Raw genomic sequence first — 515354 nt, 5'->3', positions numbered from 1 at the left:
TTCACTCCCTATCCCTGAGTGGGAGTGAGCTTGTGAGGTGAAGCCAAAGCAGAGAGCCTCTGTCCCGCATGCTGGAACAGGTACCTGTCTGTGTGTGGCCTTTCCCCACATCTGGGGGAGTTGCATCTTTCCATACCCACTCTCCTCATTTCATCTTTCTCAGCAGCTATCTTGGCTGCCAGGGATACGGTAGAGATTTCCAGGAGACCTCATGCTTACCCATTCACCACAATACCTTACATATGGATGGTTCCCAAGGCATCTACTGGGCATTCCCAGCTCTCTCCCTGCGCCTCTTGGGCTTATGAATGGTGCTGCTCTAGCTGCGTATGGTGGTGCATGCCTTTAATCCCAACATCAAAGAGGTAGACGCAGCCTGAGTGGGAGGTCAGCCTGATCTACAACTTCCAGGCTACACAAGACCCTGTCTCAAAAATAAAATAAAATAAAATAAAATAAAATAAAATAAAATAAAATAAAATAAAATAAAATAAATTCTTCCTCCCACACCCTCGAAAAAAAGGTTTTGCCCTGCCCTGTCCCAGTCATCTGGCTGTTTGCCTATCTCTACCCTAGAAGAGACTCCAGTCACACACAAAAACAAGTCACCCCCTCCAAGCTTCTGCTCTTCCTCCCCATCAGGGAAGCAGACCTTGATGCAAGGGATACAGGAGACCAGGAAGCCAGCAGAGCCACGAGTTCAGGAGAAGTCTGTGGTTAAATGACTATCCTGGTCAGAGCTCTCTGCAAGCTTGAGAGTCACTAGGTGGGGCCTCAGCACAGCTGGGGTCTGTTGCATCCCTTTCCTGCCTCAGTGGTGGCGGTGGCTCTGGTCCTGAGAATAGGTCTTGACAGTCAGGAAGTGGGCAGTACTGATGGCCCCGTGGCCGTTGTCTTTGTCAGAGATCCAGGCCTGTTCTCTGGCCTCTCACGCATGGATGGCATTGGCTACATCGGTAAACACCAGCCTGCTGGGCCTCTGCAGCGGGCCCTGGGAAGGGAGAGTGCTCTGTGGGGAGACAGGCAGGAACATCAGGAACCTTGACCAAAGGCAGCCTCTGGTCCAGTCACTTCCATCCTCACTTCCTGGTGCCTGCTTTTGATTGGCACCGGCTGTGCCTCGCGTCTAAGAGTGCCCATCCACCAAGCTCAGTCTAGAAATATGACCTGGCTCAGAAGACCTCCCTCCCCCAAGCTATTTCCAGCTTGCCCTGTCACCTTGGCAGCACTTCCTATGGGCTTAGTATTGGATTAATTATGCATGTATTTTTTTTTTCTGTCAGCAGGAAGATCTGGTCCTCTTCCCCACAAGGACAGGGGCAAACACAAGGATGGATCAAGGACAGGCCCAGACCCTGCATGGAACCACATGGAGGACTTGGGAGAATGATAGCGAGTGGTTTGGTTGCTCAGTGGCTCTGACCGAATGGGGCCTGGGTGCTCACCCCTTTGCTTATAGGAGGTGTGTTTGGCTTGGGCCTCCATTTCCCTGGATTGTCGGGGACGAGGGTTCATCTGCCAACTCAGCAGCGCCTCTGCTGAAGAGCCTGATTCCACTCACAACCCACTCAGGACCGTGGGTCCTCGTGGAGTAGAGCGATGAAGGGTATTCAACCCATCGATCCTGCCTTTAAGTTTTGTTTGTCTTTCTGCTTTCCCGGCTAGTACCCAAGGGCTCATGGGGCAACCATTAGGATTTCCATCTGCAGATGAGAAAACTGGGCTCCGAGATTCTAACTGGGCCTCCACAATCTACAGGCTGTCAGAGCTGAGCCAGGCTGGAGCCCGCAAAGCCCGGCTTTGCACAGTGAGTCTATGAGAGCCACAGAAGAACCTAGCAGTTTCCGAACAAACCCAAAGAGACTCGTGTGCTCAGAAGTGTCACCTCATCACCTGGCAGGTGCCAGCAAGATGCGTGGAAAGGATGGAGGGTGGGTTGCAGGAGAAAAGGCAGCTCCGGGCTGAGTGGGAAAACTGGCCAGTGCCCACCTTGCCCTGTGTGGCCTGCAGGGAGGCGGCAGCCTGCATGGAGGCTGCGTCTCGCCCATGTTCCAGTAGCTCCTGCTCCAGCTCATCTTGTTCCTCCGTGGGGTCAAAGTTGTACATAGGCATGAGCTGGTGGCGCAGCTTCTCCAGCCTGGGGTAGGACAGAGGCAGTTTGAGGGTAGGGAAGAGCCTCCCTCCCTCCCTCAGTTCTGGTGGCCAAGAGAGCCACACACCAAGTTTAAGGTGCCTAAGTCTTCTCTTAGGCTTCACTGGCAGACATCTTTGAACCTACAGTACCAATCTGTCTCTCAGAGGGGTAGCCTTAGAATAAGCAAGTAGCTATTCCTGGGTCTGGTGGGACCATCGTCCATAGAATCCACAGGGGCTACCTGGGCCAAGATCCTACTGCGATGCCCGGAGGTGGACGCAGAGATGAATGGAAGCACAGGTGGGGAGCCAGTGGAAGTCAACTTAGGACATCAGGATATCCGGGTGGCCACAGTTCCTACCCTTCTTTCCCCTCCCCCAAAACATCAGGGTTATACTTGTTTTCTCAGAATCTTCCTGCCTGCCTGCCTGTGTGTGAAAGCGGCCATCCCCAATCCTGAATGGGCCTTGATTCCTGCCCCGCTCCCATGCCCTTCCCCAGGGAGAGGAGCCTTAGTGCTGGGGCCTGTTTCTTCTTTCCCACTCACATCCCCTGGATCCCAGCCCAACCCTTCCCATAGGCTGTAGCCTCAGGGCCATCTGGGGAATTACCTCTTCTTCTTCCTGATGTATAAAACCTGCAAGAGAAGGAACAACATCAGACAGTGATGGAAGAAGGTCCCCATCAATCCAGCATTGCCCCCCATGGTGGGGGAGCCTGAGAGGATGAAAAGTGGGAAGCTGTGGGTCCCCATGTCCTCAGGGTCAGTCCCATCCCATACAGACATCTTACATTGTCCCCATTCCTCAATAAAGTCTTGCTCAGCAGCCCAGTTTTGCCTAGAATTCCCTATGTCGTCCAGGCTGGCCTTGACCTCTCCCCATCCTCCTACTGGCCTGCACAACCCCACCCGGCTCTTTTGATATCTTTTGATGCCAACAGACCTCAGACTGAGTCTGGAGATTCAGAGATGGGAGCCAGGCATAGGAAAACTAGTTAGGCCTGTCTGGAATTGGCTGTTTCCGGCTGTCCAAAGCCTGACTGACTGCCCAGTCAGCACCTGCCTGAGACTCCTCAGTGCTGAAGGGGAAAGAAAATAGTTCAACGCATCCCTTCCCTCCATTCTCACCAAAGCCATCGGCAGTAGGCAGACAGCAGCACAGAGAGAGGCTCTAGGCAATGCTCTCAGCATCACTGAGCCCCAGGGTCACCCTTCAGAGCCCTGCACCCCTGTCCCCCAGGGTATCCCTCAGAGCCCTGCACCCCTGTCCCCCAGGGTATCCCTCAGAGCCCTGAACCCCTGACCTCCAAAATCATCCCTCAGAGCCCTGAACCCCTGAGCCCCAGGATCACCTCTCAGAGCCCTGCACCCCTGTCCCCCAGGGTCATCCCTCAGAGCCGTGCACCCCTGTCCTCCAGGGTCACCCCTCAGAGCCCTGATGCTAGAGGAACCTAAGAAGGTCCCTGGGACCTTCCACCCCTTGTCCAGACACAAAAGTAAAAAGATCACAACTAGATAATACCTAGAACCCACAGGCAGAGGCAGGAAGCCTTGGCACCAGGGAGGAAGTGGGTGATATTTGGAGCCCATGCCTGCACAGGGACTCCGGGGATTACTGCCACCATCTGCTCTTCCCCAACCTGGCAATTTTTTTTAAAAAAATAATTTATTTTTACTTTATGCATATTGGTATGTTTTTGCCTGCACGTATGTCTATGTGAGGTGGTCAGATCTTGGAGTTAACAGACAGTTGTGAGCTGCCATGTGGATGCTGGGAATTGAACCAGGGTCTTCTGGAAGAGCAGTCAGTACCCCTAACCACTGAGCAATCTCTCCAGCCCCAAATTTGCAATTTCTAACTATCAAGAATATGGACAGCCTGGCTGGGTGGTGGTGGCCCATGCCTTTAATCTCAGCACTCAGGAGACAAAGGCAGATCTCTGAGTTTGAGGCCAGCCTGGTCTATACAGTGAATTCCAAGACAGCCAGGGTTGCATAGTGAGACCCTGCCTCAAACAAGCAAACAAACAAGTAAGCAAGAAACAACAAAAAGAACCTGGCAGCTTCTGCCTAGGGGAAACCCACATCCCTGAGTTTGTGCTAAGCCCCTGTGGCTTCACAGTCTCTGTAGCCCACTCATAGCTTTCATCTGTTTAATTCCCAATCTGGCTCAGACCTTTCCCCATGTGATCTCACACAGAAAAAAGCTCAAGTGTTTCTAGCTCATCTGCCTGCTCCGGGGAGTGACTGCTTGCTGTCCTATGGGTAGAAACAACAGCAACCCAGGTCTCTGGGTCATCCCTAGCCCCGTCCCACCCTTAGCTCCAGCTACAGCACCCTAAGCGTGCTCCTTGGCCTCGTGACTCTTGCTCCAAATGTCCTCCCTCCCCTGTGCCCTGTGACTCAGGATAATCTACAGGAAAAGCCAGACAAAAACCCAGCGTACATGCCTTTGCCCTGTGGCCCTTCCACCCCCATCTGAGGACATCCTTCCTCTTCCTTGCCAAATCTCCCTGCCCCTCACCATCCTCCCCATGTCTCCCAGGGAGTTTTCCTGCTCCGCTCCTGCCTGCACCAAGGTTTCTTCACCTCCTGTGTGAGGCATGAGGCTGGCACCGGCCCCTCCATGCACCCATGACATGGCTCAAGGCTGGCACAAGGGAGAAAGAAGAGGGACTTGGAGGACATTTCTAGAAGTCCTCTCTTCTCCTCTGCGCCCTCCGCTATCTTTGTCCCACCACCTTCTGCATCTCTACTTCTTTGGTGGATAGGTCATCCACTCTGACCTGAATGTCCCTTAGGGACAAAGCAAGGCAGCCTTATCCAATTCCCAGGCCAAAATCCTTTGTTCAGAATCAAGACAGAGTCATTTGCCCCTGAGGCTAGGGTATCTCAGCTTGTTTTAGCCACCACATAGGTGCCAAGGGCAAGCACGAGCTTTCTACTTTCCTCCTGCCCCAGGAAAACTCTCCTCCCTGGCCTCTCTCTGCCTGTCACATACCCTAGTCCTACTTGCTGGCCAGCAGTTGTTCCCTGGCAGCTGTCCCAAGCCTGCAGAGCCCATATGGCAACCCTAGTTTAACACCGGCTCTAGCCAGGCCATGGATCCCTGCCCTGCTTTTTGTTGTTGTTGTTGTTTGGTTGGTTGGTTGGTTTTGTGTGTCTCTCTGTATGTGCTGCTTGTTCGTTTCCTTGCTTGCTTCTAGTCCAGTGCTTAAGATTGAATTTAGGACTTTGTGCCTGCCATGCATGCACCTGGCTACTGATCTGTATCACCAGTCCCGCCCCCCACCCCACCCCGCCCCCATCCAGCCCTGTTTGTCAGATCCACATGCTCCTGAGCTCAAAGCTGCCATCATTGCTTGTAAAGGACAATGGGCAGAGTGCCATTGCTACCAGCCCCTCGGAGGGGCTTCGGGGGCACCTCAGTTTCCTTAGTCTTAACTTTACAATCTCTAGTGGTTCTTTGGTGACATTCTCTGTGTCTGTGACTGTTGAAGGATACTAACAGGGTTCTTTGGGCTCACCTCTGTTCTGATGGCTGCCTGCCCCTGCCCTTTCTCACGACAGTGAGTTCAGGCTCCTACCTGGAGCTCTAAAGTTTCTTCCCAGCTGTCTCTGATAAAAAATAAACCCTTGCCTATTAATTCATTGTTCATCAGAAACACAAGTCAGGACCTCTTCTCTCCCAGCCCTGTCGTGCCCTAAGGGTAAAGGAAGACAGTCAATAACTGCCAAGTGAATGTGTAAATTAACAGCTAACAGCCTCCCACCCAGACTCTGCATCCCACATAATAGCCCAACTATCTCTGGCCTCTGCTGCTATTGAAACTCCCACACTCCTCTGCTTCACTGCCCTGCTTGCTGCTCACAGAAAACCCCCTACCTGCTTCAAACATCTTCCTCTCAAGACCCTGTGTCTGGACCCCTCCCCAACTCCAGTCTTATAAGCCCCAGTCCCAAAGCGCCATGTGCCATTCATGTGTCATTGCTGGTTCTTCCAAATTAGAACTGCTCATCTGGGTCCCCAGTAAATAAATCTTAGGTGTGGGTGGGAGGGAATTGAATTATCATTAATAGACATTCTAATTAGCTTGTCTATAAGTCTAAACACTAGTCACCCTCCCACAAAGGACAGCCTTCCAGACCTTCGTCAGCTTGCCCCGGCTCTCACCATGGCCACAGCCAGGCCAATCACTGTGATGATCCCAAAAGACAGAAGCATGGTGCCCACACCAGCTGCACCACCTGCCACATCAGGGATTCTGGTGTCATTGAAGCTTGTGGTTTCTGGGCTGAGGGTGGCGGTTTCGGTGGTAGAGCCTTCAGCGGTGGTGGCGGGCTCCAAGTCAGGCTCAGTGGTGGGCAGGTGGCTGCTGAACCAGCTCTGAGTAGCTGGAACCCTGGAGTTCATGCTGACACTGGGAGACTGCCAGGGCTCAGTCAACTTGCCCACCGACTTCTGACGTTAGGAGTGTCCAGGGCTGTCGTTCCCGCCACCGTGATGACCACTGGCACAGCCGAACCCTTACCAGGAGACCCCTGCCTCTCTCGGTTCTAGAAAGGCAAGAATAAAAGCAGAGGTTACAGCTAGGGGCATATCTGTGAGATCAAGTCCCTCTAGAATCTGAAGGCACTGAGGACATAAAGGTTTCAAGGCAGAGCTAAGTCAAGTTTATGGGGTATTAGGACACGGGCTTCTGTAGGGACATAGGGACAGGAAAGCAAAGCCCTGTCACCCCTGTACGATGACTATAGTGATTATAATTGGAAGATGGGAGAAGATGCAGGAGGCCTGGAAAAAGTCCACCAATTATCTCTGTAATTGCTACTTCTTCTACTCCTACCTCCTCACTCTCTGCACCCCACATCCCTCATTCTGCTTGGGAAACACTTGCCTAGGACTCAGACAGACCTGATATAACCTCAGGCAAGTCACCCCTCTTCTCTGTGTCTAGTTTTTCTCAAAGTGGGAAATATTATGAACAACCCCATGGTGTTGTAGGGTTAATGGTATATCAGAATGCACCAGTCCCCAGTGGGGGGTGGAGGGAAGAACTTAGATGAGCACAGAAGGCATCCAATAGACGTTCCAAATCTCCATCACTACCACCAACAACCCAGGAGGAGTTGGACACAGCAGTCCCTGGTCCTAGTCAGCTGTGAGACCCACGCTATGATTGGGACTAGGATGGGGCTGGTGTAGAGACACCAAGAGGCAGGAAGGGTAGACGGAGCTAGATCTTCTGGCAAGGAAGTTGGCAGGGGTGATCCTTGGGCTACCTCCTTTACTCGTAGATGTAAAGCACGGAGTTACATCTTCAGAGGCACTGATGAAATACTCACTTTGAAACACCTATTTCCCTCCGGAGGATGGAAGATCACCCAGCCTCTGTGGGTCTTGGGTAAAGCAGGGTGGGAATGAGTCCTAGCAGTGCTGCAGAGGGGCAGACCTAGAAAGAGAAAGAATTTCTAGCCTATGGCTTCATATGTGTTTCTCTGTGCGTCTCATAGGTGTACACGGGATGCCTCCTCTTGCAGGTGTGCACAAACGTATGAGCGGTGTGCACATATCGTTCATGGTCCCTTAGGAAGGAGCAAAGCTGGCAGAGGGTCATGCATGGAGTAGACGCATTCCTTTCTGTCCTCTCCAGCTTGGCTCAGCAAGAAGTCTCAGGTTCTCTTCTGGACTCTGTCACTGATCCCAGCCATGACCTTGGACCAGACCCTTAACTTGCTCTGAGTCTGTTTATTACTGGCAAAAAAGGAGAGAAGCCACCCTGCCGAGTATTTTATTGGCTTGTCTCGGGGGTCCAAAGGGGAAGGGAAGAACACCGGGATAAAAGTGGTGGGCACCGCGACCTCCAAGAAGCTATCAGGTCTCTTAGTCCTCCCTATATCAATCCCCACGCCCGCCTCCACGACCCTGTGGTTTCTCCATTCTTGCTCAGAAGCAGCCGATCTCAGCACTTACTTAATCCTCTCCGGTGCGCCGAGCTCAGTCTGAGAAGCTAAGGGTGGTAGCGACCTGCAGGAGGCGTGGGCGGGGGAACACCCAGGCCCTGGCGTTGGGGGCGACAGGTCCGACTCAAGGTCCGCCTTGCGTGCGCGCAGGATCAGCTAGTATTAGCCTGCGCTGGCTGACAACATGAGCTGGGGTGGGCTGGGCCGGGACCACGGAGGGGGTGGGGCTGGGATGAGCAGCCTCGGGGGATCCCCAGGAGCCGGAGTGCCTTGCCTACTGCCCCCGCCCCCCCGCGCCTCCGGACCCTGATTGGCTGCTTCGCCTAAAGCTCGGCCAGCATTGGTTCACTCGCCTGTCGCTCGGATATAGCTCTGCTCCCAGCGGGAGCTTGGACCTGAAACCGGACAGCTAAAAGAGATTCTCTCTGAGAATACCTCTGACCCCTGATGGCCTGCCGGAAGTTAGGCAGTGGACCGTAGGTAGCCAGGCCCTTTCTGGGCCAGAATTCTGACTCCTGGACACCTCCACCCGCACCGGGGCAGACTTGTAAGCCGCAAAAATCATAGGTACAGAGATTTGGTGAGAGCACCACCAGACCTGAAGTATTTGAAACCTAAAATGAATTCAGTTTGATTTTCTATTGAATTTATGACCTTGAAAAGCAAGCTGCTTCTCTTCTTTTGTCTCAGTTTCCTGCTTATATAGGAACTCTGGCGTTTTGGAACAAGGGCGGTTTTTGGTAAGTGACTCCAACTATGGGGCTAGAAATGGAGACTTCAGTCCAGAGATGTTGAGATGGAATTATCTGCGTGATAGCCCACCTATTCCTCTCATAATAGCTTTCATCCACAGCAAAATTCATCTCAGGACAGAAGTACCGATTTCCTATACCCAAGAGCTGTATCCCCAACCATTTAAAACTACCCTCACCCCATCCCCTAAACAGACTGTGTGTAGCCCAGGATGGCCCGATACTTACTATGTTGCCCAGGTTAGTCTTGAACCAAGGCAATCCTCCACCTCCTAGGTGCTTGAGTTTTAATTTTTAATTAATTAGCTTCATGTGTGAGGATGTTTTGTCTGCACACATATCTGTACACTACATATGTGTCTGGTGTTCAAGGAAGCCAGAAGAGGGCATTGGATCCTCTGGTACTGGAGTTACAGATTGCTGTTAGCCTCCTTGTGGGTGCTCAGAATTGAACCTGGGTCCTCTGGAAAAGCAGCCAGTGCTCTTAACCACTGAGGCATTTCTCCAGACTCCCTTGTACTGGGACGTATAGGTGTGCACCAGCACACCCAACTCCCAGCCCCTCTCCCTTTTTACTCAAGTATTTTATTTTTTACTTTTTTGAAGCAGGGTTTCATGTAGCCCAGTCTGGCCTTGAAAGATGAGTTTCTGGTTTCCCTGCCTCCACCTGCTGAAAACTGGGATTTATAAGTATTACCAAACCCCGTTTGTGGGCATCAAACTCAGAGTTGTGTGAATGTTAAGTGGGCACATCAGTTGAGTTACCCCGTGAACTATTTATTTTTGAATATTTTATTTTATTTCTTAAAATTATAGGTATGTATGTTTGGATGGGTATGTGTACATGGGTGCTTGGAATTGAAACCCAGTTCTCTGCAAGAGCAATACGTGCTCCTAACTGCTGAGCCATCTCTTCAAGGTCCTTTTCCACCTTTTAAATTTTGAGACAGATTTTTACTAAATTGCCTAGGATGGCTTTGAATGTATGATCCTCCTGCGTCAGCTTCTCCAGGAGCTGTGATTACGTGCCTGCACAACCAGGTCTTGCTATGAATATTACAAAAGATACAACTAAAGCCTAGAAGGGCTGGGCATTTAAACAAAGTTAAACAACGAGCTGCCAACAGAATCAGGATATAAATCTAGTTCTCCAGTATTCGCTGTTTTGCTATCTGCTCCAAATTCTATGTGCGTGTGAGGTCAGAAGGGTCCTTAGATACTGGGTCCCTTTCCGAAAACAGAGACTGCCCCCAAACACTGAAACCCAGCCACACACTGCTAGACCTAGCTTACAAGCAGTTAGAACAACGCACCCACCTCCCGCCCCCCAAAATCTGGCTCGCAAGCCCAGCACACGTGGGTGACACCCTCGCGGTTTGTTTTTTGCCCACACTCCGCCCCAGCTGGATATGTAAACGTTTGCTTCAAGCAATCACCGCAGGCTGGAGCCATATCTCTGTTGAGACCTTAATGAAGACTAGTGGTTCTGGAACCCAGCAGAGCATCTCTCACATCCCTGTACTTCCCCTGAGGGGGGCTGCAGATGCTGGCCAGTTGAGCCTCCTCAGCATTCCACAGTCTTCAAAGGGGAATCCGGCCACTTTAGGAACCCTAGACCAAGGAGACGCGGCTCACCGGAGCCCTTTCTCAACAGCACCGAGGCGGAAGCAAGGCGCCGAGGGAGTGCACTACAGGTTACGCACATCCGGGGGGGGGGGCTGACCCTGGGTCTATTTTCTGGTACTCGTGTGTGGGCCGGGTGAGAGTGCATGCCCTCTGGCAGGTATGCACCAGAGCGGGAGATCCGGATGGGAATGCAAGGCCGCAACGTTGATTTTGAGACAGGGATGGCCCTCTCCCTCGTTTTCAGGGGTGGAGAGAGGGCGCGCTTATTTGAGTCGTTGATAATGTGTTTGCGGATCTGGGATGGAGGCTGTGTCGAGGCTTGGAGATTTGGTTCCTTCCGGAGCTGGGTACTGGTGGACCCAGTTGCGTCAGGGATCTAGCAGAGCCGGATTTGTGTTCTGCCCGAGGTATTTTATACCTGAGTTACCGTGGGCGAGTTGCTTCCCTCTTCAGGAGCCCTGTCTGAGAGGATGTGGCAGTTAACAGCTTCTCAGCAAATCTCAGTTTGGACCTTACTTAGTTTGGAAGTAGAGGGGACCACAGATTTTAAGTTTTCAGATAACTTGTTTATGCTAACTTAAGCGTAACATTGTTCATTATGGGTTAAAATAGAGGCAACATTTCAGCTTCTAAACAATACGGAATGTCACAAGCAAAGCTTCCCGAGCACGGCAGTCTCTTGCCATCTGTTAGTGAGTCCCAAGGGTCTTCCAGGCCCCTGATAGTCGTTGGTCAAGGCACCGCTCTCCAGAAAGCTAGTGTTATTTATTTCTCCCACATTAGGAGCAAACTGGAAGTCAGAAACAACGGCTCGACTGCACTCACTCACACTGGGGTCTGACATAAGTCTAACCTACTCCCAAACCTACACCTTGACTGTTAACAGGGACAGAACCCTGCCAGTTCAATTTACCTATGCTAAAAATAACAAAACGTTACTGGCCAAGACAAGAAGGAATCAGATAGCTGGCTGGGGATATGAATATAGTCCAGGAGGCGACAGACTAAAAAGCACACCCTTTCCTGGCACATTTTGAGTCTTTTTCCACATCCTTCTTTAGGGTAGCAGAAACATCTGAGAAACAAAACAGTAGAGAACTGGAACCCATGACTGATTCTTCACCCAGCCCAGCCCAGGGATCACCCTGAGCCCCTACCTCAGTGCAGATAGCACAAGAGAGACTCAGGCGCTTGGAAGCCTTTCTCCAAGAATGAAGCTCTGGGGACAAATACTTTGGACCCTTCTATCTGTTCCCCGAGGAAGGAGGGGCTGGGCCTTCAACTCATGGAAGACTTATTCATCTCTGGCTGGGCCGTTGAGTGCCACAGGGATGGTTAATCACTGGACACGGGTCTTTGAGGAAAGAGGTATCCCAGAGGCCCGGGAATCCAGTGAGTACATCGTGGCTCATGTCCTCGGAGCCAAAACAGTTAAGTGTAATGTAAGGGAGGACAGGGAGAGGGAGGAGGGAACTCTCTGGGGAACAGATAGTGAAAGGGGGGTTGTTTTATTTTTTTTATTTTTTTTTGGTTTTAATTTTTGCCTCAATCAGGCTGCTTAATTGAGACGGGTGGGATTTTGCTGAACGTATGTTTCAGGCAGACATGTATTCATTCATCCAACAAACTACTGCAGTGTGTTCCAGGTACTGCGGGGTTCCAGGATGATTAAGTGGCTAGTGTTGAGTTGACAGACATTGTCCATACAAACCTGGGTGTGTGTCCCTAGACCACGGGAGCCAGCTACTCACATTCACCATGGGAACAGTTTCAGAGCCTGAAACCAGCACTTTGGACCAAGCCACTGACCCCTCAACAACTGGAATGCATCCAGGAGCTATGTGGCCGTAGATTACAGAGGTAAGCACCCATGGACCGATCCGAGGACTCTACAGAGATCCATCCTTCACCAGTTCCACCAAATTATGGCCAGGGAGGAGTAAAGTGTCTAAGGACGAGGGATCTGTTGGGGTCAGGAGGTAGGAGAAGAGGGACTGGTGTTGTAAATTGAAAGAAGGGAAAGCCTAGTCTGATTGTCCTAGGGTACTGCAGTCAGGACCCTGCTGAATAGCCTTAGCTACATTAGTCCTCAGTTGAGCTCTGGACTTATTCATCCTGGTCCTGGTCCTGATGACTCCCTGGATCCTCCTCCTGCAGGATGCCGGTGCAGTATATCCTTGGGGAGTGGGACTTTCAGGGGCTCAGTCTGAAGATGGTACCCCCAGTGTTCATCCCTCGGCCAGAGACAGAAGTGAGTATCTCACTAGGACAGGATGAAGATGAGAAAAAGGTTCAAGGCACCCATCTTGCTCCAGACTTCCTCCAGGGGGCGCTCGGGCCCCATGGCTGCCATTCACAGCACCTTTCACACATAAGTCTTCTTGCTGGCTAGGTTGACTGAGCCATGATTGAGGATCCTTCTTGCCCCCTCCCTTTGACTCTCTTTAAATTCCAAGCCTCCGCCCCAGCCTCAGTGACCAGAAGTGACAGAGAATGGTTCAGGTAGTGCTCAACTTACTGTGCTCATTAGGAGCTATCCTATGGGCCCGTGGCACACTCAACCCATGGGAAATAAGTGGCCTTCAGCAACTTAGAGGGCATGGGGGAAATAGGAGGGGCTCTGCTGGAGGCCTGGCATAAGCAGTGTGGCCTTACAGGTGATTGCTGTCTACTCTGGACTCAGATAATGGACTGTCAGGCCATGCTGTCTGTGACTCGGTGGTCTGGTCAGGTCATTGCTTGTGTCAGTCCCTCAGATGACTAGAACTGGTGGTTGTGTGGCCCATGCGTGCTGCCCCTTGGGGACACACCCTGATCTTTGAGAGATGTTTTTCTGTTTTTCTGTTTTTCTTGGATTTCCCCTGACTTTGTTGATGGCAGAGCTGAAAGCTGGAAAGTAGACTCTGGGGTGAAGTGGGGTTGCATGAGGGGATGCTGAGAAAAATCAGAGGGCACTAGACTCTGAAAAGATTGATTTCTGGAAAGATATCCTGGCTCCTAAACATTCGTGGGAAAAGTCTGTCCCCTTCCACCTTTACTGGGCGTGGCCTTTGAGCTGCCTGCATTTCATCCTTTTAATCTCCATCCCTTGATCGTGAACCCTCTGATCGTGAACCCTCTCAGTGAAGCACTGAGAGATGGCTCAGTGCTTAAGAGCACTGACTTCTCTACCAAAGGACCCAGGTTCAATTCTCAGAACCCACACAGTGGTTTACGACCATTTCTAACTACAGTCCCATAGGATCCAATGCCCTCTTTGGCCTTTCTAGGTACTGCATGCACATACATACAGGCAAGATACTATATACACATTAAAAAAAACAAAACCAAAAAACCAAATCTGTTGATCACCTGGTTTACCCCCTTACCATGTGGCAGGCCTGGGAGAAGTCACAGGGTTGTCAAGGAAGGGGACCCACAGGCAGCTCCTGAACTTTCTGACTCTATCCTATTTAGAACTGGCATGACCTAGGCCAAGGACAGATACTCCAAGCATGATGTGGCCTGTCATCTTCAGGCTTTTAGGGGATTGCCCGGTGGCTTCTTCCAAATATGTGACCACTGGCCAGAAGATCACTTGCCATCCTCGGATACTGTTAAGGTTCAGAACATTGAGGGACAGCTATCATGGTGGCCTTTGCATCCCCTTGGAACTGACCTGGTGTCTGCTGTGTGTTTTTGGATTCTGAGTGTGGGGTGTGAGCTTTCAGCTCCTGTGTGACCCACCCACTTGAAGTGGGCCTGGGCCAGGAAGGCAGCTTTGCTGCCGGAGGAGGGAGGAGGGAGGATGCTGTGGTTGGCTGGGAGGCCAGGTCTGCCTCACTGTACAGACATTTCTGAGAACTCATCAGGTTTGCCCCCAGGGGAAGCCACATCAGACAGGAGTGCTTTACTAAGAAATCAAGAGGACGTGGCCTGTGGTAGGGAGTGGAGAGAAGGGACGCAGGGGAGTGGGGTCACAGAGTCTGGAGTTTCTGTCCATCAAAGGGCGGTTTTTGATGGTGGGTGTGAAAGTCTGAAGTGCAGAATCGCAAGTGGCTTGTGGCCTGATGAGTTTGGTTTTCCCTAGGAGGTGAGAGGTTGGTGAGGCCTCCGGTGTGGCGGTATATACAGTGGGAAGCCTGAGGTCCGGGTCGGAGCCATTCCATCTCCATCTGGTGCTGTGTGACTGTGTGGCCTGGGAGAGGCTCAGTGCTGTAACTGTTTTAGGGAGTCAGCCCAGCAGGGATAGAATCCTAGCACAGGGTGTGCATGCCCTTGTATCCTGCTGAGGCTGCAGGGCCACCTCTGTAGGAACTGTGCAGTCCTATTTGGAGCAGTGGCCCCAGGGAAAGCCACCAACTGCCCATTCCCTGTCTCTGTCCTATATTTCTCTCCTGTCATACCATGTTTTTAATTCTTGCTGGATTCAGTTGGAACAGATGACCTGGGTCTGTGGCTAGCTGGGCTCAGAGCCAACAGCTTTAGGTAGAGGAAAGGTCTTCACTGCATAAGAAAGAACTTTCTAGACTTCCTGGATGTGGTCTCAACATAGCTAGTTCCCACACAGTCACCAGATGGTCCTCCAATGAAGTGAGCTTTCCATGGTCTGTGGTAAAAGGAAAGAAAGAAGCCACTGTCTGTCAGCCTCACACCCTGCCCCAGCTGGCCATTTACATAGATGGTGTGTGTGTGTGTCTGAGGTCAGGGATGCCTCTGTGAGGTGGCTAGCCAGTGTGGGCTGGCTGAGGGGTCATCCTCCAGCCAGAGTGGGCCATTTGTGGCCAGGAAACCCGTAGAAACTTACACCCCTAACACAGGCTGTCATTTTTCTGCCTTTCAGCCTGCTGCCTGTCCCACAGCCTCTCAGTCACAGCCCTAGATTACAAGTTCTTCACTGATCATAAGCCCAGCTTGCTGCACACATCCAAGTGTTTCTCCACTCCTGGCACAGGACTGAACCAAGTTTTCTCTCCCGTGGCACTAGCTCTTCAGTACCAAAGGGACCTGACACAGGGAGGGCTGGTCCAGCTCTTCAGCTTCTGTCTGCCTGGGACTTGTTTCCTTTGGTGTGAATGAGCATCGCCACTGAGATTGGGGCCCTAGAAGGACGAATGCTTTTTGGGGACTCAACTTTCAAAGGAAAGCAGGCTTGGGTGACCTGGTACTATTTGCTCCCCTAGACCTGGCTGACGGGTCAACCCCAAGATCTTCTCATGATTTAATGTGGCAAGAGAGGCAAACCTAGATCTTCATACGGGTTAGAGATCCTTGGGTTATAGAGAGGCAACTGGTCTGACAGAAATGAAGATGCTCTGAAGAGACAGATGTGTCCCTCATTCCATCACACTATTGAAACGGGACCCCAAAGAAGTAGGAATGTCCAGAGAAATCGCATGCACTAGTAAGAGGGAGAGCGTGTCTCCCACCGAGAGAGACACCACAGTTCTCACCTGAGAGCATGAGAAGACTAAAACCCAGATGTCAGAGGGTCAGTGTGGGCAGGCCCATGCCATAGCCTGGACCGCTCCGATGCGCACATCCTTGCTTGATCTCACTTCAGGACTCTGAAGACAGGCGTGAAGGGTTTGCGGATCTCTCTGTCCTTCCTCTCAGTGTGGCCATGTTGAATAAATCTCCTTTCTTCCATCTCCCACCACCCCCATCTACTTTTAACCTGGCTCTTTTTGTTGGCTTATTGAGGATGGGTGTCTAAGTCTGATTTGGGGCACAGTTTGTAACCTCCAGGTCTGATAACAGACACCTCACAGGGGCTCACTTCTTCAAAGTGGATCTCACCTGCCGCTTTCCTCCCAGTTTCCTGAGCCTTGAAAGGGCCTCTGCTCATGTCCAGGGGGTTGTCTTTGAGAAGAGACCACGCTGCCCTCTCCCTGCTACATGCTTGGGTCCCCTACTGTTCTCTGGGTAAAAACATTTCAGCTGTGGGGCAGCAGCCACCTTCAGCCTTCACTCCCAGCTCCCCCAGTGCCGATGACCATGTACAGCCTGTGTGGGCAGTGGACCTCAAGCTCTCTGCATTCATGCTGATGGTGTTTAAAGTGTTCCCTTTGGATGTCCTGGGTACCATCCAGACAGGCTCTTACCACATGGTGCCCCATTACCATGTTCAGTTTGTGCCACAGCCACCTGCAAGACTTGGGCAGGGCTGTGTCCCTGCCCTACTAAGAATTGCTTGTCCTTTGGGCCTAGGAATCTCCTGGGAAATTTTCACCCTCAGCTCTGTGAGAAAGCTGAGGACACACCAGCCACCTCTGGTTTATTTCTATTTTCCCCCCATGGTACTGGGGTGCTACCCAGGGCCTCACACATCTAGGCAGTGCTCTACATCTGAATATAGTCTCAACTCCAAGCCCGGTTCTTGACCACTGTGAACCACAGTTCAGGCACCAGGTAGGGCCATGACCCTTGAGTGTTAGTGTCTATATGAGCCAGTGCTGAGGAACCAACAGGTTAATATAGGCTCTAGAAGCAGGGCCAGACCTAGGGAGACTGGGTGTCAAATAGGGCTCCCAGCATTTCTGTGAGTATAAAATGGGAAGATGTCTGGAAGGCACCGGTGGGGTGTATTGTGCATGTAGTTGCCGATGATAGATCAGGTCTGTGCTTCTGATTACTGCTTACTATGTTTCTAAGAGGAGTACTCAGTTGTGCAAACGTGTAAACTGAGGCACGGAGGGACAGAATGACCCACCCAGGGTCCCTGCTGATGTGAAGATCGTTTGGCTTTGACTCTCCCCCACCTGTCCTCAGTAGGAGCCCAACTGCTTGGACTTCCTTGTAGAGGCTCCTCAGGAGCTAAGATGATCAGCACCTGGTCTGATCGACCCTCTTCCTTCCAGGAACTGGTTGAATGGGTTTTAGAGGAAGTGGCCCAGAGGCCCCATGCAGTGAGAGCCCAGGATGGTCCCCTCATTCTGGAGGTGGGCTGTGGATCAGGAGCCATTACTCTCAGCCTGCTGAGCCAGCTCCCCAAGGTAGGCTGTCTCTGCATCCCTCTACCATGCCTTGAGCCATTGAGATGGTCCCTTCTGGTATTCTGTCCCCCACATCCCTCTGTAAGAAGCATCGAGGGAAAGTGGCCATATAAGGAAGTTGTGCCCAGCCCAGCCTGGTCACAGCCTCTAACTTCCATCCCTCTCCGTCTGGCTAGAGTCTAACCACAGGAAAACTTTGTTATGTATTCCTTTCCAAGAGGGAGCTAGGGGAAGATTGTAGACAGGCATCTCCCAGAAATCCACCTCTCTTCCTTTGTTCTTGGGGCAGAGTCGAGTTGTTGCTGTGGATAAGGAAGAAGCTGCTGTTAGTCTGACCCATGAGAATGCTCAGAGGTACGTGGGCTGGACTGTCCAGAAGGCCAGCACTGGGGAGGTAGACTCTGGGACATGGACTTGACCTTTATTCTAGTACAAACCTACTAGTGTTTGACTTCACTCTCGAGGGAGAGACACAGTGAGGAAGCCTGACAGTGCAGTGGTCCCATGGGTTTGTGAGTGTGGACTGTGAGCCGTGGTTATGCTGATCCAAGAAGGGCTCCCTTTCCCTCCTGGTCCTTGTAGCCAAGGTTTGCATCCTATGCTCAGCACCATCTCCCCATCTCCAGGCTTCAGCTGCAGGACAGGATCCGGATCATCTGCCTTGATATAACCTCAGGTACATCCCCTGTACATCTTGGGGTGGGGTGCTGCTGGTGGTGAGACACTGCAGAAATGGGGTAAGGTAAGGGTTTCCCAATTATCAAACCTGTGGCTCATCTCACACCAGCCCTGCTGAGCCTGCTGCGGGCTGACAAGGTGCTGGTGTCTCCTTGGCTGACCCGACCCATGAAGGGACTAGCCATGGAGTCCAGCCTTTTTCTTCTTCTCCACTCTCCTCTCCTCTCCTCTCCTTTCTCCTTTCTCCTTTCTCCTTTCTTCTTTCTCCTTTCTTTTCTTGTCTGTCTTTCTTTTTATTTCATTTTTTTGTTTGTTTGTTTGTTTTTCAAGGCAGGGTTTCTCTGTGTAGCCCTGGCTGTCCTGGAACTCACTCTGTAGACCAGGCTGGCCTCGAACTCAGAAATCCACCTGCCTCTGCCTCCCAAGTGCTGGGATTAAAGGCGTGCGCCACCACTGCTCAACCACAAGCAATAAGGGATCTTCTGGGTCCCCTATGCCTGATAAATTTGACTAGGATTTATTTCCTGGGAAGAGGTAAACATGTTCAAAGCAAAGCAGTTGAGAGCCAAGTATGATGGCAGTGAGGATTCCTGTGAACTCAGGGTCTGTCTGGGGAACATGGTGACTTCTAGACCAGCATAGGATATAAATCAAATCATCCCGAAAAAAATCAAAATAAACAACAACAAGAAAGAAACTTTAGGACCAAAATGCACTTGTGGCCTCCTGCCCACATGGCCTGGATGAGGTGGTCCAGCAGCGCCCGGTCAGTGCAGGTCCAGCAGCATCCAGTCTGTGCAGGTTTTGCAGTGTCTTCAGGTTTCCAGCTCCAATTCTGTTTCTTTTGTTATCCATGGCGCCCCCAAGCGTTGTATGAGTGTTAGACACCTGCCTTAGAATCTGGTACAAGCGGGATCCAAAAGCAGCCATAAGGGGTTGTCTGAGGGCAGCAAGCCTGCCCTCCCTGTACATCCAGACTGTATTGGTTATAAAGCAGAGAATGGTAAGGCCAGGGGGCTGCAGAGCTGAGGAACCCTGCCTTTGCCTTTGCAATCAAGGAGGGCTCACTGGAGGTGGCACTTGAATTTGGCTTAATGAGGAGGCCTTGACAGGGAGGCGAGAGAACATGGACATTCTAGGTGAACAGCTACATGTCCAAACATGTCCACTCCGGCCAGCCTGCTAACTCCGGCTACTAATCCTCGAGTCTGGCTTATTAGGTCTAAAGAGAGATTTGAAGAGAGGGACTACCTAAGGGATAAGGTGGCAAGCGGAGCTGTCACCTTTCACACACTATGCATGTATCTTCCTCTTTGCCCACAGAGGGGTGCTGCACACACCTTTTGCCCTGGAGTCCCATGGACTTGGTGGTCAGCAACCCTCCCTACATCTTCCGCAAGGACATGGAACAGCTGGCTCCAGAGATCTACAGGTACAGGGTGGATGGGACAGCAGAGAGGCTCTAGCAGGATTGGTTGGGGTGGAGGCCCTTCTATCAGGAGAAGATGGTGCAGTATGGGACAGCAGAGTTGAGGAGCCTGCAGCCTTCCTGGGGAAGGTGTTACCTTTGTGCCCTGACCTCTGGAGGCCCCTAGCCTCTCAGAACCTCCGTTTCCCACTTTGAAAGAAGAGTGAGTGGTAGCGCTTGCGGGACCGTGGTGAGGACTTAGTGTTGGGCACAGTGAGGTCGATAGAAGGTGCTCACAGGGATGTGTCATTTTACACAAGACCAAGGCCTAGAGAGGGAAGACGCCCTGTTAAAGGCCCCACCAAGGCTCGGTGGGAAAGCCAGCACTGAAGCCTCCTCGGGCTGTGGAAAAGCCATCCTGTGTTCACATGGACAGAAAACCCAATGTAACCACCCCGTCTCTACCTAAGTGTAGGTGATCCGGGGTGGAGCTGGCTCCTCGTTCCCGGGCTCAGTCAGGATCAGCTTTAAATACCCTCAGATCGAGAACAGGAGCTGCCTTGTTGTGAGAGAGCCTCACTCTCTCCACTTTGTCAGTGGAGTCTCAGTTGGACTCCATCCAGCCCTGCTCTGTGGGGTGCTGTCTGCATGAGAGATGAGGGATCCAAAAGCTGCCGTCACATAGGAACCACTTGCTGAGGGACCCTCAGCTTACCTCTCAGAGGGCCCGTTGTAAAGGCCTGCCTGGCTTCTCAACACCTGACACACCCTACCCCAGCTGCACGCACACCTTCCACTGTTTTCCCATTCAGTTACGAAGATCTGGTGGCCCTGGATGGTGGTGACGAAGGCATGGACATCATCACCCACATCTTGACCTTGGCACCCCAGCTCTTGAATGCCTCTGGGTATGGAGACCAGCCTCCTCCCCCTCCATTGTGTAATCGACAAGCCTTGGCAGTCATTGTGCCCATGCCTCTTGCAGACCAGACAACCTGGAAGTACAGGTCCTGGCCCTGCCTCGTTGAGCTGACCCATTTCTTCTTCATGTAGAAGCATCTTCTTAGAAGTGGACCCAAGACACCCAGAGCTTGTCAGCAGTTGGCTTCAGAGCCATCCTGACCTGCACCTTAGTCTTGTGGGAGTCCGTGAAGACTTCTGTGGGAGGTAAGACCATTCTCGTAGCCGAATCACTTCTGTGTGCTCTCCCAGCCCCCACCAGGTCACGTGAGCATTCCTCAGAGCTTAGATACTCATCCTGTCTCCTCAGGCCCCGGTTCCTGCATGTCCAGAAGTCTGCACCATAGTGTGGCTACTCTGTGAACACCCGGCCAGGATTCTAGCCTGCTGGGTGGCTGGCTTACCCTGCGGGGAGTGCCGCCCAGGGGAAGGTGAACAGCGGTGTCCTGGGCCCCTAGCACGGCCATGGTCCTGTGATTCTCCATGATGGATGTTTCTAGGAGACTTGGAAACAAGGATGGAGTGTTCTTCCTGGGGCAGCAAAGAACAGAGATCCAAGAGCTGGGTTTCCAGCCTGCCCTGCCCCCTCTGTGTAGCAGGCTACTTGGTGTTCCTCTTGGTGAAATTGCTATAAAGATGTTGGGAAGGATGGCTAGTAAAGTTTTGAGAGAGCAATAAATGGTGAACCAGTATTTTGTTATTAACATTTATGGGCCCTCATTCCCCATGCAGGACTAGGCCTGAGAGCCTCTCCCTTCTGCAGCAAGTCAAGCTGACTGTGTGGTGTAAGGATACCAGGTGATAGGGATAGGGGATGGGGAGGCTCAGTCCTGGCCTTGGACACTGTAGGGCCTGCACAGAATAGCCCGCTCTGGTTAGTGTCATCCGAATGCTCCCACCTGGGAATGCCTACATTCTCTCCCTTGACTGGGCCTATGTAGGACTGTGAAAGGCAGCCTGGTTCCTGGTTGAGCTAAAGTTGGAAACCCCAGTGACCCTGAGGAACAGCAGGCATTTTGCCTGGTTCTCAGACTCTAGGCTCCAGACAGGAGGCCACAGCCCTCCATAGATTTGTGACTAGCAGTCATGTAAGGGCAACACCCCCAAACCCCTCCACAGAAGGCTCAAGACAGATCTCCATTTTAATAAGATACTTAAAGGCCTGAAGGCTTAGCCAATAAACTCCCCTTTTCCAGACACTTCTCCCTGCAAAAGGTATTTAACCTCAGGCCCGCCCTGAGAAGTGGGGTACGGTTTTACTCATCCACTTTCCGCCATGACAATAAACGCCTTCAAACCATGGACTGCCTCTTTTCACGGGGATGCGCCATGGGGAGCCATAGAGAAGCCTATGGAGCTGCATCTAATCTCCCAGACAAGCCTCTCTGTGCTCCCAGCCACAGTGACCACCAAGCCCAAGCTGAGCCAGCCACCCACAAGCCAAGAACTCTTTCCTCCCTGCAGGACCCAGCCAGGACTCTCCCCTCTTTTCCCCTTCAGCCCTGGGCTAGATCCATCCTAAGGGCCCCCACCCTGTTCTCAGCTCTTCCGCAGCATCCAGTGGTGCCTGGGTGCCCAAGAGCCTGAGAACCACACAACCCCAGCCTCCGTGCAGGCCTGGGGACCCACGAGCCACCTCCTCCTGTCCCTGGGACCTCAGACTGCACTCCCCTGTCCCCAGAGTGGTGTCCTACAGCTTCCCATAGCCCAACACCTGCTTTTGGGTAGCAGAGCAGACTTGGGACATCACAAACCCTGCAGGCCTAGGCTGAACGTGGAGGCCATATCTGAGGCTGAGGATGAGACTGAGGGTCTGTGACACGTCATCTTAGGGTTGTCTACCTACATTCATGTAAGCTTAGGTTTGAGGCAGCGGGGTAGAAGAAAAACCCACAGGACTTTGCTTTTACCGACCATCCTTTCCAAATGTGAACATTCAAATTTGGAGTCCGACTAACCCATGTATGTCTCCCTGGTTGGTGCACCCAACCAAGTCTGGGCACTGAATTGTGACCTTCACTCCAGCTCTGGGTAGATCCCCCAGCTTCCAGGAGACCCAAAGACCAGCCTGTCATCAGCTGCAATGGGAAGCCCGTCCAGATGGTGAGTGTGGACACAAGACTGATTCTGGGTGGTTCATAGGTGTGTTGGAGACTAAAGCAAGTCCATTCCACTTGGCTCTCCCCCCTGCCTCAGCATTTGCAAGAGCCTGACCTAAGGTACAACAGCCAGAGGCAGTGTGCTCTGATAGGCAACAGCTCTGCCGGAGCCAAGACAGCTGAGCTCCAGGGCGGAGTCCTGGCAGTTGGACCTCAAGAATCCATCTTCTGTGAGAAGTGAATGCTTCAAGCGTCCAGGGTCAGTGCAGGAAATAAGCTCATTCCATTCTGTTCTAGATCAGCAAAGTAGAACATGCTGGTGTCTGGATGCCCACAGAGGGGCCAAGGCTACCGTAAGGCCTGCCTAAAGTCCCACGATACTAGGTTGAGAAAGGAAGCTAGGTTCTTACCTTCTGGGAGTCTAGTTCTGGGCTCATGTAGTATGAGTGATGTCTGCTGCTGTGGTTGAGGGGTGTATCTGTGCCGTCAGAGATTACACTGAAGGTCTCAGAGCCCCAGGATATGGCCCTAGTGACCTACCCTATGTCCAACCCTAGATATGTGGCCCTTAAGCTGCCTCTGGTTTCCTTTGAATGAAGGAACCTGGTCTCTTGCTCATGACTGTTCCAGAAAGAACCTAGGAGGGTAAAGTCGGGTGCAACTAGAGTAAGGCTCCTCACCTCCTGAGCCTCCGCTGCCATTTAAACTTTGCTTGCCCAAGCCTGTATGAATATTGCCTCCTCTCTCTTGCCTTTGCCCTTTGGCTCTGGCTTTCTTCAGACGTCTCAGGCTGCTGCCCTGACCTCTCAGCAGTCTGTCACCCTCTATCCCTCACAGCGTGGTTACACTCAGTGCTGATTCCCTGTGGGTTTTCCCTCCTGGCCTCAGGCCTGTTTCTGAGGTAAGGCCATGGTCTGACACCCAAGAGAGAACAATGGTGGGGAGTGACAGTGGAGGAGCAGTTGGGGTCACTGGAGCAGGAGCCACCCTTGGGACAACTTCCTTCCCAGAAAAATGTGGGGCTTGACTCCCCTGGGATAAAAGTCCAAGCCAAGTAGAGTGGCCAGGCGGGCCTCCAGACTGTAGCTACCCGCTCCATTTGGCTAGACATTGCATAGCCACACTGGAGCCTTACCAACCCAGGTTTAGATTCGAGTCTGTCCCTTACCAGGGTGTGACCTTGGATAGACAACTTTGTTGTATTCAGCTTTGGACTCCAAACCTTCAGAACTGTAGAGGGCGGTGGTGAGATCTTCCTGGTGCATTGTGGGTGTTTCTGTTACCTTGAGGACAGACCAACAGGGAAGGTCCTGTAACCTGCTGGCTCAGCTCAGCACCAACATGAGGCAGGCTGAGATACTTCACTCAGCAAGGGAAAGATGGCAGGATTTCAGTCCTGAGCTCTGGTGATTGCCCTCTGGGGAAGGAGCTGCCAGGAGCAGCCTCCTCCTCCCCTCACTGGTTCTCCTTATTAGGGCCTGAGTACCTGAGGCCCAAGCCATGGCAGCCAGTGACTCCACTCTGGGAAAGCCAGGCTTCATACCGTCTTCCTCTTTCTCCTGATATTAGCCAGAAGCTCGGCACAAGTCTAGGAATCCTTCAAAGGCAGGAGGATTCAGTGCTCACCGCACCTTCCGGGCTCCATCCCTCCAGCAGGTAGAGAAATTGTCATCTTGCCTCACAGTTGGATGCTTTTTGTAGCTCCCTATGAGGTATTCTGTGGGGATTATTCAGCTACCTTATTAAAATGTGTCCCCAGCCTCAAATACACCCTTTTTAGCATGTCCATTTCTATGGACCCTGGGCATCTTCCCAGTCTCTGTTCTAAACCTTAACTGGATTCCCCAGGACCTAAGTATGGTCTCTGTGTCTTGCAGTGCTGTCTGAAGAGGCAAGGTGAAGACAGCTCTGGAAAAGGCCCCAGGATGCCCCCTCCCTGGCCCCATAAGTAAGGTGCTGTCAGGACAGAGGGTTCTACCACTTGCAAATCTGTGAACTGCCGGGCTGAAGTGGGAAGCCCTTTAATCCCTGTAGCCTGTCCTGTCCTCTCCCTATCCACCTTCAAATTCTTTCCTCCCCTGGACCTCTGCTACCCTGCAATACCCTCTCAGGAACAACTTCCCCCAGCCCTAGCAGGGCATCCATCCGGAGTAAGACTTTTGCCCACCAAAGCTAATTCATGCCGTACCTGCTAAATTCTAACATACCTGCTGTGACTCTCTTTCTCCTACCCATATCTCTGTCAGTGCCCCACCTAAATATCTGTCCCCTGAATTCAGAAATCTCCTGATCTCAGTCTGGGAACTCCTGTAAGACTGGCACATTCAGGTTCAGTAAATGTCTATCAATAAACTGACAGGATATCCATTTTCTAGACGTGAGGCTAGAACTTCCTGAGTGGCCCCCCCATCTGACCTAACAACCACACTCACATATTCCAGTCAGCAGAGAGAGGAAACTGTGAGGTCTGGCCTCCTGCCTGAGCCAGGCAGCTGTTCAAGCTGAGGCCTAATCTCTTTGAGGGCTCCAGTGCACCTGATCCCCATCCCGCGATCATGCCAGGAGAACAGGCTGTACTTGGCGGCGGCAGGAGCAGGCGCCAGATTTCCTGGAGCTCTTGGCCTTAAACAGCCCCTAGTCAAGGTGGTGACTAGGATGGTGGCCTGATCTCCCTTTATGAACCCTGCTCTGAACAAGACCCTGGGCTTGAGACTAACAAAGCAACCCTGGAGGTAATATAATGACAACCAAAGACACTGATGTCTTCATCCCCCAACCCAGAACTATTACCTTATATAGCACAAAGGACTTTGCAGATATGAGAAAAAGATAGTGTGTGTGGGGGTATGGGTGCGCATACTTATACACGGGGACCAGAGGTCTTAATCACCACCTGCTTGCCTGCTTGCTCCAGCCTAATGATTTATTTATTATTATATGTAAGTACACTGTAGCTGTCTTCAGACACACCAGAAGAGGACATCAGATCTCATTACAGATGGTGGTGAGCCACCATGTGGTTACTGGGATTTGAACTCAGGACCTCTGGAAGAGCAGTCAGTGTTCTTAACCACTGAGCCATCTCTCCAGTCCCCACCACCTTGTGTTTTGAGGCAGAGCCTTTCACTGACTTGGCCCTCACCAGTTACACAAGCCCCCAGGGCTCCTGCCTCCACGCAGCGCTGCGCCAGGGTTGCAGGTACATGCAGCCATGCCTAGCTTCCTGTGTGGGTGCTGGGGATCCTAGCTCATCCTCATGCTTGTCTTAGAGGCAGGCAATTCACCAGCTAATCCTTCTTCCCAGACTTGTAACTAAAGGTCTTGAGAAGGGGAAATTGTCCTGAGTTGCTCATAGCATGCAACGTGATCACAGGTGTCTGCAGGAGGGAGACAGTGGTGCAAGGAAACAGAAGTCAGTGTAGTGTGATTGTGGAGGTCAGTGTGTGTGAGCACAGGAGGAAGGAGCTGCGAGCCAAGGAATGCAAACTTCCCTGGGGCCTCAGGAAAGAATGTAGTCCTGCCCACACCTTCGTTTAAGCACTCTGTAATCAGTCGGTGTGGCGGTGTGTATTGTTTTTAAACATGCTATGATTTATATAACTTTATTTTATGTGCATTGGTGTGTGTGGGGGTGTCAGATCCCTTGAAACTGGAGTTACAGACAGGGGTGAGCTGCCATGTGGGTGCTGGGAATTGAACCCGGGTCCTCTGGAAGAACAGATGGTGCTCTTAAGCACTGAACCATCTCTTCAGCCCCGTGTGTATTGTTTTAAGTTTTAAAATCTGTGGTTATCTTTTACAGCAACTGCAGGGAACTAATACAGATGCTGATGCTCTTAGCCACTTTGTATTTTTTCTTTTTAATTTTTTTTTAAATTACACTCGTGTGTGTGTGTGTGTGTGTGTGTGTGTGCGCGCGCGTGCGCGCACGCGCGCATGCATCCATGCCACAACATGTTCAGAGATGTCAGCTTCTACTCTGTGGGATTAAACTCAGCTCCTCGGGCTTAGCCTTAAGTCTGTTTACTTAGAGTCGTCCTGGCGAGCCTGTCACTGTGTTCTTGTGAAAGCACTTGGGAGGCAGAGGCAGGTGGATTTCTGAGTTCAAGGCCAGCCTGGTCTACAAAGTGATTTCCAGGACAGCCAGGGCTATACAGAGAAACCCTGTCTCGAGAAGAAAAAAAAAAGAAAGAAAGAAAAGAAAATATGAAAATCCCTTACAAGGAGGGAATATTAGTTTGGCTCAGATTTTCAGCTCAGGGTCGGGTGTGTTACAGGCAGAGACATGGAGGAAAGCATCTCACCTCAAGGTGGCCAAGGATGAAAAGAGAGAAAAGGGTCCGTGGACAGTGCACACATGGCTAATCTAGGTTGTCAACTTGACACCCTGGGAGGAGGAACCCACAAGTGAAGAATCACACATGGCTAATCTAGGTTGTCAACTTGACACCCTGGGAGGAGGAACCCACAAGTGAAGAATCGTCTCCATCAGATTGGCCCACATTCCTATCTATGGGATATTTTCTTAATTGCTAATCGATGTCGGAGGGCCTGTCCACTGTGGGAAGTACCATCCCTAGGCAGGTTGACCTGGGATGCATTAGAATGGTAACTGAGTGTGAGCCTGAGAACAAACCAGTAAGCAATGTTCCACCGTGGTCTGTGTGCCAGTGTCTGTCTCAGGATTCTTACATGAACCTCTGCCCTGGCTTTCCCCAGGGATAGACTGTATCTGTAAGCTGAAACAAACTTTTCCTTTACAGTTGGAATTTTGATCAGTGTTTTATGTGAGGTCTACCTGGGTCCTGGTCCTGGTCCTGGTCCTGGCTTCTCATGGAGTCATGTGGTTGGCCTAGCACCACTGGAGTGTGAGGAAGGCACACTCTCTCCATATGTGCATGTCATTACTGTGAACTGGGCACAACAGCCTGAGATGAAGCAGGAAGCCTGACAACACCTCCATGCAGTGGATAGTTGGACTCTTTCCATTCACCCCAGCAGTCTTCGGCTTGGGGAGGACCCAGTCACCACTCTATCCTGGAATTGATAGACGGCATCCTGTTCCTGTCAGTTTCTCTTGGGTGGTTCTGTCCCTGAGGATCTTAGAGCATCCTGGCTCTCAAAGCTGGAGTAGCCAACTGGTACCTTTGGATCTTGTTCCTGGCCAGTCTGAGGCAGACACTACACTCAGGATGAGGACTAAGGGGCTGTGTGGAAGTTATCCCTCTTGGTCAAGGTGTGGCTGTCCTGAAGCCACAGTCTTAAACCAGGTGTCATATGAAGAGCGTCTGGAACTCCAGTGGCCGTTCTAGGTTTAAGAGAAGCTGAGGACAGAGTTCAGATCCCTGGGATAAAGAGGGCAGGTTGGACACAAATCCCCTTGATATACGTTGAATGAAGCCTTGGGGACTTGTTGGTACTAAAAAGAGTAAACTATAACAAGACTTGTATCTAATTCCAGATCTCCCCTCTTCCTAAGCAGAAGTCTACACAGCTGACTGGAAGAGTCTGAGGCTGCCATTGAAGCCCATCTGACCATCAGAGACTCAGGGATTGGCATAGCTATGTCCTGAGCCATCTTTTGCAGAACTCAGTGCTAAGAGCCACCTATTGGGCCGGGCCATGCCTTTAATCCCATTTTGAGGCCAGCCTGGTCTCCAGAGTGAGTTCCAGGACAGCCAGGGCTACACAGAGAAAACCTGTCTCGAAAAAACAAAATAAATAAATAATTAATTAAATAATTAATAATATTAGTAAGAGCCACCTGTCGGAACAGGAACAGAAGTTGCCAGAGCTGTCCCACATGGCTTCCCGCAAGCCTTCCCACAGCAGCTGCCTTAATCCTGCCATATGAAATTCAGAGAGTCAGGATCTCAGTCTCTGAAGCCAGGCTCCAGAGGGATGGCTAAACTCAAGGGTCTTACTTGAGTTCCATAGCACTTGACTCCTGGTTCAGTACTTTCTGCCTCCATTGTTTTCAAAGTCCTGTAGCCAATAGGAGGCTATCCTATGTTTATCTATACCACTTTGAGGGGGCGGTCAAAAGATCCTTTCTTTCACAGGGGTCACCTAAGTCCATTGGAAGACATAGATATTTATATTATAGTTCATAACAGTAGCAAAATTATAGTTATGAAATAGCAGTGAAAATAAATTTATGGTTGGGGTCACCATAACATGAGGAACTGTATTAAGGGGTCACAGCATTAGAAAGGTTGAGAACCACTGATGGAACTCTTATCTAGGAATTTTGATGCATAAAACCCTCTGGGCTAGGTTCATGAATCAGCACGGGGCACATTAGCTCAAATGTAGCACCAGGTATCTGGATTCCCACATCAGGGTCCTATCTGAAGCCCTGACAGTAGTGAGGAGAGCAGAACTCCTTCAGTAGACTAAGTGAGCGCTCCCACTCTGGAAGGGACTAGCTGTGTACCCTGAGCCCCGTTTTCTGGGTCTTGTGAGGTACTCTGTCTTAGTTAAGGTTTCAGTTGCTGTGCTAAAACACCATAATCAAACATAACTTGGGGAGGAAAGGGTTTATTTCAGCTTACAGATTCACTTCTTCATAGTCCATCCCTGAAGAAAGGGTGTTACAGGATATTTGAACCTGTTTCTAGTTAGGGTGTGGTTCAGCCCTTAACACTCACTTTTAATCCCTCTGGCTGGAATACAGACACACCCTTAGTACTCACTTTTAATCCCAAAAAAGCAAGGTAAAATTACTTTGTAGAAGGAAACACCCATGTTTGAAAGTGACTTCTAATTGAGTGGCAGACAAAGTGACAGATCTGAGAAAGATCTGACAGAAGAGGATATGCCCAACTCTCATGAGAAGAGAGAGGAAAGGAAGCTACTTGAGGGAGAGACTTACAGCCCAGGAAGGAGAGAATACAGTCCAGGATACAGGAGAGTGCATGGAGAGGGAGAGTAGAGCAGCCCAGAGAGGGAGAAGGAGGCAGTGTTACCAGAGAGTTTTACAGAGACAGGTTGAAGAAAGAACAAGGTAGACACAGGTGGAGATAGAACGAGCCAGAGAATGAGAAGGAGCCAGAAGATTAGAACAGATTGCTAGAGTTAGTTTGAGGCCAAGAAGAGCCATTCAAGAGAAAGCAGAGCGAGAAGTCGGCCTGGAGAGGAGCTTTGGAGCCAGAGGAGTTGAACCAGCCAGCCAGAGTTCAGCAACAGCTAGAAAGGATGAGCTTATTCTGCAGCAAGTCTCAGAGGCTGAAAACATTCTAGGCCTAGATAAGCTTGTACAGAGGCTAGACGCTTCTCAGACTAGGCCTAGGTTAGCAGACGGAGGCCGTAAGCCTCAGAGGCGACAATCACATCAGAAGAATAAAAGTTACTTTTACAGAAGGGCAGGTCAGGAATTCAAACAGGCCAGGCCCCTGGAGGCAGGAGCTGTCGCAAAGGAGTGGAATCTAAAATGACTGCTGGGCCTTATAACCAGGAATGTGAAGTAGAACGATTCTAAATCTTTTGGGCCTCATTTCTCCAGATAACTGCCTACCAGTCCTGTAGGTGGTCAGTAAAGGCTAATTTAGTTCAGAAAGCAAGACCAACAAAAGGAGGTTCCTTTGGTCTTGCTAGGAGTTTAAACTGAGCTAACTTTCTCTAGGGCCCAGCTGAGATGGCTTAAAGCACCCCTGGCCTTTGGAAAGCAGGTGGCTGATTTTCCAGGGCCTGGGTCTCCCTAGGGATTCTGCTTCTCAGAGCAGAGGCAGCCACTGGAGTGTCCTGATTTTGTCAGTTCTGCAGCCCTTCTCTAGGGGCAGCATCTGGAAGAGCCAGGGAGGCCAGATGTCCCCATTCTCAGTCTGGGTAACAGGTGCCATTGTTGGGGCTCAGTGTTGCCTACAGAGGTGCAGGTGAAGTTAAGGCCCAGCAGGACGGGAGACAGGACAGTTCTTTTAGAGATCCCAATAGCCCATCTTTCCTTCACCCACTAAAAGCTCCCACCCTGCGGCTTGCTTTCCAGAAACAGTCTCACCTGTTGAAGAGGCAGTTAAGTCCCTGGGTCCTTCCTGAAGTCAATGAAAAGCTGAGTTCTGTGAGTCTACAGAGCAGATTCAGGCTAGTGATGCCTGAGCCTTTTGCCTGTCCTTCTTAGTGTCTAGTCAAGTGTCGAGCTTAGTGTCCAGTGTCCAGCTAGGCACTGGACCCCAAACAGCTGATTTGTATTACTAGCTCTCAATCTCAGGGAACCCTACCTGCATTGGAACTGAGAACACCCCAGGTTAGGTTGCACAGCAACCTGGGAGGGAGGATGAGGCTGCTCTGGCGCCCATCTAACCACCAGAAACCCTGAGATGGGCATAAATAGATCTTGGGATGCACACTACAGAGCTCAATGCTAAGGTCCGCCCGTCAGAGCAGAGGTTGCTGGGGCTGTATCTGCAGAGCTTTTCAGAAATGCAGCAGCTCGGTGAGCTCCTCTCCTGGGACATGTGTCACTCAGAGCCAGGACCTCAGCCTCCCAGGTCCCACTGGGTGTCAGGCTCCAGAAAGATAGCTTATGTCCAAGCAGAAGGGCTAGAAAACGAAGAACTTGAATGGTGCACACTGGGGCAAGAACATTGGATTATCTCCCCCCCCCATGTACATTAGTGTCTTACTTGCATGTATCCTTATGTGAGAACGTTAGATCCCCTGGGACTGGAATTGAAGACAGTTGTGAGCTGGCACATGGGGGCTGGGGATTGAACTCAGGACCTCTGGAAGAGCCATCTCTCCAGCCCCACGTTGGATTATCTTAATCAGACTTTATGCTGTCCTGTAAGGTGGAAACTGTGACACCCTCGTTTTACAAATAAGAAACCAGAACACAGTCTGAAGATATGGCAGGCAGCAGGGAGAACCTGGGCAAATGCTGAGGGGTCAGAAGGCACGTGAGCATGCAGGCGTGTGTGGTGCCAAGTGAGGAGGAACAGCCTGGCTGGGTTCTAAGTGCATGTGCAACTGGGGACCAGGGGCTAATTCACTTATTGCATATTTTTGTATATTAGGGGTGTTTTTGTACGTCTATGCATTTAGTGCATGCCTGGTATACACAGAGGCCAGATCCCCTAGGACTGGAGTTGCAGAGGGTTGTTAGCTGCCATGTTGGGGGTGGGGGTGGGAATTGAACCTGGATCCTCTGGAAGAGCAGCCAGTATGCTTAACCACTGAGCCATGTCTCCAGCCCTGGATGAGGGGGGCGGTGCTAGCAGCAGGGTTTTTGAGCTGAGTTAACAGAGTCATATAGGCACTGAAGTTGCTCCTTCATGGTCACAGGAAAGGGGGGCTCAGGCAAGTGGCTGCAACTGTCCAATCTCTGGAGTTGGCTAAGGCTACAGTGGAGGAAAAGGCATTGTGATCAGCTGACTCACAAATATTACTGAAGAGCTGAGTGAGGCTGGGGGTGGGATGGTCAGGACCATGATATATGGCCTAAGACCCTGACTGGGAATCTGGAGACAGTGAGTCTAAGAGTAGAGGATGTTCTCAGAACATCCCAGAGGAAGTACTGGATACCCAGAGAGTCTAGATGTGACCATATGGGAAGGTGCTCTCAGGCCTTGGGACTGGCGACAAGAGTATGACAAGGCATCTGCCATGTATAAGCAGCAAGGAGCACCACATATGAGCAGTGAGGAGCACCATGTATAAGCAGTGAGGAGCACCATGTATGAGCAGTGAGGAGCACCATGTATGAGCAGTGAGGAACACCATGTATGAGCAGTGAGGAGCACCATGTATGAGCAGTGAGGAGCACCATGTATGAGCAGTGAGGAACACCATGTATGAGCAGTGAGGAACACCATGTATGAGCAGTGAGGAACACCATGTATGAGCAGTAAGGAACACCACAAGCCCTCTGCCATACATCAAACATCAGCACATCAGGGATGCCTGCCAGGCCTACTTTCAGGGTAGAGTGAGGCCAGTCCTGTCCAAAGTCATACAACAGGTGCCCATGCTGGGGTTTGTACCTAGCCCCTTAACGTCTGGACAGAAGATAAGGTGAACAGGCCCCAGAAACCATCTGCATCCCAGGCCTTACCTCACAGAGGGTTTGGCAGCTGGGTAGAGGCCCAGAGCCAACTTAAGTCTTGGCAAAGGAGAAAATGGCCAAACCAAACAGCACCAGACTCCGGTGAGCTTCCTCTTGGCTGCCCTTGGGTGGCCAGCTTTCATACCCCACTACAGAGGAACCAGAAAAGGAGCCCTGGGTGTGGGGAGGAGGCAGGGCAAGTCCTTGCTACTGAACCAGGATTCCTGTACTCTGGGTGTGAGGTGGGGCTGGCAGACATCACGCTCTACTAGTTCTCAGCTGGCAGGTAAGTTAAGGACGTAAGTCCCCATCTCACTGTGAGGAGGAAGCATTTCAGGTCCCCAGGCCTGGAAGGTTCTAGGAGGAGACACTGGATGAATGTGTCTAAAATCCCCTTTGCAGTCATTCCACGGAGGAAGACATTTTTCTTTTCTTTTCTTTTTCTTCTTTTTAAAAGACAAGAGTCTCACTATGTAGCCCTGACTGGCCTGGAACCTGCTATGTAGACCAGACTGGCTTCAAATTCAGCCAAGACCCACCTGCCTCTGATTCCTGTTGCTGGGACTAAAGGCTTGGACCCCATGCCTGGTAAATTTTCCTTCCGTTCACTCCAGGCCCTCATAGCTCAACAGCTTGTCCTTCAAACTGAGTTTCAAGGGGAATTAAATACATATTTTAAAAATGTAAAAGCAACTCGGGAGGCAGAGGCAGGAGGATTTCTGAGTTTGAGGCCAGCCTGGTCTACAAAGTGAGTTCCAGGACAGCCAGGGGTATACAGAGAAACCCTGTCTGGAAAAGCCCCCCCCCCAAATGTAAAAGCAGCATTTTAATAACATAATGTTTAAAAGTTGAATTTTTTTCTTTGCATAAAATCTAGCAAAGAGCGCCAGTGTCTACACCAGAGACTAGCATGGGGTGGCTTTTAAAAAAAATTATTTAAAGATATATTTATTTTTATTTTATATGTACAAGTATTTCACCTGTGCATATGTCTGTGCACCGCAGGTATGCAGGACTGTGGAGCCCAGCAGAGGGGCTTCAGGTCCCCTGGAAGTAGAGTTATAGGCAGCTGGATATGGGCGCTGGTCCCTCTGCAAGCAGTGGAATTAAGACTGTCTGAGATAGGTGCTGGGAACTACACCTGGGTCATCTGGAAGAGCAGAAATGCTCTCAACTGCTGAGCCTTCTCGCCATCTCTTCAGCTCTAGGGATCAGAATCTTATGCTGGCCTACACTTCCATGTTCTTTCAGTGTTTGCTTTTCATAACACAGGACCAAGGGACAGAGCTGGCAGATCAGTGGTTGTGAGCAGTGGCAATGCCTCTGTAGCCCACCTGACAGGCTGTAGGGGCAGGAGGAGGAGACTCACTTCAAGCCCAGGTCATGGGGAGGACTCTGATGTGTTATAACGGCGGGTTACACTTGTTTGAGTCTGTGGTGTTTAGACATCATTATTATTGGTTATTTATGGGGGCGGGGGGGTCTACGTGCTACGGTAGAATACAGTTTTGTGGAGCACATTCTCTCCTTCCACATATACATGAGTTCCAGGGGTTGAACCCAGGTCATTGGAGGCTTGCACAAGTGCCTTATGCACTGAGCGGTATCACTGGTCTTAAAATCATTCATTTATTTTGTTGATTCTTTTAGTTAGCATACAAAGTAATGAGCTTTCATTGTTAGATTTTCATATATGCATGTATATGTGTGTGTATGTATACATATATATATGTATATATATATATAGATAGATAGATAGATAGATAATCTTTTTCTTTCTGGGGCAGGGTTTTTCTGTGCAGCCTTGGCTATTCTGGAACTCACTCTGTAGCTGGGACTCAGATCTGCCTGCTTCTGTCCCCTAAGGGCTGGGATGAAAGCCGTGGGTTGCACACCTGGCTACTTTGTTTCTTGTTTGTATCCACTCTCCACTGCTCTCCCACTCCCCCCCCCCCTTGTTTGTTCTTCCTCCCAAATGGGCCCCTTCTGCTTTCCTGTCATATCCAGATAAGTATGTGGACACCGACTCTGCACATGAGAGGAAACACTTGATATTTTTTCTTGCCCCTCACTACCCATTCCTCCCCTCACATAGTCCCTCTTCCGTTTACTTCTGTGCCCTATGCATGTCTATACATGTATTCTGCTTATGAGAAGAAACATGGGATAATTGTCTTTCTGAGCCTGGCTTATGTCACTTAGTGTGATGACATGCCCCCCCCCATCCTGCCCATTTCCCTATGATGTTTATTTTTCAAAATGATTCATTTTTGCTATTTTTATGTGAATTGGTGTTTTGTCTGCATGCCTGTCTGTGTGAGGGTGTTAGATCCCCAGGAACTGGAGTTACAGACACTTGGTAATTACCATGTGGGTGCTGGGAATTGAACTCCGGTACAGCAGCCAGGGCTCTTAATCACTGAGCCATCTCTCCAGCCCCTACAGTGTTTATTTTTAATTATGAAAAAAGAAAAGGAGAGGTAAGAGGGGGGAAAAAGAGAAGGGAGAAGAGAGAAAGAAGAGAAAGGAAAAAAGAAGAGACAGCAAGATGAGAGTAAAAGTGCTCACTGCCAAGCCGGCTGATCAGGGTCACTGGGGAGGGAGGAAAATGCAAATTGTCTTATGACTCTTTACACTCAAACCATGGCATTCACAGGGCGCGCGCACGCACGCGCACACGTGTGTGTGTACACACACACACACACACGTAAATGTTAATTTTACGTAAGAAAGGAAGGAGAGAGGAAGGAGGAAGGGACTTGTGGGCAGGGCATGAGGGCATTTTCTGTATTGGCTGTTCCGTTCCTGAAGCTTCCAGCCCCTCAACTGTCCTGTCCTGGGGACACCTCCACCCAGCTTCTGTCACAGCCACTGAATCTGGGCCACCTACTTCTGAAAGGTCCCTGGTGTCCTCATCCCAGACCTGGCTGCACAATGCATGTGCCAGGTGCATAATCTCTGGTTTGAGGCAGGAAAAAGAAGAGCCAAGCAGTGGGCGTGGCCAAGGGGCTTCCCCAGGCTTTATGGTGCCTTTAAGGTGGGCAGGCTGGGGAACCCAGGGCCCCACAAAGCCTCAAGTCTCTCTGGTTCTGGGTACCTTCATTTCTGGGAACTGACTGTGCTTTGGAAAGAGAGAAATGAGAAGCAAAACCCTTTTGGGCCCCAGCATTAACCCCCCCCCCCCCGTCTTCTTCCGCTGAGTCACAGTTAAGAGCCAAGCACCTCAGCCTCCCTAGCCACCCGGGTGGGGCAGGACTCAGGGTTAGGTGAGGACACAGCATCTGAGACAAGCTCTCCTTGCCAGCATCCTCGGCGAGTGGTAGAGGGCAGCTACCCTCTGGGGCAGTTAAGGTCTGAGACCACCTCCCTAAGCTTAGGCGAGGCTTTATGTCCTGCCCCTCCTATTTCCTCCTGGCTTTGTTCACCCCACGAGCTTTTATTAAGTGCCATCTGTATGCTGGAGCTAGGAAGGTGGGATGGTTCAGTGGTCCTTGGGGTCCGTGTCTTTAGGGAGCTCATGGATGCAGTAGATAGACAAGGACTTATCCTAATTGGCCCCCAGTGAAGAATTCTTGGTTTTTAGGCTTTTTGTCAGCAATGGAGATCCACACAGGTTTTGTCCTCCAGAGAGAGCCGGCCATATTATACATGCCTGTACAGAGAGCTATACGCATGCCTCTTTACAGGAATGCACATGTACATGCATATGCATGGGTGTGGGACTTGAACACTGGCAGGTATTTATGATCATAGGTGTCTATACACACCCTCCCTTGGGTGGAGGAGCGCTAAGCTCTGGAAACTGGGTCAGATCTCTCTGTATGAGTGTGTGCGCGTGTGTGTGTATTGTATGTGTGTACATGTGTATGAGTATGTGTACTGTGTGAGTGCATGTGTGTATATGCATGTGAGAGCATGTGTGTATTGTATGTGTGTATGTGTGTGAGTATATGTACATGTGTGTGTGTGAGCATGAGTGTGTGTGTGTGTGTGTGTGTGTGTGTGTGTGTGTGTGTGTGTGCATTATTATCCTGTCTCAGAGGCCCAACCATTACTTCTGAGTCATGGCCGCCTGTGGAAACTCCAGCATCTCACCCCCATTTCATAGGAAAAAAGGCTGAAACTCTGAGGGTCTCCCTGCTTGGCTTGCTTACTGTCACCCAGTGTTTGGGGAATAGATCTGGGAAGGAGATTACTGAACTTTTGGCCTGGTAGTTGGACCCTGACACCATATCTTTACTAAGACTGGCCTGGCCTCCTGGCCTCCATACTCTTTATTCTGAATGAACCAGCCCCCCACTTCTGCTGAAATGGTCCCCACCGTCCCTCATGGAACTTTCCCATGACTCTAGCCTTCTTCCTTCCAGTTTTTGTCCCCTTCATGTCCACCGACTAAGGCTAAAACTGGCTCCTGTAAAATTTCCCATCCTTTATATTAAGAGTTGTGTTGGCCGGGCATGGTGGCGCACGCCTTTAATCCCAGCACTTGGGAGGCAGAGGCAGGCGGATTTCTGAGTTCGAGGCCAGCCTGGTCTACAGAGTGAGTTCCAGGACAGCCAGAGCTACACAGAGAAACCCTGTCTCGAAAAGCCAAAAAAAAAAAAAAAAAAAAAAAAAAAAAGAGTTGTGTTGGCCTGGGTTAGCTATCTTTAGCTATCTCAGTGAGTGAAATGCTTGCCGTGCAAGAATGAGGACTAGACCCACATAAAAACCAAGCTTGCCTGTGTCCCCTTATCATCCCAGTGGCTGTGGGGGTGGAGACAGGAGGAGCCCAGGGACTCACTGGTCTGCCACTCTAGCCTACATCAGGGGTTCCAGGCCAGTGAAAGACAATGGTTTCAAAAGAGAAGAGTGTCTAAGAAACGACTTCCAACGTTGACTTCTGCATGAATTCTACATGCATGTACACACACACACATATACACTCACACACACACACTCACACACACACTTGTTCACCTGTGCACACACTCACATACACACACACTCACATACACACATACATGCACTGTGAAAGCTGAGTTTGTATCCACCTTGTAAGCAAATGAGTTAGCCTACCATGTTCTCAAAGATTCTGGCAGAACACACAAAACTCCTGGTTTAGAAACAAAGCCCAGATCATCTCTACTTTACTGGGAACAAGGGCTGTCAGTGCCTCAGCTGAGCTGGCAAAGGCACAGAACTGGGAAGGAAGGAACCGTGTGTGGCATGTAGCCTTCCCACATCCTGCTGGGGCTCCTCAGCATCACTTCCAAAAAAGCTACTTGCATTAGGGTCCTTGCGGCGGTGTATGCACTTCTTGGGAGATGCGGGCAACTGAGCCTCAGTCCTCTAAAGGCCATTAATGTTTGCCAAGTATGACTATTCGATTCCCAGCACAGTATAAAACCATGCATGGTGACATATGCCTATAATCCCAATGCCAGGGAGGCGGGGGCAGGAGAATCAGAAGTTTAAGGCCCTGTCTCAAAAAATAAAAATAAATAAATATTGATCCTATGTTTAAGATATTTAATTTTTGGTATTTTTCACTTCACTTAACTTTTTTTTTATAGTCTTTGGTATACTGTGCTATTTTAACCTTGGGGACCATACTGTCAAAACAATAATTACATGCAAATGTTATAATAAGTGACCTTGTAAATGACTATAATAACATGATCATCTTTTCTATAAGAAATACAAGAAGATGCCTTTAATCCCAGCACTTGAGAGGCAGAGGCAGGTGGATTTCCGAGTTCGAGGCCAGCCTGGTCTACAGAGTGAGTTCCAGGACAGCCAGGGCTATACAGAGAATGCCTTAGGAGTTAAGGTTATCTCTGTTTTCTTACTTAACCATCAGAGAGCACCTAGTCACAAATAATTATCATAAGCTTCGTCTCCTGACTTTCAGACTGAATGTCTGAATTATAAATTACAAATCTACCCATCTGCCGGCAGATACTTTAATTGCTATGGAAATATGTTTGTTAAGAGGCTAACACATATTTTACTAGCAGTGTGCAGTTTATGGGTTTTCAATGTTTAGATTTGTACATCAGGACCTCTCTTTGTCCCTTTTGCCCAGAGTGATGTTCACATCAGGGCCCGTGCTCCAGGGGGAGGGAAGTGCATCCTCTTGCTGCAACGGGAGCCATGTCTGCCTGGGCCTCTGATGGAGGGGAAGCTGGAGAGGTGGGATGGGGCCCAGAGAGAAGACCTCAAAGGAAAGTGAAGTGATCAGATGTACAGTGTATTCAGCACTCACCTCTGTGGTCCATTGCTGAGTGATGATGCCCTGACTTCATTTTACAGAGGGGGAACTGAGTCTCAAGGACGCCCATGACTTACTGAGATCACAACACTGGTGACAGGGCTCTGGAACTACGTCAGCTGGGCATGAGCCTTCCCCACAAACCTAGCAAGGCCATCTGCTCTGCCACCCGAATTGAGTGGGTCACAGGTTCTCCACAGCAGCAGGCTTTTTCTGGCCAAGGCCAGCCTACCCTACAAGGACAGGAACTGAGGTTCCAGGTGACAGAGAAACATAACACTCCTGCTTATTGTCAGTTGCATTCAGATCCCCTGATGGATGACTGGCCTCTCCAAGGTGAGCACACAGTGAGGGACCGTCCCGGGCCACCTGAACTGCTATTCCACAAGGCTTTAAGGATGGATCTCCTTCCCTTCTCATAGACCACCTCATAGCCGTCCCCAGACACTGCCCTGGCCTTCGATCCCAGAACCGGCCTTGGGAGGGGGCAGTGATTTTCTGTGACACATGTGAGTGGGTAGGTGACAAGCTGTGAACAGTGCTCAGAGAGGGCCAAGTGGTGACCCGCAGAAGTGAGTGGAGAGGCAAGTCTCTGCTCACAACTGAAAACCGAGACACCAGTAGGCAGGTGTGATCTCAAGGCTGCACGGCTGAGTGCTAGGTCAGCTCCAGACGACACCACACTGAGGCTGGGGCTGCGCTAGGGTGTGGGGATCCGAAGCCAGGGACAACACTACCGCGGAGGCTGCCTGCTCAACAGGAAGTCCCCTCATCAAGGCTGGCACGGCTCACCTCGCCTCGCACCCACACTCTCTTACACCCCTCTTCCCTCTGAGCTGGAAGTGCGCTCATATTTAATACACACACCTCCTTCACCTGTGCACGTGGACCTCTTTTTTGCTGTCCACACCCCATTTCTAGTTATTCCCTCTGCCCCAGGCTGGACACTAGATACCCTAGAAGTCACACCAGACCCGGGTCTCCTCTAGGAGAGGCCTTAGTGTGATGATGGAGTTGAAGGTGACACCTTCAGTCAAGGAGGGCTTCCTGGAGGCGGGGGCCTAAGCTGAACCTTTTATATTCTATCTCTTCCTTTGGTCCCTGGATGTCCTCTGAGCCTCTCCCTTGAATGGCCATCAGGTTCCAAGAAGTGTCCCCTGTCTCTGCATTGCTGGTTCCAAGAACAGCAGCTCCTGGCAGAGCTTGCCTGGCACTCTTTCTTAGAACTCACTTAGGTTTCCAGAGCCTCAGGACAGGAAGAGCTGGAGGTGGAGGATGGACAGGGATACGTCCCCTACAGAGAAGGCCCTTCATGAATGGGACAATAGGAGGTGGTCCCAGATGGCCAGGCAAGAAAGGCAAATACACTGAGGCTGGGCACAGGGGCCAATGACACAAATGGCCTACCTCCCTGTCAGCCATGACCGGTCAGCCTATCTCCCGGTCAGCCATGTGGACAGTCCAGTGAGTTCTTCTAACACATAGAGAAAAAGGATTCCCTGGGCCTGTCGCTTCCACTCCTCATTCTGCTAGCCCGGTACCTAGAGCTCCTTCCCACAGAGAACCGGATGAGACCTTCATCAGAACACATCCAGAGGCACAGGCCAGGGGACAGTAAGGCTGGTTCTCAGTGATGAAGGGAACGAGAGCCCACATTCTGGGGCCTTGAGAGAATGTGACACCCACACTATGAATTCTGCGGTGATGTCACTTGGCTTGCCTAGACCCGGACAAGTCATCCCTCTGAGGTCGGTCCCCTGAGGTCCCCAGCATGCCAGGTGGGTGATGGAGCTGGGGCCGGGTGGCGGGCGGGAGACAGACCTCGATGCATGAGCAGAGAAAGAGTCCATATGCTCTCAAGGTCAGCTGGACCTCTCCTCCTCTGGGTGTCTTCTACCCACTCCACCTCTGAGCTGGCACCGAGCCTGCCTGCTCGCCTGGGACCTGCCCGAGCGAGCACATTGAGCAAGCAGTTCCTCAGAAGCGTGGAAAGCTATTTGGTTTAAAATTAACTCCCCCGCGCACCCTCCCACCCGCCCTCCTCAGAGTTCTTGGAAGAGGCGCTCTGCTCTTCCTGGGAAGAGGTCTCTAGCCACAGCTGCTCTGAATCTGGCAAAAACACCTCACCCAGGGTGGGGGTAGAGCTGCCTACACTAGGCCTTCTCTGCCCTCCATGAGCACCCACAGGTAACCTGCTGGTACCCAGGAGAGAGACTAGGGATGGTCAAGTTGTTGGATGGGGGTGCTGTTGTATCCAAAGCCCACACCTCCCAACCCTGAGACTAACTGACTGGCTGTCTCCAAGTGAAAAGGTACAGGGCTTGCAGACCTAGCCTGGGCACCTCTCGGGTAAGACCCCCCCCCTGCCCCTGGCAAATGGATCCCACAGACAGTGAACTCAGAGAGTGTCATCGAGAATGTGTGTCTCCAGAAGATAAGAACGGCCAGCTCAGAGTCACCCGGCTATGTCTGTCAAAGCTGAGCCTACCCAGTCCATGCCAGGCTGATGATGGCAGGATCCCAGGGGCCAGGCACCCAAGTGCCAGGGTTAACGGTACACCCTTCCAGGAGGTCTCACCCTATCTCAGACAACCTAGGGGACCATCTTCATCTGAATAGGCCTTCCTGTCTCTGAGCTTTGAGGAAAAGTTTCCTGAGAACCTGTCTCCTCTATGGCTCCTCTTCCCAAACTGTCCCTTGGAAGGAGCTGAAGAAAGCATAAGAATGTTGGCCAAGGGGAAAGGTCAGCACCGCGGGCACTCAAGCATGTGCGCACACGCACACACACACACACACACACACACACACACACACATACACACGCATGCACTGACACACACACACACACACACACGCATGCACTCTAATGTGCTCAATGAGGAGAGTTCAATGCTTCTCAGAAAGAGGCTGAGAGCTGTGGGGCACTTAGAACATAGCCTTGACTAAGACAGGAACCAAATCTGTATCTCTGGTGGAAAGGGAGCCCATGTCTGGTGACAGGAAAAGTCTGGTCTGGTTTGTTGGTGTCAGAGCTGGGGAAATCCCCAGAGCAGGGTTCTGCCCTTGGAAAACATTTGCTAGATGTCATGCCCCCTTCAACCACACCGTCAGAATATCTTTGGGGACAGTAAGTTCCTGTGTGGGTGGAGCAGTCCTGGAGGGCTGCCTGGAGGAGCTGTAGTAGGCCCACATTTCCCCAGCCTTCAAAGCCTATCCGCTGCACCCCGGGCTCTGCTTGCTTCAGCTAGTCTTGGGTTTGGAGACCACTGTCTTTCCGCTGAGCAGACAGCCTTGGCTCCCTTCTGCCCTCAGCCTGCTGCATCTCTCGCTCCTAGATGAGTATCGGCTTCTGAGTACTTGGCTCTCCCCCAGAGCCAGGCCCAGGCAATCTCCACTCACCCTCTGGTCTGCAGTCTGGCCAGAATGAACCCTCCAGGGACCACCTCTAGCTCGTGTCCCAGACATGGATCCCTATCCTGCTGCCCTACAGTGACCACTGGGGTGCCCCCAGTTGGCTGACTGTGCAGCCCCACTAAGCCAAAGAGGAGTGGGGAGGTCAAGTATGAGTCTGCTTTAGATTAAAACTGGTCTAACAGGTCAGTGTGAAAAGGTTGCTCTGGCCTGCCCAAGCTTTCCTTTCTAAATGCAGACAGCCTCAGTGAGGTGGAGGGTAGGGGGAGGTGCCCTATGCACCCCTGTGCACCCCAGATCTTCCTGCCTGCTGGGCTTGCTCTCAGGAGCCAGACCCCTGGCCCTTCACTCCACCCCAGACACAGGATAGGAGGTTTCCTTCTGACAGGGAAGACAGCCAGTCATGGCTTTAGCTTCATTCGGATGCCTTGGTCTAGCAGGATCTGCTCAGACAGCAAGTTAAATGCTGGACTTAGGTTCTGGGGCCCTTGGGACCAAGGGGATGTTATTTTAACTCAGCGATCTTGAATGACACATCCTAGCAAGACTCTGGCCAGTTCGACCTGCTGACAAGAGACGGCTTAGTGGCATCTGCCCCCAAACCATTCCAGGGGCCTTTGTGAGTCCAGAGAGGGACACCATGTAGGGCCACTCTTCAAATTTTACCTTCCTGTGGCTGGGCAGAATCTTCCAGGGCCAGCATGCCCTTTAGAGAGCCCTGCTGAACACCTCTATCCTCTGGCCTCTGACTCTTGGCAGACTAAGGTTTTGGCGGGTGAGTCTTCAGAGACAGGGTAGAGCAGTGGTTACTCGAATAAAGTCTAGAGACAAGGCTAATGACCCCAAGCTAGTCTTTGTCTCTCGCTAAGCCAGTGGTTCTCAACTTCCTTAAAGCTGTGACCCTTTAATACAGTTCCTCATGTTATGGTGACCCCCTCAACCATAAAATAACTTTTTTTTTTTTTTCTGAGACAGGGTTTCTCTGTATAGCCCTGGCTGTCCTGGAACTCACTTTGTAGACCAGGCTGGCCTCAAACTCAGAAATCTGCCTGCCTCTGCCTCCCGAGTGCTGGGATTAAAGGCATGCGTTACCATGCCTGGCATAAAATGACTTTTGTTGTTTCATAGCTGTAATTTTGCTAGTTTTGAGTTGTAATGTAAATATCTGTGTTTTCTGATGGTTTTAGGTGACCTTTGTGAAAGGGTTGTTCAATTCCTGAAAGGGGTCACGACCCACAGGTTGAGAACCACTTGTTCTAAGCCCTAACCAGCTGAAAACAGGGACAACCTCTATTAGTGTGCAGGGCTGAAGTGAGAATTACTGGGAGTGAACCACACCCAAAGTTATCATCCTTGCCTCCAGTTTCCTATGGCACCCCACCCCACTCAGTTCCACACCTGTGAACCTTCTCATTGGCCACAGGCTTTGAAGCCCTCATGGAGCCATGGATAAAGAATCCTTTAGAAATGGGAGCATCAGAACTCAGCACAGCCCCACTAGAGTCTGTGATGCTCCACCAGTCAGAACAAAAATCAGCCATGGCCCCCTCTGCCCTCCCCACTCCATCCTGGATTCTAGGTCTGTCTCTGCCTTAAAGTCATTGTCCCGGTGGTCCCTGTGTTTGGGACAGCGCTTCCCCACGGCCTCTATACGACCAACCCCTGCTCTCTCTTCTGAATGCCAGGTTCACCACCACCCCACTCAACACCTTCCGGGACCCTTTGCTGCAGGGTAATCCCACACCTAAACCGGTTCACTCTCCCTGCCTTTGCTTTCTTCACCTACTCAAGACGTGGCTATCGGTTAACTTGTTCACCATCTTTCTTGCAGTAGCCACAAGCCCCAGGAGAATAGGGCCATATTTATCTTGTTCTCTCCTGTGTCCCCAGGGCCTTGATGGGAATCTGGCTCAGTTAGTAGCCAAAGAGCACATGTGTGAAGGGACTCAGTTGGCAAAGGGTTATGATTAATTCCTGTTTGGATTTTGTGTGGGGGTCCAGTATGCCCACTTCATGGCTCACCCTCCCTCCCTAGCTAGTGACAGCACACGGTTGTCCTTTTTAGTAGCCCAGGACCATCCAGGGGTGGTTACACCTGGCAGCTGGCTTCTCTTCTTCCGTTAGGCTTGAGTCTGGGGTCCAATGGACATGTTTTCTGGTCTCCCTATCCTAGGCGGGCATTTTGATTCCTCTCCTATAAAGACTGAGATGTCAGTATCTGGCAGCCCTTTCTCAGGAAAGCGCTAGACTCTGGTTTGAGACGAGTCAGGGATGGCCCATGGCCAGGCCTGCGGCTCCAGAGCTTTCAGTGATCAGAGATGAGGTGGATACAAAAATTGTCCAAGCAGCTACCCAGTTGCCTATCCCCATCTCCTGGGTCAGCCCAGGACAGAGGGTCAGTTAGGGTGAGTGCTGCTCTGTGCTCCGCTATCTGAGCTAGCCCCTGCACCTGGTATTTGAACATAGGGTAGTATCTGGACCCCAGCCGCAGGGAGCAGAGTCCTCACTGAGTGCCTTGTGTGAAGAGTGGGGTTTTCTGTACTTTCTTTAGTTTCAGTAGCTGAGTCGTGGCAGCAGATGCAGAGAGCCAGTCTCTGCCCCCTATGTGCCCACGACTTTCCTACTAAATGACTCAAGAGCTGGGGGGTTGGGTATGTGTGGGGAAACAGTAGGGATTACCTCACACCTTTTAGGAACCACACAAAGGCTGAGATCAAAGCTGAAGAAAGGCCCCACCAAGGCCATGGTGACACTTGGATGAGGTACACTAGGGGGCCCCACAGGCAGCAAAGGTTTTACCAGCTGCCACCAGCAGTGGGGACAGTGTCAGGCTGAGGAGATAGGCTTGAACACTCCTCACAGCTTCTAAAAATACCATCCTTCCTTCATCTACCTCCTTACTCTAACCCAATGCCATTCCTTACAAAAAAAAGTAGAATTACTTTTCGTGCATACATTTGTGTGCATGTAGGTGCACAGAGACCTGGAAGACCCATTTGTTCCTCCCTGGACACCTGGGAACACCGATTCTCTGTAAGAATAGCAATAGCGCTCTTAACTGAGCCGTCTTTCTAGCCCCTACAATGTCATTCCTAGTCTTTGTCACCACTGTCTTTGTCCCCAGTCCAGGGCCTTCCTGACTCTGGTTGTTTATTTTTTTAGTCTCTTCCTTATCAAGATGCCATTCCTTACAGCTTCCGTCTCTCAGGCCACTATTATTGGCCTCTTTTAACTTGCGACTTGGTCTGAGGACTAGGAACCCATCCTGAATTGTTTCTAAAAAGGCTAGGAGCACAGTTTGGAGGAACTTTGCTGTGACACCCTCATACTTAAGCAGGATCCCAGCAGCCTACATATTCCCGAGTCAGACCTTCAACCCTGGACAAGGTTTTCATTTTCCTTGTATTTCTGATGTTCAAGATCTCGACTAAGAGAAGAGTCCTCTTGACTCCAAACGGCCTGAGCCAGACTTTTCTTTTGTTTTGTTTTGTTTTTCGAGACAGGGTTTCTCTGTGTAGTCCTGGCTGTCCTGGAACTCACTCTGTAGACCAGGCTGGCCTCGAACTCAGAAATCCACCTGCCTCTGCCTCCCGAGTGCTGGGATTAAAGGCGTGCACCATCAATGCCCGGCCTGAGCCAGACTTTTGACACTGCCAGACCTGACCCTACCAGCTCATTGGTCACTATTCCTGACTCAACTGATCTACCCACTGCCCAGGAAGAGGCCTGTCAGGTCCATGTCTGGGATCCTCATGGCACTTCAGTACACTTTTATCCACTGTACTTTCTCCTTGCAAGGCTGGCCTGAGTTCTGTGGCTCCTCTTGGCAAGTTACTGCCCTCCGTGCCCACTTGTACTTTGAATGGACCCTTCCTTTTGGGCTTGGAGATCCTCTGCTGCCTGCTCCCCACATATCCACAGTGCAACGGATAGCACCCCAGTAGGCATGCCAATGGGCGTTCACCCCTTGTCTCTCATCTCCCAAGGGGAACAAGGACGAAGACCCCTACCCCCCACCCCGCAGCCCTCTGGCAAAGCCTATGGAGTCATTGAAGCTTTGGCTTTTCCAGATGTGACGTGGATCGAGACACTAGAATCAAAGAGGTCAAACCACGCGAAACTCCAGACACCCCACTGAAGGCTTCATAAGTGGAAGGCATAATTTTATTATCATTACAGAAAAAAAAAATCAGTGGAAGAAAAACTCCCAAACTGGTTCTTGTGTTCTAATACTTGTTTTCTAAGGTCTTGTTAGATGTGTATGTATTTCTCCCTCTCTCACGTGCAGGCAACTTCCTAGGCAGGAAACGGACACAAGGGAGCTGCATCTGCGACCGTTGGACTAGCATCCACTTCCCGACCCAGCACACGCCCCTCGGCGGGGGGTGAGGTGGGGCGCAACATAGAGAAGCCAGCTCTATGAAGCCATGGTGCTGCCCTGTGAGAAGAGTGGGAGCCCTTGTGTTTCTGGCTCCTGTCTGTCTGGCCACCCAGCCTCCCAAAAGAGGCTTGGGAGTAGAGTGGGCACATCCATATGTAGGTGGATGGGCCCAGGACATTCAGGACTACTTTGGGCCCAACAATGTTTCGGGATGGGGGTCTCCACAGGGAAGAACCAGACCTGGGGGGTCTCTGGACCACCCAGAGCATAGGGCAGAGAAGTGGGATGGCTCACGCCATCATTCCACCCCCAACCCCTGCAAGGAAAATAAATAAATAAATACTGTATAACTGTGTAGTCCCCTAGCCAAGCCTGCGTCCCTGTAAGGGGCCTTGGCATGATCAACCTCTGGCTGATATTCTCCCAGAAACAGGCTCACTATTCTATATATACATGGGTAGGGGGCCTGCCCTACTCAGCAGACTGAGAAACCAGGGCTGGGAGAATAGACACAGTTCAGGTGGCAAGGGCAGGCAAGTGAGTGGAGACCTAGGTCCAGCCTCCGTGGAGAGACGAGGTCCTGCCCGTCTCGCTCTGATACACGGCTCACCACAAAGAGCCATACGGTACCTAGAGGCGTTGACCTCAGAGTTGTGTGACAACCCCTCCTCCACCTGCCTTGTTCTTGCTGGCATTCTCTGGTCCAGCTGTTACATGCATGCAGGCACCAGGATGACTGAAGAAGGGACAGCAGAACCCCAAGTCCAGCTGGGGCCTGTGTCCCCTCCAGGACGTGACTGTGTGAGGCAGAGCTGGGTGCCTGGCCCAGTCAGAGTTGGAAGGGGTACTGTCGGAGGTAGTCGGCCATACGCCGGGGCAGGGGTAGGCAGTCCACGTCGGCCACCAGACGGTTGATGACTAGCCGACACAAATGTTGTAAGCTGCGGGCGCTGCTCCTGCGCACAAAGGGCTGCACCAGTTTCAGGTGCACCGCAGTAGCCACGGGGATAGGCAGCACCGAGTCACTAGGTGCATCTTGCTTAGACATAGGCAGGGCTGGGGTGGGAGCAGGATCCGGGCTGTCGCTCCGGGTGTCAGCCGCACAGGAGGCCACATAGTGCTGCACAAGGCTGACCACGTCTGGGAAGGCCAGGATTCGAGGTCTTGACAAGCAGTTAGAGTCCAGCCGGAAGCTAGAATCGGCATACTCGATCCGCACGTTGGTGGGGCCACGGGTGGTTTTGACTGACAGCGTGAACAGGTAGCTGGGGTGGGTGCTGTCTCGAACTAGGAATGTACCCTCCGGCATCTTCTGTAGGTGCTGCCGGGCCTCGCTGGCTGTAATGGAACCCCAGTACCACCCTAGGCAAGTAGAGAAGAGAACTAGTTAGAGTGGAAGTTACCTAAGGGCACCAACCCGGGGTGGGTCAGGATGAAGTGTCCTTTTACATTTCTCTGGCGATGTGTATCTATACCATCAGTCTTAGGGGCAAGACCATGCTTCCCAAATCAGATTCCAAATCCAAAGCGCTAAGCTCTGCCACAGACTTCCCAGGACAAGGTCTGTGTCTCCCCCGAGACTCACCAGATTCCCGAAGGTAGGAGAACGTCTTGGCTATGCACAGCAGATCCCCCTCAGGGTCTAGCACCTTCGGTTCATTCTCTGCCTGGACAGGGGTCTCCTCTGTCACTTCCTCTGGGAATGCCCCAGTGGGTAAGGGCTGCATGGCTGGCCCGGGCAGCTCCAGGGACTGGGCCCACAGAGGCCGCCGCCCAATTTGCTCCACAGCCAGCAAAGGACAAGATCTAGAGTGGGCAGATAGGCAACAGAGGTCTCGAGTGTTCTCCACTTTTAGAAAAGTCCCGTCCCGTGACTGCTTTCTCCAAATACACAGATTTTTTTTTTTTTTTTTAAAAGCAGGGTCTCACAATGTAGCCTTGGCTGACCTGGAACTTGTTATACAGACCAGGCTGTATAACAAGTTCACAGTCACAGAGATCCACCCGCCTCCGTCTCCCAAATGTCACCCACACCCAGCTCCTAGATATAAATCTTTCTTATGCTTTTGTAGTGCTGTGAAATGAACTGAGGCTCGCACATGCTAAGTAAGAGTTCCACCACTGAGCCACATACACTCCCACTTCACAGAACCGATTCTAAAACATTCTTTTCTATTCCCCTACCCTTATATACTACTCTTTATACACCTATATACAAATTAACCGGCAACCTGTATCGCCCAAATCACCCACCATTCCCCACAAGCCCTTTCAACATTCCTACCACAAGAATGGGGAACCTGTCAGTCCAAAAACTGTCTCACAGTTGTGTCCTTCCCGGCTGAGGTAGCCTTTAAATGCCACTCTACCTGGTGGAGTCACAGAATGAACTAAGGTGGGGTTCTCAGGGAGACCTCAAGATTAGCGTAGAAAGCCTAAGGTTACATAGTAGCTCCCTGTCAATAGGAATATCTGTTGGGGGTAGGGGACCACAGTGCCGCTCTGGCTAAGACGTAAAACAAGCTCCTACCCACTCCAGCCAGATTCACATCCTGGGCTCTGCTCCTCCCAGCTGAGGGAAGGCAGTGTCCTCTAAAGGCATTGATGAATTTTATCTCTCATAAATAGGAGCGCCTACCAAAGGGCAGGTTACTCAGCCCGCATTCCAGACTCCACCCTATGGAGGCACCCTATGAGTGCCTCGGCCCTGTTGTTGTAGGATTTTTATGAAAAATTTGCTCCTCTCTGGGTTGCAATTTCTCCGCCTTCCAGATGATGGCCTACTTGCCCTGAGGGGTTTGGGCTGGGGTTAGGGTAATTCTTCCTAGCAGAAGCCCACCCAGCTGGTGACCCAGGGGCCCTGCATCTGGTGGGAAAAAATAGTTGGCTCTCTCTAATTTCTAATAAAATATGTCCCCAGGCCTCAGTTTTGTGTCTAGTCCCCTGTTGGATCTTAAGATCTCCAAATAATGAAACCCTAGGTTCAGCCCACACTGGCTGGGGAAGGCAACACTGTATCTCAGGTATTGCCGGTAAACAAGGGGTGGGGTTAGGAGCTGCTAGCAGTCGGCAAGGACAGACGCCAGACTTAACAGTGGAAGTAGTGTTTAGAAAGTCATAGTCCTGTGACCACTCAGGAGAGGGGTGACAGGCTCTGGCACCTATAGCCTGCCAAGGGTTTTTCCCACACCCGCTCTTGACCCAGCTATGAGAGCCATGGAATCCCACTTAGTGAGTTACAGGCAGAATTCTGAGGCGACAGGCTTGTTGGGGCCCATAGCTTGATCCAGGCTAGGGAGTCATTTCACGGCCTCTGTGGCAGATACAACCAGACAGCTTGGTTGGGTCACTTCCATAGGTCCCACATGTGTGTATAGTAGGCACCTCTGGGGCTAGTATGGTATCTAGGTATAGAATGACGATGCTAATCCCCAAAGGTTGCTGGGAGGGACTAAATATGTAGGGAGGGGTGTGTCTGCCACTGTGTCATCACGGTGGGGGTGAGGACTGGTGTGTTCCAAGAACCTGTGTGTGCATGTCTTGGAGTCTAGCCATGAAGTTCCACCTGAGAACACATGCCAATAAGATGAGCCGAGCCAAGAGAGGCTGGGATACATGTGTTTGTTAAACAATTTGTTTCCCCAATACCCCAACACTGCTCCTGAGGTTCCCAGGGGCCTTCAGTTAAGGCAAAGTCAAAGAGGCTCTGGGGACCCAGAATGGAGAAGTGGGGGCACCCAAGAAAGGAAGGCAGGGTGCATGGATCTGCTGAAGAGTCTGAAGATTCAGAGAATGAAAGAACATGGTAGGAACTACTAGGGAACACAGTCTTCCCGACAGCTGTCCTCTTCCAGGGACTCAGAGCTGCTTAGAGCAAGGGCATTTCAGCCTGGCCCCACCTTCCACCCTTCCTCACTTGGCACCATTCCCATGTCAGTTATAACAATTACTACTGGATCACAGCTCTCCCTGGATTTGTCACACACACACACACACACACACACACACACACACACACACATACACACACACACATCTTTCTTCTTGGGCTCTCCTGAATTCCTGACCGATCAGTGTTTGAAGGGGACGCTGAAAGCTAGGGTAAACAGGTGTTCCAAGTACACTCTGCTGAAGCCAAGACTTTGTTTTATCAAAGCCCCACTTTCACCATGGTCCCATATTCTATGTCAACGGGAAACCTTGGAGAAGGCAGGCTGAAGTCTTTATCACACTGAGACATCAATCTGAACTAAGAGACAGTGTGGGGTGCTCCTAAGGGGTGTTGTTTATTAGGTGCCGGCCTGGGGAGAGTCAAAGACCTCAGGCTGGCTTCCCAAGAACCTAATCGTTGACCTGGGACGGAGGAATGAACTTCTGAACACAGAGGGATCTAAGGGCTGGCTCAAGGTCACCGATAGGTATGGAGCCAGAAGGCTAGGTAAACTATGAGCTCAAATAGAGTCTAGACTTGTGAGCCCCGTCCTGGAGAACCTCTTACAGTTGGCGCTAGTGAAATCTCAGGAATGGGGGCTCCTCCCACCGTTCGCGGGCTCCGTTTCCCTATCCATACGATAGTGTGTGTGGGTATCCTAGGCACACCACTCGAAGTCCTTTAGCCCTCCATCACCCCCAGCCGGTCAAGCCCTCCCAAATCCCGCAGCTAACTCGAGGCCTGTGATCTTCCATACCTCCCGCATGGAGCCTAGGTAGGGAAAAAAAACTGAGCTTACCCCTGTACGCAGAGGACCATGTCCCAGAGACAACGGCGGCTAGAGAGTCGGAGTTCGGCGGGATGGAAGGAGAAAGGAGCCAGTGGGTGCCAGGGGTGCGAAGGTCAGGGTCCCGGGGCACACGGGCGGCGAGCAGGGACTGAAAGGCTGTGGTGCGAACAGCTTGGAAGGACGAGGGGGGACGGGCTGGGCCGGTGGGGCGGGGCCAGGCGCCTCCTAATCTTTTGTCCGCTGCGTCCCAGCCCTTCCCGGAAGCCTCATCTTCCTAGAACCGCGGGCTTTGCGGCGGCCCGGAGGGGAACGGGGGTGCAGGCGTCTAGTGCTTTGGACCGAGAAAGGAAACACCTTTGACAGATTTCCAAGAACTTTCCAGGAAAACTGGGCGGGAGCTCCTAGAGTTGACCAATCGTATCACTGGACGTGAGACGAGCATCTAGACCGACCTATTGAAGTGCATGGACCCTGGACTGACGTGCCCGAGTGGGGCGGGACCTAGAGACTAGTAGGCAAAAGACTGGGCTGGGAACAAGAAGGAATGTGGATGCAACTGGAGACCAGATTGTCTTCCCTCTACTTCTTTGGGGATGGGTGCGTTTATCCCCCCTTAGAACTACAGCGCGGGGGCAGGGTCCGGTCGGTCCTCTTAGCCAGCCGCTTCTAGTGTATCGGACGTTGTCTCCAGCGGACGTGGTCTCGCTTATTGCAGGACACTGTGTGAGAAGGTGGGTGGTGTGCTGTGAGATCTGGAGAAAGACTTAGGGAGAGGCCAGGAGCCCTGAAGAGGGCGGAAGAACTAAGGAGGTCCACTGTGGTCACTACAGCTAAAAGAGTTCAGGTTACATCTAATCTTTTGTAATCAAATGATCTCATCCCATTTTGCCTAATCTCTGAGTGGACCGCCAGTTGGGGAAATTACCCTCTTGAGTCAGCAAACAGAGATAGTCAGCTCCCAGACTGCCCTGTCGTTGGCTTGTTTGTTTTTGTTTTAAAATTGAATTCAGACTACCTTGGAGCTCAGTTTGTAGACCAGGCTGGCCCCAAACTTCTGAGTACAGGTTTACAATGTGAATTTATAGGCTAAGTCACCATATCCGGTTTACCAAGGAGCTGTAGGGTGTATGTGATCTCCCTCCAAATCCACGGTTCAGGATATGGGGCGATAAGATCTGGAGAACCAGTACACCCACTCCTTCCACACACGTCACACCACCCACGTTCCTCAGAAAGGGTAGCTATAAGATTCTTGGCAGCAATGACAGGCTTCTGGCAGTGTCTAGAATCTGAGTAGAGTGACTGGGCTTTCCCCAGCACAGGCTAGGCTCTGGGTGCCCCACCCAAGATAGAGAGCTAAAGATAAAACCCTGTGAAAAGGAAGGAGTTCTTAGGGAAGATAAGAGATTACTCCAAGGGACTCAGTTCCCCGTAGGTGCCCTGGGGGTGGGGGAAGTTAGGCTCAGTGTAACCCAAGCAGGGCCCCCAGAATACAGCAAGAAGCCAGTTTCTTGGACTATGGGTAGGATGGAGTAGGAGTACACTGAGAACATGGGATCCCTGTATGTATGCATACTAACTCTTCAGTAGAAGCTGTCTGTTGCCGCTTTGGTATGAAGATGGGGGGGGGGATTTCACAGGTGTCATGCAACAACAGAGCTGTGGTTTTCTTTTTTCTTTTTTCTTTTTATTTACTTACTCTTTCCTTTCCTTTCCTTTTTTTTTTTTCTTTTTTCTGAGACAGGGTTTATCTTTGTAGCCTTGGCTGTCCTGGAACTCACTATGTAGACCAGGCTGGCCTCAAACTCATAGAGATCTGCCTGCCTCTGCTTCCTGAGTGCTGGGATTAAAGATGTGTGCCACCACTGCCTGGCATGATTTCCTTTTTATTTTATTTATTTTTATTTTTTTTTAAGATTTATTTATTTATTATATGTAAGTACACTGTAGCTGTCTTCAGACACACCAGAAGAGGGCGTCAGATCTCATTTCAGGTGGTTGTGAGCCACCATGTGGTTGCTGGGATTTGAACTCTGGACCTTCGGAAGAGCAGTCGGGTGCTCTTACCCACTGAGCCATCTCACCAGCCCGATTTCCTTTTTAAAATTGTGTGTGTGTGTGTGTGTGTGTGTGTGTGTGTGTGTGGTGTGTGTGTGCGCGCGTGTGCACGCACGCATGTGTTTTCCTGTGTTTGTAGCCACAGTATTCATACAGAGTCAGAGGATAACCTGAGGGAGTTGAGGGAACCACTTCTCCCAGTCCACTCTGTGGGTCCCAGGGCCCAAAGTCAGGTTGCCAGGTTAGTGGCAAGCACCTTGATCTGCGGATCTCTTCCACTGGACCCCAGAGCTGTGATTTTGAACTTGGATCTACCCCTTTCAAGTGTGCCTACTGAACACTTACCGTGTGCCAGACACTCAGCAAATCCTAGCTTCACCTTGCCGTCACAGCTACCACGGATAATGCTCCCTTTAATGTAATGTAACGTAATGCTGTACATGAGGAAACTAAGACACGGCTTCCAGTGTGCCTTGGGGAGAGAGGTGTTTGGTTCTCCAGTAGTCTTTTGTGAAGTTGACAGTGTTAGACATCCCACCTACGACATGCTGGGAACCATGATGTGCCCTGTTCTGCCCAAACTACCTGTCCACTTGCTTCATTCAAGTTTTGAGAATGCCTCTGGCCATTTCCTTACTACCGGCTCTAGTTCCTGACTACGCCCCTTGAATGGACCCCTCCCTGACTGCTGGGCTCACACTGCCACCCAGTGGCGATCCTTCCTAAGACCTCACTAGCCGACCAGCGCATTCCATCTCAGGCACTGCATGAATTACTGTAGCTGCAGGACACTCCTGCCCCGTTCCCAGAATAACGATGGATCACAAGAATGCACAGCAATCTAGATAGCCTTGGTATATGGCTTCTATCCTTTCATCATGAGCAGGTTGCCTTTCATCAAAAGGCAGATGTGGTGGGGAGGAGGGATTTCCCTCCATCAGCACTTTACTGCATCATCTATTTGGTCACCCTAAGCTACTTCAAAGGCCTCAGGCCCTGTTCCTTTGGACATCCAACTATTACTGTTACTGTGACTATTACGAAGGGCTAAGTGCCAGAGTCTGCTGTCATGAACCCAACTTGCCCAAACCCAGCATACTATGTTCTGAATCTCTACAACAGTGTGAAGGGGACATGATTCCAGATGGTTGCTACAGCATAAGCATTGAGAGGAAACTACATATTCTGATTTTCCTGGGTCAAATGAACAGCTGGAAAAACCTCTGCTTATAATTGGTATGGGAACTATGTGTGTTTGTATAATCACAGACATTTACATTTATAATTTGATGATGATGATATGTGTGTGTGCATGAGTGTGCACACAGGCATGCATGGCACAGTGTGAGTGTGAATGCAGAGGTTAGAGGGTGACTTTATAGAGTCTATTCTTTCTTTCCTTCTTTGCATAGATCCTAAGGGTTGAACCTAGGTAGGTTCCTGGGTTTATGTAGGACATGAGCATTTGCTCACTGAGCCATCTCTCCAGCCTGGAAGGGCATTTTTTAAAAAATGGGACTACTTGCTTTTTATACTTCAGTATGGTTTGAACACTTGCCACAAGCAAATTTGACCTCTTTGAATATAATTTTTTTTAAACTACATGCAGTGTATGGTGGCTCACACCTGTAATTATAACACTGGAGAGGTTGAGGCAGGAAGGTCAGGCATTGAAGGCTATCCTTGTCTACTCAGTGAGTTTGAGGTTAGCCTGGGTTTAAATAATCTGTGTTGCCCAGGGACAGGTCCATACAGCGTTGTTCTTGATTCTGGTTGTAACCTAAAGGAAAACTCACATAATGTCTGGAGCCATTGATGTCCTACAGGTAAAGGAAGAGGATAGTCCCAAATTCCTTGCCACAGGAACCCACTTAGATGGCACCAACCTTGACTTTCACATGGAGCAGTACATCTACAGAAGGAAAAGTGACACTCTCTACATCATAAATCTGAAGAGGACCTGGGAGAGGCTGGTGCTTGCAGCTCAGGCTATGGTTGCTATCAAGAACCTCGTGATGACAGCGTCATCTCCTCTAGGAACACCAGCCAGTGAGCCAGCCGGAAGTTTGCTGCTGTCACAGGCACCCTCCCTCTGCTGGATGCTTCATGCCTGAGACCTTCATTAACCAGATCCAAGCAAGCTTCAAGGTGTCAAGGCTTCTAGTGGTGACTGATCCCAGGGCTGACCACCAGCCCCTCAGAGAGGCCTCTCAAGTCAACCTGACCACCATGGCTCTGTGTAACAGACTCTCCTCGGTGCCACGTGGACATTGCTATCCCATGCAACAACAAGGGAGCTCACTCAGTGGATCTGATGTGGTGGATGCTGGCCTGGGAAGTTCTTCACATCTATGCCATTATCTCTCAGGAGCGCCTGTGGGAATTTATACCAGATGGCCACTTCTACAGAGACCCAGAGGAGGTTGAGAAGGAGGAACAGGCAGCTGCTGAGAAAGCTGTGGTCAAGGAGGAATTCCAGAGTGAATGGACTGCCCCAGTTCCTGAGTTCATTGCTGTTCAGCCTGAGGTGGCCGACTGCTCCGAGGGTGCACAGGTACCCTCTGTGCCCATCCAGCAGTTTCCCACAGAAGACTGGAGTGCGCAGCCAGCCACTGAGGACTGGCCAGTGGCTCCCACAGCGCAGGCCACTGAGTGGGTTGGAGCCAACACTGCGTGGTTCTGAGCTGCTCTGCAGAACACCGGAGCAAAGAAGGGAAGAGGTAGAAGGAAAATAAAGTTCCTAAAAGCTGGTAAATCAATCAATTAATTAAACAATCAAACTTAGAAACGCAATTATAGAATTTTAGAGTAATTAAAATATAAGCTCATTTTAAATTTTATTTTATTTTATTTTATCTTTAATTATGTGTATGTGTTTGTGTGTGGGTGGCCAGAGGTGTAGGCTCCTTTAGAGCTGACGTCACAGGTGGTTGTAACCCACCTGATGTAGGTAGTGGGAATGAACTTGGATCCTCTGGTAAAAACAATATGTGCTCTTAACAGCTGAGCCATGTATGTATGTATGTATGTATGTATGTATGTATGTATGTATGTATCGGGGCACATACAATCCAGCCCCAGCCTCTACTCTCAGTCACCTAACTTTCCGTTCCTTGTGGAGTCATGCACCGAGAGAATGAGACCTTGCTGAGCCTTGGGTTCGCCAGCTTTAAGCTGGTTGCAGCGCCTGCCCTGGCCTCCTGGAAACACCACTTCCAGATTGTATGCCTTCCTTCAATCTCTTAGATCTTGGGTCTGATTAATAGGTGGGATTATGATTCCACCTGACCCTAGATACAGCTAGGCATAAATGTGTGTGAATACATGTGCCTGTATGTATCTGTCTGTGTATGTGACTATCCGTGTGTCTCTTGTGTGCACTGTGTGAGTGCATGTATGAGAGTATGCTTGCACATGTGGATTAGTAGAGCCAAGAAAGAAACTCCATGGGAGGAGGTCATTCCTTGACCTCCAACTTTAAGCCCAACCATGAGGTTGCACTCTGGGATTGAGATGAGGGGTGGTTCTCTTTTATTAGTTGCTGACTTCAAGCAGGTCACATGACTCACCTCTCTGGGCTTGTTTTTCTTCTGTGTTTTCAGTGTGTGTCTAAAGGGATGGTCATATCTTCCTTCCTCTGTCTCAGTGAGGTGTTCAGGTAGAGCATTTCCTGGTCTGCAGGAAGTGCTTCCTAGTGACCATCTGAGGCTCTTATCTAGGGATCACTGCTTCACTGATTGTTGCTAGCTTGAAGGTTGTCTGGAGAAGACAGTTAGTTACCAATTTCTAAGGAGACAAGCTACCCATGAATAATTGCAAGTACTCTTCCCGAGTGATTATCAGGAACTTAGATGCAGTTGTACAGGTAGAAGGGCACCAATTTTCTGCTGGCCACTGACAGTTGCAGAGTGCAGCCCAGGAATCTTTGTGTGTGTTGTGGTGGAAGGCCAGACACAGCCTCCTTTGGGTGGGACAGAGGGCCGGGTGGCTGCAGTTCTAAATATAATCTGTAGATGGCAGCAGAGACCTGCTCAGAGGGCTTGCCTCTGGCGCCGCCTGTTGTGTAGACTTGTGGGAAAGTTGGCTCAAAATATCTATGATAGGCTAAAAGGTGAAGGTCTAAGTGCAGAAGGGAAAAATTTAAAGCGAATAGAGGAATTGGATGGAAGAAATGGATTTTAATATTAAGTTAAGACTGATTGATTGAGCCGGGCGTGGTGGCGCACGCCTTTAATCCCAGCACTAGGGAGGCAGAGGCAGGCGGATTTCTGAGTTCGAGGCCAGCCTGGTCTACAGAGTGAGTTCCAGGACAGCCAGGGCTACACAGAGAAACCCTGTCTCAAAACAAACAAACAAACAAACAAAAAATCCCAAAACAAAACAAAGAACAAAACAAAAACCACCACAACAAAAACAAAACAAAAAAGATTGATTGATTTTTCGAGACAGAGTTTCTCTATGTAGCAGTTCTGGCTGTCCTGGAACTCTCTTTGCAGACCAGGCTGGCTTGGACTCACTGAGGTCCGCCTTTTTCTGCTTTCAGAGCGCTGGGATTAAAGGCATAGGCCACTATGCCCGGCTAATTTTATATTTTAAAAACATAGCCTCACGATGTAACCTAGGTTAGCCTCATAATCCTCCGGCCTAAGCCTTCCTCGCGCTGCAATTACAGGTGTTCATCACCATGGCCAGAACTTGAACTTTTATTAGTTGAGATTCTTAGCACCTAAAGCTCAAATCAAAAGTTGATGCAGCTGAACAAATGGGAAATCAAGATTTCTGATTCAAGAGCGAGCGTCCCAGGTGTGTTCAACTTACGGCTACGGGCTGTAAGTGGTCCAGGAAAGTATGAATGTGGCCCTATTCATTTATTTGGAATGACAAGTGAATTGCTAAGTCAAAAGGTTGGTCAGGAAGTGCATAGAAAGGAAAGCTAGCCAGTTGTTAGACAGATGCCCTAAACCACCAGGAAATGAGTGGCGAATTAGACAACAACACGCCAATTCCCAGGGCAGGCTGACTAAACATTCAGAAGTTGAATTCTGAAACACTTAGCTACCTAGAAAATTTGGGAGTCTAAAACGCCCCCTGGCAGCTAGCAAAAAGAACACTTCACTCTCAAGAGCCTGCAAGAGAAACAAAGTGTCTTGCGCTGTAACTTTTCTAGAACACAGATAAAATCCGAGGAGGCTGGTACAACAGTTGAAGGAGTTCCTAGCGGTGTCCCAGGGCGCTGCGAAAGTTACAGCGAACTTGACGAGGCCACGCCCCATTTTGTCTCGACTCAGAGGCGGAGTCTGCCAGGGGCTCTGCCCTGGCCTGCCCAACCCGGACTAGCCTGGCCCTTTAAGGTTGACCTAGCGGGGCCCCAAGTCTGGATGACGCGACGAGAAGCGGGGGTGGGGGGTCACGTGGGACGCGGGCGGCGAGACTCTGGGTCCAGGGCTCTGGTCCTCAGCGGACTCCAGGGATCACTATCTCTTGCCCCCTCTCGCCTGCACCATGATTTTCGTCTAGTGCTTTGCCACCCAGTGCGCCTTCGCCTGGTACGCCTTTCTTGGGTCCCTGTATGGCTGGTTCTCAAGACCTTGTTGCTATACAGCGCCGGACTCCTTCCTAACTCGACACGTGCCTGGGCTGAGGGATCACCTCTCCCCTGCTGTACGTAAGTACTCTCAGGCAGTTTCCAGCTTGTCTTGGGCCAGGAGCCCAGTCAATCTAGTTCTGGAGAAACCAAAGCTGGGGTGTGTCCAAAAAGTCCCGGTGGGGAGTGACTCTTTCCCTTTCCTTCAGGTGCCTCTGGACGCGCCAGGCTGGGGCTACCTCCGAGCGCCCCGTGGGGGCCATGGATGGCGAGACAGCAGGGGAGAAGGGGAGTCTTGTGCCCCCGCCAGGTGCACTCGGCGGGTCCGCCTTGGGCGGTGCTCCGGCCCCAGGTGTGCGACGGGAACCCAAGAAGTACGCGGTGACTGATGACTACCAGTTGTCCAAGCAAGTGCTGGGTCTGGGTGTGAACGGCAAGGTACTGGAGTGCTACCATCGGCGCTCTGGCCAGAAGTGTGCCTTGAAGGTTAGTGACCCATCTCTCTGAGGGCTGGGGTGACCTGGAGGGTCCAACAGCAGAAACCTGTGGGTGTATCTGTGTCCCGGGTCTCTATTAAACATCTACACATGGCATCTTGTTTTATTTTCAAACTCTTCCTCTAGCGTCAGACTCATGGTCCTCTTAGCCTCACATATACGGAAACAGGCTGACCTACCTAAACTGAGGGTGTGTCCCAAAAAGCGAGGGGAGGAGTCAATGTGAGTAGAGCTGTTGTACCCGGAAGGCAGGAGGGTGTGGCTGTGTGCTCTGGTTCTGGTTTGGGCTTTGTGTTTAGGCCCAAAGGATGCTCTTAAATTCTTAGTTATCCCCTGCAGGTAGCTCCTGCTATGGAGCCCTCTGCTTGAGGGCTGAGCTCCCCAGGCTCAGTGCAAGGTTGCGTCCTCCTCGTGGCCCCTGTCCGCTTGAGGTGGGACCATGAGCCTCTTAGGGTGTTTTTTGACTACTGGGCTCTTGATGCGTTGGTGGCCCCTTGTGGAAAGGGGCAAGCTTTGCTCATAAGCTGACCCACCCTGGACAGATGTTGGAGAACCACTTATCACATCATAGTCAAGGTTCCCTAGAGGCATGGCACAGTGATGTGGCTGGGGTGGGGGAGTGGCTTGGAGTAGTTGATCTCACTACTAGAATCTGGTTCAGGCACGTGGCTCCAGTCCAAGAACCCCTACTCCTACCTGTGTCCTCACCCCACCCCTATCTCAGAACTCCAGAATCCCTTGAATTTTTGTCACTGGGAACCGGACTCTTTGGAGGCCTGCATGGTGGAGAATTGAGTGACCCCTGGAAGTTAGTGAAATCCTGTTTTACAGGAGCCAGGGTACAGAGACCTATAGCTGTGGCTGTAATCTCTACTTTGTGGGCATGCCAGCCCTGTGACCTTGGGCGATCCCCAACTTTGTTCAGGGACAGAACGGGAGTTGATGTGGACTCAAAATGAGATAATGCGTGCCGAGTACTTGATATGGACCTGGAAGAGGCCTAGAGTGGCTTCAGCACTTGCTTCAGGCATGGGATTCACAGGAATTTGACTGAGGACCTGGGCCCTGTGCTTTGTCTTTCTCTGGTGTATCAGGCTGTGGTCTCCTGAACAGGACCCTAGAGGGGATCATGAAGGTGAGTCGAGGGCAGGGTAAGGACTGACCTGAGGGCCAGGCCGAGGTTCTGTATTCATTAACCCAGCAGTAGAATAGAGCTTTGGGGTCCCAGGCAGGGGTTTTTCTGAGTCCTTCAGTGAGAAGGTGGCTTTTCTAATGGCAGATAGGTATGAGCAGGTGAAAAATGAGCCTTTATCGTCTCCCTGATCTCCAGTTATCCTTCTGCTTGAACTAAGAGGCAGCCTGGGAGAGGGTGAGTGGGTGACTGAGGCCAGAGAACTTCTTCTGAGGTTTGAGGCTTTGACCCTGACCCTCTGGGGTTCAGATATTGTGAGCAAGGAGGGGTGGGTGACAACCCGTAGTCTGTAGCCCAGGCCTTTCCAGCTTTGAGCAGGGCTGGGCCTACACCTCCCACATAGATGAAGTGTCTAATGACTGGAGGAGCTAGTGACACCTCCCCCTTAGATGAAGTGTCTAATGACTGGAGGAGCCAGTGACTGCAGCAGCTTCCACTCTGGCTCCTCCTCCTTTAAAGGCTCCACCTCCCCCCCCCCCTCCTGGTCTGGAAACAATGGCAGTTCTGAAGTAGTTTCATCTCAGTACTTCTTTTTTTTTTTTTTTTGGCTTTTCGAGACAGGGTTTCTCTGTATAGCCTTGGCTGTCCTGGAACTCACTCTGTAGGCCAGGCTGGCCTTGAACTCAGAAGTCCGCTTGCCTCTGCCTCCGGAGTGCTGGGATTAAAGGCGTGGGCCACCACACCCGGCATCTCTGTACCTCTTGAGAGTATGGGTCAGCAAGGCTCGAAGACTCTAGGATCTGGCCCTAAATTGAGCCTCAAGGGAGACAGAGATTAGATGTGGCTCTTACTCTTAATTCTTTCCGATCTTGGCTCCCACCTTCCAGAAGGGGCCAGCTCAACCTCTGGCTGTGTGTATGTATTCTTTTAGTGGCTTGGCCTTGGGGAAGGAACTGACTGACACCTTCTCATTTAACATTTTCTGTCCTTTGCCCAGGAGAGCAAGGATGGATGGGAGGGATCAACACAGTGACAGACCAGGACCCAGGGAGCTCAGCCATTCCTCTCCTCAGCTGCTCTAGCTCAGCCTAGGAGCTCACGGGCTCTGTGCCTCCCTAGATCATAGCTCAGATAATTAGTCTAGCTTGACTTCATCTTGTAGGCTGAACTCATTCAGGCCATTGCTTTTTCATGCTCATCTTTGGGCTTTGTTGCTCAAGAGGTTAGCTAGTACCCAGCAGGAAGCCTAAAGACAGCGGGCATCCATGAAACAGGAAGACTGTGGTCATTGTCCCTGTAGCTACTGCCATTCAGTGGGGCCCTAAAGGAACAGGCCTGCCTGCCCCCTTCCCCTTCCTCTCAACCTCTGACCACTGCTCTTTCTGGTTTGACCTCAAGCACAGCAAGGTCTCTCTCCCCAGGCCTACTTCTGTGACCATCGGAGCTTTCTATGGCTCCCCAAGCCCTTTCGCTGAACCGTTAGAACTGGAAGGTGGGGTGTCTCAGGGAGAGTATGGGGACATGCAGGCTTCAGACTCCTCCTGCAGACATCGTGTGTTCCTTCCTAGGCCTAACTGATTAAAAGCAAATGTGACCAGGGCACTAAGTACCTTTAAGTAAACACATGGAAGGCCCTGGGAAGACCTGGGAGGAGTCCTGCTCTGGCCTCCCAGGGCCTCCTCTTCTACTCTTTTTAAAGAGATCGGAATGGCTGGTGGGGTGGGATATCTTTCAGAAAGGGTCTCTACAGTGAGCATCCCCCTCGCAATCTCACGATCAGGGAGTGACTGGGCAGCCTCATCTTTAACAGTTCTCTTTCCGTGGGAGCTGATGGCTGAGGTAGGCTAGGCTGCTCTCATTGTGTGCTGTGTAGGACCACAGCAATGTTGTCCCGAAGCACATGCCACAGAGAATCTATTTCCCCTAATAGATTGGAAATAACACCCTCCAGACCGGAGAGCTTGCTTGGCCTTACCAGGGTCTTAGATTTGACTCTATACACTTTGAGCCTCTGAGTGTGGCATACAAGGCTTGGGCAGTTCAGTCCTTTGGTCTTTGCATCCATAGGTGGCCATTTTTCTTCTGTAATGGTGCCATTCCCACCTATCGAGGCTCAATTCCACTGCCACCTCTTCCAGGAAGCTTTCCCGAGTTTGAGATTTTTGGAGCAATGGAATCTTCTTGGCCCCTAAAGCTATACTGTTATTGAATCAAAGCTCCCTTGGAACTCCTAGGTCCAGAGCTTGGCATATAGCAGTGGCTCCTAAGTGCTCACTGTCATAACCAAGCTCAGCCCTTCAGAGTTTTGGAAGGAGTTTTTCCAGTCTCTGTTAACCACAGGGAAGGCTATTTCCCAGCCTAAAGGCCTGGAACTTCACAAAGGAATCCAGCAGTGTCACCTTCCCAGATAGAGGTGCTGTGGGAGGTCTGTAGAGGAAGGAGGTGTCCTTCTGTAAGGCCCTTTCTGTCACCTATCTGCCATTGGGCCACACCTGTGAGCAGAGAGGCTCTCTCCACTCAGAATGGCAGGGAGAAGCCAGAATGAGTCAAAGGCTGAGAGGAGTGTGTGTGTGTGTGTGTGTGTGTGTGAGAGAGAGAGAGAGAGAGAGAGAGAGAGAGGGAGGGAGGGAGAGGGAGAGGGAAGAGGGGGGAGATGGGGGAAGGGAGAGGTCACCCCACCCTCTAGCCCTATGGGCAGAGATGGCCTGTTGGGGCTAGTGCTGTAGAGCTGGATTTGAGGCTAGGTGGGGCTGCCAGGCAGGGCAGGCTTTCTCTCACTTTGCAGCCACCCCTCCCCCCACTACCGTTTCCATGCTAGTCAGATCAGCCCCGGCTCCTTGTTACTTCCTCAACAAGTCAGAAACCCAAGGGTGGGCCAGTGGCCCTGCACAGCAGAGTCCCTGGAAAGGCAAGGGTTTCACTGACCAAAGACTCAACACTTAGGAAAAAAAAAATACCGGAGGAGCTTTGTGGAGGTTCCTGAACTGCCAGCGCCCATCGGTTTGGCTAAACAGGTTTCAGAAAAGCATCCGACCTGCAAAGTGTAAAAGAAGGTTTAGATCGGGCTTGAATGTCCTGAGACTGTAATACCAGGGGCTTCTCAAAATTTTTTTCCCACTTTGCTGGAGAAAGTTTGACACTTCTCTGGGTCTATAGACATATAAAATAGTATACAGCCCATACATTTGCTGGTAGTAAAATCATAAGACATTTATTTTAAAATAATTCTTTGTCATAGCTACAGTATGACTAGTTATCAAAGATGAAAGCAAGATTTCATATTAATGAAATAAACGTGCCTGTTTATTTTTTGATGTAAAGGGATTTTGGCTGTTTTTTTGTTTGTTTTTTTGTTTTTGTTTTTGTTTTTTGAGACAGGGTTTCTCTGTATAGCCCTGGCTGTCCTGGAACTCACTCTGTAGACCAGGCTGGCCTCGAACTCAGAAGTCCACCTGCCTCTGCCTCCCGAGTGCTGGGATTAAAGGCGTGCGCCACCACGCCCGGTTTAGCTGCATATTTGATGCCATAGGACTTAGAGCGTTTTCCAGAGTTGGTCAATATTGTGATTTTATAGTTGTTAAGGCTTTTTTGCATAAATGTTACAAAATGCTGTTGAGGGTTATAGCACATGCCTTTAATCCTAGCTCTTGGGAGGCTGAGGCAAGTGGATCTCTGCGAGTTTTAGGCCAGCTGGGATGCACTGTGAGATCCTGTTTCTAACAAAGAAAAGTGGGCTGGCCACAGAGCTGAGCACTCGTTAGCACTGGTTTTACAGAAGTGTCAGAGTTCCGTTCCCAGCACCCACGCGGTGGTTTACAACGGTCTATAACTCCAGTTCTAAGGTATCCAATGCCTTCCTCTGGGCTCTGTGGGCATTGTATACACACACACACACACACACACACACACACACACACACACACACACACACACGGTGCACAAAGGTCCTGAGTTCAAATCCCAGCAACCACATGGTGGCTCACAACCATCTGTAATGAGATCTGACGCCCTCTTCTGGAATATCTTAAGACAGCTACAGTGTACTTACATATAATAAATAAATAAATAAATCTTTTTTTTTTTTTTTTTGGTTTTTCGAGACAGGGTTCCTCTGTATAGCCCTGGCTGTCCTGGTACTCACTTTGTAGACCAGGCTGGCCTTGAACTCAGAAATCCACCTGTCTCTGCCTCCCAAGTGCTGGGGTTAAAGGTGTGCGCCACCACACCCGGCAAATAAATCTTAAAAAAAAAAAAGAAAAGAAAAGAAGAGAAATGGAAGAAGTATATCTGTGGCCTTTTCAGAAATTATTAGAAATTCTGTCCTAATCTCAAGCCAAAATCCATTTTAATGATTTTTTTTTTTAAAGAAAAATATAACTCAAGTCAACTGCTCAAAGAGCAATTTTAAAAGTCAAATATTCTAGCCGGGCGTGGTGGCGCACGCCTTTAATCCCCGCACTCGGGAGGCAGAGGCAGGCGGATTTCTGAGTTCGAGGCCAGCCTGGTCTACAAAGTGAGTTCCAGGACAGCCAGGGCTATACAGAGAAACCCTGTCTCAAAAAACAAAACAAAACAAAAAGTCAAATATTCTAACAATGTGATCCAAAGATTTTTTTTTTTTTTTGGTTTTTTTGGTTTTTCAAAATGTTTGGTGGTTTTATATTTAGAAACCTCATATTATTGCCAAAGTTTTGACAACTCCCACTTTCAGTTAGGCAACTCCATACAGGGTCTAACCCCATACAGGGTCTAACCCCATACAGGGTCTAACCCCATGCAGGGTCTAACCCCACGCAGGGTCTAACCCCATACAGGGTCTAACCCCATACAGGGTCTAACCCCATGCAGGGTCTAACCCCATGCAGGGTCTAACCCCACTGTTTAAGAGGCTGTGCTTTATAGTGTGCTCGCTTGAAAAGCAGGCTGCCGGCTGGAGAGATGGCTCAGTGGTTAAGAGCATTGACTGCTCTTCCAGAGGTCCAGAGTTCAAATCCCAGCAACCACATGGTGGCTCACAACCATCTGTAATGAGATCTGCTGTCCTCTTCTGGTGTGTCTGAAGACAGCTACAGTGTACTCATACATAATTAATAAATAAATCTTTAAAAAAAAAAGAAAAGAAAAGTGGTTTGTCAATATACCTTTGAGCTCCCCTCTGCTCTGCTGGTCTTCCAAAATCATCTCCCCACGGCCCCCTGGGTCATCTAGGAGCTAATGCCAGTATTCTTTGGTATTGTAAATTAAAAAGTTTTTTAAAAAAATATTTATTCTCCGGGCGGTAGTGGCGCACGCCTTTAATCCCAGCACTTGGGAGGCAGAGGCAAGCAGATTTCTGAGTTCGAGGCCAGCCTGGTCTACAAAGTGAGTTCCAGGACAGCCAGGGCTATACAGAGAAACCCTGTCTCGAAAAACAAACACACAAAAAAAAACAAAAACAAAACAAAAAAAAAATATTTATTCATTTGTACACACACACACTTGGGTGTGTGCATGTGTTGGCCTGCATGTGGAGGTCAGGGGTCAATATGTAGGAGCCAGTTCTCACCTTCTTTCATGTGGAGTCAGGATTGAAGTCAGATTGTCGGAGTGGCGGCTTACCTGCTGAGCCATGTATGTGCATACTTGTGTATCTGTATGTGGGTCACTACATGTGAGTGCCAATAACCACAGAGACCAAAAGAGAGACCCCTTAGTCCCTCGGGGCTGAAGTTACAGGCAGTTGTGAGCTGGGTTTGCTGAGAAGTAAACTCAAGTCCTCTGGAAAAGCAGTAAGTGCTCTAACCACTGGGCAATCTCTCTCATCCCTGGTTCTGTAGATTCTAACATGCCCGTGAATAGCTGACAGTGTTCTCAAAAAGTCTGTCTGGCAGGCCCTGTTTCCAATGTACAGCATGCACTGTTTTAATAAGTTCCTATCATTTTCCTTTTATGAATGAGGACATTTAGGTTCAGAGAGACCATAGACTTGCCAAAAGGACATATCTAGTAGATGGCAGGGCTTGGGTAAAGCCTAAGAAATTTGATACCCGTCTTGGCACAACTCCTACATTGTGTAAGTCCTTGAAGAAAGGGAAAGTCTCTGAGACTTGACTCTAGAAGGATGCTGACTTTGCCCTCTATAATTTTATAGGGAATTTTTGCAGGGTCCTGTTTAGCCCTGTGAATTCTCAGATGTAATTGGATGAGGTCAGTACACAGAGGTTACGACCCAGTGGCGCTCCTTGGGCTGTATATAGCTTGTCTCAGGCCTCATGAAACTGAGCCCAGGGTACCAAAGACACAAAGTCTGGCTTTTGAGTGGGCAAGAACTGTCTGCACTGGGGAACAGAGGTGGGGAGGTTTCAATATGCATGGCCCAGGGAGTGGCACTGTTAGGGTATGTAGCCTTGTTGGAGTAGGTGTGGCCTTGTTGAAGGAAGTGTGTCACTGTGGGGGTGAGCTTTGAGACCCTTCTCCCAGCGGCCTGGAAGCTAGTCTTCTATTTGCCTTCAGAACAAGAGGTAGAACTCTCAGTTTCTCCAGTGCCATGCCTACCTGGACACTGCCATGCTTCCCACCATGATGGTAATGGACTGAACCTCTGAACCTATAAGCCAGCCCCAATTAAATGTTGTCCTTTATAAGAGTTGTCTTGGTCATGGTGTCTCTTCCACAGCAATGGAAACCCTTACTAAGACAAAGTGGGGAGGGGGAGTGGGTGGGGGCTTTCTGGAAGGTGTTGTCCTCTTTAATCCAGACCTCTGGTCTGAGAAGGAAGTACAGTGACAGAGAATGGTCTGGCGCGTGTGATGTCTGGTTTAGATCCTTAGCACTTGCTGTGGGGTACCGCTTCCTCACTACAGATCAGATCCTGGCAGGATGTGGCTGGTTTCAGTGCGGCCAGTGTCACAGGCTTGGGAAACAGAGGAGGGACTGAAGGGTGTTGGGGGGAGGGGGTAACTGGCGAAGCATCATTGATGGGAGTGCAGAAGAGATGTCTGAGTCAGGGTCTGGTCTCCATGACAACAGGTGTCTATTTAGCTTTGAATTTGGGGCAGTAGTTTTTCCTCTTTGCATTATCATGGAAACTGGAAAACCCCTGGTTGGCTCTGTGGTTCTTCACCCTCCTGTGCCCTCAACCTTGAGGCTGTCAGCCGATGTTGGAGTGTGCCGGCCATTGCGCAAGAGGTAAGGATGGTAGCAGTTATCTCTGTGGTCGAACCTGGGTTTGTGTGTATGTCAGTGAGCAGGATTCAGTCTTGGTGGTTGTATCCATCTTTGCATTCGTAAGGAGACAGCGAAGGCTAGAACGTACTCTCAGAGGTCGGGGCTCTCGTACAACTTTTTGGTGGTACATTATTGGCCCATAGAAGGACTCTAGAGTTCCTTCTACCTCTGGAGGAACCAGCCCTCCTGGGGTGGAGAGAATGGGTTGCAGGAAGCTGGGGTTGCCTAGCTCCTCCCACCCTCTTGCTCTTTTGGAACTAAGTAGATTAGATTGCTGGGTTTCAACTGTGACAGAAACCCTGCAGGGTGGGAACCACAGGCTTTTCCTTGAGCAGGAGTACAGCGCACCTGTGTTGGGAACCAGGACACCCTGACAGCCTTTCCAGCCAGCGCAGGACGGACGGAAGTGCTGAGAGGATTGCTTTTGCTTTCAGTACAGGGTTGGGGTTAACCTTGCACTGTCTGTAGACCAGGCCTTTGTCTTTGCCGCTTCTCTGAGGTGCAGTTTCTTTGCCTCTGTCCCTCCCCTTCCCCCTTTCCCACCCATTCCTCCTGCTGTGGTTCATCCTTCCACTCTAAGGCCTTGCCCCTGCTTGTTTCAAGCGTTTCTGGCTGGGGCTGGAGCTGGGGCTGGGACGGGCTCCCTCTGCTGCAGCCCACAGGCTGAGGGCAGGGCCAGCTTCATTCTAGTCAGCCTACAGCTCCCCCATTCTCAGGGGAGGGTGGGGGTGGGGCAAGGGCAAAGAGCATGTGGCTGTACCCACCTCACTCCCAATGTCCCCTCCTGCTGTCAGCTCTGACCAGGTGCTGGCAGAACAGTTGGAGTCAGGCGGACTTGGGCGCTTGGGCTGTAACCTGAGGCGTCCCTGTGGAGAGTGGGAAGCCGACTTTAGCTGCAGTCTCTCCTTATTGGACCTCTTTATGGCCCAATGGTCGGAGATGGTGGTTTGGACAACAGTGTGGTTAGGCACATTATGACTCCTAAGGTTACCTGGCCAAAGTCAGGGAAGGAAAGGACTGGGGTCCTACCAGAGCCTCAAAGTTAGCAGAGGAGCCTGGGAGAGATTGGGTGGACTAAGGGTATGAGGTGCAACCTGATTCTGTTTCTGTAGGGTGGGGCAGAATGTGAGATGCCCCTACACTATTTGGCATGATCCCCAAGACTTTTTAGACTGTATTTAATTACTCCAGTAATCTCAGAGGCTATTTCCAGACTCTGAGTGGCCGGGGCCTGATCAGCTACACCCATTGCTCCATTCCCAAGGGGTTCAACTTCTGCTGAGGACCGAGAACTTGTTCTACAGGTTTCCCCACCATGAACAGCCTTCTTCTCAAGATGTGTCTCCTTGGTCTCGGGTAGGCAGTTAACCAGTAGCTGGATGAGAGCGCCACTTGCTGCTTAAACACAGTCAGTCAGCAGAGTCGTCGGAGAATGGTTACCACTCCCCTGTCATGGCTGCAGTCACAGAGGTTCAGAAAGGCCGAGTAACTCACCCATGTTCACAGAGCAGAGTTATGTCCACAGCTGGGCTGGAGCCCAGGCTTGGCAGGTGGCCAATTCCTGGCCCTCTGCCACCCTTCCCTGTGTGCCACAGTCAGCCCATCTGTAAAACGAGGGGCTGGGTGCTTTGCTTGGCAAAAGGTCTTCCTTCAGATTGGAACACTTAGGGTGGGCTGGGATCATGAGCAGTGCCAGGGAAGTGGGCAGGAGGGAGTCCTACTCTCTGTTGGGGTTGCCCTTGCAAGCAGTTGAGCTGCACGATAGAGCCTGGCCAGAGGATGCTCCAGGGAGCTTGTCCCCTAGCCACTCTGAATGCTGTTGCCTGGGAAACGTCAGCTGGTGATGCTATCAGCAGGGTCTGTAGTCAGCTAGGGACAGGAAGCTCTGGGGTTATGACTCAGGTTTGGAGACTCCTCTACATTCTCTCCCAGGGCTCAGTTAAATCTTTGAGTCAGGCTGATCCAGTGCCAGGGAGCATCCCCAGAAGGCCCAAGAGAGCAGAAATGATTCACTGTAGCCCATTTCCTTCACGAGGGTGACCCTGGGCAGTGCCAGGTCACCATCCTGGTTCCCAAGAGGATGAGGTCTCTCCCCTTCTCCTGTTCATGGCCATGACTCCATGGCATGGCTGTTGGAGACAGGACATTTCTTCTAGAAGCTGGGTAGGTATTGGGGACTTGGGCATACTCTGGATGGGCAGACACAGGACTAGAGAGGGCCTGGGAGTTGAGGAGGGGGTCATGGTGTGCAGGACGCTGGCAGCCTGGACATGTCATTAGTGCTTCTGGAGGGATCTGAATGCAGAGATGGCTGCCTACACTCATGCAAACCTATATGGGGAGCTGTAGGGACGTGGATGAAGCTAAGGGAAGAGGGAAAGATGCTGAGCTGAGCGGTTACAGACTTCAGAAACTGCAGGGCTGGAGGATGGGGTCAGAAGGTCACTTGCAGTGCCTGTCATGGGATCTAGGCCATCTTCCCTGCCACCATTTCTTTTTAAAAAATTATTTGTTTTATTTATGTGCACGGATGTTTTGTCTGCTTGTGTGTCTGTGTATCCATCCCATGCATGCCTGGTGCCCTCAGAAGCCCTGGGAGTGGAGTTACCGACAGTTGTGAGATGCCTGATATAGGTTTTGGGAATTGCACCCAGGTCCTCTGGAAAAGCAGCCAGTGCTTGAAACTCCTGAGCTGTGTCTCCAGCCTCCCCAGCCCCACTTCTTATACTTCCATCATTTCTGTGACATCCAGAATAAGAGAGGCTGTCGGTCCTTCTTCTGGGAGTTACAGAAGTACTGGCTCCCTTTTCTCTGCAGCTGACTAGACGCTGAGTCAGCATGTGTCCTCGGTGCGTGGCCCTGCTTGTCCAGGTCACCCATGCTTAGATGGGGTAGCCACTGTCCCCTTGAGCCCTATGCCAGCTATGTGGACGTCACTACACTACAGCACAACTGACCAATTGAGGCACATATTTATGGCCAGGCAAAGATCTGTTTGTGAAGGCAGACCACCAAAAGAGGGACATTATTTCTGAGATCAAAACAAAACACTGTATTTTCTAAAGTCTCTGTTCTTAGGATGAAAACGTTCTCTTTTTTTTATACCGTTGTAGAATAAATAGTACTGGGGTAGTGTCTGACAAAGTACATGGGTTTTTGTTGTTGTTGTTGTTGTTTTGTTTTGTATAGTTTAAACACACACACACACGAATTCAGGGCTGACCACTTTGCATTGGAGCAGATGTAAGTTGTGTGTATTCTCTGTCTAAGGGTAAGGGTGGGACCCTGTGAAGTTTCTTCCTGCTGATTAGTGTTTAAGTTTATTTTTTATTTTTTTTTAAGATTTATTTATTTTTATTTATATGAGTACACTGTAGCTGTCTTCAGACACACCAGAAGAGGGCATCAGATCCCCATTACAGATAATTGTGAGACACTATGTGGTTGCTGGGAATTGAACTCAGAACATCTGGAAGAACAGTTGGTGCTCTTAACTGCTGAACCATCTCTCCAGCCCTTATTTTTATTTCTTGTTTAGTTTTATGTGTATTAGTGTTATGTATATGTGTATTTATCTGCATGTATGTCTATGCATGACTTGGGTGCCTGGTGGCCACTAAGCCCAGAAGAGAGCGTTATCTTACTGGGAATCAGACTCCCTGCGTCTGGAAGAACAGAGAGAGAGAGACAGAGAGAGAGAGAGAGAGAGAGAGAGAGAGAGAGAGAGAGAGAGAGAGAGAGATTGGTTTTCCTCTGTGAACATAGAGGTAGACATTAGGCAGCCCTCTGTGTGTGCGCTTGTAGGACTCCCAGTCTCCCTTGTCCCTATAAGGATCTGAGACCATTTTCTGACCTGTTGGATTGCTCCCGGGGTGCACCTAGCTTTTTTTAAGTTCCGGGAAACAGGGAGGAGGTTGTGAGTTTATCTCAGGGCAAGGCCTAGAGGAAGCCAGGACTGTCAAGCAAACTTGGAAAGCCATTTCCACCCCTGGAACAGTAGGCCCCCAGTACATTCAGTGTGTGCTCATGTGAACTCTGTCTGCTCTCTGTCCATCCTTGAGACCTCCTGGAGAATGAGTACTGTCGTTGTCTGTACTTTTCAGAGCTGTAGGATGGCCTGCCAGTGGTGTGTAGGGAGATGAACTAACCTTCAGTGTTTAGGTATGTCCCTCCTGAACCTTCGTAGCCACAGCTGCTCTTCCCCAGATGACCTGAAGCACTGGAACCCCGGTTCACCCCAACTAGCACTCATGTGCCCTCTCTTGCCTCTTGCCTATGAGACCTGTTCTGTTCTCTTCTCCTGGCAACATTTCTTCCTTTTCCCCAGATTTCCCCAAATCCCACCAGATTTGGCCCTTTTGTCTTTATTTCTCGATTGTCTGGAGCTGGCAAAAAAGGAGACAAACTGAGACCATCAAAATGTAATACACTGGAGGAATCTGTTCTGAGACTTGCTGACATCCAAAAGCGCCTTGGCTCTGCCATCAGCTGCGCATCTTGGGGAGGTTGGGGTTTGGCGCTGTAGCTGTTCCTTTCTTCCCAGAACTCTGATGAGTCGTGGTCAGAGAGATCCCAACCTGCCAGGAATCCTGGCCTTGATCTAGAAGGGGAGCTGTCACAGGGGAGCCCTCTGTGCTCCTGGGTTCCCTTGCAGTGGGGAGTCTTCCCCACCTTGCCTGCTCTGGCTCCTGAAAGAAGGTAAAAGAGGGGGAACTGAGCGAATCCCCTCATCAAATGCTGCAGTGACTCATGAATAGACGCACTCTCCCCCAACCCTTGAGGACAGAGTGTCTGTGACAGTATTCCCTGCCAAGGTTTTGGACTGATACCAAGGTAGGGCCAGGGAATGTTTGTGGCATCTGGGAATGGACAGGCCTTGGTAGGGAAGAGAGCCGAATCTGGATCCCAGGGACTTCTCAGACTTGGAGATGGCCTTTTACAAATCACATGACCTAGGGAAGCTACAAAACTGATAAGCCACAGTCTCCTCAGCTGAGCATTATGGGTAACAGTGCAACTGTCAAAGGGCAAGAGCTAAAGGGTATAATGTACCTAGGACAGGGCATGGGATCTGCAAACATCTGCCACAGTTAACACATCTACTTAGCTTGGTCTGGACTCAGAAGTATAGAGCCTAAGTCTAGGAAGGGCTGGCTAGGCCTCCTCTCCCAGTTTATCTTTCCCTCATTGATGTTGTAGGAAGATTACCCACTCATCTTCACAGCTATAGAAAGAAGCTCTCTCTCTCTCTCTCTCTCTCTCTCTCTCTCTCTCTCTCTCTCTCTCTCTCTCTGTATGTATGTGTGTATGTACTTAGAATCCAACAGCTCTGGGTTCAAGTGTTGATTCATCATCTGGCTGTGTGACTTTGGGAAAGTCACTTAACCTCACAGAGAGACATCTTCTCCAGATATGGTGCACAAAGTGTGAGATGTATCAGCACAAGTATGGGCTGTGCACCAGGAAAGAACAGTTACTTTGAAAGGGGGGTGCTCACACTGACCCCAGACTGTCCTTCGCTAGACATCCATCTTGGGCCTGGACATTTGGGGGTCACTGGTATCATCTGAGCTGACCTCCCTGGAACTTTGCATCTGAAGAGGAGAAGGTAAATGACCAGGGTATGACAGAGGACAAGCTGTGGTCAGAACTTAATGAAGCAGGACCTGATCTGGAGCAAGGCCAACTAATCCATAGCTGCAAAATTGGTTCCATTAGCTCTCTTAATGAGCTACAAAAGCTGGGAAAATGAGTGCGAGAGAGTAATGGCACATGTCCGAGGCTCTAATTTGAAACTGTGGCTAAGAAGTTAGATTTGACATCATTACCAGCTCTTTAAATAGCACGGGTACTCTTGAGGATACGGCCTCCTCAGGGAGTGTGTGTGTGTGGGGAACAGGGGAGTTGTGACGACTTCTGTTTCATTAGGTCCATGCTAAAAGAATCTCTTGTCAAGCCAGTGGGATGGCTCAGCAGGCAAAATGCTTGCCACCAAGTCTGCTGATCTTCATTTGATCCCCAGTACCCACTTGATGGAAGGAGAGACTCGACTTCAGCAAGGTGTCCCCTGACCTCCCCCACATCCCTACTATGGCACACACGATCCTACCAGTATACATGTGCACAGAAAATAAAACTAAACAACTGTTTAAGAATATTTAAAAGGTGGTGGCGCACGCCTTTAATCCTAGCACTTGGGAGGCAGAGGCAGGCGGGTTTCTGAGTTCGAGGCCAGCTTGGTCTACAAAGTGAGTGCCAGGACAGCCAGGGCTACACAGAAGAAACCCTGTCTCAAAACAAACAAACAAACAAACAAAAAAGAATATTTAAAAGGAAGAGACTCTTGTCTCTGTGCCCTAAACTGACCTGCATGATGCTTGCCCCCAGATTTGAGACTGAGACTGTGGCTCATGCTCTCAGTAGGCAAAAAACAGGCAGCAGGGCACACTGGCAGGTGAAGGACAAGGGCAGGGCTGTTAATAGCCCTTCCAGAATGCCAGGCACGGGGGGGAGGGGTGGGTGGGTGGGGTCCTCATAAATAGGTTGGAATCAAGTGTGGTGGCATATACCTGTGGTGTCAACACTTGGGAGGGTGAAGAAGGAAAATCCTGAGTTTGAAGCCAGCCTGGGCTTCATCTTATAAAACAAGCAAAAAGGGCTGAAAAAATGAATTCTAGTATTCCAGTGGTGTCTTTTTATAAAGACAATGAAGTAGTTCCTGTGGGGGTCACAGTCTCCAATCCCTGTAGAATTGGGAGCCAGATGGGACCTGGGAGAAGCTGAGTTGGAAACTTGTCGAAGAGAAAGTGTGGCAGGGCTTGTTAAGGTCACACACACAGAATTAGATTTCATTACGGCATTTTCTTTTTCTTTTTTTTTTTAAGGTTTATTTATATATTATATGTAAGTACACTGTAGCTGTCTTCAGACACATCAGAAGAGGGCATCAGATCTCATTACAGATGGTTGTGAGCCACCATGTGGTTGCTGGGATTTGAGCTCAGAACCTTTGAAAGAGCAGTCAGTGCTCTTAACCGCTGAGCCATCTCTCCAGCCCCTCATTACGGCATTTTCAAACGTACTTTGTCTTTATTGCTTCTCCTTGTCCCTCCTTTCCTACATTCTCCTCTTCCTCCTCCATCCCCAGGAGCCCCCTTTCGGCGTCCATGTCACGTGTGTTCACATGTATTACCCTCAGAAACCTCTTCTGTCCCTTCTGCCCGCTCCCATGGCCCCCTTTCTAATTTTTGGGCTTTTGTTTATCTGTAGCCTCCTCTGTGAGAATATGGGCTCCCTACAGGGAAAACGGTATGAGTCAAAAGCTTTATTTTCCTATAACATTGTTCAGTCCTTTTGCACCGGTGCTTGGCTCTAGGCATGCACCTGTCTCCTCTGCAGTGAGAAGTGTTTCAGCTTCCTGTCTGCCCTGGCCTGAGGCAGGATGAGACCTCTCCTGTGGGTGAGGAGGTGTTGGAGGGAGTATCCAGTCCTTGGCACTCCTGTCTGACCTCCTGCATAGAAAAGAGCTGGAATCTAAGGACATAAAGGGTCTGGCTAGCTTGTGTGCCAGGCAGGTACAACGAGCTACATCCTCTTTATAGGAGAATCCATATTAAATATGTCCATTTGTACCTTCCTATATCTTTATCAAAATTACTGTGGAAGGTCTTGCTATAATGTTTGACTTGACTTTCGTGGGAGGTTAATACCAATTCCCTTTTGGAGTTTGGTCTCTTGTAAAAAACAGGAATGTGTACCTGGTTTGTTTCTTTGCCAAAACTTCCAGGAAGCTCAGAATTAAAATCTGTCTTTGTTTATACTTACAAACTTAAATGGGTTTCTGGTAATTTTTTAATTTCATTTTATAGACAATTAGAGGGCTTTTGTTTGTTTGTTTTATTTTATCTTTCCTCCCCTTGGCTTCTTTCAGGATGCTGAAATCTTGTGGTCAGTGGGCAAGGTATTTGGAGATAATGGGGTTTGGAGTGCTTCATGGGTAACTGGAAAAAAGAGACTCCGGGCTTGTGCCTGTGGAGTTGTGTGTTAGCAAGACACCTAGAGCGTCATCTTCTTGACTGTTCCTGTCTCGATGATGGGAAAGATTAAAAGTCAGCCCACTTCCCCTGGAACAAGCGGGTGTTCCACCCTGAGCCAGAGAGCTGCCGTGCCTGGGTGACAGGTGAACTGGCTGGGGCATGTGGAGGTTGTGGATTTGTTAGCAGGGGTGTCCAAGGAAACTGCCTGTCCAGACAGATAGTCAGGATGCCTTCTCTGTGTGAGAGAGATGGAGACAGTGTGCTCACTTTGATCTGAGAGAAGTCCAGATCCAGAGTAAGTTGAATCCAGGGACACAGGATGTGAGGGTGTGTGTGTGCCTGCAGATAAGTGGCCCTTGTTGGGCTACAGGAGACTGGGAAAGAACATTTAGGACTGGTTTCCAAGGCTGTGTTTTTTGTTGCTGACATCTCAGCTTTGTGCGGTGATAACCCTGGGAAGACAGAACACATTTCCAGGCCATGGGTAATGGAAGGGTAACAGTTGTCCTGCAATGGAGATAGGACCTCAGTGGGAAAAGACATCTCAATGGAACTTTATCTAGGCTCTGTCTGTCTTGGGCAAGCCTGTCATAGGTTGAGTTGTGGCGGGAAGACCACCATTCTTTTTTGAAAACCTCCTTGTGGCCAATTCTCTGCCAGTCACTTTGGAGAAATTGATTGGAAGAAGTAGTGGACTGATGGGTGAATATCGCTCTGGGAGTTTAACGTCAACAAAGTAGAGACTGGAGATGCACGCATTCCCAAACGTGCAGCTCCCACCGGCATCCTGTACTTTCTGTTCGCCTTGCGTATACCTCCACACGTGCACTTTGGCATGTATGCGCACATATTTCTACACGTGTGTATTTATCTCCATGTGCTTGTACACCTATTCACACATTTACTTAGTGTTCAGTCTCCTGAGTCTTGTGCAAGCTGTGGCTTTCCAACTTGTGGTCGCCCCTCCCTCTCACTTCCCCTTTGATGCTCTCTCAAAACTCAGTTCTCCTCTTGCAGTCTCCACAGTGAGACTGGAGGCCCCAGGGCAGTGACTTCATCTTCCTGAGTCTCCCTCTCCTTAATCTGCAGATGGAGGCTAATGGTTCCCACCCCGATTGCCTCACAGGGTGGCACCAAGCATTCCCATGAGATAAAGGAAGGCAGAGTGCTTTCTAAATTGCAAGTTGTTTTGCAAACAAACAGATGCTGCTGTTGTGTTCTTAGCCCTGGAACTGAAGAACCAATCCACCCTGACTTAAGCTTTATTTGGGTGGGAGAGGGCAGAATTCTGAGGTGCTGTGAGGGGGTGGAGTTAGCTTTTCTGAGGCCTAGTTCCACCTGGGGATGCCAGAAGGGCACCAGTAAGTCCTTGGCTTGCTAGGGTCTGGCCATCTGGCTGCCAGTGCTGAGAGCAGGGGAGACAATTTAGCAAAGGTGGGGGAGGGGAGAAAGCAAGGTGGAAACCATTGCCTCTAAGGTGTAGGCCAGAAAAGTTGCAAACTCAGTGCTTTGCTGGACTTCAGTGGGGTCCAGACTTCAACGGCAGCCAAGAGCCCCCATTCCTCAGAAGGAAGCCAAGTAGTACATGTATGCGTGTGCACGGAGGTCCTTCTATGTGTAGCTGTTTGCACCTGTTGGGTATCACCTGCAGTGGTGGAGCTGCCCAGGTGTGTCATGCCTGACCCTCCAGCTGTGATGGACCCCTGGGGAACCCAGGAGACATAGGACTGATGTGAAGCAAGGTTATTGTGTTCCTCCCACAGCTGTGACTGGGCACACTGTTGCCCATTCTGAATAGACCTGAGTGGGCTCAGGGGTGTGGCTACGAGGTTTTCCCTCCATGGGTGGTGCTGTGGCAGTGGCTACAACAGGTACTTTGCAAGTAGGCCCTGACCAAAGGCTCCCTTTGTTTCTAAGACTTACAGTCTTACAGTTTTACACTGTGGAGACGGAGGCCCAGAGAGACAAGGACATACTAAGGATAGAGACGGGGCTTCTGTTCCTGGGCCTACGCTCATTCTCATGTTTGGGAGCACCCCCCTGCCTTTTTTTCCCCCCAAGACAGAGTTTCTCTGTGTAGCCCTGTTTGTCCTGGAACTTACTCTGTAGACCAGGGTGACCTTGAACTTGAAATCTGCCTGCCTCTGCCTTCCGAGTGCTGGGACAATAGGTGTGTGCCACCACTGCCTGGCTTGGGGACACCTTTTAAGAAGAATCATGTAGAATCACGCACCTGCATGAATAAAGTCAACTTGTGGTGGGGACTTGAGTAAGCTCTCATGGGTCCCTGGAAGAGGAAGTAGACGCTAGTTTGCCAGGGAGAATGGAGAAGGGATGTACAGAAAGTTTAGCCAGGATGTCACACCCGACCTCTTGTTCTTATCTTGTTCTCATAACGCATCACATCGTGAGAGTCTCCTTCTTTCATAGATGTAGTCACCTAATTTGCAAGTAATATCAGAGACAGGGTGGGGCTCTGCGGCAGGCTCTGTGCCCCAGGACTGGCAACCAGAGGTGATCAAACAGATGGACCCTGCTCTGTGGGCTCACTGGAAAGCTCAACCAACTCTGCGTTTTGAGAAGTTCCATTTTGTGCGAAGGGGCTAAACTCTAATTCTAGGAAGAAAACCATAAAATCCACTTGAGCAAACATCCTATGGCAACCCACCCTTAGCAACAGCCAGTCAAGCTACAACAGCAGAGTCAAGGTATATATAGATAACCTAAGACATGCTGCAGAAAATAGATAACCTACCCATCCTGTTTGTCAGGTGGTTTTCCCACTATGTTTAGTTCTTACAGATTACACCAGAAATGCAGTTTTTTTGTTGTTGGTGGTGTTTTGGGTTTTGGTTTTGGTTTTTTTGAGGCAGGGTTTCTCTGTATAGCCCTGGCTGTCTCCGTAGACCAGGCTGGCCTTGAACTCAGAAATCCACCTGCCTCTGCCTCCCAAGTGCTGGGATTAAAGGCATGTGCCACCACTGCCCAGCCTAGAAATGCAGTTTTGATATATTAACTTGCTGATCCATATGGAAATTCCCTAAGCTTGATGTAGCTACAATAAATAACCTGCACTCCAGACTTGAGGCTCTCACTTCTGATCCGCTGTGATGGTGACTGTGAGTCCTTGCTCACGAGCTCGCAATAAAGACCCTATGTGTTTGCATTGGAATTGGCTCCATTGTAGTCTTTGGGGGGGGGGGTTCCCTGTGAGTTGGGTATAACATCTTGGTGTAGTGGCCAGGAACCCAAGATTCCCTGGACTCCTAACTGAAGGGTCGGAAGGCCGACTGGTGAGGAAACATCTCATTGTTGATCTTTGTGTCAGTGCCTTGTCTGTCAGATTTGTGTCTGTATGCCTTGGCTGTCCAGTTTTTCTTGATTATTCATGGTAGGAGACTACTAAAGAGGATGTGGAACCCCGATATAACAGACATACTGGAAGGTTGTAGCCACGGGGGCTTGAATGACAGTTCAGAGCCTGGCATAGGGGACGGAGTACCCCTGGTGTTAATTTCTGGGATGAACAGAGGAAAAACATGGAGCCCTGCTACATGGCTCATGGCCACCCATCATCCAGTCTTCATTTTCTCCTCCATACAAGCAGAGGGATCTGCTGGTTAGCCTTTACAAGCCCCTGTGGCTTTTGAGTGTGGCATTTTACTATTCTGTGACTGAGACAGACAAAATGAGAAAGACTGTTTCCCCACCCCAATCGACTTGGTCTTTGGGCATTTTAAGGAGGACAAGGTCCATGGACACAATTTGTCAATGAAGGTTAGAAAAAGGAAGATGAGTGGCTAGAGAGATGGCTTAGTGGTTAAGAGCACTGACTGCTCTTTCAAAGGTCCTGAGTTCAATTCCCAGCAACTACATGGTAGCTCACAGCCATCTGTAATGGGATTTGGTGCCCTCTTCTGGTGTGTCTAAAGACAGCTACAGTGCACCCATATAAATAAAATAAATACATCTTTTAGAAAGAAAGAAAGGAAGGAAGGAAGGAAGGAAGGAAGGAAGGAAGGAAGGAAGGAAGGAAGAGGGAAGATGGAGACTTTTTGTAAATCTGAATGGCTTGCTTATAACATAGATGGCCCCCGGAGGGTACCTGCCAACTAGATATAATCTAGGAAGTCCACAGAGAGGTCTTTGCACATTGGACAGACCACCCTGACCAAGTGCCCTGTATTGTGGTCTGGGAGGGCTTTGTTACTAACCCTCCACCTTGGGTTAAGCTTAGTTACTAACCCTCCACCTTCGGTTAAATCCTTCTTACCAGCAGGACCTGGATCCACTGTATTGGCCATGACAGAATGCTCTCAGTGACAGTGGCCACTCCTTCCCCTGTTTTATAGGGTGGAACAGACGAAGATCTCATTTCCCCCCTCCCTATCAACCCCCTTCCCAGCCAGTAAGGACCCTACCATAAAAGAAGGATCTGGAGAACTGTCATGTGATCAGGGACCAGTTACTTCCCTTTTTAGTGCTTCAGTTTCTTATCTTAAAAAAAAATAACGATAATTATGTCCTCTTTGCCTAATATTTGTATCATGTTCAGAACAAAGCCAGGCGCACTGGAAGCACGGTATCTGTGTATATTTGTTTAAGGAGTGATCAAAGGGACAAGCTAATTGTAGGCTGTGAGCATTTCAGCAGAGGAGGTAGAAAGGACTCTGACGCAGGAGCTTTCTGGGGAGCTGGGAATGTGTTCCATCTTGATGGGGGTGTGGCTCCCAGGGTGTGTGGGATTGTCTAAACTCATTGAACCAGACCCGTGAGACCTGTACACCTTAGTGACTGTAAATTATACTCAATAAATAAACAAACTACATGGGCAGAAAGAGAAAGAATAAAGGGCAAAAGGAAACTGTTGGAGTCCTTTCTAGGAAAGATGGTCTGGAGGGGTCATGGAAGGAGGTAACTTTAAGGGGAATCTTGGAGGAGGGGGAGGATATGGGGAGGAGGAGAGGAGGAAGAGGGAGGAGGAGGGAGAAGGATGGAGGAGGAGGCGGACGCTCTAGCTATGGGGAAAGACAATGAGGAAACGTAGGTTTTATGAGATTTGGAGGCTGACAATGTAGCTCCAGGTGGTAGGGCTCTTGACCCCTGACACTTCATAAACCAGGTGTGGTGGCGCATGCTTATAATCCCAACTCTCAAGAGGCCGAGGCAGGAGAGTGAGGACTTCAAGGTCATTCTTGGCTATAGCATAAGTTCAAAACCAGCCTGGGCTCTATGAGACCTTAGCTCAAAAAACCCCCCAGAAATAACAAACAAACAAACAAACAAACAGATTTGTGGGGCTAGAGAGGTGTTTCAGTGAGCAAGTAAACACTTCCTGGGCGAGCATGGGCACCTAAGTTGGGTAACTACGGGGCTCACATAGAAGGTGGAAGTGGCAGAGTTTGTCTGCAATCCCAGCACTGGGTGTGGCTCAGATGGCAGATCCTAGGGACTCATTGGCCAGCCAATGGCTGAACCAGGGAACACCAGGTTCAGTGAGAGACCCTGTCTCCAAATAAATAGACAGACAGACAGACAGATAATAGATAGGTAGGTAGATAGATAGATAGATAGGAAGATAGGGCTGGAAAGATGGCAGCTCACAACTGTCTGGAATTCCACAGCTGCAGGGGATTTGAAACCTTCTTCTAGCTTCCATGGGTACTGGGCCCACATTTGGTGCACACATACATGTGTGCAAGCAAACACTTGTATGCATAAAATAAAAAGTAATTTTTTTTTGTTTTTTTTTTGTTTTTTTGAGACAGGATTTCTCTGTGTAGCCCCGGCTGTCCTGGAACTCACTCTGTAGACCAGGCTGGCCTCAAACTCAGAAATCTGCCTGCCTCTGCCTCCCGAGTGCTGGGATTAAAGGCGTGTACCACCACGCCTGGCGTATTTTTTTTTTTTAAATGATGGAGAGGAATAGAGAAAGACACCCATTGTTGACTTGTGGGCTTCACATGTTCACGAACAGGCATGTGCACCCACACATCCACATCCATTTACATACAGCACACACATACAGGTTTGAGGCTATGCCGTGGGACAAGTCAAGGTGACAGAAGAGACAGTCTAGGAGACTTCTTGGCAGCAGGGCCTGAGTGGGTCTATGTTCAGGGCTCTGACCCTTGTGGTCTCACCTGTAGAGAGAGCAAAGGAAGCATCCATTGATTTTCTGGGAACAGCACTGTCCCACGCCTGTGCCTACTCTCAGGGCCTTGGTACTAAAGGACTAGTTAGTCTACTTGGGAAGTAGGGTAGGGCCACCACAGCTTCGTCCCAGAGCTGCCCGCCCCGCAGCACTCCCCTCCCTCCTCTGTGTCAGCACAGCTCTGAGCCTCTGTGAATCCTCTGTGCTACCCTCTCCCCTCCCCCATCTCTCTCCTCCTTCAGCCTCTGCCATGTTTCCTTCAAGGACAAGCCAGGGAAGCCCAGTTCACCTGCCTAGCTTTTGCTCTGCACCTGGCTGCTAAAATGGAGGGAGGGGCTGCTGTTGAGAAATAGCAAGTGCAGCCTTCCAGGCCTGGACAAATGATTTAGGGCCCAGGGATGCAGATCATGAGGTGGGTGAAGAAGACATGTTTGGGTGTGGGGACAGGGAAGTGGGGCATTTTCTTACCTAGAGGGCCTGTGGAAAAGAGATCTGTGTCTACAGATGGAGATGAGAAAGGGCAGCTGACCCTCCTGGATGCATTTCAGCTGTGAGCTTGGGGTTTCTGAGAAGAAAAAGGGAGGACTTAGGTGGGAATGGATGTCAGAGGAAGGCAGAGGGAGGAGGGGTCTAGAGCCAGTTTGGGAGGCCTGACCAGAGACACATCAGCTTGGGGAGGAGGGATGTGAGGAGCAAGAGGCAGAGGAGAGGGAAGGTTGGAAGGTAGATCACACCCCCACTCTGGTCTGAGATTAAGGCCATTAGCGCTGACAGCAGGAAGCAGGTGCTCCAGCGGGGACCCCATGTTCCTTGGCCCACAGCAGTCCCAGGCATACCTGCCCTAGCCAGAGTAACAGTATATGGATCTCAGCACTGACAGAGGGGCATAGTAAACCCTGCCTGCCTGTGTGTCTGTACAGGCACCGCCTGTGTTCCCCGGGCTGGAGCAGATTGGAGGAACAGCCAAAGGGCAGAAGGAACATCTACATTCCTCTCCCTTCCCTGGGACATAGCCCTATCTTTATCTGAAGAGCTTGGTCCCATAGCTGTCTTAATTGGGCCCTGTATAAGCCGGGCGGTGGTGGCACACGCCTTTAATCCCAGCACTTGGGAGGCAGACGCAGGCAGATTTCTGAGTTCGAGGCCAGCCTGGTCTACAAAGTGAGTTCCAGGACAGCCAGGGCTATACAGAGAAACCCTGTCTCGAAAAACCAAAAAAAAAAAAAAAAAAAAAAAAAAAGGGCTGGCTCCCCCCCCCCCCCCCCATCTTGTATGGGGAAAACTGAGTCTGGTATATCCTGGGTTCCTACAGGTGCTAAGCAGGGCAGAGATGATCAGATCGTGGATGCATAGCCTTCCTCAAATAAGAAATAAAATATAGCTGGTCCTCGAATGGGCCAGCCTGCTGAGGGTGGCTTGTCACTATTGTCCCCATTCTGGGCAGTCTCCCCTCTCATGCTGACTTCTTTCATAACCCCCCAACCCCCTCCCCCCAATCCCCTCCCCCCAACCCCCTCCCCCCAATCCCCTCCCCCCAACCCCCTGCCCCCAACCCCCTCCCCCCAATCCCCTCCCCCCAATCCCCTCCCCCCAACCCCCTCCATGGCTCTCACTCCTGGGCTTTGCTCATTTCCTATGGCAGCCTTAGGGAAGGCAGCCATAGCCCAAGGCTGTTAACCCGAGTGAGATTCCTGACACCCGCCTACCTCATGCACTTTACTGAGGTGAGGGTGTGAGGGTGACTCTGTTATTACTCCATTTTACTGGGTTGTGGGCTGTGGCTTGGAGTTGTACATACTTTCTTAAGGTCACAGGAAGTCACTGAAGGAATTCAACCCCAAACCTACACCAAACTCCACCAAGCTGTTATTTTCCTCAATTAAGGTCCTCCCTGGCCTGAGTTTCAAGCTCTGTGTTAGATCCTGGGGTCTGTAGGCCTGGGATGAGGGTGAGGTCATCTTGAGGTGGATCCATCTCTCTGGCATTGTCCCTTCCTTTCTACAGAGGTCTCAGGGATGCTGCGGAGTTCTGTTGAAAGCTGGAGGTCATGGCCAAACAACTAATTTTATTTTATTTATTTATTTAATTAAGAGAGAGAGAGAGAGAGAGAGAGACTGAGTGTAGGACAGCTTGCAGGATTTGGTTCTCTCCTTCTACCTTGTAGGTTCCAGGGATCAAATTTAGGTCACCAGGCAGGGCAGCAGGAACCTTTTACCCACCGAACCGTCTCACCAGCTCCAAGCAACTTCTTTTAGAAGTTCTTTTCTTGGGAGTGACGGTTTTATTTCTGCCCCCACTCCTGGAGAATGTGATGTCTTAATTACCTTTGCTCCTGCAGGAGTACAGCTGAGTCTCCCTCCGCCGCTCAGGGCCAGGTCCCAGAGGAAAGACTTACGGACACAGGCCCCACCACCTCTTCAGGCAGCCTCTGTATGGGTTCCAACAACTTCTCTGTATTCTGGGCTTCTCCTTTTTCCTTTCTTTACCACTCCCACTTTCCCACAGAGAGACATTACGAGAAACAAGGAGTCACCAAGGGCCTGGCATATGCAGATCCCAATCAGCCTGGATAACTGGGTAACCTGTCATCAAGGATAAAAATGAGGCTCAAAAGATATGTGGTTCCTGGCCTGGCACCCCAATGACGCATGTGATTCGCCACAAACCTTGCGCAAGCTCCACTTCATTTCTTTCCCCTGAAAAGAGAAATGGGGACTTTTCTGACCTCTGACCCCCTAGCCTGTTACCCATCTTCCAGGGCCATCTAGACTTACTGGCTAAGCTGCTTGTGCCCAGGGCTGACCCCCCTCAAGTCCAAAGGCTCACTGGACCATAAGGCAGGAAAAACAGGATTTGAATTTTCACTTTGCTCCTCATAGTCTGGTATTTGGGCAGGTCGAGGGTCTCTTCGAGCAAAGTGAGGGGAGCAAGTGTGTGCCTGACGCCCTTGATGCCTCCCTTCACAGCTGCTGTATGACAGCCCCAAGGCCCGGCAGGAGGTGGACCACCACTGGCAGGCGTCGGGTGGCCCCCACATCGTGCGCATCCTGGACGTGTATGAGAATATGCACCACGGCAAGCGCTGTCTCCTCATCGTCATGGAATGGTAGGCGGGCAGGCGGGCGCCCTGCCTCTGAACCCCTACTGGTGGTGTCCTTTTGCCCTGGGATCACTGCTATCCAGGGAGTTCCTTCTTCAGACAGCAGCCCTGACCATCACTTCAGCCCTAGAGGAGTAGACAGTCACCGGGCTTGCATCCGTATAGCTGGCCACCAGGACTTCTCCACCAGGGCAGGAAAAATAACTACCACAGCTCTCTGTTTCCTTCCTGAACGGGACTTCCACTCTGCAAGGAATTATCAGAAAAAGCCACCAAGCCCTGACTGTGTGGGCAGGGAACTTTGGGGAAGAGTGGGATACACACAGCCCTTCGCCTTTCTCTTTTCTATTAGATGCTGTTGATGAGTCCTGTGGCCAGGAGTCATTAGCCTTCTCCACCTTGGGCTTCTGCCACCAGCCCTGGGGTTCAACCTTAGCCTTCCTCAGACCCTATGCCCCCTGTCTGGGTTCTTTTTGTCTGCCTTTCAAGTTTCTTCTTCCTCCGTAGGTTAGCTAGCTGTTCAGATTTGGGGCTCAGTCTTGGCTCTGCCACCCACCAGCTGTGGGACTGTGGGCACCCACTAATCTCTCTGAATCTCAGTTAACTCGCATGTTAAGTGTGGAGGAAGGTTGTAATGAGGCACTCACCCCGAGCATGCCTCTGCTCCAAGCTCTCCCTGTATATCACACAGCCAATCTTCATGACGAGTTGGAGGTTGGTGTTAATATTCTCCTTTAACAAAAGAGGTAGTGGAGGGAAGGAAGCAGACCAGGGTTATGTAGCAATGTACACGAAGGGTGGATGGAGCCCAGAGCGTAGCCCACAGGGAGCACTCAGAGAGCAGTGGGGCCTTGAAGATGTCAACTGACGTCTCATTGTGCATCTGGGGAAATACCCTTCGATGGGGGGTGGGGGGGCCGGTGTTCAAGGTCTCAGAGCCGGCACCACGGGGGAGCATAGGAGTTTCTGGGCAAGGATCCAGGCTCCCCACCTTTTCTTAGTTCTGAAAGTTCAAATCAACCCACTCAAGCTGACAGCCATCTGCCACGTTCTTCACGGCACAGGGACCCAGGCCTCTGATCTAGGGCAGAGTGAGTGAGTTGGGGATACTCAGCCCGGCCCCCTTTCTGCTTGTCTTGCAGCATGGAGGGTGGTGAGCTGTTCAGCAGGATTCAGGAGCGCGGTGACCAGGCTTTCACTGAGAGAGGTTAGTGTGGACCCTGGGACAGTAGGGAATTAGGGCGGAAAGGCCACGCTGGAGTTGCTGTGACATACTAGCCAAGGCCTGCCCCTCACTGCACCTCAAGATTCACTTAACTCCAAAGAGGGAGATGGAATGTCACATCCCCTCAAGGGGGTTTGGTTTTTGAATCTGTGACATTGAAGATGGACCCTCTGTGGTCTTGAGACGGGGAACTCAAGCTCTTGGCGCTGACCCACTGTGGAACTGATATGAGGCAGTGTAAGGCCCGAGGGAAGAACCCTCAGGACATCCTTGGAAGAAACTGGAATGTCTGGACGGGGATCTAGGATAGAAGACCTGAGTTGCAGGACTGCCATCTAGTGCTGGCCTGCAGAGACCATGCTTAAGAGAGATTAGAGGCTGGGTCCCCCTCAGGTCACCTGACTTGTAACTGACACTCCTCTAACTCCTCTATCTGTGCCTGCAGAGGCTGCAGAGATAATGCGGGACATTGGCACTGCCATCCAGTTCTTGCACAGTCGGAACATTGCCCACCGAGATGTCAAGGTGAGCTGACCAAACTCAGCCTGGGAGGGGGGCAAGGAAGGAGGAGGAAGGAGTTACTCAGCCGCAGCCCCTGCTGCCCTCCCCTCGTACTCCCCCTGCCCCCCTCACTCCCTGAATTGAAGCTAACTTCCTTGCCTCAGCTTCTCAGCTAAGACTGCTCTTCTCTCCTCCCATAGCACAACACACTCATTCTGCTCTCGCCAGATGGACGTCCTTGTTTTCTTCAAACACTGGGCAATCCCAATAGTAATGAGAGTAACTGCCTACTTCCAGCCAGTGGGCCCCGACAAGCATCTCTTAATTCTCACCTGGCACGGTGGGATAGGGGCCATTTACCCATTTCATAGACAAGCAAACTGAGGCTCTTGGAGAAACTGTCTTGCCTTAGGCTGTGAAGTTGCTGCTTTGGGTTCCCTTCATTTGTTCACTTGCTCAGTAAGAAGTTTTATAACTATCTATCTCTGTGCCAGACCTTAGAGAGGGGCTGCCTTATACCATCAGGTCGTCTGTGCAGTTAGAGATATAATTTAAACAAATTTGACCACCAGACAACAGCATTTAAATAGAACAAAACCATTTGCTGGCTATTGGAGGAATGAACCTAGGCAGACCTAGGGCTGAGCCTGCTTGCCTTCCTGGTGGATGAATTTGAAAGATTCTGCTCCAAAATTTCTTTCCTGGGAAAGCTGGGGTTTCCTAGGCAGCCCTACGTTCATATAACCATATGCATGCACACACATAAGCATTTGTGTGTGCACCACTATTAGCACAGAATCTGTTTGTTCCTCCTCGCCTTTATGCACGAGGCTTACTTCCTCTTAAGCCCAGGCGGAGGAGAGCAGAGAGACGAGCTGACATGCTCCTCTGGCTGAGGGCTACCAGCCCGTGCAGTTACCCTTTGATTCAGGGTACACACGCAGCCAAGGCAGACCCACCCTCTAAATCCGTGCTTTATTTTAGCCCCTGAGTTCTCTTCTTCCTATGGGAAGAGAAGCCGTCTTTGAGCAGAGTATGCTAAACAGATTCTCTATTTATTCCCATCCAAGGTCGGATCGTCTCAAACAGAACCTACAAAACAGCTCCCACTGCATCCAAACTGGAGCACTATTCTTCCACCCAAGTTTTGCTTGGGCATCCTGGTCCTGCTCTTTGGCATGGACCTAGATCCTACCTGTTCACTGAAAGCCAGCTTTTAGGGCTGCCTCCTCCCTGGAACCCTGCTGTCTATCCCCATCTGCCAGCCCCATCTGTGCTTTGCAGCAAGGAAGATTTCTTCTGTGTAGCTCCTGGGGTCTGAGTTGGGGGCACGTGCTTCCCTGAACAGCCTCAAGTGGGCCTGGTCTGCTGACTTTGTGGGCTTGGTGATATTGGCTCATGAGCATCTGCTTTCTACTCCAGCATCTTTCTGGCTTTTCATGGTATTCACCCCAACTCAGGGACAGAAGTTTCTGCCCAGGGGCTTTCTATGGCACCTGATCATTCATGGTCTTGTCTGAGCACCTGCCTCACTTTTCTCTCTGTGGATGAAGGTATCAGTTCCATGTTGTTAGTGATCGAGCTCCAGAGCTTTCCATAAAACAGAGCTGGCTTATCATATATAGGGATGGAGGCAGGGAATCTGGAGGAGGGGACTCTGTCCATTCCTGGTACCTTCCTCTATACCAATGCTTTCTTTCTCTTCTGGATACAGCCTGAAAACCTACTCTATACATCCAAGGAGAAGGATGCTGTACTTAAACTCACCGATTTTGGCTTTGCCAAGGAAACCACCCAAAATGCCCTCCAGACACCCTGTTACACTCCCTATTATGTGGGTGAGTCTTTTGCATGTGGCTTGTATCCCATTGCTGTAGAATGCTACAGGATGGTTAGCCAGAGGGTTGTGGAAACCAAAGAGTTAAAGCCTGGTGAAGAGGGAGGAGGGAGCAGAGGGAGGAGGGAGCACTCTTGTCTTCATGGAGGCGGGTGATGGGGGGGGGGGGCCCGGAGGCTGCAAAAATATTCTTCCAAACTTCAGCTTCTGCTTTTGAAAATAGATCCAGGAAAATTCTGGCTGTGGCCTGTGAGCTGAATGACGTCACAGCAGCTCTAAATATATACGTGATAAAAGGCTGCCATCAGCTCGGGACGGAGCCCAGCTTCGGTTGTTTTTCTCCGGTTTTCATCTTCATATTCAGAAAGTGGGCAGGCCTTTTCTCCTACATTAGAGGGATGCAGGGTACTAGTAGCTGCCTTGTGGGAAAGGGTCCCTTGAGCCAGGAATTAGGTGGGGCTAGGGGCATCCACATACTTAATGATGCCTGGGAAAGCTCCTGGCAGGCTCCAGTACATCCTAAGGCCCCTGTAACAAGTGTCCCTGCTTTGAGAGTTGGGCAATGACTGACACTTTTGTCCCTTTTGGGAGAGCAATTAAGGGGTACAAAGCTTCAGAAATGGTCCCCCCCCCCCTGTTTATCTGAGAGTATTCTGCAATACTTTCATGATAAGTCCGGCCTGCTGAGCTCAATGCACTGACTGGAAGACTAAGGCCAATGGGTGGGTATCCAAGCTGACTGGAACACAGAACCCTGTGATCCAGGCTGTGCGTTCAGGGAGACACAACGCTGAGAGACAAAACACAGAACACGGTTGGCAGACTGTGATCCTCTTCAATGGCGAGCCCTCTCCAAACTTGGGGCTGGCCTTCTCCCTTCCTCTCTCTTACCAAGTTGAGACTGGCAGAGGGGCTGGAAGTAGCTAGGGGTTTGTCTGAAAGCAGCTTTTTTTTTTTTTCTTTCTGGTAGCTGTCTCTCCTCCCCCAACTTCACACACATGCTGCCTTCCCAGAAGGTGCCAGACACTAGTCTGCTCTGCCCTATCTCCCAGCCTGGGTACCTGTTCCTCACCTTACCCAGGCTTAAGATTTCTTCCTAGTCCCCAAGACCCTTGGGGCTAAGAGATTTCCTATGCCCTCTGCTTTGGTAGCTCCTGAGGTCCTGGGTCCAGAGAAGTATGACAAGTCGTGTGATATGTGGTCCCTGGGCGTCATCATGTACATCCTGTGAGTACCACTCCCCACCCCCACCCCCACCCCCGCAACCCTGCCTCAACCTTCTGCTTCTACCTTTCCATGAGCTATTTCAGCTTCTCACTCCCTGTGTCCCTAGGGAGGGACTTTTTTTATGCGTCATCCCTTGGCCAGATTGTCTTTTGTTTCCTGTGTTGTTAGACACAGGCCTTGAAACTGCCTGCGGGCTTCCTCATGTCAAGGCTGATGGCATTCCTGGGATATGTTCAAGAGTCCACAGGGCTGGTATTATTGCTGTGGTGTCAGGAAGCCTATCTCCCTAGTGAAAAGGAGAAAATGGGTCTGTCTGACCCTTGTGTGCTCAACCCTTGTACCAAACGACCGACCTCTTTTCTTTGCCAGTTTGTGTGGATTCCCACCCTTCTACTCCAACACTGGCCAGGCCATCTCTCCAGGAATGAAAAGAAGGATTCGCTTGGGCCAGTATGGCTTCCCTAACCCTGAATGGTTTGATGTCTCTGAGGATGGTGAGTAAGCTTCTCTACTCAACCTGGCCCCTTCAACCTTCATTCTGGGAGATATCATTTTTGGTTGTTTTATAAAATGGCGGTGGAAGGGGGTGGTGGACCCTGCCAAGGTGTCTCCCTGAACAATCAAGCTATGTGGGGAAGGGGCAGGGGTGGAGAGAGAGAGAGAGAGAGAGAGAGAGAGGATGGAGAGAGAGAAGCCAAACAGAGCAAGGTACATACCTGGCAGGTAGCTATTGCTGGGTAAATGTTGGGTGGAGCCTAGAGGAAATGCTAACCCCTTTGGCAGCCAAACTGACTTGTGTTCAAATCCTAGCTATTCAAACCTAGCCAAGTCATCTGAACCTTTCTTTTTTTTTTTTTTTTTTTTTTTTGGTTTTTCGAGACAGGGTTTCTCTGTGTAGCCCTGGCTGTCCTGGCACTCACTTTGTAGACCAGGCTGGCCTTGAACTCAGAAATCTGCCTGCCTCTGCCTCCCAAGTGCTGGGATTAAAGGCGTGCGCCACCACGCCCGGCCATCTGAACCTTTCAAAGTCTCAGTATCTATATCTGTCAAGTGGGTTCAACATTTGTCTCCCCAGCCAGGAGGCAGAGAGGCAGGAGGATATCTCTGTGAGTTCAAGGCCTTCCTGCTCCACAGAGCTAGTTCTAGGACAGCCAAGGATACACAAAGAAACCCCGTCTTGAAAAACAAGCAAACAAACAAACAAACAACATAAGACCCCATAAATATCGCCTTCCCAGGACCCCTTCCTTGTTTTGTTCATATTTTCCCTCCCAGGTAGCTCAAACAATTCGGCCTTGTATTATCTATTGTTGCTTAACAAATTATCACTGAGGACTTAGTGACCTTCAACGAGAAACACCTGTTAGCTCACCACTTCTAATCATGAATAATGTAGGTGCACGGATAGTCCTGTCTGACAGAGCTTGTGACTCATATGGGGGAGTTGAGGGACTGCAACTCACTGACTCCTCTTTTCTGGGTCCCCAAGCCAAGGAGCTCATCCGCCTGCTCCTGAAGACAGATCCCACAGAGAGGCTAACGATCATGCAGTTTATGAACCATCCTTGGATCAATGTGAGCGTGGTCTTGGCCTGGAGTAGGGCTGGCAGGATGGAAGGGGATAGTCCTGGAGGCCTGGGTGCAGGGCTGGGCTGGGACCTTGTACAATGATGTATGGTAACACCCCCACCTGTGTCCTGGCTTTGCCGCTGTCCCAATCTAGCTCCTTCACCTCTCTGAGCCACCATTTCCCCACCTGAGAATGGGAGCAGGGTATGTGGTGGAGGTAGCCTATGCTGTTCCACACAGTTCTAGGCAGTAATCCGTGGGCTTGTGATTCCTTCTAGCAATCCATGGTGGTCCCACAGACCCCACTCTACACAGCCCGAGTGCTCCAGGAAGACAAAGATCACTGGGATGACGTCAAGGCGAGTAGATTCTGTCTCAGTCTCTATACATTCCAGGATGGCATCTTTAGATCTAGAGTGTAGCTCCTCCCCTGTACCTGGAGGATGTCAGTGACTGCCCCAGTGATCCAGCCAAGGAATACCACTGGGCACTTGGCTGCTGAACTTTCCCATTTAGGTTAATGCTTGTGGGTCAATCTTTAGTGAGGGAACTTTAGACTAGGGACTCAATGAAAGGATCTGGGGCCCAAGCATTGGTTGTAAACACTCTTATGACCGATAGCATTCAAGAGAGGAACCATCGTTGTTTCAGACATAGTGAGGGTCAGGTGGATCCCTATGAAATAGCATGGAAGAGCGATTGGGTTTCAAGCTGCAGACCCTTGGAGATCCAGAGAAGTGCCACTGTCTTCAGGCCTCGAGGTTCTATACAAATGTCACTGGTTCAGTTCTCTGTCCAAGTAGCCTTGATGATCCAGGGACACATCCCTTTTCTTTTGTCATTATGAATAAACTCAGTGTCCAACACACACACACACACACACACGTTGTAGAGAGGATTATGTGCCCAGGGCCAAGCACATACTGGGTACTGGAGCAGTGCACACTGATGCTCCTGTTAGTTCTATTATTATTAAGGGGCTTCCTAGGCATGGGAGTGATGGCTTTTAAGGTCCATCCATACTGACCTTTTCTTTCTGTTATGCTAATGGTATGCAGGAAGAGATGACCAGTGCCCTGGCCACTATGCGGGTAGACTATGACCAGGTGAAGATCAAGGACCTGAAGACCTCTAACAACCGGCTCCTCAACAAGAGGAGGAAAAAGCAGGCAGGCAGCTCCTCAGCCTCACAAGGATGCAACAACCAGTAACTCATGGTGCCTTGGAGAAGCCAGGCTGACAGACTGTAATGTCCTGAGGCTCTGGCCAGGAGAGGGCTGGAGTCGTTCTTATAACAAAAGGATAATTTTGTTGTCTTATGTGTCACATTGAACTTGGGGATAAAGAGCTTGGCCCAAGAATCCCAGCCTAAATCTCAGGCTCTAGCAAGCTGCAGGCCCTCAGGGATGGGAGCCCTCTGCTACAGCTGGAGCAACTTTGCACACCAGCTTGACTGAGGCCACAGCTCTGTTCTGCCTCAGGACACAGCCTTACTTCTAGGCCACTGGGTGTTGTGGCGGATCTACCCTTTTTCTTTAAAGGATGTATCCTGCTGTGTGGGCAGATGGGTCTGGCCTTGAGGAAGGTATTGGGCCATTGGTTGCTATGGTGACCAGAGGCCATGTTGCTGTCTGAGAATACTGAACACAGGAGGAAGGAGGGACAATCAAGGGTCTACCTTCTTGGGGAGGTCTGTCTCTCTCACACTGGATGTCCCCCCCCCCCCCCCCCCCCGCTTTCTCCTCTGGTCTGCTAGAGGCTGCAGAGTCCTGATTGCTTGCTTTCCTGGTTGGTCCAGCCCTGCCTTACTGTAGCAAGAGCCCATGTAACACTCAGAGAGCCACTAGAGTCCCTGGGCCGAGCATCCTCTCCATTCCCCCCTGATCCAAAAGGTAACTTCTCATCTCAACTGAAGGTGTGGATATGTATGTTGGGGGTGGGTATCCTTAACCTTTTTCCAGTTTGGAAACCTCACTGTGACAAAAGCCCCCACCTCTTCCTGCTCACCAGATCTCAGGTAGGAAAGCCCGTCTCTGCTGACCGCACGGGCAACCTTGGGACTTACTTTTGTGAAAGGTCGCGCTTGGCTCCCTGTTTGTTATCTAGGTACTCAGGATCAGACCTGGCTGGTGAAGGGCTGCTGAGCCGTGCTTACAAGGTCTGGTCCTGGCTTTTGCAGAGTTGGAGTAGAGAGGGTTTTCCTTGGCTGATCCCAGTCTTAGCCAGCTCTGCCCTGTCCTGCCCAGGGCAGCATCCAGGTGCTGAGTGGTTGATTGGTGACCTGACAAGTGCCCGGCATCCAGCCTACTTCCTAGATCCTAGATCCTGGCCCTTCTCACTGGCTGGGAAACCTTAGATCTTATCCATTACAATGCTGCTGGGTTTTATATTCTGATATCAATAAACACATTTTTAACATTTTTCAATGATTCCTGGGTTTCATTTTGTCTACCTAGTTGGTCAAAGTCCTCAAAGGACAACCCTACAACCCCTGCTGGTGACTTTAGCCTGCCGGGAGAGGGTGCCTCTGGCTTGGTAAACACGCTAGGCAGACTCCAACACCTCTGTCTCATTCATTGTAGAAAGGTCAGAAGGACCGAGAGATGGCAGCTGCCGCATGCCTCCAGCTCTGTGCCGCCCCTGGGCACTGTGTGTGTGACACCCACCCCCGGCCCTGTGTGTGCCAGCGTCTGCCCACAGTGGCCACCCCCAGCTGCGTGCCAGCCTGCTGAAGGGCGGGCAGAGCGCCTGCTGCAGTGCCGAGCTATTTTCAGAAGCTGCCAGGTTTCATTTGGCAGTGTGAATATCGGCGAGGGGAGGGGTAGTATGCTAGAAGACTATCTTTTCATTACTCCAGCAAGAGAGCACCCTCACCCCCTTGGGAGCCCCGAGGGCAGCCTCAAGGGGCCCTCACTGTGCCATTTCTCCTCCCAGCTTCCATCCTGAAACCTCCCAGTTTTCCAAGAGCTCATCTGACTCAAGCAGACCTTGCTCCTCCTCACCTGCCCCTCTTCCCTCAGGGCACGGGGTAGGGGGTGGCGGTGGGGGCAGGGCACATCGAAGTTCAGAGGCAAGCACTCCAGAGAGATTCTGCTGCTTCCTAGCTTGGTGACCTTGGACATGTCCCTCAGCTTTTCTGACTGAATACTGCAGATGAAGGTGCCTACCTCGTAGTGGTGGGGGATCAGAGTAGGTGTCATTTGTGCAATACTTAAAAAAACAAAAGATTTATTTATTTTATGTATATGTGTTGAGTACACTGTAGATGTTTACAGACATACCAGAAGAGGGCATCAGATCTCATTACAAATGGTTGGGAGCCACCATGTGGTTGCTGGGAATTGAACTCAGGACCTCTGGAAGAGCAGCCAGTGCTTTTAATCACTGAGCCATCTCCAGCCCTGTGCAGTGTTTTTAAGAGAGTGCCTGGGTATAAGGCACAAGCCTAGCCCGCTTTAGCTACTTTGGCATTCCAATCCATTTAGGTGGGGAGAACCTAGCGTGGTCTGAGGATGAGGGAAGTCCGGTTCAGGCCCACTTCTACCTCTGGGACTGTGCATTTGGAAAACCAGATCTTTGATACTGTGGAATTTCACTTCCAAGAACTTGCTCTTCAGTGTAGCAACATGTGGGCTTTGGGGGCCTTTATTGCAGCTCTGGACTTCAGAGGAGGGCAGTTAGTGACTTTGAGGGTCTCCAAGTACGTACGGTTCAGGTCAGCATTCCTAGTGTGCTCTCTAAGACTGGGCATGCAGGGAGACACAAATAGCACATAAGGTCTAGACGGGTTCTCTCACTTTGGCTGTCGAGTTCCCACTATGCCCAAGTTTTGTGTTAGGTACAGAGTAGGTGTCAGTAACAGCTTCAGGCGGGGGTTCTCACCTCAAGGAGTTTACATTCATGGGAGAGAGGGCAGAGGGTGGCTAAGAGGGACTGGACATCCACTGCGTATCAAGCACTCCCCTGAAAGTACTACACTACACAAATGTATATAATTGAATCCTGGCCTTCATGTGGTCCAGGAAGAAAATTCATGGGCGGTTTAAATCAAAGAGAGTTTAGGGGACAGGAAGGGTTTCTGATAGATTCAGGGTTTAAGAGCAGAATAGCTGGGACCAGATACTGCCTGCCAGCTCCATCTGTTTCTCCTTGGGACTGGCCTTGATTCTCTGCTGTACCCACTTTTTCCACAGGTAAGACCATCACTGTAGTAGTTTTGGAATGGGTGTTACAGATCTAGTGACTTCCTGTTGGGCCTGAGGGAGGATTGTTTAGTCAGTCACACTTGGCCAGCCATGCTTGCCCTCTTTTGTGGCTCTTAGAGAAGAGGTACTATAGGGCCAGTTAAGTCAAAGAAGACGAGGAAGCTTATTCCTCTATCTCCTCTGTCTCTTTGGCCACTTCCACGATCCCATGAAAACATCTGACTCAGTGATAAACCCAACTCAGTGCTTGACCCTCTGACTTCTGGCATTAGAAGAAGTTCCCACAAGCCAGGACCGGGAGATTGGAAACCAGGGTCTCAGTGTAGCTACCTGTGAAATGGACAATGGAAAACCACAATCTGATGGTAGGTATTAGATGAGCTAAGACATGAACCAGCCATATAGTCTCACGAGCTAATCAAAACACAGGCGTTTATTATACATAGTTCACGTGGTGGCTTCTTTAGGAGCTTTTAGTGATGAGGTGTGTATGTGACAGAGAGATATGGCATGTGTATGTGTGTGAGAGAGGTGCATCTGTGTGTGATAGATCTTTTTCTCTTTCTGTGTGTGTGTGTGTGAAAGAGAGAGACATGCATGTGTATGTGATCTCTCTCTCTCTCTCTCTCTCTCTCTCTCTCTCTCTCTCTCTCTCTCTCTCTCTCTCTGCAGGAGCTGGGGAGTGGGGGGAGCTCTGACTCTGTCCTCAGAACCTGAGGCTGGCTGGCTTCCAGCAGGCTGGCTCATTGCTATTCTATACCAGCTCCTCTCCGCCCTCGCCCTCGCCTCAGCCCCTCCACTGCAGCGTCAGAACTGAGCCTCCAAATGCAGCTTGCTTCAGCCTCTGCAGGGGTCTCAATGTTTTCTGGCCTCTTGAAATTGCCTCTGGAAGGCACGAGGGTGCAGTGGGAACTGTGTAGCTGTCCCTAGACATGGTTGTCTTAGCTTGAGCCTCTGTAGCTCTCGTGGATTCTCACAGCAGCCTTCCAGCCCAGAAGTATAAAATTCCTCCGTTTGTCCCTTTGAGTAGCCGGCCTGCTCACACGTTGGAATCAAAATCAGCAGGCAGGAAGCCCACCTCATATCCAATATGTAGGATGGGGTCTACACTTAACTGGACCTGAACTTAGCCCTTGGTCAAGACTGTACTCGTTTTTGAGGTTTCCTATCAGTAAAATAAGATGTTGATTCAGCAGAACAAGATTATTCCAGCAGCCTGGCAGATGCGTTGCCACCAGTTGATAGACAGGGAGAATGTTTTGTGGTCTCAGGTAAGCCATGAGCTTTGCTAGGTCTTAGTTTCTTATCTATTAAATAGGAGAAACCCTCCCACAAGGGTGGAGGAAGGCTGTGGGTAGTTGAACCCCCCAAAAGACGTGGTCACCACTATTGGTTGCTAGCTGAGTCCAACTGCCTGGCATTCTGATAATTCTCGTTCTCTATTTCCTCTGTCCCCTCCCAGCCAAATATAGCTGCTAACTCAAGGGGACCAGTTTCTTGAGGCTCAGGATGCTAGTGAACACAGAGGTGAGGCCTCGATAAGCATTTTGTTCATACCTACTATGTGTCAGAACTTAAAAGAGGGTGCAGCCACATATGATGAGCAGTTTCTGCTTGCAGAGTGCCTACTGTGTGCTGGACTTTATCTGGGTCACTTAATTTAGTTCTCATATTCCTGCTCAATAGATGGAGAAACTGAGTCCCATGCTCTTAGCTTCTGTATCCTCTCCCCGCCCGCTTGCTGCAGGAGGCAGTGAAAGGAAACGCTATTTCTGGTCTTGGTTGTAGACAATCACAGAAGGCCTCTGAGATGTAGTAACATTGGGATCTCAAAGGGTAAGCCAGATTTAGATGGAGAAATTAGGCAAAGGGCACTGCAGCTAGCAGATGCAGGGTGTGGCAAGGCTTTCTGTGAGAACAGGGAACACGTCCATTGAACAGCTGAGAGGCAGCCATGGAGAGAAGCCTCTCATTCCTTCATCTGCCTGTAGGGAGTTTGAAGGGCACTCTTGTGTCTGCCACGTTTCCCACCCTTACTCCTCACCTCTGTCTCTCCTAGAGATACACCCGTCTTTGATGCCAGTTTGTCAAACAAACCACCCACCTCCTCTTGCTGCTGTGGCATTTCCAGTGCCCTCCAGAGCTGGCTGTCAGAGCTGGAACCGGGTCTCGGCTATGTTGGACTCGCTGAACTCCCAGCATTTGGTTGGAGGAGTCCTAGCTCCTTGCCTCACGCCTCCGCTGCTGCCAGCAGAGCTATTTTATATACTGGGATTTCTCTTGAGATTTAAATTGAGCGTGAAAATATGTGCTCTAAAAAAAGTTTATGGACCACTGAACTAGACGTTATCAAAATACATCTTCAAATCCTTCAAGGCAAGCACTACGAGCCCCCATTTACACATGGAGAAACAAAGACGCAGGGTAGTTCTAAGGTCCATAGCTGGAGAGGACAGGAGTGCGGGGCTCTGATAGGGCAAAATGACCTCCAGGTTATCCTTTCTTCTACTGCGCCGACCCTTAGAGGGTCCAGATTTTTGCAGGGATAAGAAGAGAACAGCCTGTACTCTGACAAAGAGACCGGAGATGGCTAGGTAACCATGGCCATCTTGTGGGAGGGTCTCACTTTGGGGAGAGATAGTTGGGGTGAAGAGGAGTAATGGACATGAGGAGAAAGCAGGGAAGATATTGGTGAGTCTGCTTTATTCTGCAAAGGTGGTCTCTGCATCAGGGACTGTAAAGTGTCCACAGCAAACCAGAGTCAGTTGGCTCTCACGTCTGGCAGAGAGATTCTTTGTTCAAGAGTGAGGCATGTTTCTCAGCTCCTCCACAAAGCAGCCTTTCATCCCAGTGTATGTACATATCCCGGTCCAGCCTCCCTTTCCGGTGGTAGGACTTTGGCTTATAGGCTATTCTCCTTGACTTAAGTTCTAGAAGAACAGGATAAAGAGTCTTGGACCACAAAGAAGGCCAATCCATTGAGGAGAAACAGTTTTCAGCACAAGTTTTATATGCCAGATATATCTCACACGGCCTCCCTTATGTTTCTGTTCTTCCAATAGCTTCCAAAGCAGAAGTTAAGCCCATATTGCAGGCAAAGCCCCTGCAACCTGAGCAGCTTGGTCATGACCAGGCGCATGGATCTCCACTGTCTCCTCCCAAAGAAGTCTGTCTCTAACCCAAGACGGTTGATGCTCTGTTCCCTTCCCAGATCCGTCCTAGCTGAGGTGTCAATCATCTGTCCTTCCCCCTCCCCTGATCGTTGTTACTCCTGGTTACCAGGAAAAGGTGATTTTCTGTGTCTCTGGACGAACGTTTAAAGTCAAGACCTTTATCTGCAAATGAGAACCCTAGTCATACAACCTGGGGTTCCTTTTTGACCCTGCTTCGAGACTGATTACTCCCTCTGGTCACTCTGGCCCATTTCTCAGTAGGTTATATGGGTACCAGTGCCTGCCCTTATACTACAAGACTAGAAAAGGTAAAACACAGCATTCTGTAGAACGCTCAGCTTGTCACAGGACCAGAAAAAAAAATACACCTTGCATGTGTGTCTGTGTGGGGCCTGATGGCATTCAAAAACGTTGAGTCATGGGTTAGAGCCTCTGAACGGAGGCAGTCTTTCAGAGGGAGGGGCTGCATCGGAGCTCCTGTCTGATGGAGCTACCCACATCTTTTGGGCCTCTCTATGAAGGCTCCTTGCCAGGCCTAGTAGGCTGTGTAAAGAGGCTGCCAAGGCTGCTAGGGAGACAAGAAAAGCAGGGGAGGCTATGCTAGGGAGATCCAGAGACCCTCTCTTTACATAGTTGTAAAGAGAGCGCCCAGAAGCCTGCAAGACACAGGCCTGCACACCGCATCGGTTGGGTAATAGAATGGACTGGTTCTAGATGCCTACAATGGACAGGCTTCCCGTGCTCTGGCTGGAGCAGGTTAAACAGATGGGACTCCACGTCCAAACTTGGAGCCCACAGCTGAGGAGTCAGGTCACAGATAGGGGCAGAAGGGTCAGAGAAGGCTGAGTAGGGGACATTCAGCTAGGGACAAATGACCAAAAGCTGGAGAGATGGCTCAGTGGTTAAAAACACTGACTGCTCTTCCACAGGTCCTGAGTTCAATTCTCAGTAACCACATGGCGGCTCACAAGATCTGATGCCCTCTTCTGGTGTGTGTCTGAAGACAGCTATAATGTATAGTATATAAATAAATTAAAACAAAAAAAAAGATAGAGCCGGGCAGTGGTGGCGCATGCCTTTAATCCCAGCACTTGGGAGGCAGAGGCAGGCAGATTTCTGAGTTCGAGGCCAGCCTGGTCTACAAAGTGAGTTCCAGGACAGCCAGGGCTATACGGGGAAACCCTGTCTTGAAAAACCAAAAAAGATAGAGTGTGCTGATCTAGTATGTCAGAGAAAGAGGGGCAGGTTCCTCTTGGTGAGCTCCCAGTTATATGGATGCCTGGTAGGGAGATGCTCAGCTTAGAATAAGGAAGTTCTCAGTCATAGTCATACATCAAAATCTCAACCAGGTGGAGTCAAGTGCCTACTTCCCCTAGCTTGTGATCAGGACTCCCTGACTGTACACCGTCAGCTGTAGGGATGCTGAAAGCCACAGTCTGTCTATAACGTCTATAACGGAGGCCCTTTTCTGGGTAATGATCTGGCCAGCTCCTACAGGATATCCTAGGATGTGTTCCTGGCATCTAGGCCATTGGAGATCGTGGGAAGAGAATGGCAGCTTTGCTTGATCTCAGGGCTTGAGGTAGGTTTAGAAGAAAGAGGGGACTTGGCAAAGATCCTAATTCGGGGCAAAGGCTTACGAACCTGACTATAAGAGGTTGGGAGTGTTGTCAGGGGACCACGAAATGTTGCCACAGATCAGCCACTCCACCTACACCTGCCTTTCAGGGCCTGATTTTAGAAGGTTTTTGTCCTGTGGCTCTGACAGTCCAGGCGGCTTTCCTCCCGAGAGCCAGCTTCAAGGAGTAAACATTCCCATATGACATTGCCTGGAGGAGGTAAGGGCACTGTGAATTCAGAGGAGTTTAGGAGGTTTTATGGGTGTGATGGTTTGTCTTGGTTATCAGCTATGGGATTTAGTATCACCATGGAAACATGGGCAGGCCTGATGGGAGATTCTAGATTAGTTAATTGGGGTGGGAAGACATACTATAAATGCGAGCAGCAGTGTTCCATGGCTGTGCTGCTATACTGAATAAAAGGAGGAAAGTGAGTCAACAACCAGCGTTAATCCCTTCTGCTTCATGATTGTGGCCAGTCCTGCTAACACGCCTTCCAGCCGCAAGGGAAGGCAGCCCCCAGCTGTGAGATGGCATCAACTTTTGTCACAGCACCGAGAAAAGTAACAAATGCGATGGACGATGCTATTCCACTGTTGGGTGTGGGGACTTTAGGTCCACAGCCAACCCTAGGGGTCTGTCTTGCTAGTGGTTGCCAATGACATGAGCAGCCTTTGCATTCTTCACCATTCAAGAAGCCCCTGGGATTCTCTGTATCTAGACATGAGTTAAAAAAAAAGGTACAGGCTGTGCCCTGCACTGGTAAGGGGAAAGAGAGAACTTCTCTTCCCAAAGTATGTTCTACGGCTTTTCAGATCTGTTCTCATTCAGTCCTAGATGGGGCACTTCCTACTCAAGGTGCTGCAGAATTTCCAAGTCCAGCTCTTTGAAGACTGGCTCTTGCCAGGAAATGCTGGAGCTCTTGGGACCAGCTGTTACATGCACTCCATTTGTCTGTTTGCTTTGTTTCAAGCTCTGTGTAGCCCTGAATGTCTTGGAACTCCATCTGTAGACCAGGTTAGCCTTGAACTCAGAGATCAACCTGCCTCTGGCTCCTGAATGCTGGGATTAAAGGAGTGTGCTGCCACCACCTGGTAGTTATGTGTACTCTTAGACAAGCCGCTTTTCTTTGGGCTCTCTTTTTTATTGCCTGTAAATGGCCATGAGGATGCTCCCAGGGTTCTTGGGAGAATTCAATATGAAAACACATGAGAAAAATAAAAAAAACAAAACAAAACCAAAACAACCCACAGTTTTAATTTCAATTGAAAGTCTACACTTGATCTTAGCCAAAAGGCCGAGAAGCGATCATTGAAAGTCTAATAATGGAGATTACTCCTGGATGGGGGATAGTTAGGAGACAGCTCTAAAGGGTGGAGAGGGTAAAAGAAGATTAGATGAAAGTAGCAACTGAAAAAACAGGAGGGCCAGGGCATTTAAGAGTCTGAAGGTCCTGGCAGAGGACTCTATTGTAAAGACACTGAAGTGGTCCAAGGATCTATGGGCACACATTGTAGTGAGGCCAGTAGGCATCCTGGACCATTGATAAATGGAGTCCTGATTCTCTGTGATAAGGCTTTTTCCCCCCGCCCCGAGACAGGGTTTCTCTGTGTAACCCTGGCTGTCCTGGAACTCACTTTGTAGACCAGGCTGGCCTCGAACTCAGAAATCCATCTGCCTCTGCCTCTGCCTCTGCCACTGCCACTGCCTCTGCCTCTGCCTCTGCCTCTGCCTCTGCCTCTGCCTCTGCCTCTGCCTCTGCCTCTGCCTCTGCCTCTGCCTCTGCCTCTGCCTCTGCCTCTGCCTCTGCCTCTGCCTCTGCCTCTACCTCTGCCTCCCAAGTGCTGGGATTAAAGGCGTGTGCCACCACGCCTGGTTGGTTTTGTTTGTTTGTTTGTTTGTTTGTTTGTTTTTAAGATCTATTTATTTATTTTATGTATGTGAGTACACTGTTACTATCTTCAGACACACCAGGAGAGGGCATCACATCGGATCCCATTACAAATGGTTGTGAGCCACCATATGGTTGCTGGGAATTAAATTCAGGATCTCTAAAATAGCAGTCAGTGCTCTTAACCACTGAGCCATCTCTCCAGTCCAAGTCCTGATTCTCAAAGGCCACATCTGGGCTTATGAACTTGACTCACCTTCAGGTCTTTTGTATCAGGAATGTGGTCAGACTCCCATCCCTGCCCACAAGATGGACTGGCAGACAGGGTGACAAAGCCTTTCAAGCAAAAGACAAGTTCTAAGAGTTTCCATTTCCATGTCTGCAGCTGCATGTCTCCTCGTGCTCTGGCAGCCCTGGCTCATCTCATCAAGTGCCGATCAAACATGTGCCATGTATTTCCAGGCCTCGTTTTTCCTGTTCCTTAAGATCACATCTAAGAAGGAGCTACAGGATGTACATGTCCTGGTTCTCATGGGGGCATTTCACTGTTTGGGTATGTTTTGCTCAGTGTTTTCATTTTTAATTTTTTTTTTCTTTTTTTGGTTTTTTGAGACAGGGTTTCTCTGTGTAGTCTTGGCTGTCCTGAAACTTACTCTGTAGACCAGGTTGGCCTTGAACTCAGAAAATCCACCTGCCTCTGCCTCCCAAGTGCTGGGATTAAAGGCGTGCGCCACCACCGCCCAGCCATTCTATATAAATTTTATCTTAAAATACTGAGCAAAGCTGGGTGATGGTGGCGCACGCCTTTAATCCCAGCACTTGGGAGGCAGAGACAGGTTCATTGAGTTCAAGGCCAGCCTGGTCTACAGAGTGAGTTCCAGGACAGCCAGGGGGGTACACAGAGAATCCCTGTCTTGAAAAACCAAAACCCAAACCTAACCCAACCAAGCACCCCCCCCAAACAAACAAAAAGACATAAAATGAAATTTGAAGTGAAAATGTAGATATTTTTAACCTAACTCATCATATGACCGGGTAACCAGCTTACCAACCAGAATCTAGAACATCTTCATCATATCAGTTTCTAATGACTTCTTTTCCCACACCCAGCAAATAGGGTCTGATTTCTATTATCATAGACAGGATTTGCCTATTTTAGGAGTTCATACGAAGGGACTTTTACAGCATGCACGTGCATAGCCCTTTGTATTTGGCTTCTTCTGGAGATTTATTCTCACGACATTAGTAGCTCTTTCCCTTGTATTGTTCCTAGTAGTTTTAGTTTTTGGATGCTATTTTAAGTGAAATTTAAGAATGTTTTAATTTCCCAGTAGCTTATTGCTGGTTTATGGAGGTATAATTGTTTTTCTTACATTGCATTCTTTTTTTTTTTTTTTCCAGACAGGGTTTCTCTGTGTAGCCCTGGCTATCCTGGAACTCACTCTGTAGACCAGGCTGGCCTCGAACTCAGAAATCTGCCTGCCTCTGCCTCCTGAATGCTGGGATTAAAGGCATGCACCACCACACCTGGCTCCTTACATTGCATTCTATGATATTACTAAATGTATTTATTAGCCGGGCGTGGTGGCACACGCCTTTAATCCCAGCACTCGGGAGGCAGAGACAGGTGAATTTCTGAGTTCAAGGCCAGCCTGGTCTACAGAGTGAGTTCCAGGACAGCCAGGACTATGCAGAGAAATCATGTCTTGAAAAACCGAAAAAGAAATAAAACCCATAAGTGTGTTTATTTTCTCTTCTATTCTCCACATATAATTATGTTATCTGTGACTAACGACAGCTTTATTTCTTCTTTTCCAATCTTTCCTTCCTCTTCATTCCTTTTCTCTTTTGTGCAGTAGGGCCTTGTAGCCCAGGCTGGCCTTAAACTCACAATCTTCTTGTGTCCACCTCCTGTGTACTGGTATTAGAGGTATGTACTATCTTGGAATTTCCTTTCCAGTCTGTAGGCTCTGTTTTCCTTGCCTTGTTGACTTGGTGGTGACTTTAATTCAACACAATATGCAGGCTTGGATTTAAGTTTTGAGACATCATTATTCTATGCAGTGGTTCACACTTAATTCCTCTGGCTGCCCAGGAAGCATCTTAGGGGACAATAAGAAGAAAGCAGAGGAGAGCAAGGAGGCTGGGGAGTCCAAGAGAAAGAGGGCGATGGTTTGGCTTGAGAGAGTGGAAGAATTGGATGAGTTTGGAGTTGGAGTCATAGACCTCACTGTGGATGAGTGGGGAGAGGGAAAGGGTACCACGGATAACCACTGAAGCCATTGGGAGAGGTGGAACTGCTTCCTTCTTGATCTGGAGGCTGGGATGGCAGCTTTGTTACTTTCTTTTCAAGATACTATTAGACACCCTCTTGGTCTTTGGAAGGGAGCTGTAATAATTAAGTTTAAAACACCAGGAGATAGTATAACTTAGATGTGGGTCAAAGCTCTGAAGGCAGACAGGAGAGGAGAGAAGCAGAGAAGAGTGAAGATGAAAAGAGCCTCTGGCATTTTGAGTGTGAGACTGGCTTCAGTAGATTTATGTATTTCAATCGGTGATCCCCAGTTGGGAAAACTGCTTGGGACAGATTAGGAAGTGTGATGTGACCTTGTTGGAGGAAATGTGTCACCGGGGCTAGGCCCTGAAGTTTCAAAAGTCCATAGCATTCCCAGTTAGCTTTTTCTTTGCTTCATGCTTGTAGATCAAGATGCTCCTGCTCCAGCGCCATGCCCGCTTGCCTGCTGCCATGTTTCCCACCATGACAGTCATTGCCTCTCACCTTCTGGAACCTAATAAACTCTTCCTTCTATAAGTTGACTGAGGTCAGGGTGTGTGACCAAAGTAACAGGAAAGAAACTAAGACAGAGCCCCAATTCTGAAATAGAGATTGAAGAGAGATATATTTACTGCCCTTTTGTGACCACAGACAAAAATGAAACTTCAACAAGGAAATGTGGATTTTGGCTCACAGTTCAGGGGATACGGCCCACCATGGCAGGGGTAGCGGGAAGCTGTTCTTTCATCCTACGGAGGATCAGCAAGCAGAGAAGAGGGAAGACTATCTCAGCTGACACTCTCACAGACACAACAAAGGTTGTGTTTCACTAATGCTCTAGATGTGCCTCATAATCCACTCAGGTCGACACTCAAATTAACCATCACAGGAGATGGGAAGGTATCAGAAAAGTAAGTGCACAGTCAGGTAGAAGGAAACCCAGAGAGAACAACTGTCTTTAATATCAGTGGGGATCGATTCCAAGATGTGTGCATGCGTTAAAATCTGTAGATGCTCCAGTCTCTTATATAATATGACATAGTATTTGCATATAACCTATGCATACTCTCATGAGTACTTCAAATCATCTCTAGATCAGTTTTAATACTTAGTACAAAGTAACTGCTGTGCTAATAGCTGTTAGACTGTTTTGTTTAGGGAATAATGACGAGAAAAATTTTGTGTTCTGTACAGATGTAATTTTTAAAAATCTATTTTCCAATGTTGGTTTAAGCCACTAATGTGGAAATCCACTGCAACTGAGGGCTTGACTATATAGTTTATTATATAGTCTAAAATGCAAGTGTTCCCAGAAAGGGCTGGTTAATGTGTAAGATGCTGCCGAGTAGGAAAAGTAGGGCAAGGACAGAGAAGCAATTGTGAGAGAGAACTGGAGTTACAAACATTCTCTTTAGAGTCCAGGAGGGCATTTCTGTGGAGCAATAGAGCTAGAGGCCTCTCTGGGTGATGTGAGTGGTACTGATGTGGAGGTAGAGTTATGCAGCACACCATGGGTGGTGGTGGTGATGGGGGTGATGGTGGTTCCTGAGGAAGCATTGAAGAGCTCTTGGTGATCAAAGGCCTCACTTATCACATAGAAAAAATAGGCCCAGTATCCTTCAAGGCGGGACTTGGGGCTGGCAGGTAGTGGAGATCAACCACATTAGAGAGGATAAAGCAAGTGTAGGAATCCCTTCTCTGTGTCTCTACCACAAGACCCTCATTGTGACAGTCGGTCCTGTTCGTTTCCAGCAGAGGTGAGCTCCAAGGAAGGTGGAAGGTGGGCTCCAGAGTTGTTCAATGCCACACTCTGTCTCTGTGTGTTAGTGACCTGAGAAAGTTACCATGCTTTATATAGTTGACTTTAAGATGGAAACTGTGCATACTCATTGGGAAATTGCAGAAAAATGAAGGATTATCTTTTGATGTATTTTACTCTAGTTGGTACCCATATACATTTGTTCTTACATAAGTTTTATTATTTGTCATTGAATGTTGCATAACACATATTTTCCATGTTTACATATGGCTTTCATAGTAAGATTGCATGGTGTAATGCCTCTTGTTCAAGCAACTCTATGGATGATCATTTGGGCCATATCTAATATTTATAAACAGCATCACATCGAATATCTATAGAAATAGAACTTACTCTTGATCCATTTCCACAAAACTAAAAATTGTAGGTTTTTTTGGTACTTAACAGCCATATTGTTGGTGGGAGATCAACTATAGCCACCCCCTTTGGAATACCCAGTTCAACACTCCCAACTGTCTACACATTTGTCATTTAATTCTTTAAGAGGGGTCGCATCATAGCTTCAATTTGCCTTTTTTTTTTGGGGGTGGTTAAAAAAAGATACTCATTTCCCCATCTGTTCATTTACTGATTCTATTTCTCTCTACGGGAGCAAGGAGCTCCCAAGGAGTGATTCACATTGGTATCTTTCTTATCAAGGTCTCTGAATGTCTTTCCCCGAGCCCTGCCTGAAGTGTCCTCACCTACTGAAGTAAATCAAGTCAAATGATTGTACCCTTCTGTTTGCTCCCCACCTCTGGCCACTCTCCATTGTCATATTCTTCCTGCTGAAGGCCCCATGACAGCCTTCCATGGACTCTCCTCTAGATGACCATTGGCTTTTTTGTTTTGTTTTGTTTGTTTGTTTGTTTTTTGTTTTTTGAGACAGGGTTTCTCTGTATAGCCCTGGCTGTCCTGGAACTCACTCTGTAGACCAGGCTGGCCTCGAACTCAGAAATCTGCCTGCCTCTGCCTCCCAAGTGCTGGGATTAAAGGCGAGTGCCACCACTGCCCAGGTATCATTGGCTTTCTCTGTAGTCATTTTCCATGGACCTCAGAGAAACATCAGGAAATGCTTCTTAACCAATTTACCACTCTAGTCTCTACAACTGACTGCTCAGAATTCTTTAGTCTGTCTCCACCTACTGCAACTTCCCCAAAGAAATCCAGGCTTTGGTTTAACTTGTAGACCTCTATTTTTCCTTCCCTCCACATCTTGCTTTGTGAGACACTTTTCTTAGGGTGACACTATTTATTCATGGACTATGTCAAGTCAAATATTATCTGAGACATAGGCTCCTCAGCCAAGTTTTTCTGGATTTTCTACCAGTCCACCGAGCCTCTAGCGTGCCTGAGTGTCTGAAGCATTTGCAGTATGTAGAGATCGCTTAAAAAGTCACCAGGACTCCAATAAGTAGTTTTTCCTCCTTCCATTCAACTTCCAAATAAGTTGCAATAGAAAGTCTAGGTAGTCTAGGAAGTCTTCTTCTTCTTCTTCTTCTTCTTCTTCTTCTTCTTCTTCTTCTTCTTCTTCTTCTTCTTTCTCCTCCTCTTCCTTCTTCTCCTCATCACCATCATCAAATAGAACTATGAACTGACCTCAGAATTATTTTTCCTGTCTCTCCCCAGTCTTAAGTACTCTGAGGGGGGCTTCATAAGCCACAGTTACTGGAAGCACATGTATGGGAGGGGACATTGGGAATGAGGGGGGATGCTGCCCTTCTCACAGAGGATCCCCCAAGAAGAAATGCTAAACCTTGTCTGCAATTATAATTTTGTCACTTTGTGGATGTTATTGTCTGAGCTATGCATTGATCATCTTAAGGCCCAAAGTATGTAGGACTTATCTACCCTGTGCTTTTAGGCAGGCGAAAAAGACTCATTTAGCAAGCACACCCACTCCAGCCAAATCTGAGATTCTGCTCTGTTTTGAGGGCTTCATTTCTCTATTGATGACGGCCTAGTTATGCAAGCAGAACTCATGGGAATAGGTTAGGAAGCTTCTACGAGGGTGCAGGAAATGAGGACACTGTTGTCCTTGCACTAGAATGGGGGGGCACCCAAATGAGAAGTGGCCTAACTCACAATTGTGTCAAGAGCTTCCCAAGCCTTTATTGGATGCTAGTCACCCAAGGCACAGGGGAACGACATGGTTTTCATTTGTCAGGGATTCATGGACAAAGCCAGATTACCGATTCTGCTGCTCCGCTGGCTGCTGCTTTCTAGAGGAATCTGAGCCCTCACAGGGCTTGGAGCCCACCTGCTAATGCCTGGATTCCAGAGCTGTGGGTGCACACACATCATTGCACCATGGAGAGTCAGAAAAAGATCTCTCTAAAAATAACCACCGGGGAATATTTAATTTGATAGCAAGACTGTGACTAATCCATGAAACAGAGAGTCTGTGTGACAAGACACAGTACAATAATGGGGCGAAAATCATGTTTGACCTTTAAGCAAGTGAAAAATGAAACATATCTATGTCTCAGCCGCTGAGGACCCTGTGGTTGTAGGGAGAGTGACTATGAGCAGGGGATTTGATGGTCATAGAGAACGAATGACATTTATAGATCTCGAGGGTGTTGTATCATGAAAATAGAATGGGGAAATCAATACTTTGGGTGTTAAATAGAGAGAGGAGGCTAGTGCTCAGCCAAGTGCTGGTAGCTGTGGATAGCCCAGCTGAGCAGGAGGGCCCAAACCAGTTCTCTCAGTCTGGCTTGGTAGGAAGACAGGTGCTACAAATTCGAGGAGATGCAGTATTTCTGGGTCGAACACAGGGGAGAGGAGTAAGATTCCAGTGTTGAATGAACTTTTACCCTGTGCCATGCTCTGTGGTGAGAATTTTATCAGCATTATCTGCATCTCTGGTATTGAAGGTATTATGACTTTCACTTGCTGGAGGTAACTGGGTTCAGAGAGGTCCAATTGCATGCCTAGGGTCACACAGCCTGAAAGTGTCCAGAGTTGAATGTGAGTCTAGTTTGGAGTCTAGAGCCTTAGCTCTATTCTTTCTTGCCAAGTTACCTGAAATATGAAGCAAGGTTAGAAGTGGGCTACAGTGACTGGGGCAGGGGGCAGGAGGATGAGTGCAGGAAAGGTTTTTAGCAAGGCCATTCCATAATGAGTTCTCAGAGGATCCTGGCATAGCACGTTGGTAGACCGATATTACTTCTCTGATTGTTTTATAATTTATGACTGTGCATAATAAATTCTGATCCGTCACCCTCGATGCTAATTGAAGAATCATCTCTATTTCTCTAGTTTCTCTTCTTTAGTGGCAACAGGGTGAATATTATTTCTTTTGCTCTCTGGGTCAGGACCTTGCATTTTCTAAGCACATATTCAAGATCTATTATCATGTAACAGTCTTTCAACTTTGCATTTTTTGTTTGTTTGTTTGTTTCCACTCTCTAAAGAATGTTTCTCAAGGAAAGAATTAGCAATGGTCCCTGGCTTTCAGGATCAGTTGTTTCCCAGTATGCTCAGCGATTCTTTCCACAGATCCTTAGCACATGCAGAGTTGTAGGAAGACAAATGGCTAATTCTGCAACTGAAGCTGTGAGTCCCTGGACCTTTCTGCAGCTCTGTAGATGAGGCTGTGTAGGAAGGTATGCTGCCCTTTCCTTTTGAGCCTGGGATATGAGAGCTGGAGACTGTGCAGGTGGGCTCGCTCGAGGATAAAGGAGGGATTGATTGGCTCAGGGAAGAGAGAGAAACCTGGGTGAACAGAGGCCCTAGGTGATTTTATATAGTCTTTCTTGGGTGCTCAGAAAATTAGGAACTGTGCAAAGTAAGCTCTGTGCTCAGTACTCAAATGGATGGACCCATTCCTAGAATCTACCTGAATGCAATCAGGACTTCTAAAAGGGTCCTGTCTTACTCATGTCACAGAAGGGCTTGTTAGGGCCTGACAATGGCTAAAACACAACGTCACAAGACCTCCCAGGGTCCTAAGATCTGGCTTCACCTCTTATTCCAGACATATCTGTTCCCACTCTGCACTTGCCTGCTTTCAGATGACATCCTAGGTACATTAAGCAACTTTTTTATTAGACCGACCGACCTTCCTGGTGCTCCTTCTGTCTAGAACGCTTTCTCTTTTATTTGGCTGATCCTTGTGCCTCATTAGGCTCCAATTTAAATACCGTTCCTCCAGGAAGTCTTCCCTGACTTGCAAAGTTCATCAGGTCCCTGACTGATACACCTTCCTTCCTACATTAGTCTTATGTCTCTGATTAGAGATTTGCTTATGGGATAACTGGTTTAATTTCTCTTTCCCACGAAAGATCATGAACCATATGATGAAAAAGACCATGAACATCTTCTGTCTCAACCCTCACCCATAATAGGTTCTCAATACATTTTTAGTGAAGGAATGCTGCAAAAATTTCACATCCAAAGTGAAAAGTCAAGGAACCCAAGTTCCCTTCTTAGTCCCAGCTTCATAGCAATTCAGATGCTGGGTAGATAGGGCTGCACCAAGCAAAAGAGGCTTTGTTTTGCACTTCAGTGAGTTGGTGAATGCATTGCAATTGGTTGCTTTTTATGTATAGAGAAATTACCTCTGTCCTGATTTGCAATATCTGTGCTATTTTGGGCTGTTTTTCTCTTTTGGGTCTATTTGTATTAGAGCAATAATTTTACCATTTGGCTACACAGAGGCTCAATTAATATTACAGATATGGTCCCATAAAATTCACGGCTTGACATTAGAACGTTTTGTTGCTAATTACTCTCCAAGGTTTTTAATTTCAATCCCTCCTTGGTGACTTAGTATAGAAATTCAAGGGCAAAGTTATTTCCCCCAAGAGGAAGGAGAACTAAGCAATGCCAAGTTTCTATCTGTTTGCCCTTCCTTCTGGGGGTATCTCACTTTGTAGTCTCTTTCTGCTCATTTCCTTATCCACAGAACAACAAGCAAATGAAGGCTTTATTGAAACAGAGAAGATATACGTTTCTGAGATAAAATGAGAGCCTTCTTTGACTAATGTATCTATCTATCCAATAGCTAGCGATCTTTACTGAGTGCCTACTATGCGTGACATCCTCTTGTCAGGCAGTGAGGGTGAAACAGTTAAGGGCATCATGTTACTGTCTCCAAGTAGCTCAGTGTTTGGTGCACCAAGAAGCACTCTAGATTGCCAGGCACATTTGGATGTGTCTTGGGGGTGTTCCTCATGGTGGGACCAGATAATTACAGCCCACACCGAAATGCCCTATCCACCCCTCAGGGATGAAGTCGGAAGAACGTTGGCTCTTCCTCACTTGAAGATACCGGCTAACTGCAAAGAAGCTGAATTTTAATAATATTTTGAATGGGTTGATTAAATAGGAACAGATGGTTAAAGTTTGTCATTTTAGGAAAAATAATGAAATATTGCACTGCTTATTCTGCTTCTCTTTCACACTCTTCTCCATTCCCTCCCCACCACATAGATCTTCATTGCAAAAAAAACTCAAGGCAAAATGCTAATGATGCTTTTTTTAGTCACTGTAGGTCTCCTTACCCAAAAGGACCCCGATTTGGGTGGCTATCTCTGTGTGGCTGGGTTAGCCCTTTGTTCCTAGGCTGCCTCAGAGGAAGCTTTTTACAAGGTGTCGGTTTTGGTGGGAAAATGGCTACCTTAGGTGTTTTTTTTCCCCTCCATTAGGAAAACTAGCTCTGCACGTAGTTTAGCAACCAGAGGAGGCTCGCACCCTGAGGGTAGCAGCAAAGCAGAGGTTAATTGAGTCTCTCTAGTTCTTTGCTCCAGGGCTTTGTGTAGGTAGAAGCTCTGACTACAGGTTCCTCCTGGTCAAGGGAAGGCAGGGTGACGCTGCTTCTGTTTCCTGCCTTCTATTTGGGTTTGCCTCTATGCCAAACACATTTCTTTGAAGTTTTCTTACCACTCTGTTGAGACAGTGCAGCATAAGAGATCAACTGCCGGGAGGGCGGAATGAGTGCTGCTTTTCACTGCTACCAGCAGCTCTTGGGAGAATGAGCATCGTGTGCCACATACCCACAGCTTGCCGACTTCAGTAGGGAGAGCCTCCAGAATGCTCCTGGATAAACATCATCTTTGTGGCCACACATTGTTTTATATGAGCTGAGTCATCAGGCTGGCTGGCTCCTTAAATGCTGCTGTCTGAATCTTCAGGCAGAAGGAAATGACAAGGCTTGGAGTCCAAGCTGACAGAACTTTATAGAGGGTCAGTCTCATCTGCCAAAGGTGATGACGGATTTGCCATTAAGGAGTTTGCTCATGATGAAAGGATTATTGATCGATGGAGGAAATATGATGCTTTTCTGCATTTCTTATACATTATTTAGGAAATGTTTCATTATAGCTACTTTTAATAGCCACCAGTATTAAGGGGTTTCCTGCTGAAAATCTGATTCCTTCTTCAGTCATCAAGTTGCAATTTATCATTTAATGAGGTAAAGCCAAAAGGAAGGGTGGCAGGATGGGTCAAAACTGTTTGCAGACTTTCTTGCTTCTTAAATTATTCTACCATGTTTATCTTTTATAAAGCTGTTCAGTAAGATGTCTCTCAATTAAAATTGATCTTTTTATAATGGGTAAATTTTTTCTGAGCTTTGTGATTGCTGGTTCTCTTTTTCAGCCTAATTTTATTATGGTTTCAGTAGACGTTTAGGGAGAGTACTCACTGGAGAGTATATGTGAAATTTTCATTAGGTGTCAGGTGCAATGTTAGCCTCTGTGTGTGGGGTAAACTAAATGAAATCCTTGCCACTGAAGAATAAAATGCATTGCTGTCAATGTGCCAAGCAGACACATTCCATCTTTTAGAGTAAGGTGGAGGAGTAAGTGGTGGAGGGAAGAGAGTCCCTGATGGCAGAGAAAAACTTTCTTTCATGGAGGGGCAGCTGGGAAGTCTTCTTGAAGAAAGTGGTCCTGAGACAATCCTTGGAGGGTGAGAATGACCCACAAGTTCCAAGTGAGAAAGGTTTTGTGGGTTGTGGATATTGCTCACAAAAGCCCATCAGATCAAGACATGGGGGGATGCCAATATTTGGAATTCAGATAGCCCTGGAGGGTTCTAGGAGAGCTTGTTAGGTGATAAGCTTAGAAATTAGATCTTGAGGGGCCGAGAATCAAATAAATTACACTGACATCAAAGGACCTGGGGTGCACAGTTCTCTTTTGAAGTCAGATGGAGAGAAGTGGAAGAGGAGTCGGTGAGGCTACTGACAAGTGGGTCTTCCTGGGGTGGTAGGAACCTGCGGAGCAGGACAGGGTGGAAATGGGAGACAGAGGCTTCCAAAGCAAGAGCAAGAGCCCGGCTGGGTACCACTGGCAGGGATACAAAAAACTGGGTAACAAGGAGGAGGGTCAGCGAGGATTCGGAGTTTTCAGATGCAAGCTGGAAATCAGCTCGCTCCCGGAAGTGTTGTGTGTTGGGGGTTGACAAGTGGACTAAGAGCCTGAGGAAGGGAAGGCTTGGATCACATGCTATGGGGACAGAAGAACAGGTTCACAGTCCCGCTGAGGTCTGACTCTCCACAACAGATGCTGTGTCCTTTCGTGTTATTCCAAGAAAACGATCTAAATTTAGTGCAAACAGCTAAATCAAACGAGTCCAGACCATAACCAAATGTCTCCTTCATCCTCCTTGGCCCCCTTTCTTCTCTTGTCACTTGTTGGAATTAGTGTTCTCTGACCTCAGAGCTGAGATGGGCAGCAGAACAGTGGATTGTCTCTGTTGGGAAATGGTCCTAAACATTGGGAAAAGCAGACCTTAGGCTCTGTAACCGCCATCATGTATACCAGCCAAGGGATGGAAGTAGTGGATGAAATGAGAATTTCATGGGTGTTCAGAAATCCTGTGTTGCTTGGCTGTGCTGGCTGGTCAGAGCTCTCTGGAGAGAGCTTCATGGGAACGTGACTCCATTCTGTGGAACGCCCTTCATGACTACCATCGGACTGAGGTCCATGACCCTGGAAGAATTAGCTAAATAAACCAGGGCATCTCTGTTGTCTTGCTTTTGGTTCCTGATCCCCCTTCTACTCTCATAGTATATCTGATTATTGAGAAATTCAATTGTTCACAGAACAGACGCTTTCTGGGGAGGACTGGCAGCCTTCATAGGTAGATGAAAGAGTCCATAGACCATGAGGTGGTGGCGATAGTCCAGGTGAGGATGAGGACGGTCAGGATACTTTGGAGAAGGAATCCACAAAGTCTGGCAATTATTAAGATATTTATTTTTATTTTTATTTATTTATTTATTTTTTTTGGTTTTTCGAGACAGGGTTTCTCTGTATAGCCCTGGCTGTCCTGGAACTCACTTTGTAAACCAGGCTGGCCTTGAACTCAGAAATCCACCTGCCTCTGCCTCCCGAGTGCTGGAGATATTTATTTTTAAATAAAAAAATTAAAAAGATGTCTATATGTAGCCCAGGCTGGCCTCCCCAGGCTGGATTCTTTTGCCTCACCTTTCACAGTGGTATAATTACAAGCGAGTGTCAGTTGCATCAGAATAGTCTTATTTTAGCCTTGCTTTTCAGTTAATGGCCATGAACTCACTGTTGAGTTGGGTGGAGTCTGAGAGGCCAGAAGGATGACTTTAGCCTAAAGCTTGCCTATGGGCCTATACGCTGACAGTCCTATGGGGGAAAGATTAGAGTTCTTGGACACAAATGGATACCTGAAATATCAGTCAAAAGAAGAGGCTGGAGAAAATGGTGTTGGCTACTGCTCTCCCAGGAGACCCCCCCGCCCCCACTCTCTCTCCACACACACACTTTAGAATAAAGTACAATAAAAATGTCACCATGTTGACTGCAGTACTAGTTTAGGCTTCCTGGATCTTGGACTAGAGATGCTGAGATGGGCTTTGAAGAATAAGACATCCAAGAGTGATAGCGAGGTATGGCACCAAGGTTTTGAACTTGCAGTGCTGGTGACAAGAGATGTTTGGATATATGCTGGATCTAAATATAGAGTCCAGAAGCGCCCAGTCTTTGCTCAGTAGTTGACAGTAGCGGGTCATAAGGCAATGCTGGTAGCTATCAGAGCGAATGAATTCTTAGGAGATGGAGGAAGAAAGTTCTAGGAGGGAGTCAGACCTCAGGATGGCTGGAGGTGAAGACCTATGTCCCACAGAGGCGGTGGCATAGGTCTGGGGTACACAACTAGATATAATTGGGAAAGGAAAGACTTCTTGACCATGAAGGCCGCTAAGCTTGTTCAGGCCACACACACACACACACCACAGCAGCCAAGTCAACAAAAGAACTCAGGAGGTGTTAGAAGCCTTGGCCTATATCCGGCATCCTAGGAGCCCAAGAACCCCCTGCACATCACTCAGTTCCTTTGAAGCGATGATCCCATTCTGCCAGCTTCTCCCTCCCGTTACTCCCCGAGCCCCGGGATGGCAGAAGAGGACCTTTCAGAGGATGTGGCTGTGATAGCACTGTGACAACGAGATGAGTTTAATAACGATGCCCCCATTTTTACTGGTTCTTCTCTCTCTGACAAGGGGGGGAGCGGCCATCTCGGTACGCCTGGCACGAGACACCGTGGCCTTCCTCACGCAGGACCACGACCCCGTTCTGCGGTAGCTGCAGCCAAAGGCTCTGGGTGGGCGGAGGGAGTTGGCCTCCCGGGCCGGGCTATCCAATCGCCTCTCGCAGATTTCCCTCCGCTGGCCCGCAGCGGCGTCTCGTGGATTCGCGCGCGGGCTCGGGCGGGCGGCGCGAGCCCGGGTATTGCGAGCCCCCGCGCGCCAGGGAGCGGCGCATGCGCGGGCGTCCCGCGAGCCCGCTGAGGCGATCCGAGCCGCGGCGGCGCCGGGAAGCCAGCGACGGAGCTGTGAGGGACCGAACGGCGGCGCGGGGACGGTGGCGACGGACAGGTGGTGAGCCCTCGCCCGCGTCGCCAGGGGCTCCTCGGCCGCCCGTGGAGTCTCGCGGTCGGTCAGGACGTGGCATCCGGCGGTGGCGGTGGCATCCCGGACGGCCTGTGAGGGATGCGCCGCCTACTGCCCCGCGCCGCCTGACCGCCCCCGCCTTGCCTCGCGGTGCGCCACAGCCGGGCCCGCGGCCGCCCCTGCGGCCGTCCCCTGCGCGCTGTCACCCAGCCGCCGCGCCCGCGGGGCTGCGCCCGGCCCGGCCATGTGGACCCCCACGGAGGAGGAGAAATACGGCGTAGGTAGGTGAGGCTGGGGCCTGGCAGCGGCGGGGGCTCGGGGGCACGTGCCCGAGTCCCGGTCCCCGCCTCGGTTGCTGCTGCCCCGGCTCCTCCGCCCCTGCCCGCACACTGTGCGGCCTCGGCGCGGGGCGGGTGCGGTACCAGCGCGGGGATGGGCCCGGGGCTCTGGGTGCGGGAGGGCGGCAGGGGGCGCTGGCGGTGCGGCCTCAGCAGGTGCGGCGGGCGGGCGGGCGGGCGAGCGGGAGGGGCCGCAAGGCCGGGGCAGTTGCGGGAGATTTGTGATGTGAGGCGCTGGACAGTTTACCCGCGAAGATGCATCTTGAGACACTGCTTTTTCCAGCAGTCAAAACCTCGATTTTAATGAATTTCTGCACCAAAGTTGATGAGCCCGATGGTTGTTTATTTTCCGATTGGAAGCTTACAAAAAAGGATGCAAAACGTTGACCTCATTCGCTCAGTCTAAAATGATGCAGATCTTTGTTTTGCTTTAAGGGTTAGAAATAGTTCCTCTACTACTGTGGGAATTGTTTTGGACATACATCATTGTTGAAGTTTAGTGCATTTTGCTGACATTTTTGTTTTTGTTTTTGTTTTGTTTGTTTGTTTTTTAAACAAATCTGTTTTCAAATGAGAACGATACTCCTTAGTTTCTTCTTAAACTGTTAGGTGAAACTCCCGAAGGTTGACGATTTCTTTTAATATTCCATTTCTTTAAAAAGTATATTCAATTTTTAAGGGACTGAGTGTTTTGCCTTAACAATGTTAGTATTTCGTGGCCAGCCACTTTACATCATTGTAAATAACCTATTGGATTTGGTTACAAATATTTAAAATGTGGAGTATGCAGGGTTTTTTGTTTTCTTAGCTTGTAATGGAAAATTTTAGAAAATTTATAGGAAGTATATTGCCTAAAGGCAAATTATTATTTCAATCAATGCAACAGTTCTATCAGTATTTCCTTCATAATTGATTATAAAGAAACTTTGTAAACTGCAGTGGTTTTGTAAAGTGCAATCGTTTTGTAATACTATCAGGCAAGGTATGTAAAAATACTGTTTATAGCAGAGGGGCCCTCTATCTTCTGAAAACTAACATTCTAAAGTTTGTAATTAGCTATGTATGCTACAGAGGACCTGGTAAAAAAGACCCCAAGTTCTAGAGTCTTTTGAAAAGGAATTAGGAAATGGTGCACAGGCCAGGATTCACCCCTAGGGACTCTTTTACCTTTTCTATTTAAAGCATTCCTTGAATACTAAGTTGCTACCGTGAAATGAGGAGTTGATGGTTCTTCTGCTATCAGAACTACTTAATTAGAATAACAAGCACTCAGTGTGAAAGTGGTCAGCTGTCCAGTGGTACTTGATACATTTTTTCCTTCTGGGGAGGAGCTCTCAAGTAATGCTGGTAGTGGGATTCAGAGTGCTGGCTTCTTTTTTTACTGGTGCTTTGGGAAAATTATGTAAATAATTTTCTTAACGTGTAAATGAGGGCTCGTGTTAACATATCTTACAGGGTTGTGAAAACCAAACAAGTACACACTAAGTAGTTTGTAAATGTTAATCTCCCCATTAATACTTAGACAGTGATAACACTATATAACGGCGTGTTAGTTCTGAGACTGGTAATTCAAGGCAATCAGATGGAATGAGATTAGCTTTAGAAAAAATTGTCATTCCCCTTAGAGGAGCATAGGATTGCAGACACCATAGATCTTAAATGCCTGTTGTTATTCTGACAACAGTTTCTTTGTAGCTATGGTCTGGTATAATTTTGATGCTTTTTTTCTTTTCTTTTTTATAAAAAGCAACTACTGGATATTTCTCCAACAGTTTTTTCCAACTGTCATTTCCTACTATGGTCTAAAAGTTTTTGTTAAATTGCTTAAAACTCCGGACTTTGTCCCCTCCATAAACTTAGGGGCCGCACTCCTAGGTGTTTTCTTAAAATCTAATTCAATCTGTAAGATATGTTCAATATTGTACTTAATAATGATAAAAAGGCAATGAAAATGATTTTTTAAATAGTTCCATTTGTTTGATTTCAGGCTAAGGACTAGCTTGAAAGTTTAACTATTACTACTGTTTCTATAAGAAAATGTTTTGAGTTCAGCTTTCTAAAAGTAAACATTCATTTATTTGTTGGTGTGGAGAATGGGTGTACCCATACTATGACATGCAGGTGAAGGTCATAAAACACCTTGAGGAGTTTGGTTTTTTCCCCTTTACCGTGTGTGTTTGGGGGATTGAACTCAGGTCATCAGACTTGCTGGCAGGTGACTTAGCCCACTGAGCCATCTCACTGAATTTAACAGAGATTTAACTTCTAAAGGTCTATGGTAGAGCCTAGTGTGGTTCATATCGCCTTGAATTCAGGAGATCCAAGGATCAGGATTTTGAGGAGGCATCAGAAGGAGGGAAGAAAGAAAGAAAGGATGAAAGAAGGAAAGAAAGGGAAAAAAGATCTGTAGTACTGAGGAGTCTGAGGTGGGAAAGATCCACTGTCTACAAAATTTGAGTCAATTCACTGGTCACTAGAGTAGCCTGAAGATAGTGGCTTCATAGGTTATTTTATGACCCTTCAGTCACAAGAGGGAAGCTCAGTTTTTGAAACCTCTGAGAGAACCAATACCTCTTTTTGAGGCAAATCCAGAACTTTAATTTGTTCTTAAAAACAAGGATATAATCTACAATTTATAACCATTGGTTTAATATTTGCAGAGAATGTTAACATTTAAAATTTTACTTGAGCATTAAGGCAGGAGGAGTAAAGTGACAGATCTGAAGTATTTGACTAGTAAGTGCTGAATTGAAAATTGAAGCCAAGATTTCAGAATTCTAAGCTACAGATTCTTCTTTTTTACAAAAATTTTATTATTGTTCTCTGTGTGTGTGTGTGTTATATGTGTGTCTGAGGTCCCATGGTGATAGGAAACAACTTTTGCCAGTTGGTTCTTCCTTTCCACCATGGATTCTATGGACCAAACTCAGGTTAGCCTTGGGCAACAAATGTCATTTTTATCTGCTAAGTTACCTTGCCAGCTCTACAGATTCTTTCATTACATCCTTTGCCTTTGAATGGAATTTGTCAGTAAGTCTAACTTGAAAGTTGAGATGTAGATCTAGAGCAGTGGTCCTCAACCTTCTTCATGCTGTGACCCTTTAATACAGTTTATGACTCCGCTATAAAATGATTTTTGTTGCTACTTCATAACTGTAATTTTGCTACTGTTATGAATCATATTGTAAATATGTGTATTTTCTGATAGTCTTAGGAAACCACTGTGAAAGGGTTGTTCTACCCCAAAAGGGTTCATAACCCGTAGGCTGAGAACCACTGCTCTAGAGTCTTCATTTTAAACTAGGTAAATATATTTAAGGAATTTTCTCCACCTTGGGTATTGTATAAGGTGACATAATATTACTGTTGCATTTATGAATATAATGATTTATTTTTATAATGGGTACAGGGCATGAGTTCAGAAAGCAAATTTTTAATAATGCCTTGAAGATGATATTAAGTGCTACTTTATTGTTGTGATGATGATGGTGGTGGTGGTGATGATTATGACAACGACAAGGTTTCACTTCTTAGCTGGCCTAGAGCTCACTATGTAGACCAGGCTGGCCTAAAACTCGAAGAGATTTGTCTGTCTTGCTGGGATTAAAGTTGTGTGCCACCATGTCCAGCCTATTGTTCTTTTTTAGAAAGACATTTAGGATAGAGGAAAGAAATTGAGTCAGTAAACATTCATTGAGTAGCTTTTTTAAGCCAAAGAGAGTTGTCTTGACTCTTATTTTCTAAAGCAAACAGGAACTAATCTGCATGGAATTATCAATTAAATTTTGTGTTTGTGTGTGGTATATGTAATATATGTGCATATGTGTAAATGGTGGTTAACCCTTTGGAGTCTATTGCATTCTGTCTTATATTTTGAGATAGTCTCTCTTGTTGAGCTTGGAACTCAAGGATTTAATTAGATTGGCTAACTGGCCAGAGAGTATCCAGAGATCTCCATCTTCATCCCTGACTCCAGCACGGGTGTTACAGATCTGTGCCACTGTGTCTGGCTTTTGTGTGGGTGTTAAGGATCTGAACTCATATTTACAGGCTTGTGGGACAAACATTTTATTGATTGTGTCTCCCCTTTGTATGGATGGGTGTTTTGCTGCATTGTTCAGGTTATTCTCCAATTTTTGGGCTCCCCTGTAGTTGGGCAGCAAGTGTGCATGAGCTACCATAGTCAGCTTCATATCTTAATAGAAAATTTAACATATAATAATATTTAGTAGACTTCATATTTACAGATCATTTAATCATGCACTATTAGACAGTACGTTAGTATATTGTAAACATGGTAATGTTTTCAATGTAACTTCATTTAAAATTTTTATTTATATGTCTGTTTTTTGTGTCTGCCAAGTTTGTTCCAGTGTTCACAGAGGGCAGAAGAAGGTGTCAGAACCTCTAGAGCTGGAACTTGGGCATTTGTGAGCTGCTAGACATGGGTGTGGGAATCTGAACTCCAGGTCCTTTGGAAAATAGCACATCTCTTAATTTCTGAGCCATCTTTTCAAGTCCAGATGTAGCATCTTTAGACACATCCTAAAGCATGAGGGTCTGAAAAGAACAGCCATTGAGGTTGGAAATTCCTCATATTCACACTCTGTGTCTACAGTGGTGTTGAACATTAACTTTCAATAGCTTCTGAATCTTCTGAAATTTGTATCTTTATTTTTGATAGTAAGAATGTTTAAAATTATTCCTACTATGTAAACAGCAGTTGGTCTGCTATATTAGGGATTTATTTCCAATGGTATGATTTTACCGTAGTGAACAAGCCTATTTATGATTGTGCTCTCAAGTCTCTTGTATACTTCCCTCCAGACAAATTATGTGTAGAGAAGCAATATTTTGTAAAGTTTTTGCACATAGTCTCTGAAGACATTTTTTAATTTTTAAAACATACATAAACACGTCACCACTTATTTTAGCAGTGGTCCAGGTACTTGTTATATTACACATTAGGATACTTTAGTGAGGATAATGACTTTGTTGGGAAATGAGTCTTTCAGAAACTTCCCATTTTCCTGTTTGTCTACAGTGCTATAAAATCTCAACCTCCTACTTCCACATACTATCCTCCTCTTCTCTCAGTACTCATTTATGTGTTTTTGCTAGTGAGTGAGAACTCACATTTGTGGTAAAATTACAGCACGATAAACATAGATGTAGTACTGCATCTTTACCAGTTGTGTATTTGACCTTCTCAAGTGGAGCCCATATTATTACTGCACAGCTGTAATAATAACAACAAGGGTATTCTCCCTCCCACCCCCAAGACAGGGTTTCTCTGTATAGCCTTGGAAGTCCTGTAACTTGCTCTATAGACCAGGCTGGTCTTAAGCCTACAGAGATCTGCCTGGCTCTGTCTTCCAAGTGCTGGGATTGAAGGTGTGCACCACCAGTGCCCGGTTAGAATATCGTTATTGCTAACTAGAATTGATGACTTCGTGTACATTCCTATACATCTTTGTTTTTCCCTCCATATAAATTTCTTGGATTATACCTTTCACCAGGTCAATTTAAAATTAAAAAATATGTGTATGGGTATTCCAACTTCATATTTCTGTGTATTATGTGCATGCCTGCTGTCCAGGGAGGCCATAAGAGGATATCAGATCCCTTGGGACTGGAATTAGAGATGAATGTGAGCTGCCATGTGAGGGTAGCTAGTGCTCTTAAACCATTGAGCTATCTCCAGCAACACTAGTGCAGTTTTTGGCCTTTAACAGATCATAGAGAAAATACAGCTTAAGGTTCTGTAGTTTGACCTCTAGAAAGGAGCCACGCGTGGAAGGAAAGAACCAACCCTGCAAGTTGTCCTCTGACTTCTCACACATGTTATAGCACACATGTGCTCAGACACACTTGTGCTCAGACACACTTGTGCACAGAATAAATAAGAATGTAATAAAAAATTTGAACATATTGGTGGTAACTTACTGTTGTTTGTAACTCATAGTTATACCAAACAACCACAAACAACAACAACAACAACAACAACAACAACAGTGTTTCCTTGTGGTTTGAGAGAGAGTTTAGTGACTAAGAGTACTGGTTGCTCTTCTAGAGGACCCAGGTTTAATTCCCAGCACTCACATGGTGGCTAACAACAATCTATAACTTACGTTCCAGGGATGCTGACTTCCTCAGGCAGTTTATATGTGCATCATAGTAACACACAGGCAGGCAAAAATACCCATACACATGAAATAAAAACTAAATCTGAAAAACTATTTATAACCTTTGTTTGTTTTATTATATCTATCTATCTATCTATCTATCTATCTATCTATCTATCTATCTATCTATCTATCTTTGGTTTTTGAGAAAGGGTTTCTCTGTGGCCTTGGCTGGCCTGGAACTCACTATTTAGGTTAGGCTGGCCTCAAACTCACAGATCTGCTTATCTCTACTGAGTGCTGGGATTAAAGGCATGCACCACCTACCTATTTTATGAACTGTTTGTTTGTTTGTTTTTTGAGACAGGGTTTCTCTGTGTAGCCCTTGCTGTCCTGGAACTCACTCTGTAGACCAGAATGACCTCAAACTCAGAGATCTGCCTGCCTCTGCCTCCCAAGTGCTGGGATTAAAGGCGTGCACCACCACTACCTGGCTTTTATAAACTCTTAAAAGTAGGGATTGTGCCACAGTTAACTCAATGTTCTTGAAAGGTAGAGCTCACTGTCAGGATATGGAATGGTTCATGCCTGTACTTGAGAATTAAATTGAACACTTTGTTGGTGTGGCATTATATTTGATTTTTGGTGACTTTTGAGACACTGTTCCATATTGTTCATATTGAACTTATAACCAGCTTAACTCTAGGACTCACTTCATTTGAACCAAAATCAAAATAAATTCCGAGTTTATACATAATCTCAAGCAAAGATGTTAAATGTTCTTTTAAAATAATTATTTCATCTCATTTAAGTTACTGTATTTGGCTTATCAGTTCAACCTCTCAAATACTTTTGAAGCTTAAGTTTGTGATTTTACATATCTTTCCTTGATCATTTATCTATACAAGTAATAAGATTTTGTTATGCAAGTGGCTTGTCTTTTTTCAGATAGCTAATAAAAGTATTAAAAAGACAATATTTAATTTTCAATAAATACTAGAGGGAGGTATTTAGTATATAAAATTGTATTATGGGTGTGTTATATTTTGAATGCAAATTATCTGGATGAATAGTTCATGACAGTACCATCTTTGTGAACCTGATTGTGTTTGAGATTAGGGCAGGTTCCAGATCGTGGTCTGTGGAAGAAAAATGTCGTTACAGTGTGTGTCAAAGAAATGTCAGTATTGAAAAGAGGTTAGGCCCATTTTCATCTTCATACATAGGAGGAATTGTAATCTAAAATTTTATTGTCTTTTGTTTCTGATATTCTTTCCAAATCCCAAATTACTATAGTTTGGACTTGGAATATTCCTGTTTTCAAGGCCTATGTGTTAAAAGATGGCCCCTAGCTTGGGCTATTGGGAAATGGTAAATGCAAGACTTTGTAAGAGTCCTCTGGCTATTGGGGGTGTATCCTTGAAAAGAATAGTGGGAATTTAGTTGCTGCTTTCTTTGTTTCTTGTTTCCTGGTTTGGGTGAATTTGCTGTGCTGTGTGCTCCTGCTTCTTGAGAGCACTGGTTTCATCGGCCCAAACATGGGCTGAAAGTTTCAAGATTGTGATTAAAATAAAATCTTTTCTGTTTAGAATATATACATACATACATACATACATGTGTGTATATATATATATATATATATATATGTATATATATATATATATGTATACTTTTTATTCTTTGTGAATTTCACATCATGCATCCCAATCCCACTCATCTCTCCATTTCTTCATATTCTCCCTCTGCCCTTGTAACATGCCTCCTAAAAGAAAACAAAAACAAGAACAAAATCTCACCATGGAAGCTCTGATATGTCATGGTGTATCACATAGTACCCCCCCCCCCCTTTGCCCAAACGGCTTTACTTGCAAATGCTCATTGCAGTAAATCAATGGTCTTGTTTAAGCCCTGTGGCTTCTGCTACACTGTCAATACTGGATTCTCACCAGCACTCTTCTTGGATATCCTGCTGTTGTCCTGCATCATGGAGATCCTGCAGCTTTGGTTCTGCAGGATTAGCCCCTTCATGAGCTCCAGCAGTTCATGGATGGGGGAGATGTTAGGGTGGACCAACTCAAAGTCCTTGAGGTGGGGAAAGAGGTGGAGTAGCTGAGTTGGTCAGCCTACAGGCTCTCCTGTGCCTGTGCCATTAGAGTTAGCTTTCCAGCACTGCTCTGGTGAGGGACAGGGCCAGCTCACTCTAGTGCCCCAGCTGCCAAGGGGTGGGGCTAGCTCTCCCACCTGCCTCTTGCCATCTGTACTGTACTGGCCTTTGGTGGTAACATGGGCCATGGACATCAACACAGATGGGCCAGGACATCACCTTGACATCAGTGTTAAGTGCAGTGCAGGCAGTGTGGGGTATTCACATCAGGCTGTTCTTTAACACTCTTGTGTCTCCAGTTCCCTCTCATCATAGTGCATAGACTGTTATAGGATGAGGGCCTCTGGATGTCTTCTGCCCTGCCTATGCCTAGAAGCTAATATATCTCTGATATTTGTTGATTATAATATACCTATGTTCTTGATATACTCCTATTCAGAAAGACCTTAATTTTTCACCTTTTTGGTTTGTTCAGGTTATAATATGACTAGGATTCTATGGCTACCATTTCCTGCTTGGGGAATGCCAGCTGAACAAGCTCAGATGTCATCTCTTTGCCCTTCTGATGTAAATAAGTGCTGCTTCCGATATGTCCTTACTCATTTATCATATGCTTAGTTGCATTTCTTTGCCACAGGTGACTTAGAAGCTTTTGGATAGGAACTTTCTTAATGTTTTTTATTATCTATTTACTTACTTATTTATTCAATATTGGGGCTGTTTTTTGAAGGCAGTCTGTGAGTCTAATATGGTTTTTAGGTATGTGACATTGTGAATATGTGTTTGTGCTTGACCGTTTTCTTTCTTGAGCCCGTTAGGGATTTCCTGCTTATGGCTGAGTTCAAATGACTAATTTTGGGTAGGAGCCTAAGGATTCTAGTAGCAATTCATCTTACCTTGAATTGCAATTATTGCAGCAGTGATTAGGAAATCATAAATCAGGTAACTGTAATATAATTTGACTTTCCTCATTACTTTTTTGTCCAGCATCTTTAGGGAATTCTATGTTTTGTATGAGTGGCTTTTCCACCTTTAAAAGCACAACAAAGATATTTTGTCTATTTTGGTTGAAGTTTCTCCAAAACTTAATGTATTTTAGTTTACTCTTAAATACTTTAGCATGTTGAATTCATTTGATGTTTATTTTTCTGTATTCATTTTTCTTATTATATGAGATACATTAATTATAGAAATATTAAATATGGAAAAACAGACAAAAAGAAATTAAACATTTTTTTACACAGATATAACTCTAGCTGACATAATGACGTATCTTTCTAGTCTTTAAAAAAAAGTATGTGTAAATATTCATTTAAAATAACTTTAGGACCATACTGTTTTACACACCCACAATTAATTTGAAGTCAAAGCACTACTTGTGGAGCTAGTCTTTTCTTCCACCACAATCTCTTGCTTAATCAGTCTTTCCTTTGGAGAAAGAGTTTGCTGAACTTGAAGTTTATCAGGTCAGGTAGGCTGGCTGGCTAGTGATATATGAGTTCTGTCTATTTCTGTCCCTGTCTCCCAAAGCTGTGATTGCACTTGCTCCACGCTCAGCTTCTTACATGTATCTGAGTATCCAAACTCAGGGCTTGTGCTTGAGTGGCAGGCACTTTACTAACTGAGTCATCTTTCTAGCCTTCTGTTTTCTTCTTGACTTTTTTTTTTTTTTTTTAAAGAGCCATTCTTCATTTAGTAGCGTGTCATTTAATCTCTGTGAGATTGTGAATGTTCCATTTCTCTTGTCATTGATTCTAGTTTTATTTTATTATGGTCAGATAGAATATAAGAAGGTTTTTTTTTTTTGTATTTGTTAAGACTTGCTTTGTATTCTATTATATGGTCTATTTTAGAGAAATTTCTATGTGATGATAGAAAGCTTATGAGATGTCTGGTAGGTCTATTTGACCTATGATATCACTTAACTCAGATTTTTTTAATCAGGCAGACCTGTCTAATTATTAGAATGATGTATTAACATCACTTATTATTATGTTAAGATTAATCTGTGACTTTATATCTAGTAGTAGTAGTTTTATGAAATTGGGTTCATCAATATTCACTGCATATATGTTTGAAATTGACCTCTTGATAGATTGTTGTCTGAATTAGTATAAAGTGATCTTTTAGAAAAATACCTTTCTAGTTTTTTTTTCTAATTTTAATTTGAAATATTTTGTCAGATACTAGAATTGCTATACCTACTTACTTTTGTAAGTGCTATTTGTTTAGATATTATTTTTTCCATTTACCCCCAGGCTGTTTGACTTTGCCAGTGAGGTATATTTCTTGCAGACAACACTTAGATGGATCTCTGTTTGTTTATAAATTTTATTTCACCATATGGGCCAGGCAGGTCTTGAACTGGAGATCCACTTCCCTATCCATCCCAAGTGCTTGGATTAAAGGGGTGTGTTAATGGAACCTGTTTTTTAAAAATCTATTCTGTTTGTGCCTTTTGGTTGCAGAGTTAGGAACATTAACATTTAGGGTTTCTATTGAAAGGTATGCATTCATTCCTGTGATCTTGTTTTAGGACTATTTACTACTTTCCTTATCTTCATTGCCTTATTTATGACTCTAGCACATCCCTTCTGCTCCCCATAGTATCATGACTGTGTTTACCTTTCTCTTTTGTGTATAGGATTCCTTTAGTGTCTTCTGTAATGCTAGCTTAGTTGTCATGAATTTTTTTTTTAGTTTGTAATTATTATGCAAAAGTTTTTCCTATCTCTTTTGGTGATGAAGAATAGCTTCACTGGATATAGTAATCTGGGTTGACAGTTACTGTCTGTCATTCAGAGGTTAAAATGTGTCCTCTTATGCCCTTTTGGCTTTTGGGTTTCTTTGAGAAATGTGCTGATACTTTGAAGGTTCACTTTGATATCTTTGTTGGTGTGTCTGTCTCTCTTGCAGTTTTCATTCAGTAAACTTCATTTGATGGCTAATACTGTTTGTTGTTTTAACACTATTACTATTAACAGAATTACTTTGGAGATAAAACTCTGGGCTGTGTTTGAGGGAGTTTGTAGGTTGAGTAACTGGAGGTAGGAAGACATACTCTTGATTGTGTGTAGTGCCATTTCATGGACTGGGTTCTTAGACCAAATAAAAAGAGGAAAATGTGGTGGATTTCAGCTTTGATGTGTCTCTGCTTCTTGACTGCAGATACAATGTACCAGTTGCCTTGTGATCATGATTTTCCTGAAGTGGTGGGCCATACTCTCAAACTGTAAACCTGAGTGACTTCTTCCTTAAGTTTGTATTCTTGTTTTATTTGTTGGTACAATAAAATTCTCCAAGAGAAAACTTAGTGGAGAAAGGGTTTATTGTAGCGTACAATCTATTATTTTGAAAAAGTCAAGTAGCAGAAATTTACCTCACATTTCCTGTCAAGAACAGGAGAAATGACTATACACACATGCTACCTGCTTGCTTATGCTTAATTCAATTTCTCCATTCAGAAACAGTTCATGACTCCCTGCCTAGGGAAGAATGCCACTCATAGTGTGCTGGATCTTCCCACATCAAACTAATTAAGACAATCCACCACAGACATCCCCACAGCAATGCAGGCAGCCTCTCAGATTGTCTGACCAGGTAGTTCTACACTGTGTCAAATTGACATATTGCCTGCAGCTGGTTGTGTCAGATATGCTGTCAAAACAATTAGAAAAGTGACTTGTAGTGTTTTAGCAGTAATATAGCATGGGAGATTATTTTCTAGTCTCATTTAGTATTCTAAATGCCTCTTAGGTCTGGATATATATTTCTTTCCCTAAGTTTGGAAAGTTTACTGCAAATGATTTTATTCAGTGTGTTTTTATGCATTCTCCTTCAATATCTATGAGTTATAGATTTGGCTTTTTAAATAGTGTCCTGTAGATCTCACATGTTTGGTTCATACTTTGTTACTAATTTTAATATTTGCTGGTATTTGAATGCTGTAGCTCTTCTTACTTGTCCCAAGCCCTGATATTTGATACTGTTTTCCACTTGATCTATTCTCTTGGAAGGTTTTTGTCTTACTGAACTTTTAAAACACATCAGTAAGACTTTTCTAATGTTTCTGTCTCTTTGTTGAAATCCACGTTCATATCTTGTATTTGTGTAGATACTTTTTTGTTTCCTGTAATTCTTAGTAAATAAAAATATTTTATATTTACTTGCTTTTATGTGTAGTATTAAAATAATTAAATAAGTCCCAAGAGCATGTTCCTGCTACCTGTTCCAATGGTTTACATTCCTGAATGAAAGTACACACACAGCCTTTATATTTTGATATGCTTAAAACAGCTTAATGGCTGGGATACTTCCTAATGTCCACGTAGCCAATCCGCCTTCTTCCAATAATCCTGACTTATCATTTACTACATTCTATATTCTACCTTGGCTACCCTGGACCCAGGTGGGTAGCCTTCTGGGGCAGCACAATTCTGGCTCCTACATGGACGCTACATGCCTTCCTGTCCTATACCTTCTCAGGTATGGTGTCTCCCTTTCTTCCTACTCCCAGCATGGCAGATCTCTTCCTTCTCCTTCTCCTCCTCCTCCCCCTCCTCCTCCTCCCCCCCTCCTCCTCCTCCTTCTCCTCCTCTTCCTCCTCCTCGTTCTTCCCCTCCTTCTCTTCCTCCTCCTCCTCTTCTCCTCCTCTTCCTCCTTCAGTTCCAAGCCTAGGAATCCTAAGTCCTATCTCAGTTTTCCCTGCGCATCCATTGGCTGTCAGCATCTTTATTTACTAATCAGAATCAGCTTGGGGCAGGGTCCTTCAGTGTCTTATGTGTGGACTTGTGGACTTTTAACAGTATTAGGTCAAACCCACTACACTTGTGGGTGTGTATATGTTTGTGGATATGCATCTGCTATGGTGTATATGTGGAAGACTGTTTAAGGGAGTTGGTTCTCCCTTTCTACCGTGAACATTCCAGGGATCAAACTTATCCCTTGTCAGGCTTGATGGCAAGCACCTTTCCCTGCTGACCTGTCTATTTCACCTAAATTATAAAAAAGTTTGTTTTATTTTTAAAGTAAGTTTGTGTATATATGTGTGTGTATATTTGTGTGTATATGTGTATATGTGTGTATGTACATGTGTGTACATGTATGTATGTACATTGTGTATGTATGTTGCATGCATGTATGTATGTACATGTGTGTATGTGTGTATGTGTGTGTGTGTGTATGCATGTATGTGTGTGTAATGCCCACAAATGCTAGAGGATCCTACTGGAGCTAGAGGTGAATGTGAGCTGCCTGAAATGGGTACTGGAAGCCACACTTGAGTCCAACTATAAGAGTAGTATGTGCTCTTAACCACTGAACCATCTCTCTAGTCTCCAATTATGGGAATTTTATATTCCTTCTGCTGTCTTCAGTGACCCACTGGCCATTCAAGAGTATATTGTTAAATCTTCAAATATTAGATTATTTTCTGTAATTTCTCTTACTATTGGTTTCTTGTTTTCTTCAATTACCTGAATAAACACTCATTATTTTGAACCTTTTAAATTTGTTAAGACATGCTTTAAAGGAGTGCAGAGATGATTTGTTCACTTGTTGCTCTTGCAGAGGTCCTGGGTTTGGTTCTTTCACAACTCTCTATAACTCCATTTTTAGGGGATCTGATGCCTTTTTCTGGTCTCTGGGCACTGCATATATGTGGTTCACACACATGCATTGCAGATGAAACACTCATACAAAACACACACACACACACACACACACACACACTTTTTTTTTCTTACTTTAACTTTTTTTTAATGAAAAAAAAAAAAGAAACCCAGAAATTTCCTCCCTTTCCTTCCTTTCTTTTTTTTTTGATTTTTTGATTATTATTATTTATTTATTTTATTACATATTTTCCTCAATTACATTTCCAATGCTATCCCAAAAGTCCCCCATACCCCCCCACACTTCCCTACCCACCCATTCCCATTCTTTTCGCCCTGGCATTCCCCTGTATTGGGGCATATAAAATTTGCAAGTCCAATGGGCCTCTCTTTCCAGTGATGGCTGACTAGGCCATCTTCTGCTACATATGCAGCTAGAGACAAGAGCTCCGGGGTACTGGTTAGTTCATCATGTTGTTCCAACTATAGGGTTGCAGTTCCCTTTAGCTCCTTGGGTACTTTCTCTAGCTTCTCCATTGGGAGCCCTGTGATACATCCAATAGCTGACAGTGAGCATCCACTTCTGTGTTTGTTTGGCCCCGGCATAGTTTCACAAGAGAGAGCTATATCTGGGTCCTTTCAGCAAAATCTTGCTAGTGTATGCAATGGTGTCAGCGTTTGGAAGCTGATTATGGGATGGATCCCTGGATATGGCAGTCTCTAGATGGTCCATCCTTTCATCACAGCTCCAAACTTTGTCTCTGTAACTCCTTCCATGGGTGTTTTGTTCCCAATTCTAAGAAGGGGCACAGTGTCCACACTTTGGTCTTCATTCTTCTTGAGTTTCATGCGTTTAGCAAATTGTATCTTATATCTTGGGTATCCTAAGTTTTGGGCTAATATCCACTTATCAGTGAATACATATTGTGTGAGTTCCTTTGTGTTACCTCACTCAAGATGATGCCCTCCAGGTCCATCCATTTGGCTAGGAATTTCATAAATTCATTTTTTTAATAGCTGAGTAGTACTCCATTGTGTAAATGTACCATATTTTCTGTATCCATTCCTCTGTTGAGGGGCATCTGGGTTCTTTCCAGCTTCTGGCTATTATAAATAAGGCTGCTATGAACATAGTGGAGCATGTGTCCTTCTTACCGGTTGGGACATCTTCTGGATATATGCCCAGGAGAGGTATTGCTGGATCCTCCGGTAGTACTATGTCCAATTTTCTGAGGAACCGCCAGACTGATTTCCAGAGTGGTTGTACAAGCTTGCAATCCCACCAACAATGGAGGAGTGTTCCTCTTTCTCCACATCCTCGCCAGCATCTGCTGTCACCTGAATTTTTGATCTTAGCCATTCTGACTGGTGTGAGGTGGAATCTCAGGGTTGTTTTGATTTGCATTTCCCTGATGATTAAGGATGTTGAACATTTTTTCAGGTGCTTCTCAGCCATTCGGTATTCCTCAGGTGAGAATTCTTTGTTCAGTTCTGAGCCCCATTTTTTAATGGGTTATTTGATTTTCTGGAGTCCACCTTCTTGAGTTCTTTATATATATATTGGATATTAGTCCCTTATCTACACACACACTTTTAAGACTAGGCATTGTAGCATGCTTAGTAAGATTAACCCAGCATCCCAAGATAGAGGAGGCAGATATCTGTGAGTTAAAGGCCAGCTTTATGGACTAGAATGAAGACTATTTTTAAAGAAGATACTATGGACTTCTGATAAGTGTATTTTGTACATAGTGGGTGCCTTTTTTTTTCTTTCTTCGAGACAGGGTTTCTCTGTGTAGCCCTGGCTGTCCTGGAACTCACTCTGTAGACCAGGCTGGCCTCGAACTCAGAAATCCACCTAAAGGCATGTGCCACCACTGCCCAGCCATAGTGGGTGTCTTTACCAGTTGTCTTAGTTACTTTTCTATTGCTGTTAAGAGACACTATTACCGGTGGATTTCTGTGTTTGAGGCCAGCCTGGTCTACAGAGTGAGTTCCAGGACAGCCAGCCAGGGCTACACAGAGAAACCCTGTCTCGAAAACCAAACCAAACCAAACCAACCAACCAAAAAAACACTATCACCAAGACACTATCACCAAGACAACTCTTATAAAAGAAAGCATTTAATTGGTGTCTTGCTTACAATTTTAGAGGGTTTATCCATGATCATCATGGCAGGAAGCAGACAGACATTGCAGTGGAGCAGTAGCTGAAAGCTTTACATCCTGATGTGCAGGCAGAAGGCGGAGAGAGAGGAAGACATAGGATCTCCCTCTCTTCCCCTCCCTCTCCATTCTCTCTCTCACTCCTTGCTCACTCATACTGGGTTTATCATGGGCTTTGGAACCTCAAAGTCCACTCCCAGGGACCCAACTTCTACAACAAGGCTATACTTTTAATCCTTCCAAAATAGTTCCACCAACTGAGGAGCAAACATTCAAATGTTTATATGAGCCTTTGAGGAGCATTCTCATTCAAACTGTCACACCAGTAATACATGGTTCTTGGTGGTACCAGTTAGTTGGGTCTTGTTTTTAATGTAGCCATCTAATCTTCATTGGTAAATTGAGGCCATTTATATTAAGGGTTATTATTGAAAGATATTTACTAATTTTTATAATTTTGTTGGCTTGCTTTTTGGTTTTCTTTCTCCCCTCATTAGTACTAGGAGTTTATTGGTTGACCGTGTTGGACATAATAGATTCCTTCCTCTTTATCTCTCATTAAGTTTATTCTTTCCTTCATGCTGTGATTGAAACTGGCTTTCCTTCTCTGTGCATAGCTTTTCCTTTAAGAATCTTGCAGTGCTAACTTGTTAGTCTTGAACTGCCTTACTGCTGTTTGTGAGAGTACTTTATTTCTCCATCAGTTCTAAGTGATAACTTTGCTGGTTATACTAATCTTGGATGGCAATTTTTAGGACTTGTGAGGCTTGACTGTGATGTGTGCTTTTAATCCCAGCACTCAGAAGGCAGAGGCAGAGGCAGGTCTACAGAGTGAGTTCCCGGACAGCCAGGGAACAGAAAGAAACCCTGTCTGAAAAAACAAACAAACAAACAAACAAACAATCAAACAAAATAAATTCTCCCCTCCCAAAAAAGAAAGGAAGAAATAAAGAAAGAAGAGCCCCATATGATATTGAGAGAAGGAACACATAGGGATCCTCCTGTCTCTGCCTCCCAAGTGCTGTTAAAGGTGTGCAGAGCCACTACATGACTTCTTTTTCTTTTTTTTTATTTCATAAAACATGTGGTATTTCAAAGAGCACATATTTTGTAGAAATTAAACATACAACTTTGAGTTCAATCATTTCTATACATCACATATGAACAAATATAATACCAGGAAGATATGGACTTGGAAAAAAGGAACATATGTATATATGTATGTATATATATACACACACATACATAATTTCTTTAAAATTTTCTTAATTCAAAATGATAAATATGTACTAAAACTTTTCACCATTCATTTTCATATGAAAACATAAGTATCAAATTTAGTTACAGATCAGTATCATACAAAAATACACAGGGTAAGAATTAGTACAGCACATATCGGAAATTGAAAATATATCTATATACAAAAACATGCTCCTCAAACATTGATATATTATTACAATGAGGTATACTTAGGAGTGAACTTCCAGTATAATACTGATCTCTTGGTGGGTCAATCAATGGAATTTATAAAAATGTTCCCCTATAGATATCAAATGCCAAACCCCTTTTGTAGCATCTATTGGAATCTAGTCACTCTTGTAAAAAGGAGGAGTGGCTCTGGAAACTTGTAGTAAACCTAACTTCAATACCCTGCAAAGTTTCCCAACTGTCCTGAACATTCATGGCCAGGATGGAGCATTCACTGAGGTTAGAGGAAAGAAAGAAATCACCTAGCAGCGTCCAATGTCTGGGCTTTCCAAGGTATCTCTAGAACTCAATGACTTGCTCCTATTCAGATCCAAACTTAACAAGGGACCATTATGAAGGTAAGCATTCTTTTGTTGTTGTTGTTATTGTTTTTTTGAGACAGGGTTTCTCTGTGTAGCCCTGGCTGTCCTGTGTTTCCCAAGTGCTGAGATTAAAGGTGTGCACCACCACTGCCCGGCGGTAAAGCATTCTTAATGTCAACACAATAGCTTTTTTTTTTTTTTTAAAAAGATTTATTTATTTATTTATTTATTATATGTAAGTACACTGTAGCTGTCCTCAGATACTCCAGAAGAGGGCATCAGATTTCATTACAGATGGTTGTGAGCCACCATGTGGTTGCTGGGATTTGAACTTGGGACCTTCGGAATAGCAGTTGGTGCTCTTAACCACTGAGCCATCTTGCCAGCCCAATAGCTTTTTTTCAAGTTAACATGTGACTGAATATTTTAGAAACATTTAGCACACAGCAGATTGTTTGATTTTCTCTAGCAGTTGCTGTTGTCTTTCATACAGTTTCTTCCTTTCCACCAGGAGCTTGAACTCATCAGCCTGCAGAGTGTGGATGTACTCAGTGGCTTTTTTCAGGATGACCACATTGGCAACCTTCTTATTGTGCGCCAGTTCAGGCACAAGGTCCTTAAGGTTCAGGAAACTGGAACGCATAATGTCACGGCGTTGGCGCTCCGTTCTGTTGTGGTTGCGGCGTTGGCACTCCGTCCTGTTGTGGTTGCGGTGGTGCTCGATGTCCTCCAAGTCTGAGTTGTTCTGGGATCCCAATCTCTGAGCCTTTGGCCAGAGGACGCGTTTGAGGGGCCCTAGCGAAGCGTGGCTCCTGGGCTTCTTCTGAGGCCGCGGGTCCTCCCTGTCCAAGTAGGGCAACGGTGGAGCGGCATAGTTGTGTTGCTCTCGAATGAGGTCGCAGTGCTTGAGGATCAGCTCACTGGACTGCGTGCATCCGGGACTCAGCGCTGCGTTCTCCGAATGCGCTGCGGTGGGGAGCCTGGTGACACTTTTGGAGAACTGTGTCTCCTCCAGCATGTCCGCATAGATTTCCTTTCCGCCTTCCTCTACAGAACCTGAGTTGCTCAGGAAGTCCTCTAGGGAACTGCTGAGCCCTTGGTGGTCACCAAGGCTTATCGCTTCGCCGGTGCTGGTGGGGATGGTGGGTACAGGCATAGGCTCCCGCTTATTCTCTGGGAAAAAGACCACAGCAGGGTCCACATAATCCGAGTCCAGATGGGAGACCTCTGTGAGCCAGGCTGTCTTCCCACACCCCATACCTGCTGTCTCACTGAGCGCGCAGACAGCACAGCTGGCGGTGGCGGCTGCTGCTCTGGGGGCCAAGGTGCCTGTGCCGAGGGCCAGGGACCCGTAGCCTCTTGGCAGCTTCTCACTCACCACACTCTCTGGCTTCTCACGGGTGCAGTCCTGAAGGATGATTGGGTTGCTAGTGCAGCTGCGGAGTCCTCCCAGTCCGAGAACTTCCTCCTCGGCGGGATTACTCCATAAGTCGACCTCAGGCAGCAGCGTTTCTGTTGTCCAGGGCTCACCAGCGTTCACGGGCTCCAGGCTGTGCTCTGCCAAGGCACATCCAGGTGACAATTGTGGGGTGAGCAACAATTCAGACTTCTTCCGGGTGTCCTCCCCTGGAGGTGTAGAGTTGTGACCACCAAAGTAGATGTCATCTTCTTCCAGGTAGAAGCAGGGTTTCAGCAAGTCAAATTCCAGGTCTGAGTTCTTGCAGACCATTCCAGGCATGGTGGATGTATCCATTCTTCTCCACAGTCTGTAGTCCAGTTAACCCAACAGTGGTCAGCTGAGAATGGGAAGTCCAAGAATCTAGTAGTTACTCAGTCCCATGAGGCTAGTTGTTTCAGCTGGTCTTCTTTAGAAGTCGGTTCCAACGGATGTGCTGGCTAGTAAGTACAAGCAGGCAAAAAAGAAGTGAATCTTCCTTCTTCCAATGTCCTAATGTAGGCCTCCAGCAGAAGTGTGGCCCAGATTAAAGGTGTGTACCACCACACCCAGATCTGGGACTTGCTTTGTTCCATGCTGACCTTGAATTTAGAGAGCTTCTTGCCCCAGTCTCCTGGGATTAAAGGTGTATACTACCTTGTCTGAGCCTAAGCTTTTCATGGCCACTGTACCTCAAGAACTCCATGCCAAGATCCAGGTCAGAAACTTGTGTCTTCCAGCCTCAAGATCTGGATCATAGGTGAGCCCTCCAATTATGGATTGTGATTCATTCCAGATATAGTCAAGTTGACAACCAGGAATAGCCATTACAAGGAAACAAATTCCTGTGATCCAGATCTTGAGGCTGGGAGATAGAAGTTTCCGACCTGGACCTTGGCATGGAGGTCTTGAAGCATAGTCCTTTTCTTTTTGATAAGATTTCGCTATATTTCCCAAACTAGCTTGAACTCAGCAATCTTCCTGTCTATGTTATCAGACTTAGAGTCACAGTTTGCACCAACAGCTTCCTATTTTTAATATAACAATCAGAGTAGCCAGATTAATGGCGACAAGCAGAAAAAGAGGAATTATTCAATGTGGCCACATTGGGAAGAGAGACAGAGAACTCCAGTGATCTATCTTTTGTGTTCTGACACAGGTGTAGGTGTCAGAAGAGGCCCAGTGTTTTATGGATATTTGAGTAGTTCCTGTAAAGATGCTGTCCCACCCACCACTGACCCATCATTTTCTCTTCTGTAAAGTGGTCTGGCAGCAAGTTGTAAATCTCTTTCAGGTACTTGGCTTCCCAAGGGCTGAGATTAAAGGCAAGTGTCACTATGCCCAGTGTGACTTCATTTCAATTCTGATAACTCTCTCCCTTGTCTCGGAAAGCATGAACTATTTGATAGTTTGATCTTTTTTTTTTCATGTTGATATGACAAGGTTTGTCTCCTCTGGTGCGATTTGACCTCATATTGGGGGAAATAAATTACAGATGTTAAGAAAAGAAACCAATGCCAATAAATCCTTTACAGCCAATTTAAAAAAAGCAAACAAACAACTGTGTCAGGCAATCCTTAAGTCTAGTCTGCTTGTCTTGTGGATACTGCAAACATATTGTTAAGTTTCTTTGTCAGAAGTTGCACTTCTGTGGAATGTTAATAATAAATCTTTATTAAACATGACTGTCAGGATGATCAAGTACTTTTTCAGAATTAGTGTGTTCAGAAGTTATAAAGCTTTGTGATAACAACCAACAAAAATAAACCTGATTTGAAAATGAAGTATTTGCTTATAGATTTACCAATGTTCAATATCTCTTAATTATCAAAAGGTACTGCTTGGAGTTCCCAGTCTTAGGGCCTGTCTGATTGCCTTTGTTGAAGTGAAGAGTCATGATACAATTAGGAATACACAAACATAAATCCTAGGAAGGCTAGTGTCATTAACAATTCTATTTCAGAAGTTCCCATCTCTGTAAAGTGTTTTCTTGTTTTGTATCATAGAAACAGTATGTAATATATATGCAAAACAACCAGTAACAATTAACATCATTGTGCAGTGATGAACTCTGATATGTGTTCAAGGGGGCACTGAGACTGATTGTTGGGTGTAAGAAATTTATTAGTAGAGTTACTATGCCATAGACAAATAGGTAGGTAACAACATGGCAGGGGTTTTGAGGAAAATTTAGGTCCCAACAACAGAGGCAGACATCAAGGCAGAGGCTGTGAAGAAAGGAAATCAGAGGTCATGTGTCAGAAGTGGGGGGTTTCTTCTTTTTTTTTTTTTTGGTTTTTCGAGACAGGGTTTCTCTGTGTAGCCCTGGCTGTCCTGGAACTCACTTTGTAGACTAGGCTGGCCTCGAACTCAGAAATCCGCCTGCCTCTGCCTCCCGAGTGCTGGGATTAAAGGCATGCGCCACCACGCCCGGCTTTTTTTTTTTTTTTTTTAAAGATGTATTTATTTATTTATTATATGTAAGTACACTGTAGCTGTCTTCAGATGTACCAGAAGGGGGCATCAGATCTCATTACGGGTGGTTGTGAGCCACCATGTGGTTGCTGGGATTTGAACTTCGGACCTTCGGAAGAGCAGTCGGGCGCTCTTACCTACTGAGCCATCTCACCAGCCCCCGGGGGGTTTCTTCTTATACCTCACCTTTTTACTTAGAAAAATCTTTTCTCATTCTGTAGGCTGCTGTTTTGTCCAACTGACATGCCCTTTGCCTCACAGAGAGAAGCTTTTCAATTTCATGAAGTCTCATTTATTAACTGTTGATCTTACTACCTGTGCTAAGTGCCTGTGAATTTTGATGAAGATTGAGTTGAATGTGTAGATTGCTTTTGATAAGATGGCCATTTTTACTACTTTAATAGTACCAGTCCACGAGCATGGGAGATCTTTCCATCTTCAGATATCTTCTTCAATTTCTCTCATAAAAGTCTTGAAGTTATTGTCATACAGGGCTTTCACTTGCTTGCTTAGAGTTACCCCTTAGAGTTTATATTATTTGTGGCTATTGTGAAGGGTGTTGTTTCCCTGACTCTTTCTCAGTTTGTTTGTAATTTTTGTACAGGAGGCCTACTGCTTTTTTCTCTAGTTAATTTTGTATCTAGTCATGTCGCTGGAGGTGTTTCTCAGGTATAGGCGTTCCCTGGTAGAATTTTTGGGGTTGCTTATGAATTAATATTATATCATCTGTGAATTGCAATACTTTGACTTCTTCCTTTTCAATTTGTATCCCCTTGATCTCCTTTAATTGCTCTGCTATAATTTGAAGTACTATATTGAAGAAATATGAAGAAAGTAGACATCTTTGTCTTTTTTTTTTTTTTTTTTGAGTTTAGTGAAATTGCTTAGAGTGTCTCTTCATCTAATTTGATGTTGGCTGTAAGTGTGCTCTAAATTGCCTTTATTGTGTTTAGGTATGTTCTTTGTATCCCTGTTATATCCAAGAATTTTGTCCTCAAGTGCTGTTGAATTTGTTAAAGGACTTTGTGGCATCTTATGAGGGGAACATATATTTTTTCTTTCAGTTTGTTTATATGGAGGTTTACATATTTTTGTTTGTTGAACTATCCCTACATCTCCAAGATGATTCCTACTTGATTATAGTAGATGATATTTCTGATATGTTCTTAGATTCAGCTCACAAGTATTTTATTGAGTATTTTGATACCAATGTTCATGAGGGAAATTAATTGGTCAGTAATTCTCTGTCTTTGTTCAATCTTTGTGTGGTTTGAGTGTCAGGGTGATTGTGGCTTCATAAAATGAATTTAGCAGTGTTCCTTCTCTTTTTTTAAAAATGTTTTATTTATTTATATTCTAAATGTTGCTCTCCTTCCTGGTTTCCCCTCCAAGAGTTATTCACCCCATTCCCCCTCTTTTTTGCCTCTGAGAGGGTGTTCTCCACACCCACCCAATCACTCCCACTTCACCCCCTTCGTCCCCCTTCCCTGGGGCATCAAATGTCTACAGAATTAGCTGCATCCTCACCCACTAAAGCCAGACAAGGGAGTCCTCTGCTACATATATGCTGGGGGCCTGGGACTAGCAGATGTATGCTCTTTGGTTGATGGCTTAGTCTATGGGAGCTCCCAGGGGCCTGAGTTAGTTGATACTGTTGTTCTTCCTATGGGGTTGCCATCCCTTTAAGCTCCTCCAATCCTTCCCCTAACTCTTCCATAGGGTTCCCTGACCTCAGGCAATGGTTGGCTGTAAGTTTCTGCATCTGTCTCAGCTGTTGGTAGAGCCTCTCAGAGGACAACTATGCTTATTAGCTCCTGTCTGCAAATACATCATGGCATCAGTAATAGTGTCAGGGTTTGCTGCCTGTGAATGGGATGGATCCCAAGTTGGGCCAGTCCCTGGATGGCCTTTCCTTCAATCTCTGCTCCATTTTTGTCCCTGCATTTCTTTTAGACAGGAGCAATTCTGAGTCAAAAAATTTGAAGGAAGTTTGGTGACCCCATCCCTCTACTGTGGGCCCTATCTACTGGAGGTGGTCCCTTCAGGTTCCATCTCCACACTGTTGGACATTTTGGCTAGGTCATTCCCATTGAGTACTGAAAACCTCTCACATCCCAGGTCTCTGGGACTTTCTAGAGGTTCATCTTGCCCCCCGCCCCCAGGCAGCTGAATATTTCCGTTGGCCCTCTGGGCTTCTTTCCTGTCTCCCCTATACCTGATCTTGCTCCCTCTTTCCCCCCTTTTCCACCCAGGATCCTCCCTTCCTCTGCTTCCCATGATTACGTTGTTCCTCCTTCTAATTGGGATTGAAGCATCCTCACTTGGGCCTTCCTTCTTGTTAACCTTCTTGAGTGCTGTGGATTGTATGAGAATTCTGTATTTTTTGGCTAATATCTACTTATTAGTGAATACATACCACATATGTTCTTTGGGGTCTGATTTACCTCACTTAGGATAATATTTTCTAGTTATATCCATTTGCTTGCAAAATTCATGTTGTCCTTGTTTTTAATACCTGAATAGTATTCCTTTGTGTAAATGAACCACATTTTCTGTATCCATTCTTCTGTCGTGGGTCATTGGGTTGTTTCCAGCTTCTGACCATCACAGATAAGGCCACTATGAACATAGTAGAACACGTTCCCCTGTGGCATGGTGGGGCAACTTTTATGTGTATGTCCCAAGAGTGGTATAGCTGGGTCTTCAGGTAGATATATTTCTAATTTTTTGAGGAACTTCCAGACTGATTTCCAGAGTGGTTGTGTCAGTTTGCAATCCCACCAGCAATGGAGGAGTATTCCTCTTTCTCCACATCCTCCGGAGTATGTGCTGTCACCTGAGTTTTTGATCTTAGTCATTCTGATTGGTGTAAGGTGGAATCTCAGGATCTTTTGATTTGCATTTCTCTTTGGACTTTGAACATTTAAGTGCTTCTTGGCCATTCGTAATTCCTGTTGTGAAATCTCTATTTAGTTCTATACCTCATTTTTAATTTTAATTTTTATTTTTTTTTGGTGATTAACTTCTTGAGTTCTTTATATACTTTGGATATTAGCCCTCTATCAGATGTGGGGTTAGTGAAGATTTTTTTTTTTCCCAATCTGTAGGTTGCCGATTTGTCTTATTGACTATGTCCTTTGCCTTACAGAAGCTTTTCAGTTTCATGAGGTCTCATTTATCAGTTCTTGATCTTAGAGCATGAGCCATTGGAGTTCTGTTTAGGAACTCCTTCCCACCCTTTTGCCAATGAGTTCCAGGCTGCTTCCCACTTTTTCTTCTAATAGATTCAGTGTATCTCGTTTTTTGTTGAGGTCCTTGATCCAGTTAGGCTTGAGCTTTGTGTAAGGTGACAAATATGGTTCTATTTTCTTTTCTTTTTCTTTCTTTTTTTTTTTTTTTTTAAGCATACCGAATGCCAGTTAGACCAGTACCATTTGTTGAAGATGCTTGCTTTTTTGCACTAGATGGTTTTGGCTTTTTGTCTAAGATCAAGTGTCCACAAGTTTGTAGTTTCATTTCTGGGCCTTCAGTTCTATTCTATTGATCACCCTGTCTGTCTCTGTACCAGTACCATGCAGTTTTTATCACTATTGCTCTGTAGTATAGCTTGAAGTCAGGGATGGTGATTCCCCCACAAATTACATTGCTTGCTCTTTTCTTTTAATTGGTGTTCTGTAAGATTTTTGTACTTTTAGGCATCTCCTTTAGGTCAGGAAAATTTATGATTTTGTTGAAAATATTTTCTGGGCTTTTGAGCTGAGATCTTCTATTTCTATTACTTTTAGGTTTGGTCTTTTCACAATGTCCCAGATTTCATAGATCTTTTGTGTCAGGAACTTTTTATGTTTAACATTTTTTTTTAAACCAAAGTATCAATTTCTTATGTTGTATCTTTTACACCTGAGATTTCTCTTCCATATTTAGTATTCTGTTGGTGATACTTGTGTCTGTATTTTGTTTGCTTACCTAGATTTTCCATCTCCATGATTCCCTCAAGTTTGTGTGTATGTGTGTGTTTTAAATTACTTCTATTTCCTTTTTCCTGGTCTTGAATAATTTTATTTTATTTTTTCGCCTATTTGTGTTTTCTTTGCTTTCATTAAGGAATTTATTCATCTTTAAAGATCTCTATCATCTTCATAAAATCGACTCTGAGGTCGTCTTTTTGTGTTTCAGCTGTGTTGGAATATCCAGGAGTTTCTGTAGGATGCAAGCTGGGCTCTGGTGTTACTATATTGCCCTGCCTGTTGTTGACTGTGGTCTTACCCTGGTGTCTAGGCATCTGTGTTTGGGATGAATATAGGTCTTGGTGCTTATTTCTGAATTTGTTTTTGTTGGATGGGTGTTTTGTTTCTTGGTTTCTGTTTCATCTGAGTTTTTTTGGTTTTTGTGGTCTGTATTTCTGGTGGGATATGTGACCTCTGGTTCAGCAGGGAGTCTCCATTGGAGTTGGGGGCTGGACTTCTGGGAGTTGGTGTGGTCTTTGGTTCAGCAGGAGGTCTCTGTTCTTCTGACTGGTGTGGCCTGCACCTGTTCTGACTGAAATATTCTGTATTTGAGTAGAGGATATCTGCCTGTGTACAAGTGGGGCATGGCCTTGGGGTTGTGGTGGGGGTGGGCGGTGGAGTAGGAAGTGGTATCAACGGGGTGGGTCTTTGGGATTCCATCTCAACTGTTTTGACTGGAATGGCTTACATCTGCTCAGTGGTTCAAGCATTTGTTCTTATACATAGGAGAATTACAAAGACTTTTAAAAAATTGGTCTTATAAAAATTTATAGAACAGTGTTAGTTATTACAGACAAGTTGTATACAAGTGTATGCCAAATGTACAATAACATTTTATTATTTTTTGTTAGGGAAAAGCACATGTATGTGCATATATACATACACACACTCACATACTCAGAAAAATGTTTCAAAGCATGATCAGATGATAGATTTTTTTCCTGATGCTTTTTTAAGTCTGTAAGCTATTAAGAGGTCAAAATTATACCACATATAATGAAACTTTTAAAAAGTTAAAAAATTATTTCATGTGTATGAATTTGCCTGTATATATCTCCATGCATCACATGCATGCAATGCCCTTGAGGATTAAAAGAGAGGGTTGGATCCCCAGAAATGGAATTACAGATGGTTGTGAGCCACAGTATAGATGCTGGGGCTCATACCTGGGCCTTTTAGAAGAGCAACTGGTGGTGTTATTGACTATGGAGCTATTTCTCCAGCCGTAATGAAACTTTTTATAGAAAGTAGGTAGGATTTCCTAAGGCTCATCATTATCCATTTTAAGCACTTTCCACTTGGGTAGTAGCAAGTCCAGTGCAGCATGAAAAGATCCCATTGTTTGTATCAGTTAGTACAGCTGCATGGATGGGAGGCATTTCCTCATTAGCTTTCCACAATTTACTATCTCCATGAGTTGTTCTTCCTTCTTATCCAGGATACTGGCATGGGGCTGCCTTGCATGTCTGTGTTCCCAGGGCATAATCTTAAGCTATTTAGCCTGACTGGAGGCCAAGGGAAAGCAGGGCCTTGCTCTGGCCTGTAGTGCCCATTGCTGAGGCTGGCTCTGGTTGCAGCTGCTGTTACTGTCAGCCATACTTGATTGTTGAAAAGCCCTGGGTGAACAACAGCTGTTACTGGTGTTTTGAGTGCATTAACTTTAGTTTGTAAACATTTTATAGGATATAAAGTTCAGATACATAGTCAATATGCTTTTGAAAGTCATATAGATACATAGGGTATCATTTAAAGATAGATGCTAACAAAGCAGTTATTTAAAAGACTTTAACACAAACATTCTTAAATGAATTTCAGCTTTACTAAGGTAATTTTCTGCCCAAGTCTGAAATGTTAAAAAACAAAATCAAACCTTGTCCTCCCCCAACCCCTAAAGATTTCTCTGTATAGAGCTGATTGTCCTGGAATGTCAACTCGAAGATCCACCTGCCTCTGCCTCCCTAGTGCTAGGATTAATGGCATGCACCACTACCACCTGGCCAAAATCTTTATTTTAAGTTAAACTGTCATTAGAGCAGAACAGTATTTGTACTTAAGTTTTAAAATGTCATAAGATGGTATGTAACTATTTAGGGGCACAGACTGCCTTATGTTTTTCTCAGGTTCTAACAGACAATTTTAAAAATAACAACCATCCATATTTTCAGAGCCAAGAAACTGAACAGTCAACTTTCTCAGCATCCTCATGATTTCTGAGCTGTTGATAACATGGTTAAATGGATAACTAAAAAAGAAAGCCCAAAAATTTGAATTTATTTTGGGCATCTGTTACTTACATTTAAAAAAGCTATTGTTTTTTTTTCCTGTAACCATAACCAGATGAAGTTTGTAGTTGAATGATGTTTTTTAAGTAGTTTAGCAAAGTGAAAACTTGCAAAACTGGTTGAATAGTTAACTTGTAATTTCTACTGAAATCTCTTATTGAGATGAGAATCTCTAATTGAGATGAGAATTCAATACAACATTTCCAAACCAATTAACAGGAAAATGTCAAGTCTTATGAAAGAATGATTGAAAAGAAGATGTGTAAACCAAAGAGACAGATTTACAGAATTTGGATTTTTGTGAAAGTTTCTGCTTTTCTTTTCCTAGGATACTTCATACCCAGATATGCAAAGTTGAACTAGACAGTGTATTCTAGTTAGGACATTTCTTTTAAAAAGACTAGGCAAAAAGAAAGAAAAGGTGGGCTGCAGTTGATTCTTAGCAGTATCAATAGTTCTGTTTAAATGGATAACAGATGAATTTAAGATAAAATACAGTTTTAAAAATCAAAGTAAAGGACAAAGGTTAATGAAGATAAATAAGTCTAGAACTGCTTTTGTCATTACAAATATTAGTTCCTTTTTAGAAATCGTTTATATATAGCTCATCTAATATCTTTTTTTTGTTTTTTGGTTTTTTTTGAGACAGGATTTCTCTGTGCAGCCCTGGCTGTCCTGGAACTCACTCTGTAGACCAGGCTGGCCTCAAACTCAGAAATTCGCCTGCCTCTGCCTCCCAAGTGCTGGGACTAAAGGTGTGCGCCACCACACCCGGCTCTCGTCTAATATCTTAAGCACAGAATCATAACAGAAAGGAGAAGATGCACCAATGCAGTTTTAAATATGTAAAGTAGCAGTCTATTATAATACTGGTTTTTTTCCCAGTAAGTTTCATATACCAAGAAAGTAAAACTTTGAACAAAGGGGACTATGAAGAAAATCTGAGGTATAAAGACAGGGAGGGCTGTTGCTTTAATGCCTTGTGCTACAAGATTTGGGTTCTGTTTACTAAAATGCAGTATGCACAAAACAAGCTCTCAAATTGATGTTGAAACTGTTATACACTGCTGATAGAAGTAGATATGCACAGGTAAAACCAAAAGTTGAGCAAAATCTGCAGTAGCATTTTCTTCATACTGCATTTGTCAGAGTAACAGGGTGTAATAAATGTATCTATATAAGACGATGCTGGCTACAAATGTAAATACTGAATTTACTAGTCCAACAAAAAGAGACTGTAGATTCAATGTCTTTGTGAACCACACTGGTTTTCTCTTTTTTCCCAGCACTGCCAACATGTTTATTTAGCCTGTCTGCTCCATTTCCCTTTTCTATTAATAATAGGACCCAAACCAAGAATCATACACCTAGCAGCTTATTTCCAGTTTTCAAACTCCAACATGGTCCTTGAGTCTCCTGAGTCCATTTCCAAATTCCCCAGCAACAAGAATAAGAACCTCCCATTATTGCCTTCTGTTTTCTTGAAGAAAATTTTGCCTGGCCCAGGCTTTAGGCTTTCTCTTTTTCCAGCGTGAGATTCCTAGGGTAGGCTAGTTTCTTCTTCTTTTTCTCTTTTCTTTCTCTTTTCCTTTTTCTTTTTTTTACACCATTGCCTGCCTGTCTCTCTCTCTCTTTCCATTGAATATTTTCTTTATTTACATTTCAAATGTTTTCCCCTTTCCTGGTTTCCCCTCCAAAAACACCCCTCCCCCTCCCTGCTCACCAGTCCACACACTCCCACTTCCTGGCCCTGGCATTCCCTTACACTGGGGCATAGAACCTTCACAGGACCAAGGGCCTCTCCTCCCATTGATGTCCGACTAGGCCATCCTCTGCTACATATGCAGCTGGAGCCATGAGTCCCACCATGTGTACTCTTTGGTTGGTGGTTTAGTCCCTGAGAGCTCTGGGGGCTGCAAATCCCTTCAGCTCCTTGGGTCCTTTCTCTAGCTCCATCATTGGGGACCCTGTGCTCAGTCCAATGGTAGGCTGAGAGGATCCATCTCTGTATTTGTCAGGCACTGGTGGAGTCTCTCCAGAGACAGCTATAACAGGCTGTCAGTAAGCACTAGACCAGTGTGGATACACGATCCTTCTTAGAATGGGGACCAAAACACCCATGGAAGGAGTTACAGAGACAAAGTGTAGAATTCTAGTTTCTTGAGGTTCATTGTCTCAGTAGTCTGATTGAGGAACACATAGTCTCTTTAGAATTTCTTCATCCATGTCTGGCCCATCACACCTCCTGAGTGCTGAAATTATAAGTGTCTGTCACATGTCCACTTCTGTTTATTTTGTCAGGCAGTAGTGCTTTGCTTATTCCTTTGGTGGCAGTTTCATGGTTTGCTGATTATTTGTGGTCTTTTTCTTGGTTTTGGTGCTTGTATTTGAAGAAATAAACTTTTCTTCCTCCAGTCTTTACATATTTGCTGTGCCAGGGCAAACACTATCAAGTCTCTCTGTCTAGGGGGTTTGGTTGTATCATTTAGCAGGTTCTGCAGATGGCCTTGATGATGGAGTTCTTGGATTCATGGATGGCCTGATCTTGTGCTTTGATTAGCATGTGGGTAGTGGTTCTTTTTCAAGGGTAGGTCTGGTGCCCTAGTTCTTAGGTGTGTGCTTGGAGCATGGTACTAGTCTTCAGCCATATTCTTTGGAGGTTGGCTTAGTGCTTGGATGATCCCTTAGGTGTTTGGAGGCTGGCCTAACATAAAAAAAGGTCATTAGGGTTGGTATAGAAGTCGGGCCAGTTTGTAGTCTACAATAGTGTACAGTAGCTAACCTGTCATAGTAGATCTTGAGTTGAATCCATAGATGCTGTTCTGATCCTGGGCCTGAACTTGGTCTGTTGCTTGGCCAGTCTGTTAACCAGGATTACTAACACATGTTTGCTCAGATAGGGTATGTGAAGCTAGGTCATGCTGAGGAACAGGAAGAGTTTTCATACATGAAATATTTTTATATAGGAGCACATGCACACCACTTAGGGGTAATAATTGTGCCACAATGTATGTAACTTTCTGACTCACTTAATGATATTACCTTTCACAATATATTGACTATATTAAAGAGGTTTACATATTAAATAAGAACAATTAAATAATGGAGAGTTTATATAGAAAATTCAGCGCTTAATTCAGTGATTCTCACTGTTAAGTATTTGAAAAATTACTAACTGATATGTTTATTCTTGCTTTTCTAGTGATATGCAGCTTTCGAGGATCTGTCCCTCAAGGCCTGGTCTTAGAAATAGGAGAAACAGTTCAGATTCTTGAAAAATGTGAAGGTAAGTGTGAGCCTATAAAACACATAAATAGTGATCAATTACAGTTATGATTGTCCTAATAGATTTTTAGCAATCCTTGTGAAGCCATTATTAAACATATTAAATACTGTTAAAATATTTCCTAATTTATATTCAACAAAAGGTGGCTCTAATATAGTAACAGATGATTTTGGCCATCAGAATATTAATTTTACATATTATGTCATGATCATTTTTTTTTTCAAGACAGGGTTTTTCTGTATATCTCTGGCTGTCCTGGAACTCACTTTGTAGACTAGACTGGTCTTGGACTCAGAAATCCGCCTGCCTCTGCCTTCCGAGTGCTGGGATTAAAGGCGTGTGCCACCATGCCCAGCCGTCATGATCATTTTTATTTTCTACTTGTATTTATCTGCATTTGAGTGAATTATTATTGGTTCATCGCTGTGTCTCTGTCAGATTGACTAGATATCTTTATCTGTAGTAAGACGAAATATATGCTCCAGTGAAGTCCGATTCCACTACTATCCTCTTAGATATGTATCTTAATATGACGTTTTTGCATTCTGAAAATATAGTCTTCAAAATTCTGCAGCAAAATTAAGTTAGAAATTATACAGAGTCAAAGCATTAGCAAAAAGTTAGGTTACTGGGAAGATAGCTCAGATGTGAAAGTACCTACTGCCCATACAGGGGAATCTGAGCTTGGATCCCCAGTGCCACATACTTCCATAACCCTAGCCCTGGGGACACACACAAGCCAATTTAGCTGAATATCTGAGTTTCACATTCAGTGAGAGTCTCTGTCTAAAAAATATAAGGGGCTGGAGATACAGCTCAGAGGTTAAGAACATGCATTATGCTTTCAGAGAACTCAAGTTCTATTCCTAGCATCCACATATGGAGGTTCACGACCACCTGCAACTCTAGCTTTAGGGAGAGCCAACACTTCTGGCCTCTGTGGGTACCCACATTCACAAGCATATATCCATAACATAAAATGAAAATGAAATGATGGTGAGTGATTGAAAAAAGCACTCATGTCAACGCTGACTTTCACATGCATGCACACACAGTACATACAACCACTTATACCAGTGGATCTGCATGAAATTTGCACACACACATGAACACATATGTCATATACACAAATACACATACAGAAGCAAGCAAACAAAAACTAAGGAAAAAACTAACCAAAATATAAGAAGAAATTGATGTTATGGGAAATCACTTTATTAGCGGTGTCTATCCACTTGGCATGACTAGAGGTCACTTTAGATGATATGAAGGAGAGGAACTGTTGTGTTGTGGTCATGTGGAAGTCACACTCTGATCCAGCTGGATTGTTATTATGGGGCTTTGTAAATGTAACCTAACAGGACTCCATAAACATACAAGTTAAAATTTTTTTAAATTAGATTTTTTAAATAGCTTATGTATCTAAATGACTTGCCTGCCTATGTCCCTGGTATCCTTAAAAGTTGGAATAAGGCATTAAATCCCTTGAAATTGGAGTAATAGATAATTGTGAGCCACTATGTGGGAATGAAACCCACAGATCTTCTACAATAGCTACCTAAAAGTGTTCTTTATTGCAGAGCCATTTCTCGCTCCTAGAAATAAACAAGTTTAGTCTTCGTATACTTTGCTGGAAAATTATCTCCAGTGCAGCGCTCACTTTTAAATTTTCCTAAGTGTAAGTTATTATTCCTTCATGATACAAGCAGTAAAAGAAAAATAAAAGGTAATATTTTTAATGTTATATGTAGTTATTTAATGTTCTGATCAAGATACAGTTTTTGAAAAAACTTAGAAAAAAATCATAGAACTAAACACAACAACCCAAAAGGTATGAAATACAGTAGAGAGAGTTCAAAGAAGAGACTATTGCTATTAAAATACCAACTCAACAGCAACCACAACAACACGCACCAAGACATATCAACTACATGCATGCTCAGGGTCTTACAGAAACAAGAACCCAGAGTAAATGCAAAAAGATGGGGTGCTGATGAGATGGCTCTGTAGTTAAGAGAACTTACTGTTCTTGAAGAGGATCTAAGTTAAATTTCTCTCCCTCTCTCTCCCCCTCCCTCCCCGTGTGTGTGTGTGTGTATGTATATGAAAGTATATAATAAGGTTTACACAAGGTATAACTTACCTGGATGTAGATGAGTTTTCTCAGTTGGACACAGAGTGGGATTCTGTGGTAGTTTACCTACCTAATACAAGACATTTGGGTCTCATCCCTAGCATTCTTTAGAAGACAACAAACAGTGATAACCACATCATAAAAACATACAAGATATGGAAATAGAATAATAACCAATTTAAAACAAGAACCTTTATGACACCAATAAGAATAGCAAAGAAAGGGAAAAATAAACAGTGAACTAAATAGTAATAAAGATGAAAGATTTTAAAAAGTAGTAAAAAATAACAAGTGGGGATGAGAAAGAAGGTGAGAAGAGAAAGATCTGTCTGAAGAATAAGGGAAAAAGAAAATGGTAAACAATTTTAAAGAAGAAAAGAGAAAGGAAATACATAAAATACACATCTGTGTATTTAAGATAAACTGGTATAACAGAAAACCCACATTTTAGTAAAATAAAATTGCATGAAATAAAGTAAAAGCCTTTTGTTTGCCAAGAAGGTTAGTTATATGGAAAAGGATGGATTTTCTCAAACTGGGCTGACCAGATGATCTTTCAGTGACTTCTCAGGCTCTGTGCCTCTTGAGAGAATGTAGGCTGTGGCTGACTGTCTTTCCATAGTGCTTAACTCTGCATCTTGTGTGTTAGTTACTTTTTTGTTGCTGTGATAAAATTCTTGACAAACCAGTCTAAAGAAGGAGACAGTGCATTATGAAGGGGAAGCCATGGCCCTAGGAGCATGAGGTACCTGGTCAGATTGCATTTGCAGTAAGGAAGCACAGAGATCAAGGCTTTGTTGACTTTCTTCTTTTTATTCACTTCAAGACCCCACAGAATGGTGCTACATTTAGAGCGTGTTTTCAATTCTTTACCCTTTTTTTGAGATATACCATCAGGTCTGTTTCCACAGTGATTTTTAAGCTCAATCAAATTGGCAGTGAAGCTTAGTTAAAAAAAAAATATATATATATATATATATATGTGTGTGTGTGTGTGTGTGTGTGTATATATATACACATATATATATATGTGTGTGTGTATGTATATATATATATTTTTTGTAATGGTTTGTTACTAGATCCACGTATGACATGTCTCAGTTATTTTCCTAGTTTCCCCTCTGAAAATCCCCTATCCCCTCCCTCCTCCCCCTGCTCCCCAACCCACTCACTCCCATTCCTGGCTCTGGCATTCCCCTATAATGGGGCATAGAACCTTCACAGGACCAAGGGCCTCTCCTCCCATTGATGATGGGCTAGGCCATCTATCCTCTGCTACATATGCAGCTAGAGCCACAAGTTCCACCATGTGTTTTCTTTGATTGGTGGTTTAGTCCTAAGGAGCTCTGGGGGTTCTGGTTAGTTCTTATTGATGTTCCTCCTATGGGGCTGCAAACCCCTTCAGCTCCTTGAATACTTTCTCTACCTCCTTCATTGGGGACCCTGTGCTCTGTCCAATGGATGACTGTGAACATTCACTTCTGTATTTGCCAGGCATTGGCAAAGCCTCTCAGGAGACAGCTATATCAGTCTCCTGTCAACAAGCTCTTGTTGGCATCTGCCATAGTGTCTGGGTTTGGTGGTTGTTTATGGGATGGATCCCCAAGTGGGGCAGTCTCTGGATGGTCGTTCCTTCAGTCTCTGCTCCGAACTTTGTCTCTGTAACTTCTTCCATGGTTATTTTGTTCCCCTTTCTAAAAAGGATTCTGAGCTTCTGGGCTCACTTATCAGTGAGTGCATATCATATGTGTTCTTTTGTGATTGGGTTACCTCACTTAGGATGATATCCTCCAGATCCATCCATTTGTCTAAGAATTTCATAAATTCATTGTTTTTAATAGCTGCCTGGTACTCCATTGCATAAATATACCACATTTTCTGTATCCATTCCTCTGTTGAGGGACATCTGGGTTTTTTCCAGCTTCTGGCTGTTATAAATAAGGCTGCTATGAACATAGTGGAGCATGTGTCCTTATTACAAGTTGGAATATTTTCTGGGTATATGCCCAGGAGTAATATTGCTGCATCTTCTGGTAGAACTATGTCCAATTTTCTGAGGAACTGCTAAACTGATTTCCAGAGTGGTTGTACAAGCTCGCAATCCCACCAACAATGGAGCTTTGTTGACTTTCTTCTTTTTATTCACTTCAAGACCCCACAGAATGGTGCTACATTTAGAGCGTGTTCCTCTTTCTCCACATCCTCGCCAGCATCTGCTGTCACCTGAGTTTTTGATCTTAGCCATTCTGACTGGTTTTAGGTAGAATCTCAGGGTTGTTTTGATTTGCATTTCCATGATGATTAAGGATGTTGAACATTCTTTTAGGTGCTTCTCAGCCATTCGGTATTCCTTAGTTGAGAATTCTTTGTTTAGGGTTATTTGGTTTTCTGGCGTCCAACTTCTTGAGTTCTTTATATATATTGGATATTAGCCCACTATTGGATTTAGGATTGGTAAAGATCTTTTCCCAATCTGTTGGTTGCTGTTTTGTCTTACAGTGGCCTTTGCCTTTTAGAGGCTTTGCAATTTTATGAGGTCTCACTTGTCGATTCTTGATCTTACAGTACAAGCCATTGCTGTTCTGTTCAGGAATTTTTCTTCTGTGCCCATATCTTCGAGACTCTTCCCCACTTTCTCCTCTATAAGTTTCAGTGTCTCTGGTTTTATATGGAGTTCCTTGATCTACTTAGTAAAAATGGCTATCTTGCTGAGAGCAATCTACAGACTCAATGCAATCCCCATCAAAATTCCAACTCAATTCTTCACAGAGTTAGAAAGGGCAATGCAATTTGCAAGTTCATCTGGAATAATAAAAAACCTAGGATAGCAAAAACTATTCTCAACAATAAAAGAACCTCTGGTGGAATCACCATCCCCGACCTCAAGCTGTACTACAGAGCAATTGTGATAAAAACTGCATGGTACTGGTACAGTGACAGGCAGGAAGATCAATGGGATAGAATTGAAGACACAGAAATGAACCCACATATCTATGGTCACTTGATCTTTGACAAAGGAGCTAAAACCATCCAGTGGAAAGAAGACAGTATCTTCAACAAATGGTGCTGGCTCAACTGGCGGTTTTTGTTTTTGTTTTTGCTTTTTTAGAATTTTTCCTACAGGCAAACTAGCTTTCAAGGCAGATATCCATTCATTTATTCAGTAAATTGATATTTGTTGTGTGGTCTAAAGATAGGAACATAAAGAGACTTCTGACTCTAGACTAAAAGTCTCAGACAAGACCTTCTCAAGATGACTCCTTGGGAGCCAGTGACATAACACTTGTCATCAGGCCTGATTACTAGAGTTGGATTCTCAGAAGGCTTCCACTGGTTATGTCCTCTGACCTCCACTTACACATGCTGTAGCACTCCTGGGAATACACACACACATACATTTATATACACAAGCTGTGTGTGTGTGTGTGTGTGTATCTCCTTGTTATCTACACTATAAGATACTTTGAGAAGAGAGAGAAATTTGCCTAGTCTGGAATGACACATAGATTCCAGTCCTTTTGTCTTTTTAGACTGATTGATGATTTATAAGCTATCGATTCTATCATGTACTTCTACTGTAATGCTTTCACTTGACTCCAGTTTCTGCTGAACACTTCTGCCTTCTAATTCCCTTAGTACTCTTGGACTTAGTTATGTGTTCTTATATAGTCTACAGCCTTAAAATTGTTGCTGGCTGTTCTGTTAGAATATTTCTACTGTCATGATGGAGAAAATAGATGTTTTTTCTGATCTATATTGTAGATATAATTTTACATAAATTAGATATTCTTTTTAAAAGTAATATTGAAGAAATGGTTCCTCGAGTGAGCCAGTGTTTAAAAAAGTTCTTTTATGGCTGGGCAGTGGTGGCACACACCTTTAATCTCAGCACTTGGGATGCAGAGACAGGCAGAGTTTGAGGTCAGCCTCATCTACAGAGTGAATTCCAGAACTGCCAAGGCTACACAGAGAAAACCTCTCTTTAAAAATAAAAAGTTTGCATGGTGGCGCACGCCTTTAATCCCAGCACTCAGGAGGCAGAGGCAGGCAGATTTCTGAGTTCGAGGCCAGCCTGGTCTACAAAGTGAGTTTTGGGACAGCCAGGACCACACAGAGAAACCCTGTCTCGAAAAACCAAAAAAAAAAAAAAAAAAAAAGAAAGAAAAAGAAAAAGTTTCTTATTCAGAGAGATCTAAGCATTATAAATATTGAATTCTTTTTTTTTTTTGAGCTGAGTAAGCCAAATATTGGCATAGTTATTTTGTTTGTAGAGAGAAAAAATAAATAATGAGTTTAGTCTTTGTGTTTCTCAGAGTAAATCAGTTATTGAGCAGACAAGGTCTGTCAAAGTTTAATCTCCTAGAAACCTTATGATTTCCTTTTGAGATTTTTCTTTTTTTGATTCATATATATCCTGCTAATTTCCCATTTGTTTAATTTTTTTCTATCTTGCATTACTGTAATATTCAGGCAACAATCAGTAGCAGAAAAGGAGCTAACTGTCTGACTCAGACATAAAAATGAAAGAAATTTTTATGTGGGTCCATGTTCTGTCCACCTCCTGGCTGGTTCTAGGCTTAATGGAAGGGTAGAGACACCACTCCAGGGGTGGGAAAGCACAGTCGGAGATGTGGAAAGAAGCTGGAGCTGGTTCTGGGATTCAAGGCCGGTCTGAGGAGGTTCTCTGACTCTTGGTCATCCAGGTGCCACTGGGAGTCGAGGAAGAACAGAGGTGAGGGTCCAGGGCAGAGGGGGCCCTTGTGCTGGGGACAGCGTCTAGCCCCGGGGCTGGGCCGGGGAAAGAAGAGCTCTGGCTTGTCTCAGTGATGATTGTCTTTAGCCTGGTGGAGGAGGCTGGAGGTGTAGAGAGGCCTGCTGCAGGAGATTTAGCTGTGGCTTTGTAGGGAAAGACCTGCCATTCTCCATGGTGGTAGTAGATATAAAAGACAGTCCATGTTTATCCATATTGTTTATTGTCTGTTCAGTGTGTAAAATGGATGTATACTGAACTATACCCACTCTCAGGGTGGACCTGAGATTAAATACGTTTTTCAGGGAAGAATGTCTGGGAAGAGAAGCTTATTGGCTAAGTTGTCAGGGCCTCTAGGTACCTCATTAGCATGGAGAACTCTGTTTCAGGCCTACATGACCACAGGTGACATATCCTTATGTAAGGAGTGTGGCAGTGTTCCAGACTAGGAATCTGGCAGGGGGTGGGAAGTTGCCTAAGTCTCAGGTGTGTGCCCACCGAGTCTCTGGGTCTTAACCTGCTCTGCAATACCAAGCTTCCTGGCATGGTTTTATCATCCCACAGTTATAACTACTAATGTTATAAGAAGATAATACAAGAGAACAATGGGTAGATACTGTTTTCATTAGGTTCCACTGCACTTGGTGGGTAAATATTCCCTGCTACTTACTGGTGGCATATGGATAAAGTTTATAGCTTTTCAATAAAAAGAAAAGGTACTTATAGCTCTAAAACTTTGGTTTTATTAATATAGGAAATTATTTCATGTTCAGAAATCATGGAATTTGAAGTGAAAGTATTTCAAGTACATTTGTATAATATATCTCTAAACATTTAAACTTATGTCTTTGAAAAAAAATCTATTCTAGCAAATTAAGTTTAACGTGTAAAAGCAATTAAATTTAATCATAGTTTTCATATTTTTCTATACATTCTACATAATACTAGAAGCGTTAGTGCATATGTGTTCTAGTTCAGAAAATTAAAATATAAGAAAATATGAAGTGATTTGTAGCAGCATAAGGATGAGGATTCTTTTGTCTGCCCTTTGTGTTAAACTGTTTGAAATTCATTGAATGCCTAATTTTGTAAAGGCCACTGATAGTTTCAAATTCACATCTATTTTATTTTGCCATTCTATAAAAATATAAAAGCAAATGTGACTGTTTCATACTATCCTGTGTGAAGTTCATAACTTTCTGATCCTTAGTTTTCAAAATCTTAACAAAACGAGGTAAAATTGCCATCTACTAAGGTGTCACGCATGTAACTAAAGTATGTAGGTTGCTCAGGGAATACTGAATGATTCTGAATTGTAGGATAGAGGCAGACAGACTGATCTCAGGATCTTGTTGAGCTAGACTTAATCCTATGGATTTATAGGTAATGTCTACCCTACCACCCTTAGATTTAACAGTTCAAGGTGGCTGTGGAAGTCTGTGTATTACAGGGGAGACTAGGCTGAATGAAATATGTGCAGTCCCATAACAACTCTCCAACTTCTTTGACTTTCTTTGTCTGTCCTTGGTTGTCATGTTATAAAATCTGGTTTTATAGCAAGATGGCCAGTTCAAGAGCCAAACTTGAGATGATCTTACTGTAGTTACTCATTGCTACTAGTTTTTATGTTTGCCTCAGTGTGACCATCAGCAAAATTGAGTTTGGAGACAAAATAAGACTTTTAAGAGATCTTAGATCTCGAGATCCATGTATAAAGTCTGTTTGGTTGATTGGAACTTGTTCTTTTCCTGGATAGGTTACTTTAATTAAATATATTTGTCAGTTGTAAGTTTATAAATAGTGGTAGTTTGAAACCATGGTTCACTGGTCAGAAGGAAATTTCACTCACTCATGTGAATTTAAGTTAGTAATAGGCCAGGGCCTATCAGAGAGAGAAGCTTCAGTTTGAAGTTTTATGTAGGCTTGTGTTTCTTGAAGCTTGACGATAGCTGCTGTAGGGCCGAGGAGGGGTCTGATTTGTCTTGTTGTTTTGTATATATACTTGAAAGAAAATGTATTAGAGTTTCAAGATGGTGATTTCTCATGTCATGGGACTTGATGAATGTGCTTTGTGTTCAGAAGTCTTAAGTAGTCACTGTTGTTTTGTCTTGTATTTGTATTGGGTATGCCCTTGGCTTCATGGAGATGATAGTGAAGTGGGTCTTGCGAAAACAAGTTCTGAATATATCTTCGCAGTGGATGATTCAGGGCAATGGGCATAACTTTACTAATTCTCAAATTTTCTTTCTGGAAGATAATTAAAATAGATACTTATACTGATTCTGGGCATGTGCATGAGGCTGATTCCAGAGCAGTTTAGGAATGACCATTCTGTGGTAGTATTATTCAAATTTGTTTAGGGTTCTCTAAAATAACTAATTTCAAAACAATAATGACTCATATGGAAAAAAATTCCCAGATTTTGAATGTATATTTAGCTATTGCTATTTATCAACTTTATAATTATAGATCATAAATGAAGATTTAAAATAGCATTAAACTATGTGCATTAATATACAAGCTTATTCTTTTTAAGCTTTTCAATGAAAATAATGGAAAGATAATTTTGAAAATCAGCCTTTTGAATACTTTTGGGGGTTGAATTCTGCTAAAAGTTTCTTTGATTTATAATTCATTGACTCTTTCTTGGCTGTTATTAGTTATATAATTGAAAAAGACACCAAGAATTTGAAGGCTATGCATATTTTTATTGATACACCAAGTAAGAAAATATTTTTTAAAAGATTGTAGGTTGTTTTTGGCTTTCAAATTCACTGTTGGTTTCTTACATGGTTTTTAGAATGTGCACTCATTCTAGTCTGTCCTTTACAAGGAAACAGTTATAATTCTTTTTATTATTACTCATGTGTACAGGCATGTGTGCCATGTGCCTGTATGGAGGTCAGGAACCACTGCTGTGGTTTCTTCTTTCCAGCTTTACATGGTGCTGAGGATTAAACTCAGGTCTCCAGGCTTGTGCAACAAATATTTTTACCTGCTGAACCGTCTTAACAGCCTGAATGATTTTTTTTTCAAAAAATTTAAATAAGATTATTTTAAATTATGGGATAGAGAAGAGATTGTACTTTTTTTTTTGATGGATCTTTTGCTAGTCTTTGATCTCTCTCTACTCGGATATTAGGTTAAGGACCAGTAAGTTTGGGTTGGATTGTTTTACTTTTGTCAGTGAAAATATATGTTTGAGATACAAGCTTGGAGTGTCTTGTCAAAGAGGGTGAGTACTACCTTGAGCTCCTGTTAGTACTTTTGACCTTACTCCCTTGGTTTGCACCTGTTTTGGCTGCTAACTGTTGACTGTCACATGGCCTGGTCTTTATAGAGGCTCCATTCTTTGAGTTAACACTGCTCACATTGTTCTGCAGCTTCTCAGCCAGCAGTTTTTGTAGAGGTACCTTTTGCCTCTATGGGACAGTATGGCTTCACTTGCATTGGGTGCCTAGCAAGTTCATTTTACAATCTCCACAAAAATGTATATTTGCCAAAGCACTGTTCATCAGTGTTGAAATTATAGGTGGTAAAACTTTCAGCTCAGAATGTGGAACAAGGCTAAGTCATTACCACTTTTCATGCATGTGTTTACATGTTATGCCTTTCACATAAATTAATTTCATATTTACACCAAGATTAAGAACTTATTTTTAGGGCCAGAGAGATGGTTCAGAGGTTAAGAGCACTGGCTGCTCTTCCAGAGGTCCTGAGTTCAATTCTTAACATCCACATGATGGCTCATAATTGTCTATAATGTAATCTGATACCTTCTTCTGGTCTGCAGACATACATGCAAGCAGAACACTGTATACATAATAAATAAATCTTAAAAAATTAGAACATTTTAAATATACTTTTGTTATTTGTATTTGTCTTATTTATTTGCTTGTTTAATATAACAGAATTAAAGTGAAAAAAAGTAAACCCTATTTATTTTTCAAGTTGATTTGAAGTGATTTAATTTATATGAAGTGTTTGGTGTGACTACTAAAGATGTCATGCCCAGTTGTGAGGATAGATGTAAATCTCACATCCTCACTTCATTCTCACATTAACTAATCATTGAGCAATTATTAATGCTATTTGTCGCAGTTGCAAACCATTGTGCTTCCATCTTCTCTAGCACTTGTTTATTGTTCTCAATTTTTTCTCTTTTTGTACATTGATGACATTTATACAGTTTATAATATTTTTATGGTTATTATCTTTGAAATTCAATCCAGGTCTTCTAAAACCTGTGGCTTGTTCCTTTGTCTTGAGCTTAACATGGTTATTTTATTTGTTTTTGTTTTGTTTTTTTTTTTTTTTCTTTTGGTTTTTTGAGACAGGGTTTCTCTGTGTAGCCCTGGCTGTCCTGGAACTCACTTTGTAGATCAGGCTGGCCTTGAACTCAGAAATCTGCCTGCCTCTGCCTCCCGAGTGCTGGGATTAAAGGAGTTCCCCACCATGCCCAGCTTGTTTTTAGTTTTTCAAGACAGGGTTTTTCTGTGTAAACCTTGGCTGTCCTGGATCTCACTCTATAGAATAGGCTGGGTAAGAGATTAACATGGTTATTTTTATTTAAAACAGCTCCCCTAATATTTTCCTTTTTCTTTGTGAAACCAACTGCTTAAGCAGAATGTGCTGCAAATAACATTGTGGTGGTTAATCTTACCATTTAGGAGATCTCTAGGCATGGCTTTGAAGGCATGTTACAGAGATGAAGTTAGCTGAGGAGGGAAATTCACCAAGGCACCTTTTCACAGGCTGGGGTCTGGGAATAAAAAGGGAAAGAGGAGGCAACTAGCTGAGTGCTGCGTGCGTCTTTGTTTTTGCCTTGCTTTAGAGGTAGTGTGTGACCAGATGCTCTGTGCCTGCTACAGCAGACTTTCTCTTCAAACCATGAGTTAAAATAAATCTTCCCTTAAATTTCTTTGTCAGGTATTCTGTCATAGTACAATAAAAGCAACCATTACACTCTTAAATTTTAAAATCTCTGGTATAAAAGAGACATTACTATTTATAGGTGAGAAATTGAGTCTGATGTCATACCTTAATTTTTAATTATATTTGATTATATATGACATTTAAATTATTTATTATTGCATGTCTGTGTGTGTGCCCTCATACATATGTGCAGTATTTGTTTATGGGAACGTGTGCCACAGTATGTTTAGAGAGGTTAGAGGACAACTTTGTGAAGTCAGTTTTCTCCATTCACTTTTGTATAATGTTCAAACTCAGATTTCTGTGCTTACAGACAAGCATTTCTACCCACTGAACCATCCTGTAGGTGGTGGCAGCGGTGGCTACTGCGGCTGCAGCTACTGCCACCACCGCTGTCTCTTCCTCCTCCTCTTCCTCCTCTTCCTTCTCCTTCTCCTCTTCTTCTTCCTCCTCCTCCTCCTCTTCCTCTTCCTCCTTCTCCTTCTCCTCTTCTTCCTTTTCCTCCTCCTTCTTCCCTCTTCCTTTAAAACTTTTTATTGGTTCTTTGTGAATTTCACATCATGTACCCCAATCCCACTCATCTCTACCTCTCCTCATATCTGCTTTTCATTCTTGTAACCTCCTGTTTAGCAGAGAAAACAAACAAAACTTGGTTTGGAAGCTGTAGTGTGTCATAGTGTGTCATATAGTGTTACCTTTTGTCTACATTTCTTTGCTTGCAAATGTTCGTTGCAATGAATTGGTGGTCTGGCATAAGGAATGCCTCTGGCTTCTGCTACTCTATTGATAATGGAACATCAGTTGGACTCACTCCTCTTGGTTATCCATTGTTGCCCTGTGTCTTGGGAGATCCTGTAGTTTTAGATTTGTAGGACTGACCCCTTCATATACACTAGCAATTCATAGATGGGGCAGATGTTGGGGTGGGCCAATTCAAAACCCTGGATCTGAGAGGTATCTGAACTAGTTAGCCTGTAGTCTCTCCCTCTCTCATGCACTTGGGGATGGCTTATTGCAGTCCCTGCTACCAGGGCCAGCTCTACTCTGTTGCCCAGGTGAGGTGCAGGGCCTGTTCTCCCTAGTGTTGCCATTGTCGAGGGACGTGGCCAGTTCTTCCACTCTCATGACCCCAGGGCCAGCTCTCCTGACTGCTATAGGTGGTGAGGGGTGAGGGAGAGGAGGAGAGTGTCTCTCCTTTGTCCATACCACCCAGCTGGCTCACCTGCAACCTCTACCCCTACGTCCACCTCTACTGTACTGCCCTGGCAAGCCTGCTCTCCTGACTGCTGCAGCAGGTGAGGTGCAGGACCATCTTTCCCACTCTAATGATCAAGGGAATTAGCATTCCTGTTTGCCGTAGGTGGCAAGGGGTATGTGTGTGTGTGTGTATCATCTCTTCCTCTTTAACCCATGGCTGATAGGTACGCCAGTTCTCCCACACTCAAGCCCTTGAGGCAAAGTTCCCCCCACTCCCCATGCCACCAGGGTTAGCTCTGCTGTCAACCCAGTCGAGGTGTGCAGGGCCCACTCTCCTGAGTGCTACAGCTGGTGAGTGGCAGAGACAGGTCTCCTGCTCTCACAACCTCAGGGCCAGGCCTCCTGCTTGCCTCAGGTGTTGAGGGTGGAGGAAGGAGAAGGATATCTCTTATCTATGCCACCACACAGTGAATGAGTGGGAGGGCCGGGTCCCCGGTGCTCATGTCTTTGAGGGCCTGGCTAGGCTTCCAATCAACTACCGCTCTGTGGAGTACTACAGTTGGCTAGGGGTAGAGTCAGTTCTCATGCCTCCAGGGCCAGCTCTCCCATGATGCCCAGCTGAGGGGTGGGCCAGTTCTACACAGCCCTTAAATAGCAGCAAGCCCGCCCCCAACTGGGGCAGCACAGGCCAAAACCTCACCATGATCCCAGGTGGCGTCACTGGCTGCTCTTCTTAGGCTGTTCCTCATTACTCTTAGTCTCCAGTTCTGCCTTTCTTTACTGTGCTCACATCCTTCTGTTTCAGTGTCTCTTCCATTCTCTACCACTTAATTGCTCCTTTAAGAGGTTTCTGGGGTCTCTGAGTGTCTGGGGTTATCTCAGGAGTGCTATGCCCCACTCATGCATTATGGTGCTGGGCAGGGTCATCTCAGGCATGGTTTGCTCCTCCAGGACTGGTGGTTGTCTCAGGCCAGCTCTCTGTTCAAGTCCAATAGTGCTCGTCTGCTGATCATCTTGGGCTTGCTCTTCACCTGGTCTGCTCAAGTGGTTCCATGGGAGAGTCATCTGTCTCAGGCTCACTCTTGCCCTGGGCCCTCAGCCCCAGGAGGGGGTTCTTTTAGTCTCAGGCTTGCTCTCGGTCCTGGGAGTCTTCCAGGGCCTGGGCAGTGTGGGATTGGTGATTGTCTCAGGCTAGCTCCCTGTCTGAGTCCCAGTTGGACTGGTGATTATCTTAGGCTTGCTTTTTTTCAGAGAGTGTGAGGCTACTAATCATTCAGATGTTCCTAGGTCAGAACACTGAGCTTAGATATAACCTCTCTCCTCTCTGCCACCTACTGACGCACACGGAACACAGCAGCCAGAGCTGCAAGCTTCTAGAGGCAGCTGAATGGAATTTTGTTTTAAATTGTTTTATTTATTTACATTCCAAATGTTGCCTCCTTTCCTGGTCCCCCCTCCAAGAGTTCTTCACTCGATCCCCCCCTCCCCTTTAAATTTACTTTGTGCAGCTCTTTGCTTGGGTCTTTTCAGCATAAAACGTTTTATGTATTTCTTGTGTCAGTGAAGGAGTTGTAATTGTAAGACATTTTTGTAAACCTGGTTAAAAGGACACTCACTTTGCCTTTTCAGGAAAAATTCACCCCTCAATAATAAACAGTGTAGATTAAGAACATTTCTTTTTTCCTTTTACCCTAGTCTGAGCTTGGGATACCAAACAAAAGAGACATTTCAGTTTATTTTAGTCTCTAGTATCTCCTAATTTACTTTTTGTATTTTGGTTTTGGCTGAGTTTCTTTTTAAGTCTTGATCGAAAAGACAACAACAGATGGGTAGCTTTAGATAGTATTTTGTGTGAAGATCAGTTACAAGTAAAATTTAGTTGAAACATTAGAATTGTGAGAGATTTCAGTGGTGATAAGGGGTCTATGGGGCTGCAGGTGGCTCAGTCAATAAAGTACTTGCCATACAAGCACAAAGACCTGCGTTGGGATCTCCAGCCCCTATACATACAAACTTGAGGTCAGGATTACATGCCTCTAATCCTATCATTGGGAGGCAGAGACAGGTAGAACAATGTAGCTCACTGACCAGCCTCTTTAGATGAGTTGATGAGCCCTAGGTTCAGTGAGAGACCCTGTCTCAAAAAATAAAGTGGAGAGTGTTTGAAGAAGACATCCAGTGTCCACGTGCACGTGCATGGCATATGTGCACACACAGACCATACGCACAAATAAGGGGTCATGGTTAAAGTCACTCATGAATAGTGTAGGCTTTATCGATAATTGTGGACACGTTTTATAGGGAAGGAATCTTTCCTGTTTAATCTTGGGAGAGTCATTTGCTTTCCATGGAAGTAAATGGAAGCTCTTCAAACTCATCCCGTTTTCAGGTCTACTGATTGTCATTTTGTTGTAATGATAAATCTCTTTGATAGTGTATTTATTAACATCTTGTTGGTGAGAATAGAAGTATAGCTGCTAATTCATGTATAGATTTGAACCCATTTTTAAATTTTATGTCTTAACTTTTTCAAAAAGGGACTTTACATAGATCTTTGAAAGTGTGTGTTTTTGGTCTCTTAGAAATTACACTATTTATATTAAGCAATTCTGATTTAACCTATTTCACAAGCCCAGTCTTTCCTGGAGAAATTTATAGCAGTAAAAGGCAAACATAGAATCATAGTGTTTCTTATTCCTGTCAGCTGCCTCTTCTTCCATTTTTTTCCAGTCCCTGTGTATGAGAGACTGTAAAGACATTATACATGTATTAGTTTAGACTGACCAACAGACTTGTCTTACAGATTTTATTATCTCATATCTTGCAGATTCAGTCAGGTTTTTCAGCTCCTATATATTTTCATGCCTAGTGCAGTTTAGCCACTCTTTAGCTACTGGTCTCAGCTAGAAAAGAATAAAACCCAGTCTGAATTTTTATCAAGAAGAATAAAGAATTATGAAAAAGATAAAAGAACATTTAGTGACTCAATATGGGGAAAGAGAAGTAAAGTTATGACTTGTATATAGTTTTTCTAAAAGGAGGGGATAAAAACCTTACACCACCACCATCACCACCACCACCACACCAGTAACCAACAAACACTGATCATGATAATTCTGAACATTAGTGGCCTCAATTCCCCAGTAAAAAGACACAGACTAATAGAATGGATTCAAGACCTAGGAACTATCCTTCTGCTATATCCAAGAAACACACCTTAATATAGAAGAAACATACCTTAATATAGATAGCACCTCAGGGTAATAGGATGGATAAAGATATTCCAAGCAAATAGACCCAAGGAGCTGGCTGGTGTAGCCATTTTAATATCTGACAAAATAGACTTCAGATCAAAACTACTCAAAAGAGATAGAGACTCATCAAAGGAAAAAAATCTACCAAAGGACATTGCAGTTCTTCTTCTTCTTCTTTTTTTTTTTTTCCTTCACATTGCAGTTCTTAACATCTATGCACCAAACACAAGGGCACCCATGTTTATAAAAGAAACAAAACACTACACAGTTAAATCACATATTGACCTCCACACAGTGATGGTAGGTTGATGGTAGGTTGTAACTTAGAAAAACTTTTTTCAAAGGCTTCTTTTAATAACGGTTCTTTAATGCTTTAACTTCCCTTGTAGCCCACCACCCACCAGAGGTAGTGGGGGAAAAAAGGATGGGTGGTGGTGGTGGTGGGGAGTGAACCAGTTTAGAAAGGTTCTTTGGAGCATTTCCTACCTGTGTTGTCTGGAAATCAGCAGTTCAGTTCGCAGGTCAGCAGGCAGTGGCAGCTCGATCCATTCACAAACACCTCATGGATACACTAGTAGTCCATTTAGGTAGAGTTGGTTTAACAAACACAATCAGCAGCAGTGCTAGCAGCTAGCTACCTAGCAGTGAGAGACAGCCAGGTCTCAGCCTCAGCACGAGTCAGCAGGAGGGACCAGGGCCAACAGGAATGCCAGGAGAAGTTCTCAGCTGTGCTTCTCTCAGCTAAGTGAAGATCAGTGAAAAATTGAGACCAACAAGCATAGCACAGCTAGCTCTATAAGCAAGCCAAGCTCAGCCTCTGTCATTTCCTCAAGTCCTAATTATACCTTCCAAATATCTCGTGTCCTCCACGTGTCTTGCCTCAGCATGTGCATCTGTCTCAGCTGACATCACTCTGCCAGTCAGCCCCAGTCTACAGAAGCGACAAGAAACTGTAGCATACCACCAGAAGTTTTTTGGTGTTGTTTCTCTCTATGGAGTTCTGACAAATGGAGCTCAACTATGCAATTTAAGGCAGACTAATACATGTGTGTCAGTAGACAAGAATCCTTCATCATATGTACTTTAACGTTCTTGCTTTAGCATAACGTCCTCTCACCTGTGTCTACTTCAGGACAAAACTCCTTCACGTCTTTGCCCAGCAAAACATCATCCAACACAACTGACTTTCCAAAGAACCCTTAAGTTTCTATTTCAGTGGGTGACTTCAAAACCCCATTCTTACCATAGAGACATGCTATTTAGACAAAACTTAGAGAAATGCTGGCAATAACTGATGTTTATAAACCAAATGAACCTAACAGATATTTATGGAAAATGTCACCCAAACACACAAGAATATGCCTTCTTTTCAGCAGCTCATGGAACTTTCTCCAAAATTGACCACATACTTGATCACCAGCAAGTCTCAATATATAAAAGAAAATTGAAGGGCTAGAGAGATGGCTCAGCGGTTAAGAGCACTGACTGCTCTTCTGAAGGTCCTGAGTTCAAATCCCAGCAACCAACCACATAGTGGCTCACAACCACCTGTAATGAGATCTGGCACCCTTTTCTAGTGTGTCTGAAGACAGCTGCAGGGTACTTAGATATAATAATAAAGCTTTTAAAAATTAATTAAAAAAAAACTAAGAAAATTGAAATAATACCCTGTATCCTATCTGACCACCATGAGCTAAAGCTGGATAGCAGCAGCAGCAGTCACACAGAAAGCTTACACATGGAAATTTAACAACTCATTACTGAATGACAAATGTGTCAGGACAGAATTTAAGAGAGAAATTACTTTCTAGAGTTGAATGAAAATCAATATACACTATTCCCAAACTTATGGGACACAATGAAAACTCATCTAAGAGGAAAGTTCATAGCAATAGGTGTCTATATAAAAAATTGGAGAGATCTCATGCTAGTAACTTAACAGTACACTCAAAAGCTCTAGAACAAAAAGAAGGACTCACACCCCAAGAATAGATGGCAAGAAATAATCAGACTCAGGGCTAAAATCAATAAAATAGAAACACATACATGCATAATACAACAATAATATGAAGAATCAATGAAACAAAAGAGTAAATCAGTAAGATTGTCAGATCCTTAGCCAAATTAGCTAAAAGGTAGAAAGAGAAGATGTGCCCTGTCATCATTGCCACAGCACATTTTGCAAGCAGTTCAGATTGCAGGTCCAAGGTTTTGGGGTCTCTGCCTGAGTTGGGGCTTGGGTCACAGTGACAAAAAGAGGGTTGGGTTGGGTTAGAGTGGGGGTTATTGAGAAAGTGTAGGAGTCTATGATTGGGCTGTCTACCTGACTTATGGTGGCTGGTAGTGTAGCCTCTGGTGGAGAGTGGGAGGCTAGGTGTCTCTGCCCCATTTGTGGGCTGGACTCTGTCTCGTCTCTGACTCTCATTCATATATATATATATATATATATATAATATATATATAATATATATTATATATATATTTGCAAGTTGTTCTAACACCATTTGCTGAAAATATCTTTTTCCTATTGTGTTGCCACTGTTACTTTGTCAAGGGTCAGTTGAAGTGTGTGTGTGTATGTTTATGGATGCCATCTTTTGTTCTATAGACTGGTTGCCTGTTTTTTCCCCAATACCCAACAGCTTAGAATACTGTAACTTTGATGCATTTTCATGGCTTCATTCATTCATTCATTCTTTCTCAAGGGTTTTAGAGACCCTCATTCTGCTATGTGTTGTCTCTTAATATATTCATGGTAAGTATAGTAAGGGTATCATTTAAAAATGATGAATGGCTGGGCGTGGTGGCACACGCCTTTAATCCCAGCACTTGGGAGGCAGAGGCAGGCAGATTTCTGAGTTCCAGGCCAGCCTGGTCTACAGAGTGAGTTCCAGGACAGCCAGGGCTACACAGAGAAACCCTGTCTCGAAAAACCAAAAGAAAAGAAAAAAAAAGATGAATGAAGAAATAGAGACTCAGTTTGTGAAACTAGTTATTGTAATTTATTGTTATAGCTGCTGTTACTAAAAGAAGCAGATTTTCTATTCTTTTGTAGTGTGTTGTTTTCATGTGAGAAAATTAGATTTTTTCCTCCTTTCATAGCATTGTTATGAGATTTGAAGATTAGAATGTGGAAAATTCCCTAAATCCCAATATGTAACATTAGTAACAAAAGTTCTTAGTTAATATTAGCTGTTACGTACACTCTCCATTTTTATTTTTCTTTTGTAAGTGCTTTTCTTGGTTTATACTCTTACATGCTGTTCCCTCTCAAACACAAGCAAACTACTGCAAAACTCAGAAAGCACTAGATTAGAATTGAAAAGGTTGCCAATAAGATTTCCCTTGCCTGAAAATTATACTTCTGTGCTCTTTAATAGTAGGGATATGAATGTTAGCAACTAAGCGGAAACAATAACAACAAACGAACAAGGAAATAGTATAGTATGCTGCATTGGAGAGTGAGTCAGGAAACAGTCTTGGCTATATTTCCTATCTACCATATTAAAAAAAACTGAATAAAAATAAAAACCTCTTCTTTAGGAGTAAGCTGTTAGCAAAGTTATGGATCCTAATGAAGCCAAAATATATTATGGAAAATTTCACAATCTCCTGCTTTTAAAAATTACAGTTATGTCTCTTACAGAATGACCATAATGTTATTTTAATATCTTTTTTTAGGTTGGTACAGAGGAGTTTCCACAAAGAAGCCTAATGTAAAGGTAATGGAAAGTTCATCATTGTGTCCCTTAATGGATAAGATTTGTATCATGTGTTATTAACAGTCAGTAGCAGCTGTTTCCAGTTTATCTTTAATCCTTTATAGTAGCTACAGTCACATTTATGGCAGTCTTGTTTAAGTCTTATAATGCTCAGGCAATATTAAAAATGATTTTTCAGAGATCAAAGAAAATGCTAATGTGATTTTAGCTGTATGCTTGTCTCGAAGAAGCCTATTTCTATTTTTAAGTAACTTTCTTCAAGACTTGACAAAAGCTAAAATGACTTATTTATAGTTTTAGTGTTGTGGAACCACATGTCTAGTTAGATGAATTTATTGCTAAGATGCAAAGTGGGAAAAATAGTGCTCAACTAGGCATTTCTTTATTGATAATTAATAATTTTGTTAAGATGTGAACTTAAATAAGACTGCATAGAATATTGATATTACATACTGGATTTTATGTTTTGAGTCCATTATAATAATAACTTATAAAATATTATATATTTCTGTTAGCAATTATAACTAGAATCATTTTTACTAAACCATTTTTTAAAAAGATTTATTTATTTATTTATTCATTTTATGTGTATGAGTGCATAATAGCTCTCTTCAGACTCACCAGAAGAGGGCATCAGATCTCATTACAGATGGTTGTGAGCCACCATGTGGTTGCTGGGAATTGAACTCAGGACCTCTGGAAGAGCAGTCAGTGCTCTTAACTGCTGAGCCATCTCTCCAGTCCCTTTACTAACCCATTTTATAACATTCTTTTAGCTTAGTTTTATTTTCTGGTGTTGGGGACTTAAATGACAGGGTATGGTACATACTGGACAAGTATGCTACCCCTGAGCTATACCCCATCCCTACTTACTCCTTCATAATTCATATTGTTCATATTTCTTATCTTTTGGTAGCCTATTCTTTTTCTTAATTGAAAAATATAAGCATTATATAATTATTTCACTAAAAACTTAATAAAGTTTTAGGCATTAGTTTACCAGTGGAATCATTCATTTTTACTACTTTTTAAGGTAGTAAACAAAACAATACCTTCAAATTTTAATTCAGCACTGCTAGGCCTTTTCATTGGCATGACATTTTGGGCTGTGCATTGGATATAAGAAACTATGTGTGTGATACAATGTTTAGTATCACATATGGCCTCTATCCACTAGAAATTTTATCACTATCACCCCCATGTGTCTAGCCCTCTGCCATGTTGAAAGGTTGAAAAAGTATAAAAGATATTAGCAATGTCTGTAGTAGAGAACTACCTCTCAAAGGTAATTCATTCATTCATTCTCTCTCTCTCTCTCTCTCTTTCTCCTCTTCCCCCTCCATTTCCTCCTCCTCTTCTTCCTCCTCCTCTTCTTTTTTTGTTTTTCCAGACAGGGTTTCTCTGTATAGCCCTGGCTGTTATGGAACTAACTCTGTAGACCAGGTTAGCCTCGAACTCAGAAATCTGCCTGCCTCTGCCTCCCAAGAGCTGGGATCAAAGGCGTGCGCCTGCACCGCCCAACTCTCTGTGTATTTCTTTTTTTTTTGGTTTTTCGAGACAGGGTTTCTCTGTATATCCCTGGCTGTCCTGGAGCTCACTTTGTAGACCAGGCTGGCCTCGAACTCAGAAATCCGCCTGCCTCTGCCTCCCGAGTGTTGGGATTAAAGGTGTGTGCCACCACGCCCGGCTAAAAGATTTATTTATTTTTATTATATATAAGTACACTGCAGCTGTCTTCAGACACTCCAGAAGAGGGTGCCAGATCTCGTTGCGGATGGTTGTGAGCCACCATGTGGTTGCTGGGATTTGAACCTCGGACCTTCAGAAGAGCAGTCGGGTGCTCTTACCCACTGAGCTATCTCACCAGCCCCTCTCTGTGTATTTCTAAACTTGCAATACTACAGGTTTTACTTTTCTCTCAAGAATGCTTATATGAGAATAGTTTCAATATTTATTTCGAGAATTTTGATTAAATTGTGCCAAAGTTAGAAATTGGATAAATGTGAATCTTAAATATCAGTGGAAAGCAATAATATGTGATATTACATGTTTTTATTTGTGCTCATTATTTGTGAACTTTGAAACCCCTTTACCTGGCTTCCAGTACTAGTACTTAGTGATTACTTTGCAGCTGAATAATATCTTTAAAATGTTAAGTACACTTTTCCCCCCTGTGTGCATTTGTATAGAATCCAGAGGATCACCAACCTTGGGTTTGTTTCTTAGGTACTGTCCATGCTTTATTTTGTTTGTTTTGTTCTATTTATTTATTTATTTATTTATTCTTTTGAGACACTGTCTCTCACTGGCCTGGAATTCTCCACATAGGTGAACTGGCTGGCAAGAGAACCCCAGGAATCACTTGGCTCAGCCTCTTCAGCTCTGAGAGTACAGTGTGCCACTGTACCCTAATGTTTTTATGTGTGTTTTAATTATCAAACTTATGTCCTTGTATTTGCAAGGCAAGCACTATATTCCTACTGCGCTTTCTCCTAGTCCTAAACGTAATTATTTTGATTATTTGTTGATTGATAATAAAGTACACCAGTTGGCGCCAGCCCCGGGCCACCTTGGGCATGAACTCGGTGGAAGGTCCCACAGTCCCCAGAGGACTCTTCATGCAGCAGGCGCCCTAGCACACCTAGGATCTTAGGATCACTGGTGAGTGGAATGCAACATCTGTTCCAAAACAACCGGGAGGGGGCCTGTGCCAGCAGGAACAGGGACACAGGAAACCTGCCTGAGCAGCAGCTGGGGTTCATTCGAGTGGGTGCCAGCCCCGGGGCCACCTTGGGCACCAACTCTGTGGACTGTACCACGGTCCCCAGAGGACTCTCCATGCTGCAGGCGCCCTAGCACACCCAGGATCTTAGGATCACTGAGGAGAGTCCGGCCTCCAGAGAGGGCTCTGATCCTGGAACTCAGAGAGCTATCTTGTATCCTGGATCCCTCAGAGACCAGTCCGCACAGGAGTGTGTGGGCTGCAGAAGCAACAGAGCTGCTTGGACAGGGTCCCTTCAGGCCTTCATCCTCAGCCAGGAGGCAGAGCTGAGACCCAGACCTCTATGTACCTTCCCTGCAAGAGGAGATCTTGCCTGCAGAGAGTGCTCTGACCACTGGGTCTCAGGAGAGAGTTGGACTCCCAGGAGTGCTGACAGAAGCTAACAGAATCACAGGAGGAACAAGCTCCAGACAGAGAGAGCTGGAACATCTAACACCAGAGATTACCAGATGGCGAAAGGCAAACCTAAGAATCTTACTAACAGAAACCAAGACCACTCGGCATCATCAGAACCCAGTACTCCCACCACAGCAAGTCCTGGATACTCCAACAAACCCAAAAAGCAAGATTTGGATTTAAAAATCATATGATGCTGGAAGAGGATTTTAAGAAGGGCATTAATAACTCACTTAAAGAAATACAGGAGAACACTGCTAAACAGGTAGAAGTCCTTATAGAGGAAGCACAAAAATTCCTTAAAGAATTACAGGAAAACACAATCAACCAGGTGATGGAATTAAACAAAACCATCTAGGATCTAAAAATGGAAGTAGAAACAATAAAGAAAACCCAAAGGAGACAACTCTGGAGATAGAAACCCAAGGAAAGAAATCAGGAACCACAGATGCAAGCATCAGCAACAGATAATAAAGTACTTCAGAATATCATGGATATTAAATGAATAACCCATTTTATCTGTCATAATACTGTGATTTGACTGGGTGAACTCACAATTATTTTGATTCTGTTAGATAACCTGTAGCTATAGTCGTCTGGGGTCCCACCTGGCCATCTTGGCAGATGGCCATCTCCCTCACTACTTCTTCAATAAGATATTGAAACCATAACATTGTGCATTAGTTTGAAACTTTAATCATAAAACATTTAATTCAATGATTACTTTCTTCATTTTGATATAAAAATACTACTAGTAGAATCAAGAAAGGTGTAATAGATCAGTTATTAATTAATATTTTATCTTAGGTTTTCACAATTTGGCCACTATATTTTAAAAGTAATGTACACATAGAAACTTCTCAAATTAGCTGTTCTCATTTTGACCGTTATGGTAATTGGGTTTCTCTACATTGCCTGTGGGTAGTAGCCCTTCTTCTAGCTTCTTAACTGATTTCTCCAGAAAGGTGACTAATTTTTATTTTAGAATTACAAAAAAAAATGTTCATAACCTTACACCTGTTTCTAAATTCTTTTCATTATGATATAGTTACTTGGATTTTGTCAGAGATTCATTTTGTGTTTAGTTTTTGAAATAGTTTGACAGCTAATTAAACAGGAATGTCACACTAAGCATGTTAGAAGTTTTTGTGTCCAATTAGATTTTATTATTTTTTGTGCAAATGTAGTTCTTCTGTATAAATTGTATATTTTGGTAATATCAACTTTCGAGAATTTTAGGTAGCTACAGGGTTATACTAGCATCAGATATTCACATCTTAAGTTTGATTTGGTATTCCTTTTCCAAACATCAAAAATAGTTCAGATTTGTTCGTCGATAAAGTTCTTACACAGTCTGAATAAAACATTGAAGTTTCTGTATAATATGTTCAGTGGTTAAGACAACATTATACCTACTTAGAAGGGAGAACAATATAATCAAGGGAAGTAGAGGGTAGGAGGGACTTGGGAGGAAGAAAGGAGGGTGAGGGGAAAAAGAGGGGCAGAATTGGGTATGGGCGGAGATGGAGGAAATGTACAGAGGGTCAGGAAATTGAACAGAGTTGTGTGGTAATGGGGGATGGGGTACTGGAAGTCCCAGAATACCAGGAAAGCAAGAGCCTCCCAGGACCCCACGGGGTTGACATTAGCTGAAGTACCCCACAAAGGGAAGGGAGAACCTGTCCAGACCATATCCAGAGGTTAGGCATGCTCCCGTCCTGGTTAAGGGATGGGGCTACCCACCCATCTCCAAAATTTTAACCCAGAATTGCTCCTGTCTAAAGGAAATACGGGAACAAAGACTGGAACAGAGATTGAAGGAACGGCTATCTAGAGACTGCCCCAACTAGGGATCCATCCTACAAGCAGACACCAAACCCAGACACTATTGCTGATGCCAAAAAATGCTTGCTCACAGGAGCCTGATACAGCTGTCTCCTGAGAGGCTCTGCCAGATCCTGACCAATACAGATGCAGATGCTTGCAGCCAACCATCTGACTGAGCACAGGGACGCCAATGGAAGAGTTAGGGAAAGGACTGCAGGAACTGAAGGGGCCTTATCTGGCATCAATGAGAGGGGAGGCCCTTGGTCTTGAGAAGGTTTGATGCCCCAGTGTAGAGGAATGCTACTGTGGTGAGGTGGGAGTGGGTGAGTGGGTGGGGGAGCACCTGCATAAAAGGAGGGAAAGGGGGGATGGGATGGGGAGATTGCAGAAGGGAAACCAGGAAAGGAGATAACATTTGAAATGTAAACAAATAAAATATCCAATTAAAAAAACCCAACATTGTAAACATTCAAGAAATAATTTCTTGTCATCTGATATAATGATCTATGTGAGAGTTATGCTTTCATCATTTTTTGGGCTAAGGCTATTTGATAAATATAGATTTGAGTTTATTTCATTTTTAAAGGGAATGATCTGAAAAATTCTCTGAATTATGTAAAGATTTCTTCATTTGTCTCAATACTTCTAACTTTTTTGTGGTACTTAGGATTGAATTCAGGGCCCAAGGCAGGCTAGGCCAAGACTATTTTTTTTTTCCCGAGACAGGGTTTCTCTGTGCAGTTGTGGCTATCCTAGAACTCACTCTAGACCAAGCTGGCCTCAAACTCAGAAATCCGCCTGCCTCTGTCTCCCAAGTGCTGGGATTAAAGGCAAGCACCACTATTGCCAGGACCAAGACTCTTAACTTCAGATGAATACAAATATAATTAAAATATTAATAAGCTAATATCTTTCCTTTAATGGGTAATATGTGTGTGTGTGTAGGACAGAAAACAATCTTGGATTCAATTTACTGGAAAATTTAAAAAACATTATACCTAGTAAAATTTCAAATGTTCCTGAACTACCTATGTCATATATGACTTCCAGCACTAATGTGCTAACTACAAAATCCTCTTTGTTTAGACATAGTTTATGTGTCTTTCATTTCATTGTCTTCAGTCTGTTACTTAAAGTTGATATGAATAATATCTCCCTTCTTAACATAAAAAGGACACGTGCACACCTGGCTCAGCTACACCTGACCACATGCTCACTGGGAATGAATGATTTTAGAGTTAAATTGTATCAGTAACTGCTTTAAAATTTAAAAAAATATTTATTTTTGCATGTATTGTTGCATACCTGGGACCTGAGAAGGTTAGAAGAGGGCATTAGATCCCTTGGGACTGGAGTTACAGACAGTTGTTAGCTGCCATGTGGGTGCTGGGACATGACCCCGGTCTTTTGGAAGAATAGCCGGTGCTCTTATCTACAGAGCTATCTCTCCAGACCTAATACACTTTTCATAAAGAAAGAAAGAAATAGTAAAATAAATAAATTAAAAATTTCAAAGCAGAATTGTACATTGAGTATAATTATAACCCAAAATTAATCTCTTCTCAGTTTAAATGTATACTTACATTACTTATTTTGACTATTCTATGTTAGCAATATCTAAAGATAAAATAACTAAAGTGTCTTTTTTAGTGAGTCTTATTTTCATTTGAACTTTAAAAAGTTAGTTAATAAATTGCTTTTTGCTTTTTCTTTTTTGTTTTTTGAGACAGGGTCTCATGTTGGTCTGGCTTTTCTGGAACTTGCTCTGTAGACCAGGCTGGCCTCAAACTCAGAGAGTGCCTAATTCTGCCTCCTGAGTGCTAAGACTAAAGACACGTGCCACCACACCACTACACCTAGCAAAAAAAAATTAAACGTTTTTAATTAAAATATAATTATACCATTTCCCCCTCTTCCTTCTATGTCTGTCCTGCTTCCTCAAATTCATGGCCTCTTTTCCTTTAATAATTATTTTAATACATAAATACATCCATATATATGAATACTTGATTTTTGAGTAAATATTTTTTATATTCATTCCCATCCATATTTTTTTTCACTTTGAATTTTCTGGTGTCTTCCAAAGTATCTATTTTGGACAAAAAAAAAAAACCCTTTTCATACTTATACATTTGAATGATCTAATGTTGAATAAAGTTTGAGTGAAAGCTAAAGGCATTGAACATTTAATTGGCTTTTCTTCAAGTATACATTTGCTTAGATACAGTAAAAGACTGATAGAAGTGCCACTCTGCTGGCTATTTCTTTAGTCACAGAGAAATTGTAAGTAGTGTTTGGGGAGATGGTTCATTGGTAAAGTGCTTATTGTGCAAGCCTGATGACCTGAATTCAGATCCCTGAACCCACAGAAAATACCGGCCACAGTAGTAGTGCACATGTTTGTAATCCTAGTATATTCCTATTGGGAGAGGGGAGGTGGAAAGAGAGTAGTTCTAGATCAGCATATACAATGGTGAACAAGAAAGTACCTGTCTCAAACAGTGGAGGGTAAAGACCAGATGTGATGCCTGAGGTGTCATCTGATGTCTACATGTGCTCTGTGGCACATGCATATCTACACACACACACACACACACACACACACACACAGCACTGGGGGGGGAGAGAGAGAGAGAGAGAGAGAGAGAGAGAGAGAGAGAGAGAGAGAGAGAGAGAGAGAGAGGGAGAGGGAGAGGGAGAGGGAGAGGGAGAGAGAGAGAGAGGGAGAGGGAGAGAGAGAGAGAGAGAGAGAGAGAGAGAGAGAGAGAGAGAGAGAGAGCACGAGCGCTGGGCAGTTGGAAATGTATTATTCTAGGTTTTGATTGCAAATGACCATTGACTGGTAGCTATTATAAGCCTCATCTTTAAAAAAGTATTTATTATTTACTTATGAGTGTGTGTGCATTTTACACATAGTGGTACACATGCAGAGGTTAGAGGACAACTCGTAGAAGTTAGTATTCTGCATGTGGTCCTGGAGAGAACACAGGTTGTCAGACTTGGTGTCAAGTGCCTTTACCTACTGAGCCATCTCTTCAGTCTTCAGCTTTTAGCAGTGGGTAGTCAGTGGCAGCAATTACAGTTCCCAAAGCCTTGGGTGATAGATCCAGGGTTCCTAGTGTCATATGTATCTCTTGGACATTGATGTTAAGATTCTAGAGTTTGGCAGTTCTCTGGAACTACTCTAATAATCACTGCCCTGAATCTGTTGGCTTTGGCTCTGCATAGCCATAGTTATACTTCTGCTATTCTTTGTCCACTCAGATTCTGGTTCCCACCATTTCTGCCACTGACCTTTCTCTGGAACTCTGCGGCTCTTCAGCCGCTTTCTTTTCAATATTCTATCTTTTGTATCCAGTATTTGTTACCACTGCTGTGGCTGGTTCTGTTGTTGCCCCTGCCATTACTACCACTCCATTTTTCTTTTTTGCTTTTACCAGCTCAGCCTTTTCTATTTTATAGTAAAGTTCAAATTCCCATTAGGAAGAAGCCTTTTATTAGACACAATTTTGCAACACCACTGGGGCCAGTGCAAGAGGGTGTTTTCCAGGTAGTCTGTTTATATAGTCAGTAGAAGGTAGCCATTCATGCAGATGAAGGATTGTTTACACTAATCAGAAGCCTTAACTAGGCCACCAAGAGAAGTGCTCACTCTCTGGTATGGTATGATGAAGATGACTGCACAAATCTTTTGGAGTGCTGCTTTCTAAGCAAGGAATCTGGAGTGGTTACTCTTCAGCCACGCTGTTGTTGTAATGGTCCCCTGCATCTATTGGAGTGTCTTCAGAGTGATTGTGTCTAAAACATCTAAGAGGACAATGGGGCCAATTGACAGTAAAGGATTTCCTGGCTGATGGTTGCTCTCTTAAGACTCCTATGTATAAAGAAGGGGCTTGTTAATCAAGGTTATCAAAATATTAAAGAAAAATTTATAGTTTTTAAAGAATAGATCCAAAGTATTAAAGAATAAGAGAACAAAATAAGAAAAACTATTATTACAGTTTTTGGTTTCTATAGTGCATATGCTCAAGAGGGAAAAACAAATGGCTCTGTAAGAGTTGAGATTTACTTCCATTATGTGATCTCAAGTGTGCATTACTTATCAACAGATATCTAGAACTACATGAGTTAGGAAAGGGGCTTTTTGTATGGTAGAAAAATTTACAACAACAACTTGTTAAACAATAGCAAGTAATGCAAGCCAACTAGAGCATACTGTTAGATAGTGATTGTTGGTGTGATAGGGAAAGTAAGGCCGGCTTGTATTTAGAGTATTCTATGCCAAACGGATAATGATGCGAACTTTTGGCTTTCTTGCTGGTCAGCTGGGTTCCACATGTGATGTTGTCACACAGTATTCTAACATTCTGCTACTACAGTGAAACGCAGAAGATAGTAAAGAGGTCTATTTTGGCACATAGTTTTAGAGTTTCAGGCAGCCTGTTTCATTGAGCCTTTGGCTTGGTTATGTCAAATGGCATAAGCCAGGGAGCATGTGGTTGAGCACTCTATACAGTGTGAGTCAGACAGCAAAGCAGGGAAGCCTGGATAAGTCAGAAGACCAGAATTTCCCATGGATGCTTGCCCTTAATGACCTCTCAGGGACTTTGCTTTCTAAAGAACTCATTACTTCCCAAAGTGCTACCCTGAGGACCTTCAGCACATGAACTAAATTTAGGGGATACAAACTATAGTACACAGTGTAAGACTTGTAAGATACATATTGATGAATTTATAGATGTTTTCTCAGGTGTACTCTACAGCACTGCAGTGACTAACTGGTGGGGAGTGATGAATCAAGATTGTGTGGTATTGTTTAGCATTGTTAACTACTGTTAAGTACTAGGGTGGAAAGCACATTGTTTCATTTTTGAGACAGGGTCTTGCTATTTATTTAGTTCAAACTGACCTCAAATTCAGTATGCAACCCAGGCTGAACTCAAAAGTTTAGAAGTTCTGCACAAGTACAGTTAAACATTATTGGAATTGTTGAGATTTCTATAAACCTTTATTGTAAATACCCTTTGAGTGCTTTCTGTGAATTATTTTGTTGAGGTCCTTTTTTTTTTTTTTTCCTGAGCAGAAATTGTATGTAGATAAGGAGTTCTGCTGGCCTCTGACAGCCTTTATATCCCTTGGCATTTGACAGCAGTGAGTGGCAGCAGCAGACAAGGAGCCACCAGCAGGTGTTTGCCTCCCTCTTTCATAGCTCTTGTTTAAGGTACTAGGTACTACGACCATTAACTATATGCTGGTAAGTATTACAGCTCCTGTTCAGGTGTAGCTTACAAGGGTTACATCTCTTACAGAGGCCTGGGAAGTTAGAATTCCTTATATAGCAATAATCCCTTGCTCATGTTACAGTTAATAAACCTAGGCATTGAGACTCAAATTTTGTTGAATATCTCTTGGTTCCTCCTCTTATGTGGCTATTGAAGCAGCTAGCAGTTCCACTGCCATTTTCTCACCATCTCTGCGAATGTTGTTTCCTTTGTGACTCATCTCAGCTCTCTCTATTAAAATTAGGCAAGAAAAGCTCTTGATCCCTAATGTGTGTGTGCCACCACACTTCTCTCAGAAGACATGGGTTATTAAATGAAAATCTTTATGCCAGGTGTGTGCTACTGCCTCACAAGTTATTAGTTAGGGAGGCTCCAAAGTTTGATTTGCATTTCCCCATGGGGAAATTTATTAAACAAGCTTTAAAATAGTAACAACAGCCAAATCACACTAAGATCCCAGAATTGGTCTCGAGACTGTGTGCCACAGTAGTTGGATTAATGCCAGAGTAACACTCTCACTTTGGGGAGGGGGTGACAAGTGGTTGTCACTCAGTCCACAAGGTGCGGTGTCTCAGTAGTCCCAATCTGGCACTAGGACCCCCAGTAAATTCTTAGAAAGCTGCAATGTGCAAGGTGAAATAAGCATGTTGCTCCTAAGTGGCTGTTTTCATCACATTGTATCACAGCAATAGTAGTGTCAGAGAATGAGAGAGTGTGCGTGCTCTTGTTTAGAGCTGAACAGTCACGGTCACTTAACAGTTTAACCAGTTATCTGTCTATTAACTGTTGCTCACAGCAAAAAGAAATTTCTCTGGCCAAGGTGGATAGCAGCACTAGTGTATAAATATAATTTAAGAAGAAGTTTGACAACATGTCAGTTTCCTCTCCAGAGGCAATGGGACCTGCGGGAATAGAGCTGATAAATGAGGCAGAGAAAAGTTTCATGTACTAGCCAACTTTATTCAGAGAATCAGACAATTTATACTCTGAGTCATGTGAGTGAGACATACAGTTGCTGGTGGGCAAACCGCATGTAGTGGGCAAGCTGCTTGCAACAAAAATATGTTTTTCTAGAGAGACACATAAACAGATAACAATAGCCAGTTGTAATGGATAATCTGAAGTAAGCACACTCTTTTTCCCCATATTTGGGAGGGGCACAAAAGCATAATCTAAGAACAATTCTGTGTTTTTGAAGAAACTTGAGGTCACAAGACTCTTGGTTTCCTGGAGTTTTTTCACAAGCACTCTGAAATCTCTTATGAGTCCATTCTTGGATTGTGTTTTGACAATGTCAGCTTAGCAAAACAACAGTTTGGCCAAGTCCTATGATCTCCCAAGGTTTATAATATCAGGCATGGATTCCCTGCTGTGGTGTAGGCCTCATCTAATGAGAGAGTGCTTGGTTACATAATAGCCATGTCACTATCTCATCAGTGGTTGCCTGGCAGATTGATTTTCTTTTGCATGCAGGGTCTATGGATAGGCTTGCTGTGATCAGCTTTTATCTCCCAGCAGCCTGCAGAGTTACTTCTGGTCATTAGGGAAGACATTTCAGGTCAGGGCCAGTTTGATTTCTCTGTGTCCTGTATAAGAGTGTGTTGTGTCTTCAGCAGTTAGGTATTACCATCTAATTAGGGTGTGTAACCAAGACCAATGACAATGACCTGTGTTGTGTTGGGGCCTCTGTGTCCCCTCTGACTCATAGAAAGACTTATGACACCTGGTACTGGAATTTTCATTTACTAATGCATGTCTTGAAGAAGTATTGTCCACCCATGTTCAAATTCTTTTCTTAAAAATATTTTTAGATTAACATTCAGAGTAATAGGTTTATATATGGCTTTTTCATACATTGGTGCTTTTCCTTATTCCACTCCCTCTCCTCTCCTCCACGTCCTTATACTTGGTTTTGTTTCTCCCTTTCCCTTAACCATCCCCCTCCCCCCACACCTCTCTTGTTTGTGTTACGTGTATTGAGTTATCCTGCTTTCCCCATCTCCAATCTTCCCGTAAGACTTCACTTTCCTTTCTCGTGATCTGCTTCTACTCTCATCACCTGTACCCCTGACATATAGTGCATAAATTAAAATTAAAATCTAGAATCTGCATATGAGAGAAAACCAGGATATTTGTCTTTTTGGGATACTTCACTAAGATATAATTTCCAGTCCATCCATTTTCTGTATATGTCATGGTTCAATTTTTCTTTATGGTTCAATAAAATTTAGTTGTGTATATACATCACATTTCTATTATCAAGTCATCTTTTATGGACATGTAGTTTGGTTCTATTTTCTTGTTAATGTGAATAGTGCATCAATAAACATAGATGATACTCATAAGTATTTCTGTAGTAGGACTTAATCATTTGTATATATTCTCAGGAGTAGCATAGTTTGACCATATGCTAACAGAGACCTACATGCTGATTTTCATAGTGACTGCACAGGTTTGTAGTTCTGTGAGTAGTAAATGCAGGTTCCTAGTGTCCTTTGTCCCCACCTGCATTTGCTGCCTCTTGTTATGATAACTATTCTCTAAAAGGTGATCTTAAAGAGTTTTAATTTGTATTTCTCTACTGCATAGAGCTGTAAAGCACTTTTCAAATATTGTCAGCCATATGTTTTTCTTGAGAACTGTCTTTTTGTTTCATTAATCCATTTACTGATCAGAAGACTTAGTCTTTAGTATTTAATTTTTGCTGTTTTCTTAAAAATATGTATCTAGTTATTAAATAAGTTCCTTATTAGAGCTAATAGCAAGCAAAGCTTTCTCCTATTCTATAGCCAGTCTCCACTCTGTGGATAGTTCTACTTATTGTGTAGAAGCCTTTTGATTTCATTTAATTCCACTTGTCAATTCATTTATTTCCCACTATTGCCCTTTACAGAATTAAAAAAAAAAACCCAAAACAACCCATATATGGGAGTTATTTCCGTAGATTTTCCAGCATTTTTAACCTTTCAGGTTTTAAAATAAATATTTTATCAATTTTGAATATATGTAAACATACACACACACATGCAGGGCAAGAGATGCAGTTTTAACTTCACTCTTTTTGTATTTATATAAAATTATTAAATTAATTATTTTACATTACATATTTATTCCCCCCCGACTGTTCCACATCCCATACCTCCTCCCCACCCCTCTGTCTCCATGTGGATGCCCCACCTCACATGACCTCTAAACTCCCTGGGGCCTCTATTCTCTTAAGGGTTAGGTGTATCATCTCTGAATGGACACAGACCCTGAAGTCCTCTACTATATATGTGTTGGGGCCCTCATATCAGCTTGTGTATGCTGACTGGTGGTCCAGTGTTTGAGAGATATTGGAGATCCAGATGAATTGAAATTGCTGGTCCTCCCACAGGGTCTCCCTTCTCCTCAGCTTTTTTCAGCTTTTCCCTAACTCAGCAACAGGGGTCAGCTGCTTCTGTCCATTGGTTGTGCAAATATCTGCATCTGACTCTTTCAGCTGCTTGTTGGGTCTTCTGTAGTGCAGTCGTGATAGGTCCCTTTTTGTGAATGCTCCATACCCTCAGTAATAGTGTTAGGCCTTGAGACCTCCCCTTGAGCTGGATCCTACTTTGGGCCTGTCATGGGACCTTCTTTTCCTCAGGCTCCTCTTCATTTCCATCCCTGTAATTCTTTCAGACAGGAACAATTATGGGTGAGAGGTGTGACTGTGGGATGGCAACCCCATCCCTCACTTGATGCCCTGTCTTCCTTGTGGAGGTGGGCTCTATAAGTTCTTTCTCCCTACTGTCAGTCATTTTATCTAAGGTCCCTCTCTTTGAATTTTGAGAATCTCTCACCTCCCAGATCTGTGGTGCATTCTGGAGGGTCCCCTCAACCTCCTATCTCCTGAGGTTGCTTGTTTCCATTCTTTCTGCTGGCCCTCAGGGCTACAGTCCTTTTCCTTCACCCAATACCAGATCAGGTTCCCCACTCACCCCCATCCACTTACCGTCCCAGATCCTTTTTTCCCCTCCCCAATCGTGATTGCTTTCTTATCCCTCCCAAGTGGGACTGAGGCGTCCTCAGTTGGGCAATTCAGCTTGTTGACCTTTTTGAGTTCTGTGGACGGTATCTTGGGTATTCTGTACATTTTTTTTCTCTCTAACATCCACTTATGTATATAGGATACCTGGTTTCCCAACACCCATTTGTTAAAGAAACTATCTCCCTCTCTTGACTCTAATGTATGGTTTTAACATGTTTGTCAAAACTTAGGTGCCCATAGCTGTGTGGGAGTTTTTTTTTTTTTTCCTGTATTTTCTTTTCTGTTCCCTTGGTCCACATGTCTGTGTGTCAGTACAATGCTGTCTTTGTCAGTTTGCTAGTTTGATATCAGGTAGTATGAAATTTAGGAATGCTGTGGCTTTTAGAGATCACTGTAGTTCTCAATGAGTTTAGAATTTTTGTTCCTAGTTCAGTGAGGACTGTTACATATATTTGGATGAGTATTACATTGAATCTTTAGAATTTTTTTTTAGTAACTTTTTTTCACTGTACAGTTATGCCATTCTCTAAGCATGAAGTGTCTTTATTTTCTAGTTACTTTATTAATATCATTCTTCAGTGTTTTAAAGTTTTCATTGTAGTTTTTTTTAAGAAAAATCTAATGAGGCTTATTTTTAGCTTAAAAAAGATTTACCTTGTAATTTATGTTTATATATATGCCTATATATGTGTGCATACATGTGTGTCAGTGCTCATAAAATGTAGGAGAAGGCATCAGATCCCCTAGAGCTCAAGCTATAGGTGTTTGTTAGCCCCCTGACATAAGGGCGGAAGACCAAACCCATTCTTCTGCAAGAACACACTTTTCTGCACCTTCCTCACTCTTTCAAAAAACCATTGAAGATGAATTATTTTTACTAATTTTTTTGGCCACTTTGTTACTGGTATGTAGAAAAGCTACTGAATTTTTATGGTGCTTTTTGAATTCTGTTGCTTTGTCAAAACTATTTATCAAATTTAAGAGTTTTTGGTGTCTGTAGTATCCTTTAAGTATAAGATCATGTCATCTGTCAATGGGGATGACTTAACCTCTTCCTGTCCTGTTTGTGTGTGTTTTTTTCGTATTGCACTAGCTATAGTTCTCAGCACTAAATATTAAGAATGAGCCTCTCTGTGTCACTTCATATTTTGGAGGAAATATTCTTAGTTTCTCCACTTAATGTAATATTAGCTTATAGGTTTGTCATATGTAGCCATTATTATATGAGGTATGTTTTGTCTCATCCGAGTTTCTTATTTTATCATGAAATGCTGTTGGATTTTTGTCAAAATGCTTTTAGATATCTATTGAGATGATCATTTTATTTCTGTCCTTAAGTCTTTTTGTATAGTGTATTACATTTATTAGTTTGCACATGTTGACCCAACCATGCATCTAGGAGATGAAGTCAGCTAGATGGGGATGTAAGATCTTAATTTGCACTGTGCATATTTTGTTGAGAATTTTAAAATCTATCTTCAGTAAGGAAACTGGGCTGTAGATTTTAGTTTTGGTATTCATAACACTGATTTCATAGGAGTTTAGTAGTGTACCTTCCATTTGTATTTTGTTAAACAGTTTAAGGAGTTCCTCTTTAATTGATGTTAGGTATTCCTTAAATATTAGGTAGAAATGAATCCTTTTGGTCTTGGAATCTTCAATGTGGCAGTTGTAGTTATTGCTTCACTCTTATTGCTTCTTATGGATCTGTTTAAATTGTTTATACTATAAATTTTGTAAAGACTACAGCTGTTTAGAAATTTAATTATTTATTCTGGATATTCCTTTTGGAGTTTAAATTTTCAAAATATTTTTTCATAACCTTGTGGATTTCATTGAAGTCTGTTGTAAAATACCCTTTTCATATCTAACTTTATTAATAATAGCTGTCTCTTTTGTTTAGTCTGGCCAAAATGGCTTGTTTATTTTTATAAGAATAACTCTTTGTTTGATGGATTTTATGTATTGTTCACTTAGTCTATATTTCATTAATTCTTGAACTGATATATATAATATATAATATATAATATATACATTATTTCTTGAGATTTTTGGTGCATTTGGGTTGGCTTTTTGTTTCTCTACATCTTTGAGGTATTTCATTAAATTATTCATTTGAGCATTTACTGAAACTTTTTCAATGTAAGCTCTTATAGATATGATTCCCTCTTAGGAATGCTTTGCTACATTCCAAAGGTTCTGGGATATGGTGCTCTTTCATTTTAATTTGAAAATGAATTTTCAAATTAAATTTAAATTTTTAGAATTTTATTTTAATTGCTGCTTTGATTTTTTGTATGTGTGTGTGTGTTCAGTCAAGTTTGGTGTTCAAGTATTTGTGTAGTTTCTCTTGCTATTGACTTCTAGCTTTATTCCACTGTAATCAAATAAGATTCAAGCAATTGCTGTTCAGTGGTGGCGCATGCCTTTAATCCCAGCACTTGAGAGGCAGAGGCAGGGAAATTTCTGAGTTTGAGGCCAGCTTGGTCTACAGAGTGAGTTCCAGGACATCCAGAGCTGCACAGAGAAACCCTGTCTCAAAAAACCAAAAAAATTAAAAATAAATAAATAGAAAAAATTCAAGCAATTAATTTGATTTTTTGTATTTGATAAGGAATTTTTATTTCTTAAAGTCTTTGTTCTTTATTCCTGTATCAATAGATCAAACAAGGTGTATTTTCTCAAGTACTGATTTAGATAGAGATGTTAAGAAGCACCAGTAAGTTTTATAAACATTAACATTCAGTGACCTCTTTAAATGCAAATTAACCATTACTATAAGCTAAGTATAATAATAATAATTTGGTGCATTAAGCTAAATATACACAAAGCCTGCATATTTTAAATTATAAAAGTGGTCTGTATAGCTTATGTGATCAAAACTATATGTACAATCAAATTTGCATTTTTACAATGAATGTACTTACAGATATGTCAATAAAACACTACTTCAGATACTTGTCCTGACATCAGCTTTGTAAGTGCTGCCATTCCTGCTACTTAAAATATTTATTTTTAGCTTTAATATTATCAAGGAAGATGAGGTCTACCAAAACTTAAAAAAATATATTGTAAGCACCAAAATTTTTTAAATTAAAGATTACCCTCAATACAGAAAAACCAGATTTAAAACACTGGGTTTTTTTGGGGGGGGGTTGTTTAGTGGTGAATTTAATGAAGAAGGATAAGTAATTTTTTCAGGAAAATAACAACCTTGCTGTTTAGAGAGTAATCTTAAAGCAAATGCTCTACCAAGACATAAACATTCTCACAAAAATGTGCTTCCTTAAAAGGAACACAAAGCAGCCAGTGTCTTTAATAACTCCTCAGGCCACTGTTGTCTAAAAACTTCAGAATACATAAAGCACAAGTCTCAACTTTATTGAAGTGAAAGGACATTTATACTCTACATATTATACACCTATGGTATATAGCTTGTAATACACAAATCTACCTAATGCATAGACTATCCTCTACAGATGGGACTACATGGTTTGCAGTACTTGTTTGTTTGTTTGTTTATTTGGTTTTTCGAGACAGAGTTTCTCTGTGTTGCCCTGGCTGTCCTGGAACTCACTTTGTAGACCAGGCTGGCCTTGAACTCAGAAATCCACCTGCCTCTGCCTCCCCAGTGCTGGGACTAAAGGCATGTGCCACCACGCCCGGCGGTTTGCAGTACTTTAACTTGTATGTAGTCATCAAAACACAGGAAGCAATTCCACTATGGTCAGATAAGGCAGGAAGTTAAGGATTCGAGTTAACAATCTAAAATGAGAGACCTTTTCATTCCATGCCTAGCTGTCAAGATATTATTGTAGAAACCAGTTACAATGTATGATTTCCACGGAAACATCACAGAATTTTAGAATTTAGAAAAGATGTCAGGCTCTGTTACAAGCTTTTTGGCCCATTTCAATTTCTAGCCCAATTCATAGTAAATAAGTCTTTAACTGTAGCAAAACTCTTTTGAATAAAGAAGAAAGTATCTTTAGCTTACATTTAGACTTGGCTTATAATTACCATTGCCTTGTAAATATTTTCAGTGACCAACTCTTATAAGAGATTTTTAATTTTTTTATTTTTATTTATTTTTAAATTTTTGTCCTGAGGATACAGTTTAGTTACACATGGTCATAAAATCCCAACCTAGTACTCTGCATTTAACTCTGTATTTTTGATGTGCAAAGTGGTTGTTTTAATAGACTGTCTACTGCATTTCAGTTCTCTTTTAATATATATATGAGATGTTAATCACAGTTTATATTTTATTAACTGGAATTTTTGTTTGTTTTACAGGGGCTCTTTCCTGCAAATTATATTCATTTGAAAAAGGCAATTGTCAGTAACAGGGGGTGAGTAATAGCCTAAGTTAATTTATAATTATTAGAAGTTTCAGAGGAAGTCTGACTTCCTTCATAGTTTAAAATATATTATTGGCAAGTTTTAAAATGCTTTTATAATTATATAGAATCCTGAGCTCTAAGTTTCTCAAGCTATATTCTGGGTAGATATCTTTAACTATAAATGTTGTCAAAGCAGCAATACATGTAGTGTTTTTATAAGTACATTAGGTACAGCTTTGAGACTAATCATGTGTAGACTAAGTATTAGAGATAAATTTGTCATTTCACTGTTACATGACAAAGTGAAGGAAACTTAAAATCTTTCATTTATAAGTAGAGATTAAAATATTTAAAGGTATACCTTATGGATAGAAAACATGTATACAAAATGGATACATTAAAGCACACATTTGAAATAAGTGCTTGCTGACAGGAGCCTGATATAGCTGTTTCCTGAGAGGCTCTGCCAGTGCCTGACAAATACAGAAGTGGATGCTTATAGCCATCTATTGGATGGAGCACAGGGTCCCCAATGGAGGAACTAGAGAAAGGACCCAAGGAGCTGAAGGGGTTTACAACCCCATAGGAGGAACAACAATATGAACCAATCAGTACCCCCAGAGCTCCCAGGGACTAAACCACCAACCAGAGAGTACATATGGAGGGAACCATGGCTCCAGACCCATATGTAGCAGAGGATGGCCTTGTGGGACATCAGTGGGAGGAGAGGCCCTTGATCCTGTGAAGGCTCAATGCTCCAGTGTAGGGGAATGCCAGGACAGGGAAGCTGGAGTGGGTGGGTTAATGAGCAGTGGGAGGGGGGATGGGATGGGGGGGCGGATTCGGAGGGGAAATGAGGAAAGGGGAGATTTGAAATATAAATAAAGAAACTATCTAATAAAAAAATTATATTGAGACCCACTCTGGAACAGTGACTCCTGTTAAAATTTGTTTTTTTTTGTTTGTTTGTTTTGTCTTTGAGACAGGGATTCCCTGTGTAGCCCTCATTGGCCTAGAACTTGTTATGTAAATCAGGCTGGTCTCAAACTCAAGAGACCTATGTGCCTCTACCTCTAGAGTGCTAGAATTAAAGGCATACACCATCACAATTTAGTGTTTTTATAGGATTTCTGAGAGTACGAATGAGTGTACCTAAGTTGGACTCTTTTTCTTCTGTTTGTTTTGTCAAATTCTGATGTTTTTGTTTTATTATATTTTATTTTATTAATATCCATTAAAGTCCTGTTTGTGCTTTTTTAAACTTTTTTTTTTTTCCCCCCGAGACAGGGTTTCTTTGTATAGCCCTGGTTGTCCTGGAACTCACTCTGTAGACCAGTCTGGCCTTGAACTCAGAAATCTGCCTGCCTCTGCCTCCTGAGTGCTGGGATTAAAGGTGTGTGCAACCATTAAACTTTTTAAAAGATTTTTTTATTAGATACTTTATTTACATTTCAAATGTTATCCCCTTTCCTCATTTCCTCTCTGAAAAGCCCTCTGTCCCAACTCCCCCCTCTTCCCCCCCACTTCCATGAGGGTGTTCCTCCACCCACCCACCCAGTCCCATTTCCCCACCCTAGCATTTCCCTATGCTGGGGCATTGAGACTTCCCAGGACCAAGGGCTTCTCCTTCCATTGATGTCCCACAAGGCCATCCTCTGCTACATAGGGGCTGGAGCCATGGGTCTCTCCATGTGCACTCTTTGGTTGGTGGTTTAGTCCCTGGGAGCTTGGGGGGGGGGGTGGCATCTGGTTGATTGATATTGTTGTTCTTCCTATGGGGTTGCAAACCCCTTCAGTCCTTTCTTTAACTCCTCCATTAGGGACCCTGTGCTCAGTCAGATGGTTGACTGAGACCATCCATCTCTATTTTAATCTACCTCTGTTTGTGATTTAATGAAGGACAGAACAAAGAGGGTATGGATCTGGATGGGTGGGGAGAAACTAGGAGGAGTGAAGGAAAGGGAACTAATCAGGATATGTGGATAAAAACCCTTTGTTTTCAATACACAAATTTAAAATAAAATATTTAAAAAAGACATTTATTCAACAAGACAATAAGAAAAACAAAAGCAATCTTCACAGAAAAGAGATGAGAAATAAATATACCAAATTCTAACATTTGTTGTTTTACATGTTCAGAGTGCTTTTTAAGGTATTTGTTGTTGTTACTGTGTCCTATTTTACAAAGTTATTTTATTTCTCAAAAGTCATCTTAAGATGTAAAAATTTAAGTTTTGTTTGGTTTTCAAATAAAATTTTTTTTTTACTGGAGAATGAATAAGCATCATAGTACTGTAGTTGTTTAAAGTTGAGTTGTGAAAGTAAAATACATGAGTGAAATTATGAAGTATAATGTAATGTAAGAAGTTATTTGTGCTCATGTTTAAAGTGAGAGAACCAAGAGAGGAAATACTGATTCCAATCAAATAGTGAAAACAGCAGCAGTCGGTTTTCTCCAGTGTCTGGGGTACAGAGTCCAGGAGGGTGGGACACCAGATCCTTGGAGCTGGAGGAATGGGTCTTGAGACCTTCTTGAAGAGTGGTGGAGCACAAGCCTTTGAGAAAGGTCATAACAGTGCTTCTGGGGGTGCTTATGAATATCGCAGCAGTAAGGGCAGACTATTGGTGCCGAACACAACTGAATGATACAGCCAGTTTTCACTAGTAGAGAATTGTTAAAGGAACACAAGAAACACATTTTAAAAACTCTCTAATGTTTGCAGTTGACAAAAGAGGTTATGTAATAAGGTTCATGTGCTCAGCCTTAAGATCAGTGCTCAAAAGGTTAGGGTGGGTAGGGGAGTGGGGGTGGGTGGGTATGGGGGACTTTTGGTATAGCATTGGAAATGTAAATGAGCTAAATACCTAATAAAAATATGGAAAAAAAACCAAAAAAACAAAACCAAAAAAAAAAACCCCAAAAAACCAACAACAACAACAAAAAAATACATTGTGATTATGTATCAAAATAAAAACCATTCAATGCAAAAAAAAAAAAAAAAAAAAGAAGTGGTAAATCATTGATCTGACTTCCAAGGCAAAATGTATTATTGGAGAGTTATAAGAATTACAGAATTATAAGAATTATATGAATTACAGGGGATCCATCCCATAATCAGCCTCCAAACGCTGACACCATTGCATACACTACCAAGATTTTGCTGAAAGGACCAAGATATAGTGGTCTCTTGTGAGACTATGCCAGGGCCTAGCAAACACAGAAGTGGTTGCTCACAGTCAGCTATTGGATGGATCACAGGGCCCCCAATGGAGGAGCTAGAGAAAGTACCCAAGGAGCTAAAGGGATCTGCAACCCTATAGGTGGAACAACAATATGAACTAACCAGTACCCCCCAGAGCTCATGTCTCTAGCTGCATATGTATCAGAAGATGGCCTAGTCGGCCATCAGAGGAAAGAGAGGTCGTGCAAACTTTATCTGCCTCAGTACAGGGCCAAGAAATAGGAGTAGGTGGGTGGGGGAGTGGGTGGAGGAGCGGGTGGGGGACTTTTGGGATAGCCTTGGAAATGTAAATGAAATAAATACTTAATAAAAAAAAACAAGGTCCCTTCCGGTCGGCACCAGCACCGACACACCTTGGGCACGGAGTGTGCGGACACCCACAAGGTCCCCACAGGACTCTCCACGGGATCTTAGGACCTCTGGTGAGTGGAACACAACTTCTGCCAGGAGGCAGGTTCGAACACCAGATATCTGGTCACCTTCCCTGCAAGAGGAGAGCTTGCCTGCAGAGAGTACTCTGACCACTGAAACTCAGGAGAGAGCTAGTCTCCCAGGTCTGCTGATAGAGGCTAACATAATCACCTGAGGAACAAGCTCTAACCAGAGACAACTATAATAACTAACTCCAGAGATTACCAGATGGCGAAAGGCAAACATAAGAATCTTACTAACAGAAACCAAGACCACTCACCATCATCAGAACCCCACCCAGTCCTGGGCACCCCACACACCCAAAAAGATAGACCCGGATTTAAAAGCATATCTCATGATGATGGTAGAGGACTTCAAGAAGAACTTTAATAACTCACTTAAAGAAATACAGGAGAACACTGCTAAACAGGTAGAAGACCTTAAAGAGGAAGCACAAAAATCCCTTAAAAAATTGCAGGAAAACATGACCAAACAGGTGATGGAATTGAATAAAACCATCCAAGACCTAAACAGGGAAGTAGACACAATAAAGAAAACCCAAAGTGAGGCAACGCTGGAAATAGAAACCCTAGGAAAGAAATTTGGAACCATAGATGCGAGCATCAGCAACAAAATACAAGAGGTGGAAGAGAGAATCTCAGGTGCGGAAGATTCCATAGAGAAAAATTGGCACAACAATCAAAGAAAATACAAAATGCAAAAAGATCCTAACTCAAAACATCCAGGAAATCCAGGACACAATGAGAAGACCAAACCTACAGATTATAGGAGTAGATGAGAATGAGGATTTTCAACTTAAAGGGCCAGCAAATATCTTCAACAAGATTATAGAAGAAAACTTCCCAAACCTAAAGAAAGACATGCCCATGAACATACAAGAAGCCTACAGAACTCCAAATAGATTGGACCAGAAAATAAATTCCTCCCGACACATAATAATCAGAACAAAAAATGCACTAAATAAAGATAGAATATTAAAAGCAGTAAGGGAAAAAGGTCAAGTAGCAAATAAAGGCAAGCCTATCAGAATTACACCAGACTTTTCACCAGAGACTATGAAAGCCGGAAGAGCCTGGACAGATGTTTATACAGACACTAAGAGAACACAAATGCCAGCCCAGGCTACTATACCCAGCCAAACTCTCAATTACCATAGATGGAGAAACCAAAGTATTTCACGACAAAACCAAACTCACACATTATCTTTCCATGAATCCAGCCCTTCAAAGGATAATAACAGAAAAAAAACAATATAAGGATGGAAACCACGCCCTAGAAAAAGCAAGAAAGTAATCCTTCAACAAACCAAAAAGAAGACAGCCACAAGAACAGAATGCCAACTCTAACAACAAAAATAATAGGAAGCAACAATTACTTTTCCTTAATATATCTTAATATCAATGGACTCAATTCCCCAGTAAAAAGACATAGACTAACAGACTGGCTACACAAACAGGACCCAACATTTTGCTGCTTACAGGAAACCCATCTCAGGGAAAAAGACAGACACTACCTCAGAGTGAAAGGCTGGAAAACAATTTTCCAAGCAATGGTCTGAAGAAACAAGCTGGAGTAGCCATTCTAATATCGAATAAAATATTCCAACCCAAAGTTATCAAAAAAGACAAGGAGGGACACTTCATACTCATCAAAGGTAAAATCCTCCAAGAGGAACTCTCAATTCTGAATATCTATGCTCCAAATGCAAGGGCAGCCACATTCATTAAAGAAACTTTAGTAAACCTCAAAGCACACATTGCACCTCACACAATAATAGTGGGAGACTTCAACACCCCACTTTTCATCAGTGGACAGATCATGGAAACAGAAACTAAACTAAACAGGGACACAGTGAAACTAACAGAAGTTATGAAACAAATGGACTTAACAGATATCTATAGAACATTTTATCTTAAAACAAAAGGATATACTTTCTTCTCAGCACCTCATGGTACCTTCTCCAAAATTGACCATATAATTGGTCACAAAACAGGCCTCAACAGATACAAAAATATTGAAATTGTCCCATGTATCCTATCAGACCACCATGGACTAAGGCTGATCTTCAATAACAACATAAATAATGGAAAGCCAACATTCATGTGGAAACTGAACAACACTCTTCTCAATGATACCTTGGTTAAGGAAGGAATAAAGAAAGAAATTAAAGACATTTTAGACTTTAATGAAAATGAAGCCACAACATACCCAAACTTATGGGACACAATGAAAGCATTTCTAAGAGGGAAACTCATAGCTCTGAGTGCCTCAGAACAGAAACTGAAGAGAGCACACACTAGCAGCTTGACAACACACCGAAAAGCTCTAGAAAAAAAGGAAGCAAACTCACCCAAGAGGAGTAGAAAGCAGGAAATAATCAACCTCAGGGGCAAAATCAACCAAGTGGAAAAAAGAAGAACTGTTCAAAGAATCAACCAAACGAGGAGCTGGTTCTTTGAGAAAATCAACAAGAAAAACCCTTAGCCAGACTCACTAGAGGGCACAGGGACAGCATCCTAATTAACAAAATAAGAGATGAAAAGGGAGACATAACAACAGATCCTAAAGAAATCCAAAACAACATCAGATCCTTCTACAAAAGGCTATACTCAACAAAACTGGAAAACCTGGACGAAATGGACAAATTTCTAGACAGATACCAGGTACCAAAGTTAAATCAGGTTCAAGTTAACGATCTAAACAGTCCCATATCCCCTAAAGAAATAGAAGCAGTCATTAATAGTCTCCCAACCAATAAAAGCCCAGGACCAGATGGGTTTAGTGCAGAGTTCTATCTGACATTCAAAGAAGATCTAATTTCAGTTCTTCACAAACTATTCCACAAAATAGAAGCAGAAGGTACTCTACCCAATTCATTCTATGAAGCCACAATTACTCTCATACCTAAACCACAGAAAGATCCAACAAAGATAGAGAACTTCAGACCAATTTCCCTTATGAGTATCAATGCAAAAATACTCAATAAAATTCTCGCTAACCGAATCCAAGAACACATTAAAACAATCATCCATCTTGACCAAGTAGGCTTCATTCCAGGGATGCCAGGATGGTTTAATATATGGAAATCCATCAACGTAATCCATTATATAAACAAACTCAAAGACAAAAACCACATGATCATCTCCTTAGACTCGGAGAAAGCATTTGACAAAAGCCAACACCCATTCATGATAAAAGTCTTGGAAAGATCAGGAATTCAAGGACCATACCTAAACATGATAAAAGCAATCTACAGCAAAACAGTAGCCAACCTCAAAGTAAATGGTGAGAAGCTGGAAGCAATCCCACTAAAATCAGGGACTAGACCAGGCTGCCCACTTTCTCCCTACCTATTCAACATAGTACTTGAAGTCCTAGCCAGAGCAATTCGACAACAAAAGGAGATCAAGGGGATGTAAATTGGAAAGTAATAAGTCAAAATATCACTGTTTGCAGATGATATGATAGTCTATATAAGTGACCCTAAAAATTCCACTAGAGAACTCCTAAACTTGATAAACAGCTTTGGTGAAGTAGCTGGATATAAAATTAAACAAGTCAATAGCCTTTCTCTCCACAAAAAATAAGCAGGCTGAGAAAAAAATTAGGGAAACAACATCCTTCTCAATAGTCACAAATCATATAAAATATCCTGGCGTGACTCTACGGAAGTGAAAGATCTGTATGATAAGAACTTCAAGTCTCTGAAGAAAGAAATTAAAGAAGATCTCAGAAGATGGAAAGATCTCCCATGCTCATGGATTGGCAGGATCAACATTGTAAAAATGGCTATCTTGCCAAAAGCAATCTACAGATTCAATGCAATCCCCATCAAATTCCAACTCAATTCTTTAACGAATTAGAAAGGGCAATCTGCAAATTCATCTGGAATAACAAAAAACCTAGGATAGCAAAAACTCTTCTCAAGGATAAAAGAACCTCTGGTGGAATCACCATGCCTGACCTAAAGGTGTACTACACAGTAATTTTAATAAAAACTGCATGGTACTGGTAGAGCGACAGACAAGTAGACCAATGGAATAGAAGACCCAGAAATGAACCCACACACCTATGGTCACTTGATCTTTGACAAGGGAGCTAAAACCATCCAGTGGAAAAAAGACAGCATTTTCAACAAATGGTGCTGGCACAACTGGTGGTTATCATGTAGAAGAATGTGAATTGATCCATTCCTATCTCCTTGTACGAAGCTCAAATCTAAGTGGATCAAGGAACTTCACATAAAACCAGAGACACTGAAACTTTTAGAGGAGAAAGTGGGAAAAGCCTCGAAGATATGGGCACACAGGAAAAATTCCCGAATAGAACAGCAATGGCTTGTGCTGTAAGATCGAGAATTGACAAATGGGACCTCATAAAACTGTAAAGCTTCTGTAAGGCAAAAGACACCGTCAATAAGACAAAATGGCTACCAACAGATTGGGAAAGGATCTTTACCTATCCTAAATCAGATAGGGGACTAATATCCAATATATATATAAAACTCAAGAAGGTAGACTCCAGCAAATCAAGTAACCCCATTAAAAATGGGGCTCCGAGCTAAACAAAGAATTCTCACCTTAAGAATACTGAATGGCTGAGAAGCACCTGAAAAAATGTTCAGCATCCTTAATCATCAGGGAAATGTAAATCAAAACAACCCTGAGATTCCACCTCACACCAGTCAGAATGGCTAAGATCAAAAATTCAGGTGACAGCAGATGCTGGTGAGGATGTGGAGAAAGAGGAACACTCCTCCATTGTTGGTGGGATTGCAAGCTTGTACAACCACTCTGGAAATCAGTCTGGCGGTTCCTCAGAAAATTGGACATAGTACTACCGGAGGATCCCACAATACCTCTCCTGGGCATATATCCAGAAGATGTCCCAACTGAAAAGAAAGGCACATGCTCCACTATGTTCATAGCAGCCTTATTTATAATAGCCAGAAGCTGGAAAGAACCCAGATGCCCCTCATAGAGGAATGGATACAAAAAATGTGGTACATTTACACAATGGAGTACTACTCAGCTATTAAAAACAGTGAATTTATGAAATTTCTAGGCAAATGGATGGACCTAGAGTGCATCATCCTGAGTGAGATAACCCAATCACAATGGAACTCACACAATATATACTCACTGATAAGTGGATATTAGCCCAGAAACTTAGGATACCCAAGATATAAGATATAATTTGCTAAATGCATGAAACTCAAGAAGAACGAAGACCAAAGTGTGAACACTTTGCCCCTTGTTAAAATTGGGAACAAAACACCCATGGAAGGAGTTACAGATACAAAGTTTGGAGCTGTGACGAAAGGATGGACCATCTAGTGACTGCCATATCCGGGGATCCATCCCATAATCAGCTTCCAAATGCTCACACCATTGCATATACTAGCAAGATTTTGCTGAAAGGACCCAGATATAGCTGTCTCTTGTGAGACTATGCCGGGGCCTAGCAAACACAGAAGTGGATGCTCACAGTCAGCTATTGGATGGATCACAGGGCCCCCAATGGAGGAGCTAGAGAAAGTACCCAAGGAGCTAAAGGGATCTGCAACCCTATAGGTAGAACAACATTATGAACTAACCAGTACACCGGAGCTCTTGACTCTAGCTGCATATGCATCAAAAGATGGCCTAGTCGGCCATCACTGGAAAGAGAGGCCCATTGGATTTGCAAACTTTATATGCCCCAGTACAGGGGACCGCCAGGGCCAAAACGTGGCCGTGGGTGGGTAGGGGAGTTGGGGGGAGGGTATGGGGATATTTTGGGATAGCATTGGAAATGTAAATGAGGAAAATACCTAATAAAAATATTAAAAAAGAAAAAACTCAAAATTTAAAAAAGTATTACCGGATTATAATATAGAAATTAAAACATTATGATATAAAACACTATTAAAATAATTATTCTCCCTTTTTTTTTTCTTTGTGTGTTGGGAAGTAAACATAGATTCCCATGTGTGACAAATAAGCACTCTATTGCTGAATCATATCTAGAGTCTCTGACTTTTTTAACTTTAATCTTCTTTATTTTTTATAGTCCAGTTGTTATCCCCTCCTAGTCTGCTCCCTGACAGTTCCTCGTCCCATTCCTCCTCCTGCCTGTCTCCAAGAGAATGTCCCTCCCCACCCTGGCAGACTTCCCCACTTTGGGGCCTCAAGTTTCTCAAGGGTTAGGGGCATCTCTTCTCTTACTGAGGCCAAACCAGACTTCGGTCTAGGTCTTCCTGGTTGGTTGCTCAGTATTTGAGGGATCTCGGGTTCTAGGTTAGTTGAGACTGCTGGTCTTCCTGTGGGGTCTCCCTTCTCAGCTTCTTCCACCCTTTCCCTACTTCAACCACAGGAGTCCCAAACTTCATTCCATTGTTTGGGTGTAAGTATCTGCTTCTGTGTCAATCAGCTGTTTGTTTGGCTTCTCAGAGGACAGCCATTCTAGTTTCCTATTAGCATACTATAGCATCAGTAATATGTCAGGCCTGAGAGCCTCCCTTTGAGATGGATCCCAAGTTCGGCTGGTCACTTGGACCACCTTTCCCTCAGTCTCCTCTCCAATTTTGTTCTTGCAGTTCTGGGGTCCCCGATTCGCTTAGCCACAGCGCTCCAGCTGCTCAGTGCTTCAGGTACATGGGAGTTTTGACTGCACTTATCTTACAAAGGTGCCTGGTGGGTGTCGGCTATGGGAAGCTGTGGAACACCACTTTAAAAAAGGCATTTATTGTCATGTTGGAAAGTGTATGAGTAAAACCATACCCCATTTCTCAGGGCGGGCCTGAGGTTAAATACCTTTTGCAGGGAGGAGTGTCTGGGTAGGAGAGTTTATTGGCTAAGTCTATCAGGCCTTTAGGTGTCTCATTAAGATGGGGATCTGGCTTGAGCCTACAGGTCATGTCTTCTACCTGTGGAGGGGCTTGGGGCATTGCCCTTACATGACTGATGGCCATAAATCTATGGAGGGCTGCAGCCTCCTGTCAACAGCCTAGTGTCCTGAACCAGGCAAAACACCTACCATCTCTTTAGGGTCACCTGGGTTTCTAACTTTAGCTCAACCAGGATCCAGGCTGTCTTTCATGGTTCTACACAGTTCTTTTAGACAGCAACCATTCCGCGTCAGAGTTTTTGACTGTGGGATGGCAAACCCATCCCTGAACTTGATGCCCTGTCTTTCTACTGGAAGTGGACTCTATAAGTTTCCTCTCCCCACTGTTGGGCATTTCATCTAAGGTCCTTCCCTTTGAGTTCTGAGAGTCTCTCACTTCTCAGGTCTCTGGAACTTTCTAGAGGATCTCCTCCCAACTTCTCATCCCCCAAGGTTGCATATTTCCATTCATTCTGCTGGCCCTCAGGGCTTCTCTCCTGTCTCTTCCCCCACCACCCCCATGGCCATACTTGGCCCTGTTCCCCCTTCCCCTTCTGTCTCCCACCCAGGTTCCTCCCTCCCTCTGTCCTCTGCTTTCTTCTCCCTCCCCAGTGGGAGTGAAGCATCCTCACTTGGGCCCTTCTGCTTGTTAACCTTCTTGAAGTCTGTGGATTATATCCTAGGTATTTTGTACTTTTTTTTTTTAAACTAAAAGGTTGGTTTTTGTTTGGCTCTTTAAAAAGCAATCCTTCTGTATCAAAACTGCTGAGTATTATAATTTATTTTAAGTTGTGGAATGATATGAATGAAATGTTACAATTAATTAGAATAGAAATATATCTAGGCTGGTGAGATGATGTATTGGGTAAAACTACTTACTGTACATACATCAGGATGTAAGTTCAAATATTCAGAATGTGTAAAAAATGGATATATATAGCATGAGCACACATAATTCCAGTGCCTCTATAGGTAAATGAGAGATGGAGACAGGAGAACCACTGGAAGCTTGTTGGTCAGCTAGCATGTGTTAGTTAGGGGTTACTAAAGAAACAGAATGATATAGTGAAAAATATAATTTAGTAGAGTGGCTTACAGTCTGTGGTCCAGGTAGTTCAACGATGGCTGTTTCTTGTGGGAAAGGCAAATAATCTAGTAGTTGTAAAGTCCACAAGACTGGGTGTCTCACTGGGTGGTGATGGTGCTAGGTCATGTCTTTAATCCCAACACTTGGGAGTCAGAAGTAGGAGAATTTCTGGTCTATACAGATCAACCTGGTCTCTGAATCAAGTTCCAGGACAGCCAGAGCTACACAAATATTATCGCAGAAAAAACAAAACAAAACAAAAACCAAAAATCAATCAAACAAACAAAAGACTGGTGACCTAATGCTGGAGACCTGAAGAATTCCTAGAGACCTGCTACTGGTCTGTGTTAGAATCCTAAAGAAGTAGATTCTGATACAAGGAAAGGAATACCAAAGCAAGAAGATAGATGGATGCACTTGCCAGCAAGATTGAGGGCAAGCCGGCCAAAATCAAAAGCTTCCTCCTGCTATGTCCTTTTATGTAGGCTACCGCTAGAAACTGGCAGATTTAGGGTGAGTTTTCCTATCTTATATGATCGAATCAAGAAAATCTTTCAGATGCATGCCCAGCTACTTGGGTTTTAGTTGATTGAAGATATAGTCCAGTTAGCAACCAAGATTAGTCATCATAGGGCTAGAAAACATCAAAGAGACCTTGTATCAAAGATGGAGGGGGAAGTTGAAGACTGATACTCCAGGTTGTCTTCTAATTTCTACATGTGTACTAAGCTATACACTTGCATTTACAGGCATGAGTGCACACACAAAATTAACACACACTGTATATACACAAAGGACATACTATGTGTATGTGTTTGTTAGCGGTAGAGAAATTTAGCTGAGTGTTTTTGTCATTTTGAATTTTTCATTTTCAAGATTTCTGTTTCTTTCCTTGTTTGAGACCCCAGTGTCTGACTTGAATTTTTCATATCTTGTACTGTGCTGTGTCATTCAATTGTTCTCCTGTATTTTCTTGTGATTGATAGGTAGCACAGGTGTTAGTCATAGATCATTGTCTCAGATAACATTTCCTTTTTAATTAAGGTATCCAGTTATGTAGTACAAAATTGTTGAGTATGTAATTAATTACAATGAATGGGCCTTTTGGACCAAGTCTGCTTTACTTCTGTTGTTAAAATCACCAAAAAGCTTAATTTAAAAGTTTATTTGCAAGGATTGAATGAGTAAGAGTGCTTGCTAAACAGAATGAAGACCTGAGGTCAAATCCCCAGCATCCAGTGAAGGTCCTGTGTGGTCACAGGAGTCTGCCCCAGCTCTGTGCTGCAGTGGATAGAGATAGTGGGGTGCTTGCTGGGTTTGCTGGCTGCCAGCCTAGCTACAGGTTTCCTGAGAGTCTCCATTTCAAAGGGTAAGGCAGAGAATGAAAGCAGCACACTTAGAGTCCTCCTCCAGCCCCACCCTCTGTTGTCCCCATAAACACGTGGTAACATTCTGTGCACTTAGACTACAATACACTTGTAAAATTAATGAGGAAAAAACAATGAAAAATTTTATTTTGAGTGTCTAGAATTCCATTGTCTCCTTTTGAGGTTTCTTCCTATTATCTGGAGAAGATAGTGCATGAACTAAGTTTGTAGTAATACCTGGCCTTAAAAAAACCTAACAGCCATTTTTATATACTGTCCTTCTTGAAGTTGTGTGTTTATAGATCTTACTGTGACTGACTGAGAACTGTAACATGCTCAAGCTTTCTGGCCTCATCTTTACTTTTTTTGTATTTCTCTAATATCTTTCTGATTAACAGCCAGTTTTGCTTAATTGAAGGCCACAGTACAGCTTCTGTCTAGTCCTATGCCTCCTCATTCCTGCTCATTGTGCAGTAATCCTTAACTTGGACACAGTGACTTGTAGTCTTTTCCTTTGTTCTTTAACCTTCTTTATCAAAAATACATTTTGTATCTATTATTTTCTATATACATGTTTTTAGGTCTAAAAATTTAAAGCATCTCTCTGTGTCTCTCTGTCTCTATGTTATTTTAAACTTTTCATTTTCAAGATTTTTGTTTCTTTCCTTGAGACTCCGATGTCTGTCTTGAATTTTTCATATCTTGCACTGTGCTCTCGCTCTCTCTCGCGCTCTCTCTCTTTCTCTCTCTGTGTGTGTGTGTGTATCTGTCTTGTGCTTGCCAGAAGAGGGTGTCTGATCCCTTGGAGTTGTTGTAAGTTGTCCAGTGTGGATGCTGAGCAGTGAACTCTGGTCCTTTTCAAGGAGAACAACCACATTAATATTCAAGCCACCTCATAGCCTTCTCTATCTTCTTGCATTTGTTGACTTCTTTCTGTCCTTTAAAAAACATCTTTTTTTTTTTTTAACAAAAAATATATTTCAAAAAAAACACAGGAAGGTGTAGCTGAAACACAGGCAAAATGTGTTTACTGTCCTTTATATATTTTTTGTTTGTTTGTTTTACCAATGGCAGGAAAAGGGTGCCATAACTTGTCTCCACTCTGTATCTGTTTCTTTCTCTCAGCTTGTCTGTGTAACTCTGTATACAGGCATGTTAGAGCACAGAGCTAGGTCACTGTCCTAATCAACTTTCAACAAGGCTGAACGGGCAGCAACAGCTTCGTTTTAAAATAAAAGGTTTTTTTTTTTTTTTTTTTTGGTAATTCCAAATTGACTAAAATAAGAACATTGAAAAACCTGTTTTTTAAAATAAGAAAATTCAGGCGGATAGGTTCCTGTGCTTTATTCCATAATTGAAAATTGAAAAATTATACTAAAGTTTTTATATTCACATATACACATACATACATTTTAATTAGACACATCAAGAATGATAATTTAGCTTGGAATAAGTTAAAAAGCATAAAATGTAGCAATATAGGTTTTGTTGCACAGTTATTTCAAGAATTCTAGTGGCAGGTTGAGTTTCTTCTTCCCTGCTGTCTTAGATTTAGAATGAGCCACAGAAATATTTACCACAGACACACATCACACATCACTCTCACCAGAGTATATTCTTAGTAAAAACAAAATAGAAAGTCTCCCTAAGACAGATTAGAGCTGTTGTATCTGTATTATCTTGGAGATATCAGGAAGGTCTAGTTCGTGAAGGCAACAACAACAGAGGCGAAGCTTGTCATGCTTACCAATACCTTTTCCTGTACAAAGAGTAAAAAGCTGAAGGACCTACTGAGCTAACTTTAGGTTTTCTTAAAGCCTCAGCTAGCCCGTGGAGGAAAAGGGCAGTGCTGCCCTTCTATAAATACCCTGTCTAATCTTGTCAGAGCTGACAAGTTTCTTACTACAGTTTTCTTGGGAGGGGACTCTCAGCCTGTATCTGTTATGACATTATAATCCTAAGCAACGGGCTGCTGGTCTGGGAAGAGTTTATATTCTAGGAAGGTGGATATTGGAGGGTTTGAGCAAATAGTTTATCTGTATGCTTTGTTGCTTCCTCCCAGGTCCTCTGTTTTACCTCAAAATGCAAGAAATCTGATTAAGTATGGACCCTTCTAACTTTTAGCCACATTTCACTATCACACATTGTTTATTGGTGTTAAAAAGGTGTTACAATAAAATATTAGTTCTCTGTGGAGTGAAGTGATAAGAAGTGCCTTAGCCTGGGGCCCACTGCCATTACTGCCCTTGAAAAACATCCAGCAAGAAGCTTCATGCCTGGGGCTCCTGGCACTTGCACTGCTTTTGGGCAGGGAGCTCCAGCTCCCTTTGTGTACAAACAACAGTAAGCACCTAGCTAGTGTCCCTTCCCCCATCCCTACCATCCCTCTGGGCCTCAGGGAAAGTGATAGGAGGTGAAAGGAGTGACTAAAAGATGGCACATTTGTTAGACGATGAGAGAGAGAGAGAGAGAGAGAGAGAGAGAGAGAGAGAGAGAGAGAGAGAGAGAGAGAGAGAGAAGAAGAAGAAGAAGAAGAAGAGGAGGAGGAATATATTCTCAGCTTCTTGGAGTAATTATGTTTTGTTTTAAAATTGATTATTTTATTTATTTGCATTTCAAATGTTGTCCCCTTTCCTGGTTTCCCCCTCTGCAACGCCCACCCCCTCACCCAATCCCACCTCACTGCTCTAGCATCCCCTTACACTGGGGCATCAAGCTTCCACAGGAAACAGGGCCTCCCCTCCCGTTGATGTCAGATAAGGCCATCATCTGCTGCATACGCACCTGGAGCCATGTGCACTCTTTGGTTGGTGGTTTAGTCCCTGGGAGCTTTGGGGATTCTGGTTGGTTGATATTGTTGTTTATCCTATGGGGTTGCAATCCCCTTCAGCTCCTTCAGTCCTTCCCCTAGCTCTTCCATTGGGGTTACTGGACTCAGTCTGATGGTTGACTGTGAGTATCTGCATCTATATTAGTCGTGCACTGGCAGAGCCTCTTGGGACAGCTTGCTCCTGTCAGCAAGCACCTTTTTGGCATTAGCAATAGTGTTGGGTTTTGGTGTCTGCAGATGGGATAGATCCCTAGGTGGGGCACTCTCTGGATGACCTTTTCTTCAAACTCTGCTCCATTCTTTGTCCCTGCATTTTCTATTGACAGGAGGAATTCTGGATTATTATTTTTGAGGTGTGTGTGTGTGGCCCCATCCCTCAACCAGGGTCTGTGCCTATCCACTGGATATGGTCTCTACAGGTTCTATCTTGCCTCTAGACATCACTCTGGTGGTTTCTCAGAAAATTGGGACATAGTACTACCTGAGAACCCAGCTATACCACTCCTGAGCATATGCCCAAAAGATGTTCCAACATATAACAAGGACACATGCTCCACTATGTTCATAGCAGCCTTATGTATAATAGCCAGAAGCTGGAAACAACCCAGATGTCCCTCAGCAGAAGAATGAATACAGAAAATGTACATTTACACAATGGACTACTACTCAGTTATTAAAAACAATGTCTTCATGAAATTCACAAGCAAATAGATGGAACTTGAAAATGTCATTCTGAGTGAGGTATCCCCGTCATAAAAAAACACACATGATATATACTCACTGATAAGTGGATATTAGCCGCCCCCCCCAAAAAAAGTTCAGAATACCCACAATGCAACTCACAGACCATATGAAACCCAAGAAGAAGGAAGACCACACCAAAGTGTCGATGCAAACAGTCCTACTCAGAAGGGGGAAGGAAATAATCTTAGGAGATAGAGGGAGAGAGGAAGGGGAGAGAAAGGCGGGCAGAAGAGATGGGGGAGAAGTACAGAGGGTCCAGAATTTGAAAAGAGGTGTGTAGCAGTGGGGAAGGGGGAATTGGGAGTAGCCACTAGAAAGTCCCAGATGCCAGGGACCCAAGAGGTTCTCAGGACCCAACAGGGGAGGACATTAACTGAAACTTGTCTATTTCTATATCAGTACCATGCAGTGTTTATTACTACTGCTCTCTAGTACAGCTTGAGGTCAGGGATAGTGATACTGCCAGAAGTTCTTTTATTGTACAGGATTGCTTTAGTTATTCCAGGTTTGTTGTTTGTATTGTTCTTTCAAGGACAGTCAAGGATTTTGATGGGAATTATGTTGAATGTGTGGATTGCTTTTGGTAAGATGGCTATTTTCACTATGTTAATCCTACTGATCTGTGAGCATGGGAGATCTTTCTGTCTTCTTAGGACTCTTTTACTTTCTTTAGAGACTTAAAGTTCTTGTCATACAGGTCTTTCACTTGCTTGATTAGAGTTACACCAAGATATTTTATATTATTTGTGGCTATTGTAAAAGTTACTGTTTTCCTAATTTCTTTCTCAGCCTGTTTGTCATTTGTATAAGGGAGAGCTACTGGGTTTTTTTTTTAAAGTTATTTTGTATTTAGCTACTTTGCTGAAGGTGTAGGAGTTCTCTGGTAGAATTTTTGGGGTCGCTTAGGCATATTATCTGCAAATACTGATACTTGGACTTCTTTCTTTCCAATTTGTATCTCCTTGATCTCCTTTAGTTGTCTGACTGCTCTAGGTAAAACATCAAGTAGTATATTGAAGAGAGAGGGAGTGGGCAGACAGCTTTGTCTTGTCCCTGCTTTTAGTGGAATTGTTTTTAAGCTCCTCTTGGTTTAATTTGATGTTGGCTATTAGCTTTCTGTATACTTCCTTTATTGTGTGTAGGTCTAGGCCTTGTATCCCTGACTTTTCCAAATCTTTTTTTATGAAGGGGTAGTGGATTATTTTTTTCCTTTTACTAATTCTTTAGTATGAAATCTATGACATTTTTTTTTACAGTTTTATTAATGTGTAACTGTTTAATTAATATGTCTATCACCTCACATACTTAAATTATTTGTGTGTGGTTAGAAAAAAAGAATACTTAAAATCCTTCAGCAGAGTTGAAGTTTATAAGGTCTTACTGTCAATTTTAATAACCATGTAGCCATTAGGTCTCTGGAGTTTAATCATCTAATAACTGAAAACATACCCTCTGAATTTTCCCATTTTCTTCATTCTTGGTAAACCAACTTTGTACCCTGTTTCTGTTAATTTGACTTGTAGATTCTGTAAGCATATATCTTTATGTCTTTTTCTGTTTGGCTTATTTCATTTAGCATAATATTTTCCACATATTAATATACATTTTTCAAAGTTAAATATTAATATATAAAAATGCTACTAATAAGTGGTACTAAAAAGTCTCTGTTATTTTACCAAATTAATTTAATAGTTCTGCAGGTTTATTTTGGTTGACTGTAGCGTTTCTTAATTTAAGAATTAATGGTACTCTTTACTTTCTCTCCAACTCTTTTTTTATATCTTGTAGAACTTAGTTACATTTTTTATGCATATTGAAAACCAAACTCAGGGCCATGGATAACCAAGACCTCTACTGCTGAGCCACACTCCCAGTCCCTGCCTTTCTCATTTGTTTATAGGTCATCTCCCTTATTTCATTTACCTGCTTGTTTTCTTTTCTTTCTTTTTGTTCATTCTAGGTCCAGGTTTTCATTAAAGTCAGAAATAAAACAGACTCTTTACTTATTGCCTAAATATATCTCTATAGAATTAGCAGGCACACTTGATGCTTGACTTATTCAGGTCTTCCCTGAAAGTACTGAATGAACACAGTACTGTTAAGGTACATTCCCTGCAGAAGACTGTTTGGGACATAATCTCTATTTAAGATCATTTGTTCAAATGGCAGCTAAAGACATCCTGTGGCTTAATTCATTAATGGTATAGCTTGCTACAACCTCCAATTGGGTTCATATAATCTCTGTGGTCCTTCAGCTTTAGATAAACAAACAAACAAACAAACAAACAAAAAAAGCAGGAAGCTTCTTTGTTTAGTAAGAAAGTGCCCTGGATCTAGCAGGATATAAATCTGATGGCAAATTACTCACATGAATGGCCTCCTCCCCTGTCATCCCTGTCTCAAATGGCATCATGGATCACCCTCACAACAGCCAAGCCCTGCTGGTCAGCTCTTGTTTCCTAGTGTGGTTAATTTTATCACTTTGATTTTTTAAATGAACATATACATCTTCATTTACTTGGTATTAGTTATTAGCATGTTATTTTATAACTTTAGTTGTGTCATTTTAACTTTTTTCTGTGCTCCTTGGAGCTTTCCATCTCTGTCTTCCCATTTGAATGTAAAGTCACCAACTCCACTCTTACCTACTTATTCTCCTAGGAGAATACCATCATCACCATCAGTGTATTGGGGACTGTGAATCCATTCAAGTCTTTTAGTCTAGAGTATGAGCTACCTTGCATTACAGAAAATGTTAAAAGTACAAGTGACTCTCAGCAAAGTTTTTTCAATGGTATGATTTTTTTTGAAGAAACAAACTTAATATTTTAAGAATATGCTAAAAAATAACAAAACAAAACAAAAACCCCAACGTTTTCCATGTAGCCTTTCTAAAAGCATAGGAAATTGCTTTTAGGAAAACAAAACCAAATATGTTTACATTAATTTAGCCCAGTTACACCATTTTATACTATCACTGTACAAAGGTGTCTGAACAGTTAGCTGTGTTTCTCTTTATATTTTCTTGATTTTAATATTTGAGTTTAGAGCATTGAAAAATGGAGCAGGTAGCATCAAAAGTAATGTGGCTGCTGTGATTTTGGTTCTAGGCAGTATGAAACCGTGGTTCCGCTGGAAGATTCTATTGTGACTGAAGTTACAACAACTCTACAAGAGTGGGCCAGTCTGTGGAAACAACTATATGTGGTAAGTAGTTCATTACAATTTACTAGAACAGTAAAGTTCTGCTGTGCCAAGAGGAAGAAACTCTGCCTTGGTACCAGTTCTTCAGTTTAAAATTTTAAAATATTTTCAGTTTCTAAGTGAATGTTCTGATTATCATTAGAATAATTGAAATCATTGAATTTTTTGAACCTGAACAGAACACATTTTTTAATATATTAATACACATGGCACCTTTACCCTAATTTGATGATTAAAATGTAAGTCCCATAACTAGAAATTTTAGCTGTCTTACAAGTTACATGTCAGTATATGCTAATTTATAAACAGGTGTCTACTGAATGAATAAAAAAACCTGAGAATTAATTAAGTTTATTGTTTATCATCTTAATAGTGGTTTATACCAACCAATTAATGGTTTCTTGCAATTACTTCATTAAAAGAACATATACTCCGTAACACTGTTACTCTGGTAGTTAATTGAAAAGTTATTAGAACCTGTGTTAGTTACTTGTTATCTTTGTGATAAAGGAAGAAGGTGGGGGGTGGGAGAAAGATTTTAAAAAGGAAGATTTATCCAGGGTTGTGGTTTTAGCATTTATAGTTCATGGTCCTCTTTGCTCTATTGCTTCTGGACCTGAGTGTAATACTGCCTCCTTGCAGAAAGAATATAGTGGAAGAAAATGGCAGATTGAAGGCAAAAAGAAACAGATTGGAAGGTGCCAAAACAAGACATATCATCCAAAAGTGCTCCTGGTTGACTTACATCTTCAGTCTTTTCCTACCCTCTACCTCATGAATCTATCTGTGGATAACCTGTTAATTGGATCACAGCTTATCAGGATCCTCTTACCTCTCAATGAATGGATCCACCAGCAGTGAACCAGACTTAAATACCTTAGCTTTTAGAAATAACAAAATCCAATAAAGAAAAACAATAATAAAACCGTTTAGAAACAGAGGAGAGAATGATAAGATATACAAGTAATTATATACCCAAAATAAGTAACAAAATTTGAATTCTGAGCAAAATGAGCTAAACACAAGCCATTTTAGGTTTGAATTCTAGGCAAGATGGTGTAAGCACATTTGTCTTTAGCATTGTTTTGGCTGTGCTAATTGATTGTCACATCTACCAGCGATGTTTATGGTTAACCTTTCCTTCAAATCTTTGCTGGTATTTCGTCATTGTTTGATGATAATAGCATTTCAACAGAGAACTCTGGACGGAACAAATAAACCATATACCAAAAGACTGCAGACAATAGGGTAAAGAAGGGAAGGGACTTGCTAGGGGCAGTAAAACCATAATTCACAAAGAACAGCTTGATGGTAGACAATAAAACCTAAAAATTTCACTCTGTGACCTACCCTGGCAAATGAAAAGATAAAACTATAGACTGAAAAAAATTGTGAATCACACATTCCTAAAAAGAGATATATTTAAAATATATAAAGCATTCACTTAAGCTGAAAAATAATGAGATTATTCAAAATATGATGGGCAGAAATTAAGAGACTTTTCAGAAGTGCATGTAGATAGCCAGTAATCCCATGAATATTTTCCTTCTCATTAATCATTAGAATAATACAAAGCAAGGCTGCAGTAAAATGCAGTAAATATATACCTATTTGAAACAGTGAAGTAAAAAATACTGCTAATACCAAGTCTTGGCAGAGATATAGATCAGGTTCTCTTCTGTAATGCTGGTAAAAAATGTAAAATGATACAGCTATTTGAAAATTTTTTGTATTTTCTTGTAAAATCAACATGGATTTAATATGTGATCCAGCTTTGTGTATTTACTCTAGAGAAGTAAAAAATTTACATAAAAACTAATTAATGACTGTTCATAAAACCCTTTTTTTAAAAGCACAAAACTGATAAAACACCAAATATCTTATAGTGAAAAATAAATGCCCTGTCTTAGCAGTATTGATGATCAGCCACAATTAGGTTGTTTTAGAAAAAAAAGGAGAAAGATAACTTTATGATTTCAAATGATCTTAAGAGTTTTTTGTTTGGGGTTGAGGTATGACAATATGCTGAGGCACTAAAGGTACAGTCAATGGATGAGCTACATTTGTAGAATCCTTTATTCTTTATTTACTAACATATATGATAGTTAATAGCAGAACAGTTCTATCACTTGAGAAAGTTTTCTGTATATAAAAATAAATGAACATGATAAAATGGGTTTTATTCATACAAGGTTATTTGGATAATATAATATATATGAATATACATATGAATTATAAACAAAAACTTCATCTCTCTGAGATATCAAACCATAGTCTTTCTGTTTAGTATTCTTATTTTTATGTAATGATTATCTAAGAGATTTCATTTCTAGAAAATACATGATTATGTTTTTATGACAAAATAAGTTTGTCAGCCAGGTGTAGTGGCATACACCTTTAATCCCAGCACTCTGGAAGCAGAGGCAGGAAGATCTCAGAATTTGAAGCCAGCCTGATCTACAGGGCAAGTTCCAGGACAGCCAGTGGTACATAGAGAGACCCTGTCTTAAACCCGCCCCCCCAAAAGCCAAAAAACAAAACAGAACACAAGAATGTCCAATTTTAATCAGGTATTTATGTTCCAAATAATTTTTTTAAACTATGAGCTCCAGCCTTTGGGAGGCAGAGGGGCAGAGGGGCAGAGGGGCAGAGGGGCAGAGGGGCAGAGGGGCAGAGGGGCAGAGGGGCAGAGGGGCAGAGGCAGGGTTATCTCTGAGTTGCAGGCCAGCCTGGTCTCTATGGTGTTTCCAGGAGAGCCAGAGCTACATAGTTAGACTCTGTTTTGAATAGAACAAACAAAAAAAAACATGAAAAAATAAGCTCATTTGAAACTACACACAAAGGTTATCTTTCTCCTGATTTCTAAAAATTCTGATTATTGCTGATCATCAATATTGCTAGACCAAGGCATTTATTCCCCAGAATTACTTTTATTCTAAATTTTAAAGACGCACCATAGTCCATTCCAGGCTTTGAAGCTACTCCTATTACCATTTCTATACAAGATATGCTAAGAAACTGAATTATTTCTGTCTATTGCTAAATCAATTAATTGAAATCTAGTATATAAAAATTTTAATAAATGTAGATTTATATGTTTATATATTTTAAATAGATTATTTTCCTGACTCACAACATTTAACTCTTTATTGATTTGTTTGTTCATATATATGTGTGTTATATTTAGAGTCTTGCTGTCTGTCCTAGGCTGTCCTGTAGCTTACTAAGTAGCACTGCTTGGTTCTGAACTTCTGACTATCTTGCCTCAGTCTCATAAGTGCTGGGATATAGGAACAATTCTTGTGTCATTTGTTTCAAACATGATCTTCTCATGGGAACTATTATCTGTAAGCTAACAAAGTTCAGAATTTCCGAAGTGAGGATTTTAAAAGTCTATAAATGGGCAATTGGAATGATATTTAGTGGGTCTGTTCCCACTTTGACACCTTGATTTCCAACCCATGTATTTTGACTGTGGAGCAGAGTGTAGTTTCATGATCACTCAATCACCATTCATTCTACAGTGCCCCAATTTCTTGATCACTTGTAACCATCCATGCATTTCATGAATATTGGGATAAGTGTTGGTTGAGTCCATGAATAGTGATGCTGGAGAAATGATTGCAGAGGAAGACAAATCCATAGAATATATGCCTGTTCAGTAAGCTTGGATCTGTGCTCCTCACCATAAAAAAATCCAATTTAATCTACCTTTTACAACATGTTCAAGAGAAATAATGTCATACCAAGGACGCAGTGCTGGCTTTTACTATTGGTTGATTGAATACTCACCGCTAGCATTAGCCATTCCACCTTCAATAAGGAGAGATCGGTGTTGTTGATTTCCCTTCTTTCTGCCTCCCTGGCCACCTTGCTGTGGGCCTATTGAGCAAGCACTAGGACAGCTAAGGAAAAAAAGATTAGTCATTTTCCCCTGGTATGCCATTGCCTACAAGTCATGTGATGAGTATCCTAGGAGGACTTTGAATTTCTTGAGGTTCATGTTCAGGTCAAGTTAGTATAAATCCATGTGTATTCCTTTTACCCCATGCTTTCTTTTTTTTTTTTTAATTTACTTTTTCATTAGATATTTTCTTTATTTACATTTCAAATGGCTATCGCGAAAGTTCTCTATACCCACCCTCCCCCGCCCCACTCCCCTACCCACCCACTCCTACTTCTTGGCCCTGGCATTCCCCTGTACTGGGGCATATAAAGTTTACAATATCAAGGGGCCTCTCTTCCCAGTAATGGCTGACTAGGCCATCTTCTGCTACATATGCAGCTAGAGACACGAGCTCTGGGGGTACTGGTTAGTTCATATTATTGTTCCACCAATAGGGTTGCAGACCTCTTCAGCTCCTTGGGTGCTTTCTCTAGCTTCTCCATTGGGGGCCCTGTGTTCCATCTTATAGATGACTGTGAGCATCCACTTCTGTATTGGCCAGGCACTGGCATAGCCTCATACGAGACAGCTATAACAGGGTCCCTTCAGCAAAATCTTTCTGGCATATGCAATAATGTCTGAGTTTGGTGGCTGATTAAGGGATGGATCCCCGGGTGGGGTAGTCTCTGGATAGTTCATCCTTTCGTCTTAGCTCCAAACTTTGTCTCTGTAACTCCTTTCATGTTACCCCATGCTTTCTTTACTGCTCTTTCTTTGTCTTCCTACAAGTCTCTTTACTGCCCAGCTACAGTTTTAAAACTTCTCATGATCCAGAGTCTGTGTGTATTTCTGGTTATCATTCATATCACATATAGTGCATGACCCAAATCTATCACTCAAACTTCTGTTCACCATGAGGGTATTTCTCATCATTCTGCTGTAGACTGCTCCTTCAAGTGAGCTATAGTATGCTTCAACATCTTCATTTTGGGTTGGTATAAACATACTGTGGAGACACACCTGTTTGTTTGTGTGACAGGCTTCAGTATTTTTCTTCCTCAGTTAACTGGCTACAAGGAATATCCTAGGAAGTTGTGGACTTGGAATAAGGGAGAGGAAGCAGTGAAACAAGTTTTGGTATCAAGGAATCTGATTCACTTATATTTTTAGCCTAGTTAGGTCTTCTGGACCTGTCTGAGCTTGGTCTCTATATAATGACATGCAGATTATTTTCAAGGCCAACCTATTGTACCGGACATGTAGCTCAGTACCTAACCCACCAGCTCACATGCTTGGAACTCCTGTCTAGCTCTCCAGAATGTTTTGGGCTCTTTAACACATATGGGATTTTTTTTGAGACATGGTCTCTCTCTATAGTCATGGTAGTCCTATTATTCTTTATATAGACCAGGCTGGCCTTACACTCAAGAGAACTATCTCTGCCTCCCAAGTACTGGTGTGTATGCCACTTGCCCAGCTCCAGTACTACTCTGAAGAGTAAAACACTATTTTCTCTGAACCAATTACAGTGTATAGGCCCACCATTAAAATACACTAATAATCAGTTTTAATTAATAACATATATAAAATTATATAGTAATAATAAAGAGGGGAGGGAGTGAAGTTGCAAAGATGGTTTGGCTTTGGCCTAAGGCATCAGTTTCTAAGCATAGGCATGGGAAGGAAGGAGAATAAGACTAGTGATTAGAATTAGAGGGAAGAAAAAGAAAGAAAACAAAAGAAAAGGAAAGTACAAAGAAGGGAAGAACTCTAAGACGAAGGGAAGGAAGAAGTAAGGCAGCTCCAGCTAAAGGTGGAATGAAGGAAAAGAGGTAGAGAAATGCAGTTAAACCTAAGGCAAGCATGTGCCTTAGGAGGCTGAGGAAGGGGGACACCCAATCCAGGACCATCTGTACTTGAAAGAATCCCATAAGTGGGAGATAGGAGAATAGGACAGGACTAAGTTTAATCCAGTAAGTTAAAATTATATACTAAATAAGGGAAGTATAGGGGCAAAGGAGATAGTTTTAGTAAGGAGTATGGAACCCCTGACTTATGCCCAGGAGCTAGCCTTGTTTCTATGTGCTCTCTCTGGGTTGTGTTTCTGCATCGTGGTACTCTTTGCTGAGGTGAGGTACATGTGCTGTTCTGCCTTTGTATAGTCCAGTGTGTGGGCAGGCTTTGAGTGTTGGTCTTGTTGCTATAGAGGCCATTAGCTGGGTGGCTTGTAGGTGTGGTGCCTTTATTTGTATGTCCCCTTCTAAACTATGGCCTAGGCTAGATTTGCACTGTGCAGAACACACTACAAATTTCTGATTAAGTTTTTTTCCTTCTACGTAGAAAACTGTAGGTCAAATCTCACTTATTTTTGCTCATGACATCTGTTCTGGGTTTCCAGAGTGAGCGTTGAAGTTAAATTTCTTTGTCTCTACAACTACCTAGTTGCTGACTCAGCAGGTAGGAGTTGTTTAAAAATAGCTTTTTTCCACTTATCAGGCTGAATGCTAAGAGAGGATTTTCCCAGCACCTTCTCTCCCTTCCCCATGCCTCTGACAGCTTTTCAGTCACCGCACCCCCTACCCCCACCCTTTCCCTCTTTGAATTATATATTACTGAAAGTACAGTGTGGAATTTTCAGAGGCTCCAGCGCTCTCAAAAGTCGTTCTGATCCTCTGCAGTTGTGCTTGCCTTGGCCCTGGGAGGAGAGCATTTTCTAATCAGGGTTTAGGTTTTTGGAAAGAGTTTGGATGCTTCTGTTCTGTTTTCTAAAGTTTTCTTTCTTTGTTTTCCGGATGTCACCCATCTCACAGGTTGGTTGCTCTCCAGTTGTCCTCGTGTATTTCCCAGACATGCTAGTAGAAGTCTGTGATTCATCATCTTTCACATTTGTGTCTAAAAATAATTCTGATGGACTTAGATTTGACCTTAGTACAAGGAGATAGGAATGGATCAATTCACATTCTTCTACATGATAACCGACAGTTGTACCAGCACCATTTGTTGAAAATGCTGTCTTTTTTCCACTGGATGGTTTTAGCTCCCTTGTCGAAGATCAAGTGACCATAGGTGTGTGGGTTCATTTCTGGGTCTTCAATTCTATTCCATTGGTCTACTTGTCTGTCGCTATACCAGTACCATGCAGTTTTTATCACAATTGCTCTGTAGTAAAGCTTTAGGTCAGGCATGGTGATTCCACCAGAGGTTCTTTTATCCTTGAGAAGAATTTTTGCTATCCTAGGTTTTTTGTTATTCCAGATGAATATGCAGATTGCCCTTTCTAATTCGTTGAAGAATTGATTTGGAATTTTGATGGGGATTGCATTGAATCTGTAGATTTTGGCAAGATAGCCATTTTTACTGTATTGATCCTGCCAATCCATGAGCATGGGAGATCTTTCCATCTTCTGAGATCTTCTTTAATTTCTTTCTTCAGAGACTTGAAGTTCTTATCATACAAATCTTTCACTTCCTTAGTTAGAGTAACGCCAAGGTATTTTATATTATTTGTGACTATTGAGAAGGGTATTGTTTCCCTAATTTCTTTCTCAGCCTGTTTATTCTTTGTGTACAGAAAGGCCATTGACTTATTTGAGTTAATTTTATATCCAGCTACTTCACTGAAGCTGTTTATGATACATCCTACTTGAAATTTATTTTGGACATATAATTGTCTTACTATGATCCTGAATCTAACTCACAAAATTTGAGGGTTATTGTACCCATGGTCAATAAAAATAGTGTGTGATATTAAAAAAACAAAAAAATAAAAGTAAAAATGCATGTACACTCAGAAAATATGTCACAATATTACTTGTGGCTTCTAATTCAACTCTTACTTGCTTGATATTAAGAGAACTTCTCTTTTGCTATACACAAATGTATTTGTAATCCTGAGTATTTGGGGAATGAAATATCAAGAGTATTATATAGTATAGCACTTTTACGATATACTAAGTTTCCATTGTGTTGCATTTTCTCTAGATTCTAAACTTTCATTTCTGTGTGATCTGGTTTTATAGGCTATTGGTAATGCTACTTCTTCATGAAACTGCATTTAGGTCTTTAAATATTTTTTTTTACCCTAGATACAATTTTAAATATTCTTAATTTTATCATCGAGATCAGCTACCTTATTTGAAGAATTTCCAAGAGCAATTTAAGAATGATGGCATAGCCAGGCAGTGGTGGTGCACATCTTTAATCCCAGCATTGAGGAAGCAGAGGCAGGTGTGTCTCTGTGAGTTCAAGGCCAGCCTGGTTTATAGAATGAGTTCCAGGAAGGCCAGGTCTACACAGAGAAATTCTGTTTTTTTTTTAAAAAGTAAACGAACAATAGAATGATGGCCCATGACCATTACCCCAGCACTATAGAGCCCAAGGAAGGAGAATCAGGACTTTGAAGCCACCTAAACTGTACAAGAAGTTGGAAAACAGCTTGCGCAACATGGTGGAACTCTTTAAAAAGTTGTTTCCTTCTTTGGGTGTGTGTGTGTGTAAAGTTGTTAATGTCTCCAAAAAGACTTGTTCAAAACTGGCATCTGAGGGCAAGAGAAAGGGCTGACAGTTAAGAGCGTGTACTGCTTTCACTGAGAACAGGAATTCGGTTCTTAGCATCTACATAGGACTGCTTAGCTACCGCTCCAGTTACAGGGGGAGCTGATACTCTTTTTCTGACTGCTTTGGAGACTGCACTCATGTGCACACACTTACATACATACACGATTAAAAAACCAAAATCTTCAAAATAAAAAAAGCAACAAAATGGCATTTGAGCATCTTTATATATTATTGTTGTTTAAGTTGGCCACTTGAATTCTCAAGATGAAGTAATAATTGAATCCATGCTGAAGCATGTATGTTCATGTATTACATGTGACCCAGTGTCTCGCTATGGTAAATTTAAATGACTTTTCCTCCAATTTCTGCTAATAAGATATGGCCGGAGCTTCAGGAGCTGCCACCTGACCTGGTTCATTATAGTTTCACTCATGTTGGGATTCTCTGCACTAACAAATTTGTAACTAGTATGCCAGCTAGGATTGTCTATCTTTGGACTAGATAAATTTAGGTAATTCCATGTGTGATTATTTTTTATATATATTTTGGCAATTTTTAAATTTTATCTGGGATAGTCAAGACCTTAGATATATATAGGTTTGTGAAACTCAGATATATAGGCAATAGAACAAAGACATTAGAAAAATAAGAAAAAATTAACTGAGTATGATGGTATACAACTTAAATCACTCAGGAGACAGAGGTAGAAGAATGTCTGTGATTTAAATGACAGTCTGTTTTATGTAGTTTCAGGCCAGCCAGGGCTGCATATACATAGTAAAATCCCACCTAAAACAAACAACAAAACAGTAATTTTTTAATGAAGTTTAATACAGTTTTCAAACATAAATGCAAAAAGGAAATTAAATACCATTCCAGAAACTGAAAAAGTGAGATGAGCCATTTAGTTGAGGGGAAAGTCTATATAAATAAAAACAGGGCCAGCAAAGTGCTGCTTGCATATAATCCCAGCACATAGCAGCTGAGGCAGGATCATCGTGAGTCTCAGGTCAGCATCATGGGCTACAGAGTAAGACTCCAAGAAATTACAACAAATAGATAATGTCTGAACTGAAAGATGTATTATATCTAATTCTTTTTTAAAGGATTTATTTATTTATTATTTATTATTATATGTAAGTACATCATAGCTGTCTTCAGACATTCCAGAAGAGGGTGTCAGATCTCATTACGGATGGTTGTGAGCCACCATGTGGTTGTTGGGATTTGAACTCAGGACCTTCGGAAGAGCAGTCGGTGCTCTTAACCACTGAGCCATCTCTCCAGCCCCATCTAATTCTACTAGTAAAAAGATAAGGACATATGAATATCTATGTGCTAGAGAATTAGCAAGTTGAAGTAGATAAATTCCCCAGAAACATAATAACCTCCAAAGACTGGATAATGAAGGAAGAAAAAGATTGAATAGAATAGTAGCAAATAAAAGAGTTTCACAGGTGAATTCTGCCAAACTTGTGGAGTAGAAGTAATATAAACCTTCTTAAATTCTTCCCCCAAATCAAAGAAGTGAAAACAGTGAAGTCTTATGCCGGGGATAAGAATAGTTTGACACCTTCAACTCTAGAGGAGGAAGTGAGTTTTTAAGAAAAAAGTTTATCTCAAAGCAAAATTCACATGTATATATTTCTTGCCTTTTCCCCCACACACGCTATATATTTGAAATTTTCATACATTTATATAATATATCTTGGTCATAGCTATCTACCTGCTCCCTCTAGCTATTCCTTTCTCCCTTCCCAAAGTATTTTCAGCCTCTCTCCCTAGTTTATGTCTTTTGTTTGTTTGTTTTTAATAACATACTGAGTCCAGTATGAGCACATAGGGGGTGGGGGAGTCATTCCCTTCAATGTAGGTAACGTACCAGTGTTCATCTCCTCTCCAAGAAAAGTGACTTTTCCTCAGCAGCTGTCAACTGTCATTGGCCCCTCAGCTAGAGGAATCAAGAGCCACTTCCTTTGATCATTGTTGGAATTTTAAACATACTTAAATCTTGTGTAGCTAACTGTGGCTAAGCTCTTGTGTGGCTGCTGTGGTTCATGAGGAATAGCCGTGTCATATACTGAGAACAACATGTCGTAGCGCTCCTCCCTATCCTCTAACTCTTAACTGTGTGGTGCCCACTCTTCTGTGATGTCCCCTGAGCAATGAGGAAGGGGTTGATAAATCTGTGGCTGAGTGCTCACAGTCAGCTTATTCGTAGCAGTTTGTCCTACACCTAAGTGTCTGTGTTAACTACTCTCCACTATAATTAGAAGTTCGTCTGCACAGAATCTATGGATGTAAACATAAATATTTAGATTGGAGTTTAACAACATGCCTCTTTAATAAAATAACACTAGTAGGTTGTCGTCTCCAGGTACCTGTGGCTTTCTAGCTATGGGTACTTAAGTTTGCAGGAGTAGACATTGAATTATCTCCTATGAAGCAGACTTCAAATATAGTCAAGAAATCAGTTGGGCAGTGTCCAGGGCTGGGTCAGGCCATTGATGTTTTTCCTTCCTTTCCCCTAGTAGCCTGCATAGTACTTTCCATCAAAATAAAAGGTAGCTATCAGGGTGGGAGTTTACTGTTGGGTGTAGTATTGATTTTTTTAATGTCCTATGATGGGAATATGTTTTCAGCAAGTATGGTCTTACTATCTATTTATGATCAACAACCAAGAGCAATAGCAATAGCCTGTCTTGTTTATGGTGCTTCTGAAGTTTCCCTGAGTAATAACTAATTGGGAGATAACTTGTGAGTGACATTGAGATTTTCACTAAATAACCCATAACTTGTGAGATATGTGCCATGTTAGCAGAAGAAAGAGGATAATCTTATGATCATTTCAGATGTGAGAAAGGTATTTTAGAAAATTCAGTACCTCTGAGTTCAAGGTCAGTCTACAGAGCCCATTCCAGCAAAGTCAAGCTTACGCAGTGAAGGAGTTGGAAAACAGAGACTTGTGATAATATAATAGAACATGGGGACCATGTTCCAGCCCCAGCAAGCAGCAGAACTCAGCAGCTTTGGCCATTTGGCTCTGGCTTTATAGTCAAGAAGAGAAGGGGACTATTGGGACAATTGATGCTGGTTAGCTGGAGCTAAGGAATTATTGGTGATTAAGAAGAGACCAGCGTCACTGAGGTGAAATCTGGGAATTATTGAAAGAGCACAAAGAGGCTGTGTTCTAGAGATAGCAAATTTGTATCTCGTGTTTTAGCTGGACTTGGTAATGTGTAAGAATCACCCAGGATGTTCTGGTTTTGAAGGTATGAAGGGGTCATGGAGAGCAGCTGAGACTTGGCACCATGAGAGTCCAGGGAAGGACATTGGTGAAGGTGCAGCCTCAATTGCAGTTGATGGTCCAGGACTGAAGGGATCATGCAAAGAAGTTGAGGATTGGCACCATGAAGAGAGCCCCATGAGAGGCTATTGGGGAGGCCTGGTAGCAGCAGAAGGCCCCAGTGTACTGGAAATGTCAGTACCATGGAAGGATCACCAAGAACAGCAGCAGCAGTGGAGTGGAGTCAACAAATGCCTAGAGTGCTACAGAGGGCAGAGTTGGAGAAGTGACACCAGCCCTTTGGAGGAGCCCAGAAGATCATGTGTAGATACAGAACATTGGAACAAGAAGCTGTGAACATGGAGTTGACTTGGAGACCCCAAGATATTAAAGATGCCAGAGCTGTGGGATACCTGCAGAGGAAAGCTGCTAACAGGGAGTGGAAACAGCCAAGGAGAAAGAACTTTTTGTAGTCAACAAAGATAAAAAGGAGCTGGAGATCTGAAGACCTCTTTGGCATCAGACATGGAGATTTGGAGTTTGCCCAGCTGGTTTCCTGTCTTGCTTTGGGGATTACAGTTAAGTGATTGAATGAATCTCAGAAGAGACTTTGAACTTAGGACTTTTAACATTGTGAGAATACTATAGACTGAGGACTAGTTCTGTCATTGCTAAAAGAGAAAGAAAAGAAAAAAGTGCTGGTCTAAAGCAACTTAGGGAAGGAAAGGGTTGGTTAAGCTCCTCATGAAGTCCATCATGGCGGGGAGGGCTTGGCAGCAGGTCATATTTCAGCAGTCAGGAAGCAGAAAGATGGACACTGGTGCTCAGCTTTCCTTCTCTTCATTTTTCCTGGGATACCAGCTGCTGGAATAGTATTACCCATATAAGGTGAGTCTTCTTCCCTCAGTTAGCCCAGTCTTAAAACTCATAGATATCCCCAGATGTTTGTCTCTTAGGTCATTCTAGTGTCTATCTTTTTCTCTGAGATGAGTTTCCTATAAGCAGCAAAATGTTGGGTCTTCTTTATGTAGCCAGTTTGTTAGTCTATGTCTTTTTATTGGGGAGTTGAGTCCATTGATATTAAGAGATATTAAGGAAAAGTAATTGTTGGTTCCTGTTATTTTTGTTTGGCATTCTGTTCTTGTGGCTGTCTTCTTTTAGGTTTGTTGAGGGATTACCTTCTTGTTTTTTCTAGGGCGTGGTTCCCGTCCTAGTATTGGTTTTTTCCTGTTATTATCCTTTGAAGGGCAGGATTCGTGGAAAGATAATGTGTGAATTTGGTTTTGTCGTGGAATACTTTGGTTTCTCCATCTATGGTAATTGAGAGTTTGGCTGGGTATAGTGGCCTGGGCTGGAATTTGTGTTCTCTTAGTTTCTGTATAAACATCTGTCCAGGCTCTTCTGGCTTTCATAGTTTCTGGTAAAAAGTCTGGTGTAATTCTGATAGGCTTGCCTTTATTTGCTAACATCAAAGTAAATGGTGAGAAGCTGGAAGCAATCCCACTAAAATCAGGGACTAGACAAGGCTGTCCACTCTCGCCCTACCTATTCAACATTGTACTTGAAGTCCTAGCCAGAGCAATTAGACAACAAAAGGAGATCAAGGGGATACAAATTGGAAAGGAAGAAGTAAAAATATCACTTTTTGCAGATGATATGATAGTCTATATAAGTGACCCTAAAAATTCCACCAGAGAACTCCTAAGCCTGATAAACAGCTTCAATGAAGTAGCTGGATATAAAATTAACTCAAACAAGTCAATGGCCTTTCTCTACACAAAGGATAAACAGGCTGAGAAAGAAATTAGGGAAACAACACCCTTCTCAATAGTCACAAATAATATAAAATACCTTGGCGTGACTCTAACTAAGGAAGTGAAAGATCTGTATGATAAGAACTTCAAGTCTCTGAAGAAAGAAATTAAAGAAGATCTCAGAAAGATCTCCCATGCTCATGGATTGGCAGGATCAACATTGTAAAAATGGCTATCTTGCCAAAAGCAATCTACAGATTCAATGCAATCCCCATCAAAATTCCAACTCAATTCTTCAACGAATTAGAAAGGGCAATCAGCAGATTCATCTGGAATAACAAAAAACCTAGGATAGCAAAAACTCTTCTCAAGGATAAAAAGAACCTCTGGTGGAATCACCATGCCTGACCTAAAGCTGTACTACAGAGCAATTGTGATAAAAACTACATGGTATTAGTATAATGACAGACAAGTAGACCAATGGAACAAAATTGAAGACCCAGAGATGAACCCGCACACCTATGGTCACTTGATCTTTGACAAGGGAGCTAAAACCATCCAGTGGAAAAAAGACAGCATTTTCAACAAATGGTGCTGGCACAACTGGCGGTTATCATGTAGAAAAATGTGAATTGATCCATTCCTATCTCCTTGTACTAAGGTCAAATCTAAGTGGATTAAGGAACTCCACATAAAACCAGAGACACTGAAACTTATAGAGGAGAAAGTAGGGAAAAGCCTCGAAGATATGGGTACAGGGGAAAAATTCCTGAATAGAACAGCAATGGCTTGTGCTGTAAGATCGAGAATCGATAAATGGGACCTCATAAAATTGCAAAGCTTCTGCAAGGCAAAAGACACCGTCAATAAGACAAAAAGGCCACCAACAGATTGGGAAAGGATCTTTACCTATCCCAAATCGGATAGGGGACTAATATCCAATATATATAAAGAACTCAAGAAGGTGAACTCCAGAAAATCAAATAACCCCATTAAAAAATGGGGCTCAGAGCTGAACAAAGAATTCTCACCTGAGGAATACCGAATGGCTGAGAAGCACCTGAAAAAAATGTTCAACATCCTTAATCATCAGGGAAATGCAAATCAAAACAACCCTGAGATTCCACTTCACTCCAGTCAGAATGGCTAAGATCAAAAATTCAGATGACAGCAGATGCTGGCGAGGATGTGGAGAAAGAGGAACACTCCTCCATTGTTGGTGGGATTGCAAGCTTGTACAACCACTCTGGAAATCAGTCTGGCGGTTCCTCAGAAAATTGGACATAGTACTACCGGAGGATCCAGCAATACCTCTCCTGGGCATATATCCAGAAGATGTCCCAACCGGTAAGAAGGACACATGCTCCACTATGTTCATAGCAGCCTTATTTATAATAGCCAGAAGCTGGAAAGAACCCAGATGTCCCTCAACAGAGGAATGGATACAGAAAATGTGGTACATTTACACAATGGAGTACTACTCAGCTATTAAAAAGAATGAATTTATGAAATTCCTAGGCAAATGGATGGACCTGGAGGGCATCATCCTGAATGAGGTAACCCAATCACAAAGGAACTCGCACAATATGTATTCACTGATAAGTGGATATTAGCCCAAAACTTAGGATACCCAAGATATAAGATACAATTTGCTAAACGCATGAAATTCAAGAAGAACGAAGACCAAAGTGTGGACACTTTGCCCCTTCTTAGAAATGGGAACAAAACACCCATGGAAGGAGTTACAGAGACAAAATTTGGACCTGTGACGAAAGGATGGACCATCTAGCGACTGCCTTACCTGGGGATCCATCCCATAATCAGCGTCCAAACACTGACACCGTTGCATACACTAGCAAGATTTTGCTGAAAGGACCCAGATATAGCTGTCTCTTGTGAGACTAGGCCGGGGCCTAGCAAACACAGAAGTGGATGATCACAGTCAGCTATTGGATGTATCACAGGGCCCCCAAAAGAGGAGCTAGAGAAATTACCCAAGGAGCTAAAGGGAACTGCAACCCTATAGGTGGAACAACAATATGAACCAACCAGTACCCCGGAGCTCTTGTCTCTAGCTGCATATGTATCAAAAGATGGCCTAGTCGGCCATCACTGGAAAGAGAGGCCCATTGGACTTGCAAACTTTATATGCCCCAGTATAGGGGAACCCCAGGGCCAAAAAGGGGGAGTGGGTGGGTAGGGGATTTGGGGGGTGGGTATGGGGGACTTTTGGGATAGCATTGAAAATGTAAACGAAGCCGGGCGTGGTGGCGCACGCCTTTAATCCCAGCACTGGGGAGGCAGAGGCAGGTGGATTTTTGAGTTCGTGGCCAGCCTGGTCTACAAAGTGAGTGCCAGGACAGCCAGGGCTACACAGAGAAAACCTGTCTCGAAAAACCAAAAAAAAAAAAAAAAAAGAAAAGAAAATGTAAACGAGGAAAATACCTAATTAAAAAGTAAATTAAAAAAAAAAAGAAAGAACATACTAAAGTCACTCATATTTATATAAAATTAGCATACTATCTGAAAATGAAATTAAGAGAACAATCTCATTTATAATGGCATCAAAAACAATTAAATGCTTGGGAATAAAGTTGGCTGTGAAAGTGAAAAATTTGCACACTGTAAGCCAATACATTGCCGAAGGAAGTTAAAGCACAAAAAAAGCATAAAAGGTAGAAAAATCCTGTTTCATGGTCACTTATTATTAGCTCTAGAATAAATGAGCTCATGCTTACTTGGAGATGACACCATGGTTTTTTATGAATATACAGTTATGTATAACCATATATGCTTTTTATAACTGAAAATACTTAATTATCTATTATTATTATTAAACTTTATAGGGTTTTTTATTATTCATTTTTATTATATATAAGTACACTGCAGCTGTCTTCAGACACTCCAGAAGAGGGCGCCAGATCTCGTTACGGATGGTTGTGAGCCACCATGTGGTTGCTGGGATTTGAACCTTGGACCTTCGGAAGAGCAGTCGGGTGCTCTTACCCACTGAGCCATCTCACCAGCCCAACTTTATAGTTTTATACTGTGTACTTCTTCAGACTTTTGATAGCTTTTTAAGTTCAAATTTAGGACTTTATAAGTAACTATCTTTCTTTAAAAGAAAAACAGTGATCACTGGCTTGTTTACCTTATTCAGAGCAGCGAATACTTCAGAAGTAAAGTTCATTTCATCAGGAAGATACAGAATATGACAGTAGTTACTAAAAACAGGTAAAAATGAGCCAGACTTTAAAAAGGAATTATATACAAAAACAGTTAAAGTATAAAGGGACTATAGAAGCAAACCAAGATCATGATTACCAATTGAGTGTTAGAAACCATTATTGTTAGGTAGAGGATCTTTTACATAAGATGCAAGGGTAAGGGTTGATGAGTGTTATTATCTAGTGGGTTGCTAGTAGTCATATTTAGAAGCTTATCTAACAAACTAGATGGTATTTTGAGGCTAGGTCCAGATCAGCATCTACTGGAGAAAGAACAAAACCAGAGGTGTGATAGTAACTACAATTGCAGATAGATTTATTATTTTTCTCCCCCTCTCCCCCTTTTCCCTTCCTTCCCCCAAATGAAAACACCAAGGCATTCCACAGAGGTTAGGGAACTCTTGTGTTTCCTTGGTATTAGGTCCTGGTATGAAATGACTGCTGCTGTATTTCTAGACAAGTGGATGTAAATATGTACCTTCTGCCGTTTTCTTTTCTTTACTGCTACAGGGTGCCTGAGAACCCGCAGAGGCTTGGTTGGCAGGGTAGCTGCTACCACGCCTGCTCCATATGTACTGTCTCCAGTGTGAAAGCTATGTGTGGATAAATGCCATGCTGTAGTTAAGACCCGGAGCTTTCTCCAGGGCCACCTTCTGCTGTGGAATGCATTTCATCCCTCATGTGTTTCGGGAATGAGACATATAAGTGCTCTGGCTTTGTGTTGATTTTGACAGAGTTTTTGTACTTAGATTTGCTGGTTCCAATTATCAATATTTAAGTTGGTAAGGAGTGAGGGCTGTATTCACAGTCAGCTTTGTGTCCTATCACCCCTACTTAGTGGGGTGAGCAATGGAGGATGGCTTCTTATAGTTGGGGTTATTCAGTTTTATCTTTTAAAACAGTCAAAACTGAAAGTAAATTGGAATTTTAGATTTAGAGATTAAGGACTGCTAGTCATTTAATTCAATTTGGGTCCTGGTGCCATCTCTTCCCACTTCTAATTCTGAGTCTATGTTTACTTTGTTCTAGTTCTTTTAGCTGTTTCGTCAGTGTTTTGCATTTCTAATAGTATTCCCTTATTGGATGCCGTTTCTAAACTTTAGGTATTATGTAACGGTTTTCCTGTTGTAAAAGACAATAAGTAAAGGGAATGCTCATGCAGCTACATCCTGTCCTGCTGTGTCCCATGTCCCACATTGCCAGCTTTGGGATCAATAGTCAGTGGTTACAATGCCTGTGTAACTGTTTCATGAATTTTGTATCACTCCTTTTTGAGTCAGCATTCGGTTGTTCCGCTGTGTGTGTGATTATTTTCATAAATAAGGACCTCTGGTTGTGCTTCCTTTCTTGTATTGCTTGTTTTCACAGGAGCTGACTGCTTGATCTTATTCACTCCATTTTCTAAAATCTAACCTCTTAGCAGAAATAAAATCTCCACTGAGTGTGTTCATTACATTAGGTATTTAATAAATGTAATTTTTCTCAGTAATGTCTTGTGGAACTCTGCCACATTCTACATTAATATGTCCTGAAAAATGTATTTGCATCTTTCCTAGGTCCCTTTGTCTCTTAGGCTAAACCACTTTCGCCTTAATTTTGGCTTACTTGCTCATTTGACAAAACACTTTACCAGTAGCTTTCTGAAAAGCAAACCATGTAAAATGAAAATTAACATTCCTTTTTTATTTTATTTTATTTTTTACAATCCATATTCTATTCCCCGCCCCCATGCCCCAATCCACCCTCTTGACTGGTCCACCTGTCACACCTCCTCCCTACCCCACCTTACTCCAAGTGGATGCCCCCACCTCACACCCCACCCCATAAACTCCCTGGGGCCTCCAGTCTCCTGAGGGTTAGGTGCATCATCTCTGAATGAACACAGACCGGGAAGTCCTCTACTGTATGTGTGTTGGGGCCCTCATATCAGCTGGTGTATGCTGTCTGATTGGTGGTCCAGTTTTTGAGAGATCTTAGGGGTCCAGATTAACTGAGACTGCTGGTCCTCCTACAGGGTCGCCCTTCTCCTCAGCCCTCCCTAATTCACCAACAGGGCTCAGCTGCTTCTGCCCTTTGGTTGGGTGTAAATATCTGCATCTGACTCTTTCAGCTGCTTGTTGGGTCTTCTGTAGTGCAGTCGTGATAGGTCCCTTTTTGTGAGTGCTCCATACCCTCAGTAATAGTGTTAGGCCTTGGGAGCTCCCCTTGAGCTGGATCCCACTTTGGGCCTGTCATGGGACCTTCTTTTCCTCAGGCTCCTCTTCATTTCCATCCCTGTAATTCTTTCAGACAGGAACAATTATGGGTGAGAGGTGTGACTGTGGGATGGCAACCCCATCCCTCACTTGATGTCCTAACATTTTTTATTTTAAAATGTATTAACCTGCCCTTACCAGTGGATTGACAGTTTTGATGAATATAAACTTGTTACAAATAAGATAAAGAATTTTAGCTAGGTGTGGGCATATATACATATACTAGCTAGCACTCAGAAGGTTGAGGCAGGGGGATCAAAGGTGTGAGTTCATTCAGTATCTAGGATCCAGTGAGACTTTCATACAGCCACAGCAACAGAAGCAAACTTTACAGAACTGTGCAAGGCCTCAGCATTTTTCATCTCTGGCGCTGCTGTCTGTCCTGCTGTCAGTGCTGTGCTTCTTTGTACATACACGTTGTCGCCCTGTACAAGGGTTCATCATTGTATCCGTTCTTTTTTTTTTTTTTAATTTTGGTTTTGTCTTATTGGTGGTAATGTTGACTATAATCCAGTTATTCCAACGTGGGAGATGGTTTTTTATTTTTTAATTTTATTTTTATTTTATTTTATTTATTTATTTTTTTTACTTCTGGTGCATATAGTTATGGGCCAGCTTAATTCAGTAGTTAGAGTGTTCAAGCTCTGGCTACATAAGACTTCCACTGAGTCAGTGGCTTCAGGTTCTTACCTTGAATTCAAAGAATGAATTTCACTGATAACAGCTAGGGTAAGATTTTAGAAAGGACATTATTATAGGTGAAAGCAAGCTAGCAGGCACCTGCACAGCAAGGACCACGTCCCAGAGAGAGGATACTTCTGAGTTGAGTGTAGAAGATTGGAAGGAAGTTGACACCATCGATTGCGTTACTAATGCTGCTTTCTAATTATATGATGCATTTCATTCTTACTCTATTTTTACCCAAAAGATTAGAGCAGGTTTTTCCACCTTCGCATCGTTAAGTGAGAATGGGTTTTCTACTAGATAAAAAGTATAGCAGTTATATTCCAGTAATCTAAATAGCAAACCATGAACAGCCTAGAAGCTTCAAACAACTGTTCACTGTTTCAGTTGGGCAGTTGGGCAGTTTTCTCTCACAGTTTCATTTTGTTGCAATCAGGTGGTTGTAGGGTGGGCAATCGAGATCTGAAAATTTGGCAAGGCTAGGTATATGGTATTAAGAACTAGTTACTAGGGTGTCAACTTGTGGCTTCAACATACAGCTGTGCTTAAAAGACTTACAACTTTATTCATTTATTCATGCATCCTAATAGACAGCAAGAAGTAGTCTAATTTTTGGCTCACAACTGACTTAGTTCAATTCTGTCATGTTCTATTGCTTAGAGTGGTCTCAAGACCTGCCTAGATTCATGGAGAAAATCCACTGTCTTTTCCTGTAGGACTGTCAGTGTTACATTGTCATACAAGAACAGGGCATGGGTGGTATTATGATTTCTGGAAATTTTAATATAAAAAGTCCTTATTAAAAACAAATAATTGTTTATAATTCTTTAAAAACTATATCAGTGTATTCTAGAATAGACATTATGTATATATGAGTTTATATTACATGTGTGTATGCTTATATATGTGTATACCCATATTATATAATTATACACATATATACTACACATATAATCTTAGTTAATTAACGCTGCTATATAAAAATTCCATAAACTGTGAAGAACAGAAGTTATTTCTCACAGTTCTGGAATTTGGGAAGTCTAAGATGAAGACATAGAGTTATTGTCATGGGAGAGGTCATTTCCACATAAGTGACACCTTTTCAGTACATCCTCACATTGTGTAGTAGAGGAAGCAAACTCCATGGACCAGTCCTCTGCAAGGGCACGAATGCTAATTGTGCTCTGCCCTCATAATTTTAGTCATCTCTGCAAAGGTACTGTCTTCTAATCCCATTGCCTTAAGGGTTAGGATTTTGATATGTAAATTTGGTGTGACACAAAAATTTAAGTTGTAGCACATGGGCTACAGAGATGGCTCAGCAATAAAGAGTGCTGGCTGCTTTTCCAGAAGACTTATGTTTGATTCGCAGCACCAGCATGGCAGATTACAACTGTCTGTAATTATAGTTTCAGGGATAGCCAATGCCCTCTTGAGTCCTCTGTGTGCACCAGGCTTGGATTGGTACATACATCTAGGCAAAATATCAATACACATAAAATAAAAATAAATACATCTTTAAGAAGAATAAATCATAGCACATATGTAGACATATGTGAAACACTGGTATCAGTACACTCCCTTACACGTGGCCTAAAAAAGACCCCTACTTTTTGTTAGTGTTCACAACTCTCAGAACTACCTTGAAGCTGATACTATCTTTCATCCTCTAGTTCATATCAGCATCCCTGAGAAACTGGTTCATGTTTTCTAAAGCTTCAGCATCCCTTTGTATCACTCTCAGTGATGCTCTTGCCTTTTCTCTGACAGTACTTTAGTCATTCCATTACATTTCTAACTCTGTGTGTCAATACTTATATTAGGGATCCTTCCTTTCTGTGACAATACAGTTGTTCCTCTTGACCATGGAATCAAGCGATTATGGAACAAAAGTACTTGGAAAAATTGCATCTATAGAATGTGTTGATTGATTATTAAAGCATTCTTTAATAATACTTGGTTATACTTTACTGTCTTCAACAATTGTATAAAATCATGTTTCTCTCTGAAAGAGAGAGAATTCTAAGTATTAAAAAAGTCATTTTGCTTCTGTGAAGTAAGACTCCAGTTCTTAAATTTATATTCTTAAGAACAGTTTTTGAAGCATTAACTGGGTACTTAGTTTTTTGTGTTTTGTTATTTACTTGCAAGGAAATAAACACTATAATGCCCTTAATTAAGTTTATTATGATGTTTCTACTTAACTTTTGTAAGGTAAGGATCTTTATTAAGCTGAAAGGAGTAGAAATCTCCCACTCTAGGGACACACACTGTTTAAAAGAAGCTAATTAGAAAGCTAGATGAGGCCTAGAAACCAAGAAAGAAATCTCACTCCAGAGACTGGCTTTATATGAAACCTTAGTTGCTTCAAAATAGGGCAATTAATTCTCTTCCCTCCTTCTTTTAACTTGACTATCCCTCCTGATGAAACTAGAGGTGTTGCCAGATGGTCGAAGGCTTTGCTTTTAGGGGCATTATTGCTTCCGTTGTGAAATCAGCTTTGGGCTCCTGTGTAAGTTACTTTTCTGATTAAGCTTAATAACTTTGATTTACTTGAGACGAGTGGTCCAGGATTAGGTGGAGGGAGTGCTTTTTCGATGATGCAGATTAGTTATACTGCCTTGTTAGATATCACTGTGTGCAAGTTATTAGAAAGTAGGAAGTGCCTTTTTGTTTCTAAGTATTCTCCTTCTTACATTGCCTTTATAGTTCAGGGAAATGAGCACTTTCCATAGTTTAACTATTTTTCTTTCTCTTTTCATTCCCTTTCCATATCCCTTTTATATTTCACCCACACCAAAATACCTTTCAGAAACACAAAGTAGATCTTTTCTACAAACTACGCCATGTGATGAATGAACTTATTGACCTGCGAAGGCAGCTACTGTCTGGTCACCTGACACAGGATCAGGTGCGGGAGGTTAAGCGGCACATCACCGTGCGTCTGGACTGGGGTAATGAGTAAGTATAACTATTACTTGGGCATCTCTTAGTTTCTTTGTAACTCAGTCCTTACAGAATTTAAACTTGAGCTAAGCTTCTCTTTAATGATTAAAAGATAATATATCCACCATACAGTTTTGCTAGGTCTTTTTTTTTTTTTCCTAGTTATCAATGGTTCTAGTCTGAAGGTTTCTTAGCCTGTGTTTTTATTTCTGGAAAGAATTAAGGAATTTGACTATCCTCTGAGCTGTCTTCCAGGAGATCAATTCCTTTATTTTAAACATTACTAATCACAGTATATGTAAAAAGGTTTTGTGGCGCTTTAGAGAAAAGGGGAGTTGGTACAGTGAAGATGGCTCAGCAGATAAAGACACTGAACCTTTCCAGTTGAGTTTGTCTCCAGATTGTACAAGGTGGAAGAAAAACTGATTGCTACAGCCAGTTCTTTGCTGCTTGGGCATCTGCATGCCTACACACACAACAAATGTGTACTCTGTGTGTGTGTGTGTGTGTGTGTGTGTGAGAGAGAGAGAGAGAGAGAGAGAGAGAGAGAAGCATTAGTGTTTTTTATATGTTTTATACCCATACAATGAATCTGAATAAGCATAACCTATAAATAAAGATTTATAATTTAAAATACTCTTAACTCATTTGTCATTCAGAAAGACTCCTGCATTTGTACAGTGAATATAATGATTTTCTGTGCCCTTAAAATAAAGTTTGAGGGCTAGAAAGATATCTCAGTTGTTAAAACCACAGACTGCTCTTTCAGAGGACCAGGGTTCGATTGACAGCACCCAGCATGGCAGCTCACAACTGTCTACAACCTCAGCTCTAGGGGATCTGCTGCTCACTTATGGCTTCTATGGTACCAGGTATGCACATGGTGCAAAGATATATCCAGGCAAAACACCCATATACATAAAATAAAAGCAAATCTTTAAAAATAAAAATGTGAGACTTTGTCATTATAAATTGATATAGGTTAAAGTTGTATTTATTCATGAATTTAGTAATTGTTCATGTCCACTGAATTTTGAGACAACCAGTAGTTTCCTACTTCGGACACACATGTTTGTCTAAATATATTTAAATATTTATATTCACGTCTTCCAGCCAAAGCATTTTGGAATGATAGAAAAGAAACCAGTAAATGAGACATGTGGATGCATTTCTGAAAGGTAGGAAATAAGTTGCTGACAGAAGAAGCCAATATAGGCAGAGAGAACGTCAGCTAATGTTGGAGCCAGTCTTCTCTGAAGCTCCCAGAATCAGGGGCTATGAGAGGGACCTTAAAAGGTCACAGTGATGGTTTTAAAGTCTGTATGAAGGATAATCATTTCTTGAGAAGAATTAATAGCCAGTTGTTTTTCCTTTATATTAGAAACTAACAGCCTCAGAGAAACTGGGCAACTGGAGGAAGAATTGGGATCTCATGTATTGTGGCATCTAAAGGCTTCATATAATGACCAGGTCTCTACTCTCACCAGAAAAGAAAGCTTGCCAGTCATCTATTTATGCACAAAACTTTCTACATTTTTTCCAGTGCATTTTATATATAAATGAGCAATCAGATTTCACTGATATTTAAATAAATTATCTCTTATGGAGAGGGAGACCAGAATTAAAAAAATATCTGGGCCCAAGGGAAATGACTTCTCCTTTAAGAGAAATGGAAGTTCATTAAAAACTTTAAGGACAAATCAAACTCCTCCAGTATCTACAAAGAGAATAAAGAAGGCTCATTATTTAGAATTAGAGTCAATAAAGAAAGAAGGAAGAATGTGTTTTCTAAAATAAAACACTCAGATAATTTTTACGTAATTTCCTTGAAAATAAAACAAAACGATGGAAAATAATTCACTGAACATATTCACTGGTAGAGAATCATTACTGAGTAGGTTCAAGATCAGATCTAATTCACAGAAAAAGAGCAAAGACAATGAGGTAGTGTTTATAAGGAAGCAGAAGTCCCAGAGCCAAAATACGCAGCTTCCAGGTAGAAAAGGATCACTATTCAGTTAAAGTAATGAATGGAGTTAAAAACAAACTCCAGATTAACGCAAATTAAGACTTTTTTAAAATTCTGGGAATGAATAGAAGTCTTAAAGGTCTTTAAATAGAAAAACAGCTTTTCTTACAAAAGAAAGTAGTCATACTGGACTCAAAAGTTTCATCATTAGTACCAGATACTGGAAGATAATGCAGTAGTTGCTTTAGAATTCCATAAGGGAAATGATACACTAGCCAGAGTTTTGTAAGTAGTCATATTAACTGATAGTGCAAATAAAACAATTTTTATGTATTCAAGGATACATAGTAGCTCTCTCTCATTTCCTTTTTGTAGGTGAAACTTGGAGAAAGAAACTGCTAAGTATAAGAATAAATCGGGGAAAAACCCCAATATATCTGAGGGAACCCAGTGAGAGCGATGGTTGTTAGTACTAGAAACAAAAGAAATACAATTGAAATCGATTTAATTTTTTTGAAGGGTCAAGATTCTATCCCGGTTTGTTTTGCTTATTAATTCCTGACTATACATTGTAATCCTTGTTATATACTAAACTACTCATATGCTATAATATATATGAATTAAAGTTCTTCCTGGCTATACAATGTAATTGTTGTTGCATACTAACCTACTTATATACTATAGTATACATGAATTCAAGTACATTGATCAGATAGTGTTCTCTAAATTAATGACTTGGAACAATAAAAAACTAAGTAAAACATAATATGTTAAATTACAGCACAACTAATGAACTGTGTCCTCAGCCCCAAATACTAGTCATTATACTATAAAGTATCATTGCACTTACCTTAAGAATCCATAGTAGTAGCCAGGAGTGATGGTTCATGCCTTCAATCCCAGTACTCTGGAGGCAGAGGCAGAAGGATCTCTGTGAGTTTGATGCCAGCCTGGTCCACATAGTTCCAGCCAGGACTAAAGAGAGAGGCACTGTCTCAAAAAAGAAAAAAACAAAAAATCCCCAAAAGCAAACAAACAAAAACCCCTGATACTGGTAAATGAATTTGAATCAATGCCACTAATAGTTACACAATTCATCATATTGGAATTTAACTGCAAACATAAAACCAGTTAATAAGGAACATAAACGTTTTTGAAATATCAGTTAACTTTTTACTGTAGAGCTTGGAACACAAAACAATCATATTTTACAGTCTTAATGAGGGAAGTTTAAAGAAACATCTTAAATATGAGTACAGATTATTTTTGAAGAAAACTAAGGATGGGGAAATATCTCTGACAGTTGTAGAACTATTTCATCTTTACAACTTTTTTTCAGTGAAGTGTGTGTGTGTGTGTGTGTGTGTGTGTGTGAGAGAGAGAGAGAGAGAGAGAGAGAGAGAGAGAGAGAGATCTGTCCATTTTAGTAAAGAAATCAAAGAAAGAAGCACAATTCCACTCTGTCCCTCCTTTCCCTCTTCTCCATCTTCCTTCTTCAGGCTTCTTCCTTTTCCTCCAGTTTTCTTCTCTGTCTCATTAGAAAATAAAGTTGAAACCCAAACAAAAATTATGTAGGCCTGTCTCTATTTTTGTTGTTACTGTTTTCTTTTCTACTTTCATTCTTTTCTCATATAATACATCCTGACCACAGCCTCTGCTCCCTCCACTCCCTTCTCTGCTCCCTTTACCTCCCCTCTCTCCCAGATTCACAATAGGCCTCTCAGGGATGTCAGCCAAACATGGCATAAGAAGATGCAATTAAACTAGGCACAAACCCTCATATCAAGGCTGGGTGAGGCAACCCAGTATGAAGAAAAGGATCCCAAGAGTAGGGAAAAAGAAAACAAAACAGGGACAACCCCCCCTCCCACTCCCACTGCTAGAAGTCGCACAAAACCCAGCTAAAAACCACAACATATATGCAGAGGATCTAGCGTAGACTTACACAGTGCCCATTTGTCACTTCAACCCGAGTAAGTCCTGCTTAATTGATTCCGAAGGCTGTGTTCTTGTAGTGTCCTTGACCCCTCTGGTTCTTACAATCTGTCATCCTCCACTTCTGCTGGGTTTTCCAAGATATACTTAATATTTGGCCGTGACTGTCTGCCTCTGCTCCCTCTGCTTCTAGAGGAAGCCTGTTTGGTGACAGTTGGGCTTGGTACTGAAGAGTGTCACTAGGCATCATTTCATTGGCTTTATTTTTTTTCCATTTAAACACACAGACAAACAGACAAATCCAAAGCATTTCTTCTAAACAGATAGAACTTCTGATACTTGAACTTCTGTTTTTCCTTTATATTTAGAAATAAGAGATGATTTATTGTAAAGATACTATGATCCATAGGTTATGTAAAAGAGATTATTCCACACCAAAGCTGAGTTTGGAAAACCATTTCTATAATTTTCACATATACCTCAATATTTCCACACTTTGTATTTCACAGTTCTTTATAAATGCCAGAAAGTATTGATACATAGTATATATTGGCATGTAGATAGATCCACTGTCAATATTTGGTGGATACATTAATAAAATTAGTAGTCATGTGCTAATCTTTTATGCTTTTCTATAAGCTCTGACATATAGTTTGCTTTTTCAAAATCAATTTCATAAACAATCATAGCTTTTAATAGTATATTTAATTACAACATTGTGGCAAGTACAGAGACCATTGGTCTTACTATAATGAAATGCTCCTTTGACCTTCCAAGATTTACATAGTGAGGGAACTGTCACCAAGAAGCACTGTTGGGTGGTGAGTGCTGGAACTGGCATCTTGCCTAGGATGGATCCTGAAACCCATACTTTTAGAGAACTGTACCTGTTTGTGTGAGACATAAAACTCAGCTACTTGTCACCACTATTTGTAGTTTAGTTGCTGTTTGGTTTTTGCTTTATTTTTCTCAAAAGTATTGCCTATCCTCCTTTCCTTCCACCCCCCACCCCCATTCCATGTTCTTCTCTTTTATTTTAAAATAAATGGATAAGTTCCCGGGGGGAATCAGCATCCCTGACCTCTAGCTGTACTTCAAAGCAATAGTGATAGAAATCGCATGATAATGGTATACAGACAGGCCGATCAATGGAATAGAATTGAAGACCTAGAAGTAAACCCATATACATAGGAACACTTGATGTTTGACAAAGAAGCCAAAAACATACAGTGGAAAAAGGAAAGCATCTTCAATAAATGGTGCTAGACTAACTGGTGGTCTGTATGTAGGAGAATGAAAATAGATCCATATTTATCAACTTGCACAAAGCTCAAGTCAGAGTGGATCAAGGACCTCAACATAAAACCAGATACACTGACTCTAATAGAAGAGAAAGTGGGAAAGAGCCTTGAATTCATTGACACAGGGGGAAATTTCCTGAACAGAACACCAGTGGCTCAGGCTCTTAAGATCAGGGATTCACAAAATGGGACCTCATGAAACTGAAAGGTTTCTGTAAAGTAAAAGACATCACAGTAGGACAAATTAAGCAACCTACAGATTGGGGGGAAAAAAAAAACAAAAAAAGCAACCAAAACACTTCTTTAACCCTGTATCTGTAAGAGGGCTTATATACAAAGTTTTGCAGGGAAATGGATGGAACTAGAAAATATTCTGAGGAAGGTAATTCAAACCCAAAAGAACATGAATGGTATGTACTCACTAATAAGTGAATACTAGCCCAAAAAAGTACAGAATACCTAGGATAAAATCCACAGAACTCAAGAAGGTTAATAAGCAGAAGAGCCCAAGTGAGGAAAAAGGGGAACATGATCAGGTATGGGGGGAGGCAAACAGGAGAGAAGCCCGGAGGGCCAGCAGAATGGATGGAAGCATGCAACCTTGGGGGGTGGGAGGCTGGGGCACCCTCTAGAATGTACCAGAGACCTGGGAAGTGAGAGACCCAGGACTCAAAAGGGAAGGACCTTAGATGAAATGCCCAACAGTGGGGAGAGGGAACTTGTAGAGTCCATCTCCAGTAGAAAAACAGGGCATCAAGTGGAGGGATGGGGTGGCTATCCCATAGTCAAAAACTCTGACCCAGAATTGTTCCTGTCTAAAAGAACTTCAGGGACAAAAATGGAGAAGAGACTGAGAGAAAATTGGTCCAATGACCAGTCCAACTTGGGGATCTATCTCAAGGGGAGGCTCTCAGGCCTGACATATTACTGATGCTATAGTATGCTAACAGGAGCCTAGCATGGCTGTCCTCTGAGAAGCCCAACAAGCAGCTGACTGAGATAGAAGCAGATACTTACACCCAAATAATGGACTGAAGTTGGGGGACCCTGTGGTTGAATTAGGGAAAGGGTGGAAGAAGCTGAGAAGGAGGGCGGCATAGGACGACGACCAGCAGTCTCAACTAACCTGGACCCCTAAGATCTCTTAGACACTGTGACACCAACCAGGCAGCATATAGGAGGTGATCTAAAGCCCTGACACATATACAGCAGAGGACTGCCTGGTCTGGCCTCAGTGAGACAAGATGCACCTAGATCTCCAGAGATCGGAGGCCCCAGCGAGTGAAGTGGCTTGGAGGAGTGGAGGTGGGGGGTCATTGTCTTGGAGACTGGGGAGGAGGAATGGGATGAGGAACTGTGGGAGAGGGGGGTAATGACTGGACTGTAAAAAAATAAAATAAAAATTAAACCAACCAAACCAACCAAACAAACAAAACAACAACAACATCCAAGAAGGTTAACCTCCAAAGACCCAAATAGCCCAATTTATAAATGGGGTACAGATCTAAACAGAGAGTTCACAACAGAAGAATGGCTAGAATGGCTGAGAAACACTTAAAAAAATGCTCAAAGTCCTCAGTCATCAGAGAAATGCAAATCAAAAAAGCCCTGAGATTCCACCTCACACCAATCAGAATAACACTCCTCCATTGCTCGTGGGAGTAAACTGGTATAACCACTCTGGGGTTTTTGTTGTTGTTGTTGTTGTTGTTTGTTTGTTTTTTCTTCAAGACAGGGTTTCTCTGTATAGCCTTGGCTGTCCTGGAACTCACTTTGTAGACCAGGCTGGCCTCGAACTCAGAAATCTGCCTGCCTCTGCCTCCCAAGTGCTGGGATTAAAGGTGTGTGCCACCACGCCCGACTTGGTACAACCACTCTGGAACTCAATCTGGCAGTTCCTCAGAAAACTGGAAATACATCTACCTGAGGACCTGGGCATATACCCAAAAGACGCTCCACCATACCACAAGGACACATGCTCTACTATGTTCATAGCAGCCTTATTTGTATTAGCCAGAAGCTGGAAACAATCCAGATGTCCCTCAGTTGAAGAATGGGTATAGAAAAAGTGGTTCATTTATATAATGGAATACTATTCAGGTATTAAAAATGAGGACATCATGAATTTTGCAGGCAAATGGATGGAACTAGAAGATATCCTGAGTGAGGTAACTCAGACCCAAAAAGGACATGATTGGTATGTACTCACTGATAAGTGGATATTAGCCAAAAAGTACAGAATACCTAGGACAATCTACAGACTTTAAGAAGTATAACAAGCAGAAATAACTAAGTGAAGAGGTTTTAATCCAACTTAGAGGGGAATAATCATGGGAAATAATCATGGGAGGCAGAGAGAGGGAGGCCTCTGGGTGGGCGAGAGGAGGGGAGGAAAAAGGGAACAGGATCAGATATGGGGGAGGGGGCAGAGATGAATGAGCTGTTCCTTCTCTCTCCTAAAGTAGCTTATATAAAGAGTAAGTCCAATACTTATATACAGTGCAAGGAGCTAAAAAATAATATACCTAGAAATTAATTTCAATTTATTAATTAACTTGTAATTCTTTCCATAGAGACTGTTCCATAAACCTCTAATTTCATCACTATAATAAATATAAAATAGGTAAATTAAAATTGTACCAATTCAGAATTGGTATGAGTAAACTGATTTTTGCCTTATAAAAGTACTCAAAAGAGGGCGTGGTGGCGCACGCCTTTAATCCCAGCACTTGGGAAGCAGAGGCAGGCGGATTTCTGAGTTTGAGGCCAGCCTGGTCTACAGCGTGAGTTCCAGGACAGCCAGGGCTACACAGAGAAACCCTGTCTCAAAAGACCTACCCCTCCCCAAAAAAAGGTACTCAAAAGGAGAAATAATTTTTGAGATTATATTACATCATTTCTCCCTTTTCTTTCTTCCTTTCAAACCCTTATATATGTTCTTGCTTGTGTCTTTCAAATTCATGGTCTCTTCTTAATATTAATTGTTGTTTAATGTTTCATACATATGTATACTAATATACATATGCATATATTTTCATATGCGTATATATACATGTGTGTATATATATACACCTATACAATACACCTATACAACCTGCTCAGTCTGTATGATTATATGTATGTTTTCAGGGCTGACCATTTGGTATTGCATAACCTATTGTATGGTCTTCCCTGGAGAAGTATATAAAATCCTATAACTTTAAAAAGTGTGCAGGCCAGCTCAGCACACTCAGGTTTATCACACCATCCTGGTTGTTCATAAGCACTGTAACCAGATGGGACCGATGGTTGCCTCCCTCCTTTGCATTCTTTAGTTGCCTCTATTTCTTTGTGTAGAGTTGGGCCTTGTCCCTCAGCTACTTTAGCATTTAGTGTGTCTATTATTGTTGCCTTGCTCAGCTCCTGGTTTGCAGGCATGTTGGTCATACTTTATGGGTGGAGCTTTTGAGATTACTAGAGAACACACTCAGACTTCCTGCTCCTCTGGCTCTTAGAATTCTTATGCCCTCTCGTTTGCCATGTTTCCTGAGCTTTAAGTATGAGAATTATTTGTTTTTGTTTTTGTTTGTTGTTGTTGCTGTTGTTTTTTGTTGATGTATCCATTAGGAATGGGCTCCACAGCTCTGCACTTTGATTGGTTATGGTTTTCTATAATGTCCCTGTCTCTTGTAAAGAGAAGTTCACTTGCTTCCATGATGGCAGAAGGTGCCATGAAAGCTTCCAAAGGAGGGAGGCAACCATCGGTGCCATCTGGTTACAGCGCTTATGAACAACCAGGATGGTGTGATAAACCTGAGTGTGCTGAGCTGGCCTGCACACTTTTTAAAGTTATAGGATTTTATGTGTTGGACCCTTTAGGTAGAAAGGTCAGATTTCAATAATATGCAAGTATTAAGAAAACTTTTGTTAAATTAAAATTGTTTCTGTACATTTTGTTGTAAAAATGATATTGATAGTGGAAGTAGAAAAGAAAGGGGAAGAGAGAAATTATAAAGAGAATGTTAGATTAAGAAAGAACAAAAAGCTGGGCAGAGGGTCAAGTACATACAAGCCTAATACTCAGGATGCTGAGTCTTAAAATAATTATAAACTCAAGGCCAGGCTAAGCTACATTGTGACACTCGGTCTGAAATAAATAAAATAATTAGAATTATAAACTTATAATTGGTTCATTTAATTTTTTTCACTCTACAATAAAAATATCATAAGCAGTAGTTTGGTTTATGACCAAGACAGCTCAGTCAGTCAACAGGGTCTCTAGTGAGGGAGAGGATTGAAAAGAAAAAGGCAATTAGACAACAGGAGAACATGACTCCAGCCAGTGCTGAGGCTGAAGCAGGTTTGTTTTTCTCAGCTTTTATACCATTCTAGGTACTTGCAGAGAGAGACAAAGTAATCAAACAAGGCAATAAACAATGCTCTGTACTCACTGTTTATAGGGGCTTATCAGGATAAAGGAGATAAAAGGAATGTCACACATTCCCAGGCTGTGTTTACTCAAGTGTAAACATTCTTACCTGAGTCTACTTGCTTGTCTGAGCCCAATGTTAAAATCTTGCCAAATTTATAGAAGTGACCCCAAAAGCTCTCCACATGTTTATAATACACAAACGGTGTCACTGAGTGACTTTCTTCTGCATAGATTTTAAAGCTAGGATTTCTGGTTAAAGGTATGGTTATTTTTTTCTCTCAGGACATATGAAAGCAGACTACCTTCTGACTTCTTAGGTTCTTCTGGGGTTGGAGGCTGTGTGCTCGTCAGCTGTTCCTGTTCTGCTTTGACTGTGTATGGTCAAAACGAAAAATTCCTTGAAGTTTAGTTGCAGACCAACCAGTCTCTTGGTTCCACTATTGCATATGCCAGCAAGATTTTGCTGACATGACCCTGATATAGCTGTCTCTTGTGAGGCTATGCCAATGCCTGGCCAATACAGAAGTGGATGCTCACAGTCAGCTATTGGATCGAACACAGGGCTCCCAGGAGCTGAAGGGGTCTATAACCCTATAGGAGAAACAGCAATATGAACTAACCAGTACCCCCTGAGCTCATGTCTCTAGCTGCATATGTAGCAGAAGATGGCCTAATTGGCCATCATTGGGAAGAGAGGCCCTTTGTCTTGTGAAGATTATATGCCCCAATACAGGGGAATGACAGGGCCAGGAAAGCGGGAGTGGGTGGGTTGGAGAGCAGGGCAGGGGGAGGGTATAAGGGACTTTCGGGGTAGCATTTGAATTGTAAATGAAAAAATATCTAATCAAACAAACAAAAACCAAAAAAAGAAAGAAAAGATATTCCATTGACAAAGTCAAATATACACAATATCTTTCTGCAAATCCAGTCCTACAAATGATTATAGATGGAAAACACCAACACAAGGAGTGAAACTACACCCTAGAAGAATCAAGAAAGGAATCTTTCAACAAACCTAAAAGAAGATAGCCACACAAACATAATTCCACCTCTAACAAGAAAATTAACAGGAAGTGACAATCACTTTTTCTTAATATCTCTTAATATGAAAATTAATATTACCAACATATCCTAATCGATTGAAATTCAAAAATATGAGGAATTAGAAATTTGTCAGCTGTCATCCTATGGTGTCTCTAATTTGGTAATGGGATAAATAGGTCCAATATTGTACAATCCATATACACTTTCTGCTTGTTTGTACATGACAGAGTCTTGTTGTGTGCCACATAATGGCTTGAAATCATGCTTCTCCTATCTCAACCTCTCTATTAATAGGATTGTTTATTTGATGTTTTTACACTATACTATGGTTTTCAGAAAGAGCTTACATATTTCAAAATTATTTATACAGCCAAAAGAAATGTAGACAATTAATTTGGGAGGTGGCTTGTAAGAGAACAGCAGAGAGTGAGACTGAAGGCTTTGCTTGATATTTATAATAATTATATCCATTTTGAAGAAGAGGACCTTATAAGTTACTCTTATTCTGAGATGAATGCTTTTCAAAATCACCATAGCCAATGAATCAGAATCTTACCCTCACCTAATGTCTGTGCTACCCTCCAAGCAGAACCATTGTTCACTGAAACAGTTGATGAATGACCTCACGGATAGACTATCTTAATACACACACCATTTCTTAAATGAATGTAATCTGTTCCCTGTGGGCTGAGAATGATGACAATCACTCAAGTCAAATAATTTTGACCATAGCAGGAAATCTGTATCCAAAAATCTACAATTCATTCATTCATTATAAGGTCCTCTTCTTCAAAATGGTAATGTAGATATGACAAAGTATATGGGAAGATTGTGTAAATTAAATTGTATGCTGTTTTATGTAAGAGGCTTGACCATCCTTGGATTTAGTATTCTTAAGGACTCCTAGTACTAATACCTTTTGGATATCAAGAGACTGCTGTACATCTGTGAACTTCCCAGATCAAGAATATGTATGAAATGTTTTGTTCCCTCCTACCTATGCTTCCCCTTCCATTTTTTTCTCCTCCCTACATGGATACAGATCTTCTCATGTAACTTAGGCTGGCCTACAACTCATTATCTTTTTCCTCAGTGAATACTAGAATTTGTAGACATACTTTTGTGTATGTGACTTTTATTTGGAAAAACTTAAGTGGTTTGGCTTATAGACTTTAAAAGATAATTTTATAACTCTAGTTTTTTAAGATAAATATTGATATGTTCTTTCATTATGATAGTAATTGTTTTACTATTAATGCTTGCTTTTAATATGATGTTAATATGCTGGCCTCTATCTTTCTCATTAGTTTTTATTTTCCATTTTTATTTTATAATTTGATAGTTTCAGATCAGATAGTTTGCTGTAGACAGGCTTGTCTTTGTTTTCTGATGCCATGGTAAATTCTACAAGGCCCAAAGCAGGAAAATGTTTGTTTCCTTTTTACAGTTCACCCTGAAGAGGAGTAGAAGTAGGAATTAAAGTAGGGCAGGAAGTAAAGCAGAGATCATGGAAAAACAGTGCACACTGGCTTGCTTTCATGGCTTGCTGAGCCTGCTTTTTTTATAAAACCCAGGCAGCCTGCGTAGGGGTGGCACCACCCACAGTGGGTAGGCTCTCCCACATCATTTCTAATCAAGAAAATGTCCCACAGACCAGTTCACAGGTCAATTTGATGGAGACATTTTCTCAATTGAGATCATCATCCCAAATGATTCTAGCTTGTGTCAAGTTGGCAAAACACACACACACACACACACACACACACACACACCCCACCTAGCACAAGGCTATTTGAAATGAATAGGAGTTTGTGTACTGAAAGAGCTTGCAGAATTAATTTTGCTAGTGTGATGAAAAGGTTCATTACTTAGTTAAAATAGAGTAGTTGTTATTGCTTCTTAAATGTCCCATGGAATACTTTTTGCCACACATAGATATTCATAACCTTACTTGAGGTCAGGTGATCACAGATCTATCTCTGAAACTCTAATAAATATAGCTCTCTTTTTTAGAAAAAAATTCACATACGATCTCCCCCAATCTAGTGTCACAATCTATTTCAGAAGTCCAGTACCCTCTGACTTTACTGATCTTCAGGTTTATAGGTAGTATCTTAGACTGTGAGGAGGAGATTAACTTTTATTGAGTATTAATCATGTCTGGAGTTCTTTCCACTGCTTAATGCTAACACACAATAAACTGAAAATTACCATCACTTTTTTTCCTGTTCAAAATGATACCGTATCTTCTAAGTAGTGTTGCTTGAGTAATAGTATTCCTTAACTCTCTGTCTGATGTTAAAGGTATGCAGCTTATATGTGTTCAGGACGTACCAATGTTAGTATTAAATTGGAAACAATATACACCTAAACTAAAAAGCATTTCTAGGACATATTTTTGTTTGTTTGTTGTTTTGTTTTTTGTTGAGACAGCTTCTCTGTATAGGCCTGGCTGGCCTGGAACCTGCTTTGTAGCCCAGACTGGCCTTAAAGTCACTGAGGTTTGCCTGCTTTGTGCTGAGATTAAAGATGTGTGCCACCATGCTAGGTGCTGGCATATGATTTTTATGTGTTGGTTTTTCTCTTTTAATGAAAATAATGTATAATTGAACCTTGAACATACCAGTATGGTGGGAGAAATAGGAAAATGAAAATGGTTTATTATTTGTGTAACAAAGATATTTTTAATGAAAGAGTATTACTATAAACATACTGAATGAAAGGGTTTCTTTTATTATTATAAGGGGAACTGCTTGGTAACCAGAATTGTGTCTTAAAATTCCTTGCTTCATTTATGTCCCCCAAAGAGAACACAATTAGATCTTGCTAGATAGAAGCATATCTTTTCTAGGTCAGTGCCCAAAGCTCTGTCTACAGAACCATGAATCATGACAGGTATAGGTTTCTAGTTCTATGGAGAGATGCGCGACCTGAGGACTTGCAATTCTGAGAGTGGTCTTTCTCCTTATTAGGCACTTGGGCCTGGACTTGGTGCCTCGGAAGGACTTTGAAGTAGTGGATTCAGACCAGATTAGCGTCTCAGATCTCTATAAAATGGTAAGAAATGGTAACAAGGGGTGGGTTGTTTTTTCACATTTATTTTTCTCCTTTGTTTTCCATGGTGATGTTGTATATTGTGATTATTTTTAAAACAGCATTTTAAAACTGTCCTTTTGCTTCTGTCCACAGATTTAAGACGTAACTACTTTGTACTAGTAGTTAGTGCTACTTTTAGAAGTACTCTGCCTAGTCTCACAAGAGACAGCTATATCAGGGTCCTTGCAGCAAACACTTGCTAGTGTATGCAATGGTGTCATCGTTTGGAGGCTAATTATGGGATGGATCCCTGGATATGGCAGTCTCTAGATGGTCCATCCTTTTGTCTCAGCTCCAAACTTTGTCTCTGTAACTCCTTCCATGGGTGATTGTTTCCATTTCTAAGGGGCAAAGTGTCCACACTTTGGTCTTCGTTCTTCTTCAGTTTCATGTGTATAAGTGGATGCTCACAGTCAGCTATTGGATGGATCACAGGGCCCCCCAATGGAGGAGCTAGAGAAAGTATCCAAGGAGCTAAAGAGATCTGTAACCCTGTAGGTGCAACATTATGAACTAACCAGTACCCCAGGGCTCTTGACTCTAGCTGCATATGTATCAAAGGATGGCCTAGTCGGCCATCACTGGAAAGAGAGGCCCATTGGACACGCAAACTTTATATGCCCCAGTACAGGGGAATGCCAGGGCCAAAAAATGGGAATGGGTGGGTAGGGAAGTGGGGGGGAGGGTGTGGGGGACTTTTGGGATAGCATTGGAAATGTAATTGAGGAAAATACATAATAAAAAAAATATTAAAAAAAAAAAAAGTAGTACTCTGATACTCTGATGTCACACTTGCCAAATGAAAATACAAGACAGAGGTGTTGAGCTCACTGTCCTTTCCAGGGATCACTTCTCTGTTAACTCTGCCTTGATGACTTTTCTGCCTTTTTGTTTTGTTTTGTTTTTTCGAGACAGGGTTTCTCTGTATAGCCCTGGCTGTCCTGGAACTCACTCTGTAGACCAGGCTGGCCTCGAACTCAGAAATCTGCCTGCCTCTGCCTCCCAAGTGCTGGGATTAAAGGCGTGCACCACCACACCTGGCGACTTTTCTGCCTCTTACAGTAGATACTAACATTATACACCCATCTTTCCTTCTATGATGAAAAGATGATTAAAGTTGCAAAGAACTGCTTGTTAATTGAAACAGTGATTGAGAAAAAAGTGAGTGACTCTGGAAATAATATACTAATTCTAGAGACATGCTGTTGTTAGAAGCATCTTCAGGGTCTTTCTCTCATCACTTTTTTCATAGTTCTTACATGTTTTCTATAAGTAGATAGAAAATGGTGGGAACTAAAGTACTCTTAACAGATAAAGGCTTCCATCCTCAGGGTGAACACCGTGGATGAGAAAGCCTATAAATATCTGATTGATCCTTAGATGTATGTTGGTTATTATAAAAATATATTGAACAAGTAAAATGGAGCTCTAATTAATGTGTGTTTTCTAGTTATGCGTCTAAAGTTGGGGGTACTTAATGAAAAAGACAAACCTTAAACCCTCATTATTACTTAGTAGTTGTATAACATAACCATTTTTAGCCACTTTTAGCAATAGGCCATGTGTTTCTGTATAATATCTAAATAATTATGGGAATATAACATGTGTATAACTAAGTGTGTATAACATTTTAGGCATAAAATAAAAAATCAGTAGATCTAAGTAACCATTTTAATGAAAAAAATCTAATTATATTTTACATGCCGAATGATAAGTTTGTTTTTGTTTGTAAAGCAGTATTGTGGTGTAAAATATAGTAGAACTATAAGGTGAGAAGCTCAGACTAAGGGACTTCATAATGAAAACGGCAACTTTTAAAACCCCCTTAAAAAAATGAAACACTTAGAGAGTATAGTATTGATTAGTGGAGAGTCTTCCCAATGCTTGCCATCATGAACCTGTTAGAAGCTCTAATCTAGTGGATAGATCACAAACAATTATCATTACATGTGCTACATAGCATAAATAAGGTTTATGCTCATGTTATTAGAATCACCAACTGATATTCTGGGAATTGGAAAAGGCAAGGAAAAAACTTTCAAAATGGCACACAATTGGAAGAAATGGCAGTTCCAGAAGATGTGAGACATTTGACAGTTTTGGCTAAGAAAGAGTAAAGATTCTCATTATGAAGAGCTCTGTAGGCCTCAATTAAAATTCTCTCCAGCAGTTTGATAAACACAATAGTAAAGTGACATGGTAAGTTTTTCTGATCATAAAATGGAACCACAGAAAAAGCATTTAAGTAAGAGATCTTAATTTCAGTTCTTGTGGTTAGAGCCAGGACAGTGGAAGTCCTAAAGAGTTGTTGGCTGCTGAGTATACTTTAGCTTTAGAGCCAGAGGTATTGATAGATTGAATTTGCATACATATGTACAGGAAGGAGATAGATTAAAGAATAATAACTCTTGTATTTGATCTGCCCAGATGATGAAGGTACAGTGGAGCGCTATATGAAAGAATCAGATTTGGGGGTAAGCAGTGGAGAGCCAGAAATACTGGATATTTTGTTTTCAAGTTTGGTGTATCGTCTAAACTTTCAAAAATGGCATTTAAAGCCTGTGGTTCAGGAGTAAAGATGAGCGACAGTAATGCTGGAGTCATCAGAAAGCTTCCTGTATTGGAATCTGGAAGAGAGGATTACTTTCTTCTAAACCATTCTGTGCTGAAGCCCAGTGATAACAGATGCCACGTAACACTTTTGGATAGCCATGCATAAAGAAACAAGAAAACTGTGACATAAAGGTTAGAGAACAGAGCAAGTAACCATGGAAGATGCAAGTAGGAGACAATGGTCATTGTTGTCTACAAAGAGTAAGGGGAAACAAGTACAGAAAGAAATATAGGCTCTAAATCTAAGGAGTTTACCAACTTGTAACAGAAAATATTCAGGAAAAAGTTAAGTCTGTTTAAACTGTCGTTATTCCAGAGATTGTATGTTAGGACTTAAATTTTAAGGTGCTGTAATAAAAAGTTATTATATAATTTTGAAATTGGATAAAGAAAGAATAGTATAAATATAGTACTTAGAAGTATTTGATAAGTTCTGCAGAAAAACAGGAGTTAAAATTGCTTATCTTTATGAAGCAAGACAGATGTGTAAAAAACTAATAATTTTTTATTGCAAACCTTTAAAGATATTTAGCTTTTAAAATATATTCTTTTCTTTCTTTCTTTCTTTCTTTCTTTCTTTCTTTCTTTCTTTCTTTCTTTCTTTCTTTCTTTCTTTCTTTCTTTTTTTTTTGGTTTTTCGAGACAGGGTTTCTCTGTGTAGCCCTGGCTGTCCTGGCACTCACTTTGTAGACCAGGCTGGCCTCGAACTCAGAAATCCGCCTGCCTCTGCCTCCCGAGTGCTGGATTAAAGGCATGCGCCACCACGCCCGGCTAAAATATATTCTTTATTTCTATTAAATTTTTTATCAAACTACTGACTTATCCTGAAAGCTTAAATTCAAGTCTTTTCTTTTTCTCTTCTGACTTTCTTTTGTGTTGTATATTTGTTTTTACATGAAAGAATCAGCTATATAATAAACTGGTTATAGGGCACACACTTTTAATCCCAGTATTTGGGAGGCACAGGTAGGTGGATATCTGTGAGTTTAAGGTCAACCTGGTCTATATGTGAGTTTCAGGACAGCCAGAGACCCAGTCTTGAAAACAGAAATAAACAACCCAACAAAAAAAGAATTATATAAATTAAGAAAAATTGAGTTTAAAAATTAGAGATTTTATGATAGCACATACACAGAAATGTAATGTAAAAATTGGACCTGGTGTGTGCAAGAGAACATACATACTGTATTGCTCTTGCCGAAGTCCTCAGTCTCCCACAGGCTCTTGAGCCACCACTGTCTAAGCACATCTTGTAGGCAGGACAAATTGTGGAGCCTTGCCTGGTTACAGAAAATGGCCGGTTCAGACTCTGTATTCTCCATTAGTAGGAGTCCTTGCTAGGGTCACCCTCATAGGTTCAGTGATCTTTGCATTGCATTAGGTTTCCACATTGGCACCCCAGTTTCAGTTGTCTCTCCACTTACACTCTCCCCCTGTTCCTCCTCCTCCCATCTCCACCTGCCCTCAGTCTACCTGCAAAATCTATTCTATTTCCTCTTCCCAGGGAAATCCATGTGTTTTCCCTAGATCCTTCCTTGTTTCTTAGCCTCTTTGGGCCTGTGGATTGTAGTGTGATTATTCTTTTCTTAAATAGCTAGTATCCACTCATAAGTAAATATATACCATATTTGCCTCTGTGTCTGCTTTGTTTCACTCACGATGAATTTTTCTAGTTCCATTCATTTGCTTGTGAATTTCATGATGTGATTTTTTTAAAAACAGCTGAGTAATACTCTATTGTGTAAATATACCTTTTTTTTTTAATCCATTTTTTGGTTGAGGGACATATGTTTCCAGTTTCTGTTAAATGTATTTGTGAAAGAAATAGAGTAATTCTACTGAAATAATAATTTTTGTCCAGGCCATGTGAAGCACCAAATAGGTTCTGCTACATACCCTTAGGGCAGAAAGGAAGCAGGACAGAAACAATGCTTAAGCGTTTACCAGCCCTGGGCACTGAGTGTTGTGAGATCATGATGTTCTTGGACAGGATTTTCTCTTAAACATGAATGACTTTCCTCCCTGTAATAGAGGGATAAGAATAATACCAGTTAAAGAAATAATAAGAATACTAGTTGTAATTACAATTATCCATTTACATTATGATAGACATTATATTGAGTTAATTTACAAAATGATTGCTATTACAGAGCTTATCCACATAAAGTTCTATGAAGTTGATTTAAGCACAAAATTTTATATTCAGTTTATAGATGAGAAAATACCCAGCTAGTAAACATGAGTCAAGATTTAAAAACCAGAGTCAGACTTCAGTAATTAAGTTCCTAACTTACAATAAAATATCTTCTCCTACTATATAATGTGAGCATCAAAAGAACTTCCTAGGGGATCCTTGGAGTTCACTGGCCAGCAAGCCTAGCGAGTTAATGAACTTTAGATTCATTGAGAGCCTTGTCTCAAAATTTAAGGTAGAGAAAAATTGAAGAAGAAATTTAATATTGTCCTCTGGCTTATACACATACATGTACATGGCCTGAGACAGTATCCTGGGGAAGATGAGACAAGTTCAAATCTTCATTTTGTAGTTGAAATCTCTATTGGAAAGATATATTGTTTTGAGGTTTGTTTTGTTTTGGATGGTTTTTGTTGTTTTGTTTTGTTTTGTTTTGTTTTTTGTTTTTTAAAATGTCACCACCTAGGTGTGGAGGAAGAGGTGAAGGAGCTGCTTGCCCTCCTTACTGACATCTTGTGTCAGTTCCTGATTGGATTTAGTTTGGGCAAAATGGTTGGAATGTTTCTGGCTCAGTACTGTGAGATTCATACGAAGCCTGGCTAAAAACTTAAAGAGATTATAATTTTTAAAGGGACTTGGAAGCCAAGAAGAAATCCCATAGTTTCTGATGCTCACCGCAGCACTGCATTCTGAATGCACTGTTTCTACCTTGTGGCCTGCTTCCTCTAGCGCTTCATTCCATAGCTTTAGTTTTAGACCCTGTGTGTTGCCTCAGAGCAACAAGGGCCCAGAACTGAAGAGTCACCCTTTATGTTTCCAACCACCTCCTCACTTCCCATGTCTTCCTTACAGTCAGCTGTTCAGAGGTCCCAGGACTGAATTACAATGCAGGGTTAGCAAGCACAACCTTTTATTAATAGTTGTTCATCTGACCTTTAAACTCCCACAACTTACTGACAAAAGAAAACAAGCTTTGGATAGCTGATCTGATAAGAGATGCTGATTTCACTGTCTAGCAGGTACGATGGGGATTGTTACATAGCTGTTGTTTCAAAGAACCTAAAATTAGTTTCTAAAAAAAAAAAGTGCACAGCCTAAGTGATAGAACTCAAACTGTAATCTATATCTTGTAGTTTCAGCCAGTGATAAGAGAACAGAAAGCCTGAAGAAACTGCCTTCAACAGCATAGAAAATTATTCTCTGTGAAAGATATTGCCAAATCAGAAATCTCGTAACAAGCACCCACACTCATGTAGCTTGGGTATTACTCAGGAACAGAGGGGCTTGGGCTTCACGTACAGACCACACCACCTTCTTGTTGTGTGACCTTCAGCAAACCAGTCCATTGCTCTGAGCCTTAGTTGTGTCTATCGAGTATGAATAATATTCTTTAAGTGAGAAATAACGGTAAAAGGCATAGTAGGCTGAATAGGTTAGAGAGACTTAAAGTTAGTCTCCTCCGCCACAGAGTGACTCTTTGTATGTTTCTTTTCCATAGCATTTATCTAGCCGGCAGAGTGTACAGCAGAGCACATCCCAAGTAAGTAACATCCCCAAACTTCCCACTTTTGCTTCAACTCTTTCTTTTAAGAGATCATATACATGAAAACATCAAGAAACAACAAACACCATTCACCTTTCAGGGGCCTAGTTTGTAAATAAAAATTTTAACCACATAAAAACAATGGGCTTTTTTTTTTTTTTTGACATTTACATGGCACGTATATTATTGTATTTAGCTCATGTTTGCCTCCCTAAAACCTTGATTGTGTTACACTATCTTTCTAAGAAAATAGACTGGGGAACTAAAAAGAGTTTATTTGGGAAGAGATAAAATGATAGGGAGAATGGTAACTATTACCACCTAACAGTATAAATCAATGCATAAGGTATTTGCCAGCTCAGTCTAAGCCTGCTGTAGTAGTCCATATTGCCAGAGGAAACATCTTCAGTCTACCTATTTAATAGTCCCTTTGCCAATACAATGTGAGTTAGTAATTTTTTGTTTCTTAATAATGAATATAATGAGCAACTAAAATATAAATCACAATATTTTGCTTTCCTTGATAGGTAGATACAATGCGCCCAAGGCATGGGGAAACCTGTCGAATGCCAGTACCACATCATTTCTTCTTCAGCCTGAAGAGTTTCACCTATAATACCATTGGTGAAGATAGTGATGTCTTCTTTTCTCTGTATGACATGAGAGAAGGCAAACAGATCAGGTAAGATTCCTGGGAACTTTGGCTGAAGTTTGTATTTATGTTATTTATATTTATTAGAATGGAATGGGTCAAAGACCACTCTGGCCTTCAGAGTAAATGCATTGAGGAGATGAAGTAAAGTAGCTTTGTCTTGTTAGCTGGGACTTTGGCTCCAGTTCCTGATAGCTCTGAAGTCATCTACACTATGCCATGTTCATCACTGTCCATCACTGTGACAACATACCTGAGGTAGGCAACTTACAAGAAGAGATTTATTTCAGTCCCTGCCTCAAGGGTTTCAGACCATGGTTGACTGTGTTCGTTGTTTTAGGCTTGTTGTAAGGTAGAATTGCATTGCACCATTGAAGAACTGATGGAGTGAAATGCTTACTATGTGGCAACCAGGAAGTAGAAAGAGACAGAAGGAGGGCTAACATCTCAGTGTACTCTTAAGTGGTGTAGTCCAATCACCTACTTCCTCCAGTTAAGCCTAATTTCCTATTGTTCCCCATCACTTTTCAGTGATATCACCAAGTGGAATAAAACCTTTGACATATGTGTCCTTCAGAGGATATTCCAGAGCACATCTGTAACATGAGTAGCTTCTTTTTCTTCTGTACCTACTTACACGTGGAAGCTCAAAATTAAGTTTTGGTTATTACTGATTTAGAAAAAGTGTGTTGTGTTTAATTCTAGAGAAAAGGTAGAGGAGAATCTTAAGGGCAAAGAGAATGTAGCAAAAATGACCAGTCCCAGAGTACAGAAAGTACTGGGCCCTGGCTGGTTTTGCTCTATGTGAGTGGGAGGGCTCACAAAGAAAAAGTGTTAGATCTGAGGGCAGCTTTGGCCTCTGTGCTGTTGAAGCCCTGTGAGAGGGAAGCCTTCTGAGCAGAAAGGAAGGCTGGCACTGTCACTCACTTTTGCTTTGCTTTGGAAAAAAGGCAACAAAACATCTGCTTCACACTGTACTTTGGATTTGTAGCTATAAATAAATACAGTACTGCCTGCTGACTTCATGGTAAGGAAAACTAAGGAGGCCCTAGGCTTCCTTTTGTCTATAGGGCACGAAGACCAGTTAGTGTGAGGTAGCATTTGTAGCCAAAATACCATTTTAGAGATTTCAGACATTTCTCTGTGGTCATTTACCAAGTGGAGCCAAGAGAAAAAAATCATGAGGTTCTTTATATTACTTGGGAGTTTTCTCGTCATTGGAGTACATTAATATAGCTTTTTTTTTTTTTTAATTTATTATATGTAAGTACACTGTAGCTGTCCTCAGACACTCCAGAAGAGGGCGCCAGATCTCGTTACGGATGGTTGTGAGCCACCATGTGGTTGCTGGGATTTGAACTCTGGACCTTCAGAAGAGCAATCAGGTGCTCTTACCCACTGAGCCATCTCACCAGCCCAATATAGCTTTTATTTGGGGGATGTTTTTGTTAATGAAAGTTAAAACTGTTGAAAGAAAATGTTGATTTGCATGTTGTACAGTGCTCTGATCTTGACAAAAATTAAAACACTGCTCCCCTTTAGCATATAAATAATATTGATAGGCTAATGATCATGCGATATGAGTAGTAATAGCATCTATAGTTGATAAGACAGGCAGGATTGTATCTATACAGTTTGTATAATTACAAACTATAACGAATTTTATTTATTAATTATTTTTACTGTATGGGCATTATGTCTTAACTCAGGCTTCTATGACAGAAGTCATAGGCTGGAAGAGTTATTCCTTATGGTACTAAAAGCTAGAAAGATCATCATGAAGCTGCCAGCTAAGCCAGTGCTTAGGGAGAGTATCTTTTTCAGTTTACAGATGGCTGTCATATATATATATATATATATATATATATATACATATATATATATATATATATATATATAAATAATATAATTTTTACACGACCAAAAGAGAAATCCATCCTCTCTTCCCCCACCACTCTCATTCCTTTTTTAAAAAAATATTTGGGCTGGTGAGATGGCTCAGTGGGTAAGAGCACCCGACTGCTCTTCCCAAGGTCCAGAGTTCAAATCCCAGCAACCACATGGTGGCTCACAACCATCCGCAACGAGATCTGGCGCCCTCTTCTGGAGTGTCTGAAGACAGCTACAGTGTACTTACATATAATAAATAAATAAAATCTAAAATAAATAAATAAATAAATAAAAATAAAAAAAATATTTATCTTAACACGTGTGTATGTATGTTTGTATATGGGCATGTGCACCTGTGTGTAGGTGCCCATGGACATTAGAGTCATTTGATCTCTGCAGCTGGAGTTGCGGGCAGTTGTGAGCCACCCCATATGGGTGTTGCCAAGTTAACTCACATTTCCTGTGCTCTAAACTAATCAGCTGCCTCTCCAGCCCTCGCTCTTGAGAGTTCTACCCTCATGGCTTAACTGCCTCTTAAAGACACCAACTCTTTATATAGGTTCAGATTTTCAGAAGGAATCTGAGAGTGACACAAACATGGTTTATAACCTTCTGTCCCTATCGTCCCCTAATGACTATCTTTCTGACATATGAAATACATTCACTTTGTCCCAACAGAATTCTTTGTTCCAGCATCAACTCTAATATCCAAAATCTCATCTAAATATCTAAACCAGAATATGGTGAGACTTGAGAAATAATTCATCCTGTGCCAAAATTTATCTCCAGCTGTGAATTTATGAAAAAGTTATACACTTCCAAAGTACAGTGATGAGGTAGGCATTCCCATTCCAAAGGGAAAGACAAAAAAGGATTGTGGGACATTCCAGGTAAGCCCCCCAAAGACAAACTCTCTGAAATCTAGGTAAGAATAATCCTTGGTTTTACACTCTGCCTCTGCTTTCTGTGCCCAGGAGAGTGACACCCACACCCCTACAGCTTGCCAAAATAGTACCTATCTTTTCTAGTATGTAAATTTCCTTATTTACAAAAGAATATCATTGTTTGGTGTATTTTCTCTGGCACTACTGGTGTGTCTGTGTATGGTATTATAATGTCCTGGGTTTTTTTCTGAACTTCTGCAAATTTAGCAGTCTTCAGAAGTCCTAAGGTGCCAGTGTTTGATTTTATCATGCACTTGACACTCCCTACAGAGTCTTTTCTATGTCAGGCTTTGTAGTTGAGTCCTGAGAGTAAGACCTTGTCCTCAGAAATTTACCTGTATTGATAGCACATGTAAACCTTTATGCTTAGCCATCTTTATATGGATGTTATGCAAAGAAAGCTAAAACATCCTCATATCTTTCTGGAGTTTACTCAGCTTCCAAAATATCCCTGTGTAAAAGACTTTAAAAAAAAAATCAGCTACTTCTGTAATTGAAGTAGAGGACTCTGTCTGAGAGTTAAGCTTTCTACTTAAATGAGATAATTTGGGTCTGAGAACTTAAGAGCCACCGGAGAGAAATTTTCTTTTTAAATTATAGGTGAGCAATCTGTTTATTAAAGTTAACATTTTGTTTCCTTCTGCAGAAGAGGGCATGTCTTATAATGCAACTAGAGCTTATCTGCAGGTGCTCAGGCAGCTAATTATAGAACATTCATTAAGTCCTGGTAAACTCCAGCTGTCTTAACTGTCCTGAGACATGGGCCTCTAGCCCATTGTTCAGAGTCTCAGAAGACCAGACTCAAGAGTGAAACTTTGACTTTAGATATGTTCTGTAGCCTGTGGTTAAGGGTTTGCCTTCTGTCATCCATGAGTAAGATCAGATGCTGTTGTCCCATGTTTATTATCTCTATGTTCTGAGTTCACTGCTCAGGTGGGACAGACAGTGCCAGTCAGTGTAAAAAGGAGTCAATGTGTCATTCTACAGATATGGATAAAAACAGTTTAAACTTAGATGTTTTTTAAACGTTTTATGTTCTTTATAAGAAATTGTAACTCCTATGAACAGAGCATAAATTAGAGCAGAATGACTCTTCTGACCTCAATTCAGAAAATTCATTTACCAGGATATCAAGAGGGCACATCCTCTCAAAGGACTAATGTTCCAACCTTTTAAAGGGACAGGTCCTCTTAATATCACTACTCTATGAAACACACCTTCAACATATAGGTCTTTGGATGAGATTTGGTGTCTAAATCATCACACAGACTAATTCCCCTTCAGTTCTTTTTTCTTAGAATATGATTTATGCAAACAAAGATGTTACCAAACTTAAAATGAGATGAACAGATGAGGTGAACAAACTTGTTATAATCTTACAAGATAGACTCCCAATGTGAAGTCTGTAGTTGAAAAAGTAGCACTCTAGAATCTGGATGAATTCATATTAAGACATTCTGTCCTTTCCCAGAGTCATAGGCAGAATAAGTCAGAGCGCACTCCTTCCCGCCCCTAATCACAGTGTCTCCTAGACTAGATGGCAAATTTGAAAAACAATTAAAGAATGCTTGGATGAAAATATAAACATTAAAAGTCAAATCATTAGAGTTTAAGAGTTTTATGAATTTAGAAAGTTTGTTGTTGTTGAATATATTTTACTAGGAGAGATTAAACTAATTTGTGTTTGTCTGAGACCTGGTACTTAAGTTTAAAGCCTATGTCTATTGCCTTTGTAATTTTAATGCCTGAAGGACTCTGTAGCTGGGTTCCCTAAGACACAGATTCTAGTGGTTGGAGATGGTTTTGTGAAAGGAGAGAATTTTCCCAACAAGCTAGAACATGCATTTCTCTTCCCCAAGTAGTGTAAAAAAAAAATTGCCAGACCTTAGAACTGCACTTATTAAAGATCAGACTGGTCTACGTAGTGAGTTCTAAGATAGCCAGAAGCTACATAATGAGACATATATCTGACTTGAACAAAACAAAAACAAAAACCAACAAAGCAAAGAAAAAGCAACTAGAGATAGGAGAAACATAAGATCAAAGCAAACCTGGATGACACAGGAAGACTGTCTTCCAACAAACAAACAAGCATGCAGAGAGAGAGAGAGAGAGACAGAGAGACAGAGAGACAGAGAGACAAAGAGACAGAGAGACAGAGAGACAGAGAGACAGAGAGAGAGAAGAAAAAAAAGTCTCAAGACAGAAAAGACTTTTAAAAGTAGATATTTGAATCCTCACGTGGGAATGGAAACACTCTTAAGTACTTAGTTCTGTCTGGTCAGCCAGTTCATTAAGACTTACTTTGAGGAATGTATTGAACAGTGTTTAAAAGCAAAGGCAAGGCGCTGTGAGGGTAGTGTGTAGCTCAGTTGTAGAGCACATGCTTAGCATGTGTAAGCTTGGGGTCCAATCAATCCCCAGTGACAGCTTATTTTCCCCAAGACCCCAGCATCTAGGAACTGATGACAGTGTCAGCACAGAGTAGGGCAGGTCTAGTGCCATAGAGCAAGAGATAACGGATATTAAGGTAATCCCAAAATAGATAAAGTTGTGAAAATAGCACAAATGATAGGAAGTTTGAGATTAGGATTAGGAATGTTGTTAGCAGTTAACAGGAACCAGGAACCCACAATTATTGTTTGTTACCCAAAGGAAAAATTTGGGAAATGGGAAGTATAATTTCAAATTTTATATATATATACACACATACATACATACATACATACATATAAATAATCATAACACAAAACCTCAAAATTTAGGTAGAAAATAATATTTTATCTAAATATTGCTAAATAAATATTTTATTTTAATGGCATCTGCCATTGTGGCTGGCTGCTGCTTTTTGAGAGAGTACATTCTAGATAGTTTACCCTGGTCATGGAATAGATTTGAATTCACTTGAAATTAGATTCTGCTGATTATTCATCTTCAGTTTGGTTCATTATTACTAAAATGATCCCACCCCACAGAAAGTTATTATATTTCATAGTGGTTCTTTAAATCAAGCTTGTAAAAGACTCTGCTAAATAGCTTGATTGCTCATTTAAATTTTCTACCTAAATACATAAAAGGGTATCCTTTTCTTTCAAGCTCTTTTAATAAAAATAGAAATATTTTAAATTATCTTTAATGATTTTTACAGTTCAGTTGTTATACCCCTCCTGGTCCACCCTCTGGCATTTCCTCATCCCATTCCTTCAGTCTCCAAGAGGATGTTCCCACCTCACCCCACCCTATCCTCTCAGGCCTCCTCAAGTTTCTCCAGGGTTAGGTGTTTATTCAGCCAGTTGGAGTTCTCAGTCTACTCAGTCCCAGCAGAACAGAAAGGCTCATCACAGTTTTAGTGGAATATGGTAGGCAAGGGCTTAGGCCACAGCCTTACCTGGTTGTCCCTGGTTGTCAAGCCTCTGGGATTGCAGGCAGAGCTGTGGGAAAGGAAATGGAGCACAGGATATGGGGTGCAGTTTATGGTTGCTGGGTGTGCTCTCAGGCTAGTTACCAGTCTGGTTTTTAAAAAATGCTCAATATATCATAGTAATTGGGCTAAAGATACTTAGATTAAAGCAGTATGCTTCAATCGCTATCAGACTACTGCCATAACTCACATATCTGGGATGAAATGACCTTGGTCCATGCAGAAGTTACATATATCACATGTTTGTCAAATAAACCTAGTAAAATTTCATATATATAAGCTATTATATATTCATCGAGCTGTCAGTACCTTATAATTTTTTAGAAAATATCTTCATTTTCCTTATGAATGTCAAAATGTTATACCATCATTTGTTTAAAAAAATGTTCATCCATACTCTGAAGTTACTTGGAAAATACTCTTGTGAATGAACTATAGAACAATTAAAATATATGTGGGTTTTGTTTACAACATTCTATTAAGTACAGAGAAATCCTAAGCAAAAGGGGAAACTATTTTGTGTAATGAGTTTAAATACAGCAGCTTTTGAACAGCAATGCTGAGAGGAAGCTCAACACATCAGTTTCCTCATGAAGACGGTGGAAGAGGTTCTTCTAATTGTATTTTGGCCATCAAATTGCTTTCTTCAGGAATGGTTACTGATGCTGAATCATAACCAAGCATGTTTCCTGGACAGGGAAGAGGTCTGTCTGGGTCCTCAAGTGAACTATCATCACAAGATTCTGTCCCTGAGAGAGAAAGTCAGTGAAGGGCAGATGCTTGGTCTGTCATAGAACAACTGCTCCTCTCTGAACTGCAGGAACTAGGGTGGCTAACAGATCCCTCATCGTCTGCACAGAGGGAAACATAAGAGAAACTGAGGGATCCAGATGAGGCCTTTGAAACATCTCAGGTTTACACTCGGCATTTGCTATCTCTACACATTCCTCAAGTGTTTTGTTGAACAATTACAGGGAATAAGTCTTATTCATGGATAATTCTTAGCATGGTATACAAACTCCTGGATTATTCAAGCCTGTTCTGATCACAATAGAGGTGAAATTCAGACAGTTTGGTTTTCCAAGATTACTAGTCTCCTGTTTCTTTTTCTTTCTTAGTCCTGTTGTCAGTCAAACATGAGCTCCTAAGGGCAACCAGCACCTTGTTTCTTGGTGGCATTTACTGCCCTCATGTAGAAATGCTGTGTACTGGCTGGTTTTGTGTGTCAACTTGATACAGGCCAGAGTTTTCACAGAGAAAGGAACTTCAATGGAGGAAATGTCTCCATGAGATCCATCTGTAAGGCATTTTCTCAATTAGTGATCAAGTGGGGAGGGCCCATTGTGGGTGGTGCCATCCCTGGGCTGGTAGTCTTGGTTCTATAAGAAAGTGATCTGAGTAAGCCAGGGGAGGCAGTAACATCCCTCCATGGCCTCTGCATCAACTCCATCCTGACCTGCTTGAGTTCCAGTCCTGACTTCCTTTGGTGATGAACAGCAATGTGGAAGTGTAAGCTGAATAAACCCTTTCCTCCTCAACTTGGTTCTTGGTCATGATGTTTGTCCGGGAATAGAAACCCTGACTAAGACATGCTGTTTTCCTGGAAATTGTTAATTTTATTCCTGTGTTGTCTGTTGAATGGGCTTTAATCTCACAAACTGCCATGTTTATACTTCCTTTGAAGACATCATCCTATGGATGTTAGTAGGACAGAATTCCATTGTCTAGAATAAACCAACAAGGGTGCCAACATGTGAGATAGTTGGTCCACTTGTACCGAAACACCTCCATGCTCCAGAGCCTGCACCACACAGCCTACAGATGCTGCACACTGTTTGGTGGACACAAGACACCAACAACTCTGGTAATCGCTATGACCCAAAGTAGCCCCAGTGCCCACTGCCCTCCACAGTACTACCCTTTGTACTGCAACACTGCCCTCCTGTGTGCCCACCTATTTTGGATAAGTTCTTAATAGAGATAAGCATGCCTAGCCTTTGTCCTAGCAATTTCCTTCCTCAGCAAACCAAAGGAAAATAAGACCTAGGTTGATAAAAATACTCAAAGAGCACCAGGTGGTGACACATGCCTTTAATCCCAGGACTTGTTGGGCAGAGGTGGGCAAATTGTTGAGTTTGAGGCCAACTTGTTTTACAGAGTGAATTCTAGGACAGCTAGGGTTACACAGAGAAACCCTGTTGCAAAACAAACAAAATACAAAACAAAAATGTCTAATGAAAGCTCATAATACCCAAAAATATCAATAGGAGAATGAGCAAATAATTGAAGTATGTTCACATAGTGTAATACTCATTAACAATTAAGAAAAATGACATCTATAACAAGAATGAATCTTAAAAGTCAGAGTTCATATAATACATGAAATCTCATTTGTATCAGATTTAAGAGTAAGTAAGCCTAAAAGAACAGATCTGAATACTGTTTCTAAATGCCTAGGAATTTAGTAAGAATAGGTGGGTGTGAGGGGTGGGAAGGTGTTGGAGGGCCAGTAGCATTCTGTAACAAGGTTTGCATGGTAGTTACATAAGCAAAGTAATTGTTACATCCGTAGATTTGTATGTATTACTGTAAATAAACTATGTTATCAAAACAGAGACTTATAAGCTAGGCATTGAAAATGTTCATAAAGCTGAAGGACCTGAAGGGGTTTGCAACCCCATAGGAAGAACAACAATATCAACCAACCAGACCCTACAGAACTCCCAGGGACTAAGCCATCAACAAGGAGTACACATGGCTCCAGCTGCATATGTAGCAGAGGATGGCCTTGCCATGCATCAATGGAAGGAGAGGTCCTTGGTCCTGTGAAGGCTCAATAGATGCTCCAGTATAGGGGACTCGAGGGCAGGGATGTGGGAGTGGGTGGGTGGAGGAACACCCTCATAGAAGTAGGATGTGCTAGGGTGTTTCCAGGAGGGAGGGAAACTGGGAAAGGGGATAACATTTGAAATGTAAATAAAGAAAATATCCAATAAAAAATAAAAGCAAACAACAACAACTAAAGTTATTATTTAGCTTAGGCTGTAGCAGCTGATAAAAAAAAGAAAAAGAAAATGTCCATAAAGATACACATTCAAGTAGCATTTTCTTCGAAATAAGGGAAGTGTCAATTGGCTATTGGTTGACTGCTGAGTCTATTACTCATAACAATAATGTAAAAGGAAAGGTCATGCTTAAAAGAACAGGTTTTAGACAAAAGGTTTACTTTGTTTTATCTTGCTGTTAAGACAGCATTTCACCTCACGCAGCTTGCCTCTCTCTTTCAAATGCTAGGATTATAGGCTATGCCATACTCAGCTTATGCCAGTAGACTTATCCTTTTCTGCATACTGACTTCAGTTCACAGTTGCCAGTACCCATGTCATTGCCTGGGACAGTTAAATCAAGAGAACTTATATGAGTCTAATGTATACGAAAGATTAAGAACCTTTGTTTTCAAGAACCGAATTAAGGTACCTGCTGATTATTTAGTCAAACTACTCCATCTAAAATGTAGTTTAAGAATACTGGATGTAGTAACTTGTTAATAATATAGTACTTATTTTAAAACATTTACTTTTAAAACTTGGAATGCAAAAATAAGATGCTATACTTTTTAGATTCCAGGAAGCTAATACCTACTGAGCAGTACCCAACCGAATGGCATCAGTTGCAGGCTTCCTTAGGCACTGACTTATAAGACCTCAGTTACCCACTGGTAATGGTAGACAGGTCGTCCTAGAAGCTGTACAATCACCAAAACTGTTAAATTCTTCAAACATTGATACTCCTGAACAAATGCTCATTCCACAGGTTCCAGAGCTGCTTTTACAACCTCCCCCCATCCCCACAAATGTATACAATAGCCTTGAACTATGTAAATTGGATCGACTCCAGTTACTGAATACTCAGATACCATAGAATGTCAGATAAATCACTGGACCCACACAGATGTCTTTATTGGCTTAGTATATATGTCTACTTATTTATTCATTCGTTTGTTTAGGTTTTTCAGGACAGGATTTCTCTGTGTTCCTAGCTGTCCTGGAACTTGCTCTGTAGACGAGGCTGACTTTGTGCCTCTGCCTCCCTAGTGTTGGTTTTAAAGGGATGTGTTACCACCTAGCTCTATCATTCTTTTACACATTAATACTGATACAGGATATGTTCTCTAATTTTCACACTCATGTTCACTGACCTCCACACCCTTTACAGCCCAAGCCCCCTAAGGCCTAAACTCAGTATGATTCTGTCAGACATTCCTTTTCTCCTTGGGTGTTGATTGTAGCCTTCTCAACTAAACACCCTGGCAGTGTGTCCCTAAGGCTTCCCAAGTTGAATTCTTCCTTATACTCAAGTCCCAAGAATTTACTAATCTCAAGTGTAGGCAGGCCCCAACTCAAGTTGGTATCCAGATTCAGCAGTTCCTATTCCTACTTCCTATTGAAGTAGGAGGTAGGCATGAACTTTACTCAGAGGAACTGGAGTGTCTCACATAGGTGATAGGCTAGCTAACGTGTTCTCATAGAGCTCTCTAGAGCAAGATGATGAGTACGAGAGTATAATCTACATTTTTGCTGAACTTCAAACTTGGATTTTCTGTTCACCTACATGTCCCACACCTCAAATTCAAATGTCTCACTTTTCTATATCCTCTCTGGTTGATTCTATCACATCCAGCCAACTGCTAAATCTGGTCAACTCTGTCAACTCTGTCTCCTTAAGTATATCTCAGATCTCGTTATCTCTTTAGTCAAACTAACAGTGGCTTGTTGGTATTGTCATGGTTTCCTGTGTCACTAACCTGGCTTCCATGTCCATGCCACCATTCTAAAGATTTATTTATTTATCTTATGTATATGAATAACACTGTAGCTGTACAGATGTTTGTGAGCCATCATGTGGTTGCTGGGAATTAAAGTCAGGATCTTGGCTCACTCCGGCTCTGCTCACTGTGGCCCAAAGATTTATTTATTATCATATGTAAGTACACTGTAGCTGTCTTCAGACACACTAGAAGAGAGCATCAGATCTCAATAGGGATTGTTGTGAGCCACCATGTGGTTGATGGGATTTGAACTCAGGACTTCCGGGAGAGCAGTCAGTGCTCTTAACCACTGAGTCATCTCTCCAGCACTCCCCCACCTCCCATGCCACCATTCTAAACACTGGAAATTTTGTGCTGCTTCTGGGGTTGAGCTTTCAAGACTGAGCTATGATTTGAAGGGATTTTGCTGTAGAATGCCTAAGGAGGTGCCCCAAGATACACATTTTGAACAAGCTTCTAACTAGTCATAATAAGCAAGTTTGAAGAATCCTTATATGATTTCACAGTGCTGAACAACACCGTTGATTACCCTCCAGCTTCCCAGTGTCTTTTAAACTCATGCTCTGAGCATCATTGTGGGACAAGCTACATCATACTTCAGAGTCTCCTGACTGTCTTCTCTTCAAATCCTTTTCTTGTTACCATTACTACTTGCCAAATAATAAAAGGCTAGTCACATTTCAAGAGCCCATTTGAATACCTCTTCATGGCTTCCTGTTTTCTGCCCCAGCAGTTGGTCTATCTCTTTCTGTGTGAAAGGAAACTTATTGGCTCAGGACCCCAAGACAAAGTCCTCAGCACAAGGGAGATTTATTTGCCCTAAAGGGACAGAGAGCAGAAAATAAGAGACAAAGATAGGAGAAAAAGACAAGGTAGAAGGGGAAGGGAACAAGAGAGGTGGCAGGGTTTTTTGTCTGGGAAGGGGAAAAAACTACCTCTGGATGGATGGGAGACAGATGTGGCCCATAGGCAGATGGCAGTTTATAAAGAAAAAGGAGGAAACCCTGTTTAAGAGGAAGTGTTTAATTTTAATTGGGCATGTTAATTAGTTGAACCAAAGGGGGCTTTTGATTGTAGGACTTGAATGCTTTGATAACTGAACCTTGGTAGTCATAGTCAGCCTTAGGAGGAAGAAATAGACCTTGGCAGCTAACTTTAGGAATGTAATCTCATGTCAGAGGGAATTGGGGTTGAAGGGCAAGGCCTGCTAGAACCATGTTTGTCAGGCTGGGCTGGCCAGAGTCCCTTTACTATGTGTAGCAGTTTTACATTATGTTTCAGATTTTGGCTTCTCTTTGTCTTATTAGTCTCAAAAACTTGGTAAAGAATAATTTTGTTTTTATGTTCCTAGTTTAATGTGAATTTTTTTTCTGACTATTTTTTTCTTTCTGTCTGTCATTTATTTATTTATTTATTTATTTCACTACAGGTTTTATTCCCCCGCCCTGTCCACCCTTCAACTGTTCCACTTCCCATATCTTCTCCCCACCCACTGCCTCCATGAGGATTTCCCCACCCCCATTCCCAACCAGACCTCTAAACTCCCTGGGGTCTCCAGTTTCCTGAGGGTTAGGTGCATCTTCTCTGATGAAACCCATATCCAGCAGTCCTCTGCTGTATATGTGTTGGGAGCCTCATATCAGCTGGTGTATGCTGCCTGGTTGTTGGTCCAGTGTTTGAGAGATCTTGAGGAGGAGAGGAGCGGGTAGGGTGTAGGTTAATTGAGACTGCTGGTCCTCCTACAGGGTTACCCTCCTCCTCAGCTTCTTCCAGCCTCTCCCTAATTCAATCAAAGGGGTCAGCAGCTTTTATCCGTTGGTTGGGTGCAAATATCTGCATCTGACTCTTTCAGCTGCTTGTTGGGTCTTCCAGAGTGTGGTCATGATAGCTTCAGTAATAGTGTCAGGCCTTGGGACCTCCCCTTGAACTGGATCCTATTTTGGGCCTGTCGTTGGAACTGCTTTTCCTCAGGCTCCTCTCCATTTCCATCCCTGCGAAGGAGATTATATCATTTCCTCCTTCCTTTTTTGTTCTCCAAAACATCCTATATATCCCTCCTTGATCTCTTTCAAATTCATGTTGTTATATATGTATGTGTTGACACTCACTCACTCACTCACTCACTATACACTCCTAAATATAACCTGCTGAGTCTGTATGCTACTTACGTATGTTTTAAGGACTGACTGTTTGGTATTGTATAACCAATTGGTGTTTTTTCTGGGAGAGACTATTTCTCCCACTCTTAGCATTCTGTTGTTGTCTGTAGTTCTTTGTTTAGGGTTGGGGCCTGTAGTCTTTCCTTTGCCCACTTTAACATTCTATTGTTGCATTTGATTAGTTCATGTTTAGTCATGTTAGTAACACTTTATGAGTATAACTTTATCATGGCTAGGAGACACAGCCTCACAGCAAGCTCCCTATCTTCTGACTCCCTAATTGTTCTGGTCTTTCTGCAGTGTTCCCTGAGCTTTAAGTTTGGAAATTGTTTTGCAGGTGTATCTATTGGAGGTGTGCTCTATAACCTGGCATGTTGATTAGTAATGGTTTTCTGTCTCTATGTTTGTTGCAAAGAGATATTTCCTTGATGAGAGATGAAGACCACACTTATCTGTAGGTATAAGTATAGTATTTAAAATGTAGGTAGGGATTATATTTGTTTAGTAAAATGATGGTTGTAGGTTCTTTTTTTTTTTTTTTTTTTTTTTGGTTTTTCAAGACAGGGTTTCTCTGTATAGCCCTGGCTGTCCTGGAACTCACTTTGTAGACCAAGCTGGCCTTGAACTCAGAAATCCACCTGCCTCTGCCTCCTGAGTGCTGGGATCAAAGGCGTGTGCTCTGTAGGTTCTTTTTTAAGATCCATAACTTCACTAGCCTGGGTAGTTGGCTAGATTTCCAGTACCAGCCCTGATTTCCCTCTTGTTAAAGCAGGTCTTAAATCCAATGGGAGCTGTTAGTTACCACCAAAGTACTTATGCCAATATTATATTGAGGGAGAAAAAGTATGCATACCACTACTATAACCGTCGGGATATTGTGCCATGCTAGTTGTAGCTCATAGGCATCAGAGCTGAGCAAGACTTGGTTAGTTTTCTCCTTTGGAAGCTTACATAGCTTCGGTACCATAAAAGCTAATTCTCAGGGAGAAGGCATTCAGGTCAGCTCCAAATCAGGATTATGTAGGTTCTGTGCATGATGTCTTCAGCAATAGAGACTTACCTTTTACCTCTGCGGAAACAACAAAGGGTAATAGCAGTATTCTACGATGTTTATAGCAAAAGTATAGTATCTTTTGGACAACCTGACCAACAACTCCAAAAGAGGGCTTTACATTCCTCATCTTGTGGGTTTTGTTAGATGGTCTTTGAATCTTCAAAGGAACATTGTCAACCCAAATGAGAAAATATTGTTTAAACTATATATTTATATATAAGTTCATAGACATGTTTATACACAGACTTATGTATTTCAGTGTTTATTTTAAGTAGATAGTTAATAGCTTTGGTTTTTGTTTTTTTTTGTTTTTTCGAGACAGGGTTTCTCTGTATAGCCCTGGCTGTCCTGGAACTCACTTTGTAGACTAGGCTGGCCTCGAACTCAGAAATCCACCTGCCTCTGCCTCCCAAGTGCTGGGAATAGCTTTGATTTTCTGAGTTTATCAAATATCCTTACTTTTATTTTTACCCTCATCACTCCTTCCTCTGTACTTATCTCCCTCCTTCTCTCTAATTAGAGTTCTCCTTTTCTCTTTCCCCAGTCAGATCACTTGCACCCTTTTGATCTCTCTCTATTGCTTCTTGACCCACCTACCCAAGGAGCAGACCCTTTTTATTTTCCTAATTTCTGCAGTTATTCAGGATTTATACTCACATCTGAAGATTTGGATCTAGAAGCCTCTGATATATTTCTGGGTCTGAATTGCCTCACACAATACGATCTTTTTCTTTACCACTAAAAGTATCCCATAGAGCAGATGTACCACATTTTCATTATCTAGTTAGCAGTTGAAGGACATCTAGGTTGTTTCCTTTTACGTTTCCTAGCTATTTAAATAGAGAAGCTATGAACGTATCTGTAGAGTAGAATATGGCATATACCAAGGAGCAGAATAGCAGAATCATAAAGTAGATTTGTTTTTAGCTGTTTGAGAATTCTCCCCACTGATTTCCATAGTGGCTGCACCTGATTGCAGACCCACCAACAGTGATGGAGGGTTCCCTTTCCCTCATACCCCTTCCAGCATAAGTTGTTCATTGTTTTTTGTGTGTTTGGTTTTTTTTTTTATTTGTTTTTGATATTTGCCATTCTCACTGGGACTAAACGAAATCTGAAAGTTGATTTGATTTGAGTTTCCTTAATCACTAGGGATGGTGAACACTTTTTGATATTTTTCTTAGCCTCCACACACCCCCAGGTTTTGGGAACTCTCTTATTAGGTACTGGCCTTTTTTTTAATAGGTCACATGAATTTTTATTCTTTGTGTATTGAGTTCTTTATATACTCTTTTTTTAATATTTTTTATTACATATTTTCCTCAATTACATTTCCAATGCTATCCCAAACGTCCCCCATGCCCCCCCCACTTCCCTACCCACCCATTCCCATTCTTTTGGCCATCTTTCGATACATATGCAGCTAGAGACAAGAGCTCCGGGGTACTGGTTAGTTCATCATGTTGTTCCAACTATAGGGTTGCAGATCCCTTTAGCTCCTTGGGTACTTTCTCTAGCTTCTCCATTGGGAGCCCTGTGATACATCCAATAGCTGACTGTGAGCATCCACTTCTGTGTTTGCTAGGCCCCGGCATAGTCTCACAAGAGACAGCTATATTTGGGTCCTTTCAGCAAAATCTTGCTAGTGTATGCAATGGTGTCAGCGTTTGGAAGCTGATTATGGGATGGATCCCTGGGTATGGCAGTCTCTAGATGGTCCATCCTTTCATCACAGCTCGAAGCTTTGTCTCTGTAACTCCTTCCATGGGTGTTTTGTTCCCAATTCTAAGAAGGGGCATAGTGTCCACACTTTGGTCTTGATTCTTCTTGAGTTTCATGCGTTTAGCAAATTGTATCTTATATCTTGGGTATCCTAAGTTTTGGGCTAATATCCACTTATCAGTGAATACATATTGTGTGAGTTCCTTTGTGATTGTGTTACCTCACTCAAGATGATGCCCTCCAGGTCCATCCATTTGGCTAGGAATTTCATAAATTCATTCTTTTTAATAGCTGAGTAGTACTCCATTGTGTAAATGTACCATAATTTCTGTATCCATTCCTCTGTTGAGGGGCATCTGGGTTCTTTCCAGCTTCTGGCTATTATAAATAAGGCTGCTATGAACATAGTGGAGCATGTGTCCTTCTTACCGGTTGGGACATCTTCTGGATATATGCCTGGGAGAGGTATTGCTGGATCCTCCGGTAGTACTATGTCCAATTTTCTAAGATCAGGTTAATGATCTAAACAGCCCTATATCCCCCAAAGAAATAGAAGCAGTCATTAATAGTCTCCCAACCAAAAAAATCCCAGGACCAGATGGGTTTAGTGCAGAGTTCTGATAAGACCTTCAAAGAAGATCTAATCCCAGTTCTTCACAAACTATTCCACAAAATAGAAACAGAAGGTACTCTACCCAACTCATTCTATGAAGCCACAATTACTCTGATACCTAAACCACAAAAAGACCCAACAAAGATAGAAAACTTCAGACCAATATCCCTTATGAATATTGATGCAAAAATCCTTAATAAAGTTCTTGCTAACCGAATCCAAGAACACATCAAAACAATCATCCATCCTGACCAAGTAGGTTTCATCCCAGGGATGCAGGGATGGTTCAATATACGGAAATCCATCAACGTAATCCAGTATATAAACAAACTCAAAGACAAAAACCACATGGTCATCTCGTTAGATGCTGAAAAAACATTTGACAAGATCCAACACCCATTCATGATAAAAGTCTTGGAAAGATCAGGAATTCAAGGCCCATACCTAAACATGATAAAAAGCAATCTACAGGAATTGGGAACAAAACACCCATGGAAGGAGTTACAGAGACAAAGCTTCAATCTGTGATGAAAGGATGGACCATCTAGAGACTGCCATATCCAGGGATCCATCCCATAATCAGCTTCCAAACGCTGACACCATTGCATACACTAGCAAGATTTTGCTGAAAGGACCCAAATATAGCTGTCTCTTGTGAGACTATGCCGGGGCCTAGCAAACACAGAAGTGGATGCTCACAGTCAGCTATTGGATGCATCACAGGGCTCCCAATGGAGAAGCTAGAGAAAGTACCCAAGGAGCTAAAGGGATCTGCAACCCTATAGTTGGAACAACATTATGAACTAACTAGTACCCCGGAGCTCTTGTCTCTAGCTGCATATGTATTGAAAGATGGCCAGTCGGCCATCACTGGAAAGAGAGGCCCATTGGACTTGCAAGTTCATTTATATGTTTTATTACATTTATTGACTAGCATATGGTGAACCATCCTGGAATTTCATGGGTAAAGCCAACTTGACCATGATGAAAACTATTTTTTATATATGCCCATATTTTGTTTATAAGTATTGAAAGTTCATCAGAGATATTGCTAGTCTATAGTTTTCTTTTGTTGTTGTGTCCTTACCTTGTTTTGGTACTAGAGTGAATCTGACTTCATAGAAAGAATTTGGGAGTGTGTTGGCAAATCTTTCTACAGGATTGGTAGGTTCTGGAAAGAAGATACTGGTTTGATCTTTCATATTGTTCATATTTGCAATGAGATCTGAGCATATGGACTTCCTTTGTTCTAAGAATGATATAGATAGAACAGTTTGGGGCAGAAAAGAAGATGTGCAGGCAAGTTGAGCCTAATATAGGAAATAGCTTGGGTGACATGAAGTCAGGTGAACAGAAGAACTGAACTGGTATACAGGATGTGTCTTCTGGTCCAAGCCTGAAATGTCCGGGGTAGATCTGCCTGTGTGAAGAAGATAGGTGTGGTATGAGAGGTTGTGAAGTTAGAATGTGGATTGAGAGGTACATGGGGTGGGTCCCAGAGGGAGTCTAAGAATTGGTTATTGTGCAAGCAGGACTAGCCAGATTAGGCCTAGGCACAGGATATGGGGTCCAGATTACATCTGTCTGGTTGGAGAGAGTGTATGCAGGGGAGAGTCAGAGTCAATGGAGTAGACCTGGAGAAGGGTATGGTGGTCTGGGTGGGTGGATAGGTTGGGTGAAGTGCAGCAGTGTGTGAGTCTTGGTGGAATCTTAAAGGTAAGTTGCTATGCAAGCAGGGGTGACCTGACAAAGCCAGGGCACTGGATGTTGACCCCAGGATATACCTGGCTGGTTTAGGAGGGCATGTGGCAGAATCACCCAGCTCTACCCTGGAAAAGGATGTGCTGGATTCCAGCCCTAAAAACATGATGAAAGTCAGTGACAATTTGTTGAAAAAGTAAAAGGGCAAGGGCTGGGAACATTGTAAGAAAACCCTGCATTTGTTACAGACATGTTCTGATGCCACCAAAGTAGCTCTGCTCTTTAGTTTTTCCTGTGTTGGTGAACAGTAAGATTTTGTTGAAGAGAAGAGGAAAGCAGAAAATAAATATGAATCTGGAGGCCATGGCACTGGGCTCTCATTGCTTTTATGAAACAAACCCTTTGAGCATATTTGCTCTATCTGTGATAATGTGCTGGGGAAACTGGAGGAACTTGAAAAATAAAGCTAAGTGATCTAAGTTAAGAAATGACTCTAGGAGGAAATATTAGATTTCCTAATCTGTAGGATGTACACTGTAGGACAACCTTGGGGCTACTTGCCAATTTTCAAGCACCTGGCCAGTTATCATGAGAGAGGTGCTAAGTGGTGAGCATCCATCTCCAGGGATTACCAGACATGAAGAATAGCAACTAAACTGAAAGAACTGGGAGAGAGAATTCAACTGATTTTATTTGAGGAAGCTGAATGTATTTCTAAAACTAAGTCTTTAGAAAGACTGCAGTTAAGATGAGCAATTTTGCCTTTGCCTCTGTACACCTCATTCACCAAGCTTTTGCTGTAGGGATGAATTAATTGCCAGCAGTGAGGTATATGAAATACAGTGCCACACAGGAATTAACAATGTTCATAAAAGCAAGTAATCTTAAAATAGAGATACATTAGACTTGTCACAGATTCAAATTATGGAATTAATTTGTAAGACTTGTTTTATAATATGAAATTAATGTAATTTCAAATAGTGTCTGTCCCTAGTTCATCATTATAAAGACAACTAAATGTAACATTCTCTTTCAATAAATCTCACTAAAGAGAAAAATTGGGAAGACAGTAGTACATACCTGTAAGTTGAGCACTGGGGAGACAGAGGCAAGAGGAACATGACAAATTTGATGCCAATCCAATCTACATAGCAAGTTACAAGCCATCCAGGAATACTGTCCTATTTCAGCCAAACAAACAAGAGGGGAACACTAATCATCTCTCTTCTCTGGAAAGAGATCAAGTAGTAAATCAAAATATTTAACTTTTGTTTAAGAGAAAGAATGACTTATCACTGTCATGTGAGTATATTGGTGTTGGTCAAAATCTGTATGTAGGGCCAGGTATGATAGTTCATACCTTTAATTTTGTTATCATCATCATTATTATCAATTATTTTATTTATTTACATCCAAAATGTTGCTCCCTCCCAATCCCCCCTTGGAGAGTTCTTCCCCCTACTCTTCATCCCCTTCACCTTTGAGAGGGTGCCTTCCCTGGGTAAACTTCCTCCCTGGGGCATCAGGGCTCTACAGGATTAGGCTCATCCTCTCCCACTGAGGCCAGACAAAGCAGTCCTCTGCTACATATGTGCCAGGGGCCACGGATCAGCCTATGTGTGTATGATCTTTGGTGGCTTAATCTCTGGGAGCTCCCACAGGTCCAGGTTAGTTGACACTCTTAGTCTTCCTATGGGGTTGCCATCCCCTTCAGTTTCTTCAATACTTCCCCTAACTCTTCCATAGGGATCCCCAATCTCAGTCCAATGGTTGGCTATAAGTACATGCATCTGACTCAGTCAGCTGCTGGTAGAGCCTCTCAGAGGACAGCCATGTCTGCAAGTACAACATAGCATCAGTAATAGTGCCAGAGTTTGGTGCGCACCCATGGGATGGATCCCAAGTTGGGCCAGTCCCTGGATGGCCTTTCCTTCAATCTCTGCTCCAGTTTTGTCCCTGCATTTCTTTTAGACACGAACAATTTTGGGTGGAAATCTGAAGATGATTGTATGACCCCATCCCTGCACTGGGGGCCCTATCTTTCTACTGGAGGTGGTCTCTTCAGGTTCTATCTTCCCACTGCTGGGCAGTTCAGCTAAGGCTACCTACAGTGAGTCCTGAGACAACACCCCCATCCCAGGTCTCTGGTAATTTCTAGAGGTTCCCTCTACTCCCTACCCCTGGCAGCTGCATATTTCAATTCATTCTTCTTGCCCTGTTGGCTTTTCTCCTGTCTCCCCCCATACCTAATCCTATTCCCCTTTCTCCTCCTCCCCTCTTTACCCAGGTCCCTCCCTCTCTCTGCCTCACATTATTATTTTGTTCCCCTTCTAAGTGTGAGTGAAGGATCCTCACTTGGGCTTTTCTTCTTGTTTCATCTCTTAGGTTGTGGGTTGTAGCATGAGTATTCTGTACTTTTTGGCTAATATCTGTTTATCAGTGAGTACATACTATGTATGTCCTTTTGTGTCTGGATTACCTCACTCAGGATATTTTCTAGTTCCATCCATTTGTCTGCAAAATTCATGATGTCCTTGTTTTAAATAGCTGAAGAGTATTCCATTGTGTAAGTGAGCCACATTTTCTGTATTCATTCTTTGGTTGAGGGACATCTCTGTTGCTTCTAGTTTCTGGCTATTATGAATAAGGCTACTATGAACATAGTGTACATGTATCTTTGTGATATTGTGGAGCATATTTTGGGTATATGCCCAGGAGGGATATAGCTGGGTCTTCAGGTCTACACCTGATAGAGGGCTAATATCCAAAATATATGAAGAACTCAAGAAGTTAGACTCCAACAAATCAAATAAGACAGTTAAAACATGGAGTTCAGAGATAAACAGAGAATTCTCAACAGAGGAATCTTGGATGTCCAAGAAGCACTAAAAGAAATGTTCAACATCCTAAATCAAAATGACCAAAGCTTCCAATCAGAACGGTTAAGATCAAAAATCAAGCAATATCACATGCTGGCAAAGATGTGGAAAAATGGGAACACTACATCGCTGGTGGGACTGCAAACTGGACAACTACTCTGAACATCAGCATGGTGGTTTCTCAGAAAATTGTAAATAGTTCTGCTGGGCACACACCTTTAATTCTAACTCTGGCGATGGGGCACAAGAATGTCTGTGAGTTCTATAATACTCCTCTGCATAGTGAGTTCCATTCCAGCCAGGAATATAAAATGAGATGCTGTTTTAAAAAAATTCTCATGAGTAAATTTGACTCTTTTGACCATAATTACTTTTAAACGTCTGAGGAATATAAGCAGTTATTCAGCTTAGTGATATTTTTGCCCACTTACTTTCCATCCCTATGTAGTCTTTGGTAAAGAAGCTATTCAAATCTTTTTTCTATGTTTTTGTCTTTTCCATGTGTGTGTGTGTGTGTGTGTGCAGTATATGTGTTTGCATATATGTGGGTACAGTTGTATGTGGGAATGCACATATGTGTGTGTGGAGGTCTCAGGTTGATGTCAGTTGGGAATCTTACTTGATTGTTCTCCATGTTTATTCTCTCTGTCTCTCTGTCTGTCTGTCTGTCTGTCTCTCTGTCTGTCCCTTTCTCTGTCTGCCTGTCTGTGGCAGAGTCTCTCTCGATTATATCTTGAGCCTACCAGATTCTAGTTAACCATGCTGCTCCACGGATTTTCTGCCTTCCGAATTCCAAGGCTGGAGTTATCAAGAGAGGCATATTGATGTAAATTCTGAGAATCCACATTTCTGTCTTCTTTCTTGCATGGCAAGCACTTTAACCATTGAAACATCTCTCTAGTTCCTTTTTCCATTTTTAAATATATGTTTCATATTATTGAATTGAATTCTTTATATATTTTCAGTACAATCCTTTCTTAGATGAATGTTTGCTAAACATTTTTTCTCAGAACCTCATCATTTCATTTTCTTAGCATCCTGTTTCATAAGGAGATAGTTTACACTGTATAAAAATTAATTTATCAGCCAGGCAGTAGTGGCACATGCCTTTAATCCCAGCACTTGGGAGGCAGAGGCAGGTGGATTTCTGAGTTCAAAGCCAGCCTGATCTACAAAGTGAGTTCCAGGACAGCCAGGGCTACAGAGAGAATCCTTGTCTTGAAAAAAAAAAATATCATGCCTGTGATTCATGATATCTTTTTTTTTTCTTTTCCTTTTCCTTTTTTTTTTTTTTTTTTTTTTTTTTTTTTTTTTTTGGTTTTTCCGGACAGGGCATCCCCTTGTCCTTCCCTATTTATCTATGTTGTTCTTCTTATGCCTGTTTCTTAAATCCCACAACTTTTAGAATTCTGACAAAAGCCTCTTTTCTTCTCATCCTGAGGGGATCCTTGGCAGGTATCCAGGAAGGGAATGAATCCTAAGAAGAGATAAGAATGAAAACCCCATGCAGATTGACTTCATCAATTTGGATCAGAGTTTGGGGAGCTTTAATGATAGGCAGTTTATTCCCAATGGATTTAAGCCCAGTATGATTTGAAAACAAACAAACAAACAAACAAACAAACAAAAAGTTTCCTAATGTAATGCAATCCTTGTTGTACAAGGAAGTGTAATTAATTATGCATTGAAACTTAACTGTTTATATGTGTATGTCATTCCTTCCAAGAATATGAATTCTAGAGATAAGCTACCTGTACTAGCTTAAGTGCCAAGGGTTAGGCCATCAAGTCGATAGCACAGAAGTCATTTACACTATTGGTCACCTCTGGTCCTGGTTGTAGGAACTTGATGTGTCCTGGCCCAACAGATAACTCAGATCACCAGACTCTTAATCACTTTCTGTTCTCAGCTTTCTGCATAGAAGAACAGGTTTTTCATGTTTCCCGTTAGAAAGACAATGGAGTGTGCTTACCATTCCTGGTTTCTCTGGAGATCTCTGTAGGAGGATCTCAAGAACCTCCAGTGCTATGCTCTTCTCATTCTGTGTGTATTCCTTTCTTATTCTCATTACTGCTCCTAGGAGAAGAATCTCAAATTTACATCTTTTTAAACTTGACTCTGTACATCTATCTACTAGGTCCAAAACCTTGTTGAAACAAAAGTATCTTGTATTTATTTTGTTCACATTTGTCTTCCCATGTTTAGTGCATAGAACCTCATAGTAATTTATAACTGTTTACTTAGGGAACAAATATATATATGAAAAACTAATCAAACTTAAGAGCATGTATTCTAAGTATAATATTTTAATGCCACCTTTTTGCTAATATCACCACATTTAATAAGTATAAGTAGGCATATAAAGAAAGTACATTTATATTATAATCACATAATTTGTTTCCACTGTGACTTAGTGTTGCTCTTACAGTTGTTAAGGAGCCTCAGGAGAAAGAGGCAGGAAAGGAGATTTTGATCTGGAATGGTAAAAAATTTAGAGAACAAGGGAATATTTCTCTAAATTTTGCAAATGCTGTTTCTGATGTGTTTTATTCCATAGTTTCCTACAGGAATAGTCTATATGAATTGAGAATAAAATATTTACTAGGTCTGTTAAATTCTGATTACAGAAAGAAAAAATACTTATAAAGACTGAAAGTTTAAAAAACTGTATATAATACTGAAAGCCCTAAAAAATTCTCCAGGGTTATATATTGGAAGATATAAGCTGGATAATATAGCTTCTTTTTGATCTAGTATGATACATCTTTTTACAATGATCTGAGTCATGTCAAATAATATATCCACTGCAATAATAGATATAGAATCAGACCGTAGCTTCTTTGAGGAGAACTTATGGAGGAATATAAGCTTGTTGCTACTCTCAAGAAGCTCACAACTACAGAGAGACCAGACACACAACTTCAACCAATAGGTAAACAACATCTATGAGAAGGTTAAGAATAGTCATTGCAAATTGCTTGGCACAACAAACAAATAAGGTATTTTGCCAGTACACATGTTTTCATACTTGCCTAGTACAATAAGCTATTTCATAAGCATTTAGGGATTTTTCTGTATATGGCTAGAATATGTAGTTCGTTATATTTTTCTGTCTTTTTCTTTCCTACATTTCAGTGAACGGTTTCTGGTGAGACTGAACAAGAATGGTGGGCCAAGGAACCCAGAGAAGATAGAACGAATGTGTGCCCTTTTTACAGTATGTGCAAATTCTCTTTACTCTTTCTGTGTTGACTCTAACCAATGGCCTGCTGTATGGATATTGTCATTCTGGAAACAAGCATCTGTTCATATCCCCTCATCCCACTGGTGAGAATAGAAATTGAGTTATGTTTCCATCAAGTTTAAATGAAATATTAGTAGAGAACTTCAATTAGCTATGGATTTTAATTGAAATTTTATTTGAAAAATCAAGTAGTTTTTACTAATGTAGATGTTATAAGCTATTGCATACAAAATTTGTGGAGTCTATGGTATCCACCAGATGTACAGATTAAAGGAGCCTTTTAGTAAATTCATGTAAACTAACCAGTTCTCTGTTACATAGCAAACGGAGTATCTTTTCTAACTCTCATCTGCACTTTAGATTTTCTCAAATAACTATGTTATTACTCCTGGTCTCCACTCATGAAACCAGATTTGCTCATTGAAACTAAATCTCATAATACTACACTGCCTTTTGTGTTCTCCAAATCAACTTTATTTTTATTAGGTAAAAACTGTCTACATTTATTTTAATTAATATACTGAAGATGAAAACAGAATGTGACACAATTTAAAGCACTTGGACTCTTGTAGGTTCTTTGACCTATTTCAGTGATAAGTAAGATATTCCTCACTGGCTAGGCATAGTTGGCTTGTGTCTGTTAATAAGTATCTAGTTAGAAGGCAGAGGGTAGAGGATTAGCAAGATGCTTACAAAACCCAAACACAACAAAACAAAAAGTTTCCTGAGCTTAAGATGGTATGATAGTCTCACAGTGTTAATGGCCTTGCATGTGGCCTATGACTGGTAGGTGGAAAGACATCTTACAGCTGACTTGATGCCTCTTAAAGGCAGTGAGCATTTATCTGAAGATCTAACGTGTGACTAATTTCTTCAACCGATTTCAGATCATCTACTACAACTTAATCTTTTAAATGTCAAATGATGGTACTGCAGAATGAGAAAATACAGGAATAGCTTCCACTAAAGATGCTCTCAGTGACCCCTATATAAGGAAAACACATGCTGCAGATACACAGCAACTGTAGCTAAGCTCAAATAATGTTTGTCCGTGTCAGCTCAGTGTCGAAACCTTACATTATCTCCTAGAAAATGTAAGAAGAAGGAACAGAGAAAGCAAACTCATGACAGTTATTGAAGGATTTAAAATGCCTCATCTGGAAAGAACAATACATTCTACTCAGCATCAAATGGATGAAGGAAAGAATCTAGATTGCAGTGAATGGGATTTATGTTAACTGAGGCCTTTTGAAGCTAGAGTGCCTGACAGCGGTGGTCTCTTTGAGGCCTCATTTCTAAAACAGAAAGAGAATGTCTCAGAAGAGGCTTTTCTAGACTTTGATACCCTTATATTTCTGGTAAAACAAGAGAAATCTTTATGCCTGTTTATATAAGAGCTCAGTGTGTGAGTACTCTCTTGTTGAATTCTTACATATGAGCGATCCTTGTCTCTTGAAAATTGAACTTTATTATGAAGATTTTCCATGTAATCACAGTAAGTCAGAATTTTTATTTAGCACGTTATCTGTATGCGATCAGACACCAAAGCTGTGGCATCACGTGTATAAATAGAAACTCTGCATGACACACATGATATGCCCTTCTTCTGCCACAGTGCTGTTAAGTATGCTACTGTGCAGTTCACTTTGAAGTACAGCCTGGACTTCTACGGTTCCCAAGCATTATTAAAGGAGTATTTACAAAGCTTTAAGAAGTATTTTAGTAATTCCTTGAGAATTCCATACATGTTCTTTTTATCATATTCATCACCTTCCCTGAATTCAGCCATAGTCATACCCACTTCCTCCTCCCCCAGTTTTGTGTCCTCACTTAAAAAAAATAAGTCCAATTTGTGCTTCCTGTATACTCCTGGTTGTGTGGCCACACGATGGGGTACTCTTGATAATGATGCTAGACACTTAGAGTGTGTTAACACTAATTTAGGGTATGTAGATGGAACTGTTTCCTTTGAAAATATATCCAACCTCCTACATACTTAAGTAACATGTAAATTTTAATCAAAGAATGAACATAAAATCTATGCTTTGCCTCTAATTTCTAATATTTATTATATGTGATATTAAGAATAAAAATAGTATTACCTTGAAAGTATTTAAAAGTCCATTTTTATTTTTATTAAACTTTAAGATTTATTTTATGAGTATTTCACACACACACACCTTCACACACACACACATGCACCATGTGAAAGCCTGGTACCTGTAGAGGTCAGAAGAGGACACTTGATCTACTGAATCTGGAGTTCATATGGTTGTGAGCCACCATGTAGGTTCTGGGAACTGAACTTCATTCTCTGTAAGCACAGCAAATTCTCCTAATCACTGATCTATTTCACTAGCCCCTAAAATTGCATTTTTAAATTAGAGAAATGTGCAAAATGGAGTCCAATACATCCATTTAATATTAAAGGATAACTTTCATATAAAAATATATCTTTATGATGCCAGAGATACCTATTATGATTAATAACCTTTTGTAACTTACTTCAGTTACATTTTTAAAGAACTTGACAGTGTATGGTAACCATTTAGAGTCCAGAACCTCAGCCTGCCCTTTCTGTGTGATCTTTCAGTGTCTTCCTGCTTCTGTTGTTTGTTCAGAGCCTTTCAGCAGGACAGAGCTGGGACTAGAGTAAGACAAGCAACACACAGAGTCCCCAGAGGGAGAGGAGCCTCTTTACATTTTGTGCCTTTGGTTGCTTCTTTGTTTCACCTTAATTCTAGTTCAATGAAAGGATATAAGTCAAGAAACATGGTGACTCTGCATTTATAAGCTAACCCAAAATCATGAAAGTGCTCTTTTTTCCTTTCCTTATTAATAGAAAGACAAACATATGAAACCACCCCAAAACTCAAAGATGGACAAGAAATTGAACTGAGAGAATCTTTCTCTTCCTCTCTCTCTCTCTCTCTCTCTGTCTCTCTCTCTGTCTCTCTCTCTGTCTCTCTCTCTGTCTCTCTCTCTCTCTCTCTCTCTCTCTCTCTCTCTCTCTCTCTCTCTCTCTCTCTCTCTCTCTCTTAAATTGCTTTATTTATTTACATTCCAAATGTTGCCACCCTTCCTGGTACCCCCTCCAAGAATTTTCACCCAATAACACTCCCCTTTGCCTCTGAACAAGTGTTCCCTCACCTACCCCACTCACTACACTAACCCACCCTCCCACCCCCACCTCGCCCACCCCCATCCCCACACACATCCCCCTTCCCTAGGGCATCAGGTCTCTACAGAATTAGGCTCATCCTCTCCCACTGAGGCCAGACAAAGCAGTCCTCTGCTACATGTAGGCCAGGGGCCCCGATCAGCCTATGTGTGTGTGTTTGGGAGCTCCCAGGGGTGTCAGCTAGTTGACGCTGTTGGTCTTCCTGTGGGGTTGCCATCCCCTTCAGTCCTTCCTATAACTCTTCCATAGGGGTCCCCAACCTCAGTCCAATGATTGGCTTTAGGTATCTACATCTGTCTCAGCTGCTGGTAGAGCCTTTCAGAGAACAGCTACGTCTGTAAGCTCAACATAGCATCAGTTAATAGTGCCAGAGTTTGGTGCCCACCCATGGGACAGATCCCAAGTTGGGCCAGTCACTGGATGGTCTTTCCTTCAATCTCTGCTCCATTTTTGTCCCTTTTAGACAAAATTTCAATTTTGGGTGGAAATCTCTGAAGATGATTGTATGACCCCATCCCTGCACTGGGGGCCCTGTCTTTCTGCCGGAGGTGGTCTCTTCAGGTTCTGTCTCCTCACTGTTGGGCATTTCGGCTCAGGTCACCCCCCTTGAGTCCTGGGAGCCTCTCACATCCCAGGTCTCTGGTACTTTCTAGAGGTTCAACTCACTCTCCACCCCTTACCTCTGGCAGCTGCATATTTCCATTCATTCTCTTGACCCCCTGGGCTTCTCTTCTGTCTCCCCCCATACCTGATCCTGCCCCCTTTTACCCCACCCCTATCGCTCTTCCATCCAGGTCCCTCCCCCTCTCTGCCTCGCATTATTATTTTGTTCCCCTTCTAAGTGGGATTGAAGCATCTGCACTTGGGCCTTCCTTCTTATCTCTCCTGTGTTCTTAGTTGTGGCAGACCTCCTCTGAGACAGACTGGGGAGGGCGTGGGGAGCAAGCACACCCATCTGCAGAGGATTCAGGTACTGGTGCAGACAGGAAGGAAGCCAAGGCTAAGACAGAGCAGGCTGGATAGGTAGGGGAAGGGAAGTTAACCTGTATGGTTCAAAATATTCAAGTCTAATGGAGGTGGGGGGAGGGGCAGCAGGAGACTGGAGGTTCCTCTAGGATAGCTGGCTGCTCAGAACAGCTTGGCTTGTGGCCCAGAGGGCTGAGCCAGCAGGGAAGATGGGGAGGGGTGGAGGGGAGGAAAGGTTACCTGTATGGTTCAGGAGTCTCATATCTGACTGGGATTTTTCTTAGACGTGAAAGGAAAAACATGAGAAACTGTTTCATGAAAGACAAAGGTCACTCCGTCTGGCATTACTAAGTCACAGTAAGCTGCGAGTGGGTAACCTGATGACAAATCTGAAGCACAGTAGATGGTAGGTAGGTAGGTAGACATGTATGTGAATATGGGTGAACTTTTTGTGGCAGTTTTACTATTCCTAGTGTGATGCTCTAAATAAGAAGATAGCAATTGTGTTACTTTATAGTGTATTCTAAATATAAAAATTTAGACTGATTTTTGTAACTTCAGCTTTAAAGTTTCTGATTTGGAATCAGATTTGTTTACTTAAAAGAAGCTCTTTAAAATTTCCAATACTCTTATTTTCAGGACCAGTAAGATGACACAGTAGATAATATACTTGCTGCCAAGCCTGATGGCCTGAGTTTGATTCTAGCTCCTCCATGATAGAAGGAGAAAACTGACTCATGCAAGGTGTTCTCTGACCTCCACATGCTTGCCACATACACATGCTCCCTCTATCAGTAAATAAGTAAATTAATAAATGGAAAAATACTTTCAACATTATAACTTGGTACAGATAATAACAATTAATCATCTAAATTTAGACCCAAATAATTTACCAAGATTTCACTAAGACCAAATTAACTCATTTACAGGAAATTCGGCCAGTGTGTAAGAATGGTTTGGGGACGTGGGATGAATATAAAGTTAGTATAGAATAAATTTTTAGCATATTAGTCATTAATGAACTTTTAATATTTTGCTACATGTATTGCACTGAACATTTATCTCTTATATTACAAAATGGTTTTACATGGTGACAGAATAAACATAGATGATTTCCATTGTGAAACTTTTGTAGCTACTTTATTAGGTGATCTAAATTAGAGCTAGAAGAATATTATCAATAAGATAAAAATTCAAGGAATACATATTCAAGTTTTCAGTATATAAATATTTTAAGTTTTTATTTTAGTAAAGATTTTCATGCAATGTATTTTGATATTTCCCCGTCCCCCAAGATAGTTTCAAGATTCTTCCCAGCCTTCCTACCCACCTAATTCACGTTCTTTCTCTCTCTCAAAAACAAAACACAAACAAACAAAAAACAGAGAAAAAAAAGAAAATTAAAATGAAGCAAAAGAAAACCCAATAAGACAAAAAAAGAACAAAACAAAATGAAACGTCCCCCTACACACACACATACACACACACACACACACACACACACACACACACACACGACACACACAGAGTCAATTTTATGTTGGATAGCTACTCCTGGGCATGGGGCCTGCCCTGGAGTATGGTTGGTATACCCAGTGACACTCCATAGGAGAGAACTGATTTTCTCTTCTCTAGCAGGTTTCAGTTGCTAATAGCTTCTTAGTTAGAAGTGGGACTTTGTGTCCACTGCCCCTTCTGGGATTTTTTTCTATTGTAGAACCTGTGCAGGTCTTATAGTTGTTGTCATAGTCTCTGTGAGTTCATATATGTATCAGTTCTGTTGTATTTGGGAGATATTGTTTCCTTAGAATCATCCATAATGTCTGGTCCTTACAGTCTTTCTTCCTCTTTGGCATAGATCCCTGGAGCCTTGAGGGGAGGGACTTGATAAAGACATCCCATTTAGGTCTGAGTCCTCCAAAGTATCTCATTCTTTGCACACTTTCCAGTTCTGGGTCTCCCATCTATTGCAAGAAGACATTTCTCTTTTGAGGGTTGAGCAAGGCACTTACATATGGCATATATACATATGGCACTTACATATGGCTTAAACCATTAAGAATCATTCTATTGCTGTGTTCCTTTAGCAAATTAATAGCAGTAAGTTTTCTCCTAGAGCCTATGACTTATCTAGTTCTTGGCCATTTGAGCAGTGTCAGGCACGATATCTTTCTCATGGGGTAGACCTTAAATCCTATTAGAAAGTGGTTGTTACTCCTAAGATACATTTCCTGTAGGCAGGTTGCTGTTGTACGTGCTGGACCTGTTTGATATTGATGGTTGCAGTAGTAGAGTACCTTCCAGCATCATAAACACTAGTTACTTAGAGGGCTTAAACTTCTAAGTGAGCACTGGTTTGATTTTTTCATTATTTAATAACACAAGTAAAAAGTGTTTTCAATAATAGAGCCTCTTCCCCTCCCCCAGTATAAATCTTGTATTCTATAATCTCACTTCTCCCACCTGTAATCTATACTGAAAGCAAGCTATAATAAAGTTCAAGTGGAATTTGAATGGAAGGAAATTTATCATAATTTTCTGTGCATTATTTCTCGAAATTTATTTATTCTTTTCCTTTCCTTAGGATCTGAGCAGCAAAGATATGAAGAGAGATTTATACATAGTTGCCCATGTGATCCGAATAGGTATTGTACACTTTAGTTGTTCTCATGATTAAGACTGTCTAAATTTAGGATAAATATTTATCTGAACTTTGTCTTTCCTGCAATTTCAGGTCTCAGGATTAGAGTCTCAGTCTGTCTGTCTGTCTGTCTCTCTCTCTCTCTCTTTCTCTAAGCTTTGCCTCCAAGCTCAGCTGCTGCAGTAGCTGGATTTGATACAAATGCATACATGTTTTCCCCATTTCAGATCTTCTGGTCCTTCTTGCTTTTGGACTCAAACTTTGTATTTTAACCTTTTTCACGTTCTTCCTGTGTTACCTGCTTCTGTGTCTGTCTTTACCCTCCAGAGCTTTTACAAAGATACTGGAGTGCTAGCTAGTGAACAGGTGGTATTTGCTGTTTGTTGTAGTTTCTGTCCAAAATATGCACCTGTGCCATTTCCCTCACAATTAAAGTCCTTTTCACCACTGCAGATGAATAGCAGGTCATTTCTACTCCAATTGAGATGAAAGAAAGTAGCTTTTCACTACTGTTCCGTTGTTGGATTATCCATACATATTTCAGGTTTGGGTGGTATAACTAACCACGTTTTCCTACATAGTATAAGTTCCAGAATATGGTGTGCCATTTTGTCAAAAATATATTTAATCCTTTGACAATATAACAAGTATTTTGCCTTCATAAAGGGTTTGTTGAAACCTTGTATCACTGTTGGCACAGACTTGCTCACTTGGAGGAGTAAGCATCCATCCACAACCAAGATTTCTCTCACCTCCACAGAGGTTCAGCAGTGCCTTTTAGCATTAAAATTTGGTTAGAGGAAGAACACAGTGTCCTCTTTTTTCTGTGTATACAGTTTATGAGTGCAGTTAAAAATACTGAAGTTCTGTCATTAGTATGGCCATCAAGTTTAAATCTGGCAACAGGCTGATTTTTCTAAGAAGTTCATCAAGTCATTCTTATTTTTATATGATTAATAAATGCATGGTTGCCAGGCAGTGGTGGCACACGCCTTTAATCCCAGCACTTGGGAGGCAGAGGCAGGTGGATTTCTGAGTTCAAGGCCAAACTGGTCTACAGAGTGAGTTCTAGGATAGCCAGGGCTACACAGAGAAACCCTGTCTCGAAAAACCAAAATAAATAAATAAATAAACAAATAAACAAATAAATAAATGCATGGTTGGTGTTCATTGAATAAAACACAGAAAAGGGGCTTAGGCCAGAGGTTAATTTGGTGTACGTGTACATAGATATCCTTAGGTGACTCGTTTCAGCTCCTTGCTCTTCTTAGAGGATCTGTTAGGTACCTATAGCTCTGATGTCACTGGATGATAATTAGAAGATGTTAGAAAGGAGCCTGGATTCTCTGTGTAATTGTTGTTTTCTGCTGTACCTAAGGCCGGATGCTCCTGAATGACTCCAAAAAGGGTCCTGCTCACCTGCACTACAGGCGACCATATGGCTGTGCGGTTTTAAGCATACTGGATGTTCTACAGTCACTAACAGAATTAAAAGAAGAAAAGGATTTTGTTCTTAAGGTGTACACGTGAGTAATCCTACATAACAGGAGTAATGATTTGCAGCATGCCTCGAGAATAGCAGTTCTTAAGTCGTGTGAACATAGACTTAGCATATGTAGTATAGGGAGGTTAGTGGGAAAGCAAAGATTTTGGTGCAAGCTTTCAGAAGCTCTGGAAACTTTGTTTTTGCTATGTTTCCTAGTTACTAAAACATCTGAACTTGGAGCCTTTTATTCTAAAGTGAAAGTCTGATAGTACTCATTTCTTGTTCATACTGTAATATTAATTTTCTCTGTAGAATAACCCAACTTTATTATATACTTACAGAAAAGCTAACAAAAAATTTATCTTAAATAACAAAAGGGTTTTTTTGTTGTTGTTTTTGGGAGGGTTATTTTATTATTTTTATTTATTTATTTATTTTTGGTTTTTTTGAGACAGGGTTTCTCTGTGTAGCCCCGACTGTTCTGGAACTCACTCTGTAGACCAGGCTGGCCTCGAACTCAGAAATCTGCCTGCTTCTGCCTCCCAAGTGCTGGATTAAGTCGTTCGCCGCCACCACCCGGCAAAAGTCTTCTTTATGTAGTACTTACCCACCAGTTACTGCTTTTGAGCTAGCCAAGAGTGCAGAATATTTAAAAGAATTATTATGAATCGGGTTATGATATATTTGAGGAAAAGCCAACACTTTTGAGTATCCAAGACTGTATTCTTCTTTTCTGCTACCACAAATCTCTTAGTCACATCCAACATGCCATGGGACTGTTTTTAGTACTCCTCAACCAGGGGATCTGACTTACAGATGAATTCTCTCTCCTCATGGTTCTTGCTCAGCAGTAGAAATAGAAAAGGAACTAATAGGAGAAACATAGATCAGGAGTATATAGACTTTCTTTGCTTATCGGAAATAAATCGTAGTCTTAAAAATAATTAGTGGTGAATTTAGTGAGTTTTTGTTTTGCTTTTTTTTTTTTTTTTTTAATAATGGGGATGTTTTTAAAACAGTAATTCCAGGGGGCTTGGAACTCACTGTGTGTTCCAACCCGGCTTCTAGCTAATGATGATCCTCCTGTCTCAGTTTCCTGCTTGGTGGGATTGTAGTCACAGCTGACTGTGCCCAGCTTTACTAAGTTCCTAAACCAAGTCTGATCATTTTTAATATTTATCTTATTTCATGTCTATAAATATTTTTCTGCATGTATGTAAAAATATCATATTATGCCTGGTATTTACAGAGGTCAAAAGAGGGCTGTCTTAGTCAGGGTTTCTGTTCCTGGACAAAACATCATGACCAAGAAGCAAGTTGGGGAAGAAAGGGTTTATTCAGCTTACATTTCCACATTGCTGTTCATCACTGAAAAAGTCAGGACTGGAACTCAAGCAGGTCAGGGAGCAGGAGCTGATGCAGAGGCCATGGAGGGATGTTCTTTACTGGCTTGCTTCCTCTGGCTTGCTCAGCCTGCTCCCTTATAGAACCCAAGACTACCAGCACAGAGATGGCCCCACCCACAAGGGGGCCTTTCCCCCTTGATCACTAATTGAGAAAATGCCTTACAGTTGGAGCTCATGGAGGCATTTCCTCAATTGAAGCTCCTTTCTCTGTGATAACTCCAGCTGTGTCAAGTTGACACAAAACTAGCCAGTACAATTGATCCCTTGTCAACTTGACACACAAACACATCACTAGTAAGCCCTAACCCTTACATTCTTATTCATCCCCAAGATCTAAATAACTTTAAACGTCCCACAGTCTTTACATATTCTTAAAATTTCAATCTCTTTAAAATATCCATCTCTTTTAAAATCCAAAGTCATTTTACAATTAAAAGTCTCTTATCTGTGGGCTCCACTAAAATAGTGTCTTCCTTCAAGAGGGAAAATATCAGGGCACAGTCACAATCAAAAGCAAAAATTAATCTCCAACCGTTCAACGTCTGGGATCCAACTCACGATCTTCTGGGCTCCTCCAAGGGCTTGGGTCACTTCTCCAGCCATGCCCTTTGTAGCATGTGTCATCCTCTAGGCTCCAGATGCCTGTACTCCACACAAAACTAGCCAGTACAAGGGCTTTGGATCCACCCCCTGAAACGAGTTATGGATGACCGTAAACCACCGTGTAGGTGCTGGGAATCAAACCCAGGTCCTCTGCAAGCATAGCCAGGGCTTTTAACTACAGCCCTTATTTATGTTAATTAAAAACAAAAACAAAACAAAAAAACAGTTCTCTGTTAGCTTTAACATTGTATCATTTTCCCAAATTAAGCTAAATCCAGCCAGTCATCTTGCTAATAAATTTTTACCATAATATTTTATGTACATTTTCCTGTTTTATCTGTTTTGTTTGACTCTGATATGGAATGAACTTAATTTATAATTACCCTTAATTCAGGACTTTCTGTACTCAAGTACATTTAATTATTTTCAAAATAAAAGCTCAAATATATTTGGTATGTATCTTTTCAGCTCTGTTGGTGGAGTTGCAGAACTTATAGGTTGAAAATCTTTCATAGAAGTAGTTGTTTACAAAGAAACAGTTGTCTAGCTTTCTCCTTAGTATATGAGTCAGAGTTTCTAAAAATACTGAGTTTCTTCTTTGGTGGGTGGTAAAGCATACTTCTTCACATACTTGCCCTTAAAAATGAGTAAAGAGAAATCCAAGGTCGTTGTTATCACCATCTTACTCCATTATATTCCTTCTGAAATTCGAAGGGCTGAAGGATGGTGCAAAAGGTGGTGTATCTGTGTGGAGTGGTCATCCTCACTTTATTAGTGTTGCTGCACTTGCGCTGCATCCCTTCTGACACACTGCTGGGAGGCTACAACAGCTTTCAGGACAGTGTGCCACTTTGTAAGAAGTTGACTCTTCGCTCCTTCCTAGGGTTGTTGTCAGTCCCAAAAAGCCAAAGAACGCTGTGTTTATAGAAAGGAATAGTTATTTTTACCTTTCAAAAGAGTAGCACGTTAAAATGTAGGATGACTTTTCCCCTTGAAGAGGTTACAAGACTGTCAAACAGATCCCCTAATGCAGGGTTGTGAAGTTGATTTTTCATGCACTGTGGAATCCTTTGAGAATTAGTAACTTAAATCTCTATCACCTCATTGAGCCTAGCCCTCAGCAGGAGGAGAATGTTCCAGTGCATTTCAGGTGACGTTTGTTGGTTCAGTTTAGTCGTAAGCCTAAAGGCTTTACTAATTTCTAAAAGTACTTTAGCCTTTGCTATGATAGAATTTTCTTTGGGGGGGGGTATTTATTTCATTTACATTTCCAGTGCTATCCCAAAAGTCCCCCATCCACTCCCCCACCCACCCACTCCCACTTCTTGGCCCTGGCGTTCCCCTGTACTGAGGCATATAAAGTTTGCACGACCAATGGGCCTCTCTTCCCACTGATGGCCGACTAGGCCATCTTTTGATACATATGCAGCTAGAGACACGAGCTCCAGTGGGGTACTGGTTAGTTCATATTGTTGTTCCACCTATAGGATTGCGGATCCCTTTAGCTCCTTGGGTAGCTCCTCCATTGGGGGCCCTGTGATCCATCCAATAGCTGACTGTGAGCATCTACTTCTGTGTCTGCTAGGCCCCAGCCTAGTCTCACAAGAGATAGCTATATCTGGGTCCTTTCAGCAAAATCTTGCTAGTGTATGCAGTGGTGTCAGCGTTTGGAAGCTGATTATGGGATGGATCCCCGGATATGGCAGTCTCTAGATGGTCCATCCTTTCGTCTCAGCTCCAAACTTTGTATCTGTAACTCCTTCCATGGGTGTTTTGTTCCCAATTCTAAAAAGGGGTATGAAAATCTGTTCTACAGACTTAATCAGTAATGGGCAAAATTATCTGTTTTGTTAACATTCTCATTATTGAGCAGACTCAATCTTTACTAGAGGAAATTCAAACCTCCTGTCTGTCTCTGCCAAGGCCAGTACTATGCTTTATAGTATTTTTAAATACTATATGTGTATATGGCAAGTTACCATATCTTTTTAAATTAATTAATTAACTAATTAATTTATGTATTACTTACTCATTTTACATCCTGCTTGTTAACTCTCCACCTCCTGGTCACTCCTCCTACAATCCTTCACCCATTCCCTACTTCCCCTTCTCTTCTGAGTGGTTGAGACCCCCTGGAGATCCCCCTAGCCTGGTACTTCAAGTGTCTGTGAGGCTAGAGGCTTTTTCTCCCACTGAGGCCAGACAAGGCAGCCTAGCTAGAACATATCTCACATACAGGTGACAGCTTTTGGGATAGCTCCCATTCCAGTTGTTCAGGACCAACAGGAAGACCAAGCTACACATCTGCTACATATGTGTGGGGAGGCCTAGGTCCAGCCTGAGTATGTTCTTTGGTTGGTGGTTCAGTGTCTGAGAGCCCCAAGGGTCCAGGTTAGTTGATTCTGTCGGTCTTCCTGTGGAGTTCTTATCCCCTTAGGGGCTGCAACCCTTCCTTCTGTTTTTCCATAGATGTCCCCAAGGGTGGGTATGTGGCACTCTCTCAGAGGCAAAGTGAAGGGGGGTTGGGGTGAAGAACTCTGGGAAGGACTTGGAAGGGGGGATAATATTTGGAATGTAAATAAATAAAATAACAATTAAAAAGAAAGAAACATGTTACCTACTATGATATAGTTATTGCTCGGTGTTTATAAACAATAAAACTAATTTTACTTCTTGAAAAAAAGAGTTCCCAAGCTCCATCCACTGTTTGGCTCTGGGTGTCTGCATCTGTCTGAGTCAGTTGAGAACCACATCCTTTTAACAAAATGATAAGAAGAAACTGAAACATGAAAACTAGGTGGTTTTCTGAGTCAAATACCTTACCATAAATAACCAAAAATAAATAACCATCATATGCATTTCAGTTTAATAAAAATGTCATCTTACTTCTTACTTAGACGGATAAAGGGACACAGGCAGGAAATTTAAACATTGTCAGACTTTAGGAAACTAAAAACGAAGAGTGCCAGGAACTAAAGCCAATATTTGGAAGGGATGGGTATCATGAATAATGAATTTGACCAAATACAAGAAGATTCTGAGCACTTGATGACCACTGTCCAGTTTTACAATGACAAAAACTTAAGCAGGCATTCATAGAGGGACAATTGTAATAAAATGAATGATACAAATATATATTCTATATTACTTGTTACATAAAAATTTATTGTGAATTGTATACTCTGCCTCATACTCTGTCAAATTGTGAAGTGTTGGTTATTCTCCATTCTCACATTTTATGAAAAAAGTCATGAACTTATCATATGTAGCCATACCATCATGGCTTTGCTGTAAGTAGAACTACTTTCTGCATCAACTGACAAGATTTTCCAAGGAACATAGTTTTTGTTCCCATAGGGCTCCTTTTGATGTATTCTTTGTTCCTTAATGATGCTCTCTCATTTGAGACTATGACTTGATCAAAGTAATCACGGGAGGTCCTTATTGTTTCTTCCATTTTTATAGAGGAGTAAATTGATGTTAATTGGTTCCTGGCGTCATAACAGCAGAAGTTCATAGAGCTAGGATTTGAACCCAACTCCTCTTAACTTCTTAATGTGCCAGCACATTTTTGTTTCCCATTTCAAGTTTGCATGTATTATACTGGCAAGAGCCTCCATTTAGAAGTTGAGCGAGAAAAAAAAATAACAGATTTCAAATTAATAAAATAAAAACAATAAGAAAGAGAAAAAAAAGAAGTTGAGCGAGAGAGACTCATGGGACAGCTGTATGGCTTTAAGCCTTTGAGCCTACCTTATGCCTCTCTGAACCTCAGTCCTATCACTCCAAGGTGGAGACCATGGGACCTGTTTGGAGAGACTAATGACAAAATCTTATACAATGGTGTCCATAACATAACCATCACAGGCAACACTTGACTATTTCCACATCCAGGCTCTCTGGTAAACATTTGGCATGTTAACCTACTTAACCTTCACATACACTGCCTAGCACAAAAGGCCTGCTCAGATGATGGTAGTTTCTCATCAATGTTAGATTACCAGGAAGGACTTGGTTTGGTCGTGCACTTCTTGGCAGCTCCTCCAGCTGAAACCACCCACATTTCTCGTGCAGCATGGCATTAGGTCTGTGAGAAGAGGGGCTTCTAACATAAACAACAGCAAAGACAGCACAGTTTCTTCCTTAAGAGGTTTGCACATGTATTTTCAGTTGAGACATAGAAGTGTGTTTGTGGTCTAAACAGTTTCCATTTGGGCAATAGAGGGCAGATATATGTCATGAGAATGCATCTAAAATAAGTTAGATTGGTCAATTTATATCACCTTGGTCTTAACAACTCCATTTGATTAGTCAGGTAACTTCTATAGGACTGTGGTTTTTTAAAATTCATCCTTCTAATTTTTCTCTTTCTCCTTTTATGCTAAAGGTAAAGGTGTCATTATCTAAATTAGTATTAATGATGTCCCTAAATATGTATGTTACGGCCCCTTTTCTAATATAAGAACTTTAACTAAATATAATTAAGTAGATTCCACAAAGAAATACATACAATTTTAGTCAGTACTAAAAGCAGTTATCTCAAATCTTGACCAAAATTTAATAGTTACTATTAGAAGGAGGCAGACAAGATGAGAATATTTCCTGACATAAGGCAGACAAGAGCATGGAAGCATGACTGTGAGAGTGAGGCTCTGCAGCCTCTCCTGTTCTCCCTATCTGCCTTTGGGACCAGCCAGACCTATGTTTGGACTCCTGCCTGACCTTATTCTCCTTATCTGAAAGGATGGGCATGGTGATAATACCACTGTGCTGTTGCCTTCATTTTGGAAATGAACACAGCAGTTATTGACCTTTCACAGGCAATCTTCAAAATGCAAACTCATAGGTCTTAACAGCCCTTAAAATAGTTAAAAGATGTTTGGAGGCTACCTACCCAGGAAAATATGAGTGGATATTTATCAGCAACTCAGAAATGAAGAGGATAATAAAATAGTAGAGAAGGATCAAATAACGAAATATGCTTCAGTGAGTGAGAAGAGTGTTTTGAACTTTGTTGAACCTACTCTGCCCTGTGATTCTGAATGCTTGGAGAACCTATGTGGAAAATAAAAGTTGTCTGTCCCTCTAATTTAATCCCTGGACATACTACTCAGTTGTCTATGCTTGTTGTCCCTGTTTTGAAGAAAATGGGCTACCACAGCAGTACACAGATGATGACATCTTTCATGCATCTTATAAGTGAAGACAAACTATTGACATCAGTAATCAGAATCTACATAATAATTTGATTGGGTATAACATAATCATGTTTCATTATAATCATGAATCATTTGATTATTTAATAAATTCTCACATTTAAATTTTTTTCTACAAAATATCCTAGTGATTGGATAAAATATACTGATGAAGCTATATCCATCTAAATAAAATGATTTGCATAGCTTCTTTTTATCCTAACCCCGTATTTAATGTCACTCATATCCTCATCCTCAAATACACAGTGAGCATATTTATTACTAGTCGCTTGCCTTGTAATACATCCTCATCAAGTCAGCCTTTGATCCTAAATCATAGCAATGAAATGGGTCTCCATTTATTACACAAGTCCCCCAGCAAGTTCAGCCCTCATTGAAAGCCATCATTGCTCTCTATATAGGAATAGGTTTTTTTTAATCTGCTAATTTCCATTTCACCTTCCTCTAGAGACTTGCACAGTATGTCAGTCTGTCCTGAGTTCTTTGTTCTTTCTTCTGCCTAGATTGTTGTTTCATTTTCAATGCCTTTTTTCTTTTGCTGGGTACTTACTCGTTATGTCTGTTCTCATATATTCTGAGGCTTATAATGCTCAGTATATCTTTGGTGCTTTTTCTCTTCCTTTTTATTTTAAAATCATTTTCTTTTTCAAAACTCAATGAGCTAGATGTGGTGGTACATGCTTCTAATTCCTCAACAGAATGAGGAAGGATAATCTTGAGCTGTATGTCAATCACCCTAGGCTACTGTGAGACCCTGTCTCTTAAAAAAAAAAAGTCATAACAACAAAAGAAGTATAGACTAGACTTCTTCGTGGAGTTATGGAAATGAAGTTGGAGATGTTAATATGAACTTGTCTATCTTAATACATAGGCAGGTGGCTACGTATAGACTTATTTATAAATATCTCTGTATATATATATATATATTTTATATATTATGAATACATATAGAGAGTATGAATTTTTATACACACATATTTTCTTGTTCTGTCAGTTGAAGAGGTCCAGAAGCAACAATATTCCAGTTACAAGATCCCATTCAGAACATAATTCTTGTATTTGAACACTATACTTCAGTTAAAGGAACCAGGGATCATTGGAAGAGTAGATGAGCCAAGGATTAGAGTAGCACATATACAAAATGATTCTGAAACAAAGGAAGTAAATGCTCATAAATATTTTTTAATGTTCAAGGAGTTGCATAAAGGGTTAGAGGAGCATAGGAAGAGCCGACTGAGTGAACTCTCAGTGACCAAAGATATAATTAAACCAATACTGAATTGTACTTCAAGCTATTTAACTTATCTCTAAATTATTATTATTATAAAACATTACTGAGTAAGTAACTTGCAGAGAATAAACAAGTCTGTCTAGAAGGATCTCAGATAGTACATGTAGATGTTAGACCCAAGATGCACAATCCACTGTTCTTTTAAGAGGAGATATGCATGAAATCTCTTTCCAAATGGTACAATGTGGAAGATGAGGGCCAGGGATGGAGAGTAAAATAATATATTTAAAACAGAGAGAGAGAGAGAGAGGGAGAGGGAGAGGGAGAGAAAGGATATGAATGAGACAGAGAGAGAGGCTTCGGCCACATGAGCAGAGTTAGCATTCAAATTGGCAAGGCTGAAGTGGAGAGATGGCTCATTGCTTAAGAACATGGAATACTCATAGAGAACCAGAATTCAGTTCCCAGTACTCAGGTTATATGACCACTACTTCTGACTGCAGCTCCTCAGTCAGTTTTTATACCTCTAGTCTCTATGGGTCACACACACTCATGTGCATATACCCCCACACACACACACACACACATACACACACATAATTTAAACAAAAACAATTATCTGATAATCAAGGCGCCTGCATGGGTCTGACTTAGGTCCTGGGTGTATAGCTTGGTGTTCTTCTGGGACTCCTCTAACAGTCAGAGTTGTGGCTATCACTGATACTTTAGCCTATTTTTGGACCATTTCCCATTCCTGGGTTACCTCATCTAGCCTTAATATGGAGGGGGTGACTAGTCTCACTGCAACTTGCTTTGCCAAGTTTGGGATTCCATGGGAGGCCTGCCCTTTTCTGAAAAGAATTGAAGGAGTACTGGATGGGGAGAGGAGAAAAGGGAGGGGGAGTGAAGGAGGGAGTGTAAACTGTGGTTCAAAGTGATGTATAAGAATAAAACATTTTAAAAAGGGACCATTGTGTTAATAGTATGTTCCTTTGACATAATTTAATAAAATATCACTTAGTCATTACATTACTGTTAGTGGTCTTCTTCCCCCGTGAGGTAAAGCCTGCACAAATACCAGTTATAGCTTTATAAAATAACTGACAGTTACTCCTCAAGACTGACAAGGTTATTTTAAAGAGAAGTTTGAGGGTGGTCATAGTTGAGGAATCTAAGGAGACATGATGCCATGGGTCATGGATCATGACGTCATAGATGGAAACTTGGAATAGAGAAGAAAGTATGGACTTAGGTAATAATCAGATCTAACTGTAAGGTTTAAATGTTGCTTCGTTATTTTGACAAATGTACTATAATAACATAAAATGTTGATAATTGGATAAACAGTATGGGGATGTATGTGAACCTTTTGTAATATTTTATAATTCTTTCATAGGTGTAAGGCTGTTACAAAATAAAGACAGTAGATACTTAAATAGAAAGAGTCTACCTAGCATAATGGCCTCTATGTAGTGATAAGCAGGGGCCACTTTCATAACTATAAGAGGCCTTTAATAAGGAGTCTGTAAGTAGCAAATGATGGACTTTGTACAGACAAGACGTGTGCTCAGAGTCTCTTCTGTCCGGTTTGAGGCTGTGCTTTTCTTGTTCTAAGACAATAAAGTTTCTCCTTACCATGTAAGTCTCATCAGCGCTGGGTTATAGCAGTGCACCAACAAACATGGCCAACAGTATTTTGTAAAGCAGGAATTATGGTAGTCTAAGATAATGAAGTTTATTAATTATGCTAAGTATTTTAAAGCTAAAACAATATTGCTTATTTAAGTATATTACACTGAAGACAGAATCGGTTTCTAGTTAAGAAAAGGGCTTATATTTTATTTAAAGTAGATAAAATGTTACAGAAATATTTTTTTGCTTGTTAGAAATGTGCGTGGTGGCGCACGCCTTTAATCCCAGCATTTGGGAGGTAGAGACAGGCGGATTTCTGAGTTCGAGGCCAGCCTAGTCTACAGAGTGAGTTCCAGGACAGCCAGGAATACACAAGAAAAACCCTGCCTCGAAAAAAAACCAAAAAAAAAAAAAAAAAAAATAGAAATGTGAAAGAAAGGAAAACTATAGAAGGTGAAGAAGCCAGTGCAATTCCTTGACCTTGATAACTCACTTTCTTTCTATACTAATGAATAATCCAAACTAATGACTTGTGAATAAGTGTGGGCATATAAATGATGTGTTTGTTAGCCCAGAATAGGGTTTTTGTAATTTAAAATTACAGAGTATTTTTGTCTAGATATATGAGTAATGACAACATTGGTCATAACTGAGGGAGTCTGCTAGAAGAATAGGAAGATAAGATAGAAAGTCATGAAGTGATCAAGTGTAAAGAGTACCTGCTAATTTTATAAACCTAGAAAGATGTCAAGAAAAGAAAAAGTTATCAAGGCAGGTGTTTTGGAGCCCTCGTAAGCTGGACACTTGTAATGTCTTGACTGCATGAACAAGATGAGGCAGTGTACAAGTCAGAGGGGAAGGCACTGCTGCCAGCACCTCTCAGTGTTTGTTACCAGCAGAATTATAAATCATAAGCGATTATTTTAAAGCACTCTCCTTTCTTCTTTGTTTAGAAGGAATTCTGTAAGCCTACGTCTCCCTCAGAACTCTGTTGACTCATTCATCAAAACAGTTGCGAGCATATGAAGCTTAGTGTTGACTAAGAAGTCCAAAAACTACTGACTCGTTAGCAAAATGAATTTAGTTATTTGCCTCCTTCGTGTGAGTGGCCTCTAAACTATCTCTGACATTCAGAAACCTGTGATGCCCCGTACTTCTAGATGGAATGTTGCTATAATGCTTATATTGACGTTTTTCTGGAAATGGGCGCTTGTGAGTGATCAGTAAGCAATACTAGGATCCTGTGTGTTATCTTTGTTCACGGATCCTGCGTCGTGCACTTGGTAGGACTGTAAACAAGGGCTTAGGGTAGAATTCTAGAGAGTTCAATGAAAATTTCAAGAGATGACCCAAATATCATTATATTTTCTTGGAATCCTCTTTAGGTTGAAGGATTTGTGATTGTTCTCTTAGAATTGCCCTTTATAGAGTCACTAAGCATCAGGATATAACAGAATTATGCTCTTCCTCTAGTCTCTTGTGTCCCTCAGAAGGAACTTTGAGTTCTCAAATGTTCAGGAATCCAGCCATAGCTGTAAAGCTTTCTGTCCTGAGATCACAGAGCTCTTGAGCCACTGTTCTCCAAAGCTTTTCATTTTCTCTTCTGGATGAAATGGGATTTACATTGCCTAATCTTAGAAAGGCTTCCTCCCCTCCACGCCTAGGGTAATGACAGCTGAGTAACAGCAAATGCTTACTCCAGGAGAATAAAAAGTGTCGAGGAAAAAAGCCACACAGAACAGAGATACTAATTGTTCAAACTGGCAGATGGATTGCACACTTGGTGTCTCACTTTTCTAAATAACTGAAGCCTGGATGTTTTTATTCTTGAGAAGATTATGTGATTACTAGGAAACTACAGGGAGGGAAGAGGCGGGAGTGGGACTTAAAAAAATTCTCCAAAAAGAAACTAGAGAGAGCACACATTAGCAGCTTGACAACACACCTAAAAGCACTAGAACAAAAGGAAGCAAATTCACCCAAGAGGAGTAGACGGCAGGAAATAATCAAACTCAGGGGCGAAATCAACCAAGTGGAAACAAGAAGAACTATTCAAAGAATCAACCAATCAAGGAGCTGGTTCTTTGAGAAAATCAACAAGATAGAAAAACCCTTAGCCAGACTCACTAGAGGGCACAGGGAAAGCATTCTAATTAACAAAATCAGAAATGAAAAAGAAGACATAACAACAGATCCTGAAGAAATCCAAAACACCATCAGATCCTTCTACAAAAGGCTATACTCAACAAAACTGGAGAAACTGGATGAAATGGAGAAGTTTCTAGACAGATACCAGGTACCAAAGTTGAATCAAGATCAGGTTAATGATCTAAACAGCCCTATATCCCCCAAAGAAATAGAAGCAGTCATTAATAGTCTCCCAACCAAAAAAATCCCAGGACCAGATGGGTTTAGTGCAGAGTTCTATCAGACCTTCAAAGAAGATCTAATCCCAGTTCTTCACAAACTATTCCACAAAATAGAAACAGAAGGTACTCTATCCAACTCATTCTATGAAGCCACAATTACTCTGATACCTAAACCACAAAAAGACCCAACAAAGATAGAAAACTTCAGACCAATATTCCTTATGAATATTGATGCAAAAATCCTCAATAAAGTTCTTGCTAACCGAATCCAAGAACACATCAAAACAATCATCCATCCTGACCAAGTAGGTTTCATCCCAGGGATGCAGGGATGGTTCAATATACGGAAATCCATCAACGTAATCCAGTATATAAACAAACTCAAAGACAAAAACCACATGGTCATCTCGTTAGATGCTGAAAAAGCATTTGACAAGATCCAACACCCATTCATGATAAAAGACTTGGAAAGATCAGGAATTCAAGGCCCATACCTAAACATGATAAAAGCAATCTACAGCAAACCAGTAGCCAACATCAAAGTAAATGGTGAGAAGCTTGAAGCAATCCCTCTAAAATCAGGGACTAGATAAGGCTGTCCACTTTCTCCATACCTATTCAACATTGTACTTGAAGTCCTAGCCAGAGCAATTCGACACCAAAAGGAGATCAAAGGGATACAAATTGGAAAAGATGAAGTCAAAATATCACTTTTTGCAGATGATATGATAGTATATATAAGTGACCCTAAAAATTCCACCAGAGAACTCCTAAATCTGATAAACAGCTTCGGTGAAGTAGCTGGATATAAAATTAACTCAAACAAATCAATGGCCTTTCTCTACAAAAGAATAAACAGGCTGAGAAAGAAATTAGGGAAACAACACCCTTCTCAATAGTCACAAATAATATAAAATATCTTGGCGTGACTCTAACTAAGGAAGTGAAAGATCTGTATAATAAAAACTTCAAGTCTCTGAAGAAAGAAATTATAGAAGATCTCAGAAGATGGAAAGATCTCCCATGCTCATGGATTGGCAGGATCAACATTGTAAAAATGGCTATCTTGCCAAAAGCAATCTACAGATTCAATGCAATCCCCATCAAAATTCCAACTCAATTCTTCAACGAATTAGAAAGTGCAATCTGCAAATTCATCTGGAATAACAAAAAACCTAGGATAGCAAAAACTCTTCTCAAGGATAAAAGAACCTCTGGTGGAATCACCATGCCTGACCTAAAGCTCTACTACAGAGCAATTGTGATAAAAACTGCATGGTACTGGTATAGTGACAGACAAATAGACCAATGGAATAGAATTGAAGACCCAGAAATGAACCCACACACCTACGGTCACTTGATCTTCAACAAGGGAGCTAAAAACATCCAGTGGAAGAAAGACAGCATTTTCAACAAATGGTGCTGGCACAACTGGTTATTAACATGTAGAAGAATGCGAATCGATCCATTCCTATCTCCTTGTACTAAGGTCAAGTCTAAGTGGATCAAGGAACTTCACATAAAACCAGAAACACTGAAACTTATAGAGGAGAAAGTGGGGAAAAGCCTTGAAGATATGGGCACAGGGGAAAAATTCCTGAATAGAACAGTAATGGCTTGTGCTGTAAGATCGAGAATTGACAAGTGGGACCTCATGAAACTGCAAAGCTTCTGTAAGGCTAAAGACACCATCAATAAGACAAAAAAACCACCAACACATTGGGAAAGGATCTTCACCTATCCTAAATCAGATAAGGGACTAATATCCAATATATATAAAGAACTCAAGAAGGTGGACTCCAGAAAGTCAAATAACCCCATTAAAAAATGGGGCTCAGAACTGAACAAAGAATTCTCACCTGAGGAATACCGAATGGCAGAGAAGCACCTGAAAAAATGTTCAACATCCTTAATCATCAGGGAAATGCAAATCAAAATAACCCTGAGATTCCACCTCACACCAGTCAGAATGGCTAAGATCAAAAATTCAGGTGACAGCAGATGCTGGCGAGGATGTGGAGAAAGAGGAAAACTCCTCCATTGTTGGTGGGATTGCAAGCTTGTACAACCACTCTGGAAATCAGTCTGGCGGTTCCTCAGAAAATTGGACATAGTACTACCGGAGGATCCAGCAATACCTCTCCTGGGCATATATCCAGAAGATGTCCCAACCGGTAAAAAGGACACATGGTCCACTATGTTCATAGCAGCCCTATTTATAATAGCCAGAAGCTGGAAAGAACCCAGATGTCCCTCAACAGAGGAATGGATACAGAAATTATGGTACATTTACACAATGGAGTACTACCCAGCTATTAAAAAGAATGAATTTATGAAATTCCTAGCCAAATGGATGGACCTGGAGGGCATCATCTTGAGTGAGGTAACACAATCACAAAAGAACTCACACAATATGTATTCACTGATAAGTGGATATTAGCCCAAAACTTAGGATACCCAAGATATAAGATACAATTTGCTAAACGCATGAAACTCAAGAAGAATGAAGACCAAAGTGTGGACACTGTGCCCCTTCTTAGAATTGGGAACAAAACACCCAGGGAAGGAGTTACAGAGACAAAGTTCGTAGCGGTGATGAAAGGATGGACCATTTAGAGACTGCCGTACCCAGGGATCCATCCCATAATCAACTTCTAAACGCTGACACCATTGCATACACTAGCAAGATTTTGCTGAAAGGACCCAAATATAGCTGTCTCTTGTGAGATGATGCTGGGGCCTAGCAAACACAGGAGTGGATGTTCACAGTCAGCTATTGGATGTATCACAGGGCTCCCAATGGAGAAGCTAGAGTAAGTACCCAAGGAGCTAAAGAGATCTGCAACCCTATTGTTGGAACAACATGATGTACTAACTAGAACCCCGGATCTCTTGTCTCTAGCTGCATATGTATCGAAAGATGGCCTAGTCAGCCATCAATGGAAAGAGAGGCCCATTGGACTTGCAAACTTTATATGCCCCAATATAGGGGAATGCCAGGGCCAAAAGAATGGGAATGGGTGGGTAGGGAAGTGGGGGGCGCTATGGGGGACTTTTGGGATAGCATTAGAAATGTAATTGAGGAAAATATGTAATAAAAATATTAAAAATTAAAAAAAAAAAAAAACACCCAGGGAAGGAGTTACAGAGACAAAGTTCGTAGCTGTGATGAAAGGATGGACCATTTAGAGACTGCTGTATCCAGGGATCCATCCCATAATCATACACTAGCAAGATTTTGCTGAAAGGACCCAAATATAGCTGTCTCTTGTGAGACGATGCTGGGGCCTAGCAAACACAGGAGTGGATGTTCACAATCAGCTATTGGATGTATCACAGGGCTCCCAATGGAGAAGCTAGAGAAAGTACCCAAGGAACTAAAGGGATCTGCAACCCTATTTTTGGAACAACATGATGTACTAACCAGAACCCCGGAGCTCTTGTCTCTAGCTGCATATGTATCGAAAGATGGCCTAGTCGGCCATCAATGGAAAGAGAGGCCCATTGGACTTGCAAACTTTATATGCCCCAATATAGGGGAATGCCAGGGCCAAAAGAATGGGAATGGGTGGGTAGGGAAGTGGGGGGCGCTATGGGGGACTTTTGGGATAGCATTGGAAATGTAATTGAGGAAAATATGTAATAAAAATATTAAAAATTTAAAAAAAAGAAAAAAATAAATAAAAACTTCAAGTCTCTGAAGAAAGAAATTATAGAAGATCTCAGAAGATGGAAAGATCTCCCATGCTCATGGATTGGCAGGATCAACATTGTAAAAATGGCTATCTTGCCAAAAGCAATCTACAGATTCAATGCAATCCCCATCAAAATTCCAACTCAATTCTTCAACGAATTAGAAAGTGCAATCTGCAAATTCATCTGGAATAACAAAAAACCTAGGAGAGCAAAAACTCTTCTCAAGGATAAAAGAACCTCTGGTGGAATCACCATGCCTGACCTAAAGCTGTATACAGAGCAATTGTGATAAAAACTGCGTGGTACTGGTATAGTGACAGACAAGTAGACCAATGGAATAGAATTGAAGACCCAGAAATGAACCCACACACCTATGGTAACTTGATCTTCGACAAGGAAGCTAAAACCATCCAGTGGAAGAAAGACAGCATTTTCAACAAATGGTGCTGGCACAACTGGTTGTTATCATGTAGAAGAATGCGAATCGATCCATTCCTATCTCCTTGTACTAAGGTCAAATCTAAGTGGATCAAGGAACTTCACATAAAACCAGAGACACTGAAACTTATAGAGGAGAAAGTGGGGAAAAGCCTTGAAGATATGGGCACAGGGGAAAAATTCTTGAATAGAACAGCAATGGCTTGTGCTGTAAGATCGAGAATTGACAAGTGGGACCTCATGAAACTGCAAAGCTTCTGCAAGGCAAAAGACACCATCAATAAGACAAAAAGACCACGAACAGATTGGGAAAGGATCTTTACCTATCCTCAATCAGATAAGGGACTAATATCCAATATATATAATGAACTCAAGAAGGTGGACTCCAGAAAATCAAATAACCCCATTAAAAAATGGGGCTAAGAACTGAACAAAGAATTCTCACCTGAGGAATACCGAATGGCAGAGAAGCACCTGAAAAAATGTTCAACATCCTTAATCATCAGGGAAATGCAAATCAAAACAACCCTGAGATTCCACCTCACACCAGTCAGAATGGCTAAGATCAAAAATTCAGGTGACAGCAGATGCTGGCGAGGATGTGGAGAAAGAGGAAAACTCCTCCATTGTTGGTGGGATTGCAAGCTTGTACAACCACTCTGGAAATCAGTCTGGCGGTTCCTCAGAAAATTGGACATAGTACTACCGGAGGATCCAGCAATACCTCTCCTGGGCATATATCCAGAAGATGTCCCAACCGGTGAGAAGGACACATGCTCCACTATGTTCACAGCAGCCTTATTTATAATAGCCAGAAGTTGGAAAGAACCCAGATGCCCCTCAACAGAGGAATGGATACAGAAAATATGGTACATTTACACAATGGAGTACTACTCAGCTATTAAAAAGAATGAATTTATGAAATTCCTAGCCAAATGGATGGACCTGGAGGGCATCATCCTGAGTGAGGTAACACAATCACAAAGGAACTCACACAATATGTATTCACTGATAAGTGGATATTAGCCCAAAACTTAGGATACCCAAGACATAAGATACAATTTGCTAAACGCATGAAACTCAAGAAGAATGAAGACCAAAGTGTGGACACTATGCCCCTTCTTAGAAATGGGAACAAAACACCCATGGAATGAGTTACAGAAACAAAGTTTGGAGCTGTGATGAAAGGATGGACCATGTAGAGACTGCCATATCCAGGGTCCATCCCATAATCAGCTTCCAAACGCTGACACCATTGCATACACTAGCAAGATTTTGCTGAAAGGACCCAGATATAGCTGTCTCTTGTGAGACTATGCCGGGGCCTAGCAAACACAGAAGTGGATGCTCACAGTCAGCTATTGGATGGATCACAGGGCTCCCAATAGAGAAGCTAGAGAAAGTACCCAAGGAGTTAAAGGGATCTGCAACCCTATAGGGGGAACAACATGATGAACTAACCAGTACCCCGGAGCTCTTGTCTCTAGCTGCATATGTATCGAAAGATGGCCTAGTCGGCCATCACTGGAAAGAGAGGCCAATTGGACTTGCAAACTTTATATGCCCCAATCCAGGGGAATGCCAGGGCCAAAAGAATGGGAATGGGTGGGTAGGGAAGTGGGGGGGGGGGGGTTGGGGGACTTTTGGGATAGCATTGGAAATGTAATTGAGGAAAATATGTAATTAAAAACAATCTTTAAACTCTCATTTTATTAAAAGTAAAGCATGACATTGTTTTGCTTTTCTGTTAATAATTTTATTGAGTTTCTTGGACCTGCTGCTGCTGACTTGACTTGCTCAGGGGAGGCTCCACTAACCTGTATTGATCAGTACGTACGCTCTGAAGTTCCATATTACCCATTAAAACAGCATTGGTTCCTTTTTTCTTAAATGGAGGTATTCAAAGCTTATATATACACTATAAAGTGATATCCATTAGGTTGTTATTGGTTGGTTTTGTTTGTTTGTTTGTTTGTTTACATTCAGGAAGCAGTCACATTTGGCCCAGCTAATAAAGTGCCACAAGGGTGTGACACTGAACAGACAAACTGTTTAGGCCAGAAATGCAGCTCATGTTTTAGTCAAGTTTGAATGTTCATTCATTGAACACTTACGAAAATTGTCATGTCAACTGTTAAATACACCACATTAATGATTCATATGGTAAAGAAATAAGCCGGGCCCCCCAGAACCCGGGAGTCAAAGCCGGTTGTCAACCCAGTCCTGTCCCGCACTCGCCTGCCTCTTCTTTTTTTTGCTTTCAACATGACAGATGCAGCTGTGTCCTTCGCCAAGGACTTCTTGGCCGGTGGAGTGGCCGCAGCCATCTCCAAGACGGCGGTAGCACCCATCGAGAGGGTCAAGCTGCTGCTGCAGGTGCAGCATGCCAGCAAGCAAATCACGGCAGATAAGCAATACAAGGGCATCATAGACTGCGTGGTTCGTATCCCCAAGGAACAGGGAGTCCTGTCCTTCTGGCGTGGGAACCTGGCCAATGTCATCAGATACTTCCCCACCCAGGCTCTCAACTTTGCCTTCAAAGATAAATACAAGCAGATCTTTCTGGGTGGTGTCGACAAGAGGACCCAGTTCTGGCGCTACTTTGCAGGGAACCTGGCATCAGGTGGTGCCGCTGGGGCTACATCCTTGTGCTTTGTGTACCCTCTTGATTTTGCCCGTACCCGTCTAGCAGCTGATGTGGGCAAAGCTGGAGCTGAAAGGGAATTCAAAGGCCTTGGTGACTGCCTGGTTAAGATCTACAAATCTGATGGGATTAAGGGCCTGTACCAAGGCTTTAATGTGTCAGTACAGGGCATTATCATTTACCGAGCTGCCTACTTTGGTATCTATGCAAAGGGAATGCTCCCAGATCCCAAGAATACTCACATCTTCATCAGCTGGATGATTGCACAGTCTGTCACTGCTGTCGCTGGCCTGACTTCCTATCCTTTTGACACGGTTCGTCGTCGTATGATGATGCAGTCTGGACGCAAAGGAACTGATATCATGTACACAGGCACGCTTGACTGCTGGCGGAAGATCGCACGTGATGAAGGGAGCAAGGCTTTTTTCAAAGGCGCATGGTCCAACGTTCTCAGAGGCATGGGTGGCGTTCTCAGAGGCATGGGTGGCGCCTTTGTGCTTGTCTTGTACGATGAGATCAAGAAGTACACATAATTATGTCTTAGGTGTTCTCCCCGAGAGCAGGCATGTTGTATAATATACCATATCTTGAACATTCTGGACAGATTCTCTGGGCTTGTCTGTTTTATCAGTGGCAACTATTTACCAGTTGAAAAGTGGGAAGCAATAATATCCATCTGACCAGTTTTCTCTTAAAGCCATTTCCATAATGACAATAATGATGGGACTCAATTATATTTTTTATTTCAGTCACTCCTGATAATAAAAAATTGAAGAAATAAAAATACCCAAAACCAAAAAAAAAAAAAAAGAAAAAGAAAAAGAAAGAAAGAAATAAGCCGGGCATGGTGGCGCACGCCTTTAGTCCCAGCACTCGGGAGGCAGAGGCAGGCGGATTTCTGAGTTCGAGGCCAGCCCAGTGTACAGAGTGAGTTCCAGGACAGCCAGAGCTATACAGAGAAACCCTGTCTCAGAAAACCAAAAAAAAAAAAGAAGAAAAAAAAAGAAAAAGAAAAAGAAAAAGAAATAAAAGCTAATGTCATGGTAGTTTCTAAGAAGTAGTATTTGTTGAGAGAAACATTACTTATCAGGAATTTTACCCTTCTGTCTCTCTTTCTGTGTCTCTCTCCGTGTGTGTGTGTGTGTGTGTGTGTGTGTGTGTGTGTGTGTGTGTGCGTGCGTGCGGATCTGGAAAAGAAAACTCATTTTACAAAGAACTCATTTTACTTTAGATATAAACATATTTTCCCACTTAAAAAAATATACCTGGTGATGTAGCTCACTGAGCAAAACTGTGTTCAGTAGCATAAGGCCTTGGATTTGATTCTTAACACTCCCAAAACTGATATATATATACACATACACACACACATACATACATACATGTGTGTATATATATATATATATATATATATATATATATATATACACACACACACATATGTATGTATACATAATATAATCTTTATGTGTGTGCATTTAGCAAACATTCATTTTAAAGTTTCAAAGTATATATGTGTATATATATGTTATCTATTAATATGCATATTCTTATATACATATATAAGGGTTCATTTTAGCTTTCATGCTTTCCCAAAGTGTCAAAAGTGTCAATTTTCTATACTTACCCATAAAAGAGCCTTATCTAATTGTAAAATAAAATATACTTGTTTCTGTATAAGAGTAAGAAATCCTTTCTCTTCAAACTTACTGGTACATATTCGGCCACCAGACCAGATGATTTAAATTCTTTTTTTCATTAATTATTTATTCAATTTACATACCATTTGCTGCCCCCTGGAGCCCACCTCACATAGTTGCTCCCCCCATTTCTCCTTCCCCTTCCCCTCTCTGAGTGGGTGCTCCCCCCCAGGTATCCCCCATACCCTTGCACATCAAGTCTCTGCAGGGCTGTCCTCTTCCACTGAGACCAGACAAGATAGCCTAGTTAGGAGAATCTATTCCACAGACAGGCAACAGCTTTAGGAACAGCCCCTGCTCCAGTTATTGTGGGACGCACATGAAGACCAAGATACACATCTGCTACAAACATGTGGGGGGCCTAGGTCCAGCTTGTATGCTGTTTGGTGGTTCAGTCTTCGAGAACCCCCAGTGATCCAGGTTAGTTGACTCTGTTGGTCTTCCTGTGGAGTTCCTATCCCCTCAGGGCCCTCAGTCCTTTCCTTCATAAGAGCCCCTGAGCTGTATACAATGTTTGGCTATGGTTTTCTGCATCTGTTTAGTTAGTTGCTGGGTGGAACCTCTCAAAGGACATTTATCCTAGGCTCCTGTTTGCATGTGTAACAGTATCATTAATAGTGTCAGAGATTGGTGTTTGCCCATGGGATGAGTCTCAAGTTGGTCAAATTATTGGTTGCCCTTTCCCTCAATCTGTGCTCTGTCTTTGTCCCTGCATTTCTTGTAGACAGGACAGATTTTGGATTAAAAGTTTTGTGTGTGGGTTGGTGTCCTTATTCCTTCACTAGGTGTCCTGCCTGGCTATAGCAGATGGCCTCTTCAGATTCCATATTCCCACTGCTTTGAGTTTCAGCTAAGGTCACCTGCATTGATTTCCTGGGATCTTCCTCCATCCCAGGTCTCTGGCATGGCCTAAAAATGCCTCCCACCCCAGCTGCAGAGTTCCATTCATTCTCTTGACTCTCTGGATCTCTCTCCTGTCTTTCCCCACTCTGATACTGTAACCTTCCCATTCCATTCCCCTGTCCTCTCCCACATAGATCCCTTCCTCCATCTGCTTCCTATGACTATTTTATTCTCCTAAGTGAGATTCAAACATCCTTGCCTGGGCCTGCCTTCTTGTTTAGCTCCTTTGGGTCTGTGGAGTGGAGCATGGTAACTGTATTTTATGACTAATACCCACTTATCAGTGAGGACATACCATGCATATCCTTTGGAGTCTGAGTTACCCCACTCAAAATATATTCTAGTTTTATCCATTTGCCTGCAACACTTATGTTGTCCTTGTTTTTAACAGCTAAATAATATTCCACTGTGTAAATGAACCACAGCTTCTGTATCCATTCTTCAACTGAAGGACATCTGAGTTGTTTGCAGCTTCTGGCTATTATGAATAAAGCTGCTGTAGACATAGTGGACCACATGTACTTGTAGTATGGTAGAACATTTTTTAGGTGTATGGCCAGGAGCAGTATAGCTTCAGGTAGAACTATTTGCAATTTTCTGAGAAACAGCCATAATGATTTCCAGAGTAGTTGTACACGTTTGCACTCTCACCAGCACTGAAGGACTGTTCCCCTTGCTCCACATCCTTGCCAGCATGTGTTGTAGCTTTGAATTTTTTATCTTAGCCATTGTGATGGGTGTAAGATGGAATCTCAGGATTGTTTTGATTTGCAGTTCTTTGAAGACTAAAGACACTGAAGATTTCTTTAAATGCTTCTCAGCCATTCGAGATTCCTCTGTTTAGCTCTGTATCCTAATTTTTATGAGCCATAAAATGTGTCCTTCTGTTATAGATGTAACAACGAGAGTGAATGGACCCAGATTCATGAGAACATCATCCGAAAGTCAAGTACCAAGTACTCTGCCCCCAGTGCCAGCCATGGTGATGTATTTCTTTGGCTAGAATATTTTGTGTTGCATTTGTATGTGCTAATTTGTAGCCACTGTAGTGGTTGGTGTTGATTGACAGTGCTGTGTAAAGTTTTTTTCCTATCCACATTGTTTCCTTCCTAGGAATTTCCTAGTAGTATTTCTTTATGTAGTCACTTAAGACCTTTTTAGCATCTGCTGACTAAAATAGTTGGATCTTTTTAATAATAAAGTCTATACACTTTGCCAACTTGAACTCCAGTCCAGTGGGGGGAAAAAGTGTTTTAAGGTTTATTACATTGCAGAGTCTGTTTTCTTTAACAAAAAGACAAATATCAGTATCAATTTTCTTTCTGTTCCTGTTGAATGTCGGTATCATGAAGAAAGCCTGACAGTAATGAGTTTGTGAAGAGTCTGGAACTGGAAAGCAAGTCTTTGAAAGCAGCTTTCATCTTAATCAACTTCATTTCTTTTACCTTCTTTTTAACCTATGTTTAAATAATTTACATATGAATCTCAGTGAAATTTTACACTGTGGATTGTTTTCTAAGTTGAATATTAAATTAAAACTAGTACTTAAAAGCATAAGAGCTTTTACATACTGTTGTAATTATATACTTTAATTTATGTAGCGTGGTGTTTTTCCTGAGTTTCTACCTTCAAATTATTTTATAACCTCTTTTACCTAATTTCTCTTTTAATCTTCATAGCACTTGTTGGAAATTAAAAATCAGTTTTATATGACAGTATAAAACCTCCACAAAGCCTGGCAGGTTTTCTTGTTGATAGATACTTCCCAGGTGGGAGGCTTTCAAAGGAGATCTATAGCAGAGACTACAAAGGTTGAGACCTTCACTGAGGACCAATTAATTTCTCTAAATCTATAGTATGTGAGTCCTGAGAGCCTCTTTCATGGCTTTATTATTATCGTTTGACAGCATTGGATGTTAAACCTAGGGCCTTGAAGTTTGTCTAAGTTCATGAATGAACAGCTTGTATAGTTCATCCACAGCGTTCTGAATTGTGTGGGAACTGGCAGACCCAGGCAAGGGTGCTGTGACTTTAGTCTGTCTGTGGACTAATTTTGTGTGATGTTGAAATTGCCTTAATATTTTTAGCTTTCTATTTGTGCTTCTTCAAAATAAGTAATATTTTCTACTTTGATTATTTTTCTAAGAAAACTATCAGGGCAATGGTGTAGGTTAATGATAATGTGCTTGCCCAACATGTAATCTTAGGTTCTAACTCTAGCACTGTGGCAGGAGTGATGGAAAAGAGACCAAACTTGCTGTCTTTCTTAGTACTATGCAGCGGTTAGATGTGTGGTTCTGAATAAGAAAATGTTTTGTTTCTGTAGGTCTTATTATTTCCCTTCAGCTTTTTCGTGGTGACATGGAACAGATCCGGAGAGAAAATCCCATGATATTTAATAGAGGATTAGCAATTACAAGAAAATTGGGATTTCCTGATGTTATTATGCCAGGTAGGAAGAACTGCTTGGGGTTGGGGAGGGAGGTGGAGTTTAGTGCTCCTTTCTTAAGCAGGTGGTAGGCCATTCAGGTGAGCTATTTAAGTCTCTGCCTCCCAAGTCAGGTGGATGAGTGTAGTTTCCCGCAGTAGACCTCTGGGTTTTATAAGCATTTATTCTTTACCAGAAGCCCATACCATGTTTCTCAGTGTAGTGTGACAGACAATTCAGAGATAGGCTTTGGGGATTTTTGGTGATAATAGTATCAACATGGAATTTTTTCATAGACATGTGTTTTTGTAACCACGTCTTCCATCACATTCCCTAGCTGAGGATTACTGTACAAGAATTTCCTGCTTAAGTGGTGTAATTTATCAAAATATGTGCTTACACTATCAGAGACTGTCATTCATGTAAGAATTACACTTACATTTTAATGTAGCAGAAAATAGATCACATAAACAGTATACACAGATTTAGGTGCTCTACATACTACTGTCTGGTTCTTTTCTCAGTATCTATGGATGTCCAGGGGAGAAAGTAGGGATGCATTGCCTCTCAGGTATGCTCTACTAGGTAATAAATACTAGGCTCATGCTGTCTACTGAGTGGACTGAGGTAGATCCAAATGGGCTGCTAGAGCTGAAGCAGCTCTTAGACCAGAAAGGGCTGGGTCGTGATTGATGGCAGGGAGTTTGATAATCAAGATGTGAAGACATAGGGATCTCTGACCAGGCAAATTCCTGGTTGTCTGGATACAATCTGGGAGAGGCAGACCAACCCTCAGTTGAGTTTTAATTCCTTGTACAAATCTTGTTTTGCTGAGAAGAGCCAGGTCAGGACAGACTGAATTGTCACTACTCCAGATGTCATCTGTTAGTTCTTCTTGCTTCTTCACTAATCCTCTTGTTAGAAACATTCACCAATATTCACCCAAAGATGAATGTGACTGTAAGCATAAAGAAGGCCCACAAAGTGGGTTCTGCTGCCTTCCAGCTACTCCATCTTGCCAGATTTATTTTATATTGCTTTCATTCCCTCCCCGTGGACACTGAGTGCAGAGCAAGCTGCTGTGCATGGCCTTTATTTCCTGCTCAGGAACACAGGGGGTCTTTGGATGCCAAATTTAGGCCAGCTAGATCAATTATGTTTATTGCTAAGTGCTAGGAGACTCCATGCTTATGAAGGGCCTCCATCTGTCTGTGTACAGGTGAGTATTCCTTTGGAATACTCCTATACTTTTCTGATCCCAGTCTTCAGACTTGTCTATACCCCATAATCAGGGAAAGAAAAGCTCAAACGACACTCTTTAGCTTTGCAGCCATGGTTTTGAAAGGAGAATAGAGGCTTACCAAAATTGACCTAACAACCTTTCAGAATTAGATGTCAAGGTGCTAACTGTGGAATTATGTGAGTCCTTTAAGTCCTTTCTTTCTTCTAAGTTTTTTGGTAGACTATTTGGATATTAATTTCCTAATAGCTTTTGGAATTAAAACTAACTAACCAGAATCTTGAAAGAAATAAACTCCAGTCAAAATTGTACATAAAGGCTGGGAGATAGCTCAGGCAGCAAGTAGAGTGCTTCTCTTTTAAGCAGTTGCATGTGTATGTATGTGTATACACTTGCGTACATGTGTGTGCATGTCTGTGTGCCCATGAGTATGTGCACTCATGTGTTTGTGTATTGTGGTCGGTCTGTCTTGGGAACAATGACTGTAGGAAGAAAAGCCTTGGAGAGTTATAAGTCCTAGCCACCCCTCCTTCTGAAACTGGGGCACTCTTCTAAGAGAATATTATTCCTGGATTGCAAAAGTCCCTCAGCTTCCCAGTACTGGCCAACTTACAAGAAGTTGCAACTTCATCTTCTTGACACATGGACACATGGCACAAGAACAGAAAAGAAACTATGTCAGTAACTGTGAGCTTATCAACACTAAAGTCTGAGAAATTATAGTAAATGAAAAATTAGAATTACTCGTAAGCTGTGATCCTTATTTTTAAAGTACCCAGCATTTGGCAGAAACTACCAGATATTCATATGGAGAGGTCTATTTCTGTTGGGCTGGCCCAGATAGAGCCCTGTCAAAACTTGGTGCTAGATAGAGCTGCACGGAGGAGTTAAGCCAGACTCTGGCCCAGGTATCTCACATGTCATCTCTGAAATGGTCTTTCTGACATCTTTTCATTGCTTCCCATGAGAGTTTATACACGTCAGGTGGGTGTTATTACAGGTTGGCCCTACCACATGTAGCTCATAGTTTGTTCTTGCGAGAGCACATGCGCACATGCGTGCGTGCATGCGTGTGTGAGTGTATGTTTGTTTGTTTTCATATGTCTGTGTACATATATGTTTATATAGAAGCCAAAGGTTGACACTAAGTATTTTCTGTCACTTGTTTTGACACAAGGCTTGTCACAGAACCTGGAGCTCACCAGTTGTCTAGGCCAGCTGGCAAGCAAGCCTCAGGAAATTTGTGTCTCCATGCTCTCCACAGCAGACTTACAGACACGTGCTGCTGAGTCTGGCTTTTTATATGGCACTAGGGATCTGAATTTAGGCCCTCATGCTTGTGCAAGTATCGTGGTAACAACTAAGTCATCTCTTCATTTATTTTAAACTAAGCACATAAAACCTTTTATTGGATAATCACAATAGTTTTTGTTTTCTCCTTTCTTCAAGATTATTTTTATCCAGTATAAAAGCTAATGACTCTATAGCACACCCTTAGTCCTTCCCTGTGTTCTAAAAAGATGATGAGTAGGAAAGACTGGGTTAGGACAGATGTTCCAGGGGAACAAGTAGATATTCCTATCATTCCCCAGGACTCATGGGTCACTATCTAGTCACAATAATGTCTCAGAGAATTCTGGCAGCCAATGAACTGTAACATGCTTCAAGTATCCTGTTGAAGAAGCTGCCGTACCCTTCCTCTAGACCATACTTTAGCCAGCAGCAGTGTGCCTCTTATATCTTTCCTAGAAAGCCTGTGTCCTGAGGTTAGTGGAATTCCACAGTTCTTTTGTGGTTCTGTGAGAAGTACAGTGGTTTAAAGCCTTGAATTTCTTTTCTTTTTTTTTCCTCCCATAATCAGCCTTCAAACGCTGACACCATTGCATACACTAGCAAGATTTTGCTGAAAGGACCCTGATATAGCTGTCTCTTGTGAGGCTATGCTGGGGCCTAGCAAACACTGAAGTGGATGCTTACATTGGATGGATCATAGGGCCCCCAATGGAGGAGCTAGAAAAAGTAACCAAGGAGCTAAAGGGATCTGCAACCCTATAGGTGGAACAACAATATGAACTACCCAGTATCCCTCCCCCCGCCCACCCCCCCCCCCCGCCCCAGAGCTCGTGTCTCTAGCTGCATATGTATCAGAAGATGGCCTAGTAGGCTATCACTGGAAAGAAAGGCCCATTGGTCATGCAAACTTTATCTCCCTCAGTACAGGGGAACGCCAGGGCCAAGAAGTGGGAGTGGGTGGGTGGGGGAGTGGGTGGGGGAGCAGGTGGGGGACTTTTGGGATAGCATTGGAAATGTAAATGAAATAAATACCTAATTTAAAAAAAAAAAGAAGGTAACAACACCTAAAAACAAACAAACAAACAAACAAAAAAAAGCCTTGAATTTCTAAGGGTCTTTAGTCTCTAGTTGATATGGGTCAAGTTTCAAACCAGTTGGTCTTCTATCTTAATATAAAAGTCCATTTATGCATTAGTACATTGTTCTAACTAGAATAAGTCTTCCCCCAAAGCAATAGTTCTTTACTGTCAGTGTGAATCAGAATCACTTGCAGGACTTAGGAAAATAGATTATTGTAGCCACCTCAATTGTTTATGAGTTTTTGAGTCAGGGCATAGTAGTTTTGATTTCTTACCAGCTCTTAGGTAATGGTGGTACTGGTTTGGTAACCTCTTTAAGAACTGTGTCTTATGACTGAGAGATGGTTCAGTAGTTAAGGGTATTCACTGCTCTTGAAGAAGCCCAGACTTCAGTTCCCAGTTCTCATATTGTATGGGTCATAAGTACTGTAACTACAGCTTCAGGGCATCTGACTCTCTCATGTGTGTTTCAAAGACATAAAGGTACATATGTGCATGCATGTACACACATACACATACACAAACACATTTAAAAGTTAAAAAAGGGTTTTTGAAATAACCATGTTTTAGGGCTGACCAGATGGTTCATGAAGTAAAAGTACTTGCTGCATAAGTCTTGAGTTTGATCCCCAGAGCCCACGATGGAACTAGCTCCTGAAAGTTGTCCTCTGACTTCTACACATGCATCAGAGCTCCCATAAACCCATACTCATACACACTGTATCATGCATGCATACACACTCACAATAACAGTAAATGAAATTTAAATTCAAGAGAGAGTGTACCCTAACTTAGAAAGTACTCTGCATTGGTTGTGAGTAGTTTGTTCCTGCTGAGTCAGATCTAAGTTCAACAGGAGTTGTCCCTGGGTTGCTCTGGACTTGCACATTAGAGAACAGCTGTGCACACTCACCAGCCCTCTTAAGGGCCCTCTGATTTTTGCCTTTGTGCTGTAAATACACTCTTGTCATTTTCTTTGATCCTTAATAAAAAGTGCATGTTTCATCACTGACCTACAAGTGATGTTTCTTTCTCTTTTCCTGTTTGTCTTAATTGTTCTTGTTTTTCTCTGTGCTGTCCCCCTCATTCTCGCCCCTTTCTTTGTGATGCAGAGATGAAGATAGTTGGGTGTAAGTTCTTGATTTTGTGTGTCCTGACTGCTTATTGCCTGCCTTGTTCCCATCACCATTTGTTTCATGGAATGTTGCAATCCTGGGGTGGGGTGTCATGGACATTATTAATCCTTCATCAGTCTCACCTGCCTGGGTAACTGACAAGAACTAAAAGAGAAGCTGCCAGCCTAATCTAAAACACCATATATTTCTTTGGGTGTGTATTAAGATCTGAGGGCATTTAAACAGTGTATAGAAAGAGGAAAGAACTTTTAAATGAGACATAGACATGATATGTTACTCTAATTACAAAGGAAATGAGTAGTTCTTATTCTGAGCCACAGTCAGAAAAGCAAAAATGTTTTATCTTTAGTTATGCTAAGACATGCTCATAAAAAGGGCAAACAAGCCTTTTGTGAAAGAATTAGCCACAAGTCCAGTGTTAGATTGATTTGCTATGGATGTGTTCATGGGACTATGGTTAGTCTTTACCAAATGACGCTTTGGCCATATCTCTTTATAGTATAGAATATGAGCCAGTTCATATACCCAAATCTGTATGGATCTCATGGATCATGTCTACCAGGATGCAATTGCAGATAGGCCAGAACCATGTGATACATATAACCCAAACTCCCAAGCAAGGCTCTAGTATTTAACAAGAGATAATCTTGTTATCAGAATGTTCTGGTGTCTGAACTAGACAGAAATTCTGTTATCAATAAAGAGACTTCTAGAAGAAACAAGTATGCCATGTGTTTCTTCAGAGTCACTAGGATGCACATTTTGGGAGGCCAGGCTGTCAGAGTACTCCCCTACCTGCTAAGGTTCTGGAGACTGAACAGCAGTCTGCCTTCTCAGAACCCTTCCTGTATAAGGAACCTAAAGAAGTATTTCAGGCCCATTCCTATCATGATAGTGAGGCTTCAAGTTCAAACCTTTCCTTCCAGACATTATTTCTATAGGTTCATAGGAATCTGGATATTTTTAAATATGTAGTAGAAGTTACACAAACACACACACACACATACACCTCCTGAGCCAATTCCAGACAGGAGTGTTTGGTTGTTGTTGTTGTTGTTTTTGTGCACTTGCTGGCCAAAAAATGTTTGCATTTGTCCATTAGACAGTATCCCTCTGTATTATATAGATTGGTCTTGAACTAGCTCCTTCTACCTCAGAATTCTTTAACATAATAAAGGATTGTGAAAACAAAATACACAACTGACCCACAATACCTAAAATACTAACAGATCTGTATAGGAATCTTGCCTACCGCTGCCTTCTGTTAAGTAACTAGTCCGTTGACCTGCTGCTATACCAATAGCTGATACTGGCTATTAGATGATCTGTGAAAGAGGAGGAAACAATTTATTCTGAGGCACTCTTACAAGAATGAACCCAATTAATTAATCTCCAGGCAAAACACAATGTTTGATGGCACCCAAGTACTAATATTAAACCCTCAGAGAAATAAAATATGAAGTCCTCTGCCATCATTAGAGAATAGAGAGTGCCTAGCAAAGAGAGGTGGGCATGCCCAGCTCTATTCCTAAATTAGGGCAGCCCTTTAGCAGGACAGCTCTCTACACTGCCACATATGCATAAAAACTCACCTTCCCAGCTCTCTCCAAACTGCCTGCCTAGGGGCTGCCCAGGCCTTTGCTCTTAAGAGAACTTTAGCACTGCCCTCTCAGCAAGCCACCCTGGTATAAACTAGGAGGAATATTAAAATCACATAGTGATATTTTTGTAAATATATGTACACAAGACCCACTATAATCCTAACCGGTAGATGCTAAGAATCCGTCTTTTAACATGTTTTCTAAGTGATTAAAACAGTCTGTCAGGCACTAGCATACAAACCTTCAAAACTAGCATTCGAGCCCTCTCTTGCCCATCTGCAATACAAAGTGCCTGTCATCTTCCCTTCCTGGAAAAATAGTTTTTTGCAGTCAATGAATGTTAATTTTTTTTCCCTTAAGACAGTGCCTTAACCTTGATGCATGATTCTATTGATGGGTTTTGGGGACATTCAGTGTACATTGGGGAGCAGCTGAAGAGTGGGAGAACCCCAGAGAGTACCTGGAAGGTGTACTTTGGCTGCTCACACTGGCCTTTTAGGTTTTCTCCTAATTCCAGGACAATTAGTGGAGAGGGTGACTTTAGTGATGCCACTGAGACCTTGTGACAAGAAGCCTGCCATAACTTCTAGCAACATTAACCTTCACAGAGTGTCATTTTTAAAATAGGATATAATTTGCAAAATTACAACCCATAAGGCTGTTTGTTATCTTTCTGAGATTATCTCTGGTCTAGCAGATCTATTCTCTAAATAAAAAGCAGCCAAGGACATGGTGAAATCAAGCTGCTTCAAACTGCACCTCAGAGGGTAGGACTTGCATTAAAAACTTCTGAAGGGTATCACAAAGGCACTCTGTTTCAAAAGGAGTAAAAAAATGCAAGGAATATCTACCTTAGCCCTCTATTTTAAAATTGCCAGCACTTTCACATAAAATGTCCTGCTCAAAAACTATGAGCTCATTAAATAAGCCACACAGACTAAATTTTGTCTGCAAGGTAAGACCTGCTTTTGTGTTATTCTGTATTGTTATTGCTAAGTTTGAAATATTTTGATACCAAGGGTAGGTTTATTGTTGATCTACACATAAAGTCATAGATACAGAAAGTGTATATGTGTTAAAAAATATTTTAAATAGCCAACAGATAATTGCTTTTAAAAGCCATGTGTACTGTCTCTAAAATAACTTCCAGAAACTGAAAACCATAGTAAACCAAGCACCTTGTATTTAGATTAGACATTAAAATTACCTTATCAGTTAATGCTAAGGTGTTTTTAAAACTGAATTATTACTTAAATGTCATAAGAAAGCTAATATGCAATTAGAAGTCTTTGTTGTTACGAAAAGTTGCGCATGTCATCAGTTCTGACTCACTCCTTGCTAGTAACAATAGTCAGTAGGGAATTTCTCAGTTACCTTTGAATTTAAATGTTAGGGGCTTTCAATACATCCAGGACTGATCCTGTCCAGCTTGTTAGCAGACAATGACAAACTGGTGAATTAGAGTTTCTTTCTTTGTTTGCCTTCCCCACCTTACCCATACACCTCTGTGCTATTAATGGTGTGCTGGAAAGGCTGGAACAGAGGAAGCAGGTCAGTGCTGGACGTCCATCAGAATATAAAGCACAGACCAGCCAACCAAAGAGAAAAGTCTGATAAAATTACAGAAATGGATGTCCTCAAACCTCTCCATATTTGCAGTATTCATGTATGAACTTAGATATTTTTTTCCATTCATGAGAGCCTTAGGTAACAAGCTGGCTTTCAATACTAGAGAAAGATCAGGTTCCTGAAAAATATTCATCATGGACTGCTCTTCTTTACTTAAGCCAAGTTATTTTGAAAACTGTGTGTGTCCATAAGTGTGATTGTTAGATTGTACTTCTAGACTAGGAGGGTGACCTGAAGAGTGGAAGGAAGAGTCATGAATACTCAGAAGAACCTGTGCATAGAGGCCAGGCCAGACAGGGGGAGAGATAGAAAGACATCACTGCCACTTACATCTGACCAAACCCGGATGCTCACTTGCTAACTAAAACCAAATTTTGTTTCTTTCATTGTGACTCCAGGTAACAAACATTTTGATAAATCTCCAAGAAAGAAGTAGTGTGTCCTTTATTCAGACTCTGAAGTTTTGAGAGTTGTAAAAAGAAAACTATAAAAGAAGAATCTCTTAGGGGAAAGAAAAGGGACTACTAGCAAGACAGACATCATTAAAATTAGTTCTAGAATCTTCCTTCTTTGAGGGGCTTATACTACAGCCATCTTGGAGGGGAGCGACTGAGCAGTGTGAACACCATTAATCCGAGCTAAGATTCTCTAAGTAACCTGTAGCGAACACCTTTAGAACTTAGAGAATACATAACTAACCTGAGTACTGCCACACTGGTGTTGGTGGACAGTCCATTGTTATTAACCAAGCTTGGAATGCCCTGAGGACCCAAATGCTAGCCTGATGTTCCATGCAGTTGGGGCACTGTGCTGTCTGTGGTCGTGAGCACATTGCATTTTCCCCTCCTCAACAGGTGATATCCGAAATGATTTGTACCTAACACTGGAGAAGGGAGACTTTGAAAGAGGGGGAAAGAGTGTACAAAAGAATATTGAAGTGACCATGTATGTACTTTATGCAGATGGAGAAATCTTGAAGGTAAGGTTTGTTGGTACCTTAGAGTAAAAGCTGGTATGTTTCCATGGAGTGCCTCTGTCCTGAAGTTTATCCCCTTTAGGCAGGGCTGAATTCAGTTGCTCCATATCCTTTTCCCTGCCTTCTTTTTTCATCCATAAAAAACTACATATTTATACAGCATGGTTTGAAAAGGATTCCTAATGTCATATAGTCCTCACACTAATTATTCTTCCTAGTGTCTGACCTGCATGCCTGTAACCCCAATTTAGACATATTCCCTTTAGTTCTGCCCTGCGTGTTACCTGTTCTCCATTCTGTTAAGCACAGAGATAGCTATTTCTTTTCTGGCTATTGCTAGATCCTGCTTTGCCTTTTACTATTTGGGATAGCATTATATGGTAATTTGATTGAGGATAGGATTGAGATATCCTCTTCTTGGTGCCGGGTTTAGAACAGAAAAGAACAGATTCAGTCCTAGAAAATTATTTCCAGTAATACTTCACATGGATTCTTTACTATTCTTCATTGAAAATGGGGACCTTGGGCTGAATTTTAAGGTTGTCTGTTTTTTCTTCGGTCCTGTCATGGTAAAGACCATGGTGATCAACAGTTATAATTCATTTCTAGTGCACTCGTCAGATCAGCCTTTTACAAGCCTCACTTTGGTGTGCTGGCGAAAACCTCATGAGGGAGACAGAACAGGAATTATTAGCTTTACTGTACAGAGGAAAAGGGCAAAATTAGTTGAAATAATCTCCCAAAGCAGACAGAAATAAAGGAGGATGTTTACAGAGATAAGATGGTGATTTGTGTGTCACTGTAAAACAGAATAAACTCAACTGAATGTTGAGATAGGCATGATCATTGCTTACATAAGAAAGTGCCAGAGAAGCAGAGCTATCAACCACTCATGTTTGTGTGGAAAGGAAGCTCTCCTTAATTTTGTTGCTCCAAACTCCTTGCAGGGCAAGGGGCAGACCAGTGCTAAGTCTGTATCTTTGTGGTAGTGTTTAAAGGCTAGCATCAAATTAAATCTGATCTATCTTGCCTTAAGGAAAGTTAACATAGGTAACGTAAAATAGCTCAACGTGGCATTAAGGAAAATTAGGAAGCAGTCTTTATCTTGTAACTTAGGATTCCTTCTTGGTGTCATGGGTGATGGCTTCTCTCGTGGAACTCCTTACTGCCCTTCTCAGCAAGAATGAGACTTTCCATGGTGATGCAGATGCACAAGCCAGCTCCTCCAGCTGTGTGGTCAGCTTGTGTGGTCACCTCTGAGCCAAGGATAAAAGGAGTGCTATAACTGCCACCAGGAATGTCTAGCCTTTTGACATTTTGTTGTTATCTACAAATGTAGTGGGCATCATTCATAGCTACCCTAGGATGCATGTGGCCCATGATGGGTCTCAGAGTGGATATTCCTAGCATAATTACACGGTCTATACACTACTTCTGAAAGTACTGAATTCAGGTCAAATACATTATCATCTGGTCAGGTGCAAAAATACAATCTTCATATAGAATAAAATATTCTAATGACAGAGAGAAATTGAGGTGCTTCTTTAAAAAAAAAAAAACTATTAACTTTACATCCTAATTCCAGTCCCTCCTCTTCCCCTCAGTATCCCCTCACAAAGATCCTCCCCTCATCCCCCATCCCCTTTTCCTCTGAGGAGGTACCCCTACCCACCATAGGAAAGCCATGCTCATAAAGTCACTGTAGGACTAGGCCTGTCCTTTCCCACTGAGAAAAGGTGGCCCAGATTGAGGAACAGGATTCCTAGGCAGGCAACAGATTCAGGGACCTGCATGAAGAACAAGCTGTACTTCTGCTATATATGTAGAGGGGTTGGGGGTGGGGCTAGGTGCTTCTTCTATGGATATAACATCTTAATTTCCCTCTTTTCCAGGACTGTATCAGTTTGGGTTCAGGAGAGCCAAATAGGAGTTCCTATCACTCCTTTGTTCTCTACCACAGTAATAGTCCTCGTTGGGGAGAAATTATCAAATTACCTATTCCCATTGACAGATTCCGGGGCTCCCATCTCCGCTTTGAGTTCAGACATTGTTCCAGTGAGTAAAACCTCCCTTCATATTCCCTTAAGGATAAAAATATAACTCTACTCCTGAAGTAGAATTGTGAGAATTTTTGTTATTAGGTCATGAAAATGAGGAAACAGAAATGCGGTATCATCAGAGTCTGTCTCGGAGTATAAAAGCAGTGGTTCAAAACCATAGGATTTGTGGCTAGAGAGATGGCTCAGCAGTTAGAGCAATCTGCTCTTCTTAAGGACCTGAATTCAGTTTCCAGCACTAACATCACATGATTCACAACCACCTATAACTCCAGTTCCAAAAGATCTGATGACCTCTTTTGGCCTCACATACACATGTGGAGTGCGCGTGTGCTTGAACATACACACACATAAATAAAAAAAATTTGTAAAACCATCCTTGGGATCTAATACTGGCTTTATCTAGTATCTGAAATGTCCAATGTTATTTGAGATATTTTCCTTCATACTTACTGAATTACTTTAAGGAATGCTTTTCTGTCTTATGAAGACCAGAAATTTACTTTTTGCTGTGGTCATGTAGCCTGTAATGCCTTGAGACATTAAATGGAAATGCAGACCAGCATATTTCTCATTTTCCTGCAAATCAGATCTCTAAGGTTTGAAAGAGTGTGAGTGACAAGCGTAAGGGGATTTCTAATAATTGGCTCTGCTTGCAGCAAAGGACAAAGGGGAAAAGAAACTCTTTGGCTTTGCATTCTCTCCGCTGATGCGTGATGATGGCACCACACTCTCAGATGATATTCATGAGCTTTATGTGTATAAGGTATGGACCTGGCTTCCTCCAATCTCCTTTCCTCAGCCCATCATGATCATTCTCAATTATGATCTCATTTATGTGGTTTTCATTAGTCAGGCCAGAGGTTTCGACATAGTACACTGGTGAGTGACAATGAGACAGCTGTGGTCAGGCTTTCCCACTCTAGGTATATGGGTCCTTCTCCCACAGCCAATGCCAGCAGGCCTGAGAAATCAATTACCAACTCTTGTATGACGTTATCATTTTAACTAATATGCTTCATGTCCTGCCATTTTAGATCATGCTGTGCACAGTGGCCATAGCATAGCTGCTAACCAGTGTTGCTTAAATGTCAGACAGAGGTCACATATCCTTTTGTGTTCTGGGAATTTATAAACAAAGCACTCAGAGAACCTGCAACCTTAGGGAGATAGTAATAAGCATTAGCTCAGAAGTTCCCTTGTTTCTGCATATTTTGTGCTTAGGAAAGGCTCTCTGCTCTCTCTCTTTGCCTACAGTGTGATGAGAATAGCACATTTAACAACCATGCCCTCTACCTGGGCCTACCCTGCTGCAAAGAAGACTACAATGGCTGCCCTAATATTCCCTCCAGCCTCATCTTCCAGCGTAGCACCAAAGAGTCTTTCTTCATTTCTACACAACTTTCTTCTACCAAACTCACACAAAATGGTAGGTAATGGCACTTAAAAGGTACATTCCATTGCTTCCAGTTGCTGCTTCCACATGGCTTTTATGTTCTAGGAGATAAGCTGCTGCTTCATGACAAAACAGGGAGTTGTTCAACAGTAATAACCCACAGAGTTGTCCATGGTTGTGTAGTTTGAGGTTCCCATCTACGGTGCACAGATGTATTGTCTTTTTTTTTTCAGCACTTAGAAAACCTTATCAGATTCTGTCACCCCTAGTTCTGTCTCCTAGATCCCCCTGTCTGTCTGAAAGAGTCTGGGCCTTGCTTAACTTTATAAAGTTAACTCCTTTGGGGGCTTATTTTCTAGTGGACCTCCTTGCTCTGCTGAAGTGGAAGGCCTTCCCAGACCGGATCATGGACATATTAGGACGGTTGCGGCATGTCAGTGGGGAAGAAATTGTTAAGGTATGCCACTCACCTAGTCTAAGCACACTCTCCGAAGCAGAATATGGGCAGAAGGCCTTCCCTGTAATTTCTGCCAGTAAGCCTCTAAGACCATTTCTCCAAATACATAATGGATTAATAGGAATAATTTGGGAGGTTTTTCTTTTCTTTTTTTTAAAGTTTCTTTCCTATTTTAATTTTTTAAAGAAAAAGTTTATTATCTCTTAGGAATTATATAATATATATAAAATATCATAGGAACCCTTCTTTTCATTTTAAATATAGAGAGTTGCTCAATAATAATAGCTCACAAAGTTGTCCATGGTTGTGGAGTTAGTTGTAGGGTTCACATCTGGAGTGAACAGACAGATAGATAGATAGATAGATAGATAGATAGATAGATAGATAGATAGATAGATAGATAGATAGATAGATCACATCTGGAGTGAACAGACAGATAGATAGATAGATAGATAGATAGATAGATAGATAGATAGATAGATAGACAGACAGACAGATAGATAGATAGAAGTGGATAGATAGATTGATAGATAGATAGAAGTAGATTGATTGATTGATTGATTAATTGATTTAGTTCCTGTTATGGTCATGGTAACCTGTAATGCCTTGTAATATTATATGTAATATATATTATAGTCACATGTAAAATAATTTTAATTATTAATAATTATAAATACATGTAATTACATTATAATTTAAACTATAAACCCTGTTTCATGACTTGTTTTACTTCCCACAGAAAAAAATTAAACTAAAGGATAGCAGTAAAGAGTATCTGCTCAGAGTCGGTCCCAGTGGCTGTGCTGCCTGAATTTGTTTTCTTCTCTCTAGGTCTTTGTCGTTTTTCTTACTTTATAGCCTTCCACAAGCAAACCTGGGCTTTTGATTATAAACACTAGAATACTGTCAATTAATTTGTAGCTGTTAGTTTTGCCTTATTTCTTCTTACCTAGAGTCCATACTAGGGAACTTTCCTACCCTCTAGCAAAGCTGACTTCTCTATGTATCTTTGTGATACGTTTCATCGAACGAGACACTGTCCTTCCCAGGTGTGTTCTCAAGACTGCTCTGAGTAGCATGTCTGCCCAGGTGGCTTTAGCTTAAGATTGTACCAAGCACTTCTAGTAGCACAAGGCCAGCAGGAAAATACTATATAGTAGACCAAGCTCTACTGAAGAAAGAGAAAGAACTTTGGATTTACCATAAATAGCAATAGAACAACCCTAATTTGCCTCATACTGTTTTGAAATAAATTGTAAATGTTGTATCATTTACATGCTTTGATTGACAAAATAATAGAGTTTTCAGTTTTCCAGGTACTCCAAGAACTCATTGTCATTTACTATTATATGTCTTGGTTTTGCAGCCTTAAAAGAGGGAGGGCATATACTAAAAACAAAAAATAGCAACAGACAACACTGCCAGAGTTTTATCTATATTGAGAACCCCCATTGGCTGCATTTTTCTTTCTCCTGAGAGTCTAATTTTTAAACCAAAACATAGCTTTGTTTAGATGAGGCCTGATCTGCTATAACCTCATCCAGATATACTCCATATAACTAGGCTACTGTAGAGAGTGAAAGATGGCTGAACTCTTTCTAGTCCCAGAAAAGTGATCTCAAAATGAATATGGTATCAGAACCATATTTTTATTTCAAAACAGGTATCCTATCTGTATTTTTATAATTGCTTTTTCTTTAGAAGTTTAGCATTCACCCAATACGAAGAGCCACTTTAGATTTTCGGCAAGGTCCTTGATCTATTTAAAGCCCCACCTGTCTACTTAATTGTCCCTTAGCTAGGCAGAGACAGATACTAGATGTTTTTGTCATGCTTTTAAGATTCTTGGAGATGTTTTGTTGTTTACTGGGGGCTAAAGTCATTGCTGTATGAAAATTTGACCATGCATCCTGACACATGAATGAACCCTTTATTTCTTGTGTTATTACAGTTTCTGCAGGATATCTTAGATACACTCTTTGTGATTTTGGATGATAATACAGAAAAATATGGCCTTTTGGTTTTTCAGTCTCTGGTAAGTCATTTCCTAAATTTTTTTTTTTCTCTCACACAATACATCCCAACCACAGCTTCCCCTCCCTCCAACCCTCCCAGTTCCCCCCACCTCTCCTTTCCCCCAGATCTACTCTTCCACCCTCTTCTAGCCTTAGAAAAGAGCCAGGCTTTCATGGCACAAGATACAATAAGACCAGGCACAAACCCTCTCATCAAGGCTGGACAGAAAACGGTCCCAAGAGCGGCAAGAAGAGAGTCAGAGACAGCCTTCACTCTTACTGTGAGGAACCCCCCCCCAAAAAAAAAACCAAGCCAATAACTATAACATATAGCAGAGGACCTAGTACAGACCTACACAGGCTCCACAATTGCCATTTCAGTCTCAGAACCCCCATGAGCCCTACTTAGTTGATTTCTCCAGTGGTGCTCTCCCAGTGTCCTTGACCCCTCTGCTTCTCATAATTCTTCTTTCCTTTCTTCAGTGGGGTTCCCCAAGCTCCAAAGGGAGAGACACGACGGACCTGGGCATGTGCACTCTATCCCCCCCCCCCAATGTTTCCCTCTGGGTCTCTACATTCATTCCCATCACTTGCCAGAGTGAGCCTCTCTGATGTTGACTGGACTAGACACCGATCTGTGAATATATCAGAGCCTCAGTTCATTTGGGGTTGGTGGATGGGTGGGTTGGTTGGTTGGTTTTGTTTGGCCAGTTGTATTTGGTTCTACCCTAGGTCTCTAGACTATCTACCTTCTAATTCCTGGTCATCCAGGCACTATTGGACATGGGCTCCTTATTAATCATTCCCATCATGTGTTTGAAAAGAAAGTCTAAAGGAAGCAATTTATTAGACTGAGTTAGCAGATTTGTTTTCAATAGAAAGGGTCTGAGAATCATCATCAGAGGAAGACTAACCAGTCAACCTAAATGTCAGATCCCTCCAAGATCAAGTTTGAAGAATTACATTTGAGGGCTAAAGAGATGGTTCAATGGTTAAAGAGCACATACTACTCTTACAGAGGACCCAAGTTCAGTTGAGTTTGATTTCAACTCCTAAGGTTGGTTTACTGAAAATGGATAGTGATATCAGTGTTTGACACACTTTGCTTAATATTGCATTCCCACAGGACACTTGTATATTTAAGATGACTCTGTTCTCCAATCTAAGAGATAGGGAATTGAAGCTAAAGCTTGAATGGACACATAGAATTTGCTCCTCTGGCTTTTATTCTTTCTTGCTTCTCTGGTCATTAAATTACTGTCTTCTCCAAGTTTTGGAGGACACCTGAGTGTTTATGCTGCTTACACAGGTATTGTATTATCTCTCCCTGATCCATATTATTCCAGTCACTGTTGTGAATGGAGACGCTCGGTAACATAGGGTACAGATCTGGACTGGAAAGTAAGGGGAATGAAAGAACAAGACATACACAGAGACAATGGAAATCTTAGGATTGCTTCACATAGGGAACACGAGCAGTTTGCTCTTTGAAGAACATGAATCTGTTCCCTCCTAGGGATCTTTCTGAGGTTCTATTGAACTGTGGTGACTTTCTGTCTGTCTGTCTCAGGTTTTCATTATCAACCTGCTTCGAGACATAAAATACTTCCACTTCCGACCTGTAATGGACACATATATCCAGAAGCACTTTGCTGGAGCCCTGGCATATAAGTAAGTTGTATTTTGTGTCATTATTGCAACTTGTATTCGAATAGAAAATCAAAAATTTAAGAAGTTCAGTGGTGGCCAGAATTTTATTTAGCTGACTTTTTAAACTTTACTTTTGTAATTATGGTTATATATATAATTCTGTACACATTTTATAATATATGTATATACTTAAATATAAAATGTACTACCTTAACTGTTTTCAAGTTTGATTCCATGTAGCTAAAACTTACCATGCATATTGTTATACAGTCTTTACCAGAACTCCATCTCCAAAATTATTTTTATCCCACAAGCCAAAAATCTCTAAAACTGTAAGATTCAGCAGTTAACTTCATAGTCTCCCTAACTTCTGGAAAACATTGTACTTATTGCCTTTGAATGTTGACTGCTATTAAGTACTTCATATAAGAGTCAAAGTATTTACCCTTTTATTAGTAGCTTGTTTTACTTACTACATCATTCATTTATGATATAGCATATGTGAGAATTTTCTTTTTAAGATTGAACAATAGGAAGCTAAAGAGTTGGTTCAGTGCTTAAGTGTACTAGGTGCTCTTCTAGAGGACTAAGGCTCAATTCCAAGCATCCACCTGGCACATTCTTTTTCTCTGCCATCCATCAATAGCTAGTAGTTTCCTGGGAGGGACAGTGCCCATGACCCCTTGTGACATCCCCAGTCTTGTGCATGCCCAGTGCAGGCAACAGCTGGTGATGTTAGCTTACTATTTCAGTGGCCCAGGGCATGCCCAGAAGATAACATTTTACAGCCTGTCTTGCTGTCATCTGGCTCTTCTTCTTACCTTCCCTTTTTCTATGGACTTTGATCCTTAACGAGGGTGATATAGATGTCCTGTTTAGGGTTGAGCACTCAAAAGTCACCTATTCTCAGGACCTTTGTAGCCACGTGTCTCTGCACTTAGTGCCAGTCAGTTGAAAAGAAGCATATATGACCAAGGTTAAGAGCAGCACTTGTGTATGATTATAAACATAAATACTTACAAGGCAGTTTGATACCATGTCCATTTAGCAGAACAACAGAAATAAGACCTTCCCACCCATGTGTGTTTTCTTTAATCAGGTTTATAGTATCAAACCTTGAATTCCTTCCTGTGGAGCAGGCCCCAAATCCAGTTAGGGAACAGTTGGTTAACCTCACAACCCTGTTACACTGATGGTCTTGTCTGGCAGGTTAGCATTATAGCACTTAAGGTCCATTACTGGACCTTAAACCCCCTGCAACCAGCCGAGAAACTTCCAGGACTGTGTATGTCAAGCAGCAGAGAGGGATTTTCTAGTTAAGTTCCAGCATTATTTCTCATGTCCTGCAACCTTCAACAATTAGGTCTTACCAACTAGAGCAATGGCCATAGCCTATGTTGTTTGGGGGTCTCTGGACCTTCCTGACCAACAACTCCCAGGGAGGAAATGGTTCACCTGGTACTGCGATCTTTGAATGCCTGTGGCTTCTGAGATTGACATCTACTCGTGCAGGAAACTCCATTAAAATTCCTTTTTAAAAATAGTTTTAATTAGCTTATAGAGTACTAGGTTTCCACATAATTCCATATAGTCTTACTTTTAGTTAAACTTCCCCCATCCCCCTCTCTACTTAAACCTTACTAGCCCAGTATTTTTCCCTCTCTATTCACATTTAACCGCGTGTTCTACTCTCTGCTCCCCTTCGGGCATCTTTCCAGCTATCTTGTTCTAACAATTTTGTTCCTGTTTTTGTTTTTTTAAGAATTTTGTTCTGAGATCTTCAGTGACCCACACACACACTCTCATTATCATGACTACTAGTAGAGCAAGAAGAAGTGAACATATATGAGATATGAAAACAGATATTTTTGCTTCTTCACTTCAGATTTGAATACCTTTAAATTATTTTTTCATACGTTAGTGCTCTAGGTACAACTGCTAAAGGTAGATGTTAAAGATAAGAATCCTTTCCTTTTTCCTCATCTTAGAGTAGCTGCCAGTCAGTCACCAATAAATACAGTGTGAGCTGTGTAATAATGCTTTATTACATAGTTGCTGTACTTCTTCTAAAAACTGATGTAGAACTACTGAAATTGTCTTACTTGTATGAGAAATATGAGAAGCTAACATAGCATACCAAATAAAGATAAAAAAAAACCAAAAAGGTACTTCATGTGAATCAAATTAGCTAAGACCATTGAATGAATGGTATTGCCATTTTATGAAATTAGCATAATTTTACAACCAAAAATAATTCTTGACAGTGGTCCTGTCTCCCAGAACTCTGCTGCTTGGGTGGCACTTTGGAGAGTAGACACTTAAGTGCTTCATGTGTCATCTTGGTTTTCAACAGTAGCTTTGAGATGTACTGTTATTTCCTCCATATGTCAGGTGAAGAGAATAAGGCACATGGGGATTAAATACATATCTAAGAACACAAAACTGCATACTAGTTGTCCACATAGCTTATACCCTTTACCTCTGTAATGTCTTGCCATATAAATGTGTATTGTGGATAACTTCCTGTTAGATGGCAGACCTGCCTCTTTAAAATATGGTACCTTAAGAGATTAGATGTGGCAGCCCAGGAAGTCAAGCCACATCCCTTCTGTAGCCTGTCCCTAAAAACAAAGAACTGACAGACACCTTCTGTGACCATTAGAAGAAACCCTTCTTTCTGCTCCTAAGGACACTATGATTTTACCTAGTGCCTGCCTCTATGTCAGAAGTCACACAGGGTAGGCCAAAAACTATAAAACTTCTCCACTTGCTCTTGAAACCTAGCAGACTCAGACACCCCCAGCCCCCGCCCCTGTCCTCCCATACACTTGAATGCTTTCCCACTTAAAGATCTGAACGCTTAAGTTGTGGCATCTGTCTCCTAATACAGCTTATTCTGAAGGGTAATGTGTTTCAGTTCCTTCACACAAACCTGCTGATTCTTCTCTTCTTAAAATTGTAATACTTCTGACCCAGTAAACTCATTTCTCTCAGGTGTCTTGGACCTCGGGAAAGGAGGTGTGGAATGGATTGACATTTAAAACTGCACACTTTTATTCAGTCTGTTAGTTAGTGTTGTATGTTCTGGAGATGTTGCAACTTAAGACAAATCAAAATACATAGTACAATCTAAGTTTTGGGAAAAAAAGAGAGTGGGAATCTGTGATTGTGGTTGCTGGTAAAATCCTGAAGCTCCTTATGGAAGGAGAATGTATCTCTCTCATGTAATATGAGAATCCCACAGCTGCAATGACTAAATACATGTTTACAACTTCATTGCCTTTTGATTAAAATGGAATTTCTATAAATATTCTCTTTTCAGGGAGCTCATCCGCTGTTTGAAGTGGTACATGGACTGCTCAGCAGAACTGATTCGACAGGACCACATTCAGGAAGCCATGCGGGTAATGTCTTGAGCTTGCCATATGTAAGGGGACCATTCCTGCAGTTGTTTGAGTATTATCATTGGTATAGAGCTCAAGACAACTGTAGTGTGCTGGCTACTCTCAGGAATGAATGCCTTCATCCACGTCATCTCCTTCCCTCCCCTTGGTTGTGCTGAAGAAGAGCACAGCTGATTGTTACCTCTGATCATTTTACCTGGAAGTGGGAAGTGCACATGAATCCTGGCCATTCTCCTCTGCCTCATTGCTGCCAGTAGTATTATTTTGCCCTCCCACTGGCCCAAGTATTGATATTCCTTATAAGCTAATACTGGTAGCAACATTGATTAGAATTAAGATTCAATACCATTTCCTTCTTTGGTGGTTATTAAGTATTATTTTGTGCAACTGTGTTAAATAGAAAGAGAGAAGTGGATAGGCACACCCTATGAAGCTGGTTGGCCTTAAGAAGAATCCAGAGTCTTCTGTAGTATAATGTCTTCATTTTGGCTTGAAGAGGGTCACTGACAGTGCAGGGTTTTTTTCTTTTTTTTTTTTTAATTTATTTTTTCACATTCCAGATTTTATTCCCCCTCCCAGTCCACCCTCCAACTGTTTCACATCCCATACCTCCTCCCCACTCCCTGTCTCCATGATGATGTCCCCACCCCCTACTCCCCACCCAGCCAGACCTCTAAACTCCCTGGGACCCCCAGTCTCTTGAGGGTTAGTTGCATCTCCTTTCACTGAACCCAGACATGGCAGTCCTCTGCTGTATATGTGTTGGGGGCCTCGTATCAGCTGGTCTATGCTGCCTGGTTGGTGATCCAGTGTTTGAGTGATCACTGAGATCCAGGTTAATTGAGACTGCTGGTCCTCCTACAGAGTCCGCATCCTCCTCAGCTTCTTCTTGCCTTTCCCTAATTCAGCCATAAGGGTCAGCAGCTTCTGTCCATTGGTTGGGTGCAAATATCTGCACCTGACTCTTTCAGCTGCTTGTTGGGTCTTCCAGAGTTCGCTCATGATAGGTCCGTTTTTGTAAGCGTTCCATAGCCTCAGTAATAGTGTTGGGCCTTGGTACCTCCCCTTGAGCTAGATTCCACTTTGGGCCTGTCACTAGACCTCTTTTTCCCTCAGGCTCCTCTCCATTTCCATTCCTGCAGTTCTTTATGGCCATCTCTTGTTTTTCATTGCTGGGTAGCTCCAGGTAGTAAGACAATCCTCACTTTGAGTCAACTCCAGTCTGTTTATTCCTTCTCATAGCTACTCTATATACAATAAAGAACCATAGAAGAGCAATTAAGTCCTTTTTAAAAATGTTTTCAAGAAAGCTTTCGTGTCTTCTAGAAATGCCCTTAAAGCAAGTATCTTTCTTTCTGTATCTGTCCCTGTCTTGTCTTGTACTTGGATTATCTTTCCATAAAGTTGCTTTTTAATTATGTTTCCCACCCTTTCTACATAGTCATAAAAGGAGAATGGTATCAAGGTTGTTCTTTTGTTCCTGTCTTTTAATCCCCTATATCTACACTAAGTGAAGGCCCCCTGTCATGTATTGTTCTTCTTGCTTACATGGTGCCATGTAACAAAGGACATGGGTAGAATTAAAGTCACAGGTCTCTTTTTACTTTGCTTGACTCTGAACATGCTTTAAACACCTGGAACTATAAGATTCTTTTTCCTTCTTTATATAAATGTTCACTAATAGTTACTGTTTCTCCTGGGTGCTAAAAGCATACATAAGACCTGCTTATCTCCTAAAAGTTGCTAAATGCAACCCATTAATTAACTAGTAATTTAATTAATGAATTAATGGTGCTGTAGAAAATTTGGAGATTTCCCCATTAACATGTTATTATGCAGGTCTTGTTTAGGAATCCATATTGTTAAGATTTTGTGGGTGCATCTGCTCAGTCTTGGCTAGAAGCCACTAACTCAGAGCACAAAGCCTGGTCCTCTGGTTTACAATCTTCTTGCCCCTCTTCGGCGATATGCCCTGAGTCTGTTGTGTGGGGACTGTATTATAGGTTTATTAGTTGGGGTTGTGCACCCCACAGTCAGTTGTTCTTTGAATTTTTATCAGCTAAGAATTTCTGTAATAATCCCTATCTAGTGCAAAAGGAAAAAAAGAAGCCTCTTTGATGAAGGGCAAAGCTGTATTTATCTGTAAGAATAAAGACATTTAGAAAACCGTTAGAAATTATACTGGTCTAGGAAAGTGACAGTAATTGGTTCTCCTTTAAGGTCTATGACCTGTCTAGCCATTTGGTTATGTTTATACTATGTCTTAGTAAGGGTTTTCATTGCTATAAAGAGACACCATGACCAATCAGGGCAATTCTTATAAGAAAACCATTTTATGGAGCTAGCTTGTAGTTTCAGAGGTCCAGTTCATGATCATCGTGGTGGAAAACATGACAGTTTCTTGGCAGACACGGAGCTAGAAGAGTTGAAAGTTCTACATCTTGATCTCAAAGCAGCCAGGAGGAGACTGTCTTCTACAAGCAGCCAGGAGGAGAGTCTGGATCATACTGGGTGGAACTTGAGCACTTGGAGACCTCAAAGTCCACCCCAACAGTGACACACTTTTTTCAACAAGGCCACACTTATTCCAAAAAGGCTACAACTTTTTATAGCACTCCTCCTCGTGAACCAAACATTCAAACATATATGTGTCTATGGAGGGCAAATCTACTTACACCACACGAACTGAGCATGAATGACCTACCCCCTATTGAATGGGCCGTAAGTCTAATTAAACAGCTGTTGGTTGCTTCTCAGGTAGAAGGACCACTTTGCACCAATGGGAATATTTTGCTGGGCTAGTCATAGTTGTGGTTTGTAGGCTTTTAAGTTGGATGAGACCATCGATTGCTTTTCTTCTTTTAGAGATTACAGAGCACCTATGAGGGTTAGTCTCAAGAAGATAGCTTCCAGGTCAATTCCAGCTTGTGCTTTCAATTCTGTTGTCTGAAGTTTGTAGTGTCTTCAGCAACAGTCTTACCTTCACATTCTGGGAGGTAGCCAAGGCCAGTGGCAATAGCCTATACTGTTTTGAGAGTTTCTTGGATTTTCTTACCTACAACTTGAAGGGGCATTTCCCATGCCTGACATTGGAGGTTTTACTGGCTAGTTAATGGTTGTGGGGGAGAGCATTATTACCCCATGTGGGATGTCTTAGTCCCTTTTCTGTTGCTGGGAAAAGGCCATGACCACGGCAACTCTTATAAAAGGAAGCATTTAATTGGATGCTTGCTTGCAGTTTCAGAGGTTTAGTCCAATATCACTGTGATGAGAGATGGGGGGTAGGTGAGGGAAGAGAGGAGAGGAGAGGAGAGGGGAGGGGAGGGGAGGGGAGGGGAGGGGAGGGGAGGGGAGGGGAGGGGAGGGGAGGGGAGGGAGACTGGGCTTGGCATTGGCTTTTGAAACCTCAGTGTCCTCTCCAAGTGACACACTTCCTTCAACATGGCCATACCTCCTAATCCTTCTAACTAGTGCTACTGCCTGGTGACTAAGCATTCAAATATATGAGCCCATAGGAGCCATTCTTATTCAAATCACCACATGGCATAACTATTAAACACACATGCTGGGAGGCACAAACCACACACATGCATGCATGTGTGTGTCTGTATCTGTTTAAGTAACCACAAAATAAAGTTACACATTGGCAAATGTCCTTATTGTTATTCATCTTTCCTCCCTGCTCCTCTGCAGTTAAAGTCTCCTTTCCCATTTTTCCCATTTCTCTTTCATACCATCAGTGTCCTATTATATTACCCTTTGCTGTGAAGAGACCATGGCCAAGCAGTTCTTATAAAAGAAAGCATTTATAAGAAGTCATCCCCTCATAATTTGTTTTTCCTGGTTTTTGGTTACTCCCAAGTTACATACTAATATCTAAATATTCAGAATTAGGTCTCCGTCTTTCTGAGTCTGGGTTACCTCACATGGTATATCTTCTAGTTCCATCTATGTACCTGCAAATTTCATTATTCTTTATAGCTCAATAGTATTCCATTGTGTGTATGCGCCACATTTTCATTATCCATTCATCAGCTGAAGGACATTTAAGATGTTTCCATTCCCAAGTTAATGTGAGTAGAGTGACAATAAAATGACTGAACAAGTATCTTGTTGACAAGGGGTTCCACAAATATGGCATACTTTCCACTACTGAGCACTGCATCACTTCCTTAGCAGGTAGGAAATGGGTACAGTGAACCTTCTTGTTGATAAAGCAGTTGTGGTAGAGGATGGAGAGATTTCTCAGTGGACCTGAGCTCTCTCTATGCAAGCATGAGGACCTAGCGTGCAGGAAGCTTGACTTGGCCACAAGTGTACCTATAAGCCTAATTCTGCAGGAGGCAGAAGTGAGGACCACTGGGGATTTTCTGCTGCCAGCCTCCCTCCAGTTTCTATGAGAGACCTTGTCTCTAGCCTCTACACATGCACACAGGTGTGTATATACATCACACACACATTACCTCTACACACACAGAGAGAAAAGTTGTAAAAATGTTCACAGTCTTCTCTCCTTTCATATTTATTGAGTAAAATGAGTACAGGGTATCTGCTTTAGCCTCGGCTGATGCTTCATTTTCTCCAAACAAGATTGGGAACAGCCTGTTGAACCTTAAACAAATACCCTAAGATGTACCCTTCACTTACACACTCTATCTTGTGATCTCAGAGGTAGGAAGCTGGTTATCAGGAGTGAGAAAGTGGGAAATCAGGTAGTAATAGATTTAAAGTGGGCTTGTTTTTCTTACCTCTGTCCAGGTTGCACAGGACCTTTTTGACACCATCCTGTGTTCCTTTGTGCACTATTTTATATCATAGAACTTAGTAAGAGAACTAACCCATCATCTGTGACAACTGCTGGCAGCTTTACTATTAGACTCTGCCATTTTGAGTGCATCTCTTACAGTCGACATTTCTGACTGAAAAGTAAACAGGTAGCAGTGATAAGATATTTTCTTTTTGAAATTCAAAATATATATAATATATAACTAGATATAACATAGTAGATATCCAATGGTTTCATTTTTTTTTTTAAAGTTTCATCTGTTTGCCATGTTCCACATAATCACTTGCCTCCTGGGGTTAGGCATCTGACAGTAAAACATTTAATGGGCTACCCTAAGAATATAAATTTTTTGAGAAAATATCAAATTGGTATTTTGTATTTTCTGCTGCACAGGCATGAAGAATTACTAAAATGTAGATATACCAGAACAATATAGCTTGCAAGTATCTAGCTGGATTTATAAATTAAGGGACTTTTCAGGCTCTCTGATCACTAGATGTTGAAAGGCTGCTGGAGCAGGGCTCACGCACTGTATGAGGCCACTGTTTTTGTTACTTTTTCATTGGTGTGGTCAAATACCCTATTAAAATTTAACTAATAGCTCAGGGGAATCCTGCTCACCATGGCAGAGTAGGCATGGCATCGGGTAGCTCCGTCTGTGACAATGACCAATACATAAGGAAAGGAAGCAAGTCCTTGTCTGACTTAAGTTACATTTGTGTAATTATTTGGAATGTGCGTGGAATGTGTATGTAGAGATCAGAGAACAGCCATTTTCCTAAACTAAAAGTCACCTATACAAACTGAATTTTCTGCACTAAACCTGACAGGCAGATTCTAAAAAGACACTAAGAGCTGTTTTCTTCTGTGTGCTGCAAGTAAATGGGTTTTGCTTTTTTTTTTTTTCTTTATCCACTGTTTAACCTTTCTATTATCTGAGATAATATAGCATTTGTTTAATTAGAAAACAGTCTTGGGACTTGAGTCTATTCTCTTAAAGGAGAATTACTCCATCATAATCATATTTTGATCTTAAGCCATTTTTTTGAGAACACTGTCTTCTGTGTTACTCATAAACTGTTAATGGCAAATGTTGTGGCTGGAAGGAACTGTATGTGTCAGGCATACTAGCTGCTGTATAACCTAGGACTACTCCAGATTTCTTTGACCTTCTATAAGGTAGAAGTCCCTATTTCAGACCCCACCTATAATGTAAGGTTGCAGCAGATTCCTTAAACGTCCTTCTCTTCTATCTTAGTTAGGGTTTCTATTGCAGTGAAGAGACACCATGACCAACTTTTATGAAAGACAGCATTTAATTGGGGCTGGCTTACAGTTTCAGTCCATTATCATCATGGTGGGAAATGTGGCATCATCTGGGTAGACATGGTTCTGGAGAAGGAGCTGAGAGATCTACATCTTGATCAGAAGGCATCCAGGAGATTACTGTCCACAGGCAGCCAGGAGGAGGGTCCCTCTATATGGGGTGGAGCTTGAGCACTAGGAACTCTCAAAGCCCACCTATACAGTGACACAATTTCCTCCAGCACGGCCACACCTCCTAATAGTGCCACTTCCCATGGGCCAAGCATATTCAAGCCACCACACCTTCTTAGAATAAACTCAAGAGTAGTTATGCCAGGAGTGTTGGCATATGCCTGTAATCCCAGCACTCCAGGGGATTTGCAGGTGACTTGTGAGTTTGAGGCAAGCCTAGGACATACAGCAAGACCCCACTTTAAAAAAGAAAGAAAAAAAAGTAGTTAAACTATATTTGGGGTTTTGCATTTTCTCTCCTTAAAAAAATAATAAAGGGGCTAGAGAGATGGCTCAGTAGTTAAGAGCACTGGCTGCTCCTGCAGAGAACCTGGTTCAATTCCAAAGAAGGATTATTAAAAATAAAGTGCCTATTCCTAGTTGGAATCACCTTCACCTGATTTTGTTTGGTTTGGTTTGGTTTTGAGGGGATTGGTTGGTGTTGGGGTTTTGTTGTTGTTTGTTTGGGTTTGGTTTTTGTTTGTTTTGTTTGCACTTACATTCCTGTTATGTGAGTTTCTGACCATCTTCAATGCCTCTCCATTACTTTTCCTCCCACATTTCTAGGCCTTGGAGTACCTTTTCAAGTTCATTGTGCAGTCACGAATCCTGTATTCGAGAGCCACATGTGGGATGGAAGAGGAGCAGTTCCGGTCTAGCATCCAGGAACTTTTCCAGTCCATCCGGTTTGTGCTGAGTCTGGACAGTAGGAACTCAGAAACACTCCTCTTCACTCAGGTCTGTGAACTGTGCGAAATGGTGTGAGGTTTATTGCTACTCTTGTGTTGTGTTGTTTGGGGGATTCTCTAAATTAAATTATTTCTTTGACAATTTCACATATAACTTCTGATTGCTTTCCCTAACCCTCTTTTATCTTCTTTCCATTCTTAACAACTCTTCCCTACCAGTCCTTTTCCAAGATTCTTGACTTTATTTTGGTTTTGTGGCCCATTTAGTTTAATCCTGATCATCTGTGTGACATTGAATTGGAACTGTCTGTCACTGCCTGGTGGAGTACACAACTGAAGACAGTGACTTCCCCTCTTCTCTGAAGCTATTAGTAGCAAGTAGTTTAGTAGTAGGGTTGGACCCCCTAGACCCTCCTCCACCCATGCCTTACTATTACCAGTCACATTCTGGAGCAGACATCCACAGCTACTGTGTGGAGGAACTGCTGCTGCTGGGATTCTTTGTCAGGGCAGGTGATTTCTTTGTCCTGATTTCCAGAAGTGAAGAAATGGTGACAAGATTTTTGTGTTGGGAAAGAGGTGATTTGCAAGTAAATGTGTGGTAGAGAGAATGCTGCCCTTTCCTTGCTTCAGCTATGAGGTATGAAAGAGTCTAGTGGCTGGATACTAGGAAAGCAGCGGAAACTTGTTATTATGAATTCTCTTTAGACCAAATTTCTTACTTATCATTATTATAGTTATGAATATCATATTCATAGGGAATATTTAAAGTATATAGGGCACTTTATTTCCTAGTTTATTTTTATTATAACTTGTCTATTACAGATGTTAAGAATGGGATAGATTGAAAGCTAATGGGAATAATTGAATGCATCGACTAAGAATTAGAGGTAGATTCTGCTAGGAATATCAGTATTCAAAAGAAATTTTCTTTTTCATATCAAAGTTTCCTAACTAGCTAGTCTATTACCTTTACCAAGCCAACTTAAGCTATAATAAATCATATATTCATTACTCCATCCACATAGGTATTATTTTCCCTTATCACATCAGTACACATTTATCTCATGGATTATAATTCTTTGACATCTTGAAGCTAATTATGCCCAAATGTGTCAGAGATGAGCAGCTTTATGTCTACCCGCTCCGTTATGGCTGTTACTGTGTGGTAGTAGTGAAAGTGTATATTCAAACCCTATCTCAGTTTAGTTTACAATACTATGTGTGGGGGTTTTTTGTTTGTTTGCTTTCATTTTTGTTTTTTTGTCTTTCACTTGCCTCTCTATTGTCTCTTGATGCCCAGGAATTGCCTTTAGGTTCCTTGCCTAAAGACTGGTTGATCTTTGGGAGCTGCATGCCATAAAAGAGTCCTCAAGGCTTTCAAGAGCCGCTCCAAGGAAGCTCCTCCCATGATCTCACAGAAGTACCTCAAGAAACTCGTTGATATCTCCCTAACTTTGCTGCAGTCTAATAGGCGCCAAGGATGCCTACTGCTTCTTTCCCCAGCCAAAAAATAGTTACAGGGAGACTGAAAGTAGCTAGCAGAGCAGAGTAGATAGTCTTTCTGGGTATTTGGCAATGCTTTTGTACAACAGTGGTATTCCTATTACATCAGGACAGATGGCTTAGACCTGCCTGGTAAACGTGGTGTCAGCTTAGATATGTTCAGGGCTCACATCTTATTCTTTGCTGCCAAGCTTATGTTTCATGAGTTTCAGAACTCTTGGAAAATGTATTGTCCAATTAGACTTTTCATCTTTAATCATGACTATCAGAGTTGGAAGAGTGTGTCTTTCTGTCCTGGGGCAAGAAGTCAGTGTTAGTACTGAGTAAGACATACTCACCTCCACCCATTTTGTCTTTTGTATCTGAATTGCTTATATGTTGTGTGCTGGTTTTGACTGTAAAACAATTTCCCTGATATTTCATGGAAGTGTTAACCTGAAGAAATAATTCATACGAGTTTTACACTTTAGTCTGGCTTTAACATAAAGGACAGTAATACAGGCTTTTCCCATGGCATAAATTTTCACTCACTGCACCATTATCTACTACCTGATAAATCATTTAAGGAGACATCCTCTCCTAACCCCAGCTCACTTGCTAGTGAGATAAAGGGAGATTTTACCTTCTGTTCTTAAGGTGCCACTCTATTTCCCTTTTAAAATATTGTTTGTATTAGTGGTATAAGAAGACTAAGAAGTACAAGAAGTTTCCCTCAATGTGCTTTCAATAAATACTGGAAGAAAATAAAAGACAGCTTAGCTTAGCTTCTTACTGCTGTGGTAAAATATCACAGTAGCAACTTAAAGGAGAAGGAGATTATCCTGCTCGTTAGTTAAAGGTGCAGTTCATCATAGTGGAAGTCGAGGAGACAGGAGATTGAAGCATCTGGTCACATGATATACCCAGTCAGGGAGCAGTGAGCGGTGAATGCAAAGTGTTGCTCAGTTCTCTTTATTTATGCAATCCAGGATCCATCCCCTCCTCAGGAAACAGTCCTGTGCACAATAAAGATTAATTGATTAATTAATCCCATGTCCATTAACAGAATTAAGATGATCTCTCACAGGCATGACTAGAGACCCATCTCCCAGGTGATCCTAGACTTTGACAAATTGGCAATAACATAGCATTTATTGAAGATCTGTTGTGTTCTAACCACTCTACTTGAATCAGTGCACCTAATTTTTCCCATATGCCAAGAATAGCATTATCCCCATTTTACAGGTGAAAAACCAAGGATTAGAGCAACTCATCAAACATATTGCAGGCAAATGACAAAACTGAATATTTATTTACATTGAGTTTTGTTGTGTCTTCCAGGCTGGTCTTAAAGTTGCCCCCTCCTACCTCAACCTCCTGAACAGCTAAAATTACAGATATGAAACATCACACCTGGCTTAAAGCTGGAATTTGAACTCATATGGGTCTAATATAAAAATCTATTATTTTCCTCCTATAGTGTTCTGCCTCTCCAAAGTTATGGATCAATATTATCAGTTTGGGCAGCAAGATGGCTCAGCAGGCAAAGGCTCATGATGCCAGCCCTGATGGCCTGAGTTTGATCTTCGGGTCCCACGTGGTAGAATGAGAGAACCAGCTCCCCTAAGTTGTCCTCTGACTTCCACATGGGCATGTGCTCCCCACTGCATGAATACATAAATGTAATTTAAATAAATAAGACTACTAATGCCATCGTGCTTCCCCACTTCATTAAAATACATGATTATGTTTTCCTCAAGAGACCACATCTTCCTTCCAGGGCTCAGATCTAGAAGTCTAAGGGCACATATGTTTTTTCTCTCTCCCTCTCCCTTTCCCTCCCTTCACCCTTTTCCTCCCTTCTCTCCTCCATGTTTGAGCCATCTGAGTCTCTGAATTCTTAGTCTGCATTATCAGTGGTCCTCAAGAGTTTATAACGGAATGAACCCATATGTTTCTCATACTTCTGAATGTATACGTCACAGACTGCCAGAGAATCACATATGAGAAAATAATACACATATTCTTCAGGTTACATGATTATATATAGATATCACTATCCCTGGAAACTTATCCCATTCTTGAAACTGGGTTCCTGCTATGAATGGAGTCTCGCTCGTTCTGCTTGAAGGCACTCAGCATTTCCCTACTTTTCCCTTTCTTGGAGGTCGCAGGCTTGTGTCGGGAACCAACATTGAAAAGTCAAGAGTTTAGTCATAAACTAAAAACTTTAAATCCATTTTATGAAGAAAAATAGCTATTTCTCTTAAGCTACATTGTGTAAATTTCTCCTTGTACTTCCTTCTTTTGCCTACAAATTCCTGAGCAAGTTATGAACGTTTCAGTGGCCTGAGCCCTACTAAAGATTCCTTGTTTTAGTTTTGAATTTCCTTTCCCCATGCTCTTCAGAGTCCTATAGGGCTGAGTAGAGTCTAGGGCCAGGGAAGATGCCTCTCAAGGCAGGGCTGCTGCAATGCCTTTTGAAGCTCTTTCACACTCACACCTTTGAACCTACAAGCTAAGCACAAGCCAGACTCTTGCTTTGCTTGCTCCCACAGGCTGCACTACTCAATTCCTTCCCCACCATCTTCGATGAGCTGCTACAGATGTTTACTGTGCAAGAGGTAGCAGAGTTTGTGAGAGGCACACTGGGAAGCATGCCTAGCACTGTGCACATCGGGCAGTCAATGGATGTGGTGAAGCTGCAGTCCATTGCCAGGACAGTGGATAGTCGCCTATTTTCATTTTCAGGTAAATTAAGTTAAAAAGAGTCAGATTTTATTTTTTTCCCTTCCTGGGTAGTAGCCAAAGTTTAAACAGCTCAAAGTATCAGTTTAACAACCATAATTTAAGAAATCAGATCCTGAAAGTGTAATGATTTTAGTAAACTATATGAGAAATTCAGCCAAGATTTAGGCCTGATTGCCATTCTCACAATTTACTCTTAGGAGCCCACACCTTAGGGCAAGCTCATAAGGTGCTGTGTTGGTGTTCATGCTGTGACGGTGAAATTCCATAAGCTAGATGGCTTTAAAACAGTGAATAGCATGGGTATGATAGCAGGTGGATCTCTGTAAGTTACCAGCCAGCCTGAGCTACATAGTAAGACTTTGTCATATATATACCTAAGTAGGACACATGCCTGTAACTCAGCATATGAAAAATAAAAGCTGTCCTTGGCTCCATAGGAAGTTTGCAGTTATCCTGGCTTACATGGAACCCTGTCTCAACGAACAAAACAAAAAAGCACAAATACTTAATTTTTTCAGTTCTAAAGATTTGAAAGTCCAGGATCAAGGTACAAGTAGGTTTGATATCTAGTTGAATCTACTTCCTGTTTCATAGATATCTCTCTTCTCTGTTTTATCATCTAGCAGAAAGAGCAATAAAACTCTCTGAAATATCTTTTAAAGGGCCATTAGTCTCAGTCAGGTGAGGTGGCACACACTTCTAATTTCAGCACTTAGGAGGCAGAGACGGGCAAATCTCTGTGCAGTCAAGACCACCATAATCTGCATAATAAGTTCCAGGCCAGGCAAACCTATTCAGTGAGACCCTGTCTCAAGAGGAGGTGGGGTACTAATTTCATTAATGAGGATAAGTTTCTCATGACTTTATCATAGGAAGTTATCCACTTCAAATGCTGTCACACTGGGGATTAGGTTTTGATGTGTGAATTCAATAGGGACATAAACATACAATATGTAGTTGGTGGCCCTTGGTCTCCAGGCATAGGTACAGCCATATACTGGCTATGGAGTCCTGTCTCAACACTAGTCAGATGAGAGGACAAAGGGAAGGAGAGAGGACAAAAGAAAAGTCCAGTCAAAGAAGACAAGGATAAACCAACAGTTAAAAAGACCCTGAAAGGGGATCTGGGAAAATCTGTGCTTGCTTATTTCTTTGGCTCACCAGTCAGATATAGATAGATAGAGAGAGAGAGAGAGAGAGAGAGAGAGAGAGAGAGAGAGAGAGAGAGAGAGAGAGAGATAGAGATAGAGATAGAGATAGAGATAGAGATATATATTCATTCACTCCCTCCGCACCTCTTTAAGAGGGAAGTGGACAGAAAAACTTGTATAGTCCCTAGGCAGTCGGGAGTAACTGAGACTTTAGGAGTCCAGGATACCTTTCAGAAAGAGTCTTCAGATTTATCCTTGAAGCTGTATTGCTATGATCACTTTCAACCTACAGCACCATCAAATAGGAGCCTGATCCCCTACGTAGGATACCAGTGTTCTAGAAAATCGCCTAGCACAAGAACAAATCGCCTAGCATCAGCAAAAATAGTTATCTGGATTTTCATAACTATAATTTTACATATTAATTTTTAAAGTTTGACCTCAAAGCACAAGAACAAGCTGATAGTTCATTGCTGTGTACACTTGGAGTGCTAAGAGACGCTCCCCTGCCTCCCCTGGAGCAGTGTCGGGCAGTGATGAGTGACATTGCCATTCTTCTCCAGTACCTGAAGATGATAAACTTCTTCCTCCCGCCTCAGACTGAAAGGTGTTACCAGTGATTTGGACACTCTCACAAAATCCACTGCTTACAACTCTCTCTCTATGCACTGTCTCAAAAAGTTGCTTTCAAAATACAGAAAATGAAGCAGCCCCCTGCTCTCACTGATATTTTTACTTTTGTTATTTTTGTATGTGTTCAGCTGCTTGACAAAATCACTCAAGAAAACTCATGTAATGCTGGACTGTGTAATTAAATTTTATGATAATCCACCACCAAGTTTTCATTTGCATTTTGTTCTGATTTAATGTTCACATTATAGTATCTTCCCTAAAATAAGCTTTTTACCAGTTATGTCATATAAACAATTCTTTATTCTCTGAGCATACCAATTGTCTTTGGCATGTTCTAACAACAAACTGCTATTCTATCTGAAAGCAGCGATTGGTTTTTATAAGTTCTACTGTAATTTGTGTTTTGATCTAAAATACAGTAATTAACTCTTTATTTCACCATCCTTTAAAATATAGAACAGCTATCATACTGTTATTTTTTTAACATCGTATTTGACAAAACAATGTCAAAACTCTTATATGTCATATAATTGATCTTTAGTTTAACTTTCTTATTTCTGAGGTCTGGAGAGATGGTTTACTGGTTAAGAATACTAACTGCTTTTCCAGATGATCTAGGTTCAATTTCCAGCAACAACCATCTGTAATTCCGGTCCCAACAAACCCAGTGCCCTCTTCTGACCTCTGTGGGTACTGCATACATGTGGTATACAGACAAAACACCCATATGCATGATAAAAATGAAAGAAATTATTTCTGAAGTTCATATGAAATGGTTAAATTTCGTCAAATATAAACAATAAATTATATTTTCCATTACTTGTATTATTGTTAATCTGAATTATTATGGACAGGTAAGACAGTATCTGCAGGGGTGCACAGTCACTATCACAAAAGTTTAGGATGCCAGAAACATGTTCACACTTGTATCTTACTTAGTAAGAGAGGCCACTAGCAAACCATTCTATACAAGGGAAACCAAGCCTGTCAGAAGAGGAGTCAAGTCTGCTTAAGAACCGGAAATGAATTAGTAAGGGAGCTTGAATATAATTCAGCCTGTCTGAATTAGGGTTCCAAACATGATTTATTATTCTTGAAATGCTATTCTGGTAACATGATGAAGAAAATAAAGGTATTTTAATATATGCAGTAGGGTTGGTATAAGAGCTCACTAGTTATCAAAGGCTATATCACAAGCTAACATGATACTCCTATTCCATTCATTATTGGGAACATACCAAAAGCAGTCTAAAAAGCCCATGACCCAAAAGAGAGATGCCAGATGGTTTGACATGGTGAATGCATGCTAGGGTAGAAGTGACAGGCTTCAAAGACATGGCATGAAGAGAAGCAGTTAGTAATTGCCAGTAAGCCTACAAATCTAGCCATTACAATGTAGCTCATGGTAAATGTGACACACAGATTTTTTTCTCTACAAACTGCTTTTAATTTGAAGTCTAATCATTAAAAAGCTATCATTGGAAGCAGACTTGTACTTAAATCTTATTATTACATATGCCATTAGTGTAGGGGGTCTAAAATAATAATGAAGAAAAAAGATGGAGAAACTGTGTCATAGGATACCTTATAATTTCTACACACAAGACTTTTAGACTTTTGGAAGCAGGTAACCTCTACTATGACTCTGATCTTAACCCCATCTCCTTCAAGTCCCACAATGCTGCTATCTTCTATCAGTAGCTAGCTTTACTCCAATGAATGACCTCATCTCTGTTTTCTTTCCTAGAATCCCGCCGCATCCTACTTCCTGTGGTTCTTCATCACATTCATCTTCACCTGAGGCAACAGAAAGAGTTGCTAATCTGCTCAGGGATTCTGGGCAGCATCTTCTCCATCGTCAAGACCAGCTCTCTGGTAGTGACCCCACAGCCCTCCCCACTTACCTCTGCCCTGATCTTATGTTATTGTAGTCAGGAGCAGACAAACAATGATCACTTTGTGTACTTCTCAGTCAGATGCCTTTATTGAGGAAAGGCACGTGCCCAAATGAATGTGTATGCCTAGCAAGTTTCTCAGTACAATACATCCTTGGTGTGTTAATAGTTAGACTGCTATAAATGTACACAGATAAGTCATTTCCCACAGTATCAGGCCAGTCCCACTCCATCTTCTGTTTCTATCAGAAGGGACTGACTCTGGATTCCTGGGAGTTCTTGTAGGTTTTAAGTACAAATACCAGGAGGCAGACCCAGACTAGTGGGGGGATCTTGTTTATTCAGACTTTCAGCTTTCAATTAGTTTGCTTGTACCCATGGCATCCTTAGGTCTTGTGAGATGAGGTCGGGTATGCAGTAGCCTTCTGCTGCCCATGAGAGTGCTGCACCTGTGAGATGCAGAGTGGTTCCTTAGGCGGCAGGTTTTAGCCATGTTGTTATCTGTTTTCTCTTTAAGGAAATATGTGGTAGAAGGAGAGAGACTGTGGTAGAGGAAAAGCAGAGGCATGGATGAAAGTAGTATTTGCTTTCATATTGTTTATTTTATATGCTGATAATAGAAGAAATGTGTATTATAGAAAACTGGAAGACTATAGGGGAGGTATAAAGAGAATGAAAAACAAGCATGGATTTTATTATAATTTTTTTTAAGGTAATGCTCCCAGAATAGAATTTGAAGTGCATTTAAAATGAAGGATAAGACTCGGGTTATATTTACCAAACCTGATTACTTAGGTGGAACAAAAGAGGCACCTAAAACAAAGGCATGCTTCATTTTGCAAAAGACAGAAACCAAAAAAGGATCTCTAGTGTCCAGAACTAAAGCACCCTCTAATAACAGAGACCCAACTTGTGGGACAGTGACTGAGATGGTTCTAGCAACCCTATTGTTTGCTCTTTACTCCAGACAAGATCTGGCAACGCTCCTTCCCACCAGACTTCTTAGAAGCCACACCAAGCACATGATGTCTACAGAAGTCCAAGGTCATATGTCTGCTAGCTTATTGCTAAAAGAAGGGAATGTATTGAAGAGGGGTTTTTAAAAATAAAGGAAAAATGAAAACCAGTGAAAAGCCTTTAGGTAGTTTGGTTGCATTTGAGGGAGTAGATTAAATATAATTAATTGACTACAACTGCTCAAACATGTATCAAAGAAAAGATTATTAAAATCACTTAGATTAATTTAGCCCCAAGAGCCAAGTCCTCAGGTGACATGGGGCAGAATATAATTATATTTGGTGCATGGGTAAAAGGAAGATGGAATTTAACCTCTGTGAGAGCAGAGACAAGTCTGTCTAGTCCATCTCAGTATAGTCAGGTTCTCAAACAGTGAGTGACACATAGTAAATGTCTAGTGATGGTAACATGGGTGGACAGGGGATGAGAATTATCATCAGTAGTTGTACAAACATTTTGAAGGGCTCAATGTTTAAAGTGCTTGCTCTGCAGGCATAGGATGATGTGCATTTGGCTCCCTAGCATCCACATCAAAACCTTGCACAATGGTGCATGTGTCTGCACCCCAACACTGGGAGAGAATGTATGGAGGAATAGAAAGATCCAGGAGGCTTGATGGCCAGCCATTCTGGATAAAATTCAATGTCCAGGTTTAGCCGAAGACTTTGTCTCCAATAATAATGGTGATATTGATGGCAATGATGTAGAGAACAATAGAAGATGTTTAATGTCGACTTTCTGGTCTCCACGTGTGTTCACACCAGCTGTGTGCACGTGCATACACGTGCACCACACAGAAATCACATAGACACACAGAATAAAATTTTATATTTTGGAGAAGGGATAATGGGAATCTCTTTTGATGATAATTAAAGCCACCCTACAAAATTTGAAATGAATATGTGATGTCTATAAAAGGGTAATGGAAACTGTCCTAAAATTCTAGTGACTGGGAAGTAGCCTATAGTGAGAAGGCATGTTCTACTTTTATAAAGCTGTCAGAGATATATGGATTGAGAATAGAGTCTCTCAGATGGACTGAGAATTACAACAGACTGAGAACTAGAAAAGGCCACAGAAGGGGTTTGCAAAACTCAAGAAAGTGGGGCGGAGGGTGTGGAACTTTGCCATTTCTCAAAGTTCATCATTTCTCACTGTCAGTAAAGGCATGATTTCTCTTCACTACACTGGGGAAATCAAGGAAAACCTTTTAACTCAGGGCATTCATCTCTATCCTGTGTGTCAAAATTAAAATTAATGTGTCTGCCTGAGATTGAAATTTGTGGCTGATATTAGTAAAGGCAAGGCCACAGCCACCATCCCTGTACAGGTGAGGCAGGCAGGCCTCACCTCCTACCAAAGCCATTGTCCTGGATTCCCTACACAGTCCATGTTGGTGAGTCTACAAGATCAGCATTAGATCACTCCTGACGTGGCTTAATGAGATCTGCTCCTGAACATCTGCTTAGCCTGATGCTAATGGTGGTCTCTCTCATGCTCACTCCAGGAGGCAGATGTCATGGAGGAGGTAGAGATGATGGTGGAAAGCCTCCTGGATGTTCTCCTACAGACTCTCCTCACCATCATGAGTAAATCACATGCTCAGGAGGCGGTAAGAGGGCAGCGGTGCCCGCAGTGCACAGCCGAGATCACTGTTAGTAACTAACACTCAGGTGTTCTTGCTTTCTTTTCTAACCTGGGGCTCCTTACATTACTCCCATCTCACCACCCCACATTTTCATCTCAGCCTCCTCCCTGCATGATGGTCAGCACGTTACCCTCTTCTTTCTTGACTCATACTCCCCTTCTCTCCACTCTGAAAGTTCTAGCTTCATATTCCTGGGACACTATTTTAGGGAAGGTTCAAGGAATGCTTCTTGTGTGATTTCTCTACCATAGTTTCTGTTGGTCTTTGCCTTTAAGCCAAGACCCTTGTTATAAATATTGAGTGAAGCAGTGCAGTGTTACAACAAAGCTGTGAGTTGAGGCTAAAGGCTGTCTCTGTAGGAAACCTCCAATAGCTTTCCTACATGATACAGAACAGAATAATTGTCTCAGAGTTTCTTAGTCTACAGATTAGTTGGTTTAGTATATAGTATTTGTATCTAAATTTTTAGCATCAAGAAAAACATGTGGTAGAATTTCAGTAGTGTTGTTGAATAATACTTTTATATTAGGCCCTAATTGGGGGCAGAAACAAACTGGGAAAGCATCTCAGAAGGGACGGAGAGAGAGACCCTTTGCCGGAGACCCCACCTGCGTATCCAGAGTGAATTTTACAGCCCCATGATACCATGAAAAAGTTTGTGTGAGTACTTTCAGTTGGAAGATAAGAGATTACAAAACTCTTTGAAAAAATTCATTTCTGGGATCACGCCAAGCTCTAGCATGTCAGGGTGAACATGTATTCTGGAACATTTGGCCTGGGAAAAGTGTCTCCTCTGAAAAACATAAGGCTTAATAATTTTTTTACTGTAGTCATTGTCATATTTATTGCACAGGTCTATGATATTCCATAGTAAGTAGACAGACTGTCAGTATTGAAAAATCAGACAGTTCATCTGTTCTAAAACAGATCCAAAAGAAAACATCAACAAATTCAATACCAAAGATTTCAGATGGAGAACTTTAATTTGTCATCAATATGTCAGAAATTCAAGTAGAGATGATTGAAGCTTAAGTAAAAGAATCTTGAACTGATAAGATAACTGGATTTAGAATCAGTTCTTTGAAAATGGACTGTCTTGAAGAGAGATCTAGATGTTCAACTTACAACAGTAATGACCTTGATAAGCAACAAAAGAACCATAGCATGTAAAATTCTTTAAGAAAAATGTACTGAGATTTTTGTTTGAGAGCCGCTGTTGAGGTCACTCTTTAACGTAGGTAAAATTATAATATACTCTGACATGCCTTCTAATCAACACTAATTACACAGCCCTTGGCTAGGGGGTCTGACCCTGCTTTAACATTTGACAAATATTACTAATGAAGTCATTCATTTCTGTAGATTATTATAACTGTAACTTGTTGGGTACCTTCTATGTATTGGACATTGTGCTTCAGTGCTACATACACAAACACACATTCATCTGACCTTTACAGTAAATTAGCTATGACTTCTTATTCCCATCTTCAGATAAAACTGAAGTTCATATACATGTGAAGATTTTGTGTAGTTTCAAGGCACTTGAAAGGATTCAATACATTAAAAGACTATTACCAAATTCCCTCAAATTTAGAAACACTTGAAAATCATATAGGTAAAATACTTTTCCTGAGGAAACAGCCTTTTGAGAACCATGGCAGTAATTGCCATAACACGGCCTTTACAGTCCTTAAAGCCAGTGTTTTGTTGTTGTTTTGGTTTGGTTTGGTTTGGTTTTAGTATATTCTATTGGCTTTTGAAAATATACTTTATGACTATACTTAAGTATGTTTTGAAGCTCATAGCCTATTCCCTCCCAAAGATCAGTTTCAACTCCTTTGCCTTTCTTTTGATCACTTACATCCATTTTTCCAGTTCAGCTGCTCTTCCCCGCAGATGGTCCAGATTTTGTCCAGAGAAGAGGCTTTTTTTTTCAAGTAGCCTCTACAGACTTCAGTATTGTATTCTGACAATAAGAGACTATTTAGTCAAAATATTGCTGTAAAGAAAATGATATTTCACTTTGCAGTATTTTCCATATTGTAAGTGAAGGTTTTTCAATAATTCTGTGCTACAAAAACTTTATTAAAACTCCAAAGCACTCCTAAGAAGAAAGTTCATTTTTAGGAACACAATTGTCACCATTCTTCATGAACATTTGGGGCCATCTCAAACCCTCCCTTCTCTTCTTACCCTCTGTAATTTGAAGAACAGAACCCCTGTGACTGGCTGTGCTAAGTGTTTTTGGTATTGTTTTTGTTTGGATTGGTCCCCAGGGTGAATATGTGTCCTGCCTCCTCTCATTGCTCCGTCAGATGTGTGACACCCATTTCCAACACCTCTTAGACAACTTTCAGAGTAAAGATGAACTAAAGGTAGGTAATAGCACTGGCCTTTCACCCAGGAAAGGAAGCAGGCAGCCACAGCTGTCATAGACTTCTCTAGATCAGAGGGTTGCATTTAGGTGGCCATCACTGCCCAGGTCATTGGATTTAGCAGCCCAGTTTATACTGAGTATATGATCTCCAGAAGTGGAAATCTGGCAGTACCCTTCACATAGCCTGACCCCAGGCTAACACTTGAAATTTTTTCTGTAATTGATAGCAGCCTTGTGAACATTTCCCTCTATTAGAGAATAGCCTGTAGCATGTTGGACTAGAAAGCCAGTACTCTCCCTTTCTTATGTTTTATTCTATGTAAACCAGGCTTTTCTACTTTAATAGCTGTACTTATGATGATGCAGATAACGTCTTTATTTGAATGTAGTTCTGGAAAATACCTCTAGCCAGGGTATACCCTTCTTACCTTGAGCTGTCAGACATTGAATCTGACACAATGAGAGGTAGGTGATACCAAGAAATGAACCTAGAGTCCAGCCAACAGGAGAAGGTCTTCCTTTGCTGATCGTCAGCTCCTCATAGACTGCCAGGGTTTGTGTCTGCATCAGACCATTGCAGATGTGGGTCTGTGCTCTGCTTTTATTCAGAACCACGTCACTTGCATGTCATAATGATACCCCATACCTCCTGAAAGATGAGATCACAGGACATTCTGCCACCATGGAGCCCATTCTCTGTCTTTTGTATTGAAGAATTTACTCCTATATAGAGACTCCTCGATGTCAGTATGTATCTAAAAGTAAAGTCTATTGCTGTTCATTTGAAATCTTAGTTGCCAACAGGGCTTGTGTTAATTGTAAATACGTAGATTTGTTCTGTTGGACTTGAAAAAATAATTTGTGTCTTTCATACAAATAAATAATAAATGTGATATTTCCCACACATATGTATATGTACATGTATATGCATATGTATATGTATGAAAGCTGGTGGAGAAAGTGGGACAAAGACCAGAAGGAAATGATGGGGGACAAAATGGAGTAATACAGTGGTAGACAAGGCCAGGGACCTGTATCTTTTAAAATGTCATAAGGAAACCCATTTTTTTGGTAACTTAAAAACAATAATATGGAAAAATAGAATCCACGAGTGTTCTAATTTAACATAAAAACTGTCTTTCAATGCCTCTTCATTCTGCACGTCGGATGTTATCTTTTACTATATTACAAACAGGGACAGAGTGATGACCCAGCTCCAGAAAATACTGTCAGTTTTCTGATAGCATAGGAGGCTCTGGCATAAGATAGTGGAAGGGATCCAGAGAGGCTTGAAACTAATTTTCCTCCCACAGAAGTGTCTGGTAGTACCTCAAGTTGTGTGCCTTCTAAAAGTCTTGCTTCCTGTTTTCCTCTTGTTTCTTACTGCTATGATCTCCAAAGTCCCCATATTTTCAGGGAATGAATTTTCTCAAGTCTCTTTAGTCAGTTACCAGGATTTCTTTTATTTTTAAATTATGAAGGGGGAGTATTTGCATATTTGTGCAGGTGCACTCAGAGACTAGAGATATTGGATCCCTTGGAGGTAGCATTGAGGGTAGCTAGCTGTAAGCTGTCCTGCATGGATGCTGGGAACAGAACTTGGATCCTGTGGAAAGGTAATAGTGCTCTTAACCACAGATCCAGCTCTCTAGCTCTAATCTCTCCCTTGTAAATTTTTCATATTTGTTGACTTCACTTGATTACTGTTTTCTCTCCTGCTTTATTTGTCTCTGTGAACACCTATATTTCACTCTCTTGACTATCATTTTTAAAATGCTGAAAAGATGCATGAATAAGAGAACATGTTCAGTCTACTACATTCAACTTGGAGATCTTCTGTTTATGTGTTCTTTATGACAGCGTTATTTAGCTGTCATTTATATTTGTTTATGTGTAAGAGATGTGTGCTTGTGTGGGTGTGTTCATTTGGCAAGGGGGCATGCCTGTGTTGTAAGCATGCCTGTGGACCATAGGACAACTTCAGTGTCCATCCTTCCCTTGAAACAGTTCTGCTCATGTGCTTTCATTGTGCACACTATGATAGCTGACCCAAGACCCTCAAAGGAGTCCCCTGTCTTGCCATCTCATCTTTAATGTAGGAACTATTGGATCACTCACACACACAGTAATTCATGGATTATGGAAGCCCAGCTTAGGTCCCATGATTGCACAGCAAACACTTTGTACACTGACTCAGCTTCCCAGCCTTAAAATTCTTAATTTTAAAGAGTATAGGCTGGTGTTTCTTTGACTGTATTCTTCTTACAAGATTACAAATAGCAAGATCAAGTTATCAATTTAAAATTTGCCATAAAATAATGAAGACTATTAGCAAGACCAAAGTTTTAAATACTTACTGAGGCCAAGAAAATGACCTCTTGCCCTTACAGTCAGAAAATATTGACATAGGAGACAGAACAAATCTAACAAAGAGCAGATGAGTAAAACATGTTCAAAAACACACACATAAATGTGTGTGTGATGTCTATGCACTTATATAAACACAGATATGTTTATCTATACATGTGTGTATGTGTGTGTGTATACATTTATAGCATACTGATTGCCACATTACTTTTATTCTGTTGTTGCTTTCTTTGTCTTTGAGCAGCCACTGATATTTATCATCAGTGCTGAAGGACTTGCCTAAAGTAACTAGGCTTGAGGGGAAAAAAATTAAAAGCCACGTCAATTATAAAGGAAGTAAAAATATGTCTATCTGCAGATAACTGACTTTACATACTAAAAACTCTAAGTTATCCAATGATGACAAAGATCTAACAACCTTAGTTGGGTGATGGCCTTTAATCCCGGCTCTCAGGAGGCAGAGACAGCTGAATCTTTGACTTCAAGGCCACGCTGGTCTACAGAGCAAGTTTCAGGACAGCCAAAGAAACCCTGTCTCAAAAAAACAAAAAACAAAAACAAAACAAAAAACATCTCACACAAGTAACCAAATGGCTCTCTTTGTAAGAGTTGCCTTGGTCATGGTGTCTCTTCACAGCAATGGAAATCCTAAGACACTAGAAAAGACAATATTAAGAAGAGCTTGGTGCAGCTAAATGGTAGCTTGTCTTGAGCGTCAAGTACAAGAGTTTGCATTGTAGCTTTTATTAGTTTTACTTTAGGAAGTGTTAAGATAAAATTGAAATAGGAAAAAATAATTCTGGCCTGAGAAAACAACTCAGCTATGAAAGTGCTCGTTGCACAGTCTGAAGTGCTGATATTGGAGTCCCAGCTCCCACATAAAAAGCTGGGCATAGGTGTTTACCAGTAGTCCAGATGCTAAGGGGGTGGACACAGGGTCTCATCAGCTCACTGCCTAGCCAGTCTCACTGAATCATTCAAAAACTGGTTGGTATGTGCACAGATGTATACCACACACATACATATAACTAAATAAAATATACATGTATTATATCAAGATGAATAAAATAATTAAGGAACAAAGTTAAAACTCAACTAATGTCTTCATGAAGTAGAAATTTTTTGGTTGTTAAGATGGGAGTACTTCCCCCAATGGAGGAGCTAGAGAAAGTACCCAAGGAGCTGAAGGGGTCTGCAACCCTATAAGTGGAACAACAATATGAACTAACCAGTACCCCCAGAGCTCGTGTCTCTAGCTGCATACGTAACAGAAGATGGCCTAGATGGCCATCATTGGGAAGAGAGGTCCCTTGGTCTTGCAAACTTTATATGCCCCAAATGCCAGGACCAAGAAGTGGGAGTGAGTGGGTAGGGGAGCAGGGCGGGGGGAGGGTATAGGGGACTTTCGGGATAGCATTTGAAATGTAAATAAAGAAAATATCTAATAAAAAAAAAGATGGGAGTACTTTCCAAATGGATGGTCAGTTTTGATGTAAGACCTATCAAAATTCCATCTCCACTTTGGCAGAGACTGATGCAGCTTTATTGAATTAAAAGGGACATTGTTTAAAAGTACAATACTGGAGATTAACACCCACTTCAGAATTTACTACAAAGTAACAAGTAATCAGGATTGACATGGCAAGCTGGGGCTTGGTGTGGTGCAGGTTGTGAGTTCCAGTCCTTGGGGCAGAGGCAGGCAGGTCTCTGAGTTCAATGAAGCTAAACCAATCAGGGCCATACAATAAGGCCCTGTCCTTAAATATATATAATTAACACTGGCAAAAAGATAGACACATAAATCAATAAAACTGAGCTAAAGGGTTTAGAAATATATCTTTATATTTATACTGTTAATTCCCAATAGTGAAGCCAAGATAATTTAATGAAGAAAGAGGAGGCCTCAACAAACTACTCTGATGAGTTAACATCTGCATACAAACAAGATGGGCTCCTTCATACATGGCTCAGTTTCCCTCTCCTCCTTCCAGTGTTCTTTCTTTGTTGCTTCTATTTCATGATTGGTCATTATATGACAAGGGAACATTCTTTCTGGTCTTTTCTCTTTGGTATTCTAAATGCCTCTCCTATATCTGGACTAACATTTCTGAGCTAAAATTTGGAAAGATTTTTCTGCCATTGTCTTGTTGAGAATGTTTTCTATCCCCCGGAATGAAATCCGTTGCCGTTTCTATGTCTATGACCTTAGCTTTGTTTCTCTTTGTATTTTCTAGTCCGTAAATCTTGGGAAAAGCTAAACAGGTATTTAATATGGCAAAATCAGAGTACTCCCGCCTCAGAGTTTGTTGTGCATTTTTATTGTTTGTGCTGTAATTATGTTTCATTTGGTTTGGATTTGTTTTGAAATAGGGATTCTCTGTTTATTAGCACTAGCTGTCCTGGAACTCACTTTGTAGACGTGTGTGTGTGTGTGTGTGTGTGTGTGTGTGTGTGTGTGTGTGTGTGTGTGTGTGTGGTTTTTGGAGACAGGGTTTCTCTGTGTAGGCCTGGCTGTCCTGGAACTCACTTTGTAGACCAGGCTGGCCTCAAACTCAGAAATCTGCTGTGTCTGCCTCCTGAGTGCTGGGATTAAAGGCATTCACCATCATGTGGCTGTAGTAATTATTCTTTGTTTACTGATTTTTCCTGAACATTAATTCAGGAATAATTTCTTTATTCTAGATTGTTTATATCCACGGACGAGTTTCCAATCTTTTTAGTGATCTTGTAACAATTAGACAAGATGTTCTTTTTTTTTTATTACGTATTTTCCTCAATTACATTTCCAATGCTCTCCCAAAAGTCCCCCATACCCTCCCCCCCACTTCCCTACCCACCCATTCCCTTTTTTTGGCCCTGGCTTTCCCTGTACTGGGGCATATAAAGTTTGTGTGTCCAATGGGCCTCTCTTTGCAGTGATGGCCGACTAGGCCATTTTTGATACATATGCAGCTATAGTCAAGAGCTCCGGGGTACTGGTTAGTTCAGAATGTTGTTCCACCTATAGGGTTGCAGATCCCTTTAGCTCCTTGGGTACTTTCTCTAGCTCCTCTATTGGGGGCCCTGTGATCCATCCAATAGCTGACTGTGAGCATCCACTTCTGTGTTTGCTAGGCCCCGGCATAGTCTCACAAGAGACAGCTATATCTGGGACCTTTCAGCAAAATCTTGCTAGTGTATGCAATAGTGTCAGCATTTGGAAGCTGATTATGGGGTGGATCCCTGGATATGGCAGTCTCTAGATGGTCCATTCTTTCATAACAGCTCCAAACTGACAAGATGTTCTTAAATGCTCAAAAGTCAGTAACTCTCTGTACTTAACTAAAGGGCTCTGTGTATATCCTGGGGCTCACCTTTAATATGCCAGCATTTTACAACTCTCTTTGCAGCTCTGTTTGTACAGAACCTCATTGTTCAGAGATGGGAGATTTTAGCTTCTTGTGTCTTTTCTGGCAATATGAACACCCCAGCATATGTGTGGCCTTCTAGAATCCAAGGAGTATATCAGATCTCCTCATGGGTCCCTATAGATATCTCATTTTTCATAATTTCCTTGAAGCTTTTTGGCAGATCTCTTTTTGTCCCAACTAATGTGAATGTATCATGTATCTAGAATTAAATTATCTGTCTGTTTTTTTTTCCCAACAGATGTCCTGTGGATAACTAGATAAGCTCTGAATTACATTAGATAAAGATAAGCCCTGGCATCAGGCTTGTCCAAAGAGCTGTTAAATTTGCCAGGTCAAATAATAGCAATTCTCTAGAGAATGGGCTTTTAGGGGGCTCTAAAACTATTTTATCCCAGTAGCTTCTAGGCTCCTGGTGTTTTGTGGCTGCTGTGGTTCTGTAGTTGAGTGTTGAAGTAGATAGAGAAGATGTGGATGGGGACAAATGAAACGGAACAAGATTCGGTGTGTCCTGACATACATCAACTTCCTTACCAAAAGCTTTACACTTGTTTGCTTTTTGTTGCTGTTGTAAAATACTGACCAACACCAACTTGGAGAGGACAGGGTTTATTTAGCTACAGGTTATAGTCCATCATCAAGGGAAGCCAGAGAAGGAGAAGTGCTGTTTAATGGCTTACTTTGCATGGCTTGCTCAGTTTGCTTTCTTAAGCAACCCAAGACCTCCATCTAGAGGTGGCACCACCCGTAATTGCATAGTCATCTCCCACATTAAACATTAATTAAAATTTTTTAAAATGCCCACAGGCCAATCTAATCAAAGCAGTTCTTCACTTAAGGTTCTTTCTTCCCAGCTGACTCTGCTCAAGTTGGTAAAACTAGCCAGCACATTCTCCTTGAATTATGTAATACTGAATTGTTAAATCAGTCTTAGCCACTTCATTATTTTCATGGGCACAGATTTATTAGAGGGTTTGTGATTTTCGCTTAGTTTTGTTTTGGGGTTTTGTTTGGGGGTGGTATTGAGATTGAACTAAGCCTGTTGGATACACTAAGTATACTTTGTACTATTAACATTCAGGAATTTCTGCTGAAGATTTTCTGTGTGTTCAGAAACCTAATGAAGATGAGTGTCTTCCCTCGAGACTGGATGGTGATGAGACTGTTGACAAGCAAGTGAGTAAGGAGAGCTCGTAATGGCATCCACAGAGCTCTACTCAAGCAGGGGCCAATATGTATATGTGAGTGAGAGGAAGATCAAGACCAAGTTTGGGAAGAGAGAGGAGTTGACCAATAAAAAATGTATTTGGAGTTATAATCTACAGGATTTTGGCCACTGGCCATAAAGACAGTGAAAGGAATGAGTCAAAGATAATTCAAAACGCAAAGCCTATATATAGTATTGAGGGTAGAAGATGATATGTTAAAGATGGGAAATACAAGAGCCATTGGCCTCTGTTGCTCTGCAGCTTTAGACAAAGCTCCGTCTTGCTTTGAGTTTTATTATCTACCAAGTAGTACTTGCCTCCTGGAGTTTGTGCTAATTAGCCCCTAAGCCCTGGCTGCAAAGCTTTGGCCACTTCTGAGTACAGAGATGGACTACCTGCCCCATTCATATTTCGAGGCTATGCTTTGTCTTGGAAGACTAGACAAGTGATACAGGTAGTAACACATTTGTTCATTTGATCTCGGTCCTCTATAGATTATGTGGTCTGTCCTCATTAGCCTACTGCTGCCTCTCACTGATCTGCCTTGTGTGTTAGTGTTATATAGAATGCAGTCAAATTATTTATATTGGGTATATTAACAGGGCAATGTGATTTTTTTTCATGTTGAGCTGTTTATAGCAATTTATAGCTCTTTTTTCCTTAAAACCTGCAAATGTTTTGTCCAGAACAAAAGAATCAGAGGAAGTTGCATAAATATTTCCTTGAGGACTTGTTTTTTGACTAGTTCTTTCATGTTCCTGTCTCTTGGTTCCACTTTGAAAACTTGAGATTTTCTAGCCTGAGGTACAGGAGTAGCTCCTCATCTTTGACCCTGACCCTTGTCGGCCCTGCTCTGCTAGAATACTGGCCTCTTTCATGCATTGCTTTTGCTATTCTCTTCTTCTATACAAAGACCCAGATGCCACTTTTTTTTCTTTTTATTGAAAATAGATTATTTTTTCATATAATATATCCTGATTACAGCTTCCTCTTTCTCTGCTCCTCTCAGTTCCTTCCCACTTATCCTCCCATCACGATCCTTTCTGTCTCTCAGGAAAGAATAGGCTTCTAGGGAATGATAATAATAAAACATAACAGAATAAAATAAGGTAAAACAGAACTGTCACATGAGCTGAGTGTGGTGGTGCATGCCTTTAATCCCAGCACTTGGGAGGCAGAGGCAGGCAGATTTCTGAGTTCGAGGCCAGCCTGGTCTACAGAGTGAGTTCCAGGACAGCCAGGGCTAAACAGAGAAACCCTGTCTCGAAAAAACAAACAAACAAAAACAAAACAAAAAACAAAACTGTCACATGGAGTTGGACAAATGTGAAAAACAGAAGGAAATCCAACAGAAGAAACAGAGCCCAAGAGAAGGCACAAGATAGAGACCCACTTGTTAACACACTCAAGCATCTCATTAAGAGTGCCAAACTGGAAGCCACGATATACATGCAGAGGATCTGGTGCAGACCTGTGCAGGCTCTGTACATGCTGCCTTGGTTTCTCTGAATTCCCATGGGCTTTGATCATGTTGACTGAGAGGACTTGTTTCCCTGGCGTGCCTCTTACCATCATGCTCTTATACACTCTGCCTGTATGTATGTACCTGCTAGGGCAGCTGGCCACTCTTAAGCATAGTTCCTTTGCCACACAGCCAAGGCCCTCTGTAATAAAACCCCTAACTACCCATCACACTTTCTTTCCTTTAGACTTAAACTTGCATTCTTAATTCTAGCACACCAGCTTCCTATTATCCTTTATGTGTGCCAGGCAGAGATTAAGAGTGATATTCTACTTCAAAGGCTGAAGTCAGATGAAACCAGTACATGACAAAAGGAAATATTTAATCACTATAAATCCCTATTATCTGGTAAAATAATAAAATTATGCTATAAATCCTATAAAGTGACCATAATCTGTATTGTTATCCAAGAACCTCAGAATACTTGGAATTACTTTTTGAAGTAGAATAAATACTAAAGACCACAGAGCTAAGAGAGAAGAGTTATCAGTGACCCACTGATATCCTTTACTGTCTTTCCTACTAGCAGGCATTTTCTAAAACTGGTTTTCTGTGTAGTTTATGTAGTTTTCTCTTTCCTTTAAAGCTGTATAAAGAGCAAGTTGTGTTCCCAAATTTTGCCTATAGGCAGACAGCTGATGCTGGGCTGTGCCACTGCTGGTCTTTTAATTCTACAAATGCCTTGTCTCCTCACTGCAGCATTATAGTCACTACTGTCCAGTACCTGTCCTCTGCACTGCACAAGAATTTCACAGAAACAGATTTTGACTTCAAGGTAAGAGCGCCTAAAATCTATTGCTGTAACAGTAATAGCTCTCTGAAGTCCACACTCACCCTTTTTGCTTTAGTATATTCATAGTATTGTAGATTCCAAGACTGGTGGTTATTATAATATGACCTGAAAGCCACCTTGGTAAAAGTGTTGGGAACCAGGCATCTATGAAGATGCTTGCTGTTGGCTTCAGAAGGAATCAAGAAAGCAGAAATGGGGAAAGGCCTATTTCTAAAGATAGTTAAAAGGGGGGATTCTTAAGAATTTGAGATTATAAAATGGACTCTCTGCTCTGTGTATATCTTTAGTAACTTTCCCTCCAAGGTTAAGGACTTAGGCAGTCACATGATTCTTTTTCTGTCTCTCTAGGTGTGGAATTCTTATTTTAGCCTGGCAGTTCTGTTCATAAACCAGCCAAGCCTTCAGCTAGAAATCATTACTTCAGCCAAGAGGAAGAAGATTCTAGATAAGTAAGACAGATGTCTTCTCTTCATCTCTCTACCACTTGCCCAGATGGGAGTATTTTTCTATGACAGAGTCTTTCAGAAGTCCACACATTTCTCACAGAGCTGGTTTTCCAAGGTGCCAAGTATTAAAAGTTCAGTCAGTAACCAAATGGCTTAGCGTTTTGAGAGCATTAGAAATAATAGTGCTGATGTACTGACCGTTGGATTTTCAGGTCTGTCTCACTGAACCTCCCTCCGCTAACAGTTACTATTTTCAGGTATGGGGACATGCGTGTGATGATGGCATATGAACTGTTCAGCATGTGGCAGAATCTGGGTAGGTCTTTCCTACTGATGCTTCCCTTTCATGTATTGCATATGTAAACAAAATATAACAATTCTCCAAAGCCTTCTGAATATCAGTTCAGCCCCTGAAGAGCCTCACATAGCTCTAACATAGCACCTCAGATGAGTGCTGTAGAGTAGCATATGCTCCTAAAGCCCTGCCTTGGGTAATGATCCCAGTGTGACATGTGCACTCCATGTTGATAACTCAACTTAGAAGAATAAGAGGAAGGCTCAGTAGTTTTTCCATATGGGAATCCATGTTGTAAGAGCCTGTACACTATTCACATCCCTGCCTAAGTGTTACAGGCTCAGAAGTGTAAATCATGGAGACACCATGAAAACAAGAATGAGTATTGATTTTAATAAAGATAAAGTAAGCTTTACATCTCAGGTATTGGTGTGTCCAGATCACGTATCTGAAACCATTTATATGAAAGACGAGAGTTATAAGCTTCAAGGAGACTGACGCTGGCTTTTTCCTTAAACACCTCTAATAGATGCTGCTTTGAATCTAAAGTGGTCACATTGTTGTTTCTGGGAGTCTTCCAGTTGCCTAGATGACTAGAATTCTGAAAGATAAAAGATATCTCTTCTGTCAGGAAGAGATTTTAAAAAATTAGTTTTATTTCCAATGAAGTGTGATTTAAGTTAAGCTTGTGTATCTTAAGCCATAGGAATGATATTCATAGAATCTTAAAGTCTCCTATGATCCATCCTCACCTTGATCTAGGGATGAAAAGTAAGGTGTAAGACAGCAATAGGGGGCACTGAGGCAGTGACTCAACAATTATAAGCTCTGGCTACTCTTTTGGAGGGCCTTGGTTCAATTCCAGTACCACAGGGTGACTCACAGCCATCTGTAACTTCATTTCCAGGGGCTCTGGCCTCTAGTAGCATTAGGCATGTACACAGTGCAGTTAACATGTATGCAGGCAGTGAACCCATGCACGTTTAAAAAAAAAAAGCTTAAAAAAAAAGAGAACAGTAGGACTTTTCATCCCTCAGTAGAGTTATGTTTCTCTAAAGAGATTTCTATATCACTCTTACTGCCAGCCCACAACAGAATTTGGATATATATTTTAACATTGAACTTGACTTTGAAATTCTTAGGAACACAAACTGACAACTATACCAGGTACCAAGATCAGAATGTGCAGAATGAGCCTCAGAGCTAACATTTGCTTCTTAGACAGGCTTTCAAAACGAAAGAAATTTTGAAAAGATATTAGCTTGAGTTTAATCCCTGATACTGCCAATTTTAAAAAAGATATTAGACTTGTCTTTAAAACCATTCATTGCTTTTGAATGAAGTAACAGTCTATCTCTGGTCCCCCAAAACTAGCTTTACTTGACTGTAGCAGTTACTATGCATGCAAACAGTTCCCCTCTGTATTCTCTGGAAAACTGAGAGCAGGCATTTGAAGTGGGTTCTTTCAGTTGTACCACTGCTAAGAAAAGTCCCCAGAACTGGCCCTAGGCTCTATGAATACTACCTAGAGAGCAGGCCAATCTTTGGAGAGCTGTATCACTCACTTCCCATAGGATGACCTCATAAAGGAAATTGGGGGAGAGGTGAGCAGATCTGACGAGAGTGGATGTATCCCTACCTTAAGAATACAATGTGAGGGGCTGGAGAAATGGCTCCACAGTTAAGAGCACTGCCTGCTCTTCCAGGGGTCCTGGGTTCACTTCCCAGCACCCACATGATAGCTCACAGTTGTCTGTAATTCTACTTCCAGGGCATCTGATACCCTCCCACAGACATGCAGGCAGGCAAAACACCAGTGCACATAAAATAAAAATAAATAACTCACTTTTTTAAAAAAGGATACAATGTAAGTAACAGGGATGGGAGGATAGAGGGTACAAAGAGATTCTTAGTCTTGAAGCCAGCCTATAAGGGTGAAGCTATGCATTAAGCTCTTAGTAGCTCCGGTAGAGAGTTTTTGGCATACATGAGTGTAGACTTTTAAGAGATCTGTGGACTTCAGGCATTTGGTAGGTTAAGCCTTGAGCTGGATTCCCTAATCTCTGAAATGCCATATAGAATAGAATTGTCAGAAGGTCTGTTGTGTTTAAACAGAAACATACATATTTCCTTACTAAACAAAAGCTTTAGGGAGATGTCTAAACTTGTAGCCCTTACTCACCTAGAGAAATCAAACTCTGTTTCCTTGCTGATGGTTTCCAAGTAGTTAAAAACACTTCACAGTAAGTTTTTTGAAACAGCAATTTTGTGCCCTTGGAATATTTGTTCTAAATTTACCAGACCAGTCAATAAAAAACTCTTTTTTTAAAGATGAGGGAGTGGGCTGAAGGGATTGCTCAGTACTTTATAGCACTGACTGTTCTTCCAAAGGACCCAGGTTTGATTCCCAGTACCAATATGGTGGTTTCACAACCATTTGTAGCACCATTTTCAGGGGATCAGAGGCCCTCTTCTGGCACATGATAACCAGGTAGTATCATCTGGTACCAGGTACCCATATGGTACACAGACATGCATACAGGCAAAACAACCATACACATAAAATAAAATGATACATGATTTTTAAAAGATGTTAAAATATAATAAAATTAAAAATTTAAAGGCAGAGGAAGTATCTCAAAAATAGAGAATAAATCATCTTTTATCCTTGGAAGCTTCCAGTATAAATTAGCAGTTGAAAGTGGAATATGTTGGTTTGGCTCTTTCAGTGCTGAGAAATTCAGATCTATCTCAGGACGTCATGCATGTGAGGCAGTCACTGTGCCACAGAGCCTAGATCCCCTGCACTACTATAGATTACAGCAGATGCTTGGCCCCATTAGTGATTCTTCCATGTAAGGAACAAAGCAGTAATGAACTAATAGTTGTTGGGTTTTATTGTTCAGGTGAACATAAGATCCACTTTATTCCTGGAATGATTGGTCCTTTCCTGGGTGTGACACTGGTCCCACAGCCAGAAGTGCGGAATATCATGATTCCTATCTTTCATGACATGATGGACTGGGAACAAAGGAAAAATGGCAATTTCAAGCAGGTAAAGTGATGCCTATCAGTGTTTGGTGTGCTCTCGTCTGAAATGAACTTACCAACATCAGGCAGACAGTATAGATGGGTAGGCCATGGTTCCTATAGAAATGTTAACCACTTAAACCCTGTTTTAGAGTTTTTGTATGACTTGCTAGCCAAAACTAACATGCAAATTTTCAAGTTAAAGAGCAGGTCCTAGCATTCAAGAAATTGAGGTAAGAGGATTGCCATGACTTTGAGGCCATTCCCAGTGCATAACAATTACTAAAGCCTGGACTACATAGCAGAACCTTGTCTCACAGACAAATAAGCAAGCAGAAGGATTAACATGCTAAAGAACTCTGGTGAAGAAAAGTCACTGAGACTGAGCTCTCCCAGTTTCAGAGAGAGTCTGAACAACATACTGTCTTTCCTCTACTGTATGGCCCAGGAATCTCTAAGGCTGGAGCCAGATCACATGACTTCACATAATTTTCATAGTAACCCAGGATTTCATAAACTGTCCCCTTGTTCTTTGCCACCATGGCTAGTCAAAATCAAATCCTCAGTCAAGAACAGAGAAAAATGAGTGCATAGGTGCTCAGACCTCAGCCACTTTTCTCTTCTCTTAAAAGTCCTGTTCCTCAAACCGAATGTTTTGGGGCAGACTCTCTCCATGCCAAATAAGGCACAGACTTGCCTACAGGCCAGCAATTTATCAGGGAGAGCAAGCTGTGTCAAGTTAACATTAAAACTAACCATCATAGTTATATGTTTCAAAATTGCCTTTAGGAAGTAGATTTTAAATGTTCTCTCCTCAGCCCCCCAAATTTCTCAGGTAAATTTCTCAACTTATAACCACTGTGTCACATAGTGTTTTAGTTTGCTGTTTACTGCTGCACTAAAGACGTTGGCTAATCTTGGAGAGAAAAGAGTGGATTTGGTTTGCACATTCCAATCACAGTCTCTCACTGAAGGAGGCCAAAGCAGGAACTCAGTGAAGAACCTGAATCAGGGATCATGGAAGGATGCTGCTTATAGCTTTCTCCCCAGGACTTGCTTGGTTTGCTTTCTTATGCATCCTGGGACCTACCTCTTCAGGGGTGGCAATGCCTATAGTGAGCTTTCCCATATCAACTTTATTTGGTTTGGTTTTTGTTTTTTGAGACAGGGTTTCTCTGTGTCACCTTGGCTGTCCTGGAACTCACTCTGTAGACCAGGCTGGCCTCGAACTCAGAAATTCACCTGCCTCTGCCTCCCAAGTGCTGGGATTAAAGACGTGTGCCACCACACACGGCCCATATCAATTTTAATCAATAAAATTCCCCCAAAGATTTGTTGACAGACCAATCTGATATAGACATTTTCTTCATTAAGGCTCCTCCTTCCTAGATGATCCTGGTTTGTGTCAAGTTGACAAAAATCTAACCAGCACCAAAAGCAAAAACAGTTAAGTTTTGATAGCACTAATTTTGAAACTTGTTGTTTGTTAAGATCTCAAGTCTTGGACTACGGTTTCCTGGACTACTCTATCTGAGCACTTACCATGCTGACCTCAGTCTCTGTCACTGAATTATGGGTCCCCAGGAACCAGAATGATTGTGCATTTTATTTCTCAGAACTCACAGTAGTACTTAGCACATGGTGGCTTGTGAGGATAACAAAACTAACATTAAGCATTTTGCAAAAGCCAGGGCATAGTGACATGATAAAGGAATATTACCATGACAACTGTTTCATAAATGAGGAAATTTGGAAGTTATATATTCAGAACTACATAGCTGAATACATCACAAGGTAAATGCTAAATGGATAGCAGGGTGTAGGTATCAGTTCTGCAAGTATAACAGTGCCTCCAAATTCTTCCCTCACTAGCTTTTTGTCTGATACAACGTTTTTTGTTTTGTTTGGGGGGGTTGGTTATTTATTTTATTTATTTACATTTCAAATGTCATCCCCTTCCCAGTTTCCGCTCTGAAAAACCCCATCCCACCTCCCTTCCCCCCGGTTCTAAGAGGGTGCTTTCCCACCTGCCCACTCCTGTCTCACAGCCCTAGCATTCCTCTATGCTGGAGTATCAATCCTTCTTCTTGAGTTTCATGTGGTTTATGAATTGTATCTTGGGTATGCCAAGCTTCGGGGCTAATATCCACTTATCAGTGAGTGCATACTATGTGTGTTCTTTGTGATTGGGTTACCTCACTCAGGATGATATTTTCTGGTTCCATCCATTTGCCTAAGAATTTCATAAATTCATTGTTTTTAATAGCTGAGTAGTACTTCATTGCATAAATATGCCACATTTTCTGTATCCATTCCTCTGTTGAGGAACATCTGGGTTCTTTCCAGCTCCTGACTATTATAAGTAAGGCTGCAGTGAACATAGTGGAGCATGTGTCCTTATTACATGTTGGAGCATCTTCTGGGTATATGCTCAGGAGTGGTATTAGTGCATCCTCAGGTAGTATTATGTCCAATTTTCTGAGGAACCGCCTTGCAATCCCACCAGCAATGGAGGAGTGTTTCTCTTTCTCCACAACCTCACCAGCATCTGCTGTCACCTGAGTTTTTGATCTTAGCCATTCTGACTGGTGTGAGGTGGAATCTCAGGATGGTTTTGATTTGCATTTCCCTGATGACCAAGGATGTTGAACAATTCTTTAGGTGTTTCTGAGCCTTTGCAGATTCCTCAGTTGAGAATTCTCTGTATAGCTCTGTGCTCCATTTTTTAATAGGATTATTTGGTTCTTTGAAGTCTAACTTCTTGAGTTCTTTGTATATATTGGATATTAGCCCTCTATTGTATGTAGGATTGGTAAAGATCTTTTCCCAATATGTTGGATGCCTTTTTGTCCTATTGACAGTGTTCTTTGCCTTACAGCTTTCCAATTTTATGAGGTCCCATTTGTCGATTCCTGATCTTAGAGCATAAGCTGTTGGTATTCTTTTTAGGAAATTTTCCCTTGTGCTCATATGTTCGAGGGTCTTCCTCACTTTCTTTTCTATTAATTTCAGTGTATCTGGTTTTATGTGGAAGTCCTTGATCCACTTGGACTTGAGCTTTGTACAAGGAGATAAGAATGGATCAATTTGGATTCTTGTACATGCTAACAGCCAGTTGAGCCAGCACCATTTGTTGAAAATGCTCTTTTCCACTGGATGGTTTTAGCTCCTTTGTCAAAAATCAAGTGACCATAGGTGTGTGGGTTCATTTCTGGGTCTTCAATTCTATCCCATTGATCTTCCTGCCTGTCACTGTACCAATATCATGCAGTTTTTATCACAATTGCTCTGTAGTACAGCTTGAGGTCAGGGATGGTGATTCCCCCAGAAGTTCTTTTATTGTTTAAATAGTTTTCGCTATCCTAGGTTTTTTTTTTATTCCAGTTGAATTTGCAAATTGCTCTTTCTAACTCTGTGAAGAATTGAGTTGGAATTTTGATGGGGATTGCATTGAATCTGTAGATTGCTTTTGGCAAGATGGCCATTTTTTACTATATTAATTCTGCCAATTCATGAGCATGGGAGATCTTCCCATCTTCTGAGATCTTCTTCGATTTCTTTCTTCAGAGACTTGAAGTTCTTATCATACAGATCTTTCACTTGCTTATTTAGAGTCACACCAAGGTATTTTATATTATTCATGACTATTGTGAAGGGTGTTGTTTCCCTAATTTCTTTCTCAGCCTGTTTGTCCTTTGTGTAGAGAAAGGCCACTGATTTGTTTGAGTTAATATTATATCCAGCTACTTTGCTGAAGTTTTTATCAGGTTTAGGAGTTCTCGAGTGGAATTTTTGGGGTCACTTAAGTATACTTTCATATCATTTGCAAATAGTGATAGTTTGACTTCTTCCTTTCCAATTTGTATCCCTTTGATCTCCTTTTGTTGTCTGATTGCTCTGGCTAGGACGTCAAGTACTATATTGAATACCATGTATATTCTTTGGTTGGTGGTTTAGTCCCTGGGAGCTCTAGGGGAGGGAGGGGTCTGGTTGGTTGATATTGTTTTTCCTATGGTTGCAAAACCCTTCAGCTCCTTCAGTCCTTCCCCTAACTCTTCCATTGGGGTCCCTGTCCTCAGTCCAATGGTTGGCTGCAAGCATCAGCATCTGCATCTGTATTGGTAAGGCTCTGGCAGAGCCTCTCAGGAGGCATCCATATCAGGCTCCTGTCAGCAAGTACTTCTTGGCATCAGCAATAGTGACTGGGTTTCGTGACTGCATACGAGATAGAGTCCCCAGGTGGGGCAGTCTCTGGATAGCCTTTCCTTCAGTCTCTGCTCCACTCTTTGTCCATGTATTCCCATTAGACAGTATGAATTCTGGGTTAAATTTTTTAGAAGAGTGGTTGGCCCCATCCCTCACCTGGGGGCCATTCCTAACCTCTGAATATGGTCTCTACAGGTTCTCTCTCCCTTTATTGAGTCTTTTAGCTAGTGTCCTCCCCGTTGGGAGTCCTGATCCACTTGGACTTGAGCTTTGTACAAGGAGATAAGAATGGATCAATTTGGATTCTTGTACATGCTAACAGCCAGTTGAGCCAGCACCATTTGTTGAAAATGCTCTTTTCCACTGGATGGTTTTAGCTCCTTTGTCAAAAATCAAGTGACCATAGGTGTGTGGGTTCATTTCTGGGTCTTCAATTCTATCCCATTGATCTTCCTGCCTGTCACTGTACCAATATCATGCAATATCCTGGGAACCTCATGCTTTCCTGGTGTCTGGGACTTTCTATTGGCAACCCCCCAGTTCCCCATCCCCCATTGCTATGTACCTCTGTTCAATTTCCTGACCCTCTATGCATCTCTTCCATCTCTTCCCACACCTGATCCTGACCTCACCCCTTTTTTCCTCTCCCACTCCTCCATTTCTCCCAAGTTCCTCCCACCCTTTACCTCCGGTGATTATTTTGTTCCCCCTTCTAAGTAGGACTGAAGCATCCACACTTGATACAGAAGTTCTAACAGTTGAATATGCATCTAAGACTTCTTAAAACAGTTTGTGGACTTTCACCCTCACCCTGAGTTCCTAATCTATCAGATCTTGAGAGGCCTAAATACTGGATTTTTAACAAGATCTGTGGTAAAAGTAAGGCTACTGGCCCCGTGACCCATTCTAAGAACAATTTGGACTCTGAAGCATGTTTACACTGTTTGTACTTTCTACTGTGGCAGGCCCCTCCCTGCCTTTGCTGTGTGCTAATCAACACTAACTATCTTTGTATATGAAGAGAAATCCTGGTTAGTATTAGGCCATTTTCTTAAGGAGTTTATAGCCACCTCATTGAGTTGGGGCTAAGCATGCCCAGGAAGAGGACAGAGGTCCTTTGGCTTCTAGACCCACCAGACTATACTAAGTTATAATTTAGGCCTACAGTTAGTTATCCAGTCAAAGAAAGAAGTTTGTTGCTTGATTTGTTCTTGTTCTACTGAAGCTGACATCAATTGGGTTTGAGTGAGTTCTGTTTCCTTCAGAAACCATCAAGGTAATGTTGTACCCATAAAGCCTAAAGCTCTTGGAGCTGCTGCTTTTTCAGGCCCTACGTTGAGTTACTGGATTCCTCAACTGTAAGGCACAGTACTACAGTCTTCATATTCTGAACATGTCTGTAGATCTGTATATACAGTCTATGTACATACATTCCTTTGAATGGTTAGTTTTAAACATACATATATACATCTATATGTATATATATATATATACATATCTATATGTATATGTGTATATATATATATATATATATATATATATATATATATATATATATATATATATATATGGAGCCATTAGAGTGCTCAGAGAGTCTAAATGTACTCTTCACCAAGCATCTTAGGCTGAATTGGATCTCCAGGACTCACACAATGGAAAGAGAGAACCAGCTTCTATAGGTTTGTCTCTGACTTCCACATGTAAACCTCTAGAACACACAAAATGTAAGTGTTAAAAGATGAAAGAGAGAGAGAACAGAACAGAACAGAAGAGTTAAAAAAAAAGGAGATTTGGGAACATCGTGAATGCAGTCATGGGAAGATTGTTAGAGCCAGTGTTCAGGGATGACTGGAGTCAAACTCTGTCTTGTGAGCATTACAGGACTGTTACCCTCATGAACCCACAGCATCCATGGTTGTCTTCATTCCAGCATGAAGTGAGGAGGGGCTTATGAGCTCTCATCCTGTAGCTACTGATGGTTGAGGAGAGAGTCTGAGAGAGGGAGAGTCTGTGTAAGAGAGTCTATGAAGCTGGGGGCCAGAATGGTGATAGTAGTGTAGGGCATATGTCGTTAGTCCCAGCACTCCAGAGACAGTCAAGTCAAGTTCTGAATTCAAGACTAGCCTGGTATATAGAATGACATCTAAGATAGCCAAGAAGAGAAACCCTGTCTCAAAAAAAAAAAAAAAAAAAAAAAAAAAAAAAAAAAAAAGTAGCCTGGTAGCTCACCCAGAGGATCACCTCACACTCATGGAGACCCAAACAGCACAAATTGGATTCAGTGAGTTACTTAATGGGTGAACCCGAAGCTATTAGGGGGCAGAGTCAGGGAACAAAATTAGTTCTACGTGTATATTAAAATCTCAGAGAATTAATAAAAATGCTGTCTTTTAAAAAGAAACATTTAACAAATGTTAAACAATGTCTCTCTTTTTGAACCAAAACACTTTTCTCTGAAGGAGTCCCTATCTTTAGCTCTTAGATAGAAAATGGTTATCTAAAACATTTACATTATCTTAAACTAAAACCAGAATGAAAACCCTTCCTAAGCCAGGAAAGCAGATCCATCTCTCTTTTATTGATAATAACCCCCCTCGTATTATATCCTGATGACAGTTTCTCCTCCCATTTACAACCACTCCCTTCATGTCTCTCCCCGAATTAGAAAAGAACAGGCTTCTAAGGGATACAGATAAACTATAATAAGGTAAAACAAAAACTAACACATTAGAGTTAGACAAAGCAAACAGAAGGAAACAAATTCAAGAAACAAGAATCAGAGACTCACTCGTGTGCACAGTCAGGAATCCCATAAAAACACAAAACTGGAAGCCATAATATATATGCAGAGAACATAGGTACAAACTCATACAGGCCCTGTGCATACTGCCTAGGGTCTCTGTGAATTCATACATGCTTTGATCATGTTGACTGACTTAGAGGGTCTTGCTTTCTTGATGTCCTCCAACCCCCTTTGGCTCTTATACTTTTCCAAAAGTTCCCTGCCCCTGAGGAGAGGGATTTGATAGGGCTGAGTGTTGTGATCATAAAAAGGGAAAGAGCTATAAGAATATGTTCTGGCGGAGTGTGAGGGAAGGGGGTTTCTCAGTGGGCCCATGCCAAGGCATCCCTCCCCCTGAGGGACCAGACACACACTGGTATAGTATAGAATAGAGTTTATTTAGGGCATGGGGAGGGGAGTTAAAAGGGTAGCAGAGGCAGAAAAAGGCAGAGAGAAGGAGAGAGTAGAGAAGTAGGGGCCAACCATGGCCATGTGGAGAGAAGGGGGAAGGGAATGGGGAGCAAGGGGCCAAGAGGCAAGAGAGAGGCAAGAGCATAAGAGAGAGAGGAGGGGCCAAGCAGCCCCTTTTATAGGACCATGCCTACCTGGCTGCTGCCAGGAACTGTGGGGGTGGAGTTTAGGCAGAACACCAACACTGAGCACTCACAGTAGTATCTGGCTGTGGGTCTCTGTATTTGTTCCCACCTGTAGGAGAAAGCTTCTCAGACGACAGCTGAGCAAAGCACCACTGCTCTGAGTATAGCAGAGTATCATGAATCGTCAGCTTACTGCTGCATTGTTTGTTTGCTTGCTTGCTTGCTTTTTAGAACAGGAGTACTTGGTTTTACTCTAGTTCACTAGGCTATCTAGTCTCTGGTTCAGAAAACAAAGTTTTTAAAATACTATAGGTGAGATCCTGTCTTTGCTGGAATTTACTTGCAACTATGATAAAGTATAAAAAGCAGTTTTCTATGATCCTCATATTACCACAAGTCTGGAGCTTTTCCTTCTCTGCATTCATTTGAGCTCATGAGCTCTCTGTTTCTAGGTGGAGGCTGAACTGATTGACAAGCTGGACAGCATGGTGTCAGAGGGGAAAGGTGATGAGAGCTACAGGGAACTCTTCGGCCTGCTGTAAGCTGCTCCTTCCCCAGATGCCCCGTGTTGGGAGAAGGGGTGATGTGGGCCAGTGAAGGGTAAAGATTAAGTCTGCACTGGGCAGGCTTCTAGGATTGGGTACCAGGAGTGACTGGGTTGACTCTGGTGGTAGCAGTACTCAGTTTCTATCAACAAGAAAGCACACACTCTTACAGGTTGTCATGGTTGACTGAAGATGTACAAAAAGATGATAATTCAGCTCCTAGGTTTGCAATAAGAAGTCACTGTATGTCTTCATAACATTCCCTACATCATGTTGGACAAATAGTCCATGAGGACTTATTTATTTAATAAGGCTGGCATTTCTAGGAGGTAAAGTATGAATTCTCTTTTAGGAAACATTGCAGCTTGATAAACACTGCAACAGGTTCTTGAATACACCACGCAGACTCTCTAGGTCATGTTCAGTTAATAAAATGACCTGGCTGTGCTGAATGACAGTTCCCCCAGATCTGTCATTTTAACAGCTTCTTTTTAAGTTGATGAAGGCCACCAGACCTCATGAGTCATTTAATTAGAAGTTTGCAGTGTATAAATGTATAGATATTTTATTTGTTAAGATCATGAGGGATTTTTTAATATTAGCAGTTATTATAAAAGTACCACTAGCTGTGTCACGTCCATAATAGAGACTTAATCATAGAAGAGGGTACTTTTAACTGAAATATAATTGGTTCATAACATAATTCCTCTTTGTTTTATTATTATATCAAAAAATTTGACAAAATTATAACTATTTATTGTCTACCAGTAATTTTTAAAAATTAAACTTCAAAAATTTTACAAGTTGACTTTTAGACCTGATGCCAACAATACACTTGCAAGAGTTGCAGAGTGGGGTTTATCCTTCCATCCTAGAAGTGGTGAGACTGGCTCAAGGAAGTGCTACATACCATTAGTTAGTATCTGTAAAAGGCACCTCTGCATGGAGGACCCATAGCTGTAGTTTGAACAGGGGATGCTTTCTGGTACACCATGTCTACTTTGTTCCTTAAGGAGTCATAAGAATTTTATTTAAAATTTATGATAATACATTCATATATTTCTCTAATAACAAAATATTTTCAGTTGTAGAAGAAAGAGATTGAATTCTCTTTGTTGTCCTCTAATAGATGACTTTATTACAAAGGAAAAAGTATAAAAATAGGCTACAATTACTATTTACCTATCCAAACTGTGTCTGTAAATCCTTTTAAAGTCAGTTTGAGGCCTAAGAGCTGCTGGTACCATGGAGCATCATTTCAGTTTCAATTTGAGGATGGTGTTTGTAGGTATGGGGAGAAATGAATAAAAATGTATGCAGGCAGATAGAGAAAATACTCAGTTAAAGGGGTGAGGTAGTAACCAGCATGTTGCATGTCTGTGTGTGCAGAGAGCGCCTCTCTCCAACATCGAGGGCAGTAAAGCTCCATAGAACAGAGTAGTGTTCCAGTCGATACAAGTTAGGGGCCAGAGCCTAGAGTCATCTCTCTCTCTTTCAGCATGATCATAGAAACCCTTAACCTTTGACACAGGTGCATGTTCTCTACACGGAGGCACTGAACATAGCAGAAAGCATGACAGCAATCAGGCTATGAGTTTGAGATCCCAATGTTTGTTCTCAGTCCTGGGCCAGTCAACTCCAGATGACTCTTAAATACTTAAAGAGCAAAATGTGCTCATAATGAATCATAAATAGAGTTGTCTGGACTGAGCTCTAGACCTAAGCTTACTACTAGAACAAGAAGCACATGGGATGTCAGTGTATCCCAAAAGCTGCCTCAAAATAACAGAAGCGTGGTGCTATTGCTTGTTTAAATGACCTGAACATTAAACTTGAATACTTGTTACATATTTTTGGAAGCTTCTCATTACCGAGGTGATGGCAGAGGGTAGCTCTTGAATTTACTCTTTGTCCCTCATACTGGGCTCCTTAGGCTTGTGGAAACCTTTGATTTATACGAAGAGGTGGTTTTATATTTTTACTGAAAATGTCTCTAGGCAATAGAAGCAGTCAGTTGGCAAACCCAGACATATCCCACCATGGGCTCTTAACTTGAGAACAGACCTTGTACCATATGCCTCTCTCACCTCCACCTCAATGGAATCCTTAGGAACATGCCCAGAGAAATGAGAGAGATGAGCCGGGCGTGGTGGCACACACCTTTAATCCCAGTACTCGGGAGGCAGAGGCACGCAGATTTCTGAGTTCAAGGCCAGCCAGGGATATACAGAGAAACCCTGTCTCAAAATAAAGAAATGGGAGAGATGTTCATTTGTTGCTGCCAGTTGGATAATATCCTTGTCTTTGCTTTCTGCCGCGTGGAGTAGAACCCAGCTGTTTGGGCCCTACCCCAGGTAAGACTACAGTGTGGCAAGTCTTCTGTCTCCAGATACAGCACAGCCTCCACAGGCTCGTGAACCCTACTCTTGTCATCAGGGAAGGCTCATGAGTTGTTTGCTTTTCTTACCAACAGCCTTCTGGAAAAGGTTGAACAGGAAACATGGCGTGAGACTGGCATTTCCTTTGTTACCTCAGTCACGCGCCTCATGGAACGCCTTCTTGACTACAGGTATTTCTTTAGCTTGAAACTTCTGTAGCCTCTCTTTTGGTAGAATATTCTCTTCTGCAAAGGCATCCACTTGGCCTTAAAACTGACAGCACAGTGGAGATTGGAGAAATGGCTCTGCAGTTGAGAATGCCTACAGAGGATGTGCTCTCAGTGCCCAGAACCCACACGGCAGCTCAGAACTGGCTGTAACTCCAGGTCCAGGATATTCAATGCATCCTTCTGTGGGTACCAGACATACACATACATAGTCAGGCAAAAACACTCAGACACATAAAAATAAATAAACCTTAAATTAACAATTGCCAGGCATGGTGGCACGTGCCTTTAACCCCAACACTCAGGAGGCAGAGGTAGGTGAATTTGTGAATTTCAGGCCAGCCTTTTGTACATTGGAGTTCCAGGCCAAGCAAGCCTATAGAGTGAGACCTTGTCTTTAAAAACATGCAAATGTTAAAAAACAAAACAAAAACAAAAACGGGCATGGTGGTGCTTAGTTGTAATCACAGCACTGGAGAGGCTAAGGCTGAAAGATCATGAATTTGAAGCTGTCCTAGCCTATATAGCAAGACGATGTTTTAAAAACAAAAATTCACTGTCTCAACATAGGAAGCACTGTTCTGGTTCCATTGGCTGTCATTAGGAATCACCTGATGGACAGTAGCAATACCTTTCCTCAGGTATTAGAGCTTCTTGGAATCTCCCTAAGACCGAAAGTACCCCAGCCATAAGGCCTTGCATGTAGAAAAGTCAGTGCTCAGCAAGAGGGAAGAGAAAAACTGTTTTAGAACAACTTAGGAACAGCTGTGGTTCCTTAATGAAGACCTTCCTTGGCTATATGGACGATAAACAAGGAAATGTCACCTGGTACCAAAATGTGACCAAGGATAACTTTCATTTGCTTCTCCAGGAACTGGGGACACCCTTTTTCTCACACCTGTTGTTTTGTTTTGTTTTGTTAAAATCTATTTCTGTTCCTTAATCTTAGCCAGGGCAACAAATTAGAGGAAATTTTTTATGAACTCAGAGTTCTCTGTTATGTTTATCCTGAAAATTCATGTGGAATTAGAATTTTTCCATGAAAGCCTGACTTTCTAGTCCTGTCATGACTGTTGAAGTGTTCTAAAAATAACAAAACAACCACTGCAGCCTTAATTATGCTCTCAGCAGGACCAGGATAGTCACTAAGGGTGTTTTCTGGAAGTCAGGAAGATGAGGAGAAACAGGATGATACAGAAATAAAACTTATTCCAAGCTGTAATGCTGCAAGATTTATCAACCCCTGGATCAAGAAATGACAGTGCTCAGGCTTGATCCAGTTGCTTCTGAAGAGGAAAGTACGCCTTTCAGAAGACCCCAGTGTCTGTGCACTAACTTGACTGTGGAAATGGAATTCACATCCTGAATACCCCTTTTGTTCTATGTTTGAACAAGCTGCTGCCTATTTTTCATGGGTCTTAAATGGTCAAAGTTGGCCTTCATCAGCCCCTTTTATAGCAAAAGTCTTCCATTTGACATGTCAGATCCCACGCCCCTCCCACCTGCCTTTAGACAGAGAAGAAGAGTGTAGCCCACTCTCCCTTTCCCTTACCGCAGTATTTACTGTCATCTACCTGAAAGACTGAAAATCACTTTCTTAAACTTAAAGGCCTTCTTTTAACTGATTTTTAAAAAATATTTATTATTACACCTTAAGTACACTGTAGCTGTCTTCAGACACACCAGAAGAGGGCATCAGATCTCATTACAAGTGGTTGCTGGGATTTGAACTCAGAACCTTTGAAAGAGCAGTCAGTGCTCTTAACCATGAGCCATCTCTCCAGACCCTTGATTTTCTTTCTGTCTTCTATAAACAAATGAAACTTATGGCCAGAACCAGTTTTATTCTCAGTGTGGTATCTATAAAAGAAGTACACCACCTTTCACATGTCTTCAAACATGAATTGGTCTTTTCCCTGTGTCCTTCCAGTCCCCAGGGCTTTTGTTCATGATTCTAGCCCCCAAGTGTTGCTCCTTGTGACATGGAGGAAAACACTATGAATTTTTTTGTAGCCACTTAAAAAAAAGAAATCGGGGCTGGTGAGATGGCTCAGTGGGTAAGGGCACCCGACTGCTCTTCTGAAGATCCAGAGTTCAAATCCCAGCAACCACATGGTGGCTCACAACCATCCGTAACGAGATCTGACTCCCTCTTCTGGAGTCTCTGAAGACAGCTACAGTGTACTTACATATAATCAATAAATCTTAAAAAAAAAAAAAAAAAAAGGAGCTATCGGTGCAACTTGCCTGCCACATGCAACAGCTGGGGCTTGATCTCCGTCTCCACATAAACTGGACTTGATGGCACATGTCCTAATCCCAGCACTTGGGAAATGGAAGCAGAAGGATCCGAAGTTCAAGGTCACTCCCTACTGCAGGGTCAACTGGAGATGTATGAGACTGTAAAAAAGAAAAAGAAATCTACCATGCTCATGTTGTATTCACCTCTAATCTCATTTGCAGCCCTGAAAGGTTGCTCTCATAGTTGTCAATAAAGAAGTACGTTTGAGAAGTTCTGTTGCCAAAGGTGAGCCAAGTTCTAGCTGATTCACAGACTGCTCTAGATCCCCATCCGTTGATCTCTTCTTAGTGCTGAGTCATCCCCTTAGGTTATCCCCCAGTCCAAACCATCAGGGAGGCTTTCCATGGCCAGGAACTCGGCTTGGCCTTCTGAGCATTTGCCACTCTCTGACTCAACAGAAAAGACTCAACTCTTTGAAGGCAGCATACTCAATACTCAAGCTTTTCTTTCTGGTACTCTGCTAATCCCTGGTAGGTGTAGAATAAATAATGATCAATCAGATGAACTTGCAGGGAAGATAATACAAAATCAATAGAATCTTTTCCTCTACCCAAGAACTTAAACAGGTATTGACGAAATATGTGCATGTGATAAAAATTATATATATGTATATATATACACATACATATATATACATACATATATATATATACTCTTTAGATATAGGTTATATATAAAGTTTTTTATTATTTCTGTAAGTTGTGACTTGTAAGTTCATGACTTGGACTTTATGTGAATTCTAGCATAGATTTGTAGCATCTATTTTTCATTTTCTCAAAAAATGAAACTTGCCCTTTGAGAATAACTCTGTGCCTCCCTGGGGAACTTGAGAGTTTAACCTTCTGCCTTATACATGTGTCCTTCTGTACTAAGGAAATTGGTAAGTGCTCTTATTGCCCTGATGATGTATTTGGGCGCTGTACTCTACAACCAGGACAAAGAGCTCAACAGAGGTCTTTGAACCTCAGGATTGGGTGCAAAGTTGAGGGGGGCCTCACAGTATAGTCCTCTTCTGTTGAACTTCCTGTTAGAAGGCATACTACTGTTAAACACTACTTTTGGCCATACTAATGTTCCACTGATGCTAGAACATTAGTATATGCATTGTCCCAGGAGATAGCACTTCCTATCATAGGCAGTCAACTGTGTTCTCTCTTCCAGGGACTGCATGAAGGGAGAAGAAACTGAGAACAAGAAGGTTGGCTGCACTGTTAACCTGATGGTAAGAGGACATGAGCTCTTCCTTCTGACAGGCACAGCCAGGGTTTCACTAGCTCGAGTTTGGAAATTACCTTCAAAACAGGACAGACTCTAACATCTTACATGTACTTCATTCTCTTACAGAACTTTTACAAATCTGAGATTAACAAAGAGGAAATGTATATCCGATACATCCATAAACTTTGTGACATGCACTTACAGGCTGAGAACTACACAGGTGAGTGAGTCGGGAAAGCAAGGGCTGGGTCTTTTCATCTTTTCATCAGGACAGAGAACAACTCCAGGGTCACTCTCCTCAGAGCTCAGCAGTGTTGGGGTTCCAAGGTTTCCCTTCACCACAGTCCTTTAGTGATGGAAAAGCAGGTGAAACTTTTGTCCTTACCGACATGTGCTCCGTGACCGTTGTCTGCGGCTCTTCCACTCACCTTCACTCCTGTCCTAGTCGCCGAGACTCAAGAGTAACTTCCAAATTGTGGTGCACTGGATTCAGAAAACTTGCACAGCCAGGCGTGCACCGCCACACCGTTAATCCCAGCACTCGGGAGGCAGAGGCAGGCGGATTTCTGAGTTCCAGGACAGCCTGGTCTACACAGAGAAACCCTGTCTCAAAAAAACAAAAAGAAAAAGAAAAGAAAAGAAAAGAAAACTTGGACTTCTGTCACTCCTCAGAAATAGAACCTTCTCTTAGGTCTTGCAGAGCTGAGACCAACCAAGGCCATAGCAAAGGAATAACTCCTTAATCTTGGAACTTCTGAACTCACTGGTAGACCTGGCTCTTCCTTCACAACTGCACACCAACCCCTACCCTGAGCTCCTAGGACAGTCTGGACAGTGTTCATCTTGACAGGCCAGATAAAGGCTTTTCATTATGTCTGCAATCTATACAAGTGCTGGTCATGATCTGTTTACTGAGAACAGCTCTGAATGAAGAGGAGGGATACATACACAGATGCTCTGTGTAATTCCCTTCTACCATAGTGTTCCCAAAGAACTCTTTTTTTTCACTGTGACTAGGCCCTATTCTTATCCCTTAGACTAAAGGACTTAAATTTGTTATCTAACTGGAAATGTGATCTATTCTTTTTTTTTTTTTTTTTTTTTTTTCGAGACAGGGTTTCTCTGTATAGCCCTGGCTGTCCTGGAACTCACTTTGTAGACCAGGCTGGCCTCGAACTCAGAAATCCGCCTGCCTCTGCCTCCCGAGTGCTGGGATTAAAGGCGTGTGCCACCATGCCCGGCTTGTGATCTATTCTTATTTGCAAATCTTAACTACAATTAGTAAAAACAGAGAACCCTCCTTCCTTACCCTTGTCTTTACATGTTAGAACGTTGTGTAATACTATTTTTTTCACTCAGTACAACTTGGCAGAAAGAACAAGACAGACTAAAAGCACACACTCAGGAAACTAAAACATGAGGATCATGAGTCTGAGGTACAGCTAGGCTATGTAGTGAGACTGTCTCTTAAAGAATGAATGATGAGACTTGATGTGCCAGGGTGGATTGATATCCAGAGGGGGGCTCCCCATCTCTCAAGGGATGGGAGACGTTGGGTGAGAGGGTGAGGATGGGAAGAGAGGAGGGAAGGGGCTTCAATTAGAATGTTCAGTGAATAAATGTAAATGAAAAAAACAAAATGAGGGCCTGGAGGATGGCTAAGCAGTCAAGCACACTGGATACTCTTCCAGAGGACTTGGGTTCAGTTTGTAGTACCTATGTGGCAGCTCACAATGTTTTTAGGAGAAATTGTATGGCATTGTATAACATGACTACATTTGCCATTCTTTATACCTACTACTCCTTAACAACTTTGAAGGGATGGTGAAGGGAAGATTTTTATAAGTTTTTTGCACTAGACTGTAGAGATGTCTCAGTGGTTAGTAGTGCTGGCATCTCTTCCAGATGACCTAGGTTTGATTCCTAGCACTCACATGGTAGCTCACAACCATATGTAACTTCAGACTGAGGAGACCCCATTCCCTCTTCTGCTTCTGCAGGCGCTGCATACGTACAGGCACAAAAGCTCCCATACACATAAGAATAAATAATTAAAATATAAAGATTTCCGTGTATTAATATAGACATTTGCCAAACGCAAGGCCTGGGCTATCACTTAAAGAGGCTGAGGCATGGCTGTGAACAGAAGTACTGTGCTTTGTCTTTTGTAGCTCTAGGTATTGCATAAGACTAGCCAGCACAATGAGGAAGAAAAAGATTTCATATAGTCCTTCAAGCACCATAAAGAGGGCCTGGCAAGAGGTGCCAGTGTCAGAGCATAGGTAGAGGGTGAAGAGTGAGATGCTTAAAGAGTGGACCACAGGGAAAACTGGACATGGATTACAAGATGATTAGAAATTACGTTCTTTTAATCATGTGAGCACCTTTTAGTGTGTCTTGAAGATCTAGGCAGAAGCTAGAGACTTGCCAGTGAGGAAACACCATTAAAAACTACCAAACAGAAGGGAAAAGAGCATTCCTTAATAAGACTCTGAACCATGACTGTAACTCAGTGTTACAGTCTCTTAGAATTTACAGTACCTACAGGTTGTGTTTTTATGTAACTGTCACTAACTGTTCCACTTAAAAAGTATTGCAAAGTCTTAAATCTGCGTCCAGTATCAACAAGTTCCTCCAGAAATAGAGTCTCTGGCTCCAGACTCACCACATAGTTAATGCGACTCACATTTCTTAGAGTTCCTTTTAGAAACCACAGCAATAAGAGGGAAGAACATTTCCTGGGCATCAGGCAGAGTAGATTGATGAGTGCTGGGCAGAGCCCTGGTGAATTGGTGCTGACCAATTAGAACCCACTCTAAAAATGTTAGAAAGAAAGCTGGAGCCAAGTCAACAGAAAGGAACCCAAGAATTCTCCAGCATCTCTGTCATCCAGAGCAAGACAACTTGTGCAGTAGCCTTAAAATAGCTACGCCATTCTTTTTTATTTTAAAAAAAAGTTACATAATATATTTTAATCACATTCTTTCCCCTCTCCCAGTTCCTTCCATGTATTTCTCACTTCCCTACCCACCTAATTTCATCCATGCATGTTCTCTCCCCCACCCCGTCTCTTCCTCTCATCCTTCCCATTCCCTTCTCCCTCTTCCTCTCTAAAACAGTGGAAACACAAACAAAAAACTAATAAAACGAAACAAAAAGTTCCTCCTCAAAAATGATGGGCCCTATTTTGTGATAGCCAGCTATTTCTGGGCATGGGGCTTGTGCTGGGGTATGGTTGATATACCTAGTGAGGTGCTAACTTAGAAAACTACTTTCCCTTTTCCCAGTAGGTATCAATTGCAAATAGCTTCTTGGTTGGGATTGGGAATTTGTGCCCATCTCCCCTTCATAGAGCTGGAACTTTGTCTGGTTTGAACCTGTTGAGATCCTGTGCCTGTCTTCACAGTCTCTGAGTGTATATGTGCATCAGTTCTGTTGTGTCTGAAGAAGTGTTCCTTGAAGTCATTTATTACTTCTGCTTCCAGAATCTTTCCACTTTCTTTTCCACTTGGATCCCTGATCCTTGAGGGGAGGAGCTTGATGAAAACATCCCATTTAAGACCAAGTCCTCCAAAGTCTTTCGTTCTCTGCATATTGTTCAGTTGTGAGTCTCTGTGTTACTACCATCCACTAAGAGAAGAAACTTCTGTAATGAGGGTTGAGCAAGGCACTGATCTGTGGGTGTTGTAACATGTTGTTAGGAATCATGTTATTGCTATGTTCCTTTAGAATAATAATAAATAAATAAATAGACTTTCTCCCTGGTCCTATGACTTAGCAAGTCTCAAGTTCTTGGCTGCTTGAGTGATACCAGATATGGATTCTATCTCATGGAATATAGCCTTATCCAATCAGAGTAATTGGTTACTCCCTGATGTTTGTGCCACTGTTGCACCAGTACATCTTGCAGACAGGTTGTTGTTAGTCACAGTGTGTAGCTAGGTGATACTGATGATTACTTTCTGCCTCCAGTAATGTGCAGAGTGCCTGCCACTACCATGAACACTAACCAGTCAGTGGAGAGTGAAGCATCTAGTTGGGTTCCAGCTCCATTTCTCCAGTACTGATGATATAAAGAAGTGGTGTCTTCAGCAATAGAGCCATACCATTAGCTCGTGATATTTAAAGGATTCTATATGACCTTTTTGGCCAACAACTCAACAAGATATAACTCATTCCTGGCATTTGAGGTTTTACTTGGTGGCATAAAATATCTAATTGGGGCATCATCTCTCTCATATAGTGATTCCATTTCATTTCTTTCATATTTGTATGTATTTTAGAAGCTTATACAGTAGTAGATTTTCATATATGAATCACTCTTTATTCTTTATCTGAAACTCAAAACAAGTGACAAGTGAGAGTGTTTATGGCTTCTTCATTGTGTGAACAAGGGTTATTAGCTTAGACTATCTTACCTTTCATATCTAGTATTCGTGATTTGTGCTACCCATGCCTTGCTCTGATACTCTTGCTCACCATGCACCCCTAGCACAGAGCTGTTCCTGGGGCCCCAGAGGAAGCCCTGAGCCTCCTTCTGTCTATTCCTACAGAGGCTGCATTCACCCTGCTTCTTTACTGTGAGCTGCTACAATGGGAAGACCGGCCATTACGGGAGTTCCTACACTACCCATCCCAAACTGAGTGGCAGCGGAAAGAGGGACTGTGTAGAAAGATCATCCACTACTTCAACAAAGGCAAGGTAGGTGTCAGAAAGCCTTTGAGCCCTCAAGTTCTGCTGAAGTGTAGGACATACTTGTTAGAAACACAGAATAACTGAGGTTGGTGATGGATATCTAAATTCTTCATGCATAAGTTTGAATTAGAATTTTGAAGGTAAGAAGTATAAACTGAGTCAAATATGTAAACTGATGCTTCTAAGTATCCACACGAAAGAAAACACTATAATAATAAGAGGAAGATAAAGGGGTAGTCCAGTGTTAGACATAGCCTTCACAAAGCCCTGGGGTCAGTCCTCAGCACCATAGAAAGAAAACTGATGAAGGAAATGAGCAGTTTGTTAGAATGAGGTCTGCTGCAGCCTTCTTCGGGCACTTGTTAGATGGGTCTGGTGCTATAACAGGAGCTTAATCACACAAATGGTCTGTTCTCCAAGCAGGCAAAGAGAATCTGAAGCCTAAAAAGTGCCAAGCCTACTGCCAGGTCTTTGGGAACCCCTTTCTGGTTGATTGTCTTAATTTTTCATAATTGACTTCAATTAAAAGGTTTACAGTCCCTTTATTAACGTAATAAAGAAATACTGAGTATCTGCTATTGTTCTAGGATCTGAAAATAAAGTAAAGAAACATAGCTTTCTCCCTTATGTGGTTATCATTTAATATAGATGAATATAACAAAAAGTGAATATATTTTAATGAGATAACAAGAATAACAGAGCAATATATACTGAGAAGTACCTCTTCTTGTGAAAGGTAGTCAAGAGAGTCATAGAGGCTAAGACATTTGAGCAAAAACCAGAAAGCTCTGCATGAGGTAGAAAACCACAGTGCTATGTGGTACTCTGTATAAATGGTTTGGGATACTGTGTTCCTTGTGACACGTGAGTTGGAGCTAGCCTTTTGTTTTAGTCTCTCATATGCTCAGTGTAGACTTATCCAGTCTGAGAAAGCCTGAGGTGCTAAAACCCTGTTCCTGTTTTTTATACAGAGCTGGGAGTTTGGAATTCCTCTATGTAGAGAGCTGGCATGCCAGTACGAGAGCCTATATGACTACCAGAGCCTCAGCTGGATCCGGGTAAGCTCTGTCACCTTCACTTGGTCCCTGCCCAAAGGCTCTGGGGCTTCCCTGCATCAGTTCCTCAGTGATTCCTAAAGCCCTTGACTTAGTGCCATGAACAGAGATGAGATTTCTGCCCTCAAGATACTTGAAGTCTGATTGGGGAACAAAAGCACATACCTGACGAATGACTTTGATCTGAACCCCAAAAGCCCCTTGTACTCGGGGAAAGAAAAAGGCATGATAGGATAGTGACTTCCGGGGGTGAGGGGCAGCCTAGCTTCTTGAAGAAGTTTTTCATGGAATGGTTTTGTTCAGTGATGGTATTATACAGAAACACTTCTAATTTATTACTTGTTCATGATAGAAGGGAGGCGTGCGTTATGAGGTGTACACATGGAGTGAAGAGACTGCTCTTGGGATCTATTCTGGCTAAATATTCAAAAATATATCAAATGTCCGATGGATTTTGAAGGTCTTTGTAAAATCTTTTATTTCTGGTGTTATCTTCTAAATTATAATATCTTATAATTTCATCAGCAGAGAAAGACTAGTGGTTTAAAAGCATCATCCACTACACCCTTATGTATAACTAAGACATTTGCGCAAAGACGAGAAATCTCCGGTCTAGACTTGGATTTGGACAGGATTCTCTAACGTAGATTTTTGGCTACTGCCTTAAAGATGGTTAAATGTGAGGATAGCGTAGCCATACTTAAAAACTTGCTGACTTTGCAGTGTTGGACAGCGTGAATATTAGTTATCTGTTCAAATTTTAAATCTTTTAAATTGGAACCAATACCAGTGATGCAATGGAGACTTCTCAATTGTAGTTAGTAGCATCATAAATCAAATGATAGACGAACAAGAGTGGATGCAAATGGACTGATGTAATGGTAATGAGAAGTGTTGGTAGGCAGCCGCCAGCAACCCTAGTCAAGGATCAGTTGGTATAGCGAGTGTGTAGCCCTGGCTGTCCTGAAACTCACTCTGTAGATCAGGCTGGCCTCAAACTCAGAAACCCGCCCGTCTCTGCCTCCCAAGTGCTGGGATTAAAGGCGTGCGCCACCATGCCTGGGCAGGCTTGTTTTTATCCTTTCTTTAGAGAGCAGTGGAGAAGAAAGGAGGCCTTTCTTCTCTTCCATAATGCACTTCCTGGAGAGAGGCTGGTAGTGTCTAAGGATTTCTTCCTTGTTACTGAGACTGAATGCCATACTCCCTCTCTGGAAAACAGGATCTAGTTGAGTTTAGGAGAACTTGCTTTGGATAACAACCATACCTTTATTGTTAACAGAAAATGGAGGCCAGCTACTATGACAACATCATAGAGCAGCAACGCCTGGAACCTGAGTTCTTCCGGGTTGGTTTTTATGGCAGGAAGTTTCCTTTCTTCCTTCGGGTGAGTCCATTCAAGTGTTCAGAGTAATTTTGGTGTTTGTGTGTGTGTGTGTGTGTGTGTGTGTGTGTGTGTGTGTGATGGGGTGGCAAGGGGGTAAGTAGGTATGTGCACATTTATGCACACAAAGTTCATCTTTTTAAAAAGATTTCTATATTTTGGGGGTGGTTTTTTTTTGTTTTTTAATAAAAGTAGATTTAATAGGATAAAGAGAAAGACTTGTTGGGGAGGGAATGGGAGTAAATGGTTTACTCAGCTTATACATCCACATTGCTGTTCATCACCAAAGGAAGTCAGGACAGGAACTCAAACAGGACAGGAACTCAAACAGGTCAGGAACCTGGAGGCAGGAACTGATGTAGAGGCCATGGAAGGTGCTGCTTACTAGCTTGCCAGGCTGCTTTTGTTTTGTTTTAATTATGTTTAATCTTTTTTAACAGTCCAGTTGTTATCCCCCTCCCCATCCAACCTCCAACATTTCCTCATCCCACCACCCCCACCCTCCTTGTACCTTCTTCCCCCGTCTCCAAGAGAATGTTCCCACCACACCCTGCCAGGCCTTCCCACTCCTTGGGGCAGTCCTCTGCTGTATATGTGCCTGGGGCCCCAGACCAGCTAGAGTATGCTACCTGGTTGGTGGCTCAGTGTCTGAGGGATCTCAGGGTCCAGGTTAGTTAAGACTGCTGATCTTCCTATGAGGTTGCCCTCTTCCTCAGCTTCTTCTTCTCTAATTCAACCAAGGGGTCCCTGAATTCAGCCCATTGGTTGGGTTTAAGTATCTGCTTCTGTCTCAGCTGCTTGTTGGGCCTCTCTGAGGACAGCCATGCTAGGCTCCTGTCTGTAAGCACACTATAGCATCAGTAATATGTCAGGCCTAGGAGCCTTCCCTTGAGATAGATCCCAAGTTTGGCCAACACCACCTTTCCCTCAGTCTCTTCTCTATTTTTGTCTCTGCAATTCTTTAAAACAGGAACAATTCTGGGTCAGAGTTTTTGACTGTGGATGGTAACCCCATCCCTCCACTTGATGCCCTGTCTTTCGACTGGAGGTGAACTCTGCAAGTTCCCTCTCCCCACTGTTGGGCATTTCATTTAAGGTCACTTCCTTTGAGTCCTTAGAGCCTCTCATCTCCCAGGTCTCTGGTACATTCTCAAGGGTCCCCCCACCTCCTGAGGTTGCCTGTATCCATTCATTCTGCTGGCCCTCAGGCTTCACTCCTGTTTGCCACCCCCTATACCTGATCATGTTCCCCCTTTTCCCTCCCACTCTCTCTCCCACCCAGGTCCTTCCCTCCCTCTGCCTCCAGTGATTGCTTTCTTCTCCCTCCCAAGTGGGATTGAAGCATCCTCACTTGGGCCCTTCAGCTTGTTAACCTTCTTGAGTTCTGTGGATTGTATCCTGGATATTCTGTATGTTTTTGGCTAATATCCACTTATTAGTGAGTATATACCATACATGTCCTTTTGGGTCTGAGTTACTTCACTCAGGATGATATTTTCTAGTTCCATTTATTTGCCTGAAAAACTCAGGATGTCCTTGTTCTTAATAGCTGAATAGTATTCCATTGTGTAAATGAATCACATTTTCTGTATCCATTCTTCCATTGTGGGACATCTGGGTTGTTTCCAGCTTCTGCCTATCATAAATAAGGCCACTATGAACATAGTGGAATGTGTGCCCCTGTGGCATGGTAGGGCATCTTTTGGGTATATACCCAAGAGTGGTATAGCTGGGTCTTCAGGTAGATCTATTTCCAATTTTCTGAGGAACCTCCAGACTGATTTCAAGAGTGGTTGTACCAGTTTGCAATCCCACCAGCAATAGAGAAATGTTCCTCTTTCTCCACATCCTCTCCAACATGTGCTGTCACATGCATTCTACTGAGTACTTCTCTCCAAAGGATCAATCAGTCAACAGAAGACATTTGGCTTTATTTAATACTAGCTGCCACCTCCAATTCTTTTCCAATCTGCAGTATTCTGTGTTTTCTAGGAATGTGTCAGGAAATGACTAGTGCCTAAAAATATCCAATATAGTACCTTCCAACTCTGCCACTAATGCCTGGTACCTTCACTGTGGCCTACTTACCCAATAGCATTAGTATAACCCTGACCTCAACAATAGGCCCATCTCTTCAGTGTTCATCTAAAATGTTGTTTTTTTCCCCTGAATGCACTGTAACCCATATAGGCAGGATGGAGAATTGTTGGCTTAAAAAACCCTAGAAGACAGTACACTCAGCTTCCAGGATCCTGTGAGAGCTCCAAGTGCTGAGGCAGCTGTGGGGGACACATGATAACAATAGCAACTTTTCTCTTGCAATGGGAGAAAAATCTCCAAAGGACTGATCCAGAATATGCACAGTACAGAACAATGACTTGTTCACACACCGGCGATAGTAGTTAAGCCATTGTGAAGTAAGATATTATGAATAGAAATAAGAAACCCATTCAGAAGACAGACTTCACATAATACAAATAGTTTGGAACTACTGTTCAAGTATAGTATAGTGTTTGTTTGTTTGTTTGTTTGTTTGTTTGTCTTAATGCTCCAGTAACAAACTACATTTTAAGAGGATTGTTAAGACAGGCATCATGTGCTCGCTTCGGCAGCACATATACTAAAATTGGAACGATACAGAGAAGATTAGCATGGCCCCTGCGCAAGGATGACACACAAATTCGTGAAGCGTTCCATATTTTTTAAACGCTGACACCATTGCATACACTAGCAAGATTTTGCTGAAAGGACCCAAATATAGCTGTCTCTTGTGAGACTATGCCGGGGCCTAGCAAACACAGGAGTGGATGCTCACAGTCAGCTATTGGATGTATCACAGGGCTCCCAATGGAGAAGCTAGAGAAAGTACCCAAGGAGCTAAAGGGATCTGCAACCCTATAGTTGGAACAACATGATGAACTAACCAGTACCCCGGAGCTCTTGTCTCTAGCTGCATATGTATCGAAAGATGGCCTAGTCGGCCATCACTGGAAAGAGAGGCCCATTGGACTTGCAAACTTTATATGCCCCAATATAGGGGAATGCCAGGGCCAAAAGAATGGGAATGGGTGGGTAGGGAAGTGGGGGGCGCTATGGGGGACTTTTGGGATAGCATTGGAAATGTAATTGAGGAAAATATGTAATAAAAAATATTTAAAAATTAAAAAAAAAAAGACAGGCATCATGACACACACCTGTAATCCCAGCATTTTGGAGATTGGAGGCAGGAGGATCATGAGTTTCAGGCCATCCTGAACTTCACAGATCTTGTATACAATAATAAAAAATATATTAGAGAAACAGAAAAGTTTACACTAAACATCATATATAACACAGCAGACAACTTCATGTCTTAGCTGTAATGTTTAAAATGAAAGTCTCAGTGGTCTCACCCTAGGTTTGCAAAGGAAAGCAAGCATTCAGAAGTAGTTTCTGGCACATTTTAATCCTCTTACTATGTTTTTGGTTTTGGTTTTGTTTTCTGTTCTGGTTTTTGTTCTTTGTGATCTTTTTCATTAATTTATTTACTTTATATCCCAATTACATCTCCCCACTCGTCCCAATTCCACCCTTACAAATCTCTCCCCACAGTACCACCTTCCCTTCTCCTCAGCAATATCCACCGCACCCTGGGATATCCAGTCCCAGCAGAACTACACCATCCTTTCCCACTGAGGCCAAATCAGGCAGTTCAGTTAGGAGAAGAGAATCCAGTGGTAGGCAGCAGAATCAGAGACAGCCCCCACTCCAGTTTTTAGGGGACCCACATGAAGACCAAGATATACATCTGTTCCAGTTGTGTAGGGGGCCTAGGTCCAGCCCCTGAATGCTCTTTTGGTTGGTGGTTCAGTCTCTGGTTTTGGTTTTTGAGACAGTGTCTCGTAGTCCAGGCTGGCCTTGAACTAGTAGTTATGTAGCTGAGGCTGACTTTGAGCTCCTGGTCATTCTGCTTCTGCCTCTTGAGTGCTGAGGGGCTGGTATGATGCATTGTTGAGAATCAAACACAAGGCTTGGTTCATGCTAGGCAAGCACTCATCAGCTGAGCTGTCCCCGGCTTTTGATCTGATGCTACTCAGAAATATTTCTCAGTGATGCTTAGTAATGTCTTGTTCACAGACTTCTTTTTATAAAACTTTGTAGAGCCTCAGTTTTGTCTAACCCTCCACATACTCTTTAGTCATGATGCCAAGTTTCTCCATAGGCTAGAAGATAATTGAAGTGGTTCAGAATAACTAGTTATGTTTTGAGAATCTTTCACAGTTAAGAAATCACTCAGTGGGTCTGTTTTGCCACATTAAATGAAGTATGCAGAATTCTGTAGTTGTCCACAGCTTATCCAGTTTCCTTCTGAGAGAATACCAATGAAAAGTAGAACTAGCCCATAATGTGTCTTGTGTCTGACAGCTGTCTATGATGTTTGACACTGTCCCTGTCACTTCCTTCTGAACATCACTAGTTTGGAGTTAGCAGGCTGGGAAATAGAGCAGATACTGCTGCATCTGTCACAACTTGAGTCTGCGCATCTGTTCCAGGGACAATGTTCTCTGTAGCTTCTAGCATGTGAGTTACAGTTGGCAATTCAACAGATACCTAGAAGCTTCATAGGTTGAAGTACTTCTGTTTGAATGACCATTGCCTTGTGTTCCCAGAACCGGTCAGGGCTAGCACCCAAACAAGATTTAAACAGAAAAGGACTAGAGTCAGTTCTGACCAAGAAGGACACGAATTTTAGAATAATCCTTGCCTGGATTTTGTTGCAATGGGATTTTTTTCCCCTTAGAAAGCCATTTTCTAACAGCTTCAGTAGCTTAGAGCAAAATTTCCAAATTATTGTTTATATCTTTGATGATGTCATCAACAGACCAATTCACAGAGCAGTGGCTACTTGGCTGCTGTGGATCTCTTTCCTTCAGGGGAAAATGCCTTCATGTGGAGACAAAGTTACATTTCTTCTTTACAGCACCTGGTTGTCTTTTCCTAGATTTCTTCTTCTCATAGTAACTTCTATCCAGTGACTTCTCTTTCCTATAATGTCATTTTCTGGTGAATTGGCATTTCCATTGGTAAATCTGGGAATAAGAGACAAAGCGGAAATTTGCTCAAAGGTTTGAAGCTTCCATGAGAAGTGATGCAGAACATTTACCATGGCTCACCCCAAAGGTGGTGTGTGACTTTATTTATTCAGTGCAATCCATAAGATGCAGAGAGAGCCACAGACACTGCGCCTCCAGGCTGTATTCCATTGATATTTATTGTTCTCAAGTGGCTTAAAGCTGTCCTCAGGAATTGAGTGCTGGAACTATATTTAAAGCTTAAAACTGGGCTGGCGAGATGGCTCAGAGGTTAAGAGCGCCGGCTGCTCTTCTGAAGGTCCTGAGTTCAAATCCCAGCAACCACATGGTGGCTCACAACCATCCGTATGAAATCTGATGCCCTCTTCTGGAGTGTCTGAAGACAGCTACAGTGTACTTACATAAAATAAATAAATAAATCTTAAAAAAAAAAAAGAATGTTTAAAAAAAAAAGCCTAAAACTAGCTCTGATTATCCCCAGTTTCAACATCTTAATACATTTCAATGTCCACAAACCTCAGCCAACTAATGGGAAAGATCACATGACCCCCCCCCAATATATTTAAAATCTCATTAGTATAATTGCTTTAGCCAGTGAGTAATAATAAGCTTAATATATTAAGAGTCTTGTGGTTCCCTGAGCATTGGAGGGGGATGGGGACTCAGTCTACTAACAGAGTCTGGACATCTATATTTAAGATGTAAAGCAGGTCAGCTTTCACTTTTTCTAGGAAGTACTCATTCTTGGCTAAAAGAAAAAATATCTATACTATAACAGATAATACAAGAGGGACAGCAAACTCTTTCTACTTAATAATTATAATTCCTAGGAACATTTGAAGGACTAGGCCTCCATGACCTATAATGACCATCCAGCCCAGGCATTTCAAAAGTGCCATATTTATTACTCCAATAGTCAAAGGTGCTATGATAGTCTGGTGTGATGTTTATGCTTACAATCCCAACCTTTGGTATCTAAGGCAGGCAAATGTAAGTTCAAGGATATCCTGAGCTGCATAGTAAGTTGTAGAGCAATCTAGGCTCTTAAATGGAGAGCACTTGTCTAATTAAACACAGAAATAGACGTGGGAGCCAAGTGTAGCAGTGTATCCTTGTAAATGTAACACTTGGAAGGTGAAGGCAGGAGCAGAAGGTCTGTGTCATCCCAGGGTATGCAGTGAGTTTGAAGCCAGTCTGAACTACATGAGACCTTGTCTCCAAGAACAGAAACAAATAATAGTTGAACTAAAGGTCTGTAAAAGAGGCAAAAAGAAAAGTACAATAACTAGAAACCAGGAACACCTCCAGAAAGTCCTGAGACAGACCAGTTTCTTTTGGTTCTTTTTGTTTGTTTGTTTGTTGGTTGGTTGGTTTTTTTTTTTCAAGACAGGGTTTCTCTGTATAGCCCTGGCTGTCCTGGAACTCACTTTGTAGACCAGGCTGGCCTCGAACTCAGAAATCGGCCTGCCTCTGCCTCCCAAGTGCTGGGATTAAAGGCGTGCGCCACCACGCCCGGCTTGGTTCTTTTGTTTTTATAAAAGATGCTTGATTGTCATCGTATTCTCAACCCCAGTTTGTAAATAATATCTAGTTCATGGTACATTCTAAGACTGCTAGGGTCTGAAAATCCAAAACAGCCCAAGCAGGCACAAGACTCCACACAAAGCAAGATCTTTATTTGAATTAGGATCTGACCAGTCAGGAACAACAGACTCACCTGTTCATCTTAGTAAGGATTTAAGCAGATGACAAAAATGTATTGCACTCAGTCTCCTGCTGTTCCATCAGAGGCATAACAGACTCGGGAGCTGAATGTTTGGGACCTCAAGCCAGAAGGTTAGAGTTTTTAAGCGTGAAAACCACAAATATTTGTGTCAGGTTACAGTTACAGTTTTCTATCAGTCAGAATCATTCATTCTTTCATGGTCAGGAATAATCATTATGTTTTAGGGAACAAAGGAAGGAGGAGGAGGAGGAAGTTGGCTAGGCATCTGGAAAGCCCCCCTGGAGCCAGGGACCTTAAACTTAATTTTACCTTAAGTTCAGAATGGAGTCTGGAAACAAATGGCAGTACTTAGGATAAGTATCATTTTTTTATCCCAACAAGACATAATTTTGGGTGAGGTAAATTCAATGCCTGTTATCTCATGTTTTCTTTCTTGTAAGCAAGAATACCCTATCAACTTCAAGGTCATGCTCACCTTCTCACATACATGTCACAGAACATGTCAGTGTCTCAGAGTCATAGAACTTTTGGACAGGAAGGAATAAGCATAGAGCCTGTATCTTATGCTTGTAAGTAACAGTCTGACTGTTCAGTACCAACTCAAAGGCCCCGGTAATGGAAGAATAACAAAGAATGTTAGGGAGTATTGCTTGTCTGTCTATTCCTCCTGCTTACAGAAAGTAGTACCTGCTAGCTGATTCACATGTACAGAGTTCCCTTCCTTAAGTTGCTCAGTTCATCTGTGGCAAATGGAGGTAGATCACACAATGTAAGTGGAAAGCAGGCAGCAGATCTTTTTATGGAGATGCTTGCATTTGCTTGCAAGTGATATGAGACCAACAGCCAGCCTCCAGGTCAGCACTCATGTTAGCTTCCTGTTACTGGGCCTTCCCCATATGGTTCAGCTACTCCTGTACCACCCCTGAATACACAGGCCATCTATTCTTTAGTTTACTCAGCTTGGTTTCCTTGTTCCTGTCATCTGCCTCCCTCACCTCACAGTTAATGATTATCTACTAATCTTCAAGGAGACAGGAAGACACCCAGCCCTCTTTTCTCGGGAGAGCCCTGTTTTTCTTCATATGATCCATGAACAAGTTGTGGGGGTTATGTGCATGTTAGTGGGTGTTGAAAGTCAGTTCTTCAGAGGTGCAGTCAACCCTCTGCGTCCATGGGGTACACATCTGCAGACTCAACCAACCATGAACAGAACGTCTTGGGGGAAATTCATTTGTATCAAATGTATACAGACATGCTTTTTCTTGTCATCATTCCCTAAATAATACAATATAACAAGTTTTATAGAATTTACATCCTGGTATTTTTAAGTACCCTAAAAATGACTTGAAGTAGCTGGGCATGGTGGTGCATGCCTTTAATCCCAGCACTTGGGAGGCAGAGATAGGTGGATCTCTGTGAGTTCAAGGCCAGCCTGGTCTACAGAGCTAGTTCCACTGTAGCCAGAGCTACACAAAGAAACCCTGTCTCAAGAAACCTAATAATAACAATAATGATGAGGAAGAGAACAACGACTTGCAGTATATAAGAAAATAGGCTCTGCCTGTAGATGAAGGTATACCTTTACATCAGGGGCTTGAGCTCTGTGGTCTTTGGAGTCTTTTTTAATAGATTTTCATTCTGATTTACCCAAATATGTGGCTCATTCTTATTTGATTTTATTTTTTTCCTACCCTTAAAACTCCCCCTTTCCCTAAGACATGTCAAGACAGGATGCCGCTGAGATATGACTTGCTGAGCTGGGTCTGGTGAGCCAGCTGGGTGGGCAGTGTGACTACTAGGCTTTCTATAGTTTTTTTTATTTGTGTGAATATATATATCTTTGTAAACGTATGAACATGGGTGTATACACATAGAGGTCAGAAAGTGGGTGTCAGGTGTGCCCCTCAATCACTCTTTCCCTGATCCTTTGAGACAGGCTCTCTCCTTAACCTGGGTCTCACATTGTTAACAATAGGCTGGGAGACAACAAATTCCAGTAGTCCTGCTGTCTCTGCTCACCTCAGAGCTGGGATTGCAGGTGTGCATAGGACACCCAAACGTTACATGGTGCTAGACTTGAACTCTGTAACAGGCTTACCAAGTGGGCCTTTCAGTACTTTTTAAAAAATCTTGATTCTTTGAAAGTCCTTCCTCTACTTTGCTTCCCTTCATGGATATTCCTCCTCCCCTCAACTTCCTGGTTGTCTGTACCCTCTTCCCAGAGATACCACACCACAAAGATATCATTTCATCATTTGTCCCTCTCCTTTCTGTCCTGTCATTTCTCTTTAAGACGGGAACTGAGTACCGTGCCCTGTACCTGTACCTTGTTCTGGTACATACCTTGTTCTAGGTATGTTTATGGGATGAGTAACTGCTAATGCAGAGAGATGGAGGTGAGGTACATACAAGGTATAGAATGTACTTGGTTTTGCAGAACAAAGAATATGTGTGCCGTGGTCATGACTACGAGAGGCTAGAAGCCTTCCAACAGAGGATGCTGAGCGAGTTCCCACAGGCCGTTGCTATGCAGCACCCCAATCATCCTGATGATGCCATCCTGCAGTGTGATGCTCAGTGTATCTTTTGAAACTTGGTAGAGTGGGAAGGGCTGGGATCCTGCAGGTAAGTCCCACCCAGCCAACCGTTCCTCTACCATGTGGCTGGTCTTGTACCTTTATTTAGGTTGCCTGACATCCCAAACCTGGATGTCTTTACTATTGAACCCATATTAACAAGACACTTAGTCCACATAAGAGGCAGTGCCATGCTACTAGCCAGGAATGGACCTTGTAAGTGGTAATAAGCTGAGTGTCAGGACCTCACTGTCAGGCTAGTTACTCTTATGAGTTAGTGTCTATGCTAGACTCGGTGGGGCCTGAGTGTCAGGACCTCACTGTCAGGCTAGCTACTCTCATGAGTTTAGTGTCTGTGCTGGACTTGGTGGGACCTGGTCAGACGGTCAGGACCAGTCACTGGGAGAGGTGATTGTGATCCCAACAAGGCTCTGAACACAGGTTTATTCTGCTTTTACCATCTATTCTGCTTCTCTGTGAAGTTATTGTCCTTGTCTTTGTTAAATTGCCTCTAGCAGAGTGACAGAAAGGAAGAGTTAGAGAATGCTTTTGATTTGATGGCACTTGAAAGTTTCAGTGAAAACACTGGCCTGCCCCTCACCACCCATGTTAGGTAGCTTTCTTGAAAATTACATGCTAGTCACCAGGTGGCAATCTTGTTCCAGAGAAAAGAGGGCAAGTTGACTCCCATTTGTGTTCTCACAAAGATCTCAGACAGCATTCTTATAAAAGGTCATTTTGACTGGGCCTGTGACACGGGCTGTAATCCAAGTTACTTGAGAGGCTGAAGCAGGAAGATACCAAGTTTAAGACTTGCCTAAGATACAGGCTAAATTCAATGCTAACCTGGGTAATTTAGTAAGACCCTATGTTAAAATACAAAGGGGCTAAAGATATAACGCAGTGGATAAGCAATTACCTGTCATTCCTACCCCAGAGCCTTGGTTTCAATCCCTAATGTCACCAAAAAATAAAGAATGAAATGAAATAACAAAACCAAAAAGCCTGTTTTATATTAAAGCCATTTAGCTACTATGGGTAGTCCCAGACACTTATTCCCATGGCATGGATATTACATCTGCTTGCTCAATCCCACTGTTAAAAGGGCAGCACAGGACACTTTGAGCAAATGTTCATGACATTCACTATTGGAGCAGGAGGGAAGGGGGCAGATAGGGAGCTTTGTCTAACTGTGCTTGGGTCTGTGCTACACCTTAGGATGCCCCTGCTTCCACCACAGCTCGTAAGGAACAGGGCTATAGTGCACTACACCAAGGAGATAACAAACCCACTGCAGCCCTTTTCTTTGTCAAGTCTAGATTTCTCCTTCACTTCATGTCCAGATTTACAGATCTATGCAGTGACACCTATTCCAGATTATGTGGATGTTCTACAAATGGATAGAGTACCTGATCGTGTCAAGAGCTTCTATCGTGTCAATAATGTGAGGAAGTTCCGGTATGATAGACCTTTCCACAAAGGCCCCAAGGACAAAGACAATGAATTCAAGGTAGAGGATGCAGGAAACTGAATGTATGTCCATAACAAGTCTGAGGTGTGCCTGCTTCTTGGGAACTCAGGCTAAGTTTAGCAAAACTTGTTTTGCTTATTGCACTTGTCTGCGCCCCCTGCAGAGCCTGTGGATTGAGCGCACCACGCTGACACTGACCCACAGTTTGCCTGGCATCTCTCGGTGGTTTGAAGTGGAAAGAAGGGAACTGGTAAGCTAGACCTCGGAAGTTTTAAATTCCCCTTTTTCTCAGTTTCATCTCCAGGGAGCTTTCTCTGAGGACTAAAGAAACAAACTTTGGCCACCTGCCTGGCTAATCCTGTGCTGGGAGCTTTTATATCTCCTTCTATCTAGACCACAGGACACTCCTAGGCTTCAGGTACTTTTCAATTTACAAATGGAAAAAAAAAAATCTCTGAGATTCAAGAAGCCAGAAATCCCTGATGTCACAAATGATCCTCCTCACTATTCTCTGCACTTGGAGTGCCTTGAATCAGAAGAGATGGTGTGTCCTGGAACTCACTCTGTAGATCAGCCTGGCCTCGAACTCAGAAATCCACCTGCCTCTGCCTCCTGAGTGCTGGGATTAAAGGCGTGCGCCACCACTGCCTGGCCTGAATCAGAAGAGAAATCAGAGAAAACCTAGGACGTATTCCATCCGCAGAAATGAGGAAGCAGAGCTAGCAACACACATGATAACTGTTGTCAGGAATGTGATGAGGGGTTAGCATGCATGTGAGGACTCTGTGTTATGTGTCCCCAGGTGGAGGTGAGCCCTCTGGAGAATGCAATCCAGGTAGTTGAGAATAAGAACCAGGAACTGCGAGCTCTGATCAGCCAGTATCAGCACAAGCAGGTACATGGCAACATCAATCTGCTCAGCATGTGCCTGAATGGAGTCATTGACGCTGCTGTCAATGGAGGCATTGCACGCTACCAGGAGGTAAGCCGGAGACATTGACCAGACCCTGACAGACAGCCTGGCTAGGAACTCAGCTCATTAGCTCCTTCTCCCAAAATTACAGCCTCCTTGGAAAACTTCCCAAGCTAGCCCTCTTCTGGATGAAGAGGTACTAGTTTGAAGTGGTTCTGAGATAAAGTTGTAAACTCTTGGCCAATCTCTATTTCTGTAGCACAGACCTTTGGCTCCCCCTCTCATAATCTTTGTGAGATGGATAATTTATCTGATTATAGAAGTTAACTACCCTCCTGGGGTCCTTAAGAATCCAGTCCTTCATGAACCTGGCTACCTAAGAAACTGGTGCCCATCATGAGGCCCCTGGCTCTGCCTGGCACACCTAGGCCACTTATACATTGTGAGAAGCTAGAGCTAGCATACAACCCCGGGAGATTAGGCCCCGCCTCTTAATCTTTCTCAGGCACAGAAAATACACATTTCCTAACTGATAAAGTTTTCAGTGAGGCCAGGCTGGAGGTGCTGGCAAGACACCAATGAGGAAGCAACCTGGTTGCCTTTTAAGGGCTCCATTGAAGAGTAAACTTATAAAGAGTCTTCATTACCTGACCTTTCCTTTCACAGGCCTTTTTTGATAAAGATTATATCACCAAGCACCCAGGAGATGCCGAGAAGATCTCCCAGCTCAAAGAACTAATGCAGGAACAGGTATGGCTTGTAGGGCATGAAAGGTCCACAGCCTGTGAGTAACATCATATACTATCACAATGACCCAGTCCTCAGAGGCCACTCCCTGCTTAACAGAGAGACCTTATTTGGCAATTCCCATAGGTCCATGTTCTTGGAGTTGGGCTGGCAGTTCATGAGAAGTTTGTGCATCCGGAAATGCGGCCTCTGCATAAGAAGCTGATTGATCAGTTCCAGATGATGAGGGCCAGTCTGTACCATGTAAGCAAATTTAGAACCAGGTTTCACTTCCTAGGCCTATAATACAATCAAAGAAAAGTAGGAGGGAGGGTGAGGTGAGAGAGAAGCTGGGGAGGTGAGGGTAGTGGGCACTGTACCCAAAGCAAGGTGTTCAGTCACCTCTCATTGGTTCACTCCCCCCAGAAGGAGTCGGAATCAGAGACAAACAACATTTTCCTGGCACTGTGCTAATAGAATTGTTCGCATACAGAAAGGGCTCATATGCAGGAATTTTTTGGGAGGTATTTTTCTTAAGAACCTTAAGAAAAAAGGTATGACCTGAAAAGGCCCTCTTGTCAGCTCTGTTCTTTTCTCTTGACCCATTGTCTTCTCCCCATGTGTAAACCTCCTCTCCTTCCTTCATTCTTTTCCTCTAACTTTCTTTCTCCCCATCTCAGTTTCCTCCGTAATGTGTTATGACCCACGATCACATCTAAGAAAGTTTGGGGACCAAGTACTTTAATTCTGGCCATTCTTAGAGGTGTCTGGCAGTTCTAAGGCTATACCAGACTCCAGATTGTCTACCTAAGTCTGCCATGTCTCTTTACTCTCCATAGCAAGTTTAGCCTAAGAACTAATGCACACAGGCAGGACATGTAATCCAGGATCAGTTTTTCCTTGGCGTGATCTTAAAAATGGAGTGATGGCTGGTTGAAGATAAGATTCAGGTAGCCCTGAGTTCCCAAGTCCCTATTCATATTATGTACCCTTACCCAATTTTTAACCACAGGGCTGATTGTAAATTATTTCTAGAATAGACTTTCTCTTAAATATTCTGGCTCCCAGACCTAAGTGGCCATATGCTGCATGTAACAATTAAAAACATCCCAGCCAGCCAGCCCCTGTGGCTAGCTATCATAAATCCCCATAACCCAGTCAAATCAAAGCTCCAGAGGCTTGTAAATCATCAGTCATATTTATATCAGGAAATTCTCAACTCACAAAACTCCCACTCAAAGAACTCAAAACGCAATTGATATAAACACAAACTGCCCACCTAGATTGAACAAATTGCCCTATATTATTCTATTGCTTGCCTATGATATTTATAGCTACCTGTGGCTATTTCAGGCCACGTGGATTTGGTTCTTCCTCCTCCTCCATCTTGTCTCCTCTTCCTGTCCTATCTTTGTCCCTCTGTGTCCCATCTCTAAAACTCTCAACCTGTCTTCCTTTTTCACTCCCCAATCACAGGCTCTAGCCTTATCTTTTACCTGCCCACACCTGCTTACAGACCTACCACTACCTGGCAAACTCTCGTCTCATTTTACTGAGGGCTACTAAATATGTATTAGGGAAATAAATATAGCTGTCAGACGGTGTGCCGTGCTGTCCTAGAGAAGTTCCTCTACGGGTGATGCAAAGTCTTGGGGAAGGCTGAGCCATCCAAGGACTCACTGAGCTTGTCAGTCTTGGAGCAGGCCAGCTTTGTTCTTGGATGCTGCGGGTTGTGGTTCTTTTAGTCCCTCCAGACTCCCAAGGCAGGCCTCAGCTGGTTCCTTGCAAGAATGGACAGCATTAAAAGCAAAAATAGGAAAAGAAGTTCATCACAGTGTGAGAGACTGGCTCACTTTCCAGAGGAATTTCTGTAGCTCACAAAATGTCTCCTTCCTGGGAGAGTCCTCCATGGTGTTTCATGTGAGAGATGCAGAACATATATGCTTCCCCTTAAAGCCAAGGTGGTGGTGAGTAAGGACTTGAGTAGCATTACTGAGTCTGATGGGGATTCCACCTCATTACACTGGCTCCTGCACACACCGCTGGTCTCTGCTCTGTGCAGACTTCTCATCCCAGCTGGAAGCCCAGGTAATGGAGAGCTTGGCACCCAAGAGGTCCCTGTCACATCTCTGCAATCAGATCACTACAACAAAGGCACAAAGTGCTTGTCCATGTGCATCCAGGTCCATACTGTGCACATTATAGAAACAGTTTAACACTATGCCTGCTTTGGAAGAAGAAAGGGGAAAATGTGCTACTCTCAGTCCAGCTCAGAAACATACACAGCAGACAAGAGCCTTTGTCCATCATATATTATGAAAAACTTGAAGAAAACCTGGAAAATTGTCACAGAGACCAATATATTTTCTGTCACTCAGTGGGAAGTTAGATTAGACATTTCTGCCAAGAAGTCTGCGTACTTAGTAAGAATTTAATTATGCTGCAATAGAGCTGTGCTGCTTTCAGTTCCTTACATCAGCACTTTGTTTCCTGTTTCCCTATAGACTGCGTCACAGGAAACTTAGCTCAGGTCAGTAAGAGCTGGGCCATTCAGCAATCCAATAAAATCCAGCACCAGCTCTTATGTAAGCGTCTGCACTGACTGACGGCTGACTCCTCCATCCCAACTATTGCTCTGTGTAATCCGACCTAAGAAAGCCTGTTAACACTCCCCTGGAAACTCAGATTCACTTCAGCCTGTTCTAGATGCTTCTCTCTTAGTGGAGTTTACCTGGAGCTCAATAGCATCTGGTCTAGGCTCCAGTATGCTTAGGGAAGTATTTAGTAATGAAGGTGATATTGTCCAGAAGAAACCAAAAGTATATCATATGATTCTCTTTTTGTTTGTCTATTTGTTTTACATTTTTACCAACAGACAACTTATCTGTCTTAGCTTTATTTATCTCTCCTTTGCTCTCTATGAACAAACGTTCCTTTCTCAGCAGGAGTTTCCAGGTTTGGATAAGCTAAGTCCTGCATGTTCAGGCACCAGCACCCCACGGGGAAATGTTCTGGCATCCCATAGCCCCATGAGCCCTGAGAACATCAAGATGACCCACAGGCACAGGTATGGCATTAGGGCTGGGAAGGTTCCCTCCAGAGAGAGAAGACTGGGGTGCAGGATTCCTGAGCATTGGCAGGGCCAGGGCCTGCTCAGCATGGGCCTTGCTCACATGCACCTTTGGATGGGACCCCAAAGAGAGTGAGGATTGTTGATTGTTTTTAAGGAAGGGAATAATGACAGTGGTGTGGCATTCAAGCAATGACTGCTCAGAGCTCAAGAGTTCTGACCTGAGCAGTCTCAAGTGGGAATACTCAAAGCCTTTATGACAGGAAGCCAGCTTTAGGAGAGAAATTTACTGCAACGAATTTCTCTCTTAGATTCGTTTACTTTCCAGCGTGCAGCTCAGTAGAGTGGCTACTCAGCTAATGAGAAGAGGAACAAATGAAGAGGGCCTGCTAGTGTTGGTAGAGGAAAGTTGTTGGGATACTTATAACCATAGATAGTTTATATCTATCTCTTTTGATAGTATCTTCATATCAGTAAGATGCCTCTGCTCTCAGAACAGATCTTAAAATAGTGTATGCTGGGTTAGGCAATGTTCAGACTAACATTCCATAGAAAGAGTATAGGATCCTGGACCTGACTTGTCATCTCTGTCTCTCATTCCTCCTGATAAACTGCTAGTGCTTTCATTCTGAATGGCTGTAATCCATTTAACTCTAAAGAGATTGCACTAGCATAAGCCTTCTCAGGCCAGTGGCAGTGAGGCTCAGAACTCCTCTAGGCCTCAGACAGGTGTGAACTTTGGCTATAGAATCCTGCAAACAAGTGCTGGCTTGGGTTACATGTCAGGTTCATACATCTGTCCTTTCCTCCTACTGCCTAGCATGCTTTCTTAGCTATTGCCTGATTCCTTCCTATTTCCTGTTCTTGATCACAGCCCCATGAACTTGATGGGCACAGGCCGCCATTCCTCATCCTCTCTCTCCTCACATGCATCTAGTGAAGCAGGAAACATGATGATGATGGGTGATAACTCTATGGGTGAAGCTCCTGAAGACCTCTACCACCACATGCAGGTACCTGAGCTATGCAAGAATGAGCAGGGTACCACGGCTAGAGGACTCGTCTTTCTGGAGTCTCCATAGCTAGCAAGGCTGCCTTCTTTCTCTAAACTACCCCAAGTCTTAGTTCCCATGCTGCATTTTTCAGACCTATCTGCTCTTATGGATTGCATGGCCAAGATCTTCTGCCAAATTAGTGTCCTATTTGGCAAACCTGATAGCTAAGTCCTCCTTTCTTCTCCATGTACAGCACAATAGAGCCAACGCAACTGTCTTGCTCCATGTGGATGGTGTGGGTTGTCCTTAGCGCATGCCATCAGTGCAGCCTCTAGCAGGGTCCGCAGTAAAGGATCTGTCACTTGGCCTGGGTCCTCTAGGACATGAGTGCATAAGCCAGCTCTGTCTCTGCCAGCGTTACAGCACTGAGCTCTCAGATGTGCTCATCTCTGTTCCTTTGCAGCTTGCATATCACAACCCCAGGTACCAGGGCTCAGTCACCAACGTCTCTGTTCTGTCCTCGTCCCAGGCAAGCCCTTCTTCCTCCAGCCTGAGTTCTACACATTCAGCTCCATCCCAGATGATCACCTCTGCCCCTTCTAGTACCCGAGGTAAGGATGACAGGATGCTGCTTGCTGAAGGAGAATACAAAGCTTTGTGAACTCTATTTGTCTTCCTTTCATCTGTCCTTGTGTCTTTGAGAGTGGCCTTGTTGTCACCAAAGGACACTGAATTCCTTTTGTAGATTGATAAAGAAGGTCTTTTTTTCTTTAAAGATTTACTTATGTATTATATATAAGTACACTGTAGCTGTCTTTAGACACACCAGAAGAGGGCACTGGATCCCATTACGGATGGTTGTGAGCCACCATGTGGTTGCTGGGATTTGAACTCAGGACCTCTGCAAGAGCAGTCAGTGCTCTTAACCAATGAGCCATCTCTCCAGCCCGATAAAGAAGTTTTTGAAGTTAGAGGAAAATAACAAGGCAGGCAAGCTGGAATTCTCACCAGCAGCCTGGAGGAGAGATATGGAAGAGGGAAAGAGAGAGTTAAACTTTTCTGAGTTAGAAGTCAAAAGAGCAGGTAAGTTCAGCAATATAAATCTACAAGAAGCTACAAGGAGTGGAGGAAATCTTTGGGAAAGATTGGGAACAGAACGGGCATTCCCAGAGTGTCGGAATAAGCAGGTTTAGAATTGGGTAGATGTCGAGGAAAGGGAAATGAAGTGAGGAGAGAGGGCGGTTTCTAGTTGAATGAAAAGTAACAGGGATTAGAAGACAAGAGGCTGCGCAGTTGATGCCTTTGTGATTTGGGGAGAGGATTTTTGTTTGGGTTTTTTGTTGTTGATGTTGTTGTTTTGAGATAAATTCTCACTATGTAGTCCCTACCTGGTGTGGAACTCAATGTGTAGACCAGGATTACTGGAAATCACAGAAATCCACCTGCCTCTGCCTCCCAAATGCTGGGGTTCAGGAAGGGCCGCCATGCTTGGCCTCCTTGTGCAGTTTTTATTGATGGGTACAAAATCTCCTTCCTAAGGGGAGAGCATAGACAAGGCCTTGAGTGTACAAGCAGTTCTCCACCTTTCATACCCACTAAGGAGGGAAAAAATCTAAGTTTGGTTTAGCCTGTGGCTAGCTCAGAGTTGTTCTGGGTAGTCTAAATTTAGGGCACACCTAAAGGTTAAAAACAACCTGCATTTACTATTATCAGTTTTACCTTCTAGATTTCTTAGCTTCTACATTTCTTAGGCCAGTAATAAATAAACAACAGCATATGTTACTGTCAGTTTACCTTTTGGCTTTGTTTGGGGCCAGTTTGGAGCCCTTGTTACTGATTTAGGTCTAACCTTAGATACAGCCAGCTTGTGGACCATCATCACTCACTAAAGGGCCATGAAGGCTAGCACCTGGAAAGGTTTCCAGTCGTGTGTAAAATCTGTCTCCTTTTTTTTTTTTAAGATTTATTTATTAATTATATGTAAGTACACTGTAGCTGTCTTCAGACACCCCAGAAGAAGGCATCAGATCTCACTACAGATGGTTGTGAGCCATCATGTGGTTGCTGGGATTTGAACTCATGACCTTCAGAAGAGCAGTCGGCTTCTAACCCCTGAGCCATCTCTCCAGCCCCCTGTCTCCTTTTAATTGCCTTTAATTCCATGTCTACCGGGGTATTTACTTATCACTGATCATATTTGTCACAAAGACTCAGGCATTGATATTTATATGCCTGAAAAGTGATGCCTGCTTCGGGACTGTTCATTTTCTCTCTCTCTCTGCCTACCAGCCCCACCTCTGGGTTAGAAATGCTTGTATTTTCAGCACCCAGGCTTGCAGGATTGGGTCACCTTTCCCTAGCTGACTTTAGATCCTGCCGGGAAGTTTTTTCTGCCATGCTGCCACTTGGTAGCCAGAATTGGGTTTCTGTGTCAGTAAAGGGACGACCCAGGAGAAAACTCAGTTCTTTCCCACTGAGATGCTTGCCATGCAAAGTGGTCTGATCTATCAACCAGTCGCTGGCTATTGATTTCAGATTTCAGAAGGATGAGTTCTTTTTCTTCTGATTATTTTGTATACAAAGAAAGACCGTATAAACATATAACATTAAGGAAGGGCTCTTTCAATGTACACAATCCTGTGAGACCCTCAACAGACAAAATGGAAAGAGCTGATATAGTATGTCCTGGTGGAAAGATGCAGTGACCAGCCTGGAAAACCTTGAAAAAGTGAAGAGAAGTGGGTAAGGTCACAGCAGAGCAGTCACAGACTAATTTAATCACCTTTGACTGTGCTCATAGGTTCAGGGAGGAGGTGACATGTCTTGACACTCACCAGCCCTCTACCAATATTGCTGTCCTAACATGAACTAAGAGATCCAGACAAGTGGGGCCACGCATAAGGAAACAGTCTATGAAGCTTGCAAACAAACAGGACTGTTCATTATGAGTAGGGCTTACTAAAAGATGACTTTCAGAGTAGAAAGGAAGGAAGGAAAGCCCAAAACATAGCTGTGAATGTCTGCACACTGGGTTTGCCAGTGTCTTTCAGTATGCGCCTCATTAGAGCGGCAGAAACAGACTCTCTCCTCCCACCCTCCCAGGTGATGTTGTTTTCCCTTCCTAAAGGCTCTTCAGCCATATCCAACAGTTTACCTGGCCATTCTTATAGATTATTAATGGATATTACAGCTCAGTATTACTATGGCACTGCTTTAAAAAATTATTTCTGCCGGGCGTGGTGGCGCACACCTTCAATCCCAGCACTTGGGAGGCAGAGGCAGGCGGATTTCTGAGTTCAAGGCCAGCCTGGTCTACAGAGTGAGTTCCAGGACAGCCAGGGCTGCACAGAGAAACCCTGTCTCAAAAAACCATTAAAAAAATGATTTCTGTGTATGTCACATTCCCTGGGACATGAGTTACACACTGTTGTGAGCTGCCTGCTGGGAGTGCTGGGAGTCAGACTCTGGTGTTCTGAAGAGTAGCGTGTGTTCTTACCCATTGGGCCATCTCTTCAGCTCTAATACCACTTAACCCTCCTCAGTGCTGTGACTGCTGGCAGAGACAGTTCAGGCTGGCTGGTACCAGCTGCATTGGGTCACTTTGTTCATTGCTGTGACTGAATACCTGACAGGCAACTTAAGGAAGGGTTGATTTGGGCTCCAAGTATGAAGCCATTGCAGCGGCAGGATAGGCACACTCACTGGCTTCCTCCTAACTTACTGTGTAATTAGCTTAGGCCTCTGGCCTCTGGGGTAGATCTTCCCTCCTCACTTACAGCTCTCTGCACCCAGTAGTCTGTCTCCTAGGTGATCCTAAATCCACTGGCAGTAAGATTAACCATTACACCATCATTTGTCCCTGTAGCAAACTAGTAATTGGTTGGGTTACTCAAAAGCTTTTGTCGAATGCTCAGTGGAGAATCAGTATGGCTCTTGTCTAAGAAGCACATCAGAGTGAAATAGAGGAAATTTTCTCTTGGTTAACTTTATTTCTGTTGCTTTTGTTATCTTGCTGAATAGTATAAAGTGTTCTTAAAACTTACATATTTTAAAGTGGTTGTCTCTCCGAATTCTTAATTAAAAGGATGTGTCATGAGGAAAGGAACATATGTTTGAGAAAGGACGTCACTAATGATCACCATTTTCAGAGACAAACTCCCAGTGGCTGAACTCCAGAATAGGACACAGGACAGTTGAGAAAAGCCTCTTCCCTCTTTAAGGCACTAAGTATTAAATAGAACTTGGCCCAAAGCAGGGAGCTGGTAGCCAGAGAAGAAGGCGTAAGGAAAAAAAAGGAGCCACTTTTCACTACAGCATCTGTGTAGTCTACACACGGCCATCAGAGAAAGTTAGATGCCCAAATATCTGTTAAAACACCATGTAGGATGTGAGGGAGACAATTGCATGGGGCCAGTGGGACGCCTCAGTGGATCAAAAGCACTTGACACACAGGCCTGAGTGACAGGAGTTTCATCCCAGTTCCCACAGTGGAAGGAAAGGACTCGCTCCCTGCCTCACACATTGTGCCGTGTAGATGCTGTCACTCACACACAGTGTAAAATCAGGTCGATTTTTAAAAGTCCGCACAGCATCTTAGGGTAAGACAGTGTTTTCAAATGAATGTGCAGTTTAATGATGGAGGTACTCTTGGCAAACAAGGCAGTGAGTGGTCTGCTCATTCATTAATGTCTTCTTGTCACTAGTCAGTGAAGGGAAAAGCTTCCTTGGATAAGGTCTAGAGTGCAATCCTCCTCCTCACTCCTACATCATAAGATCATTGTCCTTCCTTGACACCCATTGACACCTTGTGCTATGGTTCCTGTAACTGTGGAAATCTCTAAGACCAGAGGCCTGCAAAGTACAGTCTTATTCTTGTAAGTACGTGGCTCCCCCTGGTGATCAAAAGGCAGAATAAGCCTGTGAAATAGATGTGTAATCCAGTGGACTAAGACCCAACTTGCCTAAGGGTTTTGGAGTGCACCTGAAGCAATTCAAAAGTCCTATGAATGGACAAGCCCTCATGGTATTTAAATGTCTTAACGTTAACATCATCCTTGTCCCACCAAGGGACTGGCTGCCTAGGGCAGAGACAAGTGAGTCAGCTGAATTGAAGAAAATTAATGTACAGTAGTCCTTTGTTCTGTCACAAGAGGGGCACCACAGTTGGGAGGTAAGTCCTCAGCAGAGTTCCTAGACCTTCGGGAGGATGTTGCTCCGTCACAGCCCCAGCGTGGATCAAGGCATGGATGCACAGTTGGCATCATGAGCCGTATTTTGACTGAGCGGATGTCAAAGTGATGTTTATTTTTTGACCTTTTTGGATAGTCACATTCAGAGATTGTCCAGAGAGCTCAGTCTCTCAGCTGGGAAGGCAGGAGGAAAAAAGCAGTGGGGTTAGGAGCTTCCCCACCCCCCTTTTTTCTTTTCTTTATACATCTATCTTCTTGAGATTATTAAAAACACAAATTTTAAAAGAGAAGATGAATATCAGTAAAGCCACAAAACAAGAAGTTTAATTTCTTTAAATAGCCATACTTTCTCCATTCCCTTATCAGTTGTAGGCCATTGTAAAAGATAAGTCCTAGAGCCTGCCTAGAGGTTCTCTCAGGACTGCAACAGAAAAAGTAACAAAAATAACTGAAAAAAGATACTTGCTGGTATTTACACAGACTTTTTGGTCAGGAGGATTTTTCAAGGACTCCTGCAGTGAGCTAGCTGAAGACCTGGGTTTGCTTTGCTTGGATATTGCTACAGTGCTGGCACCACAGGCTCAGGAAAGGCCAGGTGCTGGTGGGTTTCAGGGACTCAGAGCCTGCCTAGGATCTGGAAAGACACCTGTCCGCTGAAGCCAGTGGGCTAGTCTCCACTGCCCAGCTTCTCAGAGCTGAATCAGCCAGAAGCATTGGGGTCCAGATGACTTTGCCATGAAGGGACTGGTGGATAGTCTGTTGTCTGATTCAATAAAGTATGTATTTGCAGAACTGTTCATATTACCCTATCACAGGAAAGCTAGCACATTATCTTACTGCTTCTATAGAAAGTTTTCTTAAGAACCACAGATGGGAAGTTCCTCAATGCTCTGATAGCACCTCAGCTAGAGTCACTGCAGTGTCTTCATAGAGAAGGACATGAAGCTGGGTAGTGGTGGTGCACACCCTTGATCCCAGCACTTGGGAGGCAGACACAGGCAGATCTCAAGTTTGAGGCCAGCCTGGTGTACAGATCGAGTTCCAGGACAGCCAGATCTGTTATAGAGAAACTGTCTGGAGAAAACCAACAACACAACAAGAGCCTGGTATAAGTCCCTTAACTTCTTGATTAGTTCCATGCCTATCAAGGGAAGTAGGCAAGGGTCAAACCCGCCTGTGTGCAGGGGCCTGCACTTCCAGCTAGACTGGCTTTAAGAGCTGCAATAGGCAGAGCTCCAACAGATAGGCAGAACCAAAGATCTGGGAGCCTACCATCTGGAAGGGATATGCCTAAAAGGAAGCCAGCAGAAAATAGAATCACTGGTGTTTGAAGAAGGTAAGTGTGTGTCAAGTCAGAACATTGTGATTGTTATTTCAAGTGTGTCTTGTCCTTGTGTTATGGCTCTGTCACAAGCTGGCCTTGGCTCCCACCCGGGACCTCTAGAAGATGCTAGTGTCCAGGCCACACCTCTGCCCTTAGAGCACAAGGTTCAGAAACCCCAGGAACTCTGCGCCAGGCTTCAGCTCTCCTTCCCCTTTCCCTCTGGGTATGATGGTAGCCTCTGTCAGCCGAGATATCAAGGACAGTCTTCACCATCTAGCACTGAGTACACTTCACTCCTCTCGTGCTCTGCTGAGTCAGTTCACTCCTCACTGGGAGGGACACCTACCTGGTCCTAAGGAAGCGTGGCCACTGAGCCTTCCATCTGTGGTTTGTCATCTGTTCGTGATTGTTCTCACTTGGTTACAGGCTCTCCCTCTCTGCCAGATAAGTACCGACATGCCCGGGAAATGATGTTGCTGTTGCCTACACATCGGGACCGCCCAAGCAGTGCCATGTATCCAGCAGCCATCCTAGAGAATGGACAGGTAGCAGACCTAGCCTGACTGACTGTCCTCTGCTACAAGTGTGTTGGCTTGGGCTCCTTCATTGCATTTGCTAAACCTTTGCACAGTCTTGCATGCCTCCCTCATTCTTCTGTAAGAAGGCTGTTGGATTGTGACTCCTGTTTTGAGGAGGACAGTGAATCTGAGGGCCAGAAATCAAGGCAGTGCAGGTATGAGGCAACAGGGTTGAGACTAGACTTGCTTGGGTATCTATCCAAACCTCTGGCCAGCTTTCTGGACTACTCATTCCCCATTGCTCTGGCATAAGAGGTTGGCTTTTATAACATCTTGAGAAAGCTGTAGTGAGCAATGGTATGAAGATGTCTGTGTGACTTGCTAAGGTTGCCCCTAAAACCTAGTTCTACAGACACCCTGCTTGGACCAGCAAGTAACACTTGACCCTGTGCAGTTTGCCCCTGCCTTTCTATTCCAAGCCCATAACTGCCCTAGGCCTAAAGTGCCAGGAGTTTCTCAGTGGCACCTCTCTGCCAGCAGAGGTCAGATCTGATGGGAGGAGCCGTTCAGCAGAGCAATGTACCTGCCAGACTACAGGTTTGGCTGCTGCTTTCTCTCCCCTTAGTGGCTGGATCTGGGTGGGGCTCTCCAAGAGTTAAGACCTATCAGTGCTCGGGAGGCAGACAGGGAATTTAAACCTTTCTGTCAGTGGTCTCTCTGGCAAACAGAAAGATGTGACAGTAAAATAATGGAAGGCACCTATGTCCTGCACAAGACAACCTGGGTGATGTCTCAAGTATCCATGGAAATGCTTGGATCCAAATATACCTGGACTGTTGCAACAGACTTCCTAGGGCTGGTGTGGAGCTCTTGGCACATCTCAGCATGAGCCCTCTTACTGCTTTGATATCCTCATGTGAGCTTAGGCCGTCCTGCCTCCTGTCTCCCACAATGTAGTTGGCTGTTTTCACACTCTGATATTTTTCTCCTTCCCTCAGCCACCAAACTTCCAGCGGGCCCTGTTCCAGCAAGTAGTTGGAGCCTGTAAACCCTGCAGTGACCCCAATCTGTCTATGGCTGAAAAAGGTACTTTCCCCACTCTAGGAACTCTCTCATGTGTGTCCCATCTTGAGTGTCTGACTCTTTTTCATGAGTTACAAACTGTCCAGCCCTGAGCCACAACCCAATGCCCAGGTCTGTCTACCTAGACATAGTGCTAACCAGTTCCTTGGTTCACTGTTTAGACCACACCTGGCATGGATCCTGTTTGTCTATCTGTATATCTCCCTCTCTCCAGGGCCGCCCTCATAGAGGCCCAACTGCCATCTGCCTTGAGGTATTCATTGTAACTCAGGCTGCTGTGGGCATCACTCCCTCAGGTTCTTCCTGCTGGCTTCTAGAATTTAGTACCTAATGCTCCCTTTGGGGCGTCAGAAACTCCTTGGAGCTCAGAACGGACTGTGGCCAATGAAATCCCCAAAAGAATGGAAAAGATATACTACAGTGAATTTCCCAAAAGTAAGTTCCCGCATGGAAAGCTCTGAGTGCTTCAGTCAAGTACAGTCATTCCTTAGCCACTCTGGCCAGTGACTACTGGGTCCATCTGTGCAACACCATGCAATTGAGAAACTCCCTAAAGCTGCAGCTGTTCAAATGCTGACACGTTACCTTGTGCTCCTCAGGCTGACATAAGAACCAGCATCTAACCTTTATGACCTTGAGCTGAAGCCCCAGACACCTGAATTTGTTTTAGTACAGCAATACCTAAATGGGGACCAGGCTGAGCTTGTCTGCCAACTAGAACCTAGCCCCATAGTTCTCTCCTCTCCTCCATCTGTTGTGCTCGGTGCCTGTTCACTTCCTAGCAGTCTAGTGTGTTGTCCCTTATCCCCCTCAGACCCTGTCCCTTCATCCTGTTGTCATTGCACCTGCTCACCAAGTGCTGTCTGCTGTCCCTGCTGCCATTGCTTCCTCTCAATTATCATAGAAGACAAAGTGTGTCCGTTTTAAGGGGTCAAACACTAGGTCCAAATCCTTGGTTCCTAGTGAGCATTAGTGCCAGATGCTCAGCCACAAAGAGCCTACTGAAGATGCCTTCCTAACCTCAAGGCCGCACATCCCAAGAAAGTGGCTTCTTGGATTTCTGCACCAATGACCTAAAAACAATGGGCCTTTTTGGCCTAGGAGGCCAGAACCCACAATGGGTTTTCTTCACCTCAGATGCAGCTCAATCTCAAAACTAGCCAAGAGTAACACAGCTCAGACCAGGTCAGACCAGGATGCCACATCAGCTGGATACAGAAGAGCTTCAGGCCTCAAGCCATACTGCAGTAAGGAGCTGGACATGACCACCCTAGGTATATGAGGGAAGGTGTCTCCAAATAAAAGCTGAGCCCAGAGCTATCACATCCAAACCACAAGGTTAACACTTAGTGCCAGTAAATTAGACAGTTTCCCATTAGTAATACCTAGGCCAGAGTAACTCCCAGGTCCCTGTCCTAGGTCCTCTTAGAAACCTACCTCTCACCTGTAGGTTTTTTCTTTGGCAGTCACTCCCAGACAAGTCTGCCCTCTAGCCAGGGACTGGGCACTGGAGACTTCAGGCTAATGCTGTAGATCTGTTAATGCTGATACATGACAGGACACAGTGGGTATTGCTCTTCTACTAGGATAAATCATTCTCTTGGCCACTCCACATGGCGAAGGTCCACTGACCTCACTGCAGATTTATGGCTTCTGGTTGACATGGGATGACTCACTCAGACACCATCTTAAATACATCCTTCCTGTCATTCTTCCCCACAGTGTTCCTGACCTCAAACTCCTTTGGACTCTTGGGGTAACCTTTTGCAACCTGCAGTTCTTTCAGGAGTTAGGGACACAGCTGCGGTTAGATTGTCAGGTCCTTTTGGGGAAGCTTCAGAGTCATCTCTAAGCTGCTGCTTCCCTGAGATCTGTGGCTTTCATTGTAAGTATCATCCCTTGTTCTGGGGGAAGAGAGAACTTGGGTGCTCAGAACCAAGAAGCGCCTGCAGTATCCTGGAGAACCTGGAAGAGGGAGCACCATCTGATGCTTAGCAGATTCAGAGTTCCTTCTTGCAAGTAGCAGCTCAGTGGCCACTCATCAGATTCAGATGGCCTCCTTTCTGCTGTTAGCTATCAATACATCATGAGCTTAAGCAGTTCTTATAACTGAAGTTTGACGTGTGCTGTGCTGCAAGCACATGCTCATCCCTGAGCAGAGAGAAGGAAAATGATGTCATCCATGGAATGCCATGGGCCCAGCACTTAGGACCATATCCTACTCAAAGACCACACTCCAGCTCTTTCTAGAGGCTCCCAACTCCTATCAGACCTTGGAATTCGCCATTGAATGTCTGGGCCAAGAAAGCTCGAATTTTGGATATCTTGAACTCCCTCTAGGTACCACTGCCTTAAAATAGTGCCCATACCAAACACCTGGACTATGTAGGCTGCCTTTCCAAAAAGTGCCATCATGCCGAGCAGTGGTGGTGGCACACGCCTTTAATCCCAGCACTTGGGAGGCAGAGGCAGGCGGATTTCTGAATTTGAGGCCAGCCTGGTCTATAGAGTGAGTTCCAGGACATCCAGGGCTACACAGAGAAACCTTGTCTCGAAAAAGCCAAAAAAAAAAAAAAAAAAAGTGGGGGCCATCAGAACAAGGCTTCTGAACAGAAGATACCTTCTCTTGCTTGCTTGTTCTCTGGAAAGAACCAATTAAACCTGCTCCACATTTCTCTTTCTGCAGTGGCCCAACCCCCAAATCACAAAATCTTTCCACTGTTCCTCTCCCCTTTTACAAAGATCTGTCGCCCAGCTGTAGCCAAGAGCCAGTACTGAGGTGCTGGACTGCTTTGTCTGGGGCCCATTCTGTTCTGCATCCCAGGCTCAATCCTGCTTTTCACCAGGGCATGAGCAGTGCAAGAGCCTTGATCTAACTTCACTTGAGAAGAGCGCTTTGTCCTGTGCTCTTTCTGTGGTCTTAGCTGGCATGCTCTCCTTCCTGTGGCCTTCTGGTTTTTCTTCTCCTGACAGATCCCAGAGAATGCAGATGTGTAGTTTCTATTGCACTTTCTCTCAGTGTGCCTTGTCCTAAACACCCTTCAGAAATCAGCTTGCTCTTGCCATCATAGGTAACTTCAATCTCTGGCCAGTTATCTCTCTTTGCCTTGCTTGGCCAATTTTCACCTGTAGTGCCTGCCTGAATGCCACTTGTGTGCTGGCTACACAGAGCACACCTAGAGAAGCTTCAGGCTGTAGGGCAGCTCCTCCAAGTGGGAAGTTTAAGAAGTAACCTCCGTTCACTTCATCTCTTTCCACCCTTCAGCGGTGCCAGCAGCCCCCAGCAGCTGGAGCCTGGATAGCGGAGCCCAAGAGGCCCAGCCCTTCCTGTCTGCCCTCATGGGCCACATCATGGTCCCCCCAGTGCCTCCCCGAAGCCTGCTGCATGGTAAGCGGGTCCCCTAAGTAGTTTTTGGTCTCCAACTCTGATCAAGGGCTAGATCAATAGTTATCTAGACCATCTCAGCAAGGAAAAAGCATCCACACCACAGAGAGCAGCCTACTGAATCTTGAGGCCAACACAGTTTCTGAGTCCTACAAGCTAACTTAGGCCATCCCAGCTAGGGCGGCTGAAGACAACAAAATCAACTATGCTAGATACAGCACTCACCAACCTGCCATCAAGCAGCCAACGGATTAGGACTCCTCCTGCCTGGACCTGCTGTTTCACGGGCTCGGAAGCACTCATCTTTCCTGGCCTCCTGTGTGAAATGTGATTATTTTACCCCCGCAACCTGTATTTTGCAGCCTGTCAGTATAAAGAAAGGTTTTCTGTGGCCTTCAATGCTGAGATGTTCTCAGGAGACTTTTCCACACCTGCCCAGTGCCCAGCAAGGTGATGCTGCTGTGCAGCTTGTGCAAGGGTCCCTGGCTGAGCTCTGGTTCTATTCCCTTTACAGGTCATTACTCCCTACACTTCGACGCCTTCCACCACCCTCTGGGTGATACCCCCCCGGCCCTCCCTGCCCGGACACTGCGCAAGGTAATGTACTGAAGCAACTGTCCCACCGCCTCATCTGCTGTAGAGTCACCCCTGGGGCCTACAAGAGGAACCTGAACCCTCCCCTGCTCCTCTGTCCTGAGAGCCTAAGCTGGCAGAAGCTGGGGTTGGCCAGAGCCACACTAGAGCTGCGGGTGACCCGTGCATCCTGCAACAAATGCAATGAGGACAGGGAGACCAGAGGGTCTGTGAACAACCCATGGCAACAGAGTATGTGTGTAATGAGCACCGAGAAACTTCGGGGCTCTCTGCCAATACCACAGGCTCTCAACACACTGTAGTCCAGTAGTTAAATAAATGTCCCTGTGATGGGTTATAGAGTTTATAATACTAGTGTCAAGTGAAAATGAGAAATATCAGGCGCTAGAGTTTTATAAAAATTTCAAGAAGTAAAATTTAAATCCTGTTAGCTTAATTTTTCTGAAAATGGGAAAAGATTGAGTCTGTGACCAATTTTAGCATCAGAATAGCATTCATTTGATGTATGGCACACCAAGGTTCCTTCTTTAGCATCAGAATAGCATTCATTTGATGTATGGCACACCAAGGTTCCTTCTGCCTGATGGCCCAGCCCTTCTGTGAGTAACTCAGACCACACCCAACCTGGGACTTCGACCCAGTTGCATCAGTGCCCATCAGCCAGGGCAGGGGCATTTATTGGCTCTCAGACATCATAGTGATGCTGGAGCTCTGCTAGCTTGCTTTTGTGGGGGAGATACCTAAGGGGTCATTGCTGAAGAAACAGACATGAAGCTGATGAGACTTTAAAATTCATTGATAAGCTGACTCTTGGTCTCCCACATGGCAGGCCAGTCCACCTGTCTAGAGAGGGGTTCTAACTTACCCACCCTTTCCTTCGCACAGTCTCCTCTCCACCCCATCCCAGCCTCCCCTACAAGCCCCCAATCGGGCCTGGATGGCAGCAACTCCACGCTGTCTGGCAGCGCCAGTAGCGGTGTATCCTCCTTAAGTGAGAGTAACTTTGGGCATTCCTCAGAGGCCCCACCTCGAACAGACACCATGGACTCCATGCCAAGCCAGGCCTGGAATGGCGACGAAGACCTTGAGCCGCCCTACCTCCCTGTCCACTACAGCCTCTCTGAGTCTGCTGTCCTTGATGCCATCAAGTCCCAGCCATGCAGGAGCCACTCAGCCCCAGGGTGTGTCCTCCCTCAGGACCCCATGGACCCACCTGCGCTGCCACCCAAGCCCTATCACCCCCGCCTGCCAGCCCTAGAGCATGATGAGGGTGTGCTACTGCGGGAGGAGGCTGAGAGGCCAAGGGGCCTGCACCGCAAGGCCTCCCTGCCTCCTGGAAGTGTCAAGGAGGAGCAGGCCCGCCTGGCCTGGGAGCACGGCCGAGGGGAACAGTGAGGAGCAGAGAGGCAGCTGCACCACCACCGTCCATGAGCAGCTTGCCCAGGCACTCCAGGTCTGAGAAGCAAGTCCCTCCCAGGGAGCTAGAGGCTTGGCACTCAGGAGAAAACCACCAGAGTCTCTGTTCTACTGCCGTGAACTCATGTTTCGCCATGTTCAGAGGCCACAGCAGCATGACGGGTTGTGGCTTCTTTCATTTTTCTTTTCGTTTCCATTTTTTCTGGGTTTTTCTTTATGCAGTAGTTGCTTTCTTCCTCCTGCAGTTCCAGACCACATGGAGCTATATGGAAATATTGCACAGACATAATTGCTTTGCAGCATTGCAGAGTCCAGGAGTAGGAGCCCAGGCCCTTCCTCCAGGGTAGAGATTTGAAGAATGGAAATTGCACTAGGGGCCTCTTCCTTTGCTGTATGGACAGAAGCATTCTTGATTGCATTCAGGGATTGCAAGGACCACATGGACTACATGTCACAAGTGGACAGAGGGGCCACAAGCCGTTTTGCACAAATGCTTGCCCACCTGCCCACTCTTCCTCCTAGGAGTGTGCAAGAGAGGGGCTGGTCAGGCACATGGTGACCTAACTGCATGCCCAGGGCATACTGCCAGGCTTCCATGGGCCGGGCTGGTCTCTTAGCCCACTTGGACGTTATTCATCACTTTTATTTTGGACCTTTCACTCCTTTCCGCTCAAAACACCTCATGATCTGCAGAAGCCTCCGTGGCTCGAAATGGACTTGAAATGGATTATCTCTCGTCCTGGGGCTTGACTGAAATGAAGCTAGAAGGGCTTTCACTTCTGCAGTGAGTTAGGCCCCTTCCTTGGATTAGAAAGAGCTGGTGTGAGAGTGAGGCTGGAGTGTGGCAGGAGCCAGAGAACCTTTTGCTTTCCCAGGTGGCCCCCAAATGCCTGCCGCTTAGAGCCTGAATCAGGGATTTTCAGCACTACCTCTGAGCCTTGGGGTTGGCTGCCCAGCCTGGCTTCCAGGCCCTGAGGATGTGTGGTCAGGTTCAGCAAGCTCCTGGGTTTAAAAATATATAAATAAATAAATGGTGGGAGGAAACTTCTCCTTTTGGAGGCAGAGAGCCACACAGGTAAAACTGTTATCTTCCAAGCAGCCAAGTACTGAGCCCTCCACTCCAAACCCATAGGGACCGCCCACCACTCAGGGTTCAGGACAGGCAGAAGGGCAGTTTTTCAAACCTCCCCAGTCTGTTAGGCAGGGCACAGTGGTGACTTTATAGGGAATTCTTTCATGTCAGGGCACTGACATTACTCTTGGTATTATGGTGGGGGTATGGTAATATTTCACCAGGGTGCTTCTAAGTTACTTTTTAAAATGACTTGTCTTGAGGCAATTGTTTTCCTTTTATTTGCTTACATTCCCATCAGTGATGGCCATAAAACTGCCTTCTCCTTGATGAGAAGGTATGTTGCTCCCGTTTTCTTAACTTGTTGGCCTTCTGGCCTGCTATGGCCAAGTTCTGGCCCCAGCTGCTTATCCCTTCTCCACAATTCTTTCCAAACAGAAAAACCCACAGTGTTTTTCTCTTAGAAACAAGTTTAATAGAACTGCCAGCAAATAACCTATAGAAAAAGAAAGAAGGCCCATTTCCGTTCACAGTATGTTGGGGCCCAGGTACCAACAGTGTAGGGCTTTCTGATAGCCTCAGGATCACTCAGGCAGAGTGGAGACTGTTGAGGGTGTAGGTAGGCCAATCCAATAGCCCCAGCTCCAAGGACACACACACCTGTTCCTGAGCCCAGACTCACTGGTAAGCTTGTTTCTGGACCGTCTGGGTTCACAGGTATGAGGGTCAAAGTCTAGCTTGCAATGTGATTCTTAGGTAGGGCAGCTTTAGGTTTGTTTCCAGGCACGTCTGAACCTCAGTCCACGGAGGCAGCCAGTCATCACATGCAGACATCTCCCTTCTCCACTTGATGGCACAGGAGGTAGGGAGGGGAATGTAGGGTTAAGTTCCTTGACCTTGCTTTATGCAAAGTGAAATATATTTGTGTTACTTCTCTCCATTTTCCCTAACTGGATGAAATGGACCTATTCTGAATACTTTTTATTGAAAAACCAGCCAGTGTGAGGGAAATGGGAGGTCAGAGATCAGAATCCTTTGAAAAGATTGTGAAATACTGATTTTCATTCTTTAAAGCGTATTTGTAAATACCTATTTGAATGCTGTGTATTTGTACAGGAATTTGAGCAAAAAAATGTATAGAGTGTGTCTAATTGGTAATAAGCCCTATAAATGTGTTTTTAACCTCTGGCATTCTGTGCTTATTTAAAACAAGAAAACTTCTAACCATTTCTTTTGTGTATTCATGTCTAAAGAAAAACTGACTTAAAATGATCTTACCTGTACCAGAAAGTTAAAGAAAAAAATTTGTGCCAGTGTCCCAAGAGGCATTTTACTGTATATATTGTGGTAGCATGTTATAAATCCAACAAAAAATGTGACTTTTAGATGTAAATATATGGCAACTGACTCCCCCCCACCCCCATCCCTTGACTGCTGTGATGTGAATTAAAGATAAATACCTGATATTGATCCACTGATTTCACTGAATGGGAGCATAAATGCCCCTCTCAAACCCTTGTCGCCGGGCTCCAAGCCCTTTTAGCTCCAGATACTTTTCTGCACTTAGTCGGCCGCTCTCCATATTCCGCCTTCCTGGGCGAGTGGCCAAAGCCCTTGCACTTAGCATTAGGGCAGTCCAGGCGGTAATGTCTCCAGTTCCCATCCTCGTGTCTCCAAGAGTGGAGAACAAAACCTCCCAAGATCCCATGGCCTCCATTTGGAAGCTAGACCAACGCCTCTGCTCACAGCCTTGCCGCGAGGTCCTCAGAGGCCCAGGACGGGAGCCAACTAGGGAGACCTAGAGCCTTTCGTTTAAGAGGTTCTGCCGTCCGACCCAGGATAAAGCGGGGTCTGAGCAGCCAGCGAATCAAAGTGGACGCTCCCCATGATTGGCTCGCCAATCCACGTGGTAGTTCAAAACAAGGAACCGCTTCTGATCCTTCCTCCAGCCGCCCATCCTACTGGCTATAGGGTGGCGCCAGAAACGCTGCTCTACGAGTCCGGGCGTCGGGAGGAGTGGGTGTGGAGCCAAGACCCGGTATTCGGGTCGAGTCAATAGATTGAGAGGGTTCCGGGTAAGCAGCCAAAGCAGCTGCCCTTACCCAACATGGCGGCCCGTGCACCTTCTCCCCCGCACCCCTATGGACCGCCCAGGCTCAATCAGCAACCGACAACTGTCTAGGTCCCAGACAGCAGCAGCCAATGAGGGAGGGTAGCGTGGAGCCGCCGGTCTGGGCTCCTGGGCACGTGGACCAATGAGAATGCAGCATATGGGTGGGCGCGGGGACCACACACCAATGGGAAGCTCAGGTTTCTGTTCCAGCCCACTAGGCGGAGCACCGCGCCGGGTGCGGTTCATTCGCGCGGCGGCGGCGGCGGTGGAGACGGCTGAGGAGGATGTGGGCTACGCGCGGGCTGGCGGTAGCGCTGGCCCTGAGCGTGCTGCCTGACAGCCGGGCGCTGCGGCCAGGCGACTGTGAAGGTGCGGGGGACCGGATGGGGGCGGCCTGGCGGCGCTAAACCCAAGGAAAGCGAGAGGGTGGGAGCGACGGCCCGTCCCGGGGCTCCGCTGGAGAAAGGGCCTCACTTATTTCCCGGGCCTAGAGACGTTGACCCATTTAAGGGAACGCGTCGGTTCAGTCGCCTTGATAACTTGGCCGGAAGCCCACATCCCGGGAGTTTTTGTCTTTTCCCATCACTTTAGAGATTACAGGAAGGCATCCTGTGGGCCGCAACCGTCTCGGTGGCAATACTAAGCTGCACTTGGGGGTTCGATGTATTTGGAATAAGGAGCATTTTGATCATTTGCTTCAGCCTTCAATCTGTCCCTTATGAGGTCACAGTGAGTTCCCTCAAGGACACGTGTCCACTCTCGGCTTAAACTTGAAAAGAGCAGAGAGGGTTGTGTGTGGGTCACTTGGGTAATGTTCATTCCCAGCATGCACTGGGTACAAGGACCCCAGCAACCTAAGGGTTCTGTGCACTTCTGAGTACCCGAATAAAAAAAAAAACTTAATCCCTTCTAGCAAAACTGCTGACAGAGTTTTTTCCAGGGGAAATGGAGACTAATAATTACTTACCATCACCTCCCTCTTTTCCAGTTTGTATTTCTTATCTGGGAAGATTTTACCAGGACCTCAAAGACAGAGATGTCACATTTTCACCAGCCACTATTGAAGAAGAACTTATAAAGTTTTGCCGTGAAGCAAGAGGCAAAGAGAATCGGTTGGTAAGTAGCTGGTGACCAGGCTCGTGGGCACTGTCCACTTCGTGATGGGACTTGTGTATATACTAATGTGAGGTTTAAGTGTTTTTATCCTCTATTTATTAAACATCTGCTATAAGCTGAATATTGGTAAGACCAGGAGAGAAAATGACAGGCAGCTGCAAGGCAGTGATGCCAGATGCCATGAAGGAAATAAGCTGGGAGAGTTGGCGGGTGGGGGCTGTGAGAGAAAGTAGTCCTGGGTATCTACCTCCGAGGACAGGGAGTCAGGGAGGAGGAGTGAGCACACTCCGGCGATGGGAGTGCCCAAAGGCCAGGAAGAATTTGGTGTGATTGGAACCAGAAGTAGTTGGCTAGGTGCCCCGAGATGGCCAGGGCCAAGTCAAGGTCAAGGACCCTGGTGGAGCATCAGCCTCTGTTGTAGCTTTAATTTCCATGGTAGTCTCTCATCGGAACTCTAACGCTGCAGCTGAGCATCTATCAAGTGCCTCGGGCCTGGGACAGCTAGATCTGGGCAGGCTAACAAACGGAAGCCTTGGCAAAGAGAGGTCTTCAAGGCAGTTGTCTGGAGCTGGAGAGTTGGTTATGAATGTGTGCTGCTCTTGTGGAGGATCTGAGTTCCGTTCCCAGCATCCGCAGCACCCTGCACTGCAGCTCCAGGAACCTGATGCCTTCTGGCCTCTGACACGTGCTCTCCTGCGTGCAGATGTTTTTCAAGGCTTTCATTTGGTTCTGTTTTGTTTTTTGCTGCAGTGCTACTACATTGGAGCCACAGATGACGCTGCCACCAAGATCATCAATGAAGTGTCGAAGCCCCTGGCCCACCATATCCCTGTGGAAAAGATCTGTGAGAAGCTGAAGAAGAAAGACAGCCAGATCTGTGAGCTAAAATATGGTGAGTGTGACTGGGACCGTGTGCCTTCTGCCATCTCTGCATACCCTTTCTGGGCTTAACTTTCTAGCCAGAGGAGTCATCAAAAGCGGGTTTGTAGCATAAAGGATGGTTCTCTGTGCTGCAGGGAACAGCCTTCCGCATCGAGCATAGGTGGAGGTCAGAGGGTGACTTAGCATACTTTGAAGGATGAGGATTGACCCAGAGGCCATCTGATAGAGCAGTACAGATAGAGATTATAGATAGTGGTGGAGTACATAGGAGGTCAAGTTGGACAGAGCCTTAGGGGGAAATTTGGCTTTTAGTCTAAGTAAACTTGGGAGCTTCAGAAGTTTTTGAGCAGAGAAGTGATGTGGTGGGAACTTGAGTTCAACAGTCATGGCTCTAAACCCCAGGCGTGACAGTTACAGCATCACCATGGCAGAGCCCATCTGGTTGCACAGAATCCTAGTCTCAAGAAGAGCCAGGCCTCTCCTATAAAGTTTAAACAGTGCCAGTGTTTACTGCACTAATGTTCGGGAATCTTGTACTTGTGTGAATTTGATTTGGTATCCTGGTTGGTTCTGGTGTTGGTTTGTTTGGGTCACGTGGGTCTGACTCTGGTGCCTCTTGGGGAGGCTGGGGGTGTGTCTGCTCTGCCCAGCCTGGAGCTGTCCTTTGTGCTGGCATGTAGGAAGTCCTTGGGGAACTGGAGCTATGTTCCTCCTCAGAACCACGTGGGCTGTCTGCACTGTGTGTCCTATGGTGGCTACTGACAGCCTGAGGTGGCCTTCCTGGTGAAGACTGTCATTTCAATCTTGGGCACAGTATGCATTTGTCTCCCCGGCCGCACGTAGGGCTGGACATCCTAAGGATGGTTTGACGTGCAGCACAGTTGGGCCTGCAGCCTCTCCTGCCCAGCCATTTACTCTCCTGCTCTCCCTGCAGACAAGCAGATTGACCTGAGCACAGTGGACCTGAAGAAGCTCCGGGTGAAAGAGCTGAAGAAGATCCTGGACGACTGGGGGGAGATGTGCAAAGGCTGTGCAGAAAAGTCTGACTATATCCGGAAGATAAATGAACTGATGCCTAAATACGCCCCCAAGGCAGCCAGCGCACGAACTGATCTGTAGTCTGCCCAATTCCTGCTGCACCTGAAGGGGAAAAAGCAGTTTATCTGTCTCTTCCCCAAACAACCATTTTGTAATTTATTTTTTAAGCGGGCTCCTGACAATGAGATGTGAACCTGGAGCTTTCCTAGTGATGCTGGCTCTGCAGTTCCCTCTTGCCCATCCCCGAGTGGGGACAATTTACTTCCTTCTTTGATGGTTTACTCTAGGACTTCAAAGTTTGTCTGGGGTTTTTTTATTAAAAAGAAATTGTCTTTGGAGAGTTGAGCTGGCACAGTATTCTGTCCTATAGATTACTGGTTTATCTTTCCAGTCTGAAAAGATCCCTCAGCCTGCCAGTGCTGAGGGCATGAAACTCCCATAACAGGACTTAAGAGCTTGGGCAGTTAATGTCTTGTGGGTTTGGGCTTCTGGGTGTCTGGTACTTCAGCCTGGTAAGGTTAGACTTGACCCCTGACCCCCACCCCCATCCAATCCAGTAGCAGGGGCTGAAGATGGGCCAGTTCCTGAGCTGATGTTAAGTCTAAAGGACATTTACATTTGGCTCAGCCTATGCAAAACAAGGAGAACTTTGTGCACTGAGTGCAGGTGGTCAGACCCATAGCATATCTTTACCCCGCCTGGTACGTACGTTATTCATTCATCGGGGTTCCAGTCTAGCATCAGAACAAGGACCCTTGCTTACCTAGGTTTTTGGCAAGGTTGGCAGGAATCGGTTTACAAAGAAGCAGTGTGAGCTGGTTGCAGTGGAAGGCCTGAAGGAGTTGTGTGCACTGTGGTTTTCAGTCGCTCCCTTTGCTGGCACTTGTGAACTGTGCCTCAGTGGGGAAACTGCTCCTGCTGCCTCCAGAGATAATGAGAAAGGAGCAACTGCTAAGAAGTTATGTTTTCCAAAAGGCTCGTCCTAGCTCTCTTCTTGTGTGGTCCCCAAGTTCACTTTGCATCCGCAGGGCTTACATGAAGCCCTCTGCCGTTTCTTCCAAGTTCCTCCTGCACTTTCTCCTCCTGCTGGTTGCTTTCTGCTTATGGGAGGAGGGAAGAGCTGGGTGCGTTCTTCAACATCCTACAGATGCATCAATGATCCAGCAACCGTCTGTGGAGAGCCTAGGGGCCTTTGAGTACTCTTGCCGGTACTTCACCTCATCTCCTGGACGTGGCCAGGATACTGGCCAGCAATCTGTCAACTTGGCAAGAAGTGATAATGGCATTACCTGCTCTTTTACCCTTGGCTCCGCAACCCCACCTTCCCAGCCTCCTGTCCGCCCAGACACCTACAGCAGAAATTTGGACCCAGTGGCACCAAGATGCCTGTCTGTAGGTTGCAAACGCATTCTAGTTGCTGTACCTGGACCCGGGGAGGTCTCACCTGTGTCTATCAGGACAGTGCCTGAAGAATTCGAATGCATAAGATGCTCGGATGTGGGTCCTAGACAGGATGTAGGCATCCTTGTGTCTGTCTTCAAGGGGGCCAACTCTGGTCCTAATCAGAAAACTCCATGGAAGGGAATAGAATTTCTTCAACCTAGTGGCAGGTTGGAGTGGGACGCGCAACCCTTGGCTTCCGGCCAAGCGGCCACACCTGCTCCGGTGGGCGTGGCCCCGAGGCCGAAAAAGGTAGGCAGACCCGGAGTAGCAAGCAAGCCCTGGAGCACAAAGCGAAAGCGCAGCCGCGGCCTGCCGAGCTCCGGAGGGAATCTGCGCGCGGCCCAGGAACCGGGTGCCTGGGCTCCGGCAGCCACGCGGCGGCGCCAAAGCTCGCAGGGCAGGCCGCTTCCTCTGGTTGCCAAGATGTCACGTGGTGCGGGGCCGCGGAGCTCCGTGATAGGCGGCGAGCGAAACTCTCGTCCCGCCCACCTCGGTCACGTGGCGCGACCGGCGCAGCTTGATAACGCAGCGCCCGGCCCCTCGGCGCCGCTCCCGCCCCGCCCCGCCGCCGCCGCCGCGCCGAGTCCTTTTGTCCAAGATGGCGGCGCCGGGGGCGCTGCCTCCTGGGCCGCCGCCGCCGCCGCTCTGAGGGACCCGCGGGCCGCCCGCCCGCCCGCCGAACCGGCGCGATGAAGCGGCAGAGCGAGCGAGACTCCAGCCCGAGCGGGCGTGGCTCGTCATCGTCCGCCAAGCGGCCGCGGGAGCGCGAACGAGAGGCAGAGGCGGGCGGGCGGCGGGCAGCGCACAAGGCCTCCGGCGGCACCAAGCACCCGGTCCCGGCGCGGGCTCGCGACAAGCCCCGCGGCAGCGGCGGAGGCGGCGGGCATCGCGACGGGCGCGCTGCCGGGGATGCGAATCACCGGGCGAGCGGCGGGCGCTCCTCGGGCGCGCCCGGAGGCGGGGGACGCACCGGCAAGGCCTCCGGGGACCCGGGTGCTGGCGGCGCGTCGCCCCGCGCATCTCCACTCCCGCCGCCCCCGCCGCCCCCCGGGGCGGAACCCGCGGGTCCCGGCTCCACCGCGGCTCCGGAGTACAAGACTCTCCTCATCAGCAGCCTGAGCCCCGCGCTGCCGGCCGAGCACTTGGAGGACCGGCTCTTCCACCAGTTCAAGCGGTTCGGGGAGATCAGCCTGCGCCTGTCACACACCCCGGAGCTCGGCCGCGTGGCCTACGTGAACTTCCGGCACCCACAGGACGCGCGGGAGGCTCGCCAGCACGCCTTGGCCCGGCAGCTGCTGCTCTACGATCGCCCGCTCAAGGTGGAGCCGGTGTACCTGCGCGGCGGCGGGAGCAGCCGGCGCAGTAGCAGCAGTAGCGCCGCCGCCTCCACGCCGCCCCCCGGGCCTCCCGCGCCCGCCGACCCCCTGGGCTATCTGCCCCTGCACGGTGGCTACCAGTACAAGCAGCGCTCGCTGTCTCCGGTAGCCGCCCCGCCCCTGCGGGAGCCCCGCGCGCGGCACGCCGCCGCAGCCTTCGCCCTGGATGCCGCTGCCGCGGCGGCCGTGGGACTGTCTCGAGAACGAGCCCTGGACTATTACGGGCTGTACGACGACCGCGGCCGCCCGTACGGCTACCAGGCCGTGTGCGAGGAAGACCTGATGCCGGAGGATGATCAGAGAGCCACTCGGAACCTCTTCATCGGCAACCTGGACCACAGTGTTTCTGAGGTGGAGCTTCGACGGGCCTTCGAGAAGTACGGCATCATCGAGGAGGTGGTCATCAAGAGGCCTGCCCGCGGCCAGGGTGGTGCCTATGCCTTCCTCAAGTTTCAGAACCTGGACATGGCACACAGGGCGAAGGTGGCTATGTCTGGCCGGGTGATTGGCAGAAACCCCATAAAGATAGGCTACGGCAAGGCTAACCCCACCACCCGCCTCTGGGTGGGTGGTCTCGGACCTAACACCTCGCTGGCGGCCCTGGCCAGGGAATTTGATCGCTTCGGGAGCATTCGGACCATCGATCACGTCAAAGGAGACAGCTTTGCCTACATCCAGTACGAGAGCCTGGACGCAGCCCAGGCTGCCTGTGCTAAAATGAGGGGCTTCCCCCTGGGTGGTCCAGATCGCAGGCTCCGAGTGGATTTTGCCAAAGCCGAGGAGACTCGCTATCCCCAGCAGTACCAGCCCTCACCTCTCCCTGTGCACTACGAGCTGCTCACTGACGGATATACCCGGCATCGGAACTTGGATGCTGACCTTAGGGTGCGGGATAGGACCCCTCCACACCTTCTGTATTCAGACCGAGACCGGACCTTTTTGGAAGGGGACTGGACCAGCCTCAGTAAAAGTTCAGACCGCAGAAACAGCCTGGAGGGCTATAGCCGCACAGTTCGCAGCCGGAGTGGTGAGCGCTGGGGGGGTGATGGGGACCGGAGCATAGCTAAGCCCTGGGAAGAGAGACGCAAGCGGAGGAGCCTCTCCAGTGACCGTGGGAGGACAACTCACTCCCCTTACGAGGAACGCAGCAGGACCAAGGGTGGGGGGCAGCAGTCTGAGCGAGGCTCGGATCGCACCCCTGAGCGTAGCCGGAAGGAGAACCACGCCAGTGAAGGGACCAAGGAGTCAGGCAGCAACTCCCTCAGCAACAGCAGACATGGTGCTGAGGAGAGGAGCCACCATCACCACCACCATGAGGCTCCAGACTCTTCCCATGGGAAAAAGACTAGAGAGAGTGAACGCAATCATCGGACCACTGAGGCAGAGCCCAAGACTCTTGAAGAGCCAAAACATGAGACCAAAAAGCTAAAGAGTCTGTCAGAATATGCCCAGACACTGCAGCTGGCTTGGAATGGGCTTCTGGTGTTGAAAAACAGCTGCTTTCCGACATCTATGCACATCCTCGAGGGGGACCAGGGAGTTATCAGTGGCCTCCTCAAAGACCATCCTTCTGGCAGCAAGCTCACCCAGCTCAAGATTGCCCAGCGCCTTCGACTGGATCAGCCCAAGCTGGACGAGGTCACCCGGCGAATCAAGCAGGGGAGCCCTAACGGCTATGCTGTGCTCCTGGCCATCCAGTCAACCCCCAGCGGGCCTGGCGCCGAGGGCATGCCCGTAGTGGAGCCAGGCCTACAGAGGCGGCTTCTCAGGAACCTAGTCTCCTACTTGAAACAGAAGCAGGCTGCAGGGGTGATCAGCTTGCCGGTGGGTGGGTCTAAGGGCAGAGACAACACAGGCATGCTCTATGCCTTCCCGCCCTGCGACTTTTCACAGCAGTACCTCCAGTCAGCGCTGCGGACATTGGGCAAGTTAGAGGAAGAACACATGGTGATAGTTATAGTAAGGGACACCGCCTAGCCCGCACCTGTGCTTTCCAGCTGTGTTTGTGTCACAGAAGCAGTTATTTTAAAAATCTGCTCTTTACCTACCTACCTTCTCCCTTGGTTTGAATTCTCTGCTGGGTTTTTGTGGTTCATTTGGTGGCATCCTGTCTACTGCTAAAACTAAATTCTTAGATTTGGGGGGAATTTTTGTTTTTTTATAAGACGAAACTTATGTTTCCCGTGTATGAGATTCTGTCTGCTGTATTCTGTAATTTTTTATATTTTATTTTATTTTTTTGACTAACTGTATGGAAAATTGTCAGTAAAGCCTTTGTCAGAGGATGAATTTTTAATCCTGCCAGAGTCCTGGTTTAATCAGGTTTTTTCGTAAAGAATAGAAGGCTTCACTCAGAGCATGCCGTATGTCATGTTTTTGTCACCACTACTTCTAAAAGTTGTGCTGTGCTGGTCCTGCGCAGCTCTTTGTGCTATCGGGGCCCTACTCACACTTGTCAATCTTAGCTGCTGGCCAGCAGGCTTACAAGGCATGGTCCCTGTTACACTACCCGAAAGCTGAGCCCGCTCAGAGGAAAGGCCTGGGCCTAAGACCTGTGCCAACAGCTACAGGTAGTTTTGTTGTTTTTCCCTGCCCTAAGTGTGTGCTTTAGTTTGGGCTATGGCTGTTGGACAGAGCACCCAATTATTATAATTAACAGAGCCTGTTTGACGGAGGGTAGTTTTCAGTTGTGTAGTCTTGCATTTGGGGGGAGGAACAGTGCAATATTGATGCAAACGGCCATGGGCATGACGTGCCCAGGCTCCCCCTGGTTCCGTCTTTTAGTCTTACTGTGTAGTTTAGGGTCTTCCCTATCTGCCTGACTGCCAGGGGTCTTGGGGGTAAGATGTTGGCAGGCAGGGTAAGCGGCAGCCAGACTTGCTAACTCTTCAATGTGCTTCCTTCGCTCTCAGGGCTGTGTCAGAGCGGCCTGTGCTGCAGTCAGACTTCAAGCTTTGTGGCAAACAGACCCCCAACTACACTGCTCAGTCTGCAAGGGAGTCAGTGCCAGGAAGATGCCCTTGATGAGTGACATAGTGTTCCGTGTTGTGACCCAGACCTGAGGTAAGGAAATAGAACTCATTTGTGAGAAAGAAGTCACAGTTGTAATGGAATAGAGCCCAAATCCACATCAGCTCTGGTATGAAGGAACCAGACTGACAAGTCCTATGTCTGGGATGGGAAAGTGACCCGAGGGAGCTAGGCCTTTGTAGTCTCAAGTAGAAAGCCAGATCAGGCAACAACGGTTGTCACCACAGATCACAATCAGGCTCAAAATGTGGCAGCTTGGTAGTCCAAGCCAGTCAGGCTGAGGAGAATGGAACCCTAGTTAGAGGTTCTAGCTAGGCCAGTGTTTCGCGTCTGGCCTACCCTGAGCCAGCACCTGTGACCCCTGGGCTCTGAGATGGACCTTGAAAGTTGTATGGAGTTCAGGGACAGAAATGTAAGAGACTGGACAAGAACAGGGAATTTCCACTCACTGGGCTTTGGCTGGTATTCATGAGAAAGTAAAGGCTCTAAAGCAGTGGCTTTCCACCTGTGGGTGACAACCCATTTGGCAAACCTCTACCCTCCAAAATATCTGCATTACAATTTGTAACAGTAGCAAAATGACAGTTATGAAGTAGCAACAAAATAACACTATGGTTGGGGTAAGCACAACATGAGGAAGTGTATTAAAGGGTTGCAGCATTAGGAAGGCTGAGAACCACTTCTCTAAAGCATGAACATGAGTGTTTATCTACCTATGTATGGGGCCACTTTCTCTGGGGCTTGGAGCAAGTCAGTCGACCTGCTATACTAAACTACTTCAGTTCTTTGTCATATCCGCAGAAACCAGAGCTCATCCTGACAGACTGCTGCAGTTTTTCTTTACAGATCCTGAACAGTGAACAGCATCACACAACAGTTGTTGTAGCACAGCTGGGTCCCTGTAACAAAGCAGGTTTCACCCAGGTACCCTTCCCAGGCCTAACCAGGTCACTTTATTAACCCCTTTGGAAAAGGGTACCCTTTGGCTCTGGCGATCTTAGTGAAGTTTTAGTTTCTTAGTGAAGGACCACACCCACTGTAACCTCCTCCCTTGGGCCATCTTACCCACTTCCTTTTAGTCCTTAAGATGTTAACAGGTTCTGTGGCCTCTCAGTCAGCCCTGCTAGCACTAGAGAAGGTGGGTCAGGTGGCCAAGGCCTTGTTTGATCATGACATTGTCTCCAGTGAGAAAGCTGACACCAGGTACCCAGTGCCTGAGATGTTGCATCAAGGCAAAAAACATGAGCAGAGAAAACCCCCTAATTGGTAGGTTTCATAGCCTGTCTTCTTAAGTGACCCGGGTTGTGAACCCTAGGAAGAACATGGAAGGTGGATGTTTTCTTCTAGCCTCATGAGGCACATTCCTAAGGGAGTGTTGTCAAGTCAACCAAAATTGTGCTTTCCTATTATATGTGCTCATCTCTACCTTGGGAGGCCTGTGCTGCTCCCAGGAGCTTCTGGCAGAGCTGCAGCGCAGGGTTTTTACTGTTTTCTCTTCAGCTGCATCCAGGAGCAGCCATCAGCCTTCTTCTACTGGCTGGTGTCAGCTAACTATTTAATGCCATGGCATGAAGCAAATGAGCGGCTGAGCCTTGGCTTGCTTAAAGGACCAGGATGTACTTCTTTGGTACTGGGTCACTTCGGTGTAACAGGTTGTGTTCTTGGTGTAAGAGGCTCTCCCTACCCCTGGAGAGTTTTCACTCTGTTACTTGTTTACTATGTAACCAGTGCACCCTTCTCTCAGCAAAAGGAGAAGTGTTTCTGTGGCTGTGATGCCTATGTAACAAACAGAAGCTACAATTTGGGCAAAATCAGAGAAAAAAATTAACTTTGTATTTATTTTGGGAAGGAGAGAGGCAGGATGAGCAAAGCATGAGCCCCTGATGCTTTGTCAGCTTTAAACCTTGCCAGTTTTTCTCCAAATCCAGCCTGACCAAGCCTCAAAGTACCCCTGAACTGTTAGGACTGAAAAGCTGTCCAAGTTCCCCCTAATCTCAGACAAGGGGTAGCCAGAATGCTCCTTAAAAGTCCCACACATGGGAGTAGAGATGTACCCCCATCTCTTCTGCCCCCTTGTTATCCTCACAAAGCCTTCAGCAACTTCAGGCCAGGCTCAAGTGATGGTGTCCTGGGGGTTTGCTGTGGGAGGCTGTGTTCTCTCACTGTGGAGGTAGGGCTCTGCTTTCCTTACCCGTCCTCTGAGGTCTGGCCAGAACTGAGAGGAGGAAGGGGAAATCCCACTTTAGTAAAAGAAAACAAGGAAAGGCCATAAACAAAGACAGACTTGTAGTTTATTTTGTAATTTTTTTTAAATAAATACACTTTACATTAAAGAAAAAGACCTTTGATTTGTAATTTCCACATTGGGGAGAAAGGGAAAGGGGGGAAAAAAAAGGCTTGAAAAACTGAATCACAAAGAGGAAAGAGAGGGAGTGAATTTATACCCCTAAAGTTCTCTCAACTCCACAAAACCAGGGTCCACACGACTGACTCCCTGGCCACCGAGGCAGGGAGTTAGGCATTCCCAGTGCTCAGGCCATGCCGCCCATTCCCGCTCTGGCACAAAGGAAAACAAATTAACTTGACAGCATATGAGGCAACAAAACAGGTTAAAAATCATATATTATATTTATAATAAAATATTCTTAATCCTTATCAATTTATGAAACCACGATTTTCCTCTTCATTTAAATACGTATGTAAAAATGCCTCTATATGTTCTTTAGACATCATTTTCTTCCAAAGAAAATGAAGTGCGGGGGAGTAGGAAACTGGTGGATAAGTTCAGACCCTCGTTAGAAATGCCTGGTACTTTTTTTTTTCTTTTTAAGTTTTATAAAAAACTATTTCTTGTTCTTTTAAGTAAAGAACATTATACAAAGAAAATATATTGTGAAATACCCAGAGACATGTTTGTTTTTTCCCTTGAGGAAAGCTATGCCCTTCCTAGGAGGAGGGGGACACAAACTAGGGCCTAGTCCCTGTAGCTCTGTGTGTGTGTGTGTGTGTGTGTGTGTGTGGTGTCACTGTTGTTCTTAGAAGGGCCCTCAGATTCCAGGGAGACTTTAAATCATAGTCCTCTGAATGCAGGGCATACAGTTCCTTAACTGACAGCCCTGGGAGGCAGCAAAGGGCAGGTGTTCTGAATTCACTCAGTTTCTCTCGCCTGCCAAGATTCTCTTCCAAGTAGGAATGGCACATCACTCATTCAGAGATAAGATGATGTCATCTTCCAAATCAGAGTTGTCCGAGCTGTCTGCTGAAAGGTAAGAGAAGGGAGAGACGATTATGTGCTAGGATTGTAGGAAACTCCTACATTCAACACACTTATGCCTGAGCAGGGTTAATTACCACTTTCCAGAAAGTAGAAAACACATCAATTAACTCCTTGGAGCTTGACTCCAGAGAATTCGCCTGTTGCTGGCAACAGTGGCCACCCCTGGGATCTCTGGCTCTCTTGCCTTTCAAAAGACCTGAGCTTAGAGGCCCTGCTTCCTGCCTGGGTTGCCTCAGAGGGATCAAGTAAGTGTCCTCAAGCCTCCTCCTGGGGCACTGGGCTACAAAGGGACAGGGCTGAGGGGAACACCAAAGTCCCAGCTCCAAGCCTATTGTGTCCTTATGGCAAGATCATAAGCCTGACCCGAGGAAGCAGTAAAAGAGAGGATGCTGAGTTAGAGCTCCAGGCCAGTGTGGGTTTCAGAAGAAAACCCTGTCTTTAAAACAAAATGTTACTGGGGGACCTGGAGAAGATAGCAGGAGGAACGGAGTCAGCCATTCAAAGTAGCAGATATGAAGGATAACAATTCTTAAAGAGTTCTAACATTCAACACAAAGACAGTACAAATAAAATTACATTCTGGATCAGACCAGATGGGCGTGATGGGTAGATAGTGGGCATGTTCATCTTTTCACTATAGTAGCCTTTGGACATGAATCCCATGGTGGATCTCTTATATGGACACACTAAAATTTATTTTCAAAAGTTAAGGTAGGCTGAATCCCTTCCTCCAGTCCTCAGAAGCCTACAAAGGCAGAAGATCCTAGGACTCATTCCTTGTCATGTAGCTACAGAGAAAACCATCCATGGCAAACAAGTAGGAAGCTACAGGAAGCAGAGACCGCGGGCCCTGGACTCACTCTGCAGGCAAGGAATGAAATCATTAACTACTTCTAGAAGGATCCATTGAGCAATGAAACTAAGTGATCACAAAAGAGCCTCTCAAAGCCAGGCGTGAGGGACACATCTACAGTCTTCAGAAGGCTAAAGCTCAGGCTCAAGGCCAGCCTGGATACAGTGAGACCCTGTCCTGTAACTATTCCCTCAACTAAAGGACCCTCAGGACAAAATACACCATGCCTGTCTGATCAAAGTCAAATGGAAGTGGTAACACTAAAGGCCTAGTGTTTGTTCAAGAAACCATGAAAAAGGACCAGTAAGTAGGCAAAGGTCCCTGATACCAGCTCTCCAGGGAGTTCTATCCCTGTAGAGAACCAACTCCTACACACTACCCTCTTCTAACTTCCACATGCTGGAAAGCTCTCGAGCACTTGTGAGCGAGCTCGCGCGCGCGCTCTCTCTCTCTCTCTCTCAATATAATGTATATGGATGTGCAACATGTGTCTCTGGTGTCCACCCAAGGAGGTCAGAAAAGGGCAACAGAGCCACAGAGCCCCTGGAACCAGCATTACAGATGGTTAAGAGCCATCATTGTAGGTGCTGGCATCAAACCCAGGCTCTGCAAGAACAAGTGCTCTTAACCACTGAACCATCTCTTCCACCCCTTAAAAAAATTTTAAATAATTAACAAATCTGTGGAAATATTTTCATATGGTTCCCAGGAACATGGGCAACAGAGCCTGGGCCCTAAAACACCCGGGCTCTGGGGTGTCTATAGAAATGAGTACGAACAAGTGGAAAGCTTTGCTAGCCTCTCCAAGATAACTAATTCTCGGGCAAGGTAACTAACATGGCAAGGAGTGGGAAACACAATGGAAGGGTCACAATGAAACCCTGATGCTTGAACCTAAACAGACCACGACCCAGCAGTTCCTCTGAGATAAAACTTAAGAAGGATTCTTGTCTACTCCCCAGAGCCACACAGCACCTGCCCTGCCAGGTGCTTCTGCAGACCCAGAAGGACCCTCTAGTGATAACATTACAGGTGAGCCAACAATGCCAGGTCCACCTGCCTGAGACACACACACCCCAGAATAGACAAGGGCTTCAACCCTTTGCCCAACAGCAAAAAAAAAAAAAAAAAAAAAAGAGCCAAGACTTCACATCACATCTAAGGACGGAACACTGCTTGTGGAACACCACAGCGACCTTCCTCACACAGCAGCCATGGGTCAGATGACAGGGCTCCTTTTATCTACCTGCCCTAGCCTTTTCTCAGCTCCAAATGCTGCAGTGACCCTAACTTGTGGTCAGGACCTCCCATTCTAAAAAGTCTTTGCAGCAAAGGCAAATGAACTATAATAATCCCAGGGTTTTGAGCTGCTGTTGCCTTACAATATCCAGGCTTAAGTAAGAGCAAGGGGTCCCCAGAAGCATAGACGAAAAGACCCCCCCAAAGACAATATGCCTCTCTTTCAAGGACAGGTTTGTCTCTGAAGATATACCCTGCATGACCCAGGAACTGTGCAAAGTCACATGGTGACCCACAGCTATGGTTCTGTGAATCTCACCAGACCACAGAAAGGCTCCGTAAGCTGAGGAAGGTTGGGTCCGTCCAGACAAGCAGAGTGAAGCTTGTAATAACACTTGTAAATGAGGGGTCAGTACAATCAGTCTGATCCACTGACAGTCATGAGGGATAGCAACATCCACAAAGGACAGACTAGAAAACACAGGGAAGAGCACTAAAAGACAACCTGCAGGTGACAGCTGTGTCTCCACCTCAGAGTGCAAGCAGCAATGTCCAACTGTCATGTATTTTATGTCAGTGTTCACCCCAGGCTAGAGTAACAATATCCTCATAACTTAACAGAGTTCTCCACATTACCTTTGCTTTAAGAGTTAATTTTTAGAATTTAAGCAAAATTCTGAAAGGAGGGTATACTGTTACCAAATACAAATTGAGAGGGTTTATATTCAAATTAGGAATGGAAAACCTGAAGCTGGGTGTGGTGGCACATGCCTGTAATCCTAGCACTCAGAAAGTGAAGACAGAAGGGTTGGGGAACTTGAGGCCAACCTGGGCCATGAAGCAAAACATGTTAGGCAGCCAGGGCAAACTCGGGATCTGAGAGAACCACGCTGCCCTGTATAATGAAGTAAATCCAAGCCCTTGTTGGTCATCTCAGTGTCATAAACAGCTGAGGGCAATGCACATTAACCATATGGTCACTGCTGCCCAGGAGTCCCCCTCAAAGAGGCACTTAAATGTCAACTGTCTGCCACAGTAAGACCCAATGTAGAACTTAGAAACATGTTTCATGACCAAAATGTGGAAGGCAAGTAGTCCCCAGCACTAGGAATGTGCACAGTTGTACTATGAAAAGAGCCAAGTCCAAGCCCTAGAAAAAGTTGGAGCACGGATCAGGCTCCTTGCTTGAGTAACAGTTCAACCCCGTCTCATGACCATGTGGGTGTGTCCTTGCTGTTCTGCCAAGACTCCTTCCATTTTTCTTTGTATTTAATGGGTACAGGCTTAGAAACATTACAGAATAAAAAAGCCCAGATCTCTTCGCTCCTCTGGTGATTAAATGCACATTAGCACATCTATGTCTCATTTACTGTTGTAAAGCATGAGCAGAAGCTGGAAGTGTCATCTGGATTGTTGGGACACCGGCACTGGTAGCGGCTCTCTGCTCTCATTCACTGCCCCATCATGGAATAAGTACACAGCCCTGTGAATGAAGGCAGTTGTCAGGGTTAGAGTAGGGGGAAGGAAGGATTCTCTCTTTTATCTTTGATGGGGAAGTAGTTTTATTTTCATTGTCTAGATTACCCCCTCCCCTTTTCATGGAGACCTCACTGTACTGGTTAAAAGCATGAGCTCGGTCGGGTCTTCCGAACACTGTCTAGCCACTTCTCACTCTAAGTAGGCTTGGGGAGGAAAAGGCCCGACCAAACCAAAATGGAAAATTCAATGATAGTACTGCCACCCTGTTATATTCAAAAAGACAGACTAGTCTTGTCTATCTGGAAACTTCTTTAAATCTTGGGTTTTGGTAAAGTATTTTTAATTTCAAAACAAAAAAAGCAACTCAAGTGACACTCCTACAAGTGCAGGTGGCTCCAGCCACCTGCTGTAGACTGAGCCCACCTAACCTGCATTACTAACCTGTTGAAGGGAGGTAAAATTTTGTCTCTAACACCTCACCATTAAAGCTTTATTTAAAATGTCCCTGGGTCCTTATCTAGCCCTCAGAGGTCATGGCCAGGGGTTAACCCATAGAATCATCTCAACCTTTGAATATGATACACCACGGCTACGTGGGTATAAGCAAACCCACTCTCTTCAAATATGATAAGAGGACTTAAGTCTCTCCTAAGGCAATCAACTGTCAGTCCCAACTCTATAAGCACATAGCGATATTTGTCCGAAAGAAAATGAACTTACATCAGGTAGAGGAGCAGTATTGTGTGTACAGTACATGTAATAGAAGTTTCTGTATTAAACACACTGCCACCCACCTCTCCTACCAGGAAGCCTGATCATAAACAGGAGGCTGGCTGATAGAGCACCATTAAGTTTGCTTGACCTAGGCCACCACAATACAACTTTGCCATGATATAAAATGATATAAATGTATATGTTCTTACTGCTCAGCACGATAGCAACATATGCTACAGAGCATTTGGAAATGAGAAGCTAATTTTTAATTTAATTATATGTGAAGAGCCCTCTGTGCTACGTGGCTGTTATTATCAGACACAGTACCTACCATGCCTATAAGAATGCTGGGTATAGGGGCTGGTGAGATGGCTCAGTGGGTAAGAGCACCCGACTGCTCTTCCAAAGGTCAGGAGTTCAAATCCCAGCAACCACATGGTGGCTCACAACCATCCGTAACGAGATCTGACTCCCTCTTCTGGAGTGTCTGAAGACAGCTACAGTGTACTTACATATAATAAATAAATAAATCTTTAAAAAAAAAAAAAAAAAAAAAAAGAATGCTGGGTATATATACCAGCTAAATGAGACAGGAATCACTCTTCACTCAGGCAGGGCAGCAATCAATATAAGGCTCAGGACCACAGCCAGAACTGCCAACAGTGGCACGCTCGTGGCGACAGAGACATGTCAAGAGTACAGTGTTGGTGTCTGCCCAGTCTTAAAGCTGATTATTTGGGAATTCATTAACAATGATAGGAATGGCTTCAGAAACCCACCAGTGGGAAAGTACTATACAAACTGGAGTTTGTTCTTTAGAGTTCTGAACAAGAAGTGGGGTAGGGTGAAATGAACAAGACAGATACATTGGTTCCTCAGCCTTCAGGAGAGACTGGCCAAAAGCAGCCAGGAAAGGCTCTCCCACACAAGGCCCTTAATCTATACACAGCGGTCATGGAGGCAAAGGAACCTGTGAAGAGCTGCTTCAAACTGACCTCAGCCAGACCCTCGGGTGACAGCCATGCTTCCAACCTTCCTAAGCCCAATCCTTTAAAGCTGGAATTCAAAAACTATAAGCTCACTACCTATTTTGTAAATTAAGTTTTATTGCAACACAGCTAAATATCACTTCATGTTTGGCCTGTGACTGCCTTCTCCTCACTACAGGGGATCTGAGGCTGTGACAGGGCCCACAAGACCCAGGAAGCAAAGAAGCACTGCCTTTGTTCTGACAGGAAAGTGTGCAAACCTTCGCTTATGAGTTAAGAGGAGGGAGCCACCTGATGGTTACAGAGTCTGACGGGAGAAGAGGCTGACTAATGTCTCAGGGCTTTTCCTCAGGGGCCAGAGTGGAGAGGCAGCAGAACCCAAGCCCAGCTGTCTTCTGGAATGGGTTGGTACAGCGGAAGGACCTGGCCTGGGTGCGGCGGCTCGCCCAGACTCTGCCCTGTACTTACTGTCCCCCAGGATCAGCTCCACCTCCTCATCTGCATCAGAGTCTTCATCTTCCCCCTCCTCTCCCTCCTCTAGAAGGTTTGCTAACTCCTCATCAGAGGGAGAGAAGTCATTGTCTCCATCCTCTCCTGCATTCTCATTGTTGTCATCCTCCTCCAGTTCTGCCTCCAGCAACTGGTCAGTGTCTAGTTCATCTAAATCATCAGTATCATCATCATCTTCATCATCATCTTCTTCCTCCTGTTCTTCCTCTTCCTGGTGAGAGAGCATGAAGTCCATTAGGAGAAACACAAAGCCTTAATCTGTATGGGCCATGTGGTGATTGATTCCTATCCAAGGGGACAGAGTAATAAACTGTTAGTAGACAGACGTGTCAGTAGTGATTAGGCACACATGTTCAAGACATTTGAAAACCGGCTCAGGAAGGATTATTGACCCTCCACAAGGGCATACAGCCCTTATAGCCCTTAAAGAGAAAACCTGCCTCACTGATGTCTCAAGCCACTGCTAACTCTAAAGGACCAGAGGGACTCTTCTTTCTGCATCAGCCAAAGTGAGTGAGCTGAGTTCAGACACTGGACAAAAGGTCCTGAAACCTAAAGTCCCATGTTCTAGCAAAACAAAGAACACAGCTGCTGAGGTGCCAGCTCCTAAAGCCCTCAGCTCATGCACTCCATCCTACAGAATAGGCAGGTACCTACCAGAGCTGCTAAGTACTCAGGATCTATAGCAATGTTTCAACAAACCAGGCACCAAAACAGTAAATAGATCTACCATTCCTGTTACAAAGTGACAGAGTAGATAGATAGAAAGATAAATAGATAGACAGACAGACAGATAGATAGGCAGGCAGCCAGCACACTCATCCATTCTTCTACTGTAATTTACCAAAAGTATGAAACCTACTGGAAAACCAATAAAGCATTTGCATTTTCTCTGGTTTCTAAATCGCCTGCCATTCACTTAAAAACCAAGCAGTTTGTTGACAAGGCCCTAGGTTCAAACCCCAGTACCACACGAAGAAAACCATCAGAGCTATAGTATAACCCAGACCCATTAACAAGCAGCTCTGCTTTGAGGACTCTGGGGTGTGTGTTCTCTGGTGTTAGTGCAGATGAAAACACATGTGCTCATGCACACATGTGGATGTCAGAGGCTAACCACAAGTGTTGATCGTCTTCCATCTTGTTTAAGACAGGACCTCTTGTTCTTCTGCCACTGTATCTAGGTCTGGTCTGTAAGTGTGTAGGGATTCTCCTGTCCCCACCTCCCCCTGAGCCCTCATTATAGGAATTATGGGATGACGGCTGCTTACCATCTTCCCAGCTCTATATGGCTCTAGGGATCCAAGCTCAGGCCCAGGCTGTGGGGCAGCACTCCACTTACTCAGCCAGCTCCCACCCATAGAGACTTCCTGATAGCTGTCTGATACAGTGATTTAGGCTGTTCAACTATTTATGGCTGCTACATGGGGAAAACTAATGATGTCCAGTAATCCTAATGTGTGTGTGTTCGTGTGATCACTTGAATCACAATTCTATAGCTGTGGCTACATATCAATGGCCAAGCCTTGACCCATCTGAAAGGAGCTAAAAAAAATGTCTAGAGGAAGCAGGGAGTGAATAACACAGTCAAGCTCATACAAATAAAAGATAAACAAAAGGAGGCCAAAGTCAGGAAAAACCCAAAGTGCTTGTCAGATCATAACCTCAGCCCCTCTGCAGGCTCATTTCCATGGCCTTGACCAAAATTAGCTCTCATCTATTAACAAAGAGCCAATTTAAAAACAAACAAAGAAATAACCCTGGACCATATGTCTCTCTAGAACAAGACAATTATGTTTAAATTTTATGACAAATGAGACCTGTAAAAAGACAAATAAATTACAATAGCGTAACTCTCAAGGGTTTTTTTTTTGGGGGGGGGGGGGAGAAGATATTAGATTGGGATACAAACCAGGATATCATTTGTGCCAGGCAAAGCCCACTATACACCCCCAGCCAAAGACAAGATAACTTTTAAAGGTTCACGGCTGAGGTGCTGTGTTAACTGCTCAAGCAAGTATTAACCGACAAATTCAAGCTTGGCTGAGCAAGAAGAACTAAGAAGTTTCCAAATCAAGAGCAATGCTAGAGAACAGATAAAGCGGGGGCAAACTCCAGGCTCTATAAAGCAAAGCTTTGAGGCTTAGGATAGTGACTCCTCCATTCTGGAAGGCCAGTTGGAAGGCAAGAGCAGGCAGAGGAGGAAGTTATTGTGTCTACTCTGAATGACCAAAGCCGAGAGAGACATCATGAGCCTCTCGTCTTTATCTTAAAAAGGTTTCCACTGAGTACAAATGTGAACTCTTGGCTTTTGTTCTAATTCTCTTAAGTGTTCACTGAGGATTTAAAGATAGTTTAGAGGACCTTTTTTTTTTTGGGGGGGGGGGTTGTTTGGTTTGGGTTTTTGTTGTTGTTGTTTAGTTTTGTTCTTGTTTTTGTTTTTGTTTTGAGACAGGGTTTCTCTGTATAGCCCAGGCTGGCCTTGAACTCTGAAATCCGCCTGCCTCTGCCTGATGGGATTAAAGGCGTGCGCCACCACTGCCCGGCTTGGACCAGGCCATTTTAAACGCTACTAGTAAGTCAATTTTATGATTATCCAAAGCCTCAAAGCCTATAGGAAACAACCTCCTCCTGGCAGCTCAAATGCAAAAACTCACTCCTCTGGTCCTAAACTTGACTCTGGCAAGCTTCCTACTCTGGCCCTGAATCCATCCTGGGAGCATGAGTGTTTTCACACCACAGGTGTGTTTTTCACATCCCTGTCTCAGACATGTTCATACTTCCTCCACTGCTGCTAACTTCTTATAAAGAGATTCATTTTTTTTTTGTTTTGTTTAGTTTTTGTTTGTTTGTTTGTTTTCGAGACAGGGTTTCTCTGTATAGCCCTGGCTGTCCTGGAACTCACACTGTAGACCAGGCTGGCCTCGAACTCAGAAATCCGCCTGCCTCTGCCTCCCAAATGCTGGGATTAAAGACATGCGCATGCGCCACCACCACCCGGCAACAGCTTCTCAAACTTTGCAATCTCTCACTAGTACTCTGGTGTCAGACAGGCGGATTTCTGAGTTTAAACCCAGCCAGGTCTACAAAGTGAGTTCCAGGACAGCCAGGGCTATACAGAGAAACCCTTTCTCGAAAAACCAAAAAAAAAAAAAAAAAGAAGAAGAAGAAGGAGGAGGAGGAGGAGGAAGAGGGAAAAGAAAAGAAAAGAAAAGAAAAGAAAAGAAAAGAAAAGAAAAGAAAAGAAAAGAAAAGAAAAGAAAAGAAAAGGGATCAAGACCATGCATGATTGGGTCCCAGATACTCAGTCACCACTACTCCACTAGTCACTTGGTCTTTCTTCTCAGACAGGGACAAATAGATTTCTTCCTATACCATTCCACTATGTACTACGTGCTCTGGAATCAGGCTGAATCCATTGAGTCCAAACTATATCAGCATGAAGGCTAACTGTGGGGTAATTTTTAAGCAGTTATTATTGTTGTTTTGGTTTGTTTGAGGCAGGGTCTTATTATGTAGCTTTGGCTGTCCCAACTTGCTATGTTGACTAGGCTGGCTTTAAACTCACAAAGATCCACCTGCTTCTGCCTCCCTGATGCTGGAATTACAGTTATTCACTGCCATACCTGGTTAAGTGTTTTGTGTGGTTTTGTTTCCCTTGTTTAATTTATGTGCATCTAAGCTTTGCAAAGTGCTTGACGTACATGTAATGTTCAAAAAGTGAGTTCTTTTCACAGGCCTGGAACCCTTCTTGGAGACCATCAAAACCTGAACCACCGCCATAAGCCTCTGGAGTAAGGTAACTGCTTCCAAACCTCACTGCTACTCTGATCCTTGTTTTCCAGACTTTCTTCACCTAAGCACATTTTTATTTTTTCTGCCTGTACATATCATCTCACACAAAGAAATTTAAAACTCATATAGTTTTACAACCAAACTCTGGCTGATTCTAACAGCCAGAACCTTGTCTCTCAATTACCAAGTCAAACTGAAACTTACTTTCAATTATCCCACTCCCTTGGCTCCATCTCCAGTTAACTTGCTTCTCAAAAACTGGAGTCTCCAACACCTCCTCCTTTCCATATACTGCCCTCAACTGGTACGCTACCTTCATACCCACCAGTCAGCTGTCAGCTCTGTATCATCTACTCCCTTTTATGAGCTAAACATCCCAAGGGCCCTAGGACACATCCTACAATACAGAACTGTTTTAAAACAAAACAAAACCAAAAAAAGGCAATGGCCAATTACTGCAAATCTATCAAATGCCAATTTCTTTGAGTTTCATTAAATGAAGTGCTCTGATTAAATCAGGTCTGCCTCTCAAGTATGACCATCGGAATCACCTGAGAAATGTTTTCCAAGGCACATACTGTATTAGTCCCTTATCCAGACTGTTCTTAATATATCAGACACAGTGCTACTGTCAAGACACCAAACATGTCATACTTGCCTACTTCACACTCCTAACTTCTTCAGCACCTGTCGTCCTGGACTGACTCCCTTAAAAGACTCCAGCTGTTTTCAGGGTCACAAGCACATGTGCTTTTCTCTCCTTACTAGCAGAATTCAATTCAAGTATATTTTGGTTTTATTTTTTTAAGGGAGGGGAACCTTCAAGAGTCAGCACATTCACCTCTGGCCAGTGGAGGACACACAGGAAGCAGAGATTCCAAACAGAGTGCAAAGAAGAAAACATTCGTCCCTTATTCAAATTGTTCTTAATAAATTTAAGGTTATCAATAATTAAACTATTGACTTTTCAACATCTAGGGAAAATGATCAATTATTAATCTTTTACTTCCTAATTTTCCCCATAAGCCAACAACAGAGTTGACCAAAATAATTTTTTAGAAATACAAACTCTAAACATGAAATGAATGATATAAACTCTAGTGGGTGACAGGCTCATCCATGCTCTCATGAACTTCAGAAGCCACGCAGAGTAGCTGTCTCAGGACCAACTATGCAACGCTAACTTGTCCTGTGCATTTCATTCATTAACATGATGTACGGTTCATCGCTTTCTGTTAAATATCCAAACCTACTGAAGTCTGAGGGCAAAGGGCAACTTTTTCATTAGCGTGCATGTGCGTGCGTGCGTGCATGCGTGTGTGTAAGTAGAGATCAGAGGACATCTTGTGGAAGTCTGTTCTCTCCTTCCAACACATGGTTTTGGGTACCGAATTTATGTCATCAGACTAGGCAGCAAATAATTTTAAATGCTAAGCCGTTTCAATGATCCAAATGGAAACCACTTTTGGGGTATATTTAAAGAGTATCTCAGTAACCCTCAATAACTACCGTTTTATACAGGTACTTTAAGGTGGACCGGTTTTAGCAAATGGCAACTGACCATTCATTATCCTGAGCTTCATTTGCTAAGGTGAAAGGCAAATTCAAAGGTGTTGATCACAGGTGCTTGCATCCCTAAGCTACACATGACACACCTGAACCATCTGAGAAGACCAAAGAGCAGGTAGCAAGACCAGGACAAATTTTTGAATAGCAAATAACTCATATGAAAATGAAAAGTCTAGTTTTAAAAATCAAGCGAAGCATATAAACCAAAGTGTGCATTAAAATATTCAGAAGGCAGAGGGGAGACAGCCAATTGGAATAGTAAATACATCACAGGATCAGAAGAGTCTGCAAACAATCTGGACCAACACAATAATGTTAGAGAGGACAGTAATAATAATAATAATATTATCCCATCCCAAACATCTCTAAATCAAAAGCACTCAATAATGGATGTCTTTCAAATTTGAAATGTAGATGGTGGACCAGACTAAAATGGTGGTACACAGTGAACTTAGCCTAGACCCTGAGGAGCCTGAAAACAGTACTAACCCATGCCACACACTATGCACACAACAAAGCCCCTCCGAGCTACAAAGCTTTCACGCTCAATGGTAAAGTACTTGCCTAGCATTCAGAGAGCAGTCGATGCACAATGCACTTCTAACTGTAAAGCCTAGCAGGGAAACACACCCCTGAATTTCAAAGTAGCACAAGAAAATGTCTTTGTTTAGGCAGTACTAAGGTCTGTTAGAAAAAAATTAGTCCTTAAGCCCACTGCACTCAGGAAACTACTGGCTTTTTGATTTGTTTGTTTGTGGTTTTGGTACTATTATTTTGTAAATCTGCTTTGGGATTTGGTTTTGTTGTTTGGGGACAAGGGTTGTTGTTTGAACAAACCAAGGGCAACTTGATTAGACCCTATATCAAAGTCTAAAAAAGGATGAGAGACTGGGATGTGTTTAACATATATATGTTCATCAATCTCTAGTTTCACAAAAGAGAGAAAGAACATGCACAAAAGGGAGGGAGAGAAAAAAGATTATACTTAAAAATATTCTTGTAAATGTAGAGTACATGCTATTTGGGATGGGCAGTAAAGAAAGCTACTTCATCAGCCCTGAGCACAGAGCCTGACTATCACAACAGGAGAGTGATGAGGGCAGGAGCCACAGTAATACAACTAGAGAGGGCACAGTTCTCACCCTCTGCCACATCTCACCCAAGGACCTTAAAGTCCCTTACAAACAATCATGACTCCAGGTGAAGAAATTAAGATCTGTAAAAGGTTATTTGACTGCCCTCATTACGGTCCTTGGATTTCCACCCTGTATCAGCTCTGCAGCAAACGCTATGAACACTAGGACAGGGGAAGTGGACTAGAGAGTATGCGCTAAGAACGCCATGAGCTAGCATCAGGAAAAGCTGCTGCTGCTCTCAAGTCGAGGATGCTCTTCAGAACTGACCCAATACAACAGGCATCTACAGTATAAACCTGCCTTGTGAGAAGGGCAAGGCTAACACTGTGGGACAGAAGTATAACACAAACAGGTCATATTATGCTTAAATTTCTCAAAACCATCAAAATGATCTTTACCTGTTCATCCCCTCTCCAGCAGGAGTGACTGTCTGGATGACAATGACACTGGAATATGAGAGCCTCTCATCTTTTCTGTTACCATTGTTCACATGGGAGTGTATGCCACAGTACACATGTGGAGGTTAGAGGACTTAGACAACTTAGAAAAATTGGTTTTCTCCTTTTCCCATGTGAGTCCAGGGAACTGATTTCAGATCATCAGACTTGACAACAAGCAATTTTAACCAATGAGCCATCGTGCTGGCCCTACGGGAGCTGCTTATCTTGAAGCCCCAAACGGACACTATAACAAGCATGGAACTAAAATCAGAGATTGATAGATTGCACCTTGTAAATGGAACATGGGTCATTGGGCGGTGGATTTTTTTGTTGCTATTGTTACCATTCTGGGGTGAGATTTGTGCTTTTGATATATGGTCTCACCAGGCTCAGGCTGGCCTTGAAATACTCACTATGCTGACGAGGCTAGCCTCAAACTTACAAGGCTTCCTTCCACCTGGGCATCTGAGTACTAAGACAGTGGGAGTGCACTCTCACACTTCGCTTGTTTAAAACCATGCACACCAGAGTAGCTTCCCTATCTCCTTTTTATTTTAAAATTCTTTAATAAAAACAAGTGTCATAATACATCCATTTTCAAAAAAAGGTTCTGTATTAACAAAATTTCACTTTCTTTAAGTTTCAGACATATTAACAGGTCTTCCAAATATGGCAACATGTACAAGAATTATCTTAAAACCCCCTCCAACAAAAAGCAAAACACAGGCTTCTCAAAGCTTTAACAGAAAATTCAAAGATCACTGACCTGGTCCTCCTCTTCATCCTCATCCTCTGCCAGACGCTGCCTACCCACTTCATAAAGCCTGCATACTGTGTCCATATTCAGTGCATCCATGCTGCCTTGATTCTGGAATGGAACAACCATTCTTAAATAAGCAGTGGTCAGAGGCCACATCCACACTATAGCTAACTATTGACCTTTTTCTTGACCATAGCTATAACTAACAAAGCTTCCAGTACCAAAATTACTTGACTGACTCAAAATGTTATGCCTAGAACAGAGTGGGGGGAAAAAAGAAGAGTAAAGTTTAGGCACTGGTACCTATAAGCAAAGTAGAAGCCACTATACCACTGGGACAAGTTTACCTTACTCTGATGAGACAAAGACTCCTCAGAGGAAGGAAAGCAACTTGAGTCCAGGAGCTGGGAATTTATAAATGGATTTTTCTCATTGTTTCTCTTGGACTACACATATTCCAACCCCTATCAATTGAGTAAGTTATCAGTAATCTATCATCAAGATTACTTACTTTAAAATGCATTGGTATCAGATAAAACGCCAAAAGTCACCTTAAATACCAGAACAAACGAAGAGAGTCTCTGTAAGCCTCCCTTACCTCAATGACAGCAAGATAACAGTCTTTGGTGTCTGTGCACAGGTCAAAGATGTTTCGTTTCACATCAATAGTTGCTGAAAAATAGAACATGACTGAAAATTAAATTAGTTCTGTGACCTAATGACTTAAAAACCTGCTCTTTGTTTACAGGAATTAATTATAGGCCCATACTAAGGACTAGATAGACTGCTCAGCAGTTAAGAGGGCATCCTTGCAGAGGATCCAAGTTCAGTTCTCAGCACCCATACTAGGTAGTTTACAACCACCTATAACCAATTCCAGGGGATCTGATGCCTATGGCTTCTGTGGGAACCTGCATTCACATGAGCATACCTATATACAGACATATACATAACTTAAAAAATATATATTTAAGGGTCAATAATCATAGATATTTCTATAACTTCTGTACTTGTCAATAAGAAGTCCTACTAGAAAAATGGAGGATTTTAAGGAAGGATCTAAAAGCATCAAGAAACAATACTCAGCCTTACCTATAGGTTTATAATCAGTTGCGTTGAATGTTCGAAAGGATGACCCAAAAGGGCTTTTCATCCTCTCTTCCAGTAAGTCATCTTCATCATCTGCCTGCAACATTGCTGTTTATAGGGGAGACAGAAGAGTGAAACTTTACTAAGAATCAGAAACACTGCTGATCCACAAATGAGGAAACTACAAAGGTCAATCAATACTTAGTGAGTATCCTTCCAAATTTATTCTGCATTTATTAGTTCTTCTCTAGGTATCCTCATTACATACCCAACTCACTGCAGCAAACAGTATCTTCAATCTCTCAGTAATTACTGTGGCTGAAGTTTTATAATATCCCAAGGAAACAAATACAGTGTTTTTTAAGATAACAATGTGGAAATTATTGCATAGAATTTCTTTATGTACAAATTTGTTGCGTTAAAAATTAGTAGCCTTAGGAGCTAGAGAGATGGCTCATCAGTTAAGAGCACCAGCTGCTCTTTCAGAGGTCCCGGCTTCGATTCCTAGCACTCCCGTGGCAGCTCACAACTGTGTGTAACTAACTCCAGTCCTAGAGGACAGGCAACAGAGCCTCCATGGGCACTGCATGAACATGATGTACAAACATGCATTCAGGAAAACTCAAAGATATACTAAACTTAAAGATAAATAAAATAATTCAAAATTCAAGGTCTAAGCTACATGAGACCCTGTCTCAAACAAACAAACAAAAAAATTAGTAGCCTTTTAGCCTAAATCAACAAAATGTTCATCTTCTCTTTTGTCACCATTTGTTCTTTTTTTCAATTGTTTTCACAAGTGAAAACTTCTGAAAGAGTAATACCAAGTAAGTGGCAGTGTAGGGCAGGGTAAAGAGAATGAAGGGCAGTGCTTAGTACCTCCATACATCACTGTCCCAGTGTGGTTAAACACCACACGGCATTGATCCAGAGCAGGAACAGTGTGTAAAAGATGGAAAGTCCGAAGGTCCCACTAGGAGGGGTGTCATTAAGGGAAACTACTTTATACAAAAGTTGAGAGATCTTGTTTTACGAGGGTAAGAGCGACCATACTTGACAAGCACTCTGCACTGTATCCCTCAAGCCACAAAGTTCTTCTCTAGCCTCATGGAAACTCTCAATTATCACTTCTTCTTCTTCCTAGTAGATACTGATAGTTTAAATGCCAACATGTATTACTGATTGCTATACCTGCAAATAATCCCACACACTTAAATACTATGTGAGCTCTCTTCCTCCCAGTTCCCAATGGTTCTCCTCATGTCTAGCAACTGATTTCTACAGAACAAAGAGAAGCAGTACTGAAATATTTTTGCTAACAAATCAAGTAACACTTGGAAAGTCAGACATGAGTGTAAGGATACAATCTCTGTATTGATGATGACTTCCAGCCCATTTGGATGGAAAACACCACTGATATTCATGTTGAACTTGTCAAACTTGTGGATGGCCTGTGCAGAGCGGACATCCCAGAGGACGCCATCATTTAAGACAAGATCATCTGTAGGATTAAAGGTGGCACAGTTCCTCTTGTAGTTGTTGGCAAGATCTGGGTTAAACAGAGTCAACAGCTTGTTGCCAGTCTGAATATCATAAATCTTTAGAGAAGAAGGGGCAGGAAGAGAAAAATCAGACCAATTTACAGTGACAGGTTTAAAGAGAGACTGTGAGATACCTCTCTCTCCACATTCTCAAACCTCAATTACAAAAGCCCTACCATGCTAGATAGCACACTGTCTAAGGGAAGGTTAGGTATCCAGTACCCAGCTGAGCTTGGAAAACCCTTTCCCCCAGTAAAATGAGAACTCAACCCACATTAAGAATTTAAATAACAAACCAACCTTTTCTTCTCCTGTTTTGAAGAAACAAAATGTTTCCAAGGTTAAACCTGAGAAGTTGTCATCAAAGATCAGTGACTAACCATAAAATATTACTCAAAAGTGAAATACCCAGTTTTTTCCTTTAAAATACCAGAGTATATTTTAGGCCTATCATACTACAAAATTTTAAGTCTATAATTTGCAACTGATACAGAGACCAGATCTCTCCCATCAACTAAGACAAGCTGTAATATTTCCAGTTTAAAAAAGGCCCTCCATAGATATAAGTAAGAAGACATCATAAACAAACAAACAAGCTCAGATCATGGACAAGACAACCAGCCTGGTCACTTCAAAATTCAAAGTCAGGGACACAGAAAAAAAGATTCTTAGTTTAAAATATCAGCAAGACAAAACCCAATGACATTGCATTAATTTTGACTAGGTCCTGGTTAAAACAAAACAAACAAAGAGCCTTTGAAACCAAGTGCATCAGGAATAATAACACTAAGTGTGGACTACATAATAGGTATATATCTGGGAATTAATTATACAATTACGATCTTTATTGTTAGAAGACTAATAGTATACAGATAAAAATGTCATAATGATGTTCACAACCCCATTTCAAATAATTTCTTAAAAAGGAATTTATACAGAAAGTACTTCAGAATATTAAAATTATAAATCTAGGTGACAGGAATGTGTATTATTTCTTTTTTATAATTTTCTACATACTGTTATGTTTCCAAGGGGGAAAATCCTGCTTATATCCTCCTCAAGCTCTTAGCTCACTTCTCCCACCTACTTGCATGACAGTCACACCCTCCTTTGTGTGGCAGGATCTTCCCTGTCCAATTAGTTTAACTATTAGGGCAACAGGAGGCCTGTGATTGGACAGGGAAAAGCCTGCCACACCTTTGGGGTTCTGCTTAAATACTACTCTGTCTTACTCTGCAACACTTACGACTTAATATCTCTCACCAATAAGGCTCCCTAAAGGAAGAGGTTTATTTAATCTAAAACACGGTAAGAAATCAATAAACCTCTGTTCTCAGCTGAGTATGGCTGGCCCACACTTATAATCCTAGAAATTGGTGGGCTGAGGCAAAAGGATCTTAGACCAGGCCAATCTACATAAAACAATTCTGTCTCAAAAAAAAAAAAAAAAAAAAGGAAAGGAAAGGAAAAGAAGAGATGGACACACAGACTGCTGTACCAATAGTCCTTTCCAACCCCCAGGTTGTCACACAGTTTCCTGTTTGTGACAAAGTCTCACTAGTGGTCAGTACTGGTTCTTGAACTCTCTCGATTCCATTACCCCAAAGTGAGGAGTCGCAGGTTTTCACAGCCACGCCTGCCCGGCTCTTTGTGTAATTTATAACTACTTTACTTACTCTGGATTCAGATTATAGGGGTAGTGTTGTTGCTTTGGCTTGTTTTCGGGGTTGTGGTGCTTTGAGTCTCTGATTTTGGTTTATGTTGTTGTTGTCTAAGATACTAGATGGTGTTAGACAAGAGTTTTCAGTGAGCTACCTTCCCAACTCAGCTCCCAGCCTTTTAAAATGTATTTTGAAGAGATTCGCTAATTGCTCAGGCCAACTCTGAGACTACAGTTCCCCTGTCTTAGTCTATGGAATAAGTGAGATTATAGACATGGACTACCACACACATATCACTGTGTGATTCCTAGCTGCCAACAAGACACAAATTCCCACATTACCTTCAGAAGATTTCAATGTGAACAAATGGGTAAAATCAGCGTGATAGAAATAGATTCTTAAATACTTACATGGGCAATGTCTCCTTTTGTGCCTATGACCCGATCCTGAGAGTGCTTACTGAACTCCACATAGTGATCTTCTGTGAAGGAATGCCTACAGACAACAAAATTACTGAGGTAATAGATTGTCAGGACGTATTTTTCAATCACCTGAAAATTAAGGTAATTTTCAACCTCTTGCAAACCACACTTACCTGGAGATTCTTGGTTTCTGAAGAAGAAAACAATTTGTATACATAGATTAAAAAGAAAAGTCCCTCTATCAGTCCACCAGAGCAGATCCCAAATAATGAGAATTTATTGATTAGCAAATATAGCACATGTGCTTTTGAAATCAATACAGCTGTCATGTGAACATAATAAATAACTGTCCATTTGGGGTTAGTGAACAGTCCACTGTATAACAGGAATATAAAGGTATCACAAGATTATTTGTGAAGGAAGACAAATTCTTATTAAATGTGTATCTCAAGGAAGAAAGGAAAAAAAATTAACACTTGACAATATTCCTTTCCTCAAAACAGCTTATAATTTAAAATAGGATGGAAGGAAATAAAGTGGTTAAGTAAGACACAAAATACAACATACAGTGCTATAATAAATAAATACATACTTCATATCAAATACTGATTTCATTCCCCAAAGTGCAGACAAAGGCTGGCTCCAAGTGGCAGATGTCAGAAGTAAGGACCCATCCTATAAGGCAGAGAAGTTAAAAATCATTAGGATTTTAATTACATGTGCCTATAGGGGGCTAGAAAAATGTGTTTATCACTAGGGGCCTAAAGCTGGTTCTTTTTTCATAATTTACTTTCTGTGCATGTATGTATGGTATACAGGTATGGGGAAGTGTGCTAGGGTTAGGATAGAAGCCGACTTTGCAGAGTTAGTTTCTCCCGCTACCTTTACCTGGGCTCTTTACAGAGAATGAACTGAGGCAGTCAGGACTTGCACAGTAAGCACCTCCCCACTAACCCACCTTGATGGTCTGGGCTTTTTTGGTTTTCTTTTGCTGAAATAGGTTCTGTGTAGTCAGGCTGGCAGAGAACTTTAACTCAAATTGGCTTTGAACTCCCAACCGTCCTTCCTCTGTTTGCCATGTATCCCCTCACATAGCTAAACTCCCCCATCAAAAGATGGCCAAGTACCTCACTTTCCTTCTGAAATGAGTCAACATCAATTCTAGTTAACGACTCATCTAAAATAAAGTCCAATAAATGGTAAGACTCTTTTAACTCTAGTTCCCTTTGTTAATCCATCTCAAAATGAGAGCAGCCAGGAAGGAACCCTCACCCTGGACGGTTCAAGGTGTGTGATGGCTGAGTTGTGACAGTTATAGCTGGCCTCTTCCTGTCCACTAAACACATTGTAGAGCTTCAGCTGCCCTGTACAAGTGCCAAGCATCAGGAACCGCTCCCGGGCTGAGAATGCACAACAGGTGAAGCCACTTTCATCTTCATTAGCTTCCCGGAACACTGAAATCGGACGAAATCTAAAGGAGGGTGGGGGAGAACATAAATCAGAAGAAAGCATGTCCGAGACCTCCGAAACACAAAAAGGTTGCTAGATGGTATTTTGTTTCAAAATGTGAAGCGTTTCAAATAAAAAGTGGATTCTAAAGCATTAGAGTGACATTCAATAGTTTAAATTCTCAATGAAAAAAAGACTTGTAGAAAAGTGTGTAGACCCATGATCTTGTACCTATGATTTATAAAGAATCAGACAGAAGGCAACATGGCTGGCACAAAAAACAAGTTTGAGAAATGGCTGGAAACAATGAGTTGTTCTAAAACAACCTACTGGTTGTGACGACAGCAAAGAGATCTAACTGCCGAGAATCTAAATAAACCCATGACTGACTGATTAGTTCACATGGCACATAAAGGACACTCAGTTAGTACTTCAGGCCAGCAAATGACTTTAACTAACCACTCAGGGGTGACACTGACCAAACACTGATTTAAATAAAAGAATCATCCCAAGGAATTCCGGGAACCTCTCCTTACCTGCTAAAGATAAGGTGCCTATCAAAGCATCCGCCATCTACCCCTCCATATTTTGGAAATGATGCCCTGCGGTTTAGCCTTGAGGTAAAGTTTATTGGCGCTTGCCGCCTCTGTTTTGGTTCAGGACACTGATGAGGAGTAAAGAGAGAAAAAGGAGGACAGGTGGCAACGGGGTTCTTGCATCGAGCATGTTGCTCTCTAAGATACTCTGTGATGATACTGTCCAGCGTAGGTGGGGAAGGAAGATGTCTATCCAATTGTTTTTTTATGGCAGGGCTCTGGCTGTATGCACCATGGTCCGACTTCTGCCGCAACACTCGAATTTTCCTGCCATTGCACGGTGATGGCCTCTCTCTGATAAAACTGATCCTACCAATCAAAGGGGAATTGCCTGCATGTGATGGGCCAGGCAAAACCAATGAACCCTGGGCGGGGCGTGGTGGAGGATGGGCAGGGGGAGCAGAAGGGGCAGAAGCACCCACAGCAGCATGGCTGCCCAGTCGACTTGCAATGCCGTTGGCAATCCGAGGGGTCCGGGGAAGAGAGACAGGAGAAGCAGCAGCAGTCACTGGGGTGAAGGCAGAAGAATGTGAGGCAGCAGTCATGGGCAGGTCAGCCTCTCTCGTCAGCACAGTTGCTGTCTCTCCGAGCCCTTTAGAAATGAGATGGTTCCGTATCAACAGGAGAAGCTCTTTCTCAGGGAAGGAGATCCTCGACTGAGCAACAACATCTGCTTTCTGCAGTCGTGCGAGAGACACATCAGTGCCAATGAGAAGAGGCTTTCCTGATACACGCTCAATGAGCTCAGCAGCGTATTTGCAGAACTTGACGTGGTCACTACGCTTATCCTGCAGCACAGGCTCTTTCATCAGCTGTTGAATCTGGCAGCTACTAAAAAGGGGAAGCTTACTGATGATCTGTCGAACAGTGCTACTTCGAGACAGGCCTACAAGGGCTTTGCAGGCCAGGGCCCGGATCTGGTCTGCATCTGTAATGGGCATCTTGATGGACAACAGGGACAGAAGCACCTTGATGCCATTGTTGGACTGGACCACATTCCACATCTTGGCCAGAGTGTGCTCACTACTCTTGGGAGTCTGAGATAGCTTTCTCCGAGGAGTTCCAGAAATAAATTTGCCAATACTGGATATTCGGTTATCTGGACCACATACACAATTGATGATAATTTGAAGTGCTGACTTCTGAATTTCAGCATCATGGATAAAGAACTCACCCTCAGCCACGCCCAAAATAATGCTGATACCTACAACATAGGAAAAATTACATTATTCCTCATAAAACTAATAGCTAGAAGACCCATGTCAGGATATTACAGGAACAGTTTATACATTTATCTTTAGTGTGCACTATTAACAACAGCCAAGTTATGAGATCAGTACAAGCATCCATCAACAGACAAATGGACAAACCTTATGCACAAAGGAATCTTACTCAGCAATAAAACAAAATGAAATTATGTTATTTTACAAGAAAACAGACAGGGCTGGCAAAATGGCTTATTGGCTAAAAAGCTCTTGGCATCAAGCCTAAGAACTGACATTTGTGGACAGAACTTACTCCAGTAAGTTACCCTCTTTTCCTCCACACATACACCATAGTATGCAAGAACACACACAAAACAAATAATAAAATGTAAATAGGAAAAAAAAAAGAAAACAGATGGATCTCAAGATATGAAATAACATAATTCATATATAAAATCTAGAATTAAAATGAAAGAGAAGAAAAACCTACATATCTAGGATGTCAGTATTCAGAAAGACAGGAAGATACTAACAATTTCAAGGCAAGCTTGGGCTACATAGTAAACTCCAGGCCAGCATGGACTAGAATAAGAACCTGTCTCAAAAAAAACTCACCACTAGAAAAGGAATGGAACTAAAACAGAGCCTAAGAAAGAGAAAAATGGTGACCTTTGTTTTCTATTTTATGGGTTTCCTTTTTGTTTTGTTTTTTGAGACAGTCTCTCTCTTCACAGCACTGGCTGTCCTAAAACTCACTCTGTAGACCAGGCTGACCTTCAACTCAGAGATCCACCTGCCGCTGCCTCCCAAGTACTGGGATTAAAAGTGTGCACTACCATACCTGGCAAAGGAAGAATTTTAAAAAGGGAAAAGACAGGGGCTGGAGAGATGGCTTAGCGGTTAAGAGCACTGACTGCTCTACCAGAGGTCCTGAATTCAATTTCCAGCAACCACATGGTGTCTCACAACCAACTGTAATGGGATCTGATGCCCTCTTCTGGGGTGTCTGAAGAGAGCAACAATACACATATATAAAACAAATAAATCTTAAAAAAAAAAAAAAAAGGAATAGATGAGGGTGATGGGAGGAAGACAAACAAATAAAGTGAAGTGTCCTGTCCTATATACAGAATCTGAGTTTAAATTCGTGTGTGCTGAAGAGGGACAAGACGCTGGGAAGGAGGAAGTGGAAGGTACGTGTGAGCGAGATACCATTATTCTATAGAGTTTTAAGGGCCAAGGAGATGGCTCAGAGGGCAAAAAGACTTGCTGTGTAATGTATAAGCCTGATGACTTGAGTTTGATAACCAGAACCTATATTAAAAAAAAAAAAAAAGAATAAAATGGATGTTGTACTAAAAGCACTTCCAGAGGAAAACAAAGATGGGCAAACAGAGTGGTTGAAAATTCACAGAATCCACAGCAACAAGATAAAAGGAAAGAGCTAACATCCAAAAGCTGTCTTCTGGTCTCTACATGTGCTTCATCTACAGGAACACGCACACATTACACTTCTTTAAACAAAAGCTAATGGTTGCTGGTTGGTAGTGGTACATGCCTTTCAGAGGCAGGGGCAGGTGGATCTCAGTGATTTCGAGGCCAACCTGGTCTACAGAGCAAGTTCCCGGGCAGTCAGGACTACACGGAGAAACCCTGTCTCAAAAAAAAAAAAAGTTATTGGTTGTCCCCAGTATTGACATAACTTAGTAATTTGAAATTTTATTCGTTTCGTTCTACTTAAAAAGAGGAAAGAAGGAGAGGAGAAGACAGGAGAGGAGAGGAGAGGAGAGGAGAGAGGGGAGGGGGGAGGGGAGGGGAGGAAGGAAAAAAAGTCCAAGGATAGCTAGGCATGATGGTACACACCAATAAATCCAGCACTCACTAGGTGGAGGTAGGCCATCCTCAACTATGTATTTAGTCAGACACTAACCTGGGATACATGAAACCCTGTCTCAACACACAGTCCAAGAACCAACCAACCAACCAAAAAATAACTACAAGTATGACTCTGCTACATTTTCTGTACCTTAATGTACAATACCTCACATATACTTTAGTACACAGAGGGGTTATGGGAAGTGTGAAAGTTACCAAAGTTTGTGTGCATTATTTCTTAGATAAAAGGGACAAAAGCAGTAAAATAATCTTCATAAAATAATCATTAAATCATAATCTTCATTGCTATTCCATAACTATAACTTTGCTATTGTTATAAATCTTAATGTAATTATCTGATGAGCATGATATATGATATTCGACCCAAGAACTCAAAAGAGGTTACAACCTACAGGTTGAGAACCACTGTCCTATTCTAACATCCTGAAATTGGGTTACAAATGTGACCATAAACGCCGGGCGTGGTGGCGCACGCCTTTAATCCCAGCACTCGGGAGGCAGAGGCAGGAGGATTTCTGAGTTCGAGGCCAGCCTGGTCTACAAAGTGAGTTCCAGCACAGCCAGGGGCCAGGGTTACACAGAGAAACCCTGTCTCAAAAAACCAAAAAAAAAAAAAAAAAAAAAACAAATGTGACCATAGGGTTGGAAAAATGGCTCGGTGGTTAAGAGCACTGACTGCTCTTCCAGAGGTCCTGAGTTCAAATCTCAGCAACCACATGGTAGCTCACAACCATCTGCAATGGGAGCCAATGCCCTCTTCTGGCATGTCTGAAGATAGCAACATTGTATTCTTATACAGTAAATAAAAAAAATTTTTTTTTTAAATGTGACCATAAGAGCAAAGGCAAATCCATCACACAACAGACAATGGCAAGGTACTCTTGACAGTTTAGTTTATAAAGTATCTGCCTGATCATCACAGGACTAAAGTTAGATCCCTAAAACCAACCAGAAAAAGAAAGAATGAAAGAACGAAAGAAAGAAAGACCGTCTGTCCAAGCATGGTGATGCATGCTTGTATCCTAGCAGACTTGGTGAGTTCCAGGTTTTTTTTTTTTTTTTTTGGTTTTTCGAGACAGGGTTTCTCTGTAGCCCTGGCTGTCCTGAAACTCACTCTGTAGACCAGGCTGGCCTCCAACTCAGAAATCCGCCTGCCTCTGCCTCCCAAGTGCTAGGATTAAAGGTGTGCGCCACCACCAACCAGCTGAGTTCCAGGTAGGTATCTTAAAGAAAAATGGTTGATGCCTGAGGAATGACACCTCATGTTGTCTTCTGGCCTTCACACACATGCATATACCTGTACAGTCACAGAAAAAAAAAAAAATTGGCCTGGTCACAAGGAGCAACCTACCTACAGTGGAGACAGCAGAGCCAGCCTCGTCCAGTACATCCACTGACTCCGCCAACTGGAGCTGGATTTTTGGCACCACAGTGAGAATAGCAAGGACATCCAAAGCAAAACGCACAGTATCATTCCTAAACAGGAAGAAGAACTGGTCAACAGGGAACTACAATACAGTAACAAAATAAATAAATTAAAAAAACAAAAATACAACACGTTGAAATCACCATTTAAACAGTTCTATTTTGTAAATATTTAAAGCTATGAGAATATACTGGAAACTCTAGAAAAGAATCTGGAAGCCAGGCGGTGTTGGCACACGCCTTTGATCCCAGCACTTGGGAGGCAGTGGCAGAGGCAGGAGGATCTCTGTGAATATTGTCACCAGCCTGGTCTACACAGTGAGTTACAGTCAGCCAGGACGAAACAGAGAAACCCTGCCTCAGGAAACCAAAAAAAAAAAAAAAATTCTGGAGATTTGAATGATGGCAATTATATTTACTAATTAGTGTATGTGTCGCAGTGTGTGTAGTCAAAAGACAGCCTTCTGGATTTGGTTCTCTTCTTCTATCATGTTGGTTCCAGAGATCAAAATAGGTCACCAGGCTTGGAGGCAATTTCTTTTCCCACTGAACCATATCACTTGCCCAAAACAGGGTTTTTCTTTTTCTTTTCTTTTCTTTTTTTATTTAAAATAATTTTGTCTTCTTTTTTAAACTAACTTAGAGCCAGACAGTAAGCCACACCTTTAATCCTAGCATGTAGGAGGCAGAGGCAAGTGGGTCTCTGTTACTTTGAGGTCACCCTGGTCTATAGAGTGAGTTCCAGAACAGCTATGTAGAGAGATCCTGTCTCTTAACCACTGAGCTATCTCCAACCCAAGACCCTGTCTCAAAAAAAAAAAACAATAAAGAGGGAGGAACAAGTCTTTATGTATCTCCTAAAATTCATTATCCAAAATGCTGTGGACCAAAAATCACTTCAAATTTCATTCCTTTCTGATTTTAGAGTACTTAGGATCTATTAGTTGAGAATCACTAACTAATCTAAACACTTAAAATCTAAAATATTGCCGGGCATGGTGGCACACGCATTTAATCCCAGCAGAGGCAGGTAGATTTTTGAGTTCGAGGCCAGCCTGGTCTACAAAGTGAGTTCCAGGACAGCCAGGGCTATACAGAGAAACCCTGTCTCGAAAAACAAAAAACAAAAAACAAAATAAAAAATCTAAAATACTCCAAAAATCAATTACAGCAAACTACCCTGTAACTGCTGAAAATTATTTTTTAAAAAACAGATTTCACAGGAAAGGTTCCAAAATATAAATAAGTGAAAGAAAAAATGTAAAACACAAATCTAAAACCAAGTACCAAACATTTCTAAGAAGGTGGGAAACTATTATGATCATTTTACAATCACATTTACAGCTTTACAACATCTAGTTAAGGGTGAAAATGAAGATATGCTATACACACCACAACCTCAAATACCAATCATGAATAAACAGTACAGAAATACAGCATTTTAAATATTAACGTGAAAAAGCAAATTGTAAAAAGACTAACATAGCTGGAAATAGTATTATATGCCTATAATTTCTTTACTCAGAGGTAAAGCAGAAAGAATTATCTAAGCCAAGGCTAACCTGGCCTTAATAGGTAGTTCAGAGTCAACTTTAATTATATATAATAGAACCCTGCTTCAAAAAATAACAGGTGAGGGCTGGAGAAATGACTCAGCAATTAAGAACATTGGCTGCTCTTTTAGAGGACACAGGTTTGATTCCAAGCACACACACAGCATCTTATAATTCCATCTCTAGAGCATCCAATGTCCTTTTCTGGACTCCACAGACACTGCATACATGTACACAGACACAGATGCAAACTAAATATCCATACACATAAACAATAAAAATGAAGAAAAAAAACCAAAAGCTAGATTTGTACCTCAGCGGTAGCACGTGCAAGGTCCTGGATTGGACTCCAATATAGTTATACATTTTAATTTCTGGTATAGAAAAATCTAGTAGATTAGGGGCTAAGAGCACTGGCTGTTCTTCCAGAGGACCCAGGTTCAAGTCCCAGCAACCTCATGGCATCTCACAACGGTCTGACTCTAAATTCTAGGGCATTTGGTGACCTAGTCAGCTCCTCAAGAACTTACATGTGAGGCACATAAGCTTATACAACTGCATACACACAACATTAAAAGAAAAAAATTACATGAGAAAATAAAAATCACTCTCATACTTCATTTACTTCCTTCTCAGAGTCAAATCTAATACTTCAATCCGACAACAGCTTGTTAAACGTGCATCATGTGTTATATATTATGTCTTATGAACTTCATGTGAAACCTTTAGTCCTACCTTGCATAATAGGTCTTCCAATTGCAGGCGATGGAAATAAGCTGTAGTAAAAGCTGTACACAGGAAAGCTTGAGGAAGACTTCAGCAGGTTCCCAATATAGCTGAGCTGGGCCATACTCTATCAAAAATTCCATCATTTCCACAATCTGCTCATGAGTATATGAGCATGCCTACAAGAAGAAGTATGTATAACTATGATACATATCATCTGCTACTTACTCAATGCCTGCCAAAAACTTTTAATAATAGCTTTCAATTTCTACAACTTTTGAGTCAGTAAGTCCCTATGTAAAGCACTGCTACATAATGTTTAGTCTTTTTTTGCTTTTCGAGACAGGGTTTCTCTGTATAGCCCTGGCTGTCCTGGAACTCACTTTGTATACCAGACTGGCCTCGAACTCAGAAATCCGCCTGCCTCTGCCTTCAGTCCTTTATTTCTAACATCACACATAATAAAAAAAAGAAAAAAAAAGGTTAATTTGTGCATATTTATGAAGGCGAAGAGAAAGTAGCACCATATAAACAGGTGTCCCTCCAGCTTGCGATTCTGAAAGATGCAGACACTAATCTTGACCCTAAACCTATCATGACTCAAGTGAAGACAAAGAAGGTCCCTGAAATTCATCTTTTGCCTCTACTTCCAATTGTACTGCTCTCAATTGTACAGGGCAGGTAAAAACGCAAAGATGTACATATATATCCTAAGACATGACACTTGTCTCCATGTGAATTTTAGTGTAACTGCACTGCTGCAAGTAATACTAACTTTTAAGACTGCATGTGGAGTCAGGACATAAAGTTTTACAGCACTTACCAGGCACATGTGAGGGCCTGGTTTTGATACACACACACACACACACAAAGATTATCTGGGCGCCTAATACATGCCTTTAATCCCAGCACTTGGAAGGCAGAAGCAAATAGTTCTCTGAGTTCCAGGCCAGCCTGATCTACATTACAAAAACCCTGTGTGGTGGCTATTCTTGGTTGTCAACTTGACTACATCTGGAACTTACTAAAACCAAATCAGCTGGGTACCTATAAGATTTTTTTTTTCTTTTTTAATTAATCATCTGAAGTAGGAAGACCCATTTTTAATCTGGATCTTTTAGTATAAAAAGATACATCATTAATCCAGATCTTTTGAAGTAATAAAATGCACATTTCATCTGGGCCACACTTCCTGGGCCTATCCTACATATCCTATATCCTCCTATCCTATATATCCTATATCCTCCTATCCTATATAAAGGACATCATGGAAAAAGGAAGCTTTTGCTCAGCTTGCGCCATTCCTTCACTGGCATTACAGCCTACTTCTGTCATATACTGAAGACCAACTGAGGCATCCAGCCTCATGAACTGAACAACTACTGGAATCTTAGACCTTCTGTTGGTAGACAACCACCGTTGAACTAACTGGACCACAGCTTATAAGCCACTCTAATAAATCTCCATAGGGAGAGGGTAGAGTGGTGTGTTTTCACTCTATAAGTTCTATTCTTCTAGAGAACCCAGACCACAGATTTTAGTATCAGAAGTGGTTCCATAGCAAGTATAAGACTGAACTTTCCAATTTGTTAACATCTATAGTTACTGAAGCCCCTCAAGTTACTAAAGCGTCTCCTGGAAACTTGGAGAGTACTGAAAGACCATGGTGCGACGTATTTTACAAACTTAAGGAGGCAAAAAGCATTTGACTATCCTGATTCACCAATTGTGAGAGACAAATTGTGGCGATTCTATATATAAAACTTCAAACAAGCCAGTGGTGGTGCACTCCTTTAAACCAGCACTCCGGAAGCAAAGGAGGTGACTCTGTGAGTACCAAGCCAGCCTGGTATACCCAGAAAGTTTCAGGATAGCCAGGGCTACACAGAGCAACTCTGTTTCAGGGACGGGGGGGTAGGGTGGAGGGTAGGGGGGGGAGGGGGATAACGTGTCAGACAGGATGGACCTTTCACCACTTTCTGAAAAATATAAGGAAAAGGAAATGCTGCTGTTGCTGGGTTGCTCCTAGCATGGCTGAATAACAAAGGATAGGACTGAGCTCAGTGATAAAATTAACCAACTTCCAGCATCTCAGAATACAGTGAAGGGCAATTAACTCAGTGATAACACTGACCAGTTCCAGATGGAAATGAACAGTCTAAAAGGTTCTAAATGTGCACTGGAAGAGAGTCTTCTCTCCAGCAGCCAAAGAGCTTAAGTTGTGTAAAATCAAACAAAAGCCCTCATTATTAGACTGGCTGAATTACAGAAAAAATTCAAGTCCCAGCCTCTGAGGGTGTTAAAGTAAGGGCATTAATTGGTAAAGAATGAAAGCCGGGCGTGGTGGCGCACGCCTTTAATCCCAGCACTCGGGAGGCAGAGGCAGGCGGATTTCCGAGTTCGAGGCCAGCCTGGTCTACAAAGTGAGTTCCAGGACAGCCAGGGCTACACAGAGAAACCCTGTCTCGAAAAACCAAAAAAAAAAAAAAAAAAGAATGAGACTGTATAACTTGGGGTGGAGATGTGTGGGAGAACCCTATTGAGACTGGGAACTTTGAACCCTCAGATTCTCAAGGTTTATGTAAAACCAAATCCTTCAGACAATGGGAAGGCTCAGAAGACAAGCCTATCACTAATCCTATTGGACACAAAACAGTGAGAGGGGCACCAGCCCATCTGTACAGTTCTGTTGTCATTGCTTTCCTTAGGGTTAGAGATACTGCTACTCAGTTGGATGAATTAAATCTAATAGGTTTTTCTGGACCTCAAAGTAGCAGGGTCAGGTGGCAGAACCTAATTGCCAAAGGCAGCATAATCATAGTAATTGTAATGGACAGCACAGGCAAAATGATTTTTATGGTGGCATGACTCATATAGACCTTCAGTACTAGCTAGTCAGTCAGTCATGGTGTTTCCAGGCATGAAATAGGTGAGAAACCTACCACAGTTTTGATCTATTCAAGTGGAAAACTTCTAAAACAAATGACAGAAAGAATACATCAGATTGTAGCAAAAAAGAATCTCAGCTCATGAACCAGTCTTAACAGACTTAAGTCAGTGAGCAACATCCCTCCATGGCCTCTACATCAGCTTGTACCTCAGATGCCTGACTTCCTATGATGATGAACAGTCATATGGAAGCATAAGCCAAAAAAAAAAACCTTTTCTCCAAAGCTGCCTTGGTCATGGTGTTTCATCACAGGAAAGATGCCACCATACTCAAAAATAAAATTAAACACATAAATGAATTATTATCCTCTTACCTTGTATGGAGGCTGGGGGTGAACAAGAATACCACCCTCCGTCCTCTGAAGTGACTGCTTGACTTGTTCCAATTTAATGGCCAGGTGAGCCTCAAAATACTTGCGCAGAGCCATGCAGGTATGTTTTCCTGTTTGGCGACTAGCAAATATTTCATCATCACTCAAAAGTGCACCCTGGTCTTCCAAATTTAAAATCTCCAAAGTACTGATCTATTAGTAAACAGATATAAGATTGCAAAAGAGGGGGAAAGAAGACACAGAAAAGTAAAAAGATAAGATGTTGTAAAGTGTTTCTGTTCAACAGTACTGACAAGTACCAAAGTATATCCATATACAGCCTGCCAACAGTCATATGAAACAAACAAACACCACCTTCTAATTAAGATATATACAGAGAATGAGGTCTATCTTTGTAGTCTAGCACTTGAGAAGCTGAGGCTGGAAAGCACTAATTTCCAGGCAGCCAATATACACAGGAAATTCAAGGCTAATTTGAGCTACAGTGAAACTCTTAAAAGTCTAAATGAAAAAGAATAGAAAGCTATAACAGCCTAAAATTGTAGCCATTTGAAAAGATCAAAATTCTGTAGCTCAAGGTCACCTGGTACTCACTATATAGCAGGGATTTAGTCAAAAAACTTTAGCATCCTCTTGCCTCCACCTCCCAACTGCTAGAATTACAGGTATGAGCCTCCATGCCCCCCACCCCTCACTAATAGAGTCTATTTTTGTCTACATTTTGCTAAAGGTAAGTTTCCCTTCTGTACATTCATTGAGATCAACCCAAAACTTTCAAATCCAATCAAATGTTAAAGTCTATAAAGATTAATTAATTAATTAATTAGAACTTTCCTTGTCAGCCTTCCCAGAGCTAATGTGCTCTCTTTAGAGTAAATCCACACTTACATAGTCTGAACTACTTGATACCATCGTTATATGCCTCCTTGTCTTACTCAGTTTTCTTTACTTCTTTACATTTTCTTTTTTTTTTTTTTTTTTTTTTATTTTTTTTTTTTCCTTTTTTTTTTATTATTATTATTTTTTTTTATTACATATTTTCCTCAATTACATTTCCAATACTATCCCAAAAGTCCCCCATAGCGCCCCCCACTTCCCTACCCACCCATTCCCATTCTTTTGGCCCTGGCATTCCCCTATATTGGGGCATATAAAGTTTGCAAGTCCAATGGGCCTCTCTTTCCATTGATGGCGGACTAGGCCATCTTTCGATACATATGCAGCTAGAGACAAGAGCTCCAGGGTTCTGGTTAGTACATTATGTTGTTCCAACAGAATGTAGAAAGAGTTGCCTCATTCCATCAAACCCAAATGCATAAACTATACAACATCTTGCCTGTGGATATTAAAAGGTAGAAAGAAATGTCCACATTAATCTGGAAGGTTAGTGTTTAGCCAATTTGACCAGAATGAGAGTTTTTAGTAGACTGAACTGGTAAATAAAACTAAGAATAGAGAAGTCTAAGCATAGAGAGTCGTTCATACCAGGGTCAATCTGAAAGGCGCTGTTTTGATTCTTTTCCCGATCTTTCTATTCTTCTTATCACAAACTGGTAACTGTGCTGGCTAGATGTATGTCAACTAGACACAAACTATAATAATTCCAGAGGAGGAAATACCCCAATAAAATCAGCTTATAGACAAAAAAAAAAAAAAAAAAAAAAAAAAAAGAAAAGATCAAAATTAACCAGGTAAACTGTGTGCTAGCCCACAATTGCACACTTGGGAAACAAGAGCAAGAAAAATTAACACAATTTTGAAAAATTAATGTTATCACAATCCTCCTACAAAATTACATCAAGGGGAGGGGCTACAATGTCATGGGAAATACTCCAGCCACCAAAGACACAGGAAAGAGAACAGGGCTGAGTGTGGCAGTTCAGTGGTACAGTGAATGTGCAAAAGGCCCTGGGCTCAATCTTCAGCACCCAAGGACCAGAGGAGAGAAAGTAATAAAGACTCATAAAGGAGAAAGAAATTAATTTATACGAGGACTACTTAAAAACGCCAATCAGAAATGTTCTCCCAGGGCTGGCGAGATGGCTCAGTGATTAAGAGCCCCGACTACTCTTCCGAAGATCCCGAGTTCACCGAGTTCAAATCCCAGCAACCACATGGTGGCTCATAACCATCCGTAAGAAATCTGATGCCCTCTTCTAGGGTGTCCAAAGACAGCTACAGTGTACTTACATATAATAAATAAATCTTTAAAAAAAAAAAAAAGAAAGAAAGAAATGTTCTCCCAGCTGTGTGCAGTGATATGTACCTGTGATCCCTGCACTGGGAACCGGAGGCAGGAGAGGTAGTTCAAAGTCATCTTTGGTTACAGTTAAGACCAGATTGGGCTACATAAGACCAAAAAGTAATTTCCTATCTTCTACGAGATTGTCTTTCTGAATAACCTAAACAAGTAGGATCCCTATAGCTAACTGAAGAGCCAATGGAAGAACCTCACCAAGTTCACCAGACGACGAAGACCATCATAACGGTCGAAGAGCTCCAAAACAGCCCGGAATGAGAAACAAATTGAGAAAAACATAGTAGCATGGCAACATCCTGAGGCATGAGAACATTCCATTAACCACAGGGTATAGTTCACCACATCAGATAGAACATTGTGAGGATGCATGCAAACCTGCAAAGAAATATATATATATATATATATAAATATATTTTAACATTTGGGGCAAAGATATCTTTGATAAGGAATAAAAAAAATTCAGTGTAATAGAAATGTTTACAGAATACAGTGATCACACTAAGTCAATTCTAGAAAATTTGTTCCAAACCTAAAAACAACCTACATTTAATTGAGTACAATCTATACTTACTTAGCCCCAAAAATTACATCATTTAATGTTTCTAAGTAACTCTATATACTGAGTATTTATATACTAAATATTTATACACTATATAAACTTATATACCATCTTAGTATTTATATACTAAATATTTATACACTATATAAACTTATATACCATCTTAGTATTTATATACTAAATATTTATACACTATATAAATTTATATACTATCTTAGTTATTTATATACTAAGTATTAAATCTTCCTTAACAATTATAAAGAGACTCATAGAAATTAAGAAGTTAAAGACTTTTTTTTTTCCTTTGAGATACAGTCTCACTTGGTGGCCCTAGCTGACCTGAAACTCACTACGTAGACCAGACTGGTCTCAAACTCAGATATCCACCTGCTTCTGCCTCCCAAGTACAAGGATTAAAGGATTAAGTCACCATACCCAGCAAGGACATTCTTAAAAGTGGTTGAGCTTGTTAGGCAGTAGTAACACAGGCCTTTAATCCTAGTACTCAAAAAGCAGAAGCAGGTGGGTCTCTGAATTCAAGGGCAGCCTGATCTATAAAGCAAGTTCCAGGACTGCTAGAACTATACAGAGAAACCCTGTCTCAGAAAAAAGAAAACCCTGGGAAGGGGGCTGGGGGAGGTGGGTGGGTTTCCTGAGACTACTACTGACACTAAGTCTACAAGTGTAGTGTCTGCTGCTCCACTGACTCATGAAATCAGCTGTAAAACATTCCCTAGATTTGTTCGGTACTTTTTTCTATATGTTAGCCATAATTAACTTTGTACATATAAATAGTTTACTATTCACAAAAAGTTAAATTTTAACTATATTTATCTTAAGAAACGAACAAAGACAACACTCAAAACAATCATCAGCTTAACTTAAAAAGTAATATACTAGAGCTGGAGAGATGGCTCAGCGGTTAAGAGCACTGACTGCTCTTCCATAAGTCCTGATTTCAATTCCCAGCAACCACATGGTGGCTCACAACCATCTGTAATGTGATCTGACGCCCTCTTCTGGTATGTCTGAAAAGAGCTCTACAGTGTACTCATATACATATTTTTTTTTTTTTTTGGTATTTGTATCTGAATTTTTTCTTAATAAGTAAATCTTAAAAAAAAAAAAAGAAAGAAAAGAAAAGTAATATACTAAACCAGATGCAAGCATTAAAGGTGTATGCCAACATGCCGAGCACAAACATTCTTAAAAGTGGCTGAGCTGCTGGGCAGTGGAGGCACAGGCCTTTAATCCCAGCACTTGGAAGACAGAGGCAGGAGAATCTCTGAGTTTGAGGATGTCCTCTCAGGCCTCAGAGAGAGTCAAGCCAGCCAGGGTAACAAACACATACACAAGACACATATAAAAAGTTATATATTGTACAAAATGTGATACAGCCCTCTCCAAGAGAGACCCAGGAGAGCCATCACTTTTCAAATGTACAACCCACTCACTTTTTAAAAAGATGTTACAAACATGGCAGACTTAATGAAAAAAACAAAAGACTCAAACTAAGAATTAGAACATGTAGAATTAGTTTATGATCCATGGCAAATTATTTAACATATACAAAGCATCACCTGTTTTTACAATTAAATGACTTTAAAATATAATACAGCTCTACTGAGAGACAAATGAAAAGTGTCTGGCTACTAATCGTAATGCCACAAAAATCACAGAAAGCATATACAGCTTGTGGAACATGTCCTCCAAGTTTCTCAGTAGTCAGAAATATTTCTAAACAATTGTACATTTTAGAATGCTTTATGAAGATTATACATTCACACGACTCATGTTTTTCATAAGAATTTCATCTTTTCAACTATTCATTTTATCCAAACATTGTTTTGTGAATGTGCTGTTTTAAAGAGATGGTCCCCATCAAATCCCATCCTCTTCACCTGAATGGACTAGACTTACTCTTTCCATAGCATCCTGGTTGTAGGACAGGTAATACAAGCACATGGACACACCAGTTGCAGCCATAGAAGGACGAGGAATTTCCAGTAATTTCTGTACTCCACCATGTGCAACAAATTCTGTGGCAAATTTGTTATGAAGCAGGAGAGATGCTAGGTGCTAAACAATAAGGACACATGTTATAGTGGAATAATCAAAAACATCACAAATTTCTTAACATAATATTAAGCTGCTATAAAGAGCCATGTGAGTAGAGAAACAGTGTCTCACAAAAGAAAAGCTAGAGTGACCGGGTGTGGTGGTGCACGCTTTTAATCCCAGCACTTGGGAGGCAGAGGCAGGTGGATTTCTGAGTTCGAGGCCAGCCTGGTCTACAGAGTGAGTTCCAGGACAGCCAGGACTACACAGAGAAACCCTGTCTTGAAAAACCAAAAAAAAAAAAAAAAAAAGAGAAAAAAGAAAAGCTAGAGTGAAGGGAAAATAAATAGGAAAAAGGAATGTAAGTGAAAGAAAAAGAAAGGCTTAAAATTCTACAACATCCCTCTTTCCTTCCTAATACAAAAAGTATTCATGTTTCAAAGACCTATCAGGGTAGGAAAGAAGGATAGGAATAGAACCCAGGGCCTTGCTAAACATGACGCATACAAACGAGCTACACCCTCAGCAAACCAAAGGTTTTTATGCGGGTAGAAAACAAGAAATGGGGGCTGGAGAGATGGCTCTGCGGTTAAGAGCACTGACTGCTTAAGCAAAGTATCAAAAGGGGTAGGATTGGGCTGAAGGGATGACTCAGCTATTAAGAGCACTGACTGCTCTTCCAGAGGTCCTGAGTTCAATCCCCAGCAACCACATGGTGGCTCACAACCATCTGTAATGGGATCCGATGCCCTCTTCTGCTGTACTCACATATATGAAATAAATAGAAAAATGTCTGTTTTTAAAATAAAAAGGGGGGGGGGAGAATAGGATTTTGATGTATCAGAATGCCTTTCAAAATATTAAAACTTCAAATTTTTAGATGCTTCATTTACTTATCATGTGAGTGGCTGTGGTGTTATGTGTGGAGGTCAGAGTACAGGAATTGGTTCTCTCCCTCAACCATGTGGTTCCCAGAGATCAAACTCAAGTCATCAGGCTTAGTAACACATGCCTTAATCTCCCAGTCATCTTAATGGCTCTAGATACTGTTCTTGAACCCACTGTCCCTGCATCCCCAGAGCTGGGATTTTCAGAATAAGCCACCACACCCAGATAAATTTTTATTTCCTGCTCAATTCCTACAGCCCCTCAGAGTGGAATGTTCTATGTAACTTTAAGGATGCAATATACAACAAAAGTGTGAGGATTCTTCCTATTTCTGAACACAGAGCCTCAAGAGAACTAGAGCTCCCCCTCCTGTTTCCAGAAGAGACAATACAGATTTGCAGTTACAGACTTGGAGGATTAAGGTCAACAGCACCATTAACAGGTATATACCCTCTTCAGACATTTTCAACACCTAGAACTGGACTGCCTTACATAAAACTCAAATCCCTTCCTTCCTTATGCTTTTTCTATCACACATGCCTCTACCATTCTTCCACCCAATTCATGCCTCAAGACTCACCTAAACTAGGTATCTGTTTGCAGCCACATGGTTTTCTCATATCATTACCATGCCATCGTGACAATCACCATCACAATATGTGTAGAAACAGAATAAGCAGGCTTAACATATATCAAGAAACCTAAATTGAGGGCTGGAGATGGAGAGATGGCTCAGAGGTTAAGAGTACTGGCTGCTCTTCCAAAGGTCCTGAATTCAATTCCCAGCAACCACATGGTGGCTCATAACCACCTATAATGAGATTTGGTGCCCTCTTCTGGCCTGCAGATATACATGCAGGCAGACCACTGAATACATAATAAATTAATAAATAAATAAATACATCTTTTTTTTTTAAAGAAACTAATTTTATTTGAGACCTCACCACCTACAAACTCACTTCACCTCACCCTGTGGGCAGATCCTATCTGTTTCCTTTCTTTTTTAATACTGTCATGTCCTGGAACTTGCTATGTAAACCAGGCTGGCCTCAAACTCAAGAGATTTGCCTGCTTCTGCCTTCTGAGTACTAATATTAGTAGTATGGACTAGCATGCCCAGCCTCAACTTTCTTTTATCCCATTTTGTTCCTATTAGACTTAATACCTGTTCCTTCTCTTAACTTGTTATCTTCCTTTTGAACAATATGATAAACCCAGAGACAGACAAACAGAACAGACAGACAGATTGATTGATCCGTTGATCTTTCTGCTCGAGAAAAGGGTTTCTCTGTGTAGATTGTGTTGCTGGGATTAAAGGTGTGCATCACCACCCAACTCACCCCTAGATTCTATGCACCCATGTGCATGTGTGGATGCATACATGGGTGTGTGTGTTTACTCAAGCAAATGAGAAAATGAATATGTATGCAAGGTATTATGTGGGTGCTTAAGGAGGCCATAACCTGGAGCTGGAATTAAAAGCTGCCAACTATGGGTGCCAAAAACCAAACTTGTTTTTTGTCTGATTTGGTTTGGGATTTTCTTTTTTTTTTTTTTTTTTGGTTTTTCGAGACAGGGTTTCTCTGTATAGCCCTGGCTGTCCTGGAACTCACTTTGTAGACCAGGCTGGCCTCGAACTCAGAAATCCTCCTGCCTCTGCCTCCGGAGTGCTAGGATTAAAGGCGTGCGACACCACGCCCGGCATGGTTTGGGATTTTCAAGACAGGGTTTCTCTGTGTAGCCCTGGCTATCCTGGAACTCACTCTATAGACTAGGCTAGCCTCAAATTCACAGAGATCCATCTGCCTCTGCCTCCCAAGAATTGGGATTAAAGGCACACACCACCACCACCACCACCTGGTCAAACTTAGTAGTTTTAAACTGCTGAGCCATCTCTCTAGCTCCAATTTTGCTTTTAAGGATCTCTTTTTTTTAAGTTTTTCTCTGTTCATACATATTTCATTATCTTTTATCCCTTTTATATATAGCTTTGTCTAGAAACAGATGAATGACTATACCCATTATAATTCCAAAGAGATTGAGTAAACATCCAAAGTCACTCTCTAACTGCATCTTGTTCAAAAAAAAAAAAATCAATGTTGTAAATGAATGTAGTATTTCTGGACCACCAGGCACAGCTCTGACCTCCAGTGCCATTACACTGTTAATGGTATAACCACTGAGTGCAAACAGACTGACAGAAACAGACATATAGACAACACATATACACCATCCCACATACTACCCAAATTCTGTTTGATCTCATCCAAATCTTAAATGTCTAGGGACTGAATGAAACACTGGTGACATGTGGGTTCACTTAATTAAAATTAACTAAAGTTGAAAATGTAAAGCCAGGCATGTACTAGCTCATACATGTAATCCCAATATCAAAGAGGGTGAGGCATGAACATGGTGTAAGCTCTAGGCCAACCAGATCTAGACAGGAGTTCTGTGCTAACCTGGGCCACAGTTCTTCAGAGACACTATACTTTCAAGTGGTGGAAAATCACAGAGAGCTGACAGGTACTACTATACTAACCAAACTAAACATGAGTTTTATAAACATCAGTACTAATAAAATACTCAGTGACTTTACCTTGAGTGCCTCAAAAGTAAGCAGGACATCATTAGTCTGTTTCAGATCAATATAAAACATCATCAATTCTCTTGATCCAAGTTGCATGAATATGGGAAGTAACTGAAATGAGAACCAAAAAAAAAGTCTTAAATTTTGGCTTTTTCACATTCTCTGTACTTTATGAAGGAAGAACATTAAAAGAAATTAAACATCCCCTTTTAAAAATACATTCCTATGTTCATATTATCAAGTTTGTATGAATACACTTTGATCAAACAACCCATAATCAGGAGTGACCTGCATAAGACCTTACTAATTTGAGATGAAGACCTTTCTGGGGTAGAGTTAGGACTGTGTCTATAAGTAAGGTATAGTCATAAAATGCCCCAGAGGTAAATTTAATAGTCCCAAAATGTCAAACAGTACCTTATCCCAATAACTTACCTCCTGATACTCTCCTAAAGGGGTCAAATACTGAAGAATAAGTCTCTGCTCAATAGCAGGAGTCATAGGATAGAGAGTGTAATTGGTGCCAATCACCCAGGGGGACATTTCTGACCAGCTGCTATTAGACAGCTCAACAAACACACGATCTGGGTCAGAAGATGAGAAGCCCAACTTCTGCTTGGCCTTCCTAAAGTTCTCTCTGTCACCATGCTTTGCTGACTTGTTTTTCTTTAATCCTCCTTCCTCAGGTTTAGTTGCTGAGTTCACTCTACTACTGGTCTTGTGACTTGAATCAAGACGAAAGGAGATCTCCATATCTCTAGAAGCTTCTTGTTCTCCATCCACAACATCCACTGCCATGTCACCATAGTCCATATCCACAGCTTCCTCATCCAGAGGCAAAAGGGGTTCCGAAGAGAGCTTCCGTGGACTAGGACGCTTACTGTCCTGCCGCAAAGCCACTTCTTGAAGCTGGAGCTCCCTCAGTCTTCTAAGCACTATTGCCACCTAGCAACAATTATTTGAGAAAAAGTATTTATTCTGAATTTTAGTTTACATGATTATTAAATAAATTTTGTTTTATGAGGTAGAATCTTACTCCTGCCTTTGCCTCTAAAATGCTAAGATTTGTAGGCACATGCTACCATAAATAGCCTATTATACATTATTTTCTATTAAAGAAAACTCAACGCTCTTGCACTTAGCTCAATACCAGGAAATAGTAAAGATTTAATAAATATGTTGATTTTATTCCTATAATTTAATGAAATAAGCTATAGCTAAAATCAAGTTTAAAATATTTGTATTTTTTTCCCAGAAAACCCAAACTAGAAGGTGTGCATATAAAATACACCATTTACAACTAGTCTGTTTTGGGCCAAGGTCGACTGGACTATGCATCACACCTAAAAAGGCAGGAGCTAGATATATTTATAGACTCTTTCTTTTAATTGCCTTTGAAAATCAAAACTGAAGATTTCAAAAACTTACCAAATATACATTGTATGTCACTAGCAACTCATAATCTAATTTCCAGGTTTTCCTTTTTAAATCTTTTAAGTACTTATGTTTGGGGCCAAAACTAGAAAGTGGTACTCTAGTTTTCTTGAGTGCAGTAATGTATGCCTGCAACTCAAACACTTGGGAAATTGAAGCAGGACTGCTGCAGTCTGGAGACAGCCTGGGCTACACAGTGAGTTATAGGTCAACAGTAGCTACCCAGAAAGAAAATGTCTCTAAAACAATCTTTTTTCCACAAACAAACAAATAGAATAGCAAAGCAATAGAGTGATACTACAGTTCTACATTAAAAAGAAGGGGTTTGAAGCCCGGCAGTGATAGCACACCTTTTAATCCCAGCATTCAAGAGGCAGAGGCAGGTGGATCTCTGAATTCAAGGCCAGCCTGGTCTGCAAAGCAAGTTTCAAGGCCAGCCTGGTCTGCAAAGCAAGTTCCAAGACAGCCTGGACTACACAGATAAACAGAGAGACCCTATCTCAAATAAACAGAAGGGGTTTGTATCTGAAATTCAACCTGAATTGCATTTCTTTAAAATTTATAGTAGTAGCTAAATGGAAGGTAATTTTAGTGAGTATAGTCTAGCAAAATAATCCATTGTTATTAATGGATTAATATTTCACTAATAACGGAATAGTAAAGTCAACAATCCATTCAAGTAGTACAGATCCAACCACTCACTGAAAGTCTTTCTGACTTTTCTACATGTTTCAGAATCTTCAAAACACAAAGGATAAGGGAAGATATGAGAAAAATTAACAAAAAGAATGGTTTATATGTCATGATCCTTGACAAGATTTTTTTCTTAGCCGGGCGGGGTGGCACACACCTTTAATCCCAGCACTCGGGAGGCAGAGGCAGGCGGATTTCTGAGTTCGAGGCCAGCCTGGTCTACAAAGTGAGTTCCAGGACAGCCAGGGCTACACAGAGAAACCCTGTCTCGAAAAACCAAAAAAATAAAAAAATAAAAGGTGTGTGCCACCACCAACCACATCGCTGAAAAATAAAAATAAAAAAAGCCAGGCATGGTGGCGCACGCCTTTAGTCCCAATACTTGGGAGGCAGAGGCAGGTGGATTTCTGAGTTCGAGGCCAGCCTGGTCTATAAAGTGAGTTCCAGGACAGCCAGGGCTATACAGAGAAACCCTATCTCGAAAAACCAAAAAAAAGAAAAAGAAGGTCCTTACCAACTGTGAATTTTCATCTCTGTAGTTGGCAGCAATATCTTGATTTTCCATAGCACCTCCCAGCAGTCCAGTAGAATATGTCCTAAGTGGCTGATCAGCCTCTCGGGCCCATTTGAAAAGATTTTCAACAATTCCTTCCTATAGTAAAGGACAAGAAACAACACAATTCAGAAAGAGCCTATTTTCAAGATTGAAATTATAAGCCAAAATTTCTATCTCATGACAAAAAAAAAAATTAATGGATATTTCAGTGGTGGGCTAGAGATGATTCAGGCATTAAGGAGCTTGTTGCAGCCAGGCAGTGAAAGCATGAGCTTTTAATCCCAGCATCTGGGAGGCAGAGACAGGCCAATCTTTGAATTCAAGGCCAACCTGGTCTTCAGAGACAGCCACGGTGACAGAGGAAAAAACCCTGTCTCCAAATAACAAACAAAAAAGAGATTCTGAAAAATATTATTTAACCCATATAGAAAGTAGTTATCCTAATAACACACTTTTGTTGTTTGTAAAGAGAACATCTTGTGTACTGTATGGATGTCACTTAAAAAGCCTATGGCCTATGGCTTAAGTAGGAAACAGAAGGTGGGACATTTAAGAGAAAGAATTCTGGGATAGAGCCAGGTTGGAGATTCACCTGTAAGATGTGACGAAATGGACACATGGTACCTGAGCACAGGTAACCAGCCACATGGCAGAATGTAGGCTAGCATAAATTCAGTCAAGTGCTAGAATTGTTTACAGTCATAAGCTATCACAATGGTTTCCATCATTTTCCACCTCCAATTACTTATCCACAATTTCTTGAGCTAGTCATTTTGAGGAACTGAAATATATATATATATATATATATATATATATATATATATATATATATATTTAAGTTGTATCTGTCAGAGAGGAGCCTAGCTATATGGCCAAGGTATTTGTAAATATACTTTGAGTCTGAGTCTTATTTCTGAGAGCATGAGACTGGGAGGAAGAAGCAGGACTTCAACAGCTGTTTTTGGAGAGAGGATCTTATGTAGACCAAGGTGGCCTTGAACTCCAACTTAAGAAAGAAAGACCCTGAACTCTTGAGATTGCAGCTGTATACTACTGCCTGAATATACCGCTTTTTGCATTTTTCTTTCCCCTAGCTACAGCATACCCTATTTGAATAAGAAAAGGTTAACTCCTACTGCAGTAACAAAAACAAATCTAACAATTCAATCCACTCAATTCAAACAATGACTTTTCTTCTACCTTTTCTTGAAAGACAACTGCAGTTTCTAGGCCCGGCATGATGTCCAGCAGCAGTCTGCAAGCTGCAGTATTTAAAGGGGGCTCTCTACTTGTCATCACATATGCATTTACCAGCTGTAAAGAAAAGGGAGGAAAGGAAAATAAAGGCAAGGGAATGAGAATAAAAGAAAGATGGATTGACATGATCTACCTTTATATATAATATATATATATAGAAAGAGAGAGAGACAAAGAGAAATGTTAACGTGAATCCCATCAATTTATGAAATCAGTATGTTAATAATTACAAGTTTTAAGAAAGTCATAAAGAAGTACTATATATCTGAAATTTAATTCAATCAAATTAAGGAACTTTAATGAATTCTTAACATAGTCCTGTGGCTTTTCTGGAGAAAGGGAGGAACTGAAACAGACTTATGTACCTCAGTCTGACCTCAAGACTACATCCTTCCCCTTCTTCAGCCAAGTGCTAGAATTGTTTACAGTCATAAGCTATCACAATGGCTTCCATCATTTTCCACCTCCAACTACTTATCCACAATTTCTTGAGCTAGTCATTTTGAGGAACTGAAATATATATATATTAACATGTATATACACACATACACTCATTTACTCTTCACAACAGATAGAAAGAACCTTTCTATCTATCCACTCACATACCAGAGCACACAATAGCATTAGTGCAGAGTCATACAATGTATGTCAATGTTCCTTTTCCATTCAAGAATCTAAAAAGACAGCCGGGTGTGGTGGCACACACCTTTAACCCAGCACTCGGGAGGCAGAGACAGGCAGATTTCTGAGTTCGAGGCCAGCCTGATCTACAGAGTGAGTTCCAGGACAGCCAGGGCTATACAAAGGAACCCTGTCTCGAAAAACCAAAGAATAAAAAAATTTTTAAAAAATAATAAAAAAAGAATCTAAAAAGACATTACATTCCCAATCAACACAACCCTGAGAAGGGAGTTCAGAATGGACACTGTAGAGCCTTTACCAGTGCTTCACACTAAACACAGTACACACCAAACAGAATAACTGTATCACAACCAGAACTTTGTCAAGAAAGAAGCTCAGGGGCTGGAGATGGCTCAGTGGTTAAGAGCACTGACTGCTCTTCTGAAGGTCCTGAGTTCAAATCCCAGCAACCACATGGTGGCTCACAACCATCCATAATGAGATCTGACTCCCTCTTCTGGAGTGTCTGAAGTCAGCTACAGTGTACTTATATATAATAAAAATAAATAAATAAATCTTTTTTTTAAAAAAGGAAGAAGCTCAATTACTTATTCAATAGCCAAATTTAAGAAAAGAAAAAAAAAAAAAACAAAAACACTACTCCCTCTATGTTCAACTTAAAGTTTTACAAGACAGAAAACTATTAAATAAATGTCTAAAGACAAAAATTTCTGGAAGAAAAGAAAAAGCAAACCTACTGCATTCATGAAATCATCGTTCTTGAAGAGTATTCTCAGCAAATGGCCCAGCATACACTCTGGATCAGCTCGACCTATCAAAATAATAGGGAGACACAAAAGAATAGTAAGCCAACCCCATCAAACAAATTAGACCTATGAAATAATATCTGCATTCTTGTAACTATGGCTAGTAAACTGTCAGCAAAAATAAACAAAAACAAAGATAAGATCCTTGTGAGGAAATTTAGTAAGAAACATTTTTAGGGCTAGAAATGGTGGCACACACCTTTAATTCCAACATTTGGGCGGCAGAGGCAGGCAGATCTCAATGACTATGAGACCAGCCTGGTTTACACAGCCAGTTCCAAGTCATCTAGAACTATATGAGACCCTGCCTCAAAAGGAAGAAAAAGAAGTAGCAACAATATTTTTCTTTTCTGGTTTAAGAGACAGGGTTTCTCTGTGTGGCACTGGCTATGCATCACTACCAGCCAGCATTTCTTTTAAAGGACTCCATCTCTAGGGGCTGAGTAGATACATTATGCATTAAAGTGTTTCCCATGCAAACATGACAGTCAGGTACCCATGGAAGGCAGCATTTGGAGCCAAAATCTCATGACTTTTGGCAATTTGGCTCTCTCTAGCTATTCAGGGCCAAAAGCTGATGGCTTGTGACAAAACTCCTGCTGATAGCAGCAGGGGAAAAGAAACTTAGATACTTGAGTTCTTTTCTCTAGAGGTTCAGAGTCTATTAACTTTTTGGGAGTTAGAGAGAAGAGGAAGAGGAAAAGGAAGTGGAAAGAAAGTCAGGCACACAATGACACATGCATACTTCTTGGTTTTGGTTTTTGGTTTTCGAGACAGGGTTTCTCTGTAGCCCTGGCTATCCTGGAACTCACTCTGTAGACCAGGTTGGCCTCAAACTCAAGAGCTCCATCTGCCTCTGCCTCCCAAGTGCTGGAATTAAAGGCGTGTGCCACCACCACCTGGCGAAGGACCACATCTTAAGGTAACTTCTGGCCTCCACATGCACATGTTTCCCAACATTAAAGTGCACTCACAAACTGTATGTATGTACAATAAATACACACACACACACACACACACACACATATATATGTTGAGAACATACATGCACACAAAGATATTAAGTCTTTAAGGGTTGGAGAGATGGCTCAGGTTAAGAGCACCAACCGTTCTTCCAAAGGTCCTGAGTTCAAATCCCAGGAACCACATGGTGGCTCATCCTTAATGAGATCTGCCTTCTGTTGTGTCTGAAGACAGCAACAATATACTTAACACATAATAAATAAATAAATAAATAAATAAATAAATCTTTTTAAAAATAAAAGTCTTTAAATTCTAATGTAATATAAGCTCTTTAAGACACTGATCTTCCCACTGCTCAGTATACTGACTCCACAACAATACTGAATTAAATAATGGCATTTTGGATCTAGACAAGCTTCAAGATTATACTAGAGTTTTCTTAAAAAGGGGGTGGCAGACTGAAGAGATGATTCAGTGGTTAACAACAATTGCTGTTCTTGCAGAAGACCCAGATTCAGTATCAAGAACTACATGGCAGCTCACAACTGTCAACTGTATTTCCTCACAAATACAAGGATAATTATTTCAGATGGAGGTACAATGAAATCCTGTTTTGCTTTTTCAAAAGTTAAACATGGGCAAGGTGGTGATGCCATACTCTAATCCCAACACTTAAAAGGGAGAGGCAGGCAGAGCTCTGAGTTCAAGACCAGCCTTGGTCTATAGAATGAGATCCACGACAGCCAGGGCTACACCTAGAAATCCTGCCCTGGGGAGTGTGGGGGATGTGGCGGAATGTACCCCCCACACACACACACACACACACAAATTAAAAGATTAGAAGTTGCCCAGCTAGCTCAGTCGGTACAGCATGAGACTCTTAAACTCAGGGTCTAGATTCGAGCCCCACGTTGGGCGAGATGTTATTTAAAGCTGGGCATGGTGGCGCACGCCTTTAATCCCAGCACTCGGGAGGCAGAGGCCGGTGGATTTCTGAGTTTGAGGCCAGCCTGGTCTACAGAGTGAGTTCCAGGACAGCCAGGGCTATACAGAGAAACCCTGTCTCAAAAAACAAAAACAAAACAAAACAAAACAAAAAAAAAAAAAAAAAGAAAAAAGATTAGAAAAGAGATCCAAGTCTTTTAAAAGTATACCTAATTTAATTCCTTAAGTTACTTATGTTCTATTTGATCTATAACCATCACAAATATCTCAATTTTACTAGATTCTTATTTTTCTTCCTTGTCCCACACTTCAGAAATAGCTTAACAGGGGCTGGAAAGATGGCTCAGAGGTTAAGAGCAACAACTGCTCTTCCAAAGGTCCTGAGTTCAAATCCCAGCAACCACACGGTGGCTCACAACCATCTGCAGAGATCTGACACCCTCTTCTGGGGTATCTGAAGACAGCACAGTGTACTTACATTTAACAATAAATAAATCGAAAGAAAGAAAGAAAGAAAGAAAGAAAGAAAGGAAGGAAGGAAGGAAGGAAGGAAGGAAGAAAGAAAGAAAGAAAGAAAGAAAGAAAGAAAGAAAGAAAGAAAGAAAGAAAGAAAGAAAGAAAGAGAAAGAAAGAGAGAAATAGCATAACAAATTTAAGTTGTTGCTTTATTCTGTTTTTTGTTTTTGGGTTTTTTTTTTAAAGAGGGTTTCACTATGTAGTCCGTCCTCCTGACTAACCTGGATCTCCTTGAATTCAGAGATTTACAACCTCTGACTCCTGAGTGCTGGGATTAAAGACAAGTGCTACCATGCCCCGCAAAATTTAAGAACTTAAAATTTACCATTGAGGATGCTATCTCAATTGAAAAGTACTATTAACAATAGTACTTTTCTTTTCTTTTAAAAAGATTTATTTATTTTATGTATATGAGTACACTGTAGCTGTCTTCAGGCACACCAGAAGATGACATCGGATCCCATTACAGATGGTTGTGAGCCACCATGTGGTTGCTGGGAATTGAACATGCCACAGTGCTTAGGCACTTGTATGGAAATCAGGTGATAATCCTGAGAAACCGTTCTCTCCTTCTACCTTTATGTGTGCTCCAGGGATTCAAGTTTTCAAGCTTGCAGCAGGCACTTTTACCCACCAAACTATTTATTTGTAAGGCCCAACAATTTTCTTTTCTAAGAAAGAACACAAGAGCACAGTGGAACATGCTTGTATCTCAGCTACTCAGGGGCTATGGAGGGAGAACTAAGAGTTTTAGATCTGTCTGAGCAACAAAACAAGATCCTCTTTCAAAATAAATAGAAGATAAAAATATCAGGTGTAAGTATATGCATCTTACCAGGATGTCGATCATCAAATGGATCTGGATCTCCTTTACGATATTCTTCAGTTTCTTTTTCAATTAACTCAGACATTCTAGCACAAAAGGAAGAGTCAACAAGTTAACTATGAACAAGCACACGAAAAAATACCAGGCATTGTAATACGTAACTAGAATCCCAACACTCAGAAGGTTGAGGCAGGAGGCCTGCTTTAAGTCCAAGGGCAACCTGGGCTACGTAGTAAACATTATCAGTACAGTTAGACCCATATAGTAAAACCACCTCAGGAAAAAAAAGCTAAAACTCATAAGTGTACCATGAACAATCAATCAATAGTGAAGGGGCAAAACACAAAGTTAGCAAAATATGATTTTCCTGATGAATAACAAGGTCTAAGTAATCACCTCATAAAATAATTTATAATCAGACTTCTTGCATTACAAACCACCACCACCTCAGAAACGTTAGCCAACAAGTCCTCATGAAACCTTCATTTCCAGACAGGCATGAACTAACATGCCAGCCACCACTAACTATCTGAACTTTCTAATACCCATTTCTCAACTCTTGTTTCCTATTTCTCTGCTTTACCTAGCACAATTTGGTCTCCAGCTTCCAGGGACTAACTACATTCCTTAAATTTCCAAGTAGTATGATGGCCTGCGATTATCTAGAGTCTACCAACCAATTCTGTGAAAGCTTCTTCTAGTCTTCTATCTCTAATATTTTATTAAACTTCAAACACATGGCCCTCTCTGCTATTCATAGAATCCAAGTTCATTCCTGCTTCAGGGCCATTCCATGTTCTATTTTGTTAGCCTATAATGTTTCTTCCACCCTCTAGGCCTCTACCATGGCCCAAGTAAATATTCTTTTGCTTTTATAAAAGATTAGTTTTGCCTGTTCCAGGATTTCAACTACATAGAATCGTATAAAGTCTTACTATGTCAAGATCCTTCTAAGAAAGTATCCATGTAGTGATAAGTTCCTTTCTTTCGTGAACTCCTTACTTTCCTAGTGTATGTATGGGCACATATGTGTACGTATGTGTGGAGGTCAGGAGACAATCTCAAGTGTCATTCCTCAGGGATGCAATCTATGTGGTTTTTCTTTGGGGCAAGGTCTCTTACTGGACTGGAACTCACCCAACAGGAAAGGGAGGTTGACCAGTCAGACTCAGAGATTGTCCAGTTTCTACCTTCCCAACAATAAGATTACAAGTGTACAGCCACATGCCCGAATTTAAAAAAAAAAAAAAAAATTGAACCAAGAAATGGTGGCATGTGCTCCAGAAGCAGAGGCCAGCACATCTTTTGATTCCACCAGCCTGGTCTACAGACTGAGTTCCATGACAGTGAGGGCTACACAGAGAAACCTATTTCAAAAACAAAACCAAACAAATCAGCAAAGAGAAGAAAAAAAAAAAATCAGAGTCTGTCAAAATATTCTTATATTTTCCTCCAACGCCTTTTTTTAATCTGCATATGAGTGTATGTGTATACACATGCATTTAGGGTACCCACAGAGGTGAGAAGGTCTGAGAGCTGGAGTTACAGGCAGTTACAAGCAGCCCAACATGGGTGCTAGGAAACAAATTCTACATGAATAACAAGTGTTCTTAAATGCTCAGCCATTTTGTTAACCCCAACACACCTATTTTTTTAAAATAGTTTTGTGTATATGAAAAGACAGGCCAGTTTTCTATGAACAAAACAAATGATTCTTACCTGGTAAGGATTGGTACCATATCCTGGCCACTGCCATGGTCCTTTTCCCACTGCTCCAGCAGGGTAGTGAGCTCAGCTTTGGAGTCCACATGTACCACTACTGTAGTCATGACTTGGCCTAAAGAAGACAAAACAGTAAGAAATGAACAGAACAAACATATTTGACATCGTTCCCACAAAAAGTGTGAACAGGAGTTGGTAAGGGATAAGCTGGACCGGGGAGAGACTAGCCTGGTCTATACAATCAGTTTTACTCCAGCTAGGGCCACACATAGAAATTATGTCAGTGTGGGGGGAAAAAAAATGCCTGCCAGGCAGTGGTGGTGCACACCTTTAATCCAAGCACTCAAAAGCAAGAGAATCTAAGTTCAAAACCAGCCTGGTCTACAGACTGAGTTTCAGGACAGCCAGGGCTACACAGAGAAACCCTGTCTTGAATAGCAAAAAAACAAAAATAAATAAACAAAGGCTTGAAACTAAAAGGGTGAGGCTGCAATGCATTGTGAATTTACTAAATGCCACTAGGTTGTGAATCTACAATCTTGGGAAGTGGGGAGACAGGCTTTCACTTGCAGCTCCAGCTGACCTAGCTCTCACTATGAAGCCACCATACTAGGTTACTTTTTTTTTTTTGAGACAGGATAATTTTAAACTCGGTACCCAAGAATTACCTTGATGTTTTATCCTCCTACCTCTATCTCCCAAGTACTAGAATTAGAGATATGTAACCATCACAATAAATTATAAAAGTGCTGAGGCTAACCGGGCGTGGTGGCACACGCCTTTAATCCCAGCACTCCGGAGGCAGAGGCAGGTGGATTTCTGAGTTCGAGGCCAGCCTGGTCTACAAAGTGAGTGCCAGGACAGCCAGGGCTACACAGAGAAACCCTGTCTCGAAAAACCAAAAAAAAAAAAAAAAAAAAAAAAAAAAAGTGCTGAGGCTTGAACTCAGAGCTTCATGCATGATAGACAACTGTTCTACCATGTAAGAATAATCCAGCCCTTTTCATTTTTTTCATATTTTTTGAAGAATTATTTATTTATTCTATGTCTATAAATACATTGTAGCTGTCTGTCTTCAGATACACTAGAAGAGGGCATCAGATCCCAATACAGATGGTTGTGAGCCACCAAGTAGTTGCTGGGAATTGAACTCAGGACCTTTGTAAGAACAGTCAGTGCTCTTAACCATTGAGCTGTTTCTTCAGCCATTTTTCTCCATATTTTTAATGGAGGTTTAAAAAAATAAAATAAATTAAAAAAAAAAAAAAAAAAAAAGCCAGATGCGCTATTGCAACACCTTTAATCCCAGAGGCAAAAGCAGGACCATCTAAGTTCCAGGACAGCCAGGAAGGACTACATGCTGAAAGAGAAAGATTCTGTCTCAAAAACAACAAGCCACATGTGGAGGATGCTCGCCTTTAGTTCTGGCGTTTGGGAGGCAAAGGCAGGTGGATCTCTGAGTCTGAAGCCAAGGTAGTCTACAAAGAGTTCAAGGATAGCCAGGAAGGGATACAGGGCTATGCAGAGAAACCCTATCTTGGTTTTTTTTTTTTTTCTTTTTTGAAAAAAGGAAAACAATGAAGGAATGCCCTTAAACAATGAGCCTTCTGGAACACACAAACACATTTTTAATTTTTACTGTTTTCACTTACTTTCTTCCACTTGGCACTTTTTCTGTTCTTGACAGTAAAGGGCCAGGGCCTTGCTCATGTTAAGAACTCAGTAATATTACTGAACTATATCCCTAATGCTTGGTTTGATGTTTGATACTAGGAATTCTAGAGTCAAACATGGTAAGCAATCACTCTAAACACTGAGCTACATCCCCAGTATTTGTTTAGGGTTGTTGATATTTTAGTTTAGGTTTTTTGGGGGTTTTATGGAATTTTTTGTTGTTGTTTTGAGACAAGAAAAGGTTGCCCATGTTGTCCTTAATCTGTCCCCCAAGTAGACCCTGAACCTTCAATATTCCTAGTCCAGCTTCCTGAGTCCTAGGCCTTTTGGGCCTGTCACACAAGGGGGCCCATGGGGTTGGGTTGGGTTGAGATAAAATGTTACTATGCAATTTGAACTTAAACTCATGGCTGTTTAACTTTAGCATCCTGAGGACTGGGATCACAAGTGTACCACCATGCCTGATACATTAACATTTTCAAGGTTCCTCCACATTTTAAAGAAAAAAAAATGTTTTTAAAGAACAAGAAAGCAGCTGTAATGAATGTGAAATCAGAGGCATTAAAACAGTAAACTTTGGGGCTGGAGAGATGGCTCAGCTGTTAAGAGCACTGACTGCTCCTCCAGATTGCTGAGTTCAATTCCCAGCAACCACATGATGGTTCACAACCATCTGTACTGAGATCTAATACCCTCTTCTAGTATGTAGGTTTATATGCAAATTCAGAACTTACACACATTAATAAATAAAATCTTTTTTTTGTTTTGTTTTTCAAGACAGGGTTTCTCAGCCGGGCGTGGTGGCACACGCCTTTAATCCCAGCACTCGGGAGGCAGAGGCAGGCGGATTTCTGAGTTCGAGGCCAGCCTGGTCTACAAAGTGAGTTCCAGGACAGCCAGAGCTACACAGAGAAACCCTGTCTCGAAAAACCACCAAAAAAAAAAAAAAAAAAAAGACAGGGTTTCTCTGTACAGCCCTGGAACTCACTTTGTAGACCACGCCGGCCTCGAGCTCAGAAATCTGCCTGCCTCTGCCTCCCAAGTGATGGGATTAAAGGCGTGTGCCACCACTGCCCGACAATAAATAAAATCTTTAAAAAAAAAAAAAAAGTAAAATATTACAACTCAACTTAGAAACACACACAGAGGCTGCAGATCCAGCTCTACTGTAATAAAGCATTTGCCTATCACCACAAAACCCTGGGTCTGGGCTCATATGTGTGTGTATTTATGTATATTGTGCATGTATTTATACAAGTATATTGTATATAAATATATTATTTATATATTATAAAGTAATATATACAAATACCTATATATAAACTCAATCTGGTGGTACCATACCCATACACCTTTAATTCTAGCACTTAGGAGTCATACATAGGCAGGCAGATCTCTGAGTTCAAGGGAAGCCTTGTCTACAGAACAAGTTCCTGGACAGCCAGACCTACACAGGCATGATGGCATATACTTGTAAGGGAGACAAGACTATAAAGTAGTCAACAGTCAAACGAAACATACATGCAGAAACACACACACAAAGGAGTTACTAAGGAAAACATATAGGGGGAAAGTCAAGGCTATTTTTGGCTATAGTGAGTTTAAATAAAACAAAGGCCTGCTATGTAACTCAGTAGTAAATGTGCCTGCTGCTTAAACTGATAACCAGTTTGATCCCTGAGACCCACGTGGTAGAAAGAACTGAAGCCCAAAAATTGTCTTCTGATCTCTAAATGCAAACCACAAATACAAGTGCCCTCCATTTACACATACTAAAACATAACTTTTTTTTTTATGTGTATGAGTGTTTGCCTATATATGTATATATTTGTAGATGACAGAGAGGGCATAGGATATCCTAGAACTAGAATTATGAAGTGGACTGTTGTGAGCTGCCATGGGTGTTGGAAACTTAACTAGTTCCTCTACAAGAATAGCAAGTGCTTTTAAAAGCTAAGACAACTCTCCACCGGCAGAAATTAACTGATGTCATTAAGTGGCTTACCTAGCATTTAGAAAGCCCTAGGTTTAATCCTGAGTCTGTATGATACATCAGTGCTATTTTCTTTTTTTTATTTTTTATTTTTTGGTTTTTTTGAGACAGGGTTTCTCTGTATAGCCCTGGCTGTCCTGGAACTCACTTTGTAGACCAGGCTGGCCTCGAACTCAGAAATCCGCCTGCCTCTGCCTCCCAAGTGCTGGGATTAAAGGCGTGCACCACCACCTCCCTGCCAGTGTTATTTTCTTATGATCCCTGTCTAATGTTCACTGTAACTGTTGAAAAATGACTTTCCTGTGGGAAATATGAACCTAACCTGTATTATGGAAGGGGAAAATTCATATTCCCAAGTTGTTCTTTGCCTTCCACATCAGCATGCCCATACCCACCCACACAAAAATAAATGTTAAAAATATTTTTTAAGCATGAATGTGTTGTGGTTGTGGTAGTGACCACATTTAATTTCAGCACTCAGGACACAGATGCTAAGTTTGAGGATAGCCTGGTCTACACGGTGAGTTCCAGGACAGCCAGTACTTTGAAGAGACCTTGTCTCAATAAATACCTAAATAAATACATACATACATAATAAATATAATAAAAAAATAGCATGGGGCTGGAGAGATTGCTCAGTGGTTAAGTGCACTGACTGTTCTTCCAAAAGTCCTGAGTTCAATTCCCAGCAACCACATGGTGGCTTACAACCATCTGTAATGAGATCTGTTGCCCTCTTCTGGTGTGTCTGAAGACAGTTATAGTGTACTCATATACATAAAATAAATAAATCTTTAAAAAAAATTTTAAAAAACCCATATGCCAGAAAGATTCTGCTGAAGGGACCCTATTATACCTGTCTCGTCTGAGGCTATGCCAGTGCCTGGCAAATACAGAAGTGGATGCTCACAGTCATCTATAAAATAGAACACAGGGCCCCCCAATGGAGAAGCTAGAGAAACCACCCAAGGAGCTGAAGGAGTCTGCAACCCTCTAGGTGGAACAACAATATGAACTAACCAGTACCCCCAGAACTGGTATCTCTAGCTGCATATGTAGCAGAAGATGGCCTAGTCGGCCATCACTGGGAAGAGAGGCTGCTTAGTATTGCAAACTTTATATGCCCCAGTACAGGGGAATGCCAGGGCCAAGAAGTGGGAGTGGGTGGGTAGGGGAGCAGGGCGGAGGGAGGGTATAGGGAACTTTCGGGATAACATTTGAAATGTATATAAAGAAAATATCTAATAAAAAAATAAATAAATACCATGAATGTAACCCATCCATCGAAAGGCTTTAATACAAAATTTATAAGGTATTATCTTGTTTGGAGTAATATAGTGGGTATGCATCATTTAATTCATACTTTCTTTGGAGGGCAGGAGTCTAACTATATACCCCTAGCTATCCTCTATAGAACAGGCTAGTCTTGAACTCATAAAAGATCTGCTTGTCTCTGCCTCCAGAATGCTTAAACCACTACAAAGTTTTTTTATAAGAATCATGCAAAAAGTTATGACACACACCTAATGATGATACAATCAATGGTCACCAAGTTGGAATATCTAGCCCAGAACATTGAGCTAAGTAATTAACTAACTTACATGCTTAATTTTCACAGCCACCCTGTGAGGTGACTTTTATGGATAAGGAAATGAGTTAGAGAGATTTTCAAGACCACACAAATGACACATCCCAGAAAAGAATTAACAATTTAAAAGAACTCAAATCCCAACTCTGCTGAAATGTCTGTGAATTCTTAACTTCTCTAAGTATCAAAAAATAACTCAACTTCTCTATTAAATAGAAACAGTTGTGGGAGCTAATGAAAATTCTATATTACAGAATATGAATTCGTAAATGTTTAAAATATCAATTTATACACATGAAATTTCCTCACTCAAAAGAATGTGTACAAAGTATTTAGAGGTGATGCCTACCAGCTCAAATTCCATAAAATTAACACAAAAAGATACAGCAAGCAGTTAACAGTTGAAACTGAAAGATTATCACTTATTTTTAGTTTCCTACTTAAAAGTTTGTGGGGCTATGCTAGGCAGTGGTGGCACACGTCTTTAATCCCAGCACTCGGGAGGCAGAAGCAGGCAGATTTCTGAGTTTGAGGCCAGCCTGGTCTACAGAGTGAGTTCCAGGACAGCCAGGGCTATACATATATTTGGTTTGGTTGAAAAACCAAAAACAAAAAATGTTGAAACTGAACCAACTCTTTGATCAAACTAACTGATTCACTCTATTCTAACATTTCCCCCACCATTTTGCAACTTTTAAATTAAACCTTAAAATAGGTCCTCTTCTAATACACTACAATGAATGGCCAATTCAACAAAAACTGTTCCCATGTCTAAAACAAAGACTGGGCAGGGGAGAAAAGGTTGGGGGGGGGGGCGTTAGGAAAGTAGCAAACCTTACTTAAAGGGAAGAATCTTAGGGCTAGGCCCTTGCCAAGCATTCTTTTGACCCTAAGGTGTTAAATTCAATTCCTAATGAAAGAAAAGAGGGGAGGGGAGGGTAAAGAGGGGAAGGAGGGGAGGAGAGACAAAGGGAACAAGCCAATCAGTACTTATTGTGCATACCTTCACAACACATAAAAGGCTGAGTGTGAGGCCAGCCTGGCCTACAGAGATTAATAAAGGGCCAGCCTGGTCTACAAAGTGAGTTCCAGGACAGCTGGGGCTATACAGAGAAACCCTGTCTCGAAAAAACAAAAAATAAATAAATAAATAATAAAGGGAAAGGAAATGTCCTACGAGAGGTCCTAAGTCAGATCCCTAACACCAACAGGGGACAAGGAGGGAAATTCCAAATTTACAGCTTCAAGCAAAAAGTTAACACTATGACATTCAATTCTATATAACTTTATTACTGCCAGTGACTATCTCCTTTACAAGCACAGTAGTATTAAACCACCTCCAAACCCTTTAGCAGAGTTCGCTTCATCTCGTTTTATTATTAAATTTAACAAATAAGCCGGGTGTGGTGTGGCTTGTACGCCTTTAATCTCAGCACTTGGGAAGCAGAGGCAGGTGGATTTCTGAGTTCCAAGCCAGCCTGGTCTACAGAGTGAGTTCCAGGACACCCAGGGCTGCACAGAGAAACCCTGTCTTGAAAAAAAAAAAAAAAATTTAACAAATACACAGTAAAAAAAACAGTAAATACTATGCTCAAAAAATATGGGAAAGTTCCTCAAATTACCTTAACACCCCAAAAAAAAAAAAAAATCCCCGTTGGAAATGGTTAACGAGTAACTGCTATATACAAACACAAATTTTTTTTTTTTTTTGGTTTTTTTTTTTTTTTTTTGGTTTTTCGAGACAGGGTTTCTCTGTGTAGCCCTGGCTGTCCTGGCACTCACTTTGTAGACCAGGCTGGCCTCGAACTCAGAAATCCGCCTGCCTCTGCCTCCGGAGTGCTGGGATTAAAGGCGTGCGCAACCACGTCCAGCTCCAAACACAAATCTTAAAGTGGGCAGTGCTGGTTTACACTTTTAATCCCAGTTCTCGGGGAAGCAGAAGCAGGCAGATCTGAGTTCGAGGCCAGCCTAGTCTAAGCTGAGTTTCAGGGCAACCAAGGCTACACAGAGAAACCCTGTCTCAAAAAACAAAAATACAAATCTTGACATCAGACTGAAATGTACATATGCTTATAAAAGCCTTGAAGGTAAATGCCAGTAAATCCAAGGAGAAAAAAGCCTTCAAAGCCTTCAAGGACTTGAAATAGGAAGATAGTGCTACAATAAGTTAAAACGTGCATGCTACTTAAAAGTCTTTGCCTGAAAGAGTTAAGAAAAACAGCAAACCTGGCAGTGATGACAGACGCCTTTAATTACAACACTAGAGGCAGAGATAAGAGGATATCTTAGTTCGAGGCCAGCCTAGTCTACAATGAGCTCCGGGAAGGAAAAAAAAAAAAAAAGAGCAACGTAAGATAAACAAAAAACGGAGTCATTTGGCCGGGCGGCATTGGTGGCGCACGCCTTTAATCCCAGCACTCCGGAGGCCGAGGCAGGCGGATTTCTGAGTTCGAGGCCAGCCTGGTCTACAGCGTGAGTTCCAGGACAGCCAAGGATACACAGAGAAACCCTGTCTCGACAAACCAAAAAAACGAGTCATTTGTTCCTCAAAAACTACTACTATACACACCGCAAGAGTATTTCCTCGTCAAATGGAAAAACCACAGCAGTAAGAGGAAACGGACCGATACTTTCTAGGAACAGAAGACAAAGTATGGCAAACGCCCTTGAAAGCCCAACAAATAAACAACTAAAAGCCTTCGGAATAAGCGCTGGGGAAACCTGGCAGGCAACCTTAGGTCAGACTCTGGGCGTCTGGACACCCACATACCTCTCTCCCGGTCCCCTCGCTACTGCATTGTACAAGTGGGAGGGGTTCCCGCCGAGCTCCGCCCCCTGCCCGGTCGGAGAGCCGGGAGGGTGCAAGTGGGAGGTGGCACGGAGCCGACCGAGGGAAAAGCCCGCCCAGGTGACTGAGGCTGGAGGCGGGGACACCGTTCCTGAAGGGGTCCGCCGGGCGGCAGGGCAAAGAGGATGCCCCTCGTCCCGTGAGGGACAGAGACTTGGAGTGGAAAGAGAGAGATTCAAAGAGCACCTCCTTCAGGTAGAGGCGAGCATCCCCTGTCCTCCACGCCCCGGCGGAAGAGTTACTCTAAAGAGGCTTCTTTACAGGACGGGAGGAAGGAGTCGGAGGTCCCGCCCCCGGGCTCGGGCCCGGGCCGGGGCTCGGAAGGAGGAGAGCCTCGTCAGGCCCCGGGCCCAGCCGCCTCGGTGGGCTCGCCCAGCCCCTCGCCGCCCGCAGCCGAAGCAGGTGCCGCCCCTCCCCCCAGCGCGGCGCCCACTCTCCCGCCCAGCGGGCCGCGCGCTCGCTCTCCTCGTGCCCCTGCCAGAGAGCCGGCCCCTTCCTTACCCCGCTCACCTTCGCGAGCGGCTCCGCCGCTTCTCCCCCCGACCCCTCCAGCGGCCACGGTTCTCACACACTGCCTCTGGTCCCGCACTCACTCTCCCTCACTCACTCACACACATACACACACACACAGCGCGACCACGGCTCCTGAGCGGCCCACATATTATGCGTCACTCGCAGGCTACGTACTGGGCGCGCGCGCGTTTGTAACGTTGGCGCGAGGCTCCGGAGCGGGGAAGGGGGAGGAGCCGAGGGACATCAAAGCGCTCCTGGGAAATGAAGTTTCCACGTTTAAGGGGGGGGGGATGGTGGCGCTAGACCTACCATTAAGCACCACCTCAGCGCATTGACTTCTGGGATTCGTAGTTTTCTTTAAGGCGGAAGTGAAAAAGGAAGAAATGGATCTTTCTAAAAGTCCGGGCTGGCCGAATAACTTTGTCAGTACTTAATTCTACCCTGTGTCATCTAAGGGCTCAGTAGGACTCTGCCACATCAGGCCTAGAAGATGCCAGGGTCAAAGAATGCATTTCGCACAAATGTATTCAGAAACAACTGTACTCGTTAGAAATTCGTTGGTTTTCCTTTGTCTTTCTGTTAAAAACATAGTCGGCAGGAATCAAAAAACATCAGTTATTATGTATTATATGTGGGGCAGAAAAATGAAAGCCCTTCGGTGAAAACAACTAATCACGGAGACCATCTAATTCAATTTATCAATTTTAGAGTTAAGGAAAATGAAACCCACAGTAAATGACTTGCCTAACTTCACAAACCAAAGGGAAGCTGCATCGGAAGGATCTGATTTTGACCCAGCGATTCAGTGTGATAGCATGGAAGATAACGATAACTCCACAATTGAGCAGAATCTTGACAAAACCTACCCAGACGTCAGGACACATGCAACTCACTATTGTTCTTGGCATTCTGAGTGAGTTCTGTGCGTTTCCATAGAGCGATTACAGCCAATACATTCTTGTGGAAATTATAAGACACTGTGGACCTCTTGTCATGATCAGATTCTATGGCTGTTACTAAGCCTGTATCAGAGGAGTGGTAGTAGCAGTGGTGCATGCCCTTAATCTCAGCACTTGGGAAACAGAGGCAGGCGGATCTCTGAGTTCAAGACCAGCCTGGTCTACAGAGTGAGTTCCAGGACAGCCAGGGCTACAGAGGGAAATCTCCAAAAAAAAAAAAAAGAGCAGGAAGGGGAAGAAGAAGAGAGAAAGAAAGAAAGAAAGAAATGAAAGAAAGAGAAAAGCAGCGGCCAGTATCTTAGGGCTTAAATCCACTACCACCCTACCCCACCCACCTGAGCACTCTGCTCCTTCCTCACTCAATTGTGTGCTTGGAGTAACAGCTGCTTGAAATACAAATTCTAGAGGGTGAATAGCAGTGCTACAGGCATGTAACTTATAATCACTCTCTTGCTACAACATAGCTTTCTCCTGTGCATCTGAAATCTTGTCTCTTGAGCTATAATGACCATTATTTATTTAGACTTTATAGCAGACTTGAATCAAATTTTTTTTTAAGATTTATTTATTTTATGTGAGTAGCCTGTCACTCTCTTCAGACACACCAGGAGAGGGCATCAGATCCCATTACAAATGGTTGTGAGCCACTACTCAGGACCTCTGGAAGAGCAGTCAGTGCTCTTAACTGCTGAGCCACCTCTCCAGCCCTAAATCAAATGTTTTAATTACACTCATTATTCTCAACACCAGGGCAGATAAGGCTAGCCACCTTTATGGAGGAGAAATCAAGAGTAGTAATGTTGAATGAAGAGTTTCGCTGGGCGTGGTGTCGCATACCTTTAATCCCAGCACATGTGAGGCAGAGGCAGGTGGATCTCTGAGTTCGAGGCCAGCCTGGTGTACACATTGAGTTCCAGGATAGCCAGAGCTACATTTAGGTAGATAATGCCTCAAAACAGACAGACAGACAAAAAAAGACACAGATTTGGAGACTGGAGAGAGCCTAACATGAAAGAGCATTGGCTGCTCTTCAGAGGACCAGGATTTGATCCCCAGGACCCACATGGTTTCACAACCACCTGTAAATTCAGTTCCAGGGGATCAGACGCCCTCTTCTGGACTCTGGGCATCATACATGCATGGAGTGCACCTACATACATGCAAGTACAACACTTGTATTCATAAATAAATCTTTATTTTTTTTCCTTTTTTTTTTTTTTCAAGGCAGAGCCTCAATACCCAGCTCCAGCTGTCCCGTACTCCCCTGTGTAGACCAGCTCTGGCACTGAAATCACAGACATTCCCCTGCCTCTGCATTCCAAGTGCTGCAAATAAAGGTGTGTACCACTGTGACCAGCTACATTTTTATCTTAAAAAAGAGAGTTCACAACACCTATAATACTATTTCAGGCAGCTTTCCTGCCATATCTTCCTGGGCTATAAACCCAAAATGTAGAGGGATGGCTCCTCCAGGTATCCTCAATCCCTTGGGTACCTCACCTCTTCCTGTGGTCGAGATGCCAGAGCCCTTGTGGGGACCCAAAGCCCAGTTCATCAAAGCAGGAGCTGCTGCCTCATTATGTCACCAGATGGCACTACCCCACTTTAGGAACCCAGGATGGGGGTACTGGGTTGGAGGTCTTAAGGGGCATCAAATGGGATTAGGGAAGCTAAATCTGGAACATTGCAGTAGAAAAGCAGAAATACAGGGCCTGTCTAGAAGCAACTCTCTCAAGAATCTACCATGCCAGGCAGCAGTGACGCACACCTTTAAACCCAGCACTCAGGAGGCAGAGTCAGGAAAATCTATGAGTTTGAGGCCAACCTGGTCTATAGAGAGAATTCCAGGACACCCAGGGCTACAAAAAAAAAAAAAACCTGTCTTGAAAAAAAAAAATCAGCCAGGCAGTGGTGGCGCATGCCTTTAATCTCAGTACTTGGGAGGCAGAGGCAGGCGGACTTTGAGTTCGAGGCCAGCCTGGTCTACAAAGTGAGTTCCAAGACAGCCAGGGCTGCACAGAGAAACCCTGTCTCAAAAAAAAAGAAAGAAAGAAAGAAAGAAACAAAGAAAGAAAGAAAGGAAGGAAGGAAGGAAGGAAGGAAGGAAGAAAAGAAAAACCAAACCATCTCCGTCGTCGTCATCATCATCTCCACCGTAAACTGGGCATGGCAGTGCAAGCCGCCAATCCCAGCACTTGAGTGGAGAGATGGGGATCAGAAGTTCAAGATCATCCTTGGCTAACACACCAACTTTGAGGCAAACCTGAGACACATGAGACCTTGTCTCCAAAAACAATCTCCACCCTATAACTTTTGGAACCCCCTCTCCCTCACTCTGAACACTGTGTAAAACTACAGCAACGTGCGGCCAAGCACTCCAGATTCCCATTCTGGAAAGAAAGAGCAGCACCCAAGCGTCCCTAGCTACATATTCCAGGTGCAATCATTGGCTATTTCACAGGAGGGTTATTACCCACATGGCTAGATAGAAAAGTCCATGTGTATGTGTATTAGGCACCCGTGTTTAAAGCCAGCTTTCACGCCTAAGCACACAGAAACACAAAACCACAGATAACCCAGGCCTGCGCACCTAGCTTGATTCTGGCACATTGGATCTGAATCCTTAAAAGGAGCATTTTGTCCTGGATTGTTTGTTTTGGCTTCTTTGGTAGAATATCTGAGGGCTTTGTCCTACTGTGCTCTACTCATGCCTCTCTCCCTGCTGGGACAACTGAGAAAGTAATCCCCGACAGAAATGGGAGGAATAGTGCTTACTAAGCTCCCCAAAATCAGAAAGGACAAGAGGAATAGGGCATGGTGGGGCATGCCTTTTCCAGCACTCGGGGAAGACAGATCTCTGAGTTCTAGGCCATCCTGGTCTACAGAGTGAGTTCCAGGACAGCTAGGACTGTTGCACAGAGAAACCCTATCTCAAAAACAAAAAACAAAACAAAAAAGAGATAGTTTTGAAAATAAAGGGTTGGGGGGGGGATGCTAGAGAGATGGCTCAGTGCTTAAGAGGACTAGATATTCTTCCAGAGGACCCAAGTTCAGTTCCCAGCACCCACATGGCATTTTATAACTGTAATTCCTGTGCCAGGGGATCCTACATCCTCACACATGCACATGCAGGCAGAACACCAGTGTACATAAAATTTTAAAAAGTCATTTTAAAAAGTGAAGGGCTGGCCTGTACTGCCATGCACACATGTATGAACAGAGACAGTGTTTTAAGACAATAAAACGGGAGGCAGAGGCAGGCGGATTTCTGAGTTCGAGGCCAGCCTGGTCTACAAAAGTTGAGTTCCAGGACAGCCAGGGCTAAACAATCCTAGACATAATCTACCTATCCCTGTCACAAGTGTGCCCGTTATTTATAAAGAAAAAAATCTGGGGCTGGCGAGATGGCTCAGTGGATGAGAGCACTGACTGTTCTTCCAAAGGTCCTGAGTTCAAATCCCAGCAACCACATGGTGACTCACAACTACCGGTAATGAGATCTGATGCCCTCTTCTGGTGTGTCTGAAGACAGCTACAGTGTACTTGTGTATAATAATAAATAAATCTTTAAAAAAAAAATAGAAAAATCCACAGTAGCATCCTCTAGGCCTCAAGCTCCACCTCCTTCTATAACTACTTTTCTCCAAGTGCCTCCATTCGCCCTACCCTGATGCTACCCAATACCCCCTGCTTTCTTCTGGAATTCACTGAAGCTAGATGAATCTTTTATCTGCTTAATGCTCTGTTCATTGAACAAAACTAAGCTACCAGCATCACAGATGTTTCTGAGAATAGTATCAGTGCTTCCAGGCTCTGGGGACCCCAGCCTAGGCAAAAAGGAAATCTCAGTCATGCACTTAGTTGACCCACCTAGTGAACTCCAACTGTCCTCCAGTTCCCCCAGCTTCCCAATCTTCCCTCCAGAATGTGGGTTGAGAGGGCACTCCTACATAACTATATCTCTGTCCACCACTTAACAGAGAAATAAACTGAGGCTCTACAAAGATAATAGCACCCACATGGTGACTCACAACAACCATGGGATCTGATGCCTTCTTCTGATGTGTCTGAAGATGGCTACAGTGTACTCATATACATAAAATAAATAAATCCTTTTAAAGAAAGAGTTAAAAATAAGCCTTGGCTATATAGTAAAACCCTATCTCAAGCCTAGGTGACAGCACATGCCTGTAATGCCTCCAAGCATTCTGGAGTCAAGGCAGGTGAATCTCTGTGACTTCAAGGCCAGTCTGGTCTACAAAGAGAAACAGAGGCTACACAGAAACCCTGTCCAAAAACAAAAAGTAGAAGGATATTAAGTTCAAGGCCAATCTGAACTACATAGAGAAGTTCCAGAACAGGCTGGGCCAGGTGGACTAGATAGCAAGATTCCATCACAAAACAATCCAGGATCCTTTATCTAAAACTGGATGATCAATAACCAGGCTCAAATCCCTGTCTCTGACTCAACTGTGTCACTGATCATTAGAAATAAGGAAACCGTTTAGGAGAATTTGGAGAAGTAGATGGTTCTATGATTCCATGCAGCTTTGGTGGCAAACAGACCAGCCCCAATACTTCTTTTTCTGGTTAGTTTATGTGAGCCTGACACAGCTAGTCATTTAGGAAGAAGGACTCCCAATTGAGAAAATGCCTCCAATAACAGTGGCCAGTAGGCAAATCTGATTTTTTTTTTTAATTATTGATTGCTATTGAAGGGTCCAGCCCATTGTGGGCGGTGCCAACAGTGGGCTGGTTGTCCTAGGTACTAATCAAGCCATGGGAGAGCAAGACAGCAAGCAAGGTTTCTCCATGGCCTCTGTTCATGTTCTTACTTCCAGGTTCCTAACCTGATTTCCTACCCTGGCTTCCCTCGGTGATAGACCCATACCCTGTAAGGTGAGATAAACCTGTTCCTCCCTGTTAGTTAGTTTCTGTCAGGATGTTTTTATCGCAATAGAAAAGCTAAAATGCTATTTCCTTTTCACCAGCTCTGGGGCTTTAAGTTACTTCATGTCTCTTGAGCTTCAATTTTCTGGTTGAAAATAAGGCTCTCTCTTTCCCAGCACTGTTATGAAAGTTAAATATAAAGTGTTTAACCTGTTTGCCATTAAGTACCCGATCCCTACTTCCCACAACCTTCGCTCTGGTTGGTTACTTTGTCCCTTTGATGACTATAGAGGAATGCAGGTTTTCCACATTTACAGAAGTAAGCTCCATATGGAAATAGTCCTGGAGCATGGTGTCAGCAGCCCTGGCAAGTAGTAGAATGCAGTTTTCCACCCAGACTGGCCTTGATATCATTCTAAATAGAGAGGTGATAGATAGATAGATAGATAGATAGATAGATAGATAGATAGGTGATAGATAGATAGATAGATAGATAGATAGATAGATAGATAGACATAGAGAGCCAAGGATGACTTTGAGCTCCTGATCCTCTTGCCCCAACCCCCCAACCCCCAGAGTTCTGGGATTACAGGACCACATCTAGCAATATAGAATAGCTACTTCTTGGCCTGTTTCTCCACTCTTTCTCCTAGCAAAGAACTGAAAGTTAGTAATGGAGTCAGAAAGCAGAAGAAAGAGACCCCTCTCTGAGCTTTCTTACCATTGAAAGCCACACATCTAGTCAAACTTGAAGGATAGTAAAGGCCAAGGAGTCTCTTGGATGTGAACCTAGACCTGTTTATTCTTCCCACAAACCAGCCCATTCATGCCAATTGATCTCCTGTTGGATTGCTGTCTATATTTGGAATCTTTGCCTAAAGCACACTAACTCCTTCCCTATGATTCGATGTCAGAACAGTGATGTTGTAATCAGAGAAGAGTTCAAAGGGCGTGGCCAGAGATAACATACCTTGAGCCATTCTTCACAGTGTACTTGCCCAACACAAGGCAGAAACTGTAGCATGAAGGGGACCGAATGTCCTTCCAGGTCCTCCCTCATCCCCACTCCACCCTATTTGATCCCCTAGTGAAGCAATAACTAATCATGCCACTGACTGCTGGAGTCTGGGCATCCCAGAGGTCATGCTAGAGGTGCAGGTTTGGGAGAGGGGGTACAGAGAAAGTTAAAGCAACCATTCCCAGTTTCTTTAGCCTCAGGTTCCTTTAAGAGGAAATAGCAGTGAAATTGACATCAAACAGGCAATACTTGCCTTGCCTTCAAGATCCCAGAAGACTTTGAATTGTTGACAAATATGTTTATAGCTATAAGATCTCAACAGGACGCAGGAAATCACTGGTCTGATCCATTGGAAAATACTGTGGGGTTTGGTTGGGCAGACCCTATGGAAGAGTCACACCATAAGTTCTTTCATTTCAAAAGAATAATAATGGCTCAGTAGTTAAGAGCACTGACTGTTCTTCCAGAGGTCCTGAGTTCAATTCCCAGCAACCATATGGTGGCTCACAACCATCTGTAATGGAATATGATGCCCTCTTCTGGTGTGTTTGAGGACTGCAACAGTGTACTTATACATAAATAATTTTTTAAAAAAGAAAAAGAATGCCCAAGGAGGAGACCCAACCCCTATCCCATTCAGAGACCACCACCATCACCCAGAGTAACCACCACCTGCCTCTCTACAAGTCTGAATTATATGAGATTGGATCCCTGACATAGGATCCAAATATAGCCTAGAATACCTCCTTAGGCCTGGAAGCCAAAGCTATCGAGGCGAGACAGTGCTTGGTGCAAAGGGAATCCTGGGCTCTTACCGTATGGACAGCTATTCTTCATTCCCTAGTTAGTGGGGGTGTACCTCTATGAAAAGCCACATGATGTTCCTGAGGGGAGCCTCTTGTGCCCAGCTCCTGATTCACTGGGTTCAGACTTATCACAAGAGATTTTTGTGAAGTCACAAAGCTAACTCCACCCAAACAGGGCCAAGGACCAGGTCAACCAGGAGCAATTTGCAAATGACTAGGACTTCAGAAAACAGCCTTTGGACTAAAAAGAGAAATGTGGATCCTGAAAGACCTCACTAGACCAGCCTTAGTTTGAAGAGGGTGAGGGAATCTGTCAGAGAGCTGGGGTTGAAGATAGATTATCAGGGCTCATCCGGTAACTTCTGGGAGCTTGGAATTATGATTTGTACCTGTGTGTCTGCCTCTTTAGACTCCTTGGGGGGCCTCTTCCCCCAATTGAATACATACAGGGATCCTGATTACTGGCATTTAGGGTACTCCATGGGAAAGGGAAGTTTAAACCTTTGATCCAGAACCACTTCATCTCCTTAATAAGATACATCTATGATTATCAATTTGTTTGGTCTGATTCCTGGGCAAGCACAGGCCACCATATTCTGCCACATTGAAAAGCAACCATGGGGGTGATGAAAATGCATGCCTAAAATCCCAACCACTTGGAAGTTAGAGGCGGGAGAATCAGGAGTTCAAGGTCATCACGGAATGAAAAAAAAAGAAAAGGGAGGAAGTGACTACTGAAACCTCAGGCCAGGCTGAAAGACAGGACACCATGTCTAAGAAAAAGGGGGTGGGGATAAAAGAAGAGAAGAAAGATAAAGAAATCTTGGTGGACTTTGAGTTCTTTCATTTTCCCATTAGACTATGCAAAGTAAAAATATTGTTAGCAGAAAGAATGGGTGTCCAGTACCCCCTCCAAAATGTTCAGACTTACCTCCTGAAGAGCTAAACAGAGGAAAAAGTAAAATTAAAGTGAGCACTCAATTCTATAAAGTGGGGAAAGGCTGTCACTGCTGTCACATACAGTTTATATGTAGGTCACGACAAGAGCCACTGATAGTAACCTTGGTTTAATAACATAGCCCAGCCGGGCGTGGTGGCGCACGCCTTTAATCCCAGCACTCGGGAGGCAGAGGCAGGCAGATTTCTGAGTTCGAGGCCAGCCTGGTCTACAAAGTGAGTTCCAGGACAGCCAGAGCTATACAGAGAAACCCTGTCTCGAAAAACAAAAACAAAACAAAACAAAACAAAACAAAACAAAACAAAACAAAACAAAAAAACATAGCCCAACGGTGCTGGTGCACACCTTTAATCCTAGCCCACAGGAGGTAGAGGCAGGTGGACTTCTGAATTCAGGGCCAGCCTGCTCTTTAGAGTAGCTTCCAAGATAGCCAAGGCTACACAGAGAAATCCTGTCTCAAAATAAGATAAAGCCTGGAGAGAAGAGATGGCTCAGGTTGAGTACCTAAATTCACAGCAGGCAGCTCACAACCACCTGTAACAAAAACTCCAGGGGATCCAGTGCCTTCTGGCCTCCTCCATTGGTACCTATGTACACATGTGACAGATCTGTACACACACACAAAATAAATTTTTTTTAAAGATTTATTTATTATATGTAAGTACACTGTAGCTGTCTTCAGACACTCCAGAAGAGGGCGCCAGATCTCGTTACGGATGGTTGTGAGCCACCATGTGGTTGCTGGGATTTGAACTCTGGACCTTTGGAAGAGCAGTCGGGTGCTCTTACCCACTGAGCCATCTCACCAGCCCCCAAAATAAAATTTTAAATGGACAAAATTATGTTTCAGTTTGGGATATATAAGCCACTGCTCTGTTACCTAGCCTAGACCCTTTGTACCTTGAGATAGGAAGGATGCAGCACATTGTAGACACTATTGGACCTGCCTTCAAGGGCCTACAATCCAGGAACTGAGGAATCAGACCTTCCTTTAAAAAATATATATATATACCATCATTTGGTGATGTATGTGTATATATACATGAGAATTGGAATGGTACAGAAATTACCATCCATAGCCCCTGTCCAAGGATGGTTTATACTTTGTAAATCAGTCCATACAATTAAGAAGCAAAGGAGAACTACTGGGGCTGGAGTCTAACTCAGTGGTAGATCATTTGACCAGGATGTCAATGTGTTCTATCCCCAGCATCAACAAAGGAAAAGAGAAGGGGAGGAGGACATTATACCCTGACCCCTTCGCAAATGAAGGGGCAGCATAGAATACTGAGGACTTACACCCATTCCACTGCCTCTCAAGGTCTGCAGGCAAGGATCTGGGAAACATTCATTCTTCTGAGAGCAGGGTCACACTGTGTATCCCCTGTAAGACCAAGGAGTCCTCTTGGCCATTTTATCACTGCCTTTAAGCTATGTTGCCTTCACGGAAGACTTGGAACCAGAAGGTGTGCTGTGAGGGTGGGTCTGGCCTCAAGGAATAGAATACTCTTACGACTATGGGCAGGTCTCTCCTCTATGTCCCATAGCTATGGTTTTGCTTCATCTATGATTTCCCCCAGAGCTGAGGACTGAACCCAGGGCCTTGCGCTTGCTAGGTAAGCGCTCTACTACTGAGCTAAATCCCCAACCCCATTCATCTATGATCTTTAAATGGTATAGATAATATTTTCGCAGAGAATTTTTCCGGTAAAATTTTGTGCATATCTTTCATAAGTAGATAAAAAAAAAAGAGGAGTGTCGGAATTTGAGAGACATGACAGGGTAGAGTACTCTCATTTATGAGAAATCCCTAGAATTCCCAGGAACTCAGTCTGAAAACTGTACTTCCAGAACCTTCCAGGTTTGAGCTCTTGCATCTGTGACAACAAAAATAACATCTTTAATGAAGGACAGAAACAAGACAAGAAAAATGCTAAAGGATAGGCTAAAGGCATGAGGTAAAGATGGCCTGCCGTTTTTGCATGGCTGTGATGGGTAAATTCTGAACTACAGAACTTTCAGAAATCTTATCTCAGGGCTGATTCTTTTTTTTTTTTTTTTTTTTTTTTTTTTTTTTTTTTTTGGTTTTTTTCGAGACAGGGTTTCTCTGTGTAGCCCTGGCTGTCCTGGAACTCACTTTGTAGACCAGTCTGGTCTCGAACTCAGAAATCCACCTGCCTCTGACTCCCGAGTGCTGGGATTAAAGGCGTGTGCCTCCACACCCGGCTTCATAAATCTTTTTAAAAGGGCGGCAGGCGGATTTCTGAGTTCTAGACCAGCCTGGTCTACAAAGTGAGTTCCAGGATAGCCAGGGCTATACAGAGAAACCCTGTCTCGAAAAATAAAAAAACAAAAACAAAACACACACAAAAAAATATGTATTTATTTTATGTATATGATGAGTACACTGAAGCTGTACAAACGGTTGTGAGCCTTCATGTGGTTGTTGGAAATTGAATTTAGGACCTCTGCTCGCTCTGGTCAACCCTGCTCAATGGGTCTCTGCTCACTCTGGCCCAAAGATATATTTATTATAAATAAGTACACTGTAGCTGTCTTCAGATGCACCAGAAGAGGGCATCAGATCTGATTAAGGGTAGTTGTGAGCCACCATGTGGTTGCTGGGATTTGAACTCAGGACCTTTGGAAGAGCAGTCGGTGCTCTTACCCGCTGAGTCATCTTGCCAGCCCTAGCCCACCCTTTTGGGCAGATTTTCTGCAGATCAACGAAGATGTCCTCTCTTGTAATAATGCTACGTAGACAAATTGATGATTTCATAATTTCTAATAATGATTCAATAGAATTCCTATATTTATATAAGTAATTTTCAGCCCTCTATTAAAAAAAAAAGGTCCAGTACTGTAAACCTGCATGTGTCACAGGCTAATTGCACTAGGATAGAAAGCAGGCTTGGAACAGATTTATGATCAGGGAAAACATTTCTTCTGGGCTAGCTGTGAAACCATTATCTGATAATTAAAGGTCATAGCTGGGAATGGACAATTTATTGTAGGTACAAGGACAGAAGATAAACTATTAGCTGAGGTTTTCTATATAAAACTCAGAAACTAATGAGACATAAGGCAGATGATTTGCCTCTTGACAAAATGGTACTAACTTATGACATAAGAATTTTTGTTTTAAACTCTTAATGAACTTGTGTAACTAGTCAATAATGAATGTTTAATTAGATACCAGTACGCATTCCCGATGAAACTCCTTATTTAATTTCTGATTAACTTTTAGAATGTAAAGATGCTTGGAAGACCACGTGATCTATTCTGAGAAAATATAAGAACTAAGAATGAGGACAATAACCAAGCAGGCTTCTTCCTGGCAAGCACAGGCTTCATTCACTCAGTAATAAGAAGGAAAAGGTTTTTATTTTCTTTCACCAGTAGAGAGATGAGACTTTTTTCTTTTACTAATAAAGAGGAAGATATTTTTTGTTACTTAGGGTTTTTTTTTTCTTACTTTCAGCAGTTAAAAGATGGAAGCTTTTTCTTTCTCTGAGCAATAAAGGTTGGAGCTTTATATTTTATCCAGAATGAGTGAGGTTTTTTTCTGTGTTGGTGCTTGCTCAATGGAACTTACTCACAGGGGCTTTTAATCCATCCACCAGCATACCTGTGTGTGTGTGTGTGTATGTGTGAATATACCTGTGTCTATGTACGTATGCAGGAATACTTGTGGAATTGATGAAACAGTTCAGGCCCAGCTAGAATGTGGCTGTGTATGAATATAAGGACGCCTGTGTATATTGCTTGTGCAAAAGTTTTTCTTTCTGTGAGCCTAAATTATCCTGGCTCACAAAAAGTTAAGGAACTCCAAGCCTCTTGGCTGCAAGAAAAGAACAAAGAGTCCGAATAAGCACTTATTTACTTAATCCCCCACTGTTAGATGACAGATGTTAATTACCTGAAACCTGTGACTTTTGGCCCCTGAGTTCAAGGCCAGCCTGGTCTACAGAGTGAGTTCCAGGACAGCCAGGGCTATCCCGAAAAACCCTGTCTCAAAAAAAAAACAAGAAAGAGAGAGGGAGGGAAGGAGAGAGAGAAAACCCTGTCCCTTTTCTTTTCCCCTAGATGCAAATCAGAAGGGATGCAGAAAAAGTAGACTCCTTACTCCACAAGTTAGACAGGTCTGGATTCTAAAAGCTATTGTTCTAAAGAATGAGAAGTCAATGGCCTTAGTTCAGTCTAAGGAGGGCGGCAAGTCAGGAGAGCAGAGCCATAGTGGATTGGATCCTATTATAGTCGTAGAGAGCTGCATGGTAGCTGAGGGCAAAACACTACACTGCTTTGCCCTTTTGACTGCAAAGGCAGGAGAAAGAAAAGCAGATGTTCCCCAGAGCCAGACACAGGCAGGATAGGACTGTGTGGTTGTTTGAATGATAATGGCTCCATAGATTCATAGGTTTGAATAATTGATCCCTAGTTGGTAGAGCTGTTTAGGAAGGACTAGGAGGTGTGGCCTTATTGGAGAAGGTGTGTCACTGCAGAAGGGCGGTTCCAAATCCCCACACTATTCCCAGTTAGTCTCTTTCTGCCTAGTGCTTATGGAGAGGGGCTGATTACTGGCTTGTTATAGATGGGTTTGAAGTGGGAATTTCTGGTTCCATTAGAGATTCAGTTGTGTCATGTGATGTTTTTCTGGAGGGTGTCTTATGAGAGGATGCTTTGGTGAAGCAGAACCATGGTGTTTTTCTGGAAGCTGTCTGGTGAAAGGGTGTGTAATGATTCCTGAAGCAGAGGCTTAAGAGGACTATATTTCTTTCTTTTTGAGATAGGTTTCTTTTTGTAGCCTTGGCTGTCCTGGAACTTGCTTTGTAGACCAGGCTGGCCTTGAACTCAGAGATCTGCCTGCCTCTGCCTCTGGAGTGCTGGGATTAATCCTACCACCACCACCCATCTTAAGACATGAAATGGAAATTTCTGGTTTCTTTGAAGACTCGGTTGTATCATGTTTTTCTGGACACTAATTTATCAAAAGATGTTTTTGCTGAAGCACACACATGGGAGGATGTATGGCTGAGAACAGATATGTATTGTTTTTCTGGAAGCAGCCTGAAAAAAGGGCATGCAATTTGGAAAGGATATAAGTATAACTCAACAGACAGTGGACAATGCTGGGTGGTATTGGTTCGCCTTACCATTCTTTGCTGGTCATCATGTGTCATGACTTCATAGAGAGAAGAGCAAAAAAAACCCAAAACAAAACAAAACAAAAAACAAACAAACAAACAAAGAAAACCCTTCTGGTGGTGTTCCATCAGCTTCTTGCTGCTTCTGTGGACTCAGGCTGATTGGCAGAGCCTAGAGGTTTCTTCCAGATCCAGCTGCTATTGCTGATTCGTGAATGGTGTTTGTGAGTGGATGGAACTGTTGCTGCTGATTTGTGTGAACTGAACTGCTGACATCCTGGCAATGGAGATTGGATGTGCTCCAAAAACTATTTCTAAACAGGTCCACATCCTCCTTTGCTCTATTAACCTTTCCTTTCCACTACCACTGGTGAGTGGTGGGCTAGAGGGAAGCTAAAGCATTTATGAGCCCTTATTAAACATAGGTTTTGAATAATCTAAGACCTTTTTCAAAAGAGAGAGAGAGACAGAAATAGACAGACCACACACACTCATTTTGCTGCCTAGGCTGGGTTGGAACTCTTGAATTCAAAACTATCCTATCTCGGCCTGCCAAGTCTCTAGGATTACTGGTGTGTGGCACTGCACCTAGCTAGCTTTTTGTTTCATTGACCCCTCTGACCCATGCTCCCTCTCAGCTGCTACCCATGGGAGGGAAATCCAGAGAATCAGCTCTTTCTTTCTGTATGCTGAAGCATCAGAGCCTTTGTCACTAGCTCAGCTACAGGACTTAGCTGGAGCTATTGCAAGCCAGGCCTCTGGGAACAACCACTGATCTCTGTCAGGACCAGGGCTATGTACTCTCAGCTCAGATATCTAAAAGGCATGTGTACCTACCCATTTTATGCCATCCCATGAACAGTGCTATGGCTTGAATATGAAATAACATCATAGTCTCCTGCATCCATCCTTAATTAATCAGTGATTGAACTAAAGACACATTGCTCTTCCATGCTCTCCTGGTCTCACTTCTGAATGGGTGAGTTGTTTTATACAGAGGAGGATGGAGCCAGACACAGTAGTCTAAAAGCGTAATTTCCGAAGTCTGGAGGCTGAGGCAGGGGTACCATGAGTTCCAAGCCCTGCCTGGATTATATTGTAAGATCCTGTCTTAAACAAACAAGAGGGAAAGAGAGAAGAGCGAGCCCACCAACACAGGAAGTGCATTCGTTTTTATTCTTACTCAGGTGGTGGCTGTGTCTTTTCTCCATTGGCTGGAATCCTCCCTCAAATCTTATTTGATTATTTAGTCTGAAAAGAATTGGCCCTCCACACCAAATGGAGGATGGGGAAGGGACCACTACTTCAGGGAGAGAAGATTCTGCTCTAGACCAGCAAATTTCCAGAATGGAGCAGTGGGCCTCTGTGTAAACAAAGGTGAGGGGGATAAAAACATTTGCATAAAGTTTTACAAGATACAGGAGATAAAGAGTGTACTTCCTTGTCCTAAACACAAGCTTTATACTATTTGAAAATACTATGACTTCTGCTTGATATTTCTTATACTAGGTAGCCAGGGCTATCCTTGAAATTTCAAATCCTCCTGCCTTAAGCATCCGGAGTGCTAAAATTATAGGTATATGCCACCATACCCAGACTTAATATGAGTGAAATATTTCCTCCCTTGAGTTCCTGCTGATAGCTGTGTGTATGCTCGCAGGAGTTAAGGTTTTATTATAATTAACATGTGCGTGTTTGTCTCACCCAGAAGCCCCAGGGGCTATGCGGCTTTGTCTTTGTATAACAAATCCCCAGAGTGTGTCAACTGAAACAGAATCCCCTTAGGCATATGAGGAACCAAAATCTCCCCTGAAATTCATGCTGATTGAACCCAACCCTGTACCAAACTTTCAGGCTATTGAGACTGACCCAGCTGGTCCTATCTAGAGCAGACAAAATTCTACTAAGAATGAGAAGTTGCAGCCAAGATAATTGCAGGAGGTTCAGGCAGTCTTACACTGATTGCATTTGCATTAAGAATATAGAGGTTGGCTACATTTTATGTGAACTAATGGACTTGTACATACATTTAGCAACCCAAACTTCACATTAAGGAATCATTTAATTTTAATATTAGATTCCATAAACCTACAATTGATAGATTTCATACCCCTCGAGGTATGAAATTAGATACTTAGAAGTACTAACAAAAAAAAGTATTCAAAAGGTTCATTTTTGCTTATAACAATAAATTAGTTGAAATTCCAGCTTAGAGCTCAGAGAAGGCTTTCTTTTGATTTAATTAAATTTATTGTTTCTCAACACAGGTTCTCACTCTGTGGTCTTGAACTCATTATGTAGGCCTGGCTGGCCTCATGTCATAGCATCCTTCTACCTGAGCCTCTTAAATGCTGAGATAATAGGTATCAGGTGTAAGCCATCACCCCTGGCTTTGTTGTATTATGTTACGTTTTACTATATTACAATATTGTTTGCTTGTGTGAAACAGGGTATCACAGGCTTGCCTCTAACTTGTGATATACCTGAAGATGACCTCGAACTTATGATTCTCTGGGTAAGGTTATGTTTTAAGTTTAAATTAATGTGCTTAACATATCTATAAAACAGGGACTGGAGAGATGGCTCGGTGGTTAAGAGCACTGACTGCTCTTCCAGAGGTCCTAAGTTCAGTTCCCAGCAACCACATGGTGGCTCACAACCATCTGCCATGTGATCTGACACCCTCTTCTGGTGTGAACTACAGTGTATTCATATAAATAAAATAAATAAATAAATCTTTTTAAAAAAAAGATATCTATAAAAACAAAAAGTCTTCTAACCAGTAGGGCAAGTCGGCTGCACTGCCAGACAGGCGAAAGAACCAGTGAGGTGGGGTGTGCTCAAACCTGGGAACCTCAGTGATCAGAGAGGAGGGTAGGAGTGAAGTTGCTCACTCCCAGACTCTCATGTCTGCTGTGAACCACCAACTGGGAGAACCATGGACAGTCAGTCACATAATGCAGCACCTGGAGTCCTTCCTCATGCAAACAGAGCATCATCAGCATCCCAAACTCAGCCAATAGAAAATGTTTACCACCCTCCCAAATCCCATCCCACTCCCCAAAGTTCATACGTTGTTCCTGTCCACATGGAATAAAGCACACAAGTTATTTCACCAAGAATCGCCTGAGAGTGGCTGTCTTTACTGAATTGTAACTTGGAGAAGAGTTCTCTCTTTGAAGGTCATGGATCTTGGACCCACCTGACTAGCCAGGTTCTCTCTACCTGCAGAGGCTCATACCATAGCAATGGGTGCTCAGCCACCACTGCCACTGCAGCTGTCAAGGGGCCCGGGACCTGGACCTATCTGCCCCAAGAGGCCATCCAAACTTCTTGATTCCTCTTTTAAGAACTATAACACCTCCAGCATTCCAGGCTCGACTGGAGTCCTATGGAACCTATTCATCCCAGACTCTGCCTCACCCTCCTCAGTCTGGCATCTCCCACTCCAGAGGAAAGTGAGCAGACTTCAGACCACATTACCCTGTAAGCCCCACTTGCCCAAGGACAAATGACTTCATGGAATGCAAGGGGGCAGCTGTCCATGTAAGATAACAAGCCGAGGGCTGGTGAGATGGCTCAGTGGGTAAGAGCACCCAACTGCTCTTCCAAAGGTCCAGAGTTCAAATCCCAGCAACCACATGGTGGCTCACAACCATCCGTAACAAGATCTCTTCTGGAGTGTCTGAAGACAACTACAGTGTACTTACATATAATAAATAAATAAATCTTAAAAAAAAAAAAGATAACAAGCCGAGTGTTTTCACGTCTGTAAACAAGCTTGGTTGCCCCAACTCCACAGCATGTACTTGATCACATGTAGGTGGGAGGTACATAGACAGGAAGTATATCCGATGCATGCTTTCAACTTTATAAGCACCTAACTGTAGTGGCTCCGGTCGTTTTCTGGCAATTCTGGGTATGGACCAGTGAGTGTCTGTCTTCCTGGCTTGTATTGAATAAAGCTCATTTCAAATTTGGTTTAAAAACTCTGGTCGTGGTCTTATTTTCTCCAGGTGGGATTAACAATGTCTCTACCTCCCAAGTGCTAGAATAAGGATCAGTCCTTTACTGTGGTTCCATAATGGCCCAGGGTTACAGAGGAAGGGTTAAGGCAGCTTCAACCCTAGATACCTCCAACATGAAGATGGTGGGAGTTGGCTACCTCCCTGCTCCCAACCTGGCACATAAAGCCAGCTCCTCCACCATCAACGCTAGGAAGCATTTATTACCCTACAAGCCCCTAAGTATTTAGTTGGAGCAACACTCCTGCCCTGGCCAATGGTATATGGCCACACAAACTACTCCAGAGACCCTGGCCACCTCCCCAGGGGCATAGATACCTCCCCTACACCAATTAATAGAGCCAGTTCTCCGAAGCTGTTCCTGGGTGTGTTCATTGCCCACACACTCATCACCAACCAAGATCCTGCACTGCTCTGCCAGCTAAGCTCCCCTCTCTCCAGTCCAGTTCAGTGCTCAGTGGGCCTGGCTACCCTGAATGGGAAGCATAACTGACACCCAATGTGGATGTAACAGGGTCTTTGCTACAAGCAGGTGCTAGGTGAGTGCCCTGGCCTTCTGCCCTTTGCCTAAAGGCCCTAAGCCTCCCCACACTGAAGGCTGGCAGTCTATGGTTTGCACAATGGCATTGGGTTTAGGCATGTTGAGAGAGTAATTGACACTTTCTGGCCAAGGCTGCTCATTGGCATTGGAAAAAGGCCCCAAAACCTCTACCTCTGTCTAAACCCTGACAGCCTATATGTATATTGGCAATAACCTCTGTCTTTTATATCCAATATGTGTGTGTGTTGGCAATAACCCCTGTCTTTGTTTGTTTGTTTGTTTTTGCTTTTGTTTTTCGAGACAGGGTTTCTCTGTGCAGCCCTGGCTGTCCTGGAACTCACTCTGTAGACCAGGCTGGCCTCGAACTCAGAAATCTGCCTGCCTCTGCCTCCCAAGTACTGGGATTAAAGGCATGCACCATCACTGCCTGGCTTAACTCCTGTCTTTTATCCCCATATATATGTATGTGTGTGTGTGTGTGTGTGTGTGTGTGTATGTATATGTATATATATATGTATATTGGCAATAACCCGTCTCCATATATGGATCCGATGCCCTCTTCTGGTGTGTCTGTAAACATCTACAGTGTATATATATATATATATATGCATATATATATATATATATACACACACACATACACATATAAAATAAATAAATAAATAAATACATCTTTAAAAAAATCTGAGGCCAGGCTGTGTCTGGACTTTCAAGAGTCCCCTGGCAGCTATAAAGCTGTGGGAACATTCTCTGGCCCTGGAGTTTTGGTTCCTTTTCCATCATGGGAAATACTTTAGCCCATCAAAAGAAACCTCAGATTAGGAAAATATGGGCCCTCTTGAAATCTCATGGAATAAAACTCACCAAAAAAAACAAGCCTACTTGTTTTGGGAGGAAGTCTTTGAAATAGTGCCATGTATGGCCACAGGAGATCCTTACAGCCGTGACTCATGGACTCCAGTCGCTTATTCCAAGAAGGTAAAATTCCCTCCCCCTATTTTCTACCTATTATAGCTTCACTATGCCAATGCATATGAACCCTGAAACTGGGACCCATTGAGGACACTGCATTCTTTTCACTCAGACAAGTCTGAGAATGAAGGTTCTAAAGACTGCCCTGTTTTAGATCTCACAGCTCTTGAATGAGAAATTAAAGCCATATATGAAGCCATCTCCTGCTCAGCCCCACAGCATGCTCTTACCAGGTCCAACCCAGTTTATATCCCTCTCCCTTCCCCCACCCCACCATGTGGCTCCTTGGAGGAAGTCCAACATAACCCCTGGCCTCATCTATTCCTTTTCCACCTCCAAATCCCCCCACCCCACTGCCTTAACCCTAATTTGAACCCCAGAACTTACTCTTATCCTTACTCTAAAGTTTGCCCTGACCCTGACCCATACACTAACTGTACCCTTATCTCTAACCCTAACCCCAACCCTACCAAGACTGAAGGAAATGTTGCATAAGTTCTCAGCCCCCCCCCCCCCAATCATACAACTTGTTTTGTTTGTTTTTTTCGAGACAGGGTTTCTCTGTATAGCCCTGGCTGTCCTGGAACTCACTCTGTAGACCAGAGCTGGCCTCGAACTCAGAAATCCGCCTGCCTCTGCCTCTCAAGTGCTGGGATTAAAAAGGGAAATTATTGAGGTTTGATCTTGCTGTCTATTGTGATGCTAAGTGCAGGCCCCCAAGACCTGGAGCCTGAACATGGATTCAAGTGACCCTGCCCCCAAGTTATTTCTGATTGGTAAATAAAGATGTCAATAGCCAATAGCTGGGCAGAAAAGGCATAGGTGGGATTTAGGTTTCCTGGGTTTGGGGTTGGAGGAGAACAACAAGGAGAAGAAGGTGCAGGAGAGAGAAGGAGACGCTTCCATAGGTTAAGAGAGCCATAAAAATGTGTTTCTGAGAGCTGGCCAATCGAGTTAAGAGCAGCCCAGATGAAACACAGTAAGTAGTAAGTAAAAACTCGGGGTTGGGGGCTGGTGAGATGGCTCAGTGGGTAAGAGCACCCGACTGCTCTTCCGAAGGTCCAAAGTTCAAATCCCAGCAACCACATGGTGGCTCACAACCACCCGTAATGAGATCTGACGCCCTCTTCTGGTGCGTCTGGGGACAGCTACAGTGTACTTATGTATGATAATAAATAAATCTTTGGGCCAGAGTAAGAAGGGACTGAGCAAGTGGGGCTGACCGGAGGGAGCAGAGGTCCTAAAATCCCCAACAACCACATGAAGGCTCACAACCATCTTTACAGCTACAGTGTGCTCATAAATAAATAAATCTTAAAAAAAAAAAAAAAACAACTCGGGGTTATTGATAGGAGGGTAGATTTTAACAACACAGAGGGTAGAATCTGCTCAGTTATCTTGCTGTTTAAGGCTTATTATAAAAATAAAGGTAATGTGGGTCTTTTATCTGGGAACTAAATGGTCATGGGTTAGAAACCCTGGGTGGAAATTAGATAATTTCTACAACATGAAGCACAGCAATTCAGGAGAGGCTAAGAAAGAGGGAAGCCGGGTTGAATCAATCAGCTTGGAGAGGAGTCTGAGCCAGAGCAGCTGAGTTAAACCAGCCAGCAGAGTTTAGAAAGGACTAGAAAGGGTGAACTTGTTCTCCAGCAAGTCTCAGAGACTGAAAACATTCTAGGCTTAGATTAGATTGTACAGAGGAGGCTAGAAGCTTCCAGGAGTGGGCCAAGGTTAGCAGACAAAAGCAGTAAGCTTCCAAGAGGACAATTACACCAGGAGAATGAAAGGTGTTTTTACAGGATTGCGGGCATGAGCCAGCTTTCTTGTTTTCTAGTGTTCTTCCTTTCTTTCCTCAGAACTCAGCGTCTCTTTTTTTTTTTTTTCTTGAGACAGGGTTTCTCTGTGTAGCCCTGGCTGTCCTGGAACTCACTCTGTAGACCAGGCTGGCCTTGAACTCAGAAATCCGCCTGCCTCTGCCTCCTGAGTGCTGGGATTAAAGGCGTGCACCACCACGCCCGGCTCAGCTTCTCCTTTCTTTTTTTTTTTTTTTTTTTTTTTGGTTTTCCGAGACAGGGTTTCTCTGTATAGCTCTGGCTGTCCTGGAACTCACTTTGTAGACCAGGCTGGCCTCGAACTCAGAAATCCACCTGCCTCTGCCTCCCGAGTGCTGGGATCAAAGGCGTGCGCCACCACGCCCGGCTCAGCTTCTCCTTTCTTATCCCCAGGTTTCTCATTTTTGTCACATGGAGGGAATTTCTGCTCTACCATCTTCCCCCAGAACATCATTGCATCTTTATTTTCCCTTCCAAGCCTGCTTTTTTTTTTTTATATAAGATTTATTTATTTATTTACTATTTATTTATTATATGTAAGTACACTGTAGCTGTCTTCAGACACTCCAGAAGAGGCAGATCTTATTACGGGTGGTTGTGAGCCACCATGTGGTTGCTGGGATTTGAACTTCGGACCTTCGGAAAAGCAGTCGGGTGCTCTTACCCACGGAGCCATCTCACCAGCCCATCAAGCCTGCTTTTTTTTTTTTTTTTTTCATGCTTTTGCCTCCTCATCTCTTTCGTCTCTTCTTCTTCCTCTTCTTCTTCTTCTCCTTTCCTCCTCCTCCTCCTCCTCCTCCTCCTCCTCCTTCTTTTCGAGACAGGGTTTCTCTGTGTAGCCCTGGCTGTCCTGGAACTCACTCTGTAGACCAGGCTGGCCTTGATCTCAGAAATCGGCCTGCCTCTGCCTCCCAAGTGCTGGGATTAAAGGCGTGCACCACCACTGCCCGGCTTCAGGGACCTCAATCTTATGAGAGGAGAAAAATAATGAACAGATACAGAACATAGCAGATACGTTCTGTATGGTAGCCCATGCCTATAATCCTAGCACTTGGGAGACAAAAACAGGAGAACCGGGAGTTCCTGGGCAGCTTTTTTTCCCCCTTGATTTCTTTTTTTCAGGGTTGTGGGTGGAAGCAAGATTTCAAGTATCTCAGGCTCCAGGGGGGTGATGTTTTGTTTGTTTCCAGCCTTGGGTTACAAGGGTATACTCTGTCTTAAAAACAAATCAAATCTGACAGATGACAGAAGCCACCTAGGAAAGGATATGGTAAGCAGATGAGTTTTCTGGAGATGGCACACCGTTTTGCATGGCACAATGGGTGCACTCTGGAGAGGCCCAGTCTCAGAGACTTTGTCGCAGGATTGCTTCTTGCTACTGATGTGCCTTCTCATGATCATCATGACCATACTCCTTATTTTGGCTTGGTCTGAATGGACCCTGGGAGAACCTAACTATCTATACCTGCTGTGATTACTTCCTGGGTGATAGGCCAATTTCCTGTAGATTAATATGAAGATGTACTTTAAATTATTTATTTATTTATTTTTAAATATTTATTTATTTATTTATTATATGTAAGTACACTATAGCTGTCTTCAGACACACTAGAAGAGAGCATCAGATTTTGTTACGGATGGTTGTGAGCCACCATGTGGTTTCTGGGATTTGAACTCAGGACCTTTGGAAGAGCAGTTGGTGCTCTTAACTGCTGAGCCATCTCACCAGCCGGAAGATGTACTTTTATATGATAATGCTGTTTATATGTATTAATAACTTTGTAGATTTCCTCATTTCATTCAAATAATTTTAGGAAGAAAGTTTAAGGTGATGGTTTTAGTTGTTTTGCAAGAAAGATATAATAAGGTTAAAATCAAGACTAGAATGGGCCTCCTCTTCATAGAATAGTAAGCAAAGGCTATATGATAAGGAATGCAGTAAACTTTTATAAATTTCACTAAGAAGAGAAATATGCTTGGGGCAGATTTGTGATTAAGGAAAAAATGTACATATGCATATATGTCTATATGTATGTACAATATATATATGTATATATAGTCTGTATGTGTGTATGTACAATATGTCTATATGTCCATATGTCTCTATATATGAGCATACGAACATATGTAGGTATATGTGTATGTATATAAGTATGTATGTGCACTTGTGAAATTTCAGAGTGTACAAGTGTGTGTGTGTGTGTGTGTGCGTGTGTGTGTGACTTTTTCTCCTTTCTCTCTCATTTTCTTTCTCACCTGCCTCTTAAGAGTTAAAAGAGTTCAGAGTTTCTTTCTGGACACTCTTGCCAGCCCCAGATGATAACGGTTTGTTTCATCAGCACTGCTGACCCCCTAAATCTCCCACTGCTGCGTGCACGTGTGTGGGCTCCGTCAGTGGTTATGAGCACTGACCGCAGTCATCACCACCATACCTTGTTTCATTCCTCAGTTACATGGATGTTGGAACTGGCTTTCGACGGATAGAAATAATTATGTGCTGGAAGAGAGATTTAAAATAGGGTGGGGTGATGGTGACAGTGACTTATTTTCTTCAGCAGTGTTTTGGATGGAACCCAGGACCTCATGTATGTTTTTCAAGTAGTCTAACGCTTAGCGATCCCACCAGCCACCATATACAAACAATATGATGCTTGGATGTGGGTGTGGTTCGGGTGGATCAGTACTTGTGGAGCATGCAAGAAGCTCTAAGATAGATCTGTAGCGAGAGCAGGGCATAGTGGTACTCATGTGTCATCCCAGCAGACCAGGGGTAGAAGCAGGGAGTTGAAGGTCATTCTTGAGTTCCAAGCCAGCCTGAGATACATGACTCTCAAAACCAATCAACCAACCAAGACAGCGTATTGCTATGTTGTCCAGGCTGGTCTTGAACTCCTGATTATCCTCTCTCAGCCTCTTGAATAGCTGGATTACAGGTGTTTGCCACCAATCCCAAAGACAGATGGAAAACTAATAAAATTATTTTTCTTACCTGTTTTGGGGGATTGAACCCAGGAAACAGTCTCACTAAGCCATGCTTACCCCTTTGGGGGACTTTTTTCCTTCTTTCCTTCCTTCCTTCCTTCCTTCCTTCCTTCCTTCCTTCCTTCCTCCTTCCCTCCCTCCCTTCCTTACTCTTTCTTTCTTTCTTTCTTTCTTTCTTTCTTTCTTTCTTTCTTTCTTTCTTTCTTTCTCTCTCTCTCTCTCTGTCTCTCTCTCTCTCCCTCCCTTCCTTCCTTTCCTTCTTCCCTTCCTTCTTTTCTTTTCCTTTTTCTTTTTCTTTTTCTTTTTTTTTCTTCTACTTTTTTTTGAGACAATGTTTCTCTGTGTAGCCTTGGCTGTTCTGGAACTCACTTTGTAGACCAGGCTGACCTGGAATTCAGAAATTCTCCTGCCTCTGCCTCCCAAGTGCTGGGACTAAAGGCGTGCACCACCAAACCAGACTTTTTTTTTTTTTTTTCATTTTAACTTTTTTGAGATAAGGTCTCAAGGAGTCTAGGCTAGTTTTGAACTTGTTATGTAGACTAAGCTGGTTTTGAATTCTTGTCCGTTCTAGCTCCCAATTTTTGGTATTATAGGCTTGTACCACTATGCCTTGCTTTTCAGTTTTGTTTGCTTGTTTTATTTATTTATTTTTTTGTCTTTAGATGTGGTCTCATTAATTTGCCCATGCTGGCCTTGGGCTCTCTCTGTAGCCAAAACTGAACTGGAGCTTCCAGTCTTCCTGTCTCAGCCTCCATAGCATCTGGGATTATAAAACTGTACCACTGGGCTGTATTTTAGTCAGTTTTTCTATGCCATCAAATTACAGAGGACTGTCAAATTCTCTGATCTTTTTTTCTTTTTTTGGATTTTTTGAGACAGGGTTTCTCTGTATAGCCCTGGCTGTCCTGGAACTCACTCTGTAGACCAGGCTGGCCTCGAACTCAGAAATCCTCCTGCCTCTGCCTCCCGAGTGCTGGGATTAAAGGCGTGCGCCACCATGCCCGGCTCCTCTGATCACTTATCAGTAGTGTTTGTACTGTGCCTTTAAAATGATTGATGCGGCCAGGTTGTGGAGCACATCTTTGATCCCAGCACTGAGAAGGCAGAGAAAGGTGGATCTCTGAGATCAAGGCCAGCCTGGTCTACAGAGTGAGTCTGGGGATAGCCAAGGATACACACAAAAAACCCCTGTCTAGTAATCCAAAACCAAACCAACAAACAAACATCAAAAAACAAAGCCACTTTTTGTAGCATGACATGGTGCTGCATGTCTAATCCCAGCACCATGGAAGCAGAGGCAGAGAGAGAGGCAGAGAGAGGGGCAGAAAGAGAGAGAGAGGCAGGGAGAGAGAGAGAGAGAGAGAGAGAGAGAGAGAGAGGCAGAGAGAGGCAGAGAGAGGCAGAGAGGCAGAGAGAGGCAGAAAGGCAGAGAGGCAGAGAGAGAGGCAGAGACAGAGAGAGAGGCAGAGAGGCAGAGGCAGGCAGATCTTTGCATTTGAGGCCAGCCTGGTCTAGTGAGTTCCAAGACAGTCAGGGCCATAGAAAGAGATCCTGTCTTAAAACAAACAAAACCAACCAGAAAACAAAATAAAAGATAAATACAAATGAGGAATCATAACTGCTGAGTGAAAACCCCAAGGTGATACCGAGTCGTAGGGTTTCTATTAGGAAAGGGTTTATTGGCTTACAATTCCACTTCTTTGTTCATCATGGAAGTAAGTCATGGAAGCCACTCAAACAGGGCAGGAATTGGGAGGCGGGAGCTGATGTAGAAGCCATGAAGTGGTGCTTACTGGCTTGCGTTTCCTGGCTTGCTTAACCTGCACTCTTTCATTTTCCCTTGAGATAGCTTTTCTCTATGTGGCCCTGGATGTCCTGGAAGTCCCTTTTTTGGAGCTATTTCCTCAATTGAGGTTCCCTCCTTTCAGATGACTGTTGTAGCTTGTTGACATCAAATTAGCCAGCAGAGACAGATTTCCTTTTTCGGTCCTCCACTTTTGTGATAGAGTCTTGCTTTATAACTCAGGCTGGTCTCAAATTTACAGTGTAGTGTGGCCCGCCTCAAATTAGTGATCCTCCTGTCTCATCCTCCTGGGGTAACAGGCATGAACCACTAACCCCAACTCTGGGGACAGATTTCTGTTTGCCACATTTTACAAATTAAATTTCTCAAAAAAAAAAAAAAAACCTTTTGGACAGAGTGTTTCTTTGTTTTGGGACATGGTTATAAGCATGTGCTCTGAACTCAGGCATATTTACACTCCACCCCTCTTCTTTTTTTTTTTTTTTTTTTTTTGGTTTTTCGAGACAGGGTTTCTCTGTGTAGCCCTGGCTGTCCTGGAACTCACTCTGTAGACCAGGCTGGCCTTGAACTCAGAAATCGGCCTGCCTCTGCCTCCCTATGCTGGGATTAAAGGTGTGTGCCACCACTGCCCGGCTATACTTTTTTTTTTTTTAACTTTTTTTTTTAAGATTTATTTATTTTATGTATATGAGTACGCTGTAGCTGTACAGATGGTTGTAAGCCTTCACGTGGTTGTTGGAAATTGAATTTTAGGATCTCTGCTCACTCAGTCCCTGCTCCATCCGGCCCAAAGATTTATTTATCATTATACTTAAGTACACTGTAGCTGTCTTCAGATACACCAGAAGAGGGCGTCAGATCTCATTACGGGTGCTTGTGAGCCACCATGTGGTGGCTGTGATTTGAGCTCAGGACCTTTGGAAGAACAGTCAGTGTTCTTACCCACTGAGCCATCTTGCCAGCCCCCTGTTCTATACTTTTAACGATGTGGATGTAAGGATAAAATGAATACCATCTATAGGATACATAAAGCTTTGCCTGGCATGCCGACTTCCCGGCATCTAAACGTTGTTCAGAGTAAGGTCGGTAGCAGGTAAATAGCTGCAGAACGAGGAACGCTACAATCCCACTCTCATTCCAGGCCATCTCCCAGGAGACTATAATGTGGGTGATATGAAATGTATGCAGCTAGAAGATGGGGCAGGGGTAGTCCTTGGGCTGGGGGTGTAGCTCATAGGCAAGGTTGCTTCTATAGCATACATAGTAGCTCTAGGATTGATCTCCAGCATGGAAAGCGAAAGCCACTGTTGTAGAGGAAACCGACCGTGTTTCGCTGGGCATGGTGGTGCAGATGGTATACCAGTAGTCCCAGCTACTTGAGGGACTTAGGAAGAAGGAATGCTTCAACTCACAAGTTCCACACCAGCCTAGGCAACGTACTAAGACCTTCCACATCCCTTAAAAAAATACCACAATAAAACTCAAGAATGGGATCAATGGCACATTTATTTTATTATTTTATTGGATTCTTATATATCTACCTCCCTTCCAATCCTCATTCCAACCTAATTTCTTCCAACCCCCCCTCCCAAAACTAACTAGGTAAGAGAGAAAGAAGGTTAGAAGGGAAAGGGGCATAGACCTCTATAGGCTACTCCCTGCTGACCATGTGGCAAGTCTAGTCTTCATCTTTGGAATATGGAGCAACTTAGCAATAGTGAGCACAATACCAGTGGGCGGCAGTACCTGCCTGCCACAGGCCCTCTCAGGGCTTTTGAATTTCTACCCTTCTGGGACTCTGGCATTTACACCTTCTCCATTGTTCCCAGAATTAAACTATCTATGGCTGGCAAACCCACAACCCTCCCCCTCCCCAAGAGCATGAGAAACAATCCTAGGTTAAGGACTGTGGACAACAGAAGCAGCCCTATATCCCACACTTGGGATTTAAACACAAACGTATCCATATGACATAGCTGGGAGTGTTTGTTTGTTTGTTTGTTTGTTTGTAAGAAACCAAAACTCAAGCTGGAGAGATAGCTCATTGGTTAAGAGCACTGACTGCTCTTCTGAAAGGTCCAGAGTTCAATTCCCAGCAACCACATGGTGGCTCACAACCATCTGTAATGGGATCTGATGCCCTCTTCTGGTGTTGTCTGAAGACAGCTACGGTGTACTTTTATAAATAATAATAAATAAATAATATATTTTTAAAAATCTTTAAAAAGGAAAGAAAGAAAGATAGAAAGAAAGAAAGAAAGAAAGAAAGAAAGAAAGAAAGAAAGAAAGAAAGAAAGAGAAAGAGAGAAAGGAAAGAAAGAGCGAGCTGGGCAGTGGTGGCGCACACCTTTAATCCCAGCACTTGGGAGGCAGAGGCAGGCCGATTTCTGAGTTCGAGGCCAGCCTGGTCTACAGAGTGAGTTCCAGGATAGCCAGGGCTACACAGAGAAACCTTGTCTCGAAAAAACAAACAAACAAACAACAACAACAAAAAACAAAAGAAAGAAAGAAAGAAAGAAAGAAAGAAAGAAAGAAAGAAAGAAAGAAAGAAAGAGAGAAAGAGAGAAAGAAAGGAAGAAACCAAAACTCTCACTACATGGATGGCTGTTGAAAAAATAATAAAATTCTCTGTCACTCTGAGAGACTTGGCTTTTGCATTCAGAAGTGGGGTGGGCCAGAAGTCTAGCTGGTCGAGGCACTACTTGGATTTGGGGTTGGGCAAAACACAGGCAAAGCCCTGTCCCCCAGGTGTGAATTCATAGCAATGAAAGCCAAACTCTCTTTCCCCCTCCTCTTTTGCCCCTCCCCTTCTTTCTTCTCTTCTTTCCTACCCTCCTCTCCACTCCCCTGTCCTCCCTTTCCCTCCCCTCTCCTGTAGGGTGTGTAGGACTAGCTACCAGATTGGCATTAGGACTTGTGAAGCAGGGCGTGCTCAAAGCCTGAGCATCTCAGAGGTCTGAGATGGTAGGAGTGAAGCTGCCTACTCCCAACCTCCACTGTCTGCTTGTGAGACCACCATCTGAGAGGACCTCGGGCACTCAGCCACTTAGCTTAGCACCTGGAATTCTCCTTGCTGATGAGATATCTGGATAGCCTTAGCCTTCAGCCAGTGACCTTCCCCTCCTGGATGTTCTCACACCCCTTCCCTCAAAAGTATATAATCCCTGGTTCACCCAGAATAAGGTGTATGCATCTACACTCATCCCGGGTAAAGCAATACAAACAAGGAAGGATGGTCTCAGAAATCTGCTTCACTAGAGATCTTTTCAGGGAAGCCTTTGCCTAAATGAGCCGTGACATTAAGACTCCTGAAGAAGGCCATTTTTTTTTCCCTCCCGCCCCTCCAGTACTGCGCACTTGCTCTCTGAGTGAATCCCTGGTTCCACTTTCCCCTTCCTGCCCGGTGTGCAGATGCCCTGAGGGGAAACGTGGGCCAGGACCCCAGTTCTTGACTTTCTCTCCAGGTAGAACACTGGCAGTGCACTGGTACTCAGAGAGAGGAGATTGGGAACCACTGCATTTGTCCCAGATCCTGCTTTCCCCTTCTGGTCTGGTTGTGGACTCCTGGACTTTGCCCTGCCTTCTCTGGCAGGCGTATTGTATTGGCAGTGCCTGACACCTCTGGCAGATACCACATTCCTACCACATTCCCCTCCAGTCTCCTGTCTCTCTCCTTTCTTCTCCTTCCCTCCCTTCCTCTCTAACTCTTTCTCCCTTCCCTCCCTCTCCTCTCCCCTCTACCCCTCCCCTGCCTTCTTCTTCTCTCCTCTCTCCCATCCCCGTTCCTCTCCCCCTCTCCTCTCCTCATTCCTGCCCTCGCCCCTCTCTTTTTGTGCCCTTCTCTTCCCCACCTCTCTCTCTCCTCTCTCTCTCTCTCTCTCTCTCTCTCTCTCTCTCTCTTTCTCTCTCTCTCTCTTTCTCTGGCTAGCTTTAAATTAGGGCTTCTCCTGTTGCCTTCTAGGTTCAATTTGAATTTGCAAAAAGCCTAATCCGTTTTTAATTTCACGAGGAAAACAAAGAAAACCTTCAAAAATAGATCCACTTGACTACTAGCAAGGAAGACCAGCTCTTTTTTTTTTTTTTTTTTTTTTTTGGGTGGGGGGTGTTTGGTTTTTTGAGACAGGGTTTCTCTATGTAGCCCTGGCTGTCCTGGAACTCACTCTGTAGACCAGGCTGGCCTCAAACTCAGAAATCCACCTGCCTCTGCCTCCCAAGTGCTGGGATTAAAGGCGTGGGTGCACCACCACTGCCCAGCTCTTTTAAGTTTATTTGAATGAAGAGCCATCAATAGACATCTATATGTTTCAGAACAATGGCTTCCTGAGAGGAAAGAATAGAAGAAACTTCTATCACCGGGTGGGTGGGTGGGTGGGGGAACGGGATGGCGGCAGGGGGTGGGGTGGGGGGAGCCATTGTTGGCTCCTGTTACTCCAAGCTCAGTTGTGAGAGAGAAATAAGTTCTTCATATAAGCTCACTTATGTGAGGAGAGAGAATAAGTAAGGCTCCTTTAGAGTCTCTGGTCTCATTTTTGTCCCTCTGGTCATCTATAGGGCTATTATCTGTACATATTTAAACTTTTGTAATTTGAGATATGGTTCTAATAACTGGACTGGTGTCACGTGCCTTTAATCCAAGAACTTGAGAGGTAGAGGCAGGTGGATTTCTGAGTTCGAGGACAGCCTGGTCTACAGAGTGAGTTCCAGGACAGCCAGGGCTACACAGAAAAACCCTGTCTCGAAAAACCAAAACAACAACAACAAAAACCAATAACGAACCTAACAAACAAACAAACAAACAAACAAAAAACCTTAAAAAAACAAACAAACAAAACAACCCAGACCCACTTACCCAATATTTTCATCTTTCGCCCATATTCACTTTGGCGCTGGTGGGGGTTGCGGGGGGAGAGCCAAGGTAATGTAGTGGAAAGAGACAACAATACAGCTGCTCATAAGAAAGTGGAGCATAACAATCTCCAACTTCAGGGAGAAAAATCCTGTAACCTCAACCTGCGTTTGAGTGTCAGCGATCCCCCCTCCGCAGTACTCCCCCCTCCCAACTCGGCAGTCGCCTCTGCTAGTCTTCTAGATAATTCTGAAGACAGCTGCAGTCAACAGGAACCACGGACAGGTAGGGATGAAGGGAGGAGAATTACAATGGCATGCATCAATTCAAGGAAGAACAACTTTTGTTGGAGGCTACAGCTGTAGTAGCATTGACTTTTGACAGCACCCGCAACGAATTTACACCTCATATCCGCACTATC

The 515354-nt window shown here is 43.0% G+C and overlaps 9 protein-coding genes, 1 long non-coding RNA gene, 2 other non-coding genes and 4 pseudogenes across 30 annotated transcripts in view; 9 read left to right on the top strand and 7 right to left on the bottom strand.

Moving 5' to 3' along the window:
* Window positions 1-8364, bottom strand: part of CUNH3orf18 (chromosome unknown C3orf18 homolog) — a 9221-nt gene extending 857 nt beyond the window's left edge. The window contains exons 1-6 of the mRNA XM_021172869.3: window positions 8110-8364; window positions 7482-7588; window positions 6310-6692; window positions 2746-2771; window positions 1990-2137; window positions 1-1009 (exon numbers count right to left, since the gene is read on the bottom strand). The exon at window positions 1-1009 is cut by the window's left edge and continues 857 nt beyond it. Of these exons, the coding sequence (XP_021028528.1) occupies window positions 929-1009; window positions 1990-2137; window positions 2746-2771; window positions 6310-6549 (495 nt within the window). The 5' untranslated portion in view covers window positions 6550-6692; window positions 7482-7588; window positions 8110-8364 and the 3' untranslated portion in view covers window positions 1-928. The remainder of the gene's footprint in view (window positions 1010-1989; window positions 2138-2745; window positions 2772-6309; window positions 6693-7481; window positions 7589-8109) is intronic.
* A 113-nt stretch (window positions 8365-8477) lies between these two features.
* Hemk1 (HemK methyltransferase 1, mitochondrial release factors N(5)-glutamine) lies at window positions 8478-21189 on the top strand. 11 transcript variants are annotated; one of them, XM_029481931.2, is made up of 14 exons: window positions 8479-8666; window positions 8790-8839; window positions 10395-10545; window positions 10722-10884; window positions 11539-11907; window positions 12207-12337; window positions 12635-12728; window positions 17317-17451; window positions 17741-17805; window positions 18078-18127; window positions 19453-19561; window positions 20350-20445; window positions 20591-20704; window positions 20808-21189. In XM_029481931.2, the coding sequence occupies exons 5-14, from the start codon at window positions 11689-11691 to the stop codon at window positions 20842-20844; spliced, it is 1050 nt and encodes a 349-aa protein (XP_029337791.1). In that variant the 5' UTR covers window positions 8479-8666; window positions 8790-8839; window positions 10395-10545; window positions 10722-10884; window positions 11539-11688; the 3' UTR covers window positions 20845-21189. The 11 variants fall into 11 exon arrangements, with proteins under 11 accessions (XP_029337793.1, XP_029337791.1, XP_021028778.1 ...); XM_021173119.3 differs by lacking the exon at window positions 10722-10884; XM_029481932.2 differs by lacking the exon at window positions 10722-10884 and having other exon boundaries at window positions 10255-10545.
* Window positions 21190-46445: 25256 nt separating this feature from the next.
* Window positions 46446-51725, bottom strand: Cish (cytokine inducible SH2 containing protein). The gene is made up of 3 exons (XM_021171599.3): window positions 51411-51725; window positions 48266-48486; window positions 46446-48042 (listed from the first exon to the last, which is right to left on the bottom strand). The coding sequence occupies exons 1-3, from the start codon at window positions 51428-51430 to the stop codon at window positions 47510-47512; spliced, it is 774 nt and encodes a 257-aa protein (XP_021027258.1). The 5' UTR covers window positions 51431-51725; the 3' UTR covers window positions 46446-47509.
* A 3533-nt stretch (window positions 51726-55258) lies between these two features.
* Window positions 55259-59294, top strand: LOC110301240 (small ribosomal subunit protein uS2 pseudogene; annotated as a pseudogene). The gene is made up of 2 exons (XR_015044496.1): window positions 55259-56179; window positions 59253-59294. The product of XR_015044496.1 is annotated as a small ribosomal subunit protein uS2 pseudogene (transcript).
* Mapkapk3 (MAPK activated protein kinase 3) lies at window positions 58851-93956 on the top strand. Of its 2 annotated transcripts, none has more exons than XM_021171595.3 (11): window positions 58851-59124; window positions 59253-59529; window positions 85035-85174; window positions 86311-86375; window positions 86839-86918; window positions 88609-88732; window positions 89883-89958; window positions 90328-90452; window positions 91448-91533; window positions 91806-91886; window positions 92586-93956. In XM_021171595.3, exons 2-11 carry the CDS (start codon window positions 59305-59307, stop codon window positions 92736-92738), a joined length of 1155 nt encoding a protein of 384 aa, XP_021027254.1. In that variant the 5' UTR covers window positions 58851-59124; window positions 59253-59304; the 3' UTR covers window positions 92739-93956. The 2 variants fall into 2 exon arrangements, with proteins under 2 accessions (XP_021027254.1, XP_021027255.1); XM_021171596.3 differs by having other exon boundaries at window positions 58886-59120.
* Window positions 93957-101687: 7731 nt separating this feature from the next.
* LOC115032082 (U2 spliceosomal RNA) lies at window positions 101688-101833 on the bottom strand (annotated as a pseudogene).
* A 14420-nt stretch (window positions 101834-116253) lies between these two features.
* Window positions 116254-412643, top strand: Dock3 (dedicator of cytokinesis 3). 3 transcript variants are annotated; one of them, XM_085827985.1, is made up of 54 exons: window positions 116254-116646; window positions 147899-147982; window positions 167934-167974; window positions 186567-186622; window positions 206293-206389; window positions 228848-228996; window positions 242614-242698; window positions 249043-249084; window positions 249615-249769; window positions 274086-274167; window positions 280926-280986; window positions 282361-282508; window positions 305200-305288; window positions 306633-306758; window positions 315567-315691; window positions 317581-317743; window positions 318405-318511; window positions 319003-319174; window positions 319501-319598; window positions 321550-321633; window positions 323184-323284; window positions 326586-326667; window positions 333557-333727; window positions 337722-337914; window positions 341446-341573; window positions 344118-344264; window positions 346535-346633; window positions 353491-353585; window positions 355839-355914; window positions 356281-356381; window positions 356636-356694; window positions 359580-359728; window positions 367740-367825; window positions 370160-370186; window positions 370306-370401; window positions 373901-373961; window positions 374084-374177; window positions 378511-378659; window positions 379625-379711; window positions 380988-381092; window positions 390325-390466; window positions 391807-391973; window positions 392098-392184; window positions 392737-392916; window positions 393514-393597; window positions 393721-393837; window positions 396519-396640; window positions 397518-397656; window positions 398102-398249; window positions 404578-404696; window positions 405668-405755; window positions 409018-409140; window positions 409652-409734; window positions 410617-412643. In XM_085827985.1, the coding sequence occupies exons 1-54, from the start codon at window positions 116610-116612 to the stop codon at window positions 411124-411126; spliced, it is 6216 nt and encodes a 2071-aa protein (XP_085684111.1). In that variant the 5' UTR covers window positions 116254-116609; the 3' UTR covers window positions 411127-412643. The 3 variants fall into 3 exon arrangements, with proteins under 3 accessions (XP_085684111.1, XP_021027029.1, XP_085684112.1); XM_021171370.3 differs by lacking the exon at window positions 409018-409140; XM_085827986.1 differs by lacking the exon at window positions 409018-409140 and having other exon boundaries at window positions 396516-396640.
* On the bottom strand, window positions 134934-136250 carry LOC110301120 (protein S-Myc-like). The gene has a single exon (XM_021171371.2). It carries the CDS (start codon window positions 136248-136250, stop codon window positions 134934-134936), a length of 1317 nt encoding a protein of 438 aa, XP_021027030.2.
* LOC115032037 (small nucleolar RNA SNORA17) lies at window positions 162252-162382 on the bottom strand. The gene has a single exon (XR_003837684.1). It is a non-coding gene; the product is annotated as a small nucleolar RNA SNORA17 (small nucleolar RNA).
* LOC110301389 (pleckstrin homology domain-containing family A member 3 pseudogene) lies at window positions 256390-264162 on the bottom strand (annotated as a pseudogene).
* Window positions 301258-302510, top strand: LOC147002145 (ADP/ATP translocase 2 pseudogene; annotated as a pseudogene).
* Window positions 383686-383792, top strand: LOC115032097 (U6 spliceosomal RNA). The gene has a single exon (XR_003837724.1). It is a non-coding gene; the product is annotated as a U6 spliceosomal RNA (small nuclear RNA).
* Window positions 412644-414542: 1899 nt separating the features above from the next.
* On the top strand, window positions 414543-417706 carry Manf (mesencephalic astrocyte derived neurotrophic factor). The gene is made up of 4 exons (XM_021172095.3): window positions 414543-414701; window positions 415321-415448; window positions 416199-416340; window positions 417265-417706. The coding sequence occupies exons 1-4, from the start codon at window positions 414617-414619 to the stop codon at window positions 417447-417449; spliced, it is 540 nt and encodes a 179-aa protein (XP_021027754.1). The 5' UTR covers window positions 414543-414616; the 3' UTR covers window positions 417450-417706.
* A 1787-nt stretch (window positions 417707-419493) lies between these two features.
* Window positions 419494-425556, top strand: Rbm15b (RNA binding motif protein 15B). Of its 2 annotated transcripts, none has more exons than XM_085827987.1 (2): window positions 419494-422757; window positions 423100-425556. In XM_085827987.1, exon 1 carries the CDS (start codon window positions 419501-419503, stop codon window positions 422162-422164), a length of 2664 nt encoding a protein of 887 aa, XP_085684113.1. In that variant the 5' UTR covers window positions 419494-419500; the 3' UTR covers window positions 422165-422757; window positions 423100-425556. The 2 variants fall into 2 exon arrangements, with proteins under 2 accessions (XP_085684113.1, XP_085684114.1); XM_085827988.1 differs by having other exon boundaries at window positions 419494-423250; window positions 424019-425556.
* On the bottom strand, window positions 425489-491881 carry Dcaf1 (DDB1 and CUL4 associated factor 1). Of its 4 annotated transcripts, none has more exons than XM_021173031.2 (24): window positions 491836-491881; window positions 475535-475652; window positions 473825-473901; window positions 470497-470570; window positions 469061-469174; window positions 467819-467956; window positions 465613-466122; window positions 465187-465288; window positions 461562-461720; window positions 459278-459457; window positions 456805-457014; window positions 453551-453720; window positions 451189-451313; window positions 446677-447940; window positions 445964-446162; window positions 445284-445366; window positions 444680-444764; window positions 442432-442665; window positions 441947-442040; window positions 441071-441175; window positions 440577-440650; window positions 439985-440086; window positions 432237-432489; window positions 425489-426473 (listed from the first exon to the last, which is right to left on the bottom strand). In XM_021173031.2, exons 1-24 carry the CDS (start codon window positions 491855-491857, stop codon window positions 426418-426420), a joined length of 4548 nt encoding a protein of 1515 aa, XP_021028690.1. In that variant the 5' UTR covers window positions 491858-491881; the 3' UTR covers window positions 425489-426417. The 4 variants fall into 4 exon arrangements, with proteins under 4 accessions (XP_021028690.1, XP_021028689.1, XP_021028692.1 ...); XM_021173030.2 differs by having other exon boundaries at window positions 425489-426476; window positions 491836-491880; XM_021173033.3 differs by lacking the exon at window positions 491836-491881 and adding an exon at window positions 484151-484284 and having other exon boundaries at window positions 425489-426476.
* On the top strand, window positions 483711-486440 carry LOC147002144 (uncharacterized). The gene is made up of 3 exons (XR_015044495.1): window positions 483711-483835; window positions 483904-485066; window positions 486337-486440. It is a non-coding gene; the product is annotated as an uncharacterized LOC147002144 (long non-coding RNA).
* Window positions 491882-515354: the final 23473 nt, after the last annotated feature.

The sequence above is a fragment of the Mus caroli genome, unplaced genomic scaffold (genome assembly GCF_978045245.1).
Source record: "Mus caroli unplaced genomic scaffold, Mus_caroli_1 scaffold_11, whole genome shotgun sequence".
Lineage (NCBI taxonomy): Eukaryota > Metazoa > Chordata > Mammalia > Rodentia > Muridae > Mus > Mus caroli.
The sequence above is the reverse complement of the archived record's forward strand: the minus strand, read 5'-3'. Positions and strand labels throughout refer to the sequence as shown.

Excerpts from the sequence above, each read along its gene's own strand:
- Hemk1 (XM_029481933.2), top strand. The coding sequence starts at position 11,689 with ATGAAGCTCTGGGGACAAATACTTTGGACCCTTCTATCTGTTCCCCGA. Across the intron at positions 12,338-12,634 it reads TGTGGCCGTAGATTACAGAG|GATGCCGGTGCAGTATATCC; the intron begins GTAAGCACCCAT and ends CTCCTCCTGCAG. Across the intron at positions 19,562-20,349 it reads CTGGCTCCAGAGATCTACAG|TTACGAAGATCTGGTGGCCC; the intron begins GTACAGGGTGGA and ends TTTCCCATTCAG.
- Cish (XM_021171599.3), bottom strand. The coding sequence starts at position 51,430 with ATGGTCCTCTGCGTACAGGG. Across the intron at positions 48,487-51,410 it reads ATGGTCCTCTGCGTACAGGG|ATCTTGTCCTTTGCTGGCTG; the intron begins GTAAGCTCAGTT and ends TGCCCACTCTAG. Across the intron at positions 48,043-48,265 it reads CTCCTACCTTCGGGAATCTG|GGTGGTACTGGGGTTCCATT; the intron begins GTGAGTCTCGGG and ends CTACTTGCCTAG.
- Mapkapk3 (XM_021171595.3), top strand. The coding sequence starts at position 59,305 with ATGGATGGCGAGACAGCAGGGGAGAAGGGGAGTCTTGTGCCCCCGCCA. Across the intron at positions 59,530-85,034 it reads GCCAGAAGTGTGCCTTGAAG|CTGCTGTATGACAGCCCCAA; the intron begins GTTAGTGACCCA and ends CTCCCTTCACAG. Across the intron at positions 89,959-90,327 it reads GGCGTCATCATGTACATCCT|TTTGTGTGGATTCCCACCCT; the intron begins GTGAGTACCACT and ends TTTCTTTGCCAG.
- Dock3 (XM_085827985.1), top strand. The coding sequence starts at position 116,610 with ATGTGGACCCCCACGGAGGAGGAGAAATACGGCGTAG. Across the intron at positions 356,382-356,635 it reads AGGAAGAAGATTCTAGATAA|GTATGGGGACATGCGTGTGA; the intron begins GTAAGACAGATG and ends TACTATTTTCAG. Across the intron at positions 404,697-405,667 it reads CCATCCTAGAGAATGGACAG|CCACCAAACTTCCAGCGGGC; the intron begins GTAGCAGACCTA and ends TCCTTCCCTCAG.
- LOC110301120 (XM_021171371.2), bottom strand. The coding sequence starts at position 136,250 with ATGGATACATCCACCATGCCTGGAATGGTCTGCAAGAACTCAGACCTG.
- Manf (XM_021172095.3), top strand. The coding sequence starts at position 414,617 with ATGTGGGCTACGCGCGGGCTGGCGGTAGCGCTGGCCCTGAGCGTGCTG. Across the intron at positions 415,449-416,198 it reads GAGGCAAAGAGAATCGGTTG|TGCTACTACATTGGAGCCAC; the intron begins GTAAGTAGCTGG and ends TTTTTGCTGCAG. Across the intron at positions 416,341-417,264 it reads GATCTGTGAGCTAAAATATG|ACAAGCAGATTGACCTGAGC; the intron begins GTGAGTGTGACT and ends CTCTCCCTGCAG.
- Rbm15b (XM_085827987.1), top strand. The coding sequence starts at position 419,501 with ATGAAGCGGCAGAGCGAGCGAGACTCCAGCCCGAGCGGGCGTGGCTCG.
- Dcaf1 (XM_021173030.2), bottom strand. The coding sequence starts at position 491,857 with ATGAAGAATAGCTGTCCATACG. Across the intron at positions 461,721-465,186 it reads TTACTTTTGAGGCACTCAAG|CACCTAGCATCTCTCCTGCT; the intron begins GTAAAGTCACTG and ends CTTATTGTTTAG. Across the intron at positions 426,477-432,236 it reads GGAGCTGATCCTGGGGGACA|CAGACAGCTCGGACAACTCT; the intron begins GTAAGTACAGGG and ends CTTACCTTTCAG.